At 46.2% G+C, this 557,139-nt stretch overlaps 21 non-coding genes and 3 pseudogenes across 22 annotated transcripts; 18 read left to right on the forward strand and 6 right to left on the reverse strand.

Moving 5' to 3' along the window:
• Nucleotides 1-1,879: 1,879 nt before the first annotated feature.
• LOC144808077 (U12 minor spliceosomal RNA) lies at nucleotides 1,880-2,029 on the reverse strand. The gene has a single exon (XR_013606614.1). It is a non-coding gene; the product is annotated as a U12 minor spliceosomal RNA (small nuclear RNA).
• Nucleotides 2,030-3,088: 1,059 nt separating this feature from the next.
• On the forward strand, nucleotides 3,089-3,204 carry LOC144808110 (U5 spliceosomal RNA). Its single transcript, XR_013606642.1, has one exon. It is a non-coding gene; the product is annotated as a U5 spliceosomal RNA (small nuclear RNA).
• A 34,126-nt stretch (nucleotides 3,205-37,330) lies between these two features.
• On the forward strand, nucleotides 37,331-37,446 carry LOC144808097 (U5 spliceosomal RNA). Its single transcript, XR_013606629.1, has one exon. It is a non-coding gene; the product is annotated as a U5 spliceosomal RNA (small nuclear RNA).
• Nucleotides 37,447-38,041: 595 nt separating this feature from the next.
• On the forward strand, nucleotides 38,042-38,157 carry LOC144808099 (U5 spliceosomal RNA). Its single transcript, XR_013606631.1, has one exon. It is a non-coding gene; the product is annotated as a U5 spliceosomal RNA (small nuclear RNA).
• Nucleotides 38,158-38,770: 613 nt separating this feature from the next.
• LOC144808112 (U5 spliceosomal RNA) lies at nucleotides 38,771-38,886 on the forward strand. Its single transcript, XR_013606644.1, has one exon. It is a non-coding gene; the product is annotated as a U5 spliceosomal RNA (small nuclear RNA).
• A 46,582-nt stretch (nucleotides 38,887-85,468) lies between these two features.
• LOC144807854 (DBIRD complex subunit ZNF326-like) lies at nucleotides 85,469-349,426 on the reverse strand (annotated as a pseudogene). The gene is made up of 8 exons (XR_013606476.1): nucleotides 349,352-349,426; nucleotides 333,427-333,470; nucleotides 90,899-91,004; nucleotides 89,958-90,105; nucleotides 89,654-89,750; nucleotides 89,294-89,423; nucleotides 88,255-88,350; nucleotides 85,469-86,070 (listed from the first exon to the last, which is right to left on the reverse strand). The product of XR_013606476.1 is annotated as a DBIRD complex subunit ZNF326-like (transcript).
• Nucleotides 121,400-121,515, forward strand: LOC144808098 (U5 spliceosomal RNA). Its single transcript, XR_013606630.1, has one exon. It is a non-coding gene; the product is annotated as a U5 spliceosomal RNA (small nuclear RNA).
• LOC144808114 (U5 spliceosomal RNA) lies at nucleotides 178,544-178,659 on the forward strand. Its single transcript, XR_013606646.1, has one exon. It is a non-coding gene; the product is annotated as a U5 spliceosomal RNA (small nuclear RNA).
• On the forward strand, nucleotides 179,170-179,285 carry LOC144808108 (U5 spliceosomal RNA). The gene has a single exon (XR_013606640.1). It is a non-coding gene; the product is annotated as a U5 spliceosomal RNA (small nuclear RNA).
• On the forward strand, nucleotides 302,646-302,760 carry LOC144808120 (U5 spliceosomal RNA). The gene has a single exon (XR_013606651.1). It is a non-coding gene; the product is annotated as a U5 spliceosomal RNA (small nuclear RNA).
• LOC144808100 (U5 spliceosomal RNA) lies at nucleotides 303,345-303,460 on the forward strand. Its single transcript, XR_013606632.1, has one exon. It is a non-coding gene; the product is annotated as a U5 spliceosomal RNA (small nuclear RNA).
• Nucleotides 307,943-308,058, forward strand: LOC144808119 (U5 spliceosomal RNA). The gene has a single exon (XR_013606650.1). It is a non-coding gene; the product is annotated as a U5 spliceosomal RNA (small nuclear RNA).
• LOC144808121 (U5 spliceosomal RNA) lies at nucleotides 322,657-322,772 on the forward strand. Its single transcript, XR_013606652.1, has one exon. It is a non-coding gene; the product is annotated as a U5 spliceosomal RNA (small nuclear RNA).
• Nucleotides 349,427-362,518: 13,092 nt separating the features above from the next.
• LOC144808109 (U5 spliceosomal RNA) lies at nucleotides 362,519-362,634 on the forward strand. Its single transcript, XR_013606641.1, has one exon. It is a non-coding gene; the product is annotated as a U5 spliceosomal RNA (small nuclear RNA).
• A 596-nt stretch (nucleotides 362,635-363,230) lies between these two features.
• Nucleotides 363,231-363,346, forward strand: LOC144808111 (U5 spliceosomal RNA). Its single transcript, XR_013606643.1, has one exon. It is a non-coding gene; the product is annotated as a U5 spliceosomal RNA (small nuclear RNA).
• Nucleotides 363,347-402,243: 38,897 nt separating this feature from the next.
• LOC144808124 (U5 spliceosomal RNA) lies at nucleotides 402,244-402,359 on the forward strand. Its single transcript, XR_013606653.1, has one exon. It is a non-coding gene; the product is annotated as a U5 spliceosomal RNA (small nuclear RNA).
• A 71,674-nt stretch (nucleotides 402,360-474,033) lies between these two features.
• LOC144808113 (U5 spliceosomal RNA) lies at nucleotides 474,034-474,149 on the forward strand. The gene has a single exon (XR_013606645.1). It is a non-coding gene; the product is annotated as a U5 spliceosomal RNA (small nuclear RNA).
• Nucleotides 474,150-483,709: 9,560 nt separating this feature from the next.
• LOC144808101 (U5 spliceosomal RNA) lies at nucleotides 483,710-483,825 on the forward strand. Its single transcript, XR_013606633.1, has one exon. It is a non-coding gene; the product is annotated as a U5 spliceosomal RNA (small nuclear RNA).
• Nucleotides 483,826-484,367: 542 nt separating this feature from the next.
• Nucleotides 484,368-484,483, forward strand: LOC144808107 (U5 spliceosomal RNA). The gene has a single exon (XR_013606639.1). It is a non-coding gene; the product is annotated as a U5 spliceosomal RNA (small nuclear RNA).
• A 467-nt stretch (nucleotides 484,484-484,950) lies between these two features.
• LOC144808125 (U5 spliceosomal RNA) lies at nucleotides 484,951-485,045 on the forward strand (annotated as a pseudogene).
• Nucleotides 485,046-524,086: 39,041 nt separating this feature from the next.
• LOC144808116 (U5 spliceosomal RNA) lies at nucleotides 524,087-524,201 on the reverse strand. Its single transcript, XR_013606647.1, has one exon. It is a non-coding gene; the product is annotated as a U5 spliceosomal RNA (small nuclear RNA).
• Nucleotides 524,202-526,434: 2,233 nt separating this feature from the next.
• Nucleotides 526,435-526,550, reverse strand: LOC144808102 (U5 spliceosomal RNA). Its single transcript, XR_013606634.1, has one exon. It is a non-coding gene; the product is annotated as a U5 spliceosomal RNA (small nuclear RNA).
• Nucleotides 526,551-527,126: 576 nt separating this feature from the next.
• Nucleotides 527,127-527,236, reverse strand: LOC144808122 (U5 spliceosomal RNA; annotated as a pseudogene).
• A 215-nt stretch (nucleotides 527,237-527,451) lies between these two features.
• Nucleotides 527,452-527,567, reverse strand: LOC144808103 (U5 spliceosomal RNA). Its single transcript, XR_013606635.1, has one exon. It is a non-coding gene; the product is annotated as a U5 spliceosomal RNA (small nuclear RNA).
• Between the last annotated feature and the right edge of the window lie 29,572 nt (nucleotides 527,568-557,139).

Consider the following 557,139-nt stretch of genomic DNA (forward strand, 5'->3'; position numbering starts at 1 on the left):
GGAAGATCAAACACTATCTGTCTTTGCAAGCGAGAAAGCAAGTCACTGTAGCCCTTATAGGGTCGAGATTGGACTATTGTAATGCGTTGTATGCAGGGATTAATAAAGTCCTGCTGCAGCGTTTACAAATGGTCCAGAACGCCGCAGCGAGATTTGTTCTAGACCTGCCCAGACGTTCATCAGCCTCCGCCACTAGGAAACTCCTTCATTGGCTTCCGATGGAGGACAGGATCCGTTTCAAAACTCTCTGCCTGACATACGGAGCCCTGGCGAGAAAGAGGTCGGGAGGAATAGGAGACCTTTTGGTCCCTTATAGCCCTTCCAGAAATTTACGTTCGGCTAAGAAGTCCCTGCTACGAGTTCCTTGCATTCGTAGAGCTAAGTGGGGGGGCACAGCTTTCTCGAGTCTTGCGCCTAAATGGTGGAACACTCTACCGGAAGAAATTAAGTCTCTGCCCTCCATGCAAGCCTTTAAAAAGGCCTTGAAGACTCGTCTCTTTGCCAAAGCCTACGTGTAGATTTGTTTTTGCCTTTTTTGAAGACTTTTGTCTGTTAGGCGCCTTGATGCCTCCGGGTTTTAGTTGCGCAATATAAGTTGTCTTTCATTTCATTTCATTCATTTCATAGCCGTCCCACTCAGTGTGACAAATGCAAAAAGAACAATTGATGGACAGAATGCCGAACAATGTCATACATTCTCTCCTGATCAGAGATACGGGTCTAAATCCATGTTTTTTTTGCTCCCCATGCCATGCCATTCCAGTCCAGCCTGAACTGCTGGGCAAGGTCCTCCCTGGACTGGAAACAAGCATCCTAGGACCGGTTTTGGGGTTTCACCCATCATCAGTCAGACTACCTTGACTCCAGTGGCATGGAGAGCTCAGAACCCACGTCCCAGGGTCAAGACTGATTTGCATATGGCTGGGTCTAAACTGGGGTGGCGTGGTAAGCAAAAGATTCCAGTAGAAGCCCAGATTAGTTGTGCAGGACATCTAACCTGGGCTTCTATTGGAATTCTATAACGCATATTAGCAAGCCCATTATCGCCGTTTTAGCGGCAGTTTCCTGCCGCTTAAACAGCGATAATTTTAACGAGCTTCTTGCTAATATGTCCCTGACTTATTTGCTTTATCAGTCCTTTACCTTACAACAGGCAGTTTATGAATGATCAGACTGACTCCAAAGTTGGACACTTTTATAAATTGTTTTTTTCGCATTTAGCACCTTCGTTCTTTCTGATAAGGTAATACCTGCATGTGGTCTAATACAGGGAGGAAATGGCTTAACAAGCATTGGGCAAGGCAATACGACTGACTTGCATTTTAAGTCCTGACTAAAACATTTTTTGAAATGCCACCGAGTGGCGTCTTAAGACATAATGAAATTGGTTACTTTCAGTATACAAAGCACCATTGAGATGATGATTTTAACGTGTGATAGCACAGAGTACTTTTAAGGTGATAAATTACCCCTAAAGCGTTACAATGCAAGCACACCATGGGGGATGGCATGAGATGAGGCAAAAATATTCCTCTGGGCGAAGCCAGCTTCCGCTATAAGTATAGTTTGTATTAAAAATAAGTTAACAATAGGTGTAACGGGCAGTTGCTCTATCAAGCAAAAAAAATAAATTACCGTTCGTGTATAACATAACATACCGGAAATAAGTAATAAAATAACATACCGGAAGTAAAGAACTAGGAAGCTTTTTTACTAAACTCTAGTCACCGTTTGCCAAATGACAGAGAGGTTAAATCAACACAAAAATACTGTCTCACAATACTATAACACTTAGCTTTGACCAACATTAAATTTTACCTGATGTTCAAGTTTTTCATAATTTAATGCTTAATTATCTTTCATTATACAAGTATGGGGCCGGGCAGATCGCTGCACCAGGGCATCCTGCTAAGTAGGCGGGTCACCCACGGGACGACCTGTACCCGTTCAAAAATTCCGCTCACATTATGAGTGAGGATCCTGGCGTCACCCAAGATCGTTATTTTCCTTACTCATTAGTTTAAGGCATACAGGAACGTTGAAAAGGTAGATAGCGCTGAACGATAAAAACCCTAGTAAGTGAGAGCGATAAACTATCGCCATTTGCAGGTTTGAAAAACTCTTAAAAGGGTTACAGTATTTAAAGTCTGCAGAAAAGGGGTCACTATTCAATCACAACTCACTCAAAAGCGGCTACATTGCCTTCTTAGATTTATGTAAATTAGAATGTCGCGTAGCCTCATGGGAAACGGGGAGGTGCCTTAGGTAAAAAAATAACTACGAATGGCGGCTGCAGGGGTGCCTTACTTGGCGGTGACGTGTCGCATCGCGAACTCGAAACACCACTTGCTGCTGAATTCAGCGCCATCTTGTGTCTTTGTAGAGAATTGCATGAGGACATGGCAAGTACACACACACACACACACATGTGGGACGCGGAGGGTTTATCGGGCATGGGTGGAGGGGGCAAAATGATTTCCCCCTCTAATCTCCATGAATCACAGGGCCTTACCTACACTAAGCGCGACTCTGGCCCGAGAGCATCTCACCGCTTTACAAGAGAAGCAGATCCCGGCTTCGCCTCAACAGCCTGTTACTCCTAGCAAATCACGTCAAAAACCCGCGGGTAATTAATATATATTAAAAAAATATGCCCGTGTTTAATGCAAGTAACCTAACGCTCGTGTAAAGCGGTCTAGTACCTAGAGCAAAACCTGCGCTATGAGATCAACAAAAGAAAACCATGGCCTTGCGCCGCCGGTGCACCACTTTTAAAATGGAAAAAAGTGACGCACCGGCGGCGCAAGGCCTTCATAAATAAGGCCCCATGTTACGCTCCTGAGGATCACGTGTGACTGAGACGTCTTGTCACGTGGGTTTCAGGCGGGTTTATTTGCATACCCACAATCCCCAGTCATTTGTAATCTCTCTTATGTAGTTAAAACAATTTTACTACTTATCTCGATTAGCACATTAAAACATGTTTATTTTTTAGGACATTTTTAAAGTCATTTGTTAGTTTACAGCCCCACACTGATAGTGAAAGGAGTTCTGTTCAGTGCGGCCTCTCCAACAGAGCATTCAGTTTATACTCTGGTTTCTCTTCAAACCGAATAAATCTTTCGCCTTTTACTAAAGATTTCCGTGGAGAGGAACATTAAAGAGTTTCACTCAATTTTTGAAAGTTCTATCTCTGATAGAGCTGCATAATTCTGTTCAAGGAAAGATGATCTAATAACATTTGTGCGAATATCCACATACTGCTTTGGGTCGGTCAGTGTGCTGCGTGAGAGGCGAAGGACCAGAATTTTCGATCCAAGGACAAGGGTTCGAGTCCCGGCTGCGGCTCAACAGCCTGTCACTGTTAGAAAATCACGTTAAGACCCCGCGGGTAAATAATATACATTTCAAAATCTGCCCGTGTGTGATGGATGTAACCTAATGCTTGTGTAAAGCGCTCTATTACCTAGAGCACAATTTATCTCTGATAAAGCTGTCCATTAAAGTAAAAGATAGAATTATGTTGATTAACTCTTTACAGAGTGTGCCAACGTTGGTAGTGCGCCAGTGATTGATTTATCGATATGCTGCTACGTGAATGTTATCTAGAATGTACACTCTGCTCTTAATTGATTTGGATCAGGGAAATATTATGCACCAATCTCCTTCCTGTTCGTTGTTTTAAAACGAGGCATTTTACAATTATTTTCTAAATTGGTATTAGGTTTCAAAGTTTCATTATTTATTTTAATGATAATGTCAGTGTGACTCAAATTTCATATGTTTTACAGTATTTACATAAATAATGCCAAATCTACAAAATACAAGTTAGATGTTACTTGTGTGAGGGTGAACGGGTGCCACACTCCATAATAAAGAAGCATTGGCAAAGCCAGTAGTTCTTGCCTATGTGAGAGCTATTGGCTTTGGCAATGTGCTTTAGCCAAGGGAGTGCCAAACATTGCCACAATCCTGAGGGGAATATCCTTGTGCCCCTGTGTTAGGAGAACCAGGACTGAAGATGAAAAGCCGGCTTTCTGATTGCACGCTTTTTCCAGTTGCCAACGTGTGCCAACGTAGAGGTGCCTTGGATGGGCAGAGTGGGTGAGCGTCATCCACTAAAAATGGATACCCTGTGGTTCTACAAGGAAGTGGAAAAAATGGTTAACTAGTTTGGTCTGGTAGCTGCTGCCCGAACGAGTGGACTCTAAAGATCATCTAGTGCCAGATCGGTGCAAAGTTCATCAGCGAACGGATCGGCGCCTTTCCATCTTCACAGTGGCACATATGTGGGAGAACGTTACCTTCAATCGCCTGACCAACCACCACAAGGACATCACATTGCCTGGAAGGCCATACAAGGATGACTGCCAGTGAAACCCTTCCTGCAAGCTAGAGCGCTCAATTGATACAAGTCCTAACAGAGAGGATGGACTGCAGCCGAGGCGTCCTACCATATCTTCTGGGAATGCACTCTCTCCCAGCACCTGCTGAAGAATCTAAGCACGGAGCTTGCATCCCTGCCGAATACCAGGCGTCAGGCGTTAGGCTAACGCATTTCAGTGTTGTGGTCTGCATCACCACCCTGAAATCACATTTCAGTGTGGTCGCCTGCATCACCACCCTGAAATGCAAAGTGATACATTGTAGACATTAGCGCCTGCCTGCCTCCGGGCTGTAGAGCCATAGTGCCGCTAATTTCTGTTATATTTATTATGTCTCTTATTGTTGTCCTGGCTCGTGAGTTGCGCTGGGCTCGTGTTGGCATGTTCTTGTGCCTCTGAGCTCAGGGTTCTATCACAGAGCCGTTGGAAGGAGTTTGAAGCCCGGCACTGCTGGTCGGGTTTTACGATTTGTTACCTGCCAATACATTAACTAATAACTCATCCAGGCAGTTCCAGTCTACATTATTTACAACATTTTGTGGCGACGATTAGCACGACCCATGCCACACAACTAAGCCTGTCGTCAACGGAGAAAAAACCAAGGGGCATATTACCAAGGGGGACGATAGGCAATTATCGCCGATTTAGCGGCCGTTTTCGGCCGCTAAGCGGCAATAATTCTATCGCCCTATTAGCAAGCTGTCGCTAACTGATGTTAGTGACAGCTTTTAGGCGATAGCGGATGTTTATCGCTAATGACATGCAAAGTGGGCGTACCCAACCAGTTAGCGACTGAAAGCAGTCGCTAACGTCGCTATCGCCTATTAGCAAGGCAGGCGTAGTGTTGGAAATATTCACGCTAAGCGCGAATATCTCCAAATACTAACACCTGCCCAGACCAGTTCTTAGCCATGTTATACAATGGGAGGTGGATAACATGGCTGAGAGCATTTCGTCACTAACTTTAGGACTCCTAAATGCCTTCTGTGAATACCGAAAGTCTTAAAATTAGGATTTTTTTCAGTTTAGTAGTAGTAAAGTTAGGACTCCTAACTTTAGGACTCCTAAATGCCTTCTGTGAATACCAAAAGTCTTAAAATTAGGATTTTTCTCAGTTTAGTAGTAGTAAAGTTGTGAAAGATCCTAATTTTAAGATTTTCGGTATTCACAGAAGGCATTTAGGAGTCCTAAAGTTAGGAGTCCTAACTTTACTACTACTAAATTGAGAAAAATCCTAACTTTAAGACTTTCGGTATTCACAGAAGGCATTTAGGAGTCCTAAAGTTAGGACTCATAACTTCTGTGAATACCGAAATGAGTAAGGGCCCGATTCACAGAACTAACTTAAGACAAAAACCTAAACTTACCACCATTTTGATATTCACAGAAGGCACTTACTCATTTTGGTATTCACAGAAGGCACTTACTCATTTCGGTATTCACAGAAGTTAGGAGTCCTAATTTCTCCTAAATGGAGTAGGAGGATGAATGGATATGTGGATGAATGAGTGGGTGAAAGAAGAAGTGAATGATGATGGATGGACACATGAAAGTATAGTAAAGGGATGGATGGATGGGTGAGTGCGTGGATGGATAGGTGGATGGACAAGTGAAAGGATGGCAGAACAAATGGATGAATAGTTGAGTGAATGAATAGGTGGAGGGACAGCTGGAAGGAGGATAGAGTAAAGGGCTGGATGAGTGGGCGAAAGATCTGTGAATGGAAGTCGTAGTGGATGGATGATGAATGGATGGCAGGGTGAATAGATGGGTGGCAAAGTGAATGAATATATGGATGGATGGCAGATTGGATGGATGGCAAAGTAAATAAATGGATGCGTGGCAGTGTGAATGGATTAAAGGCAAAGTGACTGAATGCATGATTGGATAGCAGAGTGGATGGATTGATGAATGAATGGCAGGATGGATAGCAGAGTGGATAAATGGATGGTTGGATGAGCAGATGGATGGCAGAATGGATGGAAGGTGGAGGGGATTGATGCATGGCAGAGTGGATGAATGGGTGGTTGAATAGCAGAGTGGGTGGATTGATGGATGAATGAATGGCAGAGTAGATGGGTGGTTGAATGAATAGATAGAAGAGTTGATGAATGGATGGGTGGCAGAGTGAATGGATGGTGAATGGATGGAAGAGTGGATGGCAGAGAGGGTGAATGACAGAGTGGATTGATGGATGGATGGAAGAGAGGATAGGAGGATGGATGGATGGCAGAGTAGGCTGATGGATGGCTGAGTGGATGAATGGAAGAGTTAATGAATTGATGAAAGGATGCCAGTTGATCGATGAATGGCAGAGGTGATGGTAAGATAAAAGAGTGGAGGATGGATGCAAAGAGAATGGATGGCAGAGTGAATAGATCAATGGGTGGCAGAGTGGATGGTTGGTTTTTAGACTGTATGGATGGGCAGATGGATGGCATAATAGATGGATGGCAAATTGGATGGATGGATAATAGATAAATGGATAGAATGAGGAAATATTGAATGATGGATGAAAGAATGAATGGATGACAGAATCTAAAGGTGAAATAGTGGATGCCAGTAGGTGGATGGAAGGGTGAAAGAATGAATAGATAGATGCATGGATGAAAGAGATAATGAAGCTGTTCTATTGCTATAGCTTTGCTTATGTTTCTAAATACTGTTGTTGTTTGGTAGAGTGTGGGTGTAGAGTGTGACCTATGTGGGAGTTGTTTTGGTGTTGTGCTTGATGTCTAGCGGGTAGTTTTACTGCTGTGGTCTTGTAGCAGCAGTTCAGTATGGAGAGGTGTAAGAGGAGGAAGGGAAGGAAGGGATACATTTACTTATGCATTTAGCTACCATTTTAGTGCTGGTGGGCCTTCATCAACTGAGACTTGACCGTCGAGGTTTGCTCTAGGCTTGCGCCGCAGTTTCACACCCTTTCTTATGCAGTGGAGTAGAGAGTGGTGTTGTAACTTAAACCCTGCCAATCCACCCCTGCTGCTCGCCGAAAATTTCCCACAGATCCACCCTCCCCTCTGCTACCTGCCATGGGCGGCAATCTGGGGGATAGCCCCGGGCACCAGAAGCTCTAGCTACGCCTCTGTCTAACACCTGGCCTTGGAATGCAATGTAGGTTTCGGTGAGGTGCTGAGAGCCAGCCATGGTGGTGGGTGCTTCCTGCTGAGTGGTCTGTGCAGGGGGTGGGGTCTCCTTGATGCAGCTGGGCTGCCCTGCTCCTGGAGGTGGGTAGCCTAAGATGTCCATGAGCTATTGTAGGGCGTCGGTGTCGAAGGTGTGGAGGTCCTCTTCAGCATCACTGATAAGTTGTCTAGTCTGATCTGCTGGAGGTGTTGTTTGTCCCTCTGCAATGTGAAGGGTAGATGCATTTTGACATTGTGTTGACATGTATGTTGGCACATTGTTAAAGTTTATATACAGACTGCATGACAATGTACATTGTGACTGTTTGTGAAGTTCTGACTATTAGATGCGGGACAGTGGACATTTTGGGCCCGATTCACAGAACTAACTTAAGACAAAATCCTAAACTTACTACCATTTTGGTATTCACAGAAGGCACTTACTCATTTTGGTATTCACGGAAGACACTTACTCATTTCGGTATTCACAGAAGTTAGGACTCCTAACTTTAAGACTCCTAAATGCATTCTGTGAATACCGAAAGTCTTAAAATTAGGATTTTTCTCAATTTAGTAGTAGTAAAGTTAGGACTCCTAACTTTAGGACTCCTAAATGCCTTCTGTGAATACCGAAAGTCTTAAAATCAGGATTTTTCACAATTTAGTAGTAGTAAAGTTAGGACTCCTAACTTTAGGACTCCTAAATGCCTTCTGTTTATACCGAAAGTCTTAAAATCAGGATTTTTCTCAATTTAGTAGTAGTAAAGTTAGGACTCCTAACTTTAGGACTCCTAAATGCCTTGTTTGAATACCGAAAGTCTTAAAATCAGGATTTTTCTCAATTTACTAGTAGTAAAGTTAGGAGTCCTAACTTTAGGACTCCTAAAGGCCTTCTGTGAATACTGAAAGTCTTAAAATTAGGATTTTTCTCAGTTTAGGATACCTAAAGTTAGGAGTCCTAACTTTACTACTACTAAATTGAGAAAAATCCTGATTTTAAGACTTTCGGTATTCACAGAATGCATTTAGGAGTCCTAAAGTTAGGAGTCCTAACTTCTGTGAATACCGAAATGAGTAAGTGTCTTCTGTGAATACCAAAATGAGTAAGTGCCTTCTGTGAATACGAAAATGGTAGTAAGTTTAGGATTTTGTCTTAAGTTAGTTCTGTGAATCGGGCCCTTAGAGTATATGACGGATGTGAGGTTGTGCATGTACATTTTCATCTCACAGTTTCCTGCTACGTCAGATGTGATTGGCCAGTTTCTGCGCACAAGCGGACCCAGTTGTGGCCTCTGTTCTGCAGTGTAAGGGCCCGATTCACAGAACTAACTTAAGACAAAATCCTAAACTTACTACTTTTTGTATTCACTGAAGTTAGGATTTTGTCTTAAGACAGACTTAAGACAGACTTAAGACAGAATCCTAACTTAAGTCTGTCTTAAGTCTGTCTTAAGTCTGTCTTAAGACAAAATCCTAACTTCTGTGAATACCAAAAGTAGTAAGTTTAGGATTTTGTCTTAAGTTAGTTCTGTGAATAGGGCCCTCAGTGTTGCACTTTGTACCACATTGTCATCAATGTGGATGTGCTGTTATTGCTATGTGTGTGTGATGCATTGTGGGAGAGTCGCCCCTCCAGCTGTGATTTTGATGTCCCTTATCCCTTTGAGGTAGCATGCCTTTGACTTTTGTGCTATTACGGTGCTGAGATGTTGGCGACTTGGGTCATTTGTGCTCTTGGATAGTTATTGTACTCTTGTGCATTGTTTGTCTGCAGATGTATTGTTGACATCAGGGGTTGTTTGTGCATGTGAATGTGTCAGAGTGTGACCTGCTCCTTTCCAGATGTGGTCCACACTCAGCCACCTCAGTGTTGTGGCGTGCACAATGTCGTGATGATTGTACTGCAGCCATGCTGCTCGTCATGTAGTGTCACTTGCATAGTCTGTGTGGCTCACAAATACGCATCTTTGCTGGGTTTCACATGTGTGCATGTGTTGGTTGTGAGATCGATGATGTGTGGGGTGGGACTCCTTTGGGCACATGGTGGACATGGGCCTACTTGGTGTTTGTATGTGTGCTGCAGTGTGCCACGGGGATCAGGGTCATGATCTAGGGTCATTGTGGGTATGCAGTGTGCTACACATCATTGTGCAGGTGTGCCATTGGGCCCATCTCCCCCCGTCCCCCAGTCCCTGGTCATTACTCACCCTGTTGATGTTGGGTCAGGTCATATCGAGCCGTGTCCGGACTCCCAACTCCTCGCACTGTCTCCACACTGATGACTGTAGCCACCATTTCCTCCAGCTCCTCCTGTGGCGCAGGACTCCCACCTCCAGTCACCGTTGCTGTATTCCTGTTTGCAGCGGGTTTCTGCTTGGTTTGGCTTTTCACATCATGCCAGCGCCTCTTGGCCTCCTCCATTGACCTCCTCGACACTCCGACTGCATTCACGGTGTTCACGAAGGGATGCCATATTTCCTTTTGTGTTGCCAATGACACAGTGGAGGTGACGAACAGTTGTTGGTAGTGTTCTGTTACCTCCGTGACGATGATCCGGTTTTCCTGCGGACTGAACCCCGTCTTCCTCTTCTCCTTGGACTTCCCCGACCCCGAGGCCATATGCTGGTGGTCTGAGGGGCTTGTGGGATTTGCGTTGACCTCTGCACTCGGTCCGGGTGCATCCATGGTGCTACGCAGTTTATTAATTTTCTCCCTTTTTTTGTTCTGCTTTTATGGTGCATTTTACCGCATGACGCATGGGAATAGCAGGCCTGTCGCTGGTTAGCACTGATTTTTGTATCGTGATTGCCCTCATCACAACTTTTTTCACGTTCGTGTTTCGCTTTTTTGCGGCATCGTGTTAATATAAAACGGTCATTTGATGCGTTATTGTGAGACTACCGCATGGTACCGCCGTCTTGAGAATACAACGTTAACACTGCGTTATTTTCCCGCGATAGCCTGGCATGTGAAGAGTTGCATTAAGCTAATTTTGCGATAATTATCACACGTTCTTGAGAATATCCCCCCATAGCTTTTTGATACGGCCCCAGATTTCCAAGACTGCGCCCCCCGCCAAAAACTAACACCAGGGAATACCTGGTTTTAGAATGGCATTACGAGGAGAAATTTTTAGGGGCATATTTACAAGGGCTTTATGGGCCCGATTCACAGAACTAACTTAAGACAAAATCCTAAACTTACTACTTTTGGTATTCACAGAAGTTAGGATTTTGTCTTAAGTTTGTCTTAAGACAGACTTAAGACAAAATCCTAACTTAAGTCTGTCTTAAGTCTGTCTTAAGACAAACTTAAGACAAAATCCTAACTTCTGTGAATACCAAAAGTAGTAAGTTTAGGGTTTTGTCTTAAGTTAGTTCTGTGAATCAGGACCTATCTCTGCTTTTTTGGCTTAAAAAGCCAAAAAAGCGGAGATAAAAATATTGCCCTATTTACAAGAGGGTGCTAACATGCATAATCACATGTTAGCACCTTTTTGCACTACGCCTACCTTTGCATCTCTAATGTGATGCAAAGTGGGCGTTCCTGACATACACTACATGTCAGGACATCAATAGCGCGGCTTCGTGCTATTAGCAAGGATGCCCTAGCATTTTAGCAGACATTAGTTTTTGGAGAAAACTGCTATTTTCTCCAAAAACTAATCTGCTAAATTCTTGACTTAGCCACCCCTAACATAGGGGGTGGATTGTGCTGATACGACCCTGTGGGTCGTATCAGCAAGGTTATCACCCTTTTGCAGGAAATTTCGCTGGAAAACCAGCGATGTTTCCTGCAAAAGGGAGATAACCTCGCCATCTCTGGAATTTTTATCGCCCTGGAGTAACGCGTTGTTGATTACGCGCCACCAGGGCGATAAAAAGTAGAGCTAGCCTACGATAATCTAATTATCGCTAAGCCTGGCCAGCGATAATTATTGCTGGCCGTTGCTAATATGCCCCTTAATTTCTCCTCGCATTTTGCTGTTTCCATGTGTGCTGCATTTTGCAGCACACATGGAAAGAGCAAGTTGTGATTATTGATTGTTTATATGCAGGAAGGTGTCTCTTCTTACACATAAACAGCATGGCGGCAGGATTCCTGCGCTCACGCTAGGTAGCTTTTTTGCACCAGCGCTAAGGGAAATGCAGAGGCACACCGTCTTCTTGTAAATACGGCGCATCTCTGCCTTTAAAAAATGTCGGAGCACCGAATTTGCAAAATTTGCTCCGACATTTGTTTTGTAAATATGCTCCACAGTTACATGCATTCCATTCTCTCTAGAACTTCTACCCACTAACCACCTTTGCGATAACATTTCTAAAAGCAAACAATAAGCTTCTCTTCTAAGTAAGGTAGGTTATATTGCACCTGAAACAAGAAGGAAAGTGTGGAAACACATTTTGAAATCAATATCGTGTTTAACAGTTCTAGGCTTTGAGCAGCTGAGACCTGCTCGCAGTCAGGCCATTACTAACTTCAGTGCAACAGTTTGCAGCTGACTCAGCAGGGACATCTAGCGACAGCTTTTGTTACTGCACCTTTGTGCTATTGATGCAACAGGGACATCTAGTAGCAGTTTATGTTACTGAACCTGTGAACTGCTGACTCATCAAGGACATCTAGTAATGGCCTTTGTTACTGCACCTTTTTTTTAACCCCTTGGCCGTGGCGGTAATTCCGCCGCGGCGCTAGGGTGCATGGGGGGCCGCACGTTGTCGCCATGCTCTTGACCACTCCTTCACGAGCCGCGGTGGTGCTGTGCTTGTGACGGAATGGTTCCGTCACGGCCCCGCCCGCTCAATAGAACGTGCTACGCAGGCGCGAAATCAGCGCCGAGCAGGCGCTGCGGCCAGGCCGTGAAGGAACCACTCCGTCACCAGCACAGCCCCATCGTGGCTCGTGACGGAATGGTTCCGTTTCGAGCGCAAAGGGTTAAAACAACATTTATATTGTTATCATTACAAGCAACACAATTCGAGGCTCAATACAATAGAAATATTAATGGGAAAAAGGGAAGGGGGATAGTGGGTCCAGATATTTATGCACTCCTGTGTGTATTTGAAGATATTTTGGGGGTTTACTTGTCCTTGGTAATGGGGGATCCCTTTCCCATTAATTACAAAAATGAAAGAAGTGCCAGAGCAAGTAGAAATATTTATAATCTTTTTTAATCCTTTTATTGAATCCAGTTTATTTTTTAAATCGAGACTCTTTCCCTTTCTGAGTCATTCAAGTACAAATAATGGGTAAGAGATTTGTAACACAGCCGCCAACACGTGTTTCGCCCCCCCAGAATTGGCTTTCAGCCTGGGGCTTACTCAGGGATGTTACATCAATTGTCATCGACAAGGCTAACATGCATAGGCTATGTACACGCTTGCAGAAAATCAAAAGTCATTTTGTACAAATCAACAGCATTTGGCAATCAAGGGCAAATTTGAACACAAAAGTTGGATCAAATCAAAGAAAAAATCAAAGAAAACGGGTAGGTAAAAGTTATGTTATGTTACGTATGACACATTTATAAAGCTCATGGCTACCCCAGCAGCGGGATGTCCCAACGCTAGCAGACCTCATGACCAGATAAAGGAAGCTAGATGGTAGAAAAGAGCCAGGTTTTGATCAGTTTCTTGAAGGCCCAATGATCCTGTGTGCTCCGGGCCATAAGTGGAATGGAGTTCCAAAGGGCAGCAGCCCTCGCCTTGAAAGAGCACCCCCCTGCTCTACGTCTATGCGTAGCAGGAATGCAGACCAAATGCTGGTCGGCAGAGTGCAGGGTGCGGGATGGAACATATGGTGTGCAGAGCCCCTTCAGGATTTGAGGGCCCGGCCCATATAGGATCTTATGGATGGCGCAGAGGGTCTTAAACTGGTCTCTCTGTTCAATGGGCAGCCAATTGAGATGACGAAGAAGATTGGAAGTGCGGCAGTGTTTTGGCAGGGCAAAGAGAAGGCATGCCGCCGCATTCTGTGCCCGTTGGAGTCTTTTAGTAACAGTTTTATTTACACCCAAAAAGAGTCCATTACAATAGTCTAGGCGGGAATGTACCACTGATTGCACAATTAATTGGCGCGTCGATGCATTGAAGAACCCCAAGATGAGTTTTAAGCCGCGTAGAAGGCCAAAACAGGTCCCCTAATCCTGTTAATAGGCACGACTGACGTGTGGTGTAATTTCTCCATCATGGCCACCAATTTAGGCTTGTCTTTTGATGAAGCAGAAATCCAATCCATTCTATCTGAGAACCCCAGTATTTTGGATTTAATACCAACTGCCCAGATCAACAGCGATGAAGGCTGGGCAAAAATCCTAATACTTAAAAAGAATCAGGCCAGAGTATGCGTACACGGTATGTCCATGGCGGAGTACTTGCGTGGCAATTGTGTCACGAGTGGACTTATCGTTGCGAATGCTCCTCGTCTGTTCCTAGACGATAAGGATGTTTTAAGAGATTGGTCCTTAATTGCCTGCAAATGTACTCGCGACTGGCTTGTACTCATCATAAAAACAGCCAAGAAAACGGCGGACAAGATTTTGGTGGAAATCCAAATCCTTGAAGGCCAGATCAAGACGACCATTTCAGGCAAGGCCTTCTCCAAGAATCAGGATGAGGGGAATAAATCAAGCAAGGAGTTCAGGGACTCCATCCTTTTTACCAAATTAGAAAATTTTTAAAAAGATCTTGCTAAATTTTCCATGGAAAAGGTTTACCCCTACACGAGTGACACCTATGTACCTGTGGCATTTAATAAAAACGGGCGAAAAGGAGGCTCAACATATGGTACCGGCTTAAAGGATGGGTCAAGCGACTCAGATTCTTCCAACCCTGGCAATGCACAGAATAGATACAGAGGGAAGGGAAACAACAGGAAAAACTGGAGAGGGTTCAGCCATAGCTTTGGCCAGCCCTCCTTCCCACCTTGGTGGCAACCGACCCCTTGGGGAGCCCCAGCTTACCCCCCATCAGCAGGGCCCTATGGTCCACAACAGTTCTACCCAGACTATAACCAACAGCCTTTTTTAGGGTTTGGTCGAGGGAGGACGCGAGGACGGTGGCGGACACAGCAACAGGGCCAGGTCCAGTGGAATCTCTCTCCACAAACGATGGACCTGAGGAATGGGAAGAAGATCCCCCAGGAGAAAGCAGGGACATCAGTAGGGCCAGCCTTGTCATCAACTTGAGCTCCCATGTATTGACTGACACTGAGGAACAGGTCCTAAAAAGAGGGCTAGGGTTTGTTACCACCAATACTGGAGACCCATTTCTCACACAGATCGAGATGGGCAAGTTCTTCCGTAAAATTTGGTTACACTTCTTGTTCTCTAACAAGAATGGAGAAATCACAGATACTCTGACTGCTGATGAAAACACAGGTCTCAAGAGACCATCTACTTTCAACCCCACTTCTGTAGGACTTCCAGCAAAAGTTTTGGCCTTCGAGGACGCAGTAGACCATGACCTGAAAGAATTATTCCAACAACATCACAAGCCCTTTATCAATCTGTGCCGAAAAGAACAGGAGGCCCTGAGAGGCTTGGCTAACAATGAATTAGTAGTAGTCAAGCCCGCGGACAAGGGCGGGGCTATAGTCCTTCTGGACTCTGTTTCCTACCGCGACGAATGTCTAAGACAACTCAGTGACATGAAGTCCTACCGTAAACTGACAACTGACCCTACAGAGAGGCTCTCAATTGTGATTGGGCATATTGTGGAGGAGGCTCTGGCAGAGGGATGGCTTACTGCGAAGGAGGCCCAATATTTGTGTGCAGCGAACCCAGTAATGCCATATTTCTACGTACTGCCTAAAGTACATAAAACACAACGCCCCCCCCACCCAGGGCGGCCCATCATATCGGGCATAGGTTCATTGTTGGAACCTTTGTCAACTTTTGTCGATTTCTTCCTCAAACCAATGGTGCGGGAGATGCCGACTTTTTTGAAAGACACCAAAGATGTGCTCTGAATCTTACCAGACATTGAGTATGACAGGGACCTAGACCTACTTGTATCCTTTGACGTAGCGAGTCTTTACACATCCATACCCCAGACCGAAACTTTGGAAGTAGTGGAAAGTCTCCTTTTGACCAGGGATCTGAATTCAATTACACCAGTCAGACTAATTATGACGCTGGCAACACTGACTATGACGGAAAACTTTTTCCAGTTTGAGGACTCTGTCTACTTGCAGATTAGCGGGACTAGCATGGGCAGCGTTTTTGCCCCTAGTCTCGCTAGTCTGTACGCACACAGGTTCGAACAAGACCACATCCTCACCGACACCAATCCCTACCATGGGTGTCTGCGTCTCTGGAAATGTTATATAGATGACGTGCTGGTGGTGTGGCGAGGGACAGTTGAGGACTTAAGTAATTTCCATGCATGGCTGAATGGGAGAAACCAGTTTTTGAAATTCACTATTGAATACAATAAACATCAGTTAGCATTTCTGGACCTGCTGATCACGGCGACATCGACTGACTTACAATCAGAGCTATACCGTAAGCCGATGGCCAGGAATTCCTTACTGAGCTATGAAAGCTGCCATCCAAAAGCACTGCGAGATAACTTGCCCTATGGGCAATTCTTGCGAATACAGCGGAATTGCTCTACTAAAGCTGCCTTTGAGAGCCATGCAAAGACTCTTGAAGCAAACTTGGCTGAGAAAAAATATCCAAAACGGTTGATCCGTAGCTCCAAGAAAAGGGCTTCTAACAACAATAGGGAGAGCCTGCTTGAACTCTTACCCTCCAAGCCAAAGCAGGAGAGGATCACCTGTGTGAACACGTTCTGTACTCAGTCTAATCAGATTCAGAAAATCATCAGGAAACACTGGGCAATCCTAAACACCGGAACAGACACACTGCCACCTCCATTGTTCGCATTTAAACGAGAGCAAAATCTGAAGGATCAGTTGGTCCATACAAGACCCAAGGGAAACATCCCCCGAGCAGTAGGGACGCTTTGGGATATGCCAGCTGTCACTGGTCATCATCCCTGCGGCAACTGCGCAGCCTGCCCCCAAACATCTAAAACATCCAGCATTGACATTGGCACTGATCGCCCGTGGCAACAACAGTTCACTAATTGTAACAGCCAGAACCTCGTGTATTTAATCATCTGTCCCTGCAACATGAAATACGTGGGGATGACCACGCGCAAAGTAAAAGTGCGCATTTCTGAGCACAAAAGTTCAATTAGATGCTGTAAACAAGCCACCAGACTGACTAACCACTTCATTGAGGTAGGACACCTGCCCACAGACCTGAGATGGACAGTAATTGAACAACCACTGATCCCTTCTCAGATAACAGACGTCAGCCGCTTTCTATTTAAAAGAGAGCAGAAATGGGTGTATAGGCTAAACTCAGACATAAACGGGCTGAATGAAGATATTCCATGGATGTCGTTGTGAAATTATTCATAGACAGGCATATATGCTTCTACTTTGACATTCATGGGTATGTCGCCTTGGCTTTTGGGTGGTCCTCTTGCCCTAGCTACATCCGAAAGTTTCTCAAAATCATTGATTGATCGCTAGTATCTGTGTGTCCAATAAGGAGAATAACATATCGTATATCTTTGTCCTCCTTTATACACAACAATTAAGGAATAAGATAACGAAGTGCCATACACGTGTGTCCTTGTGCATTAATGTTTGAAGAATGCTCGTGACACCATGCACATTAAAAACTTGTGGCATTTGGTGATGATGTTGATGGAGCTTCATGTGATCTTGATTTATAGTTCCTGACAATAGGAGAGAGTACATTGTTTATTTTTCTCCCCAATATACAAGTCTAGCCGTGACATGCCCACGGTACCGAATAAAGTTATTCAATTCATAAAAAAACTCCAGCCGCGTTTTGACGGTTCTTTGCCCTGATAATAAAGATACCCTCCTTGCCTCTTACTTGTTATCTTGGTGGCGTAAGAAAGCCAAATGAGTCAAGCTACTTATAAAGCTCTGTGCATAATAATAGTACAATATACAAGACCGAGGAGTGTTGTTTACATGGGGCTGACGACGTAGGGGACTACATTACCCAGAAGCTCGCGTATGACGCAGCCCGATGACGCGCCAGACACGACCCGGCCCTGACGTTCATGCAGCAAATGAGCTTAAAATGCCCGATAGTTCACCGCGTCGGTACCTCCCCAAAGACAGCCCAGAAGGACGTCTGGAGTACCGACGGGAAGGTGAGTACGGGCTTAAGCATGGTTTTGGCCTCTTAGAAACTCTGAGTGCCGTTTGCCTGCGTGTATGTTGAATCCAAGGCAGCAGCGCTGTGCTGCTGGATGGCGGAGCCGGCGGCAGCAGTTTAGCAGTAACGCGCCTCAATGTCGGTATGTTTGCTGATATTTATACCCCAAAAGAGCGGGCAGCGAGCATATGCTAAAGACACTGTTTTTCACACTAAAGAAAGATGACAAAAAGTGTGTATAGAGAGCGCTTCATTCTACTAAAAAACGTATCGGATTAAAGGTGGCACCCATGGCTATTTTTAACCGGGAGGGTCGCACTGACTAAGATTACCCTCTGATTGCTAGAGGTCAGGAGGACTCTTAGATATGAACATTGATGAAAGCTTGTTACCAATAATAAGATCTATGGATACTAGTCCGCACATTATCTGTTGCCATGAACGGTTGGGTGATGATAGTAATCCTAATGTCCCGCACTAAAACCCCTTCTTTTATTCTTGTCCACCAGAGCGGTGCTCCCATTACCTGCGGTGTGGCCAGGTGAGATGGAGCTTTTCTCTCCTGCCACATTGGTGAGTGAGATTGTACACTTTGTGTATATGATTAACATATGTGTGTCTATCGATTGAAGGTATACATATAATTCGCCCTAAGCAAGATTACTGGTTCTAAAGGACTTGGACCCAGTTATCCAACCACGACCAATTGTTGTGTGTGTTTCTTTCTATGTGTCTGTTCGTGTGTTCCTTGGCCAAATCGGCGTACTTGGACCATGAAGTAAGGAGAAGGATGATCGAAATAACACTCAGGTGATAAAAAACCTTTTTACACTTGTTATTTAGCAGTAGCGCTAATGGTCCTGATGAAGCAGCAGGATACCCTTTGGCTCCGTATAGTCTGCAGAAACATGTTGACCTAACACACTCATTAGTAGTAATTTGTTGATACTACTATCTTCGCACTCTTTTATTGTTTTGGGAGTGAAGAGGTGCAAATTAAAGTTCCTTACCCCTTTACTATCCAATTTTATCTACTGAAACACACTTTTTCACTTATTGATCTCTCCACGTTCTTTGCACTGCTTTACAGTTGTCACCTGACAGCCTCACACACCATAGGAATCACTGGGCCACACAGGTCAGATTAGGCTTCTACATCTGCCAATCTGCTGTGGGTATATAATTTTACCTTCATGGTGTGAAGGACCCCAGATGATGAAGGGCGGTCTCGGTCGATGACTGATGGGAATTTTTTCACAAAGAAGGAATACCCTAGGTGTGATCAGACTAGTTTAAGTTATTAGCTGAGTTCACTCCGTCTTCTCTTTTACAGATGCATAGTCGGTTGTTTTCCTTTCTTTGACCCACTGCTACTTTTTGTTGGTGTAACAAAACAGGTCCCTGCTACTTTTTTTGCATGAGACTCAAAGGAGAGGGTATTGTCCATAAGGACCCCTAAGTTGTTAACTGCATCTTTCGGTTGGGGGGGATACAAGAGCCGTGGGCCACCAGTGGTAGTCCCACTTGTGGGTGTCACGGCCCACCACCAGCAGCTCGGTCTTAGAAGAATTAAGTTGTAGGTAATTGTCTGCCAACCAGGCAGAAATGGCCAGGATGTCTTCATGGAATTTCAATTGATTCTCATCCGGGTTGTTGGAAAAGGTGAACAACAACTGAGTATCATCAGCATAGGAAATAATACTGATGTTCTGAGCTTTTGCTAAAAGGGCCAGTGGGCGAATATACATGTTAAATAACGTGGGGCTCAGAGCTGAACCTTGGGGAACCCCACAGCAGAAAGGGTATGTGCTAGACTGATAGGTGGGGGCATAGACCTGAGAGGAGCAATTAGATAGAAATGATGTAAACCAGGCCAAGGCCTTGCCTCCGACCCTGATCTCTTCTAGCCGTTGGAGCAAGATCTTATGGGAGACCGTGTCGAAGGCGACACTGAGGTCAAGAAAAATCAGCACTGATGTATTATCCTCATCCTACGTGGCTCACAGCTGCTCTGTGACCGCCAGTAGGGCAGATTCTGTACTATGTCTCGGCCGGAAGCCGTTTTAGGAACTATCCAAAATCTCATTTACTTGAAGATAATTGGTCAGGGTGGCATTGACGTGGGACTCCATAATCTAGGCCAAACAGGGGAGGAGAGAAATAGGCCGGAAATTCTCTGGTAGAGATGCATCTAATGTGGGCTTTTTTAACAGTGGAACGACCTTGGCGTGCTTCCACAAATTAGGGATCTCTGCCGTCAGCAGTGATCTGGCGATCAGTTCCCTGCTCGCTGTCATAAGACATTCATGGAATTTCCTGAAATTATAAGGTTTCACGGGGTCATCAGGGGATCCTGATTTGACCTTGGATGCCAAGACTTCCATGTCTTTAGGCGACATGTGTGGCAGGTCATACAAACAGTTGGGGGAACCTGTTGGCATGGAGGTCACTCAGAGTTCAGGGACACCCTGTCCCCTGTCAAGTGCACTATAAATGCTGTCACCTTGCTAATGAAGTATTTTGCCAATGATTCACATTGTGAATTAGTGCCAATCATATTGTTAATACCGTCAAGAGTTTTGTCATCTCTTTTACCAGGGGAAAAAATAGTTTTAGAGGGATTGGGACTCGACGAGATCAAATTTGCATAGTACGCAGCTTTGGTATTTTAGACTAGTTTATAATAGGATTTAGTGTCATTCCTGTAAGTGATTTTTGCCTTGGCGTCATGGGTATGCCTCCAGTCTCGTTTCCAAATTTTACATTTTCTCTTTTCCAGGATCAAGGCTTCATTGTACCAAGCATAGGAATGTTTGCGTTTAGCACCCATCAGTTTCTTTGGAATACAATGGTCGAGTGTGATATTAATCCAACCCCTAAAAGCTTTATCAGCTGCCTCCAAGCTGATAGGCCAGTCAGGGCTTGATCAGTTTAGAGTAGATACAAAAGTGGATGCATCCAATTTATGCCATGGGCGTTTGAAGGAGGGCTGGCTACGGGGCTGTGTGGGGAGAGCAGCAATACCCAGACGCATAGAGATAAGAGAATGGTCCGTCCAAGTCAGGGGTAGAGGTGCATTTATTTACTTCCAGAGGTTCGAAAATATTGGGTCAAGTAAATGACCTGCAACTTGTGATGAACCCTGGAAAATGATAAAATATGTATCATTATAAAGAATTCCAGCCAGGAAGAAGGGGGAAGGAAAAAGATGACAGTAGAAAATATATACGTATCAAGTGTATTGAGCCGTCATAATTAAATAGAAGTAAAATAAGTAAAAGTCACATACAGCTAGAGTAGTTCGTAAATTGAATATATACATACAGTTATGTTGTGGCTTTGTTTGGAACGGTAGACATAAATCCAAACATAGAAATAGAAAACATACTGAGAATACCACAACATTAGCACATATCTCTTATAAGAATTCCATGTGTTTTTAGAGAAGGTATAGGAAGCAAAAGTTTCTCCATGGTGTGGAAAGAAACATTCTGTCCGGTGAATAGGAGATAATAACTTGGTCAGATACTTCTATAGGTGCAAAGGAAAATGATTTCAGAACTGTGAGATCTTGACTAGATAGTGGAGAAGCGTGGCTCAGTGGTTAGAGGCGGCAGACCCGGAAGCTGAGATCGACCGTGGACCAGGGTTCGATTCCCTGCCTCAGCGGGTCTCGGGCTCAAAAATTCCACGGACTCAACAATTCTCGCTCTGGTGCCTACTCAACCCACGGGGTCACACTCTGCGACTCTGGGCAATAGCTTGCTTAATCTCCACTATGGCCCCTCGCAGCGGGATCCCTGGCTTTCACCTTGTGGACACCCTGCTGGGGTTTCTCACAGGGGAATACCAGGAAGGGTTCCCTAAGCAAGTGCCGGGACGCTCACGGGCAGCCGTGCGCTCTACAAATCCAGCACATTTACATTTACATGAGGTCCTCTATACAGAAAACTACCCATGAGAAAATATGGTATCAAGGCAGCCATAGTTAAATAGTATGTGAACGCCATAGTGAAGCTGATTAAAAGGAGCCATACATGCATTGTTGTATATTTTGACCATATGGTTTAGTGTACAACCTGTCACTCAATCCACTTTGTAGGTACTCTTACCGTAGGTTAAAAAGAAAAGAGTTATGTTGTCATTAGGGAGGCACGTATAATCCATACCTCATGAGGTTCAGTATGTGTCCCAAAGAAAACGTTCTATTCATGTTCAAATAGTAGAGATTTCTGAAGAGAAGCATTTTATAGTCAGAGGATATAAAGAATAAGATTTATGAATCTAGGTGGTGTATATGTTAGTGGGGGTCCCATATAAAGCGAGACATCATGAGTACCATGGGCGCTCAAGAGAAGTCTTACCTGTAGTCTTTCTCTGGATGAGTTTTCTGTAGGCGTGGGCAGCAGAAGAAAAAGAGAGGCCCTCTTTAATTATGTTCTGGGACGGACGTTCATCCCCTTGGATGTATGTCATTACGACGCGGTGTTTACACCGCGCTGGTGAACAACCTTTACAACACAACTTTTACAACGTAGTGCCTTTACAACGCGGTATTTACAACGCAAACCCTTACAATGCATTGCGCTGGGGGGCGCTCTAGGATAAGGAATAGATTTAATTTACTACCCAACACCTTCCCTACTATCCACGGAGACTGGAGTTGGAATAGTAAATTAAACTATTCACTATCCAGCACCCCAAAGCGCTATGCGTTGTAAATACCGCGTTGTAAAGGCATGCGTGGTAAAAGCATGCGTTGTAATGTCATACATCCCACCGCGCTACCATTACAACGCAGTTATCACAACGCAAGTCGTTACAACGACTTGCGCTGTAGGCGCTGGACTTAAGAAAAGTGGGCCCTATTCAAAGAACTAACTTAAGACAAAATCCTAAACTTACTACCATTTCGATATTCATAGAAGGCACTCACTCATTTTGGTATTCACAGAAGTCACTTACTAATTTCGGTATTCACAGAAGTTAGGAGTCCTAACTTTAGTACTCCTAAATGCCTTCTGTGAATACCGAAAGTCTTAAAAGTAGGATTTTTCTCAGTTTAGTAGTATTAAAGTTAGGAGGCCTAACTTTAGGACTCCTAAACTGAGAAAAATCCTAATTTTAAGACTTTCGGTATTCACAGAAGGCATTTAGGACTCCTAAAGTTAGGAGTCCTAACTTTACTACTAGTAAATTGAGAAAAATCCTAATTTTAAGACTTTCGGTATTCACAGAAGGCATTTAGGACTCCTAAAGTTAGGAGTCCTAACTTTACTACTAGTAAATTGAGAAAAATCCTAATTTTAAGACTTTCGGTATTCACAGAAGGCATTTAGGAGTCCTAATGTTAGGACTCCTAACTTCTGTGAATACCAAAATGAGTAAGTGCCTTCTGTAAATACGAAAATGGTAGTAAGTTTAGGATTTTGTCTTAAGTTAGTTCTGTGAATCGGGTCCAGTATGATTTACTATTCCAACTCCAGCCCACGTAACAGTAAGGAAGGTGTTGGAATAGTAAATAATACTATTCCTTAATGTATAGTGCCATCCAGCGCAAGTCGTTGTAACGGCCTGCGTTGTGATGACTGCGTCGTAATGGTAGTGCGGTGTAAAGACCGCATTGTAATGGTCGTCTCCCATCCCCTTCATGTTCACGTACATTTCCAGGAATCTGGCGTCCTGTATCTGCAGACGCACCATCTTGAATTATGTGTTATGTACTGAATGGTTATAGTTAGATCGAAGCTCCCACTTCACGAGGATCAGAGCCAGGTCCACAAATCTAGTAGTCGTTTTACATTTATTTGGGTGCTGGAATACCCCAAGCAAGAGGCCAAAGGAGTACAAGGGATCCCCCGTTGGGTAACTTCGTTAATGCAGTGTACCACCTCCTACCAAAATTCAGAGGGGAGCTGGCCCATACCATATGGACCAATTCAGCACCATGATCACCACATCTGGGACAGGGTCACCTCAGCCACTCAGTAAAGCGTATTGATTTTCCCAGGCGAGAGGTAAGCCATGTGCAAGAAATAATAATTCATTAATTTAAATCTGGCATTTCTAGATACTGTGGAAGTACTGGCAAGGATTGAGGCCCATTCCACATCAGTGATTGGCAGTGTTAAGTCCCCTTCCCATTTCTCTTGCAGCTCTACTAATGGTGTAATAATGCCAGGGCTTAAAGGATGATATAGGCACGTAACTGCCTTGATGTGACCAGTCATGGTGCAGAGTACTCGGCAGCATAAATGCAACCTTCAAACTTCAAACAGTCCACAGATATGAAACGTCCAGCCAGCATATTACTTTCGAGTTTCAGGTAAGTTATGAAGGGCTGAGCTAGGACTATTTTTGATATTATATAGTATTGCCAATTTATACATAACTCCTCTGGCCAGGGCCGGACTGGCCATAGCGGGCACCAGGCGTTTCCGCGGTAGGCTGCTATGGTGGGGGGCATTTTTGTTATCGGGGTTGGCAATATCAGCCCCTGGTAACAAAATTGGCCAAAACCGGCCCTCGCAAACTGCTTGGCTGCACTCCCCCTCACCCGGGTGGGGATGGGCCGGGGGGGATAGGGGGGGGCGACAGCTGAGCAGTTTGCCAGGGCCGGTTTCTGTTCCTAGTCCGGCCCTGCTTCTGGCCCTCACTAATACCATAATACTTAGTAGTTGGCCGCCAATTGTAGTTCATAGAGACTACACAATAAATGGGATAAAGTATCCCCTGCTGTACATTATTAGGATATTGGAAGTCACTGAGGAGTTCCAGAACCATATAGATTAATGATGCCGAAGGTCGAGTTCGGTTATAAGCTTATGGAACTCCAAGGTGACTTGTAATATCCTTCTCATGTACGGCAGGAAGTACTTCATCCCTTATAATACCTGGTCACACCATCACCTTTCCAACAAACAACTTAAATCCTTGGTATGTAGCTCTTTCATATAAAAGAAACAGCATGTTTGCAAACATGAAGAATAAAAATAGTATTTTGAGTGCAAAGTTAAATACAGGGGGCCCGATTCACAGAATGAACTTAAGACTCAATCCTAAACTTACTACTATTTTGGTATTCACAGAATGCACTTACTACTTTTGGCATTCACAGAATGAACTTACTACTTTTGGTATTCACAGAAGTTAGGATTTTGTCTTAAGTTTGTTTTAAGACAAACTTAAGACAGACTTAAGACTGACTTAAGACAAACTTAAGACAAAATCCTAACTTCTGTGAATACCAAAAGTAGTAAGTTCATTCTGTGAATACCAAAAGTAGTAAGTGCATTCTGTGAATACCAAAATAGTAGTAAGTTTAGGATTGAGTCTTAAGTTCATTCTGTGAATCAGGCCCATAGATATATCCTGCAATCACGTTTTAGAATCAGTTTAGTACAAATCAGTTTTTTTTACACAGAAGCTACAGTAGCTCAGAATGTGTTGAAACATGCAGAAAGATTCTAACTTTTCTATAACTACCTAAGGAGTGCAAAAAATAAACGTTGCCATAAATACCTCCTTTCTGGTTGTCACTGTACAACTAGAAAACACAGCAGAAAGAAAGAAAAGCCATGATTCATTTTCATTATTTAAACAGCTGCTTTAATTCTGCTCTGTGACCTGACTTGCCTTTCCCCATGGCTGCTGGCAGTAGGAATTGTGATGCTAGAACTCCACTGTAATAAATTATTTTCTTCATAATCGGCAAGCGTGTGTGTCACAAGCTGCCAATTATAAAGAGATTAGATGCAGGTTTTTATAAAAGGATTGGCAGGGGCATATTATCAAGGGGGAGCGATAGGGAATTATCGCCGCTTTAGCGGCCGTTTTCGGCCGCTAAACGGCGATAATTTATCGCCCTATTAAGGAGCTGTCGCTAACAGCAGTTAGAGACAGCTTGTAGGCGATAGCGAGCGGTTTGGGGCCCGCTTTGCATGTCAGCGATATTTATCGCTAATGACATGCAAAGTGGGCGTACCCAACCTGTTAGCGACTGAAAGCAGTCGCTAACACCACTATCGCCTATTACCAACACAGGCCTAGCGATGGAAATATTCGCACTAAGCGCAAATATCTCCAACAACTAATGCCTGCTTAGACCAGTTCTTAGCCATTATATCCAATGGGAGGTGGATATAATGGCTAAGACCCTGTTAGCGATAATGCGTGAATATTACTGTATTCTCAGCGACATTCACGGATTTTGCCGCTATCACCGGGAATTTTATCGCTTTTGAGATAAACGTTGCTAATAGTACGTTAACTCAGCGATAAAAACCAGTGATGCGCGGCGATAAAAAAATTGCAGCTAAGCCTACTTAGCGATAAATATCGCTATTTGTTGATAATATGCCCCGCAGTTCCATGTATTAGAAACCCCTTATACTGCTCAATCCTCTTATACTCACATAAAGTAAAACTGCTGCGAGTCTTGTCCTTCACCCAGTACTGTACCATCACCAACTGAGAAGACATGGAATAACCGAAGAGATGTGCCACACACTGCCATACATGCCAACATTTTAGAAAAGGAAAGTAGGAGACTTTTAAAAAAAATATACGGAGAATGTATTTCTCCTATTGACTTCTGATGAAGTAGAGGCAATCTCAGGTGGGAGACAGACAAAATTAAGCCATTATTGGCTTTAAAAAATCGTGAGTCTCCCGCCTGAATCTGGTCTATTGGCATGTATGTACTGCTGGCCAATTGGAGCTCTCTTTTAAAATTCTTTTTTTTTAGAGATTTATATAGCGTGAACTAGACCCGAGACATCAGGTATCAGAGCGCTTTACATGAGCACCAGTTTTGTTACAGAAGGACACATTACTTTTTGTTAGGCATGGGGAGGTGAAGCGACTTTCACAGAATCACAGAATTTTGAGGGTCCTTGCTGAGAATCGAAGCCAGTTCCCCAGCTTTGAGGTTGACCGCACTAGCCGTAAGGCTACATACTCTCCCCTAGAGAGGGCTCTGATCTAGGGGAGATCCTAAGGAGCTACTTACTAAGACCACTTCTATATTCTAACAAGGGCACTCAGGTAAGGGAGAATAGTAACAAAGTCCATCCCAGCAGATCTCCAACCTTTTCTGTTTCCAACCATACCTGCTCTTTTAAAAACTTTTAAGACATCTCAGTCTGGAAAACTCAGTGCAGTATCTGGCTAACTTGACTATTATCACACAAGAAATACCATAAACAGACCTGCAGAGCTGCTGAAAAATGCCAGCTTACTGAAAACCATAAAATGTACGTCTGTCTCTTATACCACTTTATCCCCACTATAATCAAAACACATAATGGCCCGCCTTTCAATAGCACAGAATTCAAAGAGTTTCTTGTTGATTCAAAATCAAGCATCAAAAGAGCACACCTCCCTGGCCACAGGCCAACGATGCTGTTGAACGATTTATGGGTACCCACAAGAGGGTAATTCAGCGAGCATCAATGGGGGTAATCGATTTCCCTTCGAGCCTATTGATCAACTCCTCACTCCACCACTGGTGAGAGTCCTGCCACCTTACTATTTTGGATGGCAATCAGAACTAAGCTACCACAATAGACATCAGACCAATCGATAAAAGCTGATATGGTTCGTGTCATGGATGCTTCCTAAGAGTGCAAGATGAAAACCTGTAATGATCAGCACCGACGCGCCCAGGAAACAGTCTTTGATGAAGAAGACTTGGTAGTGGTCAAACAGAAATGGAAGACCAAAACGAGCACTTGGTTTGCTGTCCACCCTCTGTAATGACCAAAGGACACATGGTAACCACACATCATCCCGGAAAGTCCATCACAAAGGACTTGTCACACTTTGGACATGTGCTTCGGTGTTCGTCTGTTCTTGAGAGAAGGAGTGAGGCAATCCTACCTGAACATCCAGATTGAGCATCTGAGCCTATGTCATCGGTTAATGATCCATGTAACCCTCAAATACCTCATACTACCCGATCTGGCAGACCAGTGCAGGCGCCTCAACGACTGATTGAGGAAATATGATGTTAACGTTGTTCATAATTTTTATTTCACAAAGGGGGAGATGTAGTGTCTTTAATATTATAATCGCTAGGAGCCACGCAGTTCTGAAAGGTCTTTAAACAGGAGTTAACTAAGCTGCTGGGAGGTGTTGATATGTGGTTAATCAAATCTTGACACAATGCGTTCAGTTGTGTGGTCGTATGGGGAAGAATAAAGACTTCTGTTAGAGAGCTCCGTAGGGTCTTTTTTACTAAGGGGCTTATTTAAAACGAACTTGCGCCGCAGTTGCATCTTTTGTTTTGACGCACCTATGTTGCTTTCTTTGCTCTATATTTACAAGGTGACACATCTAAGCAGATGTGTCACTTTCTGTCAGTCTGCATCGTTTTTTACCTTCGTCGGAATCTGCTGCGTCTCTTAACAATTAATATACGCAAGTTAGGTGTTCCCCTGTAAAATTCCCTGTAGAAGTGACATAGTAGTATTTATGACTTTTTGAAAAAGTGAAGTATCGTCGGGAAGGGGCCGCTGTACATGCAATGTGTCAATATTCCTACACCTCTAAAACGCAGGTGTAGGAATGACGCATTGGCTGTGGCAGAGGAGTCTGACCAGCTGAAGTCACTTCCAAAAATATAATCTGCAAGGAAATCAAGTCCCCTCAACAAGTGCACACATAAGGTACGTAACACAATAAATGCCACATTACACAACATCAATGACTTGTATCCACACACATAGTAGTCTCACACAGTATGTCACACATACGTAGGTATAGCAGTACTCAGAAGTACTCTATGCCCATTGTATGCAAGACATACAGGAACAAAGTAAAAGAGTCCAAGTTGAGCTTTCACCTGGTCTCCATACAGTAGGCTACTTGCGTTAGTCAATACTGATGCATTGCCTCTGTTTTTTTTAATGCATTGCTGTAGATGCGCCAGTCTTAGGTCCAGCTACAGCAATGGGCCTGATGCCTTGGGGCATCCTCTCACAGTTACATTAGTATTTCTGACGCATCCGTGGGTCCTTGCGCCATGGAGCCCTGCATTGTATGATGTCATAGGATTTTTGCAGCAGGCGCAAGTATTTTTGATGCATCAATGCATATTTTTTTGTACATAGGGCCCTAAGATTTTACGCATGGTTGCGTCACAAAAGTGTCACAAAATTATGCAAAATCTTTTTTCACCTATTTACTTTCCCGTGTCAAACCTGCTTTACACTGGAAAATCACTTGAACATAGCTCAAAGAAGCGGGTAACACTGCTTTGCATTACTTAGCACCAAAGGGGCATACCATGGCTGGTGCATGGGCGTTCCCATGCAACCACCAAAGGTTTCTGACGCTAAGCCCTATTTACTTAAAAAGTAGACAAGGTTTAGCATCAGTAAATAGTACCCCTTTCAGTGCTGTGAAAGAAAAAAGCTTTTATTTCTCATTTCTTTTCCAACTTTGCATGTGTGCTGCACTGTACACCAGAAAGTGGGAAAAGGTTTAAAGTAAGGGGAATATTTACAACAAAATGATGCAACGCGGCACCACAAACCAGCTTGCTGCGCCGTGCCATAAGGAGAGTGCAGAGATTAACAACAATACAACGCATCCCTGTGCTTTTCCCTGTGCTGGTGCACAATTGTCTGCCTTGTGCCAGCGCAGGCACCCTTGTGTCATTTTGCAAGGGGCCGGCGCTGTGGGAATGGTTGTTTTTGTGCTGGAAGGGACAACCTTGCAAGGCCTGGTAAATATGGGCCTTGTTAATATGGGCAAGCTCATTGCGCCTCCCGGTGCATCAACAAAAAGTGATGCACTAGTGGCACAATGGGCTTGTAAATAAGCCAAAACAATTGATGGCCAGAATGCAGAACAATGTCATAAATTCAACCCAGTACTGAGATCTGGGCCTAAATCCATTGTTTTTTTGCTCACCATGCCATTCCAGTTTGAACCCAGCCATATGCAAATCGGTTTTGATCCTGTGCCTCATGGGAACAGTCCAGCCCGAACTGCCAGACCAGGTCCTCCCTGGACTGGAAACAAGCATCCTAGGACTGGTTTCGGGGTTTCACCCCTCATCAGCCAGGATAGCTTAACCCCAGTGGCATGGAGAGCACGGGACCCACGTCTGGACATACTCGTCCCACTCGGGGTGACAAATGCAAAAACAACAATTGATGGACAGAATGCAGAACAATGTCATAGTCACCCCAGTACAGAGATCTGGGCCTAATTCCACCGTTTGTTTGCTCACCATGCCATTCCAGTTTGAAAATAAGCTGCCTAGTATTTTGTACCGGAAGGGTATCCTTCCAGTACAAACCTACGCTAGACTCACGGGGACATCCTTGTACTATGGTGCAAACGTATGTCAGTGGTGCACAGCAGCACATTTCTGCGACGGTGTTAGGGAGTGGGGAATAGACTGCCCTATTTCTGTAACTATGGCGCTCTCCTGCTCTCTCCTTCTCAAGCAGCGCATCATTCGCAGGTGCTGCACTGCGCTAGTAAATTTGGTCTCAAGTGTGGCGTGTTCATTAGCATGCTCCGGGGCTGGGGAGGACACTACAAATACAAATCGTTACTAGTACATCTTTATCATAAATGTCTCTAGGTGGCGCTATATTCTGTCCCACAATGAATAATAGCCCTTTAATTTCTAAAGATATTTTTAGGTCGAGCCTGGGCAGCGCATGCACCGCTCTTTAGGTTGAGCCTGGGCAGCGCCTGCGCTGCTCTTTAGGTCGAGCCTGGGCAGCGCATGCGCTGCTCTGTGGCTTACTGTATTGGAGTATGGAGTGGAGGTCCCGCCCACTCTCACCCCATATTTGTCATTGGCTTGTGTCATTGTCCTTCGTAAATGCTGGCTTTTGACTGATTGATAGGCTTGTTAGTCATGCCTTAGTACTGCCTTGTCTTCATTTTTTTTTTATTTTATTTTTTATAAACCTTTATTAGTACAGAAAGGATATACAAAGCAGGGCCTACAACCGATCCGGCCGGCCACGATACGATAAGCAGTCAAAGAGTCCAAATGAAAAGTCACAGAATCAGACGTAAAGAGGTGCGTTCAATACAATCGTAAAAAGGAGGGGGGAGGTAAGAGGATCTAGACGGCCAGCAATCAGGAGCAAAATAAGGTTAATTTTATATTATAGCAATAAGGCGTATGACAGGCTCAGCGACAACAAAAAGGTATCCGGATTCCCAAAACAGATCATTAGCAACAAATGGAGAAAGGGCAGCAATGCAGAAGTGTCAGCACTGTAGACATCGGTATAAAAACAGATGTGGTGAACACAAATCAATATGCAAATAGTAACAACTTTGCATTCCCACCACCCAGTAGCACATTGGATACAGAACAGGGGGGCCGGACTAGCGACAGCAACAAAACTAGCCCGTCATACTAACCTTGAGAGAGAAGGAAAAGGGGAGGAGGGGAGAGGGGAGAGGAAAGAGGAAAGGGAAGGAAAACACAGACTAAAAGAGAAGAATGCCGCGCTGAATCAGGCGCCCCGTAGCGAGGAACATATAAAAGAACAGGAATAGCAGCAGCGAAGAGGGCATGGGAGTCGCAATGGAAAGCAGCAGAACTATAAAAGAAGAGCAGCGATGTTACAGACCCCACCCTAATCATACCACGGAAGGCAAGGACAGACGCGGCACTCTCATAAAGATACACAAAAGGGCCATAGAACTGAGAAAAATAAAACATCAAAGAAGACCCAACCCACCCATCCCACCCAGCACCCCTGCAGAAGGCTACGGCCTACCCTCCAAACAGCGCGCCTGTCGCCCTAAACCAGAACCCGAAATGTAGTAGAGACAAGAGAGAAAAGGAAGAAAAAGACAAAAAGAAGATATGAAAACAAGGTAGTAAATAGGAGGGAGGAGCATGAGGGCAGAAATAAATACGGTCGGCCACAGCCCTCCGCCCAACCATACAATCATAATACGTGTGCACCAGAACGACACGAACTCGAGCGCCACAGAACTTACAGAGGGGTCTCCCATAGCACTATGGATATGAGCCACGTCGTCACGAATCCGTATACCAATAATCCAACGGGAGCCATGCATCTTACCCCAGTCCCTTCTTCACCGCAATTACCACCCACCAAATAACAGTGTGAAGTGAGCAACACGATGCGAGGCAAGCACACAAATGAAAAAAATTACAAGAAAGATGCAGGTCAGAGAGGTCAATCAATAAGCAAGTGAACAAAAGGTCAAATAGGCAGTTCAAATGTCTCAATAACAGCAACAGGGGCAGTAAAGGACAAGAGTTCAGTCCCGCAGATCGAAAAGGCGGGGGTATGCTAGCAAAATAGAAACAAGACCTCATCAAGGCAGAAACAAGCATCAGTCCGCCATTTTTCTCAGGCACCCGGGGATGATCGGGCCTCCGCACGACATCCAAGTCCCCAATTTCCAGACATCGAAGAGCAGGAGGTTCCAAAGCCGTCGGCCTGTAAATTCGTCGAGGGACAGTAGCAGCATCCTTCGGAGCCACCGAGGGGGGCGAGGCAATGGCATCTCCAAGGCAAGAGGGGACCATGAAGAAGCGTCCACCCAAGATGGCGGCGGATCGCAACGAGTCTCCAGGAGCACCGGGGGCCAAGGTCTCGTGCAAAGATCGCAAAGCATCAAGAACGTCGCCAATCGTAGGCTCTCGCCCACATGACCCTGCTCCCGTGCAATCCAGCAACCGGAGACCGCCATCAAGAGGAAATCCACATCTCAGGTCATCGGCAGCCATTTTGTAGAATCAGCCCCCTCACTTCTCTCCGCCACTCCCGGAGCAGTCCACAAATGTAGGACTTTACAGATGTCCGGGGGGTCCCAGTAACGGCCGCTTCGGTGCAGAAAGGAGAGCCGCCCGAGGCGGAGGGTCGCCTATACGAGAGCTGGCGCTCCTCAAAGGTAGAGCCCGAGCGCGAGGGTCCAGGGTCGATTGACGGAGCAGCGGCGGGGGGACCCCTTCACACGGTCAGTCCACGGAGCATCGCGCCCCGCACCAGCCTCACGGCCGCCAAGGTAGGCCCGGTTCAGGGTCACCGGGAAGTTCTCACAGTGGCTCTCTCCAGTGGTGCAGTCTCTCGGCCGGGGCCGACGGTTACCGCAACGCCGGGCCGGATCCAATAGGCGATGCCCCGGTCCCAGCTCTACGAAGGCCCCGGACCCCTCGGGGGGCACAGCTCCGGAACCACTGCAAGCCGAAGCCTCCAGGTCAAACGGTGAGTGAGAGCGAAATGTTGCGTTTCTATTTCTTCGAAAATATGTCGGCTCTGGGCAGGATATGCAGCAGGATATGTGAGTCAGGACGGAGGGCTGACGGAGCCGAGCTATAAGGCGACCATTTCGCTCGCGAGCTTGGCTCCTCCACCCTTGTCTTCATTTATAACCTCCCGCGAGAACTGGCCCTTTTACTTCGTTTGTTACACGAGACGTCTTTTTCAGTCTGTAAGCACTATTTTCTTTAACGAGTTTCTCCTACTGGAGGCACGACATGCTTTCCTGCAACATTCAGCGTGCCATCAGGGCTGGCGCTAGGCATGGGCAGTGTGGGCAGCTGCCCAGGGCCTCGCGGCTGTCTAACTGTGATGGGGCCCCCACGAGCTCATCAATATGTGGAAATGGTGCTATTGAGAGAGTAACAGGTGGGGAGCCCCCTCCCTTGGGGTTTGTAGCCGTGGTGCAGTGTGCGAGGCCCACAGGGGGGGAGGGCCCTCACCTCGCCCGGCTGCCATGGACTGAAAGTGCAATATGACACCCCATCCGTTTCAGATGCTGCAGAGTGGGCAGAGTGGTTTGTGGTCGTGATCAGCCTAATCGCTGCATCTGCATAACAGCATTTAGGCAGCTACTTGAACTGGTGTGAGGTGTGAAGTGAGCCCTGCCCCTGCATGAATCTAAAGCAGGCAGCATCCTGCAGGGCTCACAACACAAAAATATAGAGTGATCTCACATCACAAAAGGTGCTGCTCTATTCATGGAAGGGAAAAGACAGAAAATGGATAAAGGGCTTATTATTCTCTTCTTTTTTTGCAACTCTTTTTTTTTCTCAAACAAGCATGTTCATCCAAAACATAAAAGGAGTTAAACATAATTAATAACTCCAGTTATAAGCGCTGAGGAAGAATGAGCAATTCGGTCTTTAAAAGTTTAGTGAGGGTGATCCCACATCCATCCTTATCACCCCAAGGGGAGTGCAATGAACCCTCCAAGATACACCCAAGTAATATAACCCCTCAAGCCATCTGGAAACATCGGTTTTGGAGAGATAGAGGCCCAGGGCCTCAATTATCAGGCCTTGACTCAGTTTTGCGCTTCCGCTGCGTCACTTTTTGTGACGCATCGGCGGCGTAAAACATGCCTCCTGTTGCGCACTATTTACAAAGTGACGCATCTAAGCAGATGCGTCACTTTGTAAACCCCTGCGTTACATTATACCTGAGTCAGGTATAATGTATGCAGAGGGGGCAACGGAATGATACGAGGGATGTCGGAAGGAACATGACGAGACGTGCTTTGCATATAATACAATTTACTGCCATCAGACAAAAGACGTAATTTGAATAAACTGAGGAGTGACAACCATTTTTACACAGATGAAAGAAGAGTTTTTGGGGTATTTTCAGAGAATCAAAAAAGGAAACCCATACCCCTCGGCTGAGGGCGTACAGCTCCAGACTGTCCTCGTATCCGTGTCCGTTTGATGAATAGGTAGATGGTGTTCTTGGAACATTTCAATGAGAAACACTCTAATGACATGAAATTATAACTGAAGTGGTGGTCTATCTTATTGAAAATAGCAGGATACCCATCCATGCAGTGGTTCTAATTTGTTTATGAATATTTGAGTATTCTGCTCAAAGGTCCTGAGGAAGGTGGTCCCAACCCACCCCACCGAAACGCGTCGACCGTGCGTAATAATTTCGCATCACAATCTGCGATCCCTCAGACGCAGAATAATGAGTGAATGTAGTGTGAATGAGATAGTTTGTTTCGTGAAATTGTAAGATTTGTTTAGGTGTTTTTCTTTTCTTTCTTCTGCATGGTATGGATATGTTTTTTAACATTCCAATGAATTACTGTATGTTTTATAAAATGAATTGTGACAATTTGTAAGTAAAAAGAAGAAAAAGATGAACGATATTTTGCATATAAAAAAGAAATAAAAATGATAAATACTTAAAAAGTTTTTGTTGTCACCCTGTGTTAAAAAATACTTTTCAAAGTGTAGAAGCTGTTGATTTCAAAATTGTGTAGGTCGTGAGGGAATATCTTTATATATTATGCAGAGGGGGCAAAGCCTCGTAATAGTGACTGCGTCACTTTTAGGACGCTGTTGCGTCAAAATCTTGCGCCTTCCTCACAGCAGGCGTAAGACTGACGCAAGTCCTTTCACATGGGGCTTTTACCCATGTGAAAGGACGCATTGCTGGAGTTACGTCACTTTTGTGACACACCCCAGCAATGCGAGACTTTTGCGCTTACAGATACATATCTGTAACTCCTTGCGACATGATGCGTCATACTGTAATTGTCACTTTTCATAAATGAGGCCATTGGGGGCAGATTTATGATAACTGGCACATCCCCAGGGATGCGCCAGTTATCTTGCGCCGCTGCTCCGCCACCCATGGTGCGCCGCATTTACAATGCGGCGCACCATGGGGCAAAAACGGCACAGATGCGTGACGCATCTGTGCCATTAAGGTGGCGCATTGCTGGAGTTGTGTCGCAAGCACGATGCAGCTCCAGCAAGGCTCGGGGGTGCTCCATCTTTGCAATGCTGCTGTCAAGACCTGGGGGCAGATTTATGATAACTGGCGCATCCCCAGGGATGCGCCAGTTATCTTGCGCCGCTGCTCCGCCACCCATGGTGCGCCGCATTTACAATGCGGTGCACCATGGGGCAAAAACGGCACAGATGCGTGACGCATCTGTGCCGTGCCGTTAACGTGGCGCATTGCTGGAGTTGCGTCGCAAGCGCGATGCAGCTCCAGCAAGGCTCGGGGGTGCCCCATCTTTGCAATGCTGCGTCAAGACCTACGCCTGCTTCAAGCAGGCGCAGGGTTTTGACGCAGCATTGGCCTGAAAGTAATCTTATAGATTTCACTCAGCCACTTTTGCGAGGCGCACCTGCCCCGGAACGCCCACCCTGCACCGGAACACCCACAAGCGGCGCAGGGCTTTACAACGTAATCGGTCGTAGGGATGCGCCACGTTTACGCCGCCTTGCGTGACGCAACAGCGGCGTAAACGTGGCACAAGGGCCTCATAAATCTGCCCCCTAGGGTTTTGACACAGCATTGGCCTGAAAGTGACTGAGTAAAACCTTATAGATTTCACTCAGCCACTTTTGCGAGGCGCACCTGTCCCGGACATGGTAGAGCTTTAAAATATTTGCATTTGTTTTATTAGGGCTATTATTTGTATTTGTAGCCATCTCAGTGATGTACACATTAGAGAGGTAGCTTCTTGCAAAGCTACTTTAACAGTGCCAGTTAATGATTATTCTGTGGACACTTCTTATGATGTAACTTGCTGTGATACTACATCATATGCAAATTAGAGGGCCTCACATGTTCCTATCCTACCCGGGGCCCCACGAATCCTAGGACCGGCCCTGCGTGCCATGCATGCTTTCACTTTTCTTGCAGCCTGGACAATGGTGGTCGTTTCTTTGAATCGGTGTTACATTTACAAGAGTTTGAGCTCTCGGCATGGTAAATTACATTGGCTTTTATTTATAAGTTCATTAGCAAAACAGATAAATAAAAGGCATTGTCATTTACAATGCCAATAGCTTAAACTCTCGCAAATGCGAGACCTGTTACATTGGAAAAGCTTGTTCCTATTTCTTTGCAGTTTTATATAGCGCTACGCTGGCCCGAGGGCACTTAAGCGCTTTACAAGAGATCCAGACCCCTTCCAGGCACGGGGAAGTCGAGTGATTTTCCCAGAATCCCCTGCGTTGGGCGGAAGCCGTGATCCGGCTCCAAAACGTGCAGCTTTTGCTGCTGTTCTGCGGGTGAGCCCCATTCAGTGACCCGAAAACACAGCTGTGGGAAGGGGGTGGAGTGACCCGGCGGTGCCTGGGCCGGCCAGACCCTCAGACCCCCGGCAGGAGCTTGAGCTGCGAGAGAGGAATGGGCGGCTTAACAACCAGAGCTGCGACCCTGGACCAGGGTTCGAGTCCCGGCTGCGGCTCAACAGCAAATCACGAAAAGACCCGCGGGGAATTCAATACATATTTAAAACTGCCCAAGTGTAGTGGAGGCAGGCTAATGCTGGTGTAAAGCGTTGTAATACCTAGAAAAGCAAAATTGTACAACGAGAGCAACAAAAGTAAACCCTGTTACACTCCCGATGGGTCACGTGTGACTAAGAAGTCTTGTCACGTGGGTTCCAATAGGGTCATTTGCATACCCACAATCCTCTTTCACTTGTCATCCTTTTTATATAGTTGAAGTAATTTTTCCACTTAGTTTGATCAGAACGTGAATAAAAAGTATTCTCTAGAACATGTTTCAAGTTGTTATTTAGTTTTCCTTCCCACACTGAGAGTCCAAGGTGTTGTCTTCCCTCCAGTCTCTGCCACAGACGTTTCTGTAGTCATACTCTGGTTTCTCTTCAAACCGAATAAATCTTTCGCCTTTTACTAAAGATTTCCGTGGAGAGGAACATTAAAGAGTTTTACTAAATTTTTGAAAGTTCTATCTCTGATAGAACTGCCCAACTTTGTTTAAGAAAGAAACAAGAAGATATATTCTAAGATACAGGTTAATCATCTCTGTCTACTGGGAATGACTATTACACCCAGTTTTGTAGGACCTTGTGCTGCAGTGAGGGGCGATTTAACAGCCAGAGCTGCCGACCCTGGGACACTGGTTCGAGTCCCGGCTGCGGCTCAACGGTCTGTGACCAGCAAATCACGTAAAGACCACGCGGGTAAATAATATATGTTAAAGAAGCTGTCCATGTGTGATGGATGTAACGTAATGCTCGTGTAAAGCGGTCTATTACCTAGAACACAATTTGCGCAATGAGAGCAACAAAAGTAAACCCTGTTACACTCCCGATGGGTCACGTGTGACTAAGAAGTCTTGTCAGGTGGGCTCCTGTAGGGCTTATTTGCATACCCACAATCCCCTGTCACTTGTTATCCCTTTTATGTTCTTGAATTGATTTTACCACTTAATCAGATCAAAGTTCAATCAAAATGTTTTCACTGAGACATGTTTCAAGTATTCATTTATTTTTGTGCCCCACACTCAGAGTCCAAGGAGTTGTGTTTCCTGCGGTCTCTACTTCAGTCATTACTGATCATACTCTGGTTTCTCTTCAAACCGAATAAATCTTTCGCCTTTTACTAAAGATTTCCGTGGAGAGGAACATTAAAGAGTTTCACTCAATTTTTGAAAGTTCTATCTCTGATAGAACTGCCCAATACTGTTAAAGAAAGATTTAAATTAACACATGCAACATTGCAGTGCATCCGTAAAGATGTTCTATATTCATGACATTAAATGGGTAAGCTCCTTTGACCCTGTCAGCCCTCTCAGACCCACTGCTGCAGGAGTTTGTGCTGTGTGAGGGGCGATTGAACACCCTGAGCTGCGACCCTGGACCAGGGTTCGAGTCCCGGCTGCGGCTCAACAGCAAATCACGGAAAGACCCGCGGGGAATTAAATACATATTTAAATCTGCCCATGTGTAGGGGGGGCAGACTGTGCTCGTGCAAATTGTTGTAATACCTAGAAAAGCAAAAATTGCGCGAAGAGAGCAACAAACGTAAACCCTGTTACAGAGGGTCACGTGTGACTGAGAAACCTTGTCACGTGGGTTGCAGGAGGGTTTATTTGCATACCCACAATGCCCTGTCATTTGTAATCCTTCTTATGTAGTTGAAGTAATTTTTTCACTGAATCAGATGAGAATGTGAATTAAAAAGTATTTTCTAGAACATGTTTCCAGTAGACATTTAGTTTTTTGTCCCGCACTAAGTCTTCAAGGAGTTATATTCTGTGCGGTGTCTGCCACAGACATTCCTCACCATACTCTGGTTTCTCTTCAAACCGAATAAATCTTTCGCCTTTTACTAAAGATTTCCGTGGAGAGGAACATTAAAGAGTTTCACTCAATTTTTTGAGGTTCTATCGCTGATAGAACTGCCCAATTCAGTTAAAGATGAAAGTTACAGTTACGTTTCAGCGTCTACTGATGCGTATGCATGCATCGCTCACTATTATTTTTTTTCTCCGTGAAAACTTCCGTGTGTCGTTATTTAATTTAAGATAGATGCATTATAGCTAGATTAAACGTTCACTGCATGTTCATTTTCAGCTTATAAATAACTACGAACATGAGAGTATTACGCACCAATCGCCCTCCTCCAATGAAAGCTCATATTTGTTGTTGCATTAAGGCATTTTTATTAGGTCTCGCATTAAGCTGCGCATGCGAGGCATCAAGTAATTAGTATTAGTGGAGAAACTCCACCCCTTTCGTTTCTATTTGTTTTCTCACTTGGCATTGGTTACATCTGGCATTGCTCTTCTTATCTCACTGACTCATTGGCTGGTGGTCTGATACATCACTTCCCTCTTGTCCCCGTTTTGCAGGAAGCAGCACTGACCAACTACAGTGTAGTTCCACTGCTGGCTGTTATGTATTCATTTAGGGACTACTTGTTTGTATGTGACCCCAGGCTCGAACCCTGTTCTGCAGCTCTAAAGTCAGCAGCGTTATACCTTGAGCCTCCTCCTTGTGTTGATTCTCAGATGCTACATGTGCTGTGTTTTAAAAAAATTATGGGGCAGATTTATGAAGGCCTTGCGCCGCCATTGCGTCACTTAATGTGACGCAACGGCGGCGCAAACAATGCGCCCTATTTACAACGTGACGCATCTAAGAGATGCATCACGTTGGAAAGCCCTGCGCCATAAGGAGGCGTTCCTGCGCGGGGGGGGGGGGCGTTCCTGCGCAGGAACGCCTCCTAAAAGTGGCTGAGTAAAATCTATGAGATTTCACTCAGTCACTTTCTACGTCAATTCCTTATGCCTGCTTGAAGCAGGCGTAAGGGTGACGCACAATGCATTGAAAAGGTGGCCCCTGTGCATTGCAGGAGTCATGTCGCACTTGCTCCATGAGTCCTGCAATGCGCCGCCCCTACGCCGAGAGATGCGTCACACATCTTCACTGCCTTGCACCATGGTGCGCCGCATTGTAAATGCGGCGCACCATGGGTGGCGGAGCAGTGGCGCACATTAACTGGCGCATCCCTGGGGATGCGCCAGTTAACATAAATCTGCCCCTATATATGCTGAAGAACTTGTAATTGTTTCCTGTTGTTTGCTGCGCCGGGGCTGCTTCACGAACTGGTGGAAAGAGGCTTCGCCCAAAATAAACAGACCACACACTTTATAACCGTAGCAAAAAAGGCCACTTTATTTATATCAGGTAAACTCTCTGAAACTAAGCTATTCTTTATTTCATTATGCATGCACAATTTAGTAAAATGGGCCAAAACCTTTCACTTTTACTTACATGTTGAACTTTCTTGATCAAAACCATCAAATATATATCTTGTTAGGTACATTTTTCCAAAACCTTGGGGCAGATTTATGAAGGCCATGCGCCGCCGGTGCGTCACTTTATTTGACGCAACGGCGGCGCAAACAATGCGCCCTATTTACAACGTGATGCATCTAGGAGATGCGTCACGTTGTAAAGCCCTGCGCCATCAGGAGGTGTTCCGGCGCAGGGTGGGCGTTCCGGGGCAGGTGCGCCTCGCAAAAGTGGCTGAGTGAAATCTATAAGATTTCACTCAGTCACTTTCAGGACAATGCTGCGTCAAAAGCCTGCGCCTGCTTGAAGCAGGCGTAGGTCTTGACGCAGCATTGTGGAGATGGGGCACCCCCGAGCCTTGCTGGAGCTGCGTCGCGCTTGCGACGCAGCTCCAGCAATGCGCCACCTTTTCGGCACAGATGCGTCACGCATCTGTGCCGTTTTTGCCCCATGGTGCGCCGCATTGTACATGCGGCGCACCATGGGTGGCGGAGCAGCGGCGCAGGATGACTGGCGCATCCCTGGGGATGCGCCAGTCATCATAAATCTGCCCCCTTGTTTTTTACCGTTTTTCTTTCATCTCGTATCCAAAAGGATGGGTAAGCCCGCTCCAGACTTACCCACCCCAAAATCGCCCTCCGAGCCTATCTCTCAGAGTAACCTGTCTAATAGTGGCATGAGAGTTTTTTTTTTTTTATAGGGGTGTGTAGTGTCCTGCTAGGACACAGTCTAGTTGTTTCTATGTAACCCTACACTAAACACCCACCCACCACAGACGTCACTGGGTCAGGTGACGCTGTCAATAAAAGAGCCAGAGCGCACGTGCTCGTGGCCAGATCTGCTATCCCTAACTGGTGTCCTGTGTCATGCTTTACTGCACCATGTGGGCCTAGGGCCCAACACCACATTGGCGACGAGGTCGGTAGTGACGCCCACGCGTGCCGCTACCCTCAACACGAAGGAAAAAGGGGAAGAGAGCTGCCCGCCTGCAGGGCACCCCCTGTAGCAGGGCGCAGCGCGCCGAGAAGCCGGTGGGCACGTCGGAGCCCCACAGCCTGCAGCGACCGTGAGGCCCACCGCATCAGCCTTCAAGGACGAGCCGACCGGAGCCTACCCGCATCGGCCGCCACCATCCTGCGCCACCAGGAAAGAGCGGACCGCCCAGTGCCCACCTGAGACGGCCGCGAAGCAGTGACCCCACCGGAGAGGTGGACCAGCCGGGCAGAGCCCACCCGCCACGACCGCGACTGAGCATCAGGCCCGCCGGGCGAAGGTGAGCTCCAGGAGCGAAGTGCCCGCCTTGAACTATGCCAATTATAAGCAGGACCAGCGGAGCTCACTCGCGGCCTGCCCGAGTCGTCCCCTGCCCCCGCCGCGTGTGTGAGTGGAAGCGGCAGGGGCACAGAGACTAGAGACAGCGTGGAAAAGGGCGACCGGACCCGCCATCAAGAAGAATAACGAGGGGGAGGGAGCGGAGTAGCTACCCGCCTCCCGACCCCCCTCGCAACGTGGTCCGGATAGTTAGCGGGTCATCGGAGCCCACCCGCGGCCCGCCGGCAGCCCCCCAGAAAAGACTGCAGAGCCAGCGGAGCCTACCCGCGGCCTGCGACGTCCATGGCAGGTCTCCGCCGCGCAGCGTGTGCAAGGAGAAGCTGCTGCGGCGGGAGACCGAAAATCAGAGCCTGCAGGGCCGGACGATCGCCAGCGTTTACATCAGCAGAGCCGGCGGAGCCCACCCGCAGCCTGCCTCAAGCGCCCCCAGCCCAGGGACCAGTGACGGAAGCGACGCGCTCCCCCGCCGGAGGTTAGCATCAAACAGCCCCACCCCCGCGAGGACTGCCGAGGGCAAGGGGGGGATTAACTGAAGAGGTGAGCGCCCGCAGCGTGAGGCGAGCTGCCGGGCGCCCAAACAATCAAAGCGGAGCCCACCCGCAGTATCGTAAAGCCCCCTCACCCCACCGACAAAAAAAAAAAAAAAAGTACAAGCACTTACCGGGAGGACAAGAGGCGACCGCCTGCTCCGGACGCCCATGATCAGCAGCTGGCTCCAGTCCCTGTGAAGGCCCGAGGGAAGCAGGTCCTGCATGAGAGAAACCCGGGAAGAAAGTCTACCGGTCCAGAAGGCTGCTGCTGGATCGAAGTCTCCGCAACACTGCCACCTAGTGGCCAGCGAGAGATACCGCACCCAGCAGCCTAGAGAAACAGTGCAACGGAGGCAATAACAGATAGACACAAGGACAGTACCCACAATGGACCCTTGACACCCCTCCAGAGAGCACAGCGCGCACAGCCAAATCTGAAGAGCGAGCAAAGCAAAAGTGCACCTGCGTCAGGAGAAATAAAACAAGCCTTGGGCCAACCACCTACAGACTGCAACCTACAACAAGCCCGCAGCAACACAGTGCCCGCAGAGTGCAGCCCCATAAGCCGAAGGACTCCCGGTGAGACAGAAACAAGCATTGGCCAAAGCAAGTGCCATCTCAACAAGTGGCGCAAAACCACATCCACGTCTGCCAGTGGTGCTGCCGCCACCCCCGAAATCAGAAGGAACTCCACACAACAGCACAGCACTGCGCAGCAACACACAAGGAGTGAAGGAACTCCACGCACCAGACAGCACCAGTGCAAGCCCGCAACAACACAATGGGAGACTAAGCAAACCGTGTACAGAAACACTGCCACGCTCAAATGACGCCACGTCAATACGCAACCTCCTGAAGACAAAAGGGAGACCGCTCAGAAACAAGTCAGCAACGCAGTAACACGCCACGAGGCGCAGGAACGCGCCAGAAGCACGAAACCGTACCACAAAGCGCAAGAACGCAACAGGAGTGCAAGAACTTCACACCCGCACGACAGGGCCACGTAGCACTGCGCCAGAACGTGCCAGAAGCGCCAGGAACCAAGAGCGCCAGAGTGACGCTGCACAGCGACACGCCAACGCCATGGGACAGAGCACAAAAGTCCCCAACAGAGACAGCGATGTCTCGCAGCAACCGGAGCGCCATCGTCAGCACGCATGGCAGCATGCACCAGAGTTGCACCAGGAGCGGTGACGCAACCCTCCTCCGCGCAGACAAAAGCACGCCAACGCCAAAACACCGTGACGGTGAATAGCGACCACAAAGAAAATAGCACAGCATGACAACTCATGCCCAAGATGAAAACCGACCACCCAGTCTGGTCGCCAAGGAAAGAAAAAACAACAACAGAGAAGATACGACGACAGGTCTAGTCACCAAGCCAAGTGAAGACAGTGTCCTACCACACGGACAAGACCACGGGGACGACATGTAGAGGGCCCGCTACATGGAGAAGCCTGGTTAGCATGAGAAAGCAAGAAAGAAGAGCGGACCGCGTCGAGGAAGTGAACGAAGAGGAAGAATGGAGTAACACAACATCACTCCACAGAGGAGGAGAGAGAACCACAGCACACAGGAACATCGGTGCTGTCCCAGGAGCATCGCAACAGTCAGCACACAGAAACATCGGTGCTGGCCAAGAAACATCGCAACATCCGTGTGGATCCCAGTAATCCCTACAACCTGCATTCGAGGAGACCAACCACTGAAGAACTGCATGGGTGCCCCGTGAACCTGAAGCTTGCCGAAGCAGAGCATACCCGAGCACTAGACAATCAACCCTTGTGGACTACACAAGACTCGACTGTGGCCATGTCCGAAGTTCCGCAGCGACCCGCACAGCCCACGCGATCAAGTGGCAGTCCAGGGGACAAGGGCCTCGGCCGCATGTCCTGTGAAAGAGGAATCCGGATGGGAGAGGTGCAGCAACGGCAGCTCCACAACAGGCAACAGGAAGCATGAAGGCCCCAGGTAACCCCCTGGCACCGAGAAACGGTCTGGTGAAGACACTGAACCCATGTCCTAACGGCAAGACCATCCTGGCGGATGACATCAACACCCCTGAGGGCATCATCAGAGACTTGGCGGTGAGTCCGTTGGCAGTTCGGCTGCGACGCCTTTGCGCGGCTCATGCGAAGCCCGCACGGCCCACCCGGTCCCATCGTGTCCGGCAAGAGGGTCCTCCCAGCGTCTCTAGTGAGAGAAGAGTCCAAGCAGGAGAGGCCAGTCTTCGAGGCTCCAGTGAGAGAGGAGTCTGGCAATGAAGGCAAGTCGGAAGTTACTTGACTGGACGGAGATGTGGATGCATCAAGAGCAGCAAATCCAAAGAAAGACCTCTCGTGCCATAGTCGTCTCCTACAACCAACAAGCGTTGTCATCCACTGAACTAGGAATACCTGCGAGACCCCTCAAGGGTCACACCCATTCTGCTCCCAATGCTCCAAGTGATGAACACTGTATATAAGCGTCAACACAGCAAGACAAGGATGATCTGAAGTACACCGCCGAGGTGAAGCTCATCTGACTGACTTTGTAGTCCTGGAACTTTCAACATTCTCCCAGCTGATCGCCTGAAGAAGGTCTGTTGGGGCTATCAAATGTTATTTGTTCTGTTTTCTTGCAGGTTGGACATTCGCTTTTCCTTTCATTAAAGTTTGGGAGGAATGTAGTGTCCTGCTAGGACACAGTCTAGTTGTTTCTATGTAACCCTACACTAAACACCCACCCACCACAGACGTCACTGGGTCAGGTGACGCTGTCAATAAAAGAGCCAGAGCGCACGTGCTCGTGGCCAGATCTGCTATCCCTAACTGGTGTCCTGTGTCATGCTTTACTGCACCATGTGGGCCTAGGGCCCAACACCACAGGGTGCGACGGTGGGATTTCAACAAACTAAAGAATCTCCCGCCTCCCTGCTCATTCCTCACGTCAAACTCGCCTAATGCGCAGTTCGAACGTTGGCAGCGCGCGCCTGACCTTCGCTCCTGCGCCGCTCCCTCCCTCGGTCTGTTCCGTCTGGGCAAAAACCGCAGGGGGAGACTGCTCACGCTATGCTCCCCCTGGGGCCCCCATCCTGGACGAATACACCCACGCATGCAAACCCCTCCCATCCTCAAGGTCTCTGCCACGGCTTCTCAACAGCGCGGGTCGTGCTTCCTGGGCTGCAGACCTTCACTACCATCTTAGTTGATTGCCACGATCCTGGTCGTCGCACACCGCGAAGAGCCCACATTTCTGATCCTTCCCCCCCCATGCATGTCCATTCCCAGTCCCGTTTAGGTCTTCACTTATTACAGTTTACACACCAGCAGTCATTCTAGTTCGGGGTCTGATACCCGCTTTCCCTGTATTGCTCAAAATATGACGTTAGGAGATTAGGTTTCATGCTCACTACGTCCATATTAAAAGGCACCCAGTTTCGCTCCACAGTTGATGCATCCGACAATAGCTCAGAGGTTAGATCGTAATGTCAGTCCTTTTCATGTTTTGGAGTTCGATCCCCGCTCCCCCTCCTACCTGGGTGATTGTTATTTTTATTTTCATTTACATTTTTTATGGGCTGAAGCTATCCAGACAGTTTGGGCTCAATTGCTATCTGCATCAGGTCTGTCTGTCACAACAAACAACAGAGACACTAATCAATCTTTAATAAATTCTTGGAGCACCGCAAACGGGAAGCAATGGCCAATGGTCTCCTGGGTATCCCAAACTGGAATGTAGTGTCACTTCAAAATTATGCTGCACTTTGTTTATTTTTAGGCTGGCAGGCAACTTTAGCACAGGGTTCTTATTTCCAGAATGTGATGTGGAGCAGTTGTGCGGTTCGACTACTATCATATGTAACTGTTCGAAAATCAATATCCAGCTGCCTCAGGCCTTTCAAAAATACGCTCTCAGCTGTTAAAAGTAGCATGAAAGCGTAAAAAGTAAAAAAAAGTAACATCAGCAAGCAGTCACAGGGCTAGAAGCTGCTGCATATTTTTTACTCTTTGTCATCAGTTGTGGTTTATTTTATATACCCTCGCTAGGCTGAGAGGGTTTAACTGTGCAAAGGAAGCAAGCCAAATTCAAAGGGCAGGAAGGAATCCGTCGGAGCGAGGCTCCGAGCAGCGGTATTTGTGCAAGGAAACCATTTGCATGTATGTGGGTGGAGATTCCAGGGTTTGTCTCCAGCCGGGGGAGGGGTTCGGAGGGGGAGGGGTCTGCCTTGGGATAACTTCCATCCTGTTGTTGCACACAGATGTCAGACTATGCCTGAGAGAACAGCACATTTTTCAAGATCTTCCTAAAAATTCGATGATTGGGCTGCAGTCGTGTGGCGGATGGCAGCTTATTCCATAACTTCGCTGCACAATGGGAGAATGCTTTTCCAGCCGTTGTATTTGCCAATGTTTGTTTGTTGCTTGCCAATGCTTGTTTGTTGCTTGTCAGTGCTTATTTGTTACTTCTATTGCTTTGCCAATGTTTGTTTGTTATTTCTGTTGCATTTGCCAATGCTTGTTTGTTCCGTCTGTTGCATTTACCAATGCTTGTTTGTTACTCCTGTTGCATTTACCAATGCTTGTTTGTTACAACTGTTGTATTTGCCAATGTTTGTTTGTTACTTGCCAATGCTTGTTTGTTGCTTGTCAGTGCTTACTTGCTGTTTCAGGCTCTTTGCCTGACTTCAAAATGGCCGCCGATGATCCCTCGCAGGGGATTGGTCAATATTGCCTGACTTCAAGATGGCCGCCGGGAATCTCGTTTTCAGCGAGATTTCGGTCGTTTCTGCTCGTTTCTTCGGCGGGGGGGGGGCCAGTTAGGCGGCGATTTCACTCACCGGAGTCGTGGTCCACCGCTTGAGTCACCCACCAAGGTAGGGCAATTTCCTTCACTTCTGCCGCCGAGGTGGGCACTCGGTAGGCGTTTTCTTTGGCCACACGCTTCTGCCGCCGAGGTGGGCACTCGGTAGGCGTTTTCTTTGGCCACACGCTTCCGCCGCCGAGGTGGGCACTCGGTAGGCGTTTTCTTTGGCCACACGCTTCCGCCGCCGAGGTGGGCACTCGGTAGGCGCTTTGTTTAACGCTATTCCGCCGCCGAGGTGGGCACTCGGTGGGCGTTTTCCGCAGCGCACTCAAGCCTCCAGACACGCTTGGGGTTTCTTTCATCCCACCTTCGTCGCCAGTTGTCGTGTTCTGTCTGTGCGCCGGGAGGTACACCATACACGGGACACAGGTTAGTTTCATGCTTCTTTATTGGCATCTCTCATTACTGCTAGTTAGTATCTCGTGCAGCTGCTGGTCCGCACATCCGTCCCCATCTGCCTCCTAGCCATTGTGTGTTCCCTTCCTGTCCCCGTCACCGGATCTGGTGTCCGGTGTCTTGGTCACTCTGCCTGAGGCCCCACAGGGTCCTAATGCCCCACTGTCCATTGCCCACACTGTCGGGTCACGACAATCTGGCTCTCCTGATTTTATCTACTTGCATAAGGCATGCCTTGCTCGATCTCAAAATCCTCCCTGGGATGTAGGGCCTGAATAATCTCTGCATATCCTTGGCCCCACCTCCATAGACCACTTTATGAACCGTGCATAGGGCCTTAAACTCCACCCTTTGCTGTATGAGAAGCCAATGGAGTGCTCTGATACCCGTAGACGTGGAACAGCCTTTGGGAATATTTAACAGCAGCCTGGCCGCCGCATTTTGCAAGGACTGCAATTTGTTATTCTGGGCTTTATCCATTCCCAGAAGCAGCGCATTACAATAATTAGTTTAGACAGCAGTAGACCTACTACCACTGTCTTTTGCAAAGCCTGGCCAATAAAAGGGAAGATTTTTTTTCTCAGCTTTTTTATGATGAAGTAGCAGGAGGATGTGATGCTATTTACCTGCGCAGAGAACTTGAGCTGGCTATCAAAAATCATCCCCAGATTTCTAACTTTAGGCACAGGTTTGGGGCATTCCCCTGCCCTTACTGGCCACCAGGCAGAGCTCCACATGGATTGTCCTGGCCCAAATTCCATGACTTCCGTCTTGTCTGTATTGATCTTTAAATACCCCTGGATCATTCAGGTCAAGATCTCCGAAAGGCATCCATGGAACCTGGCCGGAGTATCCTCGGGTTGTTTGGCCAGTGAGATGATTAACTGAGAGTCATCCGCATAGGAGACCATCGCAAAGCCGTGCTTCATGACAAGTCTCGCCAAAGGAGTGACGTAGATATTAAAAAGCGTCGGCGAGAGCGCTGAGCCCTGCGGGACCCCACAAGGGAGACTGAAACCCCCTGATTGCAATCCCTGCAAGTACAACTTCTGTTCTCTACCATCCAAAAAGGATGCCAGAAGAGCTAGTGCTGAACCCTCAATGCCAATGTCCTGTAGCCGTTGGACAAACACCACGTGGTTTATGGTGTCGAAAGCTGCCGACAGATCCAGCAAGACAAGAATCGCCTTACCCCCTCTGTCGACAGTCTTCCGAATCTCCTCGGTTGCTACCGTAAGGGCAGTTTCTGTGGAATGATGAGATCTGAACCCGTGTTGGGTCGGGTCCAGCAAGATATTACTATCCAAGTACTCTGTAAGAGTCTTATTCAGCGCTTTCTCCAGCACTTTGGCTGCCATGGGAAGACCTGCTATAGGGCGATAATTCTTCAATTCCGAAGGATCCAAAGTGGATTTCTTCAGAATGGGTCTAATAATCGCTTTCTTCCAGGCAGTAGGATACTTCCCTGACACCAGCACCTGATTGATTAAAGGGGTTAGTTGGCCTACGATTTTACTGGCCCCTAGGTGCATGATTGCAGGGGGGCACGGGTCAGTCGGCGAGCCTGATTTTATCGAGCCAAGTAGGTTCCAGATCTCCTCATTTGTGATAACAGGGAAGTTAACTAAATTGGCGTGAACTGGGTGTCCTCCGTTCCTATCTGGAACTCGGAACACTCGGAGTGAAGAGTGTTCCTGTGGTTCCAGATATATCGGTTGGCCCCGGCTTAATGGATGTGATTATTTCTTCTGCGAATAAATCTCTTCAAATCATCTTCCTCGTTTCCTGTTTCATGTATTGAGAGAACACTTCACTGGCGATGATCGGGTTGACGGACCGACAATGTTTTCAAGCCCGGAGCACTGCTTATCGCAGACCACGATTTCCGTTACACTCTTCTAATGTTTATCCTGTTTACAGATACTGTCGCATGCAAGCGCGACCAAAGCAATCTACTATCGTGAAATTCCCGTTCTTTAGGTATCTGCGGTGAGACCTCAATCTATTTTTGACTGTTTGCAATATTTCCATTTGTTTATCGACACGCATTGTATCAGCAGCCTCGCGCACTTAACATTCTCGCACGCTCCCTAGCGCATGCGCAGTGGACATCACGCTGCTCGCACTGAAGCACCGAAGATTTCAATCTCTACTGTGTGTATTTTCTGTAACTAGACAACACAGCCTTTATGACGTACTTTGCTTGCAGACTCTACATTTCTCCATGATGACAGAACAATACCTCTGACTCACAATTGGGTTTTCTTTCATTGATTTTCTGGGCTATGATCTCACAATAGCTCATCTAATCTACTAGTAAAAACCCACATTTTTTTGTTCTGCATTATATAGTGTGTTTTATACTGTGTTAACCACTATATTCAACATGGAAAGTTTCAATGCTCCTCCTCCATTCTTGCCTACTCCTGGTGAACCACTTTTAGAATGGAAACAATGGAGAGAAGGTTTTGAAGCATATCTAGAAGCAATTGGTGGTGATAATTTCACCGATAAACGTAAACTTGCAATTTTAAAGCACTCTCTGGGTGCAGAAGGCAGACAAGTTCTTAGTCATCTACCACCTCTTGCAATGGACAATTCTAGTGATGAAGGTGATGTTTATGAAAATGCCATTATGCAACTTGACAAACAATACATCAAGAAGGTGAATGAAGTAGTTGCGCGCCACAAATTTTTGAGCAGATCCCAGTTGGCTAATGAATCAATTGATTCTTTTGTTAAAGATCTAAGGATTTTGGCTGCCAAATGCAATTATCTTGAATTTCATGATCAAATGGTAAGAGACCAAATGGTACATAATGTTGTTGACGTAAAATTACAGGAAAAATTGCTGGATGCAAAAGACTTATCTCTTACCAAAGCTCTTGACATAGCCCATCGCTTCGAAGACATGAAATTGGGTATGAAAGAGTTATCTGAAAAAAAATTAAGACTTTTTAGACATGTTACTAAGAGGGTTACAATTAGTGGTTCCTCATGATTTCAGGGATGTTGTGCTTGAGATGGCTCACGAGGGACATCCTGGTATGACTGGTATGAAAAGAAGAATTAGATGTGAGTGTTGGTGGCCCAGTATTGATAGATCTATTGAAAGAATGGTTAGGTCGTTTGTGGAATGCACTAACAGTGACAAATCTCAAAAGAGTGTGAAGTATCATCATGATTTTGTTTCTAGGCCCACAGGACCATGGGAGTGTGGGCCTAATTAAATTGTTCTGTAATAATCACGGAATAATTCATAAACGTTCTTCTGTCTGTTATCCTCAGGGTAATAGTATTGTAGAAAGGTGGATTAGAGTATTAAAGGAAGGATTGCAGCTTGCTTTATGTAATGGTCAAAATTGTTATGATGCTGTAAAAAAAACTTTTGTGGAATTACAGAAACACTCCCAGAAGTGATGGTGATTTATCCCCTTTTGAAAAAATGCGGGGTAGAAAGAGTCTGTGTAATATGAGTCAACAGTGGGTAAGGGATCTGGTTTGTGACAAATCCAAAGGGACTGTATCTGGTATACCTTGTCCTTCTGTTAATTTTCCGTGTGCTGTTGATGATTGGGTGCGGGTGAGAAAATCTGGTTTTATCAGATCTGGGGAGTCTCGTTTTTCGGATCCTATGCAAGTTGTTAGGGTTGGTAAACAAGTTGTGGAATTGTCAGATGGCAATGTTTGGAGTCTATCTAAGGTAGTAAAGGTCTCCAGATTTCATGATTTTGTAAATTCACGTCATAAGGTGTGTGATGGTGGGTCTTCCCATAGAAAAGTATATCAAGATGTTTTCTTTCCTCAGGTAGACACGTCTAGGTTGAGGTACCAACGGAGACCAACCTCAAGTCAACCAAGAACAAATTTTAGGTCTAGGCAGTCTCCTGTTTGGTGTAAAGACTACGTAATGCACAAATAATTTATTTTGAAAATGCCTTGTAACCGTTTATCAAAATGCCTTGTAACCGTATATTTCTTTTCTTTGGTGTAACATTTATATTTTTGTTTGTTCTCTCTTTTATCTCTTTGCTAGAATATGTTTTTGTTTTCTTTTAATTATTTCTTTTAAGGAGGGAGATGTGTGGTGTCCTCCGTTCCTATCTGGAACTCGGAACACTCGGAGTGAAGAGTGTTCCTGTGGTTCCAGATATATCGGTTGGCCCGGGCTTAATGGATGTGATTATTTCTTCTGCGAATAAATCTCTTCAAATCATCTTCCTCGTTTCCTGTTTCATGTATTGAGAGAACACTTCAACTGGTTCTACCTGAATATATGGTTCCACCTCCATAACTATGCGACTCTTCTGAAGGTCATCATAGATAAGGTGAACTTTGTTTTGAAAGTGTGTAGCCAGGTTATTACACATCTCCTGATCCGGCTGAAACCTCTCCTCTTGCTGTGGTTTGGATAGCGAGATAATCACTTTAAACAGCTCTTTACCAGAGTTGCTGGCATTCTCAATCCTCTGCGTATAAAACAACTGTTTTGCCCTAACAATGGCCTCTTTATACTGTGTGAGGGCCTGATTGTATATCATTTTACTATCCTTCCTATAATCTTGCCTCCAGGATTGCTCAGCACTCCTGCAGCTGACTTTCAGACCTTTCAGCTCTATATTATAACATGGCGACGAGGGTTTAAGCCTCTTAGTTGTCACCATTTTCTCCGGGGCCACAGTATCAGTTGTAACCTGAAGTAATTGATTGAAAGCTTCTACTGTGCTATCATTGGACAAGCCTGCCCAACTCGGAGGCTGACCCAATGCAGAATCTAGGTCCTCTTGAAGGACCTTATTCCAACATCTGATTATTGTTTTTGCTGCACTATTCTGCACATAACGCCCAGGCCGGGAAATTTTAGACTCAAAATATACTGCTCTATGATCCGACCAGGTAAGAGCAATCACCTTGGGCACGTTTATATCGTCATTATTACAGAAAATGCCGTCCAGAGTGTGGCCTGCCTGATGAGTGGGTTCCTTAACCAATTGCTTGAAACCAAAGGCTGCCATATTGTCTAATAATCTACATGTATCCGTGTTGTTGTCTAATTCAAGATGATAATTAAAATCCCCGAGAATTTACATAGAATCAGAATCCGTACAGGATTCCAGATGTGTCATTAGGGCTTGTGAAAAAGCCGCTCTAGACCCCGGTGGGCGATAGATAAGAAGTCCCTGTAGCTTCCAAAAGTTGTGCACCTTTATGGTAAAATGAAGTGCTTCTGCTGGTATCTCAGCCACAGCTTCAATGTGCAGTTTTACAAAGTCACAGCATATAATAGCTAGCCCCCCCCCCTCTGTTGAATTCTCTATCCTGAGACATCACGACATATCCCTGAGGTAGCGCAATGTTCCAGTCCGGACCTGAAGCCGGGTCTGTTCAGGTCTCGGTTAAAAAGAGGATATCAGGCATGGTGCTTGAAATCAGATCTTCGATTTGATATTTGTGTTTACCCAGTGACCGTATGTTGATCAGCACACATTGCATTTGTTGAGTAGTAGCTTGCATAGATTTCCCATGTATCTCAGGGGTTGAAATGTTTCATAAGGTAGCCTCAATATCATATCTTTTACGAGCATTCCACCGTACTCCCTCCCCCTGCTTCTGGACATGAGCTGGTCTATCGGCTCTATCAGCGACTCCAGGATTGAGCCGATATGTGCATCTGCTACAACCAGACTTTTCCATGTCCCTTTCCGGTGGCCAGATCTGAAATGGCTTGCACTTACAGTATCAAAATCCAGCAGCTGAAGCTTACTATATGAGATTACCTGAGAACGGCCAGGAGTCCTGGTGCTGGGCGCGAATCGGGCGCGGACGGGCGCAGACGGTCTTGCCTTTGGCGCACCACCAGCACGCCCACTGCGCGCGCCCACTGCGCGCGCCCGCTGCGCGTGCCCGCAGCGCGGCCGCTCCATTTCGCCCTTAAAACGGGCTCTCAATAACTGGCACGCCAACCCAGGTGTAGTGCAACTTCCGGGTACCGCCAGGGTCGGAGCGTCTAGCACAGCGAGAGCAGCCAAGGTGAATAGCGAGTACAATGTGTCGAGTGACCAACGTATTTAAAATGGCGAAGTGCCCCCGAATTTAAACAGAAGTAAAATAAATAAAATGCTAGATTCAGGCCATAAAACTACGGCTGGAACCCCCGTCCATACAAATATTGCCAAACTCTGAGCAACAGCCTTCTTAATAACAACGGGAAGCAGAATCAGATGGGTGAAATTCTAGGTGTTGTTTTCCATGGAGGTCTTTATAACCACTGTAGGTAACGGCTAAAGTGCTTGGTGTCCATTTTTTTTGTCATTATTTATCGCCTCCTCTCTGCTCTAGCCTGTGTGGTCCATCTGGAGATCCATTCTCCCTTGCTTCCTGTGTGCCCTGCATGGGTGGGCCCCTGATTCAATGCAGAAGGGGAAGTGAACGGTGCCCAGGTGATTTAAACAGTATATGTGCCCCTCGAACTTCATGGAGTTTGCCGTCCAAACATCCTAAACGCTGGTGAATGATAAATTCTGTCCACAGCTGCCCATCTCCGACGAACACCCAGGAACTCAGGGGCATATTATCAAGGGGGGACGATAGGCAATTTTCGGCCGCTAAGCGGCGAAAATTCTATCGCCCTATTAGCAAGCTGCCGCTAACAGCAGTTAGCGACAGCTTGTAGGCGATAGCGAGCGGTTTGGGGCCTGCTTCGCTTGTTAGCGATAATTATCGCTAATGACATGCAAAGTGGGTGTTCCCAACCCGTTAGCGACTGAAAGCAGTCGCTAACGTCGCTAACGCCAATTAGCAAGGCAGCCTTAGCGATGGCAATATTTGCGCTAAGCCCAGACCAGTTCTTAGCCATGTTATCCAATGGAAGGTGGATAACATGGCTAAGAACATTTAGTCGCTAATGCGTGAATATCGCTGTATTCTCCGTGATATTCACGCTATCGCGGAAAAATTATCGCTTTGGAGATAAACGTAGCTAATAGCACGTTATCTCAGCGATAATTTCGGCGATGCTTAGCGATAAAAAAATCGCTGCTAAGCCTAGTTAGCGATAAATATCGCTAACTGTTGGTAATATGCCCCTCAGTTGGTGTTTTCACCTCTGAAGAGTTTCTTCTTTAATAGGCTTGTGGCCCTTGGCACACAGACTTCAATTAGGTCTCATTTAAAAGGGTGGGTCAGGCGTAGTTTGAAAATCAAGGGGCATATTACCAACAACTAGCGATAATTATCGATATGTTGGCTTAGCGGCTATAATTTTATCGCCGTGTAGCGACGATTTTTATCGCTTAGGAGCCTTGATATTCTCAAGGTTTATCTCCTTAGCGATAAAAATCGGCCGAAATGCATGAATATCGCTGAAAAGTCAGCGATATTCATGCATTACCGAGCAAATGCTCTTACCCATGTTATCCACCTCCCATTGGATAACATGGCTAAGAACTGCTCAGGGCAGGTGTTAGCTTTTGGAGATATTCGCGCTTAGCGCGAATATCTCCAAAAGTTGGTAATAGGAGATAGCGATGTTAGCGACTGTTTCCAGTCGCTAACATCTTGGCACGCCCACTTTGCATGTCATTAGTGATAAATTTCTCTCACATGCAAAGCGGGGCATAAGATGGTGGCTATCTCCTACTAGCTGTTGCTAACTGGTGTTAGCGACAGCTAGGTAATAGGGAGATAATTTTATCTCCGCTTTCTTGGCTTTTAAAGCCAAAAAAGCGGAGATAAATCCCTTGATAATATGCCCCCAAGTCTATTATCCCTTTCTTGTAGCCGGGAAGTTCTTGGTAATTCAAGACTTTCAGAAGCATGACTCCCAATCCTAGCGACTGTGTAGGTGACAATTGCAGACGCCCCTCAATGAAAGCCTGGCTGTCATGTGCCCAGGTATGGTGAGGTGTTCAGACCCCTCACTCTAGTGCCCTGGAGCACCAGCCGCAGAAGGCACGGTGCCTCCTTGTGCACCGAGGCAGGTTGGATCTTGCACAGTGCAGGAATCCCTGGTTCTCTCGGGGATTGGTACCAGCTTGGAAATGCTTAGCCAGACACGGGCAGAATGTTAATTAAGAATTACAGGTAAAAGGGGCATCATTCAGTTGGTGAGCAGCGAAGAAAGCCCCCCAAAAAGTGTTTCACCTTTACTGTTACTGACCGGGCCCTAAGCATGACCCCTTCTACCCCTAGGATCGAGGAGTTTCCAGAATGACACTGCTATAGCCACATGGCACTTTGGATCATAGAAATGCCACACACAGCCCAGCCCGCTGTTTAATTTGTAACCTGTTTCTGCAGCCCTTTAAAATGTTCCATTTCAGATCACTTTGCGCCGCTGAATGTATATGCCTATATTACTAAAACAAGATCTGCTCTCTTATAAAAAAAAAACACGTGCTGCCACTGGTGCATTACAACCCTGTATATTGTTTGTGTGACTAAAGTAAAACTTATTTTTAACTCATTTCACAAACAGTTACATGATATTTGCTTTTGTGCAGTAAAAGTCCTTAACCCACTTGTTTTAATCAACTCTGAAGCTGGCTTTTAATGTTGTCCGCTAACCTAATTAATCACAAAACTTAATTGTTGTATATCTGCTTTATTTCTTAGCCAAGAGTCCTGTACATTTGTTGGAAATAAAGGGGCATATTATCAAGGGGGTTTATCTCCGCTTTTTTGGCTTCAAAAGCCAAGAAAGCGGAGATAAAATTATCTCCCTATTACCTAGCTGTCGCTAACACCAGTTAGCGACAGCTAGTTGGAGATAGCGACCATCTTGGGCCCCACTTTGCATGTCAGTGATATTTATCACTAATGATATGCAAAGTGGGCGTGCCAAGATGTTAGCGACTGGAAACAGTCGCTAACATCGCTATCTCCTATTATCAACTTTTGGAGATATTCGCGCTAAGCGCAAATATCTCCAAAAGCTAACACCTGCCCTGAGCAGTTCTTAGCCATGTTATCCAATGGGAGGTGGATAACATGGCTAAGAGCATTAGCTCGGTAATGCATGAATATCGATGACTTTTCAGCGATATTCATGCATTGCGGACGTTTTTTATCGCATTTGCGATAAACCTTGGTAATACCAAGGTTTATCTGCGATAAAAATCGCTGCAGCTTAGCGGTAACATTTTGTCTCTAACCAAGCAATAGCGATAATTATCGCTATTGCTTGGTAATATGCCCCAAAGTTCTGCACTTCGAAATTGTAATTTTTTGCAAAGTTGGATCTTTAGTAGACCTAACAGCCTCCACACCTGCCCTTCCTACTTTGGCTACAACAGGTTGGTGGTGGGTGGAGTATCCCCAAGGAAATGATCAAGCTGCAATGTGCTCAGGACCTTCCTGTGTGGGGCTGCTACACTGGAGAATTCTGCATTCCTTTCTTGGAACACTTTTGTGCTTTACCTGCACTTGGAACACATTTGTAACAAAATCGTTGTTTGTGTGGACTGTAAGTGGAGGTATCTGAGTGTTAGTCATGGGGCCACGACCTCGTCCTTACACGTAATAGGAGAAAAGGAATGGGGAAATACTCCACTAATGCTCGTATAGCCATGTGACGTTCATACCTCCAGAATCCATCTACAGTCGAAAAACATAATTGCTGTGGGGGCTATCATTGGGCCCGATTCACAGAACTAACTTAAGACAAAATCCTAAACTTACTACCATTTTCGTATTCACAGAAGGCACTTAGGGGTATATTACCAACAACTAGCGATAATTTTTGTCTCTAACTTGTTTAGAGACAAAAATTATCGCCGCACATCGGCGATTTTTATCGCAGATAAACCTTGCTATTAGCAAGGTTTATCGCAAATGCGATAAAAAACGGCCGCAATGCATGAATATCACTGAAAAGTCAGCGATATTCATGCATTATCGAGCAAATGCTCTTAGCCATGTTATCCACCTCCCATTGGATAACATGGTGAAGAACTGCTCAGGGCAGGTGTTAGCTTTTGGAGATATTCACGCTTAGCGCGAATATCTCCAAAAGTTGGTAATAGGAGATAGCGATGTTAGCGACTGTTTCCAGTCGCTAACATCTTGGCACGCCCACTTTGCATGTCATTAGTGATAAATATCACTGACATGCAAAGCGGGGCCCAAGATGGTCGCTATCTCCTATTAGCTGTCACTAACTGGTGTTAGCGACAGCTTGGTAATAGGGAGATAATTTTATCTCCGCTTTCTTGGCTTTTAAAGCCAAAAAAGCGGAGATAAACCCCTTGATAATATACCCCTTACTCATTTCGGTATTCACAGAAGTTAGGAGTCCTAAATGCCTTCTGTGAATACTGAGGGGCATATTACCAACAACTAGCGATAATTTTTGTCTCTAACTTGTTTAGAGACAAAAATTATCGCCGCACATCGGCGATTTTTATCGCAGATAAACCTTGCTATTAGCAAGGTTTATCGCAAATGCGATAAAAAACGGCCGCAATGCATGAATATCGCTGAAAAGTCAGCGATATTCATGCATTATCGAGCAAATGCTCTTAGCCATGTTATCCACCTCCCATTGGATAACATGGTGAAGAACTGCTCAGGGCAGGTGTTAGCTTTTGGAGATATTGGCGCTTAGCGCGAATATCTCCAAAAGTTGGTAATAGGAGATAGCGATGTTAGCGACTGTTTCCAGTCGCTAACATCTTGGCACGCCCACTTTGCATGTCATTAGTGATAAACATCACTGACATGCAAAGCGGGGCCCAAGATGGTCGCTATCTCCTATTAGCTGTCACTAACTGGTGTTAGCGACAGCTTGGTAATAGGGAGATAATTTTATCTCCGCTTTCTTGGCTTTTAAAGCCAAAAAAACGGAGATAAACCCCTTGATAATATACCCCTGAAAGTCTTAAAATTAGGATTCTTCTCAATTTAGTAGTAGTAAAGTTAGGACTCCTAACTTTAGGACTCCTAAATGCCTTCTGGGAATACCGAAAGTCTTAAAATTAGGGGGCCCGATTCACAGAATGAATTTAAGACTCAATCCTAAACTTACTACTATTTTGGTATTCTCAGAATGAATTTACTACTTTTGGTATTCACAGAAGTTAGGATTTTGTCTTAAGTTTGTCTTAAGACAGACTTAAGACAGACTTAAGACAAAATCCTAACTTCTGTGAATACCAAAAGTAGTAAGTGCATTCTGTGAATACCAAAATAGTAGTAAGTTTAGGATTGAGTCTTAAGTTCATTCTGTGAATCGGGCCCCCGATTTGTATCAGTTTAGTAGTAGTAAAGTTGAGAAAAATCCTAATTTTAAGACTTTCGGTATTCACAGAAAGCATTTAGGAGTCCTAAAGTTAGGACTCCTAGCTTTACTACTCCTAAACTGAGAAAAATCCTAACTTTAAGACTTTCGGTATTCACAGAAGGCATTTAGGAGTCCTAAAGTTAGGACTCTTAACTTCTGTGAATACCGAAATGAGTAAGTGCCTTCTGTAAATACCAAAATGAGTAAGTGCCTTCTGTGAATACCAAAATGGTAGTATGTTTAGGATTTTGTCTTAAGTTAGTTCTGTGAATCGGGCTCTATGTGCATATTTCCAAGACTGATCCCTAACATTGGCTCTCAAAATGGTCCTTTTATCATCTGTCCTTAAATAACTCCACAAAGAGAGGGAGGAGGGTTTAGCTTACCAGTGTCCTGTGTAGGTCTAAGAGAGCCATGCCAGAGATGTTGGATACTCACAGATATATAAACAAGCATTTGCAATGCAATAGGTCTAGCATTCTTGAGATGTTGAGCTATTGGCATTGTAAATGGCAATGCCTATTACTTATGTGTTTGAAAACCTACAAGCTGTGCGTAAACACGCACTTTCTACTTATGGTCCTTGCTTACGAGAAGCAAAGCTGGCAGTAACTGCGCCTCTTTTACTGCCAGCATTGCTTCTTGTAAGCAAGGACTAGTAGGAAATGTGCATGTTTATGCACCGCTTGCAGGTTTTCAAAACATATAAATAAAAGGCATTGTTATTTACAATACCAATAGCTCAAACGCTAGCAAATGCGAGACCTATTGCATTGCAAATGCTTGTTTTTTTTGTCAGTGTAACTCAAATTTCAAATGTTTTTCAGTATTTGTATAAATAATACCAAATCCAGAAAATACAAGCTAGATGTTCCCTGTGTGAGGGTAGAAGGGTACCGCACTCCATAGCAAACAAGCATTGGCAAAGCCAATAGTTCTTGCCTATGCAAGAGCTTTTAGTTTTGGCGATGTGTTTTAGCCAACGGAGTGCCAGTCATAGCCACAATCCGTGGTGAGATCATTGTGTGCTACTGCATAAGAAGCACTGAGGACCGAAGATGAAACACACACAAAGAAGGGTGAAGAGGACAAATTCCTACCCCAACCTCCCCGAACAACTTCACACACACAAAAGAAAGGTAGGAATGTTAAATTCCACACTAGTTTAAGTGGAATGTGCTAGATGCGAAAAAACTGCCCTCATCCACAAGTTTTGCATGCTTCATCACAGGGCTTGATAAGTAACACCCCTGCTCAGACAAATGCCTGGGGTGAAGCAAAGGGAAGGGGAAGACAACACAAACATGAAAATAAAGGATAAAAAAATGAAGAGGCAGATTTATCAATCAATCAGAGTACTTGTAGAGCGCGCTACCTACTTGTGAGGGTCTCAAGGCGCTGAGGGGAAGGGGTGCTGCTACTGCTCGAAGAGTCAGGTCTTGAGGAGTCTTCTGAAGGCGAGTAGGTCTTGGGTCTGCCGTATGTGGGGAGGGAGGGTGTTCCAGGTCTTGGTGGCGAGGTAGGAGAAGGATCTGCCGCCGGAGGTCGTTCGTTGGATGCGGGGCTGCGGCGAGGGCGAGGCTGGCGGAGCGGAGCTGGCGGGTGGGTGTGTGGAAGCTGAGTCTGCTGTTAAGGTAGGCTGCTCCGGCGTTGTGAAGTGCTTTGTGTGCGTGGGTGAGGAACTTGAAGGTGATCCTCTTGTCGATAGGGAGCCAGTGTAGGTCTCTCAGGTGGGGGTGATGTGGCTGCGGCGGGGGACGTTGAGGATCAGTCGGGCGGAGGCATTTTGGATGCATTGTAATCGTCGTAGGTGTTTGGCTGGGATTCCTGTGTAGAGTGCGTTGCCATGGTCCAGTCTGCTGCTGACGAGGGCCTGTGTCACCGTTCTTCTTGTTTCGGTCGGGATCCACTTGTAGATCCTGCGGAGCATGCGGATGATGTTGTAGCAGGAGGCGGAGATGGCGCTGACCTGCTTAGCCATGGAGAGGGAGGAGTCGAGGATGAATCCTAGGTTGCGTGCATGGTCGGTGGGTGTTGGTGCTGTTCCCAGTGTGGTTGTCCACCAGAAGTTGAGTAGATAGAAAAAAGCAGACCTTTGGTACAAGCCCAAAACAGACAGATGCCATGTATAGATAGTGGTGATGTGCTTTCACTTACTTTCGAACTGCTTCCGTGACATCGCCGCCCTGCCTCCGGGATGTGGGCTGAATGGCTGTGTACACTAATGTTCGTGACTAAGATCGACGTGAAATGGTTTTGGGCGAGATTGTATTTACGACTGTACTCTACCGATTCTGCAATAAAAATTGTTTAAAAAAAAAAAAAAAAAAAGTGGTTGTCCACCAGAAGTCGTCCCAGGCTGAGGGGGTGGGTCCGAGGATGAGTACCTCCGCCTTGTCTGAGTTCAGCTTCAGACGGCTGCTCCTCATCCAGTCGGCGATGGCCTTCATTCCCTCGTGGAGTTTGGTTTTGGCAGTGTGAGGGTCCTTGGTTAGGGAGAGGATGAGCTGGGTGTCGTCGGCATAGGAGATGATGTTGAGGTCGTGCTGGCGAGCCACTTGTGCGAGCGGGGCCATGTAGATGTTGAACAGCGTCGGGCTGAGGGATGAGCCCTGGGGGAGCAGCAGATGATGTCGGTGGCTTCGGATCAGAAGGGTGAGAGGTGGAAGCTCTGGGTTCTGCCGGAGAGGAAGGACGTGGTCCAGTCAAGGGCCTTCTCTTGGATTCCGGCTTCTAGGAGGCGTGTCTTTAGAGTGCGATGGCAGACCGTGTCGAAGGTGGCCGACAGGGCCAGGAGGATGAGGGCTGATGTTTCGCCGTTGTCTAGTTGTCGCCTGATGTCGTCTGTGCCTGCGATGAGGGCTGTCTCGGTGCTGTGGCTTCGTCTGAATCCGGACTGGGACAGGTCCAAGATGTTGTTGATGTTATAAGAAACTAACGCAGCGCGGTGTCACAAGAAATTTTGCTGTGCCGCGCTGCGTTAGTTTCAAAGCTCAGGGATGTGACATATTTACAACAATATGCCTCATCTTTGTGCTTCCCCCTGTGCTGGCGCACAAACTGCTGTCATGCACCTGCGTCGCGGCAAGACTGCTTTTGTGCAGGAAGGGGCACCTTCCTGCACCAACACAATCAATTGAGGTGATTTCCTCTTGTAATGTGTGCTGTAAAATGCAGCACTCATTGAAAGAGGAATAAAACGAGGATAAATGAAAACATTTCTCCTCGTTGCACGTCGCTACACCACCCATAGGGTGGGTGTAGCATTCCGACGCAATTCCAGATTCATGATTGCTCGTAAATCTGGAAATGCATCAGTGGACATGGGTGATGCGTGGGAACACCCACAGCAACACCCAGATCACGCCCCTAACACGCAAAGTGCTGTGTAAAAAGGGGCGATATTTACAAGCACAGGTAATGTCACGCGGAGTGGCTTTACGTGTTCTTGTAAATATCACTTGTCCCATTTAGCAGGTTGTGCGGCCGGTGCGTCACGCAACGTAACGTACTTGTGGCACAAGGGGCTTGTAAAGCTGCCCCAAAATGTGCAGATTGTGAACTTTGAATCTAGCTCGGGTATATCCGCCTCTAGGTTTTATTCCTGGACAGCCAACCAGGGTTAAAAAAGAAAAAATAGGATGGTGGTGTCAGGGATTCTTAGTAGCCCCTCACCCAGCCTAGCAGCATACTCATACTCATTAACATGTTTCAGCCGGATTTCTTAGTGCTCACGAGGGTCGGTACAGCTTTCTTCAGGACCTGTGATCCCATATATGCCTCTTCTTTCCTACTTTGATTCTGTAGGTTTGGGGTATGTACCCTGGATTCTGGAATTATTCAAGACACACTTCTGTAATATCTGTGGACATAAGTATAGCCAACCCAATCAAATAGTTCAAAATCAAAATCCAAAACAAGTTAAAATCACTGGATGTGTAGTATCTACATCCAGATGCCTTCTGGTATCACTTACTAGCACATTAATTACTTTCACATCTTTTGCAAAATCAATAATTTTATGGATACATACATGTCCCTCTGTTTGCCTGTGGTCTGGTCAAACATGATATTCTTTATGGTCAATTTATTAGCGGTAGCTCTCATCGATGCATTATTTTCAGAAAAGTTAAATCACTAATATATATACACATATACACACATTTGTAATGGCCACACCTTCATGTAATTTTATGATTTTATGAGAGGGGGGCTATATCCAGATTACTGTTCGGTAAAAGGCACTTTCATAGTTTCATAGTCGTGGGAGTGAAAGTGGCTCCCTGTAGTCACACACTGTTTACATCACTGAGACAATATGTTTGTTAATTTACTTATATGCAGAAGCTCGTCATCTCTTTAAATTATTTTATACACCTCATGTGGGTCATTTCACATTATCACGAACCCTGTCTGTCCTACTCCGGTCACTCTACATAAATATAGAGGTCTATATTGCACTCAATAGACCGATTGATTGTTATGCTGCACTCTATGTTTGTTTTTGCCATTGGAGCCCTGATATTCTAATATTCAGACCCCACTCCATCGACTCCTTACTTCATCAAGGTGAGACTGCTGCTTTGCAATGCCCTCCTCATGCCGTGTAGGTGCCGGCTATCCAATGCGGCTGACCTACTTCACGTATCTCTTGCGATCACGTTATTCAATCAGAGCATGTGACCAGGAGAGTTTCCAGTGTCTTCGCCATTCTTCTCGGTGATTCCCTTGCTCAGTAGGGTTCGCCCTACCGCCATTTTAAGCCTGTCGAAGACGGTATATATTATCTTACTAGCAGCCCGTCCCGACGTTGTCCGGGTATGAATTGCTGCCGGCCAGTAGTATATTGTTTTGTAGGATTTCGTTTTGATAGCATTTCTTATCTGTGACAGGCCTGTGAAACGCTCCGATTCACAGTGCCCTGCTGATGCACTTAAGAGTGCGCGTTCAGTAGTGTGTGAACTCGAGTTTCCCTACTTTATTTTTCCTTGCAATATTTTATAGAGCGAACTCGACAACATGGCATGAGCACAATTTACATTACAGAAGAACACATTCATTTGTGGTAGGCACGGGGGGCCCGATTCACAGAACTAACTTAAGACAGAATCCTAAACTTACTACTTTTGGTATTCACAGAAGTTAGGATTTTGTCTTAAGACAGACTTAAGACAGACTTAAGTTAGGATTTTGTCTTAAGTCTGTCTTAAGTCTGTCTTAAGACAAACTTAAGACAAAATCCTAACTTCTGTGAATACCAAAAGTAGCAAGTTTAGGATTTTCTCTTAAGTTAGTTCTGTGAATCGGCCCCGGGGAGACAAAGCGATTTGCCTGGAATTACAGGATGTTGAGCTGATGCCGAGATTCGAACGTAGCTCCCCATCTCTAAAGTTCGCAATTCTAGAACTTGTGGCGGGAGGTGTGTCTAAAAGTGTATGTCGGTGCTGGCCATCAATGAGAGAGACCTGTGCATTTTTCAAATGGGTGGTGGAAAAACATGAGTATGTTGCTGGAGATGTGGGCCGCCGTGCCACCAATGTACTTACCGGGGGAGGGTAAACACCCATTATTCCGCATACCATCACTCTGCATACTTTCATTACGAAAGTACCATGACTCCGCAATGCCATTATAATGCATGGCATTACATTTTGTATGCTTTTACCACGCATACATTTACAACGAAATTCGTTGTAAATGCATGAATGGTAAAATCATGGTTTTTTTAAATGTTTGGATAAGGTAAGTATGGGTATAGAGGTATATGTTTTGGGGTACTGAGGTATATGTTTTGGAGTGTTTGGGTATTTTAAATATTCAGAAATAGTTTTGGGTTATGGGGTACAGGGGTAGTTTTAGCGTTTAGGGATAGGTATGGGTTTTGGGGTACAGGGGTATTTTTAGGGTTCAGGGCTAGGTTTGGGTTTTGGGGTATAGGGGTATTTTTAGGGCTCAGGGGTAGGTTGGAGTTTTGGAGTACAGGGGTATTTTAAGGGTTCAGGGCTAGGTTTGGGTTTTGGGGTACAGGGGTATTTTTAGGATTCAGCGCTAGGTTTGGGTTTTGGGGTACAGGGGTATTTTAGGGTTCAGGGGTAGGTTTGGGTTTTGGGGTACAGGGTTATTTTTAGGGTTCAGGGCTAGGTTTGGGTTTTGGGGTACAGGGGTATTTTTAGAGTTACGGGGTAGGTTTGGGTTTTGGGGTACAGGGGTATTTTAAGGGTTCAGGGCTAGGTTTGGGTTTTGGGGTACAGGGATATTTTAGGGTTCAGGGGTAGGTTTGGGTTTTGGGGTACAGTGGTATTTTTAGGGTTCAGGGCTAGGTTTGGGTTTTGGGGTACAGGGGTATTTTTAGGGTTCAGGGGTAGGTTTGGGTTTTGAGGTACACGGGTATTTATAGGGTTCAGGGATAGGTTTGGGCTTCGGGGTCTAGGGGTATTTTTAGGGTTTAGGGATAGGTTTGGGTTTTGGGGTACAGGGTCTATTTATAGGGTTAAGATGGGTTAGTGTTTAAGGGTGTTGGGGTATTTTAAGGAGTAAGGGTGGGTTATGATTATGGGGTGCAGGGGTATTTAAAGGGAGCAGGGTGGGATTAGCACACAATACGAGACATGGCATGAAGGGCGGAACGTACCACACGCCCCCAGCGTTTGTCACGCCCCCAGCACACACCCACAGCACATCGCAGTCACGCCCATAAGGGACTACTTTGCTGGCACGGTTCTTTTACCTTTTAAATGTATATGGTGGGCGTCTGCATAGCCTATGTCCTTATGCTGCAACTGCCCTTTCCAACGCTGTAATGGGTGTTGTGATTGGTGCTGTGGTTCCTGAGATTACCCGCCTCAAAGGTTTGGGCTCTCTCTTTATTATATTAGTATGGATACCTTTTCATCGCCCATGCATGATCTGCATCTTAATTGCCTCCATACTGTATATGCTGCGTATCATTCCTACCCTAATGGAGAAAAAGCAGTACATTGTGAATGCTTATCTATTTGTTATTATTAATCACCTGCATAGGGCTATGTGATTCTAAGGACATTGTGCATATATCCACTCTTCCCAGAGTGTCGACGGGCTGGCGTTAACCTCTCCCACCTATGTTTTTAGAATACTATACTTGTGCAACATGGGACTCATAGTTCTGTCCCTCGTTTGGTGATCGGTTTACTTAATTTCTATGTTATATAGGACGCCAAGGTGGTAGTAATCATACTAATGCATTATGGGACTTGTATTTTTGTTCATCATATGGAGGTTGGTTCACCTTGTTTCTGTGTTTTGTTGGAATCAAAGTAGTAAGGACTCCTTCCATCTATTCAGTGAGTTCCCTGGTATGTCATCATTCAGACCTGTGTCATTACTCCGGATCCTATACACCCATTTTTGTTCCCTCATGAGCAGTAATCTCTTGATATCTGGATAATACCAGAATCTAGGGGATATACCCCAAACCTACAGAATCAACGTAGGAAGGAAGGGGCATATATGGGATCATAGGTACATTATAACACCGTACAGATCCTTTTGAGGGCTAATAACCAGCTAAAACATGTTGACGAGTATGCAGCTAGGACGGGTGAGGAGCTACTAAGATTCCCTGACACCATCATCCTATTTTTCTCTTTTACCACTGGCCTGGTAGTCCAGGAATAAATGTAGAGGCGGATATACCGGAGCTTGCTTTACATTTCACAATCTGCACATTTCATTTATTGATCCCCTTATTTTCATGTTTGTATTGTCTTCCCCTTCCGGTTGCTCCACCACCAGGCATGGTCTGCGCAGGGTTGTCAGTTAGCAAGCCCTATGATGAACCATGACACAACTAGTGGGTGGAGGCAGTTTGTTTACATCCAGCACATGGCACTTAAACTAAATACGTGTGGAATTTAACATTGGTACCTCTTTGTTGTGTGTGTGACCGAAGATGAAAGCCATGCCGGCTTTCTGATTGCGTGCTTTTTCAGGGTGCCAAAGTCGAGGTGCCTCGGATGGGCAGAGTGGGGAGCTTCATCCCCTACAACTAGATACCCCGTGGTTCTACAAGGAAGTGGAAAAGTTTGTCAAGGAGTTTTGTCTGGTGGCTGCTGCCCGAAAGAGTGGACTCCGAAGATTGTCTCTGCCAGATCTGTGCGAAGGACACCAGCGAACGGATCAGCACCCGCCCATCTGCTATAGCGGCCCATATGTGGAAGAACGTCACCTTCAATCGCCTGACCAAGCATCACAAGGACATCACATTGCCAAAGATGTCTGCCAATGAGAGGCTTCAAGCAAGCAAGAGCGCTCAATCGATACAAGTCCAGTCCGAGAGGATGCACTGCAGACGAGGCATCTTATTTCTCTTCAGGGGATACTGCTCCGCCCAGGACCTGCTGAAGGACCTAAGCATGAAGGTTAGAGCATGGGTCCCAACATCCTGCATCACTGCGGACTCGGTAATGTATGGTTTGTTTCTAGGGACACACACTCTCGGAGACCTCCAGGACTGCTGGAGGCTTTTGTGCTGCCTCAAAGATGTTCTTGTGTTTTTCAGATGCCACCTGATAGTAGGAAAGAAGGAGACATCGACTCTGGTCTGCCGGAAGATGATCCACAGCCTTGTGTACTACACGGCACTGGATGGATAAGATGACAACAGCAACAACACCACCTGATGGCCCATGGGGCTGGGGGGTCAAGGAGCCATTATTACCCTGTTTTTCTCTTTTTCTGTTCAAGTGGAGTAGATTGTAGAGGAGTTGATTGTAGTGAGAGGGGTAGATTAGGGTGGATTTGAATGGGGTGAATTTGAGTAGCTTGGAGTGATGTGGGATAGATTGGGGTGTAGTGGAGTGGAGTACATTGGGATGGAGTGGAGAAGGTAGACTGGAGTGGCATAGAGTACAGGGGCGTGGAGTATAGCAGAGTGGCGTGGTGTGTCATAGAGTGTCAGAGTTTAGGGATGTAGAGTGGAGTGACATGTCGTAGAGTGTAGTGGTGTGTCATGGCGCAGAATGATGTGATGTGTCATAGAATGGAGTGGAATGACATAGAGTGGTGTAGAGTGGAGTATGCATGGTGTGGTAGAGCACAGCCATTACAGACAACACATTTTCGATTAAAATGACCATTGTCATACAGTTTTACTGCACGCAAACGATAATGTGTGTGAATGTTTTACAATATGCAATAGTATTGTTATCATAATTATTTAATTAAGAAAATAGCAGTTGCTATTGGCTAGGAGATAGTCGATCCTGGTATCTCATTTAGCACAGCCAGGGCACTCTCTTTATGAGACAACACAGAAAAGGAGGTCATGATCATGTTTTTCTCAGAATTTCTCTGATTCTGCTATGAGCCCTTGGTTCCAAAGTACCCAAAGGCGGTGGTACCCAGAGCCAGCAGAGCATGGGGTTGGCTGTTGCCAGCCACGTGCATGCGCTGAGCCTTCTTCAATTGCCAAATTTGAAGCAGCTAGAAGTGATTTGGTTCTGAATGCTCAATGATCTTTGCTTTAATATGGTTTAATGCAGGTGATAATAAATGGCAGCATTTGAAAACAGTAAAGAGGGAGATTTTGCAAGAAAATCAGGGGATTTCTTTTACACATTGACGTCCATTTAAGTGGGGGCTGTTGTAAGCAGGTGAACACTAAAATCATCATATTTTTGCCAATAGAATCATAAATGTCCATCCCCCGGAACTGGATATTATGGCACACATGGTTTGTGAAATTGCAAAAAGGATCCTTTCACAACTTCATTTCAAAAGGGCCATCTGGTGAATGATGATGTTACAATTACTAGCCACCAGACTCCACAACGCCAGAATCTGCGCAAAGGCCTTTGACTGGATATGCCCATTTCTCATAGGCAGAATTCAGCAAGTCAGACTCCCGCTCTACCTCTTAGAACCAACAGAGACCAGATATGAAGCGCACCAGAGATCCTTCCTCAGCCCCAGCCTCTTAAACATCAACATGGCCCCCCTTGCAACCATGATCAGAAACCACAGGCTCAACATTATCTCTTACACCGACAACACCCAGCTCATCCTCTCCCTCACCAAAGAACCCAACATCACCAGGCACAACTTCCAAGAAGGGATGAAAGCCGTCGCCACCTGGATGAAGAAGTGCTGCCTGAAACTCCACTCTGGGAAAACAGAAGTCCTCATCCTTGGCTACACTCCCTCCGCATGGGACAACACCTGGTGGCCCCCCAACCTCGGAACCCCCTCTCACCCCAAAGGACCAAGCACAAAACCTCTGCATCTTACTAGACTCATCGCTCACGATGAACTGCCAGATCAACGCTGTATCCAAGGCCTGCTTTAACACCCTCCACATACGCCGAAAAACGTTCAGATGGATCCTACCTGAATCCAGAAAGAGGGTCACACACGCCCTCATCAGCAGGAGACTGGACTACAGCAACGCTCTCTATGCCAGAATGAACCAGAAACTACTTTACAAGCTTCAGACTGTCCAGAATGCCACAGCCACTGATCCAAGACATCCCCCTCACAACCACATCACCCTACACCTCCACGATCTCCACTGGCTCCTTATCGAAAGAAGAATAACCTTCAAACTCCTCACTCGCGCATACAAGGCCCTCCACAACATCAGACCAGCATACCTAAACAACCGTCTCTCCTTCCACGCACCCAAGAGAAACCTCCAATCAGCCGACCTCTCTCTGCTCACCATCCCACGCATCTACAAGACCAGTACGGGAGGAAAGTCCTTCTTCTACTTCTCAGTTCTCAGCCAAGACCTGGAACTACCTCCCCCTCCACCTCTGGCAAAGCGCTACACTGCTCCAGTTCAGGAAGGAACTCAAGATGTGGCTATTCGGATGACCAAGCATTCAACTGAGCCACCTGCCCACCCCCAGCGCCTTGAGACCCTCGCGAGTGAGTAGCTGCGCTTTACAAGCCCCTAATTGATTGATTGATTACGTCTCAAAACCACATCTGAGAAGGAAAGGACACCTTGCACGGCCTTGATAATATGGGCAAGCTCATTGCGCCTCCGGTGAGTAAAAAAAGTGATGCACCAGTGGCACAATGGGCTTGTAAATAAGCCGCCTAGTATTTTGTACCGGAAGGGTATCCTTCCAGTACAAACCTACGTTAGACTCACGGAGACACCCTTGCACTATGGTGCAAAGGTATGTCCGTGGTGCACAGCAGCACTTTTTTGCGTCGGCTTTAGGGAGTGGGGAATAGAGTGCCATATTTCTGTAAATATGGCGCTCTCCTGCTCTCTCCTTCTCAAGCAGCGCATCATTCGGAGGTGCTGCACTGCGCTACATGACAAACTAGTAAATTTGGTCCTGAGTGCGATGTGTTCATTAGCATGCTCCCGGGCTGGAGAGTACACTACAAATACAATTGTTTACTACATCTTTCTCATAAATGTCTCTAGGTGGCGCAATATTCTGACCTACAATGAATAATGGCCCTTGAAATTCTAGAGATGTTTTTAGGTCGAGCCTTGGCAGTGCATGCGCTACTCTGTGGCATGCTGTAATGGAGTATGGAGTGGAAGCCCCGCCCACACCCACCCCTATTTGTCATTGGCTTGTGTCATTGTCCTTCGTAAATGCTGGCTTTTGACTGATTGTTAGGCTTGTTAGTCACTCCTTAGTACCGCTTTTTAAAAAGTTTTTTGCAGATTTATATAGGGTGAACTGGACCCGAAGGTATTGGAGCGATTTACATGAGCACCGGTTACGTTACACATTTATTTTATTGGTAGGCACAGGGAGATTAAGTGATTCGCCCAGAATTACAGGATGTGGACGCGACCCCGAGGCTTGAACTTTGGTTTCACAGCTCCAAAGTCGGCAGTCTAGCCGTCAGACCACATCCTTGATTGTCTTCATTTGTAACCTCCTGTGAGGACTGACCCTTTTACTTCCCTCGTTACACAGTACATCTTTTTCAGTCTGTAAGAAATATGGGCCATATTATCAAGACCGGCGATCATTATATCGCCGCTTTAGCGGCAGGAAACTGCAGCTAAAACCGCGATAATGGGCTTGATAATATGCCCTTGTGAATTCCCATAGCAGCCCAGGTTAACACTAGACCCAGGGCTGCTATGGGAATTCACAAGGGCATATTATCAAGTCTATTATCACCGCTTTAGCGGCAGTTTCCTGCCGATAAAAGCGGCGATAATGTATCACCCTTACATGATAATATGGCCCTATATTTTTTATCGCCAGTCTTGATAATATGGCCCTTTTTTTTCTTTAATGAGTTTCTCCTACTGCAGGCACGACATGCTTTCCTGCAACATTTAGCGCGCTGTGCATGCTTTCAACTTTTTGTGCAGGCTGGATAATGCTGGCCGTTTCTTTGAATAGGTCTTGTATTTACAAGAGTTTGAGCTATTGGCATTGTAAATAACAATGGCTTTTATTTATAAGTTAATTAGCAAAACAGATAAATAAAAGGCATTGTCATTTACAATGCCAATAGCTTAAACTCTTGCAAATGTGAGACCTGTTACATTGGAAAAGCTTGTTCCTATTTATTTTCAGTTTTATATAGTGTGACTCTGCCCGAGAGCACTTCAGCGCTTTACAAGAGAACCAGACCTCTTCAAGGCACGGGGAAGAGTGATTTTCTCAGAATCCCCTGCGTTGGGCAGAAGCCGTGATCCGAGCCGGGTCACCAGCACCAAAATGTGCAGTTTTTGCTGCTGTCTGCTGGTGAGCCCGATTCAGTGACCCGAAAACACAGCTGTGGGAAGGGGTGGACTGACCCGGTGTTCTAAGGAGCGCTGTACCCCCATCGCGCTGTGTACCCCCTACGTCACGGGGGTGCAGATTTCCACAGGTTCGACCTATCTGTCGCCACTCCCCCATCGAGCTTTGTACCCCCCTACATCACGGGGGAGGAGATGTTCACAGTTTGTTGCAGCTTCTGTGAGACGGTCGCTGTGCTTACACACGCCCGCAATTATTTTACGCCAGCAATTCTTTTCAATTAAATGAATACATTTTGGTAACATGGCATATGTATTTTCAAAAGGAAGTTATTTTTCACATATTGTCCTAATGGTTGTTTTTTAACTATTTAAAGCTTGTCAAACATGTCTTTTTTCTTCAATATTTATTTTATAATATATAATTTATAATATGATATATATATTATAATATATTATGCAATATATAATAAATGTTATAATATATAATTATATAATATACATATACATATGATATAATATTAATGATATTTAATTTTTTGGCTCGCGTTGATGGGTGGCAGGTAGTATTTCTGCTCCTGGTGGTTTTGTGTACCCCCTTATGTCAAAAGGGAGCTTATACAGGCCCATGCTAGCTTGTGAGTGTGCGTTGACTAAGGTTTGGCTGGCGCTATTGGGGAGAAGGTAGTATTTCTGCTGCCCGTGGTTTTGTGTACCCCCCTAGGTCAAAAGGGAGCTTATACAGGCCTGTTGTAGATTTCTAGTGTGCGTTGACTAGGGTTTATCTGGCGTGGATGGGGAGCAGGTAGTATTTCTGCTCCCCGTGGTTTTGTGTACCCCCTAAGTCAAAAGGGAGCTTATACAGGCCTGTTTTAGGTTTTTAGTGTGCGTTGACTAGGGTTTGGCTGTCGTGGATGGGGAGGAGGTAGTATTTCTGCTCCCTGTGGTTTTGTGTACCCCCTAAGTTAAAATGGAGCTTATACAGGCCTATTCTAGTTTGCCAGTGTGCGTTGGTTAGGGTTTGGCTGGCGCGGATGGGGAGCAGGTAGTATTTCCGCTCCCCGTGGTTTTGTGTACCCCTAAGTCAAAAGGGAGCTTATACAGGCCTGTTCTAGGTTTTTAGTGTGCGTTGACTAGTGTTTGGCTGGCGTTGATGAGGAGCAGGTAGTATTTCTGCTCCCCGTGATTTTGTTTACCCCCAAGTCAAAAATGCGCTTATACAGGCCTGTTCTAGGTTTTTAGTGTGCGTTGACTAGGGTTTGGCTGGTGTTGATGGGGAGCAGGTAGTATTTCTGCTCCCCGTGGTTTTGTGTACCCCCTAAGTCAAAAGGGAGCTTATACAGGCCTGTTCTAGGTTTTTAGTGTGCGTTGACTAGGGTTTGGCTGGCGTTGATGGGGAGCAGGTAGTATTTCTGCTCCCCGTGGTTTTGTGTACCCACTAAGTCAAAATGGAGCTTATACAGGCCTATTCTTGTTTGCCAGTGTGCGTTGGTTATGGTTTGGCTGGCGCGGATGGGGAGCAGGTTGTATTTCAGCTCCCTGTGGTTTTGTGTACCCCCTAAGTCAAAAGGGAGCTTATACAGGCCTGTTTAAGGTTTTTAGTGTGCGTTGACTAGGGTTTGGCTGGCGTGGATGGGGAGCAAGTAGTATTTCTGCTCCCCGTGGTTTTGTGTACCCCCTAAGTCAAAAAGGAGCTTATACAGGCCTATTCTACTTTGCCAGTGTGCGTTGGTTAGGGTTTGGCTGGCACGGATGGGGAGCAGGTAGTATTTCTGCTCCCCGTGGTTGTGTACTCCCTAAGTCAAAAGGGAGCTTATAAAGGCCTGTTCTAGTTTTTTAGTGTGCGTTGACTAGGGTTTGGCTGGTGTTGATGGGGAGCAGGTAGTATTTCTGCTCCCCGTGGTTTTGTGTACCCCCTAAGTCAAAAGGGAGCTTATACAGGCATGTTCTAGGTTTTTAGTGTGCATTGACTAGGGTTTGGCTGGTGTTGATGGGGAGCAGGTAGTATTTCTGCTACCCGTGGTTTTGTGTACCCCCTAAGTCAAAAGGGAGCTTATACAGGCCTGTTCTAGGTTTTTAGTGTGCGTTGACTAGGGGTTGGCTGGTTGTGTTGATGGGGAGCAGGATTGTATTTCTACTCCCCGTGGTTTTGTGTACCCCATAAGTCAAAAGGGAGCTTATACAGGCCTATTCTAGTTTTCCAGTGTGCGTTGGTTAGGGTTTGGCTGGCGTGGATGGGGAGCAGGTAGTATTTCTGCTCCCCGTGGTTTTGTGTACCCCCTAAGTCAAAAGGGAGCTTATACAGGCCTACTCTAGGTTTCGTGTGCGTTGATTGGGTTTGGTTGGCGTGGATGGGGAGCCGGTAGTATTTCTGCTCCCCGTGGTTTTTTGTACCCCCTAAGTCAAAAGGGAGCTTATAAAGGCCTATTGTAGTTTGCCAGTGTGCGTTGGTTAGGGTTTGGCTGGCGCGGATGGGGAGCAGGTAGTATTTCTGCTCCCCGTGGTTTTGTGTTCCCCCTAAGTCAAATGGGAGCTTATACAGGCCTATTCTAGTTTGCCAGTGTGCGTTGGTTAGGGTTTGGCTGGCACGGATGGTGAGCAGGTACTATTTCTGCTCCCCGTGGTTTTGTGTACCCCCTAAGTCAAAAGGGAGCTTATACAGGCCTGTTGTAGATTTTTAGTGGGCGTTGACTAGGGTTTGGCTGGCTTTGATGGTGAGCAGATAGTGTTTCTGCTCCCTGTGGTTTTGTGTACCTCCTAAGTCAAAAGGGAGCTTATACAGGCCTATTCTAGTTTGCCAGTGTGCGTTGACTAGGGTTTGGATGGTGCTGATTTGGAGCATGTAGTATTTCTGCTCCCCGTGGTTTTGTGTACCCCCAAGTCAAAATGGAGCTTATACAGGCCTGTTCTAGGTTTGTTGTGTGCGTTGACTAGGGTTTGGCTGGCACTGATGGGGAGCAGATAGGATTTATGCTCCCTGTGGTTTAGTGTACCCCTATGTCAAAAGGCAGCTTATACAGGCCTATTCTAGTTTGTCAGTGTGCGTTGACTAGGGTTTGGCTGGAACGGATAGTGAGCAGGTACTATTTCTGCTCCCCGTGGCTTTGTGTACCCCTAAGTCAAAAGGGAGCTTATACAGGCCTGTTATAGGTTTTTAGTGTGCGTTGACTAGGGTTTGGCTGGCGTTGATGGGGAGCAGGTAGTATTTCTGCTCCCTGTGGTTTTGTGTACCCCTTATGTCAAAAGGGAGCTTATAAAGGCCGATGCTAGCTTGCCAGTGTGCGTTGGTTAGGGTTTGGCTGGCACGGATGGTGAGCAGGTACTATTTCTGCTCCCCGTGGTTTTGTGTACCCCTAAGTCAAAAGGGAGCTTATACAGGCATGTTCTAGGTTTTTAGTGTGCGTTGACTAGGGTTTGGCTGGCGTTGATGGGGAGCAGGTAGTATTTCTGCTCCCAGTGGTTTTGTGTACCCCCTAAGTCAAAAGGGAGCTTATACTGGCCTATTCTACTTTGCCAGTGTGCGTTGGTTAGGGTTTGGCTGGTGCGGATGGGGAGCAGGTAGTATTTCTGCTCCCCGTGGTTTTGTGTTCCCCCTAAGTCAAAATGGAACTGATCCAGGCCTGTTGTAGGTTTATAGTGTGCGTTAACTAGGGTTTGGCTGGCGTTGATGGGGAGCAGGTAGTATTTCTGCTCCCCGTAGTTTTGTGTATCCCCTAAGTCAAAAGGGAGCTAATACAGGCCTATTCTACTTTGCCAGTGTGCGTTGACTAGGGTTTGGCTGGCGTTGATGGGGAGCAGGTAGTATTTCTGCTCCCCGTGGTTTTGTGTACCCCCTAAGTCAAAAGGTAGCTTATACAGGCCTATTCTAGTTTGTCAGTGTGCGTTGACTAGGGTTTGGCTGGCGTTGATGGTGAGCAGATAGTATTTCTGCTCCCTGTGGTTTTGTGTACCCCCTAAGTCAAAAGGGAGCTTATACAGGCCTATTCTAGTTTGCCAGAGTTCGTTGACTAGGGTTTATCTGGTGTTGATGGGGAGCAGGTAGTATTTCTGCTCCCCGTGGTTTTGTGTACCCCCTAAGTCAAAAGGGAGCTTATACAGGCCTATTCTAGTTTGTCAGTGTGCGTTGATTAGGGATTGGCTAGCGTTGATGATGAGCAGATAGTATTTCTGCTCCCTGTGGTTTTGTGTACCCCCTATGTCAAAGGGGAGCTTATACAGGCCTATTCTAGTTTGCCAGTGTGCGTTGACTAGGGTTTGGATGGTGCTGATTTGGAGCATGTAGTATTTCTGCTCCCCGTGGTTTTGTGTACCCCCAAGTCAAAATGGAGCTTATACAGGCCTGTTCTAGGTTTGTTGTGTGCGTTGACTAGGGTTTGGCTGGCGCTGATGGGGAGCAGATAGGATTTATGCTCCCTGTGGTTTAGTGTACCCCTATGTCAAAAGGCAGCTTATACAGGCCTATTCTAGTTTGCCAGTGTGCGTTGACTAGGGTTTATTTATTTATTTATTTATTATTACAATTTGTAGAGCGCATACGTATGCCCGTGGGCGTCTTGGCGCTAAGACTACAGTTAGGATCTCTGAGGGTGGCCGCACTTTGCCAAAAAGGACTCATTACTGGTTAAACAACCACGTCTTCAGCAGTTTCCTGAACTGGAGAAGGGATTGACTCGATCTAATTGTTAACGGAAGCGAGTTCCAGAGTGTGGCTGCCGTCACCATGAAGCGTTTGTCTCCCCAAGTAACCGTCCTGGTACGGGGTACTGCAAGTTGGTGCAGTGACATTGATCTCAGTTGTCTAGACGGACGGTAAGTAGCAAGCTGTTCTCGGAGAAACTTCGGCCCTTGGCTATGGATGGCCTTGAAGGTCAAACAGAGCGATTTAAATTTAATTCGGTTTCTGATTGTTAGCCAGTGGTAGTTTCTAATAGTGTGGCTGATTGATTTAAATTTAGGGGTCATGGATAGTACTCTTGCTGCCGCATTTTGAATCATTTGCAGTTGATAAATAGGCCGTTACAATAGTCTAAAGAAGAGAGCACAAGAGTGCTCACCACTGTTTTGCCAGCGCTTTCCGAAAGAAATGGAATGATTTTTCGTATACGCCTGAGTTTATGATGGGCTTTTGCCGCGGTTTGGTTAGCGTGTGCCACAAAATTAAGCTTCTCATCAAAGACTATTCCCAGATTTCTGACCCTTGCTGCTGGCACTGGTAAGGCTCCCAAGGATGAGGGCCACCACTCTGCTGACCATAGAGGGGAGATCTTCCCGAAGATAACTACCTCCGTCTTCTGCTCCCTGTGGTTTTGTGTACCCCCTATGTCAAATGGGAGCTTATACAGGCCGATTCTAGCTTGCCAGTGTGCGTTGACAAGGATTTGGCTGGCGGTGATGGGGAGCAGATAGTATTTATGCTCCCCATGGTTTTGTGTACCCCCTATGTCAAAAGGGAGCTTATACAGGCCGATGCTAGCTTGCCAGTGTGCGTTGACTAGGGTTTGGCTGGCGCTGATGGGGAGCAGATAGTATTTCTGCTCCCCACGGTTTTGTGTACTCCCTATGTCAAAAGGGAGCTTATACAGGCCGATATTAGCTTGCCAGTGTACGTTGACTAAGGTTTGGCTGGCGCGGATGGGGAGCAGGTAGTATTTATGCTCCCCGTGGTTTTGTGTACCCCCTAACTCAAAAGGGAGCTTATACAGGCTGATGCTAGCTTGCCAGTGTGCGTTGACTAGGGTTTGGCTGGCGCTGATGGGGAGCAGGTAGTATTGCTGCTCCCCGTGATTTTTTGTACTCCCTAAGTAAAAAGGGAGCTTTTACAGGCCTAATCTTGGTTGACAGTGTGTGTTGACTAGGGTGATGGTGTTTGTATACCCCCTTTGCAGCTACTTAATCATTCTAACATATAATTTCCGCACTATCTTTTCTGTTTTGGACAAAAGAGTGTTACCCCAGTGTCTTGTCATCATGTACAATTTCTTTTTCACCTTTTTAGGGCTTGCAAGCGAAGCGAGTGAAAAGCCCTTTTACTAGGGTTTCAAAAATGGACCTTGAAATTCCACATAGCTCGTGCATGTGCATTTCAATGTCCATTTTGATTGGGCTCTGCATGCGTGCTGTTTTATAACAGAACACGCAATAGGCCATAGGCGGTCGCGTAGCTCCGCCTATGGCCTATTGGTGTCTGTTACGCGCATCAAAGCCCATATGTCTTCAATTATGGCGGCCAGACTCGGCCGCCATAATTGAAGACATATGCTCGCAGTGGCGCGCGCGGCACCGCACACGAGCTTCTTTTTTTTTTGGATCCATTTCACGGCCGAAGCAACTAAACGCTGACGTCTTGTTTCATTTCTGACGGTGGCTCGGTTTAGGGGCTCCTGAGGGTCCTCCTTGTCTAAACACTTAGCGCCCCACCGAGTGATGTGTCTCTACATCTGTGAGACAAAACCGTTCCCATGGCAACCTCATCATCATCAGGCATGAAGAAAGCCCAAGGAAGGGGGATAAAGGGGCTGCTTGGGAGAGGGGGCAGGATGCTGTAGGACACAGAAGTGAGATGGATTCTGAGAACATGTATGCACATACCGGGGTCACGACACCCAATGTTTTAAAGCAGGCCCCTCAAAGGCCAGCACACGTGGGGTAGAGTCAGTCAATCTTCCAACTGGACCATGTTCCCAGTCCGCCTGGGGATAACTGTCATGTGTCAGGCAAGTGAGGTTCGGGGTCAAAAGGGATCGACGTTCAAGCATGTTCCTTCTTTCACGAAGAGTCTCAAATCTCGCCCAAGTAAATGCATTCTCCCCCTCTCACTGTCTCTCGCTCTCTCTATCGCTTTCTCTCTGCTTTTCTCTCTTTATGTCGCTGTCTCTTTATTCCCTCAATCTTTTTTATTTCTCTCTCACTGTCTTGCACTCACTCCTCTCACTTTGTTTCTCTCTGCATCTCCCTTTCGCTTCCCTCTCTTGCTCGACCCCACCTCTCGGTTTTTCTCTCTTGTTCCCGTTTTTTTCTCTCCCCATCCCTCTGCTTCAGACAGTTATTGGTTACTTGACTTGATTTGTTCTGTAGTGCAGAATTAATATAGCACTGTATATCCCTGGTGGATAAGGCACTATCTTCCTCGCACACTCTCTTTTCTCTTTGCTTTTCTCTCTTTATGTCGCTGTCTCTTTATTCCCTCAATCTTTTTTATTTCTCTCTCACTGTCTTGCACTCACCCCTCTCACTTTGTTTCTCTCTGCCTCTCCCTTCCACTTATCTCTCTTGCTCTACTCCACCTTTCAGTTTCTCCGTCTTTGCTTATCTGGCTGTCTCTCTGCTTTCTCTGTGTTCTTTCTCTGCCCCTATCCCTCTGCCTCGGACAGTTATTGGTCACTTGACTTGACTTTATACCACTGGCGATGATGTAAGGTGCTCTCTGATTGCCAACAGGGTCTAGGGAGGCTCTTTCAGTGTGCATGGCTGAAAGAATGTGGGATGTAATCTGGCTTTTATGGGAAGTACTGAGCGTGATTTGTGTGAGAATCAGATACATTGTAATATCATTGTGCGGCAAATATGTACCTGCCCTTAAATCTGAAATGGTGGAGAAAGATGTGAGTACAGATGGGGTCGTGCATTCGGGAGGCGGGGTGTTTGTGGTGCTACAGCCCCCATAATAAATGCATTTTCTGGTAAATAGTTGGGTACAGATGCTTTAAGTCGGGTATGGTGAGGTGTCTGTCGGATTTCACCAGGAATGTTTGCATACACGCAGACAAAAAATACACTGTCTCCCTCTCTGTTTTAAAAGTCTTCATAAATGTAGGTTATTTTACAAAATATTGTGTTTTCTCTCACTTAGTACCGCTACCCATCCTCATTTGTCTCCCTTTCCACTGCCACTTTAGTCCCTCTCATGCACCCTGCTTGTTGTATAATGTTTTATAACATTAAATGCCAGCGCAATTGTTGGGAAATCTGAAGCTCACACCCCCAATCTTACTGACCAAACTGCACCTCTGTGAGTGCAAACCCGTGCCCCCTGTGCTTTAGCAGCGTGTTGTCTCACAGCTTCAATGAACTATAAACAGCCAGGTTTGAAGGCTTTCAAAATTTGAGGTGGTTGTCAATTCTTCTTGCAGGAATTCAGTTTCAGAGGTGCCGACCTGGACTGAGAAGGAGCTTGCAGCAGTGCAGGACTTCCAGAAGGAAGTCATCCTGTGTGAAGTTTATACATTTTTATTGGGGGGGGGGAGTTTTATATATCGCGAACTAGACCTGAAGGCATCAGAGCGCTTTACATGAGCACCAGTTGTGTTACAGACGGACACATTAAATTTAGGTCTCGCTGAACCATTGCGTAAGCATTGTTCGGTGAGATTATAGTAAGGCTTCCGAAAAGTTTCCCCAAACTGCGGATTCGATACAGTTCATGTGAGCCAGGTGCGTGCACATCGACAGCCATATCCCACACCATGCCTCAGCATCAGACTTCAAAGGAAGCCGCTCCCCCGCCCCCCTCCGCGCAATGCCAGAGCTTGTTTTTCTCGCTTTTTTTTGGTGTTCTTTGTGGACCGGCCGCGCGGCCAATGCTTCATTCCACCTACCACTTTACACTGACTTGTTCACTTTCCTTCCATTTCTATCTCCTTCTCTCAGTCTCCTCCTTCGTGTATTCCTCTTTGTCAATCTCCCTGTCTCCCATTCTTCATCTTCGATGCATCTTTTATTTTCTTACATGTTTTTGTGTACTTTCTCCTTTCTTCCCCTTCCTCCATATTTTCTACAACTTTATAACCTGTATTCTCATATCTTCTTTATTACTGCCTTCCTTTTTTGATTTCCTCTTCTTTATTCCACCTTCCTTGTTCTCGCTCGTTTTCTCTTTCTTACCTCATTCCTCGTTCTTTGCAACATTGCCCCATCCTCTTCAGTCTTTCTTTCTCTCTGTGCTTCTGCCTTTCTCAGTCTTTCCCCTCTATTCCTTCCACCCTGCATGCCTGCCTCTACTGCTTCCTTTGTTTTCACGCTTTATTTCCTTAGTCTTTATTCTGTCAATCCACTTCTGTTCTCCTCCCTCATAACACCCTCTTCCTTTTATCCCTCTCTTCTCTCGTCACCCCTCCTCCTTCCTTATCATCTTATTTTCTTCCTCCTCTCCTTTCCTCTCTCGTCTTCCCCTCTCTTTCTTGCTTCTTCGGTTTCTCTGTTCCTGCCCGTGTCCAGCCCCCTCTCCCTGGCACCTCCGACCTTTCCCGCTGACTCCCGACCGCCCTGACAGTTGGGAGCTGGTGCCTGCGGGCGCAGAGTCAGGCTCGCCGTGATTTATGCCATTGGTATACCAGCAGACCCACTGCAGTCCATCATTGCAATCCCCCTCTGATTAAAATTCATCTCTGGCCCCGACCGCAGCACTTCACAAATAGAATTTTCTACATAATTTCCGAAAATGCTTGTTTTTCTTGTTTAAAAAGTGACCTTGTGTGATGTAACTAGTGTTCATTTAAAGCGCTGCAATACCTTCCGATAGAGTTCGCGCTAAATAAAAGTGCAGAAAAAAACACAAGAAAAATCGAACTCTTTAAAGCAAGAAAGGAACACCTCGGTGGGTGAGTCACCCAGCTGGTGTCACAAGGCCCCCATAGGCAGAGCAGATGTTTCTTGCCATCCCCAGCTACCAGGCCTTACAGTGACACCTCGTCCCCCAGAAAACCCTCGGCCCCCTCTCCAATCTCACACCCCACCAAAGAGCCTTTGATCAGCATTGAACAGGTCAGTGCTCCCCCCTGGGGCACTACCTCCGGCCATAAAAGACCCATAGCTTTGAAGTATAGCACTGCAAACCGCAGCCTGGAACATGCACTGTCTCCGCACAGACAGCGCCTCCGGGACCATAGAGCGCTACAGCTAGCCCGTTCCACTCCAGTGACGTCACTAGCTTATCTCACCCGACGCTGCACAGGCAGAGTGAGCTGGACTGGGGGCAGCATTATGGAGCGCGAGCTGGACCGGAAGAACACCCGTTACATTCACATTCATTTTATGTTATTATTATTATTTTTATAGGCAAGGGGAGATAAAGTGATTTGCCCAGAATCACAGGATGTTGAGCTGATGCCGAGATTGGAACCCGATTCCCATTTCCAAAGTGAACACTTCCGATGGACTTCATCGTCAATTGTGCAAAGATCGCACTGGAGGATAATTATTTTATCTTCAATGGTGATTTCTATGGTCAACTCAAAGGGGTGGTTATGGAGGCAATTTTTGCTCCAGATATAGCTAATTTATTTGTTGCAGCATTTGAAGACAAAGTGATTTATAACAATAACCCCTTTGTGAGCTGCATAAAAGAGTATCTACGCTACATTGACGATGTTTGTCTAATCTGGGAGGGGTCCATCTCTCAATTGTTAGAATTCCATGAATGGCTTAATGGACAAGAGAGTAATCTCCAGTTCACCATGGAATACGATAAAAATTGTATTAATTTCCTTGACCTGAGAATCTGGAATGATGAAGGCAAACTAGCGACAAGTTTGTTTACAAAGCCAACAGCGCGTAACACACTACTCAAATATACGAGTCACCATCCGCGTAACCTAAGAGATAATCTCCCTTTTGGTCAGTTTTTGCGTCTAAGACGTAACTGCACCAGAAGGGAGGATTATTTCAAAGAGGCAAAGATCTTACAGACAAAACTATCAATGAGAAACTATCCATACAGATTGGTTAAACGCTCAATGAAACATGCCTGGTACTATGATAGACAAGCCTTATTAGAACCTAAAGGCATTAAAAACATGGTCAGTAGTCCGATTACATGTGTCACCACATTCGGTTCTGAATCTAATCTAATAAAGAAGATAGTGACAAAGAACTGGCACCTAATACACAAAATCGAACCACAGCTCCCTGTACCTCGGTTCGCTTTTAAAAGATCACGTAACCTGAGGGATCATCTGGTAAAGGCATATAAAGAACCAACTGCAAATTCAATCCAGAGTATGTGGGGAATGACACACGTAACGGGCCATTACCCCCGTGGCTCTTGTAGTGCCTGTCAGACAACGCTAGCTATCAAAAGCTGCTGCATTAATGGGAAGAATTGGACTTTGAGACAACACACTAATTGTTTGAAATGTCATCTATTGCATAGAATGTCCCTGTTCTCTTCATTATATAGGAAAAACTACTCAAGAAATCAAGAAGCACATCATACAACATCAGTCGAGGATACATTGTAAAGTAGAAACAGCACCATTAGTGGAACATTATTTGGCTAAACAACACTCTCCAAGTGATATGAAATGGTTTGTCCTCGAAGCAGTCAAATGTTCTAGAAGAAGGCATGATGTGGACCATCTGCTCACTCAAAAAGAGAATAGGTGGACATGGTCAGCCAAGACTGTAGAAAGTGGGCTAAATTATTTTGTTGAATGGCAGACTTTAGCCACTCTACGGTAATTCTCATGTGTTTTGATGTATTCTTGAGTCTGGTTAAAATGAGGATGTACATGGTGTTGTAGTCTATAGGTGAGCAGGATAGATAGGTATACTGAACCTTGTCCACTGATATGTCAACTGTTGTAAAGTTCAGATGAGGATTTTTCGATTCCTCCAACTTTTTTAGTCTTACCCGACTTTTTTAGTTTGACCCGATTTTGTTCTGTTCAATTTTCTGAGTATGGCGGCATTGCGGGGATTCGAACCCCAGTGGTAGTAAGTACGCGCAGCCGCGGTTTCATATTAGAGGTCTGCCTGACTTACACTTAGTGTTGTATGGAAAGTCAGGCACCGAGCAAACATGGCCGTCACGTTTTACGCGTTATCACGTGACCGGCTACAGTGGCCATAGAGTTCCAGGAAGACGCGAACCCTCACTTGACTTTCCTAGCGAGTGGTGGACCGCCCGGGTGATCTATTCCCTAGCAGGAAGTTTAGCTCGTAAGACTTAGAGCTTTTGGTGTAGTGTTTTATAGGTCATTTTTAATTGTGTTGTGAGTGCGAATTAAGGGATAAGATGTACTTTTATGTGTTGTGCAGATTCCACGAAGGCAAATTAAGTGTGCCGGAAGACATTGAATACGAATTTGGACAATTATTCTGAGTGTAAAAAGAAGCAGCAGGTAAGCTGGATGCTTCAGTAGACCGCTGTGTATGTTATCTCTAGGTGGCTAAATGTTTGTGGAATTGTACTAAGAAATGGTTCCTTGTTCTGTTCTGTTGTAGGACCGGACGGGTCAAAGTTGGCATTATAATACACTCCAAAAACCACTCAGTGCCACATAATTACACACCACATAATTACACTGCACTCCATGCAACATACACTCCAAATACCACTCAGTGCCACATAGTTACACGCCACATAATTACACTGCACTCAATGCAACATACATTCCAAATACAACTCAGTACCACATAATTACACTGCACTCAATGCAACATACTCCAAATACCACTCAGTGCCACATAATTACACGCCACATAATTTCACTCTACTGAATGCAACACACACTCCACACAATACCACTCAGTGCCACATAATTACACTCCACATAATTACACTGCACTCAATACAACATACACTCCAAATACCACTCAGTGCCACATAATTACACGCCACATAATTACACTATCTATCGCCCGCACTCTATCTATTGCCCCTCACTCTATCAATCTATCGTCCTCACTCTATCTATCTATCGCCCTCTCGCACTCTATCTATCACCCTCACTATCTATCTATCTATCTATCACCCTCAGTCTATCTATCCATCTATCGACCTCACTCTATCGACCTCACTTTATCTATCTATCGCACTCACTCTATCTATCGCATCACCACAGCATCACTCAGCACCACCACTGCATCACTCAGGGGCACCACAACATCACTATGCGCTACCACAGCATCACTGAATGCCACAGCATCACTGAATGCCACAGCATCACCCGTCGCCACCACAACATCACTCAGCGCCACCACAGCATCAATCTGTGCAACCATTCAACAACTGGTTCAAATATGTTCTCTCAATGTTTCAAGCTTTATTACAAATGTCACAAAAAGATGTTAATATTTCACTTCAGTTCTTGGATTTTCGTCACAATAAAATACACCGAACATAATCTTCACAAAAGTTATTTACAAAAGTTTAAGCTATTGCCATTATAAATTACAATAACTTTTATTTAAGTATTAATTATTAAACAAAAATTAAAAGCCATTGTTATTTGTAATATCAATACATCTAAGTCACGTAAATACAACACATTGCATTACAAATGCTATAGGTGTCACATTTGCAAAAGTTATAACTATTGGCATTGTAAATGTCAAAGCTAATAATTTTGCTATTTTCAAAACCAACACATACATAAAAAATGTGTCATTTACAATACCAATAGCTCATACTTTCCTAATGCGAGACCTATTGCATTGCAAATGCTTAATTTATTTGAACTCCGCATTTTTTAGTTTCTTTAAACCTTTCATCGCAATCACTTCCACAGCGTAGCGTCCGTTCCAGTGTTCTTAGCCTTGTTGTTCTTTTGCTGACTTACCAGTTTGTGTACAAGATCCGCCGTCCTATTTGTACAGCCTTCTTTTGTGTATCTTCTTTTATATCTGACCTTGGTTCTTCAGTGATTGATCCAGTGTCCTGAACATACCAGTACATCTGTAGACATGTATTTTACTCCTTTCCATTCCCTCCCTCCACCCTAATTGACAATGTAATGGGGGGGGAGACAAAGTAAGGGGCTCTGGTCGTCACTGTGTCTTATGCTTGCAACACAGTAGGTAGGACACGGATTAAGAAACCCAGCCTCCACCACTCATGGACCCTCCTGCACCTTGTTGCCACCTCCTTTGCTATGTCTTATCTATTAAATCTCTGCACTTGACCTGGTCCTCCTCCAGTGTATTCTCACCATAGTCCAAGCACATACAATCCATCATTTTATCTTCCCTTGCCCACTCTGTGTGGTGGTACCGCCACCAGACATTGCACATTTTACACCACCTAGTGTGTACCCGTTCTTTGAGGTAGACAGTACCATATAGGAGAGGTGCAAAATAAGTGTATAATCTTGTTGTAAACCTTTATTACTGCATGACATAAACAGGGTTTCTTTGCTACAACAGCTTGAATTATATACAACACTACATTAGGCGCTAAAAACTGCAAAAATCACATTGTAATGTTTAGAACCCCAACTGCTCAAAATTACTCAAAACGTAACCATGAACAAATCAATTTACACTGGAAGAATACTGAAGCATTTGCTGTGTTTAATACAAGCTTTAGTTTACTAAAAAAACAAAACTTAAAACCGGTTTGCCCATAGGCAATTAAAACAGAAGTGGAATGCATGCAGGGTGAACGAACGGCTCAACTTTGCGCAAAACGTTCTTTAAGTCCACCAATGCAGTGTGCTAAAGTGTTTGGTATTTCAGGGCAGTTTCTCAACTAGTTTTCATCAGTGGTGGTTAAGTCCCCAGAGTAATCATTTGGGTCAGCATCATCCGCATCCTCAGCAGCATCCGCATTTTCTGCCTCCACATTATCTGTTCCTCATTTTCATCGTTTTCACCATCAATGTCCTCCTCTTCGTTTTGCTCATTGTCTTCATCATTCCTATCAGTTGTTTCCTCAACTACCGATTCTCCCATTTGTTCAAAGATTTCAAAGGGATTCTCACCCTAAAAGTAAACACATGTTTTAAACCATCTTTAGCAAAATTCTCCAGAACAAATGCACACTAACTATTACAAAAGTAACAGCAAAAATCTTGTGTACAGTGAAAGTAAAGAACTCAGATTTCAGATCACAAAAAAGCAGAAAGAATATATTATTAGAAAAGGCATCTTACAACGGGGAAAACAGATGCAGGACTTTAAAATTTTAGAGTATGTCCAGACAGACCATAGGATGGAAAAATCCATGCCAGGTCTATGAACGCCCATGAGCTCCGAGGAGTCCTTGTACAGAGGGGGCGATGACTGGAATATTGAGGGTGGGCATCACATTTCCAAGAAATTCATTTCCTGCAAAACTACAATTTTTTTATGAAACTCAGTACGGAAGAAGTGTTATTTGCAAAGCTGAGAAGGGAGTAAACAGACCTGCACGTTCTATATGTCGCGTGAGCTCACCTGCCCTGGTGGCAGGAAGGGTGCAAGTGCATCTACAGCATTACAGGCTGCAAGCAAATTATTGATGGTAATTAACTTATACGTTTGCAGCATGTGTACCTGTTTGATTTAATTAATGATTTGATTTAATTTGTATAGCGCTTGAATCACCTTCGGGTGGTATCTCAGCGCTTGGAAGCGCAGCATAGGTAGTTAAAGGGGGGTTAGAACAGGGCAGTTTTCAGGAGTCTTCTGAATTTAAGATGGTCTGGACACTGTCTTAGGGCCAGCTGTAGTTGATTCCAGATGAAGGGGGCGAGAAGGACCTGCCTCAGGATCTAGCCTTTATGTTGGGGGTTTTGAGGAGCGATTGGGAGCTGGAGCGCAGAGTCCGAGCCGGGTAATAGTGGCAAAGATTCTCTACTAGATAGGGAGGGCCATTGCCCAGATAGCTTTGTGTGTGAGACAGCAGATCTTGAATTTCACGCGTTGTCGTATGGGCAGCCAGTGTAGCTGATGAAGGAAGGGAGAGGAAGCTGATCTGGGGGAGCATTCAGAACCGTGCAGGCGGCTGTGTTCTGTATCATTTGCAATCGGTTTAAGGAGGACTCATTTGCTGCGATCAATAGGGCGTTGCAATAGTCCAGCTTGCTCAGTATCAGGGCCTGTGTTAGGGTTTTCCTTGTTGTGTCGGGGAGATAAGTAAAAGCTTTCCTTAGTAAGCGAAGGGTGTGGAAGCAGGATCAGACTGTGTGAGTAACGTGTTTCTCCATGTTTAGGGACTGTTCAAGGTGAACACCGAGGTTTTTGACTGTGGTAGCCGGGGTCGGGGGTGTGCCTAGTTCTGGGGGCCACCAGGAAGGTGACCAGAGGAGGGGGGCATCTCCAAAGAGCAGAACCTCCGTTTTTCCAGCGTTCAGCTGGAGGAAATTGCTTTCCATCCAGCGTGAGATTTCCAGCATTCCTAAAGAGAAGCTAGATTGAGCAGATTGAGAAGTTTTATTGAAAGAGAAGGTAAGCTGTTGATGCTTTTATGCCTGAAAGGTTACCCATGTGTGGCGTGAAATTTGCTTTTAAGTAGAACTGCAGAATGGCCATATTTCTGGTTGAATACAAGACTGCAACAGAAATATACTTACTAGAAATAGCAATAAAGAATTTGTTGGATTACATTTATATTTAAAGCAGACATCTCCAACGGATAGCTCTGAATCTACTGGCAGCTCACCAATATCCTGGAAGATTGGGGGTTTGACAGTGTGAAAACACGAGTCAGGATACAGGTATCCTGACCCTATAGGACACATGGAGGGACCCCCTCATGGGCAATTGCTCAAAATGTTTTAGGGGTTTTACACTGACATATGTTGATGTTTTACCTACAAAAAACAATAGAAATTCAGCAGTTATATGTATCTGAAGAAAGAAACTAGAACTTGTGCCCTTAAGTAACTTTAGGCCACGAGTTTTTTTTTTTAAAGTTATTCAAATTTTAAGTGCTAAATTTTCTATGGTTGTGTGGGTAAAAATGAAACTAACGTCCCTGTAACCTTTGGCTTTTTCAGTGGATTGTAAAACTTTAATTGTGACATACATCTGGGTAGTCAGAACAAGAATTCTGCAAGGCATGGTCACTCACCATTGTGGTAGCTCTCATAGAAAAAGTTGGACTGCTGATTTAACTGGCCAAGCAATTATTCAACTTGAGGCAATAGGTTAAATGTCTTCAGATTTGGCTCCTGAAAATCTTACCTTTGCATACTGTTCGTACCGGGACTGGACTATTGGATTGTTTAGGATACTTGTAGCAGTGAGTACGCTCTCCCTTTTTATGTGTTCCTTGTAAGCCTGGAAAAAAATTTAGATAAATAAACGTTAATTTATACACATACTGCTTGTTCAACTACAATTACTCGGTTGCAACCTAGAAGAGAAGGCATTCAATGTGGACAGAAACCCTTTAGAAACTACTCTGCCACCAGGGTGTGCCAGATAAGCGTTTAAAAACCACCAGGGACTCTTACTAGGGAATGACCTGCAATCTCGCTCCCTCCACAAGCAAGCAATCAAACCCCACCAAGCAGGGTGTGACCTGAAACCCTCAAGGGAAAAGAGCACAGCCAAGAGACAAGGCGAGCAGGACTCCAAGGCAGATTGCAAGGCAACGGGTTACACCGAGTCTGATTGAATGGTTAGAGACACCTCTGGCAGATTTTCTGAACACAAATAAAAAGCATTGTCATTTACAATGCAAATAGATCAAACTCTCTCAAATGCGAGACCTTTGAGGCGCTCGTGCTTTAGCTGTAAACATCGTAAGATAAAAACGAGGAGCTGCAATTGCTTCAAAAGCAAAGATATAGAATAAAATGGCAGGGGCATACCTTTTTTCTATTGGTTTAGATTTGTTACAATGGCAGCACCTGAAATAAAGTGCGGCAGCTGAGATTGTAAAAAAAAAAGTATATTAAGAGGCATATAGCCGTGTTGGACGCTCTCCTAGAACAAAACGAAAGCGGGCCATCTTTAGTGTGGAGTCGTGCGCTGTTAGTTAAAAAAAAGTAACCAACTGTTGCGGGAGAGCGCATCCTGCCTGCCCTTTAAGAAAATAGTGCTTGGGAGCTGCAATTAAATCCTACTGAGAAACATGTAACAGGTGGTCTGGAGGTCTCCTCGTGGGAGGTTACAAGAACAGAAAATACTACACAAGATGTCAAAACACTGAAACAAATCTGTATATACATGGAGTAAAACAAAATGTCAATGAGGTAAGACATTTAAATAAACTTACCAACTTGCTTTTTGCGTGATCAGATGATTTTACATGTTGCTGCACAGAACTATGTAAAGCATAAAACATAGACACTGCAAGCAATGCAATGTACAGTCTCAACTTATGATATGATCATCAGCAGAAGCACCTAGATACAAAAAAAAGTAGGCTTGTAGCGCAATGGTGGATGCATGAAACTTCACCACAGTATATTTTAGTGGTTCTACCCTTCAAGTGCATTCTCAAGAACTTCGGGAAACACAGCCAAAGGGAATGGGACAACCTTAACTTATTGTATAATTTGAGAACCCGACACAAACACCACAAATCTTGACAATCTGCAAAAAGACGCAGTTCAAATAGCTTTAAAAACTTCACCTTCCAGAAGATCTTTTTCTAGTGTTTTTGCGGCCTCAGTCTGGTTAGTCTGCGCTTTACATAGAGACGTCTTCTTAAACTTATTGACCATGCATTCCTGAAAGATGCAGGGGCAGTTTAAGGCACGGTAGAAGTATAATTAGGATTGCCAATATGACATTTGAAAACCATTATAGCATAGCCATAAATAATGTGATACCCAGAACTACACTGGTTAAAAAAACCTTTAAGCATAATGCACGTCAAGCAAAACCAAAAAAGAAGGACGGTCTGAAATGTCACTATGCAGAACACCAGCACTTACATTAAAAAGGACATCACGACTTTGTCGAATTTGGTTTGCTTCTGTATATGATCCAAGGTTTCCTGGTGAGCAGTACTTTCCAGGTGAGCTTCAATGTCCTTTTCTTCAAATGTCCGAAATTTGCAAAAAGGAACAAGTAAACACAATCCTGGGAGAATGGATTATGAAGTGTTAGTATCAAACATTGCAATGCATCATGACAAACGCTCTATAAAAGTGATCAAGATTCTCGAGTATCTTTTATATGAATCAAAGTTTAGTCCACTGATGAAGGCCCTGGAACACATGGGTCTCCTTCATGGCACCCAGGAAGTTACAGATCCGCTCCATGTGGCCAGAAGTTACAAGTTGTGAAAACACATGTTCACTAGCTACACCTTTAGTAAGTTATTATGTTCTAGTATATTGCCTGGCCAGAGCAATTGGAGGGCAGAGCAATGGTCGCCTTTGAAGAGCAGAACAGATTAATGGGAGTGATTCACTGCACCATATACCAGCGAGGTAAAAACATCCCATAAGCCAACCTCAAAAATAGGTTATTTCAGAACCTGTTCAAGGAAAAGCTCGTGAATTCTTAGCACTTATGCCATTTCAGGGTTAAAGGCAGTCGAGCTGGAACGTTTGCGATCTGAAATTCGATCATGACATTTGGTGCTTTACAAACTGGTTACATCCCACAATAGAAAACAATCTTCCACCCAGTTCCTTCTTGGACCAGTGGTCTTACTGGTTGCGATTATAATTGATTCTATTACCATAATGTACTTTATTTAAATGCATTATAAAACTATAATTTATGCTAATACCATAATTGAGTCATAGTCAGTAAAGTACTAGTGTGATACCCCCTCACACTCTCCCCCCACAGGACTACAGCCATGTTACCATTCTTCAATTGGCTTGTGTGCAAAACTTTCACACCCTAATAACATAAATCAAACCTGTATCCATCGCCATATTTTTCACAGTTTTTCTCCCTTCTCAGTCTTTGCTGCTCTCGTCTGGCTTCAATTCTGCGTTTCTCTTCTTCCTCGTCATTTTTCTCGTCTGTTTAATAAAAAAGAAAGTCAATTGAGGCCTATGGCAAATTCGTTTGAGGCACTGGATTTAGTCTGGTAGGACAGGGGTGAAGGCTCTACGATTGTTTGCAAATGTTACGATAGCAACGAAACTAAAGGTGAACATAAAGTAAAATATAGCGCATGGACAACCGGCGCTTTGACAACAGTGAAAGTAAAACAAACATTTGCAATGCAATAGGTCTCGCATTAGGAAAGTTTGAGCTATTGGTCTTGTAAATGACACACTTTTTATTTATGTGTTGGTTTTGAAAATAACGAAATAGCTTTGTCATTTACAATGCCAATACTTTTAACTTTTGCAAATGTGACACCTATAGCATTTGTAATGCAACATGTTTTGTATTTACGCGACTTAGATGTATTGATATTACAAATAACAATGGCTTTTATTTTTTTTAAATAATTAATACTTAAATAAAAGTTATTGTAATTTATAATGGCAATAGCTTAAACTTTTGTAAATAACTTTTGTGAAGATTATGTTCAGTGTATTTTATTGTGACGAAAATCCAAGAACAGAAGTGAAATATTAACATCTTTTAGTGACATTTGTAATAAAGCTTGAAACATTGAGAGAACATATTTAAACCAGTTGTTGTTGAATGGTTGCACAGATTGATACGGTGATGGCGCGGAGTGATGCTGTTGCGTTCAGTGATGCTGTTGCGTTCAGTGATGCTGTGGTAGCGCATAGTGATGTTGTGGTGCCCCTTAGTGATGTTGTGGTGCCCCTGAGTGATGCTGTGGTGATGCGATAGATAGATAGAGGGAGGGCGATAGATAGATAGAGGGAGGGCGATAGATAGATAGAGAGGGAGGGAGGGCGATAGAGTAAGGGAGGGCGATAGATAGAGGGAGGGAGGGCGATAGATAGAGGGAGGGAGGGCGATAGATAGAGGGAGGGCGATAGATAGAGGGAGGGCGATAGATATATAGAGTAAGGGAGGGAGGGCGATAGAGGGAGGGAGGGCGATAGATAGATAGAGGGAGGGCGATAGATAGAGGGAGGGCGATAGATAGAGGGAGGGCGATAGAGGGAGGGCGATAGATAGATAGAGGGAGGGCGATAGATAGAGGGAGGGAGGGCAATAGATAGATAGAGTGAGTGAGGGCGATAGATAGAGTGAGGGAGGGCAATAGATAGAGGGAGGGAGGGCGATAGATAGAGGGAGGGAGGGAGTGAGGGCGATAGATAGATAGATAGATAGAGAGGGAGGGAGGGCGATAGATAGATAGAGAGGGAGGGAGGGCGATAGAGAAAGGGAGGGCGATAGATAGAGAGGGAGGGAGGGCGATAGAGTAAAGGAGGGCGATAGATCGATAGATAGATAGAGAGAGAGATAGATAGAGTAAGGGAGGGCGATCGATAGAGAGGGAGGGAGGGCGATAGAGTAAGGGAGGGCGATAGATAGATAGATGGAGGGAGGGCGATAGATAGAGGGAGGGCAATAGGTAGAGGGAGGATGATAGATAGATAGAGGGAGGGAGGGCGATAGATAGATAGAGTAAGGGAGGGCGATAGAGTAAGGGAGGGTGATAGAGTAAGGGAGGGCGATAGATAGAGAGGGAGGGCGATAGATAGAGAGGGAGGGCGATAGATAGAGTAAGGGAGGGCGATAGATAGATAGAGGGAGGGAGATAGATTAAGGGAGGGCGATAGATAGAGGGAGGGAAGGGGATAGAGTGAGGGTGATAGAGTAAGGCAGGGCGATTGAGTAAGGGAGGGCGATAGAGTAAGGGAGGGAGGGCGATAGATAGAGAGGGAGGGAGGGCGATAGATAGATAGAGAGTGAGGGCGATAGATAGATTGAGAGGGAGGGAGGGCGATAGATAGAGAGGGAGGGCGATAGATAGATAGATAGAGAGGGAGGGCGATAGATAGATAGAGGGAGGGCGATAGTTAGATAGATAGAGGGAGGGCGATAGATAGATAGATAGATAGAGGGAGGGCGATAGATAGAGAGGGAGGGAGGGCGATAGATAGATAGAGTGAGGGAGGGCGATAGATAGATAGATAGATAGATAGGGAGGGCGATAGATAGATAGGTAGAGAGGGAGGGCGATAGATAGATAGAGGGAGGGCGATAGATAGATAGATAGATAGATAGGGAGGGAGGGCGATAGATAAATAGATAGATAGAGAGGGAGGGCGATAGATAGAGTGAGGGAGGGCGATAGGTAGATAGATTTTTTTTTTTTTTGTTGTTTTTTTTTGGGTGTTCAAACTGCTTTATTGATAAGAGTACAGAAGGATACACAGCTTGAGGCGCCTACAACCCGGAGGCCGGCAGCAATAGTGGAGCAACATCACACAGCCTAGTAGCCGGCATCCCGGGGGCCCGGCGGCACATCACAGGAATAAAGCTTTTCACAACGCCGTCCGGTGGAGCAGGTCAAGGAAGGATGTACCGCAGTCAAACAGGTTTTGTGTGAGCAATAAGAGAAACTTACTCCCATTTTTTGTAACGAGTATAACCAGAACCAAAAAAAAAAAAAAAAAAAAAAAAAGAGAGAACCCCAACTTCCCAACGAGGTTACGTGTATGTGGTGGTGCAGAACTGTGCGACAACAATGTATGGTAGTGGTGTAGTGTGGTGGCTCTGCTAGGCGCCAGTGTGCGGGGCGGTGAATGTCCCAGGCCTAAGGATCTAGGTCAGTGGTAGTCCGTGGGGTGACAGTGCAGAGCTCCTAGTGGTATGCAGGATAGCACACTCCGGATGGAGGAGGGGACACCCTGTAACGCGTCTGAGGGGGAAGATGGTCGCAGGAGGGGGAGGCTAGGAGGGCAGTACCGTGGAGGCCAGTGCCATACACTCCACGAGGAGACCGCAGGGGCACAGGGGCCACTGAAATGGAGGAAAACAGCATGTGTCTGCCATAGCCGGGCATCAATAAGGTAATCAAAAGTGTCAATGTGGTTGGGAAGCGATGAACTCATCGCCCGACATCGTGTCATCGTCCGAGCGTTTGAGCAAGTAGTGTACCAGCGGGTCCCAAACGTTCCTAGGTCTACTCGTGAGAGGCAACAATTCAGAAAAGGTGTTGTGCTGATCCTGGCAATATATTAGGTCGGTTAGCCAATCTTTGAACTTGGGCGCTCTGCCTCTGCCCCAGCGGCAAGCGACACGTCGCTTGGCTAGGAGGAATGCTATATCGACAAATTTTCTGCTTTCCTTAGATATATGCTGTGTGTATCCAAGGATAGCCACCAGAGGGTCCGCGGGAATCTCCTTACCCACCATCTGCGCAACAGCCTCGATGACCTGTCGCCAGTAATCAGCAACCTGGGGGCAGGACCATGCCAAGTGGAGAAAGTCAGCGTGTTCTGCGCGACACCGTTCACAGCGGTCACTATCGGCCAGCCCGAATCTGTGTTTCCGGACCGGTGTGTAGTAGACCCTCTGTAGGTATTTATAATGTATTATTTTCAACCTGCAGCTGGCAGAGATGCGGGAAGTCAATGTGCAGCAGTATTTCCATTGGTCGTCCGTGAGTTCTGTGTCAAGTTCCGCTGACCAGTGCTGTCTGGCAGCAGAGGCCGGTAGGGGAGCAGCTCCGCGACATTGACGGTAGAGCCCAGAGACCAAATGAGCCCCATCCTGTGATTCTAGGAGGTGGTGTAGTGGTGGTAAGGTCGTAGGTTCAGCAGGGTAATCCGGAAGGATGTCCCGCATCCCCGCGCGCAAACGAATATAGTAAAATAGCTCAAGGGGCGTGTAGGCTTGCGATTTGAAGAAAAGATCCGTTGTTTTGAAAAGTCCGTCGTGGAACAGGTCACCCCATAAGGCGATATGGAGTCTGCTACAGAGCTGACGAAACCCTAGTTCCGATAGCAAGGTAAGGTTGGGGTGATAGGCCAGAGGAAGTTTGGGAGAGTAGGGCAGCGCGCAAAGGAGTCGCCGGGCGATGCGTCGCCACGCGTCTAGGGTGCAGGAGATCGAGGTATTCGCTGCAGGGATAGAAGTCTCGGGGCAGTGTATCAGGCCGTTCAATGGGAGCGGGTGTGCTATCCAATCTTCCACTGCTATGTGAGGCATGAAGGGGGTAGGAGCTATCCAGTGGTAGGCAAAATGCGCCTGTGCGCACAGATAGTACGCCTCGAAATCAGGGATGTCGAAGCCGCCTTGGTCATAAGGAAGGGTCAACGTGGACCACTTTAGCCGGGGAGATTTGCCACCCCAAAAGAGTCTGCGCAATTCGGCGCGGAGTGTCCTGAAGAAAGAAGCGCCCGGGTAATAAGGGATATTTAGGAAAAAGTATAAAAAGCGGGGCAAAATCACCATCTTTATGAGGGAGGCTCTGCCAGCCATGGAGAGTGGCATCGTGATCCATCTGTCGACGGAGGCGGCCAATTTGGTTATGGCCACTCCATAATTGGAGCGAAGTGTCTCATCTTTATCACGTGCCACACGGATCCCCAAGTAGCGAAGATCATCTGGGCACCACACCAACGGGTAATCCAGTTGAAAAGCGCTCACCGCATCAGTAAGGGGAAAAAATTGCGATTTGGACCAGTTTATATGAACACCTGATTCCTCCGAAAAGGACGAATTCTCGGAGTAGGGGGTTAAGGTGTAGCTCCGGGAACTTGACATATAATGTGATGTCATCCGCATAAAGGGACACATCGATTTGCCGCTGCAAGCATTGAATCGCTCCCTCTCGGTGTAATTGGCGCAGGCGGCATGCTAGTGGTTCGACCGCAATAGCAAACAATAGGGGTGAGAGCGGGCACCCCTGTCGGGTGCCTCTCGTGAGACTGATAGGTGACGATAGGTTCCCATTGATCAGTACTCTCGCCGTGGGGTCCGTGTAAAGGAGACGCACCCAGGCCAAGAACAGTTTAGGGAATCCCATGCGTCCCAGGACCGAGAAGAGGTAGGGCCACTCGACAGAGTCGAACGCCTTGGTGGCGTCAAGGAAAACAGCCGCCACCGGGACATCAGGATGGACCGAGCGAAGCAAAGCGAAAAGGGTGCGGAGATTATGGGAAGTGGACCTGCCTGCTACAAAGCCAGATTGGTCGGGCAGGACGATTCTAGTCATCAGCAGTGAGAGTCTCGTGGCGAGAACTTTGGCAAGGATCTTCACATCACAGTTCAGAAGGGAGAGTGGACGGTAAGAGTCACAGGAAGTAGGGTCCTTGCCAGGTTTCAGAAGGGAGGTGAGAACCACTTCGCGCATAGATCGGGGCAACCTACCATCAGCTAACGATTCAGTGAAGACTTCGCGAAGCACCGGTGCCATAGTATCAATATAAGCCTTGTAGAATTCGGCTGGGATGCCATCGAGCCCTGGGGCCTTCCCATTCTGTAGGGACATAATAGCCTCGCGAATTTCCTCGAGTTCAAAAGGCGCTGCCAGGAACTCCCTATCGCCATCACTGAGCCAGCACAGTGCTACGTCGTTCATATAGCCAGCGTATGGAGCATCCGCTTCTGCCTTGGAAGTATATAGTGCTGAATAGTGCGCCGTGAATGCTGTCAGTATCTCATCTGATTCTCTAGTGACAGTGCCAGTCTCATCAGTAAGCTCTAATATGGTGTTGTGTTCTCGTGGCGTGCGCGTAAGTGAGGCCAGCACCTTGCCAGGTCTGTCCCCCTCACAGTATTTCCGGGCCACCCAGTGTTTGCCCCGGTATTTCGCCTCCCTGGCAGCCTCCTCCTCATACTTGGATAGTGTGTCCCTAAAGACCATCTGTAGGTGTGGGTCACCATTTGCCACCATTTGGAGCTCTAGTGCTCGCAGCTCGCTGTCCAATGTGGTAATGGTACGTAGAATAGCTCGCAGGACCCCGTGGCTCTTAGAAATACAGAAGCCCCTAATAGTGACTTTGAAAGCCTCCCATATGTATTCCACGGACTCTACTGAGCCCTTGTTTCTAGGGAAGAAGTCCCTGATCTCCTCACCCAGCTCCGTGCGAAAAAGCTCATCTAGGAGCGTATCTGGGCTCAGCCTCCACTGCGGTCTCGGGTTATCCCACCCAGGAGTACGGAACTGCAGTCTAACAGGGCTGTGATCTGAATAAGTCCTAGGCAAATGGTCGACTGTTAACAATTCCCCAGTGACGCCCCGGGTTACCAAAAAATAATCCAAGCGCGCCCAGGACCCGGTGTGATGTGTAAAGTGCGTGCCCTCCCGCCCGTGGGGATGCAGCTGTCGCCAGGCGTCAAACAGCCCACCCTCTTCTATCACTCCCTCCAAAACTTCTCTAGCTCGGGGCTTGTAAGAGTTAACACCATCCGCCCTATCCAGCGAGGGCACCAAGGCCAGATTAAAATCACCTCCCCAGATGACATGTCTTGCCCCGATTGAAACAATTTTGCCCCACAGTGTGGAAAAAAAAACAGGTGAATCAATATTCGGTGCATACATTGAGACAAATAGATAGGTGTCATGTCCCACCCTCCCCCACAACAAAACATATCTCCCCTCCTTGTCCGCCTCCTCCCCCATGTGAAGGAAAGGTACACCCCGGGCGATAAGAATCGCCACACCTCTGGCATAAGACGAATAGGAGGAAAAAGCGCGGGCTCCCGCCCACTTCAGTCCAAACGGGGCGTTCCCGCGCACGGGCATGTGTGTCTCTTGCAACAGAGCTACTTGTACATGATGTCTATTCAAGTAGGCGAAGACATTCCTGCATTTCCGAGCATCGTTCAACCCCCGAACGTTCCATGAAAGACATGTTAATCGCGCAGTCGAGTTCAGAGTAGCCATGAGTACATCGATAGTAAAGGAGAAGGCGCCCAGTCGGGCCAAAGCATGGAGACACATCCGCACCAGAAGCGCCAAGCCCCACACCACACCAGTATATGTATACACAGTTTATGCAATGGTAACCTCATGAAGTCCAATCCCCCCCCACCCACCCCAGCATCCCAAACATGCCAGCAGCCACGAAATCCCCAAAAACTGCCCTCCCTCATCCCCCTCCCCCCCAACTTCAGAGTGGCAAGTAGCCAAACATACAATAGATCAACGGGGAATACCCAACAAGGGATCATCTGAAGGTGCGCGCTGCCACTATCCGGCCCGTAGCTCCAGTCTGTACCGCCCTTGGTGGAAGCTAGGGCCGAGAGAGCGGTCCTTGGTATACGTTACCACGGGGGGTGCGGTGTCCAGTAAGTCCGATTCTCGTGTTGCTGCCCATCTCCCAAATGGTGAATCAGCACCAACCAGCAGGTAAGTACATTGTTGTCTTAGGTCGAAGTGCAGAAAGGCAGCTAGTCCTCTTGGCGTTCAGGTGGCAAATCACCATTCTCTAGGTCGTCCTCAGGCGCCTGGTCGTCTCTGCGTGCTCTCCGGATGGATTTAAAGTAATCCTCAGCTTTCTGCGGGTTGGTGAAGAAGCGTTGTTTGCCTTGGTGAGTAATCCTCAGCTTTGCCGGATATAAAAGTGCATAGTCTATCTGGGCGTCCCGCAACTTCTTTTTTATTGGAAGGAATTTGCGCCGCTCATCCTGAACCATCGGTGTAAAATCAGGATATATGGAAAAGGTAATGCCCTCATACCTCAGCGATCTCTGTGTCCGGGCTGCTCGAAGAGCCGCATCGCGGTCTCGGTAATTCAGAAGCCGAGCGATTATGGGCCTCGGTGGCAGGCCAGGCTGGGGCATAGGCGCCAGTGATCGATGAGCCCTCTCCACTATAAACTGGGATGAGAAGGCTTCCTCTCCGATAGAGTCCTTGAGCAATTTCTCCACATAGAGCTCCATTCTGCCTGTGGCAGTGGATTCCGGCACATTGGTGATGCGAATGTTGTTGCGGCGGCTTCGCGCTTCCAAGTCCTCATTCTTGGCCGCAATTATTCGGAGGAGGTTATCCATTCTCGCCAACTGCGTCGCGTGGGCCGCGGCGGCGTCAGTGTTGTCGGAGATTCTTTGTTCCGCAGTTGTGAGGCGTTCCTCATGGCGGTCCACTTTATGGACCAAGGCGTCTAGCCGGGCCGTGACTCCGTCCAGCTTCTCCACTACGGTAGCAAATCCCTGCCGCATTTCCTGTAGTAGGTTTGTGATGTCCGCAGCAGGGGCATCAGGTGGGGCAGGCTGCGGGGGCGGCTCACTGGGACCCGGGCGCATCTGCGCCGATGTGCTGCCTTTGCGAGAGCCATCAAAGTTCAGTTTGGGCTGACGATTATCAGGACGCCCCATGGCGGTGCCTCCAAGTAGGTGAGGGTCCAGACAACGTGGCAAGGGTAGTAGTAGCCAAGCGGGCGATTAGCAGCCAGTCGCACGCCAGGAGTGTCTCAGGGCTGGAGCTCAGCAGCGACAAATAGTATGTGCAGCGTCACCAGTAGCGCCACACGGTCAGCAACTGTACGACGGTAGCAGCCGCCCTCCCTGGCAGTAGCCCCAGGTACCTGTCAAGCGACTCGTGCGTCGAGGCACCCGTCCTCGTGTCTAGCCTCCGGATCAATTCAGGGAGCACGCCTCACCAGCCGTCAGCAGGTGCAATGCAGACCACCAGGCAGTATCGTGAAGGGAGGGCAGTCAGGCCCACACTCAGAGGATCCGCGGCGTTCTGTGAGCAAATAGCGCTGTCAATGGCAAGGGGGCCTCACGCAATTGCAGCAGCCCCATCCCCTGGTCGCTGAAGTCGGCGGTCGAGGCTGGCGGGCCGCGTCACGCAGCTCCGGGTCAATGGCGGCGATGGGGAGAAGCTCGGCTGTCAGCGAGGCCGAGGCAGCAGGCGTCCCGGCAGGAGCAGGTCGCACGCCAGGCCGGTAAAGCTGCGCCTGGGAGGAGACCAAACGTAGGATCGGTGGTTCCGCTCACCCACTCGGTCTGCACAGTGTCCCGGCTCAGATGGGTGAGGCAGGCAAGGGGGCCGTGTGGCCTGGTCGCCTTGTGGCAGGCCTCGGAGTCGCGTAGCTGCAGTGGCCGGACTCTCTCCCCAGCGAGCTCCAGGGCCGGCGCCGGGCAAACTGCAGGAGCTCGTATCTTCGGCGCCGAGACTCGCAGCCGCCCCAAACTTCGACCGAGTGCAGGGTGCACTCTCCTGATGCAGGAACCGGGCTTCTGGGGGTAACACGGCACCCCGTGGCAGCGGATTAGTGTAGGATCAATGTCCAAGGAGCGGGAGCTGCAGGTCTAGACAGCCATTCCGCAAGCGCGCCCTCTAGCGCCCCCCGCGATAGGTAGATAGATGGAGTGAGGGAGGGCGATAGATACAGAGGGCGATAGAGAGGGAGGGAGGGCGATAGAGTAAGGGGGGCGATAGATAGAGAGGGAGGGAGGGCGATAGAGTAAGGGAGGGCGATAGATAGATAGATAGAGAGAGAGAGTAAGGGAGGGCGATAGATAGATAGAGAGGGCGATAGAGTAAGGGAGGGCGATAGATAGAGGGAGGGAGGGAGGGCGATAGATTAAGGGAGGGCGATAGATAGATAGAGAGAGGGCCCGATTCACAGAACTAACTTAAGACAAAATCCTAAATTTACTACCATTTTCGTATTCACAGAAGACACTTACTTATTTTGGTATTCACAGAAGACACTTATTCATTTTGGTATTCACAGAAGTTAGGACTCCTAACTTTAGGACTCCTAAATGCCTTCTGTGAATACCGAAAGTCTCAAAATTTGGATTTTTCTCAATTTACTAGTAGTAAAGTTAGGAGTCCTAACTTTAGGACTCCTAAATGCCTTCTGTGAATACCGAAAGTCTTAAAATTTGGATTTTTCTCAGTTTAGGAGTCCTAAAGTTAGGCCTCCTAACTTTACTACTACTAAACTGAGAAAAATCCTAACTTTAAGACTTTCGGTATTCACAGAAGGCATTTAGGAGTCCTAAAGTTAGGACTCCTAACTTCTGTGAATACCAAAATGAGTAAGTGAAAAGCGTTCGAACTCAGCGGGACACACACACGCCGAGGGCTTACCGGCGTTCCCTTGTGGTTGCTGTTGCCACTGCTGTTTTCGCCTGCAACTAGCCGCGCCCGCTCCGCGGGTGCCGCGTCGCAGTTGGGGGCTTGTGTGGCTGGTGGGAGCACGTTTGCTCACAGCTTTCAGGAAGGACTCGAGGGAGCAGGGACCACGCTCATACCATCAGCGCCGCTGCAGGGACTCACCTAACTAGGAGCCCCTGCTTTCCGGCACACCTGCTGACCTGTTGCCCCTCCCACCCCTCGCTTCACGCCCTCATAAAGGGACGCCCCATCTCCGCTGTGCGGGAGCACGCGGGAGCATCGCGGGAGAAGCCCGGGACAAGGGCGGGACCATCTTTGGCCATCAGGGGCCAGAAGAGGCCGGGCCGGGCCACATTTCTTGGCTCAACTAAACGATCACGGGAGCAGCGGGAGCATGGCCTCAGGTACCAGAGCAAGCAACTCTAGGAAAGCTGCGGGAGACGTAGTTATAGGTACAATGGATCAATTTGTAACTCGGCCTGTCTTCATTGTAGAAAAGGAGATAATTCTAACCGAACGAAGACTTTCCAGGGACTCTGAGGGCCTATCACACAAGCGCTCATCCCTGGGCGCCCTTGCCCTAGTCCCTAGTCCTGTAAATGCACCAACCACACCATTGGTGGTAACTGACACTCCGGACATTGATGAGAGGGTGAGTCGGATTAGGGCAAGTCTAGAAAGGGTAACTACCACTGTATCAGTCATTGCTAATGACTCAACACACCCTAATCTACCCGACCTTACCGACCCTTTGCTGGGGACACTTAATTATGATCTTGACTCCGAGATCAACATCGCCCCTAGCCCCTCTGTGGTGCACAACGAAGCCCCAAATCTTTCACTCACAGTCGTACCTATTGAAGTCAGTACATCCCTAGCAGCGGTTTCAAATATTACCCCATTAGGGAAACTAGCTCCAAGACTAGTTGCACACAAGAAGAGAAAGCGTCCTGTCAGTCCTCGCAGGGGGGGCTCTCAAAAGCCGAACAGTAAAGTAAGTAGGCACAATGTGACCAAAGGGGGTACCACTATAAACCATGTCCCACACCCAAAAACCACTACCATCCATACTAGAGATATTGTACCAGAGGGCATATCTGGTCCGTTAGCTTCTCTCGGTACCACTATACTCCCCCAGGCTGTGCATACTGATCTAGATGTTGAGAACATAATCAGGTCTGTGGTGATGCCCCTTGTAGACAAGATTGACAGTCTCACACGTAAATTAGCTACTCTCGAGCAGTCAATGCTGGATAATTTTTACGCTGTGAAATCACTGGTTAAATTCCACTCCAAGGCGCAGGGCGAAGAAAATGGTGGGTTAAGGAGTGGTGCTGTCACCTTATTGCCCTCTGAGTCAATGTCTCATCCAAAAACGCCTGTACCGGGGGAGGCCACTCAGTTACATCAATCCAACACTGAAACCAGCCCTGCCCCACAAACTCACACTCTTGAGCCCAGTTCGAGCTGCCAAAAGAAAAAACCCTGTACCCAAGCTCCTAAGGCCCCTAAGGTTAACTTTGCTCTAAATCCTAAGCCTATAGCGTCTAACTCTAAAGCAGCAGGAAATTTGCCGACCTCGCTGAATGGAAATATAACTCCATCCCTTTCCACTCCTGGCAACCAGGCTGCGCCTAAACCCCTAGCCAAACTCCTAGCTAAATCCCCGGCTAAAACACCAACAGACAGGGCAAAAAGGTACACACCCAATGCTAGCCTCCCCCCTGGTTGTAAACCGTATGTGGTAATTTTAACGGGGGTTCCGGAGCTTGAAGAGGGTTCTTGTGAGTTGTATACTGATCTTAAACACAAGACGCTCTCCTGGCTCAAAGCAAATAGACCCCTCCCAGGGCATATTGATGGCAGAATAGCCTATGTTCGTCGTGTGGGGTGGATCGGCAATAGACGTAAGGACCTAATTGGGGACTGCGTGCTGATAAATTTTAGCGACCCTAGAGCGGCAGGTATGATCTGCAGCCAGCAGTCGCATCATAACTTCTGCGACATTCAAACTAGGGATTTGGAGTACTTTTATCGTCCCCCCCCTTCATCGGGGCACAAGAAGTTTTTGCCGGATGGGGGTAGAGGCACATGGTTCCCGCATTTTCCAACTTTGGACGTTAGAGCAAGGGCATGGACACCGACTCAAGCAGCCCCATCCCAGGGTTGGGACTGGTGACTTAGCGATAAAGTGGCAATAATCGCCCCCCCACCTAGGGTTATTACACCATGCATAGCTGGGAGGGCTTTCCCGTTACCAGTTAACCTTCCTGTGCTCCAACCCGCGCCCAACCCTCCCATCCCCTCTTCCACAGGCTATCGGACAGAGTTTACTGAGTCCGTGGATGGAGTACAAATTTTGGGTGTTCAGGGTGGGGAAGCTGGATGTACTGAGTTTTTGAATCGTCCTACCCTGAAAACCATCAGCTGGAATGTGGCAGGCTTAAATAACAAGTTGGATGCCCCGGACTGGGTGGCGCTCACTGAGCCCCACGCAGTCTGTGCATTCCAAGAAACGTGGTGTGTGGAACCAAGGCACAGAGTGGGTTATGCCACCTTCTCTGTCCCGGCAGGTATCCCAGCATCGGGAAGAGGGCGCCCATTTGGAGGCCTCCTAGTCTGGGTCGACATATCTTTAGGTTGGAGAGTACACCATCATCCCCAAAAATCTCCAGACCTGATGCGGCTCACTGTAATATGCCCTAGGAAAGCTGAAAAGCTAGAGATCTTTAATATTTATACACGCGGGGTTTCAGGGAGGGCCTCGTCACCAACCCTTATGGCTTTGGAGGCAGCATTAGGGGAGTGCTGTGGAGACTCCCTAATCCTGGTTATGGGGGATTTTAATTGCACATTCGAGCCCCTGTTGACCGACGAATCCTTGGACCTGCATGACGAAGATTCAAGGAGAGGCGTCCCGTCCCTTGATCTTCCAATTGTCAAAAGTTGGACTCCTAGAATTGTTCAATTAAATTCCCTCACACTAGAGTATGGCTTGAGAGCAGCCAATGGGAAAACACGGTCAGATCTAGCAGGGGCACACACGTACAATAGGGTGGGTCACTCATCCAGGATAGATTACATTCTTTTAAACTTTCCTTTGTGGGCCCACATAAAGGACATGATAGTTTTACCTTCCTTGGATAGTGATCACAATGCACTTTCTTTATCCCTAATATACTGGTGGAGGGACAGTGGCTCATCTTGTGGAGCCCGTGACGTATCCGAGATAAGGTCACCGGTGGGTGTGGTCCCCTCAAACTGCCTTAGACGTTTAAAATGGGACAAAGTGGCTATCGATGAAGAAAAACTATCCTGCATCAGAGCCGTTACTACTGCTGCTTGTGAATTCCTGGAAAGTCAACCCCCCAGCCCGCACAAGATTGCAACCATGTTTAGTGAGGTTTCATCGACGATTGGGGACTTGTTTATGGTTAAACTAAAAAAGGGAAATAAAAACCATGGCAATCGACAGAGGAAATCACGCTGGTACTCGTCGGAGTGCCGTGCTGGAAAGAGAGCTCTAATACTGGCAGTAAAGAGCGGTAATGCATCATTAATAGCTACCAAACGTAAGTGCTACAAAACTGTGTTAAAGGCAGCAAGGAGAGATTGGGAAGATGCCTTTTGGCAGGAACTCCGTGTCGCCAGTGTAGAAAAAAATGCCAAAGGTTTTTGGGACCTATTGCGGAAGAAAAAAGACCCATAGACACTGTTATCACATGCAATATCACCGAAGATCTGTGGTATTCCCACTTCTCAAAACTGTATACAGCATCAACAGCAGAAGCGATGGACTTTCCATTACCACAGATTCTTCGAGGTGATGAGAGCTATGAAGAAAGTCTATTCACCAGGAAAGAAGTTGAAACTGCTATAAAATCTCTGGTTCCTTGCAAAGCAGCTGGTCCTGATGGCCTTCCTGGCGACCTCCTTCGCGCGGATACAGGTGATTGGGGCATGCTAATCACATCGCTACTAAACGCTGCTTTGGCAGGGGCCCCCCTCCCTGCTTCTTGGATGGCCGCTGAGGTGGTTCCCCTGCACAAAAAAGGCTCAAGAGATGATCCAGCTAATTATAGGCCAATCAGCCTAATAGATTGTTCCCAAAAAGTAGCGGGCAAGGTCCTCTTATCTAGAATTCAGCAGTGGGCAGACGAAAATAAGATACTCTCGGACCTCCAGGCTGGGTTCAGAGCTGGCACAGGAACAATAGAACAATCGCTAAGGCTGCTCATGATCCATTGGAAGGTCGTCACGATTGGGAAGGGTACCTTATACCTGGCCTTCATCGACCTTCGGACGGCTTTTGATTTGGTACCCAGAAACAACCTATGGAAGGTACTGTGTGATCTTGGTATGCCACCCTACTTGCTTTATTTGATCATGAGGTTCCATGAAAATAACTACGCCCAAATACGCTGGGGGCCAAATGGGCAAAAGACCCCAAGAATAGAGGTGAATAGAGGTGTGCGGCAAGGTTGCGTTCTTGCCCCAACCCTATTCTCCCTCTATGTTAATGGGGTGGTGGATTTCCTGACCAAGTTACCAGCAGATGCGCCCCGTCTGGCAGGTCGTCTAATCCCTACCCTGCTCTTTGCTGACGACACCTTACTTTTGTCAAAATCTCCAATGGGCCTCCAGAAGCTCCTCTCTGGTTTTGAGGATTTTTGCAAGCAGAGAGGTCTCTGTATTAATACAGATAAAACAAAGTATCTCATTTTGAACCCCCCGCAAAAACTCGGCCCCCCTCCAACACTGGGGCCTGTTGCACTGGAAAAGACCAAGATGTTCGACTACCTGGGCATCCGGATGGTGGACTCTATGAAATGGGATTGTCACTTGACCAAAATGTTGTTGAGCCTGAAAAGAGTGACTGGGGTCCTGTTGAAAGAGCAGAGAGCAGCTTCTACAAAACCAATAGCAGCGGTAATGGACATTTACTCGGCCAGAGGAGTAAGTGCAGCACTTTATGGGGCAGAGCTCTGGGGGATGTCAAATATGAAAGAGCTAACTCGAGTTGAGAACACCTTCTTGAGAAGCCTAATGTCTCTCGTTCCATCTGTCCCTATTTTACCACTGCAACTGGACATGGGCTGTCGGGCGATTGAAGACCAAGCGAAGTTACGCCCACTGCTACTGTGGGCCCGCATCTGGAGAGTGCCAGAGCTCTCAAGTAATGCGGATGGCCTTCGGGAGATAATCAATTCCACAGGTTGGTCAAAAATAAAATGGCTAAGGGACATCAAGGCCCTTCTTGCCAACCTGGGGCTGGAAGAAGCATGGCATCAACAGTCAGCCCCACCCAAAGCTACGTTAAAACAACTTTATTGGTCATGGGTGGTAAACAAAAGAAACTCTTCCACAACGACCTGTAAATCGACCAGAAACTTTGTGGAGTTCAAAGATGTCCCCATCAGAGAACTGTATTTGGACATCATTTCCGCCCCATGGGAAAGATCCCTGTACTTTAAATTTAGAATAGGTCTTCTCCCTGTAATGGAGCTTACATGTCACTGGAAAATTCCATATCAGACTGCTCCATGGTGCCCCTTCTGCCCTCAGCGCCGTGAATCTGTCCCCCATTTGTTATTCGAGTGCCCTGCCTACAAGGTTCCTCGTATGAAATGGATTAAACCAATGTGTCTCACCTTGGGCACTAGACATTGTATTGTGGCACTAAGAATATTACTCACAGACACTCGCACATTTTTTGCATGCGCCACCTCGAAATATCTTGGGTGGGCATGGCGGATTCGGTCAAAAAGACTTAGGCAAATTGTTTAATCATGATTTTAAATTTATGGTCAGTTTTTTTTTTTGGCCTATCTCTTTTAGATAATTTATATAAATTCCCCCCCCAGAAATTGTAGGAAAAAACGTTTAAGGGGTTTTTTATGCTTTTTTAGCAATGTTTTAAAAGTTGAATTTACTATGTATGTATGCTTTTTAAGATATTTTTTATGTCGAAATAAAGCCTATTTGACTTGACTTGACTTGAGTAAGTGCCTTCTGTGAATACCAAAATGAGTAAGTGCCTTCTGTGAATACCAAAATGGTAGTAAGTTTAGGATTTTGTCTTAAGGGAGGGCGATAGATAGATAGATAGAGAGGGAGGAGGGCGATAGAGTAAGGGAGGGCGATAGATAGATAGATAGATAGAGAGGGAGGGAGGGCGATAGAGTAAGGGAGGGCGATAGATAGATAGAGGGAGGGCGATAGATAGAGGGAGGGCGATAGATAGAGGGAGGGCGATAGATGAAGGGAGGGGGATAGATATATAGAGTAAGGGAGGGCGGGCGATAGATAGATAGAGGGAGGGCGATAGAGGGAGGGAGGGCGATAGATAGATAGAGGGAGGGCAATAGATAGATAGATAGAGGGAGGGCGATAGATAGAGGGAGGGAGGGCGATAGATAGAGTGAGGGAGGGCGATAGACAGATAGAGTAAGGGAGGGCGATAGATAGATAGGGTAAGGGAGGGCGATAGATAGATAGAGAGGGAGGGCGATATATAGATAGAGAGAGAGGGAGGGCGATAGATAGATAGGGAGGTAGGGCGATAGATAGATAGAGAGGGAGGGCGATATATAGATAGAGAGAGAGGGAGGGCGATAGATAGATAGGGAGGTAGGGCGATAGATAGATAGAGAGGGAGGGCGATAGATAGATAGAGAGGGAGGGAGGGCGATAGATAGATAGATAGAGAGGGAGGGCGATAGATAGATAGAGAGGGAGGGAGGGCGATAGAGTAAGGGAGGGCGATAGATAGAGGGAGGGCGATAGATAGATAGAGGGAGGGAGGGCGATAGATAGATAGAGTAAGGGAGGGCGATAGAGTAGGGGAGGGGGATAGAGTAAGGGAGGGCGATAGATAGATAGATAGAGAGGGAGGGAGGGCGATAGATAGAGAGGGAGGGCGATAGATAGATAGAGAGGGAGGGCGAAAGATAGAGTAAGGGAGGGTGATAGATGGATAGATAGAGGGAGGGCGATAGATAGATAGAGGGAGGGCGATAGATTATGGGAGGGCGATAGATAGAGGAAGGGAAGGCGATAGAGTAAGGGAGGGCGATGGAGTAAGGGAGGGTGATAGATAGATAGAGAGGGAGGGAGGGCGATAGATAGATAGAGAGGGAGGGAGGGCGATAGATAGATAGATAGAGAGGGAGGGAGGGCGATAGAGTAAGGGAGGGCAATAGATAGATGGAGGGAGGGCGATAGATAGAGGGAGGGCAATAGATAGAGGGAGGGCGATAGAAAGATAGAGGGAGGGAGGGCGATAGATAGATAGAGTAAGGGAGGGCGATAGAGTAAGGGAGGGGGATAGAGTAAGGGAGGGGGATAGAGTAAGGGAGGGCGATAGATAGATAGATAGAGAGGGAGGGAGGGCGATAGATAGATAGATAGATAGAGAGGGAGGGCGAAAGATAGAGTAAGGGAGGGCAATAGATAGATAGATAGAGGGAGGGCGATAGATAGATAGAGGGGGGCGATAGATTAAGGGAGGGCGATAGATAGAGGGAGGGAAGGGGATAGAGTGAGGGCGATAGAGTAAGGGAGGGCGATAGAGTAAGGGAGGGCGATAGATAGATAGAGAGGGAGGGAGGGCGATAGATAGATAGATAGATAGAGAGGGAGGGCGATAGAGTAAGGGAGGGCGATATATAGATAGAGAGGGAGGGAGGGCGATAGAGTAAGGGGGGCGATAGATAGAGAGGGAGGGAGGGCGATAGAGTAAGGGAGGGTGATAGATAGATAGATAGAGAGAGATAGATAGAGAGAGAGAGTAAGGGCGGGCGATAGATAGATAGAGAGGGCGATAGAGTAAGGGAGGGCGATAGATAGAGGGAAGGAGGGCGATAGAGTAAGGGGGGCCATAGATAGATAGAGAGGGCGATAGAGTAAGGGAGGGCGGTAGATAGAGGGAGGGAGGGAGGGCGATAGATAGAGGGAGGGAGGGCGATAGAGTAAGGGAGTACAATAGATAGAGTGAAGGAGGGCGATAGAGTAAGGGAGGGCAATAGATAGAGGGAGGGAGGGCGATAGAGTAAGGGAGTGCGATAGATAGATAGATAGATAGAGAGGAAGGGAGGGCGATAGAGTAAGGGAGGGCGATAGATAGATAGAGGGAGGGAGGGCGATAGATAGAGGGAGGGCGACAGATAGAGGGAGGGCGACAGATAGAGGGAGGGAGGGCGATAGAGGGAGGGAGGGCGATAGAGTAAGGGAGGGCGATAGATAGATAGAGGGAGGGAGGGCGATAGATAGAGGGAGGGCGACAGATAGAGGGAGGGCGACAGATAGAGGGAGGGAGGGCGATAGAGTAAGGGAGGGCGATAGATAGAGGGAGGGAGGCCGATAGATAGAGGGAGGGAGGGCGATAGATAGAGGGAGGGCGATCGAGTAAGGGAGGGCAATAGATAGATAGATAGAGAGAGAGATAGATAGAGAATAAGGGAGGGCGATAGATAGATAGAGAGGGAGGGAGGGCGATAGAGTAAGGGAGGGCGATAGATAGATAGAGGGAGGGCGATAGATAGAGGGAGGGCGATAGATAGAGGGAGGGCGATAGATGAAGGGAGGGGGATAGATATATAGAGTAAGGGAGGGCGGGCGATAGATAGATAGAGGGAGGGCGATAGAGGGAGGGAGGGCGATAGATAGATAGAGAGGGAGGGAGGGCGATAGAGTAAGGGAGGGCGATAGATAGAGGGAGGGCGATAGATAGATAGAGGGAGGGAGGGCGATAGATAGATAGAGTAAGGGAGGGGGATAGAGTAAGGGAGGGCGATAGATAGAGAGGGAGGGAGGGAGGGCGATAGATAGAGAGGGAGGGAGGGCGATAGATAGAGAGGGAGGACGATAGATAGATAGAGAGGGAGGGCGAAAGATAGAGTAAGGGAGGGTGATAGATGGATAGATAGAGGGAGGGCGATAGATTAAGGGAGGGCGATAGATAGAGGAAGGGAAGGCGATAGAGTAAGGGAGGGCGATAGATAGAGGAAGGGAAGGCGATAGAGTAAGGGAGGGCGATGGAGTAAGGGAGGGTGATAGATAGATAGAGAGGGAGGGAGGGCGATAGATAGAGAGGGAGGGAGGGCGATAGATAGATAGATAGAGAGGGAGGGAGGGCGATAGAGTAAGGGATGGCGATAGATAGATGGAGGGAGGGCGATAGATAGAGGGAGGGCAATAGATAGAGGGAGGGCGATAGATAGATAGAGTGAGGGAGGGCGATAGAGTAAGGGAGGGGGATAGAGTAAGGGAGGGGGATAGAGTAAGGGAGGGCAATAGATAGATAGATAGAGAGGGAGGGAGGGCGATAGATAGATAGATAGATAGAGAGGGAGGGCGAAAGATAGAGTAAGGGAGGGCAATAGATAGATAGATAGAGGGAGGGCGATAGATAGATAGAGGGGGGCGATAGATTAAGGGAGGGCGATAGATAGAGGGAGGGAAGGGGATAGAGTGAGGGCGATAGAGTAAGGGAGGGCGATAGAGTAAGGGAGGGCGATAGATAGATAGAGAGGGAGGGAGGGCGATAGATAGATAGATAGAGAGGGAGGGCGATAGAGTAAGGGAGGGCGATATATAGATAGAGAGGGAGGGAGGGCGATAGAGTAAGGGGGGCGATAGATAGAGAGGGAGGGAGGGCGATAGAGTAAGGGAGGGTGATAGATAGATAGATAGAGAGAGATAGATAGAGAGAGAGAGTAAGGGCGGGCGATAGATAGAGAGGGCGATAGAGTAAGGGAGGGCGATAGATAGAGGGAGGGAGGGCGATAGAGTAAGGGGCCGATAGATAGATAGAGAGGGCGATAGAGTAAGGGAGGGCGGTAGATAGAGGGAGGGAGGGAGGGCGATAGATAGAGGGAGGGAGGGCGATAGAGTAAGGGAGTACAATAGATAGAGTGAAGGAGGGCGATAGAGTAAGGGAGGGCAATAGATAGAGGGAGGGAGGGCGATAGATAGAGGGAGGGCGACAGATAGAGGGAGGGCGACAGATAGAGGGAGGGAGGGCGATAGAGTAAGGGAGGGCGATAGATAGATAGAGGGAGGGAGGGCGATAGATAGAGGGAGGGCGACAGATAGAGGGAGGGCGACAGATAGAGGGAGGGAGGGCGATAGAGGGAGGGAGGGCGATAGATAGATAGAGTAAGGGAGGGCGATAGATAGAGGGAGGGAGGGCGATAGATAGAGGGAGGGAGGGCGATAGATAGAGGGAGGGCGATCGAGTAAGGGAGGGCAATAGATAGATAGAGAGAGAGATAGATAGAGAATAAGGGAGGGCGATAGATAGATAGAGAGGGAGGGAGGGCGATAGAGTACGGGAGGGCGATAGATAAATAGATAGAGAGGGAGGGAGGGCGATAGAGTAAGGGAGGGCGATAGATAGATAGAGGGAGGGAGGGCGATAGATAGAGGGAGGGCGATAGATAGAGGGAGGGCGATAGAGGGAGGGAGGGCGATAGATAGAGTAAGGGACGGCGGGCGATAGATAGATAGAGGGAGGACGATAGGGGGAGGGAGGGCGATAGATAGATAGAGGGAGGGCGATAGATAGAGGGAGGGCGATAGATAGATAGATAGAGGGAGAGAGGGCGATAGATAGAGTGAGGGAGGGCGATAGATAGATAGAGGGAGGGTGATAGAGTAAGGGAGGGCGATAGATAGAGGGAGGGAGGGTGATAGAGTAAGGGAGGGCGATAGATAGATAGAGAGGGAGGGAGGACGATAGAGTAAGGGAGGGCGATAGATAGATAGAGGGAGGGAGGGTGATAGATAGAGGGAGGGCGACAGATAGAGGGAGGGCGATAGAGGGAGGGAGGGCGATAGATAGAGTAAGGGAGGGCAATAGATAGATAGAGTGAGGGAGGGTGATAGATAGAGAGGACGATAGATAGATAGAGAGGGAGGGAGGGCGATAGAGTAAGGGGGGGGATAGAGAGGGAGGGCGGGCGATAGAGTAAGGGAGGGCGATAGATAGAGAGAGAGATAGATAGAGAGTAAGGGAGGGCGATAGAGTAAGGGAGGGCGATAGATATAGAGGGAGGGAGGGCGATAGATATAGAGGGAGGGAGGGCGATAGATAGAGGGAGGGCGATAGATAGAGGGAGGGCGATAGATAGAGGGAGGGCGATAGATAGAGGGAGGGCGATAGATAAAGTGAGGGAGGGAGGGCGATAGAGTAAGAGAGGGCGATAGATAGATGGAAGGAGGGCGATAGATAGAGGGAGGGCGATAGATAGATAGAGGGAGGGAGGGCGATAGATAGATAGAGTAAGGGAGGGCGATTGATGGAGAGGGAGGGCGATAGATAGATAGATAGATAGATAGAGGGAGGGCGATAGATTAAGGGAGGGCGATAGATAGAGGGAGGGAAGGCGATAGAGTGAGGGCGATAGAGTAAGGGAGGGCGATAGATAGATAGAGAGGGAGGGCGATAGATAGATAGAGAGAGAGGGCGATAGAGTAAGGGAGGGCGATAGATAGATAGAGAGGGAGGGCGATCCCTGGGGATGAGCCAGTTAACATAAATCTGCCCCCAAATGCTATTTAAAAACATAGCAGCACTTAATGAAAAGTGAAAAACAAGGGGGCAGATTTATGTTAACTGGCGCATCCCCAGGGATGCGCCAGTTAACATGCGCCACAGTGCGCCACTGCTCCGCCACCCATGGTGCGCCGCATTTATGATGCGGCGCACCATGGTGCAAGGCAGTGAGGATGCGTGACGCATCTCTCGGCGCACGTGCGGCGCATTGCAGTAGTCATGTCGCAAGTTGACTCCTGCAATGCACAGGGGCCATCTATTCAATATATGGTGCGTCACCCTTACGCCTGCTTCAAGCAGGCGTAAGGAATTGACGTAGAAAGTGACTGAGTGAAATCTCATAGATTTCACTCAGCCGCTTTTAGGAGGCGTTCCTGCGCAGGAACCCCCCCCTGCGCCGGAACGCCTCCTTATGGCACAGGGGTTTCCAACGTGACGCATCTCCTAGATGCGTCACGTTGTAAATAGGGCGCATTGTTTGCGCCGCCGTTGCGTCACATTACGTGACGCAATTGCGGCGCAAGGAGGCGCAAGAGCCTCATAAATCTGCCCCTAGGGTTGTAAACCAATGCTTCGGTTTAAAAAAAAAAACAGAAATATGTCAACCACAGTGTCTTGTGCCTCCAGAGTCAGTTGGGTGGACATTCACTGATGAATCGGGTACCAACGGGTGCTGCTTAGAGACACCTGAATGGTACATTTTGTTATCGGCTTTTAATAGTTAATCGAATCAAGTATCACCTGCCATAGCAGCATTGTGAACGCTTCAGTGTTCCATAAAAGGCTGATGTAACTAGATCCACCAAAAAGGACACCCTTTCCCCCACCGTAAGCAACAGAATAATTCCCACAGGACACCGTATCCACCTACAAACTACACTGTGCGGAAGAAACGGCATTGTACAGGATTCTCACCCCCATTAAACAGTAAGATTCAGAAAGAGTAGTAAACCCCAACAAAGCATCCTGTACAAACCAGGACACTTGTGCAGCCACTGTAACAGTTCTGGAAGGCACATTCCACTCTCGTAAGAAAAAGAAACGGGACTTTCCTTCGCATCCAGCAGAGATACCGTGGAGTAGCAGTTCACCAAGCCTGGGTGGAGCAAACCCCTACCAAGACTATCACCCGGCCAACTCTAGACTACGGGGCATATTTACGTCTTCTGCCGCATCTCTGCAAATCAGCAGGGATGCGCCAGAACAGATGCGTCACGTAATCCCCCCCTTGCGCCACCACAGATGCGTCGCATTTACAATGCGGCGCACCATGGTGCAAGGAGGGGCAGATGCGTGACTCATCTTGAGGCGCACGGGCGGCGCATTGCTGGAGTTGCGTCGCAAGAGCGACGCAACTCCTGCAATGCACAGGGGCTGCCCATACTCAACATGGTGCCTCACTCCTTACGCCTGCTTCAAGCAGGCGTAAGGATTTGATGCAGCAGCGTCGTAAACCTGACTCAGTGAAATCTTATAGATTTCACTGCGTCAGTTTTACAGGGCTTTCCTGCGAGGGAACGCCCACCCTGCGACAGAACACCCACATGAAACCTGACGCAGGTTTCATGTGGCGCAGGGCTTTACAACGTGACGCATCTGCCTAGATGCGTCACGTTGTAAATAAGTCGCAACGTGGCGCATGGTTTACACCGCCGCTGCGTCACAAAAGTGACGCAACGGAGGTGTACAAGTGTCGCATGGGGCTTGTAAATCTGCCCCTAAGCCACGCCGCCCCACCACAAGGAACTGCAGTTCAGTTTGGGGACACGATAGAAGTTTCCAGCCCTGTCTGCCACGATACCGGATCTCCAGCACCAGTGGCTGGGCGGGGGGTGTAGGGCAGACAGAGCCTCCAACGTAAAGAGGACGAACAACTAACTGCACTACCGGTTGTCGTTCTCTCCGTGGGCCTCCAAATACGACCTGTCGCCACCTTCTGAACCAGCCTTTTACCGAGAATGCCCAATGGCAGGTCTCTGGAAGAGAGCAACATGAAAACAGACTGCAGCTTTCGATCCAGAAAGAGGAAGGCAGATGTAGCAATCCACTTGCAGGACCCAGATGAAGAGGTGGCTCAAATAGAGATGTCCAGGAAGAAGCAGTATGAACAGGCTTCCTGTGAGAATGGCTCTTGTAGAAGTTAACACCTGCTTATTCCTACACCTGAAAAAGATGATGGCGAATGCAGGAGTGGTTTCTCTCCATTTGATGTTATTTATTTATTTTTTATTTATTTTTGCAATTTTCTATAGCGCGAACTTTACCCGAAGGTGTCAGAGTGCTTTACATAAGAACCAGTTGAGAACATAGCACATTTTTGCTTTACATAAGAACCAGTTGAAAACTTATGATTTATGAGTTCTGGCCAGAGGCGCAACTAGAGACAAATTTCGGGGGGGGCTAAGAAAAAATTTCGGGTGGGGCTAATTCTTCCAGCAGTATGCAGAGTGGAGATGCAGGGGCTCTCTAAAAAGGGGTGAAAAAACAACAAAGCCTCATTAACAAGCAAATGGTCTTTTAAAGACCTGTGAAGTACTCGGGTGTGGCTGTGTTTGTGCCCGGGACGCTGTCTCAGCCGGGCTGACACACACGACAGGGGGGAGGGGCTGAAGCCCTTTGAGACCAATGGGCGTTGCCCGCCTGGAGAGAGCCCAGAGATGGCTACATATTACACATTAGTGTTATGTAGTTTTATATTACATCTTTGTGTTGGGTAGTTAGCTTGAAAACCCTGTTTAAAATGTTTAGGTTTTATGTACTTGCATGAATAAATTGTTGATGTAACAGTGGGCAATGGCGAGGGACCTCGGATTTATGTGATACAATGGCTGCAGGGTTTACCACATAATTATAGATTTACCACAGTTGCCATATCATTTTACTACCTATTCTTTAGAATTAACAAAGAATGTTGCTTCTAGCTAATGATGATGTAGCCTTGCGGCTAGAGCGGTGGACCTTGGACCTGGGGAACCGGGTTCAAGTCTCAGCAACGATGCTCAACATCCTGTGATTCTGGGCAAATCACCTTATCTCCCAGTGCCTAACCATGAATGTGTACATCTGTAACGAAACTGGTGCTCATGTACAGCGCTCTGATACTCGATGTCTCGGGTCTAGTTTGTGCTATATAAAACTCTAAAAATTAAAAAATATATATATAATGTGCCACCTAAATTGCAATTTTTTAGACACAAATTAGATAACCTTGCTGCATAATGTGGTCCCCAAGCCACATACTCTCAATACTCTTCACAATGTAAAGCTCCGCAGAGTGGTTTGGGGGGGATATCATTTTGATGATGAAATCTATATTCAATGGCAATCCCTGTGAAATATGGGTTCGTATGCTACTGCATTGTGTGTCTTTGTGAACTCCATCTATCCCCAGACATTTATAATCCTAATTGGAACCAAGGAGAGAGCCACCCTCCTCGCAACTTCCCCAAACAGACAGAGTGCAAAAGACAGAGACAGTATCTAAGGCCAAAATGTGACGCAGATCATGCCTCTAGGTCAGCAAGGGCTTGTAATTAAGAGTTGCTGCCACCAACAAGCAAAGGTGAGACACGTCATGCACTCACTCTCTTCTGCCTTGAAGTTGCGGGGGCTGTTATTAACTTGAGACTGTATTAATATAACTGCATCTACAATGGCCCTCCAGCTTCACGGCGCAATCGGTGTCAGATGGCCAGAATGTCTCACCTGTCTCAGCGTTGGGTAGAAGCGATCATGGTACAGCAGCAGCTCTAAAGCCCTTCACTGGTTACCAGTTATAAGATGGGATCCTATTCAAACTGGACTGCTGGATGTATACATGTATACACTGCTGTAGGATGAATACATGTACTTGGTCCTCCTCTATCTATCCATCAGAATCTCACTCTACTGTAACATAAAAAATCTAGTAACTCAGGATAAATTGTTTTTGAAAGTCCCACAAGTCAACTTTAACATTAAGGCTTCAGAGCTTTTTCTGCCCCAGGCCCTTCTATCTGATGGATTGATTGAGACCATATATGAAGCGCTCACAGCTACTTCAGTAAGCAGTGTTGCAACGCTCTGAGGAGAGTGACCGTGCCAATCAACTCCGTAAGATCTGGACTCTCTCCGAGAATTGCTGAGCTATCCGTCCAACTTGACTTGCTTTAAGAAGGCACTAAAAACACATATTCTGGTGTTACGGACCCACATAAGACCCGCACAAAGAGTCCCCTTTGTAGAAGTGCTTGTGTGAGAAGTGGCCTGATAGGCAGGCAGGATTCAAGCAGCGAGAGATACCACATTCAATCACAATATGGAATGACCTGACCCCTTATGAGAAAGGAGAACACCATATCACGAAATCCTTGTTTAGTCATTTTAAAGCTCTTCTGTTTTGTGCATTTATTTAGTAAGGCATTGGAGTGCTGTAGATAGTGGTAGCAATAGGGAGAGGAAGCAGGCCAATGTATGAGCCCCGCTACCTTGTCAATTTCTCCTACAGGGAGAGATCTCTTTCAATGTCCTTATATTATGTCAGGTGGCATACGAGACTCCTTCTGCTGCCACGGGGCCTTGTGAATACATCACACAGACCAGTCAGCGAGCCAGCCCAAACCCATTAGGGCGCACTAGAAACCCTTTAACCGATCAATACGTCGCTTCTCTCAGCCAATGTTTCCTTAACTATTTTATTATACAAATAAGAATGGCCGAGATGTGACTTAATATGCAGTGTGTGCTATAGAAGAGCATTCCCTCCGTGTTGTCAGAGCGGGAAATGTTTGAGCACTGCGCGGAAGACTCAGAAATGTTACTATCCACTGCTAGCGTGTCCACTCCTCGTGATCTTGGATCTGCACGACTGCGGCACAGGACATGGACCCCCATCATCTCGGTGAATAATGTCTCACTGCTACAGACACTCCTCAGATATGTTGTGTCACTTATGGTGACGCTGATGGCAATGCACCGGCTCCTCCCTGTGACGTTCTGTCTAGACCCAGACATCTAACAGCGGCCTTGATGTTGCAGTTTTATTTTCGAGCACTTAACTGCCCGGGCACAACAACAGCAAGAAACAGGCCCCAAGGCACAATGATGCCATCTTGTGTAAATGGTAGTAGAGCTCTGATGCCTAACAGGGCCTGGTTCATGCTGCAGCAAATTGAAAAATAAATACAGAAATACATTCCATAATTCCCATGTGGCAGCACTCTGACTGCAAACAAGAGCTATTCTTACTCCCAATATTACGTCACGGTTAACACTTCAAACACTTCACATATAATATGAATGCAAAGGCTTTGCCTCATCTAGTACAGCCACTAAGATTGCAAGTTTTACATTCCTGCGCTCATGTGATGTTTTGGCAGGCACAGCACAGATTATACTGTCATTTATTTACACCTCATCCCCCGCGTCTTCCAATTAAAATACCCCAAAGACAAAACAGTTGCCGAAGGAAACTGTGTCAGCCCTTCTACTGTAGTGAAACCAAAGCGCCATCAAATATTTACCAAGATGCGCTGCATATTCAAGGAGGAAATCGTCACTGTGCGTTTAGCTCACCAAATGAACAAGTCCACTTTTATGGCAGAGCGTGCCTAACCCACGTCATTTCCTAATTGTAAGAGAGCTGCCATATGTAAGCAGGTCTGCGTCGGGTTTTCTTTCTCAAAAGCCTCATTTTCAAGTAAATGGTCTTTCAAAGACCTGTTAACTACTCGGGTGTGGCTGCAATTAGATGCTCGCCAGCCCCAACCCGCGAAACTGTGTCAGCCCGGGCTGACACACACGACGGGGGGGGCTGAAGCCCCGTGAGCCCAATGGGTGTTGCGCGCCTGGTTCTGGCGCATCTCTGCAAATCAGCAGGGATGCGCCAGAACTGATGCGTCACGCAATTCCCTCCTTGCGGCACCACAGATGCGCCGCATTTACAATGCGGCGCACCATGGTGCAAGGAAGGGCAGATGCGTGACGCATCTTGTGGTGTACGGGCGGCGCATTGCTGGAGTAGCGTCGCAAGTGCGACGCAACTCCTGCAATGTACACAGGGCACCCATACATAACGTGGTGCGTCACTCCTTACGCCTGCTTAAAGCAGGCGTAAGGATTTGACTCAGCAGCGTCGTAAAACTGACTCAGTGAAATCTTGTAGATTTCACTGCGTCAGTTTTACAGGGCTTTCCTACGAGGGAACACCCACCCTGTGACAGAACGCCCACATGAAACCTGACGCAGGTTTCATGTGGCGCAGGGCTTTACAACGTGACGCATCTGCCTAGATGCGTCACGTTGTAAATAGGTCGCAGCGATGCGCCACGTTTCCGCGCTGTTGCGTGACGCAACGGCGGCATAAACGTGGCGCAAGTCCAACATAAATCTGCCCCTATAGGACTTAGGATTACATGCGTTACATAGAGGATACAAACAGAGAAAAATTGCAAATGTACAAGAGATAAAGTCACACAAGGAGGAGATACAAATGGATATACTCTAGGCATATACTGGTGATATCTCTATCTACTTAGGGAGGGGATACACATGGATATACTCTAAGAGTCACATAGGAATGGTAGAGAGCATAGCGGACTACTGCATACACTAGTGATTAGAGTTATCTCTATATACATAGGAAAGGGATAAGACTGGATATACTCTAAGAGTCACATAGGAATGGTAGAGAGCATAGCGGACTCCTGCAAATTCTAGTGGTTAGAGTTATCTCTATATACATAGGGAGGGGATATGACTGGATATACTCTAAGAGTCACATAGGAATGGTAGATATTACAAAGGTCTACTACATATACTATTGATTAGAGTTATCTCTATATACATAGGGAAGGGATACACATGGATATACTCTAAAAGTCACATAGGAGACTAGTCGTTAGAGTTATCTCTATATACAAAGGAAGGGATATGACTGGATATACTCTAAGAGTCCCATAGGAGTGGTAGAGAGTACAAAGGTCTACTGCATATACTAGTGATTAGAGTTATCTCTATATACATAGGGAAAGGATATGACTGGATATACTCTAAGAGTCACAAAGGAATGGTAGATGGTACAAAGGTCTACTGCATATACTATTGATTAGAGTTATCTCTATATACAGAAAAGCAGAGTTCCATAAGTGTGGATGCAGTCACAGCACAAAGGGAGGGTGGGAGGGATGCATGGGTATGGAGAGAAGGCAAAGCAGAAAAGGGAAGAAACATTTGAGGATCATCAACGGGGAAAAGGGTTAAAGGACCAGGGAATGGAATGAGGGTCAGAGTCCAGAGAAAAACTGTCCGAAATCAGCAGCAAAGTGTCGGCCAGGACAGAACAAAAAGTAAAGAAGTCCAGGAGAGAAGGTGGGAGATGAAGCTGGAGGCCAGCCGCAGGCGCGTCACCATCTTGGAGAGCTTGCGGTCAGCCGGCTCGGTGGGGGTGAGAGTGTGCCAGGTGGTGAAGGCCATGTTGACGCTGTTGGTGTGGTCACGCGTTGGCCGTGAGGCGCTGCACGGCAGCCGGTGGGTTGTGTGTGGATTCAATCGCAAGCAGTTGGGACTCCGGGAGCAGCGGCACATTCAGAACACTGGTGCCATGTGAAGGGGGGGGGGAGGGGTGAGTGGTCCGGAGATCCGGCCCGTGTTGCAGGGCCACAGGGCATTCCAGGAAATGGCAGTGGCCCAAACCGGCAGCAGGTCGGGAGGCAGGCCAGAAAGTCCGAGAGAGGGCCTCAGGATTAGCAGGAGGCCGGAGAGAAGTTGGGGCGAGCGAGTGGAAGCGGCGATCGCCATCCGAAAGTCGCCGCCGGCCGCCATCTTAGAGTCAGGCAGGCGCTGGGAAGATTCCCTCGGTGGGGGGTCTCCACCGAAATGAGGCTAGTGGATATTATGTCAGATCGGCGAGAGTCTCGACGAGCCAGGGTAGCGCAGGACGCAATCCTACCTCCCAGCGGCGGCCGCATTCAGCTGGAGTCCACGGCGAGGTGCCACCCACCATTTTGAGCGCCTCCGCCCTCTCTTCCTTCACTTCGGGAGATCGAGCCTGTCCGCCAATTTAGGAGCGATCGCTGTTTCTCCGCACATGCCCTACTCGCTCCGCTTCATGTTGGAGAGATGCGCGGTCAAAATGAAGGGGTGTAGCAGCCTAGGGCCGGGTTAGAGCAGCTATGCTCCACCTGAGTTCCTGGACTCTTTCTGGACTTTGCTGTTTTCTTTGACCTATAGCGCTTGGGAGCGCTCCATTCTGCTTATAGTACACGGAATGATGGTGGGCATGGTGGGACGTCATGTGCCGTAATGTGCGCATGCGCACCATTCTTACACATGCGCAAAACGGGAGGGGGTACAGAGCTCTATAGTACACCGGCGGTGCCGGGGCCGGTCAGACCCTCAGACCCTCAAACCCCGCCCCCCAGGAGCTTGAGCTGCGCGAGAGGCGGAGGAAGGGGCGACTTAACAACCAGAGCTGCGACCCTGGACCAGGGTTCGAGTCCCGGCTGCGGCTCAACAGCAAATCACGGAAAGACCCGCGGGTAATTAAATGTTTATTTAAATCTGCCCATGTGTAGTGGAGGCAGACTATGCTCGTGTAAATTGTTGTAATACCTAGAAAAGAAATCTTGCGGGAAGAGAGCAACAAAAGTAACCCGCTGTTACACTCCCGAGGGTCACGTGTGACTGCGAAGGTTTGTCACGTGCGTTTCTGTAGGAATTATTTACATACCCACAATCCTCTTTCACTTGTAATCCTTCTTATGTAGTTGAAGTAATTTTCCCACTTAATCAGATAAGAATGGGTATGAAAAAGTATTCTCTAGAACATGTTTCAAGTTGTCATGTACTTTACTGCCCCACACTGAGAGTCCAAGGAGTTGTGTTCACTCCGGTCTCTGTTTCTATCAACTACGTGCATACTCTGGTTTCTCTTCAAACCGAATAAATCTTTCGCCTTTTACTAAAGATTTCCGTGGAGAGGAACATTAAAGAGTTTCACTCAATTTTTGGAGGCTCTATCTGTGATAGAGCTACCCAATACTGTTAAAAATAGAATTATTGTTTAATTTCTTTGGTTCATCAGAGTAAATAAATGTGGAGCGAGATGACATGTTTACTTCTCTTTTTTTATTTGATCAAGAACGAGTAATACCTGTGTGCACCAATATTCTTAGTGAAAACTTCTGTTCGTTGTTATTTAAAGTAAAAGATAGATGTATTAGAGCTAGATTAAACGTTCAAGATAGTGGTGGTTGTAAGCAGAACGGCATGTTCATTTTCAGCTTATAAATAACTACGAACATGAGCGTATTACGCACCAATCGCCCTCCTCCAATGAAAGCTCATGTTTGTTGTTGCATTAAGGCATTTTTAGGTCTCGCATTAGGCAGTGCATGCGAGGCATCAAGTAATTAGGGGCAGATTTATGAGGCTCTTGCGCCTTCTTGCGCCGCAATTGCGTCACGTAATGTGACGCAACGGCGGCGCAAACAATGCGCCCTATTTACAACGTGACGCATCTAGGAGATGCGTCACGTTGGAAACCCCTGCGCCATAAGGAGGCGTTCCTGCGCAGGGGGGGGGGGGGGCGTTCCTGCGCAGGAACGCCTCCTAAAAGTGGCTGAGTGAAATCTATGAGATTTCACTCAGTCAATTTCTACGTCAATTCCTTACACCTGCTTGAAGCAGGCGTAAGGGTGACGCACCATACATTGAATAGGTGGCCCCTGTGCATTGCAGGAGTCATGTCGCACTTGCGACATGACTCCTGCAATGCACCGCCCGTGCGCCGAGAGATGCGTCACGCATCTTCACTTCCTTGCACCATGGTGCGCCGCATCATAAATGCGGCGCACCATGGGTGGCGGAGCAGTGGCGCACTGTGGCGCATGTTAACTGGCGCATCCCTGGGGATGCGCCAGTTAACATAAATCTGCCCCTTAGTGTTAGTGGAGAAACTCCACCCCTTTCGTTTCTATTTGTTTTCTCACTTGGCATTGGTTACATCTGGCATTGCTCTTCTTATCTCATTGGCTGGTGGTCTGATACATCACTTCCCTTTTGTCTCCGTTCTGCAGGAAGCAGCACTGACCAACTACAGTGTACCACTGCTGGCTGTTATGTATTCATTTAGGGACTACTTGTTTGTATGTGACCCCAGGCTCGAACCCTGTTCTGCAGCTCCAAAGTCGGCAGCGTTATACCTGGAGCCTTCTTCTTGTGTCGATTCTCAGATGCTACATGTGCCATGTTTTTTTACAAATTATATATGCTGCAGAACTTGTAATTGTTTCCTGTAGTTTGCTGTGCTGGGGCTGCTTCACAAACTGGTGGAAAGAGGCTTCCGGGACGAAAACACCCACGCACGCAAACCCCTCCTGTCCTCAAGATCTCTGCCACGGCTTCTCAACAGCGCGGGTCGTGCTTCCTGGGCTGCAGACCTTCACTACCATCTTAGTTGATTGCTACGATCCTGGTCGTCGCACACCGCGAAGAGCCCACATTTCTGGTCCTTTTTCCCCCCTGCATGTCGATTCCCAGTCCTGTTTAGGTCTTCACTTATTACAGTTTACACACCGGCAGTCATTCTAGTTCGGGGCCTGATACCCGCTCAGCAGAGGCACCCCCCACATGGTCGCACCACCCGAAACCCAATAAATTCAGACCACACAAGTTTCTGTTTATGGAAGAATTGAGGCCGCAGTTTATTAGGCATTTCCAACTTACAAGCGATCCTTTACACGCCATTATTTTTTTTTTGTCTGGCGAGCCTGTGTCCTTACACCATCCGCTCTGCACTGTGCCCTACATTCAGTGCAGCTATATTTGCCAAGGTGACCTATCACCATCCTTTTTTTATTTTATTTTTTATTTATTTATTTAATTTTTTATTTATTTCAATTTATATAGCACATTATCACCCCAGGGTCTCTAAGCGCTTATACAAGAAAAGCCAACTCTACAAAAAACAGGTAACTAACTTATAACACTCCCCATGCTTCTCGGAAGAGTATAGTTTTTAACATTCGGCGGAATGGCAGTAAATTGGGCTCCTTACGGAGATTAGGTGGTAGTTTATTCCATGCTGCAGGGAGCAAAGTGGAGAAAGCACGCCTGCCCAAGTTGGACAGGCGGAAACGTGGATTGACCAAGAGAGTGGCTTGAGAAGACCGCAGCACCCTACCAGGGGTGTAGCCAGATAATCTGGTTTTAATGTAACTGGGCGCGTTACCATAAAGTGCCTTGTGGTAGATACACAATCCTTTAAACAATGCCCTCTGTCTAACAGGGAGCCAATGTAGCTGACGCAAGAGAGGTGAAGCTTGCGTCTTCCTAGGCTTCTTAAAAATCAGCCTTGCTGCATCATTCATTACTGTCTGAAGCCTTGCAAGTTGTTGCTGGGGCATCCCTATATACAGCGCGTTGCCGTAGTCCCTGGATCATGGCTGACACAGCGCTTCTTAGAGTGGAAAATGACAGCAATTGGGAGATCTTGCGAAGCTGTCTCAGAAGACCAACACACGTGCCTACCACTACAGACACCTGTTTCTTCATAGACAAATTGCTGTCAATATGGATTTTACAATTTTACAAGCTTTTCACCACGGTTGCTGGTTCCGGCGTCCTGCCCAACTCCTTGGGCAAAACCCATCGTTCCAAGGGCTGCCTGAGATAGTTATAGGCAGCACCTCGGTTTTATCCGGATTAATCTTCAAGGAGTTGGCGGACATCCAATTTACCGTATACTTTAAGATGTTATGCAACCTGGTTTGTGCTCCTGGGGAATCCTCTATTTGGATGACGATCTGCGTGTCGTCAGCATAATTAAAAATCTGACATTCCATCTGATTAAGAGCAGAAATCAATGGCTGCAGGTAGATGTTAAAAAGGAGCGGTGAGAGGGCCGAGCCCTGCGGCGCTCCACAGGTAATGGCCGCTGATGTTGATACTAGGTCGGACAACTGCACTTTCTGCGATCTATCTTGCAAGAAAGAGGTAAGCCAACCTAGTGCGGACCCCCCGATGCCCAGGTCTCTCACACGCGACAACAGTTGACTATGACACACCGTGTCAAAAGCCGCGGAGAGATCGAGTAGCACCAGGGCCCCTGGGATCGTCTTATCAGCTCTACACCTCAATTCGTCTAAAATAGACACCATCACCAGCTCCGTGCTGTGATGTACCCGGAATCCGGCCTGATTCTGCTCTTGGTCTCCAGATGCTTTGAGAGGTATGTCAGTACATGCTGTTCCAAAACCTTTGCTAAATAGGGTAATTGGGAGATGGACCTAAAATTATTTACATTTTTGACATCTGCCCCTGGCTTCTTAAGCAGCGGAATCAGGCGGGCCTCCTTAAGCATATCCGGAACTTGTCCAGTTTCCAACGACTTATTTAGAAGGTTAAGAACATCCTCTTCCATCCCTGGCATAGCTAGCTTAAAAACCCTCGGGGGGCAAGGATCCACATGGGAGCCTGACTTTACCCTCCCAACCAGGCTGGCTAGCATCTCCTTCGTAATCAAGGGGAAGGTATTCAGGGGGTTATCAACTTTAGGGCTAAGAGGTGTAACTTGTAGTGAGCATTCTAGAACGGGAGTGCAAGAGATTTCTAACAGGAGATCTTCAATTTTCTTAATGAAAAAATCCTGGAATCTTTGGCAGTCCTCCTGTGAAAATTCAGGCCTCTGCTCCTTATTCTTCCTCAATTCAGAGAGCACCTTGAAGACTTCTTTCTGCGGATATCGGGCTGTTGCAATCCTGGTCTCAAAAAACTCAGATTTTCGTGCTAGGATAGCCTTTTTATACGCGGCCAGCTCTTGCTGATATAGACTCTGTGCCGTCGTATTATAATCCCTCCTCCAGGCTCTCTCAGCCTTCCGGAGGGCCTGTTTCCTTAACCTCAGCGAGTCATTAAACCAAGGCGCTCCTGCTCCTTTATCCACCATTTTCACCTTTCTAGCCGGTGCCACCACTTCGATGGTTGATTTTAGTTTGTCCACCACCTTCTGACAGGTGACCTCTATATTGTCATGGCATGTGGTAGGTGCGGTGGAATTTAATAAGTTTCCCACCAATTCTTCCTCGTTTATGGCGTTCCATCGCCTCACAGTTTTCCAGGCAAGCCTGGGTTTCCCTTCATATTCTAGTGCCACCTCCTGATCCCCTGATCAAGTAATGGTCAGACCATACACATGGTCTACTAACTACCGGTCTGGCCCCGGGGTCAGTCGACCACACCAGATCCAACGTGTGGCCCTTGTCATGGGTGGGACCTGCAACATGTTGTATCAGTCCAAGCGCTGTTAATGCTTCCTCTAGATGGCTTGCCGGCCCCTCTTTGGGAGATATCTCCCAGTGGAAGTTAAAATCTCCCATGACCAACAGGTCCGTATAGCGAGACCTAAGGTCATAGACCAGCTCTGCAAAACCATCCACAAAGTCAGGGGCAGCCCGAGGAGGACGGTCACCAGTAGGATGAACAAGCAGTCCGTACCCACCTCAAATTTAACCCCTAAAATAACTGCACCGCACAAGCTTTCAGCACAGACTTTTTCTGCCTTCCAGCAGCTATTATAGAGGAAAGCGACCCCCCCTCCTCTCTTAGCATTTGCTCGATTCTGACAAATAGCCATATACTTAGGGGGAAGGGAGGCCACCACATCTGGCGTGGATGAGTCTTCCAGCCACGTCTCTGTGACCCCCAAGATATCTTACTCCTCATCTTGTAATAGTGTGAAGATTTCTAAATTATGTTTCTGAAGCGATCTGGGGCCAGATGTAGGTAATTTTATTTTACCACCTCTTAAATACAGAATCATACCGAATCGGTATTTAAGAAGTGGTAAAATAGAAGTACCGAGATGTAGGTAAATCCAGATGTGCATTTACCGAATCGGTAAAATTCGGTATTTACCGATTCGGTAAATACCGACCGGTAATGCCCATTCATTCCTATGGGCTTTGAAGCCCATAAGAATGAATGGGCATTACCGAATTACCGAATCGGTAAACACCGAATTTCACAAGGGTGCAGGGGGTGTCACTTTGACACCCTCTAGCACCCCCAAAACGCTTCCGGGTGCTATGTGGCAGGCATCTGTCATATGGCACAGGTGTGCATGCACACATGTGCATGCACACCGGAATCGGTATTTTACCATCAAATAGGATTTTATGGTAAAATACCGATTCGGTAAGGCTTGTGGGACTCAGAAGAGTCCCACCTACATCTCCATTTTACAGATTCGGTAAAAATACCGACTCGGTATTTTACAGAATCGGTAAATTTACCGATAGGTAAATTTACCGATTCTGTAAAATTGAGTGACCTACATCTCAAATTCCAATTACCGGTCGGTAACGGCCGAATTCGGCCGTTACCGACCGGTAATTGGCCACCTACATCTGGCCCTCGGTGTTCAAAAGACCATACGTCAGAATCTTATCTGCTTTCCTGTTCTTCATACTTTTCTGCTCAAACACTGATGTGAGTAGTCCTTGCTTCCGTAGCAATGTAAGACAATCCTCACTGAGCTCTGGGTTCCCCTGATGTAGATTCATCAGCTCCGATCTACTATACCTGACAAACGGGCCAGGGTTTATGGCCCCTGGTCCCGTTTGGTCGCGGATGGGCGCAGATGGGCTCGCCTCCGGCGCGTCCACGGCGCGCTCGCTGCGCGCTAGCATGTGGCAGGTTTAAATAGGCGTCTTAGGTGACCGCCTGACAACTCGAATGTTGTCCCAAGATGGCGCCCGCCAAGCGTCCAAACTCTCCCCAAGCCAAAATCGCATCCAAGAAAGTTCGTGATGGTGCCGAGGACCCGCTAAGCAGCGGTGCAAAACAATTATCGTGCAGGTATGTGGGACATTCACTGATTAAAACTATATTCCACAACTAAAAGGACAGAGTCCCTACAATAGAACAGAGTGCCACAGAATAGCATGAATTCACAGCGCAAGCCGCGTGAAGCGCGTTTAGTTAGAGCCTTGTTCGTAAAGACAGTTAGCTTGTTCAGACCGGCCCGCAGATGTGACCGTCTTAAATAGGCGTCTTAGGTGACCGCCTGACAACTCAAATGTTGTCCCAAAATGGCGCCCGCCAGGCGTCCAAACTCTCCCCAAGCCAAAATGGCGTCCAAGAAAGTTTGTGATGGTGCCGAGGACCCGCTAAGCAGCGGTGCAAAACAATTATCGTGCAGGTATGTGGGGCATTCACTGATTAAAACTATATTCCACAACTAAAAGGACAGAGTCCCTACAATAAAACAGAGTGCCACAGAATAGCACAAATTCACAGCGCAAGCCGCGTGAAGCGCGTTTAGTTAGAGCCTTGTTCGTAAAGACTGTTACCTTAACCACATTTGCTCTGTACTGTGCCCTACATTCAGTGCAGCTATCTTTGCCAAGGTAAACCCATCACCTGGGGACGCACCCTTTCCTTTCTCTCCGGGCATGCTTCTGCTTCCAGCCCGACCGGGTAACCTTTTACCTCCGGTTGCCACGCACCCCTTGGGTAAGCGTCTGCTTCAACCCAACCGGATGACCCTTCTCGCTTCCGGTGCCCCCTCACTCCCGGGTAACCAGCCGGTTCCCACCCGGCCGGGTGACCTTTCACTTACGGTGTCCGCACATTTCCTTCCGGGTAAACGTTTGTTCCCAGCCCGGGGCCTCTTCCCTTCCGGTGCGTACCCTCTTGTTACCTGGGCAAGCCGATGTGCTTCCCGCCCGTCAAACCTGGTTGGCTGTTCCCCCACCCATCTCTACGAGGTGCCCCGGTAACCGGTACCCGAACTTCCTCCATGTCACAGGCTCTGCCCTCTGTTGTGTAATTGTTTACTTCCGGTTCACCTGAACACAGACGGCTCGGGGAGCTTGCCAGTGACCCCCTGGGTCCTGACTGCCCAGTTTGCGGTCTGTGCCCGCTTTGCAACCTGCTTTTTGTACTATTCTTGGATCGCTTTGTACGTACTGCCTGCTGTCCCTTTTTCCGAACCAAAGGACCTCTTGCAAGTCCACTATGCCTCTGCGACAAATCTCACCTCCTTCTCCAGCCCCTCCACCCCCTGAAATCTTGTTCCTCAGCGGGTGGGTGGGCGGGTCTTTTCCTGACAAAATTCCCTGGAGAAAGAGGGCCTTGTGCCGGTGCCCACCTTTAAATACCCCTATCTCCCTACCACATTCCTAACCCTAGATTTACGACTACGCTGGCCCAGCCCTATTATCTGGTGGGCCAGCTCTTTCTCCTTCCTTGTTTCCCTTCCCTTATCTCTCGCCAATCCTCTCCATTGGTGTTCGGGCTCTGCTTCCCGGGGGTGGCCTCCACTGAGACCCCCGGTCCAGCCACTATCCCTCTCCCCCTGGGGAGTGGGGGGCCGAACCAAGGGGCATTCACTGTATTGCTCAAAATATGATGTAAGGAAATTAGGTTTCATGCTCACTAATTTCATATTGAAAGGCAGCCAGTTTCGCTCCACAGTTAATGCATCCCACAATAGCTCAGAGGTTAGATCGTAATGTCAGTCCTTTTCATGTTTGGGAGTTCGATCCCCGCTTCCAACCAACCTGGGTGATTGTTATTTTTATTTTCATTTACATTTTTTATGGGCTGAAGCTATCCAGACAGTTTGGGCTCAATTGCTATCTGCATCAGGTCTGTCTGTCACAACAAACACCAGAGACACTAATCAATCTTTAATAAATTCTTGGAGCACTGCAAACGGCAAGCAATGGCCAATGGTCTCCAGGGTATCCCAAACTGGAATGTAGTGTCACTTCAAAATTATGCTGCACTTTGTTTATTTTTAGGCTGGCAGGCAACTTTAGCACAGGGTTCTTATTTCCAGAATGTGATGTGGAGCAGTTGTGCGGTTCGACTACTAATCATATGTAACTGTTCGAAAATCAATATCCAGCTGCCTCAGGCCTTTCAAAAATACGCTCTCAGCTGTTAAAAGTAGCATGAAAGCGTAAAAAGTAAAAAAGTAACATCAGCAAGCAGTCACAGGGCTAGAAGCTGCTGCATATTGTTTACCCTTTGTCATCAGTTGTGGTTTATTTTAGATACCCTCGCTAGGCTGAGAGGGTTTAACTGTGCAAAGGAAGCAAGCCAAATTCAAAGGGCAGGAAAGAATCCGTCGGAGCGAGGCTCCGAGCAGCAGTATTTGTGCAAGGAAACCATTTGCATGTATGTGGGTGGAGATTCCAGGGTTTGTCTCCAGCCGGGGGAGGGGTTCGGAGGGGGAGGGGTCTGCCTTGGGATAACTTCCATCCTATTGTTTATTTATTTATTTATTTATTTATTTATTTATGCGTTTTTATATAGCGCAGACTTTACCCGAAGGTGTCAGAGCGCTTCACAATAGGAACAGAACTGATACATGCGAACATTACAAGTGAACAAATTACAAAAGCAAACGTTACATTACTTGAGGTAAAAGTGATAATCGTGAGCAAACAAAATACAAGAGGTAGCAAACGGTGCATTACAGGAGGAAAAAGTGACCTGTGCAGGTTACAAAAGCGTACAAAGTACAAGTAGAGATATAATACTGCAATAAATGGAGGACACTCAAACACAAGAACAAACGTTACGTAGGCAATGGTGGCACTTGTGCAAGTATCAAAAGCAAACAAAATGCAAGAGGTAGCAAACAGTGTGTTACAAGAGAAAAGTGACGTGTGCATGTTACAAAAGAGTACCAAACACAGGTAAAAGGGTAATCCATACTAATATAATAAAGAGAGAGCCCAAATCTTTGAGGCGGGTAATCTCAGGAACCACAGCACCAATCACAACACCCAATACAGCGTTGGAAAGGGCAGTTGCAGCATAAGGACATAGGCAATGCAGACACCCACCATGCAGACACCCACCGTATACATTTAAAAGGTAAAAGAACCGTGCCAGCAAAGTAGTCCCTTGTGGGCATGTCTGCGTTGTGCTGTGGGCGTGTGCTGGGGGCGTGACATACGCTGGGGGCGTGTGGTATGTTCCGCCCTTCGGGCTGGACTGTTCCCATGAGGCACAGGGTCAAGGCTGATTTGCATATGGCCATGTCTGAACTGGGGTGGTGTGGAGTGCAAAAAAACGATGGATTTAGGCCCAGATATCTGTACTGGGGTGAATGTATGACATTGTTCAGCATTTTGTCCATCAACTGTTGTTTTTGCATTTGTCACCCCGAGTAGGATGGGTATGCTCAGACGTGAGCCCCATGCTCTCCATACCTCTGGAGTCAAGCTATTCTGGTTGAAGATGGCTGATAGGCAGACACCGGTCCTAGAGTGCTTGATTCTGGTCCAGGAAAGACATGGCTTGGTAGTTCGGGCTGGACTGTTCCCATGAGGCACAGGGTCAAGGCTGATTTGCATATGGCCATGTCTGAACTGAGGTGGTATGCAAGTACAAAAATATGATAGATTTAGACCTAGATCTTTGTACTGGGGTGAATGTATGACATTGTTCTGCATTCTGTCCATCAACTGTTGTTTTTGTGTTCTACCTTTCATGCCATATCTCATATTGTGGGCGTGTGCTGGGCGCCGAATATTTCACTGTTTTTTTCCCCCAGGTTCTGTACATTCCAGTCCCGGGTGTCCACCCTGCTCCCTTTAAATACCCCTGCACCCCATAATCATAACCCACCCTTACTCCTTAAAATACCCCAACACCCTTAAACTCTAACCCATCTTAACCCTATAAATATACCCTGTACCCCAAAACCCAAACCTATCCCTAAACCCTAAAAATACCCCTGTACCCCAAAACCCAAACCTAGCCCTGAACCCTATAAATACCCCTGTACCTCAAAACCCAAACCTACCCCTGAGCCCTAAAATACCCCTGTACCCCAAAACCTAAACCTAGCCCTAAACCCTAAAAATACCCCTGTACCCCAAAACCCAAACCTACCCCTGAACCCTAAAATACCCCTGTTCCCCAAAACCCAAACCTAGCCCTGAACCCTTAAAATACCCCTGTACCCCAAAACCCAAACCTACCCCTGAACCCTAAAAATACCCCTGTACCCCAAAACCCAAACCTAGCCCTGAACCATAAAAATAACCCTGTACCCCAAAACCCAAACCTACCCCTGAACCCTAAAATACCCCTGTACCCCAAAACCCAAACCTAGCCCTGAACCCTAAAAATACCCCTGTACCCCAAAACCCATACCTATCCCTAAACCCTAAAACTACCCCTGTACCCCATAACCCAAAACTATATCTGAACCCTTAAAATACCCAAACACCCAAAAACATATACCTCAGTACCCCAAAACATATACCCCTATACCCATACTTACCTTATCCAAACATTTAAAAAAAAACATGCTTTTACCATTCATGCATTTACAACGAATTTCGTTGCAAATGTATGTGTGGTAAAAGCATATAAAATGTAATGCCATACGTTATAATGGCATTGCGGAGTCATGGTACTTTCGTAATGAAAGTATGCGGAGTGATGGTATGCGGAAAGTAAGTTGCGGAACAATGGGTGTTTACCCTCCCCGGTAAGTACATTGGTGGCACGGCAGCCCACATCTCTAGCAACATACTCATATTTTTTCACAACCGATTTGAAAAATGCACAGGTCTCTCTCATTGATGGCCAGCACTGACATACACTTTTAGACACACCTCCCGCCACAAGTTCTAGAATTGTGAACTTTAGAGCTGGGGAGCTACGTTCGAATCTCGGCATCAGCTCAACATCCTGTGAATCCAGGCAAATCGCTTTGTCTCCCCGTGCCTACCACAAATGAATGTGTTCTTCTGTAATGTAAATTGTGCTCATGCCATGTTGTCGAGTTCGCACTATATAATATTGCAAGGAAAAATAAAGTAGGGAAACTCGAGTTCACACACTACTGAACGCGCACTCTTAAGTGCATCAGCAGTGCACTGTGAATCGGAGCGTTTCACAGGCCTGTCACAGATAAGAAATGCTATCAAAACGAAATCCTACAAAACATTATACTACTGGCCGGCAGCAATTCATACCCGGACAACGTTGGGACGGGCTGCTAGTACTGAAATAAATGGCAGACTCTCAAACCACAAGAACACACTGGGAAGGCACTTCCATAGTCATGGAGAATAGAAATTTTCTATACTGAAAGGTCTTCCTTCAGATAATAGAGAGGGCATGAATTAACTTTGGAAGTGTATATTTTTCAAACTTGAAAAAGCACCGCTTCAAAGTTTAAATCTCCCCTGAATATGGATGGTAGAATACGCAATCAAAGAATGTCCCAAATGAAAAGACGCTGAATCTTAATTGCAAAAAAGTTCAAGGTTCTTTTAATAGTCCATTTAAGAAACCAGCCAACGCGTTTCGTTCCGTCAAGCGGAACTTCTTCAGGGCGCAATCGAGGTCACCACGCGTGCTTATTATCCAAAGCAAAACGTCAAATCAAAGTACATCCATTCCCTCTATGCGGATGGCCGAAATGAGGTGAATCCAAGTTCAAGAAATTATTTTTTCTCTACTATATCGATTTTTTTGTATGTATAATTCGCCTAAAATCTGGACGGGCGCATTTCTCACAGTCCAAACCTCCTACTTCTTAAACTTTGCTTCAGGCGTACTGTTAGAATTTCATTAAGGTAATAACCTTAATAATGTGAAGTGCACGTTTTGCACCGTCTAATGGTCCCACCTTTTTGGTTCTTCGTTTGGAACACAATATGAAAGTCGCTTTAAGGTAGTCACCTGTCAGGGTCGGTCTTGAAACCCCCAGTTGGCGTCTCCAAATCCACACGCCGAGTTCTTGTGGCAAGTCGAAAAATCGATATAGTAGAGAAAAAACACATCTGTCCTTATCTTACTCACTATGGAAGTGCGTTACTCGGAGACCCTGTGCATTTGCCCTTACTAAACAAATCATACAGCTCAGCTTATGTAAAACTGTCTGTCGTTGCTGTTGCTTATTGCATGTCGTCTTATGACTTTCTTTTCTTGACACTATATTGTTGAACTTTACTTCGCGAAATTTTTTAATTACATTGTGATATTCGATGCTGAATTAGTATGCCAGGATTATTCAACCACATCAATATTTGGTGAGTGGTGTTTGATAGATCTATACCTACTGTTTTTTTTTTATATTGAGCATATAAGAATGTTTCATCTACTGCCTTTTCTGTAGACATCTCACTATTGAAGATATTTAGAAGTGGCATCCCTGTTGGAAAATTCCTCACTTATTTTGTTCTATATGAGAGGTGAGTCTGTGGTTTCACTATTTGTTTCTTGGGTTACACTTATTAGAACCAGGCCCTGTTTTAGAGACTCAAGAGACACTTATGTTGGTGTATATAGTGTCTGCTACTGGCCTTATTGAGATTAGAACTACGTTGGCTATAGACACTCATACGATCTTGGTCGGTTACTGACTTCTGTTGTTCTCCCTTTTTTTAGGACTGCTGGGTGCTAATCAAATTATCACCATTAAACTTTGAGGGGCTCAACTTTCGGATACAGGGAAACTCGGAGGGGTTGGCCTACTACAGATCACCACTATACGTGCTTATAATATCTGGTAGGTCTTTTTTGATATACTTGGGTCTTACTTTGATAACCCAGATAGCGTGTCGTCACCCTCAGAACATCACATTTGTTAGTCTTAATCACTATATTACATTAACTACGACCACTACGGCTGTGAGTTTACTCTTACCTCATATGTCTCCCAGCATTGGACTGAGTATCAATATATCTGTATGATGGTAAAACTTGTAACAGATAAATATAATATTTCTACTTCTTATGTTGAATGAATCTGCATAGATATTTTGAAATATGTCATATGACGAATTAAGTACAATTCAGTTCTAGCACAATGTTTTTGCACATTAGGTATTTTTAAACTTGTATGTATTGCATTGTTCTTATGCAATTGTTGTAGTGTTTTTCCTCTGACTATGATAATGATTTTTGTATAAGATATTTATGAAATATTTATTGTATTATTTGTTTGACACTTCCAGCCTTGAAAAAGTCTCGCAAAGAGACGAAACACGTGTCGGCGGTGTGAGCTGAGAAGTCTAATCTACATATGGATATTTAATAAAGAATTTAAAGAATACTACTTGGTTTGGATTTCTGAATCCGTTGTTACGGTTTATGAATTGGACATTGTGTATATCCAATTGCGAAATAGTTACCAAATATCTGTTGGAATTGATCGATTCTAAGGAAGGATCTAGGATTACCTAGTAGTCTACAATACTCTAACATTAGGTGGTGTGCTAACTTAGCTTGTTCCTGTTTTCAATATGATATGCACTTTGTGTGCTGTACAACACTCTTGGTAGTGAGTGTGTATCTGGCTATATAAGCACCCATTATTTGTTGATGAAAATCTATGAAAAGTCTATAATTACACGTGTATTTTTGTATCTTGAGATAGATTACTTTATGTGCGGACGCTTCTCCTTGAATGAGGAGAACACTACTACCGACCTCTTTTGTATCTGAGTGTTAGTCATGGGGCCACAACCTTGTCTTTACACGTAATAGGAGAAAAGGAATGGGGAAATACTCTACTAATGCTCATATAGCCATGTGATGTTCACACCTTCAGAATCCATGTACAGTCGAAAAACATAATTGCTGTGGCAGCTATATATGTGCATATTTCCAAGACTGATCCCTAACATTGGCTCCCAAAATGGTCCTTTTATCATCTGTCCTAAAATAACTCCACAAAGAGAGGGAGGAGGGTTTAGCTTACCAGTGTCCTCTGTAGGTCTAAGAGAGCCATGCCAGGCATGTTGGATACTCACCGATATATAAACAAGCATTTACAATGCAATAGGTCTTGCATTCTCGAGATTTTGAGCTATTGGCATTGTAAATGGCAATGCCTATTACTTATGTGTTTGAAAACCTACAAGCTGTGCGTAAACACGCACTTTCTACTTATGGTCCTTGCTTACGAGAAGCAAAGCTGGCAGTGACTGCGCCTCTTTTACTGCCAGCATTGCTTCTTGTAAGCAAGGACTAGTAGGAAATGTGCATGTTTATGCACCGCTTGCAGGTTTTCAAAACATATAAATAAAAGGCATTGTTATTTACAATACCAATAGCTCAAACGCTAGCAAATGCGAGACCTATTGCATTGCAAATGCTTGTTTTTTTTTGTCAGTGTGACCCAAATTTCAAATGTTTTTCAGTATTTGTATAAATAATACCAAATCCAGAAAATACAAGTTAGATGTTCCCTGTGTGAGGGTAGAAGGGCACCGCACTCCATAACAAACAAGCATTGGCAAAGCCAATAGTTCTTGCCTATGCAAGAGCTTTTAGTTTTGGCGATGTGTTTTAGCCAACGGAGTGCCGGTCATAGCCTCAATCTGTGGTGAGATCTTCGTCTGCTACTGCATAAGAAGCACTGAGGACCGAAGATGAAACACACACATAGAAGTGTGAAGAGGACACATTCCTGTCCCAACCTCCCCGAACAACTTCACATACACAAAAGAAAGGTAGGAATGTTAAATTCCACAATAGTTTAAGTGGAATGTGCTAGATGCGAAAAAACTGCCCTCACCCACAAGTTGTTGCATGCTTCATCATAGGGCTTGATAACTGACACCCCTGCTCAGACAAATGCCTGGGGTGAAGCAAAGGGAAGGGGAAGACAACACAAACATGAAAATAAAGGATCAAAAAATTAAGAGGCAGATTTATCAATCAATCAATCAATCAGAGTACTTGTAGAGCACGCTACTTACCCGTGAGGGTCTCATGGCACTGAGGGGTGCTGCTACTGCTCGAAGAGCCAGGTCTTGAGCAGTCTTCTGAAGGCGAGTAGGTCTTGGGTCTGCGTATGTGGGGAGGGAGGGTGTTCCAGGTCTTGGCGGCGAGGTAGGAGAAGTATCTGCAGCCGGAGGTCGTTCGTTGGATGCGGGGGCAGCGGCGAGGGCGAGGCTGGCGGAGCGGAGCTGGCAGGTGGGGGTATGGAAGCTTAGTCTGCTGTAAAAGTAGGCTGGTCCGGCGTTGTGGAGTGCTTTGTGTGCGTGGGTGAGGAGCTTGAAGGTGATCCTCTTGTCGATGGGGAGCCAGTGTAGGTCTCTCAGGTGGGGGGTGATGTGGCTGCGGCGGGGGACGTTGACGATCAGTCGGACGGAGGCGCTTTGGATGCGTTGTAGTCGTCGTAGGTGTTTGGCTGGGATTCCTGCGTAGAGTGCGTTGCTGTAGTCCAGTCTGCTGCTGACGAGGGCCTGTGTCACCATGGAGAGGGAGGAGTTGAGGATTAATCCTAGGTTGCGTGCATGGTCGTTGGGTGTTGGTGCTGCTCCCAGTGTGGTTGGCCAACAGGAAATCGTCCCAGGTTGAGGGGGTGGGTCCGAGGATGAGTACCTCGGTCTTGTCCGAGTTCAGCTTTAGACGGCTGCTCCTCATCCAGATGGCGAAGGCTTTCATTCCCTCATGGAGGTTGGTTTTGGCGGTGTGAGGGTCCTTGGTGAGGGAGAGGATGAGCTGGGTTTCGTCGGCGTAGGAGATGATGTTGAGGTCATGCTGGCGGGCCACTTGTGCTAGGGGGGCCATGTAGATGTTGAACAGTGTCGGGCTGAGGGATGAGCCCTGGGGGACGCCGCAGATGATGTCGGTGGCTTCGAATCAGAAGGGTGGGAGGCGGACGCTCTGGGTTCTGCCGGAGAGGAAGGATGTGGTTCAGTAAAGGGCCTTCTCTTGGATTCCGGCTTCTAGGAGGCGTGTCTTTAGAGTGCGATGGCAGACCATTTCGAAGGCGGCCCACATGTCCAGGAGGATGAGGGCTGATGTTTCGCCGTTGTCTAGTTGGCGCCTGATGTCGTCTGTGCCGGCGAGGAGGGCTGTCTCGGAGCTGTGGTTTCGTCTGAATCCGGACTGGGACGGGTCCAAGATGTTGTTGTTGTTATAAGAAACTAACGCAGCGCGGTGCCACAAGTAATTTTGCTGCGCCGTGCTGCGTTAGTTTCAAAGCACAGGGATGTGACATATTTACAACAATATGTCTCATCTCTGTGCTTCCCCCTGCGCTGGCGCACAAATTGCTGTCATGCGCCTGCGTCGCAGGAAGACTGCTTTTGTGCCGGAAGGGGCACCTTCCTGCACAAAAACAATCAATTGAGGTGATTTCCTCTTGTAATGTGTGCTGTAAAATGCAGCACACATTGACAGCGGAATAAAACGAGGATAAATGAAAACATTTCTCCTCGTTGCACGTCGCTACGCCACCCATACGGTGGTTTAGCATTCTCACGCGATTCCAGATTTACGATTGCTTGTAAATCTGGAAATGCATCAGGGGACATGGGTATTGCGTGGGAACAACCACAGCAACACCCATATCACGCCCCAAACACGCAAAGTGCTGTTTGAAAAGGGGCAATATTTACAAGCACAGGTAATGTCACGCAGGGTGGCTTTACGTGTTCTTGTAAATATCACTCGTCCCACTAAGCAGATTGCGCCGCCGGTGCGTCACGCACCATAACGTACCTGCGGCACAAGGGGCTTGTAAAGCTGCCCCAAAATGTGCAGACTGTGAACTTTGAATCTAGCTCGGGTATATCCGCCTCTAGGTTTTATTCCTGGACAGCCAACCAGGGTTAAAAAAGAAAAAATCGGATGGTGGTGTCAGGGGCTCTTAGTAGCCCCTCGCCTAGCCTAGCTGCATACTCATACTCATTAACATGTTTCAGCCGGGTTTCTTAGTGCTCACGAGGGTCGGTACAGCTTTCTTCAGGACCTGTGATCCTATATATGCCTCTTCTTTCCTACTTTGATTCTGTAGGTTTGGGGTAAATTCCCTGGATTCTGGGATTATTCAAGACACACTTCTGTAATATCTGTGGACATAAGTATAGCCAACACAATCGAATAGTTCAAAATCAAAATCCAAAACAAGTTAAAATCACTGGATGTGTAGTATCTACATCCAGATGCCTTCTGGTATCACTTACTAGCACATTAATTACTTTCACATCTTTTGCGAAATCAATAATTTTAGGGATACATATATGTCCCTCTGTTTGCCTGTGGTCTGGTCAAACATGATATTCTTTATGGTCAATTTATTAGAGGTAACTCTCATCGATGCATTCTTTTCAGAAAAGTTAAATCACTAATATATACACACATATACATACATTTGTAAAGGCCACACCTTCATGTAATTTTATGATTTTTATGAGAGGGGGGCTATATCCAGATTACTGTTCGGTAAAAGGCACTTTCATAGTTTCATAGTCGTGAGAGTGAAAGTGGCTCCCTGTAGTCACACACTGTTTACATCACTGAGACAATGGGGCCGATTCACAGAACTAACTTAAGACAAAATCCTAAACTTACTACTTTTGGTATTCACAGAAGTTAGGATTTTGTCCTAAGTTTGTCTTAAGACAGACTTAAGACAAAATCCTAACTTCTGTGAATACCAAAAGTAGTAAGTTTAGGATTTTGTCTTAAGTTAGTTCTGTGAATCGGGCCCTGCATGTTTGTTAATTTACTTATATGCAGAAGCTCGTCATCTCTTTAAAATATTTTATACACCTCATATGGTTCATTTCACATTATCACGAACCCTGTCTGTCCTTCTCCGGTACTCTACATAAATATAGAGGTCTATATTGCACTCAATAGACCGATTGATTGTTATGCTGTAATCTATGTTTGTTTTTGCCATTGGAGCCCTGATATTCTAATATTCAGACCCCACTCCATGGACTCCTTACTTCATCAAGGTGAGACTGCTGCTTCGGCAATGCCCTCCTCATGCCGTGTAGGTGCCGGTTATACGATGCAGCTGACCTACTCCACGTATCTCTTGCGATCACATCATTCAATCAGAGCACGCGACCAGGGGAGTTTCCAGTGTCTTCACCATTCTTCTTGGTGATTCCCTTGCTCAGTAGGGTTCGCCCTACCGCCATATTAAGCATGTCGAAGACGGTATATATTAACTTACTAGCAGCCCGTCCCGACGTTGTCCGGGTATGAATTGCTGCCGGCCAGTAGTATATTGTTTTGTAGGATTTCGTGTAGATAGCATTTCTTATTTGTGACAGGCCTGTGAAACGCTCCGATTCACAGTTCACTGCTGATGCACTTAAGAGTGCGCGTTCAATAGTGTGTGAACTCGAGTTGCCCTACTTTATTTTTCCTTGCAATATTATATAGCGCAAACTCGACAACATGGCATGAGCACAATTTACATTACAGAAGAACACATTCATTTGTGGTAGGCACGGGGAGACAAAGCGATTTGCCTGGAATCACAGGATGTTGAGCTGATGCCGAGATTCGAACGCAGCTCCCCAGCTCTAAAGTTCGCAATTCTAGAACTTGTGGTGGGAGGTTTGTCTAAAAGTGTATGTCGGTGCTGGCCATCAATGAGAGAGACCTGTGCATTTTTCAAATGGGTGGTGAAAAAATATGAGTATGTTGCCGGAGATGTGGGCCGCCGTGCCACCAATGGGGGAGGGTAAACACCCATTATTCCGCAACTTTCTTTCCGCATACCATCACTCCGCATACTTTCATTACGAAAGTACCATGACTCCGCAATGCCATTATAACGCATGGCATTACTTTTTGTATGCTTTCACCATGCATACATTTACAACGAAATTCGTTGTATATGCATGAATGGTAAAAGCATGTTTTTTTAAATGTTTGGATAAGGTAAGTATGGGTATAGAGGTAAATGTTTTGGGGTACTGAGGTATATGTTTTGGAGTGTTTGGGTATTTTAAGGATTCAGATATAGTTTTGGGTTATGGGGTACAGGGTAGTTTTAGCGTTTAGGGATAGGTATGGGTTTTGAGGTACAGGGGTATTTTTAGGGTTCAGGGCCAGGTTTGGGGTTTGGGGTATAGGGGTATTTTTAGGGTTCAGGGGTAGGTTGGAGTTTTGGAGTACAGGGGTATTTTAAGGGTTCTGGGCTAGGTTTGGGTTTTGGGGTACAGGGGTATTTTTAGGATTCAGGGCTAGGTTAGGGTTTTGGGTACAGGGGTATTTTAGGGTTCAGGGGTAGGTTTGGGTTTTGGGGTACAGGGTTATTTTTAGGGTTAAGGGCTAGGTTTGGGTTTTGGGGTACAGGGGTATTTTTAGGGTTCAGGGGTAGGTTTGGGTTTTGGGGTACAGGGGTATTTTAAGGGTTCAGGGCTAGGTTTGGGTTTTGGGGTACAGTGGTTTTTTAGGGTTCAGGGGTAGGTTTGGGTTTTGGGGTACAGTGGTATTTTTAGGGTTCAGGGCTAGGTTTGGGTTTTGGGGTACAGGGGTATTTTTAGGATTCAGGGGTAGGTTTGGGTTTTGAGGTACACGGGTATTAATAGGGTTCAGGGCTAAGTTTGGGCTTTGGGGTACAGGGGTATTTTTAGGGTTTAGGGATAGGTTTGGGTTTTGGGGTACAGGGTCTATTTATAGGGTTAAGATGGGTTAGTGTTTAAGGGTGTTGGGGTATTTTAAGGAGTAAGGGTGGGTTATGATTATGGGGTGCAGGGGTATTTAAAGGGAACAGGGTGGGATTAGCACACAATATGAGACATGGCATGAAGGGCGGATCGTACCACACGCCCCCAGCGTTTGTCACGCCCCCCAGCACACGCCCACAGCACAACGCAGACACGCCCACAAGGGACTACTTTGCTGGCACGGTTCTTTTACCTTTTAAATGTATATGGTGGGCGTCTGCATAGCCTATGCCCTGGGCACCACTCCCAAGCCAACAGACCACGCACGCAACCTGGGCTTCATCCTGGACTCCTCCCTCTCGATGACCAGACAAGTCAACGCCGTCTCCTCATACTGCTTCAACACCCTACGCATGCTCCGCAAGATCTTCCGCTGGATCCCGACCGAAACCAGGAAGACTGTCACCCAGGCACTCGTCACCAGCCGACTGGACTACGGAAACACCCTCTATGCCGGAACCACAGCCAAGCTACAGAAAAGACTCCAACGCATCCAGAACGCCTCCGCCCGACTCATCCTGGACATCCCCCGACGCAGCCACATCTCCGGCCACCTGAGAGACCTGCACTGGCTCCCCGTCAGCAAGAGGATCACATTCAGGCTCCTCACCCACGCACACAAGTCTCTCCACGACCTGGGCCCCAAGTACCTCAACGACCGCCTGACCTTCTACACTCCCACCCGTCAGCTACGTTCTACAAGCCTCACCCTCGCCGCCGCCGTACCACGCATCCGAAGAGCCAACGCCGGAGGCAGATCCTTTTCCTACCTGGCGGCCAAGACATGGAACTCCCTCCCCATCCACCTTCGGCTGACCCAGGACCATCTCGCCTTCAGGAGACAACTCAAGACCTGGCTGTTCGAGCAATAGCGGACCCCTTCCCCCAAGCGCCTTGAGACCCTTCCGGGTGAGTAGTGCGCTCTACAAATGTTATGATTGATTGATTGATATGTCCTTCTGCTGCAACTGCCCTTTCCAACGCTGTATTGGGTGTTGTGATTGGTGCTGTGGTTCCTGAGATTACCCGCCTCAAATGTTTGGGCTCTCTCTTTATTATATTAGTATGGATAACTTTTCATCGCCCATGCATGATCTGCATCTTAATTGCCTCCATACTGTATATGCTGCGTATCATTCCTACCCTAATGGAGAAAAAGGAGTACATTGTGAATGCTTATCTATTTGTTATTATTAATCACCTGCATAGGGCTATGTGATTCTAAGGACATTGTGCATATATCCACTCTTCCCAGAGTGTCGACGGGCTGGCGTTAACCTCTCCCACCTATGTTTTTAGAATACTATACTTGTGCAACATGGGACTCATATTTCTGTCCCTCATTTGGTGATCGGTTTACCTAATTTCTATGTTATATAGGACGCCAAGGTGGTAGTAATCATACTAATGCATTATGGAACTTGTATTTTTGTTCATCATATGGAGGTTGGTTCACCTTGTTTCTGTGTTTTGTTGGAATCAAAGTAGTAAGGACTCCTTCCATCTATTCAGTGAGTTCCCTGGTATGTCATCATTCAGACCTGTGTCATTACTACGGATCCTATACACCCATTTTTGTTCCCTCATGAGCAGTAATCTCTTGATATCTGGATAATACCAGAATCTAGGGGATATACCCCAAACCTACAGAATCAACGTAGGAAGGAAGGGGCATATATGGGATCATACGTACATTATAACACCGTACAGATCCTTGTGAGGGCTAATAACCAGCTAAAACATGTTGACGAGTATGCAGCTAGGACGGGTGAGGAGCTACTAAGATTCCCTGACACCATCATCCTATTTTTCTCTTTTACCACTGGCCTGGTAGTCCAGGAATAAATGTAGAGGCGGATATACCGGAGCTTGCTTTACATTTCACAATCTGCACATTTCATTTATTGATCCCCTTATTTTCATGTTTGTATTGTCTTCCCCTTCCGGTTGCTCCACCACCAGGCATGGTCTGCGCAGGGTTGTCAGTTAGCAAGCCCTATGATGAACCATGACACAACTAGTGGGTGGAGGCAGTTTGTTTACATCCAGCACATGGCACTTAAACTAAATACGTGTGGAATTTAACATTGGTACCTCTTTGTTGTGTGTGTGACCGAAGATGAAAGCCATGCCGGCTTTCTGATTGCGTGCTTTTTCAGGTTGCCAAAGTCGAGGTGCCTCGGATGGGCAGAGTGGGGAGCTTCATCCCCTACAACTAGATACCCCGTGGTTCTACAAGGAAGTGGAAAAGTTTGTCAAGGAGTTTTGTCTGGTGGCTGCTGCCCGAAAGAGTGGACTCCGACGATTGTCTCTGCCAGATCTGTGTGAAGGACATCAGCGAACGGATCAGCACCCGCCCATCTGCTATAGCGGCCCATATGTGGAAGAACGTCACCTTCAATCGCCTGACCAAGCATCACAAGGATATCACATTGCCAAAGATGTCTGCCAATGAGAGGCTTCAAGCAAGCAAGAGCGCTCAATCGATACAAGTCCAGTCCGAGAGGATGCACTGCAGACGAGGCATCTTATTTCTCTTCAGGGGATACTGCTCCACCCAGGACCTGCTGAAGGACCTAACCATGAAGGTTAGAGCATGGGTCCTAACATCCTGCATCACTGCGGACTCGGTAATTAATGTATGGTTTGTTTCTAGGGACACACACTCTCGGAGACCTCCAGGACTGCTGGAGGCTTTTGTGCTGCCTTAAAGATGTTCTTGTGTTTTTCAGATGCCACCTGAAAGTAGGGAAGAAGGAGACATCGACCCTGTCTTGCTGGAAGATGATCCACAGCCTTGTGTACTACACGGCACTGGATGGATAAGATGACAACAGCAACAACAACACCTGAAGGCCCATGGGGCTGGGGGGTCAAGGAGCCATTATTACCCTGTTTTTCTCTTTTTCTGTTCAAGTGGAGTAGATTGTAGAGGAGTTGATTGTAGTGAGAGGGGTAGATTAGGGTGGATTTGAATGGGGTGAATTTGAGTAGCTTGGAGTGATGTGGGATAGATTGGGGTGTAGTGGAGTGGAGTACATTGGGATGAGTGGAGAAGGTAGACTGGAGGGGAGTGGGGTAGATTGATATGGATTGGAGTGGGGTAAATGGTATGAGTGGAGGGGTGTAGAGTGGAGGGGAGTAGAACAGAGTGGCATAGAGTACAGGGGCGTGGAGTATAGCAGAGTGGCGTGGTGTGTCATAGAGTGTCAGAGTTTAGGGATGTAGAGTGGAGTGACATGTCGTAGAGTGTAGTGGTGTGTCATGGCGCAGAATGATGTGATGTGTCATAGAATGGAGTGGAATGACATAGAGTGGTGTAGAGTGGAGTATGCATGGTGTGGTAGAGCACTGCCATTACAGACAACACATTTTCGATTAAAATGACCATTGGCATACAGTTTTACTGCACGCAAACGATAATGTGTGTGAATGTTTTACAATATGCAATAGTATTGTTATCATAATTATTTAATTAAGAAAATAGCAGTTGCTATTGGCTAGGAGATAGTCGATCCTGGTATCTCATTTAGCACAGCCAGGGCACTCTCTTTATGAGACAACACAGAAAAGGAGGTCATGATAATGTTTTTCTCAGAATTTCTCTGATTCTGCTATGAGCCCTTGGTTCCAAAGTACCCAAAGGCGGTGGTACCCAGAGCCAGCAGAGCATGGGGTTGGCTGTTGCCAGCCACGTGCATGCGCTGAGCCTTCTTCAGTTGCCAAATTTGAAGCAGCTACATGAAACCACAGGCTCAACATTGTCTCCTATGCCGACAACACCCAGCTCATCCTCTCCCTCACCAAAGAACCCAACATCACCAGGCACAACTTCCAAGAAGGGATTAAAGCCATTGCCACATGGATGAAGAAGAGCTGCCTGAAACTCCACTCTGAGAAAACAGAAGTCCTCATCCTTGGCTACACTCCCTCCGCATGGGACAACATCTGGTGGCCTCCCACCCTCAGAACCCCCTCCGACCCCAAAGGACCAAGCACAAAACCTCTGCATCTTACTAGACTCATCGCTCACGATGAACTGCCAGATCAACGCTGTATCCATGGCCTGCTTTAACACCCTCCACATACTCCGAAAAACATTCAGAGAATCCTACCCAAATCCAGAAAGACCGTCAGACTCGCCCTCATCAGAAGGAGACTGGACTACAGCAAAGCTCTCTATGCCGAATGAACCAGAAACTACTTTACAAGCTCCAGACCGTCCATAATGCCACAGCCACTGATCCTAGACATCCCCCTCACAACCACATCACCCTACACCTCCTCGATCTCCACTGGCTCCCCATCGAATGAAGAATAACCTTCAAACTCCTTACTCGAGCATACAATGCCCTTCCCAACATCAGACCAGCATACTGAAACAACCGCCTCTCCTTCCACGCACCCAAGAGAAGCCTCTGATCAGCCGACCTCTCTCTGGTCACCATCCCACGCAACTACAAGACCAGCATGGGAGGAAAGTCCTTCTCTTACTTCTCAGCCAAGACCTGGAACGACCTCTCCCTCCACCTCCGGCAAAGCGCTACACTGCTCCAGTTCAGGAAGGACCTCAAGATATGGCTCTTCGGATGACCAAGCACTCAACTGAGCCACCTCCCCACCCCCAGCGCCTTGAGACCATCGCGGGTGAGTAGCTGCGCTGTACAAGCCCCTGATTGATTGATTGATTACGTCTCAAAACCACATTTTAGAAGGAAAGGACACCTTGCACGGCCTTGATAATATGGGCAAGCTCATTGCGCCTCCGGTGAGTAAAAAAAAAGTGATGCACCAGTGGCACAATGGGCTTGTAAATAAGCCTCCTAGTATTTTGTACCGAAAGGGTATCCTTCCAGTACAAACCTACGTTAGACTCACGAAGACACCCTTGCACTATGGTGCAAAGGTATGTCCGTGGTGCACAGCAGCACTTTTTTGCGTCGGCGTTAGGGAGTGGGGAATAGAGTGCCATATTTCTGTAAATATGGCGCTCTCCTGCTCTCTCCTTCTCAAGCAGCGCTGCATTCGCAGCTGCGCTACGTGACAAACTAGTGAATTTGGTCCTGAGTGCGATGTGTTCATTAGCAGGCTCCCGGGCTGGAGAGGACACTACAAATGCAATTGTTTACTAGTACATCTTTCTCATAAATGTCTCTAGGTGGCGCAATATTCTGACCTACAATGAATAATGGCCCCTGAAATTCTAGAGATGTTTTTAGGTCGAGCCTTGGCAGTGCATGCGCTGCTCTGTGGCATGTTGTAATGGAGTATGGAGTGGAAGCCCCGCCCACACCCACCCATATTTGTCATTGGCATGTGTCATTGTCCTTCGTAAATGCTGGCTTTTGACTGATTATTATGCTTGTTAGTCACTCCTTAGTACCGTTTTTTTGTTGTTTTTTGCAGATTTATATAGGGTGAACTGGACCCGAAGGTATTGGAGCGATTTACATGAGCACTGGTTACGTTACACATTTATTTTATGGGTAGGCACAGGGAGATTAAGTGATTTGCCCAGAATCACAGGATGTGGACACGACCCCAAGGCTTCAACCTTAGTTTCCCAGTTCCAAAGTCAGTAGTCTAGCCGTCAGACCACATCCTTCATTGTCTTCATTTGTAACCTCCTGTGAGGACTGGCCTTTTACTTCCTTTGTTACACAGTACGTCTTTTTCAGTCTGTAAGAACTATTTTCTTTAATGAGTTTTTCCTACTGCAGGCACGACATGCTTTCCTGCAACATTGAGCGCACCATGCATGCTTTCACTTTTCGTGCAGACTGGACAATGCTGGCCGTTTCTTTGAATAGGTGTTGAATTTACAAGAGTTTGAGCTATTGGCATGGTAAATGACACTGGCTTTTATTTATATGTTAATTAGCAAAACAGATAAATAAGAGGCATTGTCATTGCCAATAGCTTAAACTCTTGCAAATGCGAGACCTGTTACATTGGAAAAGCTTGTTACTATTTCTTTGCAGTTTTATATAGCGCGTCGCTGCCCTAGAGCACTTCAGCGCTTTACAAGAGATCCAGACCCCTTCCAGGCACGGGGAAGAGTGATTTTCTCAGAATCCCCTCCGTTGTGCGGAAGCCGTGATCCGAGCCGGGTCACCAGCTCCAAAATGTGCAGCTTTTGCTGCTGTTCTGCGGGTGGCCCCATTCAGTGACCCGAAAACACAGCTGTGGGAAGGGGGTGGACCAGTGCTTTAAATGGGCCGGTACTCACCGGTACTTAGTACCGGCACTTCTTGGATTTATCACTCTGAGTACCGGCACTTCTCTTCTGCCGAGGAGAGTACCGGTACTCATGAAAAGGTAGGCTGTGGGTGCTGGTGAGCAGGAGTGGAAGGTGTCACTGGCAGTCAAGGTGCCACTTCTGTATCCCCGATCTGAGCCCCAGCTGATCTATTCAGCAGGGCTCATTTCAATAATTGCCGGGTGCTCAACGTCACGCTGTGCTTGACAGAGCTGGGTCCGTTCAGGCCCTGTGCTGTCAATCACAGTCACGCTATCCTCTGCATTTGTGCAAACAAGTGTCAGATGATAGAGGTTTCCGAGGCAGTAGTGAAAAAGAGCATGATAAGAGTCACAACTTTCATGGAGAACCTGATGAGGCAATGAACGTTGTATTGATAGTGTACATTTTAACAAGAGGCAGAGGTGCCTCACCCTAATTTAGTAGAGAAACGGTCCCTATGCAAAACAATTTTGATTGCATTAAATACTAGCACAACATTTCCTGAACGTTTGCGAAGGTTCTAAATGTGATATAGACATTCGTGTAAGCTGCAAAAAAGGCTTTACACGCACATAGAAATAATGAGAAATTAGCCCAATGTTATGAATTACTCATAAGTGAAAGTCACCGATCAATGCACAGGTTATGTAGCTGAAACGTTTTCAGTTCTTAACTCCTTAACTTCTGTGGCAAACACTTACGAAAACTCCCAAGAATGGCAGACAGCAGAACTGAAATTAAATGTTAATACAATGGGCGAAAGGATTAATGAATGAGCGAAAGGGTGGATAAAGAGATGGATGAGTGAAAGGATGAATGGGTAGGTTTGGAGCTGGATGGATGGATAGGTTTGGATATGAAGGGTGGACAGACGGAATGGGGAAAACTGACTGATGGATGAAAGACTGAATAGACGACACAATGTAAAGGTTAAATGGCGGATATCAGCAGGTAAAAGTGTGGGTATTTTCAGTGAGTGAGTGAATGGATGAGTGAGCAAGGGTGGATGTATAGTTGGATGGGTGAGTGAAAGCATGGATTGCTGGGTGAAAGAGGGTGGATGATTGGATACAAGGGAGGATGATGGGTGGATAAGTGAAAGATTGGATGGATGAATGAAAGGGAGGGAGGATGAATGAAAGGGAGGGAGGGAGGATGGATGAGTGAAAGGAGGAATTGAGTGAAAGGGTGGATGGAATGAAAGGGCGGATGGAATAAAGGAGTGAAAGGGTTGATGGACAGATTAGCAAAAGGATTGATGAATGAGCGAAAGGGTGGATAAAGAGGTGGATGAGTGCAAGGATGAATGGATAGGTTTTGAGTTGGATGGATGGATAGGTTTGTATGTGAAGGGTGGACAGACGGAATCGTGAAAAACTGAAAGATGGATGAAAGCCTGAATAAATGACAGAATGTAAAGATTAAATGGTGGACATCAGCAGGTAAATGGTAGGATGAAAGGATGAATGGATAGATCTGTGGAAGAGAACGAGATATCTTCTGGGGAGGGTAATGCTGATTTGCTTCATTTGCTTGGTGCCATAAGAGCTTTGGTGCAACGTGGGGCTATTTTCAGTTTCTTCCTACTCATGTGCAGAAAAATATATGGGGGCATATTTACAATAAGTGGCGTATCCCTGCATATTCTGCAGGGATGCGCCACTTATTGTGCGCCATGCCTCCGCCACCATGGATGCGCCGCATTTACAACCCTGTACCATATTCAAACACACAAAACAAATTAATGATAACAATACTGTTCCTGATGCAAAGAAACTACTGGACAAGGTAGAAAAAACTGTACTAGAATTTCATCGCATTGAGCAGAACAAAAAATCGAACAAAGTAAAAAAAGACATTAAATCCTTTACAGTGGAACGGGCATACCCGTCCCTCCACAAGGATTTTTACACCAATCGTAACTTCAACCAGACCCCGCAAAATCCTAAACCGTGGGGACGCTTCAACAGAAGAAACACTGTTGTCGGCTTCACAGATTCCTCTGTCGACTCTTCTGATAGCTCTCACCCTGGAGAGGGTGCCAGCTCCTCAACACACAATCCGAACCCCCATAATCAGAACCCCCATTTTTTAGGGAGAGGAACTTCCGAACAAGGGCGGAGGGGCAGAGTAAAACGCCAACCGAGATGGTACAATCCCCCGGGCGAGAGACAGACCTGCCAGAAATTCTACCAGTGGTAACAAACACTCCCAACATGACTATCCCCCTGTTTAACCTTTCTGACCATGTCCTTTCTAGTGCAGAAATCTCTATCCTTAGTAAAGGATTATCCTTTGTCCCGTCCACGTACCCTAACTTTCTGGATCTCCAATCAGAACTACTAGGTTTTTTCAGAAAGATTAGACTATGTGCTTTCTTTGATCTGAAACCACCCCAACCCAGGGTAGCTGTCACTCCTTTTAGACCTCCATCGACCTTTTCACCATCTGCTTACATGATACCCAAGGAAATACTCACCTTCGAAAAATTTATACTCAAAGAGATTACAGAACTGGCCAAATCGCATGTATTTATCCCATATAATCTCTCATTAAGTGAAAAAGCAGCCATTTCAACCCTCCGTAACAACAACCAACTTGTCATAAAACCAGCTGATAAGGGGGGTGGAATTGTCCTGCAGGGTACGAACGACTACAAAACCGAAATTATACGTCAGATCTCCAACACAGACCACTATTGTCTATTACCAACTAACCCCACTAGAGAATTACAAAAATTAATCAGACAAATCACACAAGAGGCGTTTGACACTGGGTATTTAAGTAAACACGAATTGGACTACCTTAATGTGACGAATTCCAGGACGCCTGTGATTTATACTCTACCTAAAATTCACAAAAGGCTTGAGTGTCCACCCGGTCGACCCATTGTATCCGGTTGTGGCTCCATATTGGAACCACTCGGCCACTATGTAAATTTCTTCCTTAAAGATTTTGTACCTGAAATATGCTGCTTCATTCGAGACAGTATGTTTATGATCAACTTAATTGAAAATCACCCTTTTGACCCGTCTAGAGAGACTCTATGCACTATGGACATAGAGTCTCTCTATACCAATATCCCTCAGCGAGAGTCACTGTTGGTCATGGAAAATATACTGAATAAGAGAACGCGTCCCCATCCAGTGCCCACACTGTTCATAATTCAATTACTGGAAATTTGTTTGACTCGTAACTTTTTTGCCTTTGACTCCCAGTATTACCAACAGGTGAGAGGGACGGCCATGGGAGCCATTTTTGCTCCAACTCTGGCAATCCTCTACATGGACTGGTTGGAGTGCAACACCATACTTCTACCCAGTAACCCTTTTCATCTTGGCATCTCAAAATGGAAACGCTATATAGACGATATTTTCCTGATTTGGGAAGGGCCAGTCGAGAATCTTAACTCCTTCCTCCACTGGCTGAACAACAATTGCAGTGGTCTCACCTTCACCCTATCCTACAGTAAAACTGAAATATCTTTCTTGGACCTACGCATTAAACATAAGGATGGCCTACTATTCACCTCCCTCTTTCGTAAACCTACGGAAAGTAATACATTACTCAGCTATCATAGCTGCCACCCTAGGGCACTCATGGACAGTCTGCCTTATTCCCAATTCCTGAGACTAAGGAGGAATTGCTTCCAGAAAGTTGATTACTTTATGGAGGCAAACACTTTGTCTGAGAAATTACAACATAGAGGGTATCCACGTCGCTTAGTGAGAAATGCAATGAAGAGGGCGTGGTACTGCCCTCGGGAGACATTGTTAGAATCTAAACCTAAGAAATCCACTGAAAAACTGGTATGTGTTACCACCTTCTCTCCCATTTCCAACAAAGTACGAAAATCCATTAAGAAAAACTGGCACATTATCAATGCAGGCACCTTAGAGTTAGGAATACCGATGTTTGCGTTCAAGAAGAATAAAAGCTTGAGGGATCAACTCGTCAGGGCGGCACTGCCTGGATTAACTTCTCCAAACGTAACTTTAAATGACCATTGGGACTTGCCCCCCCTGAAGGGGCATCACAAATGTGGGTCCTGTGTTGTATGTCCATTCTGCATTGAGGGCAAGGATTTTGTCTTTGAGAATGTAAGGAATGAGCATGGTACATTCACGAATTGTAATAGCTGTAATGTGATTTATGCTATTTTCTGTCCCTGTAATAAAATCTATGTGGGACAGACAACGCAGAAAATAAAACTACGCATTTCACAGCACCGCAGCAGGATCCGGTGCAAGACAGCAAATGCCCCACTTGTCGAACATTTCACCGAGAAAGGGCACAATGAGAATGATGTCCGTTGGACAGTGATTAATCAGGTCACACTTCCACCAAGAGGTGGTGACCTCACAAGACTTTTCAACAAAGAAGAACTAAAGTGGATACTGAGAACGGACAGTCTTAACACCGGACTGAACCTTCAGGAAGACTGGACCAACTTGGTCTAACCTTTAACTGTCTGCTCATCTACTCTGTCTTCGCAGTCAACCTATAGTTTAACTGCAAATGTACCTTAGTGGCTATTATCTGTAATCATTAAAGTGATGATCAAGGTCCGTTATTATGTCACTTATGTGCACCACTGTCATTTTCACTCATCTTCCCATGTTTAACCTTCCTTTTCCAATATGGCCGCCACACTACCCAGCATGTATTGGGTCACAGAGCCCCCTCTTCACTTTCCATAGCGTCTCCTTGGACCAACATAACAGGGCGTTGGGTGCCGCCTCCCACCATCTCACTCCAGCTCGTATTGCCGAGGCCGCTGTGATACCGACTAAACCGGTAAGTCTCCATTCGCCCGCCCAGTTCCCCCTCAGGTTGGAACTCGGGAACTGAACGCACCTTTTGACGATAATTCCTCCCCGTTTTCAGGTACCGGTTAAATTCACGACCAATCCAGCCTGTTCGGTCCCGACTTCGGTGACTCGACATCCTGACCCTAAGCCCTGAAATCCATGGTGAGCTCTCCTTTCCACTGCGCCGATCGAACTTGCCACTGCGCCGTAATTTAATCGACTCCCACCTCGGTAATACCCGCTCACGGGGCACTCCCGCCTTTTCACTTATCCGGTATATATACCGTTTCATGCTGCGGTAACTAGGAAACGTCTGCACCTGATAGATTATACACAAGGTTGTTCCCCGTTCACTGGGAACTAACCATCTATTCTCACCTTATCGATTCACATATAGCCACAAATATAGGCCGCCACGTCAGTCCATAGCCATGCACACTCGGCAAATTCGTCACCTGTACATGACTTGGGCCACTTTTAAACTCACCCATGCACTTAAGGTCACGTTGATATAACCACATTGTTTTAAAACCCTAAAGCTTTTCCTTTCCGACTCCTTTTAGGTCCTAGAGGCTTGAAATTATTAGGCACTTATCAAAATGTCCTGATGATGACCCCTTTGATTTAAAAGTGGGATCGAAACGCCGTCGACCAAATTGTGTGCCATATACAGTGTATATATAATGTGTACCATGTCGTTGTAATGGCGCATCTTGAAAATATTTGTTCATATTTTGATTTGAAGAACAACTCAGCTTTTTTGCCTAAAATCCCTTTCTGTTCACTTTGAATGTACTAAAGTGTTTTGTGTGTTTGAATATGGTACAGGCTTGTACCCCACGACGTGAGAGTGTCGAAGGATATTCTCTATTTATCCAGTTGAATTCATTAAAAAGATTTCTGACCCCTGTCCGGCTGGACAAGTCATTTGAATACGGGTTCCATTGTGTCTGTATTTATCTATAAACTTGATTACTTTTGCATGGGACCACTGTTGTTCTAATAATCTAAGCTCCCCGACGTCCTGTGCTGACGCTATTTGGGGCCCCTTGTTGTTTGAAAATATACTTTGCGCAATCGCAGGATTGCAAGGGCAGAATTGGCCTTCCACTCCCCCTAGTGGCTTACTCTCTGTTTTCCCATTTTCTTCCACTTCACTTTGTGTACTATCCCCCACTTCCACGTTTCCCTGATCATCCTACTGATATGTCTGATCAAGCTCCACTATATTCCATCGAATACATTAAAAAAATTTGTGAAGGTCCCTCATTATTTACGGACTCAGACCCCTCTACCCCCGCATCTGGCCCTAATCCTTCAGAGGATCTAGAAAAACAAAAAAAGAAATATGTTCGGTTAGAACTTATGATATTAATGTTAACTGATTATCTTAGGTCTAACACCATACCCTTAGGGCTCCAAGTAAGGAATGTTCCAGGGGTATTCACAGATAACCCCAAATACATCACTGGGTTTAGCCAGATTGGTACCACCTGCTCCCGCCACTGGTTAGTCCTTGGGATTGAAACAGCAACCGAGGAACTCAAGAAACTTGATGAACTAATTAAAGACATTGAGAAACAAATTAATGATAACAATACTGTTCCTGATGCAAAGAAACTACTGGACAAGGTAGAAAAAACTGTACTAGAATTTCATCGCATTGAGCAGAACAAAAAATCGAACAAAGTAAAAAAAGACATTAAATCCTTTACAGTGGAACGGGCATACCCGTACCTCCACAAGGATTTTTACACCAATCGTAACTTCAACCAGACCCCGCAAAATCCTAAACCGTGGGGACGCTTCAACAGAAGAAACACTGTTGTCGGCTTCACAGATTCCTCTGTCGACTCTTCTGATAGCTCTCACCCTGGAGAGGGTGCCAGCTCCTCAACACACAATCCGAACCCCCATAATCAGAACCCCCATTTTTTAGGGAGAGGAACTTCCGAACAAGGGCGGAGGGGCAGAGTAAAACGCCAACCGAGATGGTACAATCCCCCGGGTGAGAGACAGACCCGCCAGAAATTCTACCAGTGGTAACAAACACTCCCAACATGACTATCCCCCTGTTTAACCTTTCTGACCATGTCCTTTCTAGTGCAGAAATCTCTATCCTTAGTAAAGGATTATTCTTTGTCCCGTCCACGTACCCTAACTTTCTGGATCTCCAATCAGAACTACTAGGTTTTTTCAGAAAGATTAGACTACGTGCTTTCTTTGATCTGAAACCACCCCAACCCAGGGTAGCTGTCACTCCTTTTAGACCTCCATCGACCTTTTCACCATCTGCTTACATGATACCCAAGGAAATACTCACCTTCGAAAAAGTTATACTCAAAGAGATTACAGAACTGGCCAAATCGCATGTATTTATCCCATATAATCTCTCATTAAGTGAAAAAGCAGCCATTTCAACCCTCCGTAACAACAACCAACTTGTCATAAAACCAGCTGATAAGGGGGGGTGGAATTGTCCTGCAGGGTACGAACGACTACAAAACCGAAATTATACGTCAGATCTCCAACACAGACCACTATTGTCTATTACCAACTAACCCCACTAGAGAATTACAAAAATTAATCAGACAAATCACACAAGAGGCGTTTGACACTGGGTATTTAAGTAAACACGAATTGGACTACCTTAATGTGACGAATCCCAGGACGCCTGTGATTTATACTCTACGTAAAATTCACAAAAGGCTTGAGTGTCCACCCGGTCGACCCATTGTATCCGGTTGTGGCTCCATATTGGAACCACTCAGCCACTATGTAAATTTCTTCCTTAAAGATTTTGTACCTGAAACATGCTGCTTCATTCGAGACAGTATGTTTATGATCAACTTATTTGAAAATCACCCTTTTGACCCGTCTAGAGAGACTCTATGCACTATGGACATAGAGTCTCTCTATACCAATATCCCTCAGCGAGAGTCACTGTTGGTCATGGAAAATATACTGAATAAGAGAACGCGTCCCCATCCAGTGCCCACACTGTTCATAATTCAATTACTGGAAATTTGTTTGACTCGTAACTTTTTTGCCTTTGACTCCCAGTATTACCAACAGGTTAGAGGGACGGCCATGGGAGCCATTTTTGCTCCAACTCTGGCAATCCTCTACATGGACTGGTTGGAGTGCAACACCATACTTCTACCCAGTAACCATTTTCATCTTGGCATCTCAAAATGGAAACGCTATATAGACGATATTTTCCTGATTTGGGAAGGGCCAGTCGAGAATCTTAACTCCTTCCTCCACTGGCTGAACAACAATTGCAGTGGTCTCACCTTCACCCTATCCAACAGTAAAACTGAAATATCTTTCTTGGACCTACACATTAAACATAAGGATGGCCTACTATTCACCTCCCTCTTTCGTAAACCTACGGAAAGAAATACATTACTCAGCTATCATAGCTGCCACCCTAGGGCACTCAAGGACAGTCTGCCGTATTCCCAATTCCTGAGACTAAGGAGGAATTGCTTCCAGAAAGTTGATTACTTTATGGAGGCAAACACTTTGTCTGAGAAATTACAACATAGAGGGTATCCACGTCGCTTAGTGAGAAATGCAATGAAGAGGGCGTGGTACTGCCCTCGGGAGACATTGTTAGAATCTAAACCTAAGAAATCCACTGAAAAACTGGTATGTGTTACCACCTTCTCTCCCATTTCCAACAAAGTACGAAAATCCATTAGGAAAAACTGGCACATTATCAATGCAGGCACCTTAGAGTTAGAAATACCGATGTTTGCGTTCAAGAAGAATAAAAGCTTGAGGGATCAACTCGTCAGGACGGCACTGCCTGGATTAACTTCTCCAAACGTAACTTTAAATGACCATTGGGACTTGCCCCCCCTGAAGGGGCATCACAAATGTGGGTCCTGTGTTGTATGTCCATTCTGCATTGAGGGCAAGGATTTTGTCTTTGAGAATGTAAGGAATGAGCATGGTACATTCACGAATTGTAATAGCTGTAATGTGATTTATGCTATTTTCTGTCCCTGTAATAAAATCTATGTGGGACAGACAACGCAGAAAATAAAACTACACATTTCACAGCACCGCAGCAGGATCCGGTGCAAGACAGCAAATGCCCCACTTGTCGAACATTTCACCGAGAAAGGGCACAATGAGAATGATGTCCGTTGGACAGTGATTAATCAGGTCACACTTCCACCAAGAGGTGGTGACCTCACAAGACTTCTCAACAAAGAAGAACTAAAGTGGATACTGAGAACGGACAGTCTTAACACCGGACTGAACCTTCAGGAAGACTGGACCAACTTGGTCTAACCTTTAACTGTCTGCTCATCTACTCTGTCTTCGCAGTCAACCTATAGTTTAACTGCAAATGTACCTTAGTGGCTATTATCTGTAATCATTAAAGTGATGATCAAGGTCTGTTATTATGTCACTTATGTGCACCACTGTCATTTTCACTCATCTTCCCATGGTTAACCTTCCCTTTCCAATATGGCCGCCACACTACCCAGCATGCATTGGGTCACAGAGCCCCCTCTTCACTTTCCATAGCGTCTCCTTGGACCAACATAACAGGGCGTTGGGTGCCGCCTCCCACCATCTCACTCCAGCTCGTATTGCCGAGGCCGCTGTGATACCGACTAAACCGGTAAGTCTCCATTCGCCCGCCCAGTTCCCCATCAGGTTGGAACTCGGGAACTGAACGCACCTTTTGACGATAATTCCTCCCCGTTTTCAGGTACCGGTTAAATTCACGACCAATCCAGCCTGTTCGGTCCTGACTTTGGTGACTCGACATCCTGACCATAAGCCCTGAAATCCATGGTGAGCTCTCCTTTCCACTGCGCCGATCGAACTTGCCACTGCGCCGTAATTTAATCGACTCCCACCTCGGTAATACCCGCTCACGGGGCACTCCCGCCTTTTCACTTATCCGGTATATATACCGTTCCATACTGCGGTAACTAGGAAACGCCTGCACCTGATAGATTATACACAAGGTTGTTCCCCGTTCACTGGGAACTAACCATCTATTCTCACCTTATCGATTCACATATAGCCACAAATATAGGCCGCCACGTCAGTCCATAGCCATGCACACTCGGCAAATTCGTCACTTATCAAAATGTCCTGATGATGATCCCTTTGATTTAAAAGTGGGATCGAAACGCCGTCGACCAAATTGTGTGCCATATACAGTGTATATATAATGTGTACCATGTCGTTGTAATGGCGCATCTTGAAAATATGTGTTCATATTTTGATTTGAAGAACAACTCAGCTTTTTTGCCTAAAAGCCCTTTCTGTTCACTTTGAATGTACTAAAGTGTTTTGTGTGTTTGAATATGGTACAGGCTTGTACCCCACGACGTGAGAGTGTCGAAGGATATTCTCTATTTATCCAGTTGAATTCATTAAAAAGATTTCTGACCCCTGTCCGGCTGGACAAGTCATTTGAATACGGGTTCCATTGTGTCTGTATTTATCTATAAACTTGATTACTTTTGCATGGGACCACTGTTGTTCTAATAATCTAAGCTCCCCGAGGTCCTGTGCTGACGCTATTTGGGGCCCCTTGTTGTTTGAAAATTTACAATGCAACCACCATGGGGCAAAAACGGCACAGATGCGTCACGCATCTGTGCCGGAAAGTAACGCATTGCTGGAGTTGCGTCGCAAGCGCGATGCAGCTCCAGCAATGCTCTAAGGCGCCCTATCTTGTTAATGCTGCGTCAATCCTTACGCCTGCTTCAAGCAGGCGCAGGGTTTTGACGCAGCATGGGCCCCAAAGTGACTGAGTGAAATCTTGTAGATTACACTCTGCCACTTTTAGAAGGCGTTCCTGCGCCGGAATGCCCCCCCCCCCCCTGCGCAGGAACGCCTCCTTCTGGCGCAGAGCTTTACAACGTGACGCATCTCTCAGATACGTCACGTTGTAGATACCCCGCACCATGGCGCATCTTTTGCGCCGCCGCTGCGTCACAAAAGCCCTTAAGACAAATTAAGACAGACTTAAGACAAAATCCTAACTTCTGTGAATACCAAAAGTAGTAAATTCATTCTGTGAATACCAAAAGTAGTAAGTGCATTCTGTGAATGCCAAAAGTAGTAAGTGTATTCTGTGAATACCAAAATAGTAGTAAGTTTAGGATTGAGTCTTAAGTTCATTCTGTGAATCGGGCCCTAATTTCTCATAAGTTTTGGTGTGTGCTGCAACTAATATAAAAGTCATGAAGTCATGTCTTGCCTTTAGCCCCGCCCCCTCACTGACCTCTACCTCATTTTAAGTAGTACCTGCACTCATTTTTTCCCATTTAAAGCACTGGGGTGGAGTGACCCGGCGGTGCCTTGGCTGGTCAGACCATCAGACCCCCTGCAGGAGCTTGAGCTGCGAGAAAGGAAGGGGCGATTTAACAACAAGAGCTGCGCTGCGACCCTGGACCAGGGTTCGAGTCCCGGCTGCGGCTGGCGCCCGGGGACAGGGCAGGCGCCATTTGAAAATCGGCACGAATTCGTCTATTGAGGGCCCTACAAGTTCTCCACTGCAGGCAGTAGGGGGCCTTACCTTGACTCAGGCCCAGGGCGCCTCGAGGAGATCTGAAGAGCGTCCAAGGCAGCACCTGAGAAAACCACTCTTCCCCATGCCTGGAAGGTGTCTGGTTCTCTTGTAAAGCGCTGAAGTGCTCTCGAGCCAGAGTCGCGCTATATAAATCTGCAAAGAAAACTGCAAAGATATAGGAAAACAATCTTTTGAAATTAAAGGGCCATTACTCACTGTGGATCATAAAATAGCGCCACCTACAGACATTTATGAGAAAGGTGCTCCAAAATGGCGCCACCCGACTCCGAGCACAGCACTGCTGAAACTGCATGTTTTAGCTCAATCTTACTGACACAGCCTCTAACGGTCCCCATTTAGGCTCAGTACTGCTGTTTCATGACCAGCCCATGCCACCTGACCTGAAATTGGCGGAATTTGAGACCTCGACGCCGCGCACGGCGGTGAGCCCGTGAAACTTTTACTCAGCGCGATTTCAATGCGCGTCCGGTGCCGCTTGCCCTTATGTTACACCGGCATACCTGCAGGCCCGCCTATTGGCACCTTAAATTGCGGAAGTGTGAGCGGAGAGCCCCTGTTGACTTCCAGATAAGCCCTACAAGTTTGGCAGCACTTGCACATGTGCTCCAAAATGGCGCCGCCCGACTCCAAGCACTGCACTGCTGAAACGGCCTGAAACTGCCTGCTTTAGCTCAATCTTACTGACCCAGCCTCAAACGGTCCCCATATTGGCTCAGTACGGCCGTTTCACGACCAGCTCATGCCGCCTGACCTGAAAATGGCGGAATTGGAGACCTTGACGCCGCGCGCAGCGCGCACCTGCACGCCTAATTACCGAGCTGCATTAAGTGAGTCCACAGCCCGTCTTCCAGATGTTTCATCTTCACGGCCAGTGCTTCCTGCAGCAATCGGACAGCCCTGCGGGCGTCTGCGAGTAATGCATTCCTCCATCAAAATCGCCATCCGGTTAACTCTTTAATTGTGTGGTATTTATTTTAAACACTTTTACAGCTGCGCAGCAAATAGTGCCAGCTGCACCGTTTAGGCCTTTTACAGCTGCGCAGCAAGTAGTGCCAGCTGCACCGTTTAGGCCTTTTTACAGCTGCGCAGCAAGTAGTGCCAGCTGCATCGTTTAGGCCTTTTTACAGCCTGACGGCACAACCCGGATTATGCGCCCCCCTGTTTGCCCTCTTATTTCTCCTCACTACCGCTCTCCCAGTAACACCCTTCTCATCTCTCCCCCACCCTCCTTCGCCTCATCTTCTCAACATGGCCACCTCTCGAGTTAAGTCTGGAGCCAATTGCTACAAAATCATTTATCCTCCCGACCAATCTAAAGCTACAATAAAACGACTGAAGCATAACACTATTGAACGTTTCCCGGACTCCCTTTTTGTGGATCAATTTTACAATGGTCGTCTTGGGAGGCTCAAAAACGATTTCATCTTCTTCACTCGCGACACCCCCTCTTGGTCCAACAGTTTTTACAATTCCCTCAACGTCACCTCCTCCTCCTCTATGCCTTATGGGAAACAACTAAAAATTTCCCCCTCTGGGTGCTTCAATGGCTACCTCACTATCTCACTCGATAACAACGGTACTGTCATGATCCAAGGCAAAGACTCCTGCCTCTCGCTCTTTGACCACCTCTTCCCCTCCTTACTTCCCTTCTCTGCAACCGGGTTTCCCCTTGACTCTCCTTCCAGCTCCACCCATTACTCCCTTTCTCCTCCGCCGACCCCTCCTCACTCCAATGGGCTGCACTCTCAAGAAGCGCAGGTCGGCCCTCTTCCCTCCCCCTCCAACTTACCTCATCTCCTATTCCTCCCCCCCACAGTATGTACCCTCCCACATTACTTCAGCCTTACCACTAGCTAACACGCTCCTCGTCCCAGCTGCACTATCACGATACTCCAATCTCCTCTCCTCCCCCATACTTCTTCCCATCACCCCCTTCTTCTCCTCCCCATACTTCTTCCCATCACCCCCCTCTTTATTCCACCTCTCCTCCAACACTCTCCTCCAATTCCCTATGCTCCCCTTAGCCCTCCTTCCATCCCTCCTCTCCAACCCTTCATCCCCTCGTCATTCACCCCGTTTTTGCCACATTCCCACTGCATCTCTCTCCTCCCTCCTACTCCTCCAGTACTGCCGCACTACCCCCTTTCCCCTCCTAGTAACCCCTTCCATCTCCCTCCCTCGGGGCCAGCAGAACCACTTCCCCTCCTCAACTTCCCTCCCTCTCAACCCCCCTCACTCTGCCAGATGACCGTTCCCTCACTGCTACCTCTCCTAACTGACAGGACCTCCGCAACCACTGCACCTCTTTTCCTCCCAAACCTCCTACATTCCCATGACGCCACACAGGCCTCCCCCCTCCTACCTCCCTACCGACGTGTTCCGCACCTTTCTCCCTCTAAATTTGTCCTTAATTCCTCTCCCTCTTGCAACACCAACAATGACAACTCTCCCTTAACCCCCATGCACTTACTCCCGCTCCCAACCTCCACCTTTCCCCACCTGTGAACCCCACCCCCCGACTCACCTCCTGTCCCCCCACCGCTCCCTGCCTTCCACCACCAATTCCACCCCCCCTTATTTCAATCGAGCCACCCAACCTTCCGTGCTCTGCCTCTTTCTCACTGGAAAATACGCTATGCTCTCTGATCACCTCCATCTCCCAGCTTACAGCTGCCATTTCACGTTTATGCTCTAAGATCTCCAACCCTTCATGCACCTCTACTCCCTCCCAACTTCCCCGGAGATGCACCTCGCCCCCTCACCCCAACACAGCCCAGCTCAACCTTTCGTCTGCAAACGTCGTTAACTCACACAAGCCCTTGAACGCCACCCTTCTTCAACAGGCATACCCTAGCAACCCCACTGTCTACACTATTCCGACCATCACCTCTGTCAGAACAAAGCGTCCACCTAAACCCTCCCGAGCACCCCCGCAAATGTACAATATCCCGATCACCCTTCAGAGCCCAAGTGCCCCCGTCACCAAAACAGTCTTGACAGAGCTGCGCTGTATGCTTCACAACTGCAGATCTGCAGTAAAACACAAACTTGAAATCTCCGACACCATCACCCTTCACAATCTTGACATGCTCTTCCTCACAGAGACCTGGTTCAAAGATACCTCTCACTCTATTTTTGATCTCCTATTACCCACAGGTTATTCCATATTTAGGAATGACAGAACTGAAAACACGGGGGGAGGTGTTGCAGTCATCTTCAGAAACGCCCTCCAACTTAAGGCGTCTCCTATCAGCTCCCCCCACACCTTTGAATGCCTTTCTCTTGAACTTCAATTGCAACACCGTTCACCGCTCAGATTCCATATCATTTACCGCCCGCCTCGTAGTGGCTCTTCGTTTATAGAAGATCTCAAAGACTTCATCAGCGACCAATACTCTCAAAGTGACAATCAGACCATCGTGGGTGACTTCAATCTCCACTGGGGCGCACCGCAAGACTCCTCTGCGAACTCACTGGCCACCTTCCTCTCTGCAAATGATCTTATCCAACACTGCACTGAATCAACCCACTCCAAAGGCGCAATCCTGGACCTTGTTATTTCTAAAGCAGGCATGCTTTCTACTACTACCCCAATTCATGTATACTGGTCTGACCACCACCTCATCCCATTCTCTCTTCAACTTTCACACTCTATAACTCTTGACCAACCCAAGAGGGCCATCTCCTGGTTCCGTGATGCCAAAAACATTAATGTCGGTCCCCTCTGTGAATCAGCTTTGCTATCACTTCCAAGGCTAGACCCGAACATAGCTGTTGACGATCTCACCTCCCAATGCCTCACAGTTCTTGCAGCTGAAATTAATTACGTCGCTCCACTCAAAAGCAAAAGGATAAGGCCCACTCCCTCAGCACCTTGGTTCAACAAATCCCTTTATGAGGAAAGGAAGCAGCTAAGATTCCTGGAGAAGCAATGGAGGCAATTGCCCTCCACTGACAATTTAGCCATGCTTCGCACAGCAAGATCCAAGTACCACAAGCACATTTTCCTTGAGAAAGCGACGCACTTCAAAACCCTCCTTGATTCCGCCAAAAATAGACCCAAAAAACTATTCGATCTCATCAAGACTCCGAGCTGCTCTCCCCCAACCTCCAAGGTGGAGGATTCTTCAAAGAGAGCAGCGGATTTCGCTATTTTCTTCGATGGACAAGTGAAATCACTTGTGGATCAGGTTGCTCATCCTACACCTCCAGAGGAGCGCAAATCCTTAGCCATTCGGCAGAGCTTTGACCCCATATCTGAAGATGCCCTTCTCAAGTGCATACGCGAAACAAAGCCCTCCAACCATTCTCTTGACCCTATCCCCAGTGCCATTGCCTTTGACTTCTATACCCATTCCCTTTCCTATTGGACCACTCTGATCAACCTCTCCTTCTGGCAAGGCTCCCTTCCGGTCTCCTTCAAAACTGGGCAGGTCACCCCTCTGTTTAAAAAGCCCACTGCTGATGCGAATGACCTCAACAACTTCCGCCCCATCACTAACCTTCCCTTTCTTGCGAAGATCACAGAAAGATGTGTAGCAAAACAACTCTCTCGTCATATCAAGGACAATGATCTTCTTGACAATTGTCAGTCCGGCTTCATCCAAAACTGCAGCACTGAAACAGCCCTACTGCAAGTGGTTGATGATGCGCTGAGGATACTCGACTCAGGGGGGTCCTGTCTGCTAATTCTCCTTGACCTTTCCGCAGCCTTCGACACTGTTAATCACAACACCCTCCTCAATATTCTTCAACAGAGAATGGGCATGGAGGGCACTGTGTTTAAATGGTTTGCATCCTTCCTCTCTGACAGATCTCAAATGATCAAAATAGCGAACAGTCTTTCTTCTCCTGTGGCGGTGGGTCAAGGTGTTCCCCAAGGCTCTATACTTGGACCCACATTGTTCAATCTCTACTTAGAATCACTGGGAAACCTCCTAAGCAAATCTGGGATTCACTATCATCTCTATGCAGACGACACTCAACTCTACCTCAAGGTTGCCTCCACTCATGATCTCTCCTTCCTAAGATCTACTCTTGACTCCATTCAAAACTGGATGTCAACTCATCAATTGATTCTGAATCCCTCCAAAACTGAATTCCTCCTCTTCTCCTCCTCACTCTCTCCTCCCCCGGTTCAAGTGTGGTAAATAAATAAATAATACCCTATTTTTGAATGCATAAATGAATAACAGATAGCTCAATAAATAAGAGTCAAGATTCGAGGTAGTAGGAGTTTTTGCAGGTTTAATACAGCAATACAGGATGGCAAGGCCCAGCAGCGCTGCCGGGGTCAGGATCGGGACAAGGGGAACAACTTTTTAATAACAGTGCATGAGCATATATACATAACGCAAACACATAGCATTACATTGCAATAGGCGTAGCAGTGGGTGGAGCAAAAGGCGTGACGCGTAGCAGTCGCGAAAGATAAGGGTGAAAAGAGGTGTAACAGGGCGTATACATAGACATGTGATGCAAACGTAACAGAATATGTCATGAATGGGGCGGAAACCATGGAGGGGGCTACCTGAGGAGCCGGGACCTCTACCCTGATGGTGCGCGCAAACTAGCAATGACGTGTTACTGAGAGAAGCTGGGGGCTATGAACTCTGTGCTAGGAGCAGAGACTGAAGTCTGGAGAGTCAGGGCGACATGTACCTAAACAGTATCTAGTATCTGATGTTTAGAGAACATGTTGATATAAACTAGAAGTCAGGAGGGGAAAGGCTAACTTGATTCTAAGACTGGACCTACATGTAGTGCGTGATGAGGAATATTGAATGACCATTAAATGCAGTATTTCTCTAACGTGGAGACGTGAAGGCTAGACAATGACGGAAACTATCGATGCGATTCAGTAGCTTTAGGAATGCAGAGAAGGAGGACTGAACTGATAACTGGAATCATAACATATTCTTGGCAGACTCAGAGGCAGAGCCAGGGTGAGCCGGGCACTGCGAGGCAGGAAGTAAGTGAAGGGTCGAGGATACAGGTGGGGGCTGTATCGCTCCTCAGCGAGGCTTCAGGAGACAGGAGCTGAATCTGGTGTCCAGGCCCTTTTGAGGCCTAGAAACGGGGACTTTTCAATAGAATAACGTGCACACTGAGAAACGTGGCAACGTAGCTTTACATAGGCCTGATATTCGTAGTATTCACGAGAACTGGAAACTGGCATACTAGAGGTGGACACAACTATAATTGCGTCATTAATCGAACATAGGGAATGCATATGCATATTTAATCATGCACACATAACATATGATGGATGACACGTAGGGACACAGAACATGGCAAAATTTACTTTTCCACATTCCCTCCTTGTCACTACGATTCCATCAGGAAACATCAATATTCATGATACCATCTATCATTTCATACAGTATCATTTGCTCGTCTCGAATTATCCTGGAACGGGATTTAGAACGGGGCTTGGGACTAGGAATACAAGAGGTAGCACAAATGCCGCAAATCGCAGGGCCACATTGTATACAGAGGCAGCAGCTGAATATGATCGCTACTGCAATACCTAGAAAGGACAAGACTTTCCATCCCCAGGCGGAAATTATATTCCAGAACCAACCGGACCATGTCCAGGTGCCTGGATCTTGGTGTAACAGATGGGCAATCTTATGGAGTCTGGTTATAGCTGAATAAACAGACGGCGCGTTATTTGGAATGAAAATGCAGCAACTAGATCCGATGACTCTACAGGCCCCGCCCCTATCGGCCAGTATGACGTCAAGGACGAGACGATTCTGTAAAACGACAAATCTCATAGCAGATTGCTCTTCAGTTAAATTACCTAGAGCAGAGGCAGTCTCATTTACTACAGCTTCGAGGGTTCTGGTTAACCTACGGATTAGCTTACTATTCTGGATAGGTCCTATAAAGAAAAAGAAACCTCTGTTGAAATCTGTATACTGTTCTAGAGCAGTTTCAGTATAATCGACAATTGGGGACTCCCTTCTATGTCTAATGTGTACTAGATGTGTGTTTCTATGATAATCAGGTGGGGCTAGGAAAACTGGTGGCAGTAGGAAGGCAATGTAACAGGTTCCCTCCCAATCGAGGGGCAGACGAACATATGCAGTTTGACCACAAATAAAATAAGAATGACGTGAAGCTTTGAAAATGGATTTCCCACTGTCACTATACTTGACAATAGTAGTACAATCACTGTGTCCTACGTGTACGGAACCATTATTTCGGACACATAATTCGCCTTTAACTGGTAATACTGAAATAGCAGGTAAGTCTGGAGTAGTATCAGACTGAACATTCAGGACCATGAAATTCGAAGAATAGTTACCTAAATTATACACTTCATTTTCTAGATCTAACCCGGTTCTGTGGGGGAGACCTTGCTTGTCTGGGAAACATGTACTGTTAAGAAAAGACATATCTGTTGAGGATGACGTTAACGTGGACCATGCTCCACACGAACCATTATGTGAAAATGGATAAGGAAAAAGTGGCAGAACTCCCTTCGGTATCTGGAAAGGGGGGAGTCGACCACACACCCAACAATTAGTGGCATTGCTGGTCTGATGTGAGTAATGTAACATGCGGATGAAGGAATTATTTTTCATAGCGAGGCGGTAAGAGAGTTCATGAGGAGGCAGATCACTAAACGTGTGCTCTACTGTAGCATTAGCAGACTTATTTACATGAAGAACTGGGAAATACAAGAAAAATGCATAACTGGTGCAGGAAATCATGATGCTGAAAAATAATATGAAACATAGAAAAACGATACATCGAATTGAGTTTTGACTAACTCTCTCACTATGGGGGTCTATTTTATACATGTCAGAAACAGTCTAACCGTTTCACCTAGGGGAGGACTTAGACAATCAAACTGGCTGACTTATTTTACTAGACCGGAGTTTCAACTTATACTCCTGTTGCGGAGTTTTCTCTAACAGGGGAGAGTTTGTAGCAATGTCTTTTGCGGGACAGTCCTTGAGAACAATATTTTGGCAATCCTTCAAATCCTGGGAAATGTTCTTTGAGACGGGTTTCAGTCCATAAAACTTTTTTATATGTGAAAGGTGCACCCAGCCTTTGCGACCCTCCAACTTCACGGCTGTACGGGTGGCGAGGAGGACCTGTCGGGGCTCCTTCCAGCGTGGCTCCAGCGGACTTGAGCGGTCAAAATTGCGGACAAGAACCATGGATCCTGGAACGATTTCATGCGGTGCCACCTCGGTATTGTCTGGAAATGCGGCGGCAACCTGTGAACGACAAGAGTTGAGGGCAGACATCAAGGAAGCTAGGTAATCTGTCAGCATATTACTTGAAACATCGGTAATACTTCGGGGTCTAGAAGTACCCCACATGTTAGGGGGGCGGCCGAAAACGACCTCGTACGGGGACAGACCTGATCTGGAATGTGCGACCATGCGCATATAAAATAAAGCGACTGGCAGAGCTACTAGCCAGTCCACACCTTTCTCTTTACACACTTTTGCAATACGGATTTTCAGAGTCTGGTTATGTCTCTCTACGAGACCGGCTGCTTCAGGATGGCGTACACAATGAAACTTCCACTGGTACCCCAACAAAAGGGAAACATGCTTCATCAACTCGGATGAGAATGGCTGGCCGTTGTCAGAATATACGACTCTAGGGAGTCCATAACGGGGGAAGAACTCACGAACCAACTGCTTGGCAGTGGTCGCGGCGGTGTAATCTGGAACTGGATATGCTTCTGTCCACCTGGACAAAGCGCATACAACTACAAGGACATACTTGAAACCTCGACATCGCTCCATCTGAATATAATCCATCTGGAGGACTTCAAAAGGGTGGTCAGGGGGCTGGAATCCACCTTGTTCCACCGGGACACTTTTACCTGGATTAAACTGACAACATATCATACAGGTACGGACTTTCTGCTTGGCTGCAGCTCGTAAATGCTTGTTGAACCAGATGTTCTGGATACTGTCTAACATAGCTTTTTCTCCTAAATGTGCTGGACTATGTGCGGTATTAATAATGACTTGAACCATAGAGTCGGGGAGAAACCATGTGGCTCTACCCTTCGTTAACCATCCTTGATCTGTCTGGACCCCTCCTTGTTCGGACCATTTCTTGATTTCTTCGGGAGTAGCATGTAACTGGATATCTATGACATCTTGTGTAGGGTCCTTAACTGTCATACATGTAATCGGATCTGGAGTGTGTGTCATGTTAACTGAAATGTCTAGAGTCTGTGCTGTAAGCTTGGCTGTGCGATCTGCTAGATCGTTACCTTGAGAAATGATGTCAGTAACTTTCGTATGTGCTTTGCACTTCATGATAGCAATAGATGTCGGTAAATGTATGGCATCTAACAGAGCTTGAATAAGGAGACCATGCTGAATCTTGGTTCCATGAGAAGTCAGGAAACCTCTCTCCTGCCAGAGCACTCCGAAGTCGTGTACAACTCCAAATGCGTAGCGTGAATCTGTGTAAACATTAACTTTCAAGTTCTTGGCGTGTATGCAGGCTTGTGTCAGAGCAACTAGCTCTGCTGCTTGAGCGGACAGGGTGTCGATACGGTGTGTTTCAATAACTTCAGTGTCAGTAGTCACTGCATACGCGGCGACTAGTTCTCCTGTACTTGTTCTCATACATGAACCATCCACATAAAGTGTCAGGTCGGGGTCTGGTAACGGAATATCTGTCAGATCTTGTCTTGGCTTGGTCATAATGTTAACTACTTCCACACAGTCATGTGCGGCAGAATTCGGAGTAACTGATGGTAACAGTGTAGCAGGGTTCAGGATGTTGCAGCGTCTGATTTCTATGTGTGGCTGGAACAGTGTCAATTCATAACCTGTTAAACGTGCAATTGTCAAGTGCTGAGTTTGTGTTCGGTTTAACAGAACTTCCACGGAATGTGGAACTTGTACTGTCAAGGTATGTCCTAAGACTATGGAATCACTTTGTCTGATAGCTAGGGCTGCGGCTGCAACTGACTTGAGGCACGCAGGCAGAGCCTGGGCTACAGGATCTAATGTGCTCGAAAAATAAGCACAGGGCTTGTATTGTCCTGCTTGATCTTGTGTGAGAACAGATAATGCTGTACCTTCGCGTTCAGTGACGAAAAGTGTAAAAGGCTTACTGTAGTTCGGTGTCGCTAGAACTGGAGCTTGGCATAGGGCTTTCTTTAACTCATTGAAACTAAGTGTATGTTCAGATGTCCAAGGGAGGACAGTCGATACGGCTGCCTCCTGTGTCGTTAACTGTATCAGTGGCTTGGCTAGAAATGCATACTGAGGAATCCATTGTCTGCAGTAAGAAGTAAGGCCGATAAAAGCACATACCTCCTTCTGGGTCTTGGGCTGAGGAAGACTCGCTATTAACTGGATACGGTCTGGTGTCAACTGCCTACCCCTCTTGGACAGTAAGTGTCCTAAGTAGACCACTTGCTGGACACAGAATTGAAGCTTCGAAGGGGACACCTTGTGCCCCATCTCGGCTAGGAAATACAAGACTGTAAGGGATGCTCGCTCGCAAGCACGTTCAGAACAGGCTGTGATCAGGAGATCATCGACATACTGGAGCAGGGCAGTGTCAGTTGGCATGTGAATGTTGTCTAGTTGTCTCTTAAGTGCTTGACTGTAAATGCTAGGGCTTTCTGTGAAACCTTGAGGAGCGCGTGTGAACATATAGCTCCTTCCATTTAAACAAAATCCGAAAAGGAACTGGCTGTCTGGATGAATAGGGACACTGAAAAACGCGTTCTTGAGGTCGATTACAGTAAAGAACGTGGCTTCGGAATCAATGGCTGTCAATAGGGAAGAGATATCTGGAACGACTGGGTACTGAGGAATAATACACTTATTAAGTTCTCGTAGGTCAATCACTAATCGATATACTGGGGGTGCATTTGGATCAGTACGTTTCATGACTGGAATGATCGGAGAATTGCATACGTTGGAGTCAGTTTCTACAACCACTCCTTGAGCCATGAGCTCGTCAATAATTTTGGATAAGGCTGCTACAGCCTCAGGTGGCAATCTGTACTGTCTGATTCGTGGTAACACTACACCTGGCTTGAGAGTCACACGATAGGGTGTGATTTGCATATAACCAACATCAGTTGGACCTTGCGCCCATAGATGCTGCGGGACATTAGACAATCTGGAATCAAAATCTCGTAATACATAGTGACCCTTAAAGTCACGTAGGAACAATCGTATTCCCTCTGGGGAACAGCATATAACTGCACCTAACTCTTTCAGTGTTTTAATGCCTAATAGGTTTTCTGGACATGACTTAGTAAGTAACAGATCAGTAGTGCGGGACAATGGACCTACTTCTAGAGTAACTGGCTTTGATATTTCATTTACAATGGGTTTTCCTGAAAATCCAAGGGAAACATTTCTTGAGCCTGAGAGCGGAGCCCCTGGAACTTCGGCGTGACTAATTGTGGTCCTACTTGCCCCTGTATCAATCAAAAACTTTCTGTCTTTCCCTAATACTTGACTGTGAACATAGGGACCTTCTTGATCTACAGGTATCTCGATGAGAGGCAAGCCTACCTCCCTCTCTAGGCTGTTTCATGAATACTGCTGGTACTCTGGATACTCAGACTGTGCATACTGGTACATCTGCTGTGTAACGTGCTGTGTTGCAGCAATAGGCTGCGGTGCGGTAACTGTCTGTGGTGCATTCTGTGGCTGAGGAGTCTGTGAAACTTGTTCTTGTCTAGGCGGACGTGGTCTTTCTTTAGTCTTACCAGTAGCTATGTTATGTTTCAGAACTGCACACTCGTTTATAAAATGACCTGGCTGTTTACAATAATTGCAGTTCCCTTTAACGGGAGCTGCAGGATGACTGGCTTGATTCGGACCCCTCTTCTGACTGTCTTGAGGAACAGATTGTGCAACTAGTACTTTCATTTTCGTGTCTTTCATACGTTTTCTCTCGTGTTCTTGTTCTTCCCTGATCCTATTCTGGTGGTATTGGAGCATCTGCAACATCTGGGACGGGGTATTAGCTTGCCAGGTACTTTCGACTTTCAAAACTCGATTTTTAATTTGTGGACTTGAATTCTCGACTAATTTAGTAACAAAAAGGTGAGGGTATGACTCACTACTTGTCTTGAGGCCACTGTTGATGCTAAAACATTTCTCAAATCTAGAATAAAAATCACTAATATCTTCGTCTTGTTTCTGTTTACAGGCTGAGATTGCATCCCAGTCTTCTTTTCTAGTTGTCAATAATCTAGGTAAAACTTGTATTAATAATTCTGGTAATTCTTTACATTTTGCTCCAAGACCGGTACCTGGTACTCGTGCCTTGTCTTCAGCTTCTAGAACTGCCCAATCGATCTTTTTCTCTCCCACCTCCCATTCTTTTTCCTTGAGCTTTTCATACACCCCTGCGGGCAGCAGAACCTTTAACATTTTAATTATATCTGGATACGTGTATTCTCCCATACGTAGCATGTCTTTTAATTCTCTATGGAACCCTGCTGGATCTTTATCATGTCAGGGAATTAATTTCTTCATCTCTAGGAGTTCCATCTTTGTAATCGGAGTGTAAACAAACACTCGTTCTAGTTCGCCACCCGTTCCTCTAACTGGGTGGACTTCTCGTAACGAATTCTGTCTCTCTATGTAAAATGGTTTACTTTCTGGGGGTGAGACATGAACAAAATGCGGATTCAAAAACGTTCTATATTTGTGACGCTGTTCTAGAATGACACTAATTAAGTCGGTACCTAAACCTTTCCATCTATACTGGAGTAACTCGTTCAGGATATCGTGTAACGGACCTGGATCAGAGTGCTGACCCTCATACAATGTAATGAGGTGCTGAATCATATACATACCCGCCAGTCGTTGCTCGGCTGGGGGCATTTTCAGAAACATTTGTGCCACTATTTCGTCTGGAAAAGTGGTAGAATCAGTAATCCATCGGACTGCTGATCGGGCTAGTTCTTGTTCATGCATGGTACTTAACTCACTGTAACCGATTCGTGATTTCAGAATGTGATCGGTAGCTTGAAACACTTGTTCTAGAGAACCTTGTTCTGGTGCTGGATGATGGAAAATAGACTTGTGTTCTAGGCGTAAATGGCGATCTGAAAATCTAGATTTTCCTACATACGCTATTCTGTCAGGATTCTCGTCGTCTAACTCTTCAGGATCAGAGTTACTTTCTTTCTCGCTTACTTGTGCTGCTTTACGCTGTTCGTGTAACTTTATTATTTCTTTACGAATTTTCTTGTACATACTCTCCATAGCACCGACGGTCTTGTGCTTACCCTCGGCTATATTATCACTCCACCTTGTCAGGGTTTTCATTTCAGCCGGATCTTTAGACGGGTAATCTTGTTCTCTTATTAGACAATTGATCAGAAACTTTAATATCATGAGCTGGGTCTCAGCTTTCCTTTGAGACATGGCCTCGCCAATGCTTTCTGGATCATCCCCTGTACGGATGAAACGATATATTCTGTCTAGATCTTCTTTCATATTCGGTAGGGTGACTAGATACTCGGCCACCTTTCTTACGCGGAATGAATATAAAACCATATTATCCTCGCCTGGGACTGGATCATAGCCGCATTCGGCAAGGGATTTTCTTATTTCTGCTACAGTCTGATGTCTGGGCGTACGCTGTGATGCTTGTATATGTAATTCGGCTGTCGTTAAACGCTTGTGTGGCGGCGGGGTTTGAGGAGTACCTCCCCCTGCGGCCCCTAAACTAGAGTCGTCTACTGAGGCTCTTCGTCCTGGCAGAGTGGGAAATGGAAATGTAGGCTGGACTTGTATGGCGGGCTGGACCTGGGGTACCGTAACAGGTACTCCGGTGTCTGGAGGAGCGGGAAGTGCCTGATTTACAGGGACTGGCGGAGCGCGAACAGGATTTGCATATTCTGGGACTGTGTCGTCCAAATAGGACGAAATAAAAATATCAGCTGCGGTCGGTTTGTGACGTAGCTTGGTCGGAACTAATGGTGGCGGGAAATTACTGGATGCCTCTGGGGTCGCTTTTGGCAAGCCCTCGGCAAGGAGAGGATACATACCCCTAATAAGGGCATGCCTCTGTCTGTCTGACTGTTCGGCTTTGACTCGTTCACCTATCTCGATTAGTTCTTTTTCATGGGCTCGTTCCAAGGATTCTCTACTTAATTCTGACTTTCTGATTTCTTTTTCAGTTCTTTTATGAGCTTCTTTGCGCCATAACTCGATGGCATCTTTCTGTGACTGTCTGGCTTTCTTTTTCCATAATGCCTCTTCTACTCGCATGATGCACTCGGCATCCCATGTACCCGATACGGGCCATCGGTACTTTTCTTCTAACTGTTTGGTATACTCTACCCATAAATCTAGATACAGTATGGCGCTTATGCCATGCTTCTGATACATAAAATGACCTGGACTGTCCCTAGGCGGGACAGGAACTGCTGCTTCCAGCAGACCCTTTCTAGTTTTTAACTGGCGTAACTTAGAAAACAAGGGCATGACTGGACTGTAATCTAGACACAATACAATACACAATGAACACGATACTTATTCCCCATTCATACCACGACATTAAAATACATGAAGAACATTTAAAAATAACAGTTCGAACAGAATACTACCTGGAATACGGAACACAGAATACATGAATTTTCTCGAGAACAGAACTGACTAGAACAGGAACTAGATGCACTGCTAAAACAGTACGAAACTTACCGGTCTCATAAAGAGACACGTCAGGACCCGCATCCACCGAAGTGGACACTTCGTTTGTGGGTCTGTGTACCACCAACCCACGGACCAGAGTCAATTAAATTGACCCTGTCTAGATACTACCCCAGTAACGGTACTCACCGGGCAGCAAGAACGGAAGGCCTCAGACTGGATGGGACTGCCTCGACGTCGGACGGACGAACTTCGGACTTCTGTTACGGGTGGGCCTCCGGATACCTCGGACCTTGGACTCTCGGCTTGGGCTCTGGTCGGGACTCGCCGCGTTCCTCCACCGTCTCGTCTGGATGCTGGACCGCCTCCTCCGTCTCCTCCGTGGGCCTGAGGGATACTTGAAGCAGAAATATCTGCCGGTGCGCAGAAGAGTTCCGTCACGACTGCAGAGGGTCAGGGGGTCGGCGTGGCTTCACCGACGCGTGGGGAAAGGGCAAGTCCCTATTCGGGCGCCATTATGTGGTAAATAAATAAATAATACCCTATTTTTGAATGCATAAATGAATAACAGATAGCTCAATAAATAAGAGTCAAGATTCGAGGTAGTAGGAGTTTTTGCAGGTTTAATACAGCAATACAGGATGGCAAGGCCCAGCAGCGCTGCCGGGGTCAGGATCGGGACAAGGGGAACAACTTTTTAATAACAGTGCATGAGCATATATACATAACGCAAACACATAGCATTACATTGCAATAGGCGTAGCAGTGGGTGGAGCAAAAGGCATGACGCGTAGCAGTCGCGAAAGATAAGGGTGAAAAGAGGTGTAACAGGGCGTATACATAGACATGTGATGCAAACGTAACAGAATATGTCATGAATGGGGCGGAAACCATGGAGGGGGCTACCTGAGGAGCCGGGACCTCTACCCTGATGGTGCGCGCAAACTAGCAATGACGTGTTACTAAGAGAAGCTGGGGGCTATGAACTCTGTGCTAGGAGCAGAGACTGAAGTCTGGAGAGTCAGGGCGACATGTACCTAAACAGTATCTAGTATCTGATGTTTAGAGAACATGTTGATATAAACTAGAAGTCAGGAGGGGAAAGGCTAACTTGATTCTAAGACTGGACCTACATGTAGTGCGTGATGAGGAATATTGAATGACCATTAAATGCAGTATTTCTCTAACGTGGAGACGTGAAGGCTAGACAATGACGGAAACTATCGATGCGATTCAGTAGCTTTAGGAATGCAGAGAAGGAGGACTGAACTGATAACTGGAATCATAACATATTCTTGGCAGACTCAGAGGCAGAGCCAGGGTGAGCCGGGCACTGCGAGGCAGGAAGTAAGTGAAGGGTCGAGGATACAGGTGGGGGCTGTATCGCTCCTCAGCGAGGCTTCAGGAGACAGGAGCTGAATCTGGTGTCCAGGCCCTTTTGAGGCCTAGAAACGGGGACTTTTCAATAGAATAACGTGCACACTGAGAAACGTGGCAACGTAGCTTTACATAGGCCTGATATTCGTAGTATTCACGAGAACTGGAAACTGGCATACTAGAGGTGGACACAACTATAATTGCGTCATTAATCGAACATAGGGAATGCATATGCATATTTAATCATGCACACATAACATATGATGGATGACACGTAGGGACACAGAACATGGCAAAATTTACTTTTCCACACAAGCATGGATGGATCAGATGAATCTACTAAACAATAAACCCATCATTGTCGACAGTGCAAAATCCCTTGGTGTCATTCTAGACAAAAAACTCAATCTAACTCCCCACATCAATTCTATTGCAAAATCTGCTCGCTACCAACTGCGCCTTCTTTGGGGAATCCGTCGCTTCTTCCCGGAGCAGGACCTTATACCCTTGGTGCAATCGCTTGTCCTCTCCAGACTAGACTACTGCAATTCTCTTCTTATTGGCCTCCCCAAATCTCACCTGTCCCCACTTAAGTCTGTCTTCCATTCAGCAGCTTGTTTCATTTATGGGGCCAAAAGAAGCGATCACATCACACCGATGTTATCCACCCTCCGCTGGCTTCCCTTCGAGGCTAGAGCTATCTACAAGACCGCTTGTATCACCCACAAAGCCTTGCACTCCTCCTCTCCCCGCTACCTGGCGAATAAACTGAAACTCTCTGGAGGCTCTAGACCTTCACGCAATGCGGAGAATCTACTGCTTGAACCTCCCACTTTCAAGAAGGAAAGAACAATGGCCCAATTCTTTTCAGGCAACGCAGTGAGAATCTGGAACTCCTTTCCGCCTCAGCTCCGGACCACCGCCTCCTCCCAGGCCTTCAAAAGGGTCCTCAAAGTTCTCCTCCTCCAGAGACACCTCCAAAAGTAATTCACGTCCTCTTGCTATCTGTGAGGAAGACTTCCCACTACTGATAATTTCTACTTTCCATGACCATGGAAGTGCCTTCCCAGTGTATTCCTGTGGTTGGAGTGTCTGCCTTTTTGCAGTATTTTCCATGTACTGGTGTTCGGTGCCCTTTTGTAACATGCACACACCACTCTGCCCTTGTAACACACGGTTGCTACCTCTCACATGTTTTTACCTTTGATACTTGCACAAGTGCCACCTTGCCTACGTAACGCTTTTTCTTGTGCCTGAGTGTCTAGCACTTATTGCAGTACTATACCTCAAATTATACTCTGTTTTCTCTTATAACTGCACACTTGTCACTTTTCCTCTTGTGCACTTCTGACTACCTCATGTATTTTTGGTTGCTCACAATTTTTACTACCTCAAGTATTTTGTTTGCTCACAATTGTCACTATTACCTTTACTACCTCATGTATTTTTGGTTGCTCACAATTTTTACTACCTCATGTATTTTGTTTGCTCACAATTGTCACTATTACCTTATGTAAGTAACGTATGTTTTTGCAATCTGTTCTTTTGTAATGTTTCTCATTATGTTTAATTTCTGTTCCTAATGTGAAGCGCTCTGACGCCTTCGGGTAAAGTCCGCGCTATATAAAAATGCATAAATAAAATAAATAAATAAAATTAACAGCAAATCACGGAAAGACCCGCGGGTAATTAAATGTTTATTTAAAACTGCCCACGTGTAGTGGAGGCAGACTGTGCTCGTGTAAATTGTTGTAATACCTAGAAAAGCAAAAATTCCAAGAAGAGAGCAACAAACGTAAACGCTGACACTACGAGGGTCCCGTGTTACTGAGAAGCCTTGTCACGTGGGTTGCAGGAGGGTTTATTTGCATACCCATCAATCAATCAATCATCATAGGCATTTATAGAGCGCTCTACTTACCCGGAGGGTCTCAAGGCGCTATGGGGGGGGGTGCTGCTACTGCCCGAACAGCCAGGTTATGAGCTTCTTCCTGAAGGCGAGGTGGTCTTGGGTCAGGCGCAGGTGGGTCGGGAGGGAGTTCCAGGTCTTGGCGGTCAGGTAGGAGAAGGACCTTCCTCCTGTTGTCGTTCTTCGGATGCGGGGGACGGCGGCGAGGGCGTGACTGGCTGATCGGAGGTGTCGTTTGGGAGCATAGAAGTTGATGCGGTTGTTGAGGTAGCTCGGGCCTTGATCGTGAAGAGCTTTGTGTGCGTGGGTAAGGAGACGGAAGGTGATTCTCTTGTTGACCGGGAGCCAGTGCAGGTCTCTTAGGTGTCCGGAGATGTGGCTGTGTCGTGGGATGTCGAGGATGAGTCTGGCTGAGGCGTTCTGGATCCGTTGGAGTCTCTTCTGGAGCTTGGCGGTGGTTCCGGCGTAGAGGGCGTTGCCGTAGTCCAGTCGGCTGGTGACGAGTGCCTGGGTGACAGTCTTCCTGGTCTCGGTGGGGATCCACCGGAAGATCTTCCGTAGCATGCGCAGGGTGTTGAAGCATGACGAGGAGACGGCGTTGACTTGCTTGGTCATGGAGAGGGAGGAGTCCAGGATGAAGCCCAGGTTGCGTGCGTGGTCTGTCGGTTTGGGTGCGGTGCCCAGGGCGGGGGGCCACCAGGAGTCGTCCCAGGCGGAGGGCGAGGATCCCAGGATGAGGACTTCCGTCTTGTCCGAGTTCAGCCTCAGGCGGCTGGTCGACATCCACTCGGCTACCTCTTTCATTCCTTCGTGAAGGTTGGCTCTGGCGGCGGCGGGGTTGTTGGTCAGGGAGAGGATCAGCTGGGTATCGTCGGCGTAGGAGATGATGTTGAGGTTGTGTTGGCGTGCGATGGCCGCGAGGGGGCTCATGTAGACGTTGAAGAGGGTTGGGCTCAGCGAGGATCCTTGAGGGACGCCGCAGATGACTTCGGTGGCCTCTGACTTGTACGGTGGTAGACGGACTCTCTGTGTTCTTCCGTCGAGGAAGGAGATGATCCATTCCAGCGCCTTCTCCTGGATTCCGACGTTGCTGAGGCGATGCACTAGGGTGCGGTGGCAGACGGTGTCGAAGGCCGCGGAGAGGTCTAGTAGGATGAGGGCCGCTGTTTCTCCGTTGTCCATCAGGGTTCGGATGTCATCGGTGGCAGCGATGAGGGTGGTCTCGGTGCTGTGGTTGGCTCGGAAGCCAGACTGTGAGGGGTCGAGGGATCCGTTCGTCTCGAGGAAGGCGGCCAGCTGCTTGTTGACGGTCTTCTCGATGACTTTGGCTGGGAACGGGAGCAGCGAGATGGGGCGGTAATTCTTGAGCTCGGTGGGGTCCGCTGTTGGTTTCTTGAGTAGAGCGCTGAGTTCGGCATGCTTCCAGCTCTCAGGGAAGGTGGCGGTGGTGAAGGAGGTGTTGATGATGTCACGCAGGTGGGGTGCGATGACGGCGTCGGCCTTGTTGAAGACGTGGTGAGGGCAGGGGTCGGTCGGAGATCCGGAATGGATGGAGTTCATCATGCGGACGGTTTCTTCGGTGCAGATCGGAGTCCAGGCGCGGAGGGTGGTGGTGGGGGGCGGTGGTTCGGTCGAGTTGGACGTGGCGTTCGTCGGTTGGGTGTTGAAGCTGTTGTGTATGTCCGCGATCTTGTTGTGGAAGTAGGAGGCGAGGGAGTTGCAGAGTTCTTGCGATGGGGTGATGTTGTTGTTTCCGGCGTTGGGGTTGGAGAGCTCTTTCACGATGTTGAAGAGTTCCTTGCTGTTGTGTGCGTTGTTATCCAGCCGGTCCTTGAATGCGGTTTTCTTGGTGTCGCGGACAATGCCCTGTCACTTGTAATCCTTTCTATGTGGTTGAAGTAATTTTAACTTAATCAGATGAGAAGGTCAATTAAAAAGTATTTTGTAGAACAGGTTTCAAGTAGACATTTAGTTTTTTTGTCCCGCACTGGGTCTTCAAGGAGTTATATTCTGTGCGGTCTCTGCCACATATTTTTTTTAGCATACTCTGGTTTCTCTTCAAACCGAATAAATCTTTCGCCTTTTACTAAAGATTTCCGTGGAGAGGAGCATTAAAGAGTTTCACTCAATTTTTGAAAGTTATATCTCTGATAGAGCTGTCCAATTCTGTTACAAAAATAGACAAGCTAATAGAACATCAGTGTATCAAAAAGAATAACACTAAAAGTAAGAGGAGAATACTGCTCAGACGCACTGCTGCAGGAACCCGGTTGCAGCCTGTTAATCCTAGAAAATCACAAGACCAGCGGGTAATTAAATATATTTTTTAAACTGCAAATTTGTAGTGGAGGCAGATTAGTGCTCGTGCAAAGCGTTGTAATACCCAGAAAAGGAAACATTGCGCTAAGAGAGCCTTGTTACACTCTCGAGGGTCACGTGCCTTGTCACGTGGGGTCTAGTAGGGTTATTTGCATACCCATAATCCCCTGTCACTTGTAATCCTTCTTATGTACTTGAATTAAATTTACCACTTAATCAAATCAAAACATCAATGACAGTATGTTCAGTGAGACGTTCCAAGTCTTCGTTTCGTGTTCTTTTTTTTGTCACACACTGAGAGTCCAAGATGTTGTCTTCCCTCCGGTCTCTGCTTCAGTGATTATAAGTCATACTCTGGTTTCTCTTCAAACCGAATAAATCTTTCGCCTTTTACTAAAGATTTCCGTGGAGAGGAACATTAAAGAGTTTCACTCAATTTTTGGAAGTTCTATCTGTGATAGAGCTGCCCTGCAGAGTATAAAATAGATAATAGAGGTCGATTGGATAATAATAATTGAATCACTTCCTGAGTAAAAAATTTAGTTTGAAATAATGCAGTTAATACTGCATCGAAAAATATTCATTAAATTCGCTAAGAACTGCTCTGCGAAATTTCTAACGCATCTACAGTGAAAACTCCCAGTCATTGTTATATAAGGAGGCATTTGATAATTAATCTAATTGATGTTTGATCTGGATTGACTTCCCATTTAACTGCTTCTTTGTTTGTTTTAATGTCTTTGGGGCATATCAACAACTATAAAGTTAAAGATAAATCTAAGGGAAGAAATCAAATTAATAGATTTCACACGAATGCAGAATGCAGTGCATTGAGCACGTACGTACACTAATTAATATCTTAATTGTGAAGAAAAACGTCTGTTCGTTGTTATATAAAGTTAAAGATATAAAAAGTAACTCAAAAAGCTTGATTTAAAGATCAATTAAGCACCAATCGCCTTCCTCCAGTGAAAACTCATGTTTGTTGTTTCATAGAGGCATTTTATACTCTGTCAGTAGGACTCAAATTTCAAATGTTTTTCAGTATTTACATATATAATGCCAAATCCAGAAAATAGAATTTAGATGTTCTCTATGTGAGGGTGGAAGGGCACCACACTCTATAATAAACAAGCATTAGCAAAGCCAATAGTTCTTGCCCATGCAAGAGCTTTCAGTTTTGGCAATGTGTTTTAGCCAACGGAGTGCCGGTGGCAGACAACGAACCTGTGACTGAGCCAGGCGAGAGGAGCCTCGGATTGCAACTGCCACGTGAGACCCCGGATTTGATGATCGGAGAGGGCCGCAGCCGAAGAGGTGAGGTGGAGGAGGGGCAGCAGCACCCACAGCCTCTGGGGTGCTGCAGCTTCCAGGAGCGGGCAGAGGCAGTCCCCCAGGCTAGGACAGCAGCAGAGTGGGGCAGTGCAGACAACAACATCCATGCCCATGAAGGTTTACTCAAGCACCTTGTTAGAAATGGGGATTTCTGGTTGGCTAAGGCGTGCGCCAAAGCCAGGCAGAAACCGCCACTCTAGTCAGGGCTTGGGAGTTACACGCCAAAGATAACCCCTGCTCACCCCCTTGGTAGCTTGGCACGAGCAGACAGGCTTATCCCGGAGGCAATGTGTAAAGCATTTGCGCACGCACCCACCAGCAACATCATCCCAAGCCCCCCACAAAAGGAACTCCCCACAAGGTTATATAAAAATAGCCTTTGTATTATCAAAACACATCAGAATCCTAATCACAGGATGTACATTGTGCCAACTGGCACCGGCAATATTTATAAGGGATTATGTACATCTGACAGGGCCACATGGACCACTGTCAGGATCATCACAAAGTGAACTTGGTAAAGGTGAACTGAAACATACAAGTAAAAATAGGTCATAGAACGTACAGTCAGTAAACACTGATAATCACTGCACTTGCAACAGTCTGTGCTATGAAATCCATCATATACAGTATCCCACCAGTCTAACTACATTAGACCCTCACCACCTAAGTAAACCCTTACACTAGCGGCGTAAATCACACAGGGAAGTACAATCTCCCTAACATACCTAAACAGGTAAAACAACCTCATATGCATCTCTAGAGGTATCAAGACAGGGTGCGTAAAACATACTACACATGGTACATTTCCTAACACCCAAAAAGTAGTACATAAATCACATCAAGGTCCAGGTTGCGCCACTGCGCCAATGTCTAAACGTAGCAGCTGCCCACTACTTGCTAGGCAGCTGAGGATAAGAACAGTGTTACACAAAAAGGGGTTTAACCCATATAGTCACGGGGACCTGGGTGCAATATGATACATATAGAGGGGCGTGTCCCCGTGAAAAACGTGTGTGCCGTAAGACCACACTAAAACACAACAACTCAATATTTAAACAATAAACAATGACATTTCAAATGGTAATAGAGTTTTATTACCAAAAGAGCAGAACACAAATTCAATAATAATACACAATTCAATATTGTCGAAACCCCAAGGTCGGGGAGGGGGAAGGAAAGAAGGAAATACTAGGGTGGAAGGTTGTAAAGAGAATAGACACAGTAAAAATGACCTAATTATTACAAGGTTGCGTGACACAATACAAAACCTAAACAATATAAAGGCCTAGCTATGACCACTTATGACCAATTAACAAATGATCCAAAAATATATATCCGGTATGTCTGATAAATCAGATTAGTGGGGACAATGTCCGGTATATCAAAATAGAACAGTCGACGTTTCGACCCCTATTAGCAGGCTGAATGTAGTCCTTTCACGGGGTCTTCATCAGGACGTCACACAGGAGAGGAGAGGGAGAGGTTGGGGCGGGCCAACTGTGGGAAAAGATATTACGACTTTAGTACATGGTCAAGACAGGAGATAATCCACGGGTCTAAACCTATTAATTAATTATGCACATATATACAAAAATTACCATGGGGTACGGCCAGGGAAGGCTCTGTACTCTGGATTTGCGCCACGCTGCGAAGTCGCGGTCAAACAATAACGGTGGGGAACCACCACTACAGAGGAGAAAGACTACAGTTAAAACTGCACGGTGACATTACATCACAGTACTATAGATTAAGACCAAGTGACTCCAATACCTTTTTGCAGTAATTGGAACGTCCACACGCGGGAAACAAGCTCCCTTGTTCCCGCTAAAATGTTGATATACGATGATTAATTGCCTTGATGCGCTGGCGAGATATTACCCCAGGACAGGCGTGGTTAACACATATATTAAGTTATTGCCTCTCAGACGCGCTAGAAAAAGGGGATGAATGAAATAACGTTACTGAATATGTAACATTATTGACCGCAAGTTAAAAAAGATGAACTGCGTGTTTTTCAACTTACGAGAAAAATGGTGGTCTGGGACCAACTTGACTTCAAAACCGAGGTCGTGTGGAGAAACATAAACATAAAGACGATCCGTATCTTTTGGAGGGCGCAAACTGCTGTGGGAGAGTGAGAAGCGCAAGGGTCAATATTTATGTTATTTTAAGCCGTCAAGCAGGCTGTCCACAAAAGGCACTTTTACTCACAGGGATGTTATGGCAATGCGAGTTCGTCAATTGCAGGGAGCCGGAGGCCAAAGAGGGGGGGAAAACTCGCCTTCGTTTTGAATAGTACTTTCACCTTTTGCCTAAAAAGCGGAAAAGATGAGTAAGTCTCACTCGATTTGGAAAAGGTGCCGCAAAGCGCCCGTCGGTTATATTGCTTACTTCAAAACTGAACGCTGCACACGCTCAAAGGATCCGCGCTGCACCGTGTCAGTATGGGTCCGGACAGCAACTCCGCCACACTACAACGCGGAGTTTGTGGGCGGGGCCTATGGCTGCCTGCTCCATCAAAATGAAAGAAATACTCAAAAAAAGGGCTAGTTACTGGCGGTGGAGTCTGCAAACCGATATATTTGAAGTGTAATTACAATTAAGCTGTACAAAAACCCACAGTGGTCCGGCAGTTCAGATAAATAAATCAATAAATCGGTTTACGAATAACATGGTGGGTGCATATCCAGTATACGAGAACAACATAATTATCAACAATACGCAAGTGGTGCTTCTCTCATACAAGAGGAAGTAAACCCCTTATCGCATCAATCTATAACTGAACGTAATAGAAAGTCTGTGAAAATACATTGATGATTATAAATACAATCCATAGAAAATGCGGAGGCATAATTACCAATTCCCAGATTGCAGATGGAACAGCTGCACAATGGTTACAAAGAGAGAAAGGAAAACAGTGGGTGCATCTCTCACACAGGAGGATGAAGACCCCTTTTGCCCTTACTCCACAGGTTACCAGAATAGACTCAGAAGTCACATTTGTCATAATGTATCAAAGAGAGCCTTGTTGGATCTCTCACCCTAACGCTGCCAATTGTGATAGACTGCTGTCCTGTTCATTCAGTCCATGTTTTATGGAGTCCAAAAGGGACATCCATTTGGACTCCCGTGTGTTAAGGATAGCCCGGAGATTGCCTCCCCGTCTACCCAAAGTCACTTTTTCAACGGCGAACCACCGCAAGTCTGTGACCAAATGGCCAGCTGTCTGCCAATGGTCAACCAGTGGGGCGCCTGCCACTTTGCATCTTAATCTGCTGCAATGAGATGAGATTCTGGCTTTAATTTTCTGTTGAGTTTGGCCTACGTACAGTTGACCACATGGGCAACGGATGATATATATCACCCCCATGGAATTGCAGTTGGTATAGTGTCGGAGGGTGTACGTTCTCCCATGATGGTCAAATGTTTTGATCTGAATTGTGGTATCGCATGCCGTACAACCGCCACATCTATAGTGGCCAATTACAGGGGGCAGATTCCAGAGAGAGGTTAGAGTAGGTTGGTTCTCACCTTCAAGAAAAGAGTGGACAACCAAGTCCCTAATATTTTTTGCTCTCTTAAAGGAATGAAGAGGCAACTCTGGTTGATTAATGACTTCGGCCACTAACGGCCAGTTGAGATTAATAATCTTCTTAATCTCATTGCTGCGAGTGGAAAAAGTCGTGACACAGATCACACGATCAGTTGTGGCCCGTGGAACATCATTAGGATTGAGTAGAGAATCACGGGGGTTATACCAAGCCCGTTTCCTGGCTCTTTTAACCAGCCTGGTGGGATAACCTCGTGATATCAGACGGTCACTCAGGACCTCCGACTCCGAGAAATAATCTGCTCTGGTGGAACAGTTTCTCCTAATCCTAAAAAATTGGCCAACTGGCAAGTTGTCCTTAAGACCTCTCGGATGGTGACTTTGGTATTGTAGAAGTGAGTTACGTTCAGTGGGCTTCCTGAACAGAGTGGTATAAAGATGGTCTAAGTCTACACAGATTGAGATGTCTAGGAAAGGTATGGCTTTGTTGCTGGATTCCATCGTGAACTGGATTGCCGCATTTCGGGTGTTGAGCCAATCATGAAACAATTGGAGTTGGACGACATCCCCGTCCCAAATGCACAGGACGTCGTCTATATATCTGACCCAGAGTGGCAGATGGGCCTTAAATGGGTTGGTGGGTGGAAAGATATGCTGATGTTCGAAATAATCCATGAAGATTATAGCCAGATTGGGAGCAAAAGTGGCCCCCATCGCTACGCCCCTAGTCTGCAAGTAGAACCGATCTTCGAAAATGAAAAAATTTTGCATCATTGCAATTTCCAATAGTTCAATAATGAACTCAGTAGGAACCTGGGCCGGAGTGGGTCGAGTATCCAATACCGTTCTTATTATGTCCAATGCTTCTTGTTGGGGTATGCTCGTATAGAGCGATACAATATCGCATGTGACCAGAAGGGAACTCTCTGGATTAAAAGGTCGGCCGTCTATCAGATTGATGACTTGGGTTGTGTCTCGTAAATAAGCCTTAGTTTGTAAAGCAATAGGCTTAAGGAAAAAATCCACGTATTGGCATAAGGGTTCCAAAAGAGATCCGCAGCCAGAAACTATCGGGCGTCCGGGGGGTTTTTGCAAGTTCTTGTGAACTTTTGGCAAAGTATATATTGTTGCCAGTCTCGGAAATTTCTGATTAAGAAATTCGAACTCATGTTTGCTTAGAAAGCCAGTATCCATGCCTTTTTGCGTAACTCTTAAGATGGTCTTACTCAAGTTACTTGAGGGGTCATTGGGTAAAAGACGGTAGCTGATGCCATCCGATAGTTGTCTATGAATTTCTGCTCTATAGTCTGAAAGGTCTTGAACCACAATGGCACCGCCTTTATCCGCCGGTTTTATAACAACCTCTTTGTTGTTACTCAAATCAGTCAATGCCTTCTTCTCTATTTTGGATAAATTCAACCTCGTGAATTTAGGCTCTTTTAGGGACTGGTCTATAGCGGAGGTTACAATATCCTCAAAGGCCAGGATCCGGCTGTTCATAGCATAAGTCGGTGGAAAGAAAGTCGAAGGAACCCTTAAGCCGGTAGCTGAATTGTTCAGTCTAATCGTCTGATTTCGGAAGAAATATCGCAGCCTGATCCTTCTGAAAAAACTATAAAGTTCCGTTTTCAGCAAGAATTTATTTACTGAGGCAGTTGGGACATAGGAAAGTCCTCGGCCGAGGACTTTAACTTCTGCCTCCTGGAGCTGATATTTAGAGATGTTGATCACGGGACTAGTGGAATTGGGAGTGCCAAGGTCTGGTGGATTCGGCACGGCTACCATCTGTAGGTGTTCCTCCGTGTCGATATCTCCCCGTGGGACTCGGGGCGGAAATTGACCCGCTTCTGTTGCTTGCCTCGGCCTCCTTCCCATCCCGCCTGGTTCTGTGGTTGGCCTCTTATTGGACCACGGGGCCAATTGCTGCCACGGCCTCGTGGTGGACGCCACTGCCCCCGTCCCTGGTCTAAAAAATGAGGTGGAAACTGGGGAGGGTATTGCTGGTAATTGGGGTCTAGAATAGGGTAGGGAGGGTATGGGTAGGAGGTACTTGGTCCTGCCTCAGCCTCACTCCCAGAACTGTAGGAGGAGTCCGAGAAGGTGGTGTAGTTCTGTCGTCCTCTATAGCCCCCACGGCCCCGATTGGTGAAACGGCCTGAGTTATCCTGTTTGTAATACTCGGGCTGTAGATATGGATACACCAATTTTTTGTCAAAATTCCTGAGATCACGTGCCAATTTCTCCAGTTTCTTGGTTTGCGCAGTGGTGTCAAAATCTTTGATGGTTACTTCCAAATTATCTATGGCCTCCTTAGCTTTTGTTAGGGTACTGTCACCCAAAATTTCTGCCTTTAGATCTGCGATCTCTTTACTCAAAGAGACTACCTGTTCTGCAGCTGTCTCCACTCCCAGCACCATCCAGTGCCGGGAGCAGTTGTTAGCCACGTAACTAAACCCCTCTTTAAATTTAGGCACGTCAACAAATATTACGGGTTCGATTTTAATTTGCAGACCCACCGGGATTATGTTCTCTTGCAGGTACCTCGTAAAGAGGTGACCGTGAAGTCGTGTTCGGATAAGTTTTTTCTCAAGTCTTTCTAGACGGGCTACTTTATCATTAAGAGTGATGTCAATAGCCGGGACTGAGGTGGACAAAAAAGTAGACGACAGGTCTTTAGTTAACTGATTAATATACTCCTCTGTATATGAGAGTAATTCTGATTCCACCATGGTATGGCTAAAATTAATTTAGAAAAGAAACCTCGCAGGTCAGCACCTGCTCAGAGAGTGTTACACAAAAAGGGGTTTAACCCATATAGTCACGGGGACCTGGGTGCAATATGATACATATAGAGGGGCGTGTCCCCGTGAAAAACGTGTGTGCCGTAAGACCACACTAAAACACAACAACTCAATATTTAAACAATAAACAATGACATTTCAAATGGTAATAGAGTTTTATTACCAAAAGAGCAGAACACAAATTCAATAATAATACACAATTCAATATTGTCGAAACCCCAAGGTGGGGGAGGGGGAAGGAAAGAAGGAAATACTAGGGTGGAAGGTTGTAAAGAGAATAGACACAGTAAAAATGACCTAATTATTACAAGGTTGCGTGACACAATACAAAACCTAAACAATATAAAGGCCTAGCTATGACCACTTATGACCAATTAACAAATGATCCAAAAATATATATCCGGTATGTCTGATAAATCAGATTAGTGGGGACAATGTCCGGTATATCAAAATAGAACAGTCGACGTTTCGACCCCTATTAGCAGGCTGAATGTAGTCCTTTCACGGGGTCTTCATCAGGACGTCACACAGGAGAGGAGAGGGAGAGGTTGGGGCGGGCCAACTGTGGGAAAAGATATTACGACTTTAGTACATGGTCAAGACAGGAGATAATCCACGGGTCTAAACCTATTAATTAATTATGCACATATATACAAAAATTACCATGGGGTACGGCCAGGGAAGGCTCTGTACTCTGGATTTGCGCCACGCTGCGAAGTCGCGGTCAAACAATAACGGTGGGGAACCACCACTACAGAGGAGAAAGACTACAGTTAAAACTGCACGGTGACATTACATCACAGTACTATAGATTAAGACCAAGTGACTCCAATACCTTTTTGCAGTAATTGGAACGTCCACACGCGGGAAACAAGCTCCCTTGTTCCCGCTAAAATGTTGATATACGATGATTAATTGCCTTGATGCGCTGGCGAGATATTACCCCAGGACAGGCGTGGTTAACACATATATTAAGTTATTGCCTCTCAGACGCGCTAGAAAAAGGGGATGAATGAAATAACGTTACTGAATATGTAACATTATTGACCGCAAGTTAAAAAAGATGAACTGCGTGTTTTTCAACTTACGAGAAAAATGGTGGTCTGGGACCAACTTGACTTCAAAACCGAGGTCGTGTGGAGAAACATAAACATAAAGACGATCCGTATCTTTTGGAGGGCGCAAACTGCTGTGGGAGAGTGAGAAGCGCAAGGGTCAATATTTATGTTATTTTAAGCCGTCAAGCAGGCTGTCCACAAAAGGCACTTTTACTCACAGGGATGTTATGGCAATGCGAGTTCGTCAATTGCAGGGAGCCGGAGGCCAAAGAGGGGGGGAAAACTCGCCTTCGTTTTGAATAGTACTTTCACCTTTTGCCTAAAAAGCGGAAAAGATGAGTAAGTCTCACTCGATTTGGAAAAGGTGCCGCAAAGCGCCCGTCGGTTATATTGCTTACTTCAAAACTGAACGCTGCACACGCTCAAAGGATCCGCGCTGCACCGTGTCAGTATGGGTCCGGACAGCAACTCCGCCACACTACAACGCGGAGTTTGTGGGCGGGGCCTATGGCTGCCTGCTCCATCAAAATGAAAGAAATACTCAAAAAAAGGGCTAGTTACTGGCGGTGGAGTCTGCAAACCGATATATTTGAAGTGTAATTACAATTAAGCTGTACAAAAACCCACAGTGGTCCGGCAGTTCAGATAAATAAATCAATAAATCGGTTTACGAATAACATGGTGGGTGCATATCCAGTATACGAGAACAACATAATTATCAACAAACAAACATGGATCATTTGTTAATTGGTCATAAGTGGTCATAGCTAGGCCTTTATATTGTTTAGGTTTTGTATTGTGTCACGCAACCTTGTAATAATTAGGTCATTTTTACTGTGTCTATTCTCTTTACAACCTTCCACCCTAGTATTTCCTTCTTTCCTTCCCCCTCCCCCACCTTGGGGTTTCGACAATATTGAATTGTGTATTATTATTGAATTTGTGTTCTGCTCTTTTGGTAATAAAACTCTATTACCATTTGAAATGTCATTGTTTATTGTTTAAATATTGAGTTGTTGTGTTTTAGTGTGGTCTTACGGCACACACGTTTTTCACGGGGACACGCCCCTCTATATGTATCATATTGCACCCAGGTCCCCGTGACTATATGGGTTAAACCCCTTTTTGTGTAACACTCTCTGAGCAGGTGCTGACCTGCGAGGTTTCTTTTCTAAATTAATTTTAGCCATACCATGGTGGAATCAGAATTACTCTCATATACAGAGGAGTATATTAATCAGTTAACTAAAGACCTGTCGTCTACTTTTTTGTCCACCTCAGTCCCGGCTATTGACATCACTCTTAATGATAAAGTAGCCCGTCTAGAAAGACTTGAGAAAAAACTTATCCGAACACGACTTCACGGTCACCTCTTTACGAGGTACCTGCAAGAGAACATAATCCCGGTGGGTCTGCAAATTAAAATCGAACCCGTAATATTTGTTGACGTGCCTAAATTTAAAGAGGGGTTTAGTTACGTGGCTAACAACTGCTCCCGGCACTGGATGGTGCTGGGAGTGGAGACAGCTGCAGAACAGGTAGTCTCTTTGAGTAAAGAGATCGCAGATCTAAAGGCAGAAATTTTGGGTGACAGTACCCTAACAAAAGCTAAGGAGGCCATAGATAATTTGGAAGTAACCATCAAAGATTTTGACACCACTGCGCAAACCAAGAAACTGGAGAAATTGGCACGTGATCTCAGGAATTTTGACAAAAAATTGGTGTATCCATATCTACAGCCCGAGTATTACAAACAGGATAACTCAGGCCGTTTCACCAATCGGGGCCGTGGGGGCTATAGAGGACGACAGAACTACACCACCTTCTCGGACTCCTCCTACAGTTCTGGGAGTGAGGCTGAGGCAGGACCAAGTACCTCCTACCCATACCCTCCCTACCCTATTCTAGACCCCAATTACCAGCAATACCCTCCCCAGTTTCCACCTCATTTTTTAGACCAGGGACGGGGGCAGTGGCGTCCACCACGAGGCCGTGGCAGCAATTGGCCCCGTGGTCCAATAAGAGGCCAACCACAGAACCAGGCGGGATGGGAAGGAGGCCGAGGCAAGCAACAGAAGCGGGTCAATTTCCGCCCCGAGTCCCACGGGGAGATATCGACACGGAGGAACACCTACAGATGGTAGCCGTGCCGAATCCACCAGACCTTGGCACTCCCAATTCCACTAGTCCCGTGATCAACATCTCTAAATATCAGCTCCAGGAGGCAGAAGTTAAAGTCCTCGGCCGAGGACTTTCCTATGTCCCAACTGCCTCAGTAAATAAATTCTTGCTGAAAACGGAACTTTATAGTTTTTTCAGAAGGATCAGGCTGCGATATTTCTTCCGAAATCAGACGATTAGACTGAACAATTCAGCTACCGGCTTAAGGGTTCCTTCGACTTTCTTTCCACCGACTTATGCTATGAACAGCCGGATCCTGGCCTTTGAGGATATTGTAACCTCCGCTATAGACCAGTCCCTAAAAGAGCCTAAATTCACGAGGTTGAATTTATCCAAAATAGAGAAGAAGGCATTGACTGATTTGAGTAACAACAAAGAGGTTGTTATAAAACCGGCGGATAAAGGCGGTGCCATTGTGGTTCAAGACCTTTCAGACTATAGAGCAGAAATTCATAGACAACTATCGGATGGCATCAGCTACCGTCTTTTACCCAATGACCCCTCAAGTAACTTGAGTAAGACCATCTTAAGAGTTACGCAAAAAGGCATGGATACTGGCTTTCTAAGCAAACATGAGTTCGAATTTCTTAATCAGAAATTTCCGAGACTGGCAACAATATATACTTTGCCAAAAGTTCACAAGAACTTGCAAAAACCCCCCGGACGCCCGATAGTTTCTGGCTGCGGATCTCTTTTGGAACCCTTATGCCAATACGTGGATTTTTTCCTTAAGCCTATTGCTTTACAAACTAAGGCTTATTTACGAGACACAACCCAAGTCATCAATCTGATAGACGGCCGACCTTTTAATCCAGAGAGTTCCCTTCTGGTCACATGCGATATTGTATCGCTCTATACGAGCATACCCCAACAAGAAGCATTGGACATAATAAGAACGGTATTGGATACTCGACCCACTCCGGCCCAGGTTCCTACTGAGTTCATTATTGAACTATTGGAAATTGCAATGATGCAAAATTTTTTCATTTTCGAAGATCGGTTCTACTTGCAGACTAGGGGCGTAGCGATGGGGGCCACTTTTGCTCCCAATCTGGCTATAATCTTCATGGATTATTTCGAACATCAGCATATCTTTCCACCCACCAACCCATTTAAGGCCCATCTGCCACTCTGGGTCAGATATATAGACGACGTCCTGTGCATTTGGGACGGGGATGTCGTCCAACTCCAATTGTTTCATGATTGGCTCAACACCCGAAATGCGGCAATCCAGTTCACGATGGAATCCAGCAACAAAGCCATACCTTTCCTAGACATCTCAATCTGTGTAGACTTAGACCATCTTTATACCACTCTGTTCAGGAAGCCCACTGAACGTAACTCACTTCTACAATACCAAAGTCACCATCCGAGAGGTCTTAAGGACAACTTGCCAGTTGGCCAATTTTTTAGGATTAGGAGAAACTGTTCCACCAGAGCAGATTATTTCTCGGAGTCGGAGGTCCTGAGTGACCGTCTGATATCACGAGGTTATCCCACCAGGCTGGTTAAAAGAGCCAGGAAACGGGCTTGGTATAACCCCCGTGATTCTCTACTCAATCCTAATGATGTTCCACGGGCCACAACTGATCGTGTGATCTGTGTCACGACTTTTTCCACTCGCAGCAATGAGATTAAGAAGATTATTAATCTCAACTGGCCGTTAGTGGCCGAAGTCATTAATCAACCAGAGTTGCCTCTTCATTCCTTTAAGAGAGCAAAAAATATTAGGGACTTGGTTGTCCACTCTTTTCTTGAAGGTGAGAACCAACCTACTCTAACCTCTCTCTGGAATCTGCCCCCTGTAATTGGCCACTATAGATGTGGCGGTTGTACGGCATGCGATACCACAATTCAGATCAAAACATTTGACCATCATGGGAGAACGTACACCCTCCGACACTATACCAACTGCAATTCCATGGGGGTGATATATATCATCCGTTGCCCATGTGGTCAACTGTACGTAGGCCAAACTCAACAGAAAATTAAAGCCAGAATCTCATCTCATTGCAGCAGATTAAGATGCAAAGTGGCAGGCGCCCCACTGGTTGACCATTGGCAGACAGCTGGCCATTTGGTCACAGACTTGCGGTGGTTCGCCGTTGAAAAAGTGACTTTGGGTAGACGGGGAGGCAATCTCCGGGCTATCCTTAACACACGGGAGTCCAAATGGATGTCCCTTTTGGACTCCATAAAACATGGACTGAATGAACAGGACAGCAGTCTATCACAATTGGCAGCGTTAGGGTGAGAGATCCAACAAGGCTCTCTTTGATACATTATGACAAATGTGACTTCTGAGTCTATTCTGGTAACCTGTGGAGTAAGGGCAAAAGGGGTCTTCATCCTCCTGTGTGAGAGATGCACCCACTGTTTTCCTTTCTCTCTTTGTAACCATTGTGCAGCTGTTCCATCTGCAATCTGGGAATTGGTAATTATGCCTCCGCATTTTCTATGGATTGTATTTATAATCATCAATGTATTTTCACAGACTTTCTATTACGTTCAGTTATAGATTGATGCGATAAGGGGTTTACTTCCTCTTGTATGAGAGAAGCACCACTTGCGTATTGTTGATAATTATGTTGTTCTCGTATACTGGATATGCACCCACCATGTTATTCGTAAACCGATTTATTGATTTATTTATCTGAACTGCCGGACCACTGTGGGTTTTTGTACAGCTTAATTGTAATTACACTTCAAATATATCGGTTTGCAGACTCCACCGCCAGTAACTAGCCCCTTTTTTTGAGTATTTCTTTCATTTTGATGGAGCAGGCAGCCATAGGCCCCGCCCACAAACTCCGCGTTGTAGTGTGGCGGAGTTGCTGTCCGGACCCATACTGACACGGTGCAGCGCGGATCCTTTGAGCGTGTGCAGCGTTCAGTTTTGAAGTAAGCAATATAACCGACGGGCGCTTTGCGGCACCTTTTCCAAATCGAGTGAGACTTACTCATCTTTTCCGCTTTTTAGGCAAAAGGTGAAAGTACTATTCAAAACGAAGGCGAGTTTTCCCCCCCTCTTTGGCCTCCGGCTCCCTGCAATTGACGAACTCGCATTGCCATAACATCCCTGTGAGTAAAAGTGCCTTTTGTGGACAGCCTGCTTGACGGCTTAAAATAACATAAATATTGACCCTTGCGCTTCTCACTCTCCCACAGCAGTTTGCGCCCTCCAAAAGATACGGATCGTCTTTATGTTTATGTTTCTCCACACGACCTCGGTTTTGAAGTCAAGTTGGTCCCAGACCACCATTTTTCTCGTAAGTTGAAAAACACGCAGTTCATCTTTTTTAACTTGCGGTCAATAATGTTACATATTCAGTAACGTTATTTCATTCATCCCCTTTTTCTAGCGCGTCTGAGAGGCAATAACTTAATATATGTGTTAACCACGCCTGTCCTGGGGTAATATCTCGCCAGCGCATCAAGGCAATTAATCATCGTATATCAACATTTTAGCGGGAACAAGGGAGCTTGTTTCCCGCGTGTGGACGTTCCAATTACTGCAAAAAGGTATTGGAGTCACTTGGTCTTAATCTATAGTACTGTGATGTAATGTCACCGTGCAGTTTTAACTGTAGTCTTTCTCCTCTGTAGTGGTGGTTCCCCACCGTTATTGTTTGACCGCGACTTCGCAGCGTGGCGCAAATCCAGAGTACAGAGCCTTCCCTGGCCGTACCCCATGGTAATTTTTGTATATATGTGCATAATTAATTAATAGGTTTAGACCCGTGGATTATCTCCTGTCTTGACCATGTACTAAAGTCGTAATATCTTTTCCCACAGTTGGCCCGCCCCAACCTCTCCCTCTCCTCTCCTGTGTGACGTCCTGATGAAGACCCCGTGAAAGGACTACATTCAGCCTGCTAATAGGGGTCGAAACGTCGACTGTTCTATTTTGATATACCGGACATTGTCCCCACTAATCTGATTTATCAGACATACCGGATATATATTTTTGGATCATTTGTTAATTGGTCATAAGTGGTCATAGCTAGGCCTTTATATTGTTTAGGTTTTGTATTGTGTCACGCAACCTTGTAATAATTAGGTCATTTTTACTGTGTCTATTCTCTTTACAACCTTCCACCCTAGTATTTCCTTCTTTCCTTCCCCCTCCCCCACCTTGGGGTTTCGACAATATTGAATTGTGTATTATTATTGAATTTGTGTTCTGCTCTTTTGGTAATAAAACTCTATTACCATTTGAAATGTCATTGTTTATTGTTTAAATATTGAGTTGTTGTGTTTTAGTGTGGTCTTACGGCACACACGTTTTTCACGGGGACACGCCCCTCTATATGTATCGAGGATAAGAACAGGGCCTAAACTCTGCAGCTGATACTAAGTGCTGCGCAGCTGTGGAAGGCCAAAGTAGGGGCGAAGGAGTGCGACTCACTCCTGAGTCCAAAGACATGTCCCTAGGAAGAAAAACCTAAACGGTGCAGCTGCCCACTACTTGCTGGGCAGCTGTGGAATCAAACTGCGGCAGGGGGGCTCTCACTGGCCCTTAGGAGCAAACTGTGACACAGGCTTGGAGCCATCTAGGCTCTAGAAATCACCACGGTACACTTCAAACACTGCGGAGCGCTGGAGCCACACAGGGCTCTGTAAAATAAAAACTGTACCCCCTGTGAGCCATCTAGCTCTCAAGATTACTGGGGCCTCGGAGCCACGGGGCTCCTTAAAGAAATACATGCCCCCAAGTAATGGTGCTTTCAGATAGCTGTGCCCCCCTGGGAGCCTCTCAGGCTCGGGAGGAAATGGGGCTGAGAAATGGGCGGGTAGCCACTCGGGCTCTAGGAGTCGGCAACTGCGTGGGCCCCTCTTGGCCCCCTAACAACAAAGGGCCACCGTTACCGTTGGAGCGGCCCGCTACCAAGTGGGGCCGCTCAGGAGACAACCCGAGACAACCCTCTCTTTACCGGGCTGCCCTGCTTGCTGGTGGCGGCTCCTCTCTGGGGCCGGCGGGCTGGGTTCAACCTCCGGGGCTCCCCTCACTCATGGGAGCCCCGCTGCGCTCACCACCTCGAGCGCGTCTTCACCCGGTCCCCCATCTCGGAACCGGGACTTTTCAACTGTAGCCCGCAAGGCTCCGGGACTTCTTGCGGCCACTCGGGGAGGCGGGGTAGGCTCCCGGCCTCCCCACGTAGCACCAGTTTCCTTTCGGCGGTGGGCAGCATCTCCGATCTCTCTCTCCACACGGGAGACCGGCAAGGCTTGCAATGGCTTCCCCAGGCAGGGGGAAGTGAAACGAAGGGGCACCAGGCCCCGCCCACCTCCAGCACTTCCGGGTCGCAGCAGGCAGTGGCCCGGCAACGTCTCAACAAGCAGCTCGGGCTGCAGCGGAGCTTCCTCGGCGGCAAGAGGGGTAGGCTCCCTCGAAATTAACACGCACACGGACATGCGGAGTGGGCACCCGCTACGGCATACAAATAAGCGGGGTGGGCACCCGCTCCAGAAATAATTAAATAAGTGGACGGAAAATGCGGGGTGGGCACCCGCCATGATGGAGCCACGGGGGGAATCCCTACGCTGGGGATTCCCTCTTACAGGGCCATAAGGAAAAGGAGCGCAGCGCTCCCAGGGGCATTACCAAAGTAAAATAAGGCACTCCCATGCTGCAGAAGATCCTTCTCTTCTCTGGGAGCTGGGAGGAAAGGCAAAGTTCCTAAGGAGCAACTGGAGCAGAAAGTAGTCCCAGGGCAAGGAATAGTCCATCAGGCATCCAGGGGCTGGGCAGGGCCCAGGGAGGCAAGCCTTCCCCTGGGCCCCAGCAGCAGCACGCCCCTGGTAGATTCAAGTAGGAGAACAAGAACATTTTACATAAGGTCACAGCCTCTTTTTATACACACATTTCCTTTGTCTCTAGGGTGCAGGGTGGGGGAAAACCAGATGCAGCTGGTTCTGGAGCACTCTCTTGTGCTCAGCCCCTCTCCCCATTCACAGGACAGGCTAGGGAAATCAGTCGCACCACAGGGGGCGGAGCCAGCATTGTGTAGGGAAGGCCCAGCCCTATTCAGGTCCCAGGTGCACTCCTCCTTGCCATCAACATGCAGATCTCTCCATTCACCACAGGGGCAGACCCAACCTGACTCCTGGAGCCAGGCACACCAGCCAGCTCCAGCCAATCACAAGCCAGACAGTCAATTCACATTTATGACACAAACACGCCAGCTTCTTGAAGTGGCACTTCCACACTAGACACAATAAATCTGCACACACCATCGTGCAGCATTTAATCACACGAGTCCGCACATACCAAACAAGACCCTGCACTCCCCACACATCAGGAACTACCATGGACACACATATCCCCCATGCATTCCTATGGGAGGGCAGGCCAATCTCACACACACACTCAGAGAGCGCACGCACTTTACACTGCGCCACAGTGCTAAATTGCGCAAAGACCAGAAATCACTATAATGATGTAATATTGAAAGGCAAAAAGTTCAGGGGTGAACCTGCCAGAAGGGCCAAGCCCAACACACCTGATTCGCAAGCATTTGCCCAGATACTCCTTCCGGTAAGATAATTATGCCAATATTCTTAGACTTTGCAGTGCTCCCTTCGTGACGAGGCCTGACTTAAAATGGCGGCCGTGAATTAAAAGTTGATATCAGCGATCTGTTATAGTGGGGATATGTAATGAAGACCGGGCATGTGTGTTTCCGCTCTTATTGCAGCGCGAGGGGCGTAAGTGAAGCGCTCCTCAGAGAGCCTGACATTACCCGCTTGGCGAAATTATTAAAGAATGATGGCGGTTCCATGAAGGCGCGGAAGCTTTGTTGTACGCGGTGGTAACGTGCGATGCAGCTCTGGCGTGTAAACATTTGTATTCTCACATTGTTGAAAGGTCCCTTAATTCGTTATAACCAAAAGATGGACTTTGCAGCTAACTTCTATTTCCGTGACCTAACTCTAAAATGGCGGCTACGTGTGTATTGTGTGGTCCGTCTTACCGGCTTCTTTGATGTAATTATGTACACGAGGAGCTGGTATGCTCGATGGGGCTGCAGAACGGGGGGGGCTCCCTGATTATTGCCGAATGACTCTGGAGACGCCAAGCCAGACCTTCCACTCACCCCCTCTAAAGACATGCGGACACTGGCCCTGTCCTCTTGCCGCTTCTCAGCATAGATTACACCCCCTATGCTTAGTGAATTTTGGGAACCGACTGAACTTAACACCAAGGTCTCAACCCCACTGCCTGACCTCAAGTTGGCAGCCTCAGCTGGTCTCTCCACGATGGTCTAATGCTCCTGGACAATAGAGCTAGTCAGCGTCTTGAGCTTAACCACATCCCTCACCTGACGTTGAACCTGCTCTCCCTCCTGGACATGTACTCTGAACCTTCCCTCGATCGTAGAGACCCTGCTATTTGACCGATGTCCGGTGGAGCTACCTGTTAGCTGAAGGGTTGTGGATTCCCCATCGGCCGTCACCTACCCAGCCGGATTTTGGGCAAACATTCCTCCATCTCTGTTGTTTCCCCCTCCTACCCTTTCACCCCACCCCCTTCCCCATCTACGCTCCCTTCTTCTCGCCCTCTTCCCCTTTAATGTTTTTCTGTTGAGACCTATCCATTTGACCGATGCCCGGTGGAGCTACCTGATAGCTGAAGAGGAGATGGGCCGTGGATTCCCCCTCGGCCGTCACCTACCCAGTCGGCCCTTGGGCAAACTTTCCCTTTGTCTCTCCACTGTATCTATACATTACCCCTTATGCCCGCACCCCCTTTCCATTCCTCACCCCACTTTCTTCTATGCTCCTAAAAGTTTTTTCTGGTATATTTTCTAACTATTTTCCCCTCATATCTACATCCTGTCCTCCTCCTACCCCTTTACCCTATCCCCTTAACCTTCCTGCTCCATTCACCTTGTCCCCTATGTTCTTTAAATGCTTTTCTTGATACTTATGTAACTTTTAACTGATGTAATTTGCAGCATTATTGTCCCTCATGTAAAGCGCTCTGATTCCATCGGGTCTAGCCAGCGCTATATAATAACTCATTAATTAAATTTGTTCCCATTTAGTACTCTTTCTTCCTTTGTCTACCTCCCTAGCTTCTATCCACTCTACCCTGAATCTCTCACCTTACCTGCTAGTCTGCCTAGCCCCCTGTCCTTTGTGCCCTTTAATTAAGCACTCCTTCTCCCCTTGTTGGGGAAAGATCCAATATTTATACTCTGGAGTCTCAGCGTGCCCGCTGAGAGAGTCCACTGCGCCAAGGGAGCCACTCACAGCTGAGGTATGGTATGGCACCCCTTGCCAAAGCACTCCCTCTCCCCTTTTTAGGGACGGATCCAGTATGTAGGCCTTGGAGTCTCAGAGACCCCTCTGAGAGAGTTCACTGCGTAAAGGGAGCCTCCCGCAACAGAGATAGGGAAGTGATACCACTTTCCATGGGATCACAGCTTACTGGACTTTAGACATTGCTTTGACTCATTTACCGGTTTGTGTCCCCGTCGCCCTTCCCCTCCTCTTTCCATGCGATGTCCTTCACCCTCCCCTCCTCTTTCCTGCCTTCATTACCTGTCTACTTCCCCAGCTCCTTCCCCCCTCCCCTGAATCTTTCCCCTTGATTGCTTTCCCCCTTTCGTATTTGTGCTTGTTTATCTTTACCTTACAAGTAACTAAGTTGCCATCCTCTAATAACTATTTAACCTTTGTAACAATGTAACCTGTAACTATAATCTGATGCTCATGTAAAGTGCTCTGATACCTCCGGATCTAGCCAGCGCTATATAAAACCTTTAAAAAAAAAAACAAAAAAAAAAAAAAACTCCCGAACAACTTCACACACACACAAAGGAAAGGTAGGAATGTTAAATTCCACACTTATCTAGTTCACGTGAAATGTGCTGCGTGCTGCCACAAGTAATTTTGATGCGCTGCATTGGTTTCAAAGCACAGGGATGCAACATATTTACAACAATATGTTTAATCTCTGTGCTTCCCCTGCGCTAGCGCACAAACTGCTGCCATGCGCCTGTGCAGTCACCCTTGCACCCTTGTGCGGTGCCACAAGTCATTTTGATGCTCTGCGTTAGTTTCAAAGCACAGGGATGCGACATATTTACAACAATATATCTCATCCCTGTGCTTCCCCCTGCGCTGGCGCACAAACTGCTGCCATGCACCTACGCAGGCAGCCTTGCACCTTGGTGCAAGGATGCCTGCGTCGTAGGAAGATCTTTTTTTGTGAAGGAATCAATCAATCAATCAAAGTATTTGTAAAGTGCGCTACACACCCGTGAGGGTTTCAAGGCGCTAAGGGGGGGAATGGTGCTACTGTTCGAAAAGCCAGGTCTTGAGGAGTCTTCTGAAAGTCAGTAGGTCTTAGGTCTGTCGTAGGCGGATGGGGAGGGTGTTCTATATCTTTGCGCGCGAGGTGGGAGAATGATCTGTCGCCGGCGGTCTCTCTTTGGATGATGGGGACAGTGGGGAGGATGCGGTTGGCAGAGCAGAGCTGGCGGGTGGGGTGTAGAAGCTGAGTCGGCTGTTGAGGTACACTGGTCCGGTGTTGTGGAGTGCCTTGTGTGCGTGGGTGAGGAGCTTGAAGGTTATCCTCTTGTTGACAGGGAGCCAGTGCAGGTCTCTCAGGTGGGGTGTGATGTGGCTGCGGCTAGGCATGTCGAGGATCAGGCGCGTCGAGGCGTTCTGGATGCGTTGGAGCTGTTTCAAGAGTTTGGCCGAGGCTCCTGCGTCGAGGGCATTTCTGTCGTCCAGTCTGCTGCTGACGAGGGCCTGGATGACCGTCCTTTTCGTTTCGGTGGGGATCCACTTGTAGATCCTGCGGAGCATGCAGAGGGTGTTAAAGCAGTAGGAAGAGACGGCGTTGACCTGCTTCGTCATGGAGAGGGTGGAGTCGAGGATGATCCCTAGGTTTCGTTCATGGTCGGTGGGTGTTGGAGCTGTTCCTAGTGTGGTCGGCCACCATGAGTCGGCCCAGTCTGAGGGGGTGGATCCGAGGATGAGGACCTCTGTCTTGTCCGAGTTCAGCTTCTCATCCATCCATTCGGCGACAGCCTTCATTCCTTTGTGGAGGAAAGTTTTGGTGGTGTGGGGGTCCTTGGTGAGGGAGAGGATTAGCTGGGTGTCATCGGTGTAGGAGATGATGTTGAGGTCGTGAAGTCGGGCGACGCGGGCGAGCGGTGCCAAGTAGATGTTGAACTGCGTTGGGCTGAGGGATGAGCCTTGGGGTACGCCGCAGATGATCTTGGTGGCTTTGGAGCGAAAGGGGAGGAGGCAGACGCTCTGTGTGCTGCCGGAGAGGAAGGAGGTGGTCCAGTCCAGGGCCTTCTCTTAGATTCCGGCGTCTTCGTAGTGTGTGGTGGCAGACCGTGTCGGAGTCGCAAAGGTCTTGCGAAGGTGGAATGCCATTGGTGTTGGAGCTGGGGTTGGAGAGTTCCTTCATGATGTTGAAGAGCTCTTTGCAGTTGTGTGTGTTGTTGTCTAGGCGGTCTTTGAAGGTGGCCCTTTTGGCGGATCTGATGAGGTGGTGGTGTCTGCGGGAGGAGTTCTTGTGGGCTGCGTAGCTTTCCGGTGTTCGTTCACGGATCCAGTTCTTCTCCAGCTTTCGGCAGGTTCGCTTGGAGGCCCGGAGGTCTTCAGTGAACCAGCTGGCTTTCTTGCTGGTGTGGCTGTGGGAGGGTTTCTTGAACGCGGCGAGGGTGTTGGCACAGTCGTTGATCCACTGTCTGAGGTTGTGGGCAGCGGCGTCGGGGTTGGTCGGGTCTGCGGGTGGACTCTGGGCGAGGGTGGTGGATAGCTGGTCTTCTGTGACTTTGCTCCAGCGGCGGCGCAGCATCTCTTGGATGCGGTGGTGCGTGGTGGGTTTCTGGAAGGTGAAGTGAATGCAACGGTGGTCAGTCCAGTGGAGCTCGGTGGTGTGGTTGAAGGAGACGTGGGAGCTTGCAGAGAAGATGGGGTCAAGCGTGTGGCCGGCAGAGTGGGTAGGTGATGCGACAAGTTGTCTGAGTCCGAGGTTGGCGAGGTTGTTGATCAAGGTGGAAGAGTTGGAGTCGTTGTTGTTCTCGAGGTGGAAGTTCAGGTGCCCAGGAGGATGTAGTTCATGGAGGCGAGGGCGTGTGCGCTGATGAAGTCAGCGATGGAGTCGCTGAACTGTGGTCAGGGTCCGGAGGGTCTGTAGATGAGGGTTCCTCTGAGGGTGGCGTTGGGGTCAGTATGGATCTGGAAGTGCAGGTGTTTGGCGGTGCTGAGGGTGTTTTCGGTGTTTGTTGAGACTTTGAGAGTGCTCCTGTAAATGATGACGATATGGGGCATATTATCAAGACAGGCAATAAAATTATTGCCGTTTTAGCGGCAGAAAACTGCCGCCAAAACGGCGATAATGGGCTTGATAATATGCTCTGTGAAATTCCAATTGAAACCCATGTTAGATGTCCTTCACATTTAACATGGGCTTCAATTGGAATTCCATAGAGCATACTATCAAGCCCATTATCGCTGTTTTAGCGGCAGTTTTCTGCTGCTAAAACGGCGATAATTTTATCGCCTGTCTTGATAATATGCCCCCTATGTTTGTTAATTTACTTATACGCCGTAGCTCGTCTTTTGTTTAAGTTATTTTATACACCTCATGTGAGTAATTTCACATTATTACGAACCCCGTCTGTCCTATTCCGGTATTCTACATAAATATAGAGGTCTACATTGCAGTCAATAGAGCGATTAATTCTTATGCTGCAATCTATGGGCCATATTATCAAGAACGGCGATAAAATTATCGCCGCTTTAGCGGCAGGAAACTGACGCTAAAACGGCAATGATGGGCTTGATAATATGTCCAGGTGAATTCCCATAGCAGCCCAGGTTCTGGTGTTAACCTGGGCTGCTATGGGAATGCACAAGGACATATTATCAAGCCCATTATCGTCGTTTTAGCTGCAGTTTCCTGCCGCTAAATCGGCGATCATTTTATCGCAGTTCTTGATAATATGCCCCTATGTTTGTTTTTGACATTGGAGCCCTGATAATCTAATATTCGGACCCCACCCCACGGACTCCTTATTTCATCAAGGTGAGACTGCTGCTTGGGCAATGCCCTCCTCATGCCGTGTAGGTGTTGGTTATCCGATGCAGCTGACCTACTCCACGTATCTCTTCCGATCACATTATTCAATCAGAGCACGCGACCAGGGGTGTTTCCAGCGTCTTCATCATTCTTCTTGGTGATTCCCTTGCTCAATAGGGTTCGCCCTACCGCTATATTAAGCATAGCAGCCTGTCCCGACGTTGTCCGGGTATGAATTGCTGCCGGCCAGTAGTATATTGTTTTGTAGGATTTCGTTTTGATAGCATTTCTTATCTGTGACAGGCCTGTGAAACGCTCCGATTCACAGTGCACTGCTGATGCACTTAAGAGTGCGCGTTCAATAGTGTGTGAACTCGAGTTTCCCTACTTTATTTTTCCTTGCAATATTATATAGCGCGAACTCGACAACATGGCATGAGCACAATTTACATTACAGAAGAACACATTCATTTGTGGTAGGCACGGGGAGACAAAGCGATTTGCCTGGAATCACAGGATGTTGAGCTGATGCCGAGATTCGAATGTAGCTCCCCAGCTCTAAATTTCGCAATTCTACAACTTGTGGTGGGAGGTGTGCCTAAAAGTGTATATCAGTGCTGGCCATCAATGAGAGAGACCTGTGCATTTTTCAAATCTGTGATGAAAAAATATGAGTATGTTGCTGGAGATGTGGGCCGCCATGCCACCAATGTACTTATCGGGGGAGGATAAACACCAATTATTCCGCAACTTTCTTTCCGCATACCATCACTCCGCATACTTTCATTACGAAAGTACCATGACTCCGCAATGCCATTATAACGCATGGCATTACATTTTATATGCTTTTACCACGCATACATTTACAACGAAATTCGTTGTAAATGCATGAATGGTAAAAGCATTTTTTTTATGTTTGGATAAGGTAAGTATGGGTATAGGGGTATACGTTTTGGGGTACTAAGGTATATGTTTTGGGGTGTTTGGGTATTTTAAGGGTTCAGATATAGTTTTGGTTATGGGGTACAGGGGTAGTTTTAGGGTTTAGGGATAGGTATGGGTTTTGGGGTACAGGGGTATTTTTATGGTTCAGGGCTAGGTTTGGGTTTTGGGGTACAGGGGTATTTTTAGGGTTCAGGGCTAGGTATGGGTTTTGGGGTATAGGGGTATTTTTAGGGTTCAGGGCTAGGTTTGGGTTTTTGGGGTACAGGGGTATTTTTAGGGTTCAGGGCTAGGTTTGGGTTTTGGGGTACATGGGTATTTTAGGGTTCAGGGGTAGGTTTGGGTTTTGGGGTGCAGGGTTATTTTTATGGTTCAGGGCTAGGTTTGGATTTGGGGTACATGGGTATTTTAGGGTTCAGGGGTAGGTTTGGGTATTGAGGTACAGGGGAATTTATAGGGTTCAGGGCTATGTTTGGGTTTTGGGGTACAGCGGGTATTTTTAGGGTTTAGGGATAGGTTTGGGTTTTGGGGTACAGGGTATATTTATAGGGTTAAGATGGGTTAGTGTTTAAGGGTGTTGGGGTATTTTAAGGAGTAAGGGTGGGTTATGATTATGGGGTGCAGGGGTATTTAAAGGGAGCAGGGTGGACACCCGGAGCTGGAATGTACAGAACCTGGGAAGAAAAAATAATGAAATATTTGGCACAACGCTTGCTTTTTTTCCCCCTAATCCCACACCCCGCATACGATATGAGACATGGCATGAAGGGCAGAATGTATAAACAACAGTTGATGGACAGAATTCAGAACAATGTCATACGTTCACCCCAGTACAGTGATCTGGGCCTAAATCCGTCATTTTTTTGTACTCCACACCACCCCAGTTCAGACATGACCATATGCAAATCAGCCTTGACCCTGTGCTTCATGGGAACAGTCCAGCCAGAACTGCCAAGCCATGTCTTTTCTGGACTTGAATCAAGCATCCTAGGACTGGTTTCTTCAGCCAGGATAGCTTGACTCCATTGATGTGGAAAGCATGGGATTCATGTCTGAGCAAACCCATCCCACTCGTGGTGACAAATGCAAAAACAACAGTTGATGGACAGAATGCAGAACAATGTCATACATTCACCCCAGTACAGAGATCAGGGCCTAAATCCATCGTTTTTTTTGCATTGCACACCACCCCAGTTCAAACATGGCCATATGCAAATCAGCCTTGACCCTGTGCCTCATGGGAACAGTCCAGCCCGAACTGCCAAGCCATGTCTTTCCTGGACGGGAATCAAGCATCCTAGGACAGGTTTCTGGCTATCAGCCATCTTCAGCCAGGATAGCTTGGCTTCAGTGGTGTGGAGAGCATGGGACTCACGTCTGAGCATACCCATTCAACTTGGGGTGAATAATGCAAAAACAACAGTTGATGGACAGAATGCAGAACAATATCATACATTTGCCCCAACACCGAGATTTGGGCCTAAATTAATTGTTTTTTAGCACTCCACATCACTCCAATTCAGACATCCCCATATGCAAATCAACCTTGACCCTGTGCGTCATGGGAACAGTCCAGCCCAAACTGCCAAGCCATGTTTTTCGTGGACGAGAATCAACCATTCTAGGACCAGTTTCTGGCTTTCAGCCAGCAGAGCTTGACTTCAGTGGTGTGGAGAGCATGGGACTCACGTCTGAGCATACCCATCCCACTCGGGGTGACAAATGCAAATACAACAGTTGATGGACAGAATTCAGAACAATGTCATAAATTCACCCCAGTATAGAGATCTGGGCATAAATCCAACGTTTTTTTGCAATCCACACCACCCCTGTTCAGACATGGCCATATGCAAATTAGCCTTGACCCTGTGCCTTATGGGAACAGTCCAGCCCGAAGGGCGGAACGTACCACACGCCCCCAGCGTTTGTCACGCCCCCCAGCACACGCCCACAGCACAATGCAGACACGCCCACAAGGGACTACTTTGCTGGCATGGTTCTTTTACCGTTTAAATGTATATGGTGGGCGTCTGCGTAGCCTATGTCCTTCTGCTGCAACTGCCCTTTCCAACGCTGTATTGGGTGTTGTGATTGGTGCTGTGGTTCCTGAGATTACCCACCTCAAAGGTTTGGGCTCTCTCTTTATTATATTAGTATGGATATAGGAAGCCAAGGTGGTAGTAATTACTAATACATTATGGGACTTGTATTTTTGTTCATCATATGGTGGTTGGTTCACCTTGTTCCTGTGTTTTGTTGGAATCAAAGTAGTAAGGACTCCGTTCATCTATTCAGTGAGTTCCCTGGTATGTCATCATTTAGACCCGTCTCATTACTCCAGATCCTATACACCCATTTTTGTTCCCTCATGAGCAGTAATCTCTTGATATCTGGATAATACCAGAATCTAGGGGATATACCCCAAACCTACAGAATCAAGGTAGGAAGGAAGGGGCATATATGGGATCATAGGTACATTATAACACCGTACAGATCCTTGTGAGGGCTAAGAACCGGCTAAAACATGTTGGCGAGTATGCAGCTAGGACGGGTGAGGAGCTAGAAGATTCCCTGACACCACCATCCTATTTTCCTTTTTGAACCCTGGGCCGATAGTACAGGAATAAAATGTAGAGGCGGTTATACCCGAGCTTGATTTAAATGTAAAAATCTGCACATTTCATTTATCGATCTCTTTATTTTCATGTTTGTATTGTCTTCCTCTTCCCATTACTCCGCCACCAAGTGTGGTCTGCTTAGGTTTGTCAGTTAGCAAGCCCTATGATGAAGCATGCCACAACTAGTGGGTGAAGGCAGTTTGTTTGCATCTAACACATGCCACTTAAGCTTAGTGTAGAATTTAACATTCCTACCTCTTTGTTGTGTGTGTGACCAAAGATGAAAGCAATACCGGCTTTCTGATTGTACGCTTTTTCAGTTTCCCAACGTGAAGGTGCCTTGGATGGGCAGAGTGGGTGAGCTTTGTTACTTACAACTAGATACCCCGTGGTCCTACAAGAAAATGGAAAAGTTTGTCAAGGAGTTTGGTCTGGTGGCTGCTGCCCGAAAGAGTGGACTCCGAAGATCGTCTGTGCCAGATCTGTGCGAAGGACATCAGGGAACGCATCAGCGCCCTCCCATCTGCTACAGCGGCCCAAATGTGGGAGAACGTCACCTCCAATTGCCTGGCCAACCACAACAAGGACATCACATTGCCTGGATGGCCATCCAAGGATGTCTGCCAATAAGAGCCTTCATGCAAGCAAGAGCGCTCAATCGAGACAAGTCCAGCCCGAGAGAATGCACTGCAGACAAGGCATTCTACCATCTCTTCTGGGAATACGCCTCCACCCAGGACCTGCTGAAGAACCTAAGCATGAAGGTCAGAGCATGAGTACCAATATCATGCATCACTGCAGACTCTGTAATGTATGGTTTGTTTCTAGGGACACCCACTCTCGGAGACCTCCAGGGCTGCTGGATGCTTTTGTGCTGCCTTAAAGATGTTCTTCTGTTTTTCAGATACCAGCTGGAAGTAGGGAAGAAGGAAACATCGACCCTGTCCTGCCGGTAGATGAACCACAGCCTCCTGTGTACTACACGACACTGGACGGATCAGATGACAACAACAACAACACCACCTGATGACCCGAAGGGGCTCCTCTGCCCTAACTTAAGGGGTGTGGGGGGTCCAGGAGGCTCTATTGCCCTGTTTTTCTCTTTTTCTGTTCAACCCAAGATTCAGATGGTGATCGGGGAGAGGAGGATACAAATAAAGACAGGTGTAGTAAATGTAAAGTGATGTAAAAAATATATATGTTTTAGCCATGTTGTTTACCCGTGTGGCTGCTGTTCAGCATGCTAAAGTTAGTGGTGTGAAGTGGGGTGGGGTGGAGTGTGTTGGAGTGGGGTAGATTGGAGTGGGGTAGATTGGAGTTGCATGGGATAGACCGGAGTGAGGTGGGGTGGAGTGGAATGGAGTAGATTGGAGTGGGCTACATTGGAGTGGTAGATTGGAGTGGGGCAGATTGAAGGTGGGTAGATTAAATTGGGATATACTGGGGTGGAGTAGGGTAGATTGAATGGAATGGGGTCAATTGGGGTTGATTGTCATAGAGTGGAGGTTAGTAAATGGGGCAGATTAGAATGGATTGTGATAGATTGGAGTGGATGAAATTGGGGTAGAGGGGAATGGGGTATATTGGGTAGTTTGGAGAGGAGTAGGGATGATTGGAGTGGAGTTGACTGGGGCAAATTGAAGTAGAGGAGGGTAGATAAGGGTGGAGTGGAGTAGGGTAGATTGGCGTGAAGTGGGGTAGATTGGAGTGGAATAAATTAGAATGGAGTGGGGTAGATTGGGGTAGAATAGAGTGGAGTTGGTTAGATTGGAGGGGATTGGGGTAGATTGGAGTGGGATAGATTGGAGCTGGGTAGACCGGGGAAGGGGTAGAGTGGGATGAGGTGGAGTGGGGTGGAGTACAATGGAGTCGGTAGATTGGGGTAGATTGTGGTGGAGTGGGTTAGATTACAGTGGAGTGAGGGAGAATGGAGTGGGGTGCATTGGTGTTGGGTAGATTGGAGTGGGCTAGATTGGAGGAGAGGAGTTGGGCAGATTGGAGTGTTAGATTGGCGTTGGATACTCTTTGAGTTTTGTACATTAAATTGGGGTAGATTGTGATGGAGTGGGGTAAATTAGGGAGAGTGGAGTGGAGTGGGGTAGATGGGATAGAATCATGTGGATTGGGGTAGATTTGAGTGGGGTAGATTGGGGTCGAGTGAAGTGGGATAGATTGGGTTAGAGTGGATTGGGACAGAATGAGTGGAGTAGCTAGGGTGGATTGGAGTGGGGTAGATTGGAGTGGAGTGGGGTAGATTGTGGTATAATGGAGTGCAGTAGATTGTGGTGGATTGTAGTGGTGTAGATTGGGCTAGATTGGAGTGGAGTGGAGTGGCCCAGGGTAGAGTGAAGTTGAGTGGGATAGATTGGAGTGTAGAGGAGATTGCAGTGGGGTAGATTGGAATGGAGTGGGATAGATTGGGGTGGAGTGGGGTAAAATGGGGTGGAGTGGGGTAGATTAGGGTATACTTGAATGGAATGGGGGTAGAGTGTAAGGGAGTGGGGTAGATTGGGGTGGTTTTGAATGTAAGGGAGTGGGGTAGATTTGGGTGGATTTAAATGGGGCGATTTGGGGTAGCTTGGAGTGGAGTGGGATGGATTGGGGTGGAGAGGCATAGTTTGGGTTGAAGTGGATTAGGGGCGACTGGAGTGCAGTGGGGTAGGTTGGAGTGGAATGGGGTACATTGGGGAGAAGTGGGGTAATTTGGAGATGAGTGAAGTGGGGTAGATTGGGGTAGTCTGAATGGAGTGGGGTAGATTGTAGAGGAGTTGATTGTAGTGGAGTGGGGTAGATTAGGGTGGATTTGAATGGGGTGGATTTGGATAGCTTGGATTGATGTGGGATAGATTGGGGTGGAGTGCAGTGGGGTACATTGGAAAGGAGTCGGATAGATTGGTGTTGATTGGTATGGGTTAAGTGGTATGAGTGGAGGGGAGTAGAACAAAATGGCATAGAGTACAGTGGTGTGTAGTGTAGCAGAGTGGTGTGGCATGTCATGGAGCGTCAGCGTTTAGGGGTGTAGGGTGGAGTGACACGTCATAGAGTGGAGTGGTGTGTCATCGAGTGGAATGACGTGATGTGTCGTAGAAAGGAGTGGCATGCCGTGGAGTGTCACAAAATGGAGTGGAATGACATAGAGTGTTGTTGAGTGGGTGATGTAGAGTGGAGGGTGCATGGTGTGATAGAGCACTGCCATTAGAGATTAAAATGACCATTGGCATACAGTTTTACGGGCCACAAACGATAATGTGTGGGAATGTTTTACAATGTGCAAAAGTATTGTTATCATAATTAATTAATTAAGAAAATAGCATTTGCTATTGGCTAGGAGGTAATCGATCCTGGTATCTCATTTAGCACAGCCTAAGCACTCTCTTTATGCGACAACACAGGCAAAGAGGTTTTGATAATGTTTTTCTCTGAATTTTCTTGATTTTGCTATGAGACCTTGGTTCCAAAGTACCCAAAGGCTGTGGTACTCAGAGCCAGAAGAGCACGGAGTTGGCTGATGCCAGACACATGCATGCGCAGGGCCTTCTTCAGTTGCCAAATCTGAAGCAGCTAGAAGTGATTTTGTTCACATTGCTCAACGATCTTGCCTTTAGTATGGTTTAATACAGGTGATGTAATAAATGACAGCATTTGAAAACATGAAAGAGGGAGATTTTGAAAAAAATTGGGGGATTTCTTTTACACATTGACGTCCATTTAAGTGGGGGCTATTGTAGCAGGTGAAAACTAAAATCATCATATTTTTGCTGATAGAATCATACATTCCCCCGGAATTGGATATTATGGCATACATGGTTTGTGAAATTGCAAAAAGGATCCTTAAACAACTTAATTTCAAAAGGGCCATCCGATGAATGATGATGTTACAATTACTAGCCACCAGACTCGCCAACGCCGCCATCTGCGGAAAGGCCCTTGACTGGATATGCTCATTTCTCACAGGCAGAACTCAGCGAGTCAGACGTCCGCCCTACCCCTCAGAACCAACAGAGACCTGATATGGAGTGCCCCAAGGATCCTCCCTCAGCCCCACCCTCTTCAACATCTACATGGCCCCCCTTGCAACCATGGGCTCAACATCGTCTCCTATGCAGAAAACACCCAGCTCATCCTCTCCCTCACCAAAGAACCCAACATCACCAGGCACAATTTCCCAGAAGGGATGAAAGCCGTCACAACACAGATGAAGAAGAGCTGCCTGAAACCCAACCCTGAGAAAACAGAAGTCCTCATCCTTGCCTCCACCCCCTCCACATGGGATGACACCTGGTGGACACCAGCCCTCAGAATCCCCTCCCACTCCAAAGGACCACGCACGAAACCTCAGCATTATAGTAGATTCATCACTCACTATGAACTGCCAGATCAACGCCGTATCCTCGGCCTGCTTCAACACCCTCCGCATACTCCGAAAAACATTCAGGTGGATCCTATCTGAATTCAGAAAGACAGTCACACACGCCCTCATCAGCAGGAGACTGGACTACAGCAACGCTCCCTATGCCGGAGTGAACCAGAAACTCCTTTACGAGCTCCAGACCGTCCAGAACGCCACAGCCAGACTGATCCTAGACTTCCCCCTCACAAAAACATCACCCTACACCTCAACGAACTCCACCTGCTCCCCATCGAGAGAAGAATAACCTTAAAGCTCTTTACTCACGCATACAAGGCCCTCCACAACATCAGACCAGCATACCTAAATAACCGTCTCCTTCCATGCACTCAAGAGAAACCTCCGATCAGCCGACCTCTCTTTGGTCACCATCCCACGCCTCTACAAGACCAGAACAGGAGGAAAGCCCTTCTTCTACTTCGCACTTCTCAAACTGACAGCTCACAAAACATCATCAAACAAGGCAATTCTAGAATGTTTATTGTTGGAGATTGTTAGAGATGGAGGAACTGTGCTTTAAACACTACCCTGGGTGACCCTTTAAACCGCACCAACTGAAATGCTGACAAATTAAAAGAAAAATCAAACAATTCTCTAATGTTAGACATTCCTTTCTCTACGTGTCAAACATCTGCTTCAGGGAAATTGATTGTGCACGGCTGACAAGCAGTGACTGTTACAGCATTTACCCCTACGGCTCAGGGCCGAGGACCTCTCTGCCTTTTTTGGACTAAAACCTTTTTTAGCAGGGAGTTGATTGGTGCTGGAGTTAAACTTTACCTTTGTCAAGAAACCCTGGATATCTTTGCCATTCTTCACTTTGTGAGAAGAGTTCTAAACTTCTCCTACCTACTGTAATATTGCTGCACATACATTATTTCAGTATTGACCAATGATAGCACAATGTTCTATATCTGTGGCCTTTGGTGTAGTACTGAAGCAAACAGTGCACTGGTAGTATGGACTTTTTAATATCAGCTGAAAGTGTATTCTGAGAGCAAACATCAGTACAACAAATTCAAAGAACAGTGAAACACATCTGGCTCCACAATAACAAAAGAGAGAATTGCTTCCAAACCATGAAGGTAGATTAGCTATTTAATCAAAGTTATAGGCTTTATTCATTTAGTAAATACTTTGTCAGTTATGAATAAAATTTAGTAAAGTTAATCAATCCAGCAACATGAGATCAGGTCAATTGGAATCAAATTGTTTAAAGAATAAAGAATTGAAGAATAAAAAACTGAAATCTTCAGTTCCATAAAGGAACTTCCCTAAACTAAATAAAGCAAGTATGGCAGGTGAAAATCCTGAATAAGAGGTGTCAATTTGAAGTGAACTGAATAAAGTTTCAGAATAAAGTAAGGCACTGGTGTTTAAGAGTCTAACTCAAGAATTGAGATATAGGGTCTCAAGTAAGATAATTAGCAGAGACAGGGAAAGGACTTCACCTAGCAGTAGGTACAGGATCTCCGAAACTATTCTAAGACTAAGACACACAGTTACATGTATTGCATTCTGTCTAGAACTTCTTCCCACCGACCACCTTCAATGGGGCCAATCAAGTTAAGCCATCTTCTTGGAACACACACAGCTGCAGGACCTTGAATGTATCCTCATTCCAGACTGTACTGTATAGGAGGATCTTTCAACATGGTGTAAATCATAATAAACTTCCAATTAATACTATTTGTGCTAACATTTCTAAAAGCAAACAATGAGCTACTCGACTAATGTAGGCTATCTTGCACCTGAAACGAGACGGAAAACTTGGAAACACATTTTCAAATCAACATTATATGTGTAGCAGTGAAAGGCTTTAAGCAGCTGAGGCCTACCCGCAGTCAGGCCAATGATAAGAATGCACATTTGGACTAACGTGAATATACTATAAGCTAATAATTATACTTCAATTATATAAAGCGTAGCTTCTTTATATATATATATATATATATATATATATATATATATATATATATATATATATATATATATATATATATATATATATATATATATATAAACTACTAGGTGATTTGTTGGGAACCCTTATTACAAGTGGTTTTTAATGCCATTTTGAGTGGTGGTGAGATACCGGCGTCCTGGAGAGGCGCCAAAATCATCCCCATATACAAAAAAGGGGATAAAGGCTCTCCTGAAAACGATAGGCCAATTAGCCTTATAGATGTCTCCAAAAAAGTTTTTTGTAAAATCGTACTGAATAGGATCCAAAATTGGATCGAGGACAATAATGTCCTGTCAGATATACAGGCAGGCTTTAGGGCTTCCACCAGCACAACTGATCAAGTCTTAAGATTTCTTATGCTCATATGGAAGGAAGCGACCGTGGGCAGAGGTCATCTATACGTTGTGTTCGTGGACTTAAATACAGCTTTCGATTCTATCGATCGCACCCAACTGTGGTCTACCCTGAAAGATATTGGTCTCCCATCGTACTTACTTAATATCCTGATTCGATTGCATCATAATACCTTTGCAAAGGTTAGGTGGAATTTGGATGGAAGTCTTTAGAAGAATATACTGATTAATAAAGGCGTACGTCAAGGCTGTGTCTTGGCCCAACACTGTTCACCCTTTTCATCAATGAGTTAATAGGGGAGCTGTTTAATTGTGGTGGTGATCCTCCAAAATTAGCAAGCAGCGTATTGCCCTGTCTGCTTTTCGCGGATGGCACCCTACTTATAGCCAGAACACCAAAAGGGATTCGGAACCTCCTGAACAAATTTGATGAAGTCTGCAAAGACAGGGGGTTAGTTATAAACTGCTCGAAGACCACATATATGACATTTAATCCATTTAAATCACATAAAGGTGAATTAATGCTATATACTCAAGCCCTGGAGCAGGTAAGGACGTTTGATTATTTAGGAGTACGTATTAGTGATGAGTTGGCTTGGTCACCACAAATTGAAAAGAGCACCCTGACCTGTAGGTGAATATCAAAAGAATCCCAGTGGGTTTACTAAGTGGACACCTTGAATATAACTGCTGCTATCATGTTTTAATTTATCTAATTTTAGTTTTCTTTTAATTAATTTTTTCCTTTAATTTTCAATTTTGATAGAGGTGACATGTGATACATGTGAATGAAGTTGATACTTGATGGTCACTCCTCACAGAATGTCACAGCCACAAAGTCACTTCTCTTCACACAATCACAGTGTGCTCACGGTCAAGAATGGGAAACTGTTGTCCTTGTATTTTGATAACTCTTCCTTTTGTCTCCTCCAGGCAAGAGTGGTTACAACCAGGTAGTACAACAGTAACAATGATGTTTATAGGTTGACACTTTATTAGGTCTTTCCTTGGGATAGATGTACAATTATAATAGGTCCTGAAGAATCGCAGCATAATTGCAGAAGCGAGAAACATGTTGACCTCACGGAACGCTGTGTAGTCCTAGATCGTGATACAGAACCTAATCTCTGGCGATCATAGGCCACCCACTGGTTTTATTTATAGTATGGGAACCACCAGAATAAATTGCTCTCCGGTATCCCTTGCTATATTTTAACACACCCACATACACTATTCACTTCTTACCTGGCCCCTCACTTGCACTTCACCCACAGGCTGTTGGAAAAAAGATCTCCGATAAAGAGCCCCTCCTAGAGGTGAGCCCGTTGGACATTGCACCGCCTGTCCAACGAGGAGCAACGGCCGATGATGAAGCATGACACTCGCAAGAGTGTGTGAGGCCATTCATTCCAACTAATGGGATGCCCAGGGTAGCCCTCCACTGAGCACTACCTTCTTATCATTATTTTCCCTCCTTGACCGTTTTATACTTATTACTCTTCTCTCAGGAACAACTGAGTCCCCGTTTTGTTAATCATTGCCACTTGGGGCTCCGACTCAGGTTGGACCTTCCGTTCTCTTTTCCTGGAATGGTAAATTGAGCCTTAGGATCAACACTTGATCCAATCCTTTTACCCCTTCTTTGCTACATATCTTGCACGGCTAACCACCGTGGGGTATATATATTGCTTGGTGGGTAAGTGTTCCTCTATCCCCCTCCTCTTTCTGAGTCCCTGACCAATGTATCACGGACCGGGGTGATATACCTTTGAGTATTATCCCCTTTCGACCTCTCTTTTTCATTTTCACCAGAGAACCCCGTACCATCTCAAGATGGACGGACAAGGACTCAGTTTTGGTGATGATGATGCAGCAGCTATTCATAGGCTTCCATCTATGCTAGGCATGGACCTAGAAATTGCAACAGGGAGCAACTCCACAGACTGGAAAGCACTCTCTGACATGAAAAGAGAGTGGGTCAGAATCACCCTACATGGAGCATTGATGGCAGAATACTTCAAGGCTAAAATAGCACCTAACGGCCTCATTGTCAAGAACTTCCCCAGAATCTTCTGGGAGGACGGCCAATTTAAAATAGAATGGTCTCTCATTTCTTGGAAATGTACACATGACTTACTGATTCTCCTGGTAAACACAGCCAAACGGTTGGCTGATGAGCTCCTGACTAAAATCCAGGCAGCAGAAAGCGCCCTAAAAACCTCTGGACAGAACACCGGTTTCAAGACCAAGTTGACAGAACTCAACAAAGAAATCACAGAACATAAAGATTTCTTGATGAAACAAAAAGTGGCTAAATTACAAAAGGATATTGAACGATTCTCCAAAGAGAAAGTTTATCCTTATCTCAAGGACGACTTTGTCCCCTCAGGGACAGGGTATCTCTCCGACTCAAGTGCCTCCTCTTCAAAGCGAGGCTCCAACAATGACGACAACTCCAGTGGAGATGAATGGCAACCCAGACCCCGTAGAGGCAATAGAGGAGGAAGAAGGGGACAACCCTTTTATCAACCGCCCCCCTACCAAGGTCCTCCAATGTGGCATTTTCCACAGTTTCAACATCCCATGACCCCCTTTGGACCTGCATACCCCCCTCAGTTTGCCCCACAAAATATGAACCAACAGCCTTTTTTAGACAGAGGTTGGGGCAGAGGGCGCGGGCGCAGGCGAGGAAACGCTCAGGACAAAAGGGTCCAGTGGGAGGACACACAAACCCCAGGGGTGGAAACGAGGAGCAGGACAGGGAGGAAGTAAGTCTTGTGGTGAACCTTTCATCACGCCAACTCACAATACCAGAAGAAAAAGTCCTCCAGAAAGGATTGGGATTTGTGCCAACCCCTAAAATAGACAATTTTGAACTGACCTGTGAGATTCAGAAATTCTTCAGGAAAGTCAGATTAAGAGCTTTCTTTGATGGCAAAGCCGTCGAGACACGCACTGACTCGGGTCTTCACAATCCATCAACCTTTACACCACATAGTGGAATGATACCCAACGAAGTCCTAACATATGAGCAGGCTGTGCTCAAGGACATCGGGGCCCTGAGACCAGGCAAGAAATACCAGAATCTGTCCAATATGGAGAAACAAATACTCAACTCTTTGGGCAATGACGAAACCATCACGATCAAACAGGCTGACAAGGGTGGGGCCACAGTCTTAATGGACACTAAAGACTACGAAATAGAATGCCTAAGACAACTAGGGGATAGACGCTACTACACTCCTATCCCTACTGACCCCACCGCACGGCTAAAAACCACCATTACTGGATTGGTGGAATCTGCAGAGTGCCAGGAATGGATTACCAAAAAAGAGGCGGAATTTCTTGTTAAAAAGTATCCAAGAGTACCATACTTTTACACCCTCCCCAAAATTCATAAGGGTACTACACCGGTACCTGGACGCCCGATTGTGTCAGGGATAGGTTCTATCTTGGAGCCTCTATCACAATTTTGTGACTACTTCCTGCAACCACTGGTGAAGAGAATCCCTTCCTATGTGCAGGACACCAAAGATGTCTTATGCCTCCTTGACAATCTGCAGGAGGACATCCACATTGATTTCCTCATTACCCTTGATGTGGAGGCCCTTTATACTAATATCCCACAGAGGGCCACACTCGGGGTTATTGAGAGGACTCTTAACATGGAAGTATGGACATCAGCAACACCACCTTCCTTCATCATGGAATGTGCTGAACTTGCCCTGACTAAGAACTTCTTCGAATTCAAAGGACAGTATTACCAACAGACCCAGGGTACATCTATGGGCAGTACCTTTGCCCCTTCGGTGGCATGCCTGTATATGGCAGATTTTGAGGAACAATACATCAATGGACCAATGAACCCCTACCATTCTAACATCATACTATGGAGGAGGTTCATTGATGATATCCTCATACTCTGGACAGGGACAACACACCAGTACCTGGAGTTTTTCACGTGGTTGAACGCCCTGAATAACTTCCTGACCTTCACAATCACTGCCTCAGACTCCAGGATTGCATTCCTGGACCTCACCATCAGATTGGAAAGGGGTAAGATCAATACCACGATGTATCGGAAGCCCACGGACCGGAACAGTTTGTTACTCTTCACCAGCCACCATCCAAGAGCTTTGAGATTGAATCTTCCCTTTGGGCAATTTCTGCGGGTAAGGCGCAATTGCACCAACCTCACTGACTACAGGAGTGAGTCTAGTATTCTTTCACGAAATTTGAAAGAAAGAGGTTACCCCACCAGGGAGATTTACAAAGCTCGGAAGCGGGCACAGAACAACAATAGAGAGGCACTCCTGGAGGACAACATCAGAACCTCACAAGAGACCATGCCTTTGACGTGTGTTACAACCTTTACACCTGTCTCTAATGATATTAAGAGAATTGTCAAGAAACACTGGCAAATTCTCAATACAGGAGAGCTGTCTCTGGAGATCCCCAGGTTTGCCTTTAAAAGGTCCAGTAACATAAAAGACGTCTTGGTTCACACCAGACCGAAACAAAGTGCAGTCCGCAGACAGAACACACTCTGGCAACTCCCTCCAGTCAAGGGACACTACCCGTGTGGTTCATGCAGCGTCTGCCCCTTCACTAATGTTACCAAGTCTATCAATTTGACAGAGACATTCACTTGGGAAATTCGCAATCATACTAATTGTAATTCCTCCAATTGTATCTACCTCATTAGGTGCCCTTGTGAATTACAATATGTGGGCATGACTACCAGATCGGTCAAGATTCGTATATCGGAACATCGCAGTAATATACGATGCAAAAAGACTAACACGAAGATGTGCCGTCACTTCCTGGAACATAGCCACACTGCTGACTCTATTTGGTGGGTCATCCTTGAAACACCCAACAGCAGATCCAAACAGGACCTTTTCCATAAAGAGCAGCGTTGGATACACAGGTTATCCTCAGATAAGCGGGGACTCAACGAAGATATCCCGTGGAGCAGTCTATGAACACTTTGATGGACTGTGCCCCAGGGACAATACATACTAAGCTACTGTATTTATCCCAGGTCCAAAGTGGTTATACCAGCGTGTAACTGGACTCATACTTCTCATGTCCTTTCAGTGTTTCCCAACGTCTAAACTAAATCATTGCATAGCACACAGTGAGCTGACTTGGGCTTATAATCTGAAGGGGTCCGTTTTTCACCCTTCCAAGATGGCGCCCATATCAGCATCATTTTACATAAGATACGTGATGTGCCTTGCGAAATCGTGAATATAAGAGTGCTGACCGACTTTGTTGTGAATATTCACACATACTGACCATCACCGCCAAGGGTGTTATGAATCTAACACCCATTTTCAATGCCATCCCCCGTTTCTAAGTGTGGGCGCACTTGGAATCCCCGTTCCAAGATGGCGACCACGTTTACACCACCTATCACGTGACATACCAGTCACTGTGGCGACGCCCCAAACCAGTAACAAAAACATCAGTACACCGGAGACCCGGTACTATCCGGATCCCGGTAGCGTTGGGTAGGCGTAAGAGCACTGACCGAGGCTCTGAGAAGTAAGTAAGCGGCGCGTTTATGTAAACGACCCCTGGGAGCGCAGCGAGTTTGGTGAACTAAGCGGGACACCAGGTACTTTGTGGGCGCCCCGGGCGCTTCCTCAGTCAGGGTGGGCGCAGCTCAGCCGACTACATACGAGTGCTTCTGACCTCTGCTCTCTCGATTGAACCGAGCGAAATATAAGTCTGGGCAATACTGCAATATTTACACGGAGACAGCGGCACGAGCAAGCAGAACCTTTTGTGCCTACGCTGTACTCCGGATGCGTTTAACTATATTGCTGAGACCCTAATATGGATATGGCAATACCTCTACCGAGGCGATTGAACCGAGCGCAATGTAAGACTGGGCAATACCGCAATATTTACACGGAGACAGCGGCACATGCAAGTAGAACCTAGTGTACCCACGCTGTACTTCGGTTGTGTTTAACTATATTGCTGAGACCCTAATATGAATATGGCAACAATTCTACCGAGGCGATTGAATCGAGCGAAATTTAAGTCTGGGCAATACCGCAATATTTACACGGAGATAGCGGCGCGTGCAAGCAGAACCTAATGTGTCCACGCTGTACTTCGGATGTGTTTAACTATATTGCTGAGACCCAAATATGAATATGGCAATAATTCTACCGAGGCATTTTTACAGCAATGACAACATGCCTTTACCTACATACCTGCATATCAGCCAGAGCGGGATGATTGTATAAGAACGGCCCCAACATTATAGGGCTTATACCAGCAGTGTGAGATATTATGCACACAGAGAAATCAATTCACCAATGAAACATTCAGGCATTTGGGGTTCCCTGATAAATTTGGAAATGCGTACCTTTGTCTTCCCTATAGCCATTAAACCCCTATTGGCTCTCTCCCTTGATGTCACACCTACCGGGTACTGTTGACACCTGTACTCCTTGACCTGTAGGTGAGTATCAAAAGAATCCCAGTGGGTTTACTAAGTGGACACCTTGAATATAACTGCTGCTATCATGTTTTAATTTATCTAATTTTAGTTTTCTTTTAATTAATTTTTTCCTTTAATTTTCAATTTTGATAGAGGTGACATGTGATACATGTGAATGAAGTTGATACTTGATGGTCACTCCTCACAGAATGTCACAGCCACAGAGTCACTTCTCTTCACACAATCACAGTGTGCTCACGGTCAAGAATGGGAAACTGTTGTCCTTGTATTTTGATAACTCTTCCTTTTGTCTCCTCCAGGCAAGAGCGGTTACAACCAGGTAGTACAACAGTAACAATGATGTTTATAGGTTGACACTTTATTAGGTCTTTCCTTGGGATAGATGTACAATTATAATAGGTCCTGAAGAATCGCAGCATAATTGCAGAAGCGAGAAACATGTTGACCTCACGGAACGCTGTGTAGTCCTAGATCGTGATACAGAACCTAATCTCTGGCGATCATAGGCCACCCACTGGTTTTATTTATAGTATGGGAACCACCAGAATAAATTGCTCTCCGGTATCCCTTGCTATATTTTAACACACCCACATACACTATTCACTTCTTACCTGGCCCCTCACTTGCACTTCACCCACAGGCTGTTGGAAAAAAGATCTCCGATAAAGAGCCCCTCCTAGAGGTGAGCCCGTTGGACATTGCACCGCCTGTCCAACGAGGAGCAACGGCCGATGATGAAGCATGACACTCGCAAGAGTGTGTGAGGCCATTCATTCCAACTAATGGGATGCCCAGGGTAGCCCTCCACTGAGCACTACCCTCTTATCATTATTTTCCCTCCTTGACCGTTTTATACTTATTACTCTTCTCTCAGGAACAACTGAGTCCCCGTTTTGTTAATCATAATACCTTTGCAAAGGTTAGGTGGAATTTGGATGGAAGTCTTTAGAAGAATATACTGATTAATAAAGGCGTACGTCAAGGCTGTGTCTTGGCCCAACACTGTTCACCCTTTTCATCAATGAGTTAATAGGGGAGCTGTTTAATTGTGGTGGTGATCCTCCAAAATTAGCAAGCAGAGTATTGCCCTGTCTGCTTTTCGCGGATGGCACCCTACTTATAGCCAGAACACCAAAAGGGATTCGGAACCTCCTGAACAAATTTGATGAAGTCTGCAAAGACAGGGGGTTAGTTATAAACTGCTCGAAGACCACATATATGACATTTAATCCATTTAAATCACATAAAGGTGAATTAATGCTATATACTCAAGCCCTGGAGCAGGTAAGGACGTTTGATTATTTAGGAGTACGTATTAGTGATGAGTTGGCTTGGTCACCACAAATCGAAAAGAGCACCCTGACCCTCCAACATGCCGATTGTGCAATAGTTCGTAGGGCTAGAGCTTCCCAGTTCCCGCCACTTTCGTCCATTTTAGAACTTCATAGGGCAAAAGGTCTAGGAGCAGCCCTCTATGGGGCCGAGCTATGGGGGCTGGAAAATCTAAAAGACCTGGACCTTGCTGAAAACAAATTTATCAGGACAACACTGATTCTTCCTGTAAATACCCCCTCCTGCCACTTAGACTTGATCTTGGCCTCAGACCTATTAGCCATTTTGCTACTCTCAGGGCTCTTATGTTCTGGATTAGGAGTTGGACTAGCGACACTCAGGTCCCGCCGAGGAAGGCCCTGGAAGATCTAATTGTTCTGCAAAGAAAAACAGGTCGCATTAAATGGCTTAATATGATCAAGGATTGGTTTTTAAAACTAGGGTTTGGGCCTTTATGGGAGGATCCAGGGTCTATAAAGAAATCAATGGTTCCCCTTCTTAAAAAAAAAGTTTTGGAAGTTTACAGACTCGCAAATATAGATAGTAACGCGCATGGCATTTTAACCTTTAGTTTTTTAGACTTCAAAGGATGGGTTGGTTTTGAACCGTTTATGGATTCTATTGAACCACCCCAGGCAAGAACCCTATACACTTTAGGTATGGAGCCTTGCCTCTAAATTCAAGAAGAAGTACTTGGGAAAATGCATCCATACTGCCAGTATGCCCCACCTGTCATACTTCCCCTGAGACCCTTGTACATTTTCCTTTTTTCTGTCCGACTTATGCTGATCATTGGAAAAATTGGATTATGCTTGTATGTAATTTACTATCTTTTACTCGCCCTAATGATGCACTAAGAATCTTTATGTCTGATACTACTAGATGGTTGGTTTTTGCAATCTCAAGATACTTACTGTTTGCTTGGTGGAAGAGGTCAAAACAACCAAAAATGTCTCTGTCAACCAGCCATGGCAATGAACAAATGAATTCTATGGAATTGTGCTATGAATTTTTCTTAATATGATAAAATACTGATCATCTTTTAAAAACTATAATGCTGCTACCTATGTTATGGGACGTTTTAAAACAAATCTTTTCAAAAATGATCTATTGCATTGCAATTTTAATTGTTTTTATTTATATGATGTGTTTTTGATATCTGTGATGCAAATGATCATATATTTGATTGATAAATATATATATATATCTATATATTACTGCTCCAAAGTCCACTTCGGCGCTTAATGCACTCTTGTGACGGGTGCATACCAAAATGGAAGTGGGTCCATTTTTAAAATACAAGCTCCTGCCTTAAAAAAACCATGCAGCACACGCGGGGCACGCCCAGTTCTTTATTTAGCGAGCACACGTTTTGGCGTTCTGCCTTTTTCTGCTCGCTTCAAAACAAAAATCAACAGCACATTCACGTCGGTACTTTTCAACTGGTAGATCGATTCCCATTGGGTGCAGTCACTGAGAGATGGAAACGGATTGGTCTATCTTGTGCCAATGGTATGGCAGATGCCGCTGTTCCACACAATACCCTGACATGGCAAACATATTTCCTCCCCTTATTGCTGCAAAATCCATATGAAAATACCTTCTAAAGAAAACATGCAGCACTCGCGGGGCACCAGTTCTTTATTTAGCGAAACGCGTGCTCGCTAAATAAAGAACTCATGCCCCGCGAGTGCTGCATGTTTTCTTTTGAAGGCAGTAGCTTGTATTTTAAAAATGGACCCACTTCCATCTTGGTATGCACCCGTCACAAGAGTGCATTAGCACAGTCAGCAAAGAAGAAAACCTATGCAGCGGCAACAGCGGGTACCCCAGCCATGAGACCCCCAGCTGGACCTAACGGCCAACACAAAGGTGAAAACCCTCCTAAGGGCTGCCAGAGAAGACGCAGGGAAGAAGCCCAAGTCATAAAGGACGGACACCTAAAAAGGACCAGACCTCAAAGTCACAACACCACCACCAGCCGGTCCTAAGAAGACGGAGACAACAGAACCTGCGCTGAGGTCGAGGGCCAGGCAGAACCAGTGGGCCCAGCTGAGAAACCAGCTGCAGTAGAGGAACCCCGCCCGGATGAAGACACGGAGGAAGGCGCATCACACGGATTCCCAACACCTCCCCATCCCCGTAGGCCCAGAAGGAGCTGGACCTGAAGCCATAAACTCATGCTCTGGAAGATTGAGAAATGCCAGAGACACCAGCGAAGGCAAGAAAGCAGAAGAAGCAGGGAAAGCAAGGGAAAAAAGGAAGACAGAAGGAGGATCCCAATTAGGCAGCACACATAGAAAGAGTAAAATGTGTCTCAGGATTGTTTTGTGCTGGTGTCCCTTCCTGCACAAACACAGTCCTGCAAGCAACGCAGGCACCCAAGAACCATTGTGCAAGGGCGCCTGCGTTGGCGCTAGGCTGCCAAAAGGGCACCTGCACAGAGGGATGGCAGGACTGCACCTTAAAGCCTTAAATACTGTGCATTCCTGCCCTCTCCCTGTCCCGCAGTGCAGCAGGGTGACTTGTTGCACTCCACTGCGTGACTTTTCATAAATAGGCCCCACTGTGTATTGGTTGGAGGGCCTGTGGCGAGGCCCCATGCCATCGAGCCAAAGGAGTCTTAAGTGAGTCATGATGCTCCTCCTGTCTTCAAAAACTGAAGTAAATAGCACATTACACTCTGCACATCAGCACACATGATTTTTGCTACGGCATTTTTTCATGTTTAAAAAAAAGTTAAACCAAAACCATGACGCAAGGGGTTGTATTTGTGCAGCACAAAAACACATTGAAGAGCCTTCGAGGCACCAGGAGGCGATTTTCCACGTGGTGGACTGTAATAAGCAATTTATGAAGCAATAAACAGTTTTTTCTCATTTCAAGTTCGCTCTACTGTGGTAATAAACTACAACTTATTAAAATTGATGCTCTAAATAAGACGTTATTTGGTCGTGTTTATATTCACTTCCATGGTGCATATATTTGAATAAATTATTCAACCTCATCTGCTACAAGTATGCAGATGATACACAAATTATTGAAAAATTGATGCCAAGAAGATGTCTGCAACTTAAAACCTCTTGACTGTCTTCATGACATAAATACATGGATGAAGAGCAACCACCTGAAGCTCAGCACCACAAAGACACGGTTTGTGACCTGTGGACAATGGCAAACATTCCAGCCTACTGCCATAAGGCCCAAGAAAGTTAAGGCTCTCTCCATCATCATAAAGAGCAGTCTGAAATAAAGGGATAACCATGGATTCAAACCTACCCATGTCAACAAGATAACAAAGGGAGCCACAATGAAATGAAACACTGTTTTGCATCTTCCCCTACTCCAGATACCAACAAAAACTACAAGCTAACATCCCGCTCATAATCTCCAGGCTTGGCTATGCCTCTGCATGAGCAGTTTCACCAAACACAAAACACATTTCATCCAGTATGCTGCTGCAAGACTCCATCTCTTGCTTTTACTTAATAGAATGCATTACTCCAGTTGTTCGGTCACTTCACTGGCTTCCTATAGCTAGAAAAGCAGGGTTCAAGGAACTTTGCACTGTCCAAAGAACCTGCCAAGAAAGAGGACCACTACACCTACAAGTTTTATTCAAGCAAGACAAACAAAACAGGACACAGAGCTCCAGGCTTGCACCATGGACCATCATACCACTTTACTATAGGAAATTCATCGGCGGCACTGTTTTCTCCGTACAAGCCTCCAAGATCTGGAACTCATGATCAGCGCAGATCCAAAGCTTTCAGGAGCATCTAAACCTTAGAAGACCATTGAAATCATGGCTATTTCCAAGACAACTACATCACCCCACAGCCTTGGAACAGAACCAAGAATGATAATCGTACCTACAAGTGCAAGCTACAGTGTACAGCCCAAAGGCCCTTCTGCTTCCAGACAATCAACATTGGATTACACCCGTGTGGCATTATCCCTCTTCCCAGCAGTAGTAAATGTCACCATGGATCCTAGGCTGGGCAATGACCACTTTCCTCAATCAATAACCCTGGGGGCTTATTTACAAGCCCCTTGCGCCACCGGTGCGTCACTTTTTCCCATGTTAAAAGTGACGCACCGGCGGTGCAAGGCCTTCATAAATAAGGCCCCTGGCACTTACACCGTCAACATATGAGGAAACTAATGATAATATTGGAATCGGTTTCATGAGTAAGAGAATGAGGTCGTCATTAAATGAATAGATGCTATTGAACTATCAGCCAAACAAATCTTAAAATCACTTGAGGGTAGCCAACCTGATCCCATAAAGTTATGGGTAGCATGCTCCTCAGCATTAAACAGCAAGCATACAAAAAGTGCTCCTGCCAACATTTGCTCCAAATTAGTTTCTCTCTGCACAGCTGCACCCACAAGATGTGCTTTAAAGGTACGGCCGGTAAACAAGAAGCGTAATAACGTGCTAGGAGTCATCAGAGGTAAAGAGGCCACTTTGCAACAATTTGCAGAGTTTCAGACCCTGAGAAAATCCTATAAAGAATGTTAATGCGAAGACTCCAGACTACAACAGATTTTGTATCAGCAGAAACGCATTGAGGCCTGTGAAATAGGCAACTCCAAGACTTTCTGCTGCTTTCTCAATAGTGTTAACAGAATTCCCAAGGCACTCTGAACATCTTATACAATGGAAATGGACTGGGTCAAACATCTAACATAGCATTTCAGAGGCTGGTACCCAGAGAAAGAGGGGTTCAGTACGTCATTTAGAGATGATACCAGAAATAAGTTAGCACCCATTACCACAGAAAACATGTCTGCTGTCATCAGATAAGGTCAACATGACCATGCACTCCCTAAGGAGTCAACCAAAGTCCTATATCAGAATGATCTGGAGTTTTGGGCAGGGAACTGAGGGGCATATTTTCAAGGGATTTATCTCCGCTTTTTTGGCTTTAAAAGCCAAGAAAGCGGGGATAAAATTATCTCCCTATTCCCTAGCTGTCGCTAACACCAGTTAGCAACAGCTAGTAGGAGATAGCGACCATCTTGGGCCCCGCTTTGCATGTCAGAGATATTTATCACTAATGACATGCAAAGTGGGCGTGCCAAGATGTTAGCGACTGGAAACAGTCGCTAACATCGCTATCTCCTATTACCAACTTTTGGAGATATTCGCACTAAGCACGAATATCTCCAAAAGCTAACACCTGCCCTGAGCAGTTCTTAGCCTTGTTATCCAATGGGAGGTGGATAACATGGCTAAGAGCATTAGCTCGGTAATGCATGAATATCGCTGACTTTACAGCGATATTCATGCATTTCGGCCGATTTTTATCGCTTAGGAGATAAACCTTGATAATAGCAAGGCTCCTAAGCGATAAAAATCACCGCAACACGGCGATAAAATAATTGCCGCTAAGCCAACATAGCGATAATTATCGCTAGTTGTTGGTAATATGCCCTTGAGTATTCTGTTTAATTACAGTCTGAAAGCCTAAATAATCCCCGAAAGCTGATGAGGCTTGCTGATTCAAGTGTGGAGACAGAACAGACCTGGTGATCTACGGACTGATGGAGCTACTAGATACCGAAGCAAAACTTTTCGCTACAGAATAAACTAATTCCATTAAACAAGTCAGGCTTTGTAAAGGGTACTGGAACAGCTGTAAACATCATCCTGCTTTCCTTCTTAATTGATCAAATGAGGGATAAAATGCAGAACTTACACCTTTGATTTGTGGAGTATAAGGCAGCATTCGATGCAGCAGACGAGCGTCCGGTGGGCAAAATTACACAACCTCAGCATACCGGATCTGCTACTAAAACTAACCAGCTTCTCTTCTCAAAAACATGTATTGGAATGAAACTGGGTGCAGGGGACAAAAACATTGAGAAAATGTACAACAACGCAGGGCTTAAAACAGGGCTGTGTCTTGGCACCTTACTTATATAGGGGCATATTAGCAAGAACCTCGTTAAAATTATCACTGTTTTAGCGGCAGGAAACGGCCGCTAAAGAGGCGATATTGGGCTTGCTAATATGCGTTATAGAATTCCAATAGAAGCCCAGGTTAGATGTAAAGGACATCTAACATGGGCTTCAATTGGAATTCCATAGAGCATATTATCAAGCCCATTATCGCCGTTTTAGCGGCAGTTTCCTGCCACTAAATCTGCGATCATTTTAACGAGGTTCTTGCTAATATGCCCCTAAATTTGTCCATGGTTGACCTCTCACAAGCTCTGGAAATGTCGTACCACATTCTATTAGTTTGTCTAGTCTCAAATCTACTCTATGTCAATGACGTAGTCTTATTCTCAGCCAAACCATGATCATCTTACAGCGGCTAATTAATGCACGATCACAGTATGCTGAAGTACGCATGATGGAGATAAATTGCGTAAAGACAAAAACATTGTCAACAATAAGGAAAAAACGGCGCCACATAAATGGTTTTTAAAGTATCAGCCTTTGGAGAAGGTTACTATGTATAAGTACTTCGGAGTTATAACAGATGCAAAAAGAACATTCATGGAACACAAACTGCAAATCACAAGGAAAAGAGTGGCATTATTGTCAGCCTTTAGTGATCTCTTTAATGCTTCCAGAGGCCTAGAATAATACAGATTTTGAAGGAGATTTCCACGATGCTCTTACCAACTCTGGCGTATGGCTCAGAGGCACTCTGTGGCAGAGACGCAATAGGTATTGAAAGAGCTAGTCTAATACATTATAGATACCTGAAGACCTGTCACAGATTAAAGTTGGCAGGCAGTGGAACCTTCAGCGAAGTTTTATGGACCGCCATAAAGGAGAACCCCTCAAATCCAGTAAAGGCATATTTGGAGGAAGCAATACATTTACTCCAGTTATATGTACTTTAGGCAGTGGCGGCCGCTATTTAATGGGGTTGGCGGGGAGGTGGGAAGGATGGGAGTGGTAAATAAATGCAACCAAAAATTTGTACACTTACCTTCAATGCGGACAGCCGCTGCCTCTCGCATCTCTTCGGCAGAGTTGTGATTGGTCTGAGTGCCATTGTTCACTGCTCAGTTTGGGAATGTTTGCCTGGGCATGTCTCCACCCAGGCTGGAATGCAGCCTGGGTGGAGAACATGCACAGTGCGCATGACGGTTTGGCTGACGCGAGACGGCCGGCCAAACATTCATGTGCACTTGTAGTGGGCAAACGACTCATCCCCCGGGCCCCTGCTCTGTCATCCCCACCCCGCACCAGGAAACAGAAAACTAAGATTAACATACTGTTGGTTATTAATATTTTAGTTTTCTTTTAACTACTGCTCGCAGTGCACAGGGGCAATGCTCCTCCACCTTAGGGGAGGAGCCGCCACTAACTTTGGGAGGGTTCCTCTCTCACAGCCTGCTCTAAAACAATTACTAAACTTGCAAGTCAAGAAGATTTCTCTCCTTGAAGACAAAGCCACGTTAACCGAGAGGTTGCATGCTTGGATAATTATTGGTGGTTACACGATGTTAAAATCGCAATAATATTTTGGTGAAACGTATGCTCTTTATATAAAGTTAAGGTACATGAGATACAGATTCGTTGTTTCATCATTAATTTGAACATTACCAACATGGGAAAAGACAAAGGTTCCAGCTGAGTGCCTGCTATGCGCAGTGGTAGAAGTGGGCGGGAACAGAAGGGCACGGGGTGCCCCAACTTCTAAAAAATATTTCTGTCAGTTCCCCTACTTCTTACTTTCATAAAAAGCATCCCGGTACAGCAAGAATAGTCCTACTGAAAAAATTATAACTTCTTTCATTCAGATTCCAGGGACTGCTCGCACTTCTCTGTGAACTCCAGAGGCTGCAGCAGCCCCTCCATGAGCTCTCACAGGCTGAGGGCAGGCCCATTGTCATTCTGATTGATTATCCCCTTTGGAATGACAATGCGCCCCCCTATGCCTTTAGCATATCAAGTGAGTGAGATCGGAGTTGGTGATTACCAGGGCCGGACCGGCCCTGGAAAACTGCTCAGCGGGCCTCCCCTGGGGTGAAGGGGAGTGCAGCCCAGCAGCTTGAGCATATGTGCTTTCTGTTTTGAGCAATAAATCTGCCTTCTACAAAGTGAACTCACAAATAAGAATTAGTGGTCGTATTTCAGAGACCAGTTTCACCCAGACCTATAACAAAAAGCTTCATTGCACTAATGTCGTAATGCTTTGGACCTTCCTGTACTTTACTACAGACTTCTTGCTACCACCCATTGCCACTTGTGTTCAGCGGTCCTTATTGTCGGGAGTTGAGAGACATTTCTTGATTTTCTCATCATCAGTCATTTGCAAATCAATAGGCTTACCTCTCTTTTGATATTAGTCCTTATCACCGTCAACCCTATCCCTGTGTTATATTTGTTTATTTATTTACTATGCTTTCTTTTATAGTTTTATATAGTGCAAACTTAACATAATAGGTTTAAGAGCACTTTACATTAAAACAGTTTCATACATACATACATTTTTCATTTCTTTTCAGCGAAATTCACAAGGTACCAGTATTAGGTCACAGATAATATTTTCAGTTCCATTTCAGTTTTGGCCGATTTTGTTACAGGGGGCTGATATTGCCGACCCCCAGTAACAAAATCAGCCTCCCAGGGGCCCAAAACATGCCCCCACCCTAGCAGCCTTCCCGGGGATACGCCCGGTGCCCGCTATGGCCATTCCGGGCCTGGTGATTACAGAGGAGCTTTCCCCAGACAGAGTACTGTGGGGAACTTGACACCTTGTGTAATTTGTCAATGTTGTACACGGATTGAACTGGGCAGGAGCAGTGGGAGCAGTGACCAGACAGAAGAGGTGACAGGAAAGGAGAGGTACTAGGGCAGGAGAGGTGACCGGGCAGGAGAAGTGACAGGTAGGAGGAGTGACGGGCAGGAGAAGTAACGGATAGGAGAAGCGACAGGGCAGGAGAGTTGACGTGTCAGGAGCAGTGACGGGACAGGAGAGGTGACAGGAAAGGAGAGGTGACGGGGCAGGAGAAGTGACGGGGCAGGAGAAGTGACGGGGCAGGAGAAGTGACGGGGCAGGAGAAGTGAATGGGCAGGAGAAGTGAAGGGGCAGGAGCGGTGATTAGGCATGGGCAGGAGGGGTAACCGGCAGGAGCAGTGTACTGATAGGGGCAGTGAACGGATAAGAGCAGCGAACGGGGCAGGAGAAGTGATGGGACAGGAGAAGTGATGGGGAAGGAGAGCCAACAGGGCAGGAGAAGTGACCGGGCAGGCGAAGAGACGGGCAGTAGAAGTGACCGGGCAGAAGAAGTGACGGGCAGGTGACATGACGGGAAGGTGACGTAACAGGGCAGGAGAGGAGTAGTGACCGGGCTGGAGAAGTGACCGGGCCGGAGAAGTGACGGGGCAGGAGAGGTGACGGGGCAGGAGAGGTGATGGGACAGGAGAAGTGATGGGGAAGGAGAGGCAACAGGGCAGGAGAAGTGACCGGGCAGGAGAAGTGACGGGCAGGAGAAGTGACCGGGCAGAAGAAGTGACGGGCAGGTGACGGGCAGGTGACATGACGGGCAGGTGACGTGACAGGGCAGGAGAGGAGTAGTGACCGAGCTGGAGAAGTGACCGGGCCGGAGAAGTGATGGGGCAGGAGAGGTGACGGGGCAGGAGAGGTAACGGGGCAGGAGAGGTGACGGGAAAGGAGAGGTGACGGGGCAGGAGAAGTGACGGGGCAGGAGAAGTGATGGGGCAGGAGAAGTGAAGGGGCAGGAGCGGTGATTAGGCATGGGCAGGAGCGGTAACCGGCAGGAGCAGTGTACGGATAGGGTCAGTGAACGGATAAGAGCAGTGAACGGGACAGGAGAAGTGATGGGAGAGAAGTGATGGGACAGAAGAAGTTATAGGGCTGGAGCGGTGATCGGGCAGGAGTGCTGACCGGACAGGAGCAGTGAACGGGCAGGAGCAGTGAACGGGCAGGAGCTGTGACGGGGCAGGAAAAGTGATGGGGTGGGAAATGTGACAAGGCAGGAAAAGTGAGAGGCCAGGGGCAGGAGAGGCAACAGGAAAGGAGAGGTAACTGGGCAGGAGAGGTAACTGGGCAGGAGAGGTAACTAGGCAGGAGAAGTGATGGGGCAAGGAGAAGTGATGGGGCAGGAGAAGTGACGGAGCAGGAGAAGTGATCGGGCAGGAGAGGTGATGGGGCAGGAGAGATGACGGGGCAGGAGAGATGACGGGACAGGCGAGGTGATGGGGCAGGGAAGGTGACGGGCAGGAGAGGTGACGGGGCAGGAGAGGTACGGGGCATGAGCTAGAGCAGTAACCGGGCGGGAGCGGTAAAAGGACAGGAGCGGTGAAAGGACAGGAGCGGTGAACGGGGCAGGAGCAGTAAACAGGGCAGGAGCAGTGAACAGGGCAGGAGCAGTGAACAGGGCAGGAGCAGTGAATGGGGCAGTAGCAGTGAATGGGGCAGGAGCAGTGAACGGGGCAGGATCAGTGAACGGGGAAGGATCAGTGAACGGGGCAGGAGCAGTGAACGGGGCAGGAGCAGTGACGGGGCAGGAGCAGTGACGGGGCAGGAGAAATGATGGGGCAGGAGAGGCGACAGCGCAGGAGAGGTGACGTGGAAGGAGAGGCAATAGGGCAGGAGAGGTGGCCGGGCACAAGAAGTGATGGGCAGGTGACATGACAGGCAGGTGATGTGATGGGCAGGAGAGGTGATGGGCAGGAGAGGTGATGGGCAGGAGAGGTGACGGGGCAGGAAAGGTGACTGGGCAGGAGAGGTTAAGGGGCAGGCGAAGTGATGAAGAAGTAGAAGTAATGGGGCAGGAGCGGTGATTAGGCATGAGCAGGAGCAGTGAACGGGGCAGGAGCAGTGAACGGGGCAGGAGCAGTGAACGGGGCAGGAGCAGTGAATGGGGAAGGAGCAGTGAATGAGGCAGGAGTAGTGAATTGGGCCGGAGCAATGAACGGGGCAGAAGTGACGGTGCAGGAAAAGTGACAGGACAGGAGAAGTGACGGGACAGGAGAAGTGACGGGACAGGAAAGTGCCAGGACAGGAGAAGTGACGGGACAGGAAAAGTGACGGGACAGGAGAAGTGACGGACAGGAGAAGTTACGGGACAGCAGAAGTGACAGGAAAGGAGAAGTGAAAGTGATGGGGAAGGAGAGGCAACAGGGCAGGAGAAGTGACCGGGCAGGAGAAGTGACGGGCAGGAGAAGTGACCGGGTAGAAGAAGTGACGAGCAGGTGACATGACGGGCAGGTGACGTGACAGGGCAGGAGAGGAGTAGTGACTGGGCTGTAGAAGTGATCGGGCCGGAGAAGTGAGGGGGCAGGAGAGGTGACGGGGCAGGAGAGGTGACGGGGCCGGAGAGGTGACGGGGCAGGAATGGTGGTGAGCAAAAAACAATGAATTTTTAAGCCCAGATTTCTGAACTGGGGTGAATGTATGACATTGTTCTGCATTCTGTCCATCAATTGTTCTTTTTGCATTTGTCATCCCGAGTGGGACAGGCATGCCCAGACGTGGGTTCCGTGCTCTCAATGCCACTGGAATAAAGCTATCCTGGCTGATGAGGACTGAAAGCCCGAAACCGGTCCTAGGATGCTTGTTTCCAGTCCAGGGAGGCCCTGGCTTGGCAGTTCAGGCTGGGCTGTTCCCATGAGGCTCAGGGTCAAGACTGATTTGCGTATGGCTGCGTCCAAACTGGAATGGCATGGTGAGCAAAGAAACAATGGATTTAGGCCCAGATCTCTGTACTGGGGTGAATGTATGATATTGTTCTGCATTCTGTCCACCAGTTGTTCTTTTTGCTATATTATGATTGAGCAGCTAGCTGGCTGACATTATGAAGGAGCCTTTGTGGGTTTCCGTGAGTCTAAATTCTCCTGAAGAGTCCCTTTCTCTTCTGATCCCTGCTTAACACATGTGTACAGGAGGAGCCCTGTATTCATGACCTCAATGTTTGAGACAAAAAATAATCATGGATTTCTGAACAACGCATTACGGTAACATGTTGTTCCTGCTTATATTTCACACGCTTTACATAAACCTGTATTCCCTATGAGTGATTGCTTTTTCCTGAATTAAACCTCAAATAAACATGTTTATCCATTGTTTGAATGAAATAACGCTATAAGCTGTAACTGGTCAGTGAAATGCTAAACATACTAAAAATTGGTATGTTTTGCTATTTCTAGCCACACCCCTGACTCCGCCCACTGATTCAATCTTCGTTATTCCCGCCCCCTGATTCTCCACCCACAGTTCCCCTACTTTTTTTCCCCACTTCAACCACTGGCTATGCGGGTTGGCAAAAGAGGACATAACTCACTTTATCTGTATCTGCCCTAAACTAATGGAAGAGAGAAGAAAGTTCTTGAGAATCCTCTTTCTGCAACACAGTCTACGCTCCTTCAGATATGCTGTGAAGACTTTCTTTGCGTCAGAGGATACCATGCCTAGATCCAGACTTGTGAAGTTTTTAGCATCTACTATGTCAAAAATAAAAACCAGGGATGGGCAGGATAAAGCCTTTGACGCTAGCAATGCTCCCGCCCCCACTCAAATGCCCATTCCATTTTAATACTACTAATGGATACGTTTTAGGACATGGGCATTTACACTTTAAAATCTATTCATGATGTAATTTTAGACTTTTTTCACATAACAAGCATTTTTTCTGTTTTCTCTAGCAATTATATAAAAGGTCTTTGATAGATTATGAAAACATAGAACTGGATGTATACTGTTTTTACAATTTTGGTTTTTACTATGAACTGAGAAGCTAGGGATCGGCACAGGACGTACGTGTGACGACACACCCAAATAACCGGTGGCCAGTGTATACACATATTGAAAGTTACCCTAGTACGTTTGCCCACGCCGGAGGATCGTGTCGGTTGGAATTATCACCACACATGAAATGGATGAGAATAGGAGATATTAGAGCTTTGAAAAAGTTGCGGGTTTGTATACCCACTGTGGCGACGAAACACGTGTTGGCTGGCTAAGATGTTGTCTGAATAAAAAGAAACCAGAGGAAAATAATTAAAGAAACAAGGAACCTAATTGCGATTCTGCTGTGTATTCAAGTGGACTTGCATATGCTACTGCTGTCATTTCTTAAAAAATCATAAAACGTGTTCTGTGGATTGTCATTACGTATATTTGAAGCCTAGGCCATACGATTTGGGGAGGCTGGAGGTACTCTCCACCCTTCAACACCGTTATAGTAATATACTGACCAAGATATTTAGTGACTTCACCCTTGGGGCGCCAGGATCCGTATATATCATACCAGCGACCATTGTACTCACATACACAGGAATTATGCCAAAGGTTGAGTTCCTCTATAAGGTTATGGGATTCCAAAGTGACTTGTAATATCCTTATCATGTACAGCAGGAGGTACTTTATCCCTTACTAGCAGCCCATCCAGACGTTGTCTGGGTATGAATTGCTGCCGGCCAGTAGTATATTGTTTCGTAGGATTTCGTTTTGATAGCATTTCTTATCTGTGACAGGCCTGTGAAACGCTCCGATTCACAGTGCACTGCTGATGCACTTAAGAGTGCGCGTTCAGTAGTGTGTGAACTCGAGTTGCCCTACTTTATTTTCCTTGCAATATTATATAGCGCGAACTCGACAACATGGCATGAGCACAATTTACATTACAGAAGAACACATTCATTTGTGGTAGGCAGGGGGAGACAAAGCGATTTGCCTGGAATCACAGGATGTTGAGCTGATGCCGAGATTCGAACGTAGCTCCCCATCTCTAAAGTTCGCAATTCTAGAACTTGTGGTGGGAGGTGTGTTTAAAAGTGTATGTCGGTGCTGGGCATCAATGAAAGAGACCTGTGCATTTTTCCAATCGATGCTGGAGATGTGGGCCGCCGTGCCACCAATGTACTTACGGGGAGGGTAAACACCCATTATTCCGTAACTTTCTTTCCGCATACCATCACTCCGCATACTTTCATTACGAAAGTACCATGACTCCGCAATGCCATTATAACGCATGGCATTAAATTTTATATGCTTTTACCACTCATACATTCACAACAAAATTCGTTGTAAATGCATGAATGGTAAAAGCATGTTTTTTTAAAAATGTTTGGATAAGGCAAGTATGGGTATAGGGGTATATGTTTTGGGGTACTGAGGTATATGTTTTGGGTGTTTGGGTATTTTAAGGGTTCAGATATAGTTTTGGGTTATGGGGTACAGGGGTATTTTTAGGGTTCAGGGCTAGGTTTGGGTTTTGGGGTATACGGGTATTTTTAGGGTTCAGGGGTAGGTTTGGATTTTGGGGTACAGGAGTATTTTTAGGGTTCAGGGCTAGGTTTGGGTTTTGGGGTACAGGGGTATTTTTAGGGTTCAGGGCTAGGTTAGGGTTTTGGGATACAGGGGTATTTTAAGGTTCTGGGCTAGGTTTGGGTTTTGGGGTACAGGGGTATTTTTAGGGTTCTGGGGTAGGTTTGGGTTTTGGGGTACAGGGGTATTTTAAGGGTTATGGGCTAGGTTTGGGTTTTGGGGTACAGGGGTATTTTAGGGTTATGGGTAGGTTTGGGTTTTGGGGTACAGGGGTATTTTTAGGGTTCAGGGGTAGGTTTGGGTTTTGAGGTACAGGGGTATTTATAGGGTTCAGGGCTAGGTTTGGGTTTTGGGGTACAGGGGTATTTTTAGGGTTTAGGGATAGGTTTGGGTTTTGGGGTACAGGGTATATTTATAGGGTTAAGATGGGTTAGTGTTTAAGGGTGTTGGGGTATTTTATAGAGTAAGGGTGGGTCATGATTATGGGGTGCAGGGGTATTTAAAGTAGGGGTGGGCGGAATTGGCGCGAACTTAGTACAATAATTCCGCAATATTTAGTTCCGTCAGATTTCCAATTATTAAAACAGAAACCTCATATATTCAAGGTAAAATAACAAGTATTTCTACATGCTAAAATGCATATAGTCATTTCACAAAAGTGAAATTAGCTTCCAGCAAGCAGTGAGAGAGGTGATGATTTTGAGATCAAGCCCCTGCAAAGCATTATGGGACGAGATTAGCAGTGGGAAGTGAATATTATAGTATCCAAATAATTCTACAAAGAGCTGCAGTTCATCTTGTTGTCCCCATGAGGCAAATGCAATAGCATTTAAAATTTTATACATCAAGCTGCAGTTCACCTCGTGGTCCCTAGATGACCCTGATGAGGCAAATGCAATAGCATTTAAAATATTACACATCAAGCTGCAGTTCACCTCATCGTCCCTAGATGTCACTGAAGAGGCAAATGCAATAGCATTTAAAATATTATACATCAAGCTGCAGTTCACCTCGCCGTCCCTAGATGTCCCTGATGAGGCAAATGCAATAGCATTTAAAATATTATACATCAAGCTGCAGTTCACCTCGTCGTCCCAAGATGTCCCTGATGAGTAAAATTCAAAAACATTGAAACCCTTTCATGAATGCTAAAAATGATGCTAACCTTATCCCATAATGCTTTGCAGGGCCTTTTAGTTGTATTTTTGCCCATAACTGTGCTTGGGGTGGTTCTAAGAGAATGGGACCTCCACTGAATGACTATTTAAAGGGAGCAGGAATGTATAGAACCTGGGAAGAAAAAACATCACTCGTGTCGGAATGCCCCCAGCGATTGTCACGCCCCCAGCACACACCCACAGCACAATGCAGACACCCCCACAAGGGACTACTTTGCTGGCACGGTTCTTTTACTTTTTTTTTTTTAAGTTTGAAAAGCTTTATTGAACAATAAAGACAAAGTAAAACATCATTACAAGAGCGAAAATTGAAGCACAGAATAAGAATGAAGATAAATAAACCGAGCAATCAAAAGACAGAAAAACCCCATAAGAGGTTAAGAATATACTGAGAGAAAATGCTTTTATAACTTTTATAATTTTGGGGGGAGGGAGAAGAAGAAGAAGAAAAAAAAAAAGAGAGCGAAGAAGAGGGGGAGGGAGGGAGAGAGAAGAGAGATAAAGTACATAATGAAACAATGCAATGAACTGGCAGAAAAAAAATTTAAAAAAATGCAAATGCATGTTTAGAAAGAAAAAACAAAGTATGGAGATAAGCATCAATAAAATAAATAAATTATGTCTTTTACCTTTTTAAATGTATATGGTGGGCGTCTGCATAGCCTATGTCCTTCTGCTGCAACTGCCCTTTCCCACTACTGATAATTTCTACTTTCCATGACCATGGAAATGCCTTCCCAGTGTATTCCTGGAGTTGGAGTGTCTGCCTTTTTGCAGTTTTTTCCATGTACTTGTGTTCGGTGCCCTTTTGTAACATGCACACACCACTTTGCCCATGTAACACACGGTTGCTACCTCTCACTTGTTTTTACCTTTGATACTTGCACAAGTGCCACCTTTGCCTACATAACGCTTGTTCTTGTGCCTGAGTGTCTAGCACTTATTGAAGTATTATACCTCAAATTATACTTTGTTTTCTCTTGTAACTGCACACTTGTCACTTTTCCTCTTGTGCACTTTTTACTACCTCATGTATTTTTGGTTGCTCACAATTTTTACCACCTCATGTATTTTGTTTGCTCACAATTGTCACTTTTACCTTTACTACCTCATGTATTTTTGGTTGCTCACAATTTTTACTACCTCATGTATTTTGTTTGCTCACAATTGTCACTATTACCTTATGTAACGTAACGTACGCTTTTGTAATCTGTTCTCTTGTAATGTTTCTCATTATGTTTCATTTCTGTTCCTATTGTGAAGCTCTCTGACGCCTTCGGGTAAAGTCTGCGCTATATAAAAATGCATAAATAAATAAAATAAAAAAAATAAACACTGTATTGGGTGTTGTGATTGGTGCTGTGGTTCCTGAGATTACCTGCCTCAAAGGTTTGGGTTCTCTCTTTATTATATTAGTATAGATAGTACCTGGTCACGCCATCACCTTTCTCACAAACAACTTAAATCTTTGGTATGTAGCTCTTCACATAAAAGATAGAGCATGTTTGCAAACATAAAGAATACAAATAGTATTTCTTGTGCAAAATTAAATACATAGATATATCCTGTAAGAAGAGATTAGAATCAGTTTAGTAAAAATCAGTTTTTTTAAAAAAGAAGATGCAGAAGCTCGGAATGAGTAGAAACATGCAGAAAGATTCTAACTTTTCTATAATTACCTAAAGAGTGCAAACATAAACGTTGCCATAAATACCTCCTTTCTGGTTGTCACTGTACAACTAGAAAAACATAGCAAAAAGAAAGATAAACCCTGTTTAATTTCCATTATTTAAACAGCTGCTTCAATTATGTTCCGAGACCTGACCTGCCTTTCCCTTTGGCTGCTGGCAGCAGGAATTGTGATGCTAGAACTCCACTGTAATAACTTATTTTCTTTATAATCAGCAAGCACATGTGTCATAAGTCGCCAATTATAAAGAAATTAGAGACAGGTGTTTATAAAGGGATTGCAATGCCGTGTATTATAAACCCCTTATACTGTTCAATCCTCTTATACTCACATATGGCAAAACTGCTGCAGGTCTTGTCCTTCACCCAGTACTGTACCAGCCCATCAACCCGCCATCACCAACTGAGCAGACATGGAATAACTGAAGAGATGTGGCACACACTGCCATACATGCCAACATTTTAGAAGAGGAAAGTGGGAGAATTAAAAAAAAAATCTGGAGAATGTATTTCTCCGATTGACTTCTAATGAAGTAGAGGCAATCTCAGGTGGGAGAAAGACAAAATTAAGCCATTATTGGCTTAAAAAATCGTGAGTCTCCCACCTGAATCTGGTCTATTGCATGTATGTACTATTGGCCTACTGGAGGACTCTGTTCTAGTCCATCACTGCGGATCCCAAGGAGCTACATACTATGACCACTTCTATACATGCAATAATGGCAATCAGGTACGGGAGGATAGTAACAAAGTCCATCCCAGCAGGTCTCCCTGTGGTTCTGAAAAATCTGGATTCATATAATAGTACTGGACTCGAGAATAAAAACTTTGCCGAAATAGGACGAATTTGGTATCAAAAGACCGAGAATGACGAGTACGTCAAGTACATGTATTCTCGGAGTATTCGAGTGACGATTTCACCTCGAAATCGCCATTTACATTCTGAACCCTTAGCTACATGTTGCCCTTTACATAGGCCTTAATCCAGTTGAATTTGATTCCACAAGGACACATACTCCTTAATCGACTTCTCCCTGACCCCAGTACAAGTTAGAACCATTGCCCCAGGCCGAACTCGTTAGGTCAGTTCCCTCCCAGTGGCCGAGCAAGATAGCATCTAGGCTCAACCAGCCATAAAACCATTTCAGCGCGCACACCTGCCATATCTCGCTCACATCTTTTCCTCCATTCCTTTTCTTCACTTGCTTTATGATGGGGAGGTGACCGTTTTTATTAGGGGTCCAGCGATATCTGATGAAATGTTGGGCCTTGCCGGATGATTTGTTATGGGCAGCACGACGTGAAATATGTACATGTCATCATGACTCTGCTTTTCTTTTGTAATCAGTAACTATAAATGAAATACCACGAATCCAAGGAATGTTTTGCCCAAGGCTGAAAATAATGTATAAGAAGAGAAGCCTGACTTCGTGAAAGTGTGCAGTCTCCTGAGAATATACCGTGTTGTACTTCTAGGACCCTGTTACCTTGGTTGCAGCCAATAAACTAATCTTTGACTTCACCTAGAAGACTCCGAGTTTCTGTAGGTCTGACTCAGGAGAACCCGAGGTCTCTGGGTGTTGATCCCCTGGCACCGCTGGGTTACCGGTTCTGTGCCGGTTCTTAAAAACCTAGTACCTCAATTGGCGCCCAACGTGGGGCAATTCCAGTGGTACCAGTCAGCCTGAAGATCGTGAGGAGCTTCGTGTGGAAATTCCGGAGGAGGGCCCACCACCTCATCAACCCCTGCATGTCGACGTGGTCCGAAGGTCTTTGCTGCGAGGTTCCCCGCTTCCCGACGGCTACAAGGACTGCTGCCCTGGCTATCGCCCTGATGTTGGACCCTTGAAGTTTTCGGTAGAGCGAAACGCTGAGACGAGTCTTCTGGTGACGCCATCGATATTTTTCAGTTAAGTATAAGTGGAGCGTCTCCCAGTCCTTAGTTGGACTTACTTTGTGGTATCTTGGAGATACAAAAGGTTTTTATTGGTTCTTGCAAGCACCATAACCGAAGGACTCGTGTATTCACGAGAAATATCGTAATCGATAAATCCTTTGAAGTTTTGGAACTAGACTAGAGAGCGAGGATGCCTAGTCTTAGACTTGGGAATTGGTTTTGTCTTGGTAGTAATAATAGGGACTCCCGATTGGAGGACTCATGTCCGGTTCCTCCAGTTGGAACTCCGACTTACGAACTATACGTTAAACATGGGGTAGGCCCCATCGTTTACAACGAAGTATGGATTAAATACACTAGGAAAGATGGTGTTTTAAAATGGCCCCAATATGGTAGATTTGATTCTGAAATCTTAGACAACCTTGAAGTTAAACTCTTTAAAAAGAAAGCCCGGCCGGCGATGTTTGACTCTTTCCGCTTATGGCGCAAAGAAGCCAAACAAAAAGAAATTAAATTAGCTAAGAAAAATAAGAGAGAAGGGGGACTTTCAGTAATGCAAGCTGCTGTGCAGTTTAAAGATAATGAGGAAGAACAGATAAATGAGCAGTTGCACAGGCAACGTAAAATGGCATTAGATAAGTGTTACCCAGTTTTGCCGTCTCTTCATCAAGGGACAGAAAAAGAGCGTGAAAAAGACCCATTAATGTCGCAATTATTAACTTCACCACCCCCCTATGCGCAGAATGCCACAGCACCCCCGCAACCTTTAGTTGCACAAGCTGCGCCTCCGGCTCTTCCACAGCACCCACCAGCTGTTCTTCAGCCTGCGCCTACTTCTTCGGTGCAGCCTCCTCCAGGCCCACCGACCACTTCTGTTTCACCTGTGTTTTCTACGATTTTGCCTACTATACTTTCTACATCTCCTAATGCCCCTCTACGATTTTGCCTAGTACCACATCTATTATTCCTGATACCTCTTCTGCCATCTCTACCCCCGCCTTATCACACCCCGTTTTTCCATCTGTTTGTCCTTCAGTTTCACCCTCCATTCGGCAGAAAATGGCCAGCACTGTTACTAATCTTCTTTTACCTCTTTTCGGGTCGCCTACTACGACCCCTAACATAGGAAGAAGACAGTTGCGAAGTCAACTGCCTGATTATCAAGAGAGAGATTCCCTGAATAGTTTAGCTCGGAAATGGGTCATGGACACTGCAAAATATGATGTACAGTCTGTCATGGAAGTCTTCCATCAATGGGAAGCAGCGACACAGAGATATGTTTTCGAACAGATGTGTGTCTTTCTTGGCGAGGATTTAGAAGACAATGATCAAGAATGCATCCCACAAGAGATGTGTCGTGTACGATTTAAGTTTGGAGAGGGTATGATTGTAGGTCCCGATGTGGAAAAAGCAGTTGAAATGCTATTATCATATCGAAGTAAGGGAAGCAGTTCTGGATCGCCATCGGAATCCAGTGCATCTAGTAGGAAAAAGGCACGACAATACCCTATGAGAGAAGTTCCCCCACAGTGGAGAGAGGGTGACGCGACAGCTGTCCCACCTGTCCTGCCCCACTTTCACCGTGTATGGGTACATGTCCCATGGAAGCGAGCTGAAGTTTTAGCACTCAAACAAACACTACCAGATCCGCGTAAAAATCCTGCAGGGTACTATAAAGAATTGTCGCAAACTGCTGGGTCATGTATAACGAATTTGGCCGATATCGATATGTTATTCGGGAACGTTGTTCCACAGCCTTTATGGGGTAAAATTCGTCATGTAGATCATGACCAGGAATTAGGTGACACGTGGGCTAATATTACTGCTGCAGATGCACGCCAAGTTGGTGGTGCCAAGCCTGAGCCTCTGATAGCGGAACTACCTGGTAGAATAGTAGATTACATGAAAACGATAATGCCTGCAATACGCGTAAATTGGGATAAGTTATCTGCATGCAAGCAAAAGAAAGAAGAAACTGTTTCAGATTTCTTCACCAGATTTGAAGAAACCTTCATTGACCACAGCGGTCAAGATATGACCACGGAAGGTGGTCAGAGATTGTTTGTCGATAAATTTGTGCACAATCTGCTTCCAGATTTGTGTAGGAAATTAAAAGATTCGGAAAGTTCTTGGGCAGTCTCATCTTCAGCCCAGATATTAGCTACCGCACAGTACTACGAAAATAGAGACAAAGATGAGAAAGATAAAGTAGAAAAGAAAACTAGAGAACTCAAAACGAAGGTTTTGCTACAGCAAGCCTATCCGCCACGTGGTGGTGGTAATCAAAATAATAATGGTCAGAGTCACTACCAGAATACTTTTCAGCAGCCTCAACAATATCAGAGAAACTTGCAAAGATTCGATTACACTCAACACCGCGTAGGTCCCAACCAGTGTTTATATTGCAAACAAGAGGGTCATTACAAATATAACTGTCCTGCCCTACCACAACGTGCAAATGGAATTCCCGGTGTAAGAGGTCGTGGTAGTCAGCAAGCGCCTAGAGGTAGAGGGCGTGGAAACGCCCCTCAGAACGCACGTCCCCTTCCACCACAAAGCTCTATGAACAGGTTTGATCAGCAAAATAACGTATCTGACAGGACAGCTCAATACTACGTTGATGAGTATTACACAGAAAATGAGCAGTGGGAAAATGAGGATTGCTAGGACAGCCATAGACGAAGAGAGGGAGTTGTTTCAGTTCCAGTAGATCAGAGTGGACCTTACGTTGAGGTGATTACATCGGGTGTGTCAGAACCTTTTCTGTTGGATACTGGTGCTACAAAGAGTTCTATTATGCACTCCAAACTCCCTGGCGCACCTTTGTCTGGCGAAATGAACGTTTCCGTAGGTTTTTCTGGCGCCCCGGTTAGAAATCCGATTTCTGACCCTTTATCTCTTTCTGTTGGTCCTTGTGAATTCGAAGCACCCCTTATTTTGACAACAGGTTGTGGTGAAAATTTGCTAGGATTAGATTTGCTAAAAAGATTGTATGCAACTTTGTACTGTTCTCCTTCAGGAATACAACTTACTTTAGGTAAAAAAGTGGTTTCTCCCATGTATTTGTCGAGAAATGCACTTCCAGCAGAATTGTCGATTCTCCCAGATATTCTTTGGGCTACTGGTCCAAATGATGTAGGTCTTTTACCAAGACACAGCACTTAACTAGTGCTCGACTGTCCAGTTATGAATTGACGCTACTAGCGAGCCATGTGCACATAAAAAGGTGCAGTACCTTGAACCTAGCCACATTGTTACCAATTGCAGAGGAATCGGATGCTTCAGAACAGCACGATTGTTTCCTCAGAACAGAGGAAGAGACAAAAGGGAGAGTTGATTTGTTCGACACTCCTCTTGCTGAATGTGATGGTACATTATGGGTGGATGGTTCATGCTTTAAACTCCCAAATGGTAACGTGACTACAGCATATGCTGTCACAACTTTGCACACAGTCATTGAAACTGCACGAATACCACATGGTTCAGCTCAAGCCGCTGAACTCGTGGCACTGACGAGAGCATGTGTGTTATCTAAAGGAATGAAAGTGACTGTCTATACCGACAGCCAGTATGCTTTTGGAGTGGCTCACAGTTTTGGACGATTGTGGAGAGAACGTGGGTTCCTGACTTCGCATGGAGCTAAGATTCAGCATGGTCAGTTGGTGAATGAGCTTCTTGAATCACTGACGTTGCCCCTGAAAGTAGCGATCGTGAAATGTAGTGCTCACAAGAAAGTGACTGATGATGTTGGTCGTGGAAACGCATTTGCTGATGAAACTGCTAAGGAAACTGCAAAGAATATGATGAGCCGAATGTATGTTGCGAGCCCAGAAAGATGGACTGGTGATGTTGGAATATGTGAAGACACGATAGAAAGTGTGAAGTCCATCCAAGCTGAGGCCACGGAGAAAGAGTTAAGCATGTGAGAGAAAGTACAGGGAGAATGGATGCAAATGGTTGTTGGATTGAATCGACAGAGCAACAGAGATGGTTGTTACCCGATGCATATGTGCCTGCAGTGGTTACAATGGCTCATGGGATGGCCCATATCAGCGCAAAAGGGATTTGCGAGTTGTTGGCCCCAGTGTGGAAGAATTCTGGGATTCCCAAGTGTGCAGAGAATGTTGTCAAGAATTGCATGGTATGTCTGAAGCACAATCCTGGTAGGGGAACCCCAACTCCAGCTGGTCATTTTGCACCTCCTACGTATCCGTTCGAGGTTTTGCAGCCAGATTTCATACACATGGAGAGGTGCAACAACTTAAAATACGTGCTCGTGGTTGTTTGTGCCTTCTCAAGATGGGTAGAAGCCTATCCCCTAAAAGACAATACTGCCTTGTCCACAGCGAAAGCCCTTGTAAAAGAGTTCTTCCCCAGGTTCGGAATGCCTAGAATGGTCTGGTCTGACAACGGAAGTGATTTGTGGGTCGTGTGATGAAAAGAGTGTGTGAAGGGCTAGGCATTAGGCAGAAGTTCCACGCTGCAAATCACCCCCAATCAGCTGGATTAGTGGAATGTTACAATGGCACGCTTAAACTTAAATTGGCCAAAATCCAAGCGAGCACAGGTCTTAAATGGCCTGACGCTCTACCCTTAGCACTCCTATCCACCAGAATGACTGTGCATTCGCGAGTGAAACTCAGCCCCTATGAAATAGTCTTTGGTCGGCCAGCCAACATATGGGAAGTGCCTAGGCCCACGAAGTTTAGCGAGCTGCAACACCCTATTTTGCTTGACTCTTTGTATGAATTGACGGCTAAATTGCGTGTTTTATATCAACAGGTCCACAACACCTTGCCTCCGGTCTCTGAGACTCCGGGTCACTCCATTGAACCCGGTTCATGGGTCCTAGTCCGCAACTTTCAAAGAACAAGAAACGACCAGCCCAGATGGACCGGGCCTCACCTCGTCCTCCTGTCTACAAGGTCGGCTGTTAGGGTGGAGGGGAAGGCCAATTGGCTCCACGGGATCCATTGTAAGAAGATACCTTTCCCTCTGCCACATGACCAATGGGTCCGGAAAGGAGGCACTGACTCAGAGCGCACAACTATGAACGTGTAAAAGAAGCTAATCCTGATTGTGAAAGTGAGAAAGTTTTTCAAGAAACTGTGCCACCACCAGAACAATTGAACTCTGTGGAACCTGAACTACTATTTCTGGACCAGACAGTACCCGAAAAAAGACGCTACAATTTACGTCCAAGAAAAACAGACTAAAGTAAAAGTGATTTCTTTTATGATCCGAGAGAAAAAACCTGTGGACTAATAAAAAATGTGTGCTTCCCCCAAATCCTTTTTTGAAAGTGCAGATTCTCCCATCTAGGTAACTTGCTTATTTTTGTTTTTTTCGAACCGCCATCCGGGTTCCGCTGCTAGGGTCGCGGTTGATTAAAGACTTTTGGGTGCAGCTGACGACGTTAGGTCGCTGGTTCCGGTTGGTCCAAGGGAGCTGCCCTAGACTGACGGAAGCATCCTTTAGCAGAAACAACCTACCACCGCGGGCAACACCTCAGAGAGGATGGAGTTTCCTGATGTGGAGAGGCCTGTCAAACAAACGAACTTTAAGCAGAGACTTTTTTACACGATGACGAAGAAAAGTTTTATAATAGTGTGTATTTTTATGCTATTCAGCGTAATGGCCTTTTTGATAAGCTATGTTTATTTCTCTTTTCATGTGATATTTGCGCCCACTACATCACCCATACCTCCTCCTACTGTTTCCTCTCATTCTTTCCACCCTTTGCCTGACCACGAATCAAATAGGAGATTAGAGTTCATTAATAACTCCTTCGTTCAGTTATTACACCAACACCAACTTGTAATGAACACAACTGTTGGGTGTGTGGTCTCATGCCCCACACCACGGATAGAGGTATCCCCTATTTGGTCCTGCCATTTAGTCACAATGGGTCAGTATGGGCATATAGGACAATGTTCATATATGCACGAGAAATCCAACCCCTACGTTCTGTAAAAGACAACCTCAAGACTAGCGCCCTAGTCAAAGGTATAGTTGACATGATCAAGGAAGTAACTTCTTACGAAGATACCCCGGATGATGAGATACTTGCATATGTAGGTTGGAATGTGACCGGATATGGCACTACATTAAGTGAGATACAGCAAGCCAAGAGATCGTCCCCTATCTGGATCGTACCCCATCAAGGTCACCTATGTCTGCAAGGTATTGGCAAGAATCCCAGAGCTCAGCTAGGGAAGAGTGTCTGTACAGAAACGTATGTTTTTGGATCTCAGACATCCCCTGCATTTTTAGCCGCTAAGGGTACTTATTTCATCTGCCATGATAGAGCCTATACATGGTTGCCCCCTGACTTCTCGGGCTCATGTTTTGTTTCATTCCTGTTACCTCCCACCTACACAGCAGCGGCAGATTACCATCGGACAAGGGTAGTTAGAGGTGTTTTGAGTAAAGAAGACACTGCAGGTCAAGAATTTGGTGACTTTGCAATGGGTTTTCTGCCGTTCTGGGGAGCCATGGCTAACAGCAGGAACATAAGGCAATTGACAAGGGTAGTTGAATCCACCGTGACTGAAACTGCTGGTGCCCTTAGTAACCTGACTGCTGAGCTCCAGTCGGATCGACTTATGACCCTTCAGAACCGGGTCGCTTTGGATGTAATACTTGCGGATCGAGGTGGAGTATGCAAATTGATCCAGTCCAGTTGTTGCATTTTTATTCCAGATAATGCTCCAACAGTGTACAAGGCCATCTCCAAACTACATAAGATTTCCGAATCTATTCATGTGGATAAAGGAGATTGGTCGTTAATGGGATGGTTCTGGGAACTGATATCTGCCTGGGGATGGAAAATTCTGATGGTCATTGGGATGGTCTTAGCCATTCTTTTCCTGTTCTGTCTATGCATACAGTGTGCTCCTGCAATATGTGGCCTCTGTGCTACATCATGTGTGAGGAAGCCTGTGTCAAGAGATGAACTAAACACTAGAATGATGTTACAGCAACATCTCAATGACTTTGGGAATATAGATCTGGACTCAGACTAACATAAGGATAGATTAATTGCCTATGTAAGGGCAAAAGGAGGGTCTGTGGTTCTGAAAAATCTCGATTCATATAATAGTACTGGACTCGAGAATAAAAACTTCGCCGAAATAGGACGAATTTGGTATCAAAAGACCGAGAATGACGAGTACGTCAAGTACATGTATTCTCGGCGTATTCGAGTGACGATTTCACCTCGAAATCGCCATTTACATTCTGAACCCTTAGCTACATGTTGCCCTTTACATAGGCCTTAATCCAGTTGAATTTGATTCCACAAGGACACATACTCCTTAATCGACTTCTCCCTGACCCCAGTACAAGTTAGAACCATTGCCCCAGGCCGAACTCGTTAGGTCAGTTCCCTCCCAGTGGCCGAGCAAGATAGCATCTAGGCTCAACCAGCCATAAAACCATTTCAGCGCGCACACCTGCCATATCTCGCTCACATCTTTTCCTCCATTCCTTTTCTTCACTTGCTTTATGATGGGGAGGTGACCGTTTTTATTAGGGGTCCAGCGATATCTGATGAAATGTTGGGCCTTGCCGGATGATTTGTTATGGGCAGCACGACGTGAAATATGTACATGTCATCATGACTCTGCTTTTCTTTTGTAATCAGTAACTATAAATGAAATACCACGAATCCAAGGAATGTTTTGCCCAAGGCTGAAAATAATGTATAAGAAGAGAAGCCTGACTTCGTGAAAGTGTGCAGTCTCCTGAGAATATACCCGTGTTGTACTTCTAGGACCCTGTTACCTTGGTTGCAGCCAATAAACTAATCTTTGACTTCACCTAGAAGACTCCGAGTTTCTGTAGGTCTGACTCAGGAGAACCCGAGGTCTCTGGGTGTTGATCCCCTGGCACCGCTGGGTTACCGGTTCTGTGCCGGTTCTTAAAAACCCAGTACCTCATCCCCACAATTTCTGTTTCCAACCACGCCTGCTCAGGACAACACTTTTAAAACATCTCAGACTGGAAAACCCAGTGCAGTAACCGGCTAAATGAACTATAATCACAAGACATAGCATAAAGGAACCTGCAGAGCTGCTGTAAGCTGCCAGCTTACTGAAAACCATAAACTGCACATCTGCCTCTCATACCTCTTCACCCACCACACTGATAAGCGATGCATCTCATAACATGATAACTACACAGCAATGGTCATTAGATGTGACATGAAAACGCTTCCCACAGCATCAAAAACAATGACACCCATCCAACCACACTCCCTACAGAAAGTAACATATTGCTCATGTAGGCAAGTGCTTCATTCCCAGGGGCAGTAAGTGCAGCTATATACATTTCACAATATAATACAACCCTGGCAAGATAGAAAGAATGACAATAACCAACTGAACTGGGGTCTAATAGATACAAAGCCACCAAGTGCCTTAAGCTGCTACAGACAGAATTAGAAAAGCAAAGAAATAGGAATGTCATGGGAGACAGAAATCATTGAGCAGAGCTTGGATCCCCATCAATTATCAGTGTGATCAGACTTATCATCTGGTTATCCACCCATCTGGATGAACTGTCTATTGATCATAGAGACAAACTTCCAAAAAGGGATTCGCCAGACATAGGAGCACCAAAGAGAAGAGGGACAGATTACACATTCTTTGGGTCCAAGACCACTAGGGAATTTAGAGCAGTGCAACAAAACAAAAGTGAGTGATGTTTAAAATAGAGTCATGAGAAGAAAAACGTAGGGGCATATTATCAAGCAGGGCGTTACAATTATCGCCGTTTTAGCGGCAGAAAACGATTGGGCTTGATAATATGCCCTGGAGAATTCCAATAGAAGCTCATGTTCACACCAGAACATTGGTTTCTATTGGAATTCACAAGGCCATATTATCATGCCCATTATAGCTGCTTTAGCTGCAGTTTTCTGCCGCTAAAACTGCAATAATTTTGAACCCCCTGCTTGATAATATGCCCCTAAATTTATTAGAAATGTCACCTCACCCTTTAATCTAAAAACAGAACAGTGCAAAGAGCAGTACCAACAAATAACTGCTAAATTATCAAGGCCTCCCATGACATTCCTATTTCTTTGCTTTTCTAATTCTGTCTGCAGCAGCTTAAGGCACTTGGTGGCTATGTATCTATTAGACCCCAGTTCAGTTGGTTATTGTCATTAAGTATTTTGGAGATTGGGACCTGGGAAGGGCTTGCTTCCCCGCAGAGTGGGATTCAGGGACTGGGCCACCTTGGTTTGCTACACCCCCACAGGTCTATATGTCCCCCCTTCTAGGGACCTCCAGTCGGTAACTAAGAATAGGCTCCTGATGATAGTGCCCCTAGGCCGGTTCACCGTTAAGCCAGCGGCACCCGGTCTGACAGTTAAGATGACTAGAAAAGTGCTTGGCCACCCCCACAATGGCATGTGCACTTGTGTTTGGAGTACTATGTTCATGGTTTTTCTGTTCGGCTCAGCGCGGTTACTTTGCTGCGCCAAGTTAGTTTTAGTTCTGGAAGGGAATAAAGATGTCTCCTGGTTGATATTCACATTTTGTCTTGGAAAGTCCTACTACCACTCCGAGGTCAGATAGAAGGGGACTATGGCTGAAGTAGTAGGGTCCTATAGATTTGTTACCTGGAATGTGCGTGGGCTCGGAGCGATACAGAAAAGGCACCGGGCCCGATTCACAGAATGAACTTAAGACTCAATCCTAAACTTACTACTATTTTGGTATTCACAGAATGCACTTACTACTTTTAGCATTCACAGAATGAACTTACTACTTTTGGTATTCACAGAAGTTAGGATTTTGTCTCAAGTCTGTCTTAAGCCTGTCTTAAGTTTGTCTTAAGACAAATTTAAGACAAAATCCTAACTTCTGTGAATACCAAAAGTAGTAAGTTCATTCTGTGAATGGCAAAAGTAGTAAGTGCATTCTGTTAATGCCAAAATAGTAGTAAGTTTAGGATTGAGTCTTAAGTTCATTTTGTGAATCGGGCCCACCGGATCCATGGATTTTTACTGCGGCAACACACACAGATTACATTTTTGCAGGAATCCCACCTCACGGCATCCGAAGCACAGACACTAAGAAAGAGATGGAGGGGCACTATTTATTCTACGCCCTATTCCGCCTTTTCCAGGGGGGCGACCATATGGGTCCGGCACGGGACACCCTTTGTAGTGATAGAGAGGAAGGTAGATGATCAGGGGAGGTACATTATAGTGAAAGGCACACTGGATGGCACATTACTAGGTATTGGCAGTATTTACGCCCCGAATTTTGACCAAGATAAATTTCTCTGTACGGTGGGTCGGGCATTGTCGGACTGGGTGGATATCCCCTGGATATTGGGCGGTGATTGGAACATGGTATTCAACATGGGCCTGGACAGGTCACATCCCCCTCTCCAGATGGCTGGGGTAACAAAACTGACTGAGATTTTTATGGCTTGGGCTGCGGGCTGGGGCCTGGTTGATGCCTGGCGAGAGTTTAACCCGACTCACAAAGAATATTCCTATTATTCCCCAGTACATAACCTACACACACGGATTGACAGATTTCTGTGTTCCAGATCCTTAGTGACAAAGATTGGTAGTCCGGATTATTTAGGCAAAACGTTCTCCGATCATAGACCTCTGACACTTGACCTTCTCTGGGGCAGGGTGCCGTCTCCGGTGCCCACCTGGAGACTTAACCCATTACTTTTGGAAGATGGCCCCTTTCGCACATCCCTATCCGACACTTTAAATAATTACTTTATCGAAAACTGGGACTCCGCAACGTCCAACCTGGTGGTATGGGATGCTATGAAAGTTGTAGTGCGGGGTGCCGCCATTGGTCAATTAGTAGGGGCCCGGCTAGAAATTCATAAGAGACTCCGCGAAGTTGAGAACCGACTGAAAATACTGGAGAGGGAGGCAAGTGTAGACCCAGAGAGGAAGAGTGAACTGCAGGCAGGGAACATTGATCACGCAGAAATACTAGAAACACTGAGGACCATTGACCATAAAGAGTACTTACGCCGTCAACATGCCGAAGCCGACAGATCAGGCACCTTATTGGCCCGCCTGGTGCGAGATCGACCAGACCCCCCGGTGATCACCCAGATTTGTGACATGTCGGCCGGTATAGTCCACACGCAGTCCGAGATCAACAGGGCTTTCCACGACCACTTGCGAGCGTTATATGCTCTTTTCCCCATAGAAGACCCAGACCGTTTGGCGGAGTTCCTACATGGTCTGCCTTTTCCAGTCCTGGCGAATGACATACAGAAGGAGGTTGATGGCCCCATCACACAACAGGAAATTCGTGCTGCCATCCGGTCCCTCAATCGAAATAAGACACAGGACATGGACGGGCTCCCAGTAGAGTTTTACCAGACATATTCCGAAATCCTGGTGCCCATCCTAGACAAGGTATATAAGGCGGCATTTGAGGAAGGTCACTTGCCCGCATCAACGATGCTAGCCCTAGCCACATCCATACCCAAGCCGGGAAGAGATACGCTCAAACTGACTAATTATAGGCCCCTATCAATGCCCTCAATGGAGTACACGATCCTCAGTAAGGCTATTGCTTTACGGATACAACCTCATCTTACCGCTCTTGTACACCCGGACCAATGCGGTTTTCTTCCGGGAAGGAGTACATCCCAGAACACGCGGAGACTCCATGCCCTACTGACAGCTCACCACAGGAATACTCCCAGGCAGGCTGTATAGCACTGGACCTCAAACAAGCGTTCGACTCTCTGTCATGGACGTTTATGTTTGAAACCTTACGGCGCTTTGGCTTTCCGGATTCCTTACTGAAGTGGGTAAGACTACTATACACGGACCCTTCGGCCCGAGCACGTACGAGCAGGTACATCTCAGACAGCTACCCAATATACAGAGGCACCCGGCAGGGTTGCCCCCTGTCGCCATTTTAAACAAGGTCAAGGTGCACCACTTTAGAAATTGTAGAAACTGATAACTTTGATGAGGTTAACAGCAATAATCACATTAGTTTGTTACTTGTGTTCTTTGAAAGTTCTTTATTGAGTTCAGTTGAGAGTAAAAAATACACACAGGAGCTACAGCCGACGCGTTTCGTCCTCTTGGGACTTCTTCAGGGCACAATAAAGGATGAGATAATGTCCTTGTATCCTCTCCCGCAGTTATTAGGATTCGTGGAACTGTCTGTGACGTTTAACTGTGCTCAAATAGGCATCCTGTTCAGCAAAATAATTTTCTGTGGAGGAATCTGATCTGTCCGCGCCGTTCTTGATCTTAGGCGAAAGGTATCTATTTGTAGTCTCGTTCTGCAAAAGCTCTTTTATAGGGGTATTTCAATATTGTACATATGATTCTCATCAAAATATGGATGATAGTCCAAGTAGAGCTGGAACCAAGGTAAAAGGCGTGGGATGTAGGTTCTGTCTGACTATCTATAATTGTTAACTTGTTGTAGAGGGAAGTGGTTATTAGTCCTCCTGCTTGGACACTCTTGATAAAGTGAGCTAAACCATCCCCTGGTTCCTAGAGCAGCATGCAATATAACGCCCTCCTCCGTCAGGTAGCAGCAGCCACCCTGTCGCCACTTTTATTTGTACTGGCTCTGGAGCCACTAGCCATAGCCCTTTGGTCTCATGGAGATCAGATGAGTATTTCGATCAGGGGTATATGCAACCTGATATCCATATACGCAGACGATATCTTATTGTACTTTCGTGACCTAGAGGAGGATCACTCGATTGTATCTGACGTTTTTAGTCGATTCAAAGAGGTGTCCGGACTAGCCATTAACCCTGGAAAGTCCACGGGGTTTTATTTTAGAGAATCGCCACACACCCCACTCATCCAATTTGGGAGATACCAGATCCCGGTAGCCCAGACCACGTTCAGATACCTGGGTATACAAGTATATAGGCTGCCTGAGGACCAGATCGAGGGCAATGTCAGAAGAGCCATTACAAGCGTCCGCAGCAGTGTGGGGTTTTGGACATCCTTGCCCCTATCCGTCATGGGTAGAATCGCCATTTCTAAGATGGTCATGCTCCCCCGCCTGCTATATTATTTTGTTAATTTGCCAGTCCTTATCCCACAACAGATATTTAATACATTGAATACGATCTTGATAAATCTCATCTGGGGTTCCGGACGGAGACGTATTAGTCTCCGAAAGCTTCAATGAGGGACTAGACTAGGAGGCCTAGGGGTGCCTGACCTTCGTGGGTATTACTATGCCAGTCAACTCCAGTGGCTTGCACGATGGGTAGTGGGCAGGAATCTACATGAGATTGATTTCACGGCAGACCGGCTGGCACGGGGAGAATTGCACTCACTGTTATTGCCCAGAAGCAAGCTCCCTCCGGATTGCCATACTCTCCTGTGCATGGCCCTGCTGTGCTGGAAGAAGGCACTAGCATACACATCAGCGACAGTGCCCTTCGCGGAGAACGTCCCCCTGTTAGGCATTCCAACACTGCAGGGCAGACTCACACAGCACAGATTGCGACCCTGGGCGGAAGCTGGGGTGGAAGATGTGGGTGCCTTTTTTGGGGACGACACTTTGATGGATCATGACTCGTTTTTACAGATCACGAGTGCTCCCCAGAGGTTATACCTGCTGCACGCCACAGTGTCCCACTATATAAGACATACTTGGGCTCCACGGAAACTTAAACCTACGCAACACGAATTGGTCCACTTGCTCTATTATATGGGAACGGGAGGCCATTTGGTACGGTGGCTATATATGGGGATTAGAGAACATGCAGCTATTCCACTCACCACACTTAGAGACACCTGGGTACAGGACACAGGTGAGGTACTGTCTTATAAGGCTTGGCAGATTGTTCTTGAGCATCCCAAGAAGGTGTTGAGGAACATCAAATTTAAATTCATACAGGTTATGGTGCTCCATAGGGCGTACCTTACCCCCCAGAGGTTGCACAGAATGTTCCCAGACTCCCCCCACTGCTGCCCACGTTGTAAGGAGGACGAGGCTGGCTTTCTCCACATGGTATGGGCATGTCCGTGACTGCGGAGTTATTGGGCAGGGATTTGCCAGGTACTGCGCACAGTCACTGCCCTGCCGGTGCCAGAGGACGCTTTGTATTGTTTAGTGGGGTCCCGTAAATGTTCCAAAAAACAAAGAGCTAAATTGTAGTTTCTAGACTTAGCCCTGTTATTAGCAGTCAGAGCTTTAACGATGAGATGGAAGTCCCCCAGGTCACCCGGAATATCTTTGTGGCAGTCTGACCTGGTGAGGTGGGGCAGGGTGGAGGGTGCGTTGTAGAGACGGGAAGAGGAGAGAGGACAAAGAAAGCATCCCATAGCACAAGACTGGGAAATTATGCTGTTAGAATTGGAAGAGATGGAATTGACAACATCGCAGGCAGATGGGATGTAGACTGAAGAAGAATACATGGTGTGCCAGTGTGTGTAGCCTAGGAGAGCGAGAGCCCACAAACGCACAGGTTTAGTTTTCTGCAACCCTTATAATGTACAGAGTTAGCTGGACATCACCGTTGAGGAGTGCCACATTCTGGATTTGTTATGACCAGGAGACATACGGGGTAGGGGTGGGAGTTGTGGGGCGGGAGGGAAGGACCGGGGGTTTGGTTCTTTCTATTTTCGTTGGTTTTTGGGCTTGTTAATAACATATCTGTACTGAATAATGATAATTTCAAAAAGGGGGTGGTGATGGACAAAGTATCTGAGTTAATCAGAACACTCCTACCCAGTCAACAGATCAGGGCTTGAACCATCACCGTTTTTTTGGTCACTGCACCATCCCAGTTCAGAACCTGACTATATGCAAATTAGTCTGTCCCTGGCCCAGTGCATCATGGGAACAGGGCAGACCAAACTACCAAGCCAATTCTTCACTGGAAAAGAAACAAGCTTCCGGGGACCGATTTCTGGCATTACAGCTGTCTTCGGCCCAGCTTGCGTGAATCCTGATGGTGCAATGAGCACGGGACTCATGTCTGAGCATACCCTTCCACACTCATGGTGGCCAAAATAATTTCAAAAAGGGGGTGGTGATGGACAGAGTATCTGAGTTAATCAGAACACTCCTACCCAGTCAACAGATCAGGGCTTGATCCATCACCGTTTTTTTGGTCACTGCACCATCCCAGTTCAGAACCTGGTTATATGCAAATTAGTCTGTCCCTGGCCCAGTGCATCATGGGAACAGGGCAGACCAAACTACCAAGCCAATTCTTCACTGGAAAGGAAACAAGCTTCCGGGGACCGGTTTCTGGCATTACAGCCGTCTCATTGCACCATCAGGATTCAAGCAAGCCGGGCCGAAGACGGCTGGAATGCCAGAAACCGGTCCCCGGAAGCTTGTTTCCTTCCCAGTGTAAGTATTGGCTTTTGTAGTTTGGTCTGCCCTGTTCCCATGATGCACTGGGCCAGGGACAGACTAATTTGCATACAGCCAGGTTCTGAAACTGGGATGGTGCAATGAGCTAAAAAACGGTGTTGGATCTAGCCCTGATCTCTTGACTGGGTGAGAGTATTCTGCTTAATTCAGAGACTCTGTCCATCACCACCCCTTGTTGTAAATAATTTTGTCCACCCTAAGCGTGGAAGGGTATACTCAGATGTGAATTCCTTGCTCATTGCACCATCAGGATTCAAGCAAGCCGGGCCGAAGATGGCTGGAATGCCAGAAACCGGTCCCCGGAAGCTTGTTTCCTTCCCAGTGTAAGAATTGGCTTTTGTAGTTTGGTCTGTCCTGTTCCCATGATGCACTGGGCCAGGGACAGACTAATTTGCATACAGCCAGGTTCTGAAACTGGGATGGTGCAATAAGCTAAAAAACGGTGTTGGATCTAGTCCTGATCTCTTGACTGGGTGAGAGTATTCTGCTTAATTCAGAGACTCTGTCCATCACCACCCCTTGTTGTAAATAATTTTGTCCACCCTAAGTGTGGAAGGGTATACTCAGATGTGAGTCCCTTGCTCATTGCACCATCAGGATTCAAGCAAGCCGGGCCGAAGACGGCTGGAATGCCAGAAACCGGTTCCCGGAAGCTTGTTTTCTTCCCAGTGTAAGAATTGGCTTTTGTAGTTTGGTCTGCCCTGTTCCCATGATGCACTGGGCCAGGGACAGACTAATTTGCATACAGCCAGGTTCTGAAACTGGGATGGTGCAATGAGCTAAAAAAAAACTCTGTTGGATCTAGCCCTGATCTCTTGACTGGGTGAGAGTATTCTGCTTAATTCAGAGACTCTGTCCATCACCACCCCTTGTTGTAAATAGTACTGAATAATGATGCCCATGCACGTGATATCATGGTATAGCATATTAGAGAAGTGTTTGGGATATGATTACATTCCTGTTTTCTTTTTGGATACGGTACATGCCATGATGTTACTGCAAATGGCCAACATGTTTTTGTTGGGGAGAAAAAGAGAAAATTACTGTGCTGCATACTAAGTGAACATGATATGATGTATTTATTATTGTGCAGTCGTGAATAAAGAGTTAAAAAAAAAAAGTATTTTGGGGATTGGAACTGTGGCAGGTCGTTAAAATATCCATTTGACTCTATTTTTCCCTGTTTGTGTTCCTGTTAAGATAGAAAGAATCAAAGAAGCCTTGGATCAACCCTTATAATTGACAATACTGTAGTGTTTTTGAGATTATGAGCTCTTGGACACTTGCAGGTCTGGGAGGACTTTAAACAGCAATTATGTAAGCTGCTGGGAGGTGTAAGGATGTGATTCACAAAGACACAATGCAATGCTTACAGTTGTGTGATCATATGCTGAAGAATAACGATGTCTGTTACAGAGCTCTGTGTGTGGTGTGTTCATTTGCATGCTCCCGGGCTGGGGAGGATGCTTCAACTGGCAATGGGTAGGGGATAAATGACCTGAAGAAATGAGACTGCTCTCCCTGAGAGTTTGCAATGGTACAGAAAACTGCTCGTGCATGCCATGTGCACCCCAAATCAATGCGAAGCAGTCTGAGGTTGGCGTATGTTGCTAAGCCCCACTACAGGTCATGCATGGCCCTAGGAAAAGTTGAAGGCCTTAAAAAGGAATGCATTCAAATAGCACACTAAAATTCACTAGCAGGGCTTAAATAAGAAATAGTGCACTGTGCCAAAACACAGAACAAACACAGAGCCAATATCAATGCAAAGAACAGACGAAAGGCAGTGATAACCAGGAAATGTTAGAAGTCCCACATAGTCTTGAACTGAATGTGAGAAGCTGAGCCCAAGTGAGGGGCTGATGTGTGCAAATGCTGTAGGTAGCATCCAGAGTAACAGACTGGATAGGTGAAAACACAGGAGTTACCTACTGTACCCACAACCATTTGGTAAATCAATATTTACCTTACCTGCTAATAATAATAATACATAAAAAAGCATATCACCAATTCACAAAAGTGAACTTTGAAAAACATCAAGCAATGAGAGAGGTGAAGATTTTGGGGTCACCCTTTACCTAGGGGGAGGGCAAGCAGGTGCCTTGAACACAAAGGGCATATCATGCTGAATGATTCAGTGGTGGTCCCATCCTCCTAGGACCACCCCAAGCAAAGTTATGGGCAAAAATACAATCCCAACTAAAGGACCAGCAAAACATTATGGGGCGAGATTCTAGAGTTTAGTGAATATTATAGTATTAGCTCTCAGCTGAGCCCAGAGCCTGACCCTTGAGGAGGATTTCGATATTGGATATTATAATATTCACTGCACCCTAGAATATTGACCCATAATGCTTTGCAGGGCCTTTGGCTGGGATTTTATTTTTTGCCCATAACTGTGCTTGGGGTGATCCTAGGAGGATGGGACCACCACCAATCGTTCAGCATGGTGTGCTCTTTGTGTTCAAGGCATCTGCTTGGTTCTCTCCCTAGGCTAGTGAGGACATCAAAATCATCACCTCTGTCACTGCTGTTTTTATTTTCACTTTTGTGAGATGATTATGTGCGTTGAGTTAATTGTTGATTAACTAAGGGTATGTGAGGATTCTGTTTTATTAGTTGTGGTGAGAAGGAATGGAGTTCCTACACTTTTTTTCACACCAATCTATTTCCCACCAGGCAGTTCAAAGCTTGGGGTAACATTGCACCACAAGACTTCAAGTTGTACCTGCTCTTCACTCAGCAAGATCTACCTCACGACCCTGAACTTGCAGCCAACAACTACACGCAATGGCTTCGGAACGCAGTAAACACGGTGGGTCGCTGGCGCCAAAATTGTGACCCGGCACATAAACCTCTCTACAGAGAGGCACTAACCAAATACAAATGCCTCCTAATCACCGAAAAAAGCAACTACTATCTCAAACAAATGTAATCTGTGCATGATTCTGCCTAACAGATATTCAACATAGTTACCAAGTTATCAGGACAAGGTACAAAACCCCCTATAACCACCTCTCAAACACTATGCAACTCGCTGGCTAGCTATTTCCAAGATAAAGTCAGTCATATCTACACCAACTTCACAGCCCTCACTATGACAGACAACCCCTCACGAGCTCCCACCGTAGTCAAAAACCCTCCTTACACCCGCAAATTCACTCCAACTATCAAACTAACCTCTCCAATACTAGAGGAATTTAGTCAAGTCTCCACAGAACACATCTCTCACCTACTTACCACTGTCAAATCTGGACCCCCCAAACTGATTCATGACATCATAGGCCTTAACTTTGGCAAACATCTTCAACTCAATGTTCAGGACAGGTACTTACCCATCCATTTTGAAAAAAGCCATCATCAAACCCCTACTAAAGAAGAACAACCTCGATCCCTTAGATACTAAAAGCTACAGACCAATTGCCTGTCTCCCATTCCCGGCAAAAATCGCCGAAAAAATCATGAACACTCAGCTAGCTCACTTTATCGATGAAAACAACCTACTCGACGACACCCAATTTGACTTCAGAAAAGGCCACGGCACTGAGACTGCCCTCATCAAAGCATCCGACAAAATTAGGAAGATACTTGATGGGGGTGGTGCTGCAGTCCTCGTGCTGCTGGATCTCTCAGCGGCCTTCAACACAGTCAACCACGCAACCTTGATCGACCGTGTCACAGCAATCGGCATCACACATAAAGCCAAGGCCCTCCTGGCCTCCTTCCTTTCCAATCGCACTCAATCAGTGACGCTTGTTGACTTCAAATCCCCTTCATTTGTCCTCCCATGCGGTGTACTTCAAGGATCCTCGCTGAGTCCGACCTTGTTTAACATCTATGTGTCGGACCTAGCGAGGGCCATCAAATCTTACAACATGGGCCTAACATTGTACGCCGACGACACGCAGCTGGTGCTAGTGGTCCATAATGATGAAGGGGCAGTGGCGGCTATCTTCCAAGAGGGAATGTTAGCCATCAGTGCCTGGATGGCAAACAATTGCCTCAAATTAAACTCTGACAAGACGGAGGTGATGATCTTCGGTAATCTCTCCCCTGCCTGGTCCCCTTCCTAGTGGCCAGCTACGTTAGGATCTCCTCCGTCTCCCGTCTCAAAGATAAGAAATCTAGGTGTTATGTTTGACGACAAACTCTCTTTCATACACCATGCCAACACAGTTGTCTCAGCATCCTTCTATGTCATCAAGATGATAAAGAAACTTCTACCTTTCCTTCCAATCAGTGCCGGCAGGACTCTCATCAGTACACTAGTCATGTCCAAGGTCGATTATTGTAACGGTCTATTAATCAATGCCCAAGAAAGAGTCCTAAACAAGCTACAACTAGTGCAAAATGCAGCCGCTAGACTTCTGACAGCCACCCCCAAATTCAAACCAATTTCCAACGTGGTATGACAGCTCCACTGGCTGCCCATCAGAAGCAGATCCAAGGTCATGGCGCTGTGCAGTGCTTACAAAGCAGTCCACAACATCGGAACGGAATTCCTAAGGAAAACCCTCTGCCCATACAACCCCACCAGACCATTACGTTCATCAGCAGAAAACCTACTGATTGTTCCCTGTACCAAAAAAGTCTCTTGGGGTGACAGAACATTCACGGTCGCTACCACCAAACTTTGGAACAAGCTCCCCCTTCACATCAAGACCAGTCCCACGCTGCTTACATTCCACATTCCAAAAAACAACTAAAGACTTGGCTCTTCTTCTTCTTGGTCAGTCGTGCCAGCATTCCTCTGCCCAGTTCGCAGCACCCAGACACCCAAGGGTATTTGTGCGCTTTATAAGTTGCATAAATAAATAAATAAATGAACTATGCCCGCCCCTAAATAGCATATACTTCCAATTGTGACAGTGCTAAGAAGCAGAATATCTGTACTAGGTGCGCTGTCTGGTTTAAAACATTTGATGACTTCATAGATGCTCAAGAAGAAGATGAAGCATTGGAAGCCAAGTTCAACCCAATGCTGAACTTTGACTAATAAAGATCATCTTCAGCCAAGCACGATAAAAGGTTGGTGAAACAATGGATGAGTTTGTTGACTTGATATACTCATTAAGCATTGCAAGTTCTGTGATTTCACCAGTGAAGAAGCCATGGGACTCACAATCATTGATGGCTGCCTTTCTGATTCGTTTTAAAGGTGCATGTTAAAAGAAATACACAGTCTGGAATAAATGCTAATGGCTGCTAAAATAGAAGAATGAGCAGATCCACAAGCTGCTGATATGGAAGTGCGAACGGCCCATCATAAATCGGCCCTTACTGTGAAAAGCAAGCACAAGCAAAAACAAGATGCAACTTAAGTTGACATCTTTAAAGATACCAAAGTTAAGTTTCTGATGTGGATTTTTATTTTCCCATGAAGGTAAATGTCCAGCCATAGGACAGACTTGTAAAGGTTGCGGGAAAGAAAACTCCTTCATAGTGGACGCCAGAACATTCAAAAAATATTCTTGCCGCGCCCACAAAACCAAAAAGCAACATCAGCTACAACAAACGGAAACAAGGCTAGATCAATCGGAATCAAGCTCATCATACAAAGGCTCTTCAAGATCACTATCAAGTGTTGATGAAGAAGATGGGTGTGCACTGATGGTAGCTATCAAAGAGCCGTTTACCCAAGTAGGTCTAGCTGCTGGAGATGAGGACCCAAGTTCAAAAGAAATTTACCAAATGAAATGACAAACTTAATTTGGGCATTGTCCCAAAATTCCACTGAAAGTGAATGATCAACCAATAACTTTATTCATAGATAGTGGTGCCTTGATTAACATCATGCCCGTTGAAATGTTTTATAGCCTGTCCCCTGTGCCTCACCCACTCCATTAGGCACACATGTATACGCGTGGGCTGCTTCTAAACCACTGCAAAGCCAAGGATCATTCACAGCAACCATGTGCCACAAAACAACATCAGTGCAAGCGCTGATTCAGTCCTGCAAGGAACTTCATCCAGTGCATGCCTACTCAGATTTGCCACTGATACTGACATAGGAATTATATCTCTCAATTACATCCGTTGTTCTCAGTCTGAGATTGTGAGTCAGTTCCTGTTGATGTTTCATGGGTTAGGAAAATTCAAGAAAATGAATGTGCAACTTCATATCAATGAGGACATTCCTTCTTTTGCCCACCGGCACCTCAGAGTTGTTTTTAACTTGCAAGAAGCTGTTGAGAAGCAACTAGAAATGCTGTTGAAGCACAATATCATTGAACGCTTCACCGGTCCTATGCTATGGGTCTCTCTCATAGTGGTAGTGCCAAAAAAAGACAGTGGAGATGTAGTGTGAATTTGCGTTGATATACGCCAAGCCAACAAAGCAAAGGAGAGAGAAAGACATCCTGGCCCGCACATAGCGAACATGATCATGCAACTAAACAGAACCAAAATCTTCTCCCATCTTGACTTGAATAAGTGATACCATCAAGCTAGAAGAGAACTGTAGGTACATTACTACTTTTTTGACTCATGTTGGTTTGTTCAAACACAAAAGGCTGAGTTTTGGAGTATTGTCGGCCGGGAAAATATTCCAGGATGCTATACGCTGAATAATTCAACCTGTTACACTTGCTTTCAATTACAGTGATGACATACTGGTATTCGGGACAAGACAAAAGGAGCATGACTAGGCTCTTACACAAGTGTACCAATTACTTGCTGATGCAGGTGAACGTAGCCCAGTGTCAGTTTCATAACACCAAACAAAAATTCTTTGGGCACATATACTCTGATGGGGGAATGACTTCTGACCCAAATAAGTTGCAAGCATAATCATTTACTTGCCCCCCACAAGATATAACCATGCTGCAATCCTTCTTAGGCATGGCCAACTATTGCTCAAGGTAAATTTGTGACTTTGCTATAGTGAGTGCCCCATTGAGAGAATTAACAAAGTGAAATGTCCCATTCTAGTGGTCTCCTGAGTATGACAAACGTGTCAAAAGAATAAAACATGCGATTGAAAATGCAACTGAAATGGCCTATTGTGACCCCAAATTACATATTGAGATCACAGTAGATGCAAGCCCAGTGGGGCTGGAAGTAATCATTGCCCAACCCAATGGTCATTCGAATGCTCAAAGACACATTGTGGCCGATGCCGGTCGAAGTCTGTCTGAAACTGAACGTGCCTATTCTAAGCTGGAGACAGAGAGAGTGGCTGTATTGTGGGCTTGTGAACATTTTCATGTATGTCTGTATGGAAAACATTTCACCATTATCACAGACCATGAGGCGTTGCTCACTATCTTTGGAAACCCGAAAGCCAAGATGCCCCCTCGCATTGAGGGGTGGGGGTTGCGACTGCAAGAGTATGAGTATGAAATTGTACACAAGTCAGGGAAAGATCTAAACACTGCTGATTACTTTTCATGAGAGCTGCTACATCACCTCAGTTTGACATCAAAAGCGGCTGGAGGGTATGTCAACTTCATTGTGGGGTTCAGCACGTCAGCACCCTATCCATTGAACAGATTATTGCTGCAACCAATACAGATAAGAACATGTTTATACTCAAAACACCTCATTACCAACGCAAATGTGGAAGAAAAGTATTCAACCCTTTGCTGATGATGTTGAATTCCAAGAATTCAAAAATGTACAGGGTATTGTATTGAGCAGCTCAAGAATTGTCATACCTGAACGCCTGAGACAGCTAGTCATTGAGCTCGCTCATGAAGGAAATCGTGGCATTTCAGCCACCAAAAGAGCCCTGAGAGATCAATGGTGGTTTCTTTGCCTAGATGAACGAGTTGAGAAAAACTGAAAGCATGCCATCTGTGTAACTGCTTATCTCCCAAACACACACAGAATCCGCTGACCATGTCTGACGTTCCTGCGCATGCCTGGGGGAGAGTGGCAGTTGATTTCTTTGGGCGCCTAGAAAAACGGCATCATCTCATGGTAACCAGGAGCAGAGTCAGCACAAGGACGGAAAGCCGGTCCATGCGGCAAAGACCGCGTACAGCGACTCTTCACTCCTGCTGACGCTGGCAAGCTAAACCTAACAAGGTGGCAAAACATGATAAGCTAAAAAAAAAAAGCTAAATAGGACCCAACACTAGTTGTGTGAGTACCTTATATATGTTGTTTGTTTGTTTATTGTCCTGACGAAAGCTCTCCAGACCCGGCTGGGCCAAAAGAGCTGAAACATGTTGACACATCCATATACGGATAGATATATGGTAATCTAGTTACTCGATTGTACCCTATATATCGTTAATTTTTAATACAGTGTCAACCTTTTCCTATTAAAAAATCTTTTAAGGTGACACGCTGTTCTTAAAGTAAAATTTCCCTTTTTTTCCCTTCCCTATGATTTCTGGACACTTCTACCTGAACCAGAGGTAGCCTCGGGTGAGGCAGGCATACCGCACGTTATTTGGCAACCCTATGACTATGCCATGACTCCTGGCGGGGCGGAAAAAAGATATACCGCAACGATCTAAACCAGGTGGTCTATGAGGGTTCACCATAGTAAGTGGAGCGACATCTCGCTCCACCCGATCGCACTATTGAGTTATGCCGTCACGGCAGTTACGTTCCAGAGAATATTCCATTTTCAACTTGCTCCTCATACTCTTTACTCATTTTCTCAGTTTTAACATGCTTTAATTCCACAGGCGGGGTGATCATGCATTTTCCTAGATTTCTAGTGTTCCCACTGTGTCCATCCGGACCTCTTTAGAAAGAACACGACATAGGCATTTCTTCATTCAGGCGCAGTGTTTAATAAAACCCAATGCATTTCGTGCTTAAAAGCACTTCTTCAGGGGTCACTACAATCAGATAGAAACAGTCTCCAATTAATACATTATCTGCGTTTGCACAGTTTATCATATACTCAAAATTTTCACAACATTATAAGTAAAAACGGTAATTATTGTTAAGAAAAACAACATTCTTCCTGTCTACCCAAACCATCAACAGCTTGCGTTTTAACCTTAAAATTGAAAATTCACACCCTTCATTCCCTTGTGATTAAATCACTCTATCACAACGTCCTATTTACCTCCCTCGTGTTGCCCCATGTTTATAACAATCTCAGTGCTACATGCCTCATTAAACATTTTGCCTTATTTGTTTAGTTAATACAGCTCTGTTCCTTTTACTAAACATCTACTCTGAAATATTATTCACTTCCCTCGAGAAACATTTTAATACTACTGGCTGTTTAACATACCTGCTCTGAACTGCTTAAAAACATTACATCCTCCAAGCGTCTTCAACCAAATCTTAACATCGCCCCTCCCTTCCTCTTCCTTAAAACCCTTTCATTCTCCCCACCCACTCAACACGATGTGAATTTCGCGCTTTTTTTGAAAAAACATTGCAATTACTTCCGCCTACTGCTGTTGCTTTAACCAGACTACATTACCCATCGGGCACTTCATAGCATCTTCAAAGTACAAAGACAGTCTCATAAATTAAAAACCGTTTATATGTGATGTTCTCAACTATTATTCATAATGTAATGTCATTTCCCTGATCATTTAAACTCTGTCCATGATGAAGTCACGGTGTAATTCTCGAGCGAGTGGAATAAACGCATTTTTCTGTCCTTTTAAACATTTCAACATTCTTAACCACGTGGGTGCTATCCCGGTGTTAGGCTTCTAACTAATACATCACATATCAAAACAGGATGCACACCTTATTTATTAACACTTTTAAACATTCTTCCATTATTGTCAGCCTCGTGCTGACCGGTGAGTGCCAAGCCCAGGAAGCACTCTTTTAATGAAACACCATAGTAAGTGGAGCGACATCTCGCTCCACCCGATCGCACTATTGAGTTATGCCGTGACGGCATAACTCAATAGTGCGATCGGGTGGAGCGAGATGTCGCTCCACTTACTATGGTGTTTCATTAAAAGAGTGCTTCCTGGGCTTGGCACTCACCGGTCAGCACGAGGCTGACAATAATGGAAGAATGTTTAAAAGTGTTAATAAATAAGGTGTGCATCCTGGTCTATGAGGGTTGTCAATACTTAGCCGACGGTTAAGTAGACACTAGTGTCCATTCCCATTTTGATTAATTCAGCATTGAACCAGGGGAACCGAATGGACCGGGAATCCTCTTCCCTCCTTTTTTGATATAAATCATCTCATGGTCGTCATTGATGAATATTCACGTTTTCCTTGGTGGAAGGCTTATGATCGACAACCCATGACAAGGTCATCGAGCAGCTTGAGACATTCCCGAGAGAGTATTGTATTGAGAGACTCTAGAATCATACTTGAGAGCCTTGTTGCAGTGCAGCCATCAAAACATACCTGAGAGATCGATGGGAGTTCCCTCACCTAGATGATCGAGTTCAGAAAGAACTGAAAGCATACCATCTGTGTAACTGCTTATCACCCAAAGTGACGCAGCATCCATAGACCATGTCTGACATTGCAGCGCATGTCTGGGGGAGAGGCAGTTGATTTCTTTGGGCTGCTAGAAAATGGACATAATCTCATGGTAGTCATTGATGAATACTCAAGTTTTCCTTTGGTGGACGATTTATGATCGACAACCCAGGACAATGTCATTGAGTGGTTAGATGATATCTCTGCATCTTTGCAGCATGGGGCATCCCCACTATAACCAAAACAGATAATGGCCCGCCTTTCAATAGCAAAGAATTCAAGGAGTTGTTTGTTGACTCAATATCAAGCATCAAAAGAGTACACCTCTGTGGCCTCAGGCCACCAGTGTTGTTGAACGACTTATGGGTACCTACAAGAGGGTAATACAGCGAAAATAAAGGGGGTAATCGATTTAAAACAAGCCATATGTCAAGCCCTTTGTGCCTATCAAACAACTCCTCACTCCACCACTGGTGAGAGTCCTGCCACCTTGATATTTGGGAGAGCCATCAGAACTAAGGTTCTTCAATGGACATCGGACCAATTGATAAACGCAAAAAGGGTCGTGTTGATAGAGATCGTGGGTCACCTGACCAATAATTTCACCATATAGCTTTCGGGCCCATAAATTTCAATTCACCATATACATTAATCAGGCGACCTCACAATCTACCATCAGCACCCGGATTCCTTCCTGTTATATTCTAGTGTACCCGACTTACCATCCACCGTTACGGGTACCTATGTCCACAATGGATCAGGGAGCTAGCTGTGAAGAAAAAGCAGGCAAAATACAAAACCCAACTTAAATACCTTTGATATTCATCAAATGACCACGGACAATTGGGAAGTTTTAAGAATTTTATCTAGAAATCAGTTTCGGAAATCATAAGGTTTACAGTAAAAAGACAGTCGATAATCAGGATAACGAAAATCACATAACTATAAAGAAACAATGTAAGGGTAATCATTGAAGTTTTGTAAAATAGAGTAACAGGGAACTCACTAAGTAGACTTAAACTGAAATTCAAGAATAGACATCTATAAGTGAGCAAGCTATTTGCATGTACTAAATTATACTATTGGAACGTACTTCATGAAAATGGGTAGAAATTAGGTATCCTATACGTCTATCAAAAGGGTGGAAAGTGAAACACGCTATAATTCTAATAACGTTACTTCAAATCAGAGTTCAGGAGGAAATTATAAATCACATTTATAATTCATAGACAGTATGGAAATAATGTGCTCTAAAAGGTAGGGTAACATAGGAACATGCTATGAAAATTCAATGCAATAGGTTTTCATAGGGTAGATTTTGCAAAAAGCATGGAAAATATGACGTGTGCAAAGGTATGTCTTTATTGAAGCAAAGACAGAAAAATAGAGAGGTGCAGTATAGAGTTTCAGCCCTATCTATATATTTACCTAGAATGGTGTGAAAACCAACCCTGGCCACGCATCAGTCAAGGACAGGAAATACCCCAAGGAATAGCAGTCATCAATGGGACAGCAGGTGCAGAATGGACACCCCAGGACAGGACAGGAAACCCAGATTAGGATCAGGACAGGACCAACAAGGCACGACCAGCACCCGCAGTTCGGAAGCAACGCCTGCGCTCCACCCTCTCTGCAGCTATCGGTCAGAACCCCGATTGAGTTAGCGAACTCCCCAGCAAAGTGCTCCGCCAGCACTTAAGGTTTAGTAAAACCTTCAAAAGATCTATGGTCAAATTCGGACAGAGTGCTCCGCAGCACCTCTGTATTCAATCACCTATTGAGTGCGTTGGGTCAGTGACAGGTCAGCTATTCAGACAAGTCGGACAAATTCTATAGCTAAACCTAGGCTAGATATACTCTTTTCGGGTCAGTGTACCACCCCCCAATGTTGCAAAGTGTCAGAATCCCCAATTTCGATTGGTCCCAAAGTAGGCTAGGTTAACACACCAATCGGAACAGACTTTTTTAAGGCCTGATTTACATTCTAGGGTACCGCCTAGCCAGTTTAGGTTTCCCACAGGCAAGTAACACAGAACACAATGGAGAATGTACAATGTAACAAGTTAGGAACACAATTTCTCCATCCTCCTGGGTCAGAGGTGGTTTTCTCAGGAGCATCTTGTCTGTGGCTGCCAGCTGGCTTGAGTTCCACCGCTCAAGGCTATTGCTCCCTGGGCTGCGCGGTCATGCGCAGAAGAGACCTTCAAGATGGCTTTCGACCCATTGGGACACCCCGTTTATCACGGTACATGAAAAGTAAGCGAAAACAAATTAAAACATAGAAATAAATGACTAAACTACATAACATGATTGAGTACTTATGTTTTATCACTATAAAAATATACTATGCAGTTATGGTTTAGTGCAATACACAATAACACGAGAGCATCTGCACAAGCTTCACCATTACACAGCATCCATCTTGTGGCTATTACACATGCGCACCCTTTCCCTCCAAATCACAACTGCGTCACGTCACGTGAGTGTGACTAACGCATGCGCAGAAGCAATATTCTAAACGGCGGCCATTTTTAGAAACATAAATTAATCGTATTAGTAAAACACATAGGCAAGCATCCCTAGGATACATGTAGATAGTAAAATAAAGGAAATTTTAGTACAACATACGGTTTTGTTACCGGGTTATGACAGATTCGAGGTTCATGACTCAAGTAAGTTGCGTAACATGCAAATCCTTGCTCTATCAATCCCCTCTTTGATGATATTTACTATCATCACAAAAACAAATGGAATCAGATGCCAACTTTTCTCACACCTTGTGCATCTCAATCTCTTCCAACAAGCGATTCAATTTCTCTTTCACATCTTTATGAGGGTGAGAATTTTTCACCTTTTTGTAAATCTGATTATTCATCTCTTCCAATTCAAGCTCATCCACACTCCGCTTCACACCCCTTCTATCCACCGTGTACTTCTTTGTGTGTTTGCGACATTTGCAACAGATGAATATGAGGAGTATGAGGAGACCTATCACTCCAATTGGCATCAGTACCTTAAACAATAAACTTCTACCTAAATTGGCAAACCAATGACCTACATTGGAGAGACCATCTACAAGTCTCTTCCAGGCACTGTCAACCTCCAGTGGTTTGAGTTCCTTTTCCAAATTAGTAATGTTTTTCACATATTTTTTGATCTGTACACTTTTGTCCGGTATGTAAGTGCAACAATGTTGCGCCTTCAGCATCCGGCAGACTCCGCCCTCTTTAGCTAATAAGGTGTCTAGCGCAAGTCTGTTCTGCAAAATCATTGACCTGATCGCAACCATTTCGGTATTGACCAGCAGGAATCCATGAGCTGTGTCAGTAGACAACACATCCACTATTGTGGATAATTTGCAAATTCTGTGAGTGTTCAGAACCACTCCCACTCCAGGTATCAGTGCACTAAAAATACTACCTATTATTTCACCTACACTTTCTCTTCTACTACGCACTAAGCCATTAGTGTTTTCATTGCTTCCAGCAATTTCTTTCACATGGTATATTTTCGGGAAAACAATGCCAAAGTAGCAGCTTCCATACCAGTGATCCGGCAATTTGAAATAAGCCTTGTTTCCACATATATAATAAATTCCGGGAAACACAGGTTCTGACCCATTTTTGAAACCCCAACCTCCAATTACCTTGTAATTGTGTTCACATTGACTGGAATCAATGAAAATGTTATTATAATAACTAGTCTTCTCGCGATGAAGACAAAGTTTCCCTTTCCTTTCGAAATCCAGCAACAGAGCAGGACCACTCCCACCATTTGAGGTACCTTCCATATTTTCTGCCCATTTAGGAGTTTTCTGTCTCCTGTCATTTGCCTTTCTTTGGAAACTCTCCCTTCTCTTCTCTGCCATGTTTAAAAATATTTTTTCTTGTTCATGTAAAGAACAGGTCAAGTTGTCTCTGTGTGCTTCATTTAAGTCTATAGTACCTATAGTCAGAAAATATTCTCCCATATAACGTGTAACGTCACTTTTAGTATGTACAGGATTCAGATTTCCACGTATAGGAAGTTCAGAAAATATCACGTCAGAATTAGAATAGTAATACTGTAATGGTCCTCTTTTGTAAAATAAGCTTGCTAAAATGCTACAGGAAATTCCATAGGTCAGAGGTAGGTAATGATAAGTCACGCCTTCAGCTACAGAAGTAGGTAGCTTCATGCAGACATAGCAGTCTTCTATTTCCATAGTTTCTACATAGTGCACTAAAAGATTAGCGAAAACATTTAACTGTGTCTGGTTCCTAACTCCATGATAATATAGTCCTTCCTCATCTGATGCTTCTAAGTCTCGTTTTGTTTGTCTGAGTGCTTTTTCACGTCTTTCTACACTTCGTGTTGTCAGTTCTTCAGTGTCAGTAGTCACAGTCTGAGTAGGGTCAATATTAGTATTTTTGCTTACCATAAAAGGAATGAAAACTGTTAGTCCTATCCAAATTATTATCACTATAGCTATACTACATATACATACTTTGCAGCATGTTTTGCAACAACTGCGTCTAGGCCTTCCATTCACGTTTGAATCAGACATTTTCGGTCAGAAGAAGATTTCTCAACCCCTCTCTGTAACTTTGCACAGTTAGCTTACTTTGTGCAACTTCAGGTTAATTCGTCTTCCTCTTCCGTAGACTGATCAGCAATCGGTTCTCCGTCACTTTCGTCAGTTAAATCAAGATCCTCAAAATCTTCCAAAATTAAAAATGTCCATTCAGGATCTTGGTATTTCTCGTTCAGTCTTTTTATTCGGTCACTCCTTCTTTTGGAGCTTTCTCCAGTTTGTTCTGAAATTCGAGTACTTTTTCTTCTTTCTGCAAGTTTTTCTTCTACTGTTTTTATTCTCAGTCTCAGTTTCTTAATAAACCCTGGTTCAATATTTTTCTTTTTCTTGAGTCTTTTAGTTGGCACTGTGTTTTGGCTTTCTTCTAATACTCTTTTATTTTCGTTTGTTTGTGGCACTTCTGTTTCTGTTTCTTCCCTTCCTATCTTACTAATCCCAGGTCTTGTCCATATTTCTTCTGCCTGGTTACTAAGCTGGCCTGGTTCAGGTGAATTTTGTTTTTGGCTTTCGAATGTCTCTGTTTCTGTGTCCTGAACACGATCTTCTAATTCTATCTGATCCTGTTCAAGCACTTCGATCTCTTGATTTTCTTCTGCTCGAACTTTTGTACTAGTTCTAGTCTGTCCCTTTTCAATTTCAGGAGTCAGTGGAGGAGTATCGATCACTTGTTCTGTCCCTGTCTGACCTCCCTCTTCGTCCTCAGATTTGATGTGAATCTCAATGTTCTGAGGGTCTTCGCCTGTGCCTATCTCGTCCTCTCTATTCCACTCTCTATCTTCTTGGGTTCGCTCTCTTGTTCTGATTGGGTCTTCAGTTAAGTCGATTATGGGTATCCAATCATCTTGGCTGGTGCTCGGTTGTTCGTCATCAGCTACTTCAGGACCGGCGTCTGCAGACCCCTCAGCTGGACAACCTTCAGCTCCAGGTTCCTCGTCTGGAACTACTTTCTGTGTATGGCTGGCATGGATCCACTTGGGAACGCCTGCACACTTCACTGCTGTCGTGGTCACCAGTATTATCTGGCGCTTTTCTCCCCACCTTGGTTCAAGGCAACTCGAACGAGTATGCTTCTTGATTCTAACCCAGTCACCAGGAACCAATTTGTGAACTGGAGTTGTCGGGTTGGCGACGGCGTCTTCCCCAATCTGGCGAGAGATAGAACGCACTTGGTCACCCAGTTGCTTGCAGTATTCAAGTACCAAATCATCAGAAATGCTTAACAGTTTGTATCCTGGTACCCATGCTTGTCTCATCACTCTTCCCATTAGGATTTCATGGGGGCTCAGGCCTGTTTTCCGATCTGGAATACTTCTGAGTCCCATCAGAACAAGAGGCAAAGCAGTAATCCAATTCATGCCAGTAGAGTCACACATTTTTACTAATCTCGATTTTATAGTGCCATTTATTTGCTCGACTACTCCAGAAGCCTCTGGACGATGTGCACAGTGCAGCTTTTGTGTAATTCCAAATGCTTTACAGAGCTGAGCCAGTATCTCATTCTGAAAATGTCCGCCTCTATCTGATTCAATCATGACTGGAACCCCGAACCTAGGTATCAACTCTTTCAGTAACAGTTTGGCTACAGTTATGGCATCATTCTGTGGGGCAGGGTAAGCTTCCACCCATTTTGAAAACAGGCAGACAATGACAAGGACATATCTTTTTCCCTCACAACGAGGCATGGTGATGAAGTCAATCTGAATTCTTACAAAGGGACCCCCTGACCTTCCAATTTTCCCTAGTTCAACTACTGTTCTTTTACCAGCGTTGAACTGTTGGCATGTCAGGCACCTCTGGCAGAGTGATTCTGCTACCTTCCTGAACTTCGGATTAAACCAGATCTGTTGAAACACCAGAACCATGGCATCCCTACCAGTGTGTGAACTTCCATGTATTAATCTTGCCATAGAGGAGAGCAGGTGTCTAGGTAACACAGGCATACCCTTTGGGCCCACAATGACACCATCCTCACTCCTTGGTCGACAACCAAGTTCCTTCCACTTCTCTTTCTCTTCCCAAGGCACAGCATGCTGCCATTCTCTCACTTCATCCCAGGTAGGTACTTCTTCAAACATCATAAGTTGGCAGCTGTTTCCAGTCCCTCCCAGTCTGATATTTATTGACATGCGATCCATAGCACATTGTTTTGCCACTCGATCAGCAAAATCATTTCCCAAAGATACAGCGTCAAGGCCTCTTTTATGGGCAACACATTTGACTACTGCCAATTCTTTTGGTAATTGGATTGCTTCCAGTACATTTTGTACAACCCCTCCATTCCGAATGGGGGTACCTGATGAAGTCAGGAATTCTCTTTGCAGCCATAATTGGCCAAAGTCATGCACAACCCCGTAACAGTACTGACTGTCAATATACACTGTTATCTTTTTGTCTTTTCCCAATTTGCAAGCTGTTATCAATGCTATCAATTTTGCTACCTGTGCAGACTTTACTCCAAATAAACATGATGCTTCTTTAATGCTAGTTAAAGAGACTACAGCATAAGCAGCGCTTGGGCCTACAAGTTCGTGTCTCATACATGAGCCATCCACAAACCATTGCTCATCATGTACAGGCAAAGGGGTTTCCTTAATGTCTGGGCGAGGTTTAGTACTGAATTCTGTCAGGTCAATGCAGTCATGCTTGTTTGCTCCTTGGTCTTCTACAACCATTGAGTCAGGGAGTAGGGTGGCTGGGTTCAGTATATTACATCGAGTAATAACTACATTTGCAGCACCCACGAGAATCCTCTCGTATTTAGTCAGCTGACTAGGGGTGAGATACTGAGTCTTTATTCGGGTCAGTAAAATTACAACTGCATGTGGAACATACACAGTTACAGGATGTCCCATTATAATGGATTCACTCTGCTCTAAGCTTGTGCAAGTGGCAGCTACTGCTTTCAGACATCCAGGTAATCCAGCAGCCACTGGATCCAAAGTGGCAGAAAAAGATGCCACTGGGCGTCTAATCAACCCATGCTCCTGGGTTAAGACTGACAATGCACAATTGTCTCGTGTGTCACAGAACAGGGCAAACTCCTTAGAATAGTCAGGCATTCCTAAAGCAGGAGCTGTACACAGGCAGTCTCGTAATTTAGTGAATGCTGTTAGGCTTTCATCGTCCCATTCAACTGGGTCCTTTGCTCCTTTCTTGGTCATATTTATTAAAGGCTTTGCTAGGACTGCGAATCCCACAATCCATTGCCTGCAGTATCCTACAACCCCAAGGAACATTCTGATCTCTTTCTGAGTACGGGGCAACTGCATCTTTTGAATTATACTGACTCTCTCTGAAGTGACTTTTCTGATGCCTTTTTCTATCTGGTGCCCCAGATATTTCACTGATTTTGAACAGAACTGCAATTTTTCAGGGGCCACTTTATGTCCCTTTTCACCTAGGTGATTCAGCAAGGCAATGGTGTCAATCACACAATCCCTATGACTTTTAGACGCCACCAAAAGGTCATCTATTTATTGTACCAAAACAGACTTTCCAGGTAAGACTAAGGATTCGAGGCATTTTTTCAGGATCTGATTAAAGATAGAGGGGCTTTCTGTGTACCCTTGGGGACCCTGTTCCAAACGTACACGTGACTGTTGAAAGCAAATGAGAAAATAAATTTGCTATCTGGATGTAATGGGATCGAAAAGAATGCATGACATAGGTCAATCACAGTGACCCACTCAGCATCCCAAGGAATCTGATACAGGATCACTGCGGGGTTCGGGACAATAGGACAGCAAGGAACAACGATCTTGTTTACCTTTCTCAGGTCCTGCACTACTCGGTACTTGCCACTAGGTTTCTTGATTCCAATTATCGGAGAATTACAAGGGCTTCTCATCACTTCTTGTATGATGTTTGCTTCTAACAATTTCTGTATTTCAATGGCAACTCCTGCTCTCACTTCAGCACTCATTCTGTAAGGTTTGGTATTGGGGTAAACTGCATTTTCTTTCATGGCTATTTTTATGGGATCTACATTTGCCATTAATCCTACATCCTTTCCAGTAAAGTCCCATACTTCTGATTTCACTGTCTTTTGAAGTTCTTCGGGTAAGTCTTGTACAGTCAATCGTTTAATCTCTGAGTCAGGTCTGATTAACATTAATTTATAGATGCCATCTTCGTCTGGGGTCTGAATTTCAACGCCTTTTGGTGTGCAAAAGATAGTACCGTTCATTTTGCACAACAAATCACGTCCCAGTAAGTTTACTGGACTAGTGTCACAAACGACAAATCTATGCATTTCTTTAAAGTTCCCTATTGAAATCTCCATGGGCTCAGTAAGTGGGGTACTAATCAATTGATTAGATACACCTACTACCTGGATTGCTTTTCCCGAGAGGGGTAGGTTTGGAACGTCCGCTGTTCTCACAGTAGAACGGGTAGCACCAGTGTCCAATAGAAAGGTGACATAATTTCCATCAACCTTTCCTTCAATGTATGGCCCTGACTGGTCTACCGGCAAGGAGGCGCCAAGTACACACTCCTTGTCCTCCCCTCTCAGGCCCCGTCAGTACTCGTCGTCACAGAGAAAAGTATCATTTAACAAATACTGCGAAGTTGCTGCATTTCTGTTCTCATTACCTCCCCAGATTTCTATGTCGTCACCCTGCGGTGATTTTCCCTTAAAACTAGGTTTTGGCGCTCGGGGCACTTGGATTGTTTTTACCTGCTGCTGGGTCTTTCTTGGTCTTTCATTCTGCGTCTGTGGAATTAAATCAGGTGTTTGGGTATTATCATTCTGTAAATACGGACACTCGTCTCACCAATGTCCAATTTCCCCGCACTGGTGGCAGGGGAATTTCTTTTTAGCTTCTTCTCTACTGATTTTTACCTTTGGCTTTCCCCCACCCCCAGGGCCTTGATTTTGGGTACTTTTATTCAATTTACTGAATTGCTTTTCCTGTTGTTCTGCGAGCTTTACCTGTGCCCACATCACTTTTTCCTTGAGGGCCTTTTTCTTATCTGCCATCTCGTCCTCACAGTATTTTGCATACCGTAGGACCTCATCTATTTTCTTGGACTGCCAACAGATTTTGTTATCTTTTATCCACTGACAGATTTCAGGTCTTAAACCGTTTACAAACCTGTAAATGAAGTGGGTCATGTCCTTCATCTCGATGTTATCTATACCGCTGTACGTTTTAAACACCTGTAACAGTCTTTCATAAAAGGAGTGCACAGTCTCATCCCTTTCCTGCGTGGTTCTATCTATTTTTGTCCAATCAGTTTCCTTTGCGGGCACCTTTAGCTTCAAATGTTGAATCACTTGATCATATTTTCTCATCACTTCTTTAGAGGGTTCTCCTGTTCCAGAGTCCCTCGGGTATTCTTCACTAGGCCAAGCTATGGCTATTTTACACTCGGTCCATAAGTCTACCGGAACTACAATGTCAAAGAACCCATCCAAATCTTTCCACAGGCATTTCTGTACCTTTACAAACCTTTACACCTGCCTGTACCAGTCCACAGGCTTCTCTCGTAATTTTGGGAAGTCATTTGTAAAGGACACAATATCCTGTCTGGACCATGGAACATGTACGTATTTTCCACCTGGCACTTCACGCATAGGACATAACTGTTCTGGTTTATCAGCTTCTTTTAGAACGAACTGAGGAGTCACTTGTTTAGATCTAGCCTCCTCTTTCTTTTTGGCCCACCTGGCTTTCCACCTGTCCACATCTCCCCATTTCTGTAATACTGTCAATAACTCCTTGACCTGTGCCTTCTTCCCTGACATGTTCAGGTTTTCCAGATCCTTGTCTGAGAAATCTGCTCTGTACGGCTTTTGCAAAGGCTTTGATTTCGAGATATCTATTCCCATACTAGCTGCAGTGTCAGTTAGTTTTTCATGGAGTACCCTGGCATTTCGAGTAAGGCTCTTGCAGATAAACAACAGCTCTTCTTCTGTGTAGGTAATTAATCGATCTAATCCTACATTTCCTGCCATAAGTTCTTCTATTTCTACTCTCAGTTTGTAAAGATCTAGAGGTTTTGACTGAAGAGTTTGTTTCTCTAATTCTCGACTCCATCTCTCAATTTCTTCAGGAGTTACTACCGTGACACTCTTAGTACCCGAAGTTGATTCCATTTGAATCTCCCTCACATTAAAAGGATTATGTCTTTTCTGCATCCTTTTTCCTGGTTCCCTGTTGGGCAGATCCATTAGCGACACTTCAGACTCACATTCACTTGTTAAGTCGTCTATAATTAAGGGCTCTGATCTCGGTTGGGCTACAACTGGGGTAATAACTGGAGTTCTCGGACTTCCCTGTCGGTCCCAATACAAGGGAACCACTGGTCCAATAGTAACCGGAATTGTTAAAGAATCAGGGCTTGCATTTAACTGTGAAATCCTCTGAACTATTTCAGCTCTCTGCTTAGCTAATGCTTCTCGTTCTCTGTCCTCCAATATCCTTTCGACGGAATTGTCGTGTAATACTTGTGGGGTTAAAGTTGGAGCACAACTCGGGGCAGTGGGAGGTGTCTCTCTGGGTCTTTCATCATAACTAGGTCTAGGGTGCAAAGTACCTGTACCTAGGGATCTGGGTTCTTCCTCATATGGAGGGTTTAGGAACGGCATTCCTGAACCGGATGGTCTTGCCTCACCTTCATAGGGGGCTCTAGGGCAAAAGTCTCTTTCCCGGGAGTATCTTGCGTCCCCACTAGCTGGCATTCTTGGATAAATATCCCTTGCATCTACGGGACCTAAACTCTCGGTATAGGGAGGCATGAAGCAACCCCCTCCCACACTGGCAGATCGGGCCTCTTCCTGGGGCGGAGGTCTTCGAGAATTATCCCCCTCACTAGAAGGTCGGTGTCCTTCATTATAAGGAGGTGGACTTCTTAAAAACAGGTCATCTAACAATTCATCATCCGACTCTCCAATAGGCACCCAATGCTTACACTTTTCGGTCTTCTTTTCCCCTGCAGGAGGACCCCCTGCTGGCATCATTGGAAACAATCCTTCTACAATCATATTCTGTCTCCACTGTTTCATCTTTTTGTCACGGGTCTCTTGTTTCAGTTTCGGATAAAATTTAGTTAACCCTTTATCCATTCGGGGCTTATCCCTTTCAAAAGCTTCGATTTCCCATTCCTCTAGTGCTTCGTACTGCGTTAATCTAGGTCTGGAATGTAAATCATTCATTCGGGTTCTCAAATTAAATAAAATTCTGCCATTAAATGTACCGTCTAACGGAAAAGCCAATACTCCGTCATCCTTGGTGTACTCCACCCAATTTTCCAACCATACACAGGTATGGTACCCTTTGTCAAACAGCATGAAAGATGCGGGAGTATTTGGTTGCGGAATGACAACACCTTCTCTGGTTCTAATCGGTTTGTCCTTTTTGAAGTAATTCTTTACTTTCTTTACGAGAGACACTTTTCTTTTATTTCCGTACATAATGTCGTTTTTAACACCTTTCCACTGATCGTTCTCAAATCCCATATGCCGTGGATCAGGTCTAGTATGCGGTCTGTACGAATGCCACATACGACTTCTGCGAGCGGCTTTGTTTACAAGTTGCTCCCAATCCTAGTGCGTTTCTTATTTCCGTGCGACCAATGAAATGCACGAATTCAAATATTTCGAGCAATGGGTGCGCGGCCTTTCGCGAGACAGGTTCTCACGCTTCGGCACTCACCCCTCCTTTACAATTCCAGCTCCGCTACGCACCCGCTGCGTCTACCAATCCCAGCGCGGCACAGAGTGACGTCAGAGCAGCTTCACGCCTGACTCCCTCCTTTGCAAGGTAACGGAAACTTTATTTCTTTCTAAAGTGCTAGTGCTTGGTTATTTTACAACGAATACACATTCGCCACTGTACTCAAGTGTCTAGACAGGAAAGAATTATTTCACTGCAAGTAAACTACTTCCATTTACTTTTCACACGCTACGGGTAGATCTCTTCTGCCTACCCTTCACACAAGCATTGAAGAACCTGCTACTTCCCTAGACTCATCCACTTTTCAGGAATATATCCAAGTCTAGAGTTTCACCAGCGAGACCCTTTGCTTTCACCCAAGCTCCGATGAACCTGCTACTTTTCCGGTGTGACCCTCACTAGGTTATGCCACAATAGGAATTTTGCCAATGAACCTCGTTGCTAACATTTATTCAAACATACATTCAGAAAAAACCCTAGTTAGTGCTTCCAGTTCTACCTAACCTGCACCAACTTTCCTTAAAGCCAGTGACCTCAAAGCAAGTGGATTCTCTTCACCACTCGCTATTCAATTCCCCGGGGATTCCCAACAACACTTAAGACGTTTTACTAATGAATGGATAAATACATATAACAGTATAACAATAAGAACAACAATTTTAAAACATTTCATAATTTTTCAAAGCAAACATTTCAAGTGAGCGATCAATTCACCCGAATTGCCTACCCTCTTAGCAGCAACAAGGTTTGTTACTTAGCAGCATCTAACTTATCTAGCTTAACTAGTCCTACCTAACTTTAACTAGTCCCTAACCATAGCTCTGCTACCAGAAATACTGATAGAGATCGGGGGTCACCTGACCAATAATTTCACCATATAGCTTTCGGGCCCATAAATTTCAATTCACCATATACATTAATCAGGCGACCTCACAATCTACCATCAGCACCCGGATTCCTTCCTGTTATATTCTAGTGTACCCGACTTACCATCCACCGTTACGGGTACCTATGTCCACAATGGATCAGGGAGCTAGCTGTGAAGAAAAAGCAGGCAAAATACAAAACCCAACTTAAATACCTTTGATATTCATCAAATGACCACGGACAATTGGGAAGTTTTAAGAATTTTATCTAGAAATCAGTTTCGGAAATCATAAGGTTTACAGTAAAAAGACAGTCGATAATCAGGATAACGAAAATCACATAACTATAAAGAAACAATGTAAGGGTAATCATTGAAGTTTTGTCAAATAGAGTAACAGGGAACTCACTAAGTAGACTTAAACTGAAATTCAAGAATAGACATCTATAAGTGAGCAAGCTATTTGCATGTACTAAATTATACTATTGGAACGTACTTCATGAAAATGGGTAGAAATTAGGTATCCTATACGTCTATCAAAAGGGTGGAAAGTGAAACACGCTATAATTCTAATAACGTTACTTCAAATCAGAGTTCAGGAGGAAATTATAAATCACATTTATAATTCATAGACAGTATGGAAATAATGTGCTCTAAAAGGTAGGGTAACATAGGAACATGCTATGAAAATTCAATGCAATAGGTTTTCATAGGGTAGATTTTGCAAAAAGCATGGAAAATATGACGTGTGCAAAGGTATGTCTTTATTGAAGCAAAGACAGAAAAATAGAGAGGTGCAGTATAGAGTTTCAGCCCTATCTATATATTTACCTAGAATGGTGTGAAAACCAACCCTGGCCACGGATCAGTCAAGGACAGGAAATACCCCAAGGAATAGCAGTCATCAATGGGACAGCAGGTGCAGAATGGACACCCCAGGACAGGACAGGAAACCCAGATTAGGATCAGGACAGGACCACCAAGGCACGATCAGCACCCGCAGTTCGGAAGCAACGCCTGCGCTCCACCCTCTCTGCAGCTATCGGTCAGAACCCCGATTGGGTTAACGAACTCCCCAGCAAAGTGCTCCGCCAGCACTTAAGGTTTAGTAAAACCTTCAAAAGATCTATGGTCAAATTCGGACAGAGTGCTCCGCAGCACCTCTGTATTCAATCACCTATTGAGTGCATTGGGTCAGTGACAGGTCAGCTATTCAGACAAGTCGGACAAATTCTATAGCTAAACCTAGGCTAGATATACTCTTTTTGGGTCAGTGTACCACCCCCCAATGTTGCAAAGTGTCAGAATCCCCAATTTCGATTGGTCCCAAAGTAGGCTAGGTTAACACACCAATCGGAACAGACTTTTTTAAGGCCTGATTTACATTCTAGGGTACCGCCTAGCCAGTTTAGGTTTCCCACAGGCAAGTAACACAGAACACAATGGAGAATGTACAATGTAACAAGTTAGGAACACAATTTCTCCATCCTCCTGGGTCAGAGGTGGTTTTCTCAGGAGCATCTTGTCTGTGGCTGCCAGCTGGCTGAGTTCCACCGCTCAAGGCTATTGCTCCCTGGGCTGCGCGGTCATGCGCAGAAGAGACCTTCAAGATGGCTTTCGACCCATTCGGACCCCCCGTTTATCACGGTACATGAAAAGTAAGCGAAAACAAATTAAAACATAGAAATAAATGACTAAACTACATAACATGATTGAGTACTTATGTTTTATCACTATAAAAATATACTATGCAGTTATGGTTTAGTGCAATACACAATAACACGAGAGCATCTGCACAAGCTTCACCATGTTATTACACAGCATCCATCTTGTGGCTATTACGCATGCGCACCCTTTCCCTCCAAATCACAACTGCGTCACGTCACGTGAGTGTGACTAACGCATGCGCAGAAGCAATATTCTAAACGGCGGCCATTTTTAGAAACATAAATTAATCGTATTAGTAAAACACATAGGCAAGCATCCCTAGGATACATGTAGATAGTAAAATAAAGGAAATTTTAGTACAACATACGGTTTTGTTACCGGGTTATGACAGATTCGAGGTTCATGACTCAAGCAAGTTGCGTAACATGCAAATCCTTGCTCTATCAGTGTCACAGACACTTCTCAAAAGTGCAAGATGAAAATCTATGCTGATCAGCGCCGATGCGCCCCAGAAGCAATCTTCGATAAAGAGCACGTGGTACTGGTTAAACATAAACGGAAGCGCAAAATGGACACTCCATTTGCCTTCGAAGTTCGAACCTCTGAGAGTTGTAATGACCAAAGGACACATGGTGACCACACATAGTCCCGGAAAGTCCATCACACAGGACTCATCACACTTTAGACATTTGCCTCAATGTTTGTCTGCTCTTGAGAGCAGGAGTGAGACAATTCCACCTGAACATCCAGATCAAGCATCTGAGCCTATGTCATCTGTTAATGATCCACGTACCTCTCAACTACCTCAAACTACCCGTTCTGGCATGCCAGTGTAAGCGCCTTGACTCATTGAGGAAATATGATGTTAATGTTGTTTGTACTTTTTGTTTAACAAAGGGGGAGGATGTGGCCTTATGGCCAGAACTGTCGACTTTGGAACTGGGGAACCGGGTTTGAACCTCAGCATTGGCTCAGCATCCTGTGATTCTGGGCAAATTACCTAATCTCCCAGTGCCTACCAAAAATAAATGTGTCCTTGTGTAATGCAACTGGTGCTCATTTAAAGCACTCCAATACCTTCAGGTCAAGTTTGCGCTATATAAATCAGCAAAAAACAAAAAATTATTTCTGAAGTAAGATTTTATTTCTAGGGCCTGTGCAGTTCTGGGAGGACTTTAAATAGGAGTTACGTAAGTTGCTAAGAGGTGTTGACATGTGGTTAATAAAGTCATAAAGCAATGCGTACAGTTATGTGATTGTATGCTGAAGAATAAATACGTCTGTTACAGCGCTCCGTGGGGTCTATTTTACTAAGGGGCATATTTAAAAGGAGTTTGTGCCACAGTTGCGTCATTTTTTATGATGCACTGGCGGTGTTTTTTTTGCTCTATATTTACAAGGTGACACTTCTAGGCAGATGCATCACTTTTCCTCAGCCTGGGTCAGTTTTTACCTTCGTCGGAATTAGCTGGCACGTTAGAATTAATATATGCAAGTTAGGCGTTTCCATGTAAAATCCCCCGTAAAACTGGCACAGTGATATTTATGACTTTTTGCAAAAGTGACAAATCGTCGGGAAGCAGACCGCTGCACATGCAAAGTGTTAATATTATTACACTACTAAAACCCAGGCGTAGGAACAATGCAGTGGCTGTGGTTTGGCATCACTTCCAACAATGTAATCCTCAAGAAAATCACATCCCGATAACAGGTAAGTGCACAGATAAGGTAGGTAACACAATAAATGTCACATTACACAATATTAATGACTTGTATCCACACACATAGTAGTCTCACACAATATGTCACACATGTAGGTTTAGCGGTAGAACAGGTGGTATAGTATACCCACTTGTATGCAAGACATATAGGACCAAAGTAATAGAGTCCAAGGTGTGTTTTTCACCTGGTCCCTATACAGTAGGCTACTTGCAACAGTCCATACTAATGCACTATGTTTCTTTTTTTTTTACAAATCTTTTTTATTGAGTAAACAAAATCAGGGAGTACCACAGGGCTCTATTTTGAGCCCGTTACTTTTTAACATTTATATGAGCCCGCTTGCCAAAATAGTAGAAGAAACTGGACTACTCATGTTCTCTTACGCTGATGATTCTTAGCTTCTTTTCTCTCTGTCTTCTGCGGAACCTGACAATCCCTCCTCCCTTAAACTTGGATTAAGTAAGATTGCGGAGTGGATGTGTAAAAACTTTCTTAAACTCAATGGTGAGAAGACCGAGTTAATTGTCCTGGGGAAGAACAAAGAGCATTGGGGACCCCAACATTGGCCAGCCGAAATGGGTACTCCCCCGGTTCCAGTCAAACATGCTCGTAATCTAGGTGTCATCATTGATGATTCTCTCAACTTGAACCAGCAAGTTGTGAAGACTTCGGCCACTTGCTTCGCAATATTAAAATGGTTAAAAAAAAATCTTCTGGATGCTGCCCGAACATTCTAAGAAAACAGTTATCAACGCCTTGATAACCTCTAGGCTTGATTATGGTAACGTGTTGTACTTAGGGGCTAAAAAGGCCACTATCCGCAGACTGCAGACAGTGCAAAATGCAGCAGCGAGACTACTGTGGAAAATCCCCATCTCCACATCAACTTCCAAGTACATCCGGGAGTTGCACTGGCTAAAAATTGAGAATCGGATCAAATTTAAATCCCTATGCTTCATGCATAAGATCTCCACTAATAATGCCCCAAAGTATCTACAAAATCTTATACGTCCCTATCGTCCATCTCGAACCCTTCGATCAGCTACGGCCAACCATTTTGTAATTCCTAAAATTAGGCTGTCACGCATGGGTGGCAAATCCTTTTCGTTTCTTGGACCCTCACTCTGGAATACTCTACCACATACATTACGGAATGAGACAAGTTACATGAAATTCAGAAAAGCCTTAAAGACCTGGCTGTTCAACATCTAAAAGACCTGTTTCTAATTATACTACTAGATCATTAGCGCCGGGAAACCCTTTGTTGGGTAGCTGTTGCGCTATATAAATGAACTAAATAAATAAATAAATAAAATAAAAACAAAAGGGAGACAAAGTGCAGTGCAAATTCCAAGTTTTCAAACCATTTTGGTGCATTGGTACAGTATTGGACATAATGTTACAGTAGATCCATACTTCAAGCTAGTGCCACATACAGTTCTAAATAATATAGACATTATTCACTCACGTGGTCTGCCAATTGTGGGGAGGCATTATCAAAGGGCATGCAAATCATCCCTCTAGACACGTTCCATGCCTCCCAAATTCTCGTCCATTTTTGTGGGCATCCTCTAGTTTTGTATACCACTCTTTCTGCCTGCATACACCAGTCCATATCAGACTCCCAGTCAAAAAACTTGGGTTTAAGTAAGCCCTTCCAGGTTCTTGCTATGTTGCGTTTTGCAACCATACAGCTGAGGGAGACCCAAGCCCTCTCGGCTCTAGACAGATCAGTTGCTTCCCAGATATTAAGGAGACACAGGCGGGGCGAAACTTCGAGGGTTTTGTGACAGGTCGAGGGCAGTGCTGACGTGACCCTTCCCCAATATGTCTGAAGTATCAGGCATTCCCACCATTGATGCAGGTACGTACCAATTTGGCCACATCCCCTTGGGCAGGTAGCGGAGTTTAGGGCACCCATTTTTACAAGCGCAGAACTGGTGTAGTAAGCCCTGTGTCGGAGATTGAGTTGGATAAGTTTAAATCGGGAGCGGATCGCCACCTCCCGGGGAGAAGCCAGCGCTTCCTGCCATTCTTCATCATCAATGTTCTCAACGTCCTCCACCCATTGTGCACAAACTTTCCCTAGTTTGTCTGGTGTATTGTTAAATATTTTGCGATATGTCAAGGAACTAGCTTTTTCTTGGAGATAGTCATCCAGAAGTCTATCCTTCAGGGGCAAGGAAGCAGGTAGTTCAGTGCCCTTGGGTATCACCTTTTATAGCGCATTCCAGGCTTGGAGGTATCTACAGGCTTCTCCACTCTGTAGATAGTAATCTCTCTGGAGATCGCTGAAGGGGCCCACCCCACCCCCCGCCCACAGATCTCCAACTCTAGGGAGACCAATCGTGTTCCACTTGTCGAAACCAGGATGCTTCGACAGCAATCCTAGTTGGCATGTGTCAAGCAAAGGAGTGACTTGCATAATTCTAGCTTTCCACCCCAATTCATTTATCGCGGCGTGCCATATAGCAACTGTGGTAGAAGTTGGGGTGTATTTTGGTGCCAGGTTCCTCCCACCATATATTACCCTGGGATAATTGCCGGGAGCATGTTATGTCTATCCATCTTATAGGCGGGGTCTGTCTCAGGTCGATGCACCCAGCGATTAACGACAGCCAGCTGGGAGGTCCAATAATAGCTTTTGATTGCAGGTAGGGCAATACCCCTGACGTACCAGCTTTTCATAAGTTTAGTCAAAGCTAATCTAGGGGCACCATTATTCCAAAGCAAGGAGCGTACCTCTGCTTCAATAGCAACTAAATAGTGCGCCAGGACCAAATAAGGTGTGTTCTGCAGGGCATAGAAAAAGCGGAGGAGTGCCTTCATTTTATAAAGAGCAGATCTGCCCAATAGGGTAAGTGGCTGGGTTTTCCAGTGTCGAACGTCAGCCTGAAAGCGGCGTAACGGAGGAGCCAAATTATGGTCATAAAAAATGTTAGTGTTGGTCGTGGCGTAGATCCCCAAATATAAAAATCCCTCCGTACCTATTTTAGACCCACAATCCCTAGGCAGGGTTCCCGCTCAGAACATAGACAAGCAACGTATCACAGTTAATGGTGTAACCAGAGTATTTCTGGAAAAGAGCAAATATATGTAGAACACGGTGAATGGGAAAGTAGGGTCTGGCCAAGTAGAGCAGAATATCATCAGTGTAAAGGGAGATTTTATCTACCCAATCCACTGACCAATTAAGGCCCCTAATAAGGGGGTCCCCCTGATCCAAATTGCCTGGGGCTCTAAGGCAAAAACAAAGAGCAAGGAGGAAAGGGGACATCCCTGCCTCATTCCCTTCTGCAATGTGATTGTTTCCGAACGAACCCCGTTAACTGTAATGCGGGCCAATGGTTCCGGATAAAGAAGGCGCACCCAGAATAAAAACCTCTTACCGAACCCATATCTTTCAAGGGTGGCAAGTAAAAAAAGGCATTCGATCATGTCGAAAGTCATCTTGGCATCCAGAGACATGATCACTGCATCCTCCCGAATTGTGGACGTCCTGCCCAGAACCCTGTTAGGGCATCAAATGTTCAGAGCAGTATTTCTGGCCGGCCAGGATTTTAGCTAGGATTTTAACTTCTGGGTCCAGGAGCGAGATTTGCCTGTATGAGTCACAGCGCTCGGTGAGTTGACTGTTTTTGTGAATAACGACTATCTTGGCCGGTCTCTGTGTTGCAGGCAGAATCTCCTAGTGTGCACTTTCTTCGTACACTCGTATGAGGTATGGGGCAATAGTGGTGGAGTTTTTTTATAGAGTTCATTAGGGAGGCCACTGGGGCCCATGGCTCAGACTGTAGAGTGCTGATCGCCTTGAACACCTCCTCAGTGGTCAAGACGGAGTCCAAGTCCTCCACGTCTTCAGAGTCAAGAACAGGGAGTCCCAGGGTGTCTAGGACTTCTTTTGATGCCATATGGGTAGAAGCCTGAGTGGAGGCATAGACCCGTTTGAAGTGATCAGTGAACACCTCCACAATCCCGGCTCTATCATGTATTCTCATCCCATCCTGACGTACAATCACAGCCACCCATCTGTTGGCAATGTCCCTTTGGTCTAGCCAGGCTAATAATTTGCTCGCCTTGTCGCCAATATCATATATACGAAGCTGGGTGGCCCGGTACTGGGCCCTCGCTGTATCCTCAGAGGTGTCTCTGTACTCCTCTTGTTTCATGAGCAGTTTGTGTTTGGTGTCTGGAGTGTCTGACCCCACGAGATCTTGCTCGATAAGAGCAATTTCATCCTCTATCGTCTGTAAGTGTTTCCTCTTCTCTGTCCTATGACCCACTGTTGCTGCCACCCCGCTACCTCTCACCACAGTCTTGTATGCTTCCCACAATACGATGTCGGACTCCACTGACCCCTCTTTTTCAAGAAAGTATTGGGTGGTTGTTTCAGTAAGCTTCTCTCTAATTACCGGCACCTTAAGGTACCAAGGGTTGAAGACCATCTTGTGACATGTGGGGGGAGGGCCACTGCCATAAAATGCTACCAACGGGGAATGATCATAAATACCCCTGGGAAGACCGGAGACCTCTCCGAACCTGGGGAGCTGAGTGGCTTTGCAGAAGATATAGTCGATTTGGGACATAGTACTGTGAACTCCAGAGAGGAAAGTGTACTGTCTGGTGCAGGGTGATTCACCGTCCAGGCATCTATCAGACCCATTGACCTGAAGAAATCCAGCAGTTTTTTCCCTGGCGCCTCAGCCCTTCTAGGTGGCTGCCTATCTAGGTCCCTATTGAGGGCTGTGTTGCAATCCCCCCCAGGAGTAGGTCACCCTCAGGTAGATTCAATATGTGGGAGCCGAGCGCAGACAGTGTTGTGGAGTGCAGTCTGGGCAGGAACATACAGTGAAGTTACATTAGGGATTTACCCTCCCACAGGCCCGACACCGTGACAAATCTACCCAGTGGGTTGCGAGTGACCACAAGGACCTGAAAAGGGAAGGAGGTGCGCATGAGGATGCCTATCCCTCGAGACCCCCTTGCAGAGCCTGAGTGAGCCACTAGGTTAGATCCCCATCTATTGAGTGCACAATAAGAGGACCCCTGGATGTGAGTCTCCCGCAGAAGCACCACGTCGGGAGCCTGTCACTTCAGATATTGCAAAACTATTCCTCGTTTAATTCAGTTCCCCAGGCCATTCACATTCCACGAGAGTAATTTAATGCGACCCAAGAGAGGAGCCAAATTATCTTTATCGCTCATTTAGCTGTTGTGAATGGGGTCAACTGCAAAACAAGCCAACAAGGGTGGAAAAGCAGGGACATATCCTCCCACACCCATCTGGCGATCACACTTTCGACATTTTGAACATTGTGTACACTGATCTACATTCTAACTGGTTGTCAATCTTCAATGCACTAGGAAAAATGCTGTATTCAAAACTGCACTACAACTTAAATTTCACAATAAAACTATCCCATAGTAAACCCGCCCAAACCACTCCCCTCTCTGCCTCCCTGCAACATGGACTTACAACTGCCCACCCCCAATTTTGCAGAGTGACTGTAGACCCTTAACTAGTAACCTGTGGGAGGGGGAAAGCTACACAGCCAACCAACCCTGACCAAAAGATCCAGTTCCCCCAAATACTTAACCATGGGAGACCATAATACAACATTTAACAAGCTGTCGGTCCTTGACTATTATTAAACTGAGGAAATGTTATGAAGGCGTCCCACCCCCCCTGATGGCACATAAAACTGAACAATATGTCTTAGCGACATCCAGCCAAAATCTGTTAACTATACATACTTGACTGTGCACCCGCGTGTGCATTGTCCAACATAGTGTAGTTATCCCACTCTTACGGGGACAAACCAACAATCCTCGCACTTACGACCTTCACTGAATTGTTTTTCTGAGCAGCCAGATTTCTACATCCTCCAACCAGTCCCAGACTTCCTCGGGGGTCAGAAAAAAACAGGATTTCCCCACCACAACACACGCAGCGTAGCTGGAAAAAGGATTGCATACTTCAAGTTTTTGTCTTGGAGTGCACGTTTCACTTCCAGAGAGGACCTGCGCATCTTTTGCACCTTCTGCGTGAAGTCCAGAAAGAACGTGATCATCGAGTTTTCAAACTTAAGTGGGGGAGTGGGCAGTGCGTGTCGTTTGGAGGATAATGTCTCTGTCCCCGTAATTAAAAATTCTGCCCAGGATGGGACGTGGGGGAGCGCCTGGCCTAGGCGGACCACCAGACACTCTGTGAGTGCGTTCAAGTGAGAAGTACTGTGACAAGGACCGGGACTGTAGATGTTTTTGGGTTAAGTCTTCGACAAAGAGGTCTGCAGTTTGCCCCTCTACCCTCTCAGGAACCCCGATAATGCGCACATTATTTCTTCGGGCGCGCCCTTCATAGTCCTCAAGTTTCGCTTCCTGGTCTGAAGTTTGTACCTGAAGCCTTTTGACTGTAGTTTACAGCGTTTTTGTGGACTTTTGGAGCGTCGACACTGATTCTTCGGTCGCCTTGACCCTCTCCCCCAGATTACTTAGGTTGGCATGCATGAGGGTTACTTCGGTCGTTACCGTATCAAGTTTCTGCTTCATAGCCGTGCTGACCTCTTGGATAGCTTCAATTGTGTCCGCCAGGGTGGGGGCCCCCTCCTCCGACTGCAGCTTCACGCCCTGTGGTGTAGCTCTCTCCTTTGAGCCATCCGTATTAGATTGCGCAAATTTATCAAGCTTCGTCTGATGGGTCGGCTTGGGCCCCCTGGCAGTAGACATCTCGGCAGCGTCGTTCCTTCACAGGTGTCCCAATAGTGCTCAGGGTGTTGGGCCACTAGTGTGCAAATCTGGCGCAGCAGCTGAGTCAAAACAAGTGGTGGCTCCCAGCCCACCACCGAAAGAAGTTGACGGCCGGTCACGCCGCCAAACAGTTTCAGAAAAAATGGCGCCCACTCTAGATGCCAGGGCCTGCCACACAGTTGAAAATTACTCAATCCCCAGGTGACACAGTGTGCCCCTCCAGTGCCAAGCCACAGTCAGAAGTGGCAAACAGTATCGGGCCCTCCAGCCCCTGAGGTCGTATTTCCAAGAGTTAAAAGTAGTGGCCCATTGAGAATGGTGATGTAGGTGGAAATGTTGGAACAGTTACCCGATTTCTCCGCGGGCTCCTCTAGCTTGTGTCCTCAGTGCCAATGCGCGTTGAAGAAGGAGAGGGGGGGAGGTTCAACAACACGCTCCGCTCTGGCCCCCAGGCAATCCGTGTAGTTGGGTGTCAAACGTGGGACACAGCAAGCAGAAACGGAGAAATGAGGGGGGGACGGGAACACCTCACTCCCCTGAATCACGTGTATGTTCTGCGTCGTTACGGCACTGTGTCCCACTTGCCTCTGGGCGTCTCGCAGCCGACCTCCAGGCCGCACAATCTCATCGGCCGGAGTCTGGATCAGTCTGGGGCCACCGCAGGATCTCCATGCCGGCTGCCAAAGGGAACATGCAGCCTGGAACGTGAGTCTGGTGGATGGGACAGCCAGGGAGTCTGTCGACTCGCTCCGAGGAGCACACCACCAGGAGCGGAAGCCGTGAGAGGCCCCGCTCTCCTCTGTCGTCACAAAGGTTTCCCCTGGCACACGATGCGCTGCAGCGTCCTCGGCGTTGGCTCCGTCCAGGAACGTCGGAGCTCCACCAAACTTGGATTGAGTCACCGGCACGGGTAGGGGAGCACAAGACTGCAGGCTATTTTGGGCTTAAATGGATGAATGCTCGGATAGTTGGGGATTTAGTCGAACGGAGTTCTAGTCCTTTGTGGCCACCTTGGGTGGTGGCTGGCCATGCCCCCTGATGCATCATCCTTTTTTTTTATTGCATTGCTGTAGATGCATGAGTCTTATGTCCAAACATAGCAATGCACTGCTTTTGGGCTTGATGCCATGCAACATGCTTCCCACAGATAACATTAGTATTTATGACGCATCCGCGGGTCCTTGCACCATGGAGCCCTGTATTGTAAATACGGCGTATCCATGGTGTTGTAGGATTTTTGCCACAGGCGCAAGTAATTTTGATGCAGCAATGAGTCATTTGTTGTAAATAAGGCCCTAAGATTTTACGCCGTGTTTGCATCACAAAAGTGATGGAAAACAATGAAAAATCTTTTTTCACCTATTTACATTCCAGTGTAATACCTGTTTTACGCTAGAAAATCACTTGAAAGTAACGCAAAGAAGCAGATAACGCTGCTGCTTTGCATTACTTAGCGCCAAAGGGGGGTACCATGTGTGGTGCAACCACCCATGGTTTCTGACGCTAAGCCCTATTTACTTAAATAAAGTAGACAAGGTTTAGCGCCAGAAAATAGCAGCCATTTCAGATAGGCACTATGAAGGAGAAATGTTTGTATTTCTCCTTTCTTTTCCGACTTTGCGTGTGTGCTGCACTGTACAGCACACATACAAAGTGGGAAAAGTTTAAAGTTAGGGGCATATTTACAACAAACTGACGCACCGCAAGCCAGCTTGCTGCGCTGCGAGTAGAGTGCAGGGATGTGTCATATTTACAACAATAAGACGCATCAATGTCCTTTTTTTTGTGCTGGTGCACAATTGACTGCCTAGCGCCAATGCATACACCCTTGCACCATGGTGCAAGAGTGTGTGAGTTGTAGGAATTATAGATTTTGTACAGGAAGGGACACTTTCTTGCACAAAAACAATCAATGGAGGTGTGTTCCTTCTATTTGGGCTCCAAAGAGGAAAAAACAAGGAGAAATAAAGATATTTCTCCTCGTTATGCCTCCCCAGGGAAGGAATAGGCTTTTGACACATTCCCAGGTTTACAAGTCCTTGTGAATCTGGGAATACTTCAATATCAATCTGCGTTGCGTGGGAACACCCATGGAATGCCTCTTTGCCGCAGAGTAAGGCAACGCAACCACTGGAGCTGCTTTGCTTTACTCCATATCTACGAGGCCATGCGTGGCCTTGTAAATATGAGTCTGCACTCTTTGCCGCCGCTTCATCATCGCCAGCGCAGGCTCCTTGTAAATATGCCCCTTAGTTTAAGCATGGTATTTTGTACTAGATCCTTCCAGTGCAAACCTATGTTAGTCTCATGCAGATACCCTTGCACTATGGTGCAAAGGTGTGGCCATGGTGCACGGTCGCACATTTCTGCAACTGCGTTAGGGAGTGGGGATCATAGTGCCATATTTTTGTAAATATGGCGCTCTCCTGCTCCCTCCTTCTCAAGCAGCACAGTTCGTGACAAACTAGTAAATCTGGCACAGAGTGTGGAGTGTTCATTTGAATTCTCCCAGGCAGGGGAGAATGCTACAAATACAATTGGTTACTAGTACATCTTTCTAATTAATGTATCTAGGTGGCGCTATATTCTGACCCACGGTGAATAATGGCCATTTAATTTCGAAATATTTTTTTCCTATATATTTGTAGTTTTATATAGCACGACTCTGGCTCGAGAGCACCTCAGCGCTTTACAAGAGAACCAGACACCTTCCAGGCACGGGGAAGAGTGATTTTCTCAGAATCCCCTGCGTTGGGCGGAAGCCGTGACCCGAGCCGGGTCACCAGCTCCAAAATGTGCAGCTTTTGCTGCTGTTCTGCGGGTGAGCCCCATTCAGTGACCCGAAAACACAGCTGTGGGAAGAGGATGGACTGATTCGGCGGTGACTCGACCAGTCAGACCCTCAGACCCCCCGCAGGAGCTTGAGCTGCGAGAGAGGAAGGAAGGGCCGATGTTGTAATCATGACAACATAATAAGTTTGGGTTGAATTAAAAGGGGTTTATTAAAGGATAAAATCAAGATAATAAAACCCACAAGAAGAGACAAAAGAAAGCGATGCTGTCGTGTCCAGTTAACAGAACATAATGACACGACAGCACACATCAATAGTAGAATACAGAACACTAAGTATGTTGTGATGACCTGTCTTCCTCTGTATTCTGGTTCCATGTTGGAACCTAGTGCTTGGAACCACATGACACCAAGGTTCCCATAACTGGTCATTCCAGGATTGTCAGTTGTGAGCTTACTGTTGGTTGGGGCTGAATAAATATAACCTATTGGACACAATACTGTGTATATTCCACATTATTACACTGGCGACGCTTGTGGATGGGATCTACTCGTGCAGGACAGCCTCAACAACAGGAGATTATCTAAATACTAAGAGAAAACCTCACGTGACTGGTATGTCGATGAAGGAAGATTGATCAACATCTCCATGGTACAACTGTCACCCAGCGAAGAAAACGCAGTGAAGGAGGTGAAGAACGTCGAAAACGCGACGAAAATCGGCAAAGGTAGACTTTTACAATGATTTTTGGAAGAAATTAAGAAAAAAACGAAGTTTGTAACTGACACCAGTTTTCGAGGGTGATTTCCCTTAGAAAAAAGTCTATTGGTTTGAAGAAAGTTGGCGGACATCTTGGAATGGGCAAGTTTCAAGAATAAAAAAAAAAACAAGCTCGAATAGCCAAAGAAAGAAACATTTAATGTTCTCTGAAAGCGCCGGGACACTCTTGTTGAGTAGCCGTGCGCTATATAAATAAAACCTTAACATAACAAAACCTTAACATAATGTTGTGGCGGCCATTTTGACTTGGTTTGGGAAAAAGAGGAAAAGAAAGCCCAATTCACTTTGGAAACAAGACTGTTTGTTTGTGATGGATTAGTGGCGGCCATCTTGGATTTTTTTATCGTTTTTTTCGTTTTTCTGATATTTCAAGAGGATTGCATCCGGTGAAACAACAGTTTGGAGTGAGACATTAAAAGGGTATCATCCTTAATGGTGAAGGAGGACAGAAGGACCTGTTGCAAGGAAAGCGAATGAAAACTGTAAGAAGAGAAAAGTTGTGAGAGCAAGGTGGATGGAGTAAGTGACTCGAACTTGGAGTAGTACTGAGAACTGCCGAAAAGGAAAACCAGACTCTTTTTTTAAAGTTCTACATTGTGGAACTTGAAGCCTGTCGACGGTGATAGGCACACCTTTGAGGGAAGGGTGGGGGATCATTGTTGTTTGTGGTTAAAAAGTGGAATAAGAGTAAGAGTGTTGAGTGGAGCTTGGGCAGTAAAATGCAGAATGTAACTGCACCCCCCTTCTTTCTGATGGAACCAGGAGAACCACTCATTAGGTGGAAAAAATGGAAAAAAATATTTGAAAATTACGCAAGGGTGTGTGGTGCAAATTTGAGTGGTGAAAGGAAGCATGCTTTATTGATGCATTGTTTGGGCGGAGAAGGCCAGGAGATTTTGGAGACTCTTCCAGTCATTCCTCAAGCAGAACAAAGAGGATTGAATGAGTATGAGGTGTGTGCTAGGCAGTTGGATTTACATTATCTTCCTAAAGTGAGTACAATCATGGAAAGGTACTATTTCGGGTTACGGGAGCAGGGTAAGGAAGAGAGTGTTGAGGAGTACATTACTGCACTAAGAAAGTTAGCTTCAAGTTGCAAGTTTGGGGGTTTGGTGGAAGAACGAATTAGAGATCAGTTTGTTTTGAGATGTGTGAGTGATAAGATAAGGGAAGAGTTGTGGCTAAAGGATGAACTTGCATTGGAAGAGGTGGTAGGTATTGCAAAAAGGGTTGAGCACATGTTAAAATGCGTTGGAGAACTAAGCAAGGAAAAAAGGAGGAAAAGTCAAGTAGTTCTTCAACGCAGGAAGTGGTGTGTCAGGCTGTGAAGAGAGAGGATGAGAAGAAAAAAAAGAAGTGTGTGTGGAGGAAAAGTTGAAAGGGGAGGTTGATGGTGGTGCTTCTAAAATACAGACAAGTAGGAAGTTCACAACTCCTTTTCAAGGAACTTGTTATAGATGTGGGAGATATGGACATATGGCTAATGCGAGAGAGTGTCCTGCTCTTAAATTCAATTGCAATGTGTGTGGTAGAAAGGGACACATTGGTAGAAATTGCAGAACAAGAGTTGGGAGAGATACGAAGACTGAGACTAAGTTGGTTAGCTTTCAGATTAATGATGATGTCGTTGAACATCCTTCTGATTATGTGTTGATTGGGAAAGCAAGTGTGTTGATGAAATTTGATTCATGCTCACATGTTACTTTTATTTCAAACGAGGTGTTTGAAAATGTGTTTGGAAAGGAAAAGTCTTTGTGTAAACCAGATATAAGACCAACAGGTTATCAAGAACATCCCATAAAAATAATGGGTTACTTTTTTGACTGCATTGAATATAAGGGGAGGTACACAGAAGCAAAAGTTTATGTGGTAAACAGGGGGGACAACTTGTTGAGTTGGTCTCATCAGGCAAGGTTGGGTGTAAGCCTCAATCCAAATGCTCATCCTGTTATTCAAGTACAGGCTGTAGACAATGTGGAGAACAAGTTCGTAAAGAACTTCAAAGGGTTATTCAGTGAAAAACTGGGATGTATAAAGGGGTACAATCACAACATCAAACTGAAGTTGGGTGCGGTGCCTGTGGCTGCTAAAGTAAGACGCATTCCAATTTGTGTAAAGGATGCCGTGGGTAAAGAAATTGAGAAGTTGTTGGCAACTGGGGTTATACAACCAGTAGAAGCTACTGAGTGGTTCGCACCAATTGTGGTCGCGAGAAAGCCTAATAATGAGATTCGGCTGTGTGTTGACCTTCGTGCTTTAAATAAAGAGGTGATAGTTGACAAGTACCCTTTGCCAAACATAGAGGAGTTGGTTTCTACATTAGATGGTGCATGCTATTTCACCACCTTAGATATGGCTTCGGCCTATCACCAAGTTCCATTAAAAAAGGAGTGTCAAGAGCTTACTAGTTTCATTACACCTATGGGTGCATTCAAGTTCTTAAGAATGCCTTTTGGGCTGGTTTCAGCTGCCTCGGTATTCCAGAGAATTATGGAAGACCTGTTCAAAGGAATACCGGGGGTAAGATGTTATCAGGATGATGTTCTCATTTCTGGTAAGAATGAACAGGAACATGATGAGAGAGTTTGCCTGGTGTTGAAGAAAATGTTGGAAGTTGGTTTAACTCTGCGTCAGAGCAAGTGCAAGTTTGGTGTCAATGAGCTAGATTATTTGGGCCACCACATTTCAAGGAAGGGCATATCTCCAAAGAAGGATCTTGTGGAAACTATTGAAAAATTGAAGGAACCATGTTCAAAAGAAGAGGTTTCATCATTTTTTGGGCATGGCAGAATTTTACAATAAGTTTGTCAGAAACTTCGCAGATAAGACTGTCAATCTGAGGAAAATCATGTGTAAAAATGTTGTGTTTAATTGGACTGAGGAGTGCAGCAGAGAGTTTGATCAGGTGAAGATGGATCTGAGGAATGCACCAAATTTACAGGCGTTTGTTCCAGGGGATCCAACGTTTATTGTAACAGATGCTAGCAGTAAGGGTCTGGGTGCTTTGTTGTTACAGGTGAGGAAAGACAAGGAGGTCTTGATAGCTTGTGCTTCGAGATGTTTGAAGGGAGCAGAGTTGAAGCGCTAGGTATATATTGGGCTGTGAATAAATTCAGGAAGTTTGTTTGGGGTTCCTCTTTTACCGTCAGGTCTGATCACAAACCACTAAAGGAAGTGTTTGAAAAAAGGGGTTAGACTCCATCTCGGCAAGAATAAGGAGATGGGTAATTTCTTTGCAGGAGTTTGTGTTCAGGTTCGAGTATATCCCAGGAAAAACTAATGTCTCAGCAGATTGCCTGTCTAGGCTGGTGGATGTTGTAGACAATGTTGAGGAAGCTTTAACAGACGATTTTGAGAGTGAATTAAAGGTGTGTGATGTTACCTTGGGGGCGGTGAAGGAAGATGCTTGAAGAGATGACCTGAGTAAGGATGAGGATTTGAAGGAAGTCATTAAATTGTTGGAAGGTGGTAGGTCTCGTTCTTTAAAGAAACCTTGGTCTTTGATTGCTGATGAGTTGGCAGTGGTAGATGGTTTACTCATGAGAGGTACTAGGTTAGTCCCTCCAGTTAATCTCAGAAGTGTGCTGGTGGACATGTCTCATGAGGGACACTTGGGTATTTCAAAGACGAAAGAACGCATACGAATGGATTTCTGGTGGCCTGGTATTGATTTGTTGGTGGAACGCACTGTTAGAGATTGCTCTTCTTGTCAGGCGAGTGATAAAGTTTTGAGGACTAGGTCTTCTCCAATGGTTTGCAGGAGGTTGCCTAGGTCCCCTTGGGATGAAATCGCAATTGATATTGTGGGGCCTTTACATGGTGAGCATCAAACTCCTTTTATGTTGGTTTTATTGGATTTGTATTCTAGATGGGTTGAGGTTAGTTTGGTAAGGGAGATTACAAGTGAATCTGTTATTTCCTTTTTGGAGTCTGTATTTAAACGTGAGAGTTTTCCGAACTCCATACTTTCTGACAATGGGCCACAATTTTGTTCAGGGAAAGTTGAGGAGTATCTCAGTAAGTGCGGCATTATTCACAAGAAGATTTCTTTGTATCATCCTGAGGCAAATGGTGCTTTGGAGAGACTCAAAAAAACTTTGAAGGAAAGCATTCAGTTGGCTAGGGTCAACAATTTGGACTGGAGAAAGGAGTTACAGAATAGAATTTCAGCATATCGATTCTCTCCTCACTCAACTACAGGAAAAACTCCGTTTGACCTTTTCAAGGGTAGGGCACCTAACACTTGTTTATGTCCTGCCTGGATGGCTGCAGACAAGGGTGTAAAAAATAATGAGGTGGGTGCATGGAGAGAAAGGGAATTGGAACTACAGAGGAAAAGGAAAATATATGTGGATAGGAGAAATTCTGCAAAGGATTCCAAATTCGTGGTGGGGGAGGTTGTTAAGATCAGGGCTCCTGTGGGCTGTCAAAATTGGTCGAAGTTTTCTGTTCCTAGAACCATTGTAAAAATTTTCAAAAATGCTGTAAAGACGGAGGATGGTCGTATCTGGAACAATAGTCGTGTTTCTCATTTTGGGGGAAAAGGGAAATGTGATGATATTGTTGCTGTTCCTGATCTGCGTTCTAATCATTCTCGCAAGAATGTGAGAGTATGCAAGCCTCCTGTTCACTTACGTGATTATGTCTAGGTAGTTTCTGCTTTGTTTTTCTTATCTTTTTGTTGTCTACTTCATTGCTGGACATGTAAACCTGTTTAATGTTTAAGAGGGAGAAGTGTGATGACCTGTCTTCCTCTGTATTCTGGTTCCATGTTGGAACCTAGTGCTTGGAACCTCATGACACCAAGGTTCCCATAACTGGTCATTCCAGGATTGTCAGTTGTGAGCTGACTGTCGGTTGGGGCTGAATAAATATAACCTATTGGACACAATACTGTGTATATTCCACATTATTACATATGTCATGAAAGAATAGCAAAGTAATTAAAGGTACAGATACAACATGTCCCTTCCAAAAACAAAAGAAGAAAAGCAAATAAAAGTATATACATTATTATAAATAATAATCTTTAAACTTTGCAGGAATTACAATGTTTCTCTTTCCCTAAGTTTGATTCAAATCAGATCTAGATTTAGAGGAAACATTAGTTTCTTCTAACAAACCTTCCGCAAAACCATCAGAAGAATTCACATTTTCATTTAAAACCGAATTACTGTTCTCACCCCTTTCCAAACTGTTACAAGACTGAAAACTTGTCTCATCAACATGTGAATCCTGTAGTGGTTGTTCAACAACATCTGAATCTTGTAGTGGTTGTTCTTCATTCAATAAGTCTTTATAACACAAAAATGAAGAATTGTCCAAATAACCTTTTCCATCAACCTTTTTTAAAATAATGGGGCATATTATCAAGGGGGTTTATCTCCGCTTTTTTGGCTTTAAAAGCCAAGAAAGCAGAGATAAAATTATCTCCCTATTACCTAGCTGTCGCTAACACCAGTTAGCGACAGCTAGTAGGAGATAGCGACCATCTTGGGCCCCACTTTGCATGTCAGTGATATTTATCACTAATGACATGCAAAGTGGGCGTGGCAAGATGTTAGCGACTGGAAAAAGTCGCTAACATCGCTATCACCTATTACCAACTTTTGGAGATATTCGCGCTAAGCGCGAATATCTCCAAAAGCTAACACCTGCCCTGAGCAGTTCTTAGCCATGTTATCCAATGGGAGGTGGATAACATGGCTAAGAGCATTAGTTCGGTAATGCATGAATATCGCTGACTTTTCAGCGATATTCATGCATTGCGGCCGTTTTTTATCGCATTTGCGATAAACCTTGGTAATACCAAGGTTTATCTGCGATAAAAATCGCCGCAGCTCAGCGGTAAAATTTTGTCTCTAACCAAGCAATAGCGATAATTATCGCTATTGCTTGGTAATATGCCCCAATGTCTTTTTGAAAAGGTTCAATCTTAATAATTGTACTTTTGTTCCACCAGCCTTTGTTTTTAATCATTACAGATGAATTAGAAGCTCTAACGACCTGTTGAGGCAAAGAATACTTAGATTCACCTTTAACAACTTTTTTGGGTTTTCTGATAATGACCCAATCTCCAGTTTCAAATTCACAGTTACCTTGAGGGGAAATCCTATTTCCTAACTTGTATTTTTTTTTTTAATTATCTCTTACACAATCATCAATAGACCTCGTAGAAGTATGCCCATCTATTTTTTTTAAAGTGGACGAACCATTCTCAAAAACTGGTTTGATTATAACATTTGCATCTCTACCCTTCAATAAGAAAAAAGGTGTAAAACCAGTTATTGAATGTGGAGTGTTCAAATAACTCCAAACCTTTTGTTTTATATGTTTCTTAACATCCATGCCTGATGATAAAGCTGTTTGTATCCCCTCCTTGAAAAATTTGTTAGCTCTTTCGACCAGTCCATTTGCAGCTGGAAAATACAAAGGACTTTTAACATGCTTAATATCATGCTTACTTAAAAAATCAACCATTCTTTTTGATACAAAATGTGTACCATTATCGGACACTAATTTCTTTGGATACCCTTCAACAGAAAAAATCTTTTCTAAAAAATCAGTTACAACTTCTGTACTTGGAATTTTTACAAAATCATACGAAACCCATTTCGAATAGTAGTCAGTCAAAACAATTAAATATTTCATATCTTCTCCCAAGATATTATATGGTCCTGAAAAATCTATTGCTAATTTTTCCCATGCTTGATCTGGCAATAAATTAGTAGAAGTAACAGTTTTTTTACACTTCCAATGCTTGTCAGATAAAAGGCATTCAGGACATTGGTTAACAAATTGATCAACAAATGAATCCATGCTAGGCCACCAATAAAATTTTCTTTAAATTTTCTTAGTACCAGATATACCAGGATGTCCAGAATGCACTCTATTTACAAGACCTTCAATCAAGACTTTTGGTGGTACAAAAAGTCCACATCTAGTGATAAATTCATTCTCCAGACTTAACTCAGATGAAATTTGTTGAAAAGGTACCAAATCCTTACTAAGATTTCTTAATGGAGGCCATCCATTTCTGATGTATTCTTTGACCTTTAACAGAATTACATCATTTTTGTAACCATCCAGCCAATCATTTTCTGTAAAACATCCCAAGGTATTATCACAAGCATCTAAAGCTGAAACAACCACACATTCATCATCATAGAAGTCTGAACTATCATTTTGATTGACAAGCGGAATCCTTGACAAACAATCCGCCCTAAAATTTGCTCCTCCAGAGATATGTTTTACTTCAAAATTATATTCCTGCAATTTTGAAATTATTCTGACTAATCTCGAAGTTGCTTGGCCAGTTCCATTTCCGTTCATCAAGAAAATAAGTGGTTTATGATCTGTAAATAGATCAAAACGAGCACCCCATAAGTAACTCCTGAACTTTTCAACTGCCCATGAGCAGGCTAAAGCTTCTCGCTCTATAGTGCTATAATTTGACTCTGCTGTACTTAATGTTCTTGAAATAAAGGCAATTGTATTCTCTTTACCTTTCACAAATTGTGTTAAAACACCACCCAGACCAACACAACTGGCATCCACCGTGACAATACACTTGATTCCACTAGAAAAAGGTTTTAAAGCTGGAGCATTCTTGATCATTTCTTTTACTTTTTTTAATGCTTCTTCATGAATCAAAGACCATTCATATTTCTCATTCTTTCTGGTTAAACATCTGAGTGGTTCAACCACAAATGCATAACCATGCACGAAACGTGCATAGTACTCACTAAGTCCTAAAAAGGATCTTAGTGAGTCCTTATCAACAGGAGCCGGTGCAAGCATAATCGAATCAATAAGGTTCTGTCTCGGTTTTATACCTTCTTTTGTGATTGAGTGCCCTAAATATTCTAATTCTTGTACGAAAAAATTACACTTTTCTTTAGATACAGTCATGCCTCTCTTACTCAAGATGCTTAATACTTTTTCCAAAATTTTATTATGCTCATCTACTCCTTTTCCAAAAATGAGAATATCATCTTGAAAGGCCTGCACCCCTTTGATGTCTCCAAATAACGAGTCCATTAGCTTCTGAAATACACTAGCTGCAGAAGCTAATCCAAATGGGAGTCTCGTATATTTGAAGGCACCAAAGGGAGTTACAAACGTAGTAAGATCCTGTGACCTATCTGACAAAACAACCTGATGATAGGCTGACTTTAAATCAATAAGCGAGAAATGTGTAGAATCGCCTATAGCTATCAGCATCTCCTGAATCAAAGGCAAAGGATGGCAATCCACCAAGATGTTTTTATTTAGAGAGCGCAAATCAGCACACATGCGCAACTTACCATTTTTCCTCTTAGCCAAAACTATGGCCGAAACCCACTCTGATGAATTTGTAGGCCATCCTTACACAAACTATCCAAATGTTCTTTCAACTCTTGTCTAACCCTTAAAGGTACACTTCTGACATTATGTATCACAGGTGATGCATCTTTCTTCAATTTAATTTCATGCTCAACACCTTTCACACTACCAATTCTATCTTCAAATCTTTCCTTATATTTTTTAAGAATAGAATCCAAATCTTTTGAATTCTTAGACTCATTGTAAACATCTATTGAAGCAATAGGAATGTCACCAAGAATTATGGGTGTATCACTACCAGGTTACAACATGATGCCCATTTTTCCTAAATCACGCCAACCAATTATATCTCTCCCTTTCTTTACAACATAAACTTTAGTTGTTATTTTCCTTCCTAAAAGCTCTACCAAACCTGTAAAATATCCTAACATGTTAATATAATGTCCACCAATAGCTTTTGGATTAATATCCGCAACCAAAAGCTTGCTAGGAAAAGAATTATTAGCATAAGTTATTTCATCTAAAATGGTTATTGGCGATCCAGAATCTGCCATTACTTCCAATTTGACACCTTCAATAACTGCTTCACCTAGAGGTGCTTTGAAAGTAATATCAGAATCAATTAAATTTACATTTATGACAAGATTACTAATTTCATCCTCCATGTCATCTAATGCATTTACACTGGTTTGCGAAACATTCCTATTCTTAAAAATAGTTTTGCATGCACTTTCAAGATGTCCAATTTTTACACTTTGAACATTTTTTTCCCTGTGCAGGACAATTTGGATTATTTCCGATGTGAGTCTTTGACCCACAACGATAACATATTAGATTCTTCTTTACAGAAATGGTTCCTTTTTCTCTTCTATAGTCTTGTACCCTAGCCTTATTGGTTACTGAACATATTGCTTCTGAATTATTCGATCCGGATATAACTTTCGTTGACACTGAAGACCTTTCAATTCCGACTGCAATGTCAATAACCTCACTTAAAGTTGGATTCCTGCATGCTAGAAGACGTTCTTGTACTTTTTTTGAAAAGCAATGAAACACCAATTGGTCTCTTAAATAAATATCAAGCATGTCTCCAAAATCACACTTGGATGCTAAAATGCGTAAATTTGAAACATAGTCTTCAATACTTTCCTCCGCCAACTGTTTTCTTTTATTAAAACTATGCCTCTCTACCATAATGTTAGGCTGTTCATGAAACCTTTTTTCCAACCTTTTTACTGCTTCTGTGTAATCATCCCATGGAATAAACTGTCCAGGCGGTGGTTCACTTTCAGGTATGTTGTCAAAAATTTCCCTTCCTGCATCTCCTAAAAGTCCATATAAAACAGCCTTTTTCCTTTCCTTAGAATAATCTTTTCCATCTATGGCTATTAGATAGCTTTCAAAAGATTTATGCCATTGTTCCCACCTAACTGGCGGTTTACCTGCACTCTGTAGAAAAGGATTAATTTGGTAAGGTTGAATTTGATAAGCCATTGTCAAATTATTACCTTTATATATATATTTGTTTTTTGGCTTATTCGAAAATGCTTTCTTTTATCTATAAAAACCTTTTAAATGTTTGCTTTAATTTTACAAAAGTTTTAAATGTATTCTCCTTTCATTCCGTTTTATAAATAAAGTAGAAATACCATAAACGATCTTTCTATTTGTTTGAAATTTCGCCTTGTTCTCTTTAAAAATGCTTTTTCTTGCGATGTTTTCTTTTTCTTCAAAATGGCCGCTGCGTAGGGTCACGTCTTTTGACCTTGCGTGATGACACGTACCCTACGTGAAGACACACTCTGCAAGCTTTGCGCATACAGCTCTGCGCAATCACATTCACGCGCTCTGATAACTCACGCGCTTCTGTCTTAAGCTGCAGTCTCGCGAAGCTCTGGAACACAGGATCAATTTCAAATTCCGTAGTCAACTTCCTTCTAACATCAGATCAATCCGAATTAGGTAAAGTAATCTTACCAAAAGTATTCCGTCGATGTCGGTAGAAGTTGTTCTCTTTTTTAAAAAAAAAATAATAATATCTTACTTGCTTCTCGGTGGGTTATTTTCAAACTCAACTGCCATTATAAAGATAGTTCAAAAAATATTTTTGGGATCCCATCCTCGTCGCCATATTTATGTTGTAATCATGACAACATAATAAGTTGGAGTTGTATTAAAAGGGGTTTATTAAAGGATAAAATCAAGATAATAAAACCCACAAGAAGAGACAAAAGAAAGCGATGCTGTCGTGTCCAGTTAACAGAACATAATGACACGACAGCACACATCAATAGTAGAATACAGAACACTAAGTATGTCATGAAAGAATAGCAAAGTAATTAAAGGTACAGATACAACAGGCGACTTAAGAGCCTCGACCCTGGACCAGGGTTCGAGTCCCGGCTGCGTCTCAACAGCAAATTACGGAAAGACCAGCGGGGAATTAAATATTGATTTAAAACTGCCCATGTGTAGTGGAGGCAGACTAATACTCGTGTAAAGCGTTGCAATACCTCGAAAAGGAAAAATTGCGCAATGAGAGCAACAACAAAAGTAAACCCTTACACTCCCAGGGTCACGTGTGACTAAGAAGTGTTGTCACGTGGACTCCAGGAGGATTTATTTGCATACCCACAATCCTCTTTCACTTATAATCCTTCTCATATGGTTGAAGTAATTTTCCCACCTAATTTGATCAGAACATGAATGAAAAAGTATTCTCCAGAACATGTTTCTAGTTGCAATTTAGATTTTCAGCTCGCACTGAGTCTCCAAAGAGTTATGTTCACTCCGGTCCCTGCCACAGTTGTTTTTAGTCATACTCTGATTTCTCTTCAAACCGAATAAATCTTTCGCCTATTACTAAAGATTTCCGTGGAGAGGAACATTAAAGAGTTTCACTAAATTTTTGAAAGTTCTATCTCTGCCCAATTCAGTTGAAAAAAAAATTTAACATATAAATTAATGTTTTAATAAATTCGAGGTCTAGAGCTATTAACTGGGATTACTGAAATGAGCCGGTCAGACCCCCTGCGACAGAAGCTTGTGCTGTGTGAGGCGGGGGAAGGGGCGACGTAACAGCTTGAGCTGGAGTCCTGGAACAAGGGTTCGAGTCCCAAATCACGAAAAGACCCCGTGGGGAATTAAATATTTATGTAAAACTGCTCAGGTGTAGTGGAGGCAGACTAATGCTCGAGTAAAGCGTTGTAATACCGAGAAAAGCAAAATTGCGCAATGAGAGCAACAACAAAAGTAAACCCTGATACATCTCGAGCGTCACGTGTGACTGAGAAGTGTTATCACGTGGGCTCAGAGGATTTATTTGCATACCCACAATCCTCTTTCACTTATAATCCTTCTCATATAGTTGAAGTAATTTCCCCACCTAATTTGATCAGAACATGAATGAAAAAGTATTCTCCAGAACATGTTTCTAGTTGCAATTTAGATTTTGAGCTCACACTGAGTCTCCAAAGAGTTGTGTTCACTCCGGTCCCTGCCACAGTTGAATAAAGTTATACTCTGGTTTCTCTTCAAACCGAATAAATCTTTCGCCTTTTACTAAAGATTTCCGTGGAGAGGAACATTAAAGAGTTTCACTCAATTTTTGAAAGTTCTATCTCTGATAGAACTGCCCAGTTCAGTCAAAAAAAGAACTAATCATATATATTCAAGATTTAATAAATTCTAAGGGGCAGATTTATGATAACTGGCATCTGAAATCTTATAGATTTCACTCAGCCACTTTTGCGAGGCGCACCTGCCCCGGAACGCCCACAAGTGGCGCAGGGCCTTACAACGTGACAGATGCGTCACGTTGTAAATGGGTCGTAGGGATGCGCCACGTTTACGCCGCAGTTGCGTGACGCAAACGTGGCGCATTACCAACATAAATCTGCCCCTAAGTCTATAGCTATCATCTGGGTATACTAAAATGAGCCGGTCAGACCCCCTGCTACAGGAGCTTGTGCTGTGTGAGAGGCGGAGGAAGGGGTGATTTAACATCACGAAAAGACCCCGTGGGGAATTAAATATTTATGTAAAACTGCCCAGGTGTAGTGGAGGCAGAGTAATGCTCGAGTAAAGCGTTGTAATACCGAGAAAAGCAAAATTGCGCAATGAGAGCAACAACAAAAGTAAACCTAGGGGAGGGGAGACTGTGGCAGAGTCCTCCCGAACCGTTTGACGCCAGTAAGCGTGGTATTTACTTTGACAATTGGTAAATGAAACCATATTTTAAAATTGCACCATCTGTTATATTTTAACTTTAAACTGTAGCACAGTATTTTACAGTGTCACAAAGTTTTTTGTACCTGTCTGCACCAAGTACAGTCCGCTCGATGTTGTAGCCTGCCCGCCCCGGTCCGACTCGGCAAAATAGCGCCGTTGAGCGGAGGGCGGACAGGCAAGAGCGAGACCAGCATAACACTTCACTTCCGCTTTACGCGGCGGGTAGCGGTCTAGCTGTGCAAGAGGAGGGGCTATTTAGCCCTCTCGTCGCTCTGAGCGCGCAGCGGTCGCGCGCAGGGAAGCGCCTGAGGACGCGCCTGAGACAAGCCAGAGAGAAGCCCGTCTGCGCCCGTCCGCGACTGGACGGGGCCAGGGGCCATGGCAGTATCTACATTTGGATCCACGGAGCCACAAGATTCAAGGGTGAGCTACTCCTCACAGGCTCTAATGCGTCTTAGACGTAACCCTTTTACATTTTGTGGGTTAAAAAGTGATCGCCCTCTTGAAGGGCCGTTCTCATGCAGGCAATGTCGACATCAATTTCAAGTCACACATGATGCATGCGGCTGCCCTATAACTACTAACATATCTCATCAATGCACAACATACAGGCCCACTGGAATTATCCAGGGTGAGAGGAACCTGCTATGTAACATAAGGTCCTTAGCTAAACATTTTTCCGAGGTCTGGGACCTCATCTCTACACACAAACCCGATCTGTCCTTTTTCACGGAGACGTGGCTTAAACCCCATTCCATCCCGGCTATTACTCTTGGGATCCCGGAGGGGTATAAAATTATTAGATTAGATCGACCCAAGAAAGCCGGAGGGGGAATTGCAATTGTACACAGAGAGAGCATTTCGGTCTCGGTTCTGGACCAATTGTGTAATCATGCCTTGGAAATGATAGTTTTTAAGGTTGGCTCCTCTGCCAAACATAGCAGAAAGGGAGCATTAGTTTATCGTCCCCCAGGCCCCATGAAAGGAGCCTCTAGTTTATTAGTGGAGGCACTCGCGCCCTATGTCGATGCTGATAAAGATTTTCTCCTGCTCGGCGATTTTAATATTCATAGCGAGAAGAAAGAAAACATGGAGGTTCAATCCTTTTTGACTGATGTATCCCTGCTGGGACTGGCACAGTGTAATAGTGGACCAACACATCTGGCGGGCCATACCTTAGACCTGATTCTTTCCAATTTTTCTGGTATTAAGTGCTATATGCCTAACCAGACTAACTGGACGGATCATTTCGTTCTTGAGTTTTCCATGCCAAAGATTGAAACATGCTCCAATCACTCTTCACAAATCCCGGTTCGACGAAGACAATGGCATAAAATGTCAGATGCAAATTTTAAAAAGGTCTATGCTGCCCCGTACATCTTAGCCACTGATGATATTGATTCTGCCCTATCTAAATTTGATTCTGCCACCCATACTGCAGTGGAGCAGATTGCCCCGTTAAAAATATTCAAAAGTCGTCCTGCTAGGAAACAGGAAGTTTGGTTTTCTGAAGAACTGCGGAGCCTTAAGCGCACTGCTAGGAAAACTGAGAAAGTTTGGAGAAAATTGTACTTGGAGGAAGATAAAATCAAGTATCAGAGGGCGACAAACATCTACCATAAAGCCATTCGATCGGCACGTAAGAACCATGTCATCTTACAATTGGAAGCAGCAGGTAACGATCCAAAAGTGCTTTTCCAAATTGTAAATACCTTTTTAAAACCAGTGGCATGTGAAAGTGCGGATATGGCATCCCAACATCTGTGTGACAATATCTCGAGTTTTCTTACCAAGAAAATTGATACTATCTATGAAAAAATAGAGGCACTTATTCCACCCATAATTTGTCAGGATGTCCATACTCCGGTGCAAGCAGTTGCCATCAACTCCAATACATTTCTCAATTTTCCTAAGATCTCTCTGCCAGAGGTAGAGATATTGATTAATAATATCAAAAGTGGGAGCCCTTCTGATCTACTACCAGCAAGATTAATGGGAACACTGGGGAGAACACTTGGCCCGGACATTCAGGGCCTGGTAAATCTCTCATTAACAACGGGATGTGTCCCACGGGAATGGAAAAAGGCCTTAGTCAGACCTATTCGGAAGAACATCTCCCTCCCATGGACCAATATGTCTAATCTTAGGCCTATTTCCCTGCTGCCCTTTCTGGGGAAAATCATTGAAAAGCACACTAACAAGCATTTGTCCAACTTCCTAGAACATTCAGGAAGCCTAGATCCTTCACAGTCAGGTTTTAGGCCAAAATATAGCACCGAAACGGCCCTGCTGTCGATAACTGATGACCTCCGTATGTACCAGGACAGGGGTTTTTCCGTTGTCCTGGTGCTACCGGATTTATCGGCAGCGTTCGATACCATTTCGCATAACATCTTGATCGAACGACTGACTGTGAATGGCCTCGGTGGCAAGGCACTGGACTGGATAAAGAGCTTTCTCTCTGACCGCACCCAATGTGTCACCATGGGTGATTTTAAGTCAGATGAGGTTAAGATCACCAAGGGGGTTCCACAGGGCTCATGTCTGAGCCCAACTCTTTTTAACACCTATGTGGCCCCCTTGGCAGACATAACAAGAGCCTTTGGTTTCTGTCCAGTGTCCTATGCTGACGATACTCAGCTGCTTTTTCCCTTTAAACTATCAACTCCGGAGGTTACACAATCTTTCTCCGAGGGGATGAAAGCAGTATCCCAGTGGATGTCTTCCAACTTCCTTCAGTGTAATGTTGGTAAGACTGAGGTGATGCTTTTCGGTGAGGCTAAGGTTCAGTGGTCCCCTGTTTGGTGGCCCCAGGACCTAGGTCCAGTTCCCGAACCTAAACAAATGATCAAGAACCTTGGGGTACGGCTGGAGCCGGAATTGACCATGAAACAACATGGAACTACCACGGCAGGATTCTGTTTTCACGTGATAGGCCTCCTCCGTAGGATATTCCCGTTCCTTCCGGACTCCATAAGAAGAACTCTGGTTCAGGCTCTAGTGATCAGCCGACTTGATTATTGCAATGGTCTTCTGGCATGTGCAAATGAACAAGTACTAGACCGACTTCAAGTGGTGCAAAACACAGCAGCCAGGCTAGTCCTCAACGCTCCCCCTAGATCTCCATCTAAGCCTCTGTTGGATAAACTTCATTGGTTATCCATACGACAAAGAGTGAATTTTAAGACCTGCTGTATTATACACAAAGGCTTACATAATTTGGGACCTGCCTATTTGGCTAATAAATTTGTACCTTATGTCCCTACACGTACACTTAGGTCAAGTGAGCAGTTGCTGCTGATGGTACCCAAGATTAGTAGGACCAGATTGGGTGGTAAGGCTTTATCAGTGATGGGTCCTATCTTATGGAACGATCTTCCCCTCCAACTGAGACAATGTTCCGACCATCTCTCTTTTAGAAAGCAATTGAAAATTTTCTTGTTTAAACAAAATTAAGTCGAGTTATGACCTCTTTAAAGCTCAATTGACCTATATGTTCTGATGTGGTTCTATTGTCACTGTCATTGTCCTGTTCTATGCTTGCCTGTTGTCATTGAGCGCGGAGATACTCCCTTGGGAGTCTATCCTAGCGCTATACAAACCCGCAAATAAATAAATAAATAAACCCTGATACATCTCGAGCGTCACGTGTGACTGAGAAGTGTTATCACGTGGGCTCAGAGGATTTATTTGCATACCCACAATCATCTTTCACTAATAATCCTTCTCATATAGTGGAAGTAATTTTCCCACTTAATTTATCAGAACATGAATGAAAAAGTATTCTCTAGAACATGTTTCTAGTTCCAATTTAGTTTTCCTGCTCACACTGAGTCTCCAAAGAGTTATGTTCACTCCGGTCCCTGCCACAGTTGCTGCGAGGTCATACCCTGGTTTCTTTTCAAGCTGAATAAATCTTTTGCCTTTTACTAAAGATTTCCGTGGAGAGGAACATTAAAGAGTTTCACTCAATTTTAGAAAGTTCTATCTCTGATAGGTCTGCCCAATTCTGTTAAAGAAAGAAATGAAAATCTGTAGTATAGTTCTAGTAGGATCGTGGAGCGAGCCGAGCCTATTGTCGGCGTTTCTGCTTCAAAGAAGAGACAAGCATTTGCAATGCAATAGATATCGCATTAGGAAAGTTGGAGCTATTGGTATTGTAAATGACAAATATTTTATTTATGTGTTGGTTTTGAAAATAGCAAAATTAATAGCTTTGTCATTTACAATGCCAATAGTTGTAAGTTTCGCAAATGTGACACCTATAGCATTTGTAATGCAATATGTGTTGTATTTACGTACCTTAGATGTATTGATATTACAAAGAACAATGGCTTTTAATTTTTTTAAATAATTAATACTTAAATAAAAGTTATTGTAATGTATAATGGCAATAGCTTTAACTTTTGTAAATAAATTTTATGTGAACATTATGTTCAATGTATTTTATTGTGACGACAATCCAAGAACAGATGGTGGAGAAGTGTGGCTCAGGGGTTAGAGGCAGCAGACCCGGAAGCTGAGATCGGTCCTGGACCAGGGTTCAATTCCCCGCCTCGGCGGGTCTTGGGCTAAAAATTCCACGGACTCGATAATTCTCGCCCCGGTGCCTCCTCGACTCACGGGTTCACACTCTGCGACTCTGGGCAATAGCTTGCTTAATCTCCACAACGGCCCCTCGCGGCGGGATGCCTGACTTTCACCTTGTGGATACCCTGCTATCTCACAGGGGAATACCAGGAAGGGTTCCCTAAGCAAGCGCCGGGAAACCCACTGCGGGTAGCTGTGCGCTATATAAGCTCAACTACATTTACATTTACATTTACAGAAGTGAAATATTAACATCTTTTTGTGACATCCATACTAATATAATAAAGAGAGAGCCCAAACCTTTGAGGCGGGTAATCTCAGGAACCACAGCACCAATCACAACACCCAATACAGCGTTGGAAAGGGCAGTTGCAGCAGAAGGACATAGGCTATGCAGACGCCCACCATATACATTTAAAAGGTAAAAGAACCGTGCAAGCAAAGTAGTCCCTTGTGGGCGTGTCTGCGTTGTGCTGTGGGCGTGTGCTGGGGGGCGTGACAAACGCTGGGGGCGTGTGGTACGTTCCGCCCTTCGGGCTGGATTGTTCCCATGAGGCACAGGGTCAAGGCTGATTTGCATATGGCCATGTCTGAACTGGGGTGGTGTGGAGTGCAAAAAAACTATGGATTTAGGCCCAGATCTCTGTACTGGGGTGAATGTATGACATTGTTCTGCATTTTGTCCATCAACTGTTGTTTTTGCATTTGTCACCCCGAGTAGGTTGGGTATGCTTAGACGTGAGTCCCATCCTCTTCCCAACCCCTGGTGTCAAGTTATCCTGGTTGAAGACAGCTGATAGCCAGAAACTAGTCCTAGGATGCTGGCTTCTGGTCCAGGAAAGACATGGCTTGGCAGTTTGGGCTAGACTGTTCACATGAGGCACAGGGTCAAGGCAGGTTTGTATATGGTCATGTCAGAACTGGGGTGGTGTGAAAGCGCAAAAAAATGAAGGATTTAGACCCAGATCTCTGTACTGGGGTGAATGTATGACATTGTTCTGCGTTCTGTCCATCAACTGTTGTTTTTGTGTTGTGCCTTTCATGCCATATCTCATATTGTGGGCGTGTGCCGGGCGCGGGATTACGGGAAAATAAAAGCGAGCGTTGTGCCAAATATTTCATTGTTTTTTCTTGCCAGGTTCTGTACATTCCAGCTCCGGGTGTCCACCCTGCTCCTTTTAAATACCCCTGCACCCCATAATCATAACCCACCCTCACTCCCTAAAATACCCCAACACCCTTCAACACTAACCCATCTTAACCCTATAAATATACCCTATACCCTATACCCCAAAACACAAACCTATCCCTAAACCCTAAAAATACCCCTGTACCCCAAAACCCAAACCTAGCCCTGAACCCTATAAATACCCCTGTACCTCAAAACCCAAACCTACCACTGAACCCTAAAAATACCCCTGTACCCCAAAACCCAAACCTAGCCCTGAACCCTAAAAATACCCCTGTACCCAAAGCCCAAACCTACCCCTGAACCCGAAAATACCCCTGTACCCCAAAACCCAAACCTTCCCCTGAACCCTAAAAATACCCCTGTACCCCAAAACCCAAGCCTAGCCCTGAACCCTAAAAATAACCCTGTACCCCAAAACCCAAACCTACCCCTGAACCCTAAAATACCCCTGTACCCCAAAACCCAAATCTAGCCCTGAACCCTAAAAATACCCCTGTACCCCAAAACCCAAACCTAGCCCTGAACCCTTAAAATACCCATGTACCCCAAAACCCAAACCTACCCCTGAACCCTAAAAATACCCCTATACCCCAAAACCCAAACCTAGCCCTGTACCCTAAAATTACCCCTGTACCCCAAAACCCATACCTATCCCTAAACCCTAAAAATACCCCTGTACCCCATAACCCAAAACTATATCTGAACACTTAAAATACCCAAACACCCCAAAAGATATACCTCAGTACCCCAAAACATATACCCCCATACCCATACTTACCTTATCCAAATATTAAAAATAACATGCTTTTACCATTCATGCATTTACAACAAATTTCGTTGTAAATGTATGCATGGTAAAAGCATATACAATGTAATGCCATGCGCTATACTGGCATTGCGGAGTCATGGTACTTTCGTAATGAAAGTATGCGGAGTGATGGTATGCGGAAAGAAAGTTGCGGAATAATGGGTGTTTACCTTCCCCCGGTAAGTACATTGGTGGCATGGCGGCCCACATCTCCAGCAACATACTTTTCACCACCCATTTGAAAAATGCACAGGTCTCCCTCATTGATGGCCAGCACCGACATACACTTTTAGACACACCTCCCGCCACAAGTTCTAGAATTGCGAACTTTAGAGCTGGGGTGCTACGTTCGAATCTCGGCATCAGCTCAACATCCTGTGATTCCAGGCAAATCGCTTTGTCTCCCCGTGCCTACCACAAATGAATGTGTTCTTCTGTAATGTAAATTGTGCTCATGCCATATTGTCGAGTTCGCGCTATATAATATTGCAATGAAAAATAAAGTAGGGAAACTCGAGTTTACATACTACTGAACGCACACTCTTAAGTGCATCAGCAGTGCACTGTGAATCAGAGCGTTTCACAGGCCTGTCACAGATAAGAAATTCTATCAAAACGAAATCCTACAAAACAATATACTACTGGCAGGCAGCAATTCATACCCGGACAACGTCGGGACGGGCTGCTAGTTTGTAATAAAGCTTGAAACATTGAGAGAACTTATTTGAACCAGTTGTTGTTGAATGGTTGCACAGATTGATGCTGTGATGGCGCTAGGTGATGTTGAGGTGGCGACGAGTGATGCTGTGGTGTTCAGTAATGCTTTGGTAGCGCATAGTGATTCTGTGGTGCCCCTGAGTCATTCTGTGGTGGTGCTGAGTGATGCTGTGGTGATGCGATAGATGGATAGAGTGAGTGCAATAGACAGATAGAGTGACAGCGATAGCTAAATAGATAGAGTGAGTGCGATAGATAGATAGATAGATAGATAGATAGATAGATAGATAGATAGATAGATCGATAGATAGATAAGTGAGGGCGATAGATAGATAGCTAGATAGAGTGAGGGCGATAGATAGATACATAGATAGATAGATGGTTGTGTGTGGTTGTGTGTGTGTGGGATTGTGTGTGTGGTGTTCTGTGTTTGGGGTTGTGTGTGTGTGGTTGTGTGTGTCTTGTGTGTGTGTGGTTGTGTGTGTTGTGTTTGAGTTGTGTGTGTTGTGTTTGGAGTTGTGTGTGTGGTTGTGTGTGTGGGGGTGTTGTGTGTGTGGGGGGTGTTGTGTGTGTGTGTGGTTGTGTGTGTGTGTTGTGTGTGTGGGGTGGTGTTGTGTGTGTGTTTGGTTGTGTGTGTACGTTGGCTCACCGAAACCTAAAAAAGTAGACACTACATGTAAATCGTTTTTTCTGTTTTTCAATTCGAGATAAAAAATCCAAACTCCAATTTGTGGGGTAATGCTTGCTGGGTGAAAATAGAGTACCCTTTCCTCCCTGAAAAAAACGACGAATGGTAGGATTCCATCGTTAGATACAGTAAAATAATCAGAGGAACAGGAAGGATTACTTCCAATAAAGCGAGAAGGGCAGACGGACTCAGTGTTGACATGAAAAGAAGGCTCTTTGGCAGATGGTCAACGCCTTTAAAAAAAATCTAGGTCAAAGAACAGATAGGCACTCACAATACGCGACGGGGTTGTATCTGAAGGGATTCTCTTGGAGGGGGAAGGTATGAGTACAGAAGATGTGAGCGGTAAAGCTCCATAATTGATACGTTTTATTCTGGCACTGCAATAGTGTGCACATTCTTTCAGAAAGACATGCTCCAATATAAGTCAAAGTAAACTCGAGCATTATCTCAACAAGAGAGGGGCATACAATAGACCTGCCTAGTGCCATATATCCACTGATGGCGCTATATAAATACAACTAACATCTGTATTAGGCATGCTTGTAAATTGTATAATAGCTCACAAAACAAAGGAGTGCTATGTGACACTTTCAGACTCATTCTAGCACTTTGAAGTTTTGTATTTTCCGTTGCAGGAATAGGCCTTTAAAAACATGTTCTATTGGGTTAAAGAAAACAGGACTGTCTGCATGTGTCTCACCTGTCAGGGAGCACTTGATATCAATGCAGAAAGAGGCATGAAGCAGCAGAAAGAAGGACTGCAAAAGAAGCTTGGAGAGCGGGGAAGAAAGCAATGCAAGGAAGTGAGAACAACAAAAGAAAGGAGACGGGGAGAAAGGGAAGAGAGAGAAAGAGGAATAGTGAGAGATAGGCAAAAAGAGAACTGGAGAGTGAGAATAAGGATCTAGGGACACAAGCAAAGGAGAGAAGTAAAGGGGGGTACACGAGAGAATGAAGACAGCCACATAGCACTTAAAACGTATTTCTATATCATTTTTTTTTTTTATCATTTCCAATCTTTATTTCGACCATTTGGTCATAAAAGATACACAGTACAGAAAGAAAAAACACATGTAACTCCATCATAACAGATATAGCATAGAATACATATATTAAAAAGTCTCCTGTACAGGCTTAAACATTTTAAAAAAGAGAAGAATTTCTAAGCACTACCCAACATCTTTAAAAAGCGATTACGCGTATACCAGACATTAGTAAAAAACTTGGAGAGTGCAAAGACAGTTGGGCCGGTAACATCAGATTTTAAAATCCTGTACATTGGTGCATATTCCCTGCCACCCATATTCCTTATCAAAGGAAGGAGCCAGTACTTTCTAGCTGCCTTGAAGGCTGGGCAAAAAAAGACCACATGCAGGTCGTTTTCCTCCTTATCGGCACATACAGGACAGTGCTTTGCGGGGGAAGCCGATGACCACGAGCTTGTAAAGGACCGGAAGGGCAATGTGCCGTACCTCCACTGGAGGAACAGCTTTCTGGCAAGTATGGGGTAGATAGGATCCAGTGCCTTCTCAAACCTATAAACATCCTTACTTTGCAAGAACACAGACGATAGAGACCCGTCTGGCTGGGTAGCTTTGGTCCTTGCCCATTTGTGTTCGTGGTACAAATTCGACAGGGACCTCTTAGATATGTTTGATGCTACCATCGCCGGCTCAGTCCATAAATCAGGGAGCCCTAATTCCATACAGGTAGCTTGAATATTTTTGACCCAGGGGATACTAAGCACCTTGGGGTGATTCAGTAATTCGACCAGTTCCGCCCTATAATCTGCGAGATCATCGCTACTCCATAGCCTACGCCAAAAGGCTATGGGTCTCAGGCTTATCTCGTCAGCTAGTGGTCGTAACCCTAAGTCAAGCCTCAAGGGAAGGAGCGGGGTACTCGGGGGGAGTGCGGCTATCTGTCTTATGAACTTATTTTCTGTTAATGACAGGCTCCGGCAGGGCATATGACCCCACAATTCAGCCCCGTACATAGTCGCTCCCCTAGCCTGGGCCTTATATATCTGGATTAGAGCCCCCAATGGACGGTACGACGAGCCAGTCATCATCCGGGCGATGCCCCCAGTGGTTTGTATAAGTTTAAGGTTTGCCATACTCTGGTGGGATCCCCAGGTCATGGTTTCGTTAAGAGTCACACCAAGATATTCAAAGGTGGCTACTCTCTCGAGCCGCACGGCTCCCAGTTGTGGATTCGGGCGCAGTTTCTGGCTCGGGTTCAAAACCATGAATTTGGTTTTTGTGGCATTAATTTCTAGCCCTCTATCAAGGCAGAAGGCCATGAAGGAGTCGAGTATCCTTTGTATACCCATTGGGGTTTTAGATAGCAACAGGGTGTCGTCCGCAAACATAATTGCGGGCACCCTGCTGCCATTTAGTTTGGGGGCGTCAGTATAGTCGGTGGCATTGAGATGGGCGATTACCCCGTTGACAAAAAGGCAAAACAGGGTCGGCGCCAACACACAGCCCTGTCTTACCCCTCGGCCAACGGGGAATCTATCAGTCAGTTCCCCCGATCTCCCACACCTCACGCGGGCGTAGTTACTGTGGTGCAGCCTCTGTAAGATTGACAGGATATCTGGGGGGGGACCCATCTCTGCCAAGACGCTCCATAGTTTCCCCCTGGGCACCAGGTCGAAGGCGGCCCGTAAGTCCACAAAAATTGTGTACAAACTGCCGCCGTCGAACTTTGCTGTCTTCCAATAGATTAGATTCAATCTAAAAACCTGGTCCACTGTGGATACCCCCTTCCTAAATCCCGCCTGGTAGGGACTAAGGGCTCCCACCTCCTCCATCCAATCCTGAAGCCTGTTCAGCAAAACCCTACCGAACAGCTTCTGCGGTACGTCTATCAGACTAATCGGTCTGTAGTTGGCTGGGAGGAGAGGGGAGCCCTTTTTAAAGATGGGGACCACCTCTGCCCCCAGCCAAGTACTAGGGATTTCCATCCCACCGAGAACACTGTTGAAAAGGGCAGCGAGGTAAGGCGCCCAGACAGTGGGCTCCTGTTTAAACAAGTCCCCCGGTAAGCTGTCCAGTCCCGGCGCCTTCCCGGAAGCCAGGCCTGAGAGGTCAGCAGTGACCTCACCCAGTGTTATTGGCTCCCCTTGGTAGCCCGGCCCGTCCACCTCAATAGCAGCAGGAAGTTCTCCCGGCTCAGAGCTATATAGGGACTGAAAATGAGTCTGCCAGACCCCAGGTGTTATATTAGGCTCAAGTGCCGATTGTAGGTTCCCTGACCCCCCGTTCACTATCCTCCAGAACATGCGTTGATTTTGAAGCGCTAAAGCCTTTGTGAGTTCTTCCCACTGGTTTTCCTCCCATTCTGCTTTAGCCTGGGCAAGAAGCTTTTTATAGGCTCGCCTGCTTTGTTTCAGGCGTTCCCCTCCTGTACCCTCCTTAATTACTCCAAGAAGTTCTGTTCTAGCCCGTCTGCATGCTAGATTGTACCACAATGTTTTGCCTTGGCGCCTCTCCCTTGGCTTTCGTGAACTACTAGTTAAATGGAGTGCCGCGATTTTTATAAGGTACTCATGGGCCTTATACAATTTAGTCTGGGAGTCTATATTGTTTACCTCGATGTCATAGCTCCCCATGGTTTCCAAAATCAGAATAATCTCAGCATAGAGCAAAGGGAGTTTATCCTTGGTTGTAACCAGGTGCTCCCACCTGATTCTTCTCCTGCTATTGTCCAGGGTTTATTCCCTTCCACTGTAGGCACTAGAGCTTGGGGGCCTGGATGAACAAGGTCGAGCTCAAGGGCATTGTGGTCACTCTCAATCCTTTCCATCACCCTAAAATCCCGAATTGTAGTCCACCTCACTAGTTGGGCCAGGACGTAGTCCAAGCGGGACTCTCTCCCCCGTCTATTGTAGGTAGTTTTACCAGGTATATCGGATTTCATTCGCCCATTACAGGCTCTGATTCCGAACCTTAGGGTGAGGGCAGTAATTTGTAGTGCTTGTGGGGTCCAAGCTTTCGCGGGAGGTGCTTCCACCGTATTTCTATATGAATGCAGCTTTCTTGACCCTGCTCACTTCCGCCTGCATTGGCCATTGCCACTGTCAGTGCTGCCAACTACAGTAACACAGCTACTAACCATCACACTCCTTCAGTCGTGAACGTACCGTAACAGCGTATATTAACTCTCTCTCCTACTAATGTATTTAGATAAATTCAATAGAAACATCCGCAAACCCCGTCTACCCCTTGACGAAGTCGATGATTCACTCGCATGGATTAAAGTAGTCTTGCAAAATGTTGACATCATTAGGTCATTTTACAAACAGAAGGTTTCGTGCCCATGAAGTATGCGGAAAACTCATCATACAAAACTACTTTCAACGTACACGGTTCAGTGCTGTACTCAGACGCCAGGCATGTGAATCTCTAAAGTGCCCATGCTTGCTTGTTAAAGAAATTAAAGTATTAGCATGGCATTAATTACTCGGATATGGTACTACTAGAAACTTTTAAAAAAAACAACACAGTGTTGTTTATCATATAAGTAAAAAAATGACGCGCGCTGCTACTCTGACAGCAGACCAGTATTAATGTCCGTAATGTATAGAACTTTCTTATCGTGGCTGCTGTTGCGCCCATATTTACATTACATGAAGAACTATATTTTTCTTTTTATTGAACACGGTCATGTGCTTAGACACAGAAGGTACACTAGTGCACACAATGTAACTAAGTGCATACAAGTAGCATGAACCAGGTTCCAATTACAAATTCAGAAGTGAAAGCAAGCAGCATACCTCGACAACAACAAAACAAGTCAGGTATTGCGAAACTCACCGCGCACTTACAAGCTTCCTGGGGTACATTTTGGGGTGAGGGGAAGCAGTGCACCGCGACTTAAAGATCCTTATGTAAGTATGCATAGAAAGATCAGCAGGTGGCAGGAACGGAGGAAGAGCACACAGTAGGACAGCGTGATGCACAGTGAAAGGATGCCTGGTGGAGTGAAATAAGTGTAGTTTTAAAGAGATGGTCTCCTCAGTGGTCTCAGGACTGTCAGTCAGTGCGCAAATACGCACCTAGGACTAGGAGGGACGCCGGAGCTCGCACAATTACATCTTAGATCACTTACAAGCCTGCACAACAAATATTGATTTACTCCCACTAAAAAAGGACGACAAAATTAACTTTGCCAGCTCGTTTCACAACACGACCAATAAAATGTTCATTAAACGCAAACTTACCCAACAAGCTGAGCCGTGGGAGCAGCCTGTCGGCGGACGCCCAGCCCAAACAGTCACAGCGTGTGAAAAGATGAGATCGCAGCTGCTTCTTAATTTGCATCGCACTTTCACTTTAAGTAAAAGCGCGATTCAAAATTAAACACGCAGCTGCCCTTCGACTGGAAAAACATAGTGCCGACATCACTAACATGCATTCTCATGGAATGCTCACACAAAGAACCAGCCTGCTTATCAGTGCCGCATGCCTCATGAACAGCAGACTCCCCCTGCATTCCAAAGGAACTGCTCACGAGGCGCGCGACGCGATCCGATTCTTAGGACAGGAGCGGCGGTGAAAGATGATCTGAATCTGGTCAGAGGGACCCTGCGGCCCACGCCTGCCTACCGTAAGGTTCAGCCTCTAAGTGACGTCAGGCGGGCACAAGCACTTCCGCGCAGGCGCAGAGTGTTCTTGGCCGCTTCTCCGGCTCCGCTTGCTGATGGCGTACAAGAGGCGATGGACTGTACTGGAGCCCCTGGCCGCGTCGCCCCCGCCCGCCCGCCGTAGCAGCACTGGAGCCCCTGGCCGCATCGCCCCTGCCCGCCCGCCCATCCATCCATTGGGAGCCGGGCAGAAGGAGCCCACAAGAAAACAGGGATTCCAGCAAGAAAAGAGCGCGGTGAGGTAAGGGGTGGGGGGCATGTGTGTATGCAGTGTGTGTGTGTGTGCGTGTGTGCCTGCCTGCGTGTGTGTATGTGTGTGTGTGTGAGTGTGGCTGTGTGTATGTGTGCGCGCGCGACTGCATGGCGGCATGGCTGACTTCCTGGGAATCTGAGATAGGATATGTGCCGGCCGTGCGCACCCACGAGGTGCAATCGGCGCGTGTCCGAACCCTGTCTCAGATTCCCAGGAAACTGAAAACAATAGTTGTCGAGCTAGACAGCGCATGCTACGCATGCGCAACTCTAGCTCGACCTAAAAAGGAGACAGGAGATGGGCACGCGCAGCCGGATTCGGATCAGGTCACGCGCACGCGCGTTCACCATCTCCTGTCTCCTCCTTCTCTCCTTGGAAGCCTCATGCACTTCTCGCATACACACACACAACCACAGCCCCTGCTTTTCGCACAAGCACGCATGCACACACACGAGCGCCCACACACAGACACACACGCATGCACACACACAAACACACACAGACACACGAGCGCACATACACGCACACACACACACGCACACATACAGAGACACCCCCGCAGCCGCCGCCGCCACCAACCCCACCCCCCCAGGGGTGAGATGTCCCCCCCTCTTTCCTCGCACTCACCAGAGAGTTCAGCGCGGGCCCCGCCGAGCAGCAGGAGGCAGGCAGCAGCGGCGGCTCCATGGTGCTCGGTCCGTTCTTTTGTCTGACTGACTGCCGGCCTGTGCCCCCTCTCGGCCTCCTATATAGCTGCGAAAGCGAAAGAACAAGGACCAGTGCGTCCCTCCTACGCACTGAGCAAGCGCGCGCATGCCCGCCCGCCGCGGAAAGAGAGTACGGACAAGGACCCGGGTCTAATATCAGCTGCGCACGACCCGAGAACAGGTAATTTTTTATTTATTTAATGCTTTTTTCTATAGCGCGGACTTTATCCGAAGGCGTCAGAGTGCTTCACAATAGGAACAGAACTAATACTTGAGAAAATTACAAGAGAAGCAATTACAAAAGCAAACTTTAAGTGACATGAGGCAAAAGTGACAATTGTGAGCGAACAAATACAAAAGGTTGCAAACGGTACATTACAGGGACTTTGTCAATGCATGCTAATGACAGTGTGTGTAATGACCAAGTGATTCCAGCCACTTGTGGAACTCACTATGGAGAGGAGTCATTCCTGTTGCATGTACTGCACCTCTTTTCTTCCGATTACCTCGGTCAAGGGCAAGTCTAAGGCGAAAATAACAATTTCTTTGAATGAAATCATTTTCATTTCGGAAGTGATTTATTATTATTACAGTCTAATGTGCTAGGAGGATAGCTGTCTGTGCATGCAGTGAGTAGAATTTAGTAATAAGGGATTAAGCGTCGGCACATTTCAGCTGTTCCCAAGTTTTGCTTGCCTCACCCTCACCAGTCATTTGGATAAAATTAAAACGCCTACAGTAAGAATCAAAGGCTCGCCCTCACAAGTCGAACATCTCATTTGAATGATATGATGCCCGTCTTGAGGGGGCTCGTGTTTCCGTATTTAGCATTAAGGCCCAGGCAATTTAATGAAAACATCCCATTTCGTTGTGCAAGACAGGTAGAAAGTATTTTACAGTGTAGTTTGGCCGCAAGATTTACACTGTGATCTGGATTTATTTTGTGAGGACAAAACTGAAAAGTGTAACACACGTGAAGAAATAAATGAGTATTAAAGATGCCTGCTCTCAGTCGTGTGTGCAACCCTTCATGCATCTCTACTTTCAAGAAAGTTCGCCATTTTCATTTTCCTAATATATTCTTAAGACTTTCATCTATTAAGTGGATGAAGTCAGTCATGGTCTGCAATACATATTTGAATGTTTAACCTTTAGCAAAGGGATTTTAGGTTCCAATTAGTTTTGCTAAATAAACACTAAATTGCAATGTCCTGCAAACACACTGCTTGCAGTGACACAGGCCGCTTTAAAGGATATGTGTGGGGGCAGTGCGACCCCCAAGGGGATCTGACCGTGTTTACCGCAGACTTCACCAGAGTTGAGTTGATAAAATGTGCTCTAGGTGAGATGTCTAAACAGGCAGGCGCTGCTAAAAGTTGGCTCCAGCAAATGGCCTGTGACTAGTTATAGTGCTTCAATATATGGCCGCCAAGTTCCTGGTGGCTTCCCTTGTGCAAAATGTACTGTTAACGGTACTCATTTGTACACTATGTTTTCAAAATGTATTCGGGGAGAGCCATCCAACCCCCCTTTGAAAGAGTTGGGCTCGCTCATTCACTTTGTCCAGTTCAAGGTATGTATTTAGGCCCCACCTCATTTCCCATTTAAACATCACAGCCACCACTTTGTATACACCCTAACAGTACCTACCTCCAGAAGTGGACTCATTCTCTCAACCAGCCAAACACACACACATTGTGTGTGTGTGTCTCTCTCTCTTCCATTATAAAAATAGCCCAGGGGAAAATGCTGAAAATGATGTACAGAAATGTTAGACCACGAAACAACCCTAAAAGCAGCACTTGCTTCAAAGCCCGGTCAGAGGTAATACACTCTATGTAAATGAAACTGTAATGCTAAACAATGTTATCATACCAGGTATTTAGGTATTAGACCTCAGAATAAATGCGCTATCATACACAGCATCACTCAACGCCACAGCATCACTCAGCGCCTCAACACCACAGCACCACTCAGCACCACAGCACCACTCAATGCCACAGCATCCCTCCACGCCACAGCATCACTCAACGCCACAGCACCACTCAACGCCACAGCACCACTCAACGCCACAGCACCACTGAATGCTACAGCACCACTCAACGCCACAGCACCACTCAACAACACAGCACCACTCAACGCCACAGCACCACTCGGTGCCACAGAATCACTCGGCACCACTGAATGCCACAGCACCCCACAACATCACAGCACCACTCAATGCCACAGCACCACTCAATGCCACAGCACCACTCAATGCCACAGCACCACTCAATGCCACAGCACCACTCAGCGCACAGCACCCCTCAACGCCACAGCATCCCTCAATGCCACAGCATCCCTCAACGCCACAGCATCACTCAATGCCACAGCACCACTGAATGCCACTGCATCACTCAGCACCACTGAACGCCACAGCATCACTCTGTGCAACCATTCAACAACAACTGGTTCTAATATGTTCTCTCAATGTTTCACGATTTATTACAAATGTCACAAAAATATGTTAATATTTCACTTCTGTTCTTGGGTTTTCATCACAATAAAATACACTGAACATAATCTTCCTAAAAGGTATTTACAAAAGTTTAAGCTATTGCCATTATAAATTACAATAACTTTTATTTAAGTATTAATTATTAACAAAAATAAAAGCCATTGTTATTTGTAATATTAATACATCTAAGTCATGTAAATACAACACATATTGCATTAGAAATGCTATAGGTGTCACGTTTGCGAAAGTTACAACTATTGGCATTGTAAATGACAAAGCTATTAATTTCGCTATTTTCAAAACCAACACATAAATAAAATATTTGTCATTTACAATACCAATACCTCAAACTTTCCTAATGCGAGACCTATTGCATTGCAAATGCTTGTTCTGTCATCTGGGCGTACTAAAATGAATGAGCCGGTCAGATCCTCTGTTACAGGAGTTTGTGCTGTGTGAGAGGCGGATAAAGGGGCGATTTAACAGCTTGAGCTGCAATCCTGGAACAAGGGTTTGAGTCCCGGCTGCGGCTTTACAGCAAATCACGAAAAGACCCCGCGGGGAATTAAGGGGCATATTATCAAGGGATTTATCTCCCCTTTTTTGGCTTTAAAAGCCAAGAAAGTGGAGATAAAACTATCTCCCTATTACCTAGCTGTCGCTAACACCAGTTAGCGACAGCTAGTAGGAGATAGCGACCATCTTGGGCCCCTGCTTTGCATGTCAGTGAAATTTATCACTAATGACATGCAAAGTGGGCGTGCCAAGATGTTAGCGACTGGAAACAGTCGCTAACATCGCTATCTCCTATTACCAACTTTTGGAGATATTCGCGCTAAGCGCGAATATCTCCAAAAGCTAACACCTGCCCTGAGCAGTTCTTAGCCATGTTATCCAATGGGAGGTGGATAACATGGCTAAGAGCATTAGCTCGGTAATGCATGAATATCGCTGACTTTACAGCGATATTCATGCATTTCGGACGATTTTTATCGTTTCAGAGATAAACCTTGCTAATAGCAAGGTTTATCTGCGATAAAAATCGCCGCAGCTCGGCGATAAATTATTATCGCTAACCAAGCAATAGCGATAATTATCGCTATTGCTTGGTAATATGCCCCTAAATATTTATGTAAAACTGCCCACGTGTAGTGGAGGCAGACTAATGCTCAAGTAAAGCGTTGTAATACCGAGAAAAGCAAAATTGCGCAATGAGAGCAACAACAAAAGTAAACCCTGATACATCTCGAGCGTCACGTGTGACTGAGTAGTGTTGTCACGTGGGCTCCGAGGATTTATTTGCATACCCACAATCCTCTTTGACTAATAATCCTTTTCATATACTTGAAGTAATTTTCCCACCTAATTTATCAGAACATGAGTGAAAAAGTATTCTCCAGAACATGTTTCTAGTTCCAATTTAGTTTTCCTGCTCACACTGAGTCTCCAAAGAGTTATGTTCACTCCGGTCCCTGCCACAGTAAATTAACTGTCATATTTTGGTTTCTCTTCTAACCGAATAAATCTTTTGCCTTTTACTAAAGATTTCTGTGGAGAGGTACATTAAAGAGTTTCACTTAATTTTTGAATGTTCTATCTCTGATAGAAATGCCCAACTCAGTTAAAGACAAAAATATCGAAATGATCATTGATATGCATTAGACCCAATTTCTATATTGTTTACTGGATGTTGGGGGAAATCAGATATTATACCTATTGGAGCAAAAATAAACTCAAGGGGGCATATTATCAACAAATGTGATATCTAAATAGGCTTAGAGACATTTGCTATTAGCAACAGTGAATCCAGCGATATTCACGCATTAACGCCAATAGGGTCTTAACCTGAATATCCAACTCCCATTGGATATACAGGTTAAGAAGTGGTCTGAGCAGGCGTTAGTTTTCAGCGATATTCGCGCTTAGCGCAAATTTTTTAATCGCTACGCCTGCGTTGATAATAGGTGATAGCGATGTTAGTGACTGCTTTCAGTCGCTAACAGGTTGGGTATGCCCACTTTGCATATCATTAGCTATAAATATCGCTGACATGCAAAGTGGGCCCCAAACCGCTCGCTATCATCTACAAGCTGTCGCTAACGTCAGTTAGCGACAGCTTTTAGATGCTAATAGGACGATGAAATTATCGCCGCTTTGCGGCCGAAAACGGCTGCAAAAGTGGCGATAATTTCGTTTCGCCTGCCTTGGTAATATGCCCCAAGATCTTAAAACTGTTGCAAAGCGCTAGTGCACAACACAGATTGCATGCAGTGCACAAAGTTCAGCCTCTTAATTTCTTATGCGCACAGTCTATCATAGCTGCCAAGTTTTGAGATCGCGAATATATAACATTTCAATGGTTTCAATGTACTTTTGAGTATCATTTATCTGCGAAATGTGTGACACTAAGAGTGACTCCTTCTCACCATTATAACTATGGAATGAAGTGCAATGTAAGAGCTAAATATCGGAATTTACAATATTTTGAAGAATGAGAAGCTCTATAAGATATCTTGAACCAAATGGAAAACTCCTGAAATTAAAGTTCACTAACCTATTATTTATTTATTTATTTAAAACATTTGTAAAGCGCAGCTGTCACCTGGCAGGTATCCTGGCGCTGAAAGCATTACTCCTGAACTAGAAGCAGTGGGAACTGTTTTAAGGGGCGCAGGGGACTAGGGGAAAAGCCTACAATCTCTTTCTAATATGACCATACTGTAAAACAATTGGGGCAAAGCCTTTCACAGCAACGAAGACACACTGGAAGGAAGTTTGCAGGGGGCTGTGAGGCACTTGCTTAGCCTCACAAGGCATCAATTGTAGATCAACACTGTGCAGCAGGCACTAAGTAAGTTTTAGAGGCCAGTGTGTCTAGAAATATACTGAGATTAGGAAGAGCATGCCGCGGGCTCAGTAAAATATGGCTACAAAATTGAATGGTGGCGTAGTAGGCTAATGTAGGCCGAAGAGCTGCAGACAGTCCAGCCCTGAGCTGTCAGAGAGCTCACGTGTTTCTGCCAGCCAGACTGGAAAAGAAACACCCCCACTCCAGGCAGGACTGGGACAGAAAATAAACCCTGCTGTAGACTAAAAGGGGCAGATTTATGATGGGAATGCGCCACGTTTGCGTCACGCAACTGCAGCGTAAACGTGGCGCATCCCTATGACCCATTTACAATGTGACGCATCTAGGCAGATGCGTCACGTTGTAAAGCCCTGCGCCACTTGTGGGTGTTCCGGCGCAGGGTGGGCGTTCCGGGGCAGGTGCACCTCGCAAAAGTGGCTGAGTGAAATCTATAAGATTTCACTCAGTCACTTTCAGGCCAATGCTGCGTCAAAACCCTGCGCCTGCCAGGCGTAGGTCTTGACGCAGCATTGTAAAGATGGGGCACCCCCGAGCCTTGCTGGAGCTGCGTTGCTCTTGCGATACAACTCCAGCAATGCGCCACCTTTACGGCACAGATGCGTCACGCATCTGTGCCGTTTTTGCCCCATGGTGCGCCGCATTGTAAATGTAAGTAGCTGCACAAACAAGCCAGCAGGCTGTCTGGGTTGCCTCTGTGCCGGTGAGGATCGCTTGGCTCAGCTACTAGCTGCAGCCCTCTGGACACTGCAGTTGAGCTCCAAACGATTAACCACCGCGCTGCCGGCCGCCTCAGTGATGGCCGTCCATGATGGCCCGCTGCCCTGCCTTCTTCTGCCTGTGTCGGCATTGCAGGAGCTGAGCTCCTGATTGCAGGAAGCAGTTCAGCAGGAGCAAAATGAAACTGATTTCAAATACGGTACTACCCACCCGCCGGCCTATAAGTGTGAGTTTCATACAAACGGACATCCCTGACCAGTATGCCGCTCTCGGGTGATTACATTCTAGTGTTAAATTGTTTTCACTTGAGATCAGCCAGCCCCGAAACCGGCCGAGCAGAATGCACAGCGCACTTCCTGTCACTCTTCACTTTTACCAAGTCATGTTCTACCACTAATCAGACAGCGCTCTCCAGCCAGTGGACCGCAGAGCTGAGGCGCTATATATGCTTAAGAATGCATTTGCGGACCTCCACAATGAAATGCGTTAGTCTAACGCCTGATGAGTGGTACTTGGCAGGGCAGCTCCTTCCTCCAGTGAAAACTTCTATTCGTTGTTTTATAAAAAGGCTTTTTACAACCATTCTAATTGTATGTTTTCTTTTGGATTGGCATCAGGTTTCAAAGTTTCATTGTTTATTTTAATGATAATGTCAGTGTGATTCAAATTTCCAATATTTTACAGTATTTAATAAATAATGCCAAATCTGCAAAATATAAGTTAGATGCTCACTGTGTGAGGGTGGAAGGGCACCGCACCCCATAATAAATAAGGATTAGCAAAGCCAATACTTCTCACCTATGCGAGAACTATGGGCTTTGGCAATGTGTTTTAGCCAAGGGAGTGCCCGACATTGTACTATTCTGAGGTGAATCTTCATGTGTCACTACTTGAGGAGCACCCTGAGGACCAAACATGAAAGCAAATGGTGGCTTTCTCAGTTCACACTTTTTCTGGTTGCCACCGTGGAGGTGCTTTGTATGGGCAGAGTGGGTGAGCTGTGTCCCCTACAACTGGATACCCGGTAGTTCCACAAGGAAGTGGAAAAGTTTGTCAAAGAGTTTGGTCTGGTGGCTGCTGCCCAAACCAGTGGACTCCTAAGATCGCCCAATGCCAGATCCGTGCTAAGGACATCAGCGAACCAACTGACGCACTCCCATCTGCGAAAGCGACCCACATGTGGTTCACCTCCAATCGCCTGACCAACCACCACAAGGACAACGCCTGGATGGCCACCCAAGGATGTTTGCCAGTAATAGCCTTCATGCAAGCAAGAGGGCTTAATCGATACAAGTCCTGCCTAAAAGGATGCACGCGGATGAGGCGTCCTTCCATGTCTTCTGGGAATACTCCTAAGTGCAGGAACTGCAGAAGGACCTAAACACATAGGGCCCGATTCACAGAATGAACTTAAGACTCAATCCTAAACTTACTACTATTTTGGTATTCACAGAATGCACTTACTACTTTTGGCATTCACAGAATGAATTTACTACTATTGGTATTCACAGAAGTTAGGATTTTGTCTTAAGTTTGTCTTAAGACAAACTTAAGACAGACTTAAGACAGACTTAAGACAAAATCCTAACTTCTGTGAATACCCAAAGTAGTAAGTTCATTCTGTGAATGCCAAAAGTAGTAAGTGCATTCTGTGAATACCAAAATAGTAGTAAGTTTAGGATTGAGTCTTAAGTTCATTCTGTGAATCAGGCCCATAGGGCCCGATTCTCAGAACTAACTTAAGACAAAATCCTAAACTTACTACCATTTTCGTATTCACAGAAGGCACTTACTCATTTTGGTATTCACAGAAGGCACCTACTCATTTTGGTATTCACAGAAGACACTTAGGGCCCGATTCACAGAATGAACTTAAGACTCAATCCTAAACTTACTACTATTTTGGTATTCACAGAATGCACTTACTACTTTTGGCATTCACAGAATGCACTTACTACTTTTGGTATTCACAGAATGAACTTACTACTTTTGGTATTCACAGAAGTTAGGATTTTGTCTTAAGTTTGTCTTAAGACAAACTTAAGACAGACTTAAGACAGACTTAAGACAAACTTAAGACAGACTTAAGACAAAATCCTAACTTCTGTGAATACCAAAAGTAGTAAGTTCATTCTGTGAATACCAAAAGTAGTAAGTGCATTCTGTGAATGCCAAAAGTAGTAAGTGCATTCTGTGAATACCAAAATAGTAGTAAGTTTAGGATTGAGTCTTAAGTTCATTCTGTGAATCGGGCCCTTACTCATTTCGGTATTCACAGAAGTTAGGAGTCCTAACTTTAGGACTCCTAAATGCCTTCTGTGAATACCAAAAGTCTTAAAATTGGGATTTTTCTCAATTTAGTAGTAGTAAAGTTAGGACTCCTAACTTTAGGACTCCTAATTGCCTTCTGTGAATACCGAAAGTCTTAAAATTAGGATTTTCCTCAATTTAGTAGTAGTAAAGTTAGGACTCCTAACTTTAGGACTCCTAAATGCCTTCTGTGAATACCAAAAGTCTTAAAATTAGGATTTTTCTCAGTTTAGTAGGAGTAAAGTTGAGAAAAATCCTAATTTTAAGACTTTCGGTATTCACAGAAGGTAGTAGAGTGGGGTAGATTGGAGTTACGTGGGATAAATTAGAGTGGGTGGGGTGGGATGGAGTAGATTGGAGTGGTGTATTGGAGTGCGGTTGATTGGAGTTGGGCAGATTACATTTGGGTAGATTAGGGTGGAGTAGGGCAGACTGGAATGGAAAAGGGGTAAATTGGGGTTGATTGAAGTAGAGTGTAGTGGAGTATAAGGGGTACACTAGAGTGGATTTGTGTAGATTGGGATAGAGTGAGTAGAGTAGATTGGGTAGTTTGGAGAGGAGTAAGGAGATTGGAATGGGGTTGAGAAGGGTAGATTTGAGTGGAGAGGGTAGATTAGGGTCGAGTGGAGTGGATTGGGGTAGACTGGATTGGGGTAGAGTAGATTGGAGTGGCATCAATTTTAATGGAGTGGGATAAACTGGGGTAGAATGGAGTTGGTTAAAATTGAGTGGATTGGGGTAGATTGGAGTGAGATAGATTGGACTTCGGTAGATTGGGATGGGGTAGAGTTGGACCAAGTAGAGTGGAGAGGGGTGGGGTAGAATGGAGTGGGGTGGATTAGTGTGGGCTAGGTTGGAGTAGGGGTGTGGGGCAGATTGGAAGGGTAGATTGGAGTGGGGTCAACTCGAGTTGGTTACATCAAATTGGAGTAGATTGGGATGATGTGGGGTAAAATGGAGTGGAGTGGAGTAAAATAGGGTAAATTGTAATGGAGTGGGGCAGATGGGATAGATTCAATTCTATTGGGGTAGATTTGAGTGGGGTATGTTGGTGTAAAATGAAGTGGGGTAGATTGGGGTGGAGTGGACCGGGGTAGATGGAAGTGAAGTAGGATAGATTGGAGTATAGTGGAGATTAGAGTGGGGTAGATTGGAGTGGGGTAGATTGGGGTGTAGTGTAACGGAGTTTGAGTGGGGTAGATTCAAATAGATTGGACTTGAGAGGTTTAGATTTGAGTGTAGTGGAGTAGAGTGTAGTGGGGTAGAGTGGACTGGGGTAGATTGGAGTGGAGTGGGATAAATTGGGGTGGAGTGACATAAATTGGGATGGAGTGGAGTGGGGGTAGACTGGATCCGGGTAGGATAGATTGTAGGGGAGTCGGGTAGATTGTAGTGGAGTGGGGTGGATTTGAATAGAGTGAATTGGGGTAGCTTGGAGGGGAGTCGGATAGATTGGGGTGGAGTGGAATAGGGTAGATTGTGATGGAGTGGAGTAGGTTAGACTGGAGAGGAGTGCTTTAGATTGGGATGGATTTGAGTGGGGTATGTGGTATGAGTGGAGGGGTGTAGAATAGAGGGGAGTGGAATAGAGTGGCGTAGAGTAGAGTGGCATGGAGTGGAGTAGAGTGGTGTGGCACGTCATAGAGCGTCAGAGTGGAGGGGTGTAGACTGGAGTGACGTGTTATGGAGCTGAATGTCGTGATGTGTCGTTGAATGGAGTGGCATGTTGTGAAGTGTCATAGAATGAACTGGAATGACATAAAGGGGCATATTTACAAGGGAACAGCTCGACTGGAGCATCACTGGAGCACCAGCGGCACTATGCTCTGCTTCATATTTACAAGGCAGCGCTACGCCACGTTGCAAGGCTTAACGCTGCCTTGTAAATACGGCCCTTTGCGATGTATCACTTTGTGTGAAAGGGGCGTGCAATGGGTGTTGCGGTGGGCATTTCAATGCAACACCTATTGCATTTCGACGCTGCCCCAGATTTACAAGAATTTGTAAATCTGAGGTTTGCCAAAAACTAAGGCCAGTGAAAAGCAGGTGTTCGAGTGGCCCAAGGAGGAGAAATATTGCAAAAAATTCTGCAGGACACATAGAGGGAGCAAAACACAATCAATGGTGTGCCTTCCTGCACAAAACAATCAATAATTAATTGAGATTTGAGAAGTAGCAAATCACCATTGTTGATTGTTTATGTGGAGGATGGGACACCTTCCTGCACACAAACAATCATCCCTGCAACACAGGCACCCTTGCAAAATGACACGAGGGTGTCTGCACTGGAACTAGGCATCTATTTTCAGCCCGGCGTAAGGAAAAACACAGCAGAGCGCCCTATTCTTGTGAATACGGTGCATACCTGGGTTTTTTAAATGATGCAGCGTGACACTGCAAAATTGCTCCCACCGCCTCGCTGAGCCATTTCCAAGTAAGTATACCTCAGAGTGTTGTAGAGTGGAGTGGTGTAGAGTGGAGTATGCATGGTGTGGTAGAGCTCTGCCATTACAGACAACACATTTTCGATTAAAATGACCATTGGCATACAGTTTTACTGCGCACAAGCGATAATGTGTGGAAATGTTTTACAATGTGCAAAGGTGTTGTCATCATAATTAATTAACCAAATTACCATTTGGTATTGGCTAGGAGGTAGTCGATCCTGGTATCTCATTTAGCAAAGCTAGCGCACTCTCCTTATGCAAGTGACTTACAGCATTTATCCCTACTGCTCGTGGCCGAGGACCTCTTTGCCTTTTTTGGACAAGATCTAGCAGTGAGTTGGGGGCTGCTGGAGTTAAACTTTATCTTTGAAAAGACCCCTGGACATCTTCGCTGTTCTTCACTTTGTTGGAAGAGTTCTAAACTTCTCTCACCTACTTTAATGTTGCTTCACTTACACTATTTCAATATTGACCATTGATACAGCACAATTTTCTGTGGCATCTGGTATAGTCCTGAAACAAATTGCACCACTGGTGGTATGGACTTTTTTTTATATCAGCTGAAAGTGTATTCTGAGAGCAAACATCAGTACAACAAATTCAAAGAACAGTGAAACACATCTGGCTCCACAATAACAACAGAGAGGATGGTTTCCAAACCATGAAGGTTTATTAGCTATTTAATCAAAGTTATAGACGTTATTCATTTAGTGAATAATGTATCTGTTAAGCATAAAATACAGTAGAGTTAATCCATTTTGAGTCATGAGATCAGGTACATTGGGCCCGATTCACAGATCTAACTTAAGACAAAATCCTAAACGTACTACCATTTTCATATTCACAGAAGGCACTTACTCATTTTGGTATTCACAGAAGACACTTACTCATTTCGGTATTCACAGAAGTTAGGACTCCTAACTTTAGGACTCCTAAATGCCTTCTGTGAATACTGAAAGTCTTAAAATTAGGATTTTTCTCAATTTAGTAGTAGTAAAGTTAGGAGTCCTAACTTTAGGACTCCTAAATGCCTTCCGTGAATACCGTAAGTCTTAAAATTAGGATTTTTTTCAGTTTAGTAGTAGTAAAGTTGAGAAAAATCAAAATTTTAAGACTTTCGGTATTCACAGAAGGCATTTAGGAGTCCGAAAGACAGGAGTCCTAACTTTACTACTACTAAATTGAGAAAAATCCTAACTTTAAGACTTTCGGTATTCACAGAAGGCATTTAGGAGTACTAAAGTTAGGAGTCCTAAATTTACTACTACTAAATTGAGAAAAATCCTAACTTTAAGACTTTCAGTATTCACAGAACACATTTAGGAGTCCTAAAGTTAGGACTACTAACTTCTGTGAATACCGAAATGAGTAAGTGCCTTCTGTGAATACCAAAATGAGTAAGTGCCTTCTGTGAATAGCAAAATGGAAGTAAGTTTAGGATTTTGACTTAAGTTAGTTCTGTGAATCGGGCCCATAGAAATCAAATTGTTTAAAGAATAAAAAATGGAAGGTTTCAGTTCCATAAAGGAATTTCTATAAACCAAATAAAGCATCTTATGGATGGCTGCGGAAAATCCTAAGCAGTAGGTGCCGAGTCTGAAGTGAACCGAATAAAGTTTCAGAATAGAGAAAGACATTGGTGAGATATAGGGTCTCAAGTTGGAGAATCAGCAGAGACAGGGAACGGAGTAATGACTTCATCCAGCAGTCAGGACAGGATCTCCTCAACTGTTCTAAGACACAAAGGTAAATACATTGGATCACATTTACAAGGGCTGGCGCATCCGTGCATATCATCAGGGATGCGCCAGGTAAGATGCGTCATGCAAGTTTACCCTTGAGCCACCACAGATGTGCCGCATTTACAATGTGACGCATCGTGGCGCAAGGATAAACAGATGCGTGGCGCATCTGATGGCGTAAGGGCGGCGCATTGCTGGAGTCGTGTTGCAAGCGCGACGCATCTCCAGCAATGCTAAGGGGCTGCCTATACCTAACATGCTGCGTCACGCCTTACGCCTGCTTCAAGGAGGTGCAGGGTTTTGACGCAATGGCGTTGGAAAAGTGACTCAGTGAAATCTTGTAGATTTCACTGCGTCACTTTTCTGAGGCTTTTTCCAACGGAACGCCCACCCTGCATACATTAAACCTGACACAGGTTTAATGTGGTGCAGGGCTTCACAACGTGACGCATCTCCCTAGGTGCGTCACGTTGTAAATAAGGCGCAACATGGCGCATGGTTTACTCCGCCGCTGCGTCACAGAAGCGACGCAACGGCAGCGTAAATGTGTCGCAAGGGGCTTGTAAATCTGCCCCATTGCATTCTGTCTAGAACTTCTTCCTACCAACCACCCAGCAATGGGGCCAATCAGGTTGCGCCGTCTTCTTGGAGCAGGTAAACTCCCATCAGGAGTCAAAGGCCCACACAGATGCGGGACCTCGAATGTGCCCTCGGTCCAGACTGCATAGTACATGAGGATCTTTCTTAACCCTAAGCACAGTGTAAATAACAATAAACTTCTAATTATTCCTACTTGCGCTACCATTTCTAAAAGCAAACAATGAGCTACTCTTCTAACTGACGTAGGTTATCTTGCACCTGAAATGATAAAGGAAAGCGTAGAAAAACATTTTGAAATCAACATCATGTGTAACAGTGATAGGCTTTGAGCAGCTGAGGCCTACTCGCAGTCAGGCCAACGTTAATAATGCACATTTGGTTTAACGTGAATATACTAACAGCTAATAATTATTCTTCAATTATATAGAGTGTAACTTCTTTGTATGTATAGAGGCATATTGATATATGGATCAACATATGATTACTAAAGATTGTCACACACTACATTTTAGCTACTCAACAGGGACATCTAGTAACAAGTTTAGTTACTGCACCTTTGTGCTATTAATGCAACTGGTGCATCTAGTAAGAGATTATGGGGCATATCAACAACGATTAGAGATAAACATCGCTAAGCGCGTTTAACAATGTTTATCCTATCGCTGGATTGCATCGCCGTGATAGCGCTGTATTAACAAATCTTTTCACAACCGCAATAAGAAATCCAGCGATAGCGGGGAAATCGCCGTTATGCAGGGAACACCGCTGGTTTCCCAACGATGTTCCCTGCAAAATGGCGATAACCTTGCTGATACGACCCTGTGGCCGTATCAGCATAATCCACCCCCTAAGTTAAGCATAGGTAAGTCAGGATTTTAGCTGACGTTAGTTTTTGGCGAAAACAGCAGTTTTTGCCAAAATCTAACATGTGTTAAAATCCTGTGGGCTGCATGTAAATATTGCGTTGTGCACATCAGCGAAATTTTACAAGATAGTCCATCAGGGGTATGCCCAGTGAAGCCCACTTTGCATCTCATTAGAGATGCAAAGGGAGGCATCAGGAAAAAGGGTGCGAACATGCGATTATGCATGTTAGTCCCCCTCTTGTAAATAGGGCGATAGTTTTATCTCTGCTTTTTTGGCTTTTAAAGCCAAAAAGTGGAGATAAAGCCCTTGTAAATATGCCCCTTAGTTACTGAATCTGTGAGCTGCTGATTCAGTAGGGACATCTAGCAATGGATGGCTTGTGTTACAGCATCCTTGTGCTGTTGATTCATCAGGGACATCAAATAACTTTCATGTGTTACTGCACCTTTGTGCTATTGATGCAACAGGGACATCTAGAAGTGGCTTGTGTTACTGCATCTTTGTGCTACTGATTTATTTATTTTCCTCTTGTCAGGGCTTCGTATCTGGTTCAGATACATCAATCGTCACCTTACACAACACCCTATTATTCGTCAGTTATTGGTAATAAACTTGAAAACAAGTGCAGAAGCTATCCCATTGACCTTTTCCCTGTGAAGGGAAAGGGTCACATTAGTCAAATACATACAGTAAATAACTATATTTACTCCACCTGTCTTCATCCACCTTCTCCTCTCCCCTGTTGCCAACCGGTTCCTGGGTTAAAGAAAGAAAGGACAATACAGGTTAGTGATCCATCCAGGCCCCACCATGTAAGGGTACAAGAGGTCCTCAGTTGTCGTCTTCATCTGATCCGTCCAGTGCAGCGTAGTCACGCAGGAGGCTGTGGATCATCTTTCAGCACACCAGGGTTGATGTCTCCTTCTTCCCTACTACCAGGTGGTTTCTGGAAAACAGAAGAACATATTTAAAGCAGCACATGAGCCTCCAGCAGTCCAGGAGGTCACCCAATGCATGTGTCCCTGGGAACAAGCCATACATCACAGAGTCCGCGGTGACGCATAAATTAGGTATCCACGCCCTAAGCTTTGTACCTAGGGCCTTCAGAAGTTCCTGTGCTTACATGCACTCCCAGAAGAGATGGTATGTCATCATGTCCGCGGTGCACCCTCTCAGGCAGGACTTGTATCGGTTGAGTCCTCTTGCGTGCATGAAGGCTCTCACGGAAGGTCATCCGGGCATCCTTGTGCTGGTTGGTTAGGCGCTTGGATGCTATGTTTCCCCACACGTGGTCGGCTATGGCAGAGGGGAGGGCACCGATTGGTTTGCTGATGTGCTTTGCTCGTATCTGGCATTGGAAATGATTCGGGGTCCATGTGGCAGGGCGGTGGCCACCAGCTCAAACTCCTTTACGAACCTCTCCACTTCTTTGTACACCCATGGGGTCTCCCAGTTGTAAAGGACGGCGCTCACCCACTCTGCCCATCTGAGGTGCCTCCACGTTGGCAAAAGGAAGAAGCGTACCATCAGAAAGTCGACATGGCTCTCATCCTTGGTCCTCAGGGTGTTCCTCATGCAGTGGTACACAAAGATTCCCCTCAGGATTTTAGTGATGTCTGCCACTCGCTTGCCTCACTTGTTATGGGTCTTGAACATCACTGCCCTCTTCACTCTGTCCATCTTCTAGCTCCAGATGAAGTAGAATATCATTCTCATGATGGCCTTAGCTGTTCGGGTCTGCACCGGCCGCACTTGAGCAACATACTGGAGCACTGGCAGGGCCTCGTTCCGCAGGAGTAAAGACTCCCCTTCGATCATCAGCTTCCGGAGTCCCAGCTTCTGCCTCGTCTTCACCAGTCTCTCTTCCCAGGTATTCTCTGCCGCACCTTCTCCGCCAAATCAGACTCCAAGGATCTTCAGGAAATCCTGCTGGATGAGGAATGGCAGACGGTCTCGGGTGGGGTCCAGTGGCTGAAAAGTAGGGTTTCTGACTTGGCACTGTTAAACTTTGCTACTGATGCCTTCCCAAACTTGATACAAGTCCTTTCCAGCTCTTTCACAGATGGTCCATCCGAGCAGAAGACTGAGATGCTGTCCATGTAGAGGGAAAATTGCAAAAAACACAGTTGATGGACTGAATGTAGAACAATGTCATACATTCACCCCAGTACAAGGATCTGGGCCTAAATCCATCGTTTTTTGCACTCCACACCACCCTGGGTTAGACACTGGCTATATGCAAATCAGCTCTGACCCTGTGCCTCATGGGAACAGTCCAGTCCAAACCACCAAGCCATGTCTTTCCCAGACCAGAATCAAGCATCCAAGGACCAGTTTCTGGCTATCAGCCTTCATTAGCCTGGATAGCTTGACTTCAGTGGTGTGGAGAGCCTGGGACTCACGTCTGAGCATACCCAGCCCACTCGGGGTGAAAATTGCAAAAAACACAGTTGATGGACAGAATGTAGAACAATGTCATACATTCACCCCAGTACAAGGATCTGGGCCTAAATCCATAATTTTTGTGCACTCCACTCCACCCTGGGTTAGACACTGGCTATATGCAAATCAGCTCTGACCCTGTGCCTCATGGGAACAGTCCAGTCCATGTAGAGGGAGCACTTCACCTCGCTCTTTCCCTTGCTTCCTTCCGCCTTCACTCCTCTGATGTTCCTGTTCTGCCAGATGCGTTCGGCGAGGAGCTCAATAACGCAGATTAACAGGAGGGGGAAAGCGGGCAGCCCTGCCTCACCCCCGATCAGACAGGGAAGGGGTCGGTTCTCTGGCCATTTACCAACGCTGTGCTAGAGATGTATCTATACACTGTGGTCACCACGTCACAGAAGAAGTCTACTAGTCCCAGTGCTCTGAGTGTCCAGTCCATGAAGTCATGATAAATGCGGTTGAACGCCTTTTCCTAATCCGGGTTGACCAAGGCTGTTGGGACCTTGGCGCCCTTGACATACTCAATCATGTCCTGAACCAGGGCCAGACTGTCTGCGATTTGCTGACCTGGTCAGAGTGGACTATCTTCGCTATCACTTTCTTTAGGCGGTTAATTAACACCTTCACAAGAATCTTGTAGTCCACATTGAGGAGAGAGATGGGCCTCCAGTTCTTGAGGTCCTCTCTCTCCCTTCTGCTTGTACAAGAGCGTTGTCATACCCCCAGGCAGGATTTGCCCACCATTTCCTCTTAGAGGTACTAAAAGTCTGGCCTGATTAGGTCCCACAGTTCGACATGAAGCTCCACTGGGAGAATGTAATTTCCAGGCGTCTTACCCCTCTTGGAGGTCGTGCAACCAAGTTTAGCTCTTCCAGGGTGAAGGGAGTGGTCAGGCCTTCTCTCTCTTCCGAACCATGGGCCAGATTCACAGAACTAACTTAAGACAAAATCCTAAACTTACTACTTTTGGTATTCACAGAAGTTAGGATTAAGACAGACTTAAGTTGGGATTCTGTCTTAAGTCTGTCTTAAGTCTGTCTTAAGTCTAGACATAATCCTAACTTCTGTGAATCCCAAAAGTAGTAAGTTTAGGATTTTGTTTTAAGTTAGTCCTGTGAATCGGGCCCCCAGTGTTTTTGAGATGCCCTCCAGGAAACTATCCGCCTGGGCTCTCTCTGAGAACTTCAATGAGTAAAGCTCACCATAAAAGTCGGTTACAACTTTCATAACTTGCTCCTTCTCACTTTGGAGGTTGCCCTTTGAGTCCCGAAGCTCTACCAGCAGTGTGTGGGCTAAGTGAAGTTTTTTAAAGAAGAACGAGTTGCATTGCTCGTCCTTCTGGAGGTTCTTGGTTTTGGTCCGGAAGATGATTTTCCTGGATTCTTCCCTGAAGTTCTCCGTGAGCCCTTTTCAGGTTTCATCCAGTTTGTCATCGACGTCCCATCCCCTGAGCTCGAGTTCTTACAGTTGCTGCAGTTTGCTCCGCAGCTTTCTAAACAACCTCTTCTTTTTCCTTGCAGCAGCTCTGCTTGCATCCTGGAAGAAGTTCCACAACCTGTCCTTCACCCATTTCCATCACTCGCTGAAAGAAGTCCCTCATTTCCCTCCACTCTACATACACAGCTCTGAGGTTTGCCACTAACTCCTTGTTTTCAGCAATGAGCAGTTCAGCTTCCACGATCCTGGTCTGGTGGGGAACATCCCTGCAAGTTCCCTCTCGAAGCTGGCTGCTCTGTGATCAGAGAAGTAGTCGGTGACCTTGGAGCTTCGCCCATGCTTTACCGTTAGGGAAGTGAATAGGAAGCTGATCTGTGAATGCACGGATCTGTCCGGCCTACTCCAGGGAACATTCCTAGCATTCGGCCCCATGCTCCCAATGACATCCCGGAGAGGTGTCTCACCTATAATCTCCACCAACAGCCTGGACATCGCATTCATCCCTGCAGAGCCCGACCCAGTGCGTCCATCCAACTCTACTATGCAGTTGAAATCATCATCCATCAGAATGGTCCTGGAGGTCATGAGTTGCATCCTGAGCACTGTGAACATCTCAAGTCACTCAGCCTCCTCTGAGGGGGAGAGACATTAATGAGCCTAACAGGCTCAGCAGCCCAGGAGCCGCCCACGACCAGCACATTGGGCCCGATCCACAGAATGAACTTAAGACTCAATCCTAAATGTACTACTATTTTGGTATTCACAGAATGAACTTACTACTTTTGGTATTCACAGAAGTTAGGATTTTGTCTTAAGTTTGTCTTAAGACAGACTTAAGACAGACTTAAGACAGACTTAAGTTAGGATTCTGTCTTAAGTCTGTTTTAAGTCTGCCTTAAGACAAAATCCTAACTTCTGTGAATACCAAAAGTAGTAAATTTAGGATTTTGTCTTAAGTTAGTTCTGTGAATCAGCCCCTCTGTCATTGACCTGCTTGGTGACCTTGTCCACGGTGAACTGCCTCCCCTTGATTAGAATTGGCCACTCCAGATGATTTGTAATTGTTTCCTCCAGACCAAAATGATGGGACATGCGTCCACTGCTGTTTCAGCTGGCTGTACAATTGGGCGAGCGGAATTCTGCACTTCAGCAGAAAGTAGATATCTAGGTTCTGTGCAGCCAGGAAGTGCAACGCGCCAACCCACCTAACCTGATCCTTCAAGCTCCTGACGTTTAGGGTGAACAATGATAAAGCCATTGTCTCAGCGCTAGCAGTCAGTGTCTGGTTTCCAAACCTTTCTGTGAGGAGGGCCACTAAACCGGAGGTACTGAACCATCTGCTGGCCCTCTACCACTGGTGCTGTCTCTTCAGGGTTTTCAATGGAGAGCTCTATGGTGACCTCTGTGACATCTATCCCCATGATGTTGTCCTCCTCGTCCTTCTCTTACTTTTCTGCTCCGGCATCTGCTGCTTCACTGATCATCTGGTGCAGCCTCTGCAGGTACTCTCGGATAGCTTCTACGGGATTGTACGGGGTGTTCCCGTCATCCTCCATGTTGCTGTCCTCCATTCCAGAGTCCACGGTGGTGTATCCGTCCTCTGTCTTCTTGTGTTCTTGGGCCTTGATGAGCTTCTTCCGAGAGTATAAGTTGTCCTTCCTAGGCCTTGTGCTCTTCCTGTTGTTCCGGGAGAGGGTCTGGTCTCCCGTCTCCTCCTTGTTGATGTCGGGTCGGCCATGATGTCAGTTGGTGGCGGATTGGTTCCTGTCTTCCCTCCTGACCTGGTCTACCTTCTCCTCTTTTTCTTCCTTCTCCTTCTTTCCTTTGTCCCACAGCATCTGCAATCTGACTTTCTTCCATTCCTCCTTTATCACCTGGTCGGCGTTGCTGCTGCTGCTGTTATCTGGCTAGGACTTCTTTCTCTTGTTCTTCTTCTTCTTACCCTTTGCCTTGGCTGGGGCCTCCTCCTCTCCCTTTCCTCCTTTCTTGGCACCTGTTTCTGACTCTGGGTCCAGCTCTCTCTGGTTTTCCGTTGGTTGGGCCTCAAGTGCTCCTTCCCTGGGGTCTCCATTGGAGCACTGGGATCTACGTGCTTCTTCCTCCTCCATTGGGGGTGTTGGTTCCTCTGCTGTAGTTGGTTCCGCAATTGGGTTGTGGTTGTGCTGGGCCTGGTTCTTGAGGTGGCACCACCTTCAAGGCTGGTTTCTTCTGCTCGACCTTCTGGTTGGCTCCGGTTTCTTGTCCACTTCTTTCCTTGCAGCCTCCAGGATGTCGTTCACTTTGGTGTTGGCGGTGGGATCCACCAGTGTTGTGGGTCTTTGTTTTGTGCTGCTGACTCAACAGCGATGTTTAGTAATGGCTTGTGCTATTGCACCTTTGTCCTGTTGATGCAACAGGGACATCTAGTAACAGCCTTTGTCACTGCACACTTACTTCTGAACGCATAGGTCCGTATAATGATTAGACACATGGGGCCTCATTTATGAAAGCCTTGCGCCACCAGTGCGTCACTTTTTCCCATGTTAAAAGTGACGCACCGGCGGCGCAAGGCCTTCATAAATAAGGCCCATGGAAACCAGAGAACAGGAGCAGTGCAGCACAATATTTACTAAATATGGCCTGCTGTGGCTCTCTTCCCCAGCACGGTGCACAAACAGGCTGAATTGCAGCACAACACACACCTCTGTTCACTATGTGCATGGCCACTGAATTTTGCGCCAACAACGATTTCCACAGTTATAAATTTGCAGCATTTTCCTTATTACCCATCATCTGCTGCATAATCTGCCTGAATGGTATAGACACGGATCACTTTATAGATGTCAGGTATTAGCTGTTACGGCTGCATCTATCCTCACACTTCTCTGCGACACCAATGAGTAAATGCCACCACATGTTTGTTTATGGCACAACTTCAGCCATTTCCACAAGCCAAAACACTCTACTGTACTGTACTACCACACTTCTTTCCATTCATTAAAACAGAATGTTTAAGCAAGCCATCACTCACTTGTTTTGTCTTCAAATGCCTGCATCGGCTCAGCCACAAAACATATTAGGAGCATTATTCTGGTCCTGACAGTTGATATAAAAAAACTCCCTGTGTAGACCGCACAAAAAATCGCACTGTTCCATCTATGGCTCTCCACGAAATAGCATGATGCCCATCTGCAAATGCACCTTGTCGCCTCAACAGGCGTATGAAGCGCTCTATAAATACAACTACAATACAACATACTTGAGCCCAACAGCACTGCGAGGATATACAGGGTAAGACACAGTCCAAAATCTATTGACAAAACCTATTTGAAAAAAGTAGTATAACTAAATAATAATATTAAATTAATTTATTTAAAGATATAATGTTAGCAGCACAGCAACAAGACTGCACATCAGAGAAGAGCCAGCACAACTGACCCAATGAGTTAAACATTCTTAATCAGAGTTCCAATGGAACTGGAACCCTGCATAAATAAAAACACTTGTACAATACAAGTTGGCAATGTAACACATCTCCCTTATATAAAATGGAAGAATAACATATTAACAAAAATAGAAAAGGAATGAAACTAAAGAGAAAACATTATCTAACATAGTCTAAAAGTTTTGCAAGTAGAGCCCTAGAACGTGTCGAGTCTTTGACTCTATTAGCTACAGAATCATGTTGTAGCTCAGCTGAATTGGCATCCTAAAACCAGACATAATTGTTTACATCCGGACCTTGAATCCCAACATTAACATTGTCAGAAATATAATTGTTCTTGAAAGTTCCATGATACTTGGCCACATGCCTGACATTCCCAACTTTGCCATCTTGTGTTATGAATTCCTGAACACTCTGGTAATCTTAATGGGTTTGCACACTTTCCTACCAAACCAAGGGTCATATTACCAACAAGTAGCGATAATTATCGCCAAATAGGCTTAGCGTCGATTTTCTTATCGCTACGTATCGCTGGATATGTTAGCGGCGAAAACATGCTATTAGCAACGTTTTTCTCAATTGTGCTAAAATATCCAGCGATAGCGGTGAAATGCGTGAATATCGCTGAGAATACAGCGATATTCACGCATTAGCTACAAAATGCTCTTAGCCATGGTATCCACCTCCCATTGGATAACATGGCTAAGAACTGGTCTGTGCAGGCGTTAGTTTTTGGCGATAGCGGGAATATTTCCATCACCATGCCTGCCTTGCTAATAGGCGATAGCGATGTTAGCGACTGCTTTCAGTCGCTAACTGGTTGGGGACGCCCACTTTGCATGTCATTAGCGATAAATATCGCTGACATGCAAAGCGGGCCCCAAACCACTCGCTATCGCCTAAAAGCTGTCGCTAACATCAGTTAGCAACAGCTTGCTAATAGAGCGATAGAATTATCGCCGCTTAGCGGCCGAAAACTGCCGCTAAACCGGCGATAATTGCCTATTGCCACCCTTGGTAATATGCCCCAAAGTTTCTTAATTCTTACATATTCACCAACTCTAAAATCAAGGGCCCGATTCACAGAATGAACTTAAGACTCAATCCTAAACTTACTACTATTTTGGTATTCACAGAATGCACTTACGACTTTTGGTATTCACAGAAGTTAGGATTTTGTCTTAAGTCTGTCTTAAGTCTGTCTTAAGACAAACTTAAGACAAAATCCTAACTTCTGTGAATACCAAAAGTAGTAAGTGCATTCTGTGAATACCAAAATAGTAGTAAGTTTAGGATTGAGTATTAAGTTCATTCTGTGAATCGGGCCCCATGATCTTTAACATTCCACCTCTTGTCATACCAAACTTTACATTTCCTTTGTTTTTCCTTCACCCTTAACTCAGTGTCCCTTCTATTCCACTCATTGTACATGTTTTCACCAGACTTTTCTTTAAGCCACTATGGACATATTTTAGAAGCAGGATCTCTGCCCTTCAACAAACGAAAAGGGCTAACTTCAGTAATGGAATGCGGTGTAATTCTATACATCCACAATCTTTCCCTTAATAAACTTTTCCAATCCTCTCCTTCTTTTGTGACCTCAGTAGTGTAACTCTTTAAAACTCTATTGAAGCGTTCCACCTGACCATTTTCATGGGGCGCATACAATGATGTAGTGATATGACTAATACCTTGACCTTTGAGAAATTGTTCCATTTCGTTAGATATAAGTTGCACCCCATTATCAGTGACAATAATGGCAGGAGAACCTTCCCTTGAAAAAAATTCCTTAAAAAACTCTAGTACTTTACAAGTGGTGGCCATGGGAACCATTTTCACCTCGGGCCATTTAGAATGATTGTCCACTTACACTAGAGCATAACGAGAATCAAGTGGTAAATTAAGGAAAGGACCAGAAATATCAAACGCTAATTTCTTCCAGGGTTCTTGTGGCCATTCAACAGGTTTAAGGGGCGGAACATTAAGTTTCAACACCTTATCACTTGCATTACAGACATCACAATCTCTAACAACACGATCTGCCATACGATCCATGCCTGGCCACCAAAAATAGCCCCTGATCAATCTTTTCATTGCCGACATACCTAGATGAGAGTTATGAGCCATCTTAAGAATTATCTCTCTCACTCCCAAGGGAGAAACACACTTACCATCCTTGTAGATAAAATCACCATCTAATTTCAAATCCTCTGAAACCTTAAACAACGGTATAATGTCCTCAGGAACATTATGTTTTTGTGGCCAACCGTCCACCAAAAATTTCTTAAATAATTGCCACAACACATCATTCTCCTCACTTTTTTTCCAAGATTCTTCCGATATACTTGCAAAAGCACCAACAACCACATCTTGGATGGTGGTGACAACATCCACCTCATCATCTTTATCCTTCGGATCGGACTCACATGGATGACGTGACATAAAGTCAGCTGTAACATTCTTTTTGCCAGGAACATATTCCGTTATGAAACAATATTCCTGTAACCTAGAAGTCAATCTAGCAATTCTTGCGGTGGAATTCCAACCACCACCAGGTGAAAGAATATTAACCAAGGGCTTGTGATCAGTCCTTAAAATAAACTTTGTTCCCCAGATATAGTTCCTGTAATGCCCTATAGCCCAGACACAAGCAAGCAGTTCCCTCTCAATGACCGCGTAACGCCTCTCTGTCTCATTCAAAGTCCTTGACGCAAAGCATACATTCCACTCTTCAAAACCACTCTTTTGAGACAAAACTCCTCCAATCCCATAAAGACTAGCATCAACAGTTATTATGCATTGTTTCTTTAAATAAAAAGGTCTTAGAGTGGGTGCATTAATAATATCCTGTTTTATCTCATTAAAAGCCTTTTCCTGTGAATCAGTCCATTCAAACTGCACATTGTGTCTTAATAAACTTCTCAAAGGCTCCATATTAGTTGCAAAGTTAGTTACAAACTTAGAATAATACTCACACATTCCCGCAAAGGATAGTAACTGGTCTTTGTTTTTTGGAGATGGCGCTTTCATAATGTCTTCCACATTTGATCTCTTTGGGATCACACCATCACCTGTGAGAGAATGCCCTAAATATTCTACACTTTTCTTGAACATTTTGCACTTGTGAGCCTTAAGTGTTAACCCATTTTTCTCCAATCTACTACAAACCTCAGAAAGGTGTTTTAAATGATCCTGATTGTTACCTGAAAAAAATCAAAATATCATCCTGGAAACATTTGACAAAAGAATATACGTCCCTGAAGATGTTAAACATAATTCTCTGGAATACCGATGCCGCTGAGGCTAAGCCAAAAGGCACCCTTGTGTATTGGTATAACCCCTGAGGTGTGATGAATGCTGTTAACATGTTTGAGTCATCTGTCAATGGCACCTGATGATACGCGGACCTTAAGTCCAGCGTGGAAATACTTTGGCACCTTCCAACATGGAGACTACCTCATTAATATTAGGTAATGGGTGACAATCCACCACTATCTCAGAATTCAATGCTCTTAAGTCCACACATAACCTTAAACTTTTATCCGGCTTCCGGACCAAAACAATTGGAGAAACACATTCAGAAGAATGTATGGGTTCTATAATTCCTTTATTAACAAGATCTGTTAACATCTCCTTGAGCTCCTCCCTTACATCATTTGGTACAGGTCTAATTTTTTGTCTAACCGGTTTAGCACCAGCTTTGATCAAATCCGAATAATTTTTGAGTTTTCACAAAGAGTCAGAGAAAACATATTTATATGAGGCTTTTATAAAAGTCTCCATGTCTTCCTCACCTGTAACAGAAATATGATTAGAACCAACCATATCATCCAAAATAACAGGATCCTTCAGTCTGGAATTCAACATTATCCCTAATTTATACTGATCCCTCCAACCAAGGACATTTATACCTTTTACCGACACATGTTATGTTATGTTATGTTAAGGCCATATTTTTTGAGCGCACGGCTGCCCAAGGGGGCGTCCCGGCGCTTTTGCAAAGAGGCCTAAGATCTACAAACACATAGAGGAGCAGCACAGTTGTCAAAAGAGTTACACAGAAAAGAGGAGAGTCTTCAACTCTTTCCTAAACGCCAGGAGGTTCGTAGCTTTGCGTAGAGGGAGAGGGAGCTCATTCCAACATCGGGCTGCCACAAATTGAAAGGCTCGTTCTCCCATCCGAACACGCTTAGCCGGAGGCACCTCCAATTTAGCCAGATCGGCAGATCGTAGCACCCTCCGTGGCACATAGAAAGCAATCCGCTTCCTAATATAATTAGGACCGATGGAATGAAGGGCTTTAAAGGCCAGCGTAAGAATTTTAAATCTAATTCTTTTCGAAATCGGCAGCCAGTGCAGCCTATTCAAAAGCAGATGTGCGCTGGCTCTCCTTGGCAAGCCGAAAATAGCTCTGGCCGCCGAATTTTGCACAACTTGCAGTCTGGCCAGAAGATACTAGGGCAGACCTGCAAAGAGTGCATTGGCGTAATCTAATCTAGATCCCATCAACGCCTGCACTACTGTCTTCCGATATTGTAGGGACAGCAGAGGAAGAAACTTCCTCAACATCTTGAGGATGCCAAAACATTTCCCGGATATCCCCATAACATGGGGGCTAAACGAGAGAGCATCATCAAGCAGCACTCCCAGATTTTTTACTTGGGAAGATGATTGCTCAGGGGGAAACATGTCCTGGGGCCACCAGGACTTCCAGTCCGGATCAGGAGCACAGCCGAAGAAAAGCAGCTCAGATTTATCTGAGTTGCACTTCAGGCTGTGCCTCAGAAACCACGCAAATACTGCACTCAAACAGCCCCTTATCCTGTCGCCGTCAAAAGCCTCACCTTTGCTGCAAGTGAACAAAAGCTGGGTGTCATCAGCATATGAGATGACCCGGGCCCCATAAGTCTCCGCTACAAGCGCCAGAGGGGCCATATAGATATTAAATATGGTGGGGCTCAGAATGGACCCTTGAGGAACCCCAACCTCTAGCGCTTGCATTTCAGCGGAGAACGGGGGAGCCCAGATCACCTGCCGGCGGTCCGATAGGAAAGACTTGAACCAGTCCAACACCGTCCCCCGCAGGCCGATCTCCCTGAGTCTTAAAAGGAGACCCGCATGAGGGACGGTGTCAAAGGCCGCCGACAAGTCCAGCAGGACTAACATAGCCTTCCCCCCCCGATCGAGCGTCTCCCTGATGGTGTCGGTCACCTCCACGAGGGCCGTCTCCGTGCTGTAATTCGCACGGAAACCAGATTGAGAATCATGCAGAATGTTATTCTTCTCAATAAAGGTGGTAAGAGTGAGTTGAACATGCTTCTCAACTACCTTCGCCAGAGCAGGGAGGAGGGAGATCGGTCTATAGTTAGCCCATTGCAGCGGATCTAACTGAGGCTTTTTGATAAGCGGCAGAATGAGTGCATGTTTCCACTCCCGCGGCACCGCTCCGGAACTCAAAGATAAGTTGAGCAGGGGGTTCAGCAAGTTGTTAAGTGCCGGAGCCACCCTGCCCAAACATCTCGCTGGACACGCGTCCAACGGTGAGCCCGATTGAAGCCGTGTCAGTAGCTCCAGGGAGGTTGTGCAAGTCATTTGCGGAAAGACCGATAGTGTGGGTTGACTTTCGGCTTCTGAGGCTGATACCGGTCCATTCTGGGCGAAAGCATCAGCTACCCCAGATACATCCACAGGGGGAAAGGAATCCTGAATGGCTAGAATCTTAGTGACAAAAAAGTCAGCAAGCTGTCGTATCCACCCTTCGGTATGAGAGTGAGGGGGAGCTCCTACAGCAGGCTCTGCAAACTCCTTAACAATTCTAAAGAGTTCCCTGCTTGTATTATCCGCACGATCAATCCTCCGCTCAAGGTATTCCTTTTTGGCTTCCGCAATCTTTTTATGGTAGCCTTTAATGGCCACATGATATTTAGATTTCTCCAATGGATCATATTTACGGCGCCAAAGACGTTCCGCCTTTTTACAGTCTTGACGCATGGAGTGTAATGTAGCCGTAAACCAAGGCGCAGAGTCGTGACGGGGAGCAGTTCTCGTGAACTTCACAGGAGCCAACTCCATAAATCTCAGTCGCAGCCATTCCTGAACCAGGGTTAGATCCGTTTCTAAAGACCCCGTCAACTTACAAGGATATTGACTGAGAGCATCGGATAACATATCCGCTGTCACTAGATGGAAGGCTCTAGATTGGCAAGATCCCTCCTTCTGTGTTCTTTGGCTGGACCTCGTCTCATAAGACATAACAAATTTTAATAAAAAATGATCGGACCAAAGGACTGGGAGCGGGGGAGAAACTGTTATCGGTGCCGTAGAAAAAAGAACATCTAACATATGTCCTTTGACATGAGTAGGGCTATCAATAAAAGCTTCGAGTCCCAAGGTTGCAGTTATTTCCAGTAATTTTGATGCATTAGCATCCGATGGTGAATCCAAATGTATGTTTAGATCACCCAACAGCACACAATGCGCAGAGCGCAAACAGGGTACGGAAAGAGCTGCCTGCAGGTCCTCTAAAAATGAACCTATCGGGCCAGGAGGTCTGTATACAAGAATCCCGGTACACGTCTGTGAGGACGAGAGGTTAAGAGTGAAGCCTAAAGCTTCACAGCCTGCAATGTTCTCCACAGGGAAGGTGGAACAACCCAAGGACTTGTCCACTATCAAGGCCACTCCACCTCCTCTACCCCCTACTCTGTCTTTCCTCCAGATGGTATAATTAGGCGGCAAAGCACAGACAACATCTGGTTCGGAGCCTGCCCCCAGCCATGTCTCCGTTAAGAAAAGACATGACATACCAGAGTTAGCAAGCAGGCTCCAAATATCTGTTGCATGGCACGCCAGAGACCTTGTGTTCAAAAGAGCACAATGGTGATTGTGGGTAAGAGGAGGACGAACAGGAGCAGGCGTCGCCAAAGGGCGCCAGCCACATGTGGGACAGCCTTTCCCCAGAAGACGACCTCCGGGGAAAAGACATTTACATCCCGATGGATGAACGCGCAAAGATGTCAGAACAGCTGCGCTGTACGACAGCACCCCAGATAGTGGAGGTCGACACATCCCCCGCACAAACAATTAGTTCTGCTATACCTGTAGTATCGACCAGAGTCCCGCCACGTACGCCTCCGAGACGCTGACGAGCGCAGACGGGCAGGACTCTGGCTCGACTCAGGCGCAGGGAGGGCGCGACCGCTGCGCGTAAAGTGGGAGCTTTAAATAGGACTCCCCAAAGGGCGTGAGGAGCGCTAGACCGCTCCCTCTGGAGTGACTCGGTGTCCAGCCCACTCCAAGATGGTGCCCGTCACTAATCACCGCCCGGGAACCGGACCCGCGAAAACGCGGTGCAATTTCCTTTATGGTGCAGGTAAGGGGCCCTGAATGGCGCTGCTAAAATCAGGGGATAATTATTAACAAAAATAAAACTCAGATAGACAAAAGGAGGTATTTTTAAAAAGCGTGCTGCGCGCTAGCGTTTTAAAGCTACAATAGCGCTGTAGGCTAAAGCATCAATGCCGAGGGCTTACCGGCAAGTGCTCGCCTTAAATAGGACTCCCCAAGGGCGTGAGGAGCGCTAGACCGCTCCCTCTGGAGTGACTCGGTGTCCAGCCCACTCCAAGATGGCGCCCGTCACTAATCACCGCCCGGGAACCGGACCCGCGAAAACGCGGTGCAATTTCCTTTATGGTGCAGGTAAGGGGCCCTGAATGGCGCTGCTAAAATCAGGGGATAATTATTAACAAAAATAAAACTCAGATAGACAAAAGGAGGTATTTTTAAAAAGCGTGCTGCGCGCTAGCGTTTTAAAGCTACAATAGCGCTGTAGGCTAAAGCATCAATGCCGAGCATTACATACAGTTTGATACTAGCACTTCTCCCTTTAAATGTCACAGTTGTCTCAAAATAGCCAATCATGTCAATGCGTGATCCATCACAACTCACCGGATTTATGTCAGATGGAATAATGTCCAATATATTAAAAACTGACTCAAGTCTTTCCGACAAGTACTATTTAGAAATTATGGTCCATGGTGATCCAGAATCAGCCCTGAGCCTTAATTCCACATTTGCCACTAAAACTAAACACATAGGAGAATTTTCCACAGAGATGTCATTTGGATTATCAAGATTAGCAACATTATTAGTAAGTGTGACAACAAACCCAGACATAGTTTCTTTCAGTAGTGAATTGCAAGTTACTTCAGACTGTCCAGAATCCCCTGAAACCCCAATCACTGATGAAACTCTTGGCTGATATTGTTGGGGCAATTTCTTTTGTTCACGGCACATATTTGCAAAATGTCCCACTTTTCCACAATTTTTGCGGTCTCTTCTTATAGCCGGGCACCCATTAAAAGAGGACACATGGTTTTTGTTTCCACACCTGAAACAATATATGTTTTTTCCATTCCTCTCAAACCTCCTATTGACATTTGGATTATGACTGTGACCCTGAACAGCATTCAAGTATTGATAATCATACTTTAACTCTTCTTCTCGTTTTACAACAGCAACCTCCTTTGTTTTTTCCATTTTATTATTAATATTTTTAACTGTGTGCATCCACTTTCTGTCTGTTCTAAGGCTTTGGCCGTAGATATAGCCTCTGATAATTTTTGATCTCCCATAACCCATAACTGTTCCTGTATTTTTTTACACTTAGTGTGAACCACAATCTGATCACGGATCATTTCATCTGAAATGTTCCCAAAATTACAATGCAAGCTTAGGGTACGTAAAGCAATCAAAAAATCATCAAACAACTCACTTTCTTCCTGTCTCCTAGTATAGAATTTAAACCTGTTCAATGCAATATTACTAGTAGGTTTAAACCTTTTTTCCATTCTCAGTAATGCTTCATTACATACATTAGTTGCTTCTGCATTCTCTGTAACATTCAAATGAGGGAGCGATCTAAATACCATCTGTCCTTCAGATTCAAGACAGTGCAGTAAAATACTTTTCTTTCTCTCTGCTCCCATCCTTTCTCCATCAATTGCCTTCATATAATTAATAAATTCCTCTTTCCATCTCGACCACGGCAGTGGTGGTTCTCCTTTGCTTTGTAAAAACTTTGTGTGCGGATCAAACGGCATTTTTTTTAAATGAGCTAAATTCTAATATTCCACAAGAATCTGTTATGTCTCAATGTTTTCCTAGTTACTTTCCTCTAAACCTCCATTCCGCTAATATTGCACAGAAATTTGGTAATATTAAATGTTCCTCCTTTGCTTTGACACACAAACCACATGTGAATTATTGTTTTGGTAGATTCACTATTAGTCTCATAGCATCCACGTGCACAGTTTACTTAATATCTACTTACTTGTAGATTCCTTTTCAAAACAGCAAGAATTTCTTTCTTTTAGCCAGAAACCCAAAAAAAAAACGAGCGTCCGATCATCTGTCCTCACAACAATAGCGTAGTGGTTGCTAAGGCTGTTAATAGGACAAACAAAATGTCCGCCACGTACAACGTGCCGATGTCACTTCCTCCCAGAATGCCTCATTCGACTTCTCCGCGCTTCCGACTGCGCACCGAACCAGGAATGGCGTTGCTCCCGAACTCCAAGTCCCCGTGCAGTCTTGCGTAGATATTTTGGTAAGAAGACTTTGAATGACGCCGCTGCTGAATAACGGCAGTTAAGATACCAGACTCCTTCCTAATGCCGCCGTATGATATCGATAAAATAAACAGACAGCACCTTCCGTTTTTGTTTGTCGCTTTCCTTGCGCTGTTTTCCTTATGATTTTGTAGACAAATTCACTTTTCCTGCGCCGTTTTCAGCAGTTTCCTTAAAACTTTCAGTTCCAGTTCTTTTATAACGTGGAATATTCTTCTCCTATCTTTCCACTTATCCACAAAAAATTAGTTTCAAAAAGGATTCTTCTACTATAAACCACAAAAAAATAATACTTTATCCTGAATATTCCCAAAATGTAAAATCCTTTCCAGAACACAACTCCTCTGTGCTGCTACTGCTCCTTTGTTGCGAGCGGTTTCCTGGTCCTCGTCGCCAATGAAAAAAGTAGTATAACTAAATAATAATATTAAATTAATTTATTTAAAGATATAATGTTAGCAGCACCGCAACAAGACTGCACATCAGAGAAGAGCCAGCGCAACTGACCCAAGAAGTTAAACATTCTTAATCAGAGTTCCAATGGAACTGGAACCCTGCATAAATAAAAACACTTGTACAATACATGTTGGCAATGTAACACTATTCCCTCCTTCTAACTCTAATGTACAGATCCTGATTGAAATTTACGTGTAAAATTCCAACCGATGTGAAAATGGACGCTTGCACACATATCAAAATTCTAATTTGTGTATCAATTATCCCACCCTGCAATTTTCCCCTGACAGATTTCACCAGAGAAATACTGAGGCAATCTATCAGGTTAAAATGCTAAGTGACTGATTGTGAATTTCGCGGTCCGACTGCCGGACCACCATTACAGTGGTCGGGAGAACGCCACCAATCTGGCAGCATCCTGACCGCCACATTACAAGCTAACCGCCGGGCCGGCGGTGTGCTGGCGGTGGTCTTGAGGCGGCGGCATGCTTCGGCTCACAGAGTGAACCTGTAGGCAATGCCAGCACACTGCTGTATGCGCACTGTTCCCAGTCATTATGTTGTGCATTGCACACAGTGTGCGTACAACAGAGCAGGCATAGGGGGGCACAACATGTGCCCCCAGCCACAATGACCAATGGGCAAAAGCACCCAGGTGCCCAGTTTGGGGCCCCTTACCTGCCTTCTCGCTGACCTTTTCGTGGTGGGGTCCCCAACTTGAAAAAGGCATGGCGGTGCTGGCATCGGCACCACATCCAATCCCCCCCCCGCTCCCCACCACTGCTACCACAAGATCCAGGATCCTGGCATTGGCGGATCCTGGATTGGTCTTGTGGCGGTCTAACTGCCATGTTCGTAACCGGGTGGTTGGGCCAACTATCAGCGACGGTGTTCCCGCCGCGGATGGCGGTCCCTGGACTGCCAAACTCATAATCAGCCCTTAAGACATAAATGCAAAACATGCACTAATCAATGTGGAAAACACCAATTACACATGTTTGGCTTCATTCTGAGGTGGGAAACCTAGGAGCAGTTAGCTTAGGGTACTGATAATTATCATGTGGACCCCTGCCTCGCCCTGCCCCCGCTCCCTGTTTTTAGGTCTCACCTACGCAGCGCGCATGCGCTGCATAGGAAAAAGACCTTTTGGAATCAGTTTGCTTTTTGCCCTAAAACCGTGCATGCGTTGCATTGCTTTCAATGGTAACGTGTGCACGTTTGGCGATTCCCTTGCGGGAACGAGCTTTAGCACCATGTGTTAGCAATTATCATTCCGGGCGCTGCTCGCTCCCGCAAGGTAATCGCTTCCATTTTTGCTGACACTAATTACTTTGCACAATCCTAAAGTGCGTTTTTTAACAGTTTTTAAGCATTCATAAAAATGTTACACTAAAAATCCCAAAGCATTTCTTACATCACATGCCAAAGATTTTGCCTCTTTTGCTCAAGCAGTGTAAATGCTGTAAGAACCGAGGCATCCTGACTGGGTTATAAGATACGGAGCCACGAGACCACATTATTACCCGTGGAAAATTAATTCTTATTTTACCTAGGAACTTCCATGACACTAATCTCACGCAGTTAGGTACAACCCTTGAGATACTAGTACCGAAAAGACCCTTTGTCTTCCAATTAATTTCTTCTAGGATATCCCAGAAATAATAACAAGATTATGGGCCCGATTACCTCCACACTCGCAACAGCAGGCATATCTGAAAACTCTGCAATGTGCGCCCCTTCTCGTCTGAGAACTGGTCCTGGTCTGCATTTTAGATGGGTGAGCACCTACAGTGTAAGTATCTACGAGATCTGGCAAGACTCGGGCAGACCACCTCCAGCACTTCACACATTCTCCGGACTGAATAATGATGACAATTACCGTTAGTAGTTTCTACGTGATAACCCTAAATGTGGAGTCAACTGATTGACAGATGTGCACCTTTGTTTTAGTTCTGGAGACCGATTGGGTTTGCTCCCCTAACACCAAAACCATATCCACAATTCAACCCTCAGAGTTATCCACCACCTTCAGTACGTACCTTTGCAAGCTGTCTTCCTCCCTTCATCTCAACCCTGGCGCCATTCCCGCAATTGTAGTCCCCAGCATAAAGCTAGCACCACCAGCATGGCTAGTTGAATGTCTCAGTGCGTCACATCCGCGAAAGCCTCGAGGCTTTCGCGGATGTGACGTACTGAGACTTCGACAGACGGCACTAATCTTTGAAATCTGAAGCAAAAAAAACCTGTCAAACACCAAAAAATTGAGGACTATTGATTTATGAACAATAATAACGTCCACATCTAATCCTGCCGAAGAGCACAAGTAGAGTGATAAGATCACCAAGGAAAGTCTTTCAATTGTTGGTGGATATATACCAGGTCACACTTGGACCACATTGTGAAGGGTCACTACCGTTTGCACACTTTTCTGTCCTGAAGATGGTCTAAAGGATTCATTCAACTCAAGACCGAAACTGTGGTAGAATAGATGTCATCTAACAATTTGGTGTAGGATTGGCTCTTTTCTCAAAAGAAATATAGGTCGATTTTACGATTTCCTTGTTCATTTGTCAAGCACTGTAATCAACGACTATCGTTGATATGTACCCTATAAGTCAAGAAACTATAAAAAGACAAATTCTACTGAAGAAGAACTTTCCCCGTGTTTTCTTCCCATCTCTAATTTCTTTGATCTTTTGATGTGAATATTTTTGTCACTCTATTTAAATTGAAAAAAATCCTAGCAGTTGTTGATTTGATCAATAGGACTCAGTGGATTGAAATCAAGGCCCGATTCACAGAACTAACTTAAGACAAAATCCTAAACTTACTACCATTTTCGTATTCACAGAAGGCACTTACTCATTTTGGTATTCACAGAAGACACTTACTCATTTCGGTATTCACAGAAGTTAGGAGTCCTAACTTTAGGACTCCTAAATGCCTTCCGTGAATACCCAAAGTCTTAAAATTAGGATTTTTCTCAATTTAGTAGTAGTAAAGTTAGGACTCCTAACTTTAGGACTCCTAAATGCCTTCTGTGAATACAGAAAGTCTTAAAATTAGGATTTTTCTCAGTTTAGTAGTAGTAAAGTTAGGACTCTTAACTTTAGGACTGCTAAATGCCTTCTGTGAATCCCGAAAGTCTTAAAATTAGGATTTTTCTCAGTTTAGTAGTAGTAAAGTTGAGAAAAATCCTAATTTTAAGACTTTCAGTATTCACAGAAGGCCTTTAGGAGTCTGAAAGTTAGGAGTCCTAACTTTACTGCTACTAAATTGAGAAAAATCCTGATTTTAAGACTTTCGGTATTCACAGAAGGCATTTAGGAGTCCTAAAGTTAGGACTCCTAACTTCTGTGAATACCGAAATGAGTAAGTGCCTTCTGTGAATACCAAAATGGTAGTAAGTTTAGGATTTTGTCTTAAATTAGTTCTGTGAATTGGGCCCTAAGTCTCTTGCTGGCATCACTAACCCTACACTTTCAAGCCCAAGCTCGCAAGGGTTTATTGGGTTTTCCCACCCCTCTTATCTCTATTATCAAGAACGGCGTTAAAAATTATCACCGGTTTAGCGGTAGAAAACTGCAGCTAAAACGACAATAATGGCCTTGATAATATGCTCTTGAGAATTCAAACAGAAGTCCCTATTCTGGTGTGAACATGGGCTTCTATTGGAATTCTCCAGGGCATATTATCAAGCCAATTATCGCCGTTTTAGAGGCAGTTTTCTGCTGCTAAACCGGTGATAATTTTAACGCTGTCCTTGATAATATGGCCCAGAGTTTGCTGTACCTCTGGCATCCTATCCCCAGCTGCTGCAAGCACCGCTGCAGCACGTCGGTCAGCAGGTCGCAGGCAGTGAGCTGCACAGAGTCCCAACCCAGAGCCTGGCATACCTGCACGACCGACACCCGCAGCAACGCTCGCGTGTATCTCTCGCACATCCCTCCAGCCACAGGCGGGGAGTTTGTCACCTCTCCCGCCCCCGGGGCTCCGTCCCGGTGGCTGGTGGTGGTACCACAGCCTCGCCTCTTTCCGTGCTGTCGCCAGTGCCGCCATCTTGGGAAGTGCACCTCCCTTGCTGGGGACACGCTGGGCGACCGCCGAACGCATTGCTCGAACATCGAATGCTCGACAATTAAACAACCTGGCCATAGTCTGCTCAAGCTTAACTTTAGATTGTGTGTACCAGTCTGTGCAGTTCACAGACATGGATGGCAATCTTGTGTTTTTTAGTGTTTCTGGTGGTCAGAATGTTGCAGTTTGAGATGACGATTGTAGGAATTTTTAATGTTGCTTGTTAGGCTTTAGATGAAACGTGTTGGGCATGAATGCCCCCACCTGACCCAAATGCCTCTTTTTAGAGGGAGCCATCCTGATTATGTGAGCTGCCTTTGTTTAAGATGAAGGATCTCCGCCTGTGTTATTTTGGGAACCAGTCTCTGAAATAGTTGTTGTTCTTGAACTTGACATTGAAACGCAAATGATGTGAGTGTTAGGTTCTGGGTTTCACATAACTGTGAAAGTTTTCTTGCGGTGGCCCAGTAGATTGCACTCTCCCTGACACAAATAACAAACATTGGCATAGCCAATAGGTCTTGCATTTGGGACCTTATAAGTATTTAATTATGCAACACAATATCCTTGGTGCAACATCAACTGTTGCATGGCTAACACTTATAATGTCCCGAAGGCGAGACCTATTGGCTATGCCTATGCATGTTTTTAATTTAAGTTTCCCTCGTTGCCTTATGTCGACTCCCCCCCACCCCGCTCCACTGCTCTTACCTGCACGGGCCACGCCTGAGGGAGAGAGGAGGAGAGTGCCATATTTATGTAAATATAGCGCTCACTTGCTCTCTTCTCAAGCTGCGCATTTGCGGCTGCTGCACTGCGCTGCGTGACAAACTATTAAATCTGGCACTGAGAGTGTGGTGTGTTTATTAGCATGCTCCCAGGCTGGGGACGACGCTACAAAGACAATTGGGAGTAGATTTATGAGCCCCTTGTGACACATTTGCGCCGCTGTTGCGTTACTTTTGTGACACAGAGGCAGCGTAAATCATGCGCCACACTGCGTCTTATTTACAACGTGACGCATCAAGGCAGATGCGTCACATTGTAAAGCACTGCGCCACATGAAACCTGTGTCATTTTTTATGTGGGCGTTCTGTTGCAGGGTGGGCAGGTAAGCCCCGTAAAACTGACGCAGTGAAATCTACAAGATTTCGCTGCGTCAGTTTTACGACGTCGCTGCGTCAAACCTTGACACCTGCTTGAAGCAGGCGTAAGGAGTGACGCACTACATTAAGTATGGGCAGCCCCTGTTCATTTCTGGAGTTGTGTCGCGCTTGTGACGCCACTCCAGCAATGCGCGCCCTTATGCCACAAGATGCGTCACACATCTGCCCCTCCTTGCACCATGGTGCGCCACACTGTAAATGTGACGCATCCGTGGTGGCACAAGGGGGGGATTGCGTGATGCATCTGTCTGGCGCATCCCTGCTGATTTTCAGAGATGAGCCAGACATTGTAAATATGCCCCTTGGTTACTAGTACATTTTTAGGTCGAGGGACCGTTGCACTGCGAAGCAGTGAGGGTGGAGTCCCGAAGAATTTATGTTTTGGAGTTAGGGGGCTTGGAACCCGCCTCTCTCCTCCATTCTCCTCCATTGGCTGGCTTCCTAAATGGAGGCCAGCCATTGGAGGAGAGAAGAGTCACTCCAATAAAGCCCCGTCTCTTTCGGATTAGGGGGCGTGTGCCATATTTATGTAAATATAGCGCTCACTTGCTCTCTTCTCAAGCTGCGCATTTGCGGCTGCTGCACTGCGCTGCGTGACAAACTATTAAATCTGGCACTGAGAGTGTGGTGTGTTTATTAGCATGCTCCCAGGCTGGGGACGACGCTACAAAGACAATTGGGAGTAGATTTATGAGCCCCTTGTGACACATTTGCGCCGCTGTTGCGTTACTTTTGTGACACAGAGGCAGCGTAAATCATGCGCCACACTGCGTCTTATTTACAACGTGACGCATCAAGGCAGATGCGTCACATTGTAAAGCACTGCGCCACATGAAACCTGTGTCATTTTTTATGTGGGCGTTCTGTTGCAGGGTGGGCAGGTAAGCCCCGTAAAACTGACGCAGTGAAATCTACAAGATTTCGCTGCGTCAGTTTTACGACGTCGCTGCGTCAAACCTTGACACCTGCTTGAAGCAGGCGTAAGGAGTGACGCACTACATTAAGTATGGGCAGCCCCTGTTCATTTCTGGAGTTGTGTCGCGCTTGTGACGCCACTCCAGCAATGCGCGCCCTTATGCCACAAGATGCGTCACACATCTGCCCCTCCTTGCACCATGGTGCGCCACACTGTAAATGTGACGCATCCGTGGTGGCACAAGGGGGGGATTGCGTGATGCATCTGTCTGGCGCATCCCTGCTGATTTTCAGAGATGAGCCAGACATTGTAAATATGCCCCTTGGTTACTAGTACATTTTTAGGTCGAGGGACCGTTGCACTGCGAAGCAGTGAGGGTGGAGTCCCGAAGAATTTATGTTTTGGAGTTAGGGGGCTTGGAACCCGCCTCTCTCCTCCATTCTCCTCCATTGGCTGGCTTCCTAAATGGAGGCCAGCCATTGGAGGAGAGAAGAGTCACTCCAATAAAGCCCCGTCTCTTTCGGATTAGGGGGCGTGTTTTTTTGCATTCTTTCGATTGTGACGTCATCCGTCACTCAGAACGCCAAAACACGCCCCCGAATCCGAAATTTGCGGAGCTTTGAGGCCGCCATTTTTTTTTAAAGCACTAACCCACAAACCAACTTTTAAACACATAACAATTGCACTTATGTCATAACAAGAGAGCTAACTTGTTAATTTAAAATGCAAGTTAAACGCCTAAAACAAGGAAACATCTAAGATTCAACGCGTCCTGGTGTTTGGTCGTTTTTCGCTGCAACATGGAAGGCCGACTCTACTTCCGGGTAACAGGACGTCATAAGGCTATAACGACCCCGGAACCACAACACCGAGCAGTGAAGGAAGAGAGGTTGATCACACCTCGGAGCTGGGCGCCAGCGGATAGAGAGCCTTTTCTGCGCGGCTCCATTTAGTCCTTCAGCACCCACAAAAGCACTATGTCCCAGGAGGGGTTTGAAGCCGCGTCTAAAAGGTGCTCTGAAAAAATCCACAAGCCCGTCAGGTTAGTACACCAGTGAGGCGACGAAAATAAAGCCGAGCGCGCAGTGAATGTTGGGGAGGATGGCAGCCTGCGTGCATTGTTGGTAGCACACATTGTAGGGCTCTGCTAGCTCCAAAAAGCTACCTGGCTGCCGCGTGATTCTGTGAAAAATACGAGCCCTGAGTCTACAGTTGTGGTGCAGTAGTGTGCTAAGATGCCAATCTATTAGAAACTCCAGGCAGGAAATGCAAGCTGCCTCTACAGGGACAGCCTCTGTCTCGATTTACCACACCTGAAGGTGCCGGCGGACGGAGGCGAACCCTGTGTGACAGTTGCATGAGTGTTTACAAAACGTTACTTCTCTTTTCATCGTTATTTTCCAATGTTTGCCATCTATAGCTGCCAAGTTTTCACTTTGTGATGTTTCGCATTTATGGGTGTCTTTTTAACATTAAAATGTGTCCAATTCTCGGAGTTGTCTGCGGTATTTAAGGTGCGCAGATATAGGTATTTACGAGGGCAAAGTCGTGCTTCAAACTCACAGAAATTTGATTGCTGAGACCTTGTCCGCATAAAAGAGCGTTATTCGTACGGAAATTCAACCAGTGCTTTCAAATGCCATCGGAATGCACCTTGCCTTGGTGCACTTTTTTGACACGGCCAGGGCGCACTTGAAGACATTTACTCTGAGACTGAGAGCCTACACATTGGGGGTCAAAGGATGGTCAGCAGGGGGGAGTCACAGGAGCAGCATCGGACAGGCAACCTACATATTTAATTTCCCCCCCAAACATTGCCCCAAAAGACATTGGCAGCAAGATACGTGATGGTAAACGTGTGGTTTATTTAAATGGTCACACACAGACTGCACCCGCTGCAGAACTCTTTGTGTACCCCCGAGGTTCTGGAGTGTAACAGCTGTAAGATAATTCCGGTCGTTCGCGCACTTGCTGTTGAAATCTAAATCCAGTCTATGCGCAAATTTGATTCAATTAGAGGGTTAATGTGCCTGCTGCAAAGTGCAGCGTATAACATCCAGGTCACAGACTTGTATGCAATGTAAATTGTTAAGTGGGTTACTTCTATGGTTGCAGAGAACCCTGTATTACGTGCAGGTCTCTAGTAAGATAGAATCCTTGTAATGTAGTTTAGTAAATCAGCGTTAGTAGCCTCATGCAAACGGAAAGGCATACGTTTAGAACCTTACTGTTTTTTCTCAATCTTTCGTTTTTCTGAAATAGCTAAAAAGGGTTCCTTTTGCTAGTAATAAAACACTTATGAGAAATTGCTGTATGAGTGGTTGCTAGAGTGATTAATCATACAGACAGATATGTGCGACATTCTTATATTTCTTACATACAGAGGTTGGAAAAGGCTAAGCCCTGCCTCCAGATTATAGGTTTATCTCTTAAATCGTTATAAAATGACAACTTTGTGTGTTTGTTCCTTCATTGGCATTGGCATGTGGCTTGCTTCCAGCCAGGATGACACTCAAACAGGAGTGCTGATGCCCTTTTAATAGAGGCATTTGTGTTTTACTTTGCTGGAGCTCAAAATAAAAGCTGCAGATGCTCCTCCGAAAGCAAAGCACATACAGTGCGGGCCCCAGTGAGCGTGTGATGGTACTAGTAGATTCACCGGGTCACAGCACGTTTCACTGTCATTAAAACATCTTCCGTGGCTGGCTTTGTCAAACGTCATCTGTCACGCGCTGTAATATTTAAAGCATCTGTCATCTGTCATTGAAGCACGCAGTCTACAGCAAGCAGGCTACAGCACGGTGTCATCGCAGGACGCAGCACGCGTTGTAATATTTAAAGCATCTGTCATCACAGCACGCAGGCTAAAGCACGCAGCATGGTGTCTTCGCAGAACACAGCATGCGTTGTAATATTTAAACCAACTTCCGTGGCTGGCTATGTCATATGTCATCTGTCACACAGCATGCGTTGTACGCGTTGAAATATTAAAAATATCTGTCATCTGTCATCGCAGCACGCAGGCTGCAGCACGGTGTCATGCAGGCTATGTAATCTGTCATCGCAGCACGCAAAACATCTGTCATCGCGCAGGCTAAGTAATCTGTCATCTCACCCTGCTCAGTCACGCAGCATGCGTTGTAATATTTAAAACGTCTGTCATCGCATCACGCACAGGCTATGTAATCTGCCATCACAGCACGCAGGCTACAGCACGCAGCACGGACGCGTTGTAAGTTGTAGCCTGCGTTCTATAAGCATATGATGTAAAGCCTCCTGCGATGTTAAAGTTGCAATGGCACCATTTTACACGCTACAAAATTTACCATGATTTTTGCCCGCAGGTGTCTAGTAGCAGTAGAAAATATTGTGCAAATAAATATTTCCTGTCAAACGATGCGTTTCATCTGTGAGCCGGTTCCTTGCCAGTATCACCTGTAGGCACACGCATCCCCCCCCAGGCACATGCACTCCCCCAGGCACACGCACCCCCCCTACAACTAAGCCCCACCTGCCCCACTCACTGGGCTACAGGCTCCTTCACGCGGGGCTTCCCTCACTTGCATCGACGGCCTCTGCTCCTCCTATGTGCCTACAGCGTTTCACAGCCTCCCCTGGGACGGGACTTCCGCCTTCTGCCCTTCTCCTCCAGTGACTTTGTGGGCGCGGGCTTCCCACAGAAGGCGGAAGTCCCGCCCCAGGGGAGGCTGTGAACGCGTAAAGCACCTGTGTGTGTGGCTCTGTCTGTGTGTGTGGCTCTGTCTGTGTGTGTGGCTCTGTCTGTGTGTGGCTCTGTCTGTGTGTGTGTGGCTCTGTCTGTGTGTGTGTGGCTCTGCCTGTGTGGCTCTATCTATGTGTGTGTGACTCTGTCTGTGTGTGTGGCGCTGTCTGTGTGTGTGGCTCTGTCTGTGTGTGTGTGGCTCTGTCTGTGTGGCCCTGTCTGTGTGTGTGGCTCTGTCTGTGTGTGTGTGGCTCTGTCTGTGTGTGTGTGGCTCTGTGTGTGTGTGTGGCTCTGTCTGAGTGTGTGTGGCTCTGTCTGTGTGTGTGTGTGTAGCTCTGTCTGTGTGTGGCTCTGTGTAGGTGGCTCTATGTGAATGACTGTGTGGGTGGCTCTGTGTGGGTGGACCTGTATGTGTGTGTGGGTGGCTTTGTGTGTGTGGCTCTGTGTGGGTGTAAATGCAGTAGGTCATGCATTTGCGAGCGATTAAGCTGTTGGCATTGTAAATGACAATGCCATTTATTCAACGATTACGCTATTGGCAATGTAAATGACAATGCCATTTATTTATGATTTTAAAAAGAAAATGCCATGAGCAATGCCAATAGCTCTACCTTTAATAATGCCGAGACCATTGCATTGTAAATGCTTGTTCTTATAAATGTGTCTAGGTGGGTGGCGCTATATTCCGACCCACAATGAATAATGGCCATTTAAATGCGAAAGATTTATTTCGTATTTTTTTGCAGTTTTATATAGCGCGTTGCTGGCTCGAGAGCACTTCAGCGCTTTACAAGAGAACCAGACCCCTTCCAGGCTCGGGGAAGAGTGATTTTCTCAGAATCCCCTGCGTTGGGCGGAAGCCGTGATCCAGCCTCGGATTGATAACGCGGGCATTCGGGCAATGCCCGAGGGGCCGGTGTCTGAGTCCCTACTGTGGGCTGCTTTTTTGAGCAGTCTGGGGCAGATTTGGTCGGTGTCTTTATTGCAGGCAGATGAGCGCTCATTACCACTCCCCGCCACCAACACCGCCCGTCCCCCACCCCTGGGGCCTCATTTATGAGGCTGTGCGTCACTTTTACACCGCCGGTGCGTCACTTTTTGTGACGCACCAGTGGCGTAAAAAATGCACCTTGTTGCGCCATATTTACAAAGTGACGCATCTAGGTAGATGCGTCACTTTGTAAACCCCTGCGCCACAGTATACCTGCGCCAGGTATAATGTATGCAAGGGGGGCGTATTGACGCAAGGAAGGGTCGTAAAAGTGACGCAGTGAAATCTATGAGATTTCACTGCATCACTTTTAGGATGCCATTGCGTCAAAATCTTGCGCCTGCCTCACAGCAGGCGTAAGACTGATGCAGACCCTTTCACATGGGGCTTGCCCCATGTTAAAGGACGCATTGCTGGAGTTGCGTCACTTTTGTGACACACTCCAGCAATGCATCACTTTTGCGCTTACAGATACGTCAGAAATACTGACGTATCTGTAACTCCTTGCGACATGATGCGTCATACATTAAATATGACGCATCAGGAATGTCGCAAGGAGTGCGCACTGAGAAGTGACGCATCGCTGCTTTCACGCAGCGATGGGTCATTTCTCATAAATGAGGCCCCTGGTTTAGCAACAGGCAGAGGTATTACTCCCTTTGTCTCGCCAGCCGGCCCATTAATGTATGCACATACTGAGCGGGGCAGGGGGCCTCAGCAGAAGTCGCCTCACTTGTTTTCAGGTGTGTTTCACTAGTGTAAACTAATGCGTGCATTTTTTTAAGTCCCCCTTTTTAATGCAATTACACTGAATCAGTGATTTGAGGAAAGGCATTATGCAAATTGGGGGCGATTTTTTTTGTGTGCCCGGGCCGATTTTCAATCCCAATCCGACCCTGCCGTGATCCGAGCCGGGTCACCAGCTCCAAAATGTGCAGCTTTTGCTGCTGTTCTGCGGGTGGCCCCATTCAGTGACCTGAAAACACAGCTGTGGGAAGGGGGTGGAGTGACCCGGCGGTGCCTGGGCCGGTCAGACCCTCAGACCCCCCGCAGGAGCTTGAGCTGCGAGAGAGGAATGGGCGGCTTAACAACCAGAGCTGCGACCCTGGACCAGGGTTCGAGTCCCGGCTGCGGCTCAAGAGCAAATCACGGAAAGACCCGCGGGGAATTAAATATTGATTTAAAACTGCCCAAGTGTAGTGGAGGCAGGCTAATGCTGGTGTAAAGCGTTGTAATACCGGGAAAAGCCAAATTGTACAACGAGAGCAACAAAAGTAAACCCTGTTACACTCCCGATGGGTCACGTGTGACTGAGAGGTCTTTTGTACGTGGGTTCCAATAGGGTCATTTGCATACCCACAATCCTCTTTCACTTGTCATCCTTTTTATATAGTTGAAGTAATTTTTCCACTTAGTTTGATCAGAACATGAATAAAAAGTATTCTCTAGAACATGTTTCAAGTTGTCATTTAGTTTTCCTTCCCACACTGAGAGTCCAAGGAGTTGTGTTCCCTCCGGTCTCTGCCACAGACGTTCTACAGTATACTCTGGTTTCTCTTCAAACCGAATAAATCTTTCGCCTTTTACTAAAGATTTCCGTGGAGAGGAACATTAAAGAGTTTCACTAAATTTTTGAAAGTTCTATCTCTGATAGAACTGCCCAACTTTGTTTAAGAAAGAAACAAGAAGATATATTCTAAGATACAGGTTAATCATCTCTGTCTACTGGGAATGACTATTACACCCAGTTTTGTAGGACCTTGTGCTGCAGTGAGGGGCGATTTAACAGCCAGAGCTGCCGACCCTGGGACAATGGTTCGAGTCCCGGCTGCGGCTCAACGGTGTGTGACTAGCAAATCACGTAAAGACCACGCGGGTAAATAATATATGTTAAAAAAGCTCTCCATGTGTAATGGATGTAACGTAATGCTCGTGTAAAGCGGTCTATTACCTAGAACACAATTTGCGCAATGAGAGCAACAAAAGTAAACCTCTGTTACACTCCCGATGGGTCACGTGTGACTAAGAAGTCTTGTCACGTGGGCTCCTGTAGGGCTTATTTGCATACCCACAATCCCCTGTCACTTGTTATCCCTTTTATGTTCTTGAATTGATTTTACCACTTAATCAGATCAAAGTTCAATCAAAATGTTTTCACTGAGACATGTTTCAAGTATTCATTTATTTTTGTGCCCCACACTCAGAGTCCAAGGAGTTGTGTTTCCTCCGGTCTCTGCTTCAGTCATGACAGATCATACTCTGGTTTCTCTTCAAACCGAATAAATCTTTCGCCTTTTACTAAAGATTTCCGTGGAGAGGAACATTTAAGAGTTTCACTCAATTTTTGTTAGTTCTATCTCTGATAGAACTGCCCAATACTGTTAAGATAGATATAAATAAGCACATGCAACATTGCAATACATCTATAATGAAGATCGATATTCATGACATTTAATGGGTGAGCACTTTTGACCCTGTCAGGCCTCTCAGACCCACTGCTGCAGGAGGTTGTGCTGTGTGAGGGGCGATTGGACAGCCGGAGCTGCCGAGCCTGGCTGGAACAATGGTTTGAGTCCTGACTGCGAAATATGGAGCAGATTTTAGAAGCCCCTTGCATCACTTTTACGCCGTCGTTGCATCACTTTGTGACGCAGTGACGGCGTAAACAATGTGCCACAATGCAACATATTTACAATGTGACGCATCTAGTGAGATACGTCACGTTGTAAAGCCCTGCGCTACATTATACATGCATCAGGTATAATGTATGCAGAGTGGGCGTTCCGTCGCAAGGAGGCCCCGTGAAAGTGACGCAGTGAAATCTACAAGATTTCACTAAGTCACTTTTACGTCCCCGCTGCGTCAAAACCTTACTCCTGTTTATAGAAGGCGTAAGGAGTGATGCAGCACAGCAAGTGACCAAGAACTGGATCTGCTGTTTTTAACGGAAACGTGGCTAGGCGCTAATTCCGAACCTGATATTACAGAGGCACTCCCCCAGGGTATACTATAGAGAGATTGGATAGAGCGGCCGGTAGAGGAGGGGGGATCGCAGTGATTCATAGGCCTTCTATTGACTGTGTGATTGAACCTGCGTCAATATCTGACTGTGAGGCGGAGGCTTTTTCGCTAAAGCTAAGCCCTAACCTGACAGTGAAAGGCCTATTCATTTACAGACCCCCGGGTCCCACTACCCGTTTTCTGATAAATCTATCGGAGAGCTTGGCCCATTTATCACTAAGGCATGACAAGCTTTTGGTTCTGGGTGATCTGAATTTACATTTAAAAGACCCCTTGAATATAGAAGCGCTACATCTTCGCCATGATCTTCAGGCATTTCAGCTACAGCTAAAATCGCTCGCCCCTACCCATCAGCACGGTCACCTACTTGATCCGGTGTTCGCTAATTGGGAGGATGTTATAGTCTCTAAGCCGCTCCCAGTCCCTTGGTCAGACCATTTTTTGGTACCGGTGGTGATTAGACTACCGGAAAGTGACAACCGAGGGGTAGGGATTGGTACCCACTCATTTAGGAAGTGGAAAACTTTAGATCAGGAGAGGTTCAATAAGGAGCTGACAGAGGGTGGCCCTCCAGGTGGACTGGATAGTGACACTATGTATGAATTTGGAGAGGCGCATTATTAAGGCGTTCGATAAGGTGGCGCCGCTTCTCCTGAATAAGGAGGGGGGCAGGAAACGCAAAACTGCTCCTTGGTTCACCCAGACACTGCAGTCCATAAAAACGGAAGGTAAGCGCTTGGAGAGGAAATGGAGTAAGGGTAAATCAGGATAAATTGGTGTATAGGACACACCAACGGAAATACCAAAAACTGTTGAGACAGCCTAAAGCCACCTACTATAAAACTAAAATTGACTTGGTCGAGAATGCTACCAAAGAATTATTTAAAATATATAAGGAAATCTCATCTCTGGCCGAGACGCCCACCCCTAGCAGAGGTGACGCAGAGGAGTGTAATCGTATCGCTACCTACTTCTCTGAGAAGGTGGAGGTGATATATTCATCCTTCTTTGGAACGGTAAGAGCTGGGGCAGACTTTGAAGAACAGAGGATAGAGTCTAAAATAGACCCTAAACTCAATTATTTCACTGTCCCCACCCCGGAGATTCTCAAGAGGACATGCCTTGGTGTTAAATCTGGCTCACCCAGGGATCCTGCTCCGGCTAAGGTGATGGCGGATAGCCTGGATGTACTCAAACCTTTTATTAGACATGTGTTGGAAGTTTCGTTTAGTTTGCATACGCTGCCTGAAAACTGGAAACGTGCAATCGTTCTTCCAGTTAGGAAGAAGCCTAACGTAAGCCTAGACAAACTCGACAACCTTAGAACAATTTCGCTTCTGCCTTTTTTGGCAAAAGTAGCGGAGAAGCTGGTGAATTGCCAACTGATGACACATGTGGAAAATTCCAGCCTCCTCCACTCGTCACAGTCTGGGTTCCGGGCAGGTTATTCAACGGAAACTGCCCTTCTAAAGGCCACAGAAACCATTAGGCAGGGGGCAGATGCGGGACACACCATGGCTCTAATAGTGTTAAATCTGAGCGCAGCCTTTGACACTGTAGCACATTACACCTTTCTGCAGTGTCTAAACAAAGGCGGTGTCTCAGGATCTGCTCTAAAATGGCTAAAGTCCTTTTTGACAGGACGTAGCTTTCAGGTCAGGCTCGGTGCGCACCACTCCATAGATTTTGAATTGCAGCAGGGGGTGCCTCAGGGCTCTGTCCTGAGCCCCACGCTGTTTAATTTATATATGGCCCCGCTCGCAGAGATAGTGCATGGCTTTGGAGTGGGGGTCGTCTCTTATGCGGACGACACCCAGCTGTTGATCTCCCTGTGACAGGCCCCGGAACTCGCGGCATCTAACTTCAGGGCCTGTATGCAGGAGCTTGCTGCATGGATGAATAAGAAGTGCCTTAAACTGAATGGCAGCAAAACCGAGGTTATGGTGGTGGGGGGCAGTAGCACGAGCTGGTCTGCGGAGTGGTGGCCGTCGAGTTTGGGTCCAACCCCCGTACCGTGCAACAAGGCGAAAAATTTGGGGGTGTGGGTTGACCCGGCCCTCTCCTATGAAGGACATATAAGAAGGGTAACTGGCAAGTGTTTTGGAGTGCTGAAGTCCCTGCGAAAAACTCTGGATCTTCTCCCGTTAGAGGCACGTAAGACTATGGTCCATGCACTTATAACATCACGCCTCGACTATGCCAATATCCTCTATCTTGGTGCTACGGAAAAGAGTCTTGGTCGACTGCAGATGCTACAGAATGCCGCTGCGTGGCTGGTTCTTAATCAACCTAGGAGGGTGGCTTAAAAAAAAGCCCTCACAGCATTGTTCTGGTTACCCGTGAGGCAAAGGATGATGTTCAAGACTCTATGCACTTGACATCGCATCCTCAATAACGCTAGCCCATCCTACCTGAGTGACCTGGTCATCAGTTATGTGCCACAAAGGTCTTTGAGATCTATTGGCACCAGACTTGTGGTAATTCCCAAGGTCAAGAAGGCTAGGATGGGGGGTCGCTCCTTTAGGTTCCAGGGCGCTCAGTACTGGAATAAGCTTCCTCAAATGCTCAGGCTGGAAAGCTCTGAGATCAAGTTCAGAAAGATGCTGAAAACTCACTTATTCTCCAGCAGCATGTAATGGTTCTGTGAGGAGTTCTGCCCTTCTTTATTTCACCCAGCGCGGGGACACGCCGAGATGGCGTAACCATTGCGCTTTATAAATGCCTTATTATTATTATTATTATAAGTATAGGGCGCCCCCAAGCAGTGTGTCACTTTTACGGCATCTGATGCGTCACGCATCTGTCTATTCTTGTGCCATGGTGAGCCGCATTGTAAATGCGGTGCATCCATGGTGGCGCAAGGGGTTTCTGCTGAGACGCAAAATAATTGGCGCATCCCTGCTGACATGCAGGGATGTGCCAGTTATTATAAATCTGACCCAATATATTTAAAAATGTGCCCGTGTGTGATGGATGTAACGTAATGCTTATGTAAAGCGGTCTATTACCTAGAGCACAATTTACGCAATGAGAGCAACAAAAGATTTCCGTGGAGAGGAACATTAAAGAGTTTTATTCAATCCTTTCAAGCTGTGTCTCTGATAGAGCTGCTCTACAAAGTTCATAATAGATAATACATTCAGATAATCTGTTTACATTATTTTTGAAGATGGAAATTTAATAAGATGTGTGTGATAATCAACATTTTGTAAATCTAATTGTACGTTTTTTCAGGATTTGTTTCAGGTTTTAACAGTTTCACAGTTTATTTTAATGTCAGTGTGACTTAAATTTCAAGGGGCAGATTTACAAGCCCCGTACGGCACATTTGCGCCGCCGTTGCGTCACTTTTGTGATGCAACAGCAGCGCAAAGCCAGCGCCATGCTGCGGGGTATTTACAATGTGACGCACCTGGGAGATGCGTCACGTTGTAAAGCCCTGCGCCACATGTGGGCTTCCGGCACAGAGGGGGCGGTCAGGCGCAGGAACGCCTCGGAAAAGTGGTTTCACTCAGTCACTTTTATGGCCATGCTGGGTCAAAACCCTGCTCCTGCTTGAAGCAGGCGTAAGGATTGACGCAGCATGTTAGGCATGGGGCACCTTGAGCCTTGCTGGAGCTGCGTCGCGCTTGTGACGCAACTCCAGCAATGCACCGCCTTTCAGCCGGAGGATGCAACACGCATTTGCCTATCCGAGCGCTACGGTGCGCCGCATTGTAAATGCAGCGTATCAGTGGTGGCGCTCGCGTGGTTTGGCGTGTCGCAACTGTTCTGGCGCATCTCTGCTGATTAGCCAGACCCCTCAGGAAATAGCGGCATAGATTAGCAAATTTAGCGGCACACAAATAGAAATTAGGCGGCACAGATATGGAAATTTAACAGCAATTTGCGGCATTTTATTTGGCCATTTTTCCTACAACAAACACAGATATCTTATTTTTTTAGTTATTTAACAACATGAAGCTATGTATATTGAATACAGATGTGTATATAGACGACTCTACAGGTGTACTATGCCATTAAACGAGTGCATGTTGTTCACCACTACAGCTCAGTCTCTGTTGATAGGGGCAAACATTTGGGGTAGCAACATAGGAAAAAAGATTTGAATATGCAAATGTGGAATGTCGAGGGGCAAAAGAGAGTTGAACACTTTCCATGAAGCTAACGCTGCCCAAAGCTTCTTGTTCACCAAATAGTATTAACACTCACTGTATTTACAGGCATGCATGCGGGACAGGCATTTTATTCCACCTGGCATTTCCCCGGTGAGGCCAGTTTTGAACGTAGGTGACACTCCTGGTGCCTCTGCCACTTACCTCAGCTCCCTGGTAAACACTGTGGGGCAGATTTATGTTAACTTGCGCATCCCCAGGGATGCGCCAGTTAATGTGCGCCACAGTGCGCCACTGCTCCGCCACCCATGGTGCGCCACATTTACAATGCGGCGCACCATGGTGCAAGGCAGTGAAGATGCGTGACGCATCTCTTGGCGTACGGGCGGTGCATTGCAGGAGTCATGTCGCAAGTGCGACATGACTCCTACAATGCATGGTGCGTCACCCTTACGCATGCTTCAAGCAGGCGTAAGGAATTGACGTAGAAAGTGACTGAGTGAAATCTCATAGATTTCACTCAGCCACTTTTAGGAGGCGTTCCTGCGCAGGAACGCCCCCCCTGCGCAGGAACGCCTCCTTATGTCGCAGGGGTTTCCAACGTGACGCATCTCCTAGATGCGTCACATTGTAAATAGGGCGCATTGTTTGCACCGCCGTTGCATCACATTACGTGACGCAATTGCGGCGCAAAGAGGCGCAAGGGCCTCATAAATCTGCCCATGTGAGGCTTCAAGAGAGAAAGAAAGAGAAGGCGGGAGGGGGGAAGGTTGAGAAAAAACCATCAAGATGGGAGAAGAGAGAGAGGAACGAAAAAGAGAGAGAGAATGAATGTACTGAAATAGATTGCTTGAGGAGATGAAGGAAGCGAGAGAAAGAGAAGGAAGGGGGGGTTGAGAGGAAACCATCAGAGAGGGAGAAGAGAGGGAGGGAAGAAGGAGAAAGAGAGAAATAATGAATGGGCGGGAATAGGTTGCTTGAAGAGATTAAGGGAGTGGACATAGTGGAGTAATTTTGCTAGGGCTTCTTATGGTTTCCCCAGTTGGCCCTACAGGCATAGGAAGCAGATTTACTCACGTTCCATTATGTTTTTTCAAATGTACTTAACATTTCAGGCGTGGCCACAACGGGAGAAGCAGCCTGATGCCTGAGATGAGGTCGTAGTGACTGGTCTAACATGGCTCTGTAATGATGATATATGCCTTTGGTGGCTGGAGCTGTATGAGAGGCTGTGACTGACAACTGAAGAGAGGATGCTCCTGACATCAATCAAGCGTAAACGACATTTGGAAACATGCACCAAAGCTCATTTGTGACACTTTGCATATTCATGAGACTTCATGCTGAAGCCAGCCGGATGGCTCTGTGACTTCAGCACTTCGGATGGGATATATGACGTTACAACGCATACTTTTACCACGCCTACCATTACCACGCATTTTTTACAACGCAGGATCCATTACAACGCATACCATTACAACGCATGTATTTACAACGCAGGTACCTTTACAACGCATACCATTACAACGTAAGTATTGGTAAGTATATAATATTTTTTAAAATGTAATTTAATTAAAATTAATATAATGTAATTTAATTTAATTTAATTAATTTAATTTAATTAATGTAATTTAATTTAATAAATTTATTTTAATGTAATTTAAATTTAATTATATTTAATTTTTACCCTGTACCCCTGTACCCCTTTACCCAAAAACCCCAAACTAACCCTAAACCCTAAAAATACCCCTTTACCCAAAAACCCAAAACTGACCCTAAACCCTAAAAATACCCCTTTACCCAAAAACCCAAAACTGACCCTGAACCCTAAAAATATCTCTGTACCCCAAAAACCCAAAACTAACCCTGAACCCTAAAAATACCCCTTTACCCAAAAACTGAAAACTGACCCTGAACCCTAAAAATACCCCTTTACCCAAAAACTGAAAACTGACCCTGAACCCTAAAAATACCCCTTTACCCAAAAACTGAAAACTGACCCTGAACCCTAAAAATACCCCTTTACTCAAAAACTGAAAACTGACCCTAAACCCTAAAAATACCCCTTTACCCAAAAACTGAAAACTGACCCTGAACCCTAAAAATACCCCTTTACCCAAAAACCCCAAACTGACCCTGAACCCTAAAAATACCCCTTTACCCAAAAACCCAAACTTATAATATTTTTAATAAAATGATATACTTACCAATACTTACGTTGTAATGGTATGCGTTGTAAAGGTACCTGCGTTGTAAATACATGCGTTGTAATGGTATGCGTTGTAATGGATCCTGCGTTGTAAAAGTTGCGTGGTAATGGTATGTCGTTGTAAAAGTTGCATGGTAAAGGTTGTATACCCTTCGGATGACATGTGGAGTGAGCTGCAGGTGTCAAGGTTCAATGCATGCAGGACTTTTGCGCTGTCTCAAGCTTTTGAAGTTGACAGATTGATTTTCTTGAACTTGGATAATGGTATTGTTTTATTTTAAGTGCTTTGAAGCGGCAGAGCTGGGGTAGGAAGCTCTGTATAAAAGTGAGGTATTAAAGTATATGTATATTTAGTGGTATAGCACCCGTGCTATATAGGACAGGATCAAAACCTGCCTCAACTCATTGTGGTCCATGCAGTATCTACCCAAGGCTTCTGGGTGTGTTATCCTGGCATACACTGACCAGTTCTCTGTAGCTCTTTCACCCTCATAATTCCCATACAGGAGGGTTTGTGTCTCATCTTCATCACTACGTTTTGTGAAGCCTTTGACGTTCCGTTACTCCTGTTGCGGAGTCGGCGGGGGTGCATATATTACTTCATGTTTGGAAAATTCAGCGCAAGTCATTTACAGCTTCACTGAGGCCTGAGCTGGAGACCTTTCATCGCAGGAGGACTGCTGTTACTTGTATGTATCCGTCTCTCAGCTAGTGTCTGTCCGCCTATTTCTGACTGTCTGCCTGTCCTGTGTCAGCATGCATCCGTCTCATGTTCATTGTCTCAAAGCCTTTGTCTGTCTTATTGCTTGTCCTGTGTGTCAGTCTCTCTGGGCCCAATTCACAGAATGAACTTAAAACTCAATCCTAAACTTACTACTATTTTGGTATTCACAGAATGCACTTACTACTTTTGGTATTCACAGAATGAACTTACTACTTTTGGTATTCACAGAAGTTAGGATTTTGTCTTAAGTTTGTCTTAAGTCTGTCTTAAGTCTGTCTTAAGTTTGTCTTAAGACAAACTTAAGACAAAATCCTAACTTCTGTGAATACCAAAAGTAGTAAGTTCATTCTGTGAAATCCAAAAGTAGTAAGTGCATTTTGTGAATACCAAAATAGTAGTAAGTTTAGGATTGAGTCTTAAATTCACTCTGTGAATCGGGCCCTCTGTCACTATTCGTCTCAGGCTTACCTATGTTCCTGTGGCCATTGTAAGTACCACATACAACTTCTCATGATGAATAGTGTTATTTGCTGGTAAAGGTGCAATGGCTGCTCGAGTTGCTGTGAAAGAGTGAGGGGAATAGGGGCGAGTGAGGCAGACCCAGCTCTGGTTAGAAGCCCAGGATGCTGCATCAGCTGCTGAACTGTACTCTGCCATTGATCCTTTAAGATTCTCGAGCCGGGCCTTATTAAGAGTCCTGCTGCAGTTTACTCTACTGCACCATTACATAAGCCCTAATGACCCCTCATAAACCTTTTCTCTGGATTCCTTCAGTTCAATTACATTGGCACTTTTGTAAAAATCGCAGACTTTTTACAAAAGTGCCGATTTTGCGGGTACTTTTGTAAAAGTCGCGGCATTTTTAAAAAAGTGCAGATTTTGCGGTTTGCCGCGAAATCGCGAAATCCTGGAGGGTCTGATTAGCAGAGATGTGCCAGCAGTTGTAAATCTGCCCCCAAATGTTTTACAGTGTCTCCATAAATAATGCCACATTCACTAAAATTAGGTTAGGCAGAACGGAACGGTGCCTTACTCCATAATAAACAAACACTGGCAAAGCCAATAGTTCTCGCCTATGCGAGAGCTATTAGCTTTGGCAATGTGTTTTAGCCAAGGGAGTGCCGGACATTGCCACATTCTGGGTGGGATCTTCATGTGCCTCTCAGTGAGGAGTACCCTGAGGACAGAAGATGAAAGCCATGCTGGCTTTCTGATGGCACACTTCTTCCTGTTGCCTATGTAGAGGCGCCTCGAATGGGCAGAGTGGGTGAGCTCCATCCCCTACAACTGGTGCTTTGAGGTTCTAAGAAGAAGTGTAAAAGTTTATCAAGGAGTTTGGTCTGGTGGCTGCTGCCCAAATCAGTGGACTCCTAAGATTGTCCAATACCTGATCCTTGCTAAGATGAGGAATTTTTACATCCTCGCTGCGTCAAAACCTTACGCCTGCTTGTAGCAGGCGTAAAGAGTGACGCAGCACAGCAAGTATAGGGCGCCCCCGAGCAGTGCTGGAGTTGCTTCGCGCTTGCGACACAACTGCAGCACTGCATCACTTTTACTGCATCAGATGTGTCACGCATCTGTCTATTCTTGTGCCATGGTGAGCCGCATTGTAAATGCTGTGCATCCATGGTGGCACAAGGGGTTTCTGATGTGACGCTAAATAGCTGGCGCATCCCTGACGATATGCAGGGATGTGCCAGCTATTGTAAATCTGACCCAATATATTTAAAAATGTGCCCGTGTGTGATGGATGTAACGTAATGCTTATGTAAAGCGGTCTATTACCTAGAGCACAATTTGCGCAATGAGAGCAACAAAAGATTTCCGTGGAGAGGAACATTAAAGAGTTTTATTCAATCCTTTCAAGCTGTGTCTCTGATAGAACTGCTCTACAAAGTTTGCAACAGATAATAAATTCAGATAATCTGTTTACATTATTTTGAAGATGGAAATTTAATAAGATGTGTGAGATAATCAACATTTTGTAACTCTAATTGTACGTTTTTTCAGGATTTGCTTCAGGTTTTAACAGTTTCACAGTTTATTTTAATGTCAGTGTGACTCAAATTTCAAGGGGCAGATTTACAAGCCCCGTACCGCACATTTGCGCCTCCGTTCCGTCACTTTTGTGATGCAGCAGCAGAGCAAACCTAGCGCCATGCTGCAGGGTATTTACAATGTGATGCAACTGGTAGATGTGTCACGTTGTAAAGCCCTGCGCCACATGTGGGCGTTCCAGCACAGAGGGGGGCGTTCCGGCGCAGGAACGCCTCGGAAAAGTGGCTGAGTGAAATCTACAAGATTTCACTCAGTCACTTTTACGGCCATGCTGCGTCAAAACCCTGCTCCTGCTTGAAGCAGGCGTAAGGATTGACGCAGCATGTTAGGCATTGGTGCACCCTGAGCCTTGCTGGAGCTGCGTCGTGCTTGCGACGCAACTCCAGCAATGCGCCACCTTTCCACCGGGGGATGCGACATGCATCTGCCCATCCATGCACCACGGTGCACCGCATTGTAAATGCGGCGCATCAGTGGTGGCGCTCGGGTGGTTTGAGGTGTCGCAACTGTTCTGGCGCATCCCTGCTGATTGGCAGAGATGTGCCAGCAGTTGTAAATCTGCCCCAAATGTTTTACAGTGTTTCCATAAATAATGCAAAATCCACAAAATTTAGGTTAGACGGAACACAACGGTGCCTTACTCCACAATAAACAAGCATTGGCAAAGCCAATAGTTATCGCCTATGCGAGAGCTATTAGCTTCGGCAATGTGTTTTAGCCAAGGGAGTGCCGTGCATTGCCACATCCTGAGTGGGATCTTCGGGCCCGATTCACAGAATGAACTTAAGACTCAATCCTAAACTTACTACTATTTTGGTATTCACCGACTGCACTTACTACTTTTGGCATTCACAGAATGAACTTACTACTTTTGGTATTAACAGAAGTTAGAATTTTGTCTTAAGTTTGTCTTAAGACAGACTTAAGACAGATTTAAGACAAAATCCTAACTTAATTCTGTCTTAAGTCTGTCTTAAGTTTGTCTTAAGTCTGTCTTAAGTTTGTCTTAAGATAAACTTAAGACAAAATCCTAACTTCTGTGAATACCAAAAGTAGTAAGTGCATTCTGTGAATGCCAAAAGTAGTAAGTGCATTTTGTGAATACCAAAATAGTAGTAAGTTTAGGATTGAGTCTTAAGTTCATTCTGTGAATCGGGCCCTCCATGTGCCTCTCTCCGTGAGGAGCACACTGAGGACAGAAGTTGAAAGCCATGCTGGCTTTCTGATGGCACACATCTTCCTGTTGCCTATGTAGAGGCACCTCGAATGGGCCGAGTGGGTGAGCTCCATCCCCTACAACTGGTGCTGTGTGGTTCTAAGAAGAAGTGTAAAAGTTTATTAAGGAGTTTGGTCTGGTAGCTGCTGCCCAAATCAGCGGACTCCTAAGATTGTCCAATATCTGATCCTTGCTAACATTAAGACAGAATGCTGAAGTTTCTGTTACTTTTCTGTCCACGATATGAGGAGTTGCAGATTGAAACTTGTCAATCAGCTTAATACATGAACAAAACGGAAGAGAACCTGGTAAGATTCCTGGTGGGGTGACGGAGGGTCTGTGATCTCCAAAAGAATAAAAAGTCTAACTCCTTCACTCTTATATCCCTCCAGTATCCCTTTCAATCAAAATAACTGTCTAACATGTCCACTTCTGAAATTTCATATTTCCACTTCACTAATCCTTTTTGGGTTCCAGAGTAGCGTGCTACTCACCGTAAAAGCGCCTCCACATCTCATCAGGGGTAGCAAGCACTATATAAATGCAAACCTTTTTCCCTCTTCTATCCCTCCGTTACCCTTCTCTATCCAAATAACTGAATAACATATCAACCACTCAAATTACTTTCATTTATTTATTTGTTTGAAAAGTTTTATATGGTGCTGGCTAGACCCGGAGTTATCAGAGCGTTTTACATGAGTACGAGCATTGTTTCAGAGCATAGCTACAAGTTACTTAGGGGCATATTATCAAGAATCGCGTTAAAAATTATCGCCGCTTTAGCGGCAGAAAACTGCCGCTTAAGCGGCGATAATGGACTTGATAATATGCCCTTGAGAATTCCAATAGTAGTCCATATTCTGGTGTGAACATGGTCTTCTATTGGAATTCTCTGGGGCATATTATCAAGCCCATTATTGCCGCTTTAGCTGCAGTTTTCTGCCGCTAAAGCGGCGATTCATATTTTCTTGATAATATGCCCCTCGGTTACAAGTTACACAGTTTCAGAGCATAGTTACAAATAGCTGGAGCGTAGTTACATGTGTTAAAAACATATACGTAAGGGAAAAAGCAGGCAAGGGGAGAGATTCACAGGAGAGGTGATAGGACTAGGAGCAGGGGAGGTAGACAAAGAATGAAAGAAGGAAAGAGGTGGGGGAGAGTGAAAGAAACACAACCGGGAGACGAGGAAAAATAGTGTCCAACGTCACGTGTGCTGTGATCCCAGTGGAAATGGTGTCATTCCCACACCTCTGCAGTGTGTGTCTCCCTTTACGCTGTGGACTCTCTCAGAGGGGTCTCTGAGACTGCAGAGCATACATACTGGACCCCTCCCCAACAAGGGGAGAGAGAGTGCTTTGACAATTCAACACTATTCCTCTATGGGTTCCAGAGTAGCGTGCTACTCGCCAAAAAAGTGCTTCAACACACCATCAGGGGTAACAAGCACTATATATATGCACACCTTTTTTCCTCTTCTATCTCTCCAATATCCTTCTCAATCCAAATAACTGACTAATATCCACCACTCATTTCTTTCATATTTCACTATACTTATTCACCACTAATCCTTTATGGGTTCCGGAGTGGCGTGCTACTCATCAAATATGAACTTCACACCCCATCAGGGCTAACAAGCACTATATAAATGCAAATCTTTTCCCTCTTCTACCCCCGCTATCATTCTGAATCAAAATAACTGACTAACCTATCCATTACTTTCATATTTCACTATACTAATTCACCACTAATCCTTTATGGGTTCCGGAGGAGGGTGCTACTTGTCGAAAAAATGCTTCAACACCTTGTCAGGGGTAATAAGCGATATATAAATGCAATTACAATACAATACAATACAATCTGCAAACCGATTGGCGCCCTACCATCGGCCTCAGCGGCCCACATGTGGGAGAACGTCGCCTCCAATATTCTGGCCAACCACCATAAGGACATTGCTTGGATGGCCACTCCAGGATGTCTGCCAGTGAGAGCATTCATGCAAGCAAGAGGGCTCAATCGATACAATTTGTGCCTGAAAAGATGAACTGCAGATGAGGCATTCTACCATCTCTTTTGGGAATACGTCTACACCTGGGACCTGCTGAAGGACTTAAGCACAGAGCTTGGAGCATTGATACCAACATTACACACCACTTTGGAGTCGGTAATGTATGATTTGTTTCCAGGGAAACATGCTCTCTGAGACCTTTAAGACTCCTAGAGGCTCCTGAGCTGCCTTAAAGATGTTCTACTGTTTTCCAGAAACCGCCTGGTAGCAGGTCAGAAGGAAAAATCGACTCTGGCCTGCTGGAAGATGATGCACAGCCACCTGTATACTACGCTGTAACTTGCTGGTGGGCCATCCTGCCCGCAGGCAATGCCAGCCAATCTACCATCTCTGCTTAGACACCAATCACGACCTAAGAGACCGCCTCAACCCTGAAAGGCATCCATTCAGGGGCCCCTCCAGACTCCGGCTCACCACACATCTACTACAGAGCCACCACTGCCATCGCACCAGAATCATGACGCACCAACCACACCACCTTCGAGACCGGCCTTTTCCCCGATGACTAGAAACGCACAGTATTCAGGCCCCTTCTCAAGAAGCCCTCAGCAGATCCGACAGACCTTAAAAACTACAGACCCATCTCGCTCCTTCCCTTCACGGCGAAAGTCGCTGAGAAGACCGTCAACGCAGAACTGACAAGGTTCATCAAAGACAACGCATACCTTGAACCCTCCCAATCCGGATTCCGCAGCAACCACAACAATGAGACCACCATGCTCGCCGCCACAGCCGAAATCTGCACCCTCCTCGACCAAGGCCACACTACAGCCCTGATCCTACTCGAAACTTCAGCACCTTTCAACGCTGTCTCCCACCACTCACTCACTGCCAGACTACACAATGCCGGCATACAAGTAACCGCCCATGACTGGATCCAATCGTTCCTCACCGGCAGAAGCCAAAGGAGCATACTGCCAACCTTCCTCTCAGAAATCAATTGCGGAGTCCCCAAAGGATCATCGCTTAGCCCAACCTTCTTCAACGTCTACATGGCCCCCCTCGCTGCCATCGTCCGACAGCACGGCCTCAGCATAGTATCCTATGCCCACGACACCCAGATCATCCTTCTCCTCACCAAGGACCTCACCACCACCAGACTCAACTTCCAGGAAGGTATGCAGGACGTCGCGGCCTGGATGAGCAACAGGTACCTAAAGCTCAACTCGGAAAAGACAGAAGTCCCCGTCCTCTGAACCACACCAGCCACATGGAACAACACCTGGTGGCCCACTGCCTTCAGCAGCCCCTGATCCCCACGGATCACACCAGAAACCTTGGCTTTGTACTCGACTCCTTCTTCTCCATGAACCGACAGGTCAACTCCATCGCCTCCAGCTGTTTCAACACCCTCTGCATCCGCGGTGGGACTTTCAAATGGATCCCCCGAGTCAAGGAAAACAGTCACCCACACACTCATCACCAGCAGGCTGCACTACGGAAACGCCCTCTATGCTGGCATAAACAATTCTCTGCTCCGCAAGCTCCAGACAATACAGAACACTGCCGCTAGCCTCGTCCTCGGCATCCCTTGACACAAGCACATCAGCCAACACCTACGGATGCTCTACTGGCTCCTCATAAAGAGAAGAGTCACCTTCAAGATACTAGAACCAAGTCCTGTGCACATGTTTTAGGTTGATGGTTTTAGTGTATAAACCAATATTAAAGAACTTTTCTTGCAGAAATTATGAAGGTCGGGCCCGATTCACAGAATGAATTTAAGACTCAATCCTAAACTTACTACTATTTTGGTATTCACCAACTGCACTTACTACTTTTGGCATTCACAGAATGAACTTACTACTTTTGGTATTAACAGAACATAGGATTTTGTCTTAAGTTTGTCTTCAGACAGACTTAAGACAGACTTAAGACAAAATCCTAACTTACGTCTGTCTTTAGTCTGTCTTAAGTCTGTCTTAAGTTTGTCTTGTCTTTGACTGTCAAGTACCGCGATCTAAAAAATCGCGTGCTATTGACATACATCCCCTCTGAGGCGATGGCCTTGGAGTCATCAACGCCATGTGTCTGTGGCCCTGCGCTGTCCGCTGCCTCCACCCTCAACTGCGGCCCACCAGGGCTCACACATCAAATCGAGTCCTGAGCGGCCCAGACGTGCCATCGCCACAGGCACCACCGCTTGGACCAACTCCAACCGCCAACTGCCAGTGTCCAAACGGTCGTACTGGCAGACTGACAGAGTTGCTTGCACCTGTTGTGGATGCCATCTTCTGCCTGATCCCCTGCTCAGCCCTCCAGGTGCCACTGACTCAGTGCACCGCAACCCATGGACCTTTACTGATTGAGTTTTGTGCTGTGGAGAGGTTGCGCAGCAATGTCACCTCAAGCAGTGTGGGAGACCTGGGACGTTGATGAGGAAGATGATGCAGGTCTAACACACCCCACTGCATCTGCATCAGGAATTTCTCGAAAGTACACAATCCAAGATTTTTTCATCACATGAGCGCGCTCAGCTCCAGTGCCCCAACCTCAGTGCACTGCTACTTACGGACACTTCTGTTTGCATGTTGGGTGACGCAGTTGACTCTGTTATGCAGGTGTTTTCTATTTCTGTTGCACTCGTGTCCACTGTTCAAGTTATTGCCAGCACCAAGCACTCCGTGCAGGCTGACATACATCCAGCACAGGCGTCACTGTACATGTGGCCCAATAAATGGACAGGGCACAAGTACCCATAACCAGTTCAACATAATATCTGCGTGTGTCCCTGTGGTCTTGTTGTATGCATGAGGGCCCTGGGCCATACAACATTACTTTGTGCTGTGTACAGCGGGCACAGACATGTCACAGCAGGCAGAGGGTTTGAGCTTGGACATATAGCTTTATCGTCACCCACTCAATTCATAAGGGGAGTGGCCGGGCCCATCATACGCAGAGCCAACATGGGTGTGTGACTGCTATTTACGTGCCCTGGGTGTGGTTCTGTACCATGAATGTGCATCTGCATGCGTCTCTATGGCAGTGTGGGTCTCCTTTGTGCGGTGTAGGTGATCCCTGAAGGATGATAGGCACCAACATATGTGATCTAGTTCGCCTTCCATGGGTTCGGACCTCACCCACCCCTGTTCGGCTGCCTCCTTTTGGCGTGCTGACACCTGGCATTGGGGTGCCATGTGTGGGTGGGTGAAGTGTTGTGAGCCAGCTGTGCTTGCGGGTGCTCCTGCTGTGTAATCTGTTGCAGGGTCTGTGTTCTCATTAAAGTAGCTTGGCTGCCCGGGTCCTGGTGGTGAGTTGTGTCGGATGTCCATGGCCTGTTGTAGAGTGTCGGAGTCGAAGGTGTGGTGGTCCTCTCCGGCATCACAGATGTGTTGTCTTCTGTGCTCTGCTGGAGGTGTTGTGTGCCCCTCTGCAATGTGAAGGGGAGATGCATGTTGACATTGTGTTGGCATGTATGTTGGCGCATTGTTCTTGTTTACATGCAGACTGTAGGACAATGTACATTGTGACTGTTTGGGAGGTGCTCAATATTGCTGCAGGACAGGGTACATTTGGACTACATGACGGATGTGAGGTTGTACGAGTACATTTCCATTTCACAGATTCCAGCTCTGTCAGATGTAGTAGGCCTGTTTCTGCGCGTGTGCAGAGCCAGTTGTGTCCTCTGTTCTGCAGTGCCGGCTTTGTGCTTTGTACCACATTGTTGTCAATGTGGGTGTGCTGTTCTTGCTATGTGTGTGTGCTGCTGTGTGCCACAGGGATCAGAGACATGATCCAGGGTCATTGTAGGTGTGCAGTGTGCTACACCTCATTGTGAATGTGTGCCATTGTGCTCGTCCCCCCAGTCCCTGGTCATTGCTCACCCTGTTGAAGTTGTGCCAGGTCCTCTTGAGCTGTGTCCGTACTCCCTACTCCTTGCACCATCTCCACACTGATTTCCATTTCCTCCAGCTCCACCTGTGGCGCAGGAATCCCACCTCCTGTCACCGTTGCAGCCTTCCTGTTGGCAGCGGGTTTGCGCCTTATTTAGGTTGTCACATCATGCCAGCGCCTCTTGGCCTCCTCAATTGGCCTTCTCAACACTCTGACTGCATTCCAGGTGGTTTAATTGTGGGTCAGTTGATGGTAGTGTTGTATGCCCTCTGTGATGCAGATCTGGTTTTGCTGCGAACTGCAGCTGTCTTCCTCTCCCTCTTCTCCTTGGCCGTCCCCGTGGTTCCTTGATGGTGGTGTGTGGGGGTTGTGGGATTCGAATTGGCCTCAGCGCTCGGTCAGGGTGCATCCATGTTGCTACGCACTTTGGATTTTTCTGGTGTGTTGTTTCTGTAGTTTTCATGGTGCATTTTACCGCCAGACGCGTGGGATTTGCAGGCCTGTCTCTGGTTTTCGCTGCTTTTTGTACCACAATTAGCCTCATCGCAAGATTTTTTGCATTTTGCATTTTTGTGGTGTGGCGTTGATTTTAACGCAGACATTTGACGCATTGTCTGGAGACTATCTCATGGTACCGCCGTGTTGAGAATGCTTGTTTAACACGGCATAATTTCCCCGCGATAGACTGAGATGTTGGAAGTTGCATTAGGTTACTTTTGCGATGGTTATCACACGTTCTTGAGAATATGCCCCTATGTGTGCTGCATTCTGCAGCACACATAGAAAGAGCAAAACTCCATTAATGATCTTTTTAGTGCAGGAAAGTGTCTCTTCCTGCACATAAAAAAATCATTAAACAATGACGATTTACTACTTCCATGTCAAGTAACAAATCGGCATTATTGATTGTTTATGTGCAGCAAGGGACACCTTCCTGCACATAAACAATCATTTCCTGCAATGCAGGGGAGTCTGTGCTGGTGCTAGACTATTTTAGCACCACTGCTAGGGAAAACACAGGGGTGCACCGTATTGTTGTAAATACGGGCACCCCTGTGTTTTGCAAATGGCAGGGCACGGCACTCCAAAATTTGCCGCAGTGCTCTGCCATTTTCTTGTAAATATGCTCATGTTATAAACACTACTCTGTCTGACCCATGAAACTTCGCCAACTGAAATGCTGACAATTTTTAAAAAAAATCAAACAATTCTCCAATGTTAGGTTAAGAATGTTTAACGTGAATATACAATAAACTAATAATTATTCTTCAATATAGCAGCATAATAACATATGGATCAACATATGATTACTAAGGATTGTAACAGACTACATTTTAGCTACTCAATAGGGACATCTAATAACAGCTTTAGTTACTGCACCTTTGTCCTGTTGATGCAACTGGTGCCTCTACTAACAGCTTATGTTACTGATCCTGTGAGCTACCTACTCAGTAAGGACATCTAGTAATGGCTTGAGTAACTGCAGCCTTGTGCTGTTGATTCATCAGGGACATCTAATAACTACCTGTGTTACTGCACCTTTGGGCTGCTGACTCAACAGGGGCATCTAGTAACGGCCATTGCCACTGCACATTGTCTGAACGCACAGGCCCGTATACCGATGGGACACATGGGGCATGAAAAGTGACGCATCGCTGTGTGAAAACAGTGATGCAACACTTTTCACTGCGCCCTCCTTGCAACACCAATGATGCGTCATATTTACAGTATGACGCATCATGTCGCAAGGAGTTACAGATACGTCAGTATTTCTGACGTAGCTGTATGGCGCAAAAGTGATGCATTGCTGGAGTTTGTCACAAAAGTGACGCAACTCCAGCAATGTATCCTTTCACATGGGGCAAGCCCCATGTGAAAGGGCCTGCATCAGTCTTACGCCTGCTGTGAGGCAGGCGTAAGAAATTGACGCATTTGTGTTCTAGAAGTGGCGCAGTGAAATCACATAGATTTCGCTGCATCACTTCTACAACCCTTTCTTGCGTCAATACGCCCCCCTGCATACATTATACCTGGCGCAGGTATAATGTGGCGCAGGGGTATACAAAGTGACGCATCTACCTAGATGCGTCACTTTGTAAATATGGCGCAACAAGGCTCATTTTTTACGCCACTGGTGCGTCACAAAAAGTGACGCACCAGTGGAATAAAAGTGACGCATAGCCTCATAAATGAGGCCCATGGAAACCAGAGGGCAGGCGCAGTGCAGCACAATATTTACTAAATATGGCTGCTGCCGCTCTCTTCCCTAGCGCTGGTGCACAAATCGGCTGAATTGCAGCACGACTGAGACCTTTGGTCACTATGTGCAGGGCCACAGAATTATTCAACTTTGTAGCAACAACGTTTTCCAGAGAGTTATGGATTTGCAGCATTGTCCTCATTACCCATTGTCTGCTGCATAACCTTCCTGAACTGTATATACTTAGACTAATTTATAGATGTCAGGTATTGGCTTTTATGGCTCTATCTAGCCTCACACTTCTCTGCGACACCAATGAGTAAGTGCAACCAAATGTTTGTTTCTGGCACAACTTCAGCCATATCCACACACCAAAACACTTCAAAAGTAGGCTAGACTGTACTCACACACTTCTTTCCATGAATTAAAACGGAATGTTTAAGGAAGCCATCACTCACTTGTTTCCTCTTCAAATTCCTCCAGAGGTTTAGCCACAAAACAGATTAGGAGCATTACTCTGGACGTGAAAGATGACATAAAAACTCCCCATGTAGGCCGCACAAAAATACGCAAGTTCCATCTATGGCACTTCACTAAATAGCATGCTACCCATCCCCAAACGTGTTTTGGTGCCTCTTTAGGGGCGCCCTGTACATACAACTACAATACAACATACTTAAGCCCAACAGCACTGCAAGACTATACAGGGTAATACACAGTCCAAAACATATTGACTTGCACTGCCAAACTCATTATCAGCCTCTGAGACATAAATGCAAAACATGCAGTAATCAGTGTGGAAAACACCAATTAAACATGTTAGGCTTCATTCTGAGGTGGGAAACTCAGGAGAAGTTAGGGTGGACTGATTATCACCCAGCATAATTATATAACTTGAAACCATGGCCATAGTCTCCAAATCTGTCTTTGTCCTTTTATCATGATGATATTCATAAATATATATAGCTTGAGATATTTTAGTAATAGTTTATGGTCACCGATCCCACCAAGTTTAAAAAAAAAAAATCAAAACCTTTATTGAAAGAATTTTCAGACACATTACACTGAGCAACAAAGCAAAGTCCAAATCGCCACAGGAAAAATCAAGTCATGCAGTCGTAAACAAGTAGATTACCCCGTGCCACACACAGGAACATGTTAAAATTGCAATCTCAGCGTCTCTACTAGCGGGGTCCCTGCCCTCATGAGGGGACACACATATGGAAAAAGCATTAGTAAAGGCGGCGAGGGGCCAAGAAGGAGTGAGGAGGCAGTCACTGGCCAGCACTGGCGGCCGCAGCGGGCAGAGGGCCGGCGGGGAGCGCGGGAGAGGCAGCACCACTGGAATGGGGTTGGGAATGGAGATAAGTCAGTAGGGGGCCCCAAATGTCAACAGGTTGGGACCTGGCGGGCAGTAAGTCCCAGAACTCCGACAACAGAGTTTGACACCGCGAGGCGTCCTCCAGCCAGCCTTCAGCTCTAGGACCAGGTCTACGACCCCAGCACATGGCCACCCTACACTTAACCCAGGACCAGCAGCATCGCAATCAGGCATCAGGAAGCATTGGGACAGAATTTTACAAAACCGAGGAGACACATTGGAGGGTCAGGATGCACTGTGGTGGCAGTAATATCAGAAATAGTGAAACACACCTCCCGCCAGAATAGAGAGACCTTAGGACATAACCACGCCAAATGTGCAAAGTCTGCGGCAGGGGCAGCGCAGCGCATACAAGTGTCCCGTGGAATGAACCCAAGCCTGCTGAACCCCACCAAGTTTGCCCATTTTCTAAATACAATTACAAATTAGAAAGAGATAAGGGGCTGTGGTGTGTGGTTTGTGGATATGTGTGTGTGTGTCTGGGTAGAGTGACAAGACTCATCTGTTCTGTCCTTTTTCCTGCAGTCACCAGCTCTGACGTTCTTCTTGTACATTATGGAGGATATCTACATAAGTAATCAAAATCATGCATAGATTTTGATGATATACAAAGACCACAAGACTAACCTGATATGTCAAATGCCCTGCCTATTGTAACCTTGTAGATCACACATGGGGACAGATAAAATCTGATGGAAAGTCAGCAGATCTGGCAGAAGGGATCAGCCTAATGGCTCTGGCCCTTAGGCAGAGGACCGCCATCCCTATTTAGAGATGTCCACCTGCCTGGCTGCAACTTCTTTGCTGTGAGGGCAGCCACTGCAGCGGCACCCCCTTCAAAGCCTAGCAGGTTTGCTGAGCGGACACCATTATTGAAAGAACTCACTCTGCAAACTTACTCCGCAAACCTATACGTATAAACTCTCAAAGTGGGAGTTTGTTTTCTCAATGCAAAACGTGGCTGGCGTGAGATGCAGGAAGCTTTCTCCATGCGTGCGGGGCCATTCCACACTTTCGCCACCTGTATTCGCCATGCTTTGGGAAGGGAAACTTGGCGATGGTAGCCCCACCCTCAATGTCATGGAACACACCAGGTTGGAGGTTTACACCAGCAGAGGCTCCACAGGTGCAAAAAGGGCCCTTCTGTCAACTCTACATAGAATGGGAGGAATGGAGAAGTTGGCAAGGCATATCCACCATGGAGTTGTGGTGGTGCTCTGCCAGACTCTAAGGGCCCGATTCACAGAATGAACTTAAGACTCAATCCTAAACTTACTACTATTTTGGTATTCACAGAATGCACTTACTACTTTTGGCATTCACAGAAGTTAGGATTTTGTCTTAAGTTTGTCTTAAGACAAACTTAAGACAGACTTAAGACAGACTTAAGACAAACTTAAGACAAAATCCTAACTTCTGTGAATACCAAAAGTAGTAAGTTCATTCTGTGAATACCAAAAGTAGTAAGTGCATTCTGTGAATACCAAAACAGTAGTAAGTTTAGGATTGAGTCTTAAATTCATTCTGTGAATCGGGCCCTAAATGAGGCCCTTACTTTCACCTCTGTGTTTGCTTGTGGTTCCTTGATCCCACCAGCATGAAGTATATTGTGCTAAAGAAAACACCAAGAATGATCTGATAAACAGCAAAGCATCAACCTTTAGAGTAGGGCAGAGTGGAGGTAGTTTAGGCACATCTGGTTAAGGTCATGGAAAGAGAAATAGGTTTGCAACCCATGTAACAAAAAATACTTTTGTACGACAGAAACTTGCATTGAACATTGTCTCTTATTGCAACTCATACCTCTTTTATCTCAAACTTTATTTCCCAGGCCTTCAACCTCTTGACTATTCTTTTCCAGGCGGTTTCAGCCTCAGCACTCTGCCCGGGGTCCAAATGACTGTCCCTTCTCCCAAGTTGATTTTGACAATTTGGCTTGTTTTTGTCTATGGGCTCAAGACTGTTCATGATTGGATTTCCCATCTTCCAGTTATATCCTGTCTCACACAAGATAATTTCAAGCCTTCACCCCAGAGATTATGGAGGAGAGGAAGGCTTCCTCCTTGCTTACCTGTCTAAAGATGGCCATCATAGATGATGTATGTCTGGCCAGGACTTTAAAATGTTTAGCTGTGGTTGCTACACCTGCTTTTAACTACACTGTTAACACCTGTTTTCATCTGGTATTGTCCCTAATGGATGGAAGAAAGGGGTTGACGAATCACTTTTAAAGAAGTTAAACGTGGACCCCAGGATAGAAGCTAACCACATACTTGTTTTTCTTTCACCAGCAGTCACTAATATTGGTGAGAAGTTCTGTCTCACTGGTTCTAAACATTTTGAAGAGCACCAGTTACTAGATGCTAGCTGGGCGAGTTTAAGGTCTGATTAGGCAGTTACTGCTCATGTGGTTGTTTTGAATGATTTTAGACACGACAACAATAATGGAATTTCCACCTGCCTTGTTCTGCTTTTGCAGTTGTGTTGTCCTGTTACCTCCAAATGAGGATCTTAAAGAAAACCCTTCTTTTTATTCTGTGCCTCTTGAAAATTTGCGTTGTTGATCCCACCATCATTTATTGACTAAACCATGACAATGCTTACTGAGCTGGCCTTCCTCAGGAAGCTATGTGGAATATTTAAAGCGCCCAAAATATGACAGCCTGAGTTGTTATGATTTTCAGGAAATTTGATAGGTTCTCACATTATGCTGTGCTGGTGGCCAGTTTCTAGAAGGATCCATTGTAAGGTGCTCAGTTTTGCCTACAAAGACTTTTGTTAAACAGTCCCTATGCTGTGTATGTGATTACCAAGTCTAAGTATTCCCTTCATTTTAGCTCTTTCCCGCTGCAATATGTAATAAGATTTAGAGAGGCTTGTTTGGGGAGGGGGGTTGTAAAGGGCGATGATCCTTCTCTTTTCTTGTTTCCTCCATTTGGAGTGCACTGTGAAGCCATAACATATCATTTATGTCTAACCAGAGGCATGCCTCTTCTGCCTAAAGCAGAGGTTAACCATGTGACTTCTGGGGATCCCTACTTGAGCATTACCGGAACCCTGGGACCCCTACTGAATTATTATTTGAATCTGGGGACTCCCAGAGAGTTACTACTAAAAGCAGAGGACCCCAGACAAAGCATTTTCGATAATGAACCGCAAAATAATACACAGAAACTACAAAAGCAAACATTCGCAAATAAATGTAAAAATAAATTGAACTTTAAAGGGAGGGATGGAGCTTTTCTAAATTATTTGAGGCCACTCATCACCCATACAGTTTTCTGTTAGGTGCACTTGCACTGCTCCCAGGAATGCATCTGAGTATACTAACTTAATTTGTGCCCCTCCCATTTACAGAACATTTAACATTTTTCAATTTTCAATTTTGCTTTTTTATTTATATACACATAATTAATGTGTTAATATTATTACCTTTTCTTAGCAGTCGCAGAGCCCCTGAGTAGGCTTTATGGACCCCGTGGTCCCCTGACCACATGTTAAGAACCACTGGCCTAAAACGAATGCATCATATATCAGTTTTTCAAAGTGTGCTTTAAGGCAGTAGTAGAATTACCCTACACATACTCTTTGAGTGGCTTTTTCTTTTTGCTGAAGTACACATGATGGAGATAAATTGTGTTAAAACAAAAACATTGTCAATAATAAGGAAAAAATTGGTGCCACATAAATGGTATTTAAAGCATATGCCTTAGGAGAATGTTACTAAGTATAAGTACTTCGAAGTTATGATAGACGCAAAAAGAGCATTCATGGAGCAAAAACTGCAAAGAATGAGGGAAAGGGGTGGCATAAATGTCAGCCTTTAGTGATCTTTATCATCAAATACTTTATTCGGTCATTTCGACTGTTAGACCTGGCATCATTGGCGTGAGTCTCCCTTCCATTTTGACGGATTGCCACCTCTGTTTTGATATGTTTTTGCTGGATTTATGCTTTGGGCACTGTGCCACTGCTAATCAGTGCCACAGTGCAAGTGCTCCCTATGGTAAATTAATGTACTAATTGGTTATTCCATGATTGGGTTATTTGATGTATCTGTCAGCCCCTAGTACAGTGCACCATGTGTGCCCAGGGCTTGAAAATCAAATGCTGCTGGTAGGCTTGCAGCACTGGTTGTGCCACCCACAGAAGCAGCTTTTAAAGTGTGTCTCAGGCCTGCCATTGCAATGCCTGTGTGCAGTCTATCACTGCCATGTCGACTTGGCCAAGTGAACCCACTTGCCAGCCCCTGAACCTTCCCTTTGCTTCATGTTAGACACCCCTATGATAGGCCCAAGGGCAGGGTGCATTGTAAGAATAGGGTAGGACATGCTCTGATGTTTGTAGCATATCCTAATAGTGAATTACAGCCATTTTAATTTTTCACTATTGGAGGCTACCTGTTCTCATAGGCCAGAATGGGCAGTTAGATTATTACATTCTTATAATCCTAACTGACTCAGGGAACACGGTAGAAATTCAAATTTAGTATGCCTGAACTCAGAATAATAAAATACATCTTTTAGTAAAGTTTATTTTAATATTCTGTGTTTGCAAATACCACTTTTAGAAAGTAGGTATTTGCTTGCCTAACCATTTGAGCCTGCCTCTGCTGGGTTGTGTATTCCTTGTCTGGGTTTGTGAGTGACAGGGCTGGGGAATACCAGGAGACAGGCTGGGGCAGCCAAGTGGTGAATAGAGATATCTGCATCTAGATGGGAGGGAGGAGTTGAACCTGGGACCTGAATAAGGCTGGGCCTTCCCTCTACAATGCTGGCTCCACCCACTGTGGCTTGTCTGATGTCTCTGCCCCGCACTGTGAAAGGAGAGGAGCAATCATGTCAACAGAGTGCTCCAGAGCTGTATCTTCCCTCCCCTGTACTGTCTCCACCTCCTGTGGGGCGACTGATGTCTCAGCCCTGCACAGTGAAAGGAAGAAGAGAGTCATGTAAACAAAGTGCTCAGGAACTGGTTTGGACTAGGCAGAGGCCTCTCTGCCTTCAGAGAACAAAGGATTTTGGGGTATAAATATTGGGACCCTGATCCCAAGAAATTAGATCACTTCTGGAACAAGAAACCTTTCTGCCAAGGAGAAGAACCAAGGAAGATGCAGGAGTTTGGACTGCACCTCTGCCAGTGTGCCATTTGCTGGATTGTCCTGCAGGGGTTGCTTCATTCCCAAGGGAAAGGAGAAGGAACTTGTAAGGACTTTCATCTACAGAATATTCTCCAAGTGCTTGAACTGTGCTTGCCTCCTGCTGAAGTGTCAGGGACAAAAGACTTCACCTCCAGCTCCCTCTTGAATTTCCTTGCTCGGAATTCTGACTCCAGTCACTTGCTTGCCGCTGGGAGCTGGAAGCGCGACGCATCGAGAGGAAGCGTGTCGCCGCCACAGCTGAAATCATTGCAACGCCGGAGAAGCGTGCCTTCGTTGCATCTCCCTGGAAGTGTGTGTTCATCGAAGCTGCCTGCTTTCGCATCACCGGAGAAGCGTGATGCCACCAAGAGAGTCGCCATCGCATCACCGGAGAAGCATGTCGCAGGGTCTGTCGCGGCTCTAAAGTACAGAGTCGTCGCAAGGCTGCCAGGGCGTCATCACATCGTCATCGCATCGCCGCATCAAGGGGGCCATCTTCTCGCATCACAACCGGATCATCGCATCGCATCAAGGCGCCATCTTGCGCACCACAACGGGCCCGCATGCCGAGAATCTTCGCATCACCTCCACACCGGTAAGGCTCACGACGAGTCCCCTACTCTGTGCAAGCATTGAGGAAGGACGCAACCGTTCCACCGGGTCACGGAACCGATGCATCTCCCCTTTTGTGAGCCTGTTGTTCACTTTGCGTTACGTATCCAGGTACTTTGTTGAGAACTTTGTCGCATTTACCAACAACTTGAACTAAGAGACTTTAATCATCTTTTAAGTAATCTTAAGTGTAGTATTGTGGATTTTTGTCGTTTGTGATCTTGTGTTTAAGTCTATAAAAATAATACTTATTTTTATAAAACCTGTGTTGTGTCCATCTGTAGTGTTATCACTGTATTACTATGTATATTCACAAATGCTTAACACACTGCCTCTGAGATAAGCCTGTCTGCTCGTGCCAAGCTACCAAGGGGGTGAGCAGGGGTTATTAAGGAGTGTAATCCCCTTATCCTGACTTAGAAGTAAGGGTCCCTATTTGGAAAAAGGTGAATACCATTGCCAACTAGAGACCCCCAAATCTAACATTGGTGGTCAGCGGTAAGGATTTGGACCTTGCATTTGTGTTTCATATACAGTGATTGGTGTACAGTGGTGAGTGCAGACCAAACGGGACCACATACTTTTTTTTTAGAATCCTTTTTCCTTGGACTGTTTGTTTTTCCTGAAAACTCCCAATTCTTATTACCATGAGTAAACCAGCATCTGTTGCATCTATGGATCTTGATTTTGAGGAAGAGAGGTTGGAAACCTACACTGTGAAACAGCTCAAGTATCTCTGCAGGAAATTGAAAGTCGCTACATCAGGCATTTCTAAAAAGGAAGACTACCAAAAGGCGCTGAGGGCCTGGGTAGAAGCAAGAAATGCCCCTGATCTTGTGGTGGAGCCAGTTGGGGATGCAGATGGGCAAATTGATAGGCCAGTGTTTCCAGCCAGGGGAGGGGTGCCGTCCCCGCCTGGCAGCAGCATCTCTTCCAAAGACCTGTCCCCCAGAGAGTTGGAAGACAGGTAGAGAAGTAGGGCACACAAGTTGGAGATGGCTAAGCTTAAGATGGAGAGTCAGAGGGAAACAGAGAATAGCATGTTGTCTTTGGAAAGAGAGAGAATGAGAATGGAGCATGAGAGAATGTTGAGGGAGTTAGAGATCAAGGCCAAGGGCTTAGAAATCAATCCCTCTGGTGGCAGCGCACCATCTGTGCCTTCAGAAGGCAGGGTACATATTCCCAAGGATGTCATCAAGGATTTTCACAAAGGTGAAGATATTGGGCAGTGGTTTGCAGCCTATGAGATAGCAATGTTGGCCCACCGGGTCCCTGAGAAAGATTGGTGAGCGGGGTTGTGGGGCCAATTTATAACTGAAGGTAGGGATACTTTGTTAGACTTGCCCAGTACTCATAGAATGTCTTATGCCCACATGAAGGAAGCACTGATGACAAGGTATGGGTAAACTCCAGAGCTCTATAGACAGAGGTTCAGGAATTGTAAGAAACTGGAGGGAACCACTTGGGTAGAATATGTGTCTTTCTTTTGCAGAGCTATGGATGGTTGGGTGAGGGGTAGCAATGTTGATAATTTTCAAGCACTCTATGATTTGATTGCTAGGGAGCACTTGTCTGCTAATTGTTTTCCAGAGTTACGCCAGCACCTTATTGATAGCAAGTTGACTAACCCTAGAAACCTTGCTGAAGAGGCGACCCGCTGGGTCAGTACCAGGGTCCACAAGGGTCTTGTGGGAGACTCCGCCAAAGGTAGGCCAGCAGCAGAAGAGTGGGGGGGACAAGGGTAAACAGAGTTAGGTGCAAAAAGGTCCCCAAAGTAATTCCCAAGGGAACCAGGGTAAGGGTTCCCAGCCTCCCCCTGAAAAGAAGTCAGGACCCCCAACAGGTGAACCTGTTCATAGGGGGCCTGTTACCTGCTTTCAGTGTAAGCAGGTGGAACACCGTTGGTATGATCTCCAGTGTCCTCAGAAAGGACAGTATATGCCACCCCGTGCAGATGGCCAGTGTAGCACTGGGCGGGGAGGAGATGGGTACCCAAGGTGGGTGGGGTCCCGTAGAAATGTCCCTTATCTCATTAGGAGACTTTGAGATGGTCCCTAGAACTCAGCTGCCTGCTAACACTAAGAAATACAGGCAGTGGGTGACCATCAATGGCCATAGAGTGGAGGCTCTCAGAGACACATGAGCAAGTGTGACAGCTGTCAAGTGTCACTTGGTCTCTGAAGAGCAGGTAGTCCCTCATGCATTCTTCCCAGTTGTTGCCGTTGACAACACAGAGAGCCATTGCAAGGTGGCTCAAGTTCCCTTTGAGTGGGGGGGTCTCTGGTACTCTTCAAGTAGCTGTGAGGCCAGCCATGCCTGTTGATTGTTAGGCAATGATTTATAAAGCTCCCCTTGGGTTAAAGTGGAGAGGTAGGTGCATTTAGAGATGTTGGGTCTGCCTGAGTGGGTATGTGTGACCACTCGGTCTATGGCAGCTAAGGGTGTTCAAAAGACCCTGGAGCCTGAAAGTATTGCCCAGGGACCTGCCTTAAAGAGAAGAGGCAGGGGGCGCAGAAAACCAGTCCCCATTATTCCCACAGTCCAAGAGGAGCCAGACCTTGAGGGGGGTGCCCTGGAACCTACAGGGGAGCAGGTTTCTGAACTGGGGAACCTTCCTGAGCTGACCTATTGGCAGCAAGAAGGGGGTCCCTCCAGGGAGGAATTTTGTGAAGAGCAGCAGAAGTGCCCTTCTCTTGAAGGTTTAAGGCAATAGGCCACGAATCCGGCAGCTGGTGATCAGTCTGGATCACATCGGATCTACTGGGAGAATGGTCTCCTGTATAGCGAGCCCAAGGTTGCTGAGCCTGGGTCAGCCCGTGTGCTGGTGGTACCCCAGCGCTTCAGAGCCTCCCTACTGGGTTTGACTCATGATGTTCCTTTAGCTGGTCATCTGGGGCAGAACAAGACCTTTGAAAGGCTTGTCTCCCACTTTCATTGGCCCCAGATGCAGAAGAGTTCAGAAACTCATTGTAGGACCTGTCCAACTTGCCAGGCAAGTGGGAAAAGTGGGAAAAGTGCAAGGAGGCACAAGGCCCCTCTCCAACATTTCCCTGTAGTCAGTACCCCCTTTGAACGGTGGGGATTGACATTGTGCAGCCACTGGACCCCAAGACTGCCGTGGGCAACAGGTTTATCCTGGTCTTGGTGGACCATGCTACTCGGTACCCGGAAGCCATTCCGCTCAGGATAGTGAGGGCCCCTGTGGTGGGACGTGCATTGATGGGGATCGTCTCCCGTGTGGGGTTCCCCAGAGAGGTGGTGTCTGACCGTGTTACAAACTCCATTTCTAATTATATGAAGTCTCTGTGGAAGGAGTGTGGTGTTACCTACAAGTTCACCACTCCTTACCACCCACAAGGAAATGGGCTGGGTGAATGATTCAACCGGACCCTCAAAGGCATGATCATGGGTCTTGAAGAACCAATGAGGCGTAAGTGGGACATCCTCTTGCCATGCCTTCTGTTTGCCTACCGAGAGGTACCACAAAAGTCTCTAGGCTTCAGCCCCTTTGAGCTTTTGTATGGTCACCCGGTAAGAGGACCTTTGAGTTTGGTCAAGGAAGGCTGTGAGCAATCTCCCAGGAAACCTCTCCAGGATGTATATAGTTACATGCTGGCCTTCAGGAACCAAACTCGGCGTTTCAGAGATCTCGCTCAGGCGAATCTGGATCAGCCAGGAGGAAATGAAGCGGTGGTACGATCAGAATGCCACTCTGATTGAGCTTCAACCTGGATAGAAAGTTTGGGTCATGGCCCCTGTGGAACCTTGTGCGCTCCAGGACAGGTGGACCGGTCCATATAAGGTGGTGGAGCGCAAGAATGATGTGGTGAACTTGCGGTCTCCCAGGAACCCCTTGCGGGTCCTGCACATGAACCGCCTGAAGCCCCACTTAGAAAGGTCCGAAGTGGGCATGCTCCTAATGATAGATGATGGAATGGAGGAAGAGACCGAGCCTCTTCCTGACCTCCTAACTGCAACAGAGCAAGATGGGTCAGTGGATGGTGTCAGCCTCTCTGGCACACTGACCCCTGATCAGCAGGAAAATTGTCGCCAGCTGTTGGGGCAATTCTCTGATCTATTTTCCTTAGTTCCTGGTGTCACAGAGTGGTGCGTCCATGATGTGGACACTGGCAACAGTCCTCTTGTCAAGCACAAGGCTTACAGAGTGACTGACAAGGTTAGGGCTTACATTAGGGATGAAATCTCCAAGATGTTTGCTTTAGGGGTCATTGAGTCCTCAAACAGTCCTTGGGCCAGCCCAGTGGTCTTGGTCCCAAAGGCTGCCTCGCCAGGTGCCACACCCGAACTCCGGTTCTGTGTGGACTAAAGAGGGCTCAATTCAGTCACCAGAACTGATGAACACCCCATCCCCAGAGCTGATGAGCTCATAGATCGGTTAGGGGCTGCACGGTACCTTAGTACGTTTGATTTGACGTCTGGGTACTGGCAGATTGCCTTGACTGATGGGGCTAAGGAGAGGGCAGCATTCTCTTCACCAGATGGTCACTACCAAGTCCGGGTTATGTCCTTTGGGATGAAGAATGCACCTGCCACCTTTCTGTGGTTGGTCAACCAGGTGTTGGCTGGGCTCAAAGATTTCAGTGCCTCCTACCTGGATGACATTGCAGTGTTCAGCTCCAGTTGGGAAGAACACTTGCAGCACCTCTGGGAAGTGTTGATGGCACTGCGAAAGGCAGGCCTCGCAATCAAAGCAAGTAAGTGTCAGATCGGGCAGGGTTCCGTTGTGTACTTGGGTCACCAGGTAGGAAGCGGCCAGGTGGCGCCCTACAACCCAAGATTGATACTATCCTGGCATGGGAACCCCCAAAGACTCAGACACAGGTGAGAGGCTTTTTAGGACTCACGGGGTACTACAGGAGGTTTGTCGAGGGATATGGCAACATTGTTGCACCCTTGACTGAGCTGACTTCCAGGAAGCAGCCCAAGAAAGTGAACTGGACTGACACCTGTCAGAAGGCTTTTGACGCCCTGAAGACTGCCATGTGCACAGCACCCGTGCTTCAGGCACCCAAGTTCTCAAAAGAATTCATTGTACAGACAGATGCTTCAGAGCATGGTGTGGGGGCTGTTCTATCACAGATTAATGAAGAGGGCCTAGACCAACCTGTAGCCTTCATCAGTAGGAGGTTACTTCCACGGGAACAGTGGTGGAGTGCAATTGAGCGTGAGGCATTTGCTATGGTCTGGGCGCTGAAGAAGTTGAGACCATACTTGTTTGGGACTCACTTCCTGGTTCAGACCGACCACAGGCCCCTCAGATGGCTGATGCAGATGAGGGATGAGAACCCAAAGTTGTTGAGGTGGTCTATTTCCCTACAGGGGATGGACTTTACAGTGGAACACCGCCCTGGTACAACACGCCAAGGCTGATGGTCTGTCCAGATTTTCCCACCTTAGTGAAGATAACTCCCAAGGGGAAGGGTAGTTCTCCCCACATTTCAGCTGGAGGGGACACGTGTTAGACCTGGCATCATTGGCAGGAATCTCCCTTCCATTTTGACGGATTGCCTCCTCTGTTTTGATATGTTTTTGCTGGATTTACGCTTTGGGCACTGTGCCACTGCTAATCAGTGCCACAGTGCAAGTGCCCCCTATGTTAAATTAATGTACTAATTGGTTATTCCATGATTGGGTTATTTGATTTATCTGTCAGCCCCTAGTACAGTGCACCATGTGTGCCCAGGGCTTGTAAATCAAATGCTGCTGGTGGGCTTGCAGCACTGGTTGTGCCACCCACAGAAGCGGCTTGTAAAGTGTGTCTCAGGCCTGCCATTGCAAGGTCTGTATGCAGTCTAGCACTGTCATGTCGACTTGGCCAAGTGCACTCACTTGCCAGTCCCTAAACCTTCCCTTTGCTTCATGTTAGACACCCCTATGGTAGGCCCAATGACAAGGTGCATTGTAAGTATAAGGTAGGACATGCTCTGATGTGTGTAGCATGTCCTAATAGTGAATTACAACCATTTTCGTTTTTCACTATTGAAGGCTACCTGTTCTCATAGGCCAGAATGGGCAGTTAGATTATTACATTCTTATAATCTTAACTGACTCAGGGAACACGGTAGAAATTCGAATTTAGTATGCCTGAACTCAGAATAATAAAATACATCTTTTAGTAAAGTTTATTTTAATATTCTGTGTTTGCAAATACCACTTTTAGAAAGTAGGTATTTGCTTGCCTAACCATTCGAGCCTGCCTCTGCTGGGTTGTGTATTCCTTGTCTGGGTTTTTGAGCGACAGGGCTTGGCAATTCCAGGAGACAGGCTGGGGCAACCCAGTGGTGAATAGAGAGATCTGCATCTAGATGGGAGGGAGGAGTTGCACCTGGGACCTGAATAGGGCTGGGTCTTCCCTCTACAATGCTGGCTCCACCTACTGTGCCTTGTCTGATGTCTCTGCCCTGCACTGTGAAAGGAGAGGAGTAATCATGTCAACAGAGTGCTCCAGAGCTGTATCTTCCCTTCCCTGTGCTGGCTCCACCTCCTCTGGGGCGACTGATGTCTCAGCCCTGCACAGTGAAAGGAAGAAGAGAGTCATGTAAACAAAGTGCTCAGGGACTGGTTTGGACTAGGCAGAGGCCTCTCTGCCTTCAGAGAACAAAGGATTTTGGGGTATACATATTGGCACCCTGATCCCAAGAAATTAGATCACTTCTGGAACAAGAAACCTTTCTGCCAAGGAGAAGAACCAAGGAAGCTGCAGAAGTTTGGACTGCCCCTCTGCCAGTGTGCTGTTTGTGGATTTGACCTGCAGTGGTTGCTTCATTCCCAAGGGAAAGGAGAAGGAACTTTGTAAGGACTTTCATCTACAGAATATTCTCCAAGGGCTTGAATTGTGCTTGCCTCCTGCTGAAGTCTCAGGGACAAAAGACTTCACCTTCAGCTCCCTCCTGAATTTCCTTGCTGGGGATTCTGACTCAAGTCACTTGCGTGCCGCTGGGAGCTGGAAGCGTGACGCTGCCGGAGCTGAAATCATCGCAACGCCGGAGAAGCGTGCCTTCGTCGTATCTCCCTGGAAGCGTGTGTTCATCAAAGCTGCCTGCTGTCGCATCACTGGAGAAGCGTGACGCCATCGAGAGAGTCGCCATCACTTCACCGGAAAAGCATGTCGCAGGGCCTGTCGCGGCTCCAACGTACAGAGTCGTCGCAAGGCTACCAGGGCATCATCGCATTGTCATCGCATCGCCGCATCAAGGGCTCCATCTTCTCGCATCACAACCGGATAATCGCATCGCATCAAGGCGCCATCTTGCACACCGCAACGGGCCCGCAGGCCGAGAATCTACGCATCACCTCCGCACCGGTAAGGCTCACGATGAGTCCCCTACTCTGCGCAAGCATTGAGGAAGGACGCAACCGTTCCCTCGGGTCACGGAACCGACGCATCTTCCCTTTTGCGAGCCTTTTGTTCACTTTGCGTTACGCATATAGGTACTTTGTTGAGAACTTTTTCGTATTTACAAACAACTTGAACTAAGAGACTTTAATCATCTTTTAAGTAATCTTATGTGTAGTATTGTGGATTTTTGTCGTTTGTGGTCTTTTGTTTAAGTCAGAGGGGGAGAGAGCTGAGAGGGAAAACAGATCAAAGTGAGTGGGAGGGAGTGTTTGTGTGGCTAGAGAGAGACATAAGCGATCAGAGGCAGGAGAGGGAAGAGACAGAGAATGGATGGATGGAAAGATAGAGAGCAAAAGAAGGGAAGGAGCAGGGCTGTCTTGGACATTTTAGCTTCCAGCCAGGGCTTTAAATCGGGTGAAAAAACTGGGGGGGTCTCTCAGAGGGGCGTGGCCAGTGTAATTAGGGGCACGGTTTTAAAACACGCTAAAAATCTGTGTTTAGCATAGTGTGTCGCCCGACTTGTATTTTGCTGTTCCTGTCATTGCAACCAGATATGTGATACAACAAGTAAGGACTATTGGCTTTGTCAATGGTTATTAGTTGCATAAGATAAATAAGCTGCAACTATGGCTTTTTACATATAATATTGAAAAAGCTTCCAATTAAAGCCCTGGGGACCCTACCACAATGTTGCTGCTTTTGCGTTTCAGAAAGAGAAGGGAAATCCAGAAAGAAAATGACTCTTTAAAGGATTTCCCTTCCCCCCACAACGCTCACCTGGCATGAAGTCATGCTCTAACTTCTCCACTAGTGAGAAGTGAGCAGTGTGGCAGCGCACATTGATGTGCCTGCTGTCTCAAAACGGGTCTCTATCGGGCTGTTTTGCGCCCTGGCACTTTTTTCCGGACTGCAGTGACAACAAACTGCTGTCACTGCAGTCCAGAAAAAAAAATGGCCCGCCTGTGCCAGGGCTTAAAACAGAGTCCAATAGAGCCCCGTTTTGAGGCCCCCTTTAAACAAGCATTTACAATGCAACGGTTTCGCCTTTGGAAAAGTTAGAGCTATTGGCATTGTAAATGACAACATTTGTATTTATGTGTTGGTTTTGAAAACAGATGAATAAATGGCATTATCATTTACATTGCCAATAGCTTAATCTCTCGCAAATGTGAGAGTGAAATAAAGAAGCTGGGACTGCATGGTGGTGGATGAAACAAGCATGAGGTTCAATCAATATGCAGCCTCTGTATTTGGTAATCTGACCTTCAATAGTACCAGACTAGAATTCTGAAGTAAACTTTGGGTTTCAGCACTTATTCTTTTACAAATATGCACTGAGTGAAAGTAGGAGTGGGACATAATATGTTGCTGAGCGGTAGAAATGATCGAAGAGGGAAAGATTTGGGAAGCTGAAAAGGTGGTGAATGAATGACAGCTAGAAATGAGAGAGGCAGACTCAGAAAGATGGAACTGAGAAGTTTGAGAGATAAAGGATGAGTAACAAGGTTCATTGGTGCATTGCGAATTGACTTTTCAGGAGCACAAAGGCGGCACTTTTGATCACTGCCATCTTTGATATTGTCATACACCAACGTCGGAGACTTGGGATCCCTCCAGATACAAGCAATGTGTACTTTTGGAGTACCTAAACCCACATTGTGTAAGGCAATAACACCAGATGACTGGATGACGCGTTAATGAAAATTCTGCTGATGCTGTGAGTAGTGTGCAAGAGGGGGGGGTGCTTGAAAGCGGAGGGTGGTGGGGTGATATAATGTGGGGTCCCCCTCCAAGACCCTTCCAGGGGGCCTCATGAGATTTCGTTCATCCCTCTCAGGCCCTTGCGTGCACGCTCTCAAAGCGCCCTTCCCCCACAATGCCTCGCACACAAATAAACCTGACTTCATCAACCTTGACTGATACCAGTTTCACTTGACTGTATAAATGTCTCAATGGGCTACAGTTGGAGGTCGTCTCTGCAATTCAGTGCTACCTATATGCACGCACACATTGCGACCCCCCTCAATATAGCCCTAGTGCACTTCCTGCCCGCTTTTAGTGATCAAGTGGTACCCCTCCCCTCCCCCGTGGTGCCCTCCGTGCAGATGGAAGCTTTCTCACTGACCGAAGTCACACGCATTACAGTACAGGTGATCAGATCGTGTATGGGTGGGCCTCTTCGGTGACGTGGTATAGCTACTCTCTAGTACGTGTGGGATGCTACTGCCGGTCCCTATATGTTAGATGTGAACTAGTAGCGAAGCGAGGATTGGGGCTAGGTGTGGGGAGGGCTCTGGGCTCAAAGGTTTTGAGGGATTTAAAGCATCCCGGTTAGTAATTGTATTTGCTACCAAACCAGGTGTGCATTAGGGCCACACACCCAGCCGCACCCTAGTGCTGATGGAAGTCAGGGCTTGACGCAGCTGATCTGAGAGCTCTGTTGCGGTACAAGGGCCAGACTGAGTCAACCATTTTGTTTTAACTTCACCCAACTCAGTGCGCTAAGTCCGGGGCGCCGAGAAGTCCCAAAGCTGCTTCTCTGTGTACACCGCACCAGCCCAAGAGCTAGGTACCAGCTACGCCAGACACCACATTCATAGACCGGAAAGAAACCTGGAGCAACCTCGTGACCCCCGCTGCGAGCTTTCTGCCCCGGTAGCCTCACCTTTGTCGTCCTGAGCCTCGCTACGCCAGACACCACATTCATAGACCGGAAAGGAACATGGAGCAACCTCGTGAACCCCGCTGTGAGCTTTCTGCCCCGGGCCACCCCCGCTGCGAGTTTTCTGCCCTGGAAGCCTCACCTTTGTCGTCCACAGCTTGAGATGCAAGAAGTCGACTGGCCCCGGCGCCATCTTCGCAGAATGACGAAAACAAACCTCTGAAGAAAAAAAAAAAACAACCGCCCACCGCCGCAATGACGACGTTAAAGGGGCGGGATGAGTAAAAATCGTGGGAACGCCCACGAATCTGCTCCGACAATGACGGACAGATCTGTCTTCCAATGGCTAGCCTCCATTTATGGAGCTAGCCAATGGAAGACAGAGGCGGGTAAAAGCTCCTTACTGGTAAACAAAAGTTTTCGCCTGCGCGATACTGCTTGCGCAGTAAACGCCAGGCGAAACCTAAAAACTGCTGGTGCTCAGACCCCTTGAGACCCGACCCACTTAAAGCCCTGCTTCCAGCTCTATGCGGAGGTTCTGAAGTTTTGAAATCCGTTAGGGATTTCTCAGGCTCCCCAGAGCACATGAGGAGCGACTTCAGAAACCTTTTGTGATTTGAGTGTCCTACCCCAAGTCCAGCCAAGGCTGCTCAGGCAGTGATGGGATGAACGCCGTTCCCATCTCTAACCTTGCGCCATCGGAGTCCACGCCTCATCTCTCGGGCCGGCAAACCAAATTGCCCCATCCAACGGTGGCTTGCGGCCTGAGCCAGCCTGCCTACAGCCAGCCTTGCACACCAAAGTCAGTGCCTGCAATGGAAAACCCAAAAGCGCAAGGCCAGAACTAGTTAGTTATTGGAGCCCCAGTCTACTGCCTCTGAAGATGGCCAGGGTTTCATCAGCAGACAATTGACATGCACACCTGGATGGTGGTAAGACAATACGTTTATAATAAGTTGACAATAATTTAAAATTCATGTGATGTGGACACATTCAGGTAGAGTCATGATGGGTAATTCACATATTGATGAATAGCCACTGATGGACAGGACATCAGCACACTTTGTAGCATTGCTGAGTGCATGCTCGAGACAGAGACTCAAACTCTAAACACTAGGCTATTTTCATGTTGTGCTCAGTACAAGCTAATGCACAGACAGGTTATACATGCGCTCCACACCAGGGGCCTCATTTATGAGGCTGTGCGTCACTTTTAAGCCGCCGGCGCGTCACTTTTTGTGATACATCAGTGGCGTAAAAAATGCCCCTTGTTGCGCCATATTTACAAAGTGACGCATCTACATAGATGAGTCACTTTGTAAAGAAAGGGTCATGGAAGTGACGCAGTGAAATCTATAAGATTTCACTACGCCATTTCTTGGCTGCTAATGCGTCAAAATCTTACGCCTGCTTCATGGCAGGCGTAAGACTGACGCAGGCACTAACAACATGGGACTTGCCCATGTGAAAGTACACATTGCTGGAGTTGCGTCACTTTTGTGACACACTCCAGCAATGCGTCACTTTTGCGCCTACAGATACGTCAGAAATACTGACGTATCTGTAACTCCTTGCGACATGATGCGTCATATTATAAATATGACGCATCAAACTTGACGCAAGGAGTGTGCAATGAAAAGTGACGTATCGCTGTTTTCACGCAGCGATGCGTCACTTCTCATAAATGAGGCCCCAGGATTGGATACAGTTAACGCTGGTTTTTTGTAGCATTTATTCAGTCTAGGTAAACTTGCTGGCGAGTGTCACTCATAGTCGTTAAAATGTCACTCATATTTACACTGAATTTATGAAAATGTCACACATAGCAATCTGAAACCTTGGCAGCTATGCAGTGTTCTGCGGGTGAGCCCCATTCAGTGACCCGAAAACACAGCTGTGGGAAGGGGGTGGACTGATCCGGTCAGACCCTCAGACCCCCTGCGGGAGCTTGAGCTACGCGAGAGGCGGAGGAAGGGGCGATTTAACACCCAGAGCTGCGACCCTGGACCAAGGGTTCGAGTCCCGGCTGCGGCTCAACAGCAAATCACGGAAAGACCCGCGGGTAATTAAGTATATATATTTAAAACTGCCCATGTGTAGTGGAGGCAGAGTAATGCTCGTGTAAAGCGGTCTATTACCTAGAACACAATTTGCGCAATGAGAGCAACAAAAGTAAACCCTGAGGGCCCGATTCACAGAACTAACAGAATCCTAAACTTACTACTTTTGGTATTCACAGAAGTTAGGATTTTGTCTTAAGTTTGTCTTAAGACAGACTTAAGACAGACTTAAGTTAGAATTTTGTATTAAGTCTGTCTTAAGACAAATTTAAGACAAAATCCTAACTTCTGTGAATACCAAAAGTAGCAAGTTTAGGATTTTGTCTTAAGTTAGTTCTGTGAATCGGCCCCTTTTACATTCCTGAGGGTCACGTGTGAATGAGAAGTGTTGTCACGTGGGCTCCAATAGGGTCATTTGCATACCCACAATCCTCTTTCACTTGTCATCCTTTTATATAGTTGAAGTAATTTTCCCATTTAATTTGATTAGAACATGAATGAAAAAGTAATCTCTAGAACATGTTTCAAGTATTCATTTAGTTTTGTACCTCACACTCAGAGTCCAAGGAGTTGTATTTCGAGCGGTCTCTGCCACAGTTGATTCACAGCCATACTCTAGTTTCTCTTCAAACCGAATAAATATTTCGCCTTTTACTAAAGATTTCCGTGGAGAGGTACATTAAAGAGCTTCGCTCAAATTATGAAAGTTCTATCTCTGATAGAACTGCCCAATATAGTGAAAGGAAGAGTAAACTAACTCAATTAACATGATAAACGACGCTCCATGAAATTAATAGGGTGTTCTGCTTAAGATCGGTCAGTTCCTTCCGGCCAATGTCTATGAAAGCTTGTGCTGCGAGAAAGGTGAAGGGACGAATTAACAGCCAGAACTGTCGATCCCGGGACAAGGGTTCGAGTCCCGGCTGCGGCTCAACAGCTTGTTACTACTAGAAAATCACGTTAAGACCCCGCGGGTAAATAATATACATTTAAAATTCTGCCCTTGTGTAATGGATGTAACCTAATGCTTATGTAAAGCGGTCTATTACCTAGAGCACAATTTGCGCAATGAGAGCAACAAAAGATTTCCTTAGAGAGGAACATTGAAGAGTTTCACTCAATTTTTTGAAGCTGTATCTCTGATAGAGCTGCTCTGCAACGTTTAAAATAGATAATAAATTCACATAATCCATTTACATTATTTTTGAAGATGGAAATGTAATAAGATGTGTGAGATAGTCAACATTTTGTAAATCTAATTGTACTTTTTTTCTGGATTTGCTTCAGGTGTTAATAGTTTCACAGTTTATTTTAATGTCACTGTGACTCAAATTTCAAATGTTTTACAGTGTTTCCATAAATAATGCCAAATCCTCTAAATTTAAGTTAGACGTTTCCTATGTGAGGGTGAAAATGGTGCCGCACTCCATAATAAACAAGCATTGGCAAAGCCAATGGTTCTCGCCTATGCGAGAGCTATTAGCTTTGGCAATGTGTTTTAGCCAATGGAGTGCCAGACATTGCCACAATCCTGAGTGGGATCTTCATGTGCCTCTCTCCGTTAGGAGCACCCTGAGGACAGAAGATGAAAGCCATGTTGGCTTTTTGATGGCACACTTCTTCCTGTTGCCTATGTAGAGGCGCCTCGGATGGGCAGAGTGGGTGAGCTCCATCCCCTACAACTGGTGCTTTGTGGTTCTAAGAAGAAGTGTAAAAGTTTATCAAGGAGTTTGGTCTGGTGGCTGCTGCCCAAATCAGTGGACTCCTAAGATTGTCCAATACCTGATCCTAGCTAAGATGAAGACAGAATGCTGAAGTTTCTGTTACTTCCCTGTCCACGATATGAGGAGTTGCAGAACAAAACTTGTCAATCAGCTAAATACATGAACAAAACGAAAGAGAACCTGGTAAGATTGATTCCTGGTGGGGTGATGGAGGCTCTGTGGAGGATGCAAGAATGGATAGGAAACTCTGTAGGATGCAACAGAAACCAATAAAGATCAAAGAGCCTTTCTAAACTCCTCCCTATGACTCTTCCACTGCACATCCCTTTTTACTCATCCCAAGCCTCCTCCTCCTATTGCTATGATCACCAAAGGAATAAAACGTCTAAATCCTTCACTCTTCTATCCCTCCAGTCTCCCTTTCAATCAAAATAACTGTCTAACATGTCCACTTCTGAAATTTCATATTTCACTATACTAATTCACCACTAATCCTTTTTGGGTTCCAGAGTAGCATGCTACTCACCGTAAAAGCGCTCATCGGGGTTAGCAAGCACTATATAAATGCAAAACCTTTTTCCCTCTTCTATCCCTACGCTACCCTTCTCTATCCAAATAACTGAATAACATATCAACCACTCAAATTACTTTCATTTATTTATTTGTTTGAAAAGCTTTATATAGCGCTGGCTAGACCCGGAGGTATCAGGGCGCTTTACATGAGGACGAGCATTGTTTCAGAGCATAGTTACAAGTTACTCAGTTACAAGTTACACAGTTTCAGAGCATAGTTACAAATAGCTGGAGCATAGTTACATGCGTTCAAAACATATACTTAAGGGAAAAAACAGGCAAGGGGAGAGATTCAGGGGAGAGGGGATAGGGGCAGGGGAGGTAGACAAAGAATGAAAGAGGCAAAGAGGTGGGGGAGGGTGAAAGAAACACAACAGGGAGACGAGGAAAAACAGTGTCCAACGTCCGGTGTGCTGTGATCCCAGTGGAAATGGTGTCCTTCCCACACCTCCACAGTGTGTGGCTCCCTTTACGCTGTGGACTATCTCAGAGGGGTCTCTGAGACTCCAGGGCATACATACTGGATCCCTCCCCAACAAGGGGAGAGGGAGTGCTTTGGCAAGTCAACACTATTCCTTTATGGGTTCCGGAGTAGCGTGCTACTCGCCAAAAAAGTGCTTTAACACCCCATCAGGGGTAACAAGTGCTATATATATGCAAACCTTTTCTCCTCTTCTATCCCTCCAATATAATTCTCAATCCAAATAACTGACTAATATCCACCACTCATTTCTTTCATATTTCACTATACTTATTTACCACTAATCCTTTACGGATTCCAGAGTGGCGTGCTACTCACCAAATATGCGCTTCACACTCCATCAGGGCTAACAAGCACTATATAAATGCAAATCTTTTCCCTCTTCTACCCCCGCTATCATTCTGAAACAGAATAACTGACTAACCTACCCGCCACTCAAATTACTTTCATATTTCACTATACTATTTCAACACTAATTCATTACGGGTTCTGGAGTAGGGTGCTACTTGCTGAAAAAACCTTGTCAGGGGTAGTAAGCGCTATATAAATGCAATAACAATACAATACAATGCAATCTGCAAACCGATTGGGGCCCTACCATCTGCTTCAGTGGCCCACATGTGGGAGAACGTCACCTCCAATATTCTGGCCAAACACCATAAGGACATTGCTTGGATGGCCACTCCAGGATGTCCGCCAGTGAGAGCCTTCATGCAAGTAAGAGGGCTCATTCGATACAATTCCTGCCTGAAAAGATGAACTGCAGATGAGGTATCCTACTACCTCTTTTGGGAATGCGCCTACACCCGGGGCTTGCTGAAGGTCTTAAGCACGGAGCTTGGAGCATGGATACCAACATCACACAGCACTTTGGAGTTGGTAATGTATGATTTGTTTCCAGGGAAACACGCTCTCTGAGACCATTAAGACTCCTGGACGCTCCTGAGCTGCCTTAAAGATGTTCTACTGTTTTCCAGAAACCGCCTGGCCGCAGGAAAGAAGAAGAAATTGATCCTGGCCTGCTGGAAGATGATCCACAGCCACCTGTGTACTAAGCGGCACTGGACGGATCAGACGATGACAGCAACGACGACACCTGAGAGCCCGAAGTGTCCCCCAGCTGTAACTTGCTGGTGGGCCATCCTGCCCGCAGGCAATGCCTGCCAATTCACCATCTCCGCCTAGACACCAATCACGACCAAAGAGACCACCTCTACCATGAAAGGCATCCATTCAGAAGCACCTCCAGACTCCTGCCCACCACACATCTACTACAGAGCCATCACTGCCATCGCACTAGAATCACGATGCACCATCAACACCACCTCCGAGTACGGCATTTTCCCAGATGACTGGAAACTCACAGTATTCAGGCCCCTTCTCAAGAAGCCTTCAGCAGACTCAACAGACCTTAAAAACTACTGGCCCATCTTGCTCCTCCCCTTCACGGCAAAAATCGCTGAGAAGAACGTCAACGCAGAACTGACAAGGTTCATCGAAGACAATGCAATCCTTGACCACTCCCCATCCGGATTCTGCAGCAACCACAACACTGAGACCGCCATGCTCGCCGCCACAGACGAAATCCGCAGCCTCCTCGACCAAGGCCACACTACAGCCCTTATTCTACTCGAACCTTCAGCACCTTTTAAAGCCCTCTCCCACCGCTCACTCACCACCAGACTACACAATGCCGGCATACAAGGAACCGCTCTCAACTGGATCCGATCGTTCCTCACCAGCAGAAGCCAAAGGAGCAGACTGCCTCCCTTCCTCTTAGAAATCAATTGCGGAGTCCCCCATGGATCATCGCTTAGCCCAACCCTCTTCAACGTCTACATGGCCCCCTTCGCCGCCATCGTCCGACAGCACGGCCTCAGCATAGTTCTATCCTATGCACAGGACACCCAGCTCATCCTTTCCCTCACCAAGGACCCTACTACCACCAGACTCAACTTCCAGGAAGGATTGCAGGACGTCGCCTCCCTGAATACCTTCAGGAAAGGCTTTAATGACCGGGGGCCCGATTCACAGAATGAACTTAAGACTAAATCCTAAACTTACTACTATTTGGTATTCACAGAATGCACTTACTACTTTCGGGATTCACAGAGTGAACTTACTACTTTTGGCCTCCAAGCCGCAAGCTCCGCCTCCGGTCCGCAAGCTCTGCCCCCAAGCCGGAAGCTCCGCCTCCGGGCCAGAAACTCCACCTCCAGGCCGGAATTTCCAGCCCGAGTGCGGACGTAAAGTTAGTAGTTTTAAATCTATTCTGTGAATACCGAAAGTAGTGAGGGGCATATTACCAAGCAATAGCGATAATTATCGCTATTGCTTGGTTAGAGACAAAAATTTACCGCTAAGCTGCGGCGATTTTTATCGCAGATAAACCTTGGTATTACCAAGGTTTATCGCAAATGCGATAAAAAACTGCCGCAATGCATGAATATCGCTGAAAAGTCAGCGATATTCATGCATTACCGAGCTAATGCTCTTAGCCATGTTATCCACCTCCCATTGGATAACATGGCTAAGAACTGCTCAGGGCAGGTGTTAGCTTTTGGAGATATTCGCGCTTAGCGCGAATATCTCCAAAAGTTGGTAATAGGAGATAGCGATGTTAGCGACTGTTTCCAGTCGCTAACATCTTGGCACGCCCACTTTGCATGTCATTAGTGATAAATATCACTGACATGCAAAGTGGGTCCTGAGATGGTCGCTATCTCCTACTAGCTGTCGCTAACTGGTGTTAGCGACAGCTAGGTAATAGGGAGATAATTTTATCTCCGCTTTCTTGGCTTTTAAAGCCAAAAAAGCGGAGATAAACCCCCTTGATAATATGCCCCTCAGTTCATTCTGTGAATCCCGAAAGTAGTAAGTTCACTCTGTGAATCCCTAAAGTAGTAAGTGCATTCTGTGAATACCAAATAGTAGTAAGTTTAGGATTTAGTCTTAAGTTCATTCTGTGAATCGGACCCCTGGTTCTTCAAATGAACAGAACTGCTGGCACAGCGCCTTGAGACCCTCTCATGTGAGTTGTACGCTTAAAATTCCCTGATTGATTCATTTATTGTGGGGAGGTCCTGGATAGACTAATAACCTTTTGTCTCTTTTTCTCTTCAACCCAGGAATCAGATGGCGATCGGGGAGAGGAGGATATGGATGAAGACAGTTGTAGTAAAAGTAAAATAATGTACAAAAACATATATATGTTTTAGCCACGTTGTACACCAGTGTGGCTGCTGTTCAGCATGGCCAAACATTAGTGGTATGGAGTGGGGTGTGGTGGTGGGTGGTGGAGTGGAATAGAGTGTGGCAGTTTGGAGTGGGATAGAGTGGGGTGGATTGGAGTTACGTGGGATAGATTGGAGTTGGGTGGGGTGGAATGGAGTAGATTGGCGTGGGCAACATTGGAGTGGGGCAGATTAGAGTGGTAGATTGGAGTGGGGTGGATCGGAGTTGGTATAGATTAAATTGGGGTAGATTGGGTAGGAGTTGGGTAGACTGGAGTGGAAAGAGGGAAATTGGGGTAGATTAGAGTGGAGTAGATGGGGTAGACTGGAGTAGGTACGGGTAGATTTGCGTGGGGTAGATTGTTGGTGAGTGGAGTGGGGTAGATCGGGTGGTTTGGAGAAGAGTAGGGTAGATTGATGCGGAGATGAGTGGGATAGATTGCAGTGGAGTGTGGTAGATTAGGGTGGAGAGGAGTGGACTGGGGTGGACTGGAGTGGGGCGGATTGGAGTGGCATAAATTAGAATGGAGTGGGGTAGAATGGCGTGGAGTCAGTTACCTTTGGAGTGGATTGGGGTAGATTGGAGTGGGATAGATTGGAGTTGGGTAGATTGGGGCGGTTTAGAAGGAGTTGGAAGAGATGGAGTGGGGTGGATTGGGGTAGATTGGAGTTGAATGGACTAGACTAGCTAGAGTAGAGTGAGGTAGAAGAGAGTGGAGTAGGGTGGATTGGAGTTGGGTGGATAGGAGTGGGCTAGATTGGAGTGGGGCAAACTGGAGTTGGGCATATTAAATTGGGATAGATTGGGATCGGGTGGGGTAGAATGGAGTTGAGTAAATGAGGTAGATTGGAGAGGAGTAGGATAAATGGGATACATTCATTAAAGTGGGTGGATTGGGGTAGATTTGAGTGGAGTAGAGTGGAGTGGGATAGAGTGGAGTGGAATAGATTGGGTGGATTGAAGCGGGGTAGGTTGCAGTGGGCTGGGGTAGACTGTGGTTAAGTCTCCGTGTTTACCATTTAAACAGATTTTTACATATAAATACAGACGGGAAACACTTTTTCCTTTGTCCGTATTTATAAAGAGAAATGGTAAAATACTGCCGAAACTGATTCAGAGACTTGTGCGGCGCAGCTGTGATCCAGCCCAGGGTTGAAACGCCCCTCTGCCTGATGTAGGGGCCCGATTCACAGAATGAACTTAAGACTCAATCCTAAACTTACTACTATTTTGGTATTCACAGAATGCACTTACTACTTTTGGCATTCACAGAATGAACTTACTACTTTTGGCATTCACAGAATGCACTTACTACTTTTGGCATTCACAGAATGCACTTACTACCTTTGGTATTCACAGAAGTTAGGATTTTGTCTTAAGTTTGTCTTAAGACAAACTTAAGACAGACTTAAGACAGACTTAAGTTAGGATTTTGTCTTAAGACTCTCTTAAGTCTGTCTTAAGTTTGTCTTAAGTTTGTCTTAAGACAAACTTAAGACCAAATCCTAACTTCTGTGAATACCAAAAGTAGTAGGGTTATTCTGTGAATGCCAAAAGTAGTAAGTGCATTCTGTGAATACCAAAATAGTAGTAAGTTTAGGATTGAGTCTTAAGTTCATTCTGTGAATCGAGCCCTAGATCTTTAGATGCATGAGACATTACTTCCTATGAAAGTCTTGCATTGACCTCTGCCTGCCCCCAAGCCCCTGCTGACATTTCCTAATTAGTTTCTTTTACCCAATCTTGGTCAGATCCATGTGTCTCTTCGGTGGCATGTCAGCCCCCTAGCCAGTTCAAAGCAAGCAAGTGAAAGGGAAAGTGTACATCTATGTTTTATTGTTTGAATAGTGTGGAGCGAGCGGGGAGGAGGATAGGTTTTTTCAAGTATCAACATCGCTTTAAGTGGAGAGGTGAGCGATCCTTCACTCCTGAATCATACTTCTCTGGGCCGCCTTGAAACTCGGGTTTTGGGTGTCGTGGTTTGATTCCTGACTGCTGTTAAGGGAGAAACTACAGCTGGATGTGGCTAGCGCAGAAACCCCTCTATGTGCTGCATGCTATGTTCCTCTGTTTATTGATGTAAACGCCCTTCCGCTCCACCTCAGACAGACAACATCGCTCCCCATCTTCGCAAGAAACCTCAAAACCTGGCTCTTCGACAGACCCCCTCCTTGATGGAATGGAACCTGCACCCCCCAACCCCCCTCCCACCCCATGCGCCTTGAGACCCTTACGGGTGAGTAGTCGCGCTTTAACAAACTCCTGATTGATTGATTGATTGATGTTTAACTTCTAACTTTTCAGAAGCATCAGTGCATATTCAATCCAAACTACCAGGATATCAGAGTGAGCTATTTTGAAATTGAAGGGGCATATTACCAACAAAGTGGCGAAGAGAGGTGTTCGCCGCCTTGGCTTAACGCCTCTCTTCGCCACCTCGGAAACGATAGGCTGCACCATATTACCAAGGATATGGTGCAGCCTAGCGTTTACCCCTGCAATGGCAATAAGTTTTACAACTTAACAGCAGCGCAGGCAGGGAAGGTTTGTTTATATACAGGAAGTGACACCTTCCTGTACATAAACAAACCTTGGCATTTTGCTTTTTCCATGTGTGCTGCACAAGGCAGCACATATGGAAAAAGCAAAAATGAGGAGAAATGAAGCATTTCTCCTTATTTCGCCTCCTTAAGAACAGGTCTTTCCTGTTCTTACATTGGGCGCTGCCAACTATTATCGCCTCTCTTGATAATAGGTGGCAGCATCGAAGTGAATGGGTGTTGGGGTGGAACACCCACCGAACACCCACTGCACGCCCCCTTTCACGATGAGTTTATCGTGAAAGGGGCCCTGTTACTAAGGCAGCGTTAAGTCAATTAACGGGGCTTTAAGCCATGTTAATTGACTTAACGCTGCCTTGATAATAGGGCAATGCAAATATCGCCGCGTTATCGGCAGAAAAGTAGCGATGACACGGCGATAAGGGGCTTGATAATATGCCCCGAAGTTTTTAGCTGCAGGAGGTGGGAGGAGAAGCAAGGTGTGTAGAGGAGGCAAGTTCACAAAAATAATAAATAGCTGGACAGGCTGGGGTGCGAGGTTGGCATGTCCTCCTGGCATGCGGTAGGTAGCGAACAATTACTGCTGGTTGCTTTACCCTGACCGGGATGGGGAACGTATAACTTTTCTCAAGAATTACAGACACCAGCGGTCTATTTTGTCTTTATTGTTTTGAACTTGGAACGTTGTAGCTATTAAATTGAGTTAGAGTACTCTGCCTTTCCGTGTGCTGCACTGCTGCGGATGAGAAGGATTAGTAGCCTGAGTTCTGTCATTGAGTTGGAGGTCTCTTCACAGCACATCCTTCTCAGTGTTTTACAGATGGTCATTTTAAATCCAAATTATAGGAGCTCCTAGGCAGCACATATAACAATGGATCACAACTTGTCTTATGTCATCGATCCCGCTTTGTATACCAATAATCACACGTCATGAAAAGTGCTACACGAATGGCGACGGTTTGCAAAAGGGAAACTACTGATATGGGGGCATATTATCAACAAGTAGCGATATTTATCGCTATGTAGGCTTAGCGGCAATTTTATTATCGCCGCGCATAACCGGATTTTATCGCTGAGATAAGGTGCTATTAGCAACGTTTATCTCAAAAGCGATAAAATTCCTGGTGATAGCGGCAAAATTCGTGAATATCGCTGAGAATACAGCGGTATTCCCGCATTATCGCTAACAGGGTCTTAGCCATTATATCCACCTCTCATTGGATATAATGGCTAAGAACTGGTCTGAGCAGGTGTTAATTTTTGGAGATATTCGCGCGTAGCGCGAATATTTCCAATGCTACGCCTGTGTTGGTAATAGGCGATAGCGAGGTTAGCGACTGCTTTCAGTCGCTAACAGGTTGGGAACGCACATTTTGCATGTCATTAGCGATAAATATCGCTGACATGCAAAGCGTGTCCCAAACCGCTCGCTATCGCCTACAAGCTGTCGCTAGCTGCTGTTAGCGACAGCTTGCTAATAGGGTGATAGAATTATCGCCGCTTAGCGGCCGAAAACGGCCGCTAAAGCGGTGATAATTTCCCATCGCCACCCTTGATCATATGCCCCATAGTCCTCATGAGCACTCTGACTCTAGGAGCTTGAACATGTGCTTTTACTACAATGGCAAAGTTTTCCAATAAATGGAATGAATTTACTTAATTTGCATATATATATAAATCTGTAACAACCGAGGTAAAGTGTGCATTGGCTATTTAAATAAAGTTGAAAAAATATTAGCTGCAGCGTCTTCTTTTGCTTGCTACAAAAATATATGTGGATAAATACAGATAAAATGAGCAGACAATAAATATGGATAAATACAGACGGAAATGTTAAAAAAATAAATGCCATAAAACCAGAGCCCTAATTGTGGTATATTAGGGGCATATTATCAAGAACGGCGTTTAAATTATAGCCCCTTTAGCAGCAGGAAACTGGATTGAAGTGGTGTAAATTGGGCTAGATTGTAGTGCAATAGACTGGGTAGACTGAAATAGAGTGGGATAGATTGGAGTGTAGTGGAGATTAGAGTGGGGCATATTGGACTGGGGTAGATTAGAGTGGAGTGAGGTAGATTGGAGTAGAGTGGGGTAAATTGAGGTGAGTGGGGTAGATTGGGGTAGACTGGAATGGAGTGGGGTAGATGGGTGGATTTGAACAGCATCACTCAGCGCCACCAAAGCATCACTCAGCACCACCACAGCATCACTCAGCGCAACAGCTGCATCACTCAGCACCACCACAGCATCGCTCAGGGCCAATACAGCATCACTCAGGGCCAACACAGCATCACTCAGCGCCACCACAGCATCACTCAGCACCACTACAGCATCACTCAGCACCACTACAGCATCACTCAGCACCATCACAGCATTACTCAGCACCCCCACAGCATCACTCAGCACCACCAAACATAACTCAGCGCCACCACAGCATTAAGCGTGGGGGTAAAATCCATTTTGTTTGCGGAATTTGTGGATTTTTGGCAATTTCACGGTCCGCGATTCCAGCGAATTCGCCCAAAAATCCGTAAATTCGCAAGCTGGCGGATTTTTTTGCTTGGTCGCGCTTGAAAAATACAATATCGCGCGCGCGGCATTGACTTACTGTGATTCTGTGTTCGCCGAGTTGTTTTTCTCCTGGTTTGCGTGTGCTGCGCCATTTTGGATCTTGCTGCGTGAACGCGCAAGAGTTTTTGGACCACGATTACGTCATCGCGGCCCGCCATCCTGCACAGCGAGAGTTTGACAACGCGAGTACGTCATAAGGGCCCGCGATCACGCATCGCAGGATTAAACAATGCCGAACATGTAGATGCGGCGCACAGCTGACTTCCGGCAGGAGATTTGAACAGCTCGCTTTCCCGAAATTGCAAAAATTGCAATTCTACACAAGAAATCCACCGCAGGCAGCATAAACCTTCTGAAAATGATGATTTTGATCAGAATAACTCCTCAGATTGACATTTGGCTGCACTTTTTGGTGCAAGGAGTCCATTTTTAGGGGGGGGGGGTGAGAGGAAGGAAGTGCCCCAGAGTCTCCAACTTCCTGTTCCTGTCCAGCAGGCTCCTCCCAGTGCTTTGTCCATGTCCTGGTCACTTTTGATTTGGATCTGGAGCTGGAAGGATTACTTTTTGTGGCTGCTGCTGGATATTTGTATTTGAGGACTTTTTGGACTTTGGAGTTTGGATCACTTTTGGACTTGAGATTTTACAAGTAAGTTGGTGTTGCTTGTTTGGGGCATTGCAGTTGCTGCAACTACAGTTTTAAAACTTTGTTCACAACTTAAAAAATATATATTGTGGGTAGCCACAGTATCCAGTAGGCCCAGGGTTAGTCATGGGTGCATGATACAACAGTTTCTGTGATTTTTTTTAACTTAATTCACATTTATGTCATGGAATTTTAGCTCACTGTTATATGTTGATTTTTTTTTAATTTTGGGGTGCCTGTAAAGCCTCACTAGCCAGTAGGCCCAGGGGTAGTGAGTGGTGCATGGGCCAAGTCTTTCTGTGGGGTCTCTTGAATCTAGACATCATTGAGAGCATGGATGGCATTGGATTGTGGTGATTTTTATGTGTTTTTCGACTTTTTGGGGTGTTGTTGGGGCCTGGCCATTTGGGTGGGGGCAATTCTGAGGCCTGGTCCAGGCAGGGCCTGGCCATGTGGTGGGGGTCAAGGGGCCATTTTGAAGCCAGGCAGGGTGCTCAGGCCTGTACCCAGTTTGCCTAGCTTTCAACCATTATGCCCAGGGGTACTCAGTGGTGCATGGACCTAGTCTTTCTGTGGGGCCTCTTGAATTTAAACATCATTGAGGGCATGGATGGCATTGGATTATGGTGATTGTTGTGTGTTTTTGGACTTTTTGGGTGCTGTTGGGGCCTGGCCATGTGGGTTGGGGCCATTTTGAGGCCTTGTCCAGGCAGGGCCTGGCCATGTGGTGGGGGTCAAGGGACCATTTTGAAGCTAGGCAGTGTGCTCAGGCCTGCACCCAGTTTGCCTTGCTTTCAACCATTATGCCCAGGGGTATTCAGTGGTGCATGGACCTAGTCTTTCTGTGGGGCCTCTTGAATTTAAACATCATTGAGGGCATAGATGGCATTGGATTGTGGTGATTTTTGTGTGTTTTTTTTACTTTTGGGGGTGTTGTTGGGGCCTGGCCATGTGGGTGGGGGCCTTTTTGAGGCCTGGTACAGGCAGGGCCTGGCCATGTGGTGGGGGTCACGGGGCCATTTTGAAGCCAGGCAGTGTGCACAGGCCTGCACCCAGTTTGCCTTGCTTTCAACCATTATGCCCAGGGGTACTCACTCAGTGGTGCATGGACCAAGTCTTTCTGTGGGGTGTCTTGAATTTAAACATCATTGAGGGCATGGATGGCATTGGAGTATGGTGATTTTTGTGTGTTTTTTGACTTTTTGGGTGCTGTTGGGGCCTGGCCATGTGGGTGGGGGCCATTTTGAGTCCTGGTACAGGCAGGGCCTGGCCATATGGTGCGGGTCAAAGGGCCATTTTGAAGCCAGGCAGTGTGCTCAGGCCTGCACCCAGTTTGCCTTCCTTTCAACCATTATGCCCAGGGGTACTCAGTGGTGCATGGACCTAGTCTTTCTGTGGGGCCTCTTGAATTTAAACATCATTGAGGGCATGGATGGCATTGGATTGTGGTGATTTTTGTGTGTTTTTCGACTTTTTGGGGTGTTTTTGGGGCCTGGCCATGTGAGTGGGGGGCATTCTGAGGCCTGGTCCAGGCAGGGCCTGGCCATGTGGCTGGGGGACAAAGGGCCATTTTGAAGCCAGGCAGTGTGCTTTGAGCCATAGGCCTGCACCCAGCCTGCCGTGCTTTCACCCATTATGCCCAGGGGTCGTGAGTGGCGCATGGACCCAGGCTTTGTGTGGGGCCTCTTGAATTTAAACATCATTGAGGGCATGGATGGCATTGGATTGTGTTGATTTTTGTGTGTTTTTCACCTTGTTGGGGTGTTTAACTGATGTTCCTCTGGCTTCCTTTGCTTTTAGGTGCACAAGAGAACCACTAGTGCTAGGAAGAAGTCCTTCAGCGGTGTGTGCAGCACAACTTCACGTGTGGCCACAGACAACTCTGCAACTCGTGCAACTGCGGCCTGCTGTTCTGGCATCTGAAGAAGATGGGCCCAAAGAAAGGTGGCCATAGCTCCTCTACAAAGAAAGTTGCCACTGCCAGTAAGAAGGAGCAGAAGAAGCAAGAGGTGCCACTTACCAAGGAGACTGGAATGCCCACAGACACTTTTTTTGGGGAAAAAAAACCAACGCCTGCAGCAGCGAGGTCCGCCGGGGACCAAGCTGGGAGCAGCACCTCCGCTTCATTGGGCTCAGTGCCACCACAACAAGTTAGGTCCAAGTCCATGAGTGCTGCAGAGGCAGCCACTTTGGTTGTTCAATCACCATCGACCAGTGATGTTGGCTCATCGCAAGAAAGTAGCATACAATCAATGCAGGGTGTAACTCAGCTGACGAGTGTTCAACAACCACAGCCGCAACGACAACCACAGGTGCAACTACTACAAGCACAAGTACATGGGCAAGGAGAGGCGCAAGTACATGCGCAAGGAGAGGCGCAAGTACATGCGCAAGGAGAGGCGCAAGGAGAGGCACATGGAGAGGCGCATGGAGAGGCGCAACTAGAGGGGCATAGAGCGGCACAACTGCCCATAATACTTGTTCCTCCAGAAGTAGGGGCACTTTAGGAAATCGAGATTCAAGCGGAGGTATCATTCGAGGAAGCCACTCCTCCTGAGGATGATCCATTGTCTTCCAGATCCCCAGTAAGAAAAAGGTTAAGGAGGGCTACTACAAGTTCTTCTTCAAGCACCCTTCCTTCTGATGATCTTGACCTCTATTGGAACCCACAAATGCGGTCTGAGGGGGAGGCACGCTATGAGCCGACAAAGGTAGCGAAGCCTAAAAGGAAGGTTCCCGCAAGGCCTCCACTTATGGGTGATGATGAAGAACAAGAAGTGGTGTCTTCTGCTGCTGATGAACAGTCTGACGATGACCCAGTCATCACAGTCATCACTCCAGCCCCAGCGGGCATGCAGCAGACAGACATTTTGACCCTATCCCGAATGGCTGCTGAGCGGGATGTGGGCAGCGTGGCACTGGTACCACCACCAATGCAGTTAACTACAACACCAACACGACCTACAGCTCCCATATTTTTTAGTCAGAAGGGCCGGCAGGGACCTCCATCCAGCTCGACCTCCCTTACCCCAAGTAGTGGTGCTGTAAGTAAACAACAGAGTCGAATTCAGCCACGCCCATCCTCCACTTCATCTGGCATTGAAACTCAAAGTAGCACCTCCACCACCAGCAGACTTCTCCAGTCCCCAGTTTGGGACTTCTTTACTGTTAGCCAAAAGGTGGAAAACATGGTCATTTGTTCGATTTGTAGACAAGCAGTTAGTCGGGGTAAGCTTGGTACCAACTATGGCACCGGAGGCCAGAGAGGTCATCTCAAAAAACACCACACTATCGAGTGGAAGGCGCACCTAAGGAAGATCCAGGAAGTCAAAAGAAAAACAAATTCAAATGTATCCATTGATATTGCATCTGATGATGACGAGGGGCTGATCGTGCAGGGTGAAGTGAAGAAGCGACAGACATGTTTTCTGGTACACCCAGTACCCCTTGCAGCAGTACTGCAGTGGTAGCGCCCACACCCTCTACCCCTGCAACATGTATGAGGCACACTAAAAGTCTGGGAGAGACACCAATGCGAAAAAGTACATCAATGAGCCTAACTGGTTTGAAGAAGTCTGCATCATCATCATCACGTAAAACGGTCCAGACCACCATTAGCAGAATGTTTTGGTCGGATGCGTCATTAGAACGCAACCACCAAACGGCACGTCTGTATAACGCAAAGCTGGCTAAAATGCTAGCGCTGGACCTTCTCCCTCTTTCTTTTGTGGAAGGGGTGGGTTTTCTAGAATTTGTGGCAACAGTCTGCCCTAAATGGAAGGTTCCTAGCCGGTCCTATTTTGCCAGAGTTGCGGTTCCTGTACTACATCAAGATGTGCTGGAGGTGATTGGGGCAGTTTTGCAGAAGAGTGCTGTTCACACTATCCACCTGACAACAGACATGTGGACCAGTTGCCAAGCCCTTGATTACATGTGAATCACTGCACACTGGGTCTCTTTTGCAGGGGTTAAAGAGAAGCTATCTGTAGGTGTTGACACAGACCATGTTTTTCAAGCTACTCAGAAACATGCAACAGTAGCCATGTTTAACGTGGAGAAAACTGATACTGCACCTAACCTTTTGGAGGAGTTTGATAGGAAGGTCTATGAATGGCTGCATCCCAGAAATCACATAGTTGGTTATGTTTCTATGGATAATGGCAGTAATATAGTTAAGGCCATGCAGGATTGTGAGTACTTCAGAGTGCCGTGTTTGGCGCACAGTATTAACATCGTGGTGCAAGATTTCTTGAAAAAAGAAAACACAGTAAGCAAGTTATTGACCACCTGCCGAAGAATCTGCACACATTTCAGCCATTCTTTTAAGGCCCGGAAGCAGCTGAGGTGCATTCAACATGAACGTAGACTGCCAGTCAAAGGACTCATCCAGGAGGTAGCAACACGTTGGAACTCAACCTTTTACATGCTTGAGCGTCTGTCTGAGCAGTGGGGGTAATAAATGATTATGTCTATAAACTGGGTTCTACTATGAAAGACATGAGGCTAGAATTGTAGGAATGGAAGCTAGTTGCAAGCCTGACAGACATGCTTCGTCCTTTTGAGGTCTTCACGCGTGAAGTCAGCAGGGAGGACTGTTCTTTGGGCAAAGCTATCCCATTGTTGGTCATGTTAGAGCACCAACTGAAGGCGGTGTCCTCAACGTTCCGAGATGATGCTGAAAATCAAGACGCATATCAGTTGTCAGAGAGGTTATTAAGCTGCCTAGTTGACAATTAAAGGCTTAAAAACATACATACAGAACAACATTACATTTGTGCCACTATTCTGGATCCACAGTACAAAAAGGCAGTGGCCAGCAAAGCATTCATTCTTTTTGATGAAGCAGATGTTTCAAAGAACAAACATTGGCTAGCTGTGTCAGCCACTCGGTTCGAAAAAGAGCGGCAGAAAATTCAAGGAGCCGGCAGAAGTACAACTGAATCAGCAGGCCATCCGGCGTCAAGTTCTACTTCTGTGGCCAAAGGGAGTCACTTTCCCTCACAGCCGTTAACGACACCAGCAACCGTATCATCATCCTCACCTGCACCAGGCCCAGCCATAATATTGTCAGAAGCGGATTGGATAACTCATCAAGGGTTTGCCCGTTCCAGTGATGCAAAGGCCACAGATGGTACGCAAAGTGGAGCAACACTGGAGAACCTTAAGTCGATGGTGCAGGCCTATCTGGATGACCCAACAGAGGTCTTTGTTAATCAGAACCCATTGCTGTATTGGTATAGGAAAAGGCCTCTATGGCGAGTGATCACCAACCTGGCTCTAAATTATTTGTCTTGCCCACTCGCAAGCGTGTCTTCTGAACGTGTTTCTAGTGCTGCTGGTGCCATTGTAACTTCAAAAAGGACCCGCCTCTCGCCCAAAAATGTGGAGAGGTTAACACTGATCAAGATGAATCAGCACTTCATAGCACCAGATTACAAAATACGTGAATGCACGCAGGAAGAAGAGGACACCGACTTAGGTGACAGAAGTTCTTCTCTGTTAGCTGACCTACTCCCATCTCAATTAATAGAGTTTGAGGACGAGCTCTACTTCCCTGATACCGAGTCCTGAAAATTACTTCCTTTTTTTTCCTCCTTATTCACTTTTATTCCTGTGTGTCTTTCTTTGTTTTGCAACTTTTACCACAACAAAACTCTAATCAAGTAATCACAACAAGTCCATCAGCAGCACTGTCTTCTTCTTATTTTCCTTATTGATTTGAAGGTGCCGCATTCTGCATTCCTGAGGTTTACAAGTACACATCTCAATCATGCTCCTCTATCCTCCTCCTCCAGACTGCCCCTATCCATTTCCCTCAAGGCAGATGGATGGATTACGCAGAATATAGAAACTTTGTCTTCGTAGACAAGTCCCCTCAAGTGGGACTGAAAATACTGACTGACTACATGCTTGCTGATTGCTGACAGAGTTACTTCTGAAATTGACAGAAGAGGCTGCCCTGTGGGCCCTCACTTTCCGAAGAAGATGCGGGCAAAAAGTAGAACAGGTAATGAATAATGAGAAGATGGCATGCAGTGGACAGCAATGGCTGTCTGGCTCTGATGAAACCAATTGCTGTTTGTTTTTTGTGCATGAAATGAATCTAGTCTTGTCTTTGATATTATTTAATCTTTTACACAGTAATTGTAACTCATGTCTACTACTCTGTTTTTTTTACCTTGTTTAATTCAAATTGTACTTCAACTTCAGGGGCCATTATGTTGCATTTTCCAATATGCAAAATGTCCTTGGAGTGGACTCACTTGCCAATATACCATGATGATTGATTAAATAAGATATCTTTTTTCTTTACAGTCACTCACTGGGATGGATGGATCATCAGCGTCGGTTTACGGAAGAACTATGGCCAATTCGTGAGTGGCAAACAGATAAACCAGTCTACAACAACTACTACAACAGATCTACATGTCTGTCTATTCGTGGTATGTAGTGGTCGAGGGCGAGGCAGTGTACTGTTGTTGTTATGCCAGGCAGAGTCCACTCCATTCCAGACAGCAGTTCATGTAAAATTGGGGCTATGTGGCTTGCTGCATACAATTAGATATGCTTTGTCTGTCTGAAAAAGAGCCTAGGTATGCTACAGCAGGTTGCTTCACTCAATGGTGCCTGTCTTGATCGTCTGCATGGCCCTGCCTCAAGCTTGCGCCAAACATCCGTAATGTTTGTGAAATTTGCTGTTTTTCGGTTTTTCGCGAATCTCGCGAAATTACCGAAAATTCTCAAGTTCTTGAGCGGAACGGAATTTTGGCCCATGCTTGCAGCAGGGCCATGCATATGGTCAAGGCAGGCACCACTGAATGAAGCAGCCTGATGTAGCATACCTAGGCTCTTTGACACAGACAGACAAAGCATATCTAGGGTTTAGGGTTCAGTGCGATTTACTAGGGTTTTTGGGTTTAAGTTGGTAGGGTTCCCTCGGAGTCTAGGGCTCAGGGCCCGATGCAGGCTCGTTCATAATGATGTTGGCAAGGTTTTAGGGGGGTTTGGCGTTCTTTGGTCCAGAATTGGCAGAATTCTGGCCTTTTTTGGTGTTTTGCGGGCGCATGTGTTTAGGTGAAAACTAGTTAGACCTTCTTCTTCTTGTTCTTCAAAGAGCGCAGTGGTGCGATTTTGTTCTGCCTTGCTGAGATTCTTGGGAATCGCTGGAACAAGTGACCAGGTAAGTTTCAAGAGGATCGAAGTAGTGGAAGTGCTGAAAACAGCAATTTTCTGTGAACACCGCAATTTGCCATGTTTTGGATATACTAGTATTGCATGTTTTTGGGGGGCTGATTGGGGGTGTTCTAGATTTGTAGGGGGAGGGAGGGTTTATGGGTCTGGGAGCACTTCTGGGAAGGCCTAATTTTGATTGCAAGTGGTTTGAAGAAAATCCATGGTGGAAAAGGGTGGTTTGGGCCTAGTTGCAGACAGCGTTTTGGCACAATTTAAACTGAGGCCTAGCAGTATTGCATGTTTTTGGGGGGCTGTTTGGGGGGTTCTAGGTTTTTGGGGGTGGGTTGGGGGGGTCTTAGAGCACTGCTGGGAAGGTCTCATTTTTATTGCAAGTGGATTGAAGAAAATCCATGGTGGAAAAGGGGGGTTTGGGCCTAGTTGCAGACAGCGTTTTGGCACAATTTAAACTGAGGCCTAGCAGTATTGCATGTTTTTGGGGGGCTGTTTGGGGGGTTCTACATTTTTGGGGCTGGGTCGAGGGGTCTGGGAGCACTGCTGGGAAGGACTAATTTTGATTGCAAGTGGTTTGAAGAAAATCCATGGTGGAAAAGGGGGGTTAGGGCCTAGCTGCAGAGCGCGTTTGGAGCAATTTTCAGGTAGGCCTCTGTAGATTTTCTAAGTGTGGCATCTTCCATTTTTGCTTTTGGCCTCTTTGGGGGTCTTCTAATTTTTTGGGGGTGGGTTGAGGGGTCTGGGGGCACTGCTGGGAAGGTCTAATATTGGATGCAAGTGGTTTGGAGAAAATCCATGGTGAAAAAGTTGGGTTAGGGCCTAGCTGCAGAGCGCGTTTGGAGCGATTTTCAGGTAGGCCTCGCTAAGGATAGCACTCCTGTGTGTTTTATGGGGGGCTGTTTGGGGGGTCTAGGTTTCTGGGGGTGGGTTGAGGGGTCTGGGTGCACTGCTGGGAAGGTCTAATATTGGATGCAAGTGGTTTGGAGAAAATCCATGGTGAAAAAGTTTTTATTTTTAGCTCACTTGCGTGTTTTTCGGGGGCTGTTGGGGGGTTCTAGGTATTTGGGGGTGGGTTGGGGGGTCTGGGAGCACTGCTGGGAAGGTCTAATTTTGATTGCAAGTGGTTTGGAGAAAATCCATGGTGAAAAAGGGGGGTTGGGGCCTAGCTGCAGATCGAGTTAGGAGCGATTTTCAGGTAGGCCTCGCTGAGGATAGCACTCCTGTGTGTTTTTGGGAGGCTGTTTAGGGGGTTCTAGGTTTCGGGGGGTGGGTTGAGGGGTCTGGGAGCAATGCTGGGAAGGTCTAATTTTGATTGCAAGTGGTTTGGAGAAAATCCATGGTGGAAAAGGGGGATTAGGGCCTAGCTGCAGAGCGCGTTTGGAGCGATTTTCAGGTAGGCCTCTGTAGATTTTCTAAGTGTGGCATTTTCCATTTTTTCTTTTGGATTGTTTAGGGGTGTTCTACTTTTTAGAGGGTGGGTTGAGGGGTCTGGGGGCACTGCTGGGAAGGTCTAATATTGGATGCAAGTGGTTTGGAGAAACTCCATGGTGAAAAAGGTTTTCTTTTTTAGCTCACTTGCGTTTTTTTGGGGGGCTGTTTGGGGGGGTTCTAGGTTTTTGGGGGTGGGTTGGGGGGGTCTGGGAGCACCGCTGGGAAGGTCTAATTTTGATTGCAAGTGGTTTGGAGAAAATCCATAGTGGAAAAGGGGGATTAGGGCCTAGCTGCAGAGCGCGTTTGGAGCGATTTTCAGGTAGGCCTCTGTAGATTTTCTAAGTGTGGCATTTTCCATTTTTGCTTTTGGCCTGTTTGGGGGGGTTTCTACTTTTTTGGGGTTGGGTTGAGGGGTCTGGGGGCACTGCTGGGAAGGTCTAATATTGGATGCAAGTGGTTTGGAGAAAATCCATGGTGAAAAAGCTTTTCTTTTTTAGCTCACTTGTGTATTTTTGGGGGGCTGTTTGGGGGGTTCTAGGTTTGTTTTTGGGGGTGGGTTGGGGGGTCCGGGAGCACTGCTGGGAAGGTCTAATTTTGATTGCAAGTGGTTTCAAGAAAATCCATGGTGGAAAAGGGGGGTTTGGGCCTAGCTGCTGAGCGCGCTTGGAGCGATTTTCAGGTAGGCCTCTGTAGATTTTCTAAGTGTGGCATTTTCCATTTTTGCTTTTGGCCTGTTAGGGGGTGTTCTTCTTTTTTGGGGGTGGGTTGAGGGGTCTGGGGGCACTGGTGGGAAGGTCTAATATTGGATGCAAGTGGTTTGGAGAAAATCCATGGTGAAAAAGTTTTTCTTTTTTAGCTCACTTACGTGTTTTTGGGTGGCTGTTTGGGGGGGTCTAGGTTTTTGGGGGTGGGTTGGGGGGTCTGGGAGCACTGCTGGGAAAGTCTAATTTAGATTGCAAGTAGTTTGGAGAAAATCCATGGTGAAAAAGGGGGGGTTAGGGCCTAGCTGCAGAGCGCGTTTGAAGCGATTTTCAGGTAGGCCTCGCTGAGGATAGCATTCCAGAGTTTTTTTGGGGGGCTGTTTGGGGGGTTCTAGGTTTTTGGGGGTGGGTTGAGGGGTCTGGGAGCACTGCTGGGAAGGTCTAATTTTGATTGTAAGTGGTTTGGAGAAAATCCATGGTGGAAAAGGGGGGTTAGGGCCTAGCTGCAGAGCGCGTTTGGAGCGATTTTCAGGTAGGCCTCTGTAGATTTTCTAAGTGTAGCATTTTCCATTTTTCCTTTTAGCCTGTTTGGGGGTGTTCTACTTTTTTGGGGGTGGGTTGAGGGGTCTGGGGGAACTGCTGGGAAGGTCTAATATTGGATGCAAGTGGTTTAGAGAAAATCCATGGTGAAAAAGTTTTTCTTTTTTAGCTCACTTGCGTGTTTTTGGAGGGCTGTTTGGGGATGTTCTACTTTTTTGAGGGTGGGTTGAGGGGTCTGGGGCACTGCTGGGAAGGCCTAATTTTGTTCTAAAATCGCAGTTTACACTTTACACCTAGCTTGAGGGGAAAGATCCACAAATTTCGCCCATACTTATTTATCCTTGAAAAGGAGACACAGAGTACGCACTTTCGAAATTATGCTTGTATGTAATTTGTAATGCTGTCGACTCTGAAACTGAAAGTGTTATTTTGCACTACACAGCGTACCTTATATTTTTTTCTCTGTGGTGTTTTAATATCACTTCCTGTTTTTCCATCAACAATTACAGGCCAGCTTGTACCCTGTGCAATGGGAAAATGGATTAACTCAGGCTTACCATTAGCGAGCAGCAATTCAGCATCCGCCAGGCAGGCAGTGGACAAGGTGTCTTCTGGTCCCCAACATTGATTGACGGAGCGTCAGATGGAATGGAGGAGTACCACGAAAAAGGGAAATGGCTGGATGCATGCAACTTCCCAAATCCAACAGGACAACTACAACAACATACAGTTACAGTATCCACCTTCATTTCTACTTATCTTTTAAGTAATGTTATTGCTGTGAACTTCTATGAGTGTGACTCTGTGCATTTGTTTGCTCTCTGCTTCAATTCATCCCTCCAGCCATTGTATACTTTTTTCTTTGCTATTTTGTAAACTAATTTAATGTACTAAGTGGTTCTTCTCTCTGGGGGCAGATAGGCAAGTGAAATTGCATAATTACTAAAGCCCTGTACTGTCACATTGTTTCTTCATAGTTAGTACATTGTAGAAAGTACTACTTACTTTTCAGTAACCTATCCATTTAGCAAACAACTTCATACATGCAGTAGTGCATGCACTTCCTTTATGTCCCTTAAAAGATTTATGGATAGCTTTGTATCCAAAGATTTGTTTATCTTCATTTGTTGTTTGTCCATGCTGTTCTTTTTTTTCCCCTCTCTCCACAAAACTTTCCCCACAAACCCCATTCCTATCCAAGTTTCAAACCCTAACCCTCTTCCCCCGGGCTGTGTGGTTTTCATTGAGATGTGAGTAAATTACAACAATAATTCCACACACTTGCTAGGGAGGATATGGTACAAGCAACCTCCTCAAATCAATTTTAAGGCAGCTAGATGAATCCTAGGATATTGTAATTCTGGTTAAAAAAAACAACGAGTATTTTAAAATAAATTCTGAATTTCTTGCCCACCATCGATTGGATCCTTCGTCATATCATCCTCCTACATGTCAAGAAGACTTGTTAGGCTGCTGTGTCACTGTTCTTGTTGTAGCCATAATCATCCATGCAATTCTTTTTTCACCATACTTATCTTCAGCATTGCTTAGGCTACTTTTCCTTCTAATACTCCTCTCAGGCCACTCAATGTCTAATTTTTTTACTTTGTTTTTCATATGCTGCTACTGCTAGTGTGATACCACTCCTACTAACACCATAACAACGGAATTGAGGTCCGGGGTGGCGTAATCGCCATTTGCCATGCAGCTAGTGCTCCGCCTAGCTCTATTCTCAAACATGAATCACAGGTAAGATAAGCATTTTGGGGACATTGCTTACCCGAGAACTACCGCCGCTAATGCTATGGCTAAGTCGAGGTTGACTGTCTTCTCCGTGATTGGCAAAAATGTAGTTCTAAATTAGTAACTGTTCTTAACAGTACAGTGTACTTGTACTAGTGTACTGTCTACTGTACAGTACATCATACTCTCCTTTGCGAGCCTACTAAAAAATGTCAATAAGTAAGGAGTATAATAACTTACCACCGTCCGCCGCCGCTGAGCCTTCCCCCCCAACTCCTCCTGGTGGCACTTGTTGTGGCGCCGCTGCATCACCTGGAGTGGACCCCTCCGTACTGCTGGCCCCGGCACTGGTGTTAGGTGCCGCATCCGATGTTGTGACGTCTAGAAAAAACATGTCATATTCTCAGATGCCATACACCACCCCCTATGTCGTCTCGTAATGAAAGAAAATGTTAATACATAACCAATTTTTAATTATTGGGAATGAAAAAAAGTGACTGTTTTAGGGAGGGTGATAACCTTTTATATGGTTAGCCATTAAATGCTACACTTTTTGGCACAACTGATGAATGCTTGCTTTTTAACGTGCACCATTTTTATAATTACTGACAGAAGATTCCATTGCCCTTCTGCCAACAGGACAATTCACCACCTACTCCTCATCACCAGCAGTACTTTAAGTACTTTAAAGAAGGTGGGGGCTCCCGCACAGTTATTCTAATAATTTGATGTGTTACGTTATATTGATTCAAGGGAATGTTGTTTAAACTTTAACGTCATCTATCTCATCACCAGTGCTCGCTCGCAATACTGCCGTATTAAAAATGAAGAAATAGTTTTTTTATTTCTTATTTGAAAATAAAACTTTAAAACTAACAAACACTGTGTGTTTTTTGTTCACGATTGAGTGAGCGAAAGGGTTTGAACTTTGAACTACTGCACTGTGCAGGCATGTTTCCGTGACTCTGATAGGTCGGGACTCGGCGATAGTCTTCATCTGTTCTTCTGGGTCGTAACGTAATCATTGGTCAGACACACTAGATAGTCGGTCAGGGGATTGGGGGTTCAACTTCTGTTCGGACTGAGGTATGTGGAAAGTCGAACTGCACCTATCATCAACCATGTCCTATTTCTTTTGTCCATACTTCTGTATGTGCAGAATAGTCCCTGAAACACTAGCGGTATGGTTTGTGCTCCTATCAAATCAAAAAAGCCAACTACTAGCTTATTCGTTTTGGACACATTGACATTTTGTTGTAGGAAATTGTCAAAGCACTTACATTAAGAAGACTGGAATAGACAGCAAGGGCAACCCAGAGGACTGCACTCAGTGCCTGGATCAGAGTTTTGTTTAACACCGTTTGCTGACTCAGCAAGCTTAGCTACCAACACAGACCGACGCATAATAATAGTAAATATTAATAGCAGCACAGAGAGTGATGGTAGAGGCAGGATAAGAATGTAGAAACAGTCTATAAGAAGATCAAAGACTATTTTGTAAAAATATTGAATTAGGAAACAATTTTGAATGAATAGGACCTGTAAAAGTTAGGGAAGTACAATTATTAATATTAACAACAGAACAACTTACTGGGGCCAGCAGAAGAGCCTGCAGAGGACCGTTCCTGCCCACCTTGTTCCGCCGGAGTTTCAGTCTTCTTGCCCCTGGGAGGTGTTGATGATCATGAAATAAACACAAACATGGATGATTGTTTTATTGAAATATTTGATTTCTGTGACCACAATCTAAGATTATCTCGGGGAAACAAATTACCAACAATTGCACTACATGTATTGATTGAGCTATCTGATCTGGTCACCTAGGATAGATAGTACAATATTGCTAGATTCGCAGACCGTCTACTTGGGAAGTTATGTAAATTACTAACTAAACCAACAACAAAAAGGTTCTACTACGACTGCCAGCACTCAACAGCACGCGACGTGACAAACACAGTCCGTCATCATGATTGCAGACCACTAAAAAAATGTCCTACTACTAAATAACAAGTCATAATATGCTCAACCTATCAATCCACCACTATCTCTTCCTACTGGAAGCAGGAGTACAAAGGAAAGACTAGACTTGAGTCTCTAGTCTCTCTAGCATTACGCAGTTCTGCTCTCAAATAAGCACAAAGTTGCAAACAAGTAAGCATAGTAGCAACGCCACTGAGCAGGCAAGCACCTGCAATCACAGAAGCTATTTAAACGTTAATTTACCTGCAATGTAATTGAATCTGTAGCATTCTTGCTCTTCGGGAAAAACATATATTAGCAGTATAACACAGAGCAGAAGAAAACAAAGTAGTTATTAAATAGCTACCCACCAAGGCCAGGGATCTCTACACCTAGCAGGTGGAGCAAGTCCTGCTCGTGGTCAAGGAGGTCCGACCACCGGTGCGTCGCTTGATGGTGGGTGCGCCGGACCCTCGACTCCCTCCGCATGGCCCGGCACACCTTAGCCCACAGCTTGCGACGCTCCCGGAGGCCATACCCTGACACGTGCCTGCCCCCTGCTGCCACGGTCTTGGGGAGGTGGTACTGCACATAAAAGATCAGTGCAGCCACCTCCACCGGGCTGAAAATCTCCCTGCCCGTCACAACCTCCCCACTTAAGCGCCGGCAAGGGAACCGGCTACGGGGTGCAGGACCCTTCCCCTTCAGATCTTTGCCGGCTCCCTTTGCCATGGTCCTGGACAGTAATGTAAAATAAAAAAAGGAAAGAATAGGGAAAAAGTAAAGAAAAGAAAAAAGAGTTAAAAAAAGTAGTTTTAAACTAACCAAAAGTAGAAAAAAACACAAAATATAGATGTAGAAAAAGAGAGGGATAGAAAATGAGTATTAAAGATCCCAAAAAAACTTCAAACAAAGAAAGGATGGCAACGATTCAAGCTGGATACAAAAAGCATGCCCAGGACCATAGCAATTAATGGAAAACAAGATGGCAGCGCCCATTGAGGACCGCGTGGGTAAGTTCGCGTGATATTTCCCCCGCGAGCATGCAAAAACGCACGCGAACACGTAATCGCGCCCTGAACACAACGCGAGCTTGCAAATAGTGCACGGAAATGGAAATACGCAACGCGCACAAGATGGCCGCGCCCATGTATGACCGCATGGGTAACTTCGCGGTCAGTGCGCTGCAAGCGGCCCGCGAACACGCCCCAAAATTTCTTTTCGCCCATACTTACACAGCATCACTCAGCGCCCCCACAGCACCACTCAGCGCCATCACAGCATCACTCAGCACCACCACAGCATCACTCAGCACCACCACAGCATCACTCAAGCCCACCACAGCATTACTCAGCACCACCACATCATCACTCAGCACCACCACAGCATCACTCAGCACCACCACAGCATCACTCAGGGCCACAACAATATCTCTCAGCGTCACCACAGCATCACTCAGCACCACATCAGTATCACTCAGCATCGCCTCTACACTAGTACACCACCACATCATCATCACTCAGCAAGACCTGAGTATCATACAGCATCACCTCAGCATCGTCTCCGCACCAGTCACCAGCACCACCACTACCACCACAGCATCACTCAGCACCACAACAGCATCACTGAGGGCCACCACAGCATTACTCAGCACCACCACAACATCACTCAGCACCACCACAGCATCACTCAGCACCACCACAGCATCACTCAGGGCCACAACAATATCACTCAGCACCACCACGGCATCACTCAGCACCATCACAGCATCACTCAGCACCACCACAGCATCACTCAGCAACACCACAGCATCACTCAGCACCACCACAGCCTCACTCAGGGCAACCACAGCATCACTCAGCACCACCACAGCATAACTCAGCATCACCACAGCATCACTCAGGGCCACCACAGCATCACTCAGCGCCACCAAAGCATCCCTCAGCGCCACAACAGCATCACTCAGTGCCCCCACAGCATCAATCAGCGCCACCACAGCATCACTCAGCACCACCACAGTCACCACAGCATCGCTCAGTGCCACCACAGCATCACTCAGGGCCACCACAGCATCACTCAGGGCCACCAGCGCATCACTCAGCACTAGTACACCACCATATAATCATCACTCAGCAAGACCTGAGTATCATTCAGCATCACCTCAGCATTGTCTCCTCACCAGTCACCACCACTCCCACCACTACACCTCAGCATCACTCAGCACCACCTCATCCTGCTCTCGGAATCTGGTATCTGTTGATTCTCCCCTAGTGTCTGGCCGTTGCTAGTGTTATAATACAGGTGCTAGTTCCCAACCTTCACCCTCCGATTGGTCATGCCCCCTCAAAAAATAGCTTTAAGAAACAACCATTGGAACAGGCAGAAACAAGTTGCCAGCATTGCCAGAACAAAAGAAAACTGAGGACATTTTTTATTGTAAATACTTTTTTTAATATGGTCGTTCAGTTGTACATAATGCCTTCTTGGTCATATATAAGGAAACATAAGTGCTTCTGACACTTTTTTATTAACATTTTCCAGCATGCTACACAGCAGCCACACTTCTCTACAGCACACCTTACAGACATTGGCAAAGTCAATAGCTCTGGCTAAACACCTATACGTCCCCAAAGGCGAGACCTATTGGCTATGCCAATGCTAAATATTTTGTGTTTTCGGTATAAATGAAGCTACAATGGGTATTTTTCCACATTTATTTGACCTATAAATGTATACATGTATTTGAATGTCCAAAAGGTTTCAGCAGTATACAGGGCAATAGCGTTATCTTGCGTTGTAGAATAGCATAAATAACTGTAGATTTGCACTTAATTAGAGATTCATTAGGAAATCTATTGTCTTTTTTCATCTTCCCTACCTCTCAATCTGTACACCTACTGTCCTCGCACTCATGATTGACATTAGAATGACTCATCTAAAAAATACTTTTTTTTCGTATTTTTCTGTATTTAAAAAAAAGCAGAGAAGAAAATAAATAGTTTTCTGTCTGTATTTATCTGTAAAAATCAGTAAAAACAGAAAACTGAAAGCCCTAATTATGGTCCATGACCTGCCTTTCCCTTTGGCTGCTAGCTCTGGCAGGAGGTATTGTGATGTTAGAACTGCACTGTAATAAGTTATTTTCTTTATAATCAGTAAGTGGGTGCCTCACAAGTTGCAAATGATGAAGAAATTAGAGCTGGGATTTCTGATAGGGATTGCAGGTCCATGTATTTTAATGCTCTAATACTGCGCAATCCTCTTATTCTCACATAAAGTAAAATTGCTGCAAATCTAGTCCTTCATCCATCAACCTGCTGTCACCAACTGAGCAGGCATGGAATAACTGAAGAGATGTGCCACACACCGCCATACATGCCAACATTTTAGAAGAGGAAAGTGGGAGACTTTAAAAAAATGTATCCGGAAAATGTATTTCTCCCATTGACTGATAATGAACTAGAGGCAATCTCAGGTGTGAGACAGACACAATGAAGATAAATAAATAAATAAATAAATTACTGGCTTCAAAAATCATGAGTCTCCCACCTGAATCTGGTCTATTTGCATGTATGTACTGCTGGCCAACTGGAGGGCTCTGTTCTAGTCCATCACTGTTGATCCCAAGGCTACATATTATGACCACTTCCATACATGCAACAATGGCAATCAGGTAAGGGATGATAGTAACAAAGTCCATCCCAGCAGATCTCCCCACCGTTTCTGTTTCCAACCACGCCTGCTCAGGACAACACTTTTAAAACATCTCAGACTGGAAAACCCAGTGCAGTATCTGGCTAAATGGATTATAATCACAAGAAATAGCATCAAGGAACCTGCAGAGCTGCTTAAAGCTGCCAGCTTACTGAAAACCATAAACTGTACGTCTGTCTCTCACAGTGGCAGCTGGTGACAATTCAAAGTGGTGTGGCGAGCACACAGGCTGTATAGAAATACCCTGGCTGCACAGCAGAGACATTTGTTTCTATGCATGTAAGGGACCCCATTGCCACACTCCAGGATGCTGCTGTTATTGTAGCAACGTTTGGGCTCTTAAAACAATGGGCCATATTACCAAGGTGAAGTATCGCCGCTTTTTCGGTGAATTGTTCAGAGAAAGCGGCGATACTTTAGGCGCACTATTAACATGGGCATGCTAACGCCTGCCTCAAGCCCACTTTGCATGTCAGCGAGAAACATCGCTAATGACATGCAAAGTGGGCGTTCCCACGTCAAACCACATATAAAATGTGGTTGGAGGTGGTAACACCCTATTACCAAGGCAGGCGTTGGGAGAAGGAGACCTGTGATAAACTCGTTTATCGCAGGTCTCCCAACGCCTGCTCTGATCAGGTGTTAGGCATTGATAACATGGGGGTGTGGATCATAAAGCTGAATCCACCCCCCCATATTATCAAGGCACACATTAGCGCGTGACAACAACGCTTGTTTTCACGCGCTAATGTTCCCTATCGCCGGATTTAATATCGCCTACGTGTTGCGCATTGATAATGACGCGCTAACACGGCGATAAAATCCGTCGATAGCCGGCGATAGGGAAATGTGCGATGTGCATTTTTTTAACGCACATCTTGGTAATATGGCCCAATGTGTGCAGCACCCTCTTTTCCCCTGCCCCTATCTTACTCACCAGGTGTGGTTCCTGAAAATGTCTCAGGTGTGCCCTCAGGCATGGCCAACAAATACAAAAGCGGGAGGCGACTCTCCTGGAAAGCGCTGAAGAGAGCCGCTGTTCACTGAGTACAGGCGAGTCACCTGCGTTGTTCTGCATTCTGTCCATCAACTGTTGTTTTTGCATTTGTCACTCCGAGTGGGATGGGTATGCTCAGACGTGAGTCCCATGCTCTCCACACCACTGGAGTCAAGCTATCCTGGCTGAAGACAGCTGATAGCCAGAAACCTGTCCTAGGATGCTTGATTCCCATCCAGGAAAGACATGGCTTGGCAGTTCGGGCTGGACTGTTCCCGACTGGTGGCCCATTGCCCTTGGAACATGCCCCAAACCCTTTCCTGTTGCTTGTAATCTAAGTGTTATCCTCGACTCCACACTCTCCTTTGATAAGCAAGTTAACAGGACTGTCTCTACTTGCTGTGGTGTCCTAAGGATTCTGAGAAAACTAACACACTATCTCTCCCTGGAAGCACGTAAACAAGTCTCGGTGGCTCTCATCTCCCCTCGTCTGGACTATTGTAATGCCCTATATCTGGGCATTAGCAAAAGGCTGGTCCATCGCTTACAAGTTGTCCAGAATGCAGCAGCAAGGTTTGTTGTTGATGCTCCCAGACGGTCCTCAGGATCTCTGATTAGAAAGAACCTTCACTGGCTTCCTGTGCAGGCCAGGATAAACTTCAAGGTTCTTGTTCTTACTTTCCGTGCTCTTCACGGATCTGGTGCAGAAGACATTATGTCTCTTGCGTCCCTCTACACCCCGGGCAGGGCCCTGCGTTCCGCCAATTAAAACCTTCTGTCTGTCCCTCGAACCGTTAGGGCCAGATGGCGGGGAGGCTTTTTCTTCCCTGGCCCCGAAACTCTGGAACTTGCTTCCTGCAGAACTTAAGGGCATGGCGTCCCAGGACTTGTTCCGTAAAGGTCTAAAAACTTGGCTCTTCGCAGAAGCCTACCTGTAACCCTTCATCTGTGTTCACATTTCACTCAGCTGTTTTCCATCCTATGCGCCTTGATGCCTCCGGGCAAAGTCGCGCAATACAAATTCCACATTCATTCATTCATTCATTCCCATGAGTCACAGGGTCAAGGCTGATTGCATATGTGAACTGGGGTGGTGTGGAATGCAAAAAAATCGATGGTTTTAGGCCCAGATCTCTGTACTGGGGTGAATGTATGACATTGTTCTGCATTCTGTCCATCAACTGTTGTTTTTGCATTTGTCACCCCGAGTGGGATGGGTATGCTCAGACGTGAGTCCCATGCCCTCCACACCACTGGAGTCAAGCTATCTTGGCTGAAGACAGCTGATAGCCAGAAACCTGTCCTAGGATGCTTGATTCCCGTCCAGGAAAGACATGGCTTGGCAGTTCGGGCTGGACTGTTCCCGACTGGTGGTCCATTGCCCTTGGAACATGCCCCAAGCCCTCTCCTGTTGCTCGTAATCTGGGTGTTATCCTCGACTCCACACTCTTCTTTGATAAGCAAGTTAACAGGACTGTCTCTACTTGCTGTGGTGTCCTAAGGATTCTGAGAAAACTAACACACTATTTCTCCATGGAAGCACGTAAACAAGTCTCGGTGGCTCTCATCTCCCCTCGTCTGGACTATTGTAATGCCCTATATCTGGGCATTAGCAAAAGACTGGTCCATCGCTTACAAGTTGTCCAGAATGCAGCAGCAAGGTTTGTTGTTGATGCTCCCAGACGGTCCTCAGGATCACTGATTAGAAAGAATCTTCACTGGCTTCCTGTGCAGGCCAGGATAAACTTCAAGGTTCTTGTTCTTACTTTCCGTGCTCTTCACGCATCTGGTGCAGAAGACATTAGGTCTCTTGTGCCCCTCTACACCTCGGGCAGGGCCCTGCGTTCTGCCAATAAAAACCTTCTGTCTGTCCCTCGAACTGTTAGGGCCAGATGGGGAGGGAAGGCTTTTTCTTCCCTGGCCCGAAACTCTGGAACTTGCTTCCTGCAGAACTTAAGGGCCTGGCGTCCCTAGACTTGTTCCGTAAAGGTCTAAAAACTTGGCTCTTCACAGAAGCCTACCTGTAACCCTTCATCTGTGTTCACATTTCACTCAGCTGTTTTCCATCCTATGCCACTTGATGCCTCCGGGCAAAGTCGCGCAATACAAATTCCACATTCATTTATTCATTCATTTCCATGAGTCACAGGGTCAAGGCTGATTTGCACATGTGAACTGGGGTGGTGTGGAATGCAAAAAAAACGATGGATTTAGGCCCAGATCTCTGTACTGGGGTGAATGTATGACATCGTTCTGCATTCTGTCCATCAACTGTTGTTTTTGCATTTGTCACCCCGAGTGGGATGGGTATGCTCAGACGTGAATCCCATGCTCTCCACACCACTGGAATCAAACTGTCCTGGCTGAAGAAACCTGTTCTAGGATGCTTGTTTCCGGTCCAGGAAAGACATGGCTTGGTAGTTCGGGCTGGACTGTTCCCATGAGGCACAGGGTCAAGGCTGATTTGCATATGGCCATGTCTGAACTGGGGTGGTGTGGAGTACAAAAAATGGATTTAGGCCCAGATCTCTGTACTGGGGTGAATGTATGACTTTGTTCTGCATTCTGTCCATCAACTGTTGTTTTTACGTTCCGCCCTTCATGCCATGTCTCATATCGTGTGCTGGGGGGCGTGGGCGTGTGCGGGGCGCGGGATTACGGGGAAAAAACAGCAAGCGTTGTGCCAAATATTTCATTGTTTTTTCTTCCCAGGTTCTGTACATTCCAGCTCCGGGTGTCCACCCTGCACCCTTTAAATACCCCTGCACCCCATAATCATAACCCACCCGGAAAGAAAGTTGCTGAATAATGGATGCTTACCCTCCCTGGTAAGTACATTGGTGGCACGGCGGTCCACATCTCCAGCAACATACTCATATTTTTTCACCACCGATTTGAAAAATGCACAGGTCTCTCTCATTGATGGCCAGCACCGACATACACTTTTAGGCACACCTCCCGCCACAAGTTCTAGAATTGCGAACTTTAGAGCTGGGGAGCTACGTTCAAATCTCGGCATCAGCTCAACATCCTGTGATTCCAGGCAAATCGCTTTGTCTCCTCGTGCCTACCACAAATGAATGTGTTCTTCTGTAATGTAAATTGTGCTCATGCCATGTTGTCGAGTTCGCGCTATATAATATTTCAAGGAAAAATAAAGTAGGGCAACTCGAGTTCACACACTATTGAACGCGCACTCTTAAGTGCATCAGCAGTGCACTGTGAAACGGAGCGTTTCACAGGCCTGTCACAGATAAGAAGTGCTATCAAAACAAAATCCTACAAAACAATATACTACTGGCCGGCAGCAATTCATACCCGGACAACGTCGGGACGGGCTGCTAGTAGGAGATAAAAAGAGTGAAAATCAGACGCTCCACGGAATGACTGACCAGCGAGCCTAATAACTACAGCAGAGTTCAGCAATATGGTTCGAGTTGCAGGTCTAGCCATGGTTGTATGTTGTTACAACGTATAACCTTTACCACGAATATTCCTTTACCACGCATGCGTTACAACGGAATGCTTTTACAACACATAACCTTTACCACGAATATTCCTTTACCACGCATACCTTTACAACGATTTTCGTCGTAAATGTATGCTTGGTAAGGGAATATTCTTTGTAAAGGTTATACCCCTTACTTGACCCCCATCCCCAATCCTTCTTATTTTTACCCCTTCCCTTAACCCTTTTATATATATTATTTTTATAATACTAAAACTCCACTTACCTATTCACGTCGTCTCCTCTCTATCTTCCATGCTGACGTCCTACGTCGTAAAGAGGAACCGGAAGTTTCTTTCCATTTCCTCTTTAACAACCCCGATTGCCTGTACTTCTTGACGTTACTTCAGGTGAGTTTTTATTTTTGGGCGGAGACCCCCCCAAACCCCCTTTTTCCCCTATTTTTTTGGGGGGGGGAAGACCCCCAACCCCGCCTTTTCTAATTTGTCCCTTTACCACACATGCCTTTACTACGTATCTCGTAGTAAAGGCATGTGTGGTAAATGCTTTCGTGGTAACCACGCATGCATTGTAATGCATGCGTGGTTAAGCCTTTTGTGGAAACGGCTGCGTTGTGTTGGCCGTTTCCCCCTCCGGCTATGAGTGTGGCCTGATGACATCCTCAGAGCCAGCTTCGCTAACTAATCCCAACGCTGCTCTCATGCTGTTACTCAGCATGAAAGCAGCACTGAGATTGGTTGGAGTGGGCTGGCTCGCCGCTCATTCTGGCACTAGGGGCCTGTGCTGTCTATCCGCCAGGCTGTATAACAGCTCTGGCTGGAGAAGTTTAAACTGCGTATGTCAGGCTGGCCGTCGCAAGACAGCCAGTCAAAGTGAAATGTGCAGTTGACACTGGTATTGCCACCGGGCACCACTTGTCCCTGCTCCCAGTCTGCACTGCAGTAATGGCCCCACCCTGAAATGCCCTAACACTCAGCTCCAGTGGCTGGCAGAGTGGAAAATAAAATGGTAATAAAGTCATTTTGGTATCATTTTATATTTCACTTTTGCTGTGCCCACAGCAGGTGGGGGTGACACTCCTCTGCACAAATGATGCAGCCGCTGCTGGTCTCTTATAAGTCTTCATCCACCACACTGCTAAGTGCTGCAGCTCATAACATGATAACTGCACATCAGTGGTAATCAGGTGTGACATGAAAACGCTTCCCATAGCATCAAATACAAAGACATCTTTGCAACCACACACCCTACTTGGCGTTACATGCTGCTTATGTAGGCAAGTGCTTCAGTTCCCCAGGGGCTGTAAGCGCAGCTATATACATTTTGCAATATATTATAACCCTGGCAAAAACGCAAGAATAAAAGGAGCCTTGGATCAACCCTTATACTTGTCAATACTGTAGTGTCTTTAGGATTATGAGCACTTCGACCCTCGTGGGTCTGGGAGGACTTTAAACAGATTTACGTAAGCTGCTGGGAGATGTAAAGGTGTGGTTAATAAAGACATGATGCAATGCTTACAGTTGTTTGATCATATGCTGAAGATTAAAGACGTCTGTTACAGAGCTCCATATGTGGCATGTTTATGTACATGCTCCCAGACTGGGGAGGACGCTACAACTGGCGATGAGTAGGGGATACATGCCCCAAAGAACGAAGAAAAGAGACTGCTTACCCTGAGAGTTTGCAACGGTACAGTAAACTGCTTGTTTATCCCACGCACAACCCAAATCGAAGTGAAGCAGTCTGAGGTTGGCGTATGTGGACTTCAAGCCCCGCTCCAGATCATTACACAGCCCTCTGAGATGTTGAAGGCCTGACAAAGATGACCATTCTGTGGAAAAGTAAATTTTGTCATGTTCTGTGTCCCTACGCCTCATCCATCATATGTTATGTGTGCATGACCAATATGCATATGTACTCCCCATGTCCGATTCAAGACGCAATTACAGTTGTGTCCACCTCTAGTATGCCAGTTTCCAGTTCTCGTGAATACTACGAATACCAGGCCTATGTAAAGCTACGTTGCCACGTTTCCCAGTGTGCACATTATTCCATTATAAAGTCCCCGTTTCTAGGCCTCAAAAGGGCCTGGACATCAGATTCAGCTCCTGTCTCCTGAAGCCTCGCTAAGGAGCGATACAGCCCCCACCTGTATCCTCGACCTTTCACTTACTTCCTGCCTCGCAGTGCCCGGTGCAGCTTGGCTCTGCCTCTGAGTCTGCCAAAAGTATGTTATAGTTCCAGTTATCAGTTCAGTCCTCCTTCTCTGCATTCCTAAGCTACTGAACTGCATCAATAGTTTCCGTCATTGTCTAGCCTTCTCGTCTCCATGTTAAGAGAAATACTGCATTTACTGGTCATTTAATACTCTTCATCACGCACTACATGTAGAATAATGCATGGTCCAGTCTTAAAGTCAAGTTAGCCTTTCCCCTCCTGACTTCTAGTTTATATCAACATGTTCTCTAAACATCAGATACTAGATAAGGTTTAGGTGCATGTCGCTCCGACCCTCCAGACTTTAGTCTCTGCTCCTAGCACAGAGTTCATAGCCCCCAGCTTCTCCTAGTAACACGTCATTGCCAGTTTGCGCGCACCACCAGGTTAGAGGTCCCGGCTCCTTAGGTAGCCCCCTCCCATGTTTCCGCCCCATTCATGACATATTCTGTTACGTCTGCACCACATGTCTATGTATACGCCTAGTTACACCTACTTTTACTGTTATCTTTCGCGACTGCTACGCGTCACGTCTTCTGCTCCACCCACTGCTACGCCTACTGCAATGTAATGCTATGTGTTTGCGTTATGTATAAATGCTCATGTATTGTTATTAAAAGTTAGCGCGCTCATCCCAGACCCAGCCCCAGCAGCTGCTGGGCCCCAGTTGTCCTGCCGGGCCCTGTCATCCTGTTCCCGTGCAGGTCGTCCTGTTCCTGTCCTTATGCTGTATTAAACCTGCAAACTCCTACTACCTCGAATCTTGACTCTTATTTATTGAGCTATCTGTTATGATATATGCCTAGTCAAAAATAGGGTATTATTTATTTATTTACCACATAATGGCGCCCGAATAGGGACTTGCCCTTTCCCCACGCGTCGGTGAAGCCACGCGACCCCCTGACCCTCTGCAGTCGTGACGGAACCATACCGTGCACCGGCAGATATTTCTGCTTCAAGTATCCCTCAGGCCCACGGAGGAGACGGAGGAGGCGGTCCAGCATCCAAACGAGACGGTGGAGGAACGCGGCGAGTCCCGACCAGAGCCCAAGCCAAGAGTCCAAGGTCCGAGGTATCCGGAGGCCCACCCGTAACTGAAGTCCGAAGTTCGTCGTCCGTCGTCGTAGCAGTCCAGTCCAGTCCGAAGCTTCCGTTCTTGCTGCCCGGTGAGTACCATTACTGGGGTAGTATCTAGACAGGGTCAGTCTAAATTGACTCCTGGTCCGTGGGTTGGTGGTACCCAGACCCACAAACGAAGTGTTCACCTAGGTGGATACGGGTCTTGATGCGTCCCTTTATGGGACCGGTATGTTCCGTACTGTTACAGCAGTGCATCCAGTAACTCTAGTCTGTTCTGTTCTCGAGAAATTCTTGTGTTTCTGTTCTCAGTATTCCAGGTAATATTCTGTCCAAACTGTAATGTTATGATGTTGTTCAATGTATAGTCCAATGTCGTGGTATGCCTGAATTGTTCTCCCAATTGTTATTGTTCCTCGTTTATTGTATTGTGTTCCGATTCAAGTTTACAAAGTCTCTCTTTTCGAGATTACGTCAGTTAAAAACTAGAAAGGGTTTGTTAGAGGAAGCAGTTCCTGTCCCGCCCAGGGACAGTCCAGGTCATTTTATGTATCAAAAGCATGGCATAAGCGCCATATTATATCTAGATTTATGGGTAGATTATACCAAACAGTTAGAAGAAAAGTATAGATGGCCCGTATCGGGTACATGGGATGCCGAGTGCATCATGCGAGTAGAAGAAGCATTATGGAAAAAGAAAGCCAGACAGTCACAGAAAGATGCCATCGAGTTATGGCGCAAAGAAGCTCATAAAAGAACCGAAAAAGAAATCAGAAAGTCAGAAGTAAGTAGAGAATCCCAAGAACGAGCCCAAGAAAAAGAATTAATCGAGATAGGTGAACGAGTCAAAGCCGAACAGTCAGACAGACAGAGGCATGCCCTCATTAAGGGTATGTATCCTCTTCTTGCTGAGGGCTTGCCAAAAGCGACCCCGGAGGCATCCAGTAATTTCCCGCCACCGTTAGTCCCGACCAAGCTACGTCACAAACCGACCGCAGCTGATATTTTTATTTCGTCCTATCTGGACGACACAGTCCCCGAATATGCAAATCCTGTTCACGCTCCGCCAGTCCCTGTAAATCAGGTAATTCCTGCTCCTCCAGACACCGGGGTGCCCTTAACAGCCCCCCCGGGTCAGCCCGCCATACAAGTCCAGCCCACGTTACAATTACCGACCCTGCCAGGACGAAAAGCATCAGTTGATGATTCCAGTCTAGGGGCCGCAGGAGGAGGTCTTCCTCAAACCCCGCCGCCACACAAGCGTTTATCAGCCCTCGAATTACATGCTCAAGCATCACAGCGTACTCCTAAAAGTAATAAGTCTGTTACAGAAATCAGGCAAGCCCTTGGCGAATGTGTCTATGACCCAGTTCCAGGCGAGTTTAATATGGTTTTATATTCCGTACGCGTAAGGAGAGTGACCGAGTATCTAGTCACCTTGCCGAATATGAAAGAAGATCTAGACAGAATATATCGTTTCATCCGTACAGGGGATGATCCAGAAAGCATTAGTGATGCCATGTCTCAAAGGAAAGCCGAGATTCAGCGCATGATATTAAAGTTTTTAATTAATTGTCTAATAAGAGAACAAGATTACCCGTCTAAAGATCCAGCCGAAATGAAACTCCTGACAAAGTGGAGTGATAATATAGCCGAAGGAAAGCACAATACCATTGGTGCCATGGAAAGTATGTACAAGAAAATCCGTAGAGAGATAATAAAGATACACGAACAGCGTAAAGCAGCACAAGTAAGCGAGAAAGAAAGTACCTCTGATCCTGAAGAGGAAGACGAGGAGAATACTGCCAGAATTGCGTATGTAGGAAAATCTAGATTTCCAGACCGCCATTTACGTCTAGAACACAAGTCTATTTTTCATCATCCAGCACCAGAACAAGGTTCTCTAGAACAAGTATTTCAAGCTACCGATCACATTCTGAAATCACGAATCGGTTACAGTGAGTTAAGTACCATGCATGAACAAGAACTAGTCCGATCAGCAGTCAGATGGATTACTGATTCTACCACTTTTCCAGACGAAATAGTGGCACAAATGTTTCTGAAATTGCCCCCAGCCGAGCAACGACTGGTGGGTATGTATATGATTCAGCACCTCATTACTCTGTATGAGGGTCGACACTCTGATCCAGGTCCGTTACATGATATCCTGAACGAGTTACTCCAGTATAAATGGAGAGGTCTAGGTACCGATTTAATTAGTGTCATTCTAGAACAGCGCCATAAATATAGAACATTCTTGAACCCGCATTTTGTTCATGTCTCACCCCCAGAAAGTAAATCATTCTACATGGACAGACAGAATCCGTTACGAGAAGTCCACCCAGTTAAAGGAACGGGTGGCGAAATGCAGCGAGTGTTTGTTTACACCCCAATAACAAAGATGGAACTTCTCGAGATGAAGAAATTAATTCCCTGTCATGACAAAGATCCAGCAGGGTTCCATAGAGAATTAAAAGACATGCTCCGTATGGGAGAATATACTTACCCAGATATCATTAAAATGTTAAAAGTTCTGCTACCCGCAGGGGTGTATGAAAAGCTAAAGGAAAAAGAATGGGAGGTGGGAGAGAAAAAGATCGATTGGGCAGTTCTAGAAGCTGAAGACAAGGCACGAGTACCAGGTACCGGTCTTGGAGATAAATGTAAAGAATTACCGGAATTATTGATTCAAGTTTTACCCAGATTATTGACAACTAGAAAAGAAGACTGGGATGCAATCTCAGCCTGTAAACAGAAGCAAGATGAAGATATTAGTGATTTTTATTCTAGGTTTGAAAAATGTTTTAGTATCAACAGTGGTCTCAAGACAAGTAGTGAGTCATACCCTCACCTTTTTGTTACTAAATTAGTCGAGAATTCAAGCCCATCAATTAAAAACCGAGTTCTGAAAGTCGAAAGCACCTGGCAAGCTAATACTCCGTCCCAGATGCTCCAGATGCTCCAGTATCACCAGAATAGAATCAGGGAAGAGCAAGAACACGAAAGAAAACGTATGAAAGACACGAAAATGAAAGTACTAGTTGCACAATCTGTTCCTCAAGACAGTCAGAAGAGGGGTCCGAATCAAGCCAGTCATCCTGCAGCTCCCGTTAAAGGGAACTGCAATTATTGTAAACAGCCAGGTCATTTTATAAATGAGTGTGCAGTTCTGAAACATAACCTAGCTACTGGTAAGACTAAAGAAAGACCACGTCCGCCTAGACAAGAACAAGTTTCACAGACTCCTCAGTCACAGAATGCACCACAGACAGTTACAGCACCGCAGCCTATTGCTGCAACACAGCATGTTACATCGCAGATGTACCAGTATGCACAGTCTGAGTATCCAGAGTACCAGCCATATTCATGAAACAGCCTAGAGAGGGAGGTAGGCTTGCCTCTCATCGAGATACCTGTAGATCAAGAAGGTCCCTATGTTCACAGTCAAGTATTAGGGAAAGACAGAAAGTTTTTGATTGATACAGGGGCAAGTAGGACCACAATTAGTCATGCCGAAGTTCCAGGGGCTCCGCTCTCAGGCTCAAGAAATGTTTCCCTTGGATTTTCAGGAAAACCTATCGTTAACGAGATATCAAAGCCAGTTACCCTAGAAGTAGGTCCATTGTCCCGTACTACTGATCTGTTACTTACTAAGTCATGTCCAGAAAACCTATTAGGCATTAAAACACTGAAAGAGTTGGGTGCAGTCATATGCTGTTCCCCAGAGGGAATACGTCTGTTCCTACGTGACTTTAAGGGTCACTATGTATTACGAGATTTTGATTCAAGACTGTCTAATGTTCCGCAGCATTTATGGGCGCAAGGTCCAACTGATGTAGGTTATATGCAAATCACACCCTATCGTGTGACTCTCAAACCAGGTGTAGTGTTACCACGAATCAGACAGTACAGATTGCCACCTGAGGCTGTAGCAGCCTTATCCAAAATTATAGACGAGCTCATGGCTCAAGGAGTAGTTGTAGAAACTGACTCCAATGTATGTAATTCTCCGATCATTCCAGTCATGAAACGTACTGATCCAAATGCACCCCCAGTATATCGATTAGTGATTGACTTACGAGAGCTTAATAAATGTATTATTCCGCAGTACCCAGTTGTCCCAGACATCTCTTCCCTATTGACAGCCATTGATTCCGAAGCCATGTTCTTTACTGTCATCGACCTCAAGAATGCATTTTTTAGTGTTCCCATCCATCCAGACAGCCAGTTTCTTTTCGGATTTTGTTTAAATGGAAGGAGCTATATGTTCACACGAGCTCCTCAAGGTTTCACTGAAAGTCCTAGTATTTACAGTCAAGCACTTAAGAGACAACTAGACAACATCCACATGCCAACTGACACTGCCCTGCTCCAGTATGTCGATGATCTACTGATCACAGCCCGTTCTGAACGTGACTGCGAGCGAGCGTCACTCACGGTTCTGTATTTCCTAGCCGAGATGGGGCACAAGGTGTCCCCTTCGAAGCTTCAATTCTGTGTCCAGCAAGTGGTCTACTTAGGACACTTGCTGTCCAAGAGGGGTAGGCAGTTGACACCAGACCGTATCCAGTTGATAGTGAGTCTTCCCCAGCCCAGAACCCAGAAGGAGGTACGTGCTTTTATCGGCCTTACTTCTTATTGTAGACAATGGATTCCCCAGTATGCATTTTTAGCCAAGCCACTGATACAGTTAACGACACAGGAGGCAGCCGTATCGACTGTCCTCCCTTGGACATCTGAACATACACTTAGTTTCAACGAGTTAAAGAAAGCCCTATGCCAAGCTCCAGTTCTAGCTACACCGAACTACAGTAAGCCTTTTACACTTTTCGTTACTGAACGTGAAGGTACAGCATTATCTGTTCTTACACAAGATCAAGCAGGACAACACAAGCCCTGTGCTTATTTTTCAAGCACATTAGATCCAGTCGCCCAGGCATTGCCTGCGTGCCTCAAGTCAGTTGCAGCCACAGCACTCGCTATCAGACAAAGTGATTCCATAGTTTTAGGACATTCCCTGACAGTACAAGTCCCACACTCCGTGGAAGTTCTTTTAAACCGAACACAAACTCAACACTTGACAATTGCACGTTTAACAGGTTATGAATTGACACTGTTTCAGCCACACATAGAAATCAGACGCTGCAATATCCTGAATCCTGCTACACTGTTACCATCAGTTAATTCAAATCCAGCCACACATGATTGCGTGGAAGTAGTCAACATTACGACAAAGCCAAGACAAGACCTGACAGACATTCCGTTACTAGATCCCGACCTGACACTTTATGTGGATGGTTCATGTATGAGAACTAGTACAGGAGAACTAGTCGCCGCGTATGCAGTGACTACTGACACCGAAGTTATTGAAACACACCGTATTGATACCCTGTCCGCTCAAGCAGCAGAGCTAGTTGCTCTGACACAAGCCTGTATACACGCCAAGAACACAGATTCACGTTACGCATTTGGAGTCGTACACGACTTTGGAGTGCTCTGGCAGGAGAGAGGTTTCATGACTTCTCATGGAACCAAGATTCAGCATGGTCTCCTTATTCAAGCTCTGTTAGATGCCATACATTTACCGACATCTATCGCTATCATGAAATGCAAAGCACATACGAAAGTTACTGACATTATTTCTCAAGGTAATGATCTAGCAGATCGCACAGCCAAGCTTACAGCCCAGACTCCAGACATTCCAGTTAACAAGACACACACTCCAGATCCGATTACATGCATGACAGTTAAGGACCCTACTCAAGATGTCATAGATATCCAGTTACATGCTACTCCCGATGAAATCAAGAAATGGTCTGAACAAGGAGGGGTCCAGACAGATCAAGGATGGTTAACAAAGGGTAGAACCACATGGTTTCTCCCCGACTCTATGGTTCAAGTCATTATTAATACCGCACATAGTCCAGCACATTTAGGAGAAAAAGCCATGTTAGACAGTATCCAGAACATTTGGTTCAACAAGCATTTACGAGCTGCAGCCAAGCAGAAAGTCCGTACCTGTATGATATGTTGTCAGTTTAATCCAGGTAAAAGTGTCCCGGTGGAACAAGGTGGTTTCCAGCCCCCTGACCACCCTTTTGAGGTCCTCCAGATGGATTATATTCAGATGGAGCGATGTCGAGGTTTCAAGTATGTCCTTGTAGTTGTATGCGCTTTGTCCAGGTGGACAGAAGCATATCCAGTCTCAGATTACACAGCCGCGACCACTGCTAAGCAGTTGGTTCGTGAATTCTTCCCTCGATATGGACTCCCTAGAGTCGTATATTCTGATAACGGCCAGCCATTCTCATCCGAGTTGATGAAGCACGTTTCCCTGTTGTTAGGGTACCAGTGGAAGTTTCATTGTGTACGCCATCCTGAAGCAGCCGGTCTAGTCGAGAGACATAATCAGACTCTGAAAATCCGCATTGCCAAAGTTTGTAAAGAAAAAGGTGTGGACTGGCTAGTAGCTCTGCCAGTCGCTTTGTTTTATATGCGCATGGTCGCACATTCCAGATCAGGTCTGTCCCCGTATGAGGTCGTATTCGGCCGCCCCCCTAACATGTGGGGTACTCCTAGACCCCGAAGTATTACTGATGTTTCATGTAATATGCTGACAGATTACCTAGCTTCCTTGATGTCTGCCCTCAACTCATGTCGTTCACAGGTTGCCGCCGCATTTCCAGACAATACCGAGGTGGCACCGCATGAAATCGTTCCAGGTTCCATGGTGATGGTCCGAAACTTTGACAGATCAAGTCCGCTGGAGCCCCGTTGGAAGGAGCCGAAGCTTGTCCTCTTGACCACCCGTACTGCCGTCAAGCTGGAAGGCAGGAAGGGGTGGGTCCACCTGTCTCATGTTAAAACATTTCACGGACTAAAACCTAAAAACATTTCCAAGAACATTTCCCAGGATTCGAAGGATTGCCAAAATATTGTTTTAAAGGACTGTCCCGCAAAAGACATTGCTACAACCCCTCCCTTGTTAGAGAAAACTCCGCAGCAGGAGTATAAGTTAAAACTACGGTCTAGTAAAATAAGTCAGTCAGTTTAATTGTCTAAGTCCTCCCCTAGGTGAAACGGTTAGACTGTTTCTGACATGTATAAAATAGACCCCCATAGTGAGAGAGTCAGTCAAAACTCAATTCAATGTATCGTTTTTCTAAGTTTCATATTAATCATCAGCATAATGATTTCCTGTACTAGTTACGCATTTTTCCTTTATTTTCCAGTTCCTCATGTAAATAAGTCTGCTAATGCTACAGTAGAGCACACGTTTAGTGATCTGCCTCCTCACGAATATTCATACCGCCTCGCTATGCGTAACAATTCATTTATCCGTATGTTACATTACTCACACCAGACCAGCAATGCCACAAATTGTTGGGTGTGTGGTCGACTCCCCCCTTTCCAGACACCAAAGGGAGTTCTGCCACTTTTTCCTTATCCTTTTTCACATAATGGTTCGTGTGGAGCATGGTCCACGTTAACGTCATCCTCAACAGATATGTCTTTTCTTAACAGCACATGTTTCCCAGACAAGCAAGGTTTCCCCCACAGAACAGGTTTAGATCTAGAAAATGAAGTGTACAATTTAGGTAATTATTCGTCGAATTTTATGGTCCTGAATGTTCAGTCTGATACTACTCCAGACTCACCTGCTATTTCAGTACTACCAGTCAAAGGCGAATTATGTGTCCGTAATCATGGTTCTGTACACGTAGGACATAGTGATTGTACTACTATTGTCAAGTATAGTGACAGTGGGAAATCTATTTTCAAAGCTTCACGTCATTCTTATTTTGTTTGTGGTCAAACTGCATATGTTCGTCTGCCCCTCAATTGGGAGGGAACCTGTTACATTGCCTTCCTACTGCCACCTGTTTTTCTAGCCCCACCTGACTACCATAGGAATTCCTTCCTAGTACATACTAGACACAAGAGAAACCTCCCGATTGTCGATTATACTGAAACTGCTGCAGAGCAATTCATTGATATTGATAAAGGTGTTTTCCCTTATTTAGGTACAGTTGTAAATAGTAAGCTAATCCGTAGGTTAACAAGAACCCTTGAAGCTGTAGTAGATGAGACTGCCTCCGCTCTAGGTAACTTAACCGAAGAGCAATCCTTTATGAGAATTGTTGTGCTCCAGAATCGTCTCGTCCTTGACGTCATACTGGCCGATAGGGGCGGGGCCTGTAGAGTCCTCGGATCTAGTTGCTGCATTTTCATTCCGAATAACGCGCCGTCTGTTTATTCAGCTATAACCAGACTCCATAAAATTGCCCATCTGTTACACCAAGATCCAGGCACCTGGACATGGTCCGGTTGGTTCTGGAATATAATTTCCGCCTGGGGATGGAAAGTCCTGTCCTTTCTAGGTATTGCAGTAGCGATCATATTCAGCTGCTGCCTCTGTATACAATGTGGCCCTGCGATTTGCGGCATTTGTGCTACCTCTTGTATTCCTAGTCCCAAGCCCCGTTCTAAATCTCGTTCCAAGACAATTCGAGACGAGCAAATGGTACTGTATGACATGATAGATGGTATCATGAATATTGATGTTTCCTGATGGAAACGTAGTGACAAGGAGGGAATGTGGAAAAGTAAATTTTGTCATGTTCTGTGTCCCTACGCCTCATCCATCATATGTTATGTGTGCATGACCAATATGCATATGTACTCCCCATGTCCGATTCAAGACGCAATTACAGTTGTGTCCACCTCTAGTATGCCAGTTTCCAGTTCTCGTGAATACTACGAATACCAGGCCTATGTAAAGCTACGTTGCCACGTTTCCCAGTGTGCACATTATTCCATTATAAAGTCCCCGTTTCTAGGCCTCAAAAGGGCCTGGACATCAGATTCAGCTCCTGTCTCCTGAAGCCTCGCTAAGGAGCGATACAGCCCCCACCTGTATCCTCGACCTTTCACTTACTTCCTGCCTCGCAGTGCCCGGTGCAGCTTGGCTCTGCCTCTGAGTCTGCCAAAAGTATGTTATAGTTCCAGTTATCAGTTCAGTCCTCCTTCTCTGCATTCCTAAGCTACTGAACTGCATCAATAGTTTCCGTCATTGTCTAGCCTTCTCGTCTCCATGTTAAGAGAAATACTGCATTTACTGGTCATTTAATACTCTTCATCACGCACTACATGTAGAATAATGCATGGTCCAGTCTTAAAGTCAAGTTAGCCTTTCCCCTCCTGACTTCTAGTTTATATCAACATGTTCTCTAAACATCAGATACTAGATAAGGTTTAGGTGCATGTCGCTCCGACCCTCCAGACTTTAGTCTCTGCTCCTAGCACAGAGTTCATAGCCCCCAGCTTCTCCTAGTAACACGTCATTGCCAGTTTGCGCGCACCACCAGGTTAGAGGTCCCGGCTCCTTAGGTAGCCCCCTCCCATGTTTCCGCCCCATTCATGACATATTCTGTTACGTCTGCACCACATGTCTATGTATACGCCTAGTTACACCTACTTTTACTGTTATCTTTCGCGACTGCTACGCGTCACGTCTTCTGCTCCACCCACTGCTACGCCTACTGCAATGTAATGCTATGTGTTTGCGTTATGTATAAATGCTCATGTATTGTTATTAAAAGTTAGCGCGCTCATCCCAGACCCAGCCCCAGCAGCTGCTGGGCCCCAGTTGTCCTGCCGGGCCCTGTCATCCTGTTCCCGTGCAGGTCGTCCTGTTCCTGTCCTTATGCTGTATTAAACCTGCAAACTCCTACTACCTCGAATCTTGACTCTTATTTATTGAGCTATCTGTTATGATATATGCCTAGTCAAAAATAGGGTATTATTTATTTATTTACCACAATTCGAAAAGCCCACCAGTATTCGCTGGTAAGGCTGAAATAATAGATAGTGTGGCATTACACAGAGCCATCATCTATGCAAAGCACACGGTAAAGGCAGTGATAACCAGGTATGAAAGCAGAATCTTACTTACCAGCACAATCGAGAGAAGTGCCACATGGTCTTCAATCAGACGTGATGACCTGAGGCCAAGTGAGAGGCCGGTGCGTGCAAACGTTGCAGGTGGCATCCAGTGTAATGAACGCTGCCCAAATAGTGAATACTTCCAATGGTGACAGAAAGGAGCATAAAACACAATGGTCCCGATTCACAGAATGAACTTAAGACTCAATCCTAAACTTACTACTATTTTGGCATTCACAGAATGAACTTACTACTTTTGGTATTCACAGAAGTTAGGATTTTGTCTTAAGTTTGTTTTAAGACAAACTTAAGACAGACTTAAGACAGACTTAAGACAAACTTCAGACAGACTTAAGACAGACTTAAGACAAAATCCTAACTTAAGTCTGTTTTAAGCCTGTCTTAAGTTTGTCTTAAGACAAACTTTTTTTTTTTTGTTCCAAGACCTTTATTAAATAGATACGTGATAAGATAACACAGCTTAAGGCCCACATCCTTAATATATAAGGCCGGAAGTGTACTGTTGTGTGCGAGCATTGGGCTTACACGCCCCGGTACTGTGATGTTACGTTATTACACAGCAAGTCGCCTACAACCACTTCGGGCCGGCCGCGTGTGTTATGTTGTTTTGTCTCGGTCTTTTACCTTTATAAAGTACAAACCTTAGATAACAAGTCAACTTAACTGGATCATTCCACTACTGCACTCCACAACCAGTATATATTGTCGTGGTAGGTCAAATGTGACGCAACATATACTTGAATACGAAAATAAAAAACAATAGCAGCATTCTGAAATCACGTGGAGTACACTCAATCCGCACTGTGCGCATTCAAGTACATTGTTAGGTATGACCAATAGTCTTTAGGCCGAGACCTGGGTGGCAACAACTCTTCGTATGTACATAGCGTGTCTTGACAATAAACCAAATCTCTCAGCCATTGTTTAGTTGATGGTGAATTTTTGCTCTCCCAGTGCATTGATACCTGTCGTTTAGCTAGTAATAGTGCCACTGCACAGAAACGGCGTTTCGTCGCTTTCACTGCACCCAATAGTCCCAGTAAGCAGCAGCGTACTGTACAATCTACAGTGACACCCACCATTACAGACAACATAGATACCAACTCAGTCCAGTATTGGTGTACCCTTGGACATTGCCAAGCTAAGTGTATAAAGTTGGCTGAATCATATCTGCATCTCTTACATTGTGCATCTTCACGGAGGCCAAATTTATGTAGCCTGGTTGGTGTATAGTACGCCTGATGGATGTATTTGAAGTGAATAATCCGGAGGTTGCCATTCGGTGTGAGTAATCTTGTCAGTGTGCATGTGACCTCCCAGTCTTTATCTGTAAGTGGTGTTTCTAGCACCAGGTCCCACCGTTCCCATGCACGTGTGGCCTTGTGACCTATTTCTAACTGCATTTGTGCATAAAGTCGTGATTCTAGATGCTTAGTGTTTGGTGATGTCAGAACCAACTGTAATGCTTCCAATGTGGGTGGTTCTGCCGGGAACGTGGTATAGTGTTGCCTGATCGCGCCTTTCAGTCTGTGTATTGTGAATCGGAAGAGTAAAGTGGGATTGTGTACGAATTCTAAATCTTGGTCAGACAAGAATACTCCGTCCTTATATAGATCCCCCATCAACACTATTCCCACCCGTTTTAGTAAGTTCATGCCTACTGATTCTGCTGTAACTGAGAGATTAGGATGGTGATGTAACGGTAACGCTGGGGCGTAGAGTGGAAGTTTGTTCGCCAATCTGCCCAGTTGTCTCCAGGCCGCGTTTGTAGCGTCTATAGTGTTAATGTCTGCACTGTGTAATGGAGGCCTGTTGTGAGTGATGATGGCATCGAGTGGGACCGGGCTGGCATCCCCCTCCTCCACCGCTACGTGAGTTAGATAAGGCGTTGGGTGATACCAATAATTTGCATAGTGTGCCTGTGCACAAAGGTAATATAGCAGTAAGTCCGGAACTCCCCATCCTCCACTTGCATGTGGTAGCGTCAGTACCGACAGCTTAACGCGCGCTTGTTTACCCGCCCAAATCAGTTGTAGCACTAGTTTGGACATCCTATTAAATACTTCCTTTGGTGGCGGCACCAGTATATTGCTGAATAAGTACAGGAGTTTAGGGAGAACCACCATCTTAACAATTGCAATGCGGTCGGCCAATGACAGTGGAAGCTGGATCCACCTCCTGACCCTGTCCTCCAAATTGTCTATGGCTCTGCCGTAATTTGTTCTAATCACGATTTCCGGGTCGCGATGGAACCAAATTCCGAGATAGCGCACTGGGTCCGTGTGCCACTCGAGCGGATATTCACTTGTGTGTGGCGTTGTCGTGTCTGTTAGTGGGAAAATCAGGGACTTGTCCCAGTTTATTTGTAGTCCAGAGAAACCTCCGAATTTAATATACAACCGAAGGAGCTTATCCAGGTGCCTAGCTGGGTCCCGTACATATAGAAGCATATCATCAGCGTATAGCGAGATATGTAGCGGTCTGCTGGGGAACTGGAGCACCAGATGATGATTCTTTTGCCTAACCAAACATGCTAGGGGTTCTAGTGCAATGGCGAAAAGAAGGGGGGAGAGTGGACATCCCTGTCTCGTCCCGCGTTCGATATTAAAGGCATTTGATACGTAACCATTGATTTTGACTCTAGCAGTGGGCAGAGTGTACAGTAATTGAATCCATTGCACAAACACGGGAGGAAAACCCATTCTCTGAAGGATTGTCAACAAATACGACCACTCAATGGAGTCAAAGGCCTTTGCAGCGTCCAACATCACTGCCACCGCTTTAGTCGATGGTGTGAGGTAGTGTTAGACTGCGAACAACGACCTAGTATTATGCGCCGTATTCCTCGAGGGGATGAAACCAGATTGGTCCGGAAGCACTAGATTAGGCATGAGCGGTTGCAATCTGGTGGCTAGAATTTTGGCAAGGATTTTTGAATCCACGTTTAGTAACGACAAAGGCCTATATGAGGCGCAGTCTGTCTCGTCTTTGCCCGGTTTGAGTAATGCAATGAGCATAGCTTCCCGCAATGATGCCGGCAACATCTGAGCTTCATGTGCCTCCCCAAACATGGCGACTAACCGAGGGGCCAGGAGATCTGCGTATTTCTTGTAGAATTCACAAGTGAATCCGTCCGGCCCTGGCGCCTTGCCGTTCGGTAGGGACAGGATCGCCTCAGTAACGTCCTCTATTGTGATAGGAAGGGCCAGGTACTGTCTTTGCGTGTCCGATAGCCATGCGATAGCGATATCATCTAGGTAGTCTAGCGTTTCCTGTTTTGTGGCTACTGGACATGACTTGTACAACTCACCGCAATTTTGAACAAAGCATTGCAGAATGCCCTGTTGGTCCGTATAAGATACACCATCCTTCCCCTTCACCTGCGTGATGATGGTAGACTTACGTCCTGTACAAATTTTAGCCGCTAATACCTTCCCCGGGCATCCCCCCTCCCCGTATGACCTTGCAATGTGTTTTTTACTGAGATATTTGATTTCGTCCGCCGCAAATTTGCCGTGTTCTGTTAGAGTGTCTTTTATTGCACTAAGTGTTGAGTATTGATGTGTTGCCTCATATTGTTTCTCCAGCGTTTGCAGTTTGGTTTCACATCTGGATATTTGTGTTCTAATATCACGCAATATCCCTGCGGTCGTGCTGATACACACACCGCGTATAGTGGCTTTGAACGCCTCCCATAGGAGGCCTGCGTCTTCTGTTGATTCCTCATTGAGAAGAAAATATTCTCGGATTGCTTTCTCGATTGTGTCTGCATAGATTAAATCTGTGAGCGCTGCGGCATTGAATTTCCACCTGTATGGAGGAGGTGTGTAATAGGGGATGTTCAGGGACAGCTTAATCGGGTTGTGATCCGATAGTGTTTTAGGCAAGTGTGTTATCGCGCTAGTCCATAATAGTGTATCCTCAGACCCCAACCAGTAATCTATACGCGACCAGCTGCCATGTGCTATCGATGTGTGCGTGGCCTCTTTCGCTAATGGGTGTCGCGCTCTCCATACGTCTTCGATGTTTAATTCAGCTATGATATTGTGTAGTTTGTCGCGAGCCCAGGTATGATGTTCGATCGTGTTACCCGACCTGTCCATGTCATCCGTAAGTGCGATGTTAAAGTCCCCTCCCCACAACAGAGTGTGCGTGTCTTCGGTACAGAGATGCTGCCAGATCTCATTAAAGAAATCCGGGTCATCCGTGTTGGGACCATATGTGTTGACTAACGTCATCTGCCTGCCCCTCACCCTGCCTTTTAATATGACGTAGCGACCATTTGGATCCACCTTGACCGCATCAACAGTAAAATGTGTGCCTTTTCGCACCAGAATGGAAACCCCTCTAGCATAGGAAGAGTATTTTGAGGAGTGTATTGATTCAGCCCATCTCCTCCCTACCTGGGTGTGCGCATGCGGGGCATCATGTGTCTCCTGAAACATCACTATGTCTATATGCCATCTGTCAAGTGAAGCAAAGATTTGGCGAATTTTCTTGGGATTAGTGTATCCTCTAATGCTCCATGTTAGAAGATTAAGAGGTTTGGCACCTATATCCGTCATAGCCATGTGAGACTGGAGTGTGTACTAGGTTTGCAATCATGTGAGACCCAGCCGTATGCCTGCAAGTAGTTTGATCCATAACTAGTAACTTCAGACCCCCTCAACCACCCCCCACCCACAACAGCAGCCCAATCCTGCTGAGGCCATACCCCGTATAAACATTCCCATTGCATAGAACCGTGTTGGGGAACTCCCATGTGGGGGTCCGCCTGAGCAACACATCTCCATCCGGACTATCGGATGTGGACGGGCTTCAAGAGTAACTCTCTTCTTGTGACTGTGAGTTTAACAGTAAGTGGTTGCCTAACAGTTAGTTACAATATAATCAGCATTAAGTCAACACTTCTAGCTGCAATTACCCTTCACAAGCCCTGCACCAGGTGAGCACGCTGGAAAGATAGACCCAGCATAATCTATTGTCGCACAAGGAAGGACAAGCAATACCCAGTGAACAAGGACCGACTCCCCGCATATATGTGCAACATGTGAGACGGGGAGCAGACACGCGTCTGCGAAACAGCAGTGGCACAGTGGAGTGCGCCCGTGTCCTTCGCCCTCCCCGTGCATGAGTAACAGGTATTGTACTGTATTTTACGCATACGTAACCAGTCATATGTTTACGCGCGATGTCTACGTACGTTAGTCTAGGTTGTTATATTATTGCACCCATATTGTAGGCTAGTTCCAGACAAGTGCAGTTGGTTCCACTGTTTATCATTAAGTTCAACGATGCATGGTTTTGTGGCTGGGTGGAAGCTGAACCTGAGAGCAATGTATAAACTACCTACATTTACCTGCGTGCATAGTCCACACCTGATTCGTGGACCGTGCCACGTGCAAGAAATTGCCTTCAGCGCATGTTGGCCAGTTTTACGCCGTACCTGTCTGTAGAGTAAAGTCTCGTTTCAGCATAAGCAACTGTACTCAGCGACGGACTCGCCGCTGGCAATGAGGTTCATTCGCCTCGTGATTTCCTGTGGGATGGAGTCGATGCAACTTGTTAGGCATAGTTAGTTCCCTGTTCCTCTTTGTGGACTTTTGTGGCATCTGCGAGGTATGACTTTTCACTCAGCATCTTCCTCTTGGCCGTTGTCTCTGTCGTTTCTACGTGAGGAAATGATCTTCTTGATAAAGTCGTTGGCCACTTTAGGTGAGTTGAGCAACGTTGATGTCCCTTTCCAAGACACTTTCAGGCGTGCAGGGTACAGCATAGCATATTCTACCTTCAGATCCCGCAGCTTGGCCTTTGCCTTGTTAAATTCTTTACGTGCCTGTTGGACCGCTATAGTAAAGTCTGGGTAGAACTCTAACTTGTTATTTTGAAACGTAAGGTCTTTGTGGTCGCGAGCCAGTCGCAGAATCGCATCCCTGTCTCGGTAGTTCAGTACTCGTGCGACAATTGGCCTGGGTGGTGTACCTGGCGGTGGACGTGGTGCCAATGTGCGGTGGGCCCGTTCCACTATGATCACTTGGGATAGCGCGTATTTTCCAAAAAGCGTCGTACATAGTTCCTCCACGTACAGTTCCATCTTCCCGGTGTTTGTAGATTCCGGTACCCCTGCTATGCGAATGTTGTTGCGTCACGATCTAGCTTCCAAATCTTCTGACTTAGATTTGATGACTTCCAAGATCTTCTCGAATCCCGTGCATTTGGACGTGCTTGTACGTGCCTCATCCTCCACAGCAGAGATTCTTGTTTCCGCCTCGTCCAGTCGCTCGCCCTGTTTGTCCATTTTCGCCGCCATATTGTCTACCCTGGACGTAAGATGATCCAATTTGCCATTCATGTCCTGTAGTGTGGACTGGATAGACTTCAAAATAGCCTCCATGGTACTCGCTGTTGCACCCGATGTTTCCGCTTCGGTATCTGAGTGTGACGTGGGTGTCCTGGTGTTCCTGCGGGTTTCGAAGCTAATTTTAGGTTGCTGCTTATCTGGCTTGCCCATTTTGCGCCTAGCCTTGTCGAGTTGTATCAGAACGTGGGATATGGCAGTGGGCCGACTGTATTAGGTCAAGCTCGCCGATCGCTGTGATCGGGAGGTATTGCGGCAGTTGATTGCGGTGTTCAGTGGGTCGGCGTCTGTACACAGGTCCGTCGCAGTTAGCGTTTTATGAAAGACCAGCACATGAACACATCTCACGGCCTCCAATCTGGCATATGTATGGCAGAGGCCTCCCTCCTGCACTCGCAATTTACTGATCGTGCTCGACGCGTCGCACCAACCTGGACCTCACCACACGTCGCACACGCCTTGCTTCGACGGCAGTATATCCCTGCAGGTGTCCTATTGCACAGCTCTCACTGTAGTGCGTTACTCGTGTTTCTTTCGCGCGTCCAGGAATGAGCGCCGCAACAGTTTGCCAACAGTCCGACCCCTTGCCTTAGCGTTGTTTATCTACCGCTGACTTCGGTAATGCTACCTATGCCATAGTCTGTTAATAGGCCGTGCGCAAGAGGGATATTGATGGGTGTCACACGTCAGCGCTCTGTCCTCACTTCACGCTTCAAAATATCCGTGTCGCACTGATCGGTGTAACGTTATGCTCCTTGCTGTGGTCCCGGGTGTTGTGGGCGTGTGTCATCAACAGTCCCGAAGCATAACCAATATGAGGTTAAGGAGAGCTTGTGGCCCTTGACCTCCGTAATTGAGATGCAGTGTTTCGCGCCTCCTCGCCTGCAAACCCCTCGTCCAGCGACCCAGATACCGCGCTTCTCAGACTGTGACCCTGCAGTCAGCCACTGTGTTCTGGGTACTGGTTGGTGCTAAGGAGGGTAGGCAACATCGTTTATGAACGTGATGAAATCAGGACATGTGCTTGTTAATAGTGCATCTAGGCTGGGGTTTTGTTGTTGTGTTATGCTGTGTCCCCGGGCAGTGTATGGCTAAGACCACTGCAACATAGCTGGCCTGGCGTCCCCCGGTGTGGTGTGGCAGCCGATCGTGGCGCTGCTGTATTCAATGGGCGCCGCCATCTTGCAGGTCATCTTCGCGCCAAAATCGTTCCTACCACTTTGCCGATATTTGAAACTTCTAGCGCCGTGAGGGAGTTATACGTTATGGGCGCTGCATTCGTGGGTGAATGAAAGCCAATCACGTGGTGTTTTAAGCTCAGTCTTTTACAAGCGCCAAAGGCAGCGGGTGTCCCATCCTCGCATCGCCTGCACTGCTCACCCACGCTTTGCTTGTAGCTAGAGCCTTCTTGCTTTGCGGACAAATGTAAGACCCCTGCGCCTTACCGCTAGTGTGAGTCCGACTGCCGCCCCAGCGCTTCGATATAGCAGAGAGCCTCCGGGAACACTCACGCGGCCGCCGCGGAGTCCATCAGGTCCGGGGCTCCGCAACCGCCATCTTGCTCCGTAGACGCCAACCTCCGGGGTTTCAGACTTTCTTGACTTTTGGGGCGATGTCTTGCGGTCTGGGACCCCAGCTTGTCCACGATCGTTCTCCACCCATTTATAATTCCTCAGGGTATGTCGCAATCACATGATCGGGAGCATTAAGCGTCTGGATTAGGACGATTTACAGCCCGTCCGGCGGAGCTGCCTGTTCAGACAACCATTCCGCAGTGCGCCCTCTAGCGCCCCGTCTTAAGACAAACTTAAGACAAAATCCTAACTTCTGTGAATACCAAAAGTAGTAAGTTCATTCTGTGAATACCAAAAGTAGTAAGTGCATTCTGTGAATGCCAAAAGTAGTAAGTGCATTCTGTGAATACCAGAATAGTAGTAAGTTTAGGATTGAGTTTTAAGTTCATTCTGTGAATCGGGCACCTTGCCACTGTGTTTCTGAAACCACCACTGCCTTTCGACACTGCTAAGAAGCAGAATATCGATGCCAGATGGGTTGTGTGGATCGAAACATTTGATGACATCATAGATGCGCCAGAAGAAGATGAAAAGAAAATCATCAAATACTTGAAAAACCTTGCAGGTATTGGGGTGAAAGAAGTGTTACAGAAGATTTCCACATCTAAAGCATATTCGTACCACAAGGTAAAAGAAGAGTAAAAGAAGAGTTGGAAATCAAGTTCAACCCATTCTTGCCAAGCCCACAAAACCAAAAAGCAACATCAGGGATGACAAATTGAAACAAGGCAAGATCAATGGCCCCAGGCCCAACTCTCCTATGCTGCTGCATCATTCTCTCCTGCTTCTGCCTCGTTTTACTGCTTTCACCTTCCTTTCCCCCAATTTTCTGAATGCGTTCTTCTGCTTTTTGCCTCATTTTTACTGCATTCTCCTATCTTTCCCTGTTTTTCGGCGTACTGTCTTATGCTTTTTGCCTAGTTTTTACTGCTTTCTCCTTCTTTTCTCCCAGTTTTTCTGAGTGCTCTCGCTTGCTTTTCACTGTTTTTGCTTGCTTTTCCCATTGCCGCTACCACCTGCCGCCCGTTCTCCCGCCTATCCCTGCCCACCACCTCCAGCACCCCTACCTGCTCCCAGGAGCTATTTAATGTTGGCCATGGCGCTGCCACGCAGCAGATGCATGCCAGAGGTGCGCCAAAGGCATGTCCATCTATGCCCGACCTCGCCCAGTGCTAGGACCCCTGGCTCTTCCACTCACTAAGATACACCGCTTCTGACCTCCAAGCCCTGGACCCCAAACGCACCAGCAACCCTAATGAACCTCCAAGCAGCAGCAAAAAGCTCCAGTGCCTCGAGACACTCACGGGTGAAGTGCCACGCTTTGCAAATGTTTGATTGAGTGATTAATCAGCGTCAAGCTCATCATAGATAGTCTATTCAACATCACTATCAAGTGCTGATGAAGAAGATGGGTATGCACTGATGGTAGCTACCAAAATGCCATGTGCACATGTAGGACTAGCTGCTTGAGAAGAAGACACCAGTTCAAAAGAAATTCACCAAAAAAAACAAAAAAAACTTAGGGGCATATTACCAAGGGCTAGTATCGCCGCATTCTCAGCGAATTGTGCAGAGAAAGTGGCGATACTGCTAGAGCCCTATTAACAAGGGCACTTTAAAGCCTGGCCCAAGCCCACTTTGCATGTCGGCGATTAACATCGCTAATCATATGCAAAGTGGGCGTTCCCACGTCCAACCACATGAAAATTGTGTTTGGGGGTGGAAACACCCTATTACCAAGGAAGGCGATGGGAGGAAAAGACCTGCGATAAACTCATTTATCCCATGTCTCCCAACGCCTTCTCGGACCAGGCGTTAGGCATTGATAACATGGGGGTGTGGATCATAAAGCTGAATTAACCCCCCATATTATCAAGGCCCACATTAGCGCATGAAAACAACGTGTGTTTTCATGCGCTAATGTGCCATATCGCCGGATTTCTATTCCCTGCCTGATGCGCATTGATAATTGCGCGCTAAAAAGGCGATGAAATCCGGCGATAGCCGGCGATACGGGAATGTGCATTGTGCGCACTCCTCGGTAATATGCCCCTTAATTTGTACATAGTCCCAAAGTCACACTGAAAGTGAATGATCAACCAATAACTTTCATCATAGACAGTGGTGCCTCGATTAACATCATGCCCATGGATATGTTTAACAGCCTGTCACTGGTACCTTGACTCACTCCATCTGGCACAAAGGTATACACATGGGCTGCTTCTGAACCACCGCAAAGCCAAATATCATTCACAGCAACCATGGGACACAAAAAAAGTCAGTGCAATCGTTGATTTGTGTCCTTCAAGGAACTTCATATAGTACATGCCTACGCAGCTTTGCCACTGCTGTTGATGTGGGACTGATATCCCTCAATTACAACCTTCGTCTCAAACTCAGTCTGAGATTGTGAGTCAGTTCCCGTCGATGTTTCATGGGTTAGGAAGACTCAAGAAAATAAAAGTGCAACTTCATATCAATGAGGACATTCACCCTATTGCTCACAGACACAGCAGAGTCGCTTTTAACTTGTAAGAAGCTGTTAAGACGGAACTAGAAAAGCTTTTAAAGCATGACATCATTGAATGCCCCACCGGTCCTTTGCCATGGGTCTCGTCCATAGTGGTAGTGCCAAAAAAGGACAGTGGAGGTGCAGTGCGCATTATCATTGATAAGCAGCAGGCCAACAAAGCAAACAAGAGAGACATCCTGGCCCCCGCATAGCGTACATCATCTTGCAATTAAACAGAACCAAAATCTTCTTCCACCTTGACCTGCACAAGGGATACCATCAGCTTGAGCTAAAAGATCTGCAGGTTCATTAGTAATTTTTTGACTCATGTTGGTTCATTTAGATACAAAAGACTGAGGGGCATATTTACAAGCCCTTATTGCCACTAGAACGTCACTTTGTTTGACGTTGTGGTGGCGATACGGGCTTCGCCTTATTTACAAGGATGAGTTAAGCCACTAAACATGCCTTAATGCTGCCTTATGAATAAGGCACCTTTTCACACTATATTTAGCAAGAAATGGGTGTTGCGGTGGGCATGCAGCTGAAACTCCTATTGATTTTGATGCTGCCCCATATTTACAAGAGTGGCATAAATATGGGGCCACGCCAAGATTATGACCAGGGAAAACCTGGTCTTAAAAGGGCTCAACGAGGAGAAATGCTTTATTTCTCCTAGTTTGTGCTGTTTCTTTGTGTGCTGCATTGTGAAGCACACATAAAAACAGCAAAACGCCATGCATGATTGTTTATGTGCAGGAAGGGGTCACTGAATGTGACCAAAGTTTCAAAAAAATAAAACATGCAATTGAAAATACAACTGGAATGGTCTATTTGACTCCAAATTATATACTGAAGTCACAATAGATGCGATCCCAGTGGGTCTGGAAGCAAACCTTGCCCAACACAATGGTTACCCAAATGCTCAAAGACACATTGTCAGTCGAAGTCTGTCTGAAACTGAACGTGCCTATTCTCAGCCGGAAAAAGAGAGTCTTACTATAGTGTTGGCCTGCAAACAGTTTCATGTATTTCTGTATGGAAAACATTTCACCATTATCACAGACCATCAGGCGTGTCTCACTGTCTTTGGACACCTGAAAGCCAAGCTGTCCCCTCACATTGAGAGGTGGGGGTTGCAACTGCAAGGGTATGACTCTGAAATTGTACACAAGCTGGGGGAAAGATCTAAACCCTGCTTATTACTTTTCACAAGTGCTGTTACATCACCACAGTTCGACATCCAAAACGGCTATAGAGTATGTCAACTTCATGTGAGGTTCAGCACGCCAGCACCCTATCCATTGAACAGGTTATTGCTGCTGCCAACGCAATGGTGGAAGAAAAGTATTCGACCCTTTGCTGAGGATGTTGAATTCCAAGAATTAAAAAGATTACAGGGTGAACTATCCATCATCTGAGGGGTATCATATTGAAAAACTCGAGAATTGTCATACCTGAGAGCCTGAGACAGCTATTCATTGAGCACACCCGTGAAGGACATCGTGGTATTGCAGCCACAAAAAGAGCCCTGAGAGATCGACGGAAGTTCCCTCACCTAGATGAACGAGTTGAGAAAAACTGAAAGCATGCAATATGTTTAACTGCTTATCTCCCAAAGTGACGCAGCATTCATTGACCATGCCTGACCTTCCTGTGCATGTCTGGTGGAGAGTGCCAGTTGATTTCTGGGGGCCCCTAGAAAAAGGACATAATCTCATGGTAGTAATTGATGAATACTCACATTTTCCTTTGGTGGAAGACTTATGATCGACAACCCATGACAAGGTAATGGAGCAGCTTGATGACACTTTGCAGTATTGGACATCCCTGCTCTAATGTTATGTTATGTTAAGGGAAGTTTGTATAGCGCACTGTCACCGGAGGTATCATGGCGCTGAAAGGGTGCTGAGGAAACAGAGGGGATTTAACAGGATTGTGGGAAGAGCCAGGTTTTTAGTGATTTGCGGAATTGGATGAGAGTGCCGGAGGTCCTAACTGGGAGGGGGAGAGAGTTCCAGAGTTTGGGGCCGAGGAAGGCGAATCTTCGACCCCCAGATCTACAGAGTTTGAAGGAGGGGACCACCAAGAGATGTAGGTGAAGTGATCTAAGGTTACGTGATGGACAGTAGGGTCGGATAAGAGATTTTAGAAAAGCGGGGCAGGAACTAGAAAGAGACTTAAAGATCAGACAGCCAACCTTAAAGGCGGCCCTCAGACTGACCGGGAGCCAATGTAGTTTGACAAGGAGTGGTTTGGCGGACTGCCACTTCGGAATCCCGAGGGCCAGTCTCGCCGCCTGGTTTTGGATGATTTGCAGCCTATTGATGGAACATTTGGGCAAACCATGATAGATGGAATTTGAAAAATCCAGGCGGGAGAGAACAAGGGCCATGATGACTTGTAGCAGGGCATCTGGAGTGAGGAGGTAGGCCACCTTCCTGATCCTGCGTAGTTGGAACATGCAGGAGGAGACCACCGTCCCCACCTGCGGCCCGAGAGAGAGCCCAGCGTCAATAGTGACCCCGAGGCTTTTCACCGAGGCTACCGGGGTGGGAGGGTAGCCAAGCTCTGTCGGCCAGAAGTGTGGACCCCAGTAGACGGCGCTCTTCCCCGGCAGGAGGAGCTCCGTCTTTCCTGGGTTCAATTTCAGCTGGTTCTGACACATCCACTGAAAGATATGGGACATAACTGCCTGAAAGGTGAGAATAGCAGAGGGAGAGTTTAGAGAGAAAATGAGTTGTAGGTCGTCCGCGTAGTTGAAAACGCGGACGTCCCACTGCCTCAAAGAAACAAGCATTGGAAATGCAATAGGTCTCGCACCATTAGAGTTAGTGCTTTTAGAATTGTTTATGGGTTTTTTTTGTAAATGTTTAGCATTTTTGTTTCCTGTAGCCAATGCTAAAGAATTACAAATAAAAAAAGCCATAAACATTTCTTAAAGCTCTAACTGAAATGGTCTGAGACCTATTGCACTGTGTGAGGGTGAGGGGTTGAGGATGAGTGAGGGTGAGGGTGAGAGTGGGTGAGGGTGAGTGAGGGTGAGGGGTTGAGGGTGAGGGGTTGAGGGTGAGTGAGAGTGAGGGTGAGTGAGGGTGAGTGAGGGTGAGTGAGGGTGAGGGGTTGAGGGTGAGTGAGAGTGAGGGTGAGTGAGGGTGAGGGGTTGAGGTTGAGGGTGAGGTGTTGAGGGTGAGTGAGGGTGAGGGTGAGTGAGGGTGAGGGTGAGTGAGGTGTTGAGGGTGAGTGAGGGTGAGGGTGAGTTAGGGTGAGGGGTTGAGGGTGAGTGAGAGTAGTTGAGGCTGAGTGAGGGTGAGTGAGAGTGAGTGAGGGGTTGAGGGTGAAGGTTTGAGGGTGAGGGTGAGCACACAAGCTTAGGAGTATGTCTTAGCACAACTTGCCCTCACCAATCACCTTTCACTTCTCAGGGCCTATGGACTTTCAAGGCTACAGATAGCATCTGCCATGTGCCTTAGAGGAACATTTATGTTTTAAAAATGTATTTGACAAATAATTATCGATCCATAGTTCAGCGCCGGCGAGATTATGCATTTTTGATATTTTTTGTTGCTGCACAGGCACTCGTGAGCATCATCTTTACCAGACTATACTATGGGTGGGCCGAGAGTTAGGCAGTCCAGGATCTGGGTGTTGCCATTTTAGAATGGCCCCTTACTTGCCAACTGATGGAGAATTGTTGGGTGGTCTCACTACTACTCGCTGATCGTGTAATTCATGCTCTAATACAAATGAACACTAAATAGCTTTTTATTCACCATCTCAGCAAGAGGCCAACAATTGAATAAGCAGAGTGTGAACCCTTCAGTGAACAGCACCAGTGTAAGTTGTGGATGACTTGAGGATTGTCGCTCATATTTTAACAGATTCGTAACTATTTCACATACATCTTTTTAGTACGAAAGATTCGCTGTTTTTTATTTTCTCATCTCTGATGCATTTTACTTGTTTCTTTTCATTCCTGCATAAACCATAGAGCCAACTCGGCACAAACGTGTTATAATGTGGTCAGAGGGAGGGGCACTAGATGACGAGATGTGGACTACCGCCACATTATGCAAGCTTGCCAGAGCCTCTGTGCCTTGTGGTAAACTACAGCTGTTCTTGAAGTGCTCAGAGCTGCTTCTTCATTCAACGTAAGCCATCGCTTCACTCCAATGAGAGCATCTGAGCATCCTGAAATTGACGTCCTTTGCATAATAAAAGTGTTTACATACCTCAAGCTTCTTTCTCTAGGATTCTTTCTGTAGGATTTCCTTCTGTTTCCTGCTCAATGGTTTCTTCAATGAAATGTTCTTAATTGCTTGTTTCTTTGCTGATTTTTTGGAGAGCAGAACTAGAGCACAGCTTGTAGCTACTCCTTTCAGTCTTTCGTCATATTTCAGTTACTGGTGCGTGTACTGCATCATTGAGGCACACGGCCCTGGTGCTGGGTGTGCAGGGTCGATTTTTACATTGACACAAACATGGGAAATAAGTGGTGCAAATTGAAATTATACTGTTTTCGTGCATGCTATTTAAAAAACAAAAATACGCTATTCCCTCAAAGTTATTACCAGCAAAATAACGAGAGTGTAGTTTGCACAAAGCTCTAAAATAGCACTGGAAACAAAGACAACAAGTGAAAGCAAGTTGCGGTAAAGCGGGTTTGGGCTTTCATTTAATGTTATTCCCGAAATGTGCTCCAGGCAACACGTTAATCTCTTTGTACGTCGTGTTTGTGCTGCATATTTGGAGGCTTGACAATAACATGCTAGTTGGGGCTGAGCAACACCAAAATGGTTAAAGGGACTGTAAGAAGGGACGGTGCAAGGAAAACAAACTGCGAGGGGCGGAAGGAAGGAGACAATGTAAAAAAAATTCAAATGAAAAGAAGCGAGACGGGTCAATTACATGTTCCCTCCAAGCGCAATGCCGCTGCCAGCAGCGGCAGAGCAAGAAAGTCAGCACAAACAAACGGTGCGAAGAGGTGGCTCAACATATAACGATGCCGACTTTGGAGAAGGAGAACAGGGTTCGAGCCTCAGCGTGGGCGGCATCATTAATTATAAATTAAATAAACTGAGATCTCCTGCATATTAAATATAAATAAATAAACAGCGTGCGTGGGGTGAGGGCAGGAAGCTGCCAGCTATTTAAAAAACAAAAATACGCTATTCCCTCAAAGTTATTACCAGCAAAATAACGAGAGTGTAGTTTGCACAAAGCTCTAAAATAGCACTGGAAACAAAGACAACAAGTGAAAGCAAGTTGCGGTAAAGCGGGTTTGGGCTTTCATTTAATGTTATTCCCGAAATGTGCTCCAGGCAACACGTTAATCTCTTTGTACGTCGTGTTTGTGCTGCATATTTGGAGGCTTGACAATAACATGCTAGTTGGGGCTGAGCAACACCAAAATGGTTAAAGGGACTGTAAGAAGGGACGGTGCAAGGAAAACAAACTGCGAGGGGCGGAAGGAAGGAGACAATGTAAAAAAAATTCAAATGAAAAGAAGCGAGACGGGTCAATTACATGTTCCCTCCAAGCGCAATGCCGCTGCCAGCAGCGGCAGAGCAAGAAAGTCAGCACAAACAAACGGTGCGAAGAGGTGGCTCAACATATAACGATGCCGACTTTGGAGAAGGAGAACAGGGTTCGAGCCTCAGCGTGGGCGGCATCATTAATTATAAATTAAATAAACTGAGATCTCCTGCATATTAAATATAAATAAATAAACAGCGTGCGTGGGGTGAGGGCAGGAAGCTGCCAGATATGGAAATACCAGCATCAAAGAAAACAAGACGGAGGGAAGAGAGGGGAGAGGGGAGGGGGGAGGAGAAATGCGACACGGCGGGAAGGGGCAGGCAGGATGACTCAGGGGAGGGGGCGGAGCGGGGCAGAGCGGCATGTGGGTGTGAAGAAGCCGGGCCTTTGAAGTGAAGCTAAGCTTCACTTCAAAGGTGTCGGAGGAATGCGGGCGGCTGTGCACGCGCTTTTAAGCTCAATGCACATGCGCATTGAGCTTAAAAGTCACGGGCACTGCAAGGAATCGCCACGATTCCTTGCAAGTTAGATAAAGAGTAGATGAGCCCCTATAGTCTCGCTTGCTCGATGCGCATGCGCATCGACAGGCGAGACCTAAAAAGGAGAGGGTGAAGATAAAGATTGAAAAGAAGGGGGGATAGAGAGGAGCCCTGGGGGACCCCACAAGGCAGATGTTCCCTAGGGGCCCTGAATGTACCTAGACTAAGAGACTGGGATCTCCCCGTAAGGAAAGATTTCACCCATGCCAACGCCAGGCCCTGGATGCCAGCCTGTTCGACACGGTGGAGAAGGATGTTGTGGTCCACCGTGCCGAAGGCGGCCGACAGATCTAATAATACCAGGGCCTGGGAGGTACCCTTGTCAGCTCCGTCTCTCAAGGTGTCCAGGACAGCCAGGATCACAGCCTCCGTAGAATGACAAGGACGGAAGCCGGCCTGGTTGGCCTCGAGAAAGGTGGAACTCTCGATGAACCCTGAGAGGCAGGCAGTGACATGGGCTTCCAAGATTTTTGAGAGAAAGGGTAGAAGAGAGATGGGGCGATAGTTTGCCGGGACGGCAGGATCGGCTCCAGGCTTCTTCAACAGGGGCACTAGAACGGCCTCCTTGAAGGAGCTGGGTACCGTCCCGGAAAGAAGAGAAGAGTTGAGCAGAGGAAGGATGCAGTCAGGTAGGGAGTGGCAGATGTCACGAAGTATGGAAGGTGGACAGTGGTCGTCAGGATAACCAGACTTGATGCGGACAGCCAGGTTGGCTAGAGTTATGGAGTCTAATGGAGGGAGCTGAATAATAGAGGAGGCATTGTGAGGGGAAGTGGCAGGATCAACACCCAGTGAGGTGACCGGGATAGTGCCCTTAATCAAAACAATCTTCTGTAAAAAAAAGGTACTAAGTGCGTTGCAAGATTCCTGGGTGGGGGCCTGGGACAAAAGCGTTCTGGAGTCAGACGTGAATTCGTCCAGAACTCTAAAGATCTCCTTCGACTTGCAAGGAGCTGACAGGATGCGCTCGGAGACATAGGCTTTCTTGGCTGCAGAGATAGCGGATTTATACTTATTGCTAGCTGCCACATAAGTATCTCTGCTTGCCGTGCAGTAGTCTCTTCTCCAACTGCGTTCAGATTGACGAAGTTCTAGCTGTAGAGTTTTTAGATGAGGAGTGAACCATTTATGTGAGTGGTTATGGCGGGAGCGAGGGAACTTAGTTAGTGGGGCGAAGATGTCACTGGCTGATATGAGCCAGCTGGAAACTTGGCCCTCTATCTCATTAATATCAGGGGATATCAGGGGAGGGGGGCGTGTATTAGACAGGTGAGTTAACAGTTTGGAGGAATCAACGGCCTTCCACCTATGGGCCATGCCACCCTCCCGCGGAGGAATCCTAATCTGGCCAGCCACAGAGATGGTGGTGTCGATAAGGCGGTGGTCCGACCACACGCAAGGTGTAATGAGCGGGTGGGAGGGCTTCACCCCATGGACACAGATGTGGTCAAGTATATGGCCACCACTATGAGTGGGAGAGGTGACTAATTGGCTGAAGTTTAGGCTCGAAAGACCTTCGAACAATTCAAAAGCATGGGGACCAGCGTCCCTATGCTGAAACTAGTAGTTGAAATCCCCGGCAATGACTATGCGTGGAGAGGAGGTAGCAATGCTAGCAAGCTGTTCAATAAACAGTGCAGGGAAGGAAGGCATGGACTGGGGGGGGCGATAGAGTACCATAAAAGTAACTGCGCCCACCTCGGTTCCGAGACTAAAGACCAGGTTATCCACATCAGGAAGAGTCATAGAGGTGGGAGTGATAACCTGAATATCCTTTCGTATTACCGCTGCGACCCCCCCTCCAGGGCGACCCCCATAGCGGTTGGTGTTTAGCAGGCAGTAGTCAGGAGGTAGCGCTGCCAATATGTCCGGGAGGGAGTCGTCCGTAAGCCAGGTCGCAGAGAGTAAAAGGACGTCAGGCCTTTCAGTCATGAGTAGGTGGAAGATGTCAGTTTGATGCCTGACTAAAGAACGGGTGTTCAAATACAGTAAGCGGATCTGTGACTCAGGGATAGTGGGAGAAGTGAGGGGAATGAGCGGGCCCAGGTGGGGGGATAGGTTACCAGTGATTCCGAGTGAGGTAATCCGCGTCCAGGTGTCAAACGAAAGGGGGCATGCAGCAGCTCGAAGGAGCATGAGGGCAGGGGATGAGTAGGAGATAGTAGTATCCACATCCCTAGGCCCTGGGCCCGTCCTGGCGCGGACGGGCGCAGACGGGCTTGACTCTGGTGCGACTCCGGCGCGCCTACGTCGCGCCCGCTGCGCTCGTCCGCTGCGCTGACACATGAGGCCCGTCTAAATAGTCGATGACGCCGAGGTGGGAGGAGTCAGGAGGGCGGGATGGGGGAGGGAAGTAAAAACACAAAGTGTGCCGCTCACCGCTCGTAGTCAGCGGTAGAAGTGAAGTTTAAGCTGCTAGCACTCAGCAGCAGAAAGATGGCAAGGCTTAAATTAAAAATACGCTTTGTAGCGCTCAGCGCGTTAGTCCTCAGCCCTCTGCCACAGGGCTTCGGTCAGACGCGAGGCGGAAGTGGGCGGAGCCTAAATAGGCGATGACGCCGAGGTGGGAGGAGTCAGGAGGGCGGGATGGGGGAGGGAAGTAAAAACACAAAGTGTGCCGCTCACCGCTCGTAGTCAGCGGTAGAAGTGAAGTTTAAGCTGCTAGCACTCAGCAGCAGAAAGATGGCAAGGCTTAAATTAAAAATACGCTTTGTAGCGCTCAGCGCGTTAGTCCTCAGCCCTCTGCCACAGGGCTTCGGTCAGACGCGAGGCGGAAGTGGGCGGAGCCTAAATAGGCGATGACGCCGAGGTGGGAGGAGTCAGGAGGGCGGGATGGGGGAGGGAAGTAAAAACACAAAGTGTGCCGCTCACCGCTCGTAGTCAGCGGTAGAAGTGAAGTTTAAGCTGCTAGCACTCAGCAGCAGAAAGATGGCAAGGCTTAAATTAAAAATACGCTTTGTAGCGCTCAGCGCGTTAGTCCTCAGCCCTCTGCCACAGGGCTTCGGTCAGACGCGAGGCGGAAGTGGGCGGAGCCTAAATAGGCGATGACGCCGAGGTGGGAGGAGTCAGGAGGGCGGGATGGGGGAGGGAAGTAAAAACACAAAGTGTGCCGCTCACCGCTCGTAGTCAGCGGTAGAAGTGAAGTTTAAGCTGCTAGCACTCAGCAGCAGAAAGATGGCAAGGCTTAAATTAAAAATACGCTTTGTAGCGCTCAGCGCGTTAGTCCTCAGCCCTCTGCCACAGGGCTTCGGTCAGACGCGAGGCGGAAGTGGGCGGAGCCTAAATAGGCGATGACGCCGAGGTGGGAGGAGTCAGGAGGGCGGGATGGGGGAGGGAAGTAAAAACACAAAGTGTGCCGCTCACCGCTCGTAGTCAGCGGTAGAAGTGAAGTTTAAGCTGCTAGCACTCAGCAGCAGAAAGATGGCAAGGCTTAAATTAAAAATACGCTTTGTAGCGCTCAGCGCGTTAGTCCTCAGCCCTCTGCCACAGGGCTTCGGTCAGACGCGAGGCGGAAGTGGGCGGAGCCTAAATAGGCGATGACGCCGAGGTGGGAGGAGTCAGGAGGGCGGGATGGCGGAGGGAAGTAAAAACACAAAGTGTGCCGCTCACCGCTCGTAGTCAGCGGTAGAAGTGAAGTTTAAGCTGCTAGCACTCAGCAGCAGAAAGATGGCAAGGCTTAAATTAAAAATACGCTTTGTAGCGCTCAGCGCGTTAGTCCTCAGCCCTCTGCCACAGGGCTTCGGTCAGACGCGAGGCGGAAGTGGGCGGAGCCTAAATAGGCGATGATGCCGAGGTGGGAGGAGTCAGGAGGGCGGGATGGGGGAGGGAAGTAAAAACACAAAGTGTGCCGCTCACCGCTCGTAGTCAGCGGTAGAAGTGAAGTTTAAGCTGCTAGCACTCAGCAGCAGAAAGATGGCAAGGCTTAAATTAAAAATACGCTTTGTAGCGCTCAGCGCGTTAGTCCTCAGCCCTCTGCCACAGGGCTTCGGTCCGATAATGGCCCGCCTTTGAATAGCAAAGACTTCAAAGAGTTTCTTGTTGACTCAATATCAGGCATCACAAGAGCATGCGTCTCTGTCCCCAGGCCAACAGTGTTGTTGAATTATTTATGAGTACCCACAAGAGGGTAATTCAGCGAGCATCAATGGAGGCAATCAATCTAAAACATGCCATGTGTCAAGCCTTTTGTGCCTATCGATCAACTCCTCACTCTGCCACTGGTGAGAGTCCTGTCACCTTGCTATTTGGGAGAGCCATCTGTACTAAGCTACCACAATGGACATCGGACTGATCGATAAATGCCGATAAGGTACGTGTCGCAGACAGCTCTCGAAAGTGCAAGATGAAAACCAATTCTGGTCAGCGCTGACACGCCCAGGAAACAGTCTTTGATAAGGGGACGTGGTACTGGTCAAACAAAAACAGATGCACAAAATGGACACTCCATTTGCTGTCGATCCTCTGAGAGTTTTAACGACCAAAGGACACTATGGGCCCGATTCACAGAATGAACTTAAGACTCAATCCTAAACTTACTACTATTTTGGCATTCACAGAATGAACTTACTACTTTTGGTATTCACAGAAGTTAGGATTTTGTCTTAAGTTTGTCTTAAGACAAACTTAAGACAGACTTAAGACAGACTTAAGACAGACTTAAGACAAAATCCTAACTTAAGTCTGTCTTAAGTTTGTCTTAAGACAAACTTAAGACAGACTTAAGACAAAATCCTAACTTCTTTAAATACCAAAAGTAGTAAGTGCATTCTGTGAATGCCAAAAGTAGTAAGTGCATTCTGTGAATACCAAAATAGTAGTAAGTTTAGGATTGAGTCTTAAGTTCATTCTGTGAATCGGGCCCATGGTGATCGCACATTTTCCCAGAAAGTCCGTCACACGGGACTCGTGACACTTTAGACCTTTGCCTTGGTGTTCGTCTGCTCTTTAGAGCAGGAGTGAGGCAATCCCATCTGAACATCCAGATCAAGCATCTGACCCTGTGTCATCAGATAATGATCCATGTACCCCTCAACTATGTCATACTACCCGATCTGGCTCAACGACTCACTGAAAAAAAATAATGTTAATGTTGTTTGTACTTTTTATTTAACAAAGGGGTAGATGTAGTATCTTTAACATTAGGAGCTCTGAGACTCTTGTGGGTCTTGGAGGACTTTAAACAGGAGTTATGTAAGCTGCTAGGAGGTGTAAAGATTTGGCCATTAAAGTCACGAAGCAATGCGTAGAGTTGTTTGATCGTATGCAGAAGAATAAAGACGTCTGTTACACAGCTCCTTGGGGTCTATTTACTAAGGGGTATATTTACAAGGAGCCTTCACGGCTGTTGCGTCATATTTTTTTTTTAAAGCACTGGCGGCTCTTTGCTCCATATTTAGAAGGTGACGTATCTAAGCAGATGCCTTACTTTTCGACAGGATGGATCGTATTATACCTTCATCGGAATTGCTGTGTCGCGTAAGAATTAATATATGCAAGATAGGCATTCCCACGTAAAATCCCCCGTAAACTGACTCAGTGGTATTTATAATTTGTTGCAAAAGCGACGTAACATCGGTAAGCAGTCCGCTGAACTTGCTACGTAACGCATTGGGTGTGGCATAGGAATCTGACCAGCTGAATCTGCAAGGAAATATAGTCTCCTCAAACTGTAAGAGCACACATAACGTGAGTAACATAATAAATGTCACATTATAGAACATTAAAGACTTGTATCCGCACACATAGTAGTGTCACACAATATGATACACATACGTAGGTATAGTGGTACACAGAAGTACACAATGCCCACTTGTATGCGAGACATACAGGACCAATGTAATAAAGACCAAGGTGAGTTTTTGACCTGGTCCCCATACAGGAAGCTATTTGCATCAGTCAATACTAACGCATCGCCTCTGTTTTTTTTACACATTGCTGTAGTTGCTACAGTCTTATGTCCAACTACAGCAATGCACCACTTTTGGGCCTGATGCCTTGTGACATCCTTCCCACAGATCCTTCAGTATTTCTGACGCATCCATAGGTTCTTGCGTCATGCAGCCCCGTATTGTAAATACGGCTTGCCCATGGCGTTGTAAGGAGTTTTTCCTCAGACGCAAGTAATTTGGACGCTTTGGTGCGTTACTGCAGTGATGCGTCATTTCTTGTAAATAAGGGCATTAGATTTTACACCGCGCTTGTGTCACAAAAGTGAAACAAAATGATGCTGAATCTTTTTTTACCTACTTACTTTCCAGCGTAAAACCTTTTTTACGCTGGAAAATCACTTGAAAGTAACGCAAAGCAGCGCTTAGTGCTGCTTTGCATTAGTTAGTGCCAAAGGGGCATACCATAGGTCGTACATGGCACTCCCATGCAACCACCCAAGATTTCTGACACTAAGCCCTATTTACTGAAAAAAGTAGACAAGGTTTAGTTAGCATCAGAAAATAGCATCCATTTCAGAAAGGCGCTATAAAGGAGAAATGCTTTTATTTCTCCTTTCTTTTCTTTCATTGCATGTGTGCTGCACTGTACAGCACATATACAAAGTAGGAACAGAGTTTAAGTTAGGGGCATATTTACAACAAACTAATGCAACACAGCACCACATGAAAGCTTGCTACGCTGCTCAATAATAAAAGTGCAGAGATGTGTTGTATGTACAACAGAACGAAGCATCCTGGTGCTTTTTTTTGCAAAATTGGCTGTCTAGCGTCAATGCAGGCATCCTTGCACCATGATGCAAGAGTGTCTGCATTGTAGGAATTATTGTTTTAGTGGAGAAGGGGCACCTTCCTGCACAAAAACAAGCAATGGAGGCGTTTACCTCTTTCTACGTATGCTGCTGCTCACATAGAAAGAGGATAAAATCTATTGGTGTTGCATGGGAACACCCACTGCAACGCCCATGAAACTCCTCTTTGACCCAAAGTAAGACAATGCAGCCACTAGCACTGCTTTGCCTTACACCATATCTACGAGGCCATGCAAAGCCACATAATGTGGCTTTGCATGGCCTTGTAAATATGGGTCTGCACTCTGCGGCGCCGCTGCATCAAAAAAAGTGATGCAGCCGTGGCGTAGGCTCCTTGTAAATATGACCCTTAGTCTAAGCATAGTTGTTTGTTCTGGAAGGGTATCTTTCCAGTACAAACCTATGTCAGACTCACAGAGACACCTGTGCACCATGGTGCAAAGGTATGTTCGTAGCTTGCGGCCGCACATTTCTGCGCTGGAGTTAAGGAGAGTTGGCGCGGCTCATGCAGGTAAGAGCAGTGGGGAGGGAGAGGGGAGTCAACATACGATGACAAGGGAAACGTAAAAAAAAAAAGAAAAACATGTTTTTTTTAAATTTTAGATTCCCTTGTTGTCGTATGTCGCCATGGTTGTTTTTTGGGGGTTTTTCAACGGAAGTTTCCCTTGTTGTCGTATGTCGACTCCTCCATACCCCGCCTCACCGCTCTTACCTGCAGGGCCGTGCCTGAGGGAGAGGGGAGTCGAGTGCCATATTTCTGTAAATATAGCGCTCACCTCCTCTCTCCTTCTCAAGCAGTGCAGCATTTGCGGCTGCTGCACTGCGCTGCGTGACAAACTAGTAAAGGTCCCGTGGGCCTCATTTATGAAAAGTGATGCATCGCTGCGTGAAAACAGCGATGTGTCACTTTTCACTGCGCCCTCCTTGCACCACCAATGATGCGTCATATTTACAGTATGACGCATCATTGCGCAAGGAGTTACAGATACGTCAGTATTTCTGACGTATCTGTAGGCGCAAAAGTGACGCATTGCTGGAGTGTGTCACAAAAGTGACGCAACTCCAGCAATGTATCCTTTCACATGGGGCAAGCCCCACGTGAAAGGGCCTGCGTCAGTCTTACGCCTGCTGTGAGGCAGGCGTAAGAAATTGACACATTTGTGTCCTAGAAGTGGCGCAGTGAAATCACATAGATTTCACTGCGTCACTTCTACGACCCTTTCTTGCGTCAATACGCCCCCTTGCATACATTATACCTGGCGCAGGTATAATGTGGCGCAGGGGTTTACAAAGTGACGCATCTACCTAGATGCGTCACTTTCTAAATATAACGCAACAAGGCGCATTTATTACGCCACTGGTGCGTCACAAAAAGTGACGCATCAGTGGCGTAAAAGTAACGCATAGCCTCATAAATGAGGCCCCGTGTGTGGCGTGGTCATTAGGATGCTCCCAGGCTGGGGAGGACGCTACAAATACAATTGGTTACTAGTACAGCTTTCTCATGAATGTGTCAAGGTGGGTGGAGCTATATTCTGACCCACAGTGAATAATGGCCATTTAATTTCGAGAAAAAAAATCCTATTTCTTTGCAGTTTTATATAGCGCCACGCTGGCCCGAGAGCTCTTCCGCGCTTTACAAGAGATCCAGACCCCTTCCAGGCACGGGGAAGAGTGATTTTCTCAGAATCCCCTGCGTGGGGCGGAAGCCGTGACCCGAGCCGGGTCGCCAGCTCCAAAACGTGCAGCTTTTGCTGCTGTTCTGCGGGTGGCCCCATTCAGTGACCCGAAAACACAGCTGTGGGAAGAGGATGGACTGACCCGGCGGTGCCTGGGCCGGCCAGACCCTCAGACCCCCGGCAGGAGCTTGAGCTGCGAGAGGCGGAGGAAGGGGCGGCTTAACACCCAGAGCTGCGACCCTGGACCAGGGTTCGAGTCCCGGCTGCGGCTCAACAGCAAATCACGGAAAGACCCGCGGGGAATTCAATACATATTTAAAACTGCTCAAGTGTTGTGGAGGCAGGCTAATGCTGGTGTAAAGCGTTGTAATACCTAGAAAAGCAAAATTGCGCAACGAGAGCAAAAAAGAAAACTCCAGAGGGTCACGTGTGTTGTCATGTGGGCTCCAGTAGGGAATATTTGCATACCCACAATCCTCTTTCACTTGTCATCCTTTTATATAGTTGAAGTCATTTTCCCACTTAATTTTATTAGAACGTGAATGAAAAAGTATTCTCTAGAACATGTTTCAAGCTGCCGTTAAGTTTTCTTCCCCACACTGAGAGTCCAAGGAGTTGTGTTTCCTGCGGTCTCTGCTTCAGTCACTAAAAGTCATACTCTGGTTTCCCTTCAAACCGAATAAATCTTTCGCCTTTTACTAAAGATTTCCGTGGAGAGGAACATTAAAGAGTTTCACTCAATTTTTGAAAGCTCTATCTCTGATAGAGTTGCCCAATTCTGTAAACAAAGACACGCAAATAGAACTTTTTTAACTAAATAAACTGACGCTCTAAAATATATTATTATAGACGCACTATCATGTAAAGACCAGCGGGTAATTAAATATATATTTAAATCTGCTCATTTGTACTGGAGACAGACTAATGCTCGTGGAAAGCGTTGTAATACTCTGAAAAGGAAACATTCCGCTGAGAGCCCTGTTACACTCTCGAGGGTCACGTGTGACTAAGAAGCCTTGTCACGTGGGGTCCAGTAGGGTTATTTGCATACCCACAATCCCCTGTCACTTGTAATCCTTCTTGTTAGACCTAGATTACCCAAGCCTACATATGGTAGCTTGGCACAGTAGTGGTCTACAGCTAACTCAAGGCGTTGGCTAAGTACTTACAAGTCTCACTCACAGTAACTCAGTAATGAACCACTAAAATAAAGACACAACACCTCTGTTTGGAAAAATACCGTTACCTTTTATAAAAATAATATGTTTTTCTGTTATGCTATTTAGTCAGGGATGAAAGTCAATCAAATTACACCTTTTACATGGAATGCAAATCACACTTCAATATTTTTCCTGTTCAGAATTCAAGAATCAAAGGTACATTTAAGGTTTAGAATTATTCAGGACACAATACACTTCACTAGAACTTTACAGAAGGAAAATGCAGCCTGACAGTGCAATATGTATTTAAAGACTCATTAGCAGGTACATTACCCCACTCTCTAAAGCACTGCTCAACTCACAGAATGACCTGGATGTAGTTCTTCACTGCATAACCAACCCGCAATGTGACTAAAAAGGGGAGACACAATAATATTAGCCAAGTTCCACACACTCTAATTTAAAGGCTCAATTTGCTAAAAGGAGATCTATTCCTCCAATTTACCAAGAAACTACAAGGGTTTCTCCCCCAGGAACCCTGTAATTCCCTACACCGCTTCCTCCTCTTTGCTCCAATTACTTTTGGGCCACTGTAGTTATTATTAGGCTGAACACAAGCCCGTTTTCTTCACTTGGGCTTCCTGGTGCAGTTCAGTCTAAGTCTCAGTTATAGCCCCACTGTCTTGTCTCCTTTCCCTGGTGCTGCTGCCTCCCTTTCCCACACTACCAGCTTACTTGTAGGCTTCTGGGTGTGATGCGAGGGCTCTCCCCGCTCGCGCTGAAACCTGGCAGCAATCGGCGGTCGAGGAAGGTTGAGGAAGGCTTCCCTGGCCCCCAGGCTCCTTGCTGTGACGTCCGCTGTGGCGCTGGCCTCGTAGAGAGCGCTCGCACGCAGGGGGGTCACTGTGGACGAGGCGGTGCCCTTGGAGATCTTCCGGCGTCTCCTCAGCTAAGCCGGCAGTCGCGCTGAACCTCCGGGCATGCGCAGACGTTCTCGTACCTCTTCCGCCTCCGCACTCGCTCATAGGAAGGACGCTGCTCCTCACGTTGACGCTGATCTCCTGGGCCTGCCCGACCCTAGGCCCCTCCTGCTCTCGATAGCGGGCGCGCTGGGAGCATGCGCAGAAGCACTACCTGCTCTGCTTGACGCAGCTGGTGCCCCCGGGGTCCCGCAATCCGCTAATACAGCGCCGCTGCTCCTCCTCAGTCACCTACAGCTCCGGCCTCTCAGGAAGGTTGCGCAGACACGGCGCCCTCGCTCTTCAAGGCGCTAAGGTGCCACAGACGCCCACCTTTCCTACAGCTGATCCACAATACCGGTAAGCACAGCGCTGGATATGGTCAGTCAGGAATACCCACAGTTAAGGGTGTTCTGGGTGGTTTTGCTGAGGCCGCTGAGATAAAAGGATCTTCTTCTTTCAGTAGTTCGATTTCTTTGTTAGTAGGGGTTGTCTTGAGAGAGGGATCGGTCAAAGGCTGAAGGGGGAACAATCCTCTGAAGTAACTGTCAGCCTCAGTGACAAACTAGCTGCTCTCAGTGTGTCCACCTCCTCTCACCACTGCCTCACTCCTCTACTCTGGGGTCAGCACAAAATGGCTGCTGGTCACTGGCCTTATATAGGGTGGCCTGAGACCTGCAGAATTCTCTAGGGTATTCTAGAAAGTTCCCTAATGTTAACCTATGGACCTGTCCTCCAGTGGTGTCCGTTATGGCAGTTGGTGGACACCATCTTAGGTCTCTGGAGATTCCTAGATTTTCAAGGGGGCTGACTAGGCCTCACAGGTTATGAGGGAAAAATGGCGTCATCGCCAAGGAACACCTAGCCCCCTGACAGCATTAAAAAATTCCTGATGGACATATGTAAAAATAAAAATAGAAACTCTGGGAGGCTAAGGGGGACAAAAATAAATCACGATGGTTAGAGTCTTCCCAGAAGCAGACAGGTCTAACACGCGTCCCCCCCAGCTGAAAGTGGGGAGAACTACCCAACCCCTTGGGAGTCCTCATCACTAAGGCGGAAATATCTGGATAGACCGTCTGCGTTGGCATGGTCTGCCCCAGGTCGGTGTTCCACTCTAAAGTCCATTCCCTGTAGGGAGATGGACCACCTTAACAACTTGGGATTCTCCCCCTTCATTTGCATCAGCCAACGAAGGGGGCGATGGTCAGTCTGAACTAGGAAGTGCGAACCAAACAGGTATGGTCGCAGCTTCTTCAGAGCCCAAACCACCGCAAAGGCTTCTCTCTCAATTGTACTCCATCTCCTTTCCCTGGGGAGTAGCCTTCTGGACAAGAAGACCACGGGTTGATCCAAGCCCTCATCATTTAGCTGCGATAACACTGCCCCAATGCCATGTTCTGACGCATCTGTTTGGACAATGAATTCTCTAGCAAAATTAGGGGCCTTGAGAATGGGAGCGGAACACAATGCTTGTTTCAAGGTCATGAAGGCTCGCTGGCAAGCCTCTGTCCAGACTACCCGTCGGGGTTGCTTCTTGGAAGTAAATTCAGTGAGGGGGGCCACGATAGTGCCATACCCCTTCACGAAGCGACGGTAGTATCCAGTGAGGCCCAGGAAGGCTCGGACCTCGGTTTGAGTCTTGGGGGGCTCCCAGGCGATGATGGTCTCAATCTTTGCCTGGAGGGGCTGCACTGTCCCTCTGCCCACCAAGTGACCTAGGTACACCACCGACCCTTGTCCGATCTGACACTTGCTGGCCTTGATGGTCAAGCCAGCCTGTTGCAGGGCATGAAGAACAGCTTGCAGGTGCTGCAAATGGTCCTCCCAGCTGCTGCTGAAGACAGCAATATCGTCCAGGTATGCAGCAGAAAAAGCTTCCATTCCCGAAAGGACCCTGTTCACCAGCCTCTGAAAAGTGGCAGGGGCATTCTTGAGCCCAAAGGGCATCACACGAAATTGGTAGTGTCCCTCAGGTGTAGAGAAGGCTGATCTTTCCTTCGCCTCCTCAGTAAGGGAAATCTGCCAGTACCCTGAAGTCAGGTCAAAGGTACTTAAGTATTGGGCAGCTCCCAGCCGGTCAATAAGCTCATCCGCCCGTGGGATAGGATGTGCATCAGTTTTAGTCACGGAGTTCAAGCCTCGGTAGTCCACACAGAATCTCAATTCAGGTGTGGTGCCTGGTGGGGCAGCTTTTGGTACCAAAACCACCGGGCTAGACCAAGGGCTACCAGAAGGTTCAATCACCCCTAGCTCCAGCATCTTGGCGACTTCACTTTTGATGTTGGCCTTCACCTTGTCCGACAGCCGGTAGATTTTAGATTTCACAGGTGGGCTGTCTCCTGTGTCCACGTCATGGGTACACAGGTGGGTCCTACCTGGGACAAGGGAGAACAGGGGAGAAAATTGCTCCAGGATCTGGCGGCAATCGCTTTGCTGTTCAGAAGTCAGGGATGGCGAGAGAATCACTCCCTCCACTGATCCATCTTTTTCTTTGTACGAGAGAAGATCAGGGAGAGGTTCACTTTCTTCTTCCTCTGCTCCATCGGTCACCAGCATTAAGACAACCTCGGGCCTCTCATGATGTGGCTTGAGGCGATTGGCATGCAGCACCCTGAGGGGCTGCCTCGGGGTCTTAAGATCCACCAAATAGGTAGACTTCCCCTTTTTCTCTAAAACCTCAAAGGGGCCTGTCCAACGGTCCTGGAGGGCATTTAGCTCGCCAGGTTCCATTACCCACACTTTCTGTCCAGGCTCCAGTTCCACTGGGTGAGCGTTGTGGTCATACCACTCTTTCATAACTGCTTGGCTGGCCTCCAAGTTGTCTGAAGCCTGCTTCCACAACTTAGCCATTTGGCTCCGGAAGGCCAGCATGTAGCTCACCACGTCCTGGGGAAGCTTCCTGGGAGTCTGTTCCCATCCGTCTTTCACCAGGCTGAGAGGTCCCCTTACAGGGTGCCCATACAAAAGTTCGAAGGGGCTGAAGCCCACTCCCTTCTGTGGCACTTCCCTGTAGGAAAACAAGAGACAGGGTAGGAGAATGTCCCATTTCTTTCGCAAGCTCTCAGGAAGGCTCCGTATCATACCTTTCAAGGTTTTGTTAAACCTTTCCACAAGACCATTGGTTTGTGGGTGATAGGGAGTAGTAAACCGATAGGTAACGCCGCACTCCTTCCACATGGCCCGCATGTATGCTGAAAGGAAGTTAGTCCCCCTGTCGGAAATGACCTCCTTGGGGAAACCCACTCTGGTGAAAATCCCCATCAGGGCCCTTGCCACTGCAGGTGCAGTGATGGTCCTCAGAGGTATTGCCTCTGGGTACCGGGTGGCATGATCCACCAAAACCAGTATGAACCGATGTCCAGCTGAAGTTGGTGGATCCAATGGCCCTACAATGTCGATGCCCACCCTCTCAAAGGGGGTGCTAACGACGGGTAGTGGTTCCAGGGGAGCTTTGAGCTTCACCCCAGTTTTCCCACTGGCTTGGCAAGACACACACGTCCGACAATATGTATCCGACGCCACTTTCATTCGAGGCCAGTAGAAATGGGGGACAAGCCGGGCAAAGGTCTTGTCCTGTCCCAGGTGTCCTGCCAATGGTATCTCATGAGCCAGTTCCAGTAGAAAGGCTCTAAAGCATTGAGGGACCACCAAGGCTCTGGCTGAACCGTGACCAGGTGTCTTGGGCTCACTGTAGAGGAGTCCATCCTCCCAGTAAATCTGGTAGCTCCCTTCAATGTTTCCCGCTGCCTGGGCGTTGGCCTGTTGCCGCAGCCCCTCGAGAGTAGGACACTCTTTCTGAGCTTTGCAGAACTCTTCCCGGGAAGGACCTCCCTCCACATGCCATTCAGTTGGGATGGGTAGGTTTTCCAGGGAAGCAACATTCTCCCCGGTGGACTCCAGATCCACCTCCGCAGGTGGTCCAGTTGTCTCACGAGGTGGAGATGTCGAGGCCGGGTCCTCCGGCCTCCTGTCCTTCTCCTCTCTGGCAGTCGGCTGGGCCATTGTTCCAGGCTCCAGCTTCAATGAACTCCCCCTTCGGGCAGTCGCGGACCTGGTGCTGACGCAAGTCCAGTCAGGGGGTCCCAGCATCTCAGAGTGAGTCTGGTACTCCACCCTCCTCCAAGCATTGTGCTCCATATCATTCCCTAACAGGCAGTCAACAGGCACGGCAGGGCTTACGGCAACTCGAAGTGGACCTGCAACCCCTCCCCACTCAAAGGGAACCTCAGCCACAGGATAGTGGCCCACTCTGCCGTCAGCCATTACGGCGGGATGGAGTACATCTGGGATGACCTGCTCTGGAGACACCAGCTGACTCCTTACCATAGTCATGCTGGCTCCTGTGTCTCTCAGAGCCTCCCCTCTACGGCCATTGATGGTGACCCACTGCTCATACTTAGTAGTATTAGAGGGCAGCTGGGTCTTGGGAACCATCTCCTTATCTCCTAGGGACACTAAGGTGACACCCGCCCGCTTCCCTCCATTAACCAAAGGCATCTCCTCCCCGAGCACTACACTAGTGATTCCCGGGGCTTTTCCTCCAGTGGGAGGGGGTGGTCTTTTTGGGCACCTCACATCTCCTTTATAGTGTCCCACACCACCACACTCAAAACAATGAACAACCCTTGGCTGCTGGCTTTGGCCAGGGGTAGGGTTGCGAGGGGGGTTACTCTTGGGGATGAATCCTCTGCCCCTTCCTTGCGAAGTATTTTGTGGCCCTTTTGAGAACTCCCTCTTAGTTTCCCCTCCCTCTTTCCTCTGGGGGGCGCCCTGTCCTTGCTTCTGGGAATTCCCTCCAGTCCCCTTAGTCGACACCCGGGTACTAACCCAGATGTCCGCCTCCTCAGCAAGCTTCCTGGGGCTGGTCAGCTTGCTGTCCACCAGATGCTGTCTTAGTTCGGGAAGACACTTCTCGAGTAGGTGTTCCTTGAGTATGAGGTCATATAGTCCCTCATAGTCTCCTACTTCGCTGCCTCTTACCCAACCCTCCAGGGCCTTCCTGGCGTAGTCCAAGAAATCTACCCAGTTTTGCGTGCCCAGCTTGTAGCTACCCCGGAACTTTTGCCTATATTTCTCAGGGGTCAACCCAAACTTCTTGAGCAGCGCTGATTTCATAGCCGGATAGTAGGTCTGTTCACTCTGGTCAAGAGCCAACAAAGTATCCCTGCCAGTGGGGGGCATGTATTTGTACAACCCACCTCCCCAGTGGACTTCCAGAATCCCATGGGCCCTTAGCGAGACCTCGTAGGCGGCTAGCCACTTAGCAATGTCGTCACTGGGTACATAACAAGCCATAATATCTTTTGGTAGGTACGGTCTAGGTTCTTTGATGTTGGTCTGGGTATCGCTGCCACCATTCTCTGATTTGGGGGATCCTCGGTTTAGGGCTTGTAAATCCATCTCTTTGATGGTTCGCTCATGTGCCAACCTCCTATCCTCCCTTTCCATGTCCATCCTGGCTAGTTCTATTTTCAACCTCCTCTCCTCCCTCCTATCCTCCAGCTCGGCTTCGGTTAAGCCCCTGTCTGAAACACTGCTGCTTGCCCTTGAAGGTAGCCTGGGACCTGTCAGAAGATTCCCTCTCCCCATTTGATTCAGCAATGCAGCCTCAGTAACAGTGTCCCCATCACCCACTTCCATTTCTGGTTCCTCCCTTAGGCGAGCTTCTAACCATGCCCTTATGCTTGTCAGCAACTCTCCTTTCTTGGCACCTTTATTGAAAAATACCCCGTTCTGCTGACACCAATCCCTGAGTTGGGCCACAGTATTGGCTTCCAACTCTTTAAGATTCACCTCCAGCTTTGCCATGGTATAAAATTACTCACAGGAGAAACCCACGAAGTGACTTGAGGTTAACCTCCACCCACCACCAGAAGTAAATTTAGAAAAATCAAAAATATAAATTAGGAGGGCCGCAGGGAGAAAACTCCAGGTGAGGTCTTGTGGTTAGCACTGCGTTACTAATAAGTGAGTGTAAGTACAAATCCGTGATCCCACCGCTGAAACACCAATTATGTTAGACCTAGATTACCCAAGCCTACATATGGTAGCTTGGCACAGTAGTGGTCTACAGCTAACTCAAGGCGTTGGCTAAGTACTTACAAGTCTCACTCACAGTAACTCAGTAATGAACCACTAAAATAAAGACACAACACCTCTGTTTGGAAAAATACCGTTACCTTTTATAAAAATAATATGTTTTTCTGTTATGCTATTTAGTCAGGGATGAAAGTCAATCAAATTACACCTTTTACATGGAATGCAAATCACACTTCAATATTTTTCCTGTTCAGAATTCAAGAATCAAAGGTACATTTAAGGTTTAGAATTATTCAGGACACAATACACTTCACTAGAACTTTACAGAAGGAAAATGCAGCCTGACAGTGCAATATGTATTTAAAGACTCATTAGCAGGTACATTACCCCACTCTCTAAAGCACTGCTCAACTCACAGAATGACCTGGATGTAGTTCTTCACTGCATAACCAACCCGCAATGTGACTAAAAAGGGGAGACACAATAATATTAGCCAAGTTCCACACACTCTAATTTAAAGGCTCAATTTGCTAAAAGGAGATCTATTCCTCCAATTTACCAAGAAACTACAAGGGTTTCTCCCCCAGGAACCCTGTAATTCCCTACACCGCTTCCTCCTCTTTGCTCCAATTACTTTTGGGCCACTGTAGTTATTATTAGGCTGAACACAAGCCCGTTTTCTTCACTTGGGCTTCCTGGTGCAGTTCAGTCTAAGTCTCAGTTATAGCCCCACTGTCTTGTCTCCTTTCCCTGGTGCTGCTGCCTCCCTTTCCCACACTACCAGCTTACTTGTAGGCTTCTGGGTGTGATGCGAGGGCTCTCCCCGCTCGCGCTGAAACCTGGCAGCAATCGGCGGTCGAGGAAGGTTGAGGAAGGCTTCCCTGGCCCCCAGGCTCCTTGCTGTGACGTCCGCTGTGGCGCTGGCCTCGTAGAGAGCGCTCGCACGCAGGGGGGTCACTGTGGACGAGGCGGTGCCCTTGGAGATCTTCCGGCGTCTCCTCAGCTAAGCCGGCAGTCGCGCTGAACCTCCGGGCATGCGCAGACGTTCTCGTACCTCTTCCGCCTCCGCACTCGCTCATAGGAAGGACGCTGCTCCTCACGTTGACGCTGATCTCCTGGGCCTGCCCGACCCTAGGCCCCTCCTGCTCTCGATAGCGGGCGCGCTGGGAGCATGCGCAGAAGCACTACCTGCTCTGCTTGACGCAGCTGGTGCCCCCGGGGTCCCGCAATCCGCTAATACAGCGCCGCTGCTCCTCCTCAGTCACCTACAGCTCCGGCCTCTCAGGAAGGTTGCGCAGACACGGCGCCCTCGCTCTTCAAGGCGCTAAGGTGCCACAGACGCCCACCTTTCCTACAGCTGATCCACAATACCGGTAAGCACAGCGCTGGATATGGTCAGTCAGGAATACCCACAGTTAAGGGTGTTCTGGGTGGTTTTGCTGAGGCCGCTGAGATAAAAGGATCTTCTTCTTTCAGTAGTTCGATTTCTTTGTTAGTAGGGGTTGTCTTGAGAGAGGGATCGGTCAAAGGCTGAAGGGGGAACAATCCTCTGAAGTAACTGTCAGCCTCAGTGACAAACTAGCTGCTCTCAGTGTGTCCACCTCCTCTCACCACTGCCTCACTCCTCTACTCTGGGGTCAGCACAAAATGGCTGCTGGTCACTGGCCTTATATAGGGTGGCCTGAGACCTGCAGAATTCTCTAGGGTATTCTAGAAAGTTCCCTAATGTTAACCTATGGACCTGTCCTCCAGTGGTGTCCGTTATGGCAGTTGGTGGACACCATCTTAGGTCTCTGGAGATTCCTAGATTTTCAAGGGGGCTGACTAGGCCTCACAGGTTATGAGGGAAAAATGGCGTCATCGCCAAGGAACACCTAGCCCCCTGACAGCATTAAAAAATTCCTGATGGACATATGTAAAAATAAAAATAGAAACTCTGGGAGGCTAAGGGGGACAAAAATAAATCACGATGGTTAGAGTCTTCCCAGAAGCAGACAGGTCTAACACTTCTTATGTAGTTAAATTAAATTTACCACTTAATCAAATCAAAACATCAATGATAATATGTTCAGTGAGACGTTCAAAGTCTTCGTTTCTTTTTTTTTTGTCCCACACTGAGAGTCCAAGGTGTTGTCTTCCCTCCGGTCTCTGCTTCAATGGTTACAACACATACTCTGGTTTCTCTTCAAACCGAATAAATCTTTCGCCTTTTACTAAAGATTTCCGTGGAGAGGAACATTAAAGAGTTTCACTCAATTTTTGAAAGTTCTATCTCTGATAGAACTGCCCAAACCTGTTTAAGAAAGAAAGAAAGAAACATTAATCTACAATACAGGATAATTAACTTACTCTCCGATCCACTTTTGGAGGATCTTGTGCTGCCGACCCTGGGACACTGGTTCGAGTCCCGGCTGCGGCTCAACGGTCTGTGACCAGCAAATCACGTGAAGACCACGCGGGTAAATAATGTATGTTAAAGAAGCTGTCCATGTGTAATGGATGTAACGTAATGCTCGTGTAAAGCGGTCTATTACCTAGAACACAATTTGCGCAATGAGAGCAACAAAAGTTACACTCCCGATGGGTCACGTGTGACTAAGAAGTCTTGTCAGGTGGGCTCCCGTAGGGCTTATTTGCATACCCACAATCCCCTGTCACTTGTTATCGCTTTTATGCTCTTGAATTGATTTTACCACTTAATCAGATCAAAGTTCAATTAAAATTTTTTTACTGAGACATGTTTCAAGTATTCATTTAGTTTTGTGCCCCACACTCAGAGTCCAAGGAGTTGTGTTTCCTCCGGTCTCTGCTTCAGTCCTTATAGGTCATACTCTGGTTTCTCTTCAAACCGAATAAATCTTTCGCCTTTTACTAAAGATTTCCGTGGAGAGGAACATTAAAGAGTTTCACTCAATTTTTGAAAGCTCTATCTTTGATAGAGTTGCCCAATTCTGTTATAAAAAGACACGCAAATACTCCTTTTTAAACCCCAAAAAACTGACGCTCTAAAATATACTAGTATAGACGCACTGCTGTAGGAGCCCGGTTTCGGCACAACAGCCTGTTACTCCTAGAAAATCATGTAAAGACCAGCGGGTAATTAAATATATATTTAAATCTGCCCATTTGTACTGGAGACAGACTAATGCTCGTGGAAAGCGTTGTAATACTCTGAAAAGGAAACATTCCCCTGAGAGCCCTGTTACACTCTCGAGGGTCACGTGTGACTAAGAAGCCTTGTCGCGTGGGGTCCAGTAGGGTTATTTGCATACCCACAATCCCCTGTCAAAACATCAATGATAATATGTTCAGTGAGACGTTCAGAGTCTTCGTTTCTTTTTTTTTTTGTCCCACACTGAGAGTCCAAGGTGTTGTCTTCCCTCCGTTCTCTGCTTCAGTCAATAATAGTCATACTCTGGTTTCTCTTCAAACCGAATAAATCTCAGTGGAGAGGAACATTAAAGAGTTTCAATCAATTTTTGAAAGTTCTATCTCTGATAGAGCTGGTCTGTCAAGTATGAAACTAGATACAAGTGATCGATCTGATTAAAATTAGGGATTCTCTATTTGAGTGACAAGTTTACGTTTAATATATTGCAGGTCGTACTGCATCGAAAGATGTTCTTTAAATTATCTATGAACTGCTCTACGAAATTAAAACGCATCTACAGTGAAAACTCCCAGTCAATGTTTTATAAGGAGGCATTTGACAATTATTCTAATTGATGGTTGATCTGGATTGACTTCCCATTTAACAGTTTCTTTGTTTGTTTTAATGTCTTTGGGGCATATCAACAACCAGTGGCGATAATTATCGCCCAGCGTGCCTAGAGCTGAGGGGCATATTACCAAGGGCCTTATCGCCGCTTAAGCGGGAATTTTTCCTTCTAAAGCGGCGATAATTTTATCGCCCTATTACCTAGCTGTCGCTAACACCAGTTAGCGACAGCTAGTAGGAGATAGCGATCATCTTGGGGCCCACTTTGCATGTCAGCGATAATTATCGCTAATGACATGCAAAGTGGGCGTGCCAAGATGTTAGCGACTGGAAACAGTCGCTAACATCGCTATCTCCTATTACCTACTTTTGGAAGTAATCGCGCTAAGCGCGATTATCTCCAAAAGCAAACACCTGCCCAGAGCAGTTCGTAGCCATGTTATCCAATGGTAGGTGGATAACATGGCTAAGAGCATTTGCTCGGTAATGCATTAATATCGCTGACTTTTCAGCGATATTCATGCGTTTCGGACGATTTTTATCGCTTAGGAGATAAACCTTGATAATAGCAAGGCTCCTAAGCGATAAAAATAGGTGAAGCACGGCGATATAATTATAGCCGCTAACCAAGCTTAGCGATATTTTTCGCTTATTCTTGGTAATATACCCCGATTTCCTTAACGCTGGCTATTGCTGAATTAAATCGCAGAGTTAGCGTGTCATCATCAACGCATAACTCAAGGGCGATATATAATCAAGTGATAGCGGCGGAAAAGCCCCTTATCACCACATAAACGGAGATAAGCGAGCAGCGCTAACTGTTCAGCTCGCTGATCTGGGAGTGTAGATGTAAACATACAATCCACCTCCCATAGGGAATACTGCTAAATCCGGATTTCAGCAGACGTTAGATTAGGCGATAATGGGAGTTTAGTGCAATTCCCATTATCGCAATGCGGGTCTGTGGCTTCCTTGTAAATATGGAGAAGCTGATTATGGGAGGTATTCACATGTATTTAGTTGAGGAACGCCTACTTTGCATCTCATTAGAGATGCGAGGCGTATTAAAAACGGCGGCTGTCACAGAAACACGCATTAGCGTGTGCTTGATGATAGGGCAATGTTTAATTTGCTGCTTTTTTCGACCAAAAACGACTGATAAAGAGGCGAAATCTTGATAATATGTACTAGTGTGACTCAAATTTCAAATGTTCTACAGTGTTTAAATAAATAATGCCAAATACACAAAACATAAGTTAGATGTTCCCTGTGTGATGGTGGAACGGTTCCGAACTCCATAATAAACAAACTTTGGCAAAGGCGATAGTTCTTGCCAATGCGAGAGCTATTAGCTTGGGAAATGTGTTTTAGCAAAGGGAGTGCAGGACATTGCCACAATCCTGAGTGGGAGCTTCGTGTGCCCCTCTGTGAGGAGCACCCTGAGGACCAAAGATGAAATCCATACCGGCTTTCTGATGGCACACTTCTTCCTGTTGCCTATGTAGAGGGGCCTCGGATAGGCAGAGTGGGTGAGCTCCACCCCCTACAACTGGTGCCGTGTGGTGCTACAAGGAAGTGGAAAAGTTCATCATGGAGTTTGGTCTGGTGGCTGCTGCCCAAACCAGCGGACACCTAAGATTGTCCAATGCCAGATCCTTGCTAAGGATATCTGAGAACCGATTGGTGCCCTACCATCTGCTTCAGCGGCCAACGTGTGGGAGAACGTCACCACCAATATCCTGACCAACACCATAAGGACATCGCCTGAATGGCCACCCCAGGATGTCTGACAGTGAGTGCCTTCATGGAAGCAAGAGGGCTCAATTGATACAATTACTGCCTGAAAAGATTAACTGCTTATAAGGCATCCTACCATCTCTTTTGGGAATGCACCTACGCCCGGGACCTGCTGAAGGTCTTGAGCACGAACTTGGAGCATGGATACCAACATCACTGTGAACTCGGTAATGTATGGTTTGTTTCCAGGGAAACAGCCTCTCTGAGACTTCCAGGACTGATGGGGGCTCTTGTGCTACCTTAAAGATGTTCTTCTGTTTTCCATAAACCGCCTGGTAGTAGGGAAGAAGGAGACATCAATCCTGGCCTTCTAGAAGATAATATTAACAACAAGTAGAGACAAAGGGGGGCTTTTTTACAGGTCCAGCATACATGACCTAATACTAATGACAAAGAAAGGAGTATGCAGTTCCTACAGAGATTAAAAGTGACTGTGAGTTAAAGTGCGTGAGTGTGGCTTCTCCAGAAGGGGGATGGGGAATTCCTCCTTTCGGATATAGTGCCCTCACATACCCAGCCCGCTGGGTGTCATGCTTCATCATTGGGCATTCTCCTCGTCGGGTCGGCGGTGCAATACCCGACGGGCACCCTCACTGGGGGCTCTTTGGCGGAGATCTTTCTATCCTTGCCGTATGGTGTGTGTGTGTGTGAGGGGCCCTAATGTATAGAAGTGTAGTGTTGAGTAGGGGTTACTAAATAGACCATGTGAGTTAAAACAGGGGAAGGGCGGTCAGGGCCACTAATTTAATTATCCTGCCTCCCACCCTGATTTAAAGCGAATGATGGCAACTGTCTACAGTGATGTTATAGGCAGTTGCTCTGTGTGGTCAACATGTTTCTTGCCTAATAGTCCCAAAAATAGGATCAGGAGGCAATTCTTCAGGACCAAGAATTATGGGGCATATTACCAACAAATAGCGATATTTATCGCTAAGTAGGGTTACCGGCAATATTTTTATCGCCGCGTATCACCGGTTTTTATCGCTGAGGTAACGTGCTATTAGCAAGGTTTATCTCAAAAGCGATAAAAATCCAGGCGATAGCAACGAAATGCGTGAATATCGCTGAGAATACAGCGATATTCACGCATTAGCGACAAAATACTCTTAGCCATGTTATCCACCTCCCATTGGATAACATGGCTAAGAACTGGTCTGGGCAGGTGTAAGTTTTTGGAGATATTCGCGCTTAGCGCGAATATTTCCATCGCTACGCCTGCCTTGCTAATAGGCGATAGCGACGTTAGTGACTGCTGTCAGTCGCTAACGGGTTGGGTACGACCACTTTGCATGTCATTAGCGATAAATATCGCTGACATGCAAAGTGGGCCCCAAACCGCTTGCTATCGCCTACAAGCTGTCGCTAACTGCTGTTAGCTACAGCTTGTTAAAAGGGCGATAGAATTATCGCCGCTTAGCGGCTGAAAACGGCCGCTAACGCGGCGATATTCGCCTATCGCCCTCCTAGGTAATATGCCCCTATATTATTTAAAATCTACACTGAATAGCTGGTAGTGTGGTGCAATGACCTAGATATTACCAGTCCGAAGGCACCAGCGGTGTAAGGTGTCCGAAGGGTGCAGTGGAAAATCTAGAGATAAAAAACAATTTAGAAAAACAAACAGTCACGTGTCAACAGGTAGGCACAATGAGGGTAATATCATCACCAAACAAGTTGATCATATTAAAAGCTGCTTTTTAGTCTAGCCAAGCAATGTAATGTTAACTCCAAGTAGGAGAACTGGTCATGCATGTGGCTCAATCTTAGTACATTGTACGGCATGCAGAAACCCACAATCCAGTGAGGTACTTGAAAAGCGCAGTATTTAGGAAAAAGGGTGAGTGATAATCGCAAGGGACACAAGATGTGGCCACTCACCTAACTATTATGTAAGGCTGGCCCCATCGGTTAGCTGCATCGAATGAGCACCTTTAATCAACGTGGTTTCCTGGGTAAACAATGTGGTATGCAAGAAGATATAGGAGTATTACGGTTAAAAATTGTATGTGAATTGCAATCGTAGACTCCGGAGGACCCAGCGTTAAGTAGTAATATAAGCAGTGCATCACACCAATCATTAGAAGTACAAGCTGTGTGCCGTCTCGATCCGGATATTAATGTAGGCAGGGAGCGGGCGAACGACATGTTCCAGGCGGTGTGCGGTCCGCAATGGATGCCACGCGCCGTCCGGCCCAAAATCGCAACGTCGCTGCAGCCAGCATTCAGATCAGTTTGCGCCCAATGACCACAGCCGGCAGTTTGCGAGCTCATTAAACTTCACAGGATATTATCAAAGTTGGCGGGATGTTCGCTGTTATGTATCTTTAAGCGTTGGTGAGTCTTACCTCGGTCGCTTCGTCAGCAAAGAAGATGGGGTCAATACTTACAGAGTCTCGCGCCCACTCTGCGGAGGACCTAACCTGTGCTACCGGTTCCAGAAGGTGACTGTAATCCCAGTTCCTGCCACAGTTAACCCAGCGGGATCGTTACACACCGCGAGCGTCAGCGTCGTGGGGCGGATCTGTAGTGCTAACCTCTACTCTCCTCAGTGGTGTAAATGGGGGCCATATTGAATGTAATCTAGGCCCCTCAACATGAGCGCCATGTTGGAATAGTTAATGTGGAAAGTGCAATCTTATTGTGCAGACTATGCTTGAGGCCCAAAGGATAAATATGGGTCAAAATGTTAGAAAAATATTAAAAATACATATGAGATGTCATCAGCACCTTCTAGTCTTGGGGGCGTGATTAAACTTAGAAATCTGAATAAACAAATGGCCTCCAGTCCTAGGCCAATTCTGGTCAGGGTGTTTATTGTGATGAGCTGATGTGTTTACACGTGAAGTGCCTCTGACAGTAAATACCATCGTGCTATGCGTGCCTGTTGCTCTTGTCTGTTTTGTTCATTATGAAAGAATGCAGGTGATCATAGCAGTGGAGGAGGATCCCTGTAATGACATGGTAGTGGAAGTATTGTGAAGTTGTAGTACACAAGTTATCGCCCTGCTTGTTGGTTGTTTAAGGTGTTCCTTGGGATATCTTCATTTAAGCCATTTTTGTCCAAGCCTAGCTGGTGTACCCAGCGTTGTTCAATTTTGAAGAGCGCATTGGAAGTGATTGATGTATGTGCTTCCAGGATTACCCAGCTAAGTGTGTCACAGGTATGGTTACTTGTGAGAAAGTGTGTATACAGACGTGTTGTAGTTTTGTGGCACCCGATGTTACTTTTGTGCTCAGTTATGCGGGTTTTAACAGGTCTAGTAGTCATCCCCACATATTTGAGGTCGCATGGGCAGTATAGTAGATAAATGCAATTAGCAGTGTTGCAGTTTGTGTGTTTCCTCATTTGCCAGGTGAAGTTGTTGTTGAAAGTTATCTCCTTTGTATGTTTAGTCTGAGGGCAAACAGTACAGGATCCACAGGGGTAGTGGACAGTGACAAGTGGTAAATCCCATAAGTTTCTTTGGGTTTGGACAGTCTTAGATTTAGGTCTTGTATGCATCAGGGGGTCTTTCAAAATATTTGTTCTTTTGAACGCAAATCTCGGGGCAGGTAGGGTGAGGTCGCCTGTGTTCAAAATGGCCCATCGTTTGCCTATGATGTTCCTTATTTGGTTAGATGCAGGGGTGTAGGAAGTTACGCATGTAATCGCCTCTGTAGGATTTTTGTCATTTTTCTCCAACAGTGCCTGTCTGTGGTCGTGTCTAGCCCTTTTCATAGCCATAGAGATGGACTGTTGCGGGTATTCTCTTTTGCGCAGGTCTGACGCTAATATGGTAGCTTTCACCTTATAGTCCTCCACAGAGGTACAATTTATCCTAATGCAGAGAATTTGTCCAAATGGTAGATTGTTTTTGAGGGCCTTTGGGTGGTGCCTGCTAAAGAGTAGGAGACTGTTACAGTCAGTCGGGTTCTTATGTAGTGTTGTGGTTAGGGAACCTGAAGATAGGTTACTATTCAGGTCCAAGAAGGGGACGGTAGAGTCAGAGATGTTGTGCGTGAATTTCAGCTAGGGGTTCAAGGTGTTGATTCAGAGGCAGAATTCATCACAACTGCCCCTGTCACCCGTTCCAAGACTAAAATATCGTCAATGTACCCCTTCCACACAATAAGGTTGTTGGTATACGGGTTAGATGGATGGAGGATGGGTCTAGATTCAAAGGCCGCCACATAGAGACAGGCCACGCTTGGAGCAAATGTGCTACCCTTGGGAGTGCCCTGTGTCTGATGGTAACGTTTTTGGTTGTATTCAAAGAAATTCTCAGTCAGGGCCAGGGTAGCACATTCCATCACAAATAGTATTGGTGTTGGCGATGTCCAGTTTGATGAATTCAGTGCATCCTCAGCGCGTTGGGGTATGTTTGTATAAAGTACCTCCACGTCTAGGGTAATTTGGAAATCAATCTCGTTTTGACGGGGACATTCATCGATGAGTCGTAATACAGACTTTGTGTCAAGAAGAAAGGCCAGTGTTTGTTTCTCTAGTGGCTGAAGGAAATGATCACAGAACTTTGATAGTGGTTCCAACAGTTTGATAGTTATTGAGGAGTCATCAGCTAATGATTTTACAGCTGCCCATTCAGCGTTGGAAAGGTTCTTGAAGGGGACATTAGTGTTAATGTCTTTGAGATCCTTGAGACAGCAACAATTGCACATGAGGGCTGAAAGGGTCACCCCAGCCTTGACTTGGGGGAGGGGAGGTCCTGGAGTGACTAATAACCTGTTTGTCTCTTTTTCTCTTCAACCCAGGAATCAGATGGTAATCGGGGAGAGGAGGATATGGATGAAGACAGTTGTAGTAAAAGTAAAATAATGTAAAAAAAAAAAATGTTTTAACCATGTTGTACACCAGTGTGGTTGCTGTTCAGCATGGCCAAACGTTAGTGGTGTGGAGAGGGGTGAGATGGTGTGTGGTGGAGTGGAATAGAGTGTGACAGTTTGGTGTGGGGTAGAGTGGGGTGGATTGGAGTTGCATGGGATAGATTGGAGTGGGGTGGGGCGGAATGGAGTAGATTGGAGTGGGCTACATTGGAGTGGGGCATATTAGAGTGGTCAATTGGAGTGGGGTAGATTGGAGTTGGTCAAGATTAAATTGGGGGAGATTGGGGTGGAGTAGAGTAGACTGGAATGGAAATAGGTAAATTGGGGACGATTAGAGTGGAGTGGAGTAGATGGGGAGATTGGAGTGGATTGGGGTAGATTGGAGGGGGTAGTTTGTTGTAGAGTGGAGTGGGGTAGATCGGGTGGTTTGGAGGGGAGTATGGTAGATTAGTGCAGATATGAGTGGGATGGATTGGATTGGAGTGGGGTAGATTAGGGTGGAATGGAATGGACTGGGGCAGACTGGAGTGGGGTGGGATAGATTGGGTGGATTGGAGTAGTATTCATTGGAATGGAGTGGAGTAGAATGGCGTGGAGTCAGTTTCATTTGGAGTGGATTGAGGTAGATTGGAGTGGGATAGATTTGAGTTGGGTAGATTGGGATTGGGTAGAGTGAGACGAGGTAGAGAGGGGTGATGGGAGAATGGAGTGGGGTGGATTTGGGTAGATTGGGGTGGAATGGCATAAACTGGAGTGGAATGAGCTAGAATGGAGTGGAGTAGGGTAGATTGGAGTTGGGTAGATTTGGAGTGGGCTAGATTGGAGTAGAGGAGTGGGGGAGATTGGAGTGGGGTAAACTGAAGTTGGGTATGTTAAATTGGGGTAGATTGGGATGGAGTGGTGTAGAATGGAGTTGAATGGGGTAAATAGGGGTAGATTGGAGTGGAGTAGGATAAATGGGATACATTCAAGTGGGTGGATTGAAGCCGATTTAAGTGGGTTAGAGTGAAGTGGGGTAGATTTGGGTAGAGTCGAGTGGGATAGAGTGGAGTGGAATAGATTGAGTGGATTGAATTGGGGTAAATTGGAGTGAAGTGGGGTAGTTTGTGGTATACTAGAGCGCAGTAGATTGCGGTGGATTGGAGTGGTGTAGATTGGGCTAGATTGGAGGGAAGTAGCCTGAGGCAGACTGAAATGAAGTGGTATAGATTAGACTGCAGTGGAGATTAGAGTGAGATAGTTTGGAGTGTGGTAGAATGGGGTGAGTGTGGTGGAATGGAGTGGGGTGGATTGCTGTAGAAGTGGAGTAGAGTTGAGTGAAGTAGAGTGTAGAGGAGTAGAGTGGACTAGGGTAGATTGGAGTGGAGTGAGGTAGATTGGAGTGGGGTAAATTGAGGTGGGATAGATTGGGGTGGGTTTGAATAGAGTGAATTGGGTTAGCTTGGAGTGAAGTGGGATAGATTTGGGTGGAGTGGAGTGGGGTAGAGTGGGACAGAGTGGAGTAGGGTAGACCGGTGTGAAGTGAGATAGATTGGAGAGGGGTGGGGTAGATTGGGGTCCATTTGAGTGGGGTAAATGGTATGAGTGGAGGGGTGTAGAGTGGAGTGGAGTTGAATAGAGTGGCGTAGAGTAGAGTGGCGTGTAGTGGAGTAGAGTGGAGTGGCGTGGCATGTGGTAGAGTGTCAGAGTGGAGGGTTGTAGAGGGGTGTGGCATGGAGCAGAATGACGTGATGTGTTGTAGAATGGAGTGGCATGTTGTGGAGTGGAGTTTCATAGAATGGAGTGGAATGGCATAGAGGGGCACATTTATAAGGGCATAGCGCGACAGAAACGTCACTTTTACCGACACTCCGTTGGCGCTATACCCTGCTCTATATATACAAAGCGGTGCTAAGCTGCTTTGAGTTGTTTAACGCCACCTTGTAAATACGACCCCTTTTCACGCATCATTTTGCGTGAAAAGGGCATCCAATGGGTGCTGCTGTGGGCGCTTCCATGCAACATCCATTGCATTTTGATGCAACCCCAAATTTACAAGAGTCTGTAAATCTGAGGCAACGTAAAAAACAAATGCCAGTAAAACTAAGGTGTTACAGTGGCGCACGAGGAGAAATACTTTTATTTCTCCTTGTTGTTTGCTCTATCTATGTGTGCTGTATTCTGCAGCACACATAGATGGAGCAAAACACAATCAATGGTGTGCCTTCCTGCACAAAAACAATCAAACAAACAATGGCGATTTGCTACTTCTATTTGTGCTGCAGAATGACGAGTAACTCGTCATTATATTGTCTCCGCTTTAGCTGCAGTTTCCTGCTGCTAAAGCGGCAATAATTTTAAGGTTATTCTTGATAATATGCCGCACAGTTTTACTGCGCACAAACGATAATGTGTGGAAATGTTTTACAATGTGCAAAAGTATTGTCATCATGATTAACTAACTATTAAGAAAAAGCATTTGCTATTGGCTAGGAGGTAGTCAATCCTGGTATCTCATTTGACATATCCAGAGCACTCTACTTATGCAACAACACAGACTAGGAGGTTTTGATAATGTTTTTCACTGAATTCCCTTGATTTTGCTATGAGCCCTTGGTTCCAAAGTACCCAAAGGCTGTGGTACTCAGAGCCTGCAGCGCACGGGGTTGGCTGTTGCCAAATCTGAAGCAGCTAGAAGTGATTTCGTTCAGAATGCTCAATGATCTTTGCTTTAATATGGTTTAATGCAGGTGATGTAACAAAAACCAACGTTTGAAAACAAGGAGATTTTGAAAAAATCGGGGGAATGATTTTACACATTGACGTCCATTTAAGTGGGGGCTGTTGTAAGCAGGAGGAAACTAAAATCAACATATGTTTGCTTATAAAATCACAAATTTCTCATCGTAATTAGATAAATGGTATGTAAAATTGCGAAAAGGTGCCTTTCATAACTTCATTTCAAAAGGGCCACATGGTGAATGATGATGTCACAATACATCTCAAAAGCACAGCTCACAGCACCAAACAAGGCAACATTCTAGAATGATTATTGTTGGAGATTATTAGCGATGTAGGAACTGTGAGGCATATTTACAAGTGGATTGCGCCACTGGAACATCACTTTTACCAACGTTTCTGTGGCGCAATGTCCTACTCCATATGTACAAAGTGGCGTGAAGCCCCTTTTTGGGGCTTAATGCTGCTTTGTTAATATGGTGCCCTTTCACGCAGTTTTGTGCATGAAAGGGGCGTGCAATGGGTGTTGCTGTGTGCGTTCCACCACAACACCTATTGATTTTTGACGCTGCCCCAAATTTACAAGGATGTATAAATCTGGGGCGGTGCCACAAACTAACATCAGGTGTTAGAATGGCGCAATGAGGAGAAATACTTTTTATTTCTCCTCGTTTTTACGCTTTCGTTGTGTGCCGCATTCTGCTGCACACATACAAAAAGCAAAACGCCATTAATGATTCTTTATGTGCAGGAAAGTGTCTCTTCCTGCAGATAAACAATAATTAAATAATGACAATTTGCTACTTCTATGTGAAGTAACAAATTGCCATTATTGATTGTTTATGTGCAGGAGTGGACACCTTCCTGCACATAAACAACCATTCGTTGCAACGCAGGCACTCTTGCACTATGGAGCAAGAGAGTCTATGTTGTTTCTAGACAGCTATTTTAGCACCAGTGCTAGGGAAAATGCAGGGGTGCGCCGTATTGTTGTAAATACTGCGCATCCCTGCGTTTTGCAAATGGTGGAGCAGAGCGCTGCAATATTTCCCAGACCACCACACAGCGCACCGCCATTTCCTTGTAAATATGCCCCTGTGTTTTAAAAACTACCCTGGGTGACCCTATAAACTTCACCAACTGAAATGTTGAATTTTGTTTAGAAAGCAAACAATTCTCTAATGTTACATATTCCTTTCTCCAAGTGTTAAACTGTCTTCTTCAGGATAATTGCTTGTGCACGGCTGACAAGCAGTGACTGTTGCAGCATTTACCCCTACTGCTCAGGGCCAAGGACCTCTCTGCCTTTTTTGGACAAGACTTCTGTTAGCATCGAGTTGATGGCTGCTGGAGTTCAACTTTACTTTTGTGAAGAAACCCTGGCCATTCTTCCCTTTGCGGGAAGAGTTCAAAACTTCCGTCACCTACTTTCATGTTGCTTCACTTACAGTATTTTTATACTGACTATTGATACAGCACAATTTTCTATATCTGTGGCCTCTGGTGTAGTCCTGAAACAAATTGCTCCACTGGTCGTATGGACCTTTTGATATCAGCTGAAAGTGTATTCTGGGAGCTAACGTCAGCACAACAAACTCAATGAAAGTGAAACACATTTGACTCGACAATAAAAAAAGAGAGAATGGTTCCCAAACCATAAAAGGTTTATTAGTTTGTTATTCAAAGTTATAGGCTTTATTCTTTTATTCAAATAATTTGGCAGCTAAGCATGAACTTTAGTAGAGTTAATCAATCCAGCAACACACGATCAAGTAAATTGGAATCAAATTGTTTAAATAATAAAAAAGGAACTTCCTTAAACTAAATAAAGCCTTTAAGGATGGCAGCAGAACATCCTAAGCAGAAGTACTCAGGGGCATATTACCAAGGAATAGCGATATTTATCGCTGAATGCGCTTAGCGCATTTTTTTTATACCTGGATATGTTAGCAGACAAAACATGCTATCAGCAACGTTTTTCTCCATTGTGCTAAAATATCCAGCGATAGCGGCGAAATGCGTGAATATCGCTGCGAATACAGCGATATTCACGTCTTAGCGACGAAATGCTCTTAGCCATGTTATCCACCTCCCATTGGATAACATGGCTAAGAACTGGTCTGGGCAGGTGTTAGTATTTGGAGATATTCGCGCTTAGCGCGAATATTTCCAACGCTACGCCTGCCTTGTTAATAGGCGATAGCGACGTTATCGACTGCTTTCAGTCGCTAACGGGTTGGGTACGCCCACTTTGCATGTCATTAGCGATAAACATCACTGACATGCAAAGCGGGCCCCAAACCGCTCGCTATTGCCTAAAAGCTGTCGCTAACATCAGTTAGCGACAGCTTGCTAATAGGGCGATAGAATTATCGACGCTTAGCGGGCGAAAACGGCCGCTAAATCGGCGATAATTGCCTATCGCCCCCCTTGGTAATATGCCCCTCAGTTTGAAATGAACTTAATAAAGTTTCAGAATAAAGTAAGACATTGATGTTCAAGAGTGTAACTCAAGAATTGAGATATGGGGGGTATATTTACAAGGGAAGTGGTGGAGTGAGGTATTAGCCTTCCTGTCTTGACTCCTCACTCTGCCACTTCAGAAACGCCGGGCTGCACCATATTTACAAGATTATGGTACAGCCCTGCATTTCATCCTGCGCTACACTTAGTAGCCTAGTGTCAACGCAGACACACTCGTACCATAGTGCAAGGTTTTCGCATGCAGGGGAAAATTGTTCAAGTGCGGGAAGGTCCCCCTTCTTGCACATAAACAATCTTTAAATGCCCTTTTGCAACTTCTATGTGTGCTGCTTAATGCAGCACACATAGGAGTTGCATAGGAGTTGCAAAACAGCATTAAAAAAAAAGGATTGTTTATGTGCAGGAAGGGGGACCTTCCTGTACATAAACAATCATTGGCCTTTTGCTGTTTTCATGTGTGCTACACAACGCAGCACACATGAAAACAGCCAAAAGGAGGACAAATGAAACATTTCTCCTCGTTGCACCAAGGTAAGACCAGGTTTTCCCTGGTCTTAATTTTGGCGCTGCCTCCTAGTTACGCCTCCTTTACAAATAAAGGGCAGCGCCAGAATCAATGGGGCATATTTACAATAACTGGTACATCCCTGCATATCAGCAGGGATGCGCCAGTTATTGTGCGCCGCGATTTCGCCACCCTGGATGCACTGCATTTACAATGCGGTGCACCATGGGGCAAAAATGGCACAGATGCGTCACGCATCTGTGCCCTAAAAGCGGCGCATTGCTGGAGTTGCGTCACAAGCGTGACGCAGCTCCAGCAATGCTCTGGGGGGCTGATTGTTACAATACTGCGTCAATCCTTACGCCTGCTTCAAGCAGGAGCAGGGATTTGACGCAGCATGGGCCCAAAAGTGACTGAGTGAAATCTTGTAGATTTCACTCAGCCAGTTTTAGGAGGCGTTCCTGCGCTGGAACGCCCCCCCCTGCAGAGGAACGCCTTCTTCTGGCACAGGGCTTTACAACGTGACGCATCTGGGAGATGCGTCACGTTGTAAATACCCCGCACCATGGTGCATCTTTTGCGCTGCCGCTGCATCACACAAGTGACGCAATGGCGGCGTAAAAGAGGCGCAGGGGGCTTGTAAATCTGCCCCAATGGGTGTTGTGGTGGAATACCCACAGCAACACCCATTGCCCTCCCCTTTCACTCTAAGCATTGCGTGAAAGGGGGCCTTATTTACAAGGCAGTGTTAAGCCTTACTAATTGGTTTAACGCAGCCTTGTAAATAAGACGAAACCGCTATCGCCAAAGGAACATCGCAAAAAGTGACATTCCCGTGGCGATACGGGGTTATAAATATGCCCCAGGGTCCCAAGTATGAAAATTTGCACAGACATCGAAATGACTTCACCTAGCAGTCAAGACAGGATCTCCTGAATTATTCTAAAAAAGACGATTAAATACATTCTTTCTCTCTAGGGGGTATATTATCAAGGGGTTTTATCTCCGCTTTTTTGGCTTTAAAAGCCAAGAAAGCGGAGATAAAATTATCTCCCTATTACCAAGCTGTCGCTAACACCAGTTAGCGACAGCTAATAGGAGATAGCGACCATCTTGGGCCCCGCTTTGCATGTCAGTGATATTTATCACTAATGACATGCAAAGTGGGCGTGCCAAGATGTTAGCGACTGGAAACAGTCGCTAACATCGCTATCTCCTATTACCAACTTTTGGAGATATTTGCGCTAAGGGCGAATATCTCCAAAAGCTAACACCTGCCCTGAGCAGTTCTTAGCCATGTTATCCAATGGGAGGTGGATAACATGGCTAAGAGCATTTGCTCGATAATGCATGAATATCGCTGACTTTTCAGCGATATTCATGCATTGCGGGCGTTTTTTATCGCATTTGCGATAAACCTTGCTAATACCAAGGTTTATCTGCGATAAAAATCGCCGATGTGCGGCGATAATTTTTGTCTCTAAACAAGTTAGAGACAAAAATTATCGCTAGTTGTTGATAATATACCCCTAGAACTTCTTCCCACCAACTCCCCAGCGATGGAGCAGGTAAACTTCCATCGTTAGTCAAAGGCACACAGCTGCAGGACCGTGAATGTGTCCTTCGGTAGGGTGACCAACCGTCTGTAAATTTCACGGACTGCCCGTAATTTGGGCCTCTTTTCCGTTGTCCGTTAGGGTTTCTTCCACGGCAGCCTTTTGTCCCTAATTTCAGACATTGCGGTGAGCTGCCCCCTGCAAGAAGCCTGTAACTCTCACTGCATGGGCCAGCTCACGCTCATGCTGTGATCTGTGGACTGCAGCAGCCCCTCCCTGACCTGGCACAGGCTGCTATCAGGCCCATTATCATTCTGTATGTTGCCCTAATTATCACATACAGAATAATAATGGGCCTCTCGGCCCCGTGACAGCATTTAGGATCTGGTGTTTTTTTCAGTGGGGGAGAGGGGGCATGTAAGATCTGAGAAGTCTTCAGCTTTGAACTTTTTCACTTTTTTTTTAATATGCGCACGCAGGTGTGTTTCACTCGCATACACAACAGATAGAGTGAGTGCAAGGCTCTCTCAACCTAAAATAAACTTATTTTGACTTGTGCTTGTGTTGGTTGTCTATTTACTTATGCATTATTGCGCGACTTCCTCTGATGTGTATGCAAAACGTACCTTTTGTCCCGAATTTTCATCCTGAATTTTGACCTGTCCTGAATTTTTATCCTGAATTTTACCCTTTGTCCTGAATTTTTGCACTCACTGTTCTAAATGTGCACCCATGCCAATTGGTCTCCCTAGTCCTCGGTCCAGACTGCATAGTACAGGAGGATCTTTCTTAACCACAAACACGGTGTATATTCACAATAAACTTCTAATTAATCGTATTTGCGCTAACATTTCTAAAAGCAAACAATGACCTAGGGGCATATTACCAAGCCTGGCGATATTAGATTATCGCCGCTTTAGCAGCCATTTTCGGCCGCTAAGCGCCGATAATTATATCGCCCTATTAGCAAGCTGTCGCTAACTGATGTTAGCGACAGCTTTGAGGCGATAGCGAGCGGTTTGGGGCCCGCTTTGCATGTCAGCGATATTTATCGCTAATGACATGCAAAGTGGTCGTACCCAACCTATTAGCGACTAAAAACAGTTACTAACATCGCTATCGCCTATTATCAACGCAGGCGTAGCGATGGAAATATTCGCACTAAGCACGAATAACACCAAAAGCTAACGCCTGCTCATACCACTTCTTAGCCCTTATATCCAATGGGAGGTGGATTTTATGGCTAAGACCCTATTAGCAAAAATGCCTGAATATCGCTGGATTTCCAGCGATATTCACGCATTTCGCCGCTATCGCCGGATATTTTATCGCATTGGAGATAAACGTTGCTAATAGCACGTTATCTCTGTGATAAAATCCGGCGATGCGTGGTGATAAAAAAAATTTCACTAAGCGTATTTAGCGATAAATATCGCTAGTTGTTGATAATATGCCCCCCGAATTTTTATCCTGAATTTTGACCCTTTGTCCTGAATTTTTGCACTCACTGTCCTGAATGTGCAACCATGCCAATTGGTCACCCTAGTCCTCGGTCCAGACTGCATAGTACAGGAGGATCTTTCTTAACCCCAAACAATTGACCTACTGGGGCATATTACCAAGGGCCTTATCGCCGCTTTAGCGGGAATTTTTCCCGCGAAAGCGGCGATAATTTTATCGCCCTATTACCTAGCTGTCGCTAACACCAGTTAGCGACAGCTAACAGGCGATAGCAGGCATTTAGGGGCCCACTATGCATGTCAGTGATAATTATCGCTAATGACATGCAAAGTGGGCGTGCCAAGATGTTAGCGACTGGAAACAGTCGCTAACATCGCTATCTCCTATTACCAACTTTTGGAAATAATCGCGCTAAGCGCGATTATCTCCAAAAGCTAACGCCTGCCCAGAGCAGTTCTTAGCCATGTTATCCAATGGAAGGTGGATAACATGGCTAAGAGCATTGTCACGATAATGCATGAATATCGCTGATTTTACAGCGATATTCATGCATTTCCCACGATTTTTACCGCTTTTGAGATAAACCTTGATAATATCAAGGTATCTCAGCGGTAAAAATCGTCGGAGCGCGGCGATATAATTATGGCCTCTAACCAAGCTTAGCGATAATTATCGCTATAGCTTGGTAATATGCCCCACTCTTTTAACTGAAGTAGGTTATCTTGCACCTGAAACTAGAAGGAAAGTGTGGAAACACATTTTGAAAACAACATCATGTGTAACAGTGATAGGCTTTGAGCAGCTGAGGCCTACTCGCAGTCAGGCCAACGTTAAGGATGCACATTTTGGCTAATATGAATAAACTATAAGATAATAATTATTCATCACTTATATAAAGCGTAGCTTCTTTATATGTATATAGCGGCATAGCAACATATGGATCAATATATGGTTAATAAAGATTGCAACGCATTCAGGGGCATATTATCAAGGGGGTTTATCTCCGCTTTTTTGGCTTTAAAAGCCAAGAAAGCGGAGATAAAATGATCTCCCTATTACCAAGCTGTCGCTAACACCAGTTAGTGACAGCTAATAGGAGATAACGACCATCTTGGGCCCCGCTTTGCATGTCAGTGATATTTATCACTAATGACATGCAAAGTGGGCGTGCCAAGATGTTAGCGACTGGAAACAGTCGCTAACATCGCTATCTCCTATTACCAACTTTTGGAGATATTCGCGCTAAGCGCGAATATCTCCAAAAGCTAACACCTGCCCTGAGCAGTTCTTCACCATGTTATCCAATGGGAGGTGGATAACATGGCTAAGCGCATTTGCTCGATAATGCATGAATATCGCTGACTTTTCAGCGATATTCATGCATTGCGGCCGTTTTTTATCGCATTTGCGATAAACCTTGCTAATAGCAAGGTTTATCTGCGATAAAAATCGCCGATGTGCGGCGATAATTTTTGTCTCTAAACAAGTTAGAGACAAAAATTATCGCTAGTTGTTGGTAATATGCCCCTCATTTTTAGCGACTCCACCATTTATGAAGTCATTACTAACTTCAGTGGAACAGTTTGCTTCTGACTCCGCAGGGACATCTAGTGACAGCGTTTGTTACTGCATCTTTGTGCTTTGATGCAACTGGGCATCTAGTAGCAGCTTATTTTAATGAAACTGGGAGCTGCCGACTCAACAGGGACATCTAGTAATGGCTTGTGTTACTGCACTTTATTTTTAAACAACATTTTTATTGTTCTCATTACAAGCAACACAATTGCAGACTCAATACAATAGAAATAGTCATGTCTGTAAACGCCATACATTAATCATGGCAACACAGCAAGTAAAATACCAGCGAATATAAAGTAATGTACATGGTGCAATACAGTAATAGGCCCCTCATTGCTATAATAAATCTCCCTGCACCACCCCCCCTCAAGTCCATGCATGTCGTAAACTGTGTTACCACATGTACACAATCTTCAGTCAGTCCTCCCCATGTTCAAAGACTTTCTGAATAATCGAGTGGTTCCAGACACGCTCCCCACCCACGTCGTCTACATGAAACGGGTACTGGTCCGGGGTATCCAGCTTGGGTTCTGTATGTCAATCCACCAGATGTTCCCAGGCTCGGGCCCTATCGATTGTACCGCGCCCTCTCCTCACCTTTGGAAGGAGCATATTATCAAGAAGGGCGTTAAAATTATCGCTGCTTTAGTGGCAGAAAACTGCAGCTAAAGCGGTGATAATGGGCTTGATAATATGCCCTTGTGAATTCCAATAAAAGCCCTTGGGCCTCATTTATGAGGCCGTGCGTCACTTTTACGCCGCCGGTGCGTCACTTTTTGTGACGCACCAGCAGCGTAAATAATGTGCCTTGTTGCACCATATTTACAAAGTGACACATCTAGGTAGATGCGTCACTTTGTAAACCCCAGCGCTACATTATACCTGCACCAGGTAAAATGTATGCAGGGGGGGCGTATTGACGCAAGGAAGGGTCGTAGAAGTGACGCAGTGAAATCTATGAGATTTCATTGCGTCACTTTTAGGACGCCGTTGCGTCAAAATCTTGCGCCTGCCTCACAGCAGGCGTAAGACTGACGCAGGCCCTTTCACATGGGGCTCGCCCCATGTGAAAGGGAGCATTGCTGGAGCTGCGTCACTTTTGTGACACACTCCAGCAATGCGTCACTTTTGCGCTTACAGATACGTCAGAAATACTGACGTTTCTGTAACTCCTTGCGACATGATGCGTCATACATAAAATATGACGCATCATTGGTGTCGCAAGGAGTGCGCAGTGAAAAGTGACGCATTGCTGTTTTCACGCAGCGATGCGTCACTTTTCATAAATGAGGCCCCATGTTCTGCTGTGAATGAACCTGGGCTTCTATTGGAATTCTCAACGGCATATTATCAAGCCCATTATCGCCGCTTTAGGTGAAGTTTCCTGCCGCTAAAGCTGCGATAATTTTAACGCCCTTCTTGATAATATGCCCCGAAGTTAGGTGCTAATTTCCAATCCTGTCTATTTAATGAGGTTGTCCCTCCATTTGGTCGGTCTAGGGCCCCTGATGGCTTCCAATGGATAGTTATTTCTTGCTTCACGAGGATCAGTGCCAGGTCCACAAACCTAGTAGTAGTTTTACATTTATTTGGGTGCGGGAATCTCCCAAGCAAGCAGGCCATAGGTGTACAGGAGATACCCCGTTGGGTGACTTCGTTAATGCAGTGTACCACCTCCTCCTAAAATGCAATCAGATGGGGGCAGGCCCATTCCATATGGAAAAATTCAGCACCACGCTAACCACATCTGGGACAGGTCGCCTCGGCTGCTCGGTAAAACATATTGATTGTACCAGGGGTGAGGTAAGCCATGTGCAAGAAATTAAAATTCATTAACTTAAATCTGGCATTGCTAGATGCTGGCGAGGATTGAGGCCCAATCCGCATCAGTGATTGGGAGTGTTAAGTCCCCTTCCCAATTCTGTCGCAGCTCTACTAATAATGTAATAATGTCAGTGTGCAGAGCCTCATATAGGCACGCAAATCCCTTGATGCGACCAGTCATGGTGCAGAGCACCCGGCAGCATTTATAGGTAGGGGGTTCAGTGGTGCCAGTCCCCCAATGATCCTGCAGTGTTGTGACTATTGCACGGTGTCAAGTGTCACTTCACCTTTGTGCTGTTGATTCAACAGAGACATCTAATAACCTGTGTCACTGCACCTTTGTGCTGCTGACTCAAGAGGAACATCTAGTAACAGTCACTGTCACTGCACACTTACTTCTGAACGCACAGGCCCGTATAACGATGGGACACATGGAAACCAGAGGGCAGGCGCAGTGCAGCACAATATTTACTAAATATGGCTGCTGCTGCTCTCTTCCCCAGCGCTGGTGCACAAACAGGCTGAATTCCACCACGACTGACACCTTTGGTCACTATGTGCAGGGCCACAGAATTATTCAACTTTGTGGCAACAACGTTTTCCACATAGTTATGGATTTGTAGCATTGTCCTTACTTCCCATCGTCTGCTGCATAATCTACCTGAACTGTATGTACACAGATCACTTTATAAATGGCAGGTATTGACTTTTATGGCTGTGTCCATACCTGCCAAGGTTTCAGATTGCGTATGTGTGACATTTTCATAATTTCAGTGTACTTATGAGTGACGCTTTTTCCTGAGCAAAATCAAGCAATTAAGACGAGGGAAACGTATTACATATCTATCTATCTATCATCTATCTATCTATCTATCTATCTATCTATCTATCTATCTATCTATCTATCTATCTATCTATCTATCTATCTATCTATCTATCTATCTATCTATCTATCTATCTATCGCCCTCCCTCCCTATCTATCTATCTATCTATCTATCTATCTATCTATCTATCTATCTATCTATCTATCTATCTATCTATCTATCTATCTATCTATCTATCTATCTATCTATCTATCTATCTATCTATCTATCTATCTATCTATCTATCTATCTATCTGTCTGTCTGTCTGTCTGTCTGTCTGTCTGTCTGTCTGTCTGTCTGTCTGTCTGTCTGTCTGTCTGTCTGTCTGTCTGTCTATCTATCTATCTATCTATCTATCTATCTATCTATCTATCTATCGATCTATCTGTTTGTCTATCTATCTATCTATCTATCTATCTATCTATCTATCTATCTATCTATCTATCTATCTATATATGTAATGTTATATTAAACTTTATTTATAAAAGCACACGTACACCAGATTGGTTTCATGGTGCTACTCCAAGGGTACCGGTACAGAGCTATTACTCGTATGCCTGTCTAAATTGCCATGTCTTTAAGAGTCTGCGAAAACTCATGAGGTCTATGCAGGGTCTGATTTCCAGAGGCAGGGAGTTCCAGTATCTGGGGCCTAGTATGGCGAACCTTGTTCCATCAAGACGTTTTAGTTTGAAGGAAGGTATAGTCAGGAAATGCATGTGGGCAGATCGCAGGTTGCGTGTCGGAATGTATCTTTCGATAAGACTGTTGATGAATTTGGGGGGGCATATTATCAAGGACCGGTGTTAAAATTATCGTTGTTTTATCGACAGGAAACTGCCGAATAAACGGCGATAACGGACTTAATAATACGCCCTTGTGAATTCCTATAGAAGCCCATTCGTTACACTGCGAGGGGACAGGAGGCGCCGCAGTCTCCCAGCGCGTGCCTGACAATTCATGCCCACCGCGACTCCGGCTCCTGAACAGCAGCAGTCCTCCACCTTAGCTCCGGACAGCTTCACTCGCCCGCGGTCACTAAGCCCCAGGAGCCGCCAACAAAATATACTTCGGTAAGGCAGCTGGACACACAGCGGGAGCTGCGCCAGTCACGGGCGGGCGCAGCGTGCCTATCCCAGCGCCACGCGTTCACCCACACACTCGGCAAGTGGGCCCCCTGACAGTGAAAGATATCCCTATATCCCTATACGTGACAGCTAACACCCCACCTCGCTTTCCTGATCAGTATGCGGTAGGGTGGGATATGCACCCCACCTTAAAAGCGCATCTCTTGGTTATGGGGAGCCAATGCAGCTTCTTTAGAAGAGGAGTGACATGTTGACACCTGTTTTCCTGAGGAAGCAGTCTGGCTGCCTGATTCTGTACCAGTTGGAGACGGTGGGTGAGATAAGCAGGAATGCTAAAGTAAAGAGAGTTGGCGTAATCTATATGGGCTATTACCATAGCAAGGACTGCCTGTATTTTTGCTTCCTGTGTAATGAACCTACTAAGTTTCCTTATTTTTCTCAGTTGGAAAAAACATGTTGAGATTACGGATCCTAGTTGAGTTTTCATTGTGAGATCATTGTTAATTATGACCCCCCAGGGTTTTGGCGGATACAGAAGGAATAGGGGGCTGTCCCAGCTCTTTAGGCCAGAACCTGGGACTCCAAGGGTTTGAAGCTCCTCCTATAAGAATCACTTCCGTCTTATCTGGATTTAGATACAGATGATTGCTGTTCATCCAGTCACGGATGAACAGCATCGAAGTCTGGAATTCATGGACAGATGTAAGAGAGTTACTGATGGGGAACACCAGTTGGAAATCGTCTGTGCAATTAAAGGTGTGAACTTTCCTTTTTTTCAGGGCATGAATCAAAGAGAAAAGGTATAAATTGAACAGGTGAGGGGAAAGTGAGGAGCCCTGAGGAACACCGCATGTAGTTCTCACATTGGGGATCGTGAATTGAGCTAGGTGGACTGCCTGAGATCAGTTTCCTAGAAAGGAACGGATCCATTCAAGGGCTGGACCTTGAATTCCTGCTTCCTTGACACGGTCGATCATGATGTTGTGGTCGACCGTGTCAAAAGTCGCAGAAATGTCCAGCAACACCAGGGCTTGTGGAGAGCCCCTATCAGCCTTCTCCCGAAGGATGTCCAATACTGTCAGTATGACTGACTCTGTGGAATGAGTTGGGCGAAACCCTGCTTGATGTACATCCAGATAATCGGACTGCTCCAGAAAGGCAGATAGACTTCTGGCCATATGGGCTTCGAGTAGTTTGGCCAGGTTAGGTAACAGTGAGATAGGGCGGAAGTTGGTTAGAATTTTAGGGCCCGCTCCTGGCTTCTTCAGGAGGGGAATGACAATAGCCTCCTTTATGGGTGTTAGGTACATAAACCTGGGACAGTGACTCATTTAAAAGGGACATAGCTGGACTCGGAAGAGCAGTAAAGGCTTCCCTTAGGACCTAAGGGGGGCAGCAATCTCTAGGTGAGCCAGATTTTACTTTTGTCAACAAGTCTAGGAATATTTCTTGACATATTACTGGTATCTGTTCCAGGATGTAGGAGTTCTTGGGTATTGTTGGGCATGCAGGGCTTGAGCATACAGGGATGCTAGCTTTAATAGCTTTGCTTTTGTCAATGAAGAAGTTGTTCAAGGAGTCACATAAAGGGGCCAATTCACAGAACTAACTTAAGACAAAATCCTAAACTTACTACTTTTGGTATTCACAGAAGTTAGGATTTTGTCTTAAGTCTGTCTTAAGACAAACTTAAGACAGACTTAAGACAAACTTAAGACAAAATCCTAACTTCTGTGAATACCAAAAGTTGTAAGTTTAGTATTTTGTCTTAAGTTCGTTCTGTGAATCAGGCCCAGTGTTTGTGAGGGTAAGGGTTTTGGTGTTACTCTGTCGGGGTTGGATAGTTCATTAACTATAAAGAAGATATCTTTGATCGGTTTGTGGAGGTGACAATTTTTGTGGAGAAATATTCAGCTTTTGTGGCCAGGATAGTTTTTTTGCAATTCCTAAGTGCTGATAAGTAGGTGCTTTTGTCATCAGGAAAGTATTTACTTCTCCGCCTCCTTTCAGCTTGTTTGAGAGCTAGTTTTAACTTCTTTAGATCATAGGAAAACCATTTCTGGGCCTCATGGCGACGCGCTCAATGTATTCTACTAAGTGGGGCATGTTTATTGCTAGCTGTAAGGAGCCAGTCCGATAGGTCCTTCTCACACTGGTTGATGTAGGGTAGGTGGGATCGTGTTGGTCAGATACTCTAAGAATTGGCTTTTATCAATAGTGTTCCCGCTCCTAACTGATCTGACATCAGGTAAGGATGTTTTAGGCCTGGTAAGATTGTTAATGGCAAATTTGATAAGATGGGGGTCGGACCATTTACAGGGAATGACCACTAGATTGGTCATAACCAGGTTGGCTGACCATACCTGGCCTAGGATGTGGCCTTTAATCTGTGTCACAGTGGTGATATGCTGACTGAGATTGAGCCCCGTGAGTAGGTCTGTTACTAGTTCAGCTGAATGAGGACCACCTGGTGTTTCATTGGCCCAGTAATTCAAATTACAAATCAACAAAATGTTTGCATGATTTGTTATAAAGTGTGACATCTGTTCACTCAAGGACTGTGGGAAAAGTGACATGCTCTGAGGTGGTCTATAAAGTAGGATACCGACTAATGGGGCAAAGTCAGATTCCAGTTTAATAACCAGGGGGCATATTATCAAGGGGGTTTATCTCTGCTTTTTTGGCTTTAAAAGCCAAGAAAGCGGAGATAAAATTATCTCCCTAGTACCTAGCTGTCGCTAACACCAGTTAGCGACAGCTAGTAGGAGATAGCGACCATCTTGGGCCCCACTTTGCAAGTCAGTGATATTTATCACTAATGACATGCAAAGTGGGCGTGCCAAGATGTTAGCGACTGGAAACAGTCGCAAACATCGCTATCTCCTATTACCAACTTTTGGAGATATTCGCGCTAAGCGCGAATATCTCCAAAAGCTAACACCTGCCCCTGAGCAGTTCTTAGGCATATTACCCAATGGGAGGTGGATAACATGGCTAAGAGCATTAGCTCGGTAATGCATGAATATCGCTGACTTTTCAGCAATATTCATGCAATGCGGCCGATTTTTATCGCATTTGCGATAAACCTTGGTAATACCAAGGTTTATTTGCGATAAAAATCGCCGCAGCTTAGCGGTAAATTTTTGTCTCTAACCAAGCAATAGCGATCATTATCGCTATTGCTTGGTAATATGCCTCCAGGTTGTCTACTAGTGGTAAGTCAAGGGGAATTAGTGCTGTAAATTTAAAATCCTGGGGCCTTATTTATGAAGGCCTTGCGCCGCCGGTACGTCACTTTTTCCCATTTTAAAAGTGACGCACCGGCGGCGCAAGGCCTTCATAAATAAGGCCCCTGGTGTATTATAGCTGCTAGTCCACCCCCCACTTTGCCCAGAGTGCGATTTGCTTGTGGGATGTAAAAGTCACTAGGTAGAGGAGCTAAGATGTCAGGGGCCTGATTTATGAGGCCGTGCGTCACTTTTACGCCACCGGTGCGTCACTTTTTGTGACGCACCAGCAGCGTAAATAATGTGTCTTGTTGCACCATATTTACAAAGTGACGCATCTAGGTAGATGCGTCACTTTGTAAACCCCTGCGCCACATTATACCTGCGCCAGGTATAATGTATGCAGGGGGTCGTTCTCCCGCAAAAAGCCTCGTAGAAGTGACGCAGTGAAATCTATGAGATTTCACTGCGTCACTTCTAGGACGCCGTTGCGTCAAAATCTTGCACCTGCCTCACAGCAGGCGTATGACTGACGCAAGCCCAGGATAGATATGCAGGACATCTAACCTGGGCTTCTATTGGAATTCTATAGCGCATACTATCAAGCCCATTATCGCCGCTTTAGCAGCAGTTTCCTGCCGTTAAAACGGCGATAATTTTAACAAGCTTCTTGTTAATATGCCCCCAAGTCATTCTGGTTAGGATTTTCTGCTGCCATCCTTAGATGCTTTATTTTGTTTAAGGAAGTTCCTTTATGGAACTGAAACCTTCCATTTTTAAAATTTACACAGTTCGATTTCAATTTACCTGATTACGTGTTGCTGGATTGATTAACTCTACTAAAATTTATGCTTAGCTGCCAAATAATTTGAATAAAAGAACAAAGCCTATAACTTTGAAAAAAAACCGAAGGGGCATATTAACAAAGACCAGCAATAATTATCGCTGGCCCCACATAGCAATAGAGATATTATCTCCCGCTATCACTGAAGATTATGGCCATGATAATGCTATATTTACAATGCATAGCACTATGGCGATAATATTTCAGCAATAGCGGTGTACCATGGAATATCGCTGGTTTTCCATCAATGTTGCTGCTACGACCCTGAGGTGTATCAGCATAATCCACCTACCATTATTAGTATGCCTTAGTCTGGAATTTAACATCATTAAATTCCAGCGTTAAGGCCAAGGTAGCGCGATTTTGTAATCGCTGCACCTCCTTGTTAATATCGCAAAGCTGCCTTTGCGATATTTTCATGTGTCGTTTTCACAGCCACGCCTTCTTTGCATCTCATTAGCGATGCGAGGCGAGGCTGTGAAAAAACGGGCTCTACATCAAAGAAACACGCGCAAGCGTGTCCTTGATGATATTGCAATATAATTATCGCCCGAAAACGGGCGCTAAAGCGGCGATAATTATATCGCCAGCCCTTGCTTAATAAACCTTCATGGTTTGGAAACCGCTGTCTATTTTTTATTGTCGAGTCAAATGTGTTTCACTGTTCATTAAGGGGCATATTACCAAGGGCCATTATCGCCGCCTTAGCGGGATTTTTTCCCGCTAAAGCGGCGATAATTTTATCGCCCTATTACCTAGCTGTTGCTAACACCAGTTAGCGACAGCTAGTAGGAGATAGCAATCATCTTGGGGCCCACTTTGCATGTCAGCGATATTTATCGCTAATGACATGCAAAGTGGGCGTGCCAAGATGTTAGCGACTGGAAACAGTCGCTAATATCGCTATCTCCAATTATCAACAAAGCCTTACTTTTGGAAATATTCGCGCTAAGCGTGAATATCTCCAAAAGCTAACGCCTGCCCAGAGCAGTTCTTAGCCATGTTATCCAATGGAAGATGGATAACATGGCTAAGAGCATTGTCACGATAATGCATGAATATCGCTGATTTTTCAGCGATATTCATGCATTTCGCAGGATTTTTACCGCTTTTGAGATAAACCTTGATAATATCAAGGTATCTCAGCGGTAAAAATCGTCGGAGCGCGGCGATATAATTTTAGCCGCTAACCATGCATAGCGATAATTATCGCTATTGCTTGGTAATATGCCCCTGAGTTTGTTGTGCTGACGTTAGCTCCCAGAATACACTTTCAGCTGATATCAAAAGGTCCATACGACCAGTGGGGCAATTTGTTTCAGGACTACACCAGAGGCCACAGATATAGAAAATTGTGCTGTATCAATAGTCAGTATAAAAATACTGTAAGTGAAGCAACATTAAAGTAGGTGACAGAAGTTTTGAACTCTTCCCGCAAAGGGAAGAATGGCCAGGGTTTCTTCACAAAAGTAAAGTTGAACTCCAGCAGCCATCAACTCGATGCTAACAGAAGTCTTGTCCTAAAAAGACAGAGTGGTCCTTGGCCCTGAGCAGTAGGGGTAAATGCTGCAACAGTCACTGCTTGTCAGCCGTGCACAAGCAATTACCCTGAAGAAGACAGTTTAACACTTGGAGAAAGGAATATGTAACATTAGAGAATTGTTTGCTGTTTAAAAAAAAACAAAAAACATTTCAGTTGGTGAAGTTTAAAGGGTCACCCAGGGTAGTGTTTAAAACCCAGGGGCATAGTTACAAGGAAATGGCGGGAAAATTTGCAGCGCTCCGCTCCACCATTTGCAAAACGCAGAGATGCGCAGTATTTACAACAATACGGCGCACCCCTGCATTAGAAATAGCTGTCTAAAATCAACATAGACTGCCTTGCCCCATAGTGCAAGAGTGCCTGCGTTGCAACGAATGGTTGTTTATGTGCAGGAAGGTGGCCCTTCTTGCACATAAACAATCAATAATGGCAATTTGTTACTTCACGTAGAAGCAGCAAATCGTCATTATTTAAATATTGTTTATCTGCAGGGAGAGACACTTTCCTGCACATAAAGAATCATTAATGGCGTTTTTCTCTTTGTATGTGTGCAGCAGAATGCAGCACACATAGAAAAAGTAAAAACGAGGAGAAATAAAAAATATTTCTTCTCATTGCGCCATTCTAATGTCTGACGTTAGTTTGTACAAAAGGGGGCGGTGATGGACGGAGCATCAGAACCAATCAAACACTCACACCCAGACAAAAGATCTGGGTTTGATCCATCACCGTTCTTTAGCCCACTCTGCCACCCCAGTTCAGACATGGCTATATGCAAATCAGTCTGACCCTGTGCCTCATGGGAACAGTCCAGCCCGAACTGCCAAGCCATGCCTTCCCTGGATCGGACACAAGCTTCCGAGAACCGGTTTCTGACATTCCAGCCGTCTTCAGACCGGCTTGCTTGAATCCAGTGCCAAAGTGAGCAAGGGGCTCACGTCTGAGCATACCCTGCCACACTTATGGCGTCCAAAGCGGTACAAAAGGGGGTGGTGATGGACGGAGCATCTGAACCAATCAAACACTCACACCCAGTCAAAAGATCTGGGTTTGATCCATCACCGTTCTTTAGCCCACTCTGCCACCCCAGTTCAGACATGGCCATATGCAAATCAGTCTGACCCTGTGCCTCATGGGAACAGTCCAGCCCGAACTGTCAAGCCATGCCTTCCCTAGACCGGAAACAAGTTTCCGAGAACTGGTTTCTGGCATTCCAGCTGTCTTCAGCCCGGCTTGCTTGAATCCAGTGGCAAAGTGAGCAAGGGACTCACGTCTGAGCAAACCCTGCCACACTTATGGCGGCCAAAAGCGGTACAAAAGGGGGTGGTGATGGACGGAGCATCTGAATCAATCAAACACTCACACCCAGTCAAAAGATCTGGGTTTGATCCATCACCGTTCTTTAGCCCACTCTGCCACCCCAGTTCAGACATGGCCATATGCAAATCAGTCTGACCCTGTGCCTCATGGGAACAATCCAGTCTGAACTGCCAAGCCATGCCTTCTCTGGACCGGAAACAAGCTTCCGAGGACCGGTTTCTGGCATTCCAGCCATCTTCAGCCCGGCTTGCTTGAATCCAGTGGCAAAGGGAGCAAGGGACTCACGTCTGAGTATACCCTGCCACACTTATGGCGGCCAAAGCGGTACAAAAGGGGGTGGTGATGGACGGAGCATCAGAACCAATCAAACACTCACACCCAGTCAAAAGATGTGGGTTTGATCCATCACCGTTCTTAGTTTGTGGCGCTGCCTCAGATTTACACATCCTTGTAAATCTGGGGCAGCGTCAAAAATCAATAGGTGTTGTGGTGGAACGCACACAGCAACACCCATTGCATGCCCCTTTCACGCACCAAACTGTGTGAAAGGGTATCATATTTACAAAGCAGCATTAAGCTCCAAAAAGTGGCTTAACGCCACTTTGTAAATATGGAGTAGGGCATTGCGCCACAGGAACGTTGGTAAAAGTGATGTTCCAGTGGCGCAATCCACTTGTAAATATGCCTTACAGTTCCTACATCACTAATAATCTCCAACAATAAACATTCTAGAATGTTGCCTTGTTTGGTGCTGTGAGCTGTGCTTTTGAGATGTATTGTGACATTATCATTCACCGGGTGGCCCTTTTGAAATGAGATCTAACAGGCACCTTTTTGCAATTTTACAAACCATATATGGCATAATATCGAATTCCGGCGGGAAGTTTGTGATTTTATAAGCAAAAATATGTTGATTTTATTTTCCTCCTGCTTACAACAGCCCCCACTTAAATGGACCTCAATGTGTAAAATCATTCCCTCGATTTTTTCAAAATCTCCCTCTTTCCTGTTTTCAAACGTTAGCATTTATTGCATCACCTGCATTAAACCATATTAAAACAAAGATCATTAAGCGTTCTGAACCAAATCACTTCTAGTTGCTTCAGATTTGGCAACAGCCAACCCCGTGCGCTGCAGGCTCTGAGTACCACAGCCTTTGGGTACTTTGGAACCAAGGGCTCATAGCAAAATCAAGGGAATTCAGTGAAAAACATTATCAAAACCTCCTAGTCTGTGTTGTTGCATAAGTAGAGTGCTCTGGATATGTCAAATGAGATACCAGGACCGACTACCCCCTAGCCAATACCAACTACTATTTTCTTAATTCATTAATTATGTTAATAATACTTTTGCAAATTATAAAACATTTCCACACATCATCGTTTGTGCGCAGTAAAACTGTATGTTAATAGTCATTAAAATTGAAAATGTGTTGTCTGTAATGGCAGAGCTCTACCACACCATGCGTATTCTACTCTACACCACTTCACTCTACAAATCTCTGGGGTATATTTACTAGGAAATGGCTCAGCACTGTGTTTTCCCTTACGCTACTGCAAAAAATAGCTGCCTAGCGCCAGCGCAGACATCCTTGCACCATTTAGCAAGGGTGCCTGTGTTGCAGTGGTGATTGTGTATGTGCAGGAAGGTGTCTCATCCTGCACATAAACAATCAATAATGACGAGATACTACTGCTACTTCTATGTGTGCTGCATTCTGCTGCACATATAGTAGTTGCAAATCACCATTAATTAATGATTGTTTTTGTGCAGGAAGGCACACCGTTGATGGTGTTTTGCTCCATCTATGTGTGCTGCAGAATGCAGCACACAGAGATAGAGCAAACAATGAGGTGAAATAAAAGTATTTCTCCGCGCTGCGCCACTTTAACACCTTCATTTCACTTGCATTCATTTTTGACGTTGCCTCAGATTTACAGATTCTTGTAAATATGGGGTTGCTTCAAAATGCAATGGGTGTTGCATGGAAAACGCCCACAGCAGCACCCATTGCATCCCCCTTTCAGGCAAAGTGATGCGTTAAAAGGGGTCTTATTTACAAGTTGGTGTTAAGCCACTCAAAGCAGCTTAGCACCGCTTTGTAAATATAGAGCAGGGTATAGTTCCAACGGAGTGTCGGTAAAAGTGACGTTTCTGTAGCGCTATGCCCTTATAAATATGCCCCTCTATGTCATTCCACTCCATTCTATGAAACTGCACTCCATGACATGCCACTCCATTCTACGACATATCACGTCATTCTGCTCCATGACACCACTCCACTGTACTACATGCCACTCCCCTCCACACTGACACTCTACCACATGCCCCGCCACTCCACTATACTCCAGACCACTCTCCTCTATGCCATTCTACTCTATGCAACTCTACTCTATGCAACTCTATTAAATTCCCCTCCACTCATTCCACTTACCCCACTCAAATCCACCCCACCCCTCTCCAATCGACCTCACTCCACTCCGGTCTACCCTACTCAACTCTGTCCCAATCTACCCCACTCACTCCACTCCAATCTACCCCACTCCACTCCACCCCAATCTATCCCACTTCACTGCAAGCTAACCCAATTCACTCTATTCAAACCCACCCCAATCTATCCCACTCCACTCTAATCTACTCCACTCCATTCCAAAAATCCCAAGCTACCCCACCAACCTCAATGTACCCCACTCCAATCTATCTCACTCCACTCCAATCTATCCCAGTCCACTCTACTCCACTACAGTCTACTTCACTCAACTCTACTCCACTTAAATCTACACCTCTTAACTCCAATCTACCTCAATCCACCCACTCCATTCCACCACACTCACCCCAATCTAACTCACTCCAATCTACCCCACTCTAATCTCCACTACACTCTAATCTATCCAACTCCATTTCAGTCTGCCTCAGGCTACTTCACTCCAATCTAGCCCAATCTACACCACTCCAATCCACCACAATCTACTGTGCTCTAGTATACCACAAGCTACCCCACTTCACTCCAATTTACCCCACTTCAATCCACTCAATCTATTCCACTCTATCTCACTCCACCCTACCCCAATCTATCCCACTTCACTCTACCCCACTCAAATCTACCCCAATTCACCCACTTGAATCTATCCCATTTATCCTACTCCGATCTACCCCGATTTACCCCACCATTCTACACCACTCCATCCCAATCTACCACAATTTAATATACCCAACTCCAGTTTACCCCACTCCAATCTGCCCCACTCCTCTACTCCAATCTAGCACACTCCAATCTGCCCAACTCCAATCTATCTACTCCACTCCATTCTACCTTATTTCACTCTAGTCTAGGCCATTCCACCCCAATCTACCCAAATCCACCCCACTCCATTCTCCCATCACCCCACTCCACCTCGTCCCACTCTACCCCATCCCAATCTACCCAACTCAAATCTATCCCACTGCAATCTACCCCAATCCCCTCCAAATGTAACTGACTCCATGCCATTCTACTCCACTCCATTCTAATTTATACTACTCCAATCCACCCAATCTATCCCACCCCATTCCAGTCTGCCCCAGTCCACTCCACTCCACCATAATCTACACCACTCCAATCCAATCCATCCCACTCATCTCCGCACCAATCTACTCTACTCCTCTCCAAACCACCCGATCTACCCTACTCCACTCTACAACAATCTACCCCACTCCAATCTACCCCAATCCACTCCAATCTCCCCATCTACTCCACTCCACTCTAATCCTCCCCAATTTACCTATTTCCATTCCAGTCTACCCTATTCCAATCCAATCTACCCCAATGTAATCTTTACCAACTCCAATGTACCCCACTCCAATCGACCACTCTAATCTGCCCCACTCCAATGTAGCCCACTCCAATCTATTCCATTCCACCCCACTCCAATCTATCCCATGCAACTTCAATCCACCTCACTCTACCCCACTCCAAACTGCCAAAATCTATTCCACTCCACCGCACACCATCACACCCCACTCCTCACCACTAACGTTTGGTCATGCTGAGCAGCAGCCACACTGGTGTACAACATGGCTAAAACATATAATTTTTTGGGGCATTATTTTACTTTTACTACAACTGTCTTCATCCATATCCTCCTCTCCCCGATCGCCATCTGATTCCTGGGTTGAAGAGAAAAAGAGACAAACAGGTTATTAGTCCCTCCAGGACCTCCCCTCCCCCAAGTTAAGGCAGGGGGTGACCCTTCCAGCCCTCAGGTGCCGTTGTTGCTGTCTTCGTCTGATCCATCCAGTGCCGCATAGTACACAGGCGGCTGTGGATCATCTTCCAACAGGCCAGGATTGATGTCTCCTTCTTCCCTTACACCAGGCGGTTTATGGAAAACAGAAGACCATCTTTAAGGCATCACAGGAGCCCCTATCAGTCCTGGAAGTCTCAGAATGGGTGTTTCCCTGGAAACAAACCCTACATTACCGAGTTCAAAGTGATGTTGATATCCATGCTCCAAGCTTCATGCTTAAGTCCTTCAGCAGGTCCCGGGCATAGGCGCATTCCCAAAAGAGATGGTAGGACGGATCACTGACAAAATATAGAATGCCAAAATATCAACCTACCAGTATATAGTGGACAAAATATAGAATGCAAAAATATCAAATTCCTATCTGCAAACAGGTAAGTACAAAAATATAGAATCAAAAATATAGTTGTAAAAAATAGGGGGGCATATTACCAAGGGTGGCGATAGGCAATTATCTCCGGTTTAGCGGCTGTTTTCGGCCGCTAAGCGGCGATAATTCTATCGCTCTATTAACAAGCTGTCGCTAACTGATGTTAGTGACAGCTTTTAGGCGATAGCGAGCGGTTTGGAGTCCGCTTTGCATGTCAGCGATATTTATCGCTAATGACATGCAAAGTGGGTGTACCCAACCTGTTAGCGACTGCAAGCAGTCGCTAACGTCACTATCGCCTATTAGCAAGGCAGGTGTAGCAATGGAAATATTCCCGCTATCGCCAAAAAACTAACGCCTGCTCAGACCAGTTCTTAGCCATGTTATCCAATGGGAGGTGGATAACATGGCTAAGAGCATTTTGTCGCTAATGCGTGAATATCGTGAATATCGCTGTATTCTCAGCGATATTCACACATTTCGCCTGATTTTTATCGCTTTTGAGTTAAACCTTGTTTTATCTCAGCGATAAAAAACGGTGATGCGCGGCGATAAAAATATTGCCGCTAACCCTACTTAGCGATAAATATCGCTATTTGTTGGTAATATGCCCCATAGTTAGTCAAAATATCGAATTGTAATAAATGTCTTATAAGTAATATAAAATTAATGAAATAATAAACATAATAAACTAAAATATACTTAAAAATACTTAAATAACCTTAACATTAATAAATAATTATTGTAAGTTAAAAAAATATATATATTTTTTTTAATACATATATATATATATACTAGCAGCCCGTCCCGACGTTGTCCGGGTATGAATTGCTGCTGGCCAGTAGTATATTGTTTTGTAGGATTTCGTTTTGATAGCATTTCTTATCTGTGACAGGCCTGTGAAACGCTCCGATTCACAGTGCACTGCTGATGCACTTAAGAGTGCGCATTCAATAGTGTGTGAACTCGAGTTGCCCTACTTTATTTTTCCTTGAAATATTATATAGCGCGAACTCGACAACATGGCATGACAGAAGAATACATTCATTTGTGGTAGGCACGAGGAGACTAAGCGATTTGCCTGGAATCACAGGATGTTGAGCTGAAGCCGAGATTCGAACGTAGCTCACCAGCTCTAAAGTTCGCAATTCTAGAACTTGTGGCGGGAGGTGTGCCTAAAAGTATATGTCGGTGCTGGCCATCAATGAGAGAAACTTGTGCATTTTTCAAATCGGTGGTGAAAAAATATGAGTATGTTGCTGGAGATGTTGGCCGCCGTGCCACCAATGTACTTACCGGGGGAGGGTAAACACCCATTATTCGGCAACTTTCTTTCCGCATACCATCACTCCGCATACTTTCATTACGAAAGTACCATGACTCCGCAATGCCATTATAACGCATGGCATTACATTTTATATGCTTTTACAACGCATACATTTGCAACGAAATTCGTTATAAATGCATGAATGGTAAAAGTATTTTTTTTTTAATGTTTGAATAAGGTAAGTATGGGTATATGGGTATATGTTTTGGGGTACTAAGGTATATGTTTTGGGGTGTTTGGGTATTTTAAAGGTTCAGATATAGTTTTGGTTATGGGGTACAGGGGTAGTTTTAGGGTTTAGGGATAAGTATGGGTTTTGGGGTACAGCGGTATTTTTAGGGTTCAGGGGTAGGTTTGGGTTTTGGAGTACAGGGGTATTTTTAGGGTTCAGGGGTAGGTTTGGGTTTTGGGGTACAGGGGTATTTTAAGGGTTCAGGTCTAGGTTTGGGTTTTGGGGTATAGGGGTATTTTTAGGGTTCAGGGCTAGGTTTGGGTTTTGGGGTACAGGGGTATTTTAGGGTTCAGGGGTAGGTTTGGGTTTTGGGGTACAGGGATATTTTTATGGTTCAGGGCTAGGTTTGGGTTTTGCGGTACAGGGGTATTTTTAGGGTTCAGGGGTAGGTTTGGGTTTTGAGGTACAGGGGTATTTATAGGGTTCAGGGCTAGGTTTGGGTTTTATGGTACAGGGGTATTTTTAGGGTTTAGGGATAGGTTTGGGTTTTGGGGTACTGGCTATATTTATAGGGTTAAGACGGGTTAGTGTTTAAGGGTGTTGGGGTATTTTAAGGAGTAAGGGTGGGTTATGATTATGGGGTGCAGGGGTATTTAAATGGAGCAGGGTGGACACCCGGAGCTGGAATGTACAGAACCTGGGAAGAAAAAACAATGAAATATTTGGCACACGCTTGCTTTTTTTTCCCGTAATCCAGCGCCCCGCACACGCCCAGGCCAGCAGCACACGATATGAGACATGGCATGAAGGGCGGAACGTAAAAACAACAGTTGATGGACAGAATGCAGAACAATGTCATACATTCACCCCAGTACAGAGATCTGGGCCTAAATCCATTATTTTTTTTGCATTCCACACCACCACAGTTCAGACATGGCCATATGCAAATCAGCCTTGACCCAGTGCCTCATGGGAACAGTCCAGCCCGAACTGCCAAGCCATGTTTTTCCTGGACGGGAATCAAGCATCCTAGGACAGGTTTCTGGCTATCAGCAGTCTTCAGCCAGAATAGCTTGACTCCAGCGGTGTGGAGTGCATGGGCTTAACTCCAGTGGTGTCGAGTGAATGGGATTCACGTCTGAGCATACCCATCCCACTCGGGTGATAAATGCAAAATCAACAGTTGATGGACAGAATGCAGAACAATTTCATACATTTACCCAAGTACAGAGATTTGGGCCTAACTCCATTATTTTTATGCACTCCACACCACCCCAATTCAGACATGGTGATATGCACATCAGCCTTGACCCTGTGCCTGATGGGAACAGTCCAGCCCGAACTGCCAAGCCATGTTTTTCCTGAACCAGATTTAACCATCCTAGGACCAGTTTCTGGCTATCAGCCATCTTGAGCCAGAATAACTTGACTCCAGTGGTGTGGAGAGCATGGTACTCACGTCTGAGCATACCCATTCCACTCGGGTGACAAATGCAAAAACAACAGTTGATGGACAGAATGCAGAACAATATCATACATTCACCCCAGTACAGGGATCTGGGCCTAAATCCATCGTTTTTCTGCAATCCACACCACCCCAGTTCAGACATGGCAATATGCAAATCAGCCTTGACCCTGTGCATCATGGGAACAGTCCAGCCCGAAGGGCGGAACGTACCAGACGCCCCCAGCGTTTGTCACGCCCACAGCACAATGCAGACACGCCCACAAGGGACTACTTTGCTGGCATGGTTCTTTTACCTTTTAAATGTATATGGTGGGCGTCTGCGTAGCCTATGTCCTTCTGCTGCAACTGCCCTTTCCAACGCTGTATTGGGTGTTGTGATTGGTGCTGTGGTTCCTGAGATTACCCGCCTCAAAGGTTTGGGCTCTCTCTTTATTATATTAGTATGGATTAACGTAATATTATTAAACAATATACAATATTTTTACCGTAGGGTAGCGGGAGGGTAAACTTTACTATTATCTCTCCAGTGAGTGCAACAGTAGGGAAAGCGTTGTCTAGCGGGAGGGTAAAAATTACTATTCCCACTCCAGAGAGTGCAACAGTAGGGAAATCGTTGGATAGCGTAGGGGTAAAAATTACTATTCCCACTCCAGAGAGTGCAAAAGTAGGGAAAGCTTTGGATAGCGTAGGGGTAAAAAATACTATTCCTACTCCAGAGAGTGCAACAGTAGGGAAAGCATTGGATAGCGGGAGGGTAAAAATTACTATTCCCACTCCTGAGAGTGCAACAGTAGGAAAAGCGTTGGATAGCATAGGGGTAAAAATTACTATTCCCACTCTAGTGAGTTTAACAGTAGGGAAAGTAATGATTTAATATATTAATAAAAAGAAATTAAATATCAATACCAATAAAAAAAAATTATTAAAATTAATTACCAATGCTATATTATTTAATAATTAATCAATTAGAAATACAAATAAATATTAGTTATTAAAAGTTAATTACCTATTCATAATTAATTAACAACAAATTAATTTTCAATAACAAAAACTAATTCATAATAAAAATACTAATTAATAATTAATTATAGGTAAATTAATTATCAATACACAAAAAGTATTTCTAATATGTAATTAATCACAATTAAATTACTTGCTACCCTATTCCCCTATAAACCTACAATCCGCTACGGAAAACAAATTAATACAATTATCATAATTATCAATTAATCAATTAATGCAAATGAATTACCAATTAATAAAAATGAATTACCAATTAAAAATTATTTAACAATAAATTAAAAATCAATACCGATAAATAAATAAAAATTATTTACTTAATGACAATTAAATTACTTCCCACCCTATTCCCCTGTAAACCCACTACCCGCTACAGAACTAAAAAGCAAAATTAAATTAAAAATAATTATTAATTTCTAAAAAATAAAATTGAATTAAATATAATTAAATTACTTCCTACCCTATTCTCCTATAAACCCACAACCCGCTGCAGAATTAAATCACGCAAAAATAACATGACATAAAATTCATTACTTAAAATAAATTAATCATATATTACAACAATAATATTCACTTTTCACACAGATACTAACATACAAAATACTTTAAAAAAATTCTATATTATTAAAAAATCGATATATTTTAATGCCTATATTATATACTTCAATTCAATTTGTTACTTTTAACTACTATATTGTGCCCATTCGATATTTTGTCCATTCTATATTTTTACTTCAATATTATGTCCATTCTATATATTTTTTTCAATATTATGGCTAGTTACCGGTAGGATGCCTCATTTGCAGTTCATGTTTTCAGGCAGGAATTGTATCAATTGTGCCCTCTTGCTTGCATGAAGGCCCTCACTGGCAGACATCCTTGGGTGGCCATCCAGGAGAGGTCAGAATATTGGAGGCGATGATCTCCCACTCGTTGGCCACTGAGCAGATGGTAGGGGGCCAATCGGTTCGCAGATGTCCATTGCAAGGATCTGGCATTGGACAATCTTAGGAGTCCGCTGGTTTGGGCAGCAGCCACCTGACCAAACTCCTTGATGAACTTATCCACTTCCTTGTAGAACCACACGGCACCGGTTGTACCGGATGGAGCTCACCCACTCTGCCCATTGGCAAGAGGAAGAAGTGTGCCATCAGAAAGCTGGTACGGCTTTCATTTTCGGTCCTCAGGGTGCTCCTTACAGAGGGGCACATGAAGATCCCACTCAGGATTGTGGCGATGTCCTGCACACCCTTTGCTAAAACACATGTCCAAAGTTAATCGCTCTCGCATTGGCAAGAACTATCGCCTTTGCCAATGCTTTTTTATTATGGAGTACGGAACCGTTCCACCCTCACACAAGGAACATCTAACTTACGTTTTGTGTATTTGGTATTATTTATTTAAACACTGGAAAACATTTGAAATTTGAGTCACACTGACATTAAAATAAACAATGAAACTGTTAAACGGGAAGTCAATCCAGAACAAACATACAATTAGAATAATTGTAAAATGCCACTTTATAAAATAATGACCAGGGGCCTTATTTATGAGGCCTTGCGTGAGTTTTGCGCTTTCGATGCATCACTTTTTGTGACGCATCGGCGGCGTAAAACATGCCTCCTGATGCGCACTATTTACAAAGTGACGCATCTAAGCAGATGCGTCACTTTGTAAACCCCTGCGCTACATTATACCTGCGTCAGGTATAATGTATGCAGAGGGGGCGTTCCCCCGCAAAAAGCCTCGTAATAGTGACGCAGTGAAATCTATGAGATTTCACTGCGTCACTTTTAGGATGCTGTTGCGTCAAAATCTTGCGCCTGCCTCACAGCAGGCGCAAGACTGACGCAAGCCCTTTCACATGGGGCTTTCCCCATGTGAAAGGAAGCATTGCTGGAGATGCGTCACTTTTGTGACACACTCCAGCAATGCGTCACTTTTGCACTTACAGATACGTCAGAAATACTGACGTATCTGTAACTCCTTGCAACATGATGCGTCATATTATAAATATGACGCATCAATCATGTCGCAGAGAGAGCGCAGTGAAAAGTGACGCATCGCTGTTTTCACGCAGCGATGCGTCACTTTTCATAAATGAGGCCCCAGGAGTTTTCACTGGAGGTGCGTTTTGATTTCACAGAGCAGTTCATAGAGAATTTAATAGAAGGACAATTTTCAATGCAGTATTACCTACATTATTTAAAACCTGAGGGCATATTATCAAGGAACGGCGTTAAAATTATCGCCGCTTTAGCTGCAGGAAACTGCCGCTAAAGAGGCGATAATGGGCTTGATAATATGCCCATTGAGAATTCAAATAGAAGTCCATGTTCTGGTGTGAACATGGTCTTCTATTGGAATTCTCAACGGCATATTATCAAGCCCATTATTCCAGTTTTAGCGGCAGTTTCCTGCCGCTAAAGCGGTGATAATTTTAACATCGTTCCTTGATAATATGCCCATAAATTGTGTTTCTCCCGAAGCGATAAAATTAGTGGTACCGAGCAGTTTTAATTCGACCACTTTTATAGATCTTACACATTGTAGGGCAGCTCTATCAGAGACAGAGTCTCAAAAAATGGAGTGAAACTCTTTAATGTTCCTCTCCACGGAAATCTTTAGTAAAAGGCGAAAGGTTTATTTGGTTTGAAGAGAAATCAGAGTATGATAGCAACATACTGTGGCAGAGACCACAGGGAACACAACTCCTTGGACTCTGAGGGGCAGATTTACAATAACTGGCATATCCCTGCATATCAGCAGGGATGCGCCAGTTATTTTGTGTGACGGTCGAAACCCCTTGCGTCATCAAGGATGCACCGCATTTACAATGCAGCACACCGTGGCGCAAGTATAGAGAGATGCGTGATGCATCTGATGTCGTAAAGGTGACGCAGTGCAGGAGTTTTGTCGCAAACGGGACGCAACTCCAGCACTGCCCAGGGGTGCCCTATACTTGCTGTGCTGCGTCACTCCTTACGCCTGCTACAAGCAGGCGTAAGGTTTTGACGGAGCGGGGACGTTAAAGTGACTCATTTCACTGCGTCACTTTTAAGGGGCTTCCTTGTGACGGAACGCCCACCCTGCATACATTATACCTGACGCAGGTATAATGTAGCGCAGGGCTTTACAACATGACGCATCTCACTAGATGCGTCACGTTGCAAATTGTTTTTGGTCCTACCCGTCTAGCCCTCGGTCAGCAGGTCCGGCCAGTCTGCCACACCTGCCAGCCACGCCTCTTGTCCCGGCCGACTCGCCAGGCCTACTAGCGCGGGGGGGGGGGGGGTACTAGGCATGGCTTATCTTTTCAGTCGCCCCGGTCTGTTGGCTCTGCCCTCCCTCCAGCAGCTGACCAGCCCAGCTGAAAGCGGTGAACCAATCCACAGTCAGCCATTAACTGGTCAGCCTTGCGCTGGTCGGAACCAGGAGGGTTTCGCCAACAGGGGGGTCGACTTAGCCTTCCAGCTCATGCTGTTCGGCAGCCGCCGTTCTACCGAGGACGTCAGCCCGGCCGTGAGTCATGGCTGACCTGTACAGCAGTCCAGCCAAACACGCTGACCTACGTTAAAAAATCACCATCCAGCCAGTGTGCCAGTCAGCCCACTTCACAGTGAGCCGCCCAGCAATCCAGCCGTCCAGCTACTAAAAAACGCATGACGTTACGGTCATTCCTTTTGTCACTGCTCGAGTTTCATTGCCAGACAAAGTGCAATGATTACATTCCAGCTGACCGTCCTCCCTCTAGGGAAAGTGAAGTGTAACTACACTTGATCTTAGCCAAAAGGCCGAGTCACGTTGCAAATATGTTGCAGTGGCGCATTGTTTACGCTGCCGGCGGCGTAAAAGTGTCGCAAGGGGCTTGAATATCTACCCCTGAGTGTGCGGCTCAAAACTAAATGAATACTTGAAACATGTCTCAGTGAATACATTTTGATTATGGTTTTGATCTGATTAAGTGGTAAAATCAATTCAAGTACATAAGAGGGATAACAAGTGACAAAGGATTGTGGGTATGCAAATAAGCCCTACGGGAGCCCACCTGACAAGACTTCTCAGTCACAAGTGACCCTCGGGAGTGTAACAGAGGTTTACTTTTGTTGCTCTCATTGCGCAACTTTTGCTCTAGGTAATAGACCGCTTTACCCAAGCATTAGGTTACATCCATCACACACGGGTAGATTTTTAAATATATAGGGCCTCATTTATGAGGCTGTGCGCCACTTTTACGCCACCGGTGCGTCACTTTTTGTGACGCACCAGTGGCATAAAAAAGGCGCCTTGTTGCGCCATATTTACAAAGTGACGCGACGCATCTAGGTAGATGCGTCACTTTGTAAACCCCTGCACCACATTATACCTGCGCCAGGTATAATGTATGCAAGGGGGGCGTTTTGACGCAGGAAAGGGTCATGGAAGTGACGCAGTGAAATCTATAAGATTTCCCTGCGCCATTTCTTGGCCGCTAATGCATCAAAATCTTACGCCTGCTTCATGGCAGGCGTAAGACTGACACAGGCACTAACAACATGGGACTTGCCCATGTGAAAGTACACATTGCTGGAGTTGCGTCACTTTTGTGACACACTCCAGCAATGCGTCACTTTTGCGCCTAAAGATACGTCAGAAATACTGACGTATCTGTAACTCCTTGCGCCATATGACGCATCAATCATGACGCAAGGAGTGCGCACTGAGAAGTGACGCATTGCTGCTTTTACCCACGGGGTCTTTGCGTGATCTTTTACCCACGGGGTCGTTGGGGCGCAGGCGGTACACGAACCCCTTGTTCTAGAGTCGCTTCTCACACCGCACTAATTAGCCACAGCAATTATGCAGCATCATTCTACCTTAAATTAATATTTTATTCATGTATTTCTTTCTTAAACAACATTGGGCAGTTCTATCAGAGATAGAACTTTCAAAAATTGAGTGAAACTCTTTAATGTTCCTCTCCACGGAAATCTTTAGTAAAAGGCGAAAGATTTATTCGGTTTGAAGAGAAACCAGAGTATACTGTAGAACGTCTGTGGCAGAGACCGGAGGGAACACAACTCCTTGGACTCTCAGTGTGGGAAGGAAAACTAAATGACAACTTGAAACATGTTCTAGAGAATACTTTTTATTCACGTTCTGATCAAACTAAGTGGAAAAATTACTTCAACTATATAAAAAGGATGACAAGTGAAAGAGGATTGTGGTTATGCAAATAAGCCCTACAGGAGCCCACGTGACAAGACTTCTTAGTCACACGTGACCCATCGGGAGTGTAACAGGTTTACTTTTGTTGCTCTCATTGCGCAAATTGTGTTCTAGGTAACAGCACGCTTTACACGAGCATTACGTTACATCCATCACACATGGACAGCTTTTTTAACATATATGATTTACCCACGTGGTCTTTACGTGATTTGCTAGTCACACACCGTTGAGCCGCAGCCGGGACTCGAACCATTGTCCCAGGGTCGGCAGCTCTGGCTGTTAAATCGCCCCTCACTGCAGCACAAGGTCCTGTCAAAGTGGGTCTGAGAGTGAGTTAGATAACCTGTAATTTAGCTTAATGTTTCTTTCTTTCTTAAACAGGTTTGGGCAGTTCTATCAGAGATAGAACTTTCAAAAATTGAGTGAAACTCTTTAATGTTCCTCTCCACGGAAATCTTTAGTAAAAGGCGAAAGATTTATTCGGTTTGAAGAGGGGTCTTTGCGTGATTTCCTAGGAGTAACAAGCTGTTGGGGCGCAGGCGGGACTCGAACCCCTTGTTCTAGAGCCAGCATTGCTGGCAGTTAAACCATCCCTCGCATCTCACACCGCACTAATTAGAGTGCAGTAGAGTCTAGCCACAACAGTTATACAGCATCATTCTACTTTTAAATTATTATTTTATTCGTTTATTTCTTTCTTGAACAAAGTTGGGCAGTTCTATCAGAGATAGAACTTTCAAAAATTGAGTGAAACTCTTTAATGTTCCTCTCCACGGAAATCTTTAGTAAAAGGCGAAAGATTTATTCGGTTTGAAGAGAAACCAGAGTATGTCAGCTATACACTGTAGAGGAGACCGGACTGAACATAACTCCTTGGACTCTGAGTGTGGGACAAAAAAAATTAAACGAAGACTTGGAACCTCTCAGTGAATATATTAGCATTGAAGTTTTGATATGATTAAGTGGAAAAGTTAATTGAACTACATAAGAATGAGTACAAGTGACAGGGGATTGTGGGTATGCAAATAAAATGACAAGGCTTCGCAGTCACACGTGACCCTCGGCAGTGTAACAGGGTTTACTTTTGTTGCTCTCATTGCGCAATTTGCTTTTTTAGGTATTACAACGCTTTACTCGAGCATTAGTCTGGCTCCACTACATATGGGAAGTTATAAATATGTATTTAATTACCCGCGGGTCTTTCCGTGATTTGCTGTTGAGCCGCAGCCGGGACTCGAACCCTGGTCCAAGGTCACAGCTCTGGGTGTTAAGCCGCCCCTTCCTCCGCCTCTCGCAGCTCAAGCTCCTGCCGGGGGTCTGAGGGTCTGGCCGGCCCAGGCACCGCCGGGTCATTCCACCCTCTTCCCACAGCTGTGTTTTCGGGTCAATGAATGGGGCTCACCCGCAGAACAGCAGCAAAAGCTGCACATTTTGGAGCAGGGGATTCTGAGTAAATGTATTTATTTATTTTATGCGTTTTTACATAGCGCCTTTATTTATTTATTTTATGCGTTTTTATATAGTGCGGACTTTACCCGAAGGTGTCAGAGCGCTTCACAATAGGAACAGTAGTGAAACATGAGGAAAAATTACAAGTGAGCATGTTACAAAAGCAAATGTAACGTTACATAAGGCAATAGTGACAATTGTGCATGTATCGAGAAAACAAAATACAAGAGGTAGGAAACGATACGTTACAAGAGAAAAAGGGGGGACCCGGGGAGAGCCGTACGCAACCTGTCTCTCCCCAGGTAGGTTCGCGCGTGTCGATGGCCACGACAGGTGGGGCTTTGATTAGTGAGGGTCAGGTGGGGTAATTAGGGTCAGCGCAGGGCAGGGGAGCATTGCGCACTAGGGAGGCGGGCGGCGAGGTTCGTTTTTGTGCGTGCCCCTGTTTGTTTTTCCTACCTGATGGCGGACTCCAAGGAAGTGCGGAGGGCGGTCCGGGTCCTTTGCCAGGCGGGGCGCGAAGATTTGTTGTGCCCTGGAGTCCCTGGTGCGGCCTGGGTGGGGCTTGCCCGCCCCGTTCATAAGGCGGCTGGGGGAGTCGCGAGGGCCGTGTCTGCCTGCCTTTCCACTCAGGCTGCGAGCGGGGACGACGGCGAGGCGGCAATGCCTGAGGCGGAGCCTTCCGGAGAGGCGGTTTCCACGGAGCTGCTGCCAGCCCCCTCCGGAGTGTCAGGCCCCCTGCAGCAGGTATGTCCTGCCCCTCGTGGGGCTGCTGGCTAGCGTGGGGTGTCCGGCGGGAGGCGGGGGCGCTCCGGGGGGAGGTCCTTGGAGAAGGGGGTGGCGTTTTTTTTGTGTTTTTTTTTCTCGGTCAAGGCCATTAAGGCTGCCTCGAATGTTAGAGGTAGGCGGGGGCGGAGTTTGATGCCCAGAGGCTCGTCCTGTGAGCCCAGTGTGTGGTCTTCTTCTGTGCCTGCCCCCACTGCATTTTGAGTCCCCCAAGCCTGGTTTAGAGCCCTTTTTAGGTTTCGCTGGAGGGCGGAGCTCTTAGCTCCGCCTCCAGAGAAATCTCTTGATTTCCAGTAAGGAGAATGGAATACGCCCCCCTGTCCCATTGGCTAGCTCCATAAATGGAGGCTAGCCATTGGAACAGAGATCTGTCCGTCAAGGCCGGACCAGATTCGGGGGCGTTCCCGAGATTTTTTCCCAGGGCGGAGTTACGTTTTTTCCGTTCCCTCCCCTTTCACTGATGCGCTGTCCATTTCCGCCCCCCCTCGCTGTCCTGTGCACGTTTCCCGCCGTCCGTGTCCTCTCCCGCCCCCTCCCGCCGTCCGTGTCCTCTCCCGCCCCCTCCCGCCGTCCGTGTCCACTCCCGCCCCCTCCCGCCGTCCGTGTCCACTCCCGCCCCGATTGATGTTTATCTAGAGCCGGTGCCCACCCGGCATTTGTCCGTAAAAATCAGCCCCCGCCTGCCTACCTAAGGAGAAGGGCCGCTGCGCTGCCCGCAGCGACCCGGAAGTGGTTGGCCGGCCGGCCGGCCAATCCCAGCGCGGCCGGCCGGAAGTGCCCGCCCCCGCAGCCCGGGGGGAAGAAAGAAGAAGCATGGCGGCCGGTTTGCAGGGCTCCCGTGATGCGAGGGAGCCCTGCTGCATCTAGGCACAGTGTGTGTGAGAGTCTTGTAAAGTGCTTGGTGGTACCCTGCACGGGGGCACGTAAAGTGCTTGGTTGTACAGTGCAAGGGGGGCTTTTAAAGTGTTCTAGGTTGCTGTGTGTGAGTGTCTTGCAAAGTGCTCTGGGCACAGTGTGCGAGGGGCTTGTAAAGTGCTTTAGGGTGCAGTCTGTGTGAGTGGCGTGTGAAGTGCTTTGGCGTGCAGTGTGTTTGAATAGCTTGTAAAGTGATTGAAGGTACGCTGTGGGGGGGGGCTTGTAAAGTGCTTGGTGGTACACTGTATGGTGGGCTTGTAAAGTGCTTATGTTATCACTGTTAGGAAAGTCCTGTAAAGTGCTCCGGTCTATAGTGCCTCGGAGCTTGTCTGGTTAGTTCAGTGCGCTCGAGCGTGCACGGGGCGGTGGGTGGATTTCACACGGCGCACGGGGGGCTGTGACACGCTCTGCGGCTGAAAAAGGAGTGGTGGTAGTGTTTCCCCCGGCTGTGTTGCCTTTACAGTGGAGGCCCGTCTTGGGGCCCTGTGATTGGGGGGCCGTGTCTCAGGTCAGGAGAGGGGCTCCCCGTAGGGGGTGGGGTCTCTGTGGGGATTAAGCCCCACAGTTTGCGCGGGTCTGCCTCCGCCTTGTGTGGGATGTTCGCCGTGCTGTGTGTGTGTGTGTGGGGGGGGGGTAGCCCGGGCTGGTGGTGCCCGGTTCCCTGGTGTGTTTTCTGGGCGGGGCCCCCCTTTGTCTGCTGCGGCCGGTGATGGCTTTTCACACTCGCTCACAATGGGTTTGATTGGCCTTGCTCCGTTCGCACGTCCCCCGTGGGTTAATTATCACCCTGAGATGAGCGCCACAGGGGTTCCGAACCACCCTCGGGACAAGAGCCAGGCTGCACCTGCAGAAAGCGCCCCCCCACCCCCCCACACACACACGCCCCCCCCAGCCCTACCAGCCGGCCCACTTGCTCTCCGGCCTCTGTACACAACCCGGGGTACATCACACTTCCCCCTCCTACCCATCTCGCGTCTTCCTGAAGCTGCTGATGTCTTCGATTGGGGGGGGGGGGGGTCGGTGGTCACTGGGCGCACAAGACACAGCACAGCCTGGCACTGTGGCAAAAAGGCTCCGTAGAAATAGCAGGGTCGAGCAGTACTCGGTGCCACTGGAATTATGCACTTGTACACGGTATTTTTCGCATGATTATTAATTTGCCGGATTGTCCATCACCTGCTGCATATAATGCAGATTTTAACTTTAAACAAATTGTAGCTCAAACGGATCAAAAGTTACCAAACGCGCAGTGACGTGTAGCCGCGCAGCGGGGGGCCCTATGCAAGGATTGGCTGGTCACTTTTCTGGGGGTAATTGCTGTATTTGGGAGATAAACTGGTACTCGTGAGGGGAACCTTTACCCAGACAGCCTTAGGAAGTGTAAACATAACACCATGATAAAGTAATGCGATCCCAAATGCGCTGCGTTACGCCGCATAATAACCACTGCTTGCGCATAATTTAGGCAACCCTGCCACATAATGTGGCTATCCTTTGCCGCATAATCCCAGGAGCCCTGCCTATGCAAGACACAGCACCGTTTCTGCACTTCAGGTACATCGTCAATTAGAGACGGCAGAGCCTGTCCCTTTGGGCACAGGGTATAACCGGCACCGCATAGGTGTGTCATGCTTATTGTAAAGTGCACAGTCACGCGCGAGGGTACCTTGGAGCTGACACTGCAGACTCATGGTATACAGGCAACACACAATGTCACTGCGGGAGCAGGGCACAGAGGCACAATGCAGCCTGTCTCTGTAGATGCGTGCCGCTCAAGAGATAGCGCAGCCTGTCTCTGTATAGTGTGGTATAGCAGTTTTTCGTACGGTTAATAAGAACCTTAACAAACAGACGTACAGTCTAAAAGCATTCCGCATACACAGTTAAAACGTCACCTAAGAACACGCCGGCCTGAGTTCGGCACAGACAGGTCACGCCGAGCCATCGCTACAACGGAAGAACAGGATTAGTGCACAATTCCCTCACTATCTCTAGCCTGCCTCGTCTCTTTAAACTAGTTACCCCACTTCAACCACAATCCTCATTCTGTCTCTTTATACAGCTCCCTCACTGCAATTTCCATCCTTCACCTGCCTCTTTATACAACTCCCTCGCTGCAATACCCATGTTCCACCTGTCTCTTTATACAGCTCCCTCACTGAAATACCCATGTTCCATCTGTCTCTTTATACAGCTCCCTCGCTGCAATACCCATGTTCCACCTGTCTCTTTTTACAGCTCCCTCACTGCAACCTCCACCCTCGCCTGTATCTTAATATAGCTCCCTCAGTGCTACCACTGTCCTACCATTGTCGACTCTTGATCCTATTCCCTTGCTGCAATTTCTACCGTGACTGTCTCCTTCCGTCATTGCAATCTCGCTCTATCCTCACTCTGTCTCTTTACACTATTCTGTTGCATCAACCTCCAAGTCCTGAACTTTTCGCTTTACACTGACCGCTTCTTTAAATTTTCATTCTAGCCTAGTCTCTTTGGACTGCTCCCTCATTGTATTCTATCTCTCTCCCTATCTCTTTATGCTATTCCATCACTGTGATCATTTGCTCTGTAATGATGCGATAAGGTACGGCTATGATAGCCAGTCGAGGTATACACGACTCCAGAATGATGGTTCCCTACTCAAAGGATAGTCATGACTGTCTTACTTTGGGTGGAATACACAGGTCTTGCCACTAAGTCAAAATCACCCATGTTGACTTGGGAAAGTGCATAAATCACTTTTCCTAAGGCATTGCGCACTTGGATTTTCAAAGCTTCTCATTCGCTGGAAGCAGAATGGGTGGTCAGCATCCTGAACTGAAGGGCAGCCAGTACAGAAGAGAAACAATGTGAAGGTCTGTGTGGGCCTGACTAGTGCTTGTTGGAGGTGGCGCTCAGCTGTGTGCTGCTTGGTCCTCTCCAGCTGGGAGGAGAGTTTCTGCCTCTCACCTCAATGCTTGCCTGCTTGTTTGCCCTGGAAGCACCCCAGAGAGAAAAGAACATCCTCCGACCGACGTATCAGTCCTTCTGAGACTGTGTAGCTGTCATCACACTAGGACCAGCCAAGATGAATTAGCAGACATGACAATGACAAGAAAGTGCAAGTGAGCAGCCTGACCAGGGACCCTGACTAACATAGTCTCTTGCACCAATGTCCCAGCCACACCATTAGGCCTCCTCCTCTGCAGGCAGCTCATTTCTGCCTGCATTTGTAGGTTCAACTGGCATCTGTGGCCCCAACCATCCGTGCGCCACAAGAGTGTGTTGAGACACACTAGGGCCCACCATGCAACATCTGACCACTTCCACGTGGGTTGAGCATTTACAATGCAACGGTTTCGCCTTTGGAAAAGTTAGAGCTATTAGCAATGTAAAAGACAATGCCATTTATTTATCTGTTTTCAAAACCAACACATAAATACAAATTTTGTCATTTACAATGCCAATAGCTCAAACTTTTCCAAAGGCGAAACCTTTGCATTGTAAATGCTTGTTAGTGTTGACTGGGCAGCGCTATCTTCTTTCGCCTGCACCATGTGCTGCCACTGGGGTTCCTGCGATTCCTGCTGTGTTCCCTGGTCCCGTTGCGGATGTGGTGGGGCAGGTGGCCTGTTTGCCCAAGATTTCTTCGACCTTTGCCCAGGGTTGTCATGTTGACCGTGCGGAGCTCACCCACATGCTGTTCACGTGAGTGGGGTTGCACGAGGGCCTCCAGGGGGGGATGTTGGTTCTCCTTTGCTTCCCGTTGTTTTTCCCCAGCCTTCCGGGGGTGTGCATCTCGTTGGGGATGCCTCGGCTGCCCCCTGCGTCCTTCCCCAAGCCTAGGGGGGCGCCCCTTGATTTTTCTGACCGACGGCATGGGGCTTTGGGCGGCGGCCGTTGGGTGTGGTTGGGCACTGGTGGGGATTCGGCGGTGGCTCCTCTGGGTGCGGATGGGGGGTTAGGCGCTTCGGTGACGGCGCGGTCCGGTCAGAGCGGCCGTAGGCGTAAGGCACCTACTACAGCATGTCCTTCTGTTTCAATACCGAGTGGTTTGCGGGCTGCCCCAACGGCGGTTTTTGGGGAGGGGAGAGCGGAAGGGGTTTCTGGAGCGGATTCCCTTTTCAGGAGCAGGGCGCAGTGCGCAGTGATGGTATCCCATGGGAGTATTGCGATGGAGGTGTGGGAGATGGGGAGATTCCTGGTGGAAGTGGAAATTATGTTGAGGATGATGTCTTGCATTTGGATATTGGCGATGATGATTGGGAAGAGGGAGACGTACGTGATGGGGAGGTTGGTAATGTTGCAACGGTTTGGAAAGGGGGTGTGGGGCAATCCCATGTTGTCAGTGTTTTGCAGGAGTCTGGTGCGGACCACGCAACATTGAGCATTTCATCTTCAACGAAGCCACGCCAAGGGGATCCTGCGGTGTTTCGACAGAAGTTGGCGCAGTGGCCTAAAGGTAAGGAATGGTAGTGGTCTGTGTGGCAACAAGGGGAGAGTCTCCCCGTTAAACGTACTCGTTCAATTGGTGTTGGGGATGGAGATGTTGGTGAGCAAGTTGCTCTTACGAAGCTGTCTGAGTGGCATGCTGCTGTGAATGCTAAGTCACGAGGGGATGATACCGCCGCTCCAGCGGGGCGGCCAGGGGATGATGCTCACACAATGACTTCAAGTGAAGGGGATCTGTCTGTTCACAAAACGTTGCCTTACTCTGGCATTGGTATGCCGTTAGGTTCACACTTATCGGCAAAAACTAAGTCTTGGATTTGGAGTAACAAGTTTGTTGATGTTTTTGAGTTGCTCCATCTGGATATTCAGGCAAAGGAGGTGTCTAAGGAGGAGGAGTTGGAGTTGGCTCGACGGCCGCGGGTCCCCAAGTCCTTTGAGACCTGGACGTCTGCCTTTTTGATATATGCTAGTGTTTACTGCCAGCGTCATCCGGATAAGGCTGTGGCCATGTTGACATATGTAGATGTCATCAGGTATGCTTACAGCTATTTTGGGGGTTTTGCCTGGCTGTCGTATGACGAAGCATTCCGTGCTAGGATGAGTTTGTTTCCTGAGCAGTCCCTGGGGGGAGGTCGATACTGAACTATGGTTACAGTGGATGTCTTCTGCCCATCCGCCCGCAACGGCTCACACAGCAAGCGGGTTACCGGTGACATATCGGCCCTTTCAGTCTCGCCCCGCTCAGTCTGGGGCGGGGGCCATGGGCAGGGGACAGACAGCTTTCTCGGGGACTTGTTGGCATTACAACAGAGGCCTGTGTACCAGACCGTTGTGTAGATATAAGCATGAATGTGTGCAGTGTGGTGGTAGGCACGCCCTCACCCAATGTTTCCTGGGACGACGTGGCGGCGATACAGGCAGGGGTCCTGTGGGTGGAGGCCAGTCTTCTCAGTTTGGCGCAAAGGGCTCCTACTCCTCTTAATGTGGAGTTGTTGGATCGCTGGTTGCAGGATTACCCGGATGTTGACGCGGCGAAACGTTTGTCGTGGGGTTTCAAGGTGGGTTTTCGGATTGGGTACCAGGGTCCCCGGAGTGGGAGGTGGTCGGATAATTTGAAATCTGCTACAGAGATCCCCCATGTTGTCCAGCAGAAGTTAAATGCTGACTTGGCTGCGGGCAGAGTGGCTGGCCCCTCTTCGCACTGTCCTTTGCCTGACTTGATTGTGTCCCCTTTGGGGTTTGTCCCCAAGAAAGCGGTTGGTGAATTCCGGCTTATTCATCATTTGTCTTGGCCTGAGGGTTCTTCCTTAAATGACTTCATTGCTCCAGAAGATTCAAGTGTTTTTTTACGCTTCTGGGGAAGATGCCTTGGGGTTGGTGAGAACTGCGGGCTGGGGTGCATTGCTTGCCAAATGTGACATACAGTCGGCTTTTCGCCTTTTACCAATCCATCCATCTGATTTTGGCCTTTTGGGGATGCACTTCCAAGGGAAGTACTACGTGGATAAGGTTTTGCCTATGGGGTGTGCGGTGTCCTGCGCATTGTTTGAGACATTTGGTGCCTTCTTGCAGTGGTGCTTTTCCTTCATCAGTGGCCATGGGCTGGTCTGCCATTACCTGGACGATTTCCTGTTGATTGGGGCGTGGGATTCCGGTCAGTGTCAGCTGGCGTTGCAGACTTATCAGGCAATGGCTGGGGAGCTGGGCGTGCCATTGGCTTCTGACAAGACGGAAGGTCCCAGCACCACTTTGACTTTTCTGGGCATCGAGATCGATACCTTGGCAATGGTGGCGAGATTGCCCGCTGCAACAGTGCACAACATTTCCGCCTTTTTGTCTTTGGTGGTGGTGGATCGGACATTGGAGCTCAGGACAGTGCAGAAACTATTGGGGTACTTGGATTTTTCGTGCCGTGTGGTTCGAGCTGGCAGGACATTTTGTAGGAGGTTGGGCATGTCCTTGTCTGGGGCCTATCTTCCTCACCATGGGGTGCTTGTCTGGGGCCTATCTTCCTCACCATAGGGTCCTTGTCTGGGGCCTATCTTCCTCACCATGGGGTGCGCATTACAGCGGCCATCAGGGTGGATCTGCGTCTATGGTTGTCTTTCCTGTGGGACTTTAATGGCGTGTCCTTGTTTTTTTTACGGACGAGGACATGGTTTGGCAATTACACATCTACACGGATGCTTCTGGTGCCCATGGATTAGGTGTCTTCTGGGAAGGGCGGTGGTGCGCTGCGAGCTGGCCGGTTCATTGGCGGGGTCAGGGTCGCAGTATCGCCTTCTTGGCATTGTGCTCGTGGCACTTTGCATCTGGGGTGCTGAATTCACGGACAGGTCTGTTGCAAATTGGCAGGGGGTTCTTTTCATGGGCTGCTGAGGTGGGGAAGGGATCCAGTGGGGGGGGTGTTGGTCAGGAAGGTTTTGAGGGGCTGGGTAGGCTGCAGTCTGTTTCCAGGTGTTTGCGCCGGCCGGTCACTTTTCAGCAAATGTTGTTTCAATTAGGGGTTGCTGTTATGATGCTTTTGAGTATTTTAAATTTAGGTTGTGTTTCGTGTGAATGTTTTTTGAGGCCTTTCGGGCCTCTCAGATTTTGGGCTTGCGCACCAGGGTGGGCAATGACCAGTGAGGAAGTGGTTCTTGAACCAGATAGGTTGAGCATCTGGTTGCGCGCTTCCAAAATGGACCAGTTGGGTAGGGGTAAGTGGGTTTTCTTGGGTAGGAGTGGTGTTGTGGCTTGTTGCCCGGTGTGTGAGTGGGAGTGTTTTTGAAGTCTTGTGCTTTTTCGTCTGGTGTGATCTTTTGTCACGCTGATGGCAGTCCCGTTACAGTTGCCCAGTTATTGGCTGTGTTACGGAAGGTGCTGTTAACTTTGGGATTGGAGCCTTCGCAGTTTGGTACTCATTCCTTTAGGATTGGGGCGGCGTCTGAGGCTGCCCGGCTGGGGTGGGACTGGTCTCAGATCCGGAGAATTGGGAGGTGGAGGTCGAGGTGTTGCGAGAAATATGTGAGAAAGTAGCACATCTAGGATTCGTTAACATTTCTTTTTCTCCTAGGTCCTTGGCTAAGGCTGGCTGGCTTCAAACGGTGGGTGTGGATTATTGGTCACTCCTTCGAGAAATGGGCCGCAGTGGCTGCAGAAGGACAACTATGTGGGCGATCTTTGGGTCTTAACAGTTTAACACAAGAGGTTGTTTGTCATGGTATTGGAGGAATGCGTTGGGGGGGTGTAGGAGAGTAGGGTCTGCAATCCTATGATCACCCAGATTTTTTGCTTTTTGCTGCACTGGTTTACGACTTTCCCTGGCTGTGGGCCTGCTAATCAGACCCACAGCCTAGCTGTTCTCTCTATCCAAATTGTACTCAGGTACTGAATTGGCACTGGGCCCTCTCCAAGTCCCTGTACCCAGGGCTGAGGTGCACCCAGAAGTCTCCCAGGGGCTGAAGCATGTATTGTGCCACCCCTGGATTGACTAACTAAAACTGACACAACTGGCTGCACGACAGCTGGGGCAAGGTGGTGTACTCACCCTTTGCTTTAGATATAGTATACCTATATCTAACCCTAAAATGGACACACAGATCTCCTATCAGTCACTCCTATAGCAGGCCTTAACAATCCTGAAGGCAGAGTGCTTGGAATCGTGTGAGACGGTGCTCTAGCATGAGCTGAGCCTGTCTGCGGCTTTCGGGATCCATCCCTTAGCCGTTTCCATGATATCGCATACCATATACTCTTAAGTGCATTATAATCCTCGCGGTTATGTGCCAACTCTGGTATCGCTTTATCAAAACATGTCGAGTAAGGTGTCATACGAATTGGAATACTAACCCCTCGCCAATTCTGGCGACGGGGTTAGCATTCCACCCTTCTAGAGGGACACGACATGCCTGTAGCCTATAACCCGGTTAAAAGTCAGACAGAGCCTTAGCATCCACAAAATGGATGCTGCCACCGAGACACAAGTCTGCCCTCCTGCTGCTGGGAGTCCTCCCAGAGCAGGAGATAAGGACAAAGGGTTTCCTGCCAGGGGCGGTGCCAGCACCGTCCCAGACAGGGTTTTGTGTATTGTAGGTAGGCAGGGCTTTAGAGGAAGGTGACTGCACGTGGCACCCCGGTGCTCACTGTGCATAGGCTGGCTGGAACCAGTTCCAGGGTCACTCCAGACCCTGTGCTGGGGAAAAGCCCGCCAAGGAAGTGGGTGTAACCACCCCCCTCCTAGTCCCACCCATAGGGCAGGACTTAGTCGCGTGCCAGCCCCTTTTTACAGGATAAAGGTAGAGACTGGCCCCCTTCCAAATCAGATCATCTTTGAATCCTGAAACTACTTTCTGCGAAAGGAACTCAAGACTTCTTCCTAAGATTTCTCCCTTGTGACTAAGGAGTAGTCACCCTGCATCCGCAGGCACCATCTAAGAACACTGCGGTCTGCTGTAAGTCCTTCCTCCGGAATCCGACTGCCCAGCTCGACGAGAACCGGCTTCCCTGGCACCTCTGACCTCTACCCACCTCTACAGCCCAGCTGAGAACCGTGGGTGCGACGAGACCTCAAGGGACCGGCCATCTGCAAGACTGCACGACTTCTTTCCAGCAAGCCCGCCGAGTAACCTACTGGTGAGTGCTTTGGGGTCCGAGAAGCCCCGACTCTGAGCAGCTCCAGCTCCGAAGTTCAGCCCCCCAGCATCTCCACGATCTGCGTGGGGCCCTTCTGCTTTCCGCTGCTCACCGCGTTGTTTGGCTACTAGCCCGTTGGCTTGTGGCCTTCCCGACGACGCCCGACGACATTTCTGCTGCTGGTCTGGTTGCTCCAGACTGGCCCTTGCTCCCTTCCAGAAGAGGAGCACCCCGGACCCTCCTGGTCCACTCAAGACGCCATTTTGAGTCCACCGCGTGGGCTTGAATTAGCCAAGGCTTGTTGCCCAATCCTGGGTAACTTCGACGCCAACGACTTCATCCTTCGTGGGACAGCTCGCACCTCCATCCTGGTCGCCGACAACGCCTCCTGGTCCGAGAGACTGCAGAGCCCAGCAGCGCCCACTCACCTGACTGCGGTGACTTCGCCCGGTGCCATCCTGGTGCCCACTTAATCACTGGCTAGTGATTCAAGAACTTGGTCCCCTCTGCTTTCAGGTTTTCTTCTTCCTTGATCCAGGCTTGGATCCGTCGAACTTTCCTTCACTGGTCGCCTGCCAGCAACTTCGTCCTTCCAGGCTCCTGGTCCGGCAACGAGATCCCCGACGTCTTTTCAGACCTATGCAGCTGCAGCCCCTGGGCTAGGTAACTTCGGCACTCCGGTGTCCCAGCATAGCCTCACTATCCAAGGGTCAGGATCCACTGTCGTTTTCTCCCTACCAGGTCGGGTTCGCCCGTGAACACTAACTTTGTGAATTCTAGCTTCCATAGACTTTGTCCCGCATCCCGCGTGAGAGTGCACACTCTGCACCCGAGTCCCCTGGGCCTCCTAGTAGTAATCTAACGATTCCCTAGTCCAGTCCTAGCGATTCCAAAGCCTATTAGAACTGTTACTTACCTGCTAGTAATTCGCATTCCACTTTTAGCGTATATGGTTTTTCGTGCCCCTCGGGCATTTGTGTAACGTGCTAACTTAAAAGTATTTTCGTAAGAGTTTTGTTGTGTGCCTAGCACCCTGTCCTCATAAAGAGTACAGGGTTGTTGTGATTCTAATAAATACACTGTTTATTTTCATAACACTTGTGTGGTGTCCTTTCACTGGGTGTTCAAGGGGTAATGTGATGGTAAAACAGCTGGCTTAACACGCCCTCTAGAGTCTTAGCCTTAGACTGCTCGTATCCATGCTACTAGGATAGCTGGTCTATAAGGTTGACTTACAACCAATCATCAATAAGGGTTGTTTGGACTGATATATAGTGATCACTAGAATAGTGAACACTGCACATCAGGCCAACTTCTCACATTGGTGAGCAGCGGTTGGGATTTGAGCTTGCTGTTGTTTTACCACACATGCCCTAAGAATATCTTGTGAAAGATCACATAAGTACTAAAGGTACATATAACTTAGCTTAGAATACTCTGAGTTCTACTGAACCAGCTGTTGTAGCTCCTAGGGCCTAGCACACCCTAAACTACAACTCTAGCAAGGGATCAGTAGGCAAACATATAGTGTAGGTAAGTGCACCACTTACACCTCACTAGAAAAGCATGTCGACTCAGGGGGACTCTACTGAGACTCCCCTGGTCAGTGTTGACCCTCCACAGGTCACTTCAAGATATGCAGCTCTCAATTTTCAGGAGATGAGGCAACTCTGTGTCTCCAGGAAACTGAAGCAGGGGTCTAACCCCACCATTCCCTTTCTGATAGGTCTCTTAGAGACATATGATGCCAGAAAGCTCTCTCAGTTACATGAGAGCATGCCAGCCTTAGAGGGAACCTCTGGGGATCCAGACCTCCCCAACACTGATTCAGCAGTTGAGGAGGAGGATCAGGAGGTACTCTCTGGGGATGAGGTAGACAAAGGTCTTGAGGTAGTCAGAAGGCTAACTAGGACCAACTTAGACTTACTTGGGCTAGGATCTGGGGGCCCCCCAGTACTGACCCGAAGTGGGCCTAACCTTGGAGTTAGGAGAGATAGATCTCTTTCTAGGGACTCCAATAGATCTCTGCACTCTAATGCCTCTTCTCAGGGGAGAAGGAATCCTCCACAGAGGAGATTTACTTCCCCTCAGAGAAAGGAGCATGAAGCTAGGATGAGACAAGCTGAACTGAGGATTGAAAGGGAAGAAATTGCCCTGGCCAAAGAGAAGCTTGCCCTGGCAAGAGAGCAGCAGATGAGTGGGCTAGCTCCCACTGGTGGCAGCAATCTCCCAAGAGATAGAGAGAAGGGTTTAGATGCTAAACACCTGACTAAAATAGTGCCCCCCTTTAAGCAAGGGGATGACATCCAGAAATGGATGGCTGCTCTGGAGAGGGCCTGCACTGTGCAGGGCATTCCCCAGAGTCAGTGGGCAGCTATACTGTGGCTCTCCTTTGATGGTAAAGGTAGAGATAAGCTCCTCACTACAAGAGTGGAGGATGCTAACAATTACCAGGTCCTGAAGAATACACTGGTTGATGGGTTTGGTTTAACCACTGAGCAGTACAGGTTGCTGTTCAGAGACACCCAGAAAACTCAGTCTCAGGACTGGTCTGATTTTGTGGATTGTGCCACTAAGGCTTTGGAGGGCTGGTTGCTGGGTAGCAAGGTTACAGATTACACAGGATTGTATAATCTAATGATGAGAGAACAAATTTTGAACAATTGTCAGAACCAGTTGCTGCACCAGCACCTTGTTGATTCAGATCTGACCTCTCCCCAAGAATTGGGAAAGAAGGCAGACAAATGGGTCAGGACAAGGATCAAGCAGAACCAGAACCAGAACCAGGGTGGTCAGAAGAAAGCAGACCAGAAGGGTAATGTTAAGAATGAGCAAAATGACCAGAAGTCTTCACCAGGTCCCCAACAAACCAAAGAGGGTGGGGGTCAGGCTTCCCAGAAGAAGAAGACTCAAGAAGGCCAGTCAAAAAGGTGGTGCCAGTACTGCAAAAGTAAATCTCACTGGTTTAGTGAGTGCACCAAAAGAGGAGGAGGACAAACTCCTGCCACTACAGCTCCTAAAGCAACTGCACCCCCTAGTACAGTCAGTAGTGGTAGTGTCACTCCCAAGGCATTAGTTGGGTTAACCTTGGGTACTGAGGGGTCTGACAACTTAGTTGGCACACTCACTCAGGCTGTCCTTGTCTGTACAGGGGATATGGATATGTCCCCTGAAATAAGTCCCAATACTTTGGGCAAATACAGGCAGACACCTTTGATTAATGGCAAAATGGCTCAGGCCTATAGGGACACTTGTGCCAGTGTCACCATGGTGACACCTAACTTTGTGGACCCTGGACAGATCATGCCAGGTACTGATTTCCTGGTGACCAATGCCAGCAATGTCACTACTAGTCATAGTGTGGCAATTGTAGCTTTCTCCTGGGGTGGAGTGAAGGGACAAAAGAAAGTTGTAGTCAGTTCAGACCTCCCAGTTGATTGTTTGTTGGGCAATGATTTGGAGTCATCACAATGGTCAGAAGTGGAGCAGAGGACTCACATGGAGATGTTAGGCTTGCCAGCACATGTGCTTGCTGTGACTAGGTCACAGGCCAGAAAATGCCCCACTGAACAGGTGCTGGATCCTGAAATGATGGACCAGACACCTCCCAAGAAGAAGAGCAGTAAGGGTAAGGCTTTGCCTTCCCCCTTGCCCCAGGTTGAGGATCAAGTCTCTGAGGAGGCTGATCTAAAAGAGCTGAGGGAAACTGAGCCTAAAGAGCTTGAACTTGATCAAGTTGAGTTTCTGGGCTCAGGGGGACCCTCCAGAGCAGACCTGGGGAAGGAACAGTTGAGCTGCCCTTCCCTTGAACCCCTCAGACAGCAGGCTGCTGCTGAGGCTGCAGGGAATGCCACAGGTGCCCACAGGGTATACTGGGAAGATGGACTCCTGTACTCTGAGTCAAGAGACCCCAAGCCTGGTGCAACCAGGAGGCTGGTCATCCCCTTGTCTCTGAGAGGTTTCCTCCTCACCTTGGCCCATGAGATTCCCCTTGCAGGTCATTTAGGTCAGACAAAGACTTGGGACAGGCTTGTCTCACACTTTCACTGGCCCCATATGAATGAGAATACCAAGGAGTTTTGTCGCTCATGTGTCACTTGCCAAGCCAGTGGTAAGTCAGGTGGCACAACAAAGGCCCCCCTCATACCACTACCTGTGGTGGGGGTTCCCTTTGAAAGAGTGGGGATTGACATTGTTGGTCCAATGGAACCCCAGACAGCATCAGGACACAAGTTTATACTGGTGGTGGTGGACCATGCCACCAGGTATCCTGAGGCTATTCCCCTTAGGACCACTACAGCCCCTGTAGTGGCAAGAGCCCTAGTTGGAGTGTTCTCCAGAGTGGGTTTCCCTAAGGAGGTCGTTTCTGACAGAGGTACAAACTTCATGTCAGGATATCTGACTGCCATGTGGAAAGAGTGTGGTGTGAACTACAAGTTCACCACACCCTATCATCCACAATGCAATGGGCTTGTTGAGAGATTCAACAGGACCCTGAAAGGGATGATTCATGGACTACCTGAACCTCTTAGGAGAAGATGGGATGTCCTGATCCCCTGCCTCTTGTTTGCTTACAGAGAGGTCCCACAGAAGGGGGTTGGCTACAGCCCTTTTGAGCTTCTGTATGGGCATCCTGTAAGGGGACCCCTGTGTTTGGTGAAGGAAGGATGGGAGAGACCTCTCAAAAAGCCTGCAACCAACATAGTGGACTATGTACTTGGTCTCCGCTCCAGGATGGCTGAGTATATGGAAAAGGCATCCAAAAACCTTGAGGCCAGCCAGGAACTTCAAAAAGCTTGGCATGACCAAAAGGCTGTACTGACTGTGTACCAGCCAGGACAGAAGGTGTGGGTGCTGGAGCCAGTGGCCCCAGCAGCTCTGAAAGACAAATGGTCTGGGCCCCACACCATCATTGAGCAAAAGGGAGAGGTTACCTACTTGGTGGACCTTGGAACTCCCAGGAGCCCGCTCAGAGTGCTCCATGTTAACAGGCTCAAGGCATATGTTGACAGGAAGGACATGAGCTTGCTCATGGCCACAGATGAGGGACAGGAGGAAGAGAGTGACCCTCTCCCAGACCTGCTCACTCAAAATCCTGATGATGGGTCAGTTGATGGTGTTGTCTTTTGTGGCAGCCTCACTGAACATCAGCAACAGGATTGCAGGCAAGTTCTGCAATCCTTTCGACATATGTTCTCTCTGACACCCAGCCAAACTGATTGGTGTACCCATGATGTTGACACTGGAGACAGTCTGCCTGTCAAGAGTAAAATCTACAGGCAGCCTGATCATGTTAGAGACTGCATCAAAACTGAAGTGCAGAAAATGTTGGAACTGGGAGTCATTGAGCCCTCAGATAGCCCTTGGGCTAGCCCAGTAGTTCTAGTGCCAAAGCCTCACACCCAGGGTGGTAAGAGAGAGATGAGGTTTTGCGTAGACTACAGAGGCCTCAATGCAGTCACTAAGACTGATGCCCACCCAATACCAAGAGCAGATGAGCTTATAGATAGATTGGCTTCTGCCAACTTCTTAAGCACATTTGATTTGACAGCTGGGTATTGGCAAATCAGGTTAGCTGAGGAAGCCAAACCTAAGACAGCATTTTCTACCCCTGGAGGGCATTATCAATTTGTGGTAATGCCCTTTGGACTGAAAAATGCACCTGCCACCTTCCAAAGGTTGGTGAATCAAGTCCTCACTGGGCTGGATGACTTCTGTGCAGCTTATCTTGACGATATTGCTGTCTTTAGCTCCACCTGGGAGGATCACCTGGTCCACCTGAGGAAAGTGTTAGAGGCCCTGCAAAAGGCAGGCCTCACTATCAAGGCCACCAAGTGCCAGATAGGGCAGTCACAGGTTGTATACCTGGGCCACCTTGTAGGTGGAGGCCAGGTTCAGCCACTGGAGAGTAAGATACAGGCCATCAAGGACTGGACTCCTCCAATCACCCAGACTCAGGTTCGAGCTTTCTTGGGCCTGACTGGGTACTATAGGAAGTTTGTCAGAAATTATGGGTCCATAGTGACCCCCCTTAATGACCTGACAAGCAAAAAGATGCCAAAGAAAGTTCAGTGGACAGCAAGCTGTCAGAAAGCATTCAATGACCTAAAACAGGCCATGTGCACAGCACCTATCCTCAAGAGTCCAGATTACTCCAAGCCATTCATTGTCCAAACAGATGCTTCTGAGTTGGGTGTGGGAGCTGTTCTGTCTCAACTGAATTTTGATGGTAATGATCAGCCTATTGCTTTCATTAGTAGGAGGTTGACACCCAGAGAGAAAAATTGGTCAGCTATTGAGAGGGAGGCCTTTGCTGTGGTCTGGGCCCTGAAGAAGCTGAGGGCCTACTTGTTTGGCACTCACTTCACCATTCAGACAGACCATAAGCCCCTCTTGTGGCTAAATCAGATGAAGGGTGAAAACCCCAAACTGCTTAGGTGGTCCATTTCCCTACAGGGGATGGATTTTACAGTGGAGCATAGACCTGGGACTGATCACAGCAATGCTGATGGGCTCTCCAGGTATTTCCACTTAGAGCAAGAAGACTCACCTGGTCAAGGTTAGCTTATTGTCCCAAAGTTTGGGGGGGGGTCATGTAGGAGAGTAGGGTCTGCAATCCTATGATCACCCAGATTTTTTGCTTTTTGCTGCACTGGTTTACGACTTTCCCTGGCTGTGGGCCTGCTAATCAGACCCACAGCCTAGCTGTTCTCTCTATCCAAATTGTACTCAGGTACTGAATTGGCACTGGGCCCTCTCCAAGTCCCTGTACCCAGGGCTGAGGTGCACCCAGAAGTCTCCCAGGGGCTGAAGCATGTATTGTGCCACCCCTGGATTGACTAACTAAAACTGACACAACTGGCTGCACGACAGCTGGGGCAAGGTGGTGTACTCACCCTTTGCTTTAGATATAGTATACCTATATCTAACCCTAAAATGGACACACAGATCTCCTATCAGTCACTCCTATAGCAGGCCTTAACAATCCTGAAGGCAGAGTGCTTGGAATCGTGTGAGACGGTGCTCTAGCATGAGCTGAGCCTGTCTGCGGCTTTCGGGATCCATCCCTTAGCCGTTTCCATGATATCGCATACCATATACTCTTAAGTGCATTATAATCCTCGCGGTTATGTGCCAACTCTGGTATCGCTTTATCAAAACATGTCGAGTAAGGTGTCATACGAATTGGAATACTAACCCCTCGCCAATTCTGGCGACGGGGTTAGCATTCCACCCTTCTAGAGGGACACGACATGCCTGTAGCCTATAACCCGGTTAAAAGTCAGACAGAGCCTTAGCATCCACAAAATGGATGCTGCCACCGAGACACAAGTCTGCCCTCCTGCTGCTGGGAGTCCTCCCAGAGCAGGAGATAAGGACAAAGGGTTTCCTGCCAGGGGCGGTGCCAGCACCGTCCCAGACAGGGTTTTGTGTATTGTAGGTAGGCAGGGCTTTAGAGGAAGGTGACTGCACGTGGCACCCCGGTGCTCACTGTGCATAGGCTGGCTGGAACCAGTTCCAGGGTCACTCCAGACCCTGTGCTGGGGAAAAGCCCGCCAAGGAAGTGGGTGTAACCACCCCCCTCCTAGTCCCACCCATAGGGCAGGACTTAGTCGCGTGCCAGCCCCTTTTTACAGGATAAAGGTAGAGACTGGCCCCCTTCCAAATCAGATCATCTTTGAATCCTGAAACTACTTTCTGCGAAAGGAACTCAAGACTTCTTCCTAAGATTTCTCCCTTGTGACTAAGGAGTAGTCACCCTGCATCCGCAGGCACCATCTAAGAACACTGCGGTCTGCTGTAAGTCCTTCCTCCGGAATCCGACTGCCCAGCTCGACGAGAACCGGCTTCCCTGGCACCTCTGACCTCTACCCACCTCTACAGCCCAGCTGAGAACCGTGGGTGCGACGAGACCTCAAGGGACCGGCCATCTGCAAGACTGCACGACTTCTTTCCAGCAAGCCCGCCGAGTAACCTACTGGTGAGTGCTTTGGGGTCCGAGAAGCCCCGACTCTGAGCAGCTCCAGCTCCGAAGTTCAGCCCCCCAGCATCTCCACGATCTGCGTGGGGCCCTTCTGCTTTCCGCTGCTCACCGCGTTGTTTGGCTACTAGCCCGTTGGCTTGTGGCCTTCCCGACGACGCCCGACGACATTTCTGCTGCTGGTCTGGTTGCTCCAGACTGGCCCTTGCTCCCTTCCAGAAGAGGAGCACCCCGGACCCTCCTGGTCCACTCAAGACGCCATTTTGAGTCCACCGCGTGGGCTTGAATTAGCCAAGGCTTGTTGCCCAATCCTGGGTAACTTCGACGCCAACGACTTCATCCTTCGTGGGACAGCTCGCACCTCCATCCTGGTCGCCGACAACGCCTCCTGGTCCGAGAGACTGCAGAGCCCAGCAGCGCCCACTCACCTGACTGCGGTGACTTCGCCCGGTGCCATCCTGGTGCCCACTTAATCACTGGCTAGTGATTCAAGAACTTGGTCCCCTCTGCTTTCAGGTTTTCTTCTTCCTTGATCCAGGCTTGGATCCGTCGAACTTTCCTTCACTGGTCGCCTGCCAGCAACTTCGTCCTTCCAGGCTCCTGGTCCGGCAACGAGATCCCCGACGTCTTTTCAGACCTATGCAGCTGCAGCCCCTGGGCTAGGTAACTTCGGCACTCCGGTGTCCCAGCATAGCCTCACTATCCAAGGGTCAGGATCCACTGTCGTTTTCTCCCTACCAGGTCGGGTTCGCCCGTGAACACTAACTTTGTGAATTCTAGCTTCCATAGACTTTGTCCCGCATCCCGCGTGAGAGTGCACACTCTGCACCCGAGTCCCCTGGGCCTCCTAGTAGTAATCTAACGATTCCCTAGTCCAGTCCTAGCGATTCCAAAGCCTATTAGAACTGTTACTTACCTGCTAGTAATTCGCATTCCACTTTTAGCGTATATGGTTTTTCGTGCCCCTCGGGCATTTGTGTAACGTGCTAACTTAAAAGTATTTTCGTAAGAGTTTTGTTGTGTGCCTAGCACCCTGTCCTCATAAAGAGTACAGGGTTGTTGTGATTCTAATAAATATACTGTTTATTTTCATAACACTTGTGTGGTGTCCTTTCACTGGGTGTTCAAGGGGTAATGTGATGGTAAAACAGCTGGCTTAACACGCCCTCTAGAGTCTTAGCCTTAGACTGCTCGTATCCATGCTACTAGGATAGCTGGTCTATAAGGTTGACTTACAACCAATCATCAATAAGGGTTGTTTGGACTGATATATAGTGATCACTAGAATAGTGAACACTGCACATCAGGCCAACTTCTCACAGGGGGGTTGTTTCCTTTGCTGGCTGGTCTTTGTATTAAGGGTGGGGGCCCGCCTGACCTGTTAGTCATTCATCTGGTCGAGAACGACCTGGTCTCTTTCTCTGGCTTAGCTTTGATTAAGGCCATGCAAATGGCTCTGGAGGTACTCAGAGACGCATGGGCGAGCACCATGGTGATCTGGCCAGAATTCGTGCCTTGACTTCACTGGACTGGTGCAAGGAATGATTCTGCGATGGAAAAAGCAGGGAAGAAGCTGAACCGTTCTATGAGACTGTTTTGTAAGGATTTGTGTATTAATGCTTTGGCTCACCCTCATTTGCAGGTTTCGGAATGGCACCTATTTCGTGAGGATGGTGTCCACCTTTCTCGCATGGGTCAATCATTTAATCTTTTAGAGTTACGTGATTTAATTGCAAAAGTTCTTGATGTTCAATTGTGGTGCTCTCAGAGTTCAGTTTAACTTTTGGGTGGGGCAGGAAAACACTAAAGGTTTTCCTGGGTGGCAGATTTTAGTGGGGGGGTGGGCAGCCTGGAGCGGGTTGGGCCATCCTCAAAAGGCAGTTGTAGGAAAGGAAGGGGTATACATAAGAGTTAGGGGCTTCTGGTTTGGTTAGGGTTGACTTGGTGGGGGGTTATCAGTTGGTAGGAATGATCTGTTAGGCTGAGAGCAGTTTGAATTAATAATTAAATAAATAAATGAACAAGTTGTTTGAGTTCACACCTGTCTTAATAAAGTGGCCTTTCTTGCTGACTCAGAAGTTGTGGACAGTGACTTTCTTGCACGAGGGGGGACCCGGGGAGAGCCGTGCGCAAGACGGTCTCTCCCCAGGTAGGTTCGCGCGGGTCGATTGCCACGACAGGTTGGGCTTTGATTAGTGAGGGTCAGGTGGGGTAATAAGGGTTAGCGCAGGGCAGGGGAGCATTGCGCACTAGCGAGGCGGGCGGCGAGGTTCTTTTTTGTCCCACCCACCCTCCCCCTTTTTTCGTTAGGCCTTTTTGTTTTTCCAGTGCTTTACGTGCTGGTTTAGTGTTTTTTATTTTACCACTTTAAGACAGGTTGTTTTTCTTTGTAGGCGGATTTTAGTGGGGGGTGGGCAGCCTGGAGCGGGTTGGTCCATCCTCAAAAGGCAGTTGTAGGAAAGGAGGGGGTATACATAAGAGTTAGGGGCTTCTGGTTTGGTTAGGGTTAACTTGGTGGGGGGTTATCAGTTGATAGGAATGATCTGTTAGGCTGAGAGCAGTTTGAAATAATAATTAAATAAATAAATGAACAAGTTGTTTGAGTTCACACCTGTCTTAATAAAGTGGCCTTTCTTGCTGACTAAGAAGTTGTGGACAGTGACTTTCTTGCGCGAAAAGTGACGTGTGTATGTTACAAAAGCGTACAAAGTACAAATAGAGAGAGAGAGAAACTCTGTTTATTTAGACCGTAGTCTTTAAACAATGAGATCGAAAATAGAGATGCATCACATCAATAAACAAAAAAAATATAAGCCGTACACAATTTTAAAAGTCATAAAATCGTTAAAAAAGCATTTAAAACACATGCTATACATAATAAAATTGGAAATTATTACATTTAAAATAGGCGATTTTGATATGTTGCTCATTACAGTACTATCTGATGTCTTATGGGCTTGCAATTCCTCGTACTTTAGCTTTTGCTTCCAGCGCTAGGCGATTTACCTCTTTCAGGTAGTTACCAAGAGCAATTGCTATTTCCAGATTTTCCATTCCTACCAACAAAGTTCCTTGCTTGTACACGTTGTCTTATGCCATATTTTATAAATAGAGGGCGTAGGAACCGTTGTCTCACTTTTAAACATGTCAAGCAATCAAGAAGTATATGTAACATTTCACACTTGGCTCCCAGGCCACATTTACATATGCCATCTGGGTATAACATTTCTATCTTAACTCTCCCCTCCATTTGCCAAGGGATGATGCCAATACGAATTTTCAGTATCTCCCACCTAATAGCGTAATTTGGCAGGGTTTCTAAGTATGGGTACCCCATCTCGTTTTCCCATGATTCTAACATATTTACCACAGATTTTTTATTTCTTAGATATCCTCTATCATGACTTCTGGAGTACTCCCTCCCTTGTGCTCTGAGTGCACTCTTCGTGAACTCCACATCTAGAGAATTTTGGTTTACTCCCACTTTTAGGTTCCCAATTGTTTCCTTTATTTTTCTTTTAGCATCTAATGCCCATCTTAGGTTACTGTGGCGGATTTCCTCACTACACCAATGTGAGACCTTTTCCCCTACCCCCTGTGATTGGCGTTTCCAGAATCTTATCATCGCCATTTTGGCCAAGGTATTCCAACCAATCATATCTGTTTCCAGTCTAATAGCCTGTATCATTGATGACTTTGGTAGAGACAATAATGTTTTCAGGGCCTTACCATCCTCCCGATCCCAGCATCCCTTTCGCTTAGAAGGAGCACCTCTGCACCATACAGTACCTGGGGTGGTATCATGGCCTCATATGCTTTTAATAACGGTTTGTGTGACATATCCCCATAGTTTTTATTGAATTTTTTCAGGCCACAGATGGAGGAAGATGCTTTTGCGTTTTGGTGTTCCAGATGTACGTCCCATTTTAAAGAGGATTCAAACCAAAGACCTAGATATTTATATTCTTTTACCATTTCTAGTTTTGTTCTATCTTAGTACCAGCTAAAGTTCTTAGTCCCTTTGCCGAAGCACATGATCTTTGTTTTTTCCATGTTCACTGTAAGCAATTTATCCTTACAGTAATCATGGAATGCATTTAGTTTTCTTTGTAGCCCGAGTTCTGTCAAGTCAGTAATCACAAGGTCGTCTGCGTATAGCAAGCATGAGACCTTTCTACTATTTATTCTCGGGCTCGCGCTTCTTTCCACCTCTAGTGCTGCTGGCAGATCCGCTAGAAATATTGAAAAAAGGAGCGGAGCTAGGACGCAGCCCTGTCCTAGCCCGTTCCCTATTCTAATTCTCTTTGTCAGCGCCCCTTGTGTATATTTAATGACTTGGGCCCAGTTCCCTTTATGTAATTCTTTCAAGATTTCTAGTAAGCACACCGGGATTTCATAATTGATCAGGCACTCCCATAGTTTCACCCTGTCCACTAAATCAAAGGCTGCCCGGAAGTCGACGAAACAACAAAACAGGTTCCCCTTTTGTTCTATCGACTTCCGGGCAAGAGCCCACAGGGCATAGCAGTGGTCCACGGTGGAGTGCCCTTCTTTAAAGCCCCCCTGTTGCACTGGGATAATTAATTTCTCTTCCACCCAGTCCTTTAGTTTGCCAAGCACTATCTTTGAAAATATTTTCTCCCCGATGTCCAGTAGATTGATTAGTCTATAGTTTTTTGGGTTGCTCATTTCCCCTTTCTTATGAATTGGCCTACTTATAGCCCCATTCCAGTTATCGGGGAGTTTCCCAGTATCTAAAATGACTTCAAACATATTTGCGAAGAATTCCGCCCACCAATCTACATGGGTTTTAATTATTTGAGCCGGGAGGTTATCTGGGCCTGCCGCTCTTGTGAGGTTCAAACCCTTTATCGTTTTTTTAACCTCTTGAGCGGAAAAAGCAGGTTTTATATCTGCTACCAGACCGCTCCAGTCTGTGTACAGATTTTCTTCCCGGTCTTTCTGAGGGCAATACAGGTCCTGTAAATACTCCTCCCATGCCGACTCTTCTACTATGCAGTTCATTTTCCCTGGTTGGTGGTCTGCTGCTGCGTGGACTAACTTCCAGAAGTTACGTATATTTTTTGTTTCGATTGCTTCGAGTAATTTTTGCCAGCATCCCTCTTTAAATTCCCTTTTTGCCCTTCTGATAAGCATGCTATATTCTCTTTTTATGCCCTCTAGGGTGTTTACACTATCTTGGTCTCTCTTTTTCTGAATGCGGCGGGTCATTCTCCTAACTTCCCTTTTTTTTCCTGGCATTCCCTTGTGAACCAGCCGGTGAGTTTCTCTATCTTCTGGTTTTTTACATTATTTTTATTTTTGCCTCTATTTATATTTTTTAGGCCTATACTAAGGGATTGGACCACCTCTTCTATTTTTCGTACATACCAATCGAGGTTACGGCCCCTGGCTGTCTTCAGGTCTAGGTTCTGTTGTAATTTTATTAATCTGGCAACATATTCTTCCGTGAGCTTAGTTGTCCGGCGTCTAGGGTACTCCACCTCTTGTTCCATAACCTTTTGGCTAGATTCAAAGTGCATATCCGGGATCTCCATAGTTACCATGTTATGGTCACTTCCCTCTCTATTCACAATTCTGAATTCCGAGATTAATCTAAAGTTCCAAGGTGTGGTAAAGGCATAGTCTATGGGACAGAATTGGGAGCCTGGTTTAAATGTTTTTTTGGCGGGGCAGTCTAACTCGCATCTTCCATTTAAACAGAACAGGTTTTTAGTTCCCAGGAGATTTCCCAACTGTATATCTTTTGCACCAAATATACATTCGGGGAAACTCGCTTGAGGTATTTCATAGGCCTCCAGTATATCTAGAAACCAATAATCTACCTTCTCAGGGTGAAGTTTGTGATTAAAGTCGCCCATGAGAATAAGCATATCCCCACCGTATTTTTCACCAAGGTAGTCTATGTCCTCCTTGAAGAGAGCCATTTCCTTTTCATATTGCTCTATGGTATCCCATTGCATGTACACATTTATCATTAGAATTGTATCCCTTTTTATACATCCTGAAAGTATTATTCTACATGCCAACAACCATTTGCATTTCACATTTATTTCAGTTACTTTCTTCATGATCTTAGTCGATACCAGAGTCATGATTCCACCAGCTGCGTGCCCGAATCTACATTTCTTTGCGGGTCGGTTTAGCTGGTAGAAGCCATCAAATATCGGGGTCTTGCCACATAGCCAAGTCTCCTGGATACACATAATTTCTGTACTTTCCCCCAGTTCCTTTATATTATTTTGTTTCAGGTTATTTCCTAGGTCATTTATATTCCAGGAGATTATCCTTATGCTATGTGGCCTACCTTTACCCTATTCGGTATCATTCAACCAGCCTTCCTCCCTGCAATCATTAGTATGTTTCGATGAGGGTCCTGCCTGGTTGGACTCCTTACTCCGGTTTCCCCATCCATATGCCACCTCCGAGTTGTTTGCAACTATTTTTATGTTTCCTAGTGGCATTTCCTCTTCATCCTCCTGGTCGCAAATCCTAACCTGTCTCTTTCCTAGCCCTGCGTGACATTTTAGAAAGTTGTTTCCCAGCCGTCCCTTTCCTTCTACTTCTACTAAGACTTCATTCTCATTTAATAGGCGGATACCTTCTTTTTGTAACTCGTTTACTGCCTTTTCAATCGTGTCTTTTACCAGGTTTGAATATAGTGTGATTCTAGTAATCTCTTTTCCTTCTCTATTTTGTCTAAAACCCACTACCCTAATGTCACTCGTTCCTATCGCTTTCAGCTTCTGGCATTTGGAGAAGCCTTGCAGGAGTTGAGACCTATTCAGGGGCCGCCTTTTTCCTAACTTTTTTCCCCCTAGCCTTAGCGGGATCTGTTCAAGGTAAAGATTCATATTTTCTTTTTCAACTTTCCTTGCCCTGCTGGGAACAGGGGGTTCATTCAATTCTGCCTTTTCTGGCTGGATTTTGGGTCTATTTACAAATAGAGGTATAATACTGCACTAAATGGCAGATACTCAAAACACAAGAACAAACGTTACATTACATGAGGCAATGGTGGCAATTGTGCATGTATCAAAAGCAAACAAAATACAAGAGGTAGCAAATGATACATTACAAGAGGGAATGTGACGTGTGCATGTTACAAATGAGTACACAATACAAATAGACGTATAATACTGCAATTAATGGCAGACTCTCAAACCACAAGAACAATCACTCTTCCCAGTGCCTTGAAGGTGTCTGGTTGTCTTGTAAAGCTCAGAAGTGCTCCCGGGCCAGCATCGTGCTATACAAAACTGAAATAAAATAGGATTATTTTTTCTCTAAATTCAAGGGCCATTATTCACTGTGGGTCATGTGGTGATGGGCCTCAGGCCCACATGGCAGGTAAGGACAGACACAGGCAGCCGGTAGTATGGATCGATAACTGGCCACGAGCGTGTGCACACGGGCCCTTTTATTGGCGGGGCCACGTCACTCGCGACACCTGTGATGGATGGGTGTGGGGGTGCGAGTGTGGCCAGCCCTCGATGGAGTGACTGGGGATGCAACTTCCTGCTGGGCACTAGAACGTGTCCTGCAGGACACTACATTCCTCCCCAACTTTATTGAAGAACAAACAAAACGTTAGTCCAACCTGTGAGGACAAAACAAACAGTTAACTAAATACCACAGGGTCCATCAGTCTTCTGATTCAGGTGGCAGGACAACGTCAGAAATGAGCTGGTGACTTTGCTTGGGGCAGGACCTTCCCGGCGGACAACCGTAGTTTAACCTGAGGGGTTCAGGACACGACCGCTGGCTTGGGGACGTCCGCTGCATACCGTCAGTTCACTGATGATGACATGTCTTGCGGTCTTGCCTGGCTCCCACCTTGCTGACCTCAGTGATGGTCTGTGAAGAGTTCTAACAGTTCCTTATAGTGGGTTTGCGCCATAGACATGAATGGAGTCCCAGGTGAGAGTTCACAGAAGTGTTGCCTGATCAAATGCCTCTATTGACCCGCTTGACTGTAACCGATAACCTGTTGGTGGGGCAATGTCTCTTCTCCCTCTCCCACCTGGGGAGGCCCGTTGTTGGGGTTGCTGCGGGACTGCAGGAGGGCTGTACTGGGGCCGCTTGTGTGCCGACTGGGGGCAGCTGCAGGACCGTCGAGGAGACGTTACTTAGTCGCACGCACAACCCTCACGAGTGGATGAGTCTTGGCCAAGACTTGCTCTCGCGGTTCCGGTGTAGGTCAGGTTCACAGGTAGCTTCTGATTTCTTTAGTCAGCTGGTGTGGCAACGTGTAGGACTCCAGTCCATCGGTACTCTGGTAGTGGTGCTTGACGCATGTTCTGAGGGCTAGCGTGATGGCGGTTGCCAACCATGTGGTGAGTCGGGATGACAGGGGGTGGTGACTTGCTGGGAGAGTCGGGTGTCAGGAGGGACCTAGCAGCCTAGCTGAGGTTGATCTTCGGTGGCGCTTGACACGAAGAGTGTTCAAATATTCTCTTGCCTGTCTTGGCGCCACTGCTGACTCCATCTTGAAGTGGTGTGAGGGTAGACAGTCAGTGCTGATCTTCACCCGTGGCATCTGCGGACAGGAGCAGGGATGCCATTTTACTTAGACTGCCGACACTCGGGGATGGATGGTCGCCTGGGGAAGCGTTGGGATGAATCGCGGTTTGCGCTTGCTGCGGCTTATATTCGGTTCACCCGTGAGGCTGTATCCAGGGACGTCGGTCCGCCTTGGTGGCTGTCTGGTGTGTCAGGGTGTGCTCTTGGCTTGCGGTGGGAGTCCTCGGTCTTCTCCCTTTGTTGGTCTGTTCAGCCCATCTGTGTTCATCCGGATATTGGGGTGACAGGGCTGTCATTCTCTTCTTTCTTTGAGGGCATTGCGCTTGAACCTCGAGGCAGCCCTGTCGTGGCGCCGGCTTCTGCCTTCGCTCCGGCACGCTCCGTATGGGTATATGGGTATATGTTTTGGGGTACTAAGGTATATGTTTTGGGGTGTTTGGGTATTTTAAAGGTTCAGATATAGTTTTGGTTATGGGGTACAGGGGTAGTTTTAGGGTTTAGGGATAAGTATGGGTTTTGGGGTACAGGGGTATTTTTAGGTTTCAGGGGTAGGTTTGGGTTTTGGAGTACAGGGGTATTTTTAGGGTTCAGGGGTAGGTTTGGGTTTTGGGGTACAGGGGTATTTTAAGGGTTCAGGTCTAGGTTTGGGTTTTGGGGTATAGGGGTATTTTTAGGGTTCAGGGCTAGGTTTGGGTTTTGGGGTACAGGGGTATTTTAGGGTTCAGGGGTAGGTTTGGGTTTTGGGGTACAGGGATATTTTTATGGTTCAGGGCTAGGTTTGGGTTTTGCGGTACAGGGGTATTTTTAGGGTTCAGGGGTAGGTTTGGGTTTTGAGGTACAGGGGTATTTATAGGGTTCAGGGCTAGGTTTGGGTTTTATGGTACAGGGGTATTTTTAGGGTTCAGGTCTAGGTTTGGGTTTTGGGGTATAGGGGTATTTTTAGGGTTCAGGGCTAGGTTTGGGTTTTGGGGTACAGGGGTATTTTAGGGTTCAGGGGTAGGTTTGGGTTTTGGGGTGCAGGGATATTTTTATGGTTCAGGGCTAGGTTTGGGTTTTGCGGTACAGGGGTATTTTTAGGGTTCAGGGGTAGGTTTGGGTTTTGAGGTACAGGGGTATTTATAGGGTTCAGGGCTAGGTTTGGGTTTTATGGTACAGGGGTATTTTTAGGGTTTAGGGATAGGTTTGGGTTTTGGGGTACTGGGTATATTTATAGGGTTAAGACGGGTTAGTGTTTAAGGGTGTTGGGGTATTTTAAGGAGTAAGGGTGGGTTATGATTATGGGGTGCAGGGGTATTTAAAGGGAGCAGGGTGGACACCCGGAGCTGGAATGTACAGAACCTGGGAAGAAAAAACAATGAAATATTTGGCACACGCTTGCTTTTTTTTCCCGTAATCCAGCGCCCCGCACACGCCCAGGCCAGCAGCACACGATATGAGACATGGCATGAAGGGCGGAACGTAAAAACAACAGTTGATGGACAGAATGCAGAACAATGTCATACATTCACCCCAGTACAGAGATCTGGGCCTAAATCCATTATTTTTTTTGCATTCCACACCACCCCAGTTCAGACATGGCCATATGCAAATCAGCCTTGACCCTGTGCCTCATGGGAACAGTCCAGCCCGAACTGCCAAGCCATGTTTTTCCTGGACGGGAATCAAGCATCCTAGGACAGGTT

This window comes from Lissotriton helveticus, chromosome 1_2 (genome assembly GCF_964261635.1).
Source record: "Lissotriton helveticus chromosome 1_2, aLisHel1.1, whole genome shotgun sequence".
Classification (NCBI taxonomy): Eukaryota; Metazoa; Chordata; class Amphibia; order Caudata; family Salamandridae; genus Lissotriton; species Lissotriton helveticus.